Genomic DNA, 502,455 nt, shown 5'->3' with positions numbered 1-502,455 from the left:
CCTTTCTGGAGTTCTGTGCACCTATTGGAGATCCTTTTACTTCAGAGACCAACAATCCTCTCAGATTTTTTGACATAAAATATCTTTATTTCATCTTTATTTTGGAAGGTTATTTTTCACTATGTATTGAATTTGAAAATGAAAATCTCTCTAATCATTTTACAGATGTCATTCATTGTTTTCCTGCTGCCATGCTTTCTTTTTTTTTTTTTAAAGATTTTATTTATTTATTCATGAAAGACACAGAGAAAGAGAGAGGGGCAGAGACACAGGCAGAGGGAGAAGCAGGCCCCATGCAGGGAGCCTGAGTGGGACTCGATCCTGGGTCTCCAGAATCATGCCCTGGGTTGAAAGCGGTGCTAAATCACTGAGCCACCCAGGCTGCCCATGCTGCCCTACTTTCATTTGGAAAGTCTGTCGTTTGTCTTGCTATCACTTTTTCAAAAGTAATCGTTCTTTTCACTGCTTTTAATATTTTCCCTTTATATTTTCTTTCAAAAGTGTAATTATAATGTTCTCATGTAATTTCTTCATATATATCCTGTTTGTGGTTCTCTAAGCATCTTGAATTTGTGGGTTAATGTTTTTTATCAGTTTTAGAAAATTCTCAGCTTCTATCTTTCCAAATGTTGTTTCTGCCCCATTATCTCTCTCCTGTGCTCTTAGATAAAGAAAGAGCACATCTAGGGGCACCTGAGTCGCTCAATCAGTTAGCTTAGCAGGCAACCCTGGAGTTCGGCTCCGGTCATGATCTCAAGGTCATGGGATCAGGCCCCACATTGGACTCCACACTCAGCATGGAGTCTGCTTAGGATCTCTACCTCTTCCTCTGCCCCTCCCTCTACTCATGCTCTCTCTAAATAAATAGAATAAATAGTTGAGTTGTTGTTTTTTTTTTTTTTTTTTTTTTATTTATAGGGGCAACTGGGTAGCTCACCTAACTCATGGTTTTTCAGCTCAGATCATGAGCTCAGAGTAATGGGACCAACCCTGCATTGGGCTCTGCACTCAGCTTAGAGTCTGCTTGGGATTCTCTCTCTTTCCCTCTTCCTCTGCCCCTCCCCCTGCTCTTCCTTTCAAATAAATAAATAAATATTTTTTTAATTATTTTGGGTTTTTTTAAATATTTTATTTATTTATTCATGACAGACACACAGAAAGGGAGAGAGAAAGAGGCAGAGACACAGGCAGAGGGAGAAGCAAGCTCCACGCAGGGAGCACAATGTGCGGGACTCGATCCCAGGTCTCCAGGATCACGCCCCGGCGTGAAGGCGGCACTAAACCGATGAACCACCCGGGCTGCCCTAAAAATTATTTTAAAAGAATGAAAAAGAGAGAGCATATATGTTACACATCATTAAACCATTTAGATATCATCCTACATTTCTATTACACTATTTTTTTCTTTTCTTTTCCACCTTCTTTGGCTTTAGCTTGAATATTTACTATTAACTTTTCTCTGAGTTCACTTAATTTGTTTTCTGCTGTGACTAATTTGCTGTTAAACCCACCCATTTAATTTTTAAGCCTAAACATTACATTTTTAAGATGTCTATTTGATTACTTTGCATAGGCTTTTTTGAAATTTTCTTTTTGTCCATCTTGTTCACCTTTTCCTCTATTTTCTTTAATATATTTATAATAAAATCTCTAACTTCAATATTTGGATAATTTAGTCTACTTAACTGTCTTTTCTATTGATTATTAATAAAAATATTCTTGCCTCTTTGCATGTAACCTGATTTTTTTATTGTATGTGAAGAAATCATTGAAAACAACCTTTTGTTTTCCTCCAGAACGGTTCACTTTGCCCCCTGTTAGGCAGATAAGATGAGGTGTTGATCACCTTGATCCATTTAGGAATTAAGTTTCCAAGGAGCTGGGTAGTAGCTTTACTTAGACTAGTTTCACTCCAGTTTTTATATATCTCAAAGATGAGATCTCTTCTTGGAATACTACTTAACCATCAAAAAAATGAAATCTTGCTATTTGCAATGATGTGGGTAGAACTAGAGGGTATTATGCTAAGCAAAATAAGTCACTCATAGGAAAATTATTGTATGTTCCACTCATATGTGGAATTTAAGAAAATTATTGTATGACCCACTCATATGTGGAATTTAAGAAATAAAATAGAGGATCATAGGAGAAGAGAGGAAAAAATAAAACAAGATGAAATCAGAGAAGGAGACAAACAGTAAGAGACTCTTAATCATAGGAAACAAACTGAGGTTTGCTGGAGGGGTAGGGGGTAGGATGGGGTAACTGGATGATGGACATTAAGGAGGGCACATGATGTAATGAGCACTGGGTATTATATAAGACTGACGAGTCACTGACCTCTACCTCTGAAACTAGTAATACATTATACGTTAATTAATTGAATTTTTAAAATAAATAAAAATAATAAATAAATAAATAAATAAATAAAGATAAACAGAGAAAAAAAGATGAGACTTTTTATTTGTCCTAGGACATTGACTCCAGGGGAAATTTTTCTCAAAAGCACTATAAGACTGCAAAATATTTCATCTGCCTCCTCAGTCCAGCACTTAGCTTCATGTACCCCCAACTCAATGTTCAGCAATATCCTATCAGGCAAACTATCTGACATTTGGGGGTTCTCTAGATTTCAAACCAGCATATCAAGCCATATGGAAGTCTAAATCTCTGCTGGTTTCTCTTCCCCTAGTATAGTCCTTCTGCCTCTTCCTCAACCCATGGTCAGACTCAGTAAATCTGCATAAGGAAGAAAAAAGTAAACTCAGCTCACCTGGGAAGAGCACTTCTATTTTTTGGAAGCTCACTTCATCTTTTTTGCTTCCACTTTCCTCAGACATTTTTTAAAATATGATTTTTAAATTTTTTTCTAGTTGACGCACAGGATTAATGGCTTTCCATTACTTATTTAATCTTACTGGAGGGACAACGGGTTGCTCAGTTGGTTAAGCATCTGCCTTCAGCTCAGGTCATAATCTTAGGGTCCTAGGATCCAGCCCTACATTGGGCTCCCTGCTCAGTGAGGAGTCTGCTTCTCCCTCTCCCTCTACTGCTCCCCCCACAGTGTGCTTGCTCTCTCTCACTCTCTCTCTCTCTCTCTCAAATAAATAAATAAAATCTTTTTAAAAATCTTACTGGAAAGTAGAAATTGATATATTAGCTTCTCAATACTCGCAACATTTTTATGAGGTAGGTACCATTTTCAGATAAGTTGTGTAACTTGCCAAGGATCACATAATAGCAAATAATGAAACCAGGAGATGGACCTAAGCTAACTCATTCCAAAACTAGGGCTGATATTAGCCATGAAATTACCTCCAATGAATGTTAATATCCTTTTCTAATAGGTAAAGAAATGCCATTTCTGATTTCTAACTGAAAATCTGAAGAGACGATCATTTTTTAAGCTTTCTTTTCAGATTTGTTTTGAGTCAGATATGTAAATAAATTACTTTAAATTCAAGGCACATCTCTTACTGAAAATTTTCTATAGAAACTAAATTACCCTTTTCTATTCCTCAAGCCCCAAGAGATAAGTTTCACTTAATCAAAGGCTTTTTTTGCCCTTGTTTTCTTCAGGAAACATAAAAGACAACTCTCAAATTTTCCATATCCTCCTCCTACAGAATACTATTGTCAATTATGACAATTCCCTTCAATAATACAAGTGCATTGTAGAGAATGCCTTCATTTCATACTTTTCATTTTTGGAGTGTGAGTTCAGTGACCTCCAAAGCTGCTTGATTAGAACAGCAAAGGCTAAGATAATTAGAGCAAAACTGGGAAAATCCACAATCAATTTGTATTTTGAAAAAGACCAAAGAATACTAGATGAGAGCCTAGAGGCCAACAGGCAGCTATTGATTCATGGGTACAAAGGATAAGTCACAACATACATTACAACATGGAATCCAGCACATTCTGAAGGCACCAATCAGTGCTCACTCTTTGTGGGCCTTTGCCTAAGAATAATGTGATAATGATAAAGTCCTTCTAGTTACAGCTTTAACCAGACAAAGGTTTAAGATGCAAAGAATCAGAATCTCTTCCACTCCCTGTATTGGCTGGGAGGAACTTGAGATTTGACCATAGTAAAATCCAGCACATGAGCTTACGACTTCAGGGTGTTGGCGTTTAGGGAGGAAAATGTCACATGATAGTGCAGAAAAAAACCAAACAATTTTATAAATGAAAGTAATGGTCTGCCTGAAAGCAGAATTATAAATCCAAATCTTAAAGAAGAAAGAAAGAAATCCACATGATCTCATGACAGGATTTTAAATATTCCCATTACATTTTGCTACTTGCCAATTAACCAAAGAAGGCCATGAATTCCATGCATTGGAGATGTCTGGTAGACTTGTTGGTTCATTTCCTAGATTTTATCACTCTATAAATCTTGATGGTTTAATTATGATACCATCAAACAATGTTAAAATGTTACTCTCCCTGTGTTAAAAAAAAAAAAAAAGCCTTTAACCCTACCTGCCATTATAATCATCAATATTACAGCTGCCTTTCCCATGGGATTACCACTTGAAAGGCATTCTATGTATATTTTGCTAATCTTCCTAAAAACACTGCAAGTTATGCAGATTATTTTTATTGTAAAGATTAAATAACAAACTTAAAATGGTCAGGTGATTTGTCTAAAGCCACACAAACAGTAAGTGGTGGAGTTAAGAGTTAAATAATGATATAGTTCCAAAGCCTGGGCTCTTTCCACAAAATCACACTTTTTCCAATAGAAGTCTTGGCTCCTCCTCACTTTGGTTCCATCCTAACTTTCCTGTTTTATTCCTTCTCACTTCCATTCCCACCCCTTCCATTCTACCCAAGTTTGTCCATTTGCTCAAATATTTTGTACTTATTTTCTCTTCTACATCTTTACACACATAATTCCTCATACTATTTCCAGTCCTCAACCCTATAAAAAGCCAATTTATCTTTCAAGTTCCTGGTGAGATTCACCTCTTCCAATAGACCTGACCAAAACACCCTATTACCTCCCTCAACTCTCCACTGCACTCTCTCCCTTTCAGATATTTCTATAACATGTATTTTGCACTATTTGTTCATTTAACAGACATGTATTTGCTTCAAACAATGGAGACACAGAGTTGACTGGAAATGAAATCCTATAACAGATACATAAAGATGAAACATGGTTTAAATGTATTAGGGGCGCCTGGGTGGCTCAGTTGCTTCAGTATATGACTCTTGATTTCGGCTCAGATCTTGATCTCGGCTCAGGTCTTGATCTCATGGGTCTTGGGACTGAACCCTGTATTGGGCTCTCTGCTCATCGATAAGTCGAATTGGAGTTTCTCTCTTCCTCTCCCTCTGTTTCACCCTCAGCCCACTCACTCTCTAAATTAATTAATTAATTAATTAAACAGTTTTTAAAAATAAAACATATTAATATGCATACCTATATGTACAACCATATTAATAACAGCTGACGTTACTGAGTACTTAACTATTTACCAGACACTATTTCAGGTCACTCACATGTTCTAACTTACCTAATCTCCATAGCAACTCTGTGAGGTATCTTTTTATTTGTGAGAGTACTGACACTTAGAGAGTTTAAAGATGTTTCCCGAGGTTACACATCTAGGAAATTAGGTGAACTGACTTCAGAGCCTATACTTTCAAAACCACTACCATATTTATGTCCACATATAGTGGAAATGAGACAAGCCTGCTTCACAGAAGAGTTCACAAAAGAAGTGATTTTTTTAACAGTGTCTTGGAGAAGGATGAGTTCGTCAAGACGACCAAGAGAAGAAGGCGGTAGTGGATATTGTACTTGGTTCCCTAGTATCCAATCCAGTCTCCCTAAGCAACTGTGAAGTTAAGAAAAGTTTGGAGGAGATGTGAATGCCATGAGGGGCCAATGACTGACCTAAGTTCACCAAGTCAGTAATTCCAGCAAATAATTCCAATGCCATGATCCATGATTCACTCAGAAACTCAAGCCTAATAGCATTTCCTTGCAACAGAAATTGGTTCAAGTTGGTCCATGAGATCACGCTAAAGAGAAAACTACTCTTTCTCTTTCCTGGACATGAAAGAGAAAACAAATAGCCCTGCTTCCTACTGGCAGCCATTTTACAACCATAGAAGGACCAGCATTAACTCAATGGCTAGGTCTTAACCTAAGGTACCCATTTTAAGCCAGTTTCACCTGCTTTTCACCCAATTCTCCATCATAGAAAGTCTTAATTGTAATAGTCCTGCAGGCCAAGGCTTCACACCACTCCACTTTCCACCAACAATGGGGTCCTTACCACCATCAGACTGGTGAGTGATCCAGTCACAGAATCCAGCCTGAGTAGCAAGTTTCCTAGGTTCTTTCTAGTAGAAGCTGTCTTAGCTTAATTTTTTCCTGAAAGCAGAGCTTGAGGCAAGGATTTGTATGCAGGTAGTTTATTCAAAATGACCCCAGGGAACAAGATTGGGGAGATTCTGAAAAGCAAAACAAGGAGAAAAGAAAAGTAAATACAAGGGCACATTAGCAAACCAAGCACTACTGCTGATAACTGGTTGCTGGTTCTGCTGGAAAATTCTGAGGAATTATTTAGAATATAACTCAGAAATGTGACCATTGGACATTTGGAAGAGTGAATATTTTTTCTGCCAGTTTTCATCTCCCATTATTAAAATGTTGTCCATGGAGTGTAGACTTCTTCATACTTGCAGGTTTGATTATACACAAGTATTTAGCTGGCCCTCCATTAAGTTCTTACAAGAGTCCCAAAACTGGTATCAGAAAAGCCTTGGGGCAGAAAGTAAAAAACACACTATGCAGCTGAAGCCAGGTATTCATACCACCTTGCAGAGTTTATTTCTGCACCAATGGCTGAATGAAATGTAGAATGAGGCTATGAGGTGTCCGTACAGCAGTACCAGATATCAGAGAGAAAAATCAAAAGCACCTGCAAACTCAAGGTCATTATCCAGATGCTAGAATTTGGCTACCTCTGTAGGTCCAGTTATATGAGCACATTAACTTCCTTATTGTTTAAGTCACTTCTTTTCCTTTAATCCTCCCTTTATTAAAAGGAGACAAATGGGGGGGACATATAGATATAGATATATTTGTAAACTGTGACATGGCAAGTAGCAACAGGAAGAAAGACAGAAATATAGAATTTGTTTTCCTTGAGATAGAAGATTTGTTTTCCTCATTGATAGTGAAGCCTTAATGGTACCTTATTGTCCATGTTCAAAATTTATTTCTTTTTGCTTCTGTAAACTAAAGCATGCTGTCTTTTCTGTAATCTGAAGCTGAAATCATGTCAACTCTTATGGAGGGCATGCTACACAGAAGAAATGGGACAGACAAGACAACAAAAACTTCATTAATCAGCCCAGTTTTTCATTCCACAGATTTGAGGTGCCCCTCATGTACTGGCCATCATTGTTACCTCAGAGGATTCAACAGGGAAACATAGACAAAATTCTCCACTATTGAGGAGCTTAAGGTCTAGTAAGGGAAACAGATGGTAAACAAATAAATACTCAGGAAGAGGGGAGGATAAGACTGACATAATTTTATTTTTTAATATTTTATTTATTTATTCATGGGAGAGGCAGAGACATAGGCAGAGGGAGAAACAGGCTCCCTGTGGGGAGCAGGATGGAGGAACTAGACCCTGGGATCAAAACCTTAGCCAAAGGCAGATCCTCAACCACTAAGCTACCCAGGTGCCCCAAGACTGACATAATTTTAAAGGATCATCTGGCTTCTGTATTAGGGACAGACTGTAAGGGATAGGAGAAGAGGCATGGAAACCAGTTTAGATGCTAATGCAGTAATTTGGGCTAGAAATGGCAGTGGCCCGGACAAGAGAGGTGAGAGGTGCTCATTCCCATCCCCTTTATGGAGGCAAATGGCTGAGGAAAAAAAATTAACTCCAGAAAGGAAAGAGAGAAGAGAATAAAATAGAAAAGGCCACTGGATAGGTGTTGGGAAGGATATTTATTTTATTACAGTGGAGGGGGTGGATGGGGAGGGACAAATATGTGAAGAGATAGAGATTGGAAGAAATGTGGGTTGTGAATTTAATCCACTTTAATGGGTTTTTTAAGATTTATTTTTTTTAATTTTTTTTAATTTTTATTTATTAATGATAGTCACAGAGAGAGAGAGAGAGAGAGAGAGGCAGAGACACAGGCAGAGGGAGAAGCAGGCTCCATGCACCAGGAACCCAATGTGGGATTCGATCCCAGGTCTCCAGGATCACGCCCTGGGCCAAAGGCAGGCACCAAACCGCTGCACCACCCAGAGATACCATGATTGATTTATTTATTTTAGAGAAAGGGAGCACACAAGTGTGCCCATGTGGGAGGAGGGGTAGAGCGAGAGAATCCTCAAGCGGACTCCCCACTGAGCACAGAGCCCAATGCAGGGCTCCATCTCACCGCCTGAGATGAGATGAGATGATGAGATGAGATGAGATGAGATGAGATGAGATGAGATGAGATGAGATGAGATCTCAACCTAAGCTGAAACCAAGGGTCAGGTGCCTAACAAGCTGACACACCCAGACGCTTCAAGAATCCACCTTTATGTAAATCAACAGTCATATGATTGATAATATTGGAATTGCTTTTAATTACTTTCAGTCATTAGGTTATGTTTCTTTAAATGTATCACTTTGCCAAGGCTAGACCATGTGGGACCCAATATATATCAGGTTGCACAGGCTTATACTGAGTGAAATTTGTCCAGTTTAACACATTCTGAAAGTGATTTTTAAATAGTATTACTCCTTAATTTACTAAATCTTTCCCTCTGGATTACATCAAGTACCAAGTCCTGCAAAGAAAATGAGAGAGAAGGCAGTTTAGATATGAATCAAACTAGAATTATGATCAAAGACAGTCTCAGGAGATAGAGTGTAGTTCAGAAATTAAGTTAACTAAGTCTAGACTTTTCACATTAATCACTTCATAATTCATATTTCCAAATATTTATACTTTATTAAATGAGTCTATTTTCTTTCCCTGATAGAGGATGCTTGGTTCTTAAGGAACCCCATGATTTATTTTTTTAAGATTTTATTTATTTATTCATGAAAGACACAGAGAGAAAGAGAGGCAGAGACACAGGCAGAGGAAGAAGCAGGCTCTATGCAGGGAGCCTGTTGTGGGACTCAATCCCAGGACTCCAGACTCCAGGATCATTCCCTAGGCCGAAGGCAGGGGCTAAAACGCTGAACCACCCAGGGATCCCCAGCCCCATGGTTTATTAAAGACAAGTATATGAAGTAAAGTATGAATGACAGGTGACCATGAAGGCAAATCTGTAATTTGGTCTCCATTCCAGACTTAGTGGAACAATAAAGTAGAGGAGTAGCTGGATGACCAATTGGCCAGAGAGTACTACACGACCTCCTCATTTAAAAAATTGAGGACAACAAATTCTCTCTTTAGAATGCAAGTATAGGGGGATCCCTGGGTGGCTCAGTGGTTTAGTGCCTGCCTTCAGCCCAGGGCACGGTCCTGGAGTCCCAGGATCGAGTCCCACATCGGGCTTCTGCGTGGAGCCTACTTCTCCCTCTGCCTGTGTCTCTGCCTCTCTCTAAGTCTCTCATGAATAAATAAATAAAAATCTTAAAAAAAATAAAATGCAAGTATACTTGGGGTGCCTGGTGGCTCAGTCAAGTAAGTGTCTGCTTTTGGCTTTGGTTATGATCCTGGGTCCTGGGATCAAGCCCGTGTCAGGCTCCCTGCTCAGTGGGAAACCTGTTTCTCCCTCTGCTGCTCCCCCTGCTTGTGCTTGCTCTCTCTTGCCCCAAATAAATAAATAAAATCTTTAAAAATAAATAGAATGAAATTTAAAATAAAATAAAATGCAAGTATACTCTTAGACTGTATGCTCCATAACACCTCTGTGCGGTTATAGCAATGCCCCAGTTATCAAAGACAGTGGGCAATGGGGCAGTGACAAAGAATATCAGGGGAAATAGTAAAAACTAAGGAAATCAGGGAACTGAAGTCCTGGCCCATCTCTGCTACTATATAGCTCTATGGTTTTATGAAAGTCACATTGCTTCAAAAAACAGCTTTGAGAAAACTGGATATCCACATGAAAAAAATAAGTTCAACTCTTACCTAATGGTGCATTGAAAAATTAATTCAAAATGGAACAGTGACCTAAATATTAGAGCTAAAATATAAAACTCTTAGAAGAAAACATAGGAGGAAATCTCCTTGACATTAGATTTAGGCATTGCTTTCTTATATATGACACCAAAAAGACAGGCAACAAAAGCAAAAATAGATAAATTGGTCTCCATTAAAATTACAAGCTTTGGTGCATCGAAGAACACAATGGAGTAAAAAGGCAACCAACAGAATGGAAGAAAAAAATTTCAAATTATATATTACATAAGGGCTTAATATCAAGAATATATAGAGAGAACTCCTATAACTCAACAAAAAACAAACAATTTAAAAGAGAATGAAGAACTTGGGGCACCTGGGTGGCTCAGTTAAGCCTCTGACTTGGTTTCGGCTCTCATGAGTTATGACATCAAGCCCCACGTGGGGTTTTGTGTTCAGTGTAGAGTCTGCTTGAGATTCTCTGCCCCATCGCCTCCTCCCCCTCAAAACAATATATAAAAATCTTTGTAAAAATAAAAAAAAATAAGGGTGCTGGGATGGCTCAGTCAGTTAAGTATATGCCTTCAACTCGAGTCATAATTCTGCTGGGACCAAGCCCCACATCAGGCTCTCTGCTCAGTGGGGAGCCTGCTTCCCCTCTCCCTCTTCCTGCCATTCTGCCTGCTTGTTCTCTCTCTATCTGTCAAATAAAAAATATTTTTTAAAAAAATTTTAAATAATTAAAAATAATAAAAATATAAGTGGACAAAGAACTTGAATAGATACCAAAGAAAATATACAAATGAATAGATACCCAAAGAAAATATACAAATGCCAGTAATCACATAAAAAGATGCTCGACATCACTCATCTTTAGAGAAATGCAAATCAAAACCAGAATGAGATACCCTCTCACATTAATTAGGATGGCTATTACAGGAAGGAAGGAAGGAAGGAAGGAAGGAAGGAAGGAAGGAAGGAAGGAAGGAAGGGCAAGTGTTGACAATAATGTAGAGAAATCAAAGCCCTTGTGCACAGTTGGTGGGAATGTAAAATGGCACTGCTATAGAAAACAGTATGGTTTTTCCTCAAAAAATGAAAAATAGAATTAAAATTTGATCCAGCAATTTGACTTACGTGCATATACCCAACAAGAAATGGAAGGACTTGAAGATCTATTTTTAGACCCAAGATTATAACAGCATTGTTTATAACAGCCAAGCAGTGAAAGCAGCCCAAATATCCATCAACAGATGAGTCGATAGACAAAAAGTGGTATATTCATACAATGGAATATCATTCATTCTTGAAAAGAAGGAAATTCTGACTCATGGATGAACCTGTGGCCATTACATTAAGTGAAATAAGCCAATCCCAAAAGGACAATATTATATGATCCCACTTCTAGAAGATACCTAAAATAGTCCAATTTGTAGAGATAGAAATACGATCGTGGTTGCCAGGGGCTAGGAGAGGGGAACGAGAGTTGTTCCTTAATGAGTAGAATTTCAGCTCTGAAAGATAAAAGGAGTTCTGGAGAAGGATGGTGATGATGGTTGTACAATATAAATGTACTTAAGGGCACTGAACTGCACAGTTAAAGATAGTCAAAATGGTCAATTTTGTTACATGTATTTTACCGTGATTAAAAAATTTTCTAAGATAGGGTCTGAGTGGCCAGTCAGTTAAGTGTGTGACTCCTGATTTTGGCTAGGGTTATGATTTCAGGGTCATGATATCAAGTCCAGCGTCAGATCCATGCTCAGTGAAAAGTCTGCTTGAGGATTCTCTCTCTCCCTCTGCCTCTGCCCCTCACCCCCATGTACTCTCTCACTCTCTTTCAATAAGTAAATAAATCTTTGAAAATTTTTTCTAAGATCATGAATAGAAAATGCTTTCACAGTGTGGAATACACAGAAAGTACTACAATGATAATAAATTGTATACCTGTTATTATTTCACTACATTTTCTTGAGTGGAAGCCCGAGATAGTTCCGTTATGTCAAGAGTTCCTTTCTAGGAAAACACATGTGGGGGAATAATATCATCAGAATTTTTAGAAATGCCCAAGTGATCATTTGGTCCCATTCCCTGGTAAGGAGAAGAAAGTTACAATGCCTTGACAACTCTTAGAGTTCCTATTTCTAAAACGAGGAGTTTAGACAATTAGCTTTGGCAAGTCCCTTCATCTCTCATAGTTCTGTGTTCTGAGTCAGTAGTGTGTGAAATGTGTTCAGGTGCTCCAGGGCAAAGGCATGCCAAGTGGTTTATGCTCTAGATGCTTCAGTACATTAATATGTGCACACACCTGTGCACACACACACATACATATAAACACACACCTTGCTTCAAGCAGAGATACTCTTACTTTTTTAAATACTGCAATTATGTTCAATATGTGTTTTTAAAAACACTCTCCTAATTTAAAAAAAAATTGAAAGCTGTATTTTTCAGGAAGCCAGCTCCATGTCCTAAAGACAGGCCCCAGCCCATGTGAAGCTGAGGTGTGGAACCAGGCATGGTACTAGAGGGCAAATAAAAATTCATTGATTGAGGAACGTCTGAGGGGCTTGGTGGTTGAGCGTCTGCCTTCGGCTCAGGGCCTGATCCTGGAGTTCCGGGATCAAATCCCATATCAGGTTCCCTGCATGGAGCCTGCTTCTCCTCCCTCTGCCTTTGTCTCTGCCTCTCTCTGTGTCTTTCGTGAATAAATGAATAAAATCTTTTTTAAAAATCATTGATTGGGGCAGCCCGGGTGGCTCAGCGGTTTAGCGCTGCCTGCAGCCCAGGGCGTGATCCTGGAGACCCTGGATCGAGTCCTGCGTCGGGCTCCCTGCATGGAGCCTGCTTCTCCCTCTGTCTGTGTCTCTGCCTCTCTCTCTCAATATCTCTCTCTCTCAATATCTCTCTCTCTCTCTCTCTCTCTCTCTCTGTCTCTGTCTCTATGAATAAATACATAAATAATCTTTAAAAAGAAATCATTGATTGATATAGGGCAAAATAAGAACTGGGCTAGTAGGAGGTACCAAGTTCCTCCTCAGTTATTAACTTCATTTTGGTCTCAAAGTCTTGTATTTTTCTTGAAAAGAGAACAGAAACTCACAGGTATTACTCTATGCAGAGCAGAGCCCACAATATGTCAATCACTGCAGAAGCCACACTTCCCTAATCTGACTATGGTCAAAGAATCCTATTTTACAAGGAATGGGACAGAGGTTAGCTTATATAGGATTTTTATCAAACATAGTTGGAACTTAAAACAAAAGTTTTGTGACTTGAAGGAGGTTAATTTCATTCATTTATAAAATTCACTTACCTGGCTTCCTCAGCCTACTATTCATCTGGATGAATTCTTGCCATTGCTACAAACTTGGCTCATTTGCTATCACTTAAGGAAGCCACCCAAACTGGGTAAGGTGCTTCTCCTCTCACCCCCAAATATTCTGTCATATATTTATACCATATACTTACCATGTTTTACTATCATTGTCATTGTCTGTTTGTTCATCTTCTCCTTAGCTAGATATGTGCTCCGCAAGCCAAAAATCTATGTTCTATATACCTGTATCCTCAATTTAGAGTATTTAATATACATTTTTAACTGAACTAAAATAATTTTATTTCAAGATTCACAGATAATTGACTTTCTTCTAACCAACTTTCCTCAATTCATCAGTGGGTTTTCTACCATGAATCATCTTTAATTACAGGATGATTAAATGTTAACTCCTGTTAATAAGATTATTTAGTGACACAGAAAAATACAAATGGAAATTAAGTTAAAAGTCTAAATACAAAGGCTGTGCAAACTTTAATCAACAATTTTTGAAAGCAGTTACATATTATATATGAATGTATGAATTACATGCATACACACACACACACTCTATATATATATATATATACACATATATATATATGCACTTCTATATGAAAATGCATCAAGATAGTTACCTGTTTTGGCGCACTTAGGTGGCTCAGTGATTGAGCATCTGCCTTTGGCTCAGGACATGATCTTAGGGTCCTGGAATCGAGTCTCCCATCGGGCTCCCCATAGGGAGCCTGCTTCTCGCTCTGCCTCTGTCTCTGCCTCTCTCTCTGCATCTCTCATGAATAAATAAAATATCTTTAAAAAGAAAAGATAGTTAAGAGTGCTCATATTTTGTAGGGATGTCTACAGATTTTTACAAAATATATTTCTAAGACTTCCAGTTTTCAGTCTGAAATATAAGGAGCTGGGAAATCCTCACTCTGTCTTAACAAGTGAAAAAGCTAAGCACACTTAAATCCATATGAAAAGTGAGGTCACAGGGCAAACTGCTGCTCTCAAAACTGGAGGGACAGTCAGGCAAATATAGAGACTCACAATTTACAGGAAGAGAAATCCCCATGTAGAAACCTCTGCAGAAACCAGCACCCAGGCAAGAGACCCCATACTATAATTGATAATTTGCTGGAAGTTTAACATGGAAAAGTCTATGGGATTAAAAATTCCAGAGGGACCCAGTCACGGGGGGGGGTGGTGCGGGGGGGTGCGGGGGGGGAGTCCCCATACTTTTGTGAGTTTTACCTCCAGGGGTTGGACGAGGTTCTCACAGTGAAGATGGGAAAAAAGTCCCCTCAGGCTTCTGGCAAAGGGAAGGAGAAACGTGGCCATTTTGAAATATGCCAGAACATTCTGTTCTTCACAAGACCTGCCCTCAAGAGAAACTGTTGACCCCACTAGGGTTTGTTAGAGCCTAACCGACATTGGGGAAGAGAAATATCCAACATCAGTCATCCTGTCCCACCTAAGCCAGGAGGAGGGAGACTGAGAGTCATCTGTGAAGTTCACAGCCCATGGGTGCTGACTTGCTAATAGGCTGATACCTAATCATAGGATTGCAGAACACTTTCCCTCCCCCTGTACCTTACCACCATATTATGAAAAATCTCTTTACTGCAGTTCCTTTACCCAGCACATCATGTCCAGCTTGAAACAAAAAATTATAAGGCAAACTAAAAGGCAAAAAACAGTTTGAAGGGACAGCAAACATCAAAATCACATTCTTATATGACAGAGATGTTGGAATTATCAGAAGGTGAATTTAAAACAACTATGATGACTATGCTAAGGGCTCCAAAGGAAAAAGTGGATAACATGGAAGAACAGGAGGATAATGTTAGCAGAGAGATGGAAATGCTAAGAAAGAATTTAAAAATGCTAGAAATCATAAATGCTGTCATAGAAACAAAGAATGGCTTTAACAGGTTCATTTGTAGACAGGACATGGCTGAGCAACTTTGAAGATGTGTCCATAGAAATTGAAAACTAGGGGGAGTTAGGCACTAGCAGAGATGGCAGCTGCCACAGCGAGTCTGAGAATTGGGGCCAAAGTTGCCCTGCGTGAGATTCGTGTCCACTTGTGCCAGTGCTCGCCCGGCAGTCAGGGCGTCAGGGAATTCATCAAGAAACACTATGCAGAGCTGAAGAAGGCGACTCCTGACCTGCCAATCCTAACCAGCGAGAGTTCTGATGTGCAGCCCAAACTCTGGGCCCGCTACGCATTTGCCCAAGAGAAGAATGTCTCTTTGAACAGCCTGAGTGCTGATCAGGTAACCAGAGCCGTGGAGAATGTGCTAAGTGGCAAAGCCTGAAGCCTCCAGTGATTGTTAAGAGCAACAGCCCAACAGCTTGGGCTTTGTTGGACTAAGTAAAATGTGAAAAAATGTGTTCTGTTCTTTATACAGCTTGTGCCGAAAAATGAAAAAAAGAAAAAAGAAAAAGAAATTGAAAACTAGGGCAGCCTGGGTCGCTCAGAAGTTTAGTGTTGCCTTCAGCCCAGCGCCTGATTCTGGAGACCTTAGATCGAGTCCCACGTCGGGCTCCCTGCATGGAGCCTGCTTCTCCCTCTGCCTGTGTCTCTGCCTCTCTCTGTGTGTCACTCATGAATAAATTAAAAAATAAAGAAAGAAAAAAAAAAGAAATTGAAAAACAAAAAAAGGAAACTGAAAAAAAGTGGAACAAAATATCCAAGAACTGGGACAACACAACCTGAAATTACTGTGACACTATGTGCCAACTATACTCCAATTAAAAAAAATTATCATGCAGTTAAGATGAGAATTCCCCCCATAGAATTCATAACTTACAAGTAATGGGGACATCAAGAGGAGAAGACAGGAAGAAATAGAAAAAACATTTGAAGCAAGAACAACTGAGACTATCCCCAAAATTAATGTCAGACACCAAACCACAGATCCAGAGAACAATGAGGATAAATTGAGAAAAACCTGTACCTAGATGTATCACATTCAAACTGCATAAAAACAAAGATAAAGAAAAAAATCTTGAAAGAAGTTGGAGAGGAAAAAAAAAACCCTCACTTGTTGGGGTTCAAAGGTAACAACTGCATCCAATTTCTCTTTGGGAACCATGAGAGCAACAGGTGAACTGTTTGAAGTGTTGAGAGAAAAAAAAAAAACTCACCAACCTGGAATTCTGCATTCTGACACACTATCCTTCAGAAGTGAAGAATAAATACTTTCTCAGACAAAAATTGAGGGAAATTGTCACCAGTAGACTTGTCTTACAAGATACAGATTAAGAGAAGCTTTTCAGGGGTACCTGGGTGGCTCAGTCTGTTAAGCATCTTCTTCAGCTCACATCATGATCCCAGGGTCCTGGGATGGAGCCTGGCATCAAATACCTTGCTCAGTGGGGACTCTGCTCCTCCCTCTCCCTCTGCCCCTATTCTCTGCTAGTTCTTTCTCACTCTCAAATAAATAAATAAATCTTTAAATTTAGAAGGAAGAGGAGGAGAAGAAGAAGAAGAAGAAGAAGAAGAAGAAGAAGAAGAAGAAGAAGAAGAAGAAGAAGAAAAGAAGAAGAAGAAGAAGAAGAAGAAGAAGGAAGAAGAAGAAGAAGAAGAAGAAGAAGAAGAAGAAGAAGAAGAAGGAGAAGAAGAAAAGAAGAAGAAGAAGAAGAAGAAGAAGAAGAAGAAGAAGAAGAAGAAGAAGAAGGAGAAGGAGAAGGAGAAGGAGAAGAAGAAGAAGAAGTTGCTTTTCAGAGAGAAAGAGTTGAATGGAAACCTCGGAGAGACCTAAGAGAGAAACAGCCACTCTAGGTTGGAAGGTGGCAGGTTTAACGAACAAGGGAGCTTACCTATGAGGTTCATCTTAGCAGGTGGCAGGACCAGTGGATCTCTGCACCCTGCCCAGGGTGTGATCAAATCTCTGGTTCTGCATTCAGTAGAACACCATCCAGTTTATTTCAACAGCACCTTACTCTCTCAAAACTACATACTTGAAAATGGTTCCCATGGTGGAAGGGTGGGCAGAGCAGACATTCCAAGAACAGGGAGGGATTCCAAGGACAGAGAGGTGAGGAGCCTTCAATTGCCCTGGGGCGGCTCGAGAATCAATCAGCAGTCAGGTCCTCTCGGTGACTTCCTCTGACAGAAGGGAATGCATATAGGTCAGAAACTAAGACCTACATAAAGAAAGACCAGCAGAGAAGGTGTACATGAAGTAACTTTTTTTTTCTTACTCTTAACTGATCTGACAGATTTTTAAGAGTGTGTTAAAAATAACAAATGGCAATGATGTGTTTGTTCCATTATGTATGCTTATTATTATATATAAACACACAAGTATATGCAATTCCATAAAGAAGCATAAGTGTGTGTGTGTATATACACATGTATCTCTGTATGCCTCTGTATAAGTGAGATGAACTACAGCAATGATACAAGGTATAAGTAAGGGACAGGAGGAAGGAATTTAGAATGCCTTGTTATTATAAGCTATTTGCATGACTCACAAGCAATATAGCATTATTTGAAAGTGGTCTTGGATTTGTGGTAAGTGTATTTACAAACTATCTAGGGCAACCACTTAAAAAAGTGAAAAAAAAAAGTCTAATTAATATGCTAAGAAAGGAGAGAAAACAGAGTAATAGAAAATGCTCAGTTAAAACTGCAAATGATGGGAAAAGAATGTAAGACAAAAATAAGAACAAGGACCATAAATAGAAACTAGAAACAAATATGGTAGCTATTAATGCAACTCTATCAATGATCACCTTAAAAGTCAATGGTTAAGTACACCAATTAAAAGATAAAGATTGACAGAGTGGATCAAAAAGCAAGACTCATCTATATGTTGTTAACAAGAAAGAAACCTACTTTAAATATAAAGACACATGTAGGTTAAAAATAAAAGGATGAATAGGCAAAACACAGAAGATTTTTAGTGAAACTATTCTGTGTGATAGCATGTGGTAAATGCATGTCATTATGCACTTGTCCAAACCTGTAGGATGTCCAACTCCAAGAGTGAACCCTAATATCAACTGTGGACTCTGGGGGATGATGAATCAATGTAGGATCAGTGAGTTTAACAAGCACAGCACTCTGAGGGCTGGGGATGTTGATGATAGGGGAAACTCTGCATGGGTGGAGGCAGAGGGTCTATGGGAACTCTGTGAACTTTCCACTGAATTTTGCTATGGACCTAAAACTGTTTTAAAAATAGTCTATTTAAAAGGGAAAAAAATTTTTTAAAGATTTTATGTCTTTCTGTATTCTCCAGATTCCCATAATGAGTATGTGTTCCTTGCAGATAAACAGAGATAAAATATGTTAAAATTCTGTCATTCTCCTTTCCTTACTATCAAAGAGGGAAAAAATCAAACTGATGCATTGGATCTCATCAAACCTCATGCTTCCAAGTCTTGAGTTGTTTGAGGAGGAACACACTCCTGTTCCTTGGCCCTGATTGAGATTATTCTGTAGTAAAAATACAGAAAAAGATTTCAACCCTCCCAGTCGGCATCTTCCATGGGTCTGTATTCCTGGTCCTCCCACATGGTAAACCCAAAGGACAATGAGAAGTGTGACTTTGTGGTGTTCTTATGCATAATGCAAAATGCATTGATTTGAAAGGAACTGATTCTCTAAGAGTCAGTAACAGAGAATTAATATTTCATGGCTTTTCTGTTCATGAATAGGGACAACTCCAACCAGACTTCTTAGTTGTAAAAAGGAAAGTAAGGGCTGCTGAAGTCTAGAGAATCTCATCTGAAATTGTTGAGCTCCAAGTGGGACCTCATTTCACATATGCAGGTCATCACAGATTCTAAGATACCAAGATGTATTTAGTCAGGGAGCATGTTTCCAGGGCAATCTTATATTCCTATGTCTCTCTTTCTTCCCCCACCAGTGTGTTAAGCCCATATTGAGCCTCTGCTAGCATTGCCCATCTGCAAAGCAGCTGGAGCCTCAGCTGCTTTATGGGCCACTAGTAATCCCAAAAGTTAGGCCAAAACCCAGGGTATAATGTTCACAGTATTTATCTCACGCTTTCCCGCCATTTTTCAATTCAGAGATGTTCACAAAGATTTCACAAGGAAAGTTGCTGTTACATGCAGTGTAACATTTGCAGCAGCAAATCACTGGAAGTCAACACGAAGGGATTTTTAAAGCAAATCATGGTGGCTGCACATGCTCTGAAACCATTAAAATCACTCTCTGGAAGAATATTTCATTCAGGAGGAAGTGTATGATCAGATTATAAAGGGGAAAGGCAGGGTCTCCAGATAAGCTATACAGTATGATCCTGCCTTGGGGTGTTTAAGAGATGAGACAGGTGCTCCCAGAGAGTTGATTAACACAGTTCCACCAAAGAACTATGGCTGGGTCTTTCCATATGACCTGACCACTGTTCCTCCAGTTGTCCAGGGCACAGTCTCCAGCTGGGCTCACAAGTGTTGTTGACCAATGAAGCAGACACTGGCCACACTCAGGTAATTTGGATGGAGACTAGCAGTGTCTCAGGGAACAGATGGACAGCACTCGTGCCAGCTGATCAGTATGCCAAAAAACCACCGGCTGATCTCCGTGGGCGTTTCTAGCACAATGGCAAGGAGAGAACATCGACTTGGTTCCTTGGTACTCATAATACAAATACTTACTCATGTGGGACATGATGGCCAGGGGGCCCTGACACAGCTCCCTTCAGGCTCCCCACGGCCAACAACAGATGGTATTCGCTCAGACAGAGGCTGGGGCAGCAGCTCAGGGCTTGCTCCCCCTGAGGGCCAGCCTCACCCACGTCTCTCTTGGCAAGGACTCTATGTCCCCACAAGGCCTTCCCCCAGGCTGGGGATTCCTCATCTCCTGTGAGAGATTTGGAACCTGGCACCTCTTCCCTTTTAGCTGTTTATTCCCAATTTTATGCACTGAACTCATCAGGATGAGAACTTCTAAAATATTCACATCTAAGAGCTAGACATTCAAGGCTTTTAATTCTGAAAATAGTTCGACAAAGCAATTGTCAAACTTCAAAGAAATGGTGGAGTAGAGGGAGGAGTGAAGGATGACCCCCAGGGTAGTAGAGTACAAGGGAATGCAGTGGGGGAAGTTACCTAGATTAATATCTCAAATTTATATCCTATCATATAAATATATGCATGGAATAAATATTAGAGATTAATAATACACCCTTAACAATCATTACAATTGTTATCTCCAAGTAAAAGGCTGAAAATTTTTCAAATTTTCTGTAATGAACATATAAGAGAAATGTATTTATACATTTAAGAGAAATGTATTTTATGTTAGTGTTAGCTTCCAATGGCAGCTTGTAATGTGAAAAAATCACAGTCGAAATTGATTCCTTTAATTGTCTTCAAGCACAGTACTCAGATATACATTGATCGATCCAACCAACAATCCCTGTGGCATTGGGAAAAAAGCTATTTTTTCAGCTAAGCACAGATGAGGAAGTCAGCTGGCATGTAAGCTCCATCCTGTGTGAAAAATAAACACTAGAATCACATATAGCTGACTTTGCTTAAGTTAATGCATTTAAAAAGCAATCATACTGTCCTCAGAAAATTTTAAAAGGCTATATAAAAACTTGTTATTCAAAAAATTATTGAATACAATAGAATAACTTCAATATCCAAAAAAATAAATATAAATGTACAACTCAAGGGGCTTATATAATCCCATTTTAATTCCTTTCCAAAAAATTGCCCAGCATTTTCCAACTATGATACTTACTAAATATAAATTAAATAAATAAATCACTATCCTAGTCTGCAGAATGGACATAATTCAACAGAGTAGATGCTCTCTCATTCTGTATTCCAGCCAAGCTGCATAGACAGGAATGTACTGGAACTATCCAGCCTGGCTGGAATGGACTGGTCAGATGACACATGCAGAGTACATGTAAATATTTTCAGGTCATGTAATTCCAGAGAAGGACGTCACAATACAGAGAGGATCTGATCCAAGCCTCCATTTAATAGATACAGTCCCAGAGGGTCAGAAAAGACAGGCACCAACTCAAGTTCACCAGCTAGCCTGGAAAAATGAAGACAAGACCTCAGGTCTCCTAATTATTTGTTCAGAGTGCATTCTGAAGCTTTTTTTTCTTTTCTTTCTTTCTTTCTTTTCTTTTCTTTTTTTTTTAAGAGAGGAGGAAACAGAAGCAGAACAGGTAGATGATTTTTAAATATGGAGTCAGAGAACTATAGACATAGTTCATACAAGCAAATCTAGTACACAGAACTCAAGAAATATTTGTTAGGGGCACCTGGGTGGCTCAGTTGGTTAAGCATCTGATTCTTGGTTTCAGCTTGAGTCATGATCTCATCAAACCCTAAGTCCTGCTCAATGCTCAGTGCTCAGCCAGGAATCTGCTTGAAGATTCTCCCCCTGCCCCTCCCCCAACTCTCTTGCACATGCATTTTTCTCTCTCTAAAATAAATAAATAAATAAATCTTTTAAAACACACATTCGTTAAATGAAATTCAGCATATGCTAATGCCCTATTTTTCTCAGATTTGAATTTTTTAAGCAAACCCATTCTCATAGAAAAACTAAATCCCTGGGTGGCTCAGTGGTTTAGCGCCTGCCTTTGGCCCAGGCCTGATCCTGGGGTCCAGGGATTGGGTCCCACGTCGGGCTCCTTGCAGGGAGCTTGCTTCTCACTCTGCCTGTGTCTCTGCGTCTCTGTCTCTCATGAATAAATAAATAAAATCTTAAAAAAAAAAAAGAAAGAAAAACTAAATCCTGAAATACACAAAGAAAAAAATTAAAATTCTACCCCCATCCCATTACTAGAGGAAACCATTACCAGCCATTATTAACAATTTGAAGAATATCCTTCCAGGTATTTCATATATATAAAGAATATCTTATTTTATATGTATAAATTATATCTGTGATATAAATATATATTATATAAATATACATTATTTTTATATTTTATATGTAACATAAATATATATCATTTGCATATGCCTATAACAAACAAGCATTTTAAATAAAAGTTGATTCATAATGCATACTCTTCTGTATCTTTTTTTTTTACTTTAATATATGAGGGACATTTATCTATGTCAGTACATATGGATTGCCTTATTTGTTATAATGTCTGAATAATATTAGTTCATCTCTCTCACACTAATGTTCTCCCTTGAAGAACAAGATAAAGAAATTAAAAAGATCATTGTGGGGATGAACATTTTATAAATGACACTAGGAAATTTGGAGAGTCATTTGGGGAAATAGAAAATTAGATTGATTCTTCATGCCATACACTAGAATAAATTTCAAACAGATCAGAGGTTTAAAAGTAAAATATGAAATCAGACAGAAGAAAACAAGGGTGAGGGATCCCTGGGTGGTGCAGCGGTTTGGCGCCTGCCTTTGGCCCAGGGCGCGATCCTGGAGACCCGGGATAGAATCCCACATCGGGCTCCCGATGCATGGAGCCTGCTTCTCCCTCTGCCTATGTCTCTGCCTCTCTCTCTCTCTCTCTCTCTCTGTGACTATCATAAATAAATAAAAAAAATTAAAAATAAATAAATAAAGCATTTAAAAAAAAAAAAAAAAGAAAACAAGGGTGAATGTATCTAACCTGGGAGTGGGGAAATCTTCCCTAATCATGACAGAGAATCCAGAAGCAGTAAGACAAATTGGATCAGTTTGACCACATAATTTTTTTCTAATGGTCAGGTCAGAAAAAAAGAAAACAAGGAAAGGGAACCAAAAATTAAAAAGACACTAAAGAGATAAATCAATAAAATAAAATAAATGGACCTTGTTTGCATCCTGATCCCAATAAACCAAGTATAAACATATGCACACATACATACACATGCATACACATACATGCATGCATGCACACTCACACGTGCATACACATACATGCATGCATATGCATGCATATGCACACATAACATATGCACGGGTGCACACAAGTTCCTGTGCACATGCACATTGTTACAAGAGAATCAGAAAAATTTGAGACACTCATCAAATATTCAAGATTGGAAAGTAGTAATTTTATGTCATTGAATGATATTGCAGGGATTTTTTTCAAATCACATATTTTTGAAGACAGATTAATAATATTTATAAATTAAATAACACATCTGAGATTTGCTTCAAAAATAATCCAAGAAGTAGAGTGGGAAGAAGCAGTTGGCATATAGATGAAATTAGAATGATCATGGGTTTTATCATTATTGGATTTGTGAAATGGATGAATGATGGCTCAACATGTTAAACATTTTCCATGCTAAATTTTAAAATTTTTTAAAACTACAAATACAGTGATAAGCCAGAAAAATCCTCTCTTAGCTTTAGTTTTGCTACTTACCTGAGTGCTGCTAAGCAAATACCAATTCCTTTGTATAATTACACACCATACTCTACCTTATTATTCCAGCATTCTTTATATATGTTCATCTCGCAGTTAAATTTCAAATCCTTGACGAATAGAATGTTTTGTTCCTTTTTTCCTCCAATGCCTCACTTAGAGTAGGCATAGATGGGAGAATGTTTCTCAAATGTGTCCATGTGCAGAGAAGACAAAGCTTGCTCAGCACAAATGTGGACCACTGGTTCTAGTAAATGTTTGAAGTTTAGTAGTGTTTGATGCTGCCTGTATACAAATTTTGGAAATTAAAAAAAAAAAAGAAATGGTTTCCACTTTGGGAGGTGACAGATATGTTTATGGCTTCAGTGGTATTGATGGCTTCACAGGTATATACTCATCCCCAAACTCACTAGGCTGTGTACATTAAACATACACAGCTTTTTACATGTTGGTCATACCTCAGTAAAGTGGATTTTTAAAATCTCAAATCAAATTTTATTTTTAAGACAACATAGTTTCTCACTGGACGGCACTTTCCCTGCCCCATTGGATGTTACACTGACCATCAATGACATCTGAAAGTCAGAAGGTAAATGTTTCTTGGGGAGATGACTTTGAAGACAGACAACTTTCACCCTTTCATATCCCATTGCCGTATTTGAATGTGGATATGGATTTTTTCATATCAAACACCCTATCTTCATCTTCATCCTTTAATCTAACAAGAGAAGAGAATAGGTAAATGGTCAAACTCTACACAAGCAAACTCTACAGTACAGTTCAGCCTAGTGAAGAAATCCTGCTATCATGTCCTGAGTACCCATGTAAAGGTTTTTTGCCTCTAATATGATAGGTTAGACCTCTAATTTACACTATTCGAGCTACTGAGGTTTATGAATTAAGACATAAATAGCATTATGAAAACTATTTTAACGTCATCCCTTATTTCAAAGACAAAAATATATCATTCCCCCAACCAAAGCAGCATACTCACTGGGAAAAGCATTGTTGCCCTAACTGTGTGTTTCTCCAGTCAGCATGAGAAAATGTGCACATAGAGGTCATGATTTGTTCTTATTCACAATTTTTAGTATTTCCTTCAATGCTAAGTGAAGATTAGGAGGCATACGGTTAGGTGCCAGTTATTCTTTGTGAGAAAGCATTTTGTGGTTTGACACTCAAGATCCATCCCTTTGATGCGGCTAAGAAAACTCTTTCTTGCTATAAATCAGCTGGTGCTCCACCAATATTTTTCCCAAAGACCCTCGTTGAGTGAACATCATGGCCCACAAAGTAAGACTGATTAAATATTTTAAAATCTTTCCTCTTGAAATGCACAATTTCAGTAATAAATGGAATAAAAAGTCATCATGCACTTCATATGCATATCACAGTGACCCCCACTCTGCCCAGAGAATGGGCTAAAGGGCAGCCACAAGAAATATCAGGCCCTAATCCCTGGAAAGTGTGAATGTTACCTTACCCGGGAAAGGTAGGTATTTCACAGATGGGATTAAGTCCACATGGGCAATGCCAGGATGGAGGCAGAGATTGGAATGATGCTGTCACAAGCCAAGAAAAGCATGTGATGCTTGCCAATTGTGCAAAAACACCAGTGGTTATATGTCACAGAGCAGCCACCAGAAGCTGGAAGCCGTAAGGAGCAAGTATGCCCTAGAGCCTCCAGAGGGAATATGGCCCTGCCAAAACCTTGATTTCAGCTCGGGGTAATTCATTTTACACTTCTAGCCCCCACAACAGTTTGTACTCACTTTTTGCAGTGGCCCCAGGAAGCTAATACCACCCCTCAGTGACTATATCCAAATATAAAGTCAGATACCTCTCTGAATTTTCAGGCAGTGCAATTGCTCTTCAACATTGTATGCTCTCGATTTTATTCAGCATCCAACACTGTCATAATACCCCATTCTGTCAGCGGCTCTCTCTGCGTCCTGCTGCACACAATGTTTGTCTTGAACTCTCAGGATGGTTTTTGAAGCACTCAAACAATAGGGTAATTGTGCTTTTTATTAGAAGAGTGCTCCTTTAAATGATTCCTTTATAGTTTTTGGTCTCTGTGATTAAATTAATCAGTTTCTTAAGAAAATCTTTTTTTTTTCTTTTTTTGCAATTTTCTGGGAGAAGGAAACTCGACTAACTTATAAGAGGTCTTGTGCTTTGCAAGAAAATGATACAAAAGCTCCAGGGGTTTTGTGTCACTATGGGAAAATTTCTTTACACATGGATCTAGGGGACAAATGAATCAGCAATTCATTGAAATTCAACTTTCAGATATTTATCACTTTATCTTCCTTTTAGAAATCATCTTTTTTTTACTTATACAAAATCAGTAAACTACAAATTTGATTGTTTTTCCCTGAAAACCTATTCATTATTCATGCTTACAGCTTTATTATGAATTATAGCATTTATTGATTTTTTTTACCTCAAAACTCACTAGGATTGGTATAAACATTTGAAAAGTGACCTAGCAAAGTTGAATATTTGCATCCACTCTGATACAGTGGTTTTGCCCTTAGGTTGGTAGCTTAAAGAAGCTTGTGCATCCACATGTGTACTGGGAGACTTGAACGTGAAAATTCAAGCAGCATGATTTATCAAAGCAAACCAGCTTTCAGCACCAACTATAGTGTCCACTAACAGTAGAATAGGTAAAAGAATTGTAGTATATTCATATGTTCATTCTATTGCAGAGAAAATAAATGACTCAGAGCTAAATAGCTTGGCATGAATGAATCTCAAAAACTTGTTAATGAATCCCAAAAGAAGTCCTGTGAGACTAGAACTATTATTAGTAATATTTTCCAATCTAAGAACAGTATTTTTTCTTTTTTTCTTTATTCAAAGTGGGCCCTGTCACTTGTCTGGAAATTTGATTATGTAGTGTTTTCAAACAAAATTCATACATACTAACTGAGCACCAGGAGACCTCAAAAGGGGACACTATTTTGATAAACTCACCAAGTTCCAGAGTCGATTCCTCAGGCAAGGAATTTATGCATCAAGAGTCAGAGAGAATGTAACCACTTCTCAGGGGTGATCTCACACTAACACAATTTTCAAAAACGTGTGAATAGAACACAGAATGTCAGTTTATTAATTTATAATGAGTAACATAATGACCACATTGACCAAAAGACTCAGACTTTGTGGAATGTATGAATCAGAATCCAAGTCAACAGATAGTTTCTTGTATGTATAAAATAAGAACAAGGATTAAGATGTTGAGTGGCATCTCAGTGGGAATCTGCCTTCCACAGGACCATGAAAATCAACTAGGCTGGAGAAGATGGATCTTCCTTGGATGGAGATTGGAAAAGTGCTATAACTTATCTCTGCGCTAAGCCCATGCTTCTTGAATTTAAGTACCTCTGAGGACACTCCTGCAGCATGATGCCCTGCACAAAGCAGACCCTACAATAAATATGTGGCAAAGAAATAAAGAGAGAAGGAAATAAGATTAACCAAAGCCTACAAGCATGCTCTATCTTCCTAGTGCATTGAATAAAAGCAATTGCAAATAATATTTAAAATATTATATAGGTATATGTTATAATATTATATATCTTATATGACGTATTATACAGCACTACGAAGAAAAATGAAAAGGTCTATGCAAATTTCTGATAAAATGCTAAACCAGAATGAAAACATTTGATAGGCTTCTCGCTGTGCCTCCATACCTTCAGTAATATGAATCACTTTATCCCATCCTATCCTCTACATCCACCATTCCCTTTCTCTTCCACAGTCTTTCTTCATACAGGGAGCCGGCAGTGGATTGGGTGAAAGGGTGTGCCTTGGAAGGAGGCTGACACAGTCAGTAGGTTGGCGCCTGAGCTCAGGAGCTAGATCCCTCCGAGCTGGTGGTCTGTCTCTACCACTTTCAGCTCTGTGACTCTATTTCTGTGCCCTAGTGGCCTCATCTATAAAACAGAGAGAGGCAGAGTACCTACCTCACAGCCTTGTTGGATTAACATACAAGAACAGCATTTCATTCGGTCACCAGCATGCAGCAAATGCTGCCATAAATGCTGACAATCCTTTTCCAAAATTGTGGTCACATCCAATAGCCACACCTCCTTGAAACAGTGCCCTAGTAACCTGGATGATGAGATGATGATGTTGAGGATTGCCTTTTCCTTAATACCAGTGATCCAGGTGCTTCGGATACAATTACCTCATTTGACTGTTACAATATGTTCTCTACTGTATACATTTCTGCTTAAAATCTCAAAATAAGGAAACTAAGATTTAGAGAAATTAATAACTTTGTCCAAGATTATACAAGTAGTGAAAGGTAAGTGCAGATTTGAAAGTAGATTTTTTGTGACTATAGAGCCCTTATTCTTCTACTGTTTAGAGCTTGGGGTATCCATCAACTCTTTGCCTAAATATTTATTTTGTTAAGTTTACTTTGAAGATTTATTTGTTTAGAGGAAATGAGAGAGAGAGAGAAAGCATACAAGTGGGGGAAGGGAGCAGAGAGAAAGGGAGAGAGAGAAAATCTTCAAGCAGACTCCATGCTGAGTGCAGAGCCCAATATGGGACTCCATCCCAGAACCCCAAGATCATGACCTAAGCCAAAATCCAGAGTCAGATGACTAACCTACTGAGCCATCCAGGTGCCCCTCTGCTTAAATATTTAAGACAAACAATCTTACAGTTTATTCCACAGGTAGATAATCCCTTCTAGCATGAATTTTTCTATTCCATTTTCTGAGTGCAGTCTCATTTCCCTTATTTCCAAATTTGAAGGCGGCAGGGCTCTACTTTACTGCAGCCTTGCTGCATCTGCTCAGAAATTACAGAAAGTGAAAGAGAGAAAGAGAGAGAGAGAGAGAGGGAGAAACATCAAAAAAAAGCCTTCAGAAGCAAATTTATTTCATTGAAAGAGATTCATTTTCCTACAAGGGAGCAGACTTGCCTATGCCTGGAACCTTCCCTTGTCCCCCCTGACAGGGTTGTAAGTAAGCTAAACATTTCAAGGATTAAAAAAAAGAAGGTTTTGGCTCCAAACCTCATTAATCCAGCAATGAGGCCTCACCACTAAGTTCGGTGACACTGATAATCAGATTGAAAATTATTCATTGCATGAGTTACTGTTAGTTCCCCAGATTTCTTTTTTTTAAGATTTATTTATTTATTTATTTAAGAGAGCAAGCGAGCACAAGCAGGGGGAGCAGCAGAGGGAAAAGGAGAAACAGACTCCCTGCTGAGCAGGGAGTTCGATGAGGGGCTCCATCCCAGGACCCCGGGATCATGAGTTAAGCCAAAGACAGATGAGCTCAACCACTGAGCCACCCAGGCGCCCTAGTTCCCCAGATTTAATATTCTGATTCACAACTTCCCTGTACATGCTATTGTTCAATGATCAGAGAAGAAAAGTGACCCGAAGATCCCAGCGTGGGTTTTCTGTTTACTTGTCACAGATGCTAACTCATCCTCTGAGTCTCTGCAAAGCTAGAGACCCAGGAGGGAGCTTGAGCTCCATGGAATCTGTGCAACTCAGAGCCCTGCTTATAGTTGAAGACACTCAGAAATGTGCTACTGAGTGAAAGAACTGTGGAGGGGTATGCACACATGGGCACGGCTGTGCTGAGATGGTGGGCCAGGGCTCTGCTTTGAAAAGATATTAGGAAAGCCAATAAGATAAAATTAATATATCATATCATATCATATAAATTTAATGAGTTTAGCTTTTAAACGTATTTCCTGTGATGCCTAGGGGGCTCAGTTGGTTAGGTGTACAACTCTTGATTCCAGCTCAGATCTTGACCTCAGGGTTGTGAGTTTGAACTCCACACCCAGTGTGGAGCCCACTTAAAACAAAATAAAACAAAACAAAAACATAGTTCCCAGGACAAGTTTGGCCATCCCCAAAATATTTGAAAGTAGAGACTCTTTTACCTCTTTAACAAATGAGGGGGAAGAGGTTCTGTCCAGGATTTAGGACAGCCAGAGTCTGAGTCCAGCGGAATGTCTCTGAAGCCTTCCTACTGCTGCCCTTTGCTCAAGTGCATCCAGGGCACATGTGGAGCTCCAGGTGTGTACCAGGCACTGCGTCTGCTACCCCGCGAGAATGCAGACAGGACACAGTCCTTGAGAGACAGGGCACTGAAGCATCAAACAAACAAACAAGCACATCGAATCCTCTGCAATGATCTCCACCCGGGGGTACTCCTACCATGGGGCAAGGGAGTGAAACTGAAAGTGAGGCCTGAGTGATAGCCAGGGATTGGTCAGACAAAGGGAATGTTCCATGAAGACTTTGAGTCTGGGACCCCAACTTGAACAATCTCCAATCTGACAGCCCAAAGCATGATGTTCCAGTGCTATTTGGGGCTCATGGAATTCATGTACTTCACATTTTCACACTCAGGCAAATATTCTTCAAGAATTATCCTTTTGAGAAAACACTGTATATATAACACTCATATATTATGCATAATTATGTACGTGTGTGCATGTATGCATACTTATATACATATTCATACATATGTATGTCTATAGAGATATAGATACAAATATGTTACATAAAGAACAAAAACACTATTAAATTCCCTGAGTACTATTTTTCCATGGGGAGCATTACTTAAACAGTTTTTTTCGGTTATTCATTATGCAATCACTTGTTTTAGAAACACTTCAAAAGTATTTACTGAGCATCTATAAGTGCCAAGCATTGTGCTAAGCACTGAGGATGTAGCAGCAAATAAGAGCTCTATCTTCATGGTACTCATTCCACTGGGGGAGACAGATACAAGTCAACCTAAATAAATAAAGATACTTATAGAATAAGATAAGTAGTACGAAGGAAACAAAATAATGAAAAGAAAGGAAAATAGGGAACAACTTTAGGTAGTCTTTTTGGATGAGATGATGTCTGAACTGAGATCTGGCAATTTCAAGAGCTGGGAACAGAACTCCAGGGGGAGGAACAGCAAGGACAAAGGCCTAGAGGCAGTAAAGAGCTCATCATATCAATGCTCTGATTTTCAACCTTGGCTGTCTCTTAGAATCACCTAGACAGCTTCCTAAAAATACTGATGCCCAGGCTTTGTTCTAGTACTAAGTATTTTCTTCTAAGTGCCCCAGGGATTTTGAAGTATAGACTGAGTATCGTGGTGTTAATGGATCAGAAATGATGCCTGGATCAATGATGGGGCCGTCACGATATTCAGGCAAGAAACAATGGTGGCTGGCATGGGAAGGTGGTGGCAGGGACGGGAAGAAGTAGATGGGCTAAGACAACATTGTAGAGGCAGAAACAACAGAACTTCTGGTAGATTGGATATGGAGGTAGAGGGGAAGACAGAAATGATGTGTGACACGTCACTCCAAAGCCTTTACAAAGGGGTTGGTGCAATGCAGCTCTGACACCAAGCACCCGAACAAAGGTCAGACTGAGCAGGTTTAGAGCATGGTCCTCCACAAGACTCCCCTCACTCCAGACACCAGCTCCAGGGCCCCTGGCCACCCACACTTCTTAACCAACTGGCTACCTACTTGGAAGTTTCCAATATCCTTCAGGTGTGATCGTTTGCTAGAAAAACACACAGAACTCAGGAAAACACTATACTTCATTTTATCATATAAGATACAAATCAAGACCAGCTGAATAAAGAGACACATAGGGCAATGTCTGAGAAGGTCTCAAATTTGGAGCTTCTGTGTCCCTCAGACTGGTCACCCTCCCAGCACATCAATGTGTGTCACCAATCAGGAAGCTCACTCAACCCTGGTGTCCAGAGTTTTTACTGGGGTTTCCTTACATAGGCACAGTCGATTGAATCATTGGCCACAGAGCTAAATTAAATCCCCAGCTCCCCTCCCCCTTCAGGCATCAAGCTGGTATCACCTGGCTCCAAGCCCCAACCATCTAATCACATGGTTGATATTTCTGACAGCGTCAGCCTCTGTCCTGAGTCACCTCTTGAGAGGCCCACCACGATTAACAAAGACACAGATACCACATGGGAGAGTCCACGGATTCATGGACCCCCCTCTCAGGGATGGAGACAAAGAGCAAACAATTCATTATTGGCGTGGGGCCAGTTACAGAGCTAGACGGCGGTGGGCTTCATGAGGGTTGGTCGTGTTTGAAATCAGGAGTGTGGTTCTGCATTGTCAAGTTTGGATTACCCACTGGACTGGCAAGTGGAGATATCAAGTAGGCAGCTGAATAGACAAGATTGGCCTCTGGAGTGAAGTCTGGGCTGCTGAGAAAAGTCTGAAAGTCATCAGCATGCTCGTGGTATTCAAAGCCAGCAGACAGGGAGAAATCATCGGGGAAGTTGGCATTAAAAGAGAAGACGATCCAGATCTAAGCCCCAGAGCAAACCAGTATTTCAAGTGATCTCCACCGACAACTCTGCTCTTCCAACTTTATCTGCTCAGACAGTGAGAAATGAAAGCTTGTCCTGAGTGAGACAAGTCCCATCCATATACACAAATGCCTTCAAACACGAAATGTTACCAGAGCAGAGCCAGGAGGTTCTCACAGTGGACATCAGGCTCCAGCTGGTGATGACCCATGCTGTTCATTAGCTTCTACAACAGACAATAATTTAAGGCGGTGGGGGGGGGACATAATCTAGAATATTTGAAATAACACTTGGGATATCCCAAAACATATTCCTTTTACCCACATAAAAGTATAAAAGGATTTTAAAAAAGAGAGGAGTTTATCATTTCTTTTTTAAAATATTTTATTTATTTATAAACAAATAAAGAGGGAGGCAATCATAAGAGATGCTGACTCCAGGAAACACACTGAGGGTTGCTGGAGGGGAGGATGGGATGGGGGAGGAATGGGGTGATGGGCATGAAGGAAGGCACTGGATTTTATATGCAACTGATGAATCACTATATTCTACCCCTGAAACTAACAATACTGTATTTGTTAACTAAACTGAATTTAAATAAAGAACTTTTTAAAAAGATTTTATTCACTTATTTGAGAGATAGAGTGAGAGATGGGGGGTGGGGAGGAGGGCAGAGGCAGAAGGACAGGGACAAGCCTGGATGCCTCCCATGACCCTGACATTATGACACACACCCCCACACACAGTATTATTATATTTGTAAATCCAATAGATAAACTCTCCTTAAGAGCAGTGCCACTGGGGATCCCTGGGTGGCACAGCGGTTTGGCGCCTGCCTTTGGCCCAGGGCGCGATCCTGGAGACCCGGGATCGAGTCCCACGTCGGGCTCCCGGTGCATGGAGCCTGCTTCTCCCTCTGCCTGTGTCTCTGCCTCTCTCTCTCTCTCTCTCTCTCTCTCTCTCTCTCATCAGGAAATCAGAAATAAAAAAAATTAAAAAAAGAGCAGTGCCACTTTAAGACCAAGATTATTGGGGTCATTCAAATCCATCCCAAGGGTGGTAATAATTAATAATAAAAAGAGCAGTTAACATTCATGGAGTTCTTATGCCAACTCTCAGTGACATGCTTCCCAGACATTATTTTATCTAATAAATACATTTAATAGTCATTGAATATGGGCATTTAATGTTTATTTAATAATATGGTTGAGATGTATTAAACAAAAGTGAAAAATAGAAGAGTTATTACTTTCCCATTCCACTGGTAAAGAAACCAAGGCTTAGAGAGATAAAGTAACTTGCTTCTCTATCAGTCACAAATTGTCTAGCTAAGGTAAGTTAGTAAGCGACAACGCCAAGATGCTGACCCAGTTCTGTCTGAAGATGAAGGAGTTAGAAGTCTGGGAGTTAAAGGAGGGACAGTCACTGATGTCCTTAAACATGTCCTGGATGCCTGACTGCTTCGTTGATACAGAGTTTTTCCTGATAGAAATCAGTTAGTACAATATGCAATCCCGCGGAGATCCTTTGCTTTCCTACCCTGAAGCAGTGAGAAAAATCAAGACTAGTGGTTGTTCAGCAGCGCTGAGCTGGCTGTTGGCTTAAGGAAATTCAGCAAGAGCGTCATGCCATCAGTGGTTCAAGGTCAGATGAATTTTCTGTTACTTTCCTTCTTTCTCCTCTTCCAATCCTGGAGGCCTGTCTGGATTGGAGGGACCCCCGCACCCCCCCAACTGTGTACCAGGAACCCATCACAGCTGTCTGTGAATGGGTGAGTGAGCTTGGCCACCAGAAGACAGGTCGCTGACTTTGTGCCAACAGCCTTTTGTTTGCCAAACACCAAGACGCCCAAATGTCTAGACCTCAGGACATCAGATTATTCATAAAAACTACCTTTTATTTCTCATTTGTTATTATAAAAATGTCATAAATATAAATATTATTTGTTATAAATGAATACTCCCTTAATCATAGCTATAGCAATAAGAACTATCATTTATTAAATGCGTTCTATGCATCAGGTACAAGTATTTTTATTTAATCTCCACATCATTCAGCATAGTAGATATTTTATTTCCCTCTAGAGGCTCAGAAGACTTAAAATCTTGTGTCCAAGGTCACTCAGTGACAGGGCTGGAGCACCCAAATGTATGTCCTTACCCACATAAATTCTGCCTCCAGTGCACTGGGTAGCGATCCCTTAGCTCCAGGCTGAGGTCAGAGGTGTATGTTTATCAGTAACGTCAGTGTCTGCCATCTACATTCCCGCCTAGCTGCAGGTAATAAAGATCACCCATCTATTTTATTAAACTGAATATATTAACATTATTTGAACAGCCATTATCAGTGCTCTGATACAGAGACAGCCTCGGGGGTTATTGACATGCATAGAGTTCTTTGCCTCTGTGCTAAACCATGCCACATTGACATGCTTTTGTAAATTTAATTTTTTAAAGCTCCTATGCGCGTTTTTATCATTTTTCCACCTCCTTCTTCACTGTTAGGTTGTAAGTAGCCACACACATCTTGCGGATGTCCTTATGACTGCTTCAAGGGCAGCGCTATTAACATTTGGGGTAGATAATTCTTGTTTATGTTGGTGGAGGGGGTTGGCCTGTGTGTCTTATGATATTATCATCTTCTGGATGCCAATAACAGCTCTCCCTTCCTCCCTAGTCATGGCCATAAAAAATGTCCCCAGACATCACCAAATGTCCCCTAGTGAGGGGAGAGGCAAAATCACCCCTAGTTAAGAACCATTATTCTAATAGAACATCCACATCCCACCACACACACACACACACACACACACACACACACACACTATGCACTTCTAATTTGTTCCTTCTCACTGCTGCTTAAAGGAAGAGTCAGCAAACCAAGCTTACTAGACAGAAACACAAAATTAAATTAAGTAAGCTCTGAGTGATATGGCAAGGAAATCACTGTGAGTAAAAGGCGTAAGCTTTAGCCCATGAAGTTAGTGACATGTTTTTTGTTCTGAGACCTATTTTATTTTATCTACATCTTATATTTCCAGCATCTTCTGAAGAGAATAGATCCTCAGGTAAGTCCCCACATAAAAGAAATTTTCTACACATGCCACTCTCGTGATCATGCCATGCTCCTGTCATGTTACTTGAATACTCAGTCTGCAAAGCAAATTATTACCTATAAATCCCCACTTACCCTATAATAGATAAATTCTATACTTTTTCTTACCCCTGAATCAATAATTGTATTAATTTTTTAAAAACTAGGAGGTGCCTGGCTGGCTTAGTCAATGGAGCATGTGACTCTTGATCTCAGAGTTTTGAGTTCAAGCCTCACACTGGCTACAGAGATTACTTAAAATTTTTTAAAAAATTATTTTAACTGGTTAAAATGTGACTGTAAGGTATATGATCCCTTCTCATGTATCTGCCCATGCACCTGTAAGAGCTAATACTTCCTTGATTCTTGTTGGCACAGATATCTTTTCCTGTTCAAATTCAGAATCTCAGATAGGCTTGCTTTGAGGATGATGATCTCCACCATTTAGAAACTTGCTGCCAATTGCATTTTCAGCTACTGACAGTGGCATTCCAAAAGAATTGATTTCTCTCTCGTAGGAATGGTCCATTTTTTCCTGCTCTTCAGATGTCATCTTATAGAAAAATGAAACCACTGGGAGTCATTTATATATGCAGTTGTTTGTACTCTTTAGTTGTCTGGGGTTCCTGACTGGGAAGTCAATCCTTACCAACAATACTGATGGAATTGCTGGGTCACAGGATACCCGCAACTTCAACTTCAAGATACGACACCAGTTTGTTCTCCAAATGGCTAAAGCAATAAAAAATTCCAATAGCAGTGTTTTAGAGGTGAGACTACTTCTTTCACAAATGGGCATTCATTTATACTAATAATATTTGCAAATACATTGACATTTGACATTCTTTACAATCCATGGAGGATGTTTTACCCCTCCAAAGACTTTGTTGACAGATAGATATGCTTCATGTGGGATGGGACCACTCTGTTGAGGAGATAGCATGTTGGTCAATCAATGATTTGTGAGAAAACTTGACTTTCCTTCTGAGGTCATTCAAATGACCTCCTCTTCTTGCCACTCACTGCTGGTTGAAAAGTGACTTTGGAGGAGATTAACTCTTGAATTTTTCCAGAATTCAAAATCATTTCCTTGAGTCATGACTATACCTATAGTAGAAATGATTGAGTGACCACCGAAGATGAGTGACCACCTCTGTGGAGTAGAATTGTTTCGGAGAAGTGACTATCCAGTAGGCATTACATTCCCCAGGCCCAGCTTCTAGGCAGGACTCATGCTCACCGATGAGATATGAGCAAAAGTGATGTTATCTTGGGAAGCCAAAATGATCAAGAAATATGTGTGTCTTCCACACCACACAAGTTCCCTCCCCACACCATTGGCTGAATGAAAAGAACCTTACATACCTAGTGGAGGGCAGAGCCACAAGAGAGAAGGAGCCTGGATCCTGAATTGCCTCATGGAAAGCTTCCTAAGCAGTTTAGACAGGGAATTGAGAAATATATTTTTATTGTGTTAATCCACTGAGAATTGGTGTTAATCCAATCCAGAAGCTAATACTACCCAAATTAATGCAGAAAAGGTATGTAGCTAAAGTAGACTTTTTATTTGAACAAATTTGAATTCCCCCGTTGTTATAAAGAAATATACATATATATTTGTAGCTCTCAGGTTCACAGATGCAGGAGCCAAGAGCCACACATCTTCATTAAGCCAGCATCTTCTCCTTGGTATTTATTCAAAGGAGCTGAAAACATGTTCACCCAAAAGCACACATGGATGCTTATGGAAGTTTTATTCATAATTGTCAAAACCAGGAGTCCTTCAGCTGGCAACTGGATAAGTAAACTGTGGTGCATCTGGACAATGGAAAATTGTTCAGCAATAAAAAGGTATGAGCTATTATGCCATGAAAAGACCTGGAGGAAACTTAAGTGCATATCACTAAATGAAAGCAGCGAACCTGAGAAGATCTGTGTACTGCATGATTCCAACTACACGACATTCTGGAAAAGACAAAGCCATGGAGTCAGTAAAAGTATCAGTGGTTTCCAAGGGTTAAGAGGTGGGGAAGGGATAAAAATCAGAGTGTAATGGATGTTTAGGGCAGTGAAACTACTCTGTATGACACTATAATGGTAGATGAATGTCATTATACACATGTCCAAACCCACAATGTGTCCAACACCAGGAGTGAACCCTAATTTTGGATGATAGTAATATGTCAGTGTAGGTTTATCAGCTGTAACAAATGTATCTCTGGTGGAGGAGGCTGATAATAGGGAAGCTATGCACATGTGGGGAAGAGGGTATATGGGAAGGAATTCTCTGTACCTTCCTGTTTTCCAATGAACCTAAAATTGCTTTAAAAAATAAAGCCTGGGGCACCTGGGTGCCTCAGTGGTTAAGCGTCTGCCTTTGGCTCAGGTCATGATCCCAGGGTCCTGGGATTGAGTCCCACATTGTGCTCCCCACAGGGAGCCTGCTTCTTCCTCTGCCTATGTCTCTGCCTCTCTCTGTGTGTCTTTCATGAATAAATAAAATATTTTATTTAAAAATAAATAAACCCTATTTTAGAAAACTGACCTGAGGGAAAAAAGGTTAGATCTTTGGATTTTCTCTTAAACCCCTTTGGACTCAAAGCCAATAGACCATGAGAACAGTGAAACCACTGGTCCAATGCTCAGTACATTATAGACATTTAAATGTCAATTTTCCTCATTTACTCAGTTTCTAATCTCTAAGTGAATGATGCATGCTACTCAGACACTATGCATCATAGAGACATAATCAAATGGAAAGAATATAGTCACCAACCACTTGATCAAAAGTTAGAACAGAAAAAGGAAGCCTGCATGCAGAGAAAGCAAAGAAATTTCTCTAGGCTACAAGCAAGCAGAAACACTGTCTGCTCTCAACTGGTTCTGCTGTTGTCCTTAGGGTATGGTTACTGTAAGAATTTGATATTGTTTTGATCTTTTTAGAATCCTTTTTTTTTTTTTAAGTAAGCTCCACACCCAGCATGGAGCTCAGCACAGGGCTTGAACTCATGACCCCGAGATCAAGAACTGAGCTGAGATCCAGAGTCAGATGCTTAACCGACTGAGCCACCCTGGTGCCCTTTTTTAGAAACCTTTTAAGGAAAGAAGATATACTTTTACATTATCTCATGGATTTTATTTTATGCTCATCACTTTAAAATTGATAGTACAGGTTTCCCAATTTCTCCAAAAACAATTCTTATAAAGATGCCACAGTACTCCCTACTTCTTCTTTAGGGGATGGCTCTATTCCTGACCAATATGCCAGCAGAATAGAGTATGTTTGTTAATCTTTATTATTTTTGCTATATGCAAAAGTAATGGACACACTTTATAAAAATAAATTCAGACAACAGAGAAGTGCAAAAAAATAGGGGGAAATGGAATCATATTGTACACACAGTTTAGCAACCTGCTTTCTGGACGGGACTATTTATCTTGGGTATCTATTCATGGATGTCTTTTCCACGGTGGGCACCCTTGATACATTTAAAGACCTGAGATCTGGCTTTAGTGACAGGAGTCAGCAACTGATATACATCCAGCATTTCTTCAGCACTATCTGCCTCCTAATTCCTGCCCATTTCATGTGAGTGTGGACAGAAGCAGCCAGGCCCAAGGAACTCATCTGTGCAAAGATGCACCCAAAGATGGGTATTCCAAACTTTGGTCACAGCTGGCTCTCCTACAAGGGCCTCTTTGAAGCAGGAACCTGCCAGCCAATACTGCCAGAGAGAAGATGCTAATTATTTGAGCATGGTGGTAACCATCCACATGCAAAAAAGCCATCTATTGTGGAGTTTCTAGCTGTATCGCCCAAAGATCTGAGAAGTAAACAGGCAGCAAGACTGAGCTCCAGCCATGGGCAGGATGTACAGGGGTGAAGTTGTCTCCTGCACACACAGTGGTCTTATAACTTTGCTTGCATCACAACAAGTACATACATAGAGGTGATCTCTGCAGCATGCTGAGATGAGATACAAGAGCTGCTCTCAGATCACTGTGTTCCATAGATGTGTCTTCCTCCTTCCCTATCACTGGGCTTGGGCCAGGAGGATGGCACCCCGTGACGAAGTTGTCTGCTTCAACAGCGACACTGTGTGGCAGGATCAGCAACAGCAGCCAAAAATCCTGGACACTGATTTTCCCATTTTCTCTGCTGGAGATGACAGTAGACAGGAATCATGGAGTACCCCTGCTGGGAGTTATCACAGGAAAGAGGATAGCAGGACAAGAAAAAATGCATTTTCACTCTAACTAGGACAGGATAATAGAATGATTTAAGTTAAATATTAAAATAAATCTGTATCTCAAACTGATGAATAAGATTGATCACAAAGGCAGCTACTTTTTGTTATGTACCCTCTATGACTCAGGAATGTGAGGTGCTTTGCATATGTCAGTTCATTTACTCTTCTCAGCAGAACTTAGAAGATGTGCATTTATTTTCATCATTTAAGGAAACTGTAAGTTAGGAGAAATTAAGGAACTTGCCTATGTTTACATGTGTCAAGATATGGTAAAGTGACTGTTCTGACCTAAAACTGCCTAATCCCCAATCTGTGCTCTCTTCATGATTCCAGAGATACATAAAATAAGCCAATGTCCTGAGAGGGAAGAACAATGTCCCTTATTATATTCTCTGTCCTCTAGTTGTGGAAGGGTCAGGAAAGACCTAAAAGATTCCACAAACCCAAGGATAGCATTCTTACAAATTGAGAATTCCTGTTTGTCACATCACCGGCTCTAGTCCAAACCTTACAAAATACCCACACATTTTCATCCCCAATTTCTCATTGTGACTGGTAGAAATCAATAGTCAAATGTATCAACAGACAGTATTCTTCTTACAATTATGTCATACAAATTTCCTAGGCAATATGCCCAACTTGGTTTAATTTATTTTTATAAATAAGATTATTACAGTTTGGTCTTCAGGAGCTTTGACAAGATTGAAGGTATATTCATCTGGGATTATGTGGTTGCAAAGAAGAAAAACACACTAAACTAGTTCGTATAAGGTTGTGGATTTGCTGTATAAAATAATATTTTCTAAATTGTCCATAGCAGCTTTATTCACAATAGCCAAGAAGAAGAAACACCCTAAATGTCCATCAGTGGATGAATAGGTAAACAAAGTGTGGTCTATACATACGATGAAATATTACTGAGTTTTAAAATAGAAAGGAATTCTGACACATGCTATGACATGGATGAACCTTGAGGACACAATGCTAAGCCACATAGGCCAGTCATAAAGACAAATATCATATGATTCCACTTATATGAGCTACCTGGCATCATCTAATTCATAGAGGCAGAAAGTAGGAAGATGGTGGCCAGGGGCTGGGGGAAAGAAAATGGGGAACTAGTGTTTCACAGGTGCAGAGTTGGGGAGATGAAAACCTTCTGAAGATGGATGGTGTTGACCGTTACACAACAATATGAATGTAGTTAATGTCACTGAACTGAATGTCTAAAAATGGTTAAGATAGTAAAAATTTATGTTATGTACATTTGCCACAATGAAAAAAAGCTGGATATGAGCTGTAGAGAGCAGCCAGCCTGGAGGCGTGATGTTGGGAGGACAGGAGCTGGGCAGAGGATGGCTGTTATTGGACAGTTAGATAGGGCGCCCCAGGAGGAGCCTCATGGAAACCCAACTGCACATCCCAATGGGTCAGGAGAGTGTGCGGCCCTCGGTTGGAGATGGCAGGACAGGGCAGTCCAGCAAGATATCATTCATATAGGTGGACAAAACATTAAACCATATTCTACATTCCCGTAGGAACCACGTGTGAATAATAAACACACAGAAAAAGATCTGTAAGCATACCACTAACTGCGGTATCTTTGGGAAAAGCAAAGGAGACTTTTTGCTTTCCCTGAATGTTTGGGTCTTTTAATGCCAAGAGTATATTTGTGGATTTATGCAAGTATGTATTTAATATAAGAATAACAAGCTTAAATGATAAAAGGATGGTCTGCTAGTTTCTTTGTTTTAACCATATATGTTAACCAAAATAGCAGTATCTATTTTGTTTGACAATGTTCACCAAAGACTTTAGGTACCATCTTGGTGCAAGCTCTAACAATTTTCATAAAATTCTAAAAAATTTTCCCTCGGGGACATCACCTTGAGTTGTCCCTGGGGAATGGACGATGCAGGAAAGTTGCTGCTGCAGCTCCCCCTTCCCCGCCCCCTTAACCACCCCCTACCAATACTTGGCATTTGAAGTGCACATACCGAGCGAGTGGCTGCCAGCCTTCTCTGCTCCACCGCTCCATGCCAGGCCCACCCTGTCCATGCTAAGCTTATCTCTGCCACTCTTGACCTCTCTCTTACTGTGTTTGAAATGTTTTGTGCAACTGGGAGTAAAACAGACTTCAGTGCTTCCTCGGCCATTTGTTCACTGCTCAGAACTAGCATTTTACTTAAAACTCTGTGCTTCTCTATCTGAGTTTCAAAACCAGTGACAAGGGATCCCTGGGTGGTGCAGCGGTTTGGCGCCTGCCTTTGGCCCAGGGCGCGATCCTGGAGACCCGGGATCGAATCCCACGTCGGGCTCCCGGTGCATGGAGCCTGCTTCCCCCTCTCCTGTGTCTCTGCCTCTCTCTCTCTGTGACTATCATAAATAAATAGAAAATATATTTAAAAAAAAAAAAAAAAAAAAACCAGTGACAATAGTAGCGGCTGGTATCACTGGATTGTTGCAAAACCTGATGGGGAATACAGGGATTTAAGATCGTCTACATGAAAACCGGTAGAAAGGGATATTTGTCTTGGGAAACTACTAAAGGTTAGCAGCAACAGATGGTAGCTTGGGCACAACACTTGTTTCCCCAATGAAACTGCAAGGCTGCCCAGGGGATTGTCTGCTGTTTCTCCCACAAAGCTTTCAGACTTATCTTCATTGCTTATCTCCCTTTGGTGTGCCATGAAATGCTCATCCCAGCAGATGGCACAAGAGAACTGAGTCAGGCAAAAGCAGCCTGAGCATTTCAATATGCATGGTGAACCAAGTTAAAGCACGCACGCCTTCCTGTGCCTCTGAAAAATAGCTCTAGACATTGACTTCACAATTGTTATTGAACTTCCCTAGCTGGGTCTGGAAGTCATCAGGATGACCACTGCATCAAAAAAACTGTCCCTAAGATTCCTTTATTCAAGAATATTCATTCCCTAAGCACCCCTCAAAGTACTGGAGACACAGAGATGGTTACAAAATATACCCTGCCTGGGGCACCTGGGTGGTGCAATTGCTTAAGCACCTGACTCTTGGTTTTGGCTCAGGTCGTGATCTCAGGGTCGTGAGAACAAGTCCGACATGGGGCTCCACTCCCAGTCCACAGTCTGCTTAAGACTCTCCCTGTGCCCTAAATAAATAAATAAATCTTTTTAAAAAATGTATATTCCCTGCCTGCAGGGAGTTCACAGTCTGGCTAAAACCCAGCAAGGAGATGACAGTTTGCTTTTTGCCAGGCAAAATAATGACAACAATTGCCTGAATGTGACAGGATGGGTTCAGGTTGTCCATGTTAGCCATCCTATCTGATGTAGCCATTCAGTCTGACCCAACTGACTCAAGCCCAGCTCATCATCTCGGGCCCGGGTTACCCCAGAAACCTACTAAGAGAACTCCCCTCTAGTTTTATTTATTTCAAATTCATTCTCAGGGTAATCATTCTTAAATGCAAATATCATTATGATATGTATACCACCTACTTTAAAAGATTTAACAGCTCTTCCCTGACCTCATAATAACACTCCTATCCTTAAACTTACTTAAAAGGCCTTTCACGATCTGACCTCTGCTTTTTTTCTCCCCCTTTTTCCTGCAATCTATACATTAACCCAAGAGATATACTTTCAATTTCCCAAATGCTTTTTATCCCCTGCTGGTCTTTGCCCACGTTGTTTTTCTCTCTACCTAGAACATCTTAAACTAAAACCCATCCCTTCTTACCAGCTGTTCTCCTTAATCTGGCTTACTAGTATGTAAACCTCAAGTTTGAGATTAGATGTTATTTCCTTTGTAAAACTATCTCTTATGGTTCAAGACTGGATGGGATAAACCTCCTGGGACCCTTTCACTACCTCCATCTTCCTAGAATTTACCATATGTCTTCATACTAGGTCTGCCTACCTTCCCCTGTCTACTGAAGCTCCTTGAGGACAAGACTATTCCCTCTTGCTCAACAACGTATCCCTACTACGGGCACAGTTCTTGGGATAGAGCAGCACTCAATCAAAATTCACTGAGTACATGAAATCATAAAACACAAATGATACCATTCAAGAAATCTTAAGACCTTTGGTGCATGAGCAGTTCTTCTGGTGTATGTCAGCCATGATTCCTTTTCCCCAAGAAGTTGTCAACCACACATGCTCAGATAGCACAATGGGCTGAGACATGGAGGTCACCTTATCAATCTTTTCATCCATGGCAAAGAAGTTTTATAAAATAAAAAAAAAATCATTTTTGATTTTTCACAGTTTCTTATTATGTCATCCCAAGAAGTTAAAATGCAAAATTTTTAATGCAGGTATCTTTCTCAGAGTTTCCAACAAGTTTAAGGAAACAAACAAGGAATATGGTAAGGCATATAGGAGACAAGCAAAGGTGAGAAATGGTCAACACCCCCAGGCGTGTTGACACAGGAGCAGGAAATAATATTAGTAGAGCCTATTGAGAGCAGGAACCCTGAAGGAAGAGCCATTTGGTGGAGTTGTGCTTATGGAAGGAGGCAACTACAGCCACGGGACACCAAAGCAGGAAGAAGCATGGAAGGAATTTTCAGACCTTTCTTCATCTCACCCTCCAGGCTCCTCCCTTGTGCCTCCCCTGGGCTGAACATGAAAGCCAGCTGATGAGGGAACCTGGCTGCCCCAGTCCATGGGACTCAGCACAGAGGCCATGAATCCAGGGGAAACCAAAGAATAACCGCATCCTTACCTAAAACCACATCCATGAGAGCAGAACTGTATCGTCTCTCTGTCCTTGGAAAAACGGAATTAAACATAACTGGAGAGATTTTGTGGCTTTTTAAATTACTCCTTTAAATACAAAAAGAAATCCAGAAATTAATATAATAGACACTCACATTCTACAACCCAAATGTAACACATTAACTTTTTATCATGACTGCTTCAAGAGTGGTTCTCTTAAGGAAAATAAAAGTGCAGCTAAAGTTAGGAGCACCCACTTACCTTCCTCCCATCCCATCCACTCCTATCTTCTCCTGAGATAACCACTAAATTGATGTGTATTCCTCCACTCACAATTCTGCTACATATTTTTATATTCATAAACAATAAATGCCATTGTTTTGCGTCTTTTTGTATTTTGCAAAGTGGTCCCGAAGGATGTGTATCCTTTTGAATCTCATTTGGTACACCCAATACAATGTTTCTGAGATGCCTGTAGATACACACAGATCTAGTTAGTTTGTTTTGACTTCTATGTGGTTTCTCATCCTATGAATTTTTACATTTTTTGTGATTACCAATAGATTCGAATTTATTTCCACCATCCTTATTTTGCTTTTTTTTTTCTATTTATGCTTTTTCCTTTCCTACCCTTTTTTGGTGGAAAAGGAGCATCATGTTGTCTTTATTATCTATTTCCTCTAACCATCTAAGAAATTACAGATTCTGTTTATTTTCTTTTAATTTATCGTAAATCATTAAGATCTATGGTTGCCATAAAGAAAATATTAGAGGAGTGCCTAGGTGGCTCAGCCAGTTGAGTGACTGCCTTCGGCTCAGATCGTGATCCCAGCGTCCTGGGATGGAGCCCTGTGTCAGGCTCCTTGTTCAGCGGGGAGCCTGCTTCTCTCTTTCCCTCTACCTGCCACTCCCCCTGCTTGTGCTCTGTCTCTCTCTGTCAAATAAATAAATAAAATCTTTTTTTAAAGTAAAATATTAAAATGTTTTAACTGTGGATCATCCTCTCTCATCTTTCATGTTATTATTGTCTAAAATTTTAGTTCCACATCTTTAACCACAAAATATAATCATTTAAAGTTTTATCTTTAGTCAAATTTTATTTAGATTTGCTCACACTTACTAATTGCTTTGTTCAACTTTGTATTCTTGCATCTCAGTCCTTTCTTCTGAACTATATTTTCTTCTCCTTGAAGCACATCCTTTAGTGGCTCTTTCAGCAAGAAACGGTGAGTGGTCATTTTCATTATTAGCTAATATTTTGGAGGCACCTGGCTGGCTCTGTCAGTGGAGCACATGACTCTTGATCTCAGGCTCATAAGTCTGAGCCCCACATTGGACATAAAGATTAAATAAAATTAAAAAATTAATCTTTATCTAAGTATTTTTATTTTTTCAGTGTTTTTATTTGACCTTCACCCCTGAAAAATAGTTTAGAGAGGATAAAAATCACTGAAGATTGAAGGTTGCATTCCTTAAGCAGCTTGAAAATAATCCTATTGTCTCTGGACTCAACTGTTGCTCATGAGAACTCTGCTGCCATGACATCATCTCGCTGTAGGCAATCTATTTCATCTCTCTGGTTCCTTATTTATTTTTTGTTTGTGTTTGCATTTTTTTAATGTTCAAAAATAGTTTCAATTTTAAAGAAAATTTGCAAAATAAAAATAGTTCAAGAATATTCATATACCATCTACCTAAATTCACCAACTATTAACCTCTTACTCCTTTTGCTTTCTTTGTTCTCTCTCTCTACACGCACACACACACACACAATTTTTTCCAAATCACTTGAAGATACTTCTTGCATATCGTGCTCTTTACTCCTAAATACTTCAGTGTACATTTCCCTAGACATTCTATTGCATAGCCCACAGTACAGTTATCAACTTTAGTAAATTAAAGAATGATACATTGTATTTAATCTTTTATCCTTATTCTGATTTTTTCAATTGATCCAATAATGTTCTTTTTAGCATCCTCTCCCCACAACGTACACAATCCAAACTAGTCTTAGGTATTGATTTAGCTGTCATATATCTTTAGCCCCTTCATGACTCTACACTCTTTATACAGCTTTTCTCTGTCTTTTATGACACCATTTTATTACAGCCCCTTCCCAGTGTTTAAATAGAATATTCCTCATTTTTAGTTTCTCAAGTTTATCTTCATTAGATTCAGATTATACATCCTTGCCTGGGAATATCACATCAGTGATGTATCCTCTCAGAGTATAACATTTGGAGGTTCATTTCTACTCTAAAGAAGGGAAGGTTTTTCTCTTTCTTCATGATGTTACTAAAATTGGCAATAAATAAAAATTGATTTTATATTAACTGTGATCTTTGTAATTTCACAATTTGAAGGTCATGTTTTTTAAAGATTTTATTTATTTATTCATGAGAGACACGGAGAGGCAGAGACATAGGCAGAGGGAGGCTGCAGGGAGCCTGATGTGGGACTTGATCCCAGGACCCTAGGATTATGTCCTGAGCCAAAGGCAGACACTCAACCACTGAGCCACCCAGGTGCCCCTGAAGGTTCATATTTAGCCACTGTTTTCATTAAGCTAGACCCAAAGAAAGGTGTAAGAAAAAGCCAATTTTATTCTTCTTTCAGTCCCTTCAGACCTTCTCTGCAATTCCTTCCCCATTCCAATATGAAATCTCAGATAATAACCTAACAATTACATAATTTAGGGCTAGTCCAATATAAATTCAAAACTGTAAAGTTATTCCAATTTACATCTTCCCCTCCGCAGCTCAGAAAGCAATCTTTAGCTACATTTAATGGAAGTGCAGCCCTGTCCCAATATTGCAGCCACAACTTACCATTCTGCTACCAGGCAAGAGTGGCTCTACCACGGACTCTTGATATTAGATTTTTCAGGAATGAGTCATAGACCTTCCCTAGGATCCTCCAATACAGGAAACACATGTTGGGCTGGCCAAGCAGCACCACTGAAGTCACTTTCTCTTAGCCTGAAATGAGGGCAAAGCATCCTCCTGCTCCTCCTCCACGATGGTCATGAAAACATAGCATATCAGTAACTCTCTTGACAACTCCCTTCTAAGGCTCTTCATCTTTACTGTCTTATGTAGGTCAAAAGCAGGCAACTGACTCATCATCAGACCAGTTTTGCAATCTATTAGTGTGTCTTGCATTTGTGACCAAGAAGCTAACTTTTAAATCTAGGTCATAGTTGTCTCCTGTTGAATTGTTCTCAATCTTTTGGTCCAGCTAAAACTAAAAAGAATCTCATTTTCACATGCAGTTAGACATGTCTTTTCTTTTGGAAAAGTCTCTGTCATTCTCTTTTTTAAATACTGCTTTTTCCTAGTCTCTTTTCTCTTCTCCCTTTCTGGAATTCCAATTGGACTTGTGTTGGTCTGTCTCATTCCATAGGCATTCTACTCCCACCTCGAAAACTGTCTTTCATTTTTCCCATCTCATAATCTTTCTGTGGTATTCTAGTAATTTCCTCAGAACAGACTTCCAGTTTCCTAATTATCTCATCAGACCTGTATAGCCTGCTCTTTATCCCATCCACAGAGGGTTTTTCTACTTTCAATGATTATTTTTAATTGTTAAAAGTTTAATTTGCAGGCACCTGGCTGGCTCAGTGGTTGAGTGTCTGCCTTTGGCTCAGGTCATGATCCTGGGGTCCTGAGATCAAGTCCCACATCAGGCTCCTTGCAGGAACCCTGTTTCTCCCTCTGCCTATGTCTCTGCCTCTTTCTGTGTGTCTTTCATGAATAAGTAAATAAAATCTTTTTTAAAGAAAAGTTTAATTTGCTTATTTTCCAAATATATCTTTTCTTATAGTATCCCCTTCTTCCACCATGATTCCTTTCTCTAAAATCTTTTTTTTAAGATTTTATTTATTTATGAGAGACACAGAATGAAAGGCAGACATAGGCAGAAGGAGAAGCAGGCTCCATGCAGGGAACCCAATGTGGGACTTGATCCCAGATCCCAGGATTGCGCCCTGAGCCGAAGGCAGATGCTCAACCACTGAGCCACCCAGGCATCCCTCTTTTTTCTAAAATCTGATTGTTTTACAGATTTGCATGTTGTTATGTCACTCACATCGTTATACAGCTTCGTGTCCTTAAGGTCCTAATCCTTCCTTGTGTTGTGTTTGTCTCATTCCTAATGGTTGATGGTTTCCTTACATGAACTGTTTTATTATTATTATTATTATTTGAGAGAGAGAGGGTATGGGTGTGTTTGTGGGGGGGGAAGGGTTAAAAGGAGAGGGAGAGAGAGAATCCTCAAGCAGACTCCCCACTGAGCGTGGACCCCCCCCACCACCACCACCACAGGACTTGATCCGAGGACCCTGAGATCATGACCTGAGCCAAAATCAAGAATTGGTAACTTAATCAACTGAGCCACCCAGGCACCCCATGACCTGTTATTTTTTTTTTATCATGACTTAATACTTACTGGAGATCTCATGCACCTTAGGTTAAGAAAGTATCCCTTTAGAGTAGTTTTGTATTTGCTTCTACTAAGTACTTTAGAGAGTTCATCTGTCTGAAGCCATCCATCTATAATGCAGTTAACAAAACATTTGCACTCAACATTCACATACGGCGCAAGAATGTAGTTTCCGTCCAAAAGAGATTTTTTTTTTACCCAAAACATCAGGCCGAGACAAGCTTTCTTACTGATTTCCTGGGATACTAAGAAGAATTTTCTAATCCCTTTTTTTGGAGAAAGGGTTCATTCCTTGCAATCTGGTTATATGCAGGATGTTCAGTTTCAGTTCTTTGTTTCACATGCTTCCTGCCACTACAGACCCAGGTTCCAGAGCTCATACCAAAACCTGATCTTCCCTACATCACTGTTGCATTAGCTGGTGCATTTATTTATTGCTCTCCATGTGAGTTCTCTGCAGTTTTGTCATCTGGGAATCTTACTTTTTCTTTGAGTTTGGCTATGTTTTTATTTTTCCAGATGTTTTGTTTTCAAATTTTCAATAATTTAAAAAGAATAATAGCAAGCTCAATATCTGTATACCCATCACGGAGATTCACCTCTAATTAAGGAAAGAAAAAGAATGAGCTTGGCTTCCTCTTTACTGAAGTCCCTGTTCAACTCCTTGGTTGGCTTTTTCTACTGAATACAATTCATTTGTCAGTTAGGCGTGTGGCATAGATCTTTCTCCACTCCATAATATGTATGTTCACTTTCTTAATGCTGTCTTTGGATAAGTAGGAAAATCTTAATTAATGTGGTTAGATTTACCAACATATGGGCAGCCCAGGTGGCTCAGCAGTTTAGCGCCACCTTCAGCCCAGGGTGTGATCCTGGAGACCCGAGATCAAGTCCCACATCAGGCTCCCTCAATGAATCCTGCTTCTCCCTCTGCCTAGGTCTCTGCCTCTTTCTCTCTCTCTCTCTCTCCCTCTGTCTCTCATGAATTAATAAATAAAATCTTTTTTAGAAAAAAAGATTTAGCAACTTATTCCTTTCTGGTTAAGTAGTTTTTTTGGTTCTTCATATGAAATAATTCTTTATTATTTTTTTACCTTTATTCTTATATAAATATATGTAGGTGTGTGAATTATATGTATGCACATATATTAATTATATATATAGTTTATATGTGTGTGTATTATGTATATTTGTGTGTATATATGATGATATACTACATATATATGGTTTTTATACACATATATAAACTACATATGTATGGTTTATCCAACATTTCTATACATTTGTAATAGAAGGTGGGGGGATATATTAGCTCAGTCCAGCATTTTTCCAGACCCTACAGTAGTATTGTTAAGGAAAGCAACAAAGAAAGAATAATAAACAATAAAGGGACTTGAAGTTTGGTTCCCATGACACCACCTGCAATATTTGTGTAATGTATGGAAATTATTTCACCTGTAGTGTTTAGTTTAAATTTTCTTCAAAAATTTGGTCACCCTATTTTATGTTTTCAAACCAATTAAATATTAATTGTGGATTCCCAGGTGTATCATTAATCAAGACCTCAAATGCACATCATATTTACAAAATTGACAAAATTTTAAATATACTTACAACTGGATTTTTTCCTAAGAGAGGGGTTAGGGAAATCTGTTATCAACAGTATCCATTTGTGACTAATAAAACAAGTTTCAAAAGAAAATCTTTTCACTTCTAAGAATCTGCTTTCTGATCAATAGGAGGATCACATAATTTATCATCCAACCAAGACATTTTGATAATGAAAGAAGCTACCATTATTTATTATTCTGGAACAACTGGTATAAACATGAACGGTCCCAGGCATATCTGCATGTGGTTGCTCTATCCATTTAGAAAACAGAATAGCTATACCAAATGATCTCAAAGATTTCTTCTAATCTCCCATTCTATTGCCCTATGAGAAAAAAATAAAGGAAGAGTTATATTCCTTAAACCCATTTCCTAGGGATCCCTGGGTGGCGCAGCGGTTTGGCGCCTGCCTTTGGCCCGAGGCGCCATCCTGGAGACCCGGGATCGAATCCCACGTCGGGCTCCCGGTCCATGGAGCCTGCTTCTCCCTTTGCCTGTGTCTCTGCCTCTCTCTCTCTCTCTCTCTCTCTCTCCCTCTCTCTCTCTCTGTGACTATCATAAATAAATAAAAATTTATTTCCTACTCTGACAACTAGGTATGTTGCCCCTTCTATCACGTGATTTAAGTTTTAATGAGCAATGCCATGGTGAAAATTTCAATAATTCATAAAGGTAGAGGAAAAAAGGGAGAGGGATATAGGACCAGGAACAGGCTAATTTTCCTTTACCTTTTTCCCAAAATCATGTAATCATACTCACAACTCGAATCATGTAACTTGTACATTGTACTTAGTGAGAGGGACAATCTGAGCGTTTAGAAAGTGGTCCATCCAAGTCTCTTGAGTTTACACTCAATATGTCTGCTGAGAATCAAAGTTCCTCAAAACTCCAGTTCTCGCAGCTGTGAAAGCCCAGACACCTCTGATGAAATAAGAAGGCTGGAAACAGATCCACCCACATATAAATGGTAACTTGGAACTCAAAAGCAGTGGTGTTTAAAACCACTGAGGAAAGAAAACACAATTTAGAATATACTGCTGGGACAATTGACATCATGCAGAAAAGTGACCTATTAGACTCTATCCCACATAAAACAAATTGTAAATGTGAAAAACAGTATTTCTTTCACTTTTGGAAGAAAATATAAGAGACTGTAATTTTATACTACAGTAGGAAAGTAATTCATAAGGCACAAAAAAAAAAAACCACCAGAAACCATAAAGGTTAAATTTTATGAATTACAATTATAACCTCTGGATAAAAAAAAAAAAAAGAGGTCCATAACAAAATAAAAGGACAGCCACAGATAAACATATAATCAACAAAGATTAATCAACAGGGACAAAGAAATATTACAAACATTTTTAAAAGGCAATCTCATTAAAATGGGCAAAGGATATGATTAGAGAATTTACAGAAACAGAAACAAACAGAAACATCCAATGAACATATAAAAAGATGTTCAGGGGAGGGGTGCCTGGCTGGTTCAGTTGGAAGAACATGCAACTCTTGATCTTAGGGTTGTGAGTTCAAGTCCCACATTGGGTGTAGAGATTATTAAAATAAATAAAAAGAGATGTTCAGGGGAAATGAAAACTAAAACAATATTTAAATATAATTTGACACTCATAATTTGGCAGCAATTAAGAGTCTGATAATACTAAGTATGACAGTGTCAAGAAGAACAAAGTGTTCTTCATTGCTAGCAGAAGTGTAAAATAAGTTCAGTCACTGATGAACAATCTGACAGTACTTTGTACTGTTGAAAATAATTCTTTTTCAACTCAGAATTACATGCTGAGGAATAAATTATGGAAGTCACATGTTCACAAGATGTCATGTGAAAATATTAATTGCAGCATTGTTTATAACATTATAAATTAAATCTACTTTCCCAACATTTGGGGAATGGATAAATAACCCTACAGTAGTTAAATCTATTTTAATTTTATAATTAAAACAACTAAGTTGCAAAGAAAGATACCATAATGCCATTTCTACATATTTTTAAAACAAAAATTATATTATATATTGTTTCAGACACATTCCAGTGTACCAAGAAGTATGAAAACATGATGGAAAGGATACACACTCACTTCAGGACAAATGATTACCTTTGAGAACAGAAAGAAAATGGGATTGGGCACCTGATTGGCTCAGTCGGTAGACCATGCAACCCCTGATCTCAGGGTGTGAGTTCAAGCCCCACATTGAGTGTAAAAATTACAAAGGATGGAAAGAAGGAAGGAAGGAAGGAAGGAAGGAAGGAAGGAAGGAAGGAAGGAAGGAAGGAAGAGAAAAGATCTATCTCATTCTTTTTTCTTCTAAGGTGTCATTATACATATGTTAGATCATTTGATATTCCCCATACCTCTTTGGTTCTCTAGCATTTTTTATTTTTCATTTTTATTTTTTCTTTGTGTTTTGGTTTGGGTGTTTGGGGTAATTTTTTTGACCTATCTTTGGGTTCACTCATTTTTCCCTCAGTGGTATAGTCTCCTAAACTGCTTATTGACAGAATTCTTCACCTCTGTTAGCTTGCTTTTTATTTCTAGCATTTCCGTTTGACTCTTTCTTATATTTCCCATCTCTCTGCTGAAATCTTCCATCTGTTCATGTATGTCATCCACGTTTTCCATTCAAGGTTTTAAAACATAAATCACAGTTATTTTAAAATCCCTGATAGCTCCAACATCTGAATAGTCCCTGAGCTTGGTTTTATTCATCTTTGTCTTTTAACAATGGGCTTTTCTCCTATATGTATATCCTGTAATTTTTAATTGAATAGGCAGTGTGGTTAAAACAGTAACAACTGAGGTAGAGAGTATTTATGCCAGAAAATGGGCTCGTGTCTTCTTTTAGCAGGTCATTAGTGTGGGGGGTTGAGTTGATGGAGTCAGAAATTGAGTAGGGTTTGAACTTTGTTGTTGCTGTGGTTACCTTCAGTGCACCTATGGCTTCAGATTCTCCTAGTGTTACCTTGTGCTTAGTGCAAGGGCTGGATGTTAGCAAGGTTTTCTCGATATTTTTGTTCCAATCTTAGCATTCAAACTTCCCTGTGTGCCTGAACCACACAGGGGATCTCCTTCTATACTTTTGTTCCCACCCCACTGGTCAGCTTGATACTCAATACTCACTTGCTTGAATTGTGTATGTGGGGTAGGGTGGGTGGTAAAAGGGAAACTCTGTATTCCTGGAAGTCCATGTGCACCTGGGTCTCAGAGGTATTAATTCCTTAGTGATCCTGTCCTTCTACCTCATGGCAACCAAACTCTGCTTTATATCTTTATAAGATCTTGTTCAGGAAATAGCTTTCTGCACCTTCCCTACCGGTAGGAGACCACAAATAAAATTGGTCTAAGATTCTTGTTTAGAACTGTTTTCTACCCTCTTTCCCTGAGATAAAAATGAATTTTTTCTTTTATCTTTCCCTCAGTCACTGTGTGTCTTCTGGAGGTGAACACTCCTCCTTCAACAACTTACAGCATTAGTTCCACAGGGAGAAAGTCTCCTGCAATGGTTAACAATCTCCTCAAGGTCAAAACAACCTAGGCAAGATTTTTCTGGTTTCTCTTCTTGCCTCAGTCTTTCTCATGAGCACTCAACAGAGGTCCATGATGAAGAACCTAGCTAATCCCTTACATCTGGGAATTCCAAGATTTCTGTACTATCACAGTAACTCACATTAAGCCTTTAGAAATTCATCAAAAAATTTAGTTGACTTCTTCCTGACTAGTATGGTACCAGTGTTTCTCCCAGCCTCTGCCAAAGGGAAGCCTAATGTTTGTATCATATCTCTCCTTGGAGGGATCTGTCTTTCTTTGGATTTCAGTCTACTTCATCACCCTCCAACCTTAATTCTATAATGGGTTCCAAAAAAAGCTTATGGTTTTGTAGTTTACCTGGCTTCTTCTTGCTAAGCAGAAGAGACTCTTCTAGCTTTCTACATCCTCAATGAAAGTAGAATCCATCTATATCTTTAATTCTTCACTTCTTGGGATCCCTGGGTGGCGCAGCGGTTTAGCGCCTGCCTTTGGCCCAGGGCGCGATCCTGCAGACCCGGGATCGAATCCCACGTCGGGCTCCCGGTGCATGGAGCCTGCTTCTCCCTCTGCCTGTGTCTCTGCCTCTCTCTCTCTCTCTGTGACTATCATAAAATAAAAATTAAAAAAAAATTAATTCTTCACTTCTTAATTTCAAACCTTAAAAATGGACCCAAATTAGCAAAGTGGTAACATATGTTAAATCTGGTTGGTGGTTCCATGGGGTGGCAAAGATTTTTTACAAGAATACATCATCATCTTGAATAAAAGACTTAATTTTCTGCCCACCATGCAATTAGACATCGTCACATGACTGACATATAGCTAATATATGCGAAAATGTTGTAGGAAACTTCCCAAAAGTTAAAGAGGAAGAGGCATTCTTGTGGATGTGATTGCTGGACTTCCAACAACCATCTTGGAAGCATGAGGACACCTCAGGAATGGCACAGCAGATAACTGAAAGTTGATTTCCTAATGATGATGTTGTCGAAGTGTCAAGTTAGCCCTGGACTGACTACCTACAGATGTCTCTTATGTGAGAGAAAAATAAATGTCTATCTTGTCTAACCAGTGTTATTGCAGTGGATGAAGGAGCATTCTATTGCCATCAATCTAAACCACTACACTTGGTGTTGCTATTTTCCATATGTTTTAATTATTTCATAATTTAAAGTTTTAATTATACCAAAATTGTATACACAGTACAAATACCAACAATATAAAAATATGCACTGACAAAGAAAAATATACAAAAATACTAACATTGATTTTCTGTGAGTAGTGAGATTATCTGTGAATAATTTTTATTCTTATCTTTACCCAAGTCTATTCAAATTTTCCACATTGAGCAGTATTCATTTAAATTTATGTTTGTTTTACCTAAGTGTGATTTTCCTCCTCTATTAGTACTAATAATGTCATTTCTTCTGGGCTGCTTGAAGGAATCCTTCAGCATTTGCCACTCCCATACCACCTCTCTACAATTTCATCTGTCTTTGTGATTCTTGTCCTCCCAGCCATTTGGTAATCCTATTCTGAAACCAGTTATCAGTGAATAAAGACCCAAATGTGCCTATCTGTCTCACACTTAACACTTTCTGCTGTGATTCACCAAAGGAGAGATTTCCTCCCAACCAGTGACTTCAACTTCGGTTAGAATCCCAAAAAAATCTTAGCTCCTCTTGTTCTGACATTCTTCCCCAGGTCTTGAGATAACCCCTAGGTACCATATTAAAGACCATAACTGGGGTGCCTGGGTGGCTTAGTCTGGTAAACGTCCAATTCTTGGTTTTGGCTCATGTCATGATCTTGAGGTCAGGGGATCGAACCCCATGTGGGGCTCTGTGCTCAGTGTGAAGTCTGCTTCAAATACTTTCTCCTTCTCCATCTGCCTCTCCCTACTTACACTTTCTTCTCTCTCAAATAAATAAATTAAATATTTAAAAAAAGGGGGGGGACACCTGGGTGGCTCAGCAGTTGAGCATCTGCTTTTGGCTCAGGGCATGATCCTGGAGTCTTGGGATAGAGTCCCACATCAGGTTTCCTGTACAGAGCCTGTTTCTCCCTCTGCCTATGTCTCTGCCTCTCTTTCTGTGTGTCTCTCATGAATAAATAAATAAAAATCTTTAAAAAACAAAAGACCATAACTAACACTAGACCATGTTCTTCAGAGACCAAGAACCTCTGTCTCCACGAATTCAGGATGATCCACTACTTCATAGTGCATTCCCAACCCACTAAGACTACCCAAAACCAGAGTTTGGGTGCAGAATATGTTTCCCTCTTTGTTCAAGATAGTAAGTTTCATTGATCTGGCATATTAGTTTTGTACTGAGGCATTAAAATTACCCCCAAATTTAGCGAACTAAACTACACGCCATCATATCACAGTTTTGGAAGGTCAGGAATCCAGGCACCACTTAAGTGGGTCTTCTGCATCAGGAACTCTCACAAGGTGACAGCTGGGCTGCAGTCAACTCAAGTTTCAAGGAGAGCAGTACACACTTCCAGACTCAGCCAGTAGTTGTTGGCAGGTTCCAGTTCTTCACAGGCATTGGAATTGTCAGTTCTCCACAGGATGTTGGCCAAAAGCCACTGTTATTTCCTTGTCACATGGCAAGTTCCTCTCCAACATGGCCTCTAGCTTCCTGGAAGCATGAGTGGAAAGGACTAGAAAGAGAATGAGAAAGCAGTAGGGAGAAGCAGAGTCCCAGCAAGGTAGAAATCAGTCTTTTGTAACTTAATAATGGAAGCCACATCCCGTTACCTCTGTCAAATTCTGTTCATAAGAAGCAGGTCACTGGGCCCAGCACAAATATGGGAGGAGGCAGTTACACAAATGAATAAGTACCAGGAAGTGGAGAATGCTGGAAGCTGCCTTAGAGGTCTGCCTACCACACAAGGCTTATCAGCCCCCAAATCCTCTTCCCAGCTCTTCCCAGGAGACCTTAGGGGACCTCAGACAAACCGGATTCTTCATGACCCCTTCTGAGGTCCCTACTTGCAACATGAGGCCACACAGACACACTGATTTCTACTCTCCAGAGTTGGTCTACTGTCCCCTCCTCGTCACACAATCCAATTGAGCCTGTGCTTTCATAAAATGAAAATGGCAGACGGACAAAAGGGAAGCTTATCTGAAGTGAAAGAAGCATTTAAGGATGCTGCCAGTTTCCAAAAGAAATTCTATCTCCTGGTAAAAATAAAATCCTCACTCAGCTTTGTCCTGGACACTGGACGCTTGACCCAGAACCCAACAAAGGGGTATTCCTGTTCATGCTTACTGAAGCCACACTGTCTTCCTGAAAGATGGTCTTGGCCCTAGGCTGTGGCTCAGCTCCTACAGAGGGACTCTAAAGGAAACAACAGTTCTTGGTCCAAAGTAATAAAGAGACAAGTGAGTCATAATAGTCTGGATTCTCCAGGAGCATACGCAGTTCCATGAATTGCTTCTATAAAAATTCTGCCTTTCTAGCCCAAGCTGCTCGAAGTGCCAAAACCTTCCATTCAAGAGTTTTACAGCTCAGCCCTGTGCTCAGAAATGTCACTGCACATAAGAGGGCCTTTGATCTCTGGCCATACCCAAGCCCAGAGTCTGCAGCGAGGGGAGGTTTGATCGCTATCTAAAGAGAAAGCGGCTTGGTTTCCTCTGGTCTATTTTTCTATTCGACTTTTAATAGGCTGCTGAGCTTCAGGCATCTGCCCTTTGCCCTCCACACTTCCCAGCTCAACCACAAGTCAAACCAGCCCCTGGTCCTGTGCTCCAGGAGCCCATGAAGTAACAAGAATGGTAGGAAAGGGTTCACTATGTGCCAGCACCGTCCTAGGAGGTTGATGTGGACAATCCTATGTACCAGGTTTTCACAGGGATAATGAAATTGGAAACACAGAGAGGCTAACTGACAAAGTCACAGAGCAAGTAAAGTATCTGCAAGCAAGCAACAGATCCCCAAACTGCATCTCACCCACTGGGCAATGAAAGCAAGTAACATAAGCCCCCACGGGGAAAGCAAAACACAAAGTCAGAAAGGTGAATCTCCCTTTAATAAGGGAGAAACATTGGGACAACCTTCTTAGATCTAAAAGTTCTCCCCCGCACCTCTAGGTACTATGTTAGAAATCCCTTCAAGTAAGAAGACCGACTATATAAGCCTTTGAAGTACACTGAAACCATGAGCTGCTTAGTCAAACTGAACCAAAGGCCCCAAGTCAGACTAGACTGCTCTCTGAGACCCATCAAAGCAGCAAGTAGATCACTTCTGATTTCTTCTCCACGTGATACACAGACATAAGGGCTCTATTCTTGTCAAATTGCTTTAGTAAGAGACTTTCTTTACTCATCTGAATTGGAAAAGTCTAAGTTTGTTTGGGTTTTTTTTTAAGATTTTAAGTCATCTCCATGCCCAACATGGAGCTCAAACCTACAAGAGTCAAGAGTCACACGCTCTACCAACCAAGCCAGCCAGGCGCCCCAAAACCTTAAGGTGTTTAAGTGTGTTTTTGTTAAGTATGAAGATTTGCAAAAGACACCCAGGTAGAAGATAATGGTAGTTCATAAAGTAGACCTGAAATCTGTCATAAACATAACATAATATAACATAAATTCAAACATCAGTTATTTAAAACTGGCTCCAGAGGCAGTTTCTATGTATGCATAGCTGTATTGGCGAAAACTACCTTTCTTCTCTGAGTCATCGCGTGGTGAATCCTCCCCAGGCCTGGGGGTGGACATAACATGTGGGCTGCCGGTGAGAGCAGTCTGTGGTTCCAGCCCAGGCCATCGCTCCAGGGACAATCACATGGCCTTCTCTGCAAACCAGGAAGCGCCTCAGACTTGTGCTGGAATTCGTGAGCAATAGCTGCTTTTAGACTGAGAACTTATGAACCAGTTGAAGTACAAGCTGTGAGGGCTCCAGGCCACCGCACTGGGGAGAGTCAGCCTGAAAAGGAAGCCAATACAGAAGAAAGCAGACAGAAACAGATGCTAACGATTTTCTGGGAACCCTTGGGTCCAGATGAACCTGAATCTGCTCCTAGGCTATGCACACATACACTTAAGTGAGCCTTTCAATCTCTTTGAATTCAGATCTGTGGATCGGGTTTCTGCCCCTGGCAACCTAGAGTCCTGACTGAACAGGGTAGCCTCTCTATTCTGTTCAATTAGGACTGAGCTCAGGAGGTAGGGGCAATAACACCCTGGAGATCTGGGCATCGGCAAGCCCCGCCCATCCCTGGGGGTGTCTGCTGGAGCAATCCCACACCAAGTGCTCAGTGGGAGCAGACTGAAGAGCTCCTGGCAAGGCCCGCCCTGTGGCAGTGGAAGGTCTAGAAAGATTTTTAGAGTGATAATAAACAACACACACATCAGGCAGAAACACCATATATATTCCTCTTTTTTTTTTTAAGATTTTATTTATTTATTCATGAGAGACACAGAGAGGCAGAGACACAGGCAGAGGAAGAAGCAGGCCCCATGCAGGGAGCACGACGTGGGACTCGATCCCGGGCCTCCAGGATCACGCCCCGGGCAGAAAGCGGCACTAAACCGCTGAGCCACCCGGGCTGCCCCACATATATTCCTCTTAGAGGAAATAACCACAAGCAAAGTATAGTTATGAGTCAGTAACTGACTATAATTAGGGGCTTTTCCCCCCAGTAAAATCTGAATTAAGGCAGAGCACCTAAGCACAGCCCAGCAGTTGGTAAAGAAGTAACCACATCTCTCTTGATGTTTCCAGTGACTCAATCCCCGAAGAACAGGCCTCTGCAAGTCAGAAAAGAAAACTTCCTAGGAGAATTTAATACCCAAGTAATTAGGAGTTTCCTCCTCCCTATCAGGGTCAAAATAATGCTGCCTTAAGTCTGCCACTCTGGGGCCCAAGATAACTCCAGCGTCCACTCCAGAAACAGGACTTTGGATTAATTTTTATTTCAACAATTTTATCACAATACATATAATATAGAGAGAAGAGTGTACAAAACATGTATGTACAGTTTCAAAATAATTAAGCAGCAATGTTCCACCACCTAGGTCTGAAAATACAAGTGATTTTTATTTTTTTAATTGTAATGTTTACATATTAAGTAATCTCTACACCTGTGTGGAGCTTGAACTCATGACCCCGAGATCAACAGTCAGCCAGGCACCCCTGTTACAAGTGATTTTATTTATTTATTTATTTTTACAAGTGATTTTAAAGTCCACTCTGTGCCTGCCTCTAAATGCGTCCTGCTCCCCACCCTCGCTTCCCAGAGAATTAACCCATCATCCTCCTATTAATGTCAAACATTCTTTTGTATTAAAAAAAAAAAGAGTAATTGTAGCATGAGTATATGTATCCCTAAACAACAGATTACTTCATTTTGAAAAACTCAGTAATAAGCACACCCCTAGCCATGGAAGAAACAGGCAATGATGACTCTTAGTTGAAGGCTCCTGAGAAAAAGTAAAAATGAGCAGAATGTCTGAATCATAGCCTGGCCTCAACTACCCGCCTTCCAGTGAAGACTGTAGGGCCAGGGCTTGTCAGGGAGTCCTCAGAAAACACAGAGCTTGCCACAGGTAGGGCTTCGGGCAGGACCGCAGTATGAGCCAGGCACAGGGTATGCAGCCTTCTTAGTGGACTATGGAGTATTTTCTGCTTCTAAACCTGTAACTTAGTGCTGGCACTCAAGAGTCAGTGTAGACAGAAATTCCATGGGGTGAAATGAATGTCCTCAGCAGGTCTGAGCAGCAGTGCATGTAGACATTCCACCAGTACATGGTCAAGACACGCCAAGTTTAGAAGATAGTCTGACTATCAGACACACTGCTCTCAAATGGAAAGAAAAGTTTCTGGCAGTTGTGGATCTTGCTGATGGCAGCACTCAACCTGTTTGTCAAGTTCCCTCCTCCAATCTGTACCAACCGGCCACTGTGCAAACACAGCTCCCATTCTGGAATCTTTTATTCTTTTTTTTTAAGATTTATTATTTATTTATTTATTTATTTTTATTTATTATTTATTATGAAAGAAAAAGCATGAGTGAGCACAGGTGGGAGGAGGAGGGCAGAGGGAGAGGGAGAAGCAGATCCCCCACCTAGCAGAGAACCCAATGTGGGGCTCGATCCTAGGACCCTAGGATCATGACCTGAGCTGAAGGCAGACGCTCCACCAACTGAGCCACCCAGGCACCCCCATTCTGGGATTTTTTTCACCATCCTCCATGGGACTGATGCCTCGTCTGTTCTAACTGGATCTCCTCATTCCTGCCCTATGTCTCTCTTGATGTGTTGTCTCCTTTTCTATAGACTACATCCTACTTGAGATGAGCTCCTTGAGAAAGAGTGCATGAGACATAAGGGGTAATTTTTAAACTTTGTGTGCCTACTAATGTTTTTTTCAACTCTCACACTTAAGTGATAGTGTGGGTAGAGAATTCTAGGATGAAATTTTCCCTCGGAATTTTGAAAGTACCACTCTATGATATTGTTTCTGATGTGCTGTTGAAAAGTCCAAACTCATTTTTATTCCTAATCCTTTTTATTAATCCTTTTTTTTCTCTCTCTGGAAGCTTGCAGAAACTTCTATTTGTTAACACTTTCTGAAATGTCAAAGATGTCCCTTGTAAGTTTAATTTTATCCATATTACTCTACATTTCAGTGAACCTTTTGAATCTGGTGACTTCATGTCTTTCAATTCAGGGAAATTTTCTTAATGTTTTTCTTTGATGATTTCATTCTCTTTGTTTTCTCTGTTCTCTCATTCTGGAAACTCAGGTTATTTAGATATTAGATCTCATGCACTGATCCTTTCATTTTCTTACGTTTTTATTCTAGCTTCCCTTCTGGACTTTTGTGCTCTACTTTCTGGGTACTTCTCTTTTCTTCTATTGAGTTTGTAATTTCCAGAAGCACATTTTGTCCTCTGAGTGTTTCTTTTTTATAGCCTCCTGGTTTGTTTGTTTGGGTTTTTTTCCATAGACACAGTATGTTCTCCTTTCCTTCTGAGGATTTATAGTTTCTTTTTTACTGTGTGTTTTCTCCCTGTCTTGCCTCTGTCTGCTCTACCTTGTTCTTATTTATTTATTTATTTATTTATTTGCTTTAATTCATCTCAGTCTCTCATGATAGAGACTTCTCAGACATCCAGAACTTTTTGGTTCTCTACTCGTAATAGCCAGTAGAGAAGAAAAGTCAGTCAAAGTTCTGGGCAGATAATGAGTTGTGTTGACTTTGAACTTCCCTGGAGGATTGGACAGATGGTGTCTTTTATTTTTATTTATTTATTTTTTTAAGATTTATTTATTTATGATAGACATATAGAGAGAGAGAGGCAGAGACAGAAGCAGGCTCCATGCTGGGAGCCCGATGCGGGACTCAATCCCGGGACTCCAGGATCACCTCCTGGGCCAAAGGCAGGCGCTAAACCGCTGAGCCACCCAGGGATTCCCCAGATGGTGTCTTTTAAAGTAAAACCCTGAAGTCAATATAAATAGCTCTTCATTCTTTGGTCTATTTCACGAAGAATAGCCTTCCAATCTCCTGCCCAGAGGTGAGGGACCTGGTGCCGGTGTTCTGATAGCAACTGGAAAAGCAGGGCAAGAGGGCCCTTCATTCTGAATTTAGTGTGCATCTGATCACCCAATCTCTCTGTTTGGGGCATAGTGTTCACACAGCATAGCGCCCACACCCACAAATATGTCTAGAGGCTCTCTCTATTCTACTAAACCTCCGTCTGTCTGCCAGGATGGGCAAAGGACAATCATAAATGACAAGGCAACATGGCTTTACTGCTTATAGTTTTTTAAGTTCAGATTTTCCAACTGCGTTCCTGTTGCTGTAGTTAAGTTATTCCCACTGATTGCTGGAAAGCTCCACACAGACGCTGAAATGTAGTTGATGTGAGTGTTTAAGACATTCTGCAAATGCCCACTGCACACCACCCCTACAAACACCTGTGGGAAACCTATGTGAACACCTTCTCCAGCTGGGGTGGAAGAGACAGAGTCCTTGGCTCTACATAGGAAAAGAGGAACTCCTTGGTTGCACGTTGTCTTGAAAAATCTCTCTTGTCACTCAAGGCCATTCTATCTGTAGAGCTCCCTGTGCCTTCTGCCATCAAAAGGTCCCCCTGTAGTCAAAGAAGTTTCATTTGAGGTGCTCCTGGGTAGCTCAGTCAGTTAAGCATCCAACTCTCGATTTTGGCTCAGGTCATGATCTCAAGGTCATGGGATCAAGCTCCAAGTCAGGCTTAGAGCTGGGCATGGAGTCTACTTTAATATTCTCTCTCTTGCTCTCTCTCTCTCTCTCTACCTTTGCCCCCCCCCTCCGTCTCTCACTCTCTTTCTCTCTAAAAAAAATATATGTTAGGGTGCCTCGGTGGTTCATTCAGTTAGGTGGCTGCCTGCAGCTCAGGTCATGATCTCAGGGTCCTGGGATTGAGCCCTATGTGGGGCTCCCTGCTCAGTGGGGATTCTGCTACTCCCTCTGCCCCTCCCCACCCCCACTCGTGCTCTCTCTCTCTCTCTCTCAAATAAATAAATAAAATCTTTTTTTAATGTTAAAAAAAAGTTCTGTCTGATACCCTTCTAGGGATTTTTCCTGTTAAATATTCCACACCCATAAAGGCATGGTTAAGATGTTCATATACATAATCTCATTTGTTCCTAATAACAATAGCCCTGTGAATTTGGAAGGTTGGGCATTATTATTATTATTATTACCCACCTTTTACAGAAGTGGAAATTTAGGCTCAGAAGGATTGTATGACTTGTCAAAGATCACATTGTCTACACTAAATAAGGCCAGGGTTATAACCCAGGTATTCCACTCCATATGCACCACTGCCAACCATGCTACATTGCTTCAATAAATTAGCAGGCCCCTTGGGACATATCCACTTAAATTTTCACAGACAAGTTTTAAGGAAGGGAAAATGTATCATTAACCTTGAACAAAAGTTGAGATCTCACCTCACTATGTGTGCCTTTCCTGTTAGGCAGAAAATGTGAGTGGTTCCTTTTAGGGACCTGGAGCTCTTGCCCTTGAACACTAGCACTGAAGCCACCTGATGACGTGGTGACTGAGTTACAAGATGCACAGTGAGAAATTCACTCTGCAGACAATGAATTTTACCTCATGGCCAACAGGTGCCACGCTTGGAGTTTCCACTGCCCTCTGCTCCTCAAGTCAGCACCACTTTGCCTTAGTGTTCGATTTCATCATTTCAACTCAGTATAGCACCAGAAACGAGTTGTGGCTCTGCTACCCTTTGAGTTTTACTTAATTATAAAGAATATTACTAATATGGAGGAAAAGCACTCATTCTGTGGAGCTTCCAAAACCCTGGCTCTTTGAGTTTGACTATCTGGATTACATTAAAGCTATAATATATGTCTAGAAACTCTAATGAACAGAACATGTCCCAAAAGTCATGTGTAAATTACATTTTGGAAGTTGGAATATATTTCCCCACAGGGAAATCGTATTGTACCTTTTAAAAGCATGACCAAATGAAGAAATAAATGGATAATTAAGTTCCAAGGTCCCAAGGTTTTTAACCCATAATATACCTAAAATATAATGCCAATGTATTTCATATATATTTGGTTCTGAGCACTGAACATTATTTTTGTGGGAAAACACATTCTCCAAGTAGAAACATCTCTGATGCCTAAACAGATTAAGGAAGGATAAGAGTCCTAACGGCCTTTTTTGTGTGAAGTTTTGTTCGAAGTGCTGGAATACGCATTCACTCATTCTGTCTTTAGGACAGTCCTTTAAGGAAAGCATTAAATAAACCGAGTCTCAAAATGGTTAATAAATATTTAGTGTGCATTAAGAATATGCTCAAAGACGTGTACATAATAAGTGGCAGAGCCAGAATTTAAAATCAGGTTTAGCTCAGCCTGATCTTTCTACTAAACTTGGGTACCTCTCTAAGTTTATAGTCCAAATATTCCAAACTGAGAACAACTTGTCCCTACAGGGGTCCAGTTAGGGGTGAGATGGATGACGGCTGGTGCTCTAATCTAGAGCGATGAATCTCAGCTTTGACTATGCATCAGAATCAACTGGAGGTCTGTTAACCACAAGTTCTGGGTTCCACCCACTGTGTTTCTAATTCAGTAGGTCTGAGTGGGGATAGAAAATTCACATTTCTGACAAGCTCCCAGGTGATGCTACAGCTGCTGGTCCAGGGACCACACTTTGAGAATTCATTAAGGCTTTCCTAATAAGTCATCTCAACAAATAGTCTACCCAGAAGCAATGTTCTTCCTAGCTGGTAATAAGGGATGAAAATCACTTTGCTCTTAAAGATCTGTGATTATGATGAGTACCCAAAGGGAGCTAGCAGGTAAGTTCACTGCTATGGAGAGACAATATGGGAAGGAAAATAACGTTCCCAGCAAAGTCACTCTCCACTCATATATTTCATTTTCTCCAGAGGAAAAAAGGAAGCTAACAATACAGAGAATGTGTGGCCTTGGATATAGAAGCAATAATAAAGCAAGGCAGGAGCAGCATGATGGCTACAAAACAATTGAGTTTCTGCTATTTTTTGCTCAATGTCTACAAAGAAGCTTAATCAGCCAACATGTATTTGATTTCTTACAGTATGCTCAGGAAGCTATAGAAAAAGCATAGAGCATGGCTCATGACCTCTAACAAGTTACAGTGGTGCCTCATGATCAGTTTCTTGGGAAAGGGAACTTACCACAGAGTGAAATTCCCAAATAAAGCTAAGTCCTTAAGGCACTTAAATTTTATTAATTTGAAATGTGTTTTTTATTTTTTAAAAAATCTTTCTGAAATTTATGTCATCCTATAGATTTTATTTTTTTAAGAATTTTTTTATTTTTAAAAATATTTCATATGAGAGAGAGAGGGCATTCTTGAGTGCACAAGTGGGAGGAAGGGGCAGAGGCAGAGGGAGAAGCAGACTCCCTGCTGAGCATTGAGCCCCACATAGGACTCGATCCCAGGACCCTGAGATCATGACCTGAGGTGAAGTCAGACACTTAACCAACTGAGCCACTCAGGTTCCCCAAGATTTTATTTTTAAGAAATCTCTACACTCAACATGGGGCTTGAACCTACAAACCCGATATCAAGAGTCCCATATTCCACCAAGAGCCAGGCAGGCACCCCTGCGCCATCCAATGGATTTTTTTAAAGATTTTTTTTATTTATTCATGAGAGACACACAGAGAGCAGCAGAGACATAGGTAGAGGGAGAAGCAGGCTCCCTGTGGGAAACCTCATGTGAGACTTGATCCCGAGACCCCGGGATCACAACCTGAGCCAAAGGCAGACACTCAACTACTAGCCACCCAGGCATCCCGCCATCTAGGGGATTTTAAACCAAGAACAAAGAACGTGGTTTAAATTTTTCTAGATAATTCTAAACCACATTACAAATATCGACTTTTAGAATATTAAGTAATGACCACAAAATTTATTGAGGGGTGTGTGGCTGTTTGCCTTATATTAAAGGACTCAAATCCAGTCTTAATATTTGAGTTGTTTCATTCTTTATCAATTGTCACCTCATTTTTGTCTTCGTTGGCCCAACTTCTAATAGCTCTTCTACATCACCTCTTCTAACTTACTGTTTCTTTTCTGCTATGGATTAGAAAATTCATACTTTGTAGGAAGTAAGCCTAAGAAAAAAAACTCTGAATCCACACATATATGGTCAATTAACTTATGATAGAGAAGCCAAGAATATACAGTGGGGAAAGGACAGAATCTTCAATAAATGACATTGAAAAAAACTAGACAACACACGCAAAAGAATGAAAGTGGGTCACTATCTTACACCATATGCAAAAATATTTGCAGGTCATATATCTGATAAGGAACTGATATTCAATATAGACACAGAACACATACAACCCAAGTAAAAAAAACAAACATTCTGTTTGGGCAGAGAATCTCAATATACATTTTTCTAAAGAAAACATACAGACACATGGAAAGATACTCAACATCACTAGTCATCAGGGAAATGCAAATAAAAACCATAATGAGGTATTACCTCACACCTGTTAGTATGGCTATTATCAATTAGACAAGAAATAATAAGTGTTGGCGAGGATTTAGAGAAAAGGGAAGCCATGTGTGCTGTTGGTAGGAATGTAAATTGGTGAAGCCACCATGGAAAATTGTATGGAGTTTCCTCAATTAAAAATGGAACTACAGTATGAGCCAGCCAGTCCACTTCTAGGTATTTATACAAAAAAAATGAAAACACTAACGCAAAAAGATATCTGCACCCCCATGTTCATTGCAGCATTATTTACAAGAGCCAAGATATAGAAACAACCTAAGTGTCCATCAGTGGATGAATGGATAAAATGGATAAAGAAGATGTGTTATGTATATACATATATATATATATATATATATATAATTCAGCCATAAACAAGAAGGAATTCTTGCCATTTACGACAACATGAACGAAACTTGAGAGCATTATGCTAAGTGAAATAAGTTAAACAGAGAGACAAATACTATATAATCTCACTTACATATGGAATAAAAAAAAAATAACAAAAACCAAGCTCATATGCAGACAACACACTGGGGGATGCCAGAGGTGCGGGCGTGGAGGGTGGGCAAAATAGATGAAGTCAAAAGGTACAAGCTTCCAGTTATAAAATAAGTAAGTCACAGGGATATAACATGTAGCATGGCAACTATAGTTAATAATACCATATTGCATATTTGCAAGTTGCAAAAGAGAGTACATCTTAAAAGTTTCCATCACAAGAAAAAATATGTTATAACTTCATATGGTGATGGATGCTAACTAAACTTACTGTGGGGATCATTTCACAAAATATACAAATTTTGAATCATGATATTGTACACCTGAAACTAATATAATGTTGTATGTCAATTACACCTTAATTAAAAAAAAAAAGTCAAGAAAACAGGTCTGAGTGAGGGCCTGAGTATCTTGCCTATGACTCAAGTGAGGGCTAAGGGTCCAGCCCTTGTGATCTCACTTCTGACAAGCTCCCAGGTGATGCTGTTGATTATGATGTGGGGACCACACTTTGAGAATTCCGCTAATACATAAATTTCTTCCTCCTTCCAAATTATTCTCTCAGCAGGGGCCGGTTTAAAGACTTCCAAACAGATCTCCACCTTGAGGGGATGACTGACCCAATCCTCCCAGCTCATCCCTTCTCCTTCTGGACCTTTTACATTCCTCTGAAATTTTCCAAGCACTCAGAATAGGACCATATTTCCTGGCCCAAAATTTCTGTCCCCTGTATATTAGATGAATAAATAAAGGATGTATAAACACACATATATTATCGAGCACTCCCAAAAGCCAGCTACTATATTCTGCACACTCCCAATGTCCTTTCATCTTCACACCAACCTATGCCATATTCCAAGCTGAGGAAACAGAGATTGAGGGATATTAAATGACCCATTCATTCAAGGTCATATTTAGTAAATTGCATAGCTGGGATTCCAATCTGAATCTTCAGCCCCTGAGGCCAATATGCTTTCCATTAGACCACAGTCACTGCCCCCATTGAGAGCACACTGAATATTGGGCCGCAAGGAAAGATGGAAATTCATAGTTTTAAAAAAGACAAACTCATGGCAAGCCTCTACCCTGCACCCACAGCATACTGTTCTTTCCTGCTGCATGTGGAATCCTCAGAATCCTTTTCAACCCAGTGTTTCTAGCAGCCAGAGCACAAACCCATATGCCTTAGCTTCACTTTTTTGGAAATTTCACTTTGTGGTATCCCACTCAGAAACAGTCCTCCTGGGGAAAAAAAGAAAAAAGAAGGAAAGACAGAAACAGTCCTTTTGGAGCATGGAAGATAAGATACAATTTGAAAAGGCAGATAGATCATGTTTTGCCTTTTGGAAACTCTAGAGCAGTGCTTCTGGAACACAAGCATGCATATGAATCACTTGAGAATCTTGTCAAAATGCAGATTTTGAGTCAAGAGGTCTGGGGAGGGCTGAGATTCTCCAGCTCTAAGGAGATGCCAGGTGGTGTCAATTCTGCAGCTCTGGACACCATACTTGGAGTGGTACACATATTCCAGTGGGGTGTATACAGTGTCATACAGTGGAGACATACATTCAATACAACTGTCAAATTATGCCTTGTCCTAGATCAGTAGTTCTCAACCAGGGGCAATTTTATTCCTAAGTCAATATCTGGAAATACCTGGAAGCATTTTTGGTTGTCACCACTGGAGGTAGAACAGGGGGGCTTCCGTTGTCTACTAGGTAGAGCCCAGGGATGCTGCTAAACATCCTACAATGCACGGGACACCATACAACAAACAAACACAAGCAACCCAACCCCAAATGTCACCAGTACCGCAGCTGAGAAACCCTGCCCTAGATCACAGCTACATAAAGGAGAGAAAGAAGATCAGCGGCCCCTGGACCTGCCTGCTGCTTCTCTTATGTCTGTAAAATAATGGTGAGGGAATTGAAACCACGGGTGTGAGGTCTGCTTCTGGTGCTCACACACCCATTGCTGAGGTCACTCCGGTTCCAGTTATGGCTGGCTGCCGGGCCCTTTTGTTTTCTTCCAGCATAGATGACCTAAAGAAGCATAAGATGCTACCCACAAATCATGTATCGACATAGCTTTTGGCTTTGTTCTCAGTTTCTCTCCAGTCAAGACCACAGTGCAGGACAAAGAAAAAAAAGGAAAAGCAATAAAGAAAAGAAAGGAAAAGGCAAGACCAGGGAATGAGAGAAAGGGCAGATGAGAATCACCAATGACAATTCCTCCACAGCCAGGCTGATCCTTGATGCATGCACGTTGACATTGATCCTACGAGGGCTTCAGTCTTTTTCTTCCTATTATCTGACAACCTTACCACTCCAAGTATGGTGTCCAAAGCACCAGAACTGGCTCCACCTGGCATCTCCTTAGAGCTGGAGAATCTCAGCCCACCCCAGAACTCTTGACTCAAAATCTGCATTTTAACAAGATCCCCAAGTGGTTCATATGCACGATCATGGTTGAGAAGCACTGCTCTAGGGTTTCCAAAAGGCAAAATTAAAGTCCGAAGTGAACAGCTGCAAAACAGATGCAAAGTTCATCACGTGGTGTACCATATGACTTCCCCCTGGGGATTTATGACCGTGTGTGGACAGTAGCTTGTAATACAGAAAACAGAAATTTGAAGGCATGTGGGCAAAAAGTCAATGCCATGTTACATCTGTTTAATTGCCTTAACGGGACCAAGATTGGGTTAGAGAAAATGTGGTGCCCCGTACCTAAAACAATTTCAGTACCCAACGAGTGTTCAAGTGTTTGATTTTATTTTGTTTCTTGTTCCAAAAAAGACACAAAGTTATAATTTATATTGATCTTCATGAAATCAGGGGGTTTGATTTGATCAGTATTTCCAACACTGCATTCCATAATACCAAAATTCTAGGACAAGAAAAAGAAGAGTGGATGTTGTGTGCTTTTTCAATAGCCTAGAACATAAATAGGTTAAGGTGAATGGATCAAGTTCAACTCCAAGTCCACTCTCAACTAACCCAAATTGGCTTGGGCTTCGTTCAAGAAATAGGAGCACTCCTACCTCCTCCCCGCCCCCGCCCCCGCCCCCCCCCCCCAATCTCTGCAGCAACCAATGCAGCAAATCACTGCCTGAGATTAAGTGCAGCCGGGCTTCCAATAACCTGATAATCTATTAACAGAGGCGGAAAGGGGACAGAGCTGGGGGAGGACAGCAGGTGGACAGGACTCAGGAAGGAGGAAGGGGAGCGGTTCTGGATGCACTTGGGGGTGAGAAGCAGGGCTCCCAAGGGAACCTGCCCCCAGCCGCATGGGAGCGGGTCCAGCCCGACTCCCTCGTTCTCTCGCCTGCAGGACGGGCCACGACGCTGCCTGGAGAGGGTTTCCAGAGGACAACGTCCCGCGCCTCTTTCCCACGGCTCCCGGGCGGTGGCCTGGCAGAGGAACTGTCCCACCGCGTGAAGACCCTGGGGCGCACGTCCAGGAGCGGCCGCTAGGGGCCGCGCTTGCTCCCTTTAGCGAGGACCCCGAGGGTCTGAGCGAGTTCCCCGCAGGCTTTGTTCGGCTCGGAGCCGAGCCGAGGGCTCTTCCGTGACGTCCGAGCTCTGCTTGCAGCTCTGTGCCCCCGCCCGGGTCATCCAACGCGGATCACGAAGGGAGGGCTGGGGTGTGGGGTGCTGGGTGGCCCCCTAGAGGCCCCCCTGATGCCCAGGTGTCTTCTCTGGCCTCCCCAGGCCAGAAGGCTTTGGTTAAAGGATAACTTGCCTCTGTCCCCTCCCTTGGGCAGGGTTCTGAAACCCGGAGGACTGATTCGAAGAGAAAGCAATATAGCAAAGTGGCCAGAGGATGAACCGGAATGTCTCCAGATACTCAGAGCTCCCACAGTCAGCTTCCTTCCAGGTGAGATACCTGAGCCCCCCCCCCCTGCCTCCCCCAACCCCCACTTTGGGGAGATCTAGTAGGAGTTGATCCTTCAGAGGAGCCCATTTGGAAGAAATCAACCAAGGGGAAAATAAAGCAGAGGTTTCTAGAAGGAAGAGGAAGAGTGTTCAGAGGCTATTGAACTCTTAAGCTCCTTGGCTATTTTTTACTCTGGACTCAGGACTCAGATAAGGTCATGACAAGGCAAGCAGCAGAAAGTTGCTCCTAAAATATTTCTTGAGAAATTCTGAGCAGGTGGATCACAATCCTGCCCATGTCAGAGGGACACTGGAACTTTCACAGGGAAGGGGAATCACCTGTTTGTGAGCACCCCTCCTTAGTACCTTCTATGTTCTTGTCCAGTGACCTAACAGGCCAGCCAGGCGATATAAATATCCCATTTCCCTGATGTCAAAACGAGACTGGGAGTTGTTAGGTCAATGTCCAGGAGTCAGCTGGTGACAAGGCGGCAGAGCTATGAAGCTTGTTGGTTTCATTTAATTTATAAATAGATAGTACAATCCCATGCTTCAAAAACTGTAAATTATATGGAGATATATAATAATAATAATAAAAAGTTTCCCATAACCCCGACCCCAAAATATCCAGTTCCTCCCATCTCTTGTCTTCTTTGCCACACACACACACACACACACACACACAGATAACTACCAGGAGTCACCAAGTCCCTTGTTTTATACTTTCGCATTTCTTTATGCATAGACCAGTTAGTAAGAATAAATATTCTTATTTTTCCTCCATTTTGTGTACTGCAGAGTACACAACACATGGCGTACTCTGCATACTGCCCTGTGTCTTGCTTTTTCCACATAGCAATATATCTTGTAGATCTTTCCATATCAGCACAATAAAAGCTTCCTCATTCTTTCCCTTTTACAGAGCACAGCATTCCATTGTATGGACATACCATAAGTTAATTAACCAGTCTTCTATTGTTGGATATTGGAATGTTTCCAGTCTTCTGCTACTTTAACAATGTTGCAATGAATAACTTTGTACCTACATCATTTTGCACATGCCAGAGCCGGAAGCCCACATCTTCCTGTCTCTAAGTAGTTCCCTCCACTCCAAAGCTGGCACAGAACTGATTACTGTGCACACACCAGCTCTGATAGATAAATCCTCCTATCTCTCTCCTCCTCACCCCACCCCCCATCTCCCCATTTTCCTCGTCTAGTTATGAAGACTATTCATATTTGAAACAGCTACAGAGGCTCTGGACAGAAAGTACTTGCCATTTTATCTCTCTCTGTGGTTGCTTCATTTCATTCTTTAAATACCAAGTGTGACTGTATCTGGGCTGTACTGCAGATAAAATCTGCAGATGTTCTCCTGCACAGACGTGGAATTTCTGCTACCAGTTGGATCACACTGTTTCATACATGTGCCAGGGAAGTTCAAATCCTGCCTACCACAGCCTGCACCAGGCTTGCTCCCAGCTTTGACTGGAAGGATGATCAGCTGGAGAGCAGGCTGCAGGAGCCGACACTCCCCTCCATCTCTGGCTGTTGACAAAAAGGGACGTTATGGGAATGGCAACAACATCATGCTGGCCCCAGAGAAGTCTACTTTCTGGGGAAAATGAAATGTATTACCCAACCTTTCATCCTTGTCTTCTGTGGCCCTTCTGTCATGTCTTTTTATACCTAGATTTTTGGGTAACCTGGGTGGCTCAGTGGTTGAGCATCTGCCTTGATCCCAGGGTCCAGGGATCATAATCTCAGGGTCCGGGGATCAACTTCCACATCAGGCTTCCCACAGGGGTGCTGCTTCTCCCTCTGCCTATGTCTCTGCCTCTCTCTCTCTCTCATGAATAAATAAAATATTTTTTTAAAAATAAAATTTATACCTAAATTTTTGGATTCGCCTTTCAAAGTATCTTTTTGTCTCCTAAAATGAGATTTCGCAATTAGATAGTACTCAAAAAACAAGTGAAGGCAGGTCATTTTTTTTAGGTGTGTGGTCCCAGCTACCATCTGCATGGTTAACTGAGAGGTGTTCACAACTTCAGATGCGGTTCAGCTCAAGTTGCCATTCTTGGGGGTTTGTTTACACACACACTCATCACCATGTCATCACCATGAATGACAGAAGGCCAGGTGCTCCTGTCTACATGGAGATTTGGACACATACCAGATACTTTCAGTGCAGAAAAAGAGATAAATTCAAAGCCATATGAGCTATGATATAGGTAGAAAGGCATGCCCCGGGTCTCAGGGACCAGAATGGGGAGAGTGAAAGGCCAGTTAGGAAAGCTTCTTTGGGGGAAATGATGCTACAGGAAGCCCCGAGGACAGAGCTTGGGCAGAGAATCAGCATGAACAGAAGCCCAGACAGGGAAGTAGTGTAGGGCACTATGATCAAAATGTAACTTTTTTTTAAAGACCTGAAAAATTGACCAGCAAGTTAGCAGCAGCTCACATGAAGCAAAAACAAGGTGTAACATCAATTCATTTCCACAGTCCTTAAATATTGGCCATCCTTCTACCTTATCTTAATTGATTTGTCTTCAGTCATAGCTCACCCTGGTCTTTTTTTTTTTTTTTTTTAAGATTTTATTTATTTATTCATGAGAGAGGAGAGAGAAGCAGAGACATAGGCAGAGGGAAAAGCAGGCTCCTTGCAGGGAGCCCGATGCAGGACTCAGTCCCAGGACCCCAGGATCACAACCTGAGCCAAAGGCAGACACTCAACCACTGAGCCACCCAGGTGCCCCTGGTCCTCTTCATTAATCTTGGGAACGTTTCAGTGGACAGAGTTTGAGGCAATCCTTTCCTGACTCCCTTGGCCCTCGTGTCTCTTATCTCTGAGACCCAGGACTGTTCATCACAAGAAAGGCCTGAGTTTGTCTTTTTGAAACTACCACCAACACTCTGGCCTCAAACAATTCCTGTATTTTTCCTTCCAGCTGTTGACTATGAAAGCCTTCTGGAAACCCAGATGACAATCCTTTTTCCATAAGAATGAAAACAGTGGAAGGCTTACAAGTCCTGAATCACTCTAAAAATGTTGCATGCCAGTGGTCTTATCAGAATAATGATCACTATCATATCCTCATGTATTAACTGATCTGCCAGATGCAGTTGAGAAGTGACCGCCGTATTAGAGATTCTCTTCAAAAGGAGGTTTTACAGCCAGTCTTCTGATACTAGTTATACTAGTAATGGTAGTTAACATTTATAGGTTACCATGTTCCCAATACCATTCTAAATTCTTTAAAGCTCACTCCATAAAGGCTTACCCACTTAAAGCCTCTGGCTTCCTTCTTAAAGTATGACATGATACCTAGCTAAGATTCAAGTGCCTCGGGGCACCTGGGTTGCTCAGTGGTTAGGTATCTGCCTTTGGCTCAGGTTGTGATCCTGGGGTCCTGGAATTGAGTCTCTCATCAAGCTCCCTACAGGGAGCCTGATTCTCCCCCTGCCTATGTCTCTGCCTCTCTCCGTGTCTCTCATGAATAAGTAAATAAAATATTTTTTTAAAAAAAGATTCAAGTGTCTTTGAATTCAACTCCTGACTCTTTCAGCTACTATTTTTGTAACATCTGAAATTCAGTTTTCTCATCTACAAAGGGAGCATAATAATCTCTCCTTCCCAGAAGTAAATGAAATATTATAGATTTAAAAGCACCCAATACATAACAAACTCACAACCAAAGTTAGTTATCTTCCCCTACACGGTTGATATTTTTATTTAAAATGTTTCCTTTTTTTTTAATTTAAAATGTTTCTATGCTCAAATCATTTAAGGGTTTAAGTAAATAAAGTGGGGATTTTTTAAGATTTACTTTTTTATTTTTGAGAGAGAGAAAACACATGAGTGGGGAGAGGGGCAGAGGGAAAGGGAGAATCTCAAGCAGACTCTCCACTTAGCCTGGAGCCTGACTCAGGGCTCAAACTCATGGCCCTGAGATCATGCCCTGAGCCAAAACCAAGAGTCAGACTCTCAACCGACTGAGTCACCCTGTTGCCCCTAAATAAAGTGTTTTTAAAGGTATAAAGTCACTTTATCACCTCATCCTTCAAATAACAATAGGGAAACCTATAGACTGTGCTTCCTCTTCTGGGGTCTTTACTTCTTAAACAAGTCTAAGACTATAAGGAAAGAGTATATGAGATTAAGCCCAAGGGCCAGTTAAGGACATATTTCCAAATCTGGTATCTACCCACTCAGGGCTCCCTGCCCCACCCCTACCCGCCCCCCCCCCCCCACCGAAATCATCAGAAAAGGAAAGAAACGTCTGGGCTCTGAAATCCTGTCCAATTTTAGCTCTAGGTGTTAGGGTCATGTGGAAGTGGCAGGTTTTTGAAATGCTGACACGCTGACACTTAAGCTCATGGCTGGATCCTGTTATAGCTCAGAGAAAGTATATAAAGAACTTGGCCCTAGGTGAGATTTCCAAATATGAAACAATGTCCAGCATGATGTAAGTGGTAAGGCTTGGGGACAGAAAGATGGGGGTTTGAATCTCACCTTCACACTTCTCAATCGTGTGACCTTGGGCATGGATGAATAATGTATTGTCACTTTATACTCCATCCCTCCATTCACCTGTAACATGGGGAGGATGGCATCCTTTTCGCAACTTCATTGTGTTGCTCAACAAATGTCCATTCCCTTCTTTGGGGTCAAAGTCTTCCTCCATGTGAATCTGCGGGGATTGCAGCCCAGACCAGCTGTAATCCTGAGTAAATAATTGGAAATCCACTTCCGTATACCGTTTTGTGTTTTTTTTAGGGATCTGTGTTGGAATTATTTCCAAGCTCTGCAGCATATGCCTCCCCAGGTGGAAAGAACCGATTCCATTCTCAGCTTCTACTCAGTTTCACCTCGGTTGGCATCCATCACATGGGCCACGGCAGAGCTGTCATCCCATCATGTCATGCTCTCTACTCCCAGCTTCCTTTCCGTTTCTAGCAGTGACAGGCTTTCATGTTTCTGGAAAATGCCTCCATCTCCAACTGGGAACATCCCAGTCCCTCTGGTGCCCACACCTGGGACTCTCAGTCTCTATTTCCTACTGCTTGGCCTTTGCTTTCTCTTGCATTCTCTGAACTGTTTCCGGCTCCTTTCAATGACTTTCTGGATTTCTCATTCGCTTTGTGTGATTTTTCCATTGCTGCCTCTTGGGGACCCAGGGTGAAACCCCACTCCCTCTTTTTTCCATTGCTCATTCTGCCATTTTTGCTCCCTCATCCTTTCTTTCAAAGTATGCATGAAAGAAGTGCCTTGAATACACCTCATGATCCTTTATCCTGGGGCATTAATGAACAGCAACGAGATCTGCAACAGTGTTCATGTTTTATACAAAGTGATACATAAACAGAAAGCAAGTGATGAAATTATTGGTGTCTAAAACCTCAATAAAATTGCATTGTGACAAAATTTTTAAGTAATGAGTATATCAGTACGGTTTTATGCTGTCTTTTTGTAAGATTTATTTTTTATTTTAGAGAAAGAGAGAGCGAGCACAAGCAGGAGAGGCAGAAGGAGAGGGAGGATCTCAATCAGACTACACGCTGTGTGTGGAGCCTGATGTGGGACTCTATCTCACAACCCTGAGATCACAACCTGAGCCAAAACCAAGAGTTGGATACTTAACTGACTGAGCCACCCAGGTGCCCCCTGTTTTGAGCCATTTTATGCTCACAAATGGTCCAATCCAGTCAACACATTAAAGAGGTAATTCCCATTTCTGCAACACACAGCAGGCATCATACGGAATGATCTTTTTATTAATCTCAGGTCTTTTTTAAAAAAGATTTTATTTATTTATTCTTTTTTTATTATTATTCTTGAGAGACACACAAAGAGAGAGAGAGAGAGAGAGAGAGAGAGAGAGAGGCAGAGACAGGCCGAAAGAGAAGCAGGCTCCATGCAGGGAGCCCGATGTGGGACTCAATCCCAGGACTCCAGGATCACGTCCTGGCCCAAAGGCAGGCACTAAACCGCTGAGCCCACCCAGGGATCCCTTGATCTCAGGTCTTAAACACTTTCTTCAACCCCTTCCTTATTCTTCATTTCATCCAGGTCCAAAGGTCAGGAGCAAGACCTCCTCTAAGGGAGTGAGGATCCAAAGAAATAGTATGAGAACAGAAACAATTTGTATTAACTCAGGATTCAGAGGCCAGAGCAAAATATGTTAGATTCCATTTCTTTGGAATGACTGGGATCTAACCCTTCTGATTTCATCATATAGTCAGTCTCTGAATGAAGAGACATTTCACTTTCCTATTCTCAAGGGCAAGGTGATTATTACAATCTCTAGGTGATTATTACAAAAAGTACTCATGCATCCAGGAGTAGCTTTATCAAAAATTATGCAGTGTATGTTAAGTCTACTGGTTCAAATGAACCAAATCAGAGGAGACACTGCTCGATTTCATACATGTTGCCTTAAGCCACCTTCTAATTAAATACCTACGTATGATGGTAGCCCCTCCACTATAATATTTGGATTTTCACTGAATATATTATTTCTAGTCATTCCCCATTTTCCTGGACCTTGGGCTCATTGTCCTTCTCCCCATCACCTGAGCAGTATTCTCACTCACCCTTCCTCCTAAGTGGGACCCTAACCAATCACAACACACACACACACACACACACACACACACACACAAATATACACACAGGCTTCCCTCCTTCACATTTGAATTCCTAGCACTCAATCCAGGTAGCTGTTCAATCCACCTTGCGCCCAAAATCTGCATTCTGACAATCCTCTATTGCTGAATAAAATGATTATGACTTTTTTGCCCTTCACTTTCTCTCAGGACTATATCATGGTACTCAAGAGATATCTGTGGTTAGTCAGTTCCCCACTCACAGATGACTCTCTGGCTCTCCTGAGTTTCGCCTCTTTTCTTTCAGAGAGGGTCTGGCAGTCTTGAAGAGGTAACCAAAGCTTTTTTTTTTTTTTTTTTAAGACAAATAACTAAATGCTGTAAGACTCCTACAATCTGAGAGAGGAGAAGGCCTGGTGGCAGAACCTTCGGGATAGTAACTGACTGTTTTGGAACATAACCAATGTATATCTAGAGACTGGAAGAAACAGGATTTCAGAAATAGGAGAAGAAAATAAGGAAGGAGATCAAGAAAATTCTCTCATTACAAAACATTTACTCAGACAGGCTTTTCCTTGCTTATCCTAGAGACCAGAAAGGAAGTAACTCCTCCCTTTGGCAAGTAGGACTCCAGTACAGGGAGACACCCATAGCCTTGGCCCAAAGCTCTACAAGGCCTCCATGTCTGCTGTCTGGGAGACCTTAGGCATTAGAGGGACCCATTAAGTGGTGAATGAATGAATGAGAGAGAGAGAGAGAGAGAGAGAGAGAGAGAATGGTTAGAGAGAATGCTTTCTACTTGAAGCAAGTCATGTAGACTTCCAGCCTCTAGACAGCCTCACTTAACCTAGAGAATTATGATAATTACATTTATAACGTTCTTTCTATGTGTGAGACAGAGCTGTAAATCTTTACATGTGTTAGCTCAATTCATCCAAACAGCTCTTAGAGAGAGATCCATTTATTATCTTCATTAATGAATGAAGAAATTTAAACAGAGGAAAGTGATTTCTCCAAAACCAGACTCCTAGTATGTGATGAACTTGAGAATGGGGAGGGGACAGTAGGAAATAAACCCTGAGTGAGAATCTTGGCCTCAATATCTATTAGCTGTGTGACCTTTTGCAAGTTACTTAAACTCACTGCATTTCATTTGCCTCATTGGAAAAATAAGATTCATTACATCTACATCATAGAGTCATTGAGAAAATTGGATGGACCTTGAAACTTTAAGATTCCTGAAATGGGGAGACACCATTTGGACTAACTCTCTGGCTGAAAATTACTAGGCATGCTGGATAGTTTTTCTTTTTCATCCTCATAAGGTATCAAAGAACTGACAAAGTGGGGGGAAAAATCCAGGTCTAAGTCTACAAGAAAACAAAGACCCAGAGAAGTAAGCAGAGCATCAAAATTACTTTTCTTCTGAAGGCATCTGTTCATCTCGATTATCTGAGCTTGAAGATGAGCTACGGTTTTGATGGGTTCTCAGGACAAGGAAGTCAGAAGTCCAGGCCACAGATGGCAGGGTTTCCACAGGCACCTTTTCAAGTCTTTGTGAATCAGAAATAAACTGGTCCCTCCCATGACACCCTCATAAAACTGCAGGGAGTGAGGTCTTGGCTCTAGGCAGCGTCAGAAGAAAAGAATGAAAACCGGTCTGTAATAAGCTAGCATTTTTGCAGATACACAGCTAAAATCTGCCTCGCTGGTGGTTCAAGCACTTACGCTACGAGTTTAGAATTGTACTGCATGGACAAAATGTTGAGGAACTAGAAGATGGGGTGTGTAGCAAAGGAGAGGGGAGGGTGGCAAAATAGACACGATTGCCAATGTACTATGCTCCTGGCACAATGAAATGCATCTAGTTTTGCACAAAGACACCTACACACACCTTCTCGTCTTTACACCAGTTGGCTCTTTCCATCATAGGCATCACTGTGGTCAACCACATGCTCTCTGGAGTCAAGTGGCCCAGGTTCAAACCCTGACTCTGCCACTTACCAGTTGGCTGACTTCTGGTAAGTCACTTATTCCCTATCCATTTTCCTCATCTGAAAAATGGGGATAATTACAGAACCTCCTTGTGGTTATGGTGAGGATCCAATGAGTTAATGTCTACAGAATGTTTACAACAGTGTCTGGCACATAGGAAGTAATTATATGGTGATGGGGTGGGACTCATGATGGTGATGATTTTCTGAAATGATCATTTCTCCCTTATTTATTTGGCCAGATTTTATTAGTCCTTTATAATTTGGGCAAAATAGGTCTTTCCTGTCTTAGTGCAGCACAACACTTTATGTATACATATCTCCTGGGCCCCTTTTCACACCCTGGTGCTTGTTGATTCTTCGAGATCACCCATGGAACTACCAGGTACTTGATGGTGGGGACTAAGTATTATCTTTGTGCCCTCAGTGACTACTACAGAACTTGACACATAATAGATACTGAGCTAATATGTGATGAATGAAAGAACATATTGTTGACTAGAACTTGCGTTGGTGGAACAATTTCCCTCTGAGAATGTTTTTTTGTCTCCTGCCCCTTACTCTCCTCTTACTTTAAACCAAAAACATAAAACCTTGTTCTGTCACTTGAGTTGTTTCTCTGGAATGCAAACTTTTCATGAGTAGTCCCAGTATCTTATCTACTTAATTTTGTTCTGCATGAGACATACAGTGTGAGGAAAATGACTAAACCACCATAAAAATGGTATTGGCAAACAAATTGGACCTATGACTCATGAGATCAGTGACCGAGAGATGTTCACAGAATTCTTCCTGCTGATGTGGGAATGTGGATTTGAATTGACTTCCTGGTTCTGCTGTATTCACAGAACACTAAACTCATGATCAAAACACTTGGATTTAGGTCCCCAGAATCACTTCTTATTTGTTATGTGACTTTGGGCTAAACTCAATCTCCCCAAACTTCATTCTTGTCATCTGTTAAATGGGTTTAATAACACCTACCACATAGTGATGTTGTTATGCCTGTAAGGTGGTACAGGCTTTAAAAAATCTGCTAAAGGGGTACCTGGCTGACTCAGTGGGTGGAGTGGGCCACTCTTGTTCTCGGGGTCATGAGTTCAAGCCCCACGTTGGGTGTGAAGCCTACTTTAAAAAAATGTGCTAGAAAATGTTATATTCTGGATGGCCAGTTCTCACCACTCAATGGGTGGCTTCTCTCAGATGCAGACTTCTATCAATTTTATAAACACACCCAAACCAAGTACTTCACCTGGGGTCAAACAGTCCTCGTGGAATTTAAAATTTTGTTTAAGATTTTATTTATTAATTTGAGAGAGAGAGCAGGAGGGAAGAGGCAAAGGGAGAAACAGACTCTATGCAGAGCAGGGAGCCCAATGTGGGACTCGATCCCAGGACCCTGAGCTCATAACTTGAGCCAAAGGCACATGCTTAGCCGACTGAGCCACCCAGGTACCCAAGTCCTCATGGAACTTCAGACACATGTCAGTTTTGAGAATTTGGCAAGGGACTGAGCTTGGTTGCACAGAAAACAGACCTGTCTGGGGAGCATGTCAGAGAATTAATGCATTCTCCATGATTCGACTTGCTCTGACACATACATCCACAGTCCCAAGTGGAAAGAGATCATTGGCTGCCCCAGCTGGGTATCTGAGAACAGAGGGAAGCCTCTCTGAAATGACGTGGACTTGAAAGTCAGTGCGGAAAACAAGAGAGCAATCTCAGTGAGAGAGTGAAAAAAATGGGAATTTTTTTGACCCGTGGCAGATAGAGGCAGTGGAGGGTACTACCTCAAGGCAATAGAGCAGACTCTGTGTCCTGGATTTAGCAACCTATGTGCTCATCCTCATGATTAATCTGATTGAAATTCTTCCTCTGCCTCTTTTGGAAAGCCAGAGAAAGTTCATAACGGAATGAAGCAAGTTCACGTCAGCTTTGCTTTAGTCTGGTAAGACCATATTCTTCAGCTAGAAAGCAAGTTATACATTTTTAGAGTGAAAAGATACCAGAGGGACCTGGGTGGCTCAGCAGTTGAGCATCTGCCTTTGGCTCAGGTCGTGATCCCAGGGTCCTGGGATTGAGTCCCACATTGGGCTCCCTGCAGGGAGTCTGCTTCTCTTTCTGCCTATGTCTCTGCCTCTCTGTGTCTCTCATGAATAAATAAATAAAATATTTTTTTAAAAAAAGAAACGAAGGAAAGAAGAAAGAAAGAAAGAAAGAAAGAAAGAAGAAAGAAAGAAAGAAAGAAAGAAAGAAAGAAAGAAAGAAAGAAAGAAAAGATACCAGACCTTGGAGGGAACTCAGAGAACGTCAGTTGGAACCCCCCAAAGCTGAGACCCAGAGAAGCAGCAACACACCCATGGACAAGCAGTCAGTACGACCAAAACTCAGAATCTTCACTCTCAACCCAAGGCCATAGAATTCCACCCTCTCAGCCTCCCAGACCAGAACCCTGAGAATCCACATGCTTCCATTTTTCAACTGTGGTCTGGAGAGGGAGTGGGCCAGAGGAGAAATGCAATCTGCTATCTGAAAGACCTAGCGCCGCAGCCCAGGCAGTGTGTTTTGAAACCTCCTACCCAGAGAGGCTGCATGACATCATTTTCTGTCTAAAGAAGGTTCCAGTTGTCAATACATTCTTTGGAATTACATAAAGGATCAAATAATGGTCATCAATCCAGTTCTCTTCCTCAACAAATATTCCCTGAGCAGGCTTTCTATTATCATTTCTTCCAAACTGGCCTAGAGCATAAAGGAACTAGGTAGGACACCGAGATTTTGATGACAATGCTGATATTAACCTTCAGTTTAATATCTGAAGAAAAGAAAAAGTGTTACTTATGAACTGCGCTGTGAATACTAAAAAAAATAAATAAAATTTAAAAAAGTTCACATACACAGGAGCTTCTGTTCCATTGGATCTTTCCATGAAACTTCCTACTGTAGGTTAAAATCAGAAGAGTCTCCATCCCATCATGCTAGAATCACATCTGGATTTAACCTAAGCTCCAGTCCATTCTAGGCCATATAGATCTGCCGTTTTCCAGAGAAAAATAGTAACCCACCAAACCCCACACTTGTTTAAGATAACAAAAAGTTAGGGGCACCTGGTTGGCTCATCCTTTAAGCATCTGCCTTCAGCTTGGGTCATGATCTCAGGATCCTAGGATCAAGCCCAGAGTTGGGCTCCCTACTCAGTGGGAGCCTGTTTCTCCCTCTCCCTCTGCCTCCTCTTCCCTGTAAGTGTTCTCTCTCTCTCAAATAAACAAATGAAATTTTTTTAAAAATTTAAATATTTTTAAATATCTAAAAAATATTTAAATATTTAAAGAATATTTTAAAAATAAGATAACAAAAAGTTAGTATTTAGTGATTCCCGTATGCCAGACACCATGCTAAGCCTTTCAAGTGAATTACCTCCTAGCAATCAGAAGAAAGAATTCCCACTATTAGCATCATCCTTATATCTATCTGGCTAAATTCCACCCAGCAAATAAGAATCAGAGCCATGCCCTGATGTCACTCAGCTGTAGAGAAGAGCACAGAGGAAGGTTTGGAAGCTAAGGTAGTCTTGGGAGATTGAAATTGCAGACTGGTGTCCAGAGGCCTCACCTTCAATGTCCTGTGTCCTTAGCCATGCAAGTGGCAGACCCAGGGATCCAAGTCCCAGTGAGAGGTGTAACTGGGACCTGATCTATGCTGACATGTGCCACCTGACGGAGTTCCAGTTCTCATTCAATGCAGCCCTACACAGTGTAAAGTAACCTTTCCCCTACATACAAACTGCCAAGAAGTTCATAGTTATAGAAAGCTATAATGAGGAGACTCCTTGCCTTGTGTGGATGAGTTTCAACTCTCCTTCCAACCTGTTGGTCTGGGGAGATTGTTTGGATTTGTTTTTGTTACCAGAGCCAGTAACAGGTAATAACACCAACTGGTAATTGCCCTCATTCAATTGCCCAAGAGCCTCTTGACTTTTATCCTCATTACCCCTATGCAATACTCTCCCAGTGCATGGACAAGTCAGGGAGGCCACCATCCTACATGCAGATTTTTCAGTCTACCTCTGAATTTCTGTTGGGACCTCTTCTCTCTGCTAATCTCTGCTCTTTGAAAAAAAAAAAAAAAAAACCTCCCTGACTTTGCACATCCTGTTCAGGTAATGTATTCACGCTCTACCTTGACACTGGGCAGACAGGCTATGATTTTGCTTATGAGTGTTTTAAATAGCCTCTTTTGCATGTTTGTTTCTCCTCATCAAGTCAGAAGCTTCTAAAGGACAAGGATCATATCTTCTACTTATGTGTTTTCCCACCCATTCTCTTCATGTATAGCAGGTTGTCAGTACACCTTTATTGACAGACTTTTATTTCCTTGGCCCAGCCTCCAACAGAAAGGAAAACATTGCAGAAGCCAAAAGGGAGGAGAATAAGGCAGAGTTCTGGACATTCCGGCCTCAGAAAAATAATTATTCTCTCAGGGGCATTTTCATGTGAGTTTCTTTTTTTTTTTAAGATTATTTATTTATTTATTCATTAAAGACACACAGAGAGAGGCAGAGACATAGGCAGAGGGAGAAGCAGTCTCCCTGCAGGAAGCCCAGTGTGGGACTCATCCAAGATCACTCCCTGAGCCGAAGGCAGATGCTCAACCACTGAGCCACCCAGGCGTCCCTTCGTGTGAGTTTCCTGATTGCCAATCAGGGTTCATTCAGACATTAGTTACTTGTGAAAATGAACAGGACTAAGACTCCCTGAAGACCTCAATGTGTCAGATTCCTTAACATATATTATTTCAACCAATCCTCACAATAATCCAAAAGAGCAATAAATGCTTTTCTCATTGTAGAGAGGAGAAAAACAACTCTGACATATTAAATAATTTTCCTAAGGCCTTCTGGATTCAAAATTCAGTCTAATTCCAAAACTTCTGATTTTCCACACAACAGCACATCTCCCAGCTCTGCCCCGGGGTTCACTTGCCCATCCCTTTTGTTTCTTTTTATTTGACAGGTTTATCTGCAAGTTGTAGAACATGGACTCTGAGGGATACTGATATGGCCTCATGGAAAAAGAGAGCAAGGAAGTGGAATAAAAAAGAACAGAATGTTCTGAGTCCCCCACTGTATATACTGCTTCTTTAAGCCTGCTCCATTCACCTACTTTTCCTAATGACCTCATTATGCAAATGAGCAAATTGAGGATCAGGAAGTCACATGACTCACCCAGGCTCCCATAGCAATAAGTGGTGGAGTCAAGATCCCAGCCCCTTGACCATCTAGCACCAAAGCACAAGCATAGCACTACTGTTGTTTGTTTGTTTTTAGATTTTTATTTATTTCTTCATGAGAGACACAGAGAGAGGCAGATACATAGGCAGAGAGAGAAGCAGGCTCCCTGTGGGGAGCCCAATGCAGGACTCGATCCCAGGACTCCAGGATCATGACCTGAGCCAAAGGCAGACGCTCAACCACTGAGCCACCCAGGTGACCCAAGCATAGCACTTCCTAGAAAAATAGTGAGGTTCTACCAATGTAACAGGACTCCATTTTCGGCACTTAAGACTGTGTCCTCAGCATGTTGGGTAAGTGCATCAGTATGAGTACAGCAAGACTCTAAAAGCCGTGAACTCCTTACAGGGAACATAGTCAATAGTATTGTGATAGCACTGTATGGTGACAGATGGTAGTTAAACTCTGGCAAGCGTAGTATAACACAGATTTGTAAGATCACTATGTTGTACACCTGAAACCAGTGTAACATCACGTGTCAACTAGGCTTTAATCAATCAATCAACGCCTTGAACTCCTGAAATTGGTGATATCAGGCACTGTGATGTGGCCCACTGAAACTCACAGAGGAAACACAGAGGTCACAGGCCAGAACCGTATATCCAGCCATTCTCTAGAGGCTGACTGCCCATGACTGCCCTGCCCACAAGTTCTATGTGGTAAGAGGAGACCCAAGAAACCACCAGTCCCACTGAACAAACTAGAGCTATCTACAAACCATCTGTTAGGGAGAAATTTATGCTTGACCATCCTTTGGGCATGGAACACACTGGACCAATAGTGCATACAGAAGGATAAGAGAAACTGGTTTTAGATTTTTAAAAATACAGTGAATATTAGTTGCTTTCTCCACTCTCAGTTGTTCATTTCCTTCCAGCAACACCCCAGATTTCCTCTGGGCCCCACCCTCCCTTGCTACTGGTAGGTTGACTCTCACTCCCACTCTGGGGGAGGCAGGTAACTACACCCAGCCAATGGGAGCTCGTATTTCCTTCCCTATCATAGTAATGTCTCCAGAGAAGCATGCTACCCAATGAGATACAGTGAGATTTTTGCTTGGACTGTAGGTGGAGGAACACCGTTGCTCAAACCCCATCCTCTGGGGTTTGAACCAGGCAGGATGTTGGCCTAGAGTTGCTGGCAGCCACTTTTCCCTTCGTGTGAAGCTAGAGAATAGAGTCACCACAGAGGAAAGATGAGATACTGAATAGACTGCATGTTTGTATCCCCCCAAAATCAACACATTGAAATCCTAACCACCCACCCCTAGTGTAGTGGTTTTAGGAGACGGAGACTTTGGGAGCTGATTAGGTCACAATGAGGGAACTGTAGGTGGAGGGACACACTCTCTTTCTCCAGTAGATGCAGCAAGGAGACAGCCATCTAGCAAGCAGGAAATGCACCCACATCAGATACAGCCAACAACTTGAGCTCAGACTTCTCAGCCTCCAGAACTGTGAGAAATAAATGTTTGCTGTTTAAGCTATGTGCTCTGTATTTCTTGCTATTGCAGCCCAAATGGAGTAAAATAAATAGGAAATAAAGAGGATTGTCCTAATGACATTGACATTGTTTGATGCCTTAATCCATCCTACCCTGGACTTTTCAATTCCCTAAGCTGGTAAGTTCCCACTTTTTGCTTACGTCAATTTGAGTGTGTTTTCCTATCACTTGCAAGAGGAAAAAGTCCACAATGAGTTTTGAAAGAAAATCCCTCTCCCTTGAGTGTTTGGGGCCTCAGAGTTAATGACAATCTGATAGAAATTAACTGTTTTTATGTGTTTGTTTAACTGTTTCCTTAGTAAGGACTTAACTGACTGATGTATTTTCTTTTTTTTATTTATTGAAATGTAATTGACATACATGGTATTAGTTTTGGGTGTATAACAATGATTCAATGTTCATATATATTGTGAAATGATCACCACAATAAGTCTAGTTAACATTCGTAACTCTATATAATTACAGAATATTTTCTTCTTGTGATGAGAACTTCTAAGATTTACTCTCTCAGCAACTTTCAAACATGCAATAGAGTATTGTTAAGAATGGCTGTCCTGCGGCAACCTCTTTGACCTTGGCTGCAGCAACTTCTTACTAGACACATCTCCAAAGGCAAGGGAAACAAACGCAAAAATGAACTATTGGGACTCCATCAAGATAAAAAGCTTTCGCACAGCAAAGGAAACAGTAGACAAAATCAAAACAATCTACAGAATGGAAGAAGATATTTGCAAATATCTTAACAGATAAAGGGCTAGTATCCAAAATCTATAAAGAAATTTTTTTTTAAGATTTATTTATTTTTCATGAAAGACACACACAGAGAGAAGCAGAGACATAGGCAGCCGGAGAAGCAGGCTCCTCACAGGGAGCCCGATGTGGGACTCGATCCCAAATCCTGGAATCAGGTCCTGAGCCAAAGGCAAACACTCAACCACTAAGCCACCCAGGCATCCCGAAATCTATAAAGAACTTCTCAAATTCAACACCCAAAGAACAAATAATCCAATCAAGAAATGGGCAGAAGACATGAACAACATTTCTCCAAAGAAGACATACAGATGGCCAACAGACAAAGGAAAAAATGCTCAACATCACTCAGCATCAGGGAAATACAAATCAAAACCACAGTGAGATACCACCTCACACTGGTCAGAATGACTAAAATTAACAAGTCAGGAACTGACAGATATTGGTGAGGATTTGTAAAAAGGGGAACCCTATTACACTGCTGGTGGGAATGCAAGCTGATACAGCCACTCTGGAAAACCATATGGAGATTCCTCAAAAACTTAAAAATAGCTACCCTATGACCCAGCAATTAATTGCACTACTAGGTATTTACCCAAAAAATACAAATGTAGTGATCCAAAGGGACACCTGCACCCCAATGTTTAGAGTAGCAATGTCCACAGTAGCCAAAATATAGAAAGAGCCCAATGACAGATGAATGGATAAAGAAGATGTGATATATATGTATATATATGCAATGGAATATTACTCTGTCATCCAAAAGAATGAAATCTTGCCATTTGCAACTACATGGATGGAACTAGAGGGTATTATGTTAAGCAAAATAAGCCAATTAAAGAAAGCCAATTATCATATGATTTAACTCATATGTGAAATTTAAAAAACAAAAGAGAGGAACAAAAGGGAAGGGAGGGGAAAAATAAAACAAGATGAAACCAGAGAGAGAGAGAGAAACCATAAGAGACTCTTTCTTTTTTTTAAGATTTTATTTATTAAAAAAAATTTTAAAAAAAGATTTTATTTATTTATTCATGAGAGACACACAGAGAGAAGCAGAGACCTAGGCAGAGGGAGTATCAGGCTCCCTCAAGGGGGGCTCAATATGGGACTCGATCCCAGGACTCCGGAATCACACCCTAAGCCAAGGGCTAACGCTCAACTGCTAAGCCACCCAGGCATCCCAACAAGAGACTCTTAATCATAGGAAGCAAACTGAGGGTTGCTGAATTTAAATAAATTTTTAAAAAAGAGAAATAACATTTTTCTATTAAAACTTAAAAAAAAAAAAAAGAATGGCTGCAAGAGGTGTGTGCTTGGGTGGCTCAGTCAGTTAAAGCATCTGATTGTTGCTTTTGGCTTAGGTCCTGATCTGCGGGTTGTGGGATTGAGCCCCATGTCAGTCTCTGTGCTTAGAGTGGAGTCTGCTTATCCCTCTCCCTCTGGTCCTCCCTGCACACTCTCTCTTTCTGTCTCAAATAAATAAATAATAAGTAAAATATTAAAAGAAAAAAAGAATGGCTGCCATGTTGTACATTACATCTCTGTGACTTATTTATTTTATAACTGGAGGTTTGTACCTTTTGACTTCCTTCACCCATTTTGTCCACCCCATCCCCCACCTCTGGAAACCACCAATCTGTTCTCTATGTTTATGAGCTTGGTTTAGTTTGGTTTTTTGTTTTGTTTCTCTCTCTCTCTCTCTCTCTCTCTCTCTCTTTTGTATAGATCCCACATATAAGTGAGATTATATGGTGTTTGTCTTTCTCTATCTGACCTATTTCACTGAGCAAAATGCCCTTAAGTTCCATCCATGTTGTTGCAAGTGGCAAGATTTCATTCTACTTTATGATTGAATAATGTTCCATTGTACATATATCATGTCTTTATCCATTCATTCATTGATGAACATTTAGGTTATTTTCATATCTTGGCTATTGTACACAATATTCCAGTGGACATGGGATTGCACATATCTGTGTTAGTGTATATGCACTTTCTTTGCATAATGAAGTGAACTGCTGGATCATAAGGTAGTTCTATTTTTAATTTTTTTGAGGGAAGTTCAAACTGTTTTCCATAATGGTAGCACCAATTTATATTCCCACCAACAATGCACAAGAATTCCTATTTTTCTTTATCCTTATCAACACTTATTTTTTCTTGTCTTTTGATAATAGCCATTCTAACAAATATGAGGTGATATCTCATTGTAGTTTTGGTTTGATTTCCTTGATAAGTAGTGATGCTGGGCATCTTTTCATTTACCTGCTGGCCATCTATATGTCTCCTTTGGAGTAATGTATATTCAAATTCTCTGCCCAATTTTTAATTGGATTGTTTGGGGGTATTTTGCTATGGAGTTTTATGAGTTCTTTATATATCATGGATATTAACCCCTTATTAGATACATGAGTGGCAAATATTTCCTTCCATTCAGTAGGTTGTGTTGCCTTTTCATTTTGTTAATGGTTTCTGTTGCTGAGCAGATTTTTTAGTTTGATTGTAACCCACCTTGTTTATTTTTGGTTTTCTTCCCTTTGTTTTTGTTGTCAAATCCAAAAAATCGTTACCAAGACCAATGTCAAAGAGCTTATGGCCTATGTTTTCTTCTAGGAGTTTTATGGTTTCATGTCTCACATTTAGGTCTTTAATCCATTTTGAGTTAACTTTTGCATATGATGGCACATAGTGGGCCACTTTTATTCCTTTGCATGTGGCTATCCAGTTTTCCCAACACCATTTATTGAAAAGAAATAATGTTCTTTCTCCCATTGTATATTCTTGGCTCTTTTGTCATAAATCAACTGACAATATATATATGGGTGTATTTCTGGGCTCTGTAATCTGTTTCATTGATCTAGGTTCATGTTTTTATGCCAATGCAATGCTATTGATTATTATACCTTTGTAATAGAGTTTGAAATAAGGGAGCATGATGCCTCCAGCTTTGTTCTTCTTTCTCAAGATTGTTTTGGCTATTTGGGGTCTTTGTGGTGCCATACAAACCTTAGGATTATTTGTTCTATTTCTGTGAAAAATGCCATTGGGATTTTGATAAAGATTGTGTTGAATCTGTATATTGCTCTGGGTAGTATGGGCATTTTGACAATACGATTCCAGTCTATGAGCACAGAATATCTTTCAATTTATTTGTGTCTTCAATTTCTTTCATCAATGTCTTGTAGTTTTCAGTGTGCAGGTCTTTTGCCTCCTTAGTTAAATTTATTACTATTTTACTCTTTTTGTTGCAATTATAAATGAGATTTAAAATTTTTTCTCTTTCTGGTAGTTCATTATTAGCGTAGAGACACACAACAAATTTCTGTGTATTGATTGCATATCCTACAACTTTACTGAATTCACTTATTAGTTCTAACAAATTTGGTCTAATCTTTAAGGTTTTCTAAAGATAATATTGTGTCATCTGTAAATAGTGACAATTTTACCTCTTCTTTTTCAATTCAGATGATTTTACTTCTTTCTCTTGCCTAATTGATTTAGCTGAGATTTCCAATACTATATTGAATAAAAGTGTTGAGAGTGGGCATCCTTTCTTGATCCTGATCTTAGAAGAAGAGCTTACAGTTTTTCATTGCTGAGTATGATGTTAGCTGTGGGCTTGTAATATGTGACATTTATTACTTCGAGGCCTGTTCCCTCCATACCCTCTTTGTTGACAGCATTCATCATGAATAGATATTAAATTTTGTCAAATGCTTCTTCTGCATCTATTAAGATGACCATATGATTTTTATTCTTCATGTTGTTGATGTGACATATCACAATGATTGACTTGTGGTTTTGAACCATTATTGCATCTATGCAATAAATCCACTTGATCATGGTGTATGATCCTTTTAATGTGTTATTGAATTCCATTTGCTAATATTTTGCTGAGGATCTGACCAATGTATTTTCAGTTGTGACTTTCTCCAACCCGGTAGTCTTTGTTCCTCTCCCCTGCTCTGTTTTTCACTTATCACTTTATGATATGCTACTTATTTTACATATTTATTTTGTTCATTTTATGTCTCCTATAGACTGGAAAGCAAGCCAGAGGACAGGGATTTGTTTTTGTTTTTGGTCTGTTTTATCCATTACTATATCTCCAACTGCCCACACAGAGCCTGGTACACAGAAAGAATTCAGTGAATATTTGTTCAGTGAGTGAATGAATATTTGGACAAGCAATACAAGAAAGAGTTCCAGATACATCAAAATTCTCCCAGAGCCTTTGAATTCAGGCAGACTTGTATTCAAATCTAAACTCCTCTAATTACAATGATGCTACAAAATTACTTAGTCTTACTGAGATTCAGGTTCTCACCTAAAAGCAGAGTATAATAATAAGGATTATTATGAGATTAGATGAGATTACAATATCCTGCACTTGCCTGCCGCGTTGTAGGTCTACATTATAGGTTATTTACAGATAGGGTAACCAGCTAGAATGAGAAAGAGAACTTACTAAACTCATACATTAGGAGATCTTGCTCATCTTTTATGAATCTATGATGGCTGAAGAAAAACCAAGGATAGATACTTGACTCAGTATGAGAACAAGTATTTTTGGCCCATTTCTATCATGACTACCCGGTTAAAGAACTTTTGGATGATGTGGGAATTCTGGTGTGGCACAGATGATAGATTGCTGGTTCCTGGCAAAGGATGACATGGCTTTCATTATCTGCTTATTTACTTAGTGTTAAGGACTGAATGTTTAAGACCCACAACCAAATTTATATGTTGAAGCCCTAACCCCCAGTGTGGTAGTCTTTGGAGATGGGGACTTTGGAAAGTATTTAGGGTTAGATGGGGCCATGAGGATGGAGCCCTCATCATGGGATAAGTGCCTTATAGGAAGAGACAGCAGAGAGCTCATATGCTCTTTCCCTCCCCTGCTGTGTGAGGGCCATAAGGAGATGGCAGCCGCTGCCAAGTCAGGAAAAGAGATCTCAACAGAACCTGACCATGCTGTCACCTTTCTTTCAGACTTTCAGCCTTCAAAACTGTGAGAAAATAAACAACTGTTGTTTGAGTCACCTAGTTAATGATATTTTGTTACGGTAATACAAGCCAACTAAAGCACTTAGGTATTCTTCCTTTCTCATTGCACAAACACACACAAAAGAGAGAATCTGTATAATAAAATAGTAAAATGAGGGCAAACAATCTGAGGACCAGGGAGAGTGTACATTAGCATAGAAGGTGTAAATCAAGGGGAAGAGAAAGTATTTCACAAGGTAATACAGAGTTCTAGGATTGAGTTGTGCATTTGGCTATGAGCTTCCAGCCGGCCATAGAAAAAGAGTGGGTGGAGAGCACTGCAAGGGGCAGCAAAGGACAAACTTTCACTGGCTTACTGTCTAAGCGTTTAGAAAATCCTAGAGTCCAAGGACAACATCAATTATTTAGCATTACATAAGGTGCAATTGCTTATCTTTTCTGTTATGTGATTGGGGGTCTTACCAAACCTGTGCAAGTGAATAGATTCAAATGAATTCTTGAGCCTTCAAAGCAGTCACTGAGAAAGCTATCCATTGGGCTGCTCTGCTCATCACATTTAGTGAAATGTCTCTTTTGATCTTCCCTTTTGAGCTGGTGGCAACTTCTCTAAAATAGATTCATATCTCTGTCCTATGAGAGTGAATGTGATTAAAAAAAAAGATTTTATTTTTAAGCTATCTCTAAATCCAAAGTGGGGCTCCCAACTCACAACCCTCAGATCAAGAGTCCCATGTTCCACTGACAGAGCCAGCCAAGCATCCTTAGAGTGGATGTAATTTAAAAAACAAAAACAAAAACAAAAAAACCATGGGGCACCTGGGTTGCTGCCCACCTGCTCAGTGGTTCAGCATCTGCCTTTGGCTCAGGTCGTGATCCCAGCACCCTGGATGGAGTCCCTTATCGGGCTCCCTGCAGGGAGCCTGCTTTTCCCTCTGCCTATCTCTCTCTCTCTCTCTCTCTCTCTCTGTGTCTCTCATGAATAACTAAAAATCTATTTTAAAAAAACAGTTCTAACTCTAGAGCCTTTTAGGTCCTGTGCTAGATATCTCATAGCACATAGACTTATCTCTACCCACAGCTACAACTCACTCTCTTCATTGTAGGAAGGAGCAACCCTGACTCATAGAAGTTAAGTGCCTTGCCCAATGGCTCCCAGCTAATCAGTAAAACAATTTGGACTCAACAGGCTTTGCTTCTTTCATTCTGTGAATGTTTCTCACATTTTACTCATTTACGTCCTCCCTTCACAATTTATGTCTTACCCTCATAACATGGACTACTGCTGAACATTTTCTAGCAAATGAACTCACCTTATTCTAAGTTTAACTTTTCCGTAAGCAATATTCATGAAATTATGGGTTTGATGTAGTTTTTATGTGTATAATATATACATATATTATATATACAACTAAATATATAGTTATGCATGTTAAAATAATTAGATAACTATTAATTTTTTAATTTAAAAATGTGTGAATACTACCTAACATATCCGACTTCCTACTAATGGTTTGCAAAGCCAAACTTTGGAAAACCCTACACCGTTTTCAGAAGTTAAATAAAGTGGACAGGGGATCCCTGGGTGGCTCGGTGGTTTAGGGCCTGCTTTTGGCCCAGGGCGTGATCCTGGAGTCCCTGGATCGAGTCCCACGTCAGGCTCCCGGCATGGAGCCTGCTTCTCCCTCCTCCTGTGTCTCTGCCTCTCTCTCTATCATAAACAAATAAATAAATCTTAAAATAAATAAATAAAGTGGACATTTCACTGACAATACTGTTTGTTGTTGCCATTTTTTAAAGATATTATTTATTTATTCATGATAGACACAGAGAGAGAGGCAGAGACATAGGCAGAGGAAGAAGCAGGTTCCTTGCAGGGAGCCCAACGCAGGACTCAATCCCAGGACCCCAGGATCATGACCTGAGCCAAAGGCAGGAGGCTCAACCACTGAGCCATCCAGGTGCCCCTGTTGTTGTTGTCATTTTGGATTCTAAGGTAATAAGACCACTTTTCAAGCAAGCATCATCCAGTGTCTCTGAAGACAAAAATAAAAGAAAAAAAAGAAAGAAAAAAGAGAAAATAGAGACCCGAAAATATTCTGAGTAGACACAATGTTATCACAGAAGAGGTGGCTAGACTAACAAAGGGTCTGTAGTGAGGGTGAATCTAGTCATTTGTATTGCATAAAAAATAACATGTTTGTATTTCTACTAAAATAGATATTATTTGGAAGTTAGATCTCAAATAATGCCATGAATGGAAATCAAATAAAAATTTTTGGACTTGTTAAATAACTACAAACAGACTAACACTAAATCATATTTAAATAAGGCCTCAATAGTGTCCCATGATGAAACAGAAGCAATGAGATTAATTAAGTCTTTATGTCCTATTATATATCCAAGGAACCCCACCCTCTTAAACAACATTAGAGATAGAAGGGCATATCGTGAGTTAAATTTATCCGCAGAATACCAATGAAATGATCTTCTTGGGTTTTCCACTGGTTGATTTTAAAGTAGGCTTGAATGGTAATCACAAGAGAGGAATCTTTTGATCTACCAAATGGGAGAACAATCTCATTAGTGCCAAAGCAAGGGAGACATCATTAGTTCATGCAGCCAACATTCAGTGGAAAGATGCCTTGTAATGCTGCTTATCGTGTGGGGTTCCAAGGTGATCTAATAAGATGTGGCCCCTGCCCTCAGGGAGCTCTAATCTAGTGGGGAAAACAAACAAATCAAACATAAAATGATGTGCTGTGTTCTGTAAGCCCAGAGAAAAGGAATAAAATCCAGCCTGAGGAAGCCAAAGAAGGCTTCTCAGAGAAGAGGAGGGGGCAGAGCTAAGTGCTTAAGGATGCCACGGAGTTAGGGAGTTAGCGATGGAGGTGATTTCAGGAAGAAGGACTAAATCCCACGTGGGAAAGCACCCTACTGAAGGCACGATAATGGAATCAGGGATTGGAGGGTTTGTGGTAAATAGTAGTTCAGCATGGCTTCAGTGAAGAAGGGGAGAGGAAGTTGAAGGGGAGATGGATCAGATAAGCCCAACAGAGGAGTTTGTCCTGAGAGCAATTGGAGCCATTCAGAGATAGAAAGCAGAGGAGACGGGTTCTCGACCGTGGCTGCCAGGAATACCCCATTCCTACAACTTTCCCTGGATGCATCTGGTACCAGAGCAGCAGCTGCCCTTACTGACTGCTGGAAAGCAGGGGCTCTCTGGCATGGAATTTGGGCGACAGTAATTACAGATAATGGGCTTCATTTTGCCTGTCAGGAATTTGCACAGTTGGCTCTATCACTGGAATTTGAGTATTTTACGTGCTGTTTGTGCACCAAAGGCAGACAGCAGAAGAAGCAGAAGTGGCCATGGCTTCCCATCGGCTCAGTAAGTTGACCTGGGAAATAGCCCTTTGCCTTTTGTAGTCACCACCCTTCCTTGAGGAATGGGTTTTCCTCGAGCAAGCCCATCCTCCCAGAAAAGATCTGGAGCCACTCTTCTCAGGCACCGGGTGTGGGAAGCTAAGGAGCAGGACCTGCTGTTGCAATGACACTGCGGCATTCCCCTGGAGTCTGTGGCTGAGAAGAACTGTGTCCACCCAGATCCTGGGCTTTAACTCAGGTCGCCACACCCTCACACTTCACTGCCGGGGCCAATTAAAAAAAGAAAAAGCGCCTTGAACTTAAATATTTCAGCTTCGCTTAGGGCAATTATCTTGGAAGCTCTTGCTTCATTACTGCTTTTGTTCTTCATGCCCTGTTCGGGTCCAGGGTCACCTAATTTTGTTTTCTACTGAGCTGTTTAGTCTTCTGTTCTTATCCTAGCACTGGCCCCTCTACTTATGTATTTAACAAAACGTTGATGTAGTATTTGGCCATATACGAAGTGAGATTCTAAATGCCTTATGTTTATGAATTCATTTATTCCTCATACCAAAAGTATGGGATAAGTGCAGACAAGGAAGCTATTGTTATTCCCATTTTACAGATGACAAAATGAGGCAGACAGTAGTGGAACTCAGATTTGAACCAGGCAGTGTTGCTCCAAACTCCAAGCCATACTTCATCTGATCCGAATAAATTTCAACTTGTTGGGATCCCTGGGTGGCTCAGCGGTTTAGCCCCTGCCTTTGGCCCAGGGTAGGATCCGGGAGTCCCGGGATCGAGTCCTGCATCAGACTCCCTGTGTGGAGCCTGCTTCTCCCTCTGCCTGTGTCTCTGCTTCTCTCTCTCTCTGTGTCTCTCATGAATAAATAAATAAAATCTTTTTTTAAAATTTCAATATTTCTCTCCTTAACACTGGAGGTAGTGTTTTCTAAGTCCTTTCTTTGTACTAGGGGCTTGGCATGTGTGATCTACTCTAATCCTGAGAGATACATACAGATAAGAGAACCAAATCATGGTGGTTTAGCCACCTTAGACAAGATGATTCCAGTAGTAAATGGAAGAGCTGCTGGGCACTGAGCCCAACAGAGTTCTTTATCCCCAATTTCTACTGTTTTCCCCCAGGACCTGACTTCCATGGATTATCTAATTCACTCCTGTACTGACTGCTTTGGGTATTCTCAGCTTGGGAACCAACCATCATGAAACTAGACACACCCCAGGGCATTCAAGGAGAACATACAACCTGTTACACTCTCAGAGGGCTGAAGTTTAACCTCGCAGTCAGCTCTGTGAAAGCCACCTTCTCACTGCTTTAAAGGGCCTCTTAATAAAACTAGCTACAACAATTATATTTGCCATTTATGAAATGCTTTTGAATGTTCTGGGCACACTATTGATAATATTCCTAACCATTGTGACAACACTACAAGGTAAATATTGCTATGGTTCTTCCACAGATGAGGAAAGGTTCAAAGAGGTTAATCAACTTGCTCACCATCACACAATTATTCAGATGTGCCAACAGAACTTTTTTTTTAATGTTTATTTATTTATTATAGTCACAGAGAGAGAGAGAGAGGCAGAGACACAGGCAGAGGGAGAAGCAGGCTCCACGCACCAGGAGCCCGACGTGGGATTCGATCCCGGGTCTCCAGGATCGCGCTCTGGGCCAAAGGCAGGCGCCAAACCACTACGCCACCCAGGGATCCCCCAGAACTTTTTTTTAAAACTGTGCTTGGTTTCCTCTCTTTTGAACTAGATTCAGGACAAACCTTTCCAAGGGCTGGGAAGAAATATACAAGGTGGAAGAGAATAGGTTCCAGCTTGAGTTAGGGGGACATTTCTTTCTTTTCTTTTTTCTTTCTTCCTCCCCACCTCCTATCCCCTTTCTTTCCTTCCTTCCTCTTTTTTAATTAAGAAAAATGAAACAGCAGAGTACAAAGCTAGCAGAAAGCCCTAGACTTGGCCTCCTGTGGTCTTTAAAACCCACCCATGCACAATTATGACTGCTGACAATAAAATCCCAACCCAGTGTGAATCAGCACAGAGAAAAAGCAAAAGAGGGCAGGGCTGGGGCTTGGTGCTCAACATTAGACCCAAAGTTATGAGTCAGAGAAGCCTCAGAATAATCTCCTGCCAACTTAATCCCAGGCCAGGGCTTGCCAAGGTGCAGCTGGTTTCATGAACTCCAGAGGCCTGGAGTGGACTGCCCTGGGGAGAAGGGGCAGTACTAGCTAGGCCTGAGAGACAAACTGGGCCAGTCGGTGAGTAAAACCTCAGAGACACTCCTACAGTCCATCAGGGGAACCTGCTCTTCTCTGTGCCTGGGACTCAGTAAAAGTGCATATAACGCCTCCAAAATGGAGGCACAGATGTGTTTGTAGCATTATATAATATCTGTGATGTGAACTAGCCAAAAATAAAATGTCAATCCCATGACCGCATGTTCTTCTAAAAACAATGACATGAGTTTGTAGAGACGTAAACAGAATGAAAAAGACTTGTGCCAGTTTGTCCTTTTTTAAAATTTATTTATTTATTTATTTATTTATTTATTTATTTATTTATTTATGAGATACACAGAGAGAGAGGCAGAGACATAGGCAGAGGGAGAAGCAGGCTCCCTCAGGGAGCCCAATATGGGACTCGATTCCAAGACCCCAGATAGATTGAGCCAAGGGCCGATGCTCAACCACTAGCCACCCAGGTGCCCTGCCTCAGTTTGTCCTTGATCCTTCCGCCCATCATGTCCAGTTCTACATATTTTTAATTGATGTATAGTGGACATACAATGTTACATTCATTTCAGGTGTACAACACGGTGATTGGACAAGTCTACATATTATGCTGTGCTCACTACAGGTATAGCTACCATCTGTCACCTACAAGGTGATTACAACACCATCGACTGTATTCCCTGTGCTGTGCCTTTCATCCCTATACCTCCAGGTCTACTTTCTCTGAATCTGAACTTTGCGAGTAAACTCAGCAGTCAGAGGCTGTCCAATCTTGTGCTCCAACCCCAGACAGACCTAGGCTCCTGTGGGTCTCAATAATCTGCATTTCTTTCTTTCAAAAGGCAGAAACCAGGAAATGTTCTCCTCACCCAGATTCTCCCAGAGATACTGTGTGGAAAAAGAGGATTTCAGTCTCATAAAGATCTGGAAAGGAATCCCAGCTTTGCTACTTCCTGGGTACATGGGCTTTGAGAAGCTTATTCATCTGTAGCAGTGAAGAAAATAAGACTTACCCTGGAAAGTTGTTGGAAAGAGTACATGAGAGAAGAAAGTATGTGAACATGTCCAGGAGAGTGTCTGCATCATATCTTGGTTGCCCAATCTCCTAGGCTGACCTGCTCTTCTTTCTGTATTATCAAGTCCTTTTGAGAGCCCTTGTGTCATCTGTTTTTTCTAACATAGTGCTTATTGATCAGAAAGGTACTAGGCGCTCCAGATACACTGTGTTCCGGAAACAGAATGGGCAATTCAGTTTTTTTTTATTCAATAAAAATTATTAGGCACATTTTCAGTGTTAGGGACAGACCAGGAAGGAGCTGGGGATATATTAATGAGTGATGAGTCTCTGTTTAGAGGGAGAAGCAGACAAATAAGGCTGTTATTGTGAGATCTTTAAGGGCAAAAACAGTGCCTAGTATGTCCTGGGAAGAGCACCTGAATGGGATTCTCCAGATCTGTTCGAAGTGTGCGGAATGAGTTGGCGTGGAGTAAGGCATGGTGGGAAATGGGGGCAGGTGAGAGCCTGAAGGGACAAGCAGTAGTAGACCAGGTGGTGGAGAAGGTAAGGATCAGCTCTGCCTGCAGAGGGAACAACAGGTGCCTGGGCACAGAGACTGCAATCACCATGAGTTCTGACCCTCAGGACCAGAGGGATGGGGGGAGGGGGGCAGGCTGAGGCTGGTGAGGTGGGTAGAGGTCAGATTGCAAAGGGCCTGGATTTTCATAGCTAAGCTATGAAATTTGGACTTTATTTTTTAAAAAGATTTTATCTATTTATTTGAGAGAGAAAGAATGAGTGGGGGGAGGAGCAAAGGGAGGGAGAAGAGCAGAATCCCTGCTGAGTGCGACATAGGGCTCCATCTCAGAACCCTGACTGAGATCCTGACCTAAGTGGAAATCAAGAGTTGACACTTAACTGACTGAGCTTCCTTATCCCCAAATGTGAACTTTGTCTGGCAGGCCCCACACTGCACACCACCCTTTGTGACTTTTTTTTTTTTTTAGATTTTATTTCTTTATTCATGAGAGACACAGACCCAGGCACCTCGAAATTTGGACTTTAAAGTGAAATGTATGGAGAGTCTTTGAAGCATTCCAAGCAGGAGGGTAACATGTTTGGAGTTGCTTCTAAAATTGCCATGACACAATTTCTGTCCACAGATTCGATTCGTTTTCACAAATTCATGACACCAGCCAATGTTCACACCTTCCCCCAACAGAAAAGAGAAAGTTACATCTTCAGAAATTAAAACTGTCATGCTAAATGGAATTTGGGGTTCATTTGGTTGTGGTGGTGGTAGCATTGGACTCAAATGGGAATATTGACTCTATGACCTGATCAATAGGCTCTCTTTTTACCTGCAGGACCAAAGCCATGGTTCTTATAATGGAAATGGAAATTTTTACCAAATCTTCCCTCTGAAAAATGGGTTTTCAGAGGTCTGTCAGGCATGAGATGAGAAATTTACTAGCAGAAGCAGTTTATAACTATAGAGTCTGGCATTAAGGCATCCCAGTGCCTGTCTTCTATTTCTGGCCCTAACCAAAGCTGTCAGCATCTCACTTTCAAACGCATTAAGTTCATGTAATTAAAAAATATTATGATTGTGAGAAATCTATAGAAGTGCCTGAAAATCTGATGACCTCATACTTGGTAGCTCCATAACATTTACGAACATTTGTTTTTAATCACTGTCACTTCTTCTGATCAAATTTACTGTCAGGGTTTTGGAGTTTCAAGGGCAGTTTGTCCTACGAATCAGGACCCATTTATCTGAGGTTTTGTCTGTAACATAAGTACAACACGCCCACGTATAATAAAAATCCCACCAATGCCGGCAACTAGCAAGATCTGGAAAGCACACTTGGAAAGTGGATTAGGAGAAAAAAGCCCAAACTTTATGCGTTGTGATCCTGTACTGCCCTCACTCATTGGAAAGCTTTTCTAATATGACATTTGTCTTGGCAGATGAAGTGTCACATACTAAGCAGGTGATAAGTGGCATAACTCAATAGAAGCATTTGGGAAAGTAAGTCAGAGACAAATGACAAGCTGGAATGCGTAACTGTCAGCACACACAGGCCAGAGTCCCAACACAAAAGTTATTTTGAAGACTCCACTCTGACTTGGCAACCCTGCCAAAGTTAGACTGGTTTGGGCTGACTTTTAAAATTTGTCTCCATGTGTGAGTGTGTGCGTGCGCACGTGTTTTATACAGCTGCTGTCTTTCCATCACTGAATACTTAACATAGAAAATCAGGAAGCAGTGTTGTACTAAAAATGAAAAGAGAGAGACAAGGATCTTCAAGAGAAAAACAAAGAGAATAAACCAGACTTCCAAATAGATTTGATACCTATTTCAAGAGACCAGCTAAAATTACCCCAGCTAAACAGTGTCCTGTGTCATATGCTTTGTCCCTGATGTATGCAGAAGCCAAACCTCCAGTCACCACTCAGCTGGGAATTATACATCCCCTGGGGGTCTGGGGGTCAACATTTAAGTGCCTTAACAGAGGGCCTCCTCAAGCTAACTCGATGGAGACCCATCAAATCCAGATTAAGGCCAGAAAGGGGAAAGAAAACAAAATCAAATTGTTCTTTCATAAACTTCAATGAACTGAGGTAGAGATGGGAAATTAAAAAAAAAAAAAACATTCTCTAATGACCTAGTTCTGAATGAACAGATTTCCACACTTAGGCAGTTTTGGCATTTGCCAGTTGCTTGTTTTGTGGGAAGGAAAGTGGATGCATGGCTAGAGGGCAAGGAAGGGAGAGGGATGAGGGCCAGTGCTCAGCCCACATCTGTTTCCAAGGCTTCCTAAGCTCCAAAGTTCTTGATTCAGGGATACCTTGAAACATTTGTGAAAGAAGCTCCCAAAAAGAAGTGAGACCCAGAACTACTTTTCTGTGAAGTAGTGACTAATCTGACTCTTCCCAGACTGGGAGCTTCATGGAGGTGCTGTGCTTGAGCTGGCTTTTCAGCTTTGTGGAATTAGCCAGGCAGAGATGCAGTGGGAGAGGATTATGTGTAAAGGCAACCACATCAACAGGGGCAAGAAAGAAGAAACCAGAGTACACGCTCTGGGCGTGTGAATCTAGAGAGTCAGAAGGACTTGGGATCAGTCTGGATGCTTGGGGCAGGGTAGAGGGAGGTGCCAGAGGTGACTTGCAGGTTTCAGCCCAAATGATGAGCTTTACTGAAGGATGGAGCATGGGAAAAAGAATGAATTTGGGAAGGAAGGTGATTAAGATAGATGTCTGTTGACCTCACCTTTCCAGCGTCCGTTCCACCAGCTTGTGGCCATTGTGTTTCAGTTTTCCTCTAAATACACACTTCATCCCACATTTTCAATTCATGTGGCTCAGGGGTAGCTGACACCATCTTTTGCTCAATGGAAGGACACATGACCCAGGTCTGACTAATCAGAACATTTCATCTCCCAGGCAATGAAGGTTGACTCCAAAAATTTCCTATAGTATTGCTTGTGAATGCTAATACAATGGCAGGGGAGGGATTGTGGAATTTTAAGCTGTGTTTGCACAGCAATTTGTCAGATTAAGAGATTGTCAAAAAATGGGAAAATGATAAAGATTATGAGGAGCTAAATCTTCTTCAATGACCTCCCTAGAGTGCCATGGTGCGACCACCATTGATTCAGAGATGGATATGTGATCAAAGTCTGGCCAATGAAAGCACTGAGACGTTTGATGAAAGGATTGGGGTATAAAAACTCTCATTTCATTGGGGTTACAAAGCTGATAGAATAGGGGACTGGAGCTTCTCATGGTTATATTGTCATTATGACAGAAGAGATTTCAGAGAAAGAACCAAGACAGAGGTTAGCAGAGTCAAGAGAGGGAGATGGGGAGAGAAAAAGAAGGTGGTGGAGAGACAGATTCCTAATGGTACCATTGGATCATTTGCTGGAAATCTATCTCTAAACTTAAATTTTCCTTTTTTCTTTCTTTCTTTTTTTTTTTTAAGCCAGTGACCCAAAAAGTCTTAGTGAATACAAAGATGCTGTTTTAGGACATATATGTTTAAGGTACTGGGAGTCACCCAGGTAGTCAATAAAGGTGAATTAGTGCTTTAAGTGCTAGATAAGGTGCCTAGAGCTCTTGATAAAGATCTGGCGGTCATTCACATGGTTAAAGTAATGAAACCCCACATTTGTCACATTCTTGCTAGGTGCCAGGTAATGTTCTCAAGGGCATCATCTATATTCTCTCATTTCACCTCATAGCAACTATAGGAGTTAAATACTATTTTTTGTATTTTAGATACATACATACAAACTCTATGGTTCCTTTTAAATGAACTCTAGGGAAGACAAATCTTACATAAGCTGTCTGGGATCATGGGTGGGGGTGGGGATTGACTGACTAGGCACACAGGAGAGCTCCTGGAGGATCATCGAAACGTCTTATTTCTTGGTCGTGGAGGTGGTGACACGTGTATCACATTCATTGAATTGTCCACTTAAAAATGGATGTATTTACTGAACACATATTTTACCTAAATAAAGCTGAGGATAGATGTCAGGGAGGTGGAATCAGTGGCTATAGGGCTAAAAAACATGATAGTGACGGGAAGGAGAGAAGTGGCATAATGTTCTACGTGTGTATCTGAGTCAGCAGGTTTATTTATTTATTTTTAGGATAGGAGAAATTCAGGCAAGCTTGAAGGCAGAGGATAAAAACTAAAGATGTCAAACAGGAAGCAGGAATTATAAAATAAAAAGCCAAAGAGGACCAAAATAAATGCTATTGAGCAGGAGGGTTAGACAGTGAAAGGCTTCCTGGGAAATTGGCTAGTCGAGAGTAGGCCATTTGGATCCAATGTTCTCGGGAAAGTGTAAGACCTGTTCACGTGCAGGAAGTTAGGGGCTTTGAGCAGGGATTTGGGTTTAGGTAGCCAAGAAGTTCAATGTAGTTTTTGTGCAAGTGGACACTGTAAGTCAATTACTTTTGGATTCCCTTCTACGGTGTTTTGGTAATATTCTGTAAGCAATGAGGGCCATTGAAGTTTTTCGAGCAAGGAGACGGAACAGGCAGGGCTGTCCTTGAGGAAAATCATTCTGTAGTAGAGAGAAATATGGGCTGGTTGGGAGGTTTCAGAGGTAAGGAAACCAGCTGGGGGAAGATTGCAATCACTCCGTCAAAAGTTGGTTAAATGAACATGAGAAAAAGAAGAAAAGGAAAGGCTGGCTTAGTCTGTAAAAGCTATTGTGGCAGAATGGATCATTGGAAATTATAGGATGGAACTGAGCAGGTGGGAAAACAGGTATTGGAGCAAATACAGGAGAGCAGATCTCCCTTTTGGAATCGAGTTCGTGGTTTAGCAGACTATCCAGGTGAAGAGTGGCTTGTGGTGGGTGGGGGTGCAGGTTGAAATCTCACAAGAATGATCGCATCAGGCTAGAGATGAGATACCTGAAGCATCTGTTTTCCTTTCTTGACTCTGAAATGTTGATAGTGGGTATATCAGTCAGCTCAGATGCTGTCACAAAACCACACTGACTGGGTAGCTTAAACAACAGATGTTCTTTTTTGCACTTCTGGAGGCTTAAAAGTCCAAGATCAGGGTTCTAGAAGATTTGGTTCTTTGTGAAGGTCCTCTTCCTGGCTAGTAGATGTATCCACACATAGCAAAAAAAGGAGGCTCTGGTGTCTCTTCTTGTTATTATTGGGGCACAACTCCTATCATGGGGGTTCTATCCTCATGACCCCATCTAAACCTAATTACCTCCCAGAGGCCCCACCTCTTCATATCTTCATACTGAGCTTAGAGCTTCAACATGGGTTCTAGCGGGTACTAACATTCAGTCCATAATAATGCATAGATAGTAAACTATCAACTATACCTATACTGTTCTTTCTGGAAGATGAATGGAATGGATTCAGGAATTATTTCTCAAAATGAGTCCTTAACATGATATAAGATACTAGTACATTTTCCAAGAGAAATTGGTTTCATGATCAAATAAGTTTAATAAATATAGGATTAAACAAAGCTAAACAGTTTTTTTAAATGCAGGACTTCTGAGAGTCTTAATATATACTGGAAGTATGCACAATGAATCCTCAAAAGAACAGGGATATAGAATAGAAAGTATTTTTTATATTCCCTTAAATAGACAATGCTTTTTCTAAGGAATAGTTCCAGAAACTAATGTTTTCAAGGGTAGCATTTTATTTTTTTTAAGTTTTATTTATTTTTTTAAAAAGTTTTATTTATTTAAGTAATCTCTACACTCAATATGGGGCTCAAACTCATGACCTTGAGATCAAGAGTCAAATGCTCCTCCAACTGAGCCAGCTAAGTACACCTTAAGAAGGGTAGCATTTTAAAAGAAACTAGTTTAACATGAGCCAAACAAACCCTTGTGATGTGATGCAATAAGGATATAGCATTGCTTATGTGTTTGTTACCTCTTGCAAAAAATTTCTTTGTGTGTAGGTCTACCAAGGATGGGCCAATAAAACAAAATTCAGTTTGTGCAATAAATTTTAAAAAAACAACTGGGCCTAAATAAGGTCGAATAAGTCCAAGGTCATCTAATACAAAAAGCACAAGCAAAAGGAAAAAAAATGATGGAAAACCTTTCTAAATGAAAAGATTCTGAAGAGTCATTATTAATAAATGCAAAGCATGAGCCTTGATCAGATCCTCCAGGAAAGAAATAAGCAGAGCTGTAAAGACAATTTATTGTCTTATAGGTGAAGTTTGAATATGAACTACACTTTGGATAATAAAAAGTAGGGAAGAAAATAAGGGTCTGACTCAATCATATTTGAATTGTACAGCTCTTTCCTGAAGTACTTTGGTATCTTGAATCTATATACTGTAAGACCTAATAATGTGAAAAGTACAAGTGGTATATTTGCTCCAACAACAACAAAAAAAAAGGAAAGCTGGTTGAAGCTACACGGAAACTGTAGTTACTGGTAAGAGTTGTGTGCGAACAAAAATTTCTCTTTTAATATAGCAAACTCCATGTAATTTGGGGGAAGATATTATATTAAAGATGAAAACAAAATTTTTTTAAAAATCTGCTCAACCAAACCTGAGTTTGGACTTCACATGAGCTCTTGGCCTTCATTTCTATTAAATGCTGTTTAAGGGCTCAAAAAACATGATGTTTCCCTAACGCCAGCTTCAAAAGCCTACCATTATAAATAATTGGGGATAATTATGAGAGCAGCTGAATAAACTGGAAAAGGCTGAGCATAAAGAGAAAAGCAATCGGATGAAATGTGTGGTTCCTGAGCCAGCCCATAAATCTCTCTGGAATCAGAATAACAGTCTCCACCTTCCCCCAACTGGAACGCATGTTCAAAGTAAACACCAAACCAAACCTAACTGAATCAAAATAATGTTACCCCTCAAAGTGACTCTGGTTTTCCTTTCTAGCTATAGAGAAGGAATCTCTGGACCTTATTACATCCCTCACATTAAATCCCCTGGAGTCTACACTGAGAAATATGGCCATAACCTCTTTCAAGGTCAGGATGGTCCCTTAATCCTGTAGCTTTAGTGATTCTGTCCCTTGCATCAATCCAACAGCCCCTAACTCTTCTACCATTGGAAATGTAATGACTTCAGTAGCTTACTTGATCCCATGAGCAGCATTTAAGCAAATCTGTTATTGGAAGGATCATTATAGAGAAAAGCGAGATTTCAGAAATTAAATAAATTGTTCTATCACCAAGCAGTGCATAGAGCATGTATTTATTAAAAGCTGGGAAACTCTTCAGGGCAGAAGACTAGAAGGCTGCTACATCTATTGAGGAGGTCAGTGTATGACAACATACACTTTTTGCTGGAAATTTTCTATTGTAATTGTGTTGGGGTCCATGTTTCCCTGAATTTCTCTAGTAGCACTTTTTTTTTTTTTTTCATGATCAGATCTACTCCTGGACTGTCGTTTTCTTACTGTCTGTAAAGGGGGAAGTGGTGGATTTAAAGTGGGCAGAGAGCTCTGTGCCATGCAAAGTGCTAAGGGTTATGCACATGTTGTTTTATGAATTTGCCATTGTGTAGCTATTTTGTAGGAGTGATCACTTTATAAAGAATTTGAGCATCCAGGATTTAAACCTAGCCCTGGCTTCTTCTAAAGCCCTGGCCTGTCTCTCTCTCTCTCTATTCCTTCCTTCTTTTTTTTTTTTCTTTCTTTCTTTCTTTCTTTCTTTCTTTCTTTCTTTCTTTCTTTCTCTCTCTCTCTCTTTCTTTCTCTCTCTTTCTTTCTTTCTTTCTTTCTTTCTTTCTTTCTTTCTTTCTTTCTTTCTTTCTTTCCTTCCTGTTTATGTATTTAAGTAATCTCTATACCTAATATGGGGCTTGAATTTACAACCCCAGGATGAAGAGTCGCATGTTCCATCCACTGAGCCAGCCAGGCACCTAAAGCCCTGGTCTTTCTAATAGGAGAACTTAACTAAGAGAAGTGAGGGGATGCCTGGGTGGCTTAGCAGTTGAGCGTCTGCAGCTCAGGGCATGATCCAGGGTCTGGGATCAAGTCCCACATTGGGCTCCCTCCAAGGAGCCCGCTTCTCCCTCTGCCTATATCTCTGCCTCTTTCTGTATCTCACAAATAAATAAATAAAATCTTAAAAGAAGAGAGAAGTGAGGCACCCTGGCACCCTAAGAGGGATATAAATCAGGAAAACCTTTTTAGAAAACTATTTGCAATGAATGTACTTCAAGGTCCCTAAAAATGTTAAAACTGTCTAAGGTGGCAATAATTATAATAATAAATGCCATTTACTATGCACTTTTCTGTAATTCAACATGTAACTGTCCTTTTTTTCAACATTGTTTAGTTTATGCCTGCAGAATTTTTGAAACATGTGATAGGCATACATTCTTTTTCTTTTTTAGGCATACATTCTGAACAAGGGATTTGTTGCTTAAACAGCTCTTTACTAAGTACCCAACTCTGTTGATAGGCTGAGCCCTTACAATTCTAGATGGAAATGAGGAGGGGGGCAGAGTGAGGGAACCCAAGTGTGTCATTCTAAATTGGGTTTAGTAACTTTTTCTTGGTTTTCAACCCTTGGAAGATAAGCTGTGCCAATTAGTAGCTTTGTGATTTGGAGCAAATTACTTAGTTTCTCTAAGCCTGAATGGCTTTTAAAAGGGGGATAATAGCACCAGCCCAGGGTTGTACAAAATAAATGAAGTAATATTGGTGAAAGAGGTACAGTGGGGGGAATTACGGACCTAGCCACATGTTGTGATTTGGAACAAATTCCCAGATGGAGGCTCTATATGTGAATCAATCAACCTGACCTCTACTCTCTGGTACAGTAGCCACAAGTGGTTTTTAAGCATCTGAAATGTGGTAAATCTGAAGTGAGACATGCTGTAAGTATAAAATATACACTGGATTATTTTGAAGATTTAGTATGATAAAAATAATGTAAACTATCTTATTAATAATTTTTATGGATCACATGCTAAAATTATAATACCTGGTTTAGTAAAATATCATTAAAATTAGTTTCATCTGTTTGCTTTTACTTTTTAAATGTGGTTCCTAGAAAATTTTAAATCACATCCGTGGCTCACCATACATTAGACAGCATTGGGCTTGACTTTGAGAGAGAAAGCTTCCCTCTGCCACTCAAGGAGTGAACACTTAGTTCTGGACTGCAAAACCTCTTACTTGGAGCCAGGTGTCTCAGAGATTTCCCTATCCTCCACCCTCATCCTCATCCCCACACTTAAAGTTAGCCTAAGCACTGGGTACTTAGGATGGATCTTTCTAAGATGAAAATCCGTTCTCATCATTGTTTCATTACTTAAGATCTTTTGAAGATCCCTCTTGGCCTTTCAGAATACAGACCATACTCCTTAGTAAGCCTGCTTTGGTGAACTTCCTTTGGCTTCCCCTCCTACTCCTTCCCTCTTGGGTTTCCTGTGTGTGTTGAATTTCTGATACCTCCAGGTCTTTGAATTTGCTCTTCCTTTTCTAGGAAGTTCTTTGCTACCTGTGCACACATACTCAAGCCTCCTGCACTATACAAGCATTTTTTACCCAGTTGATTGTCCTCCAAGACCTGTGTTTCACTGTTGCATCCTCCCCATGGTGCCCTTGAACGTTCACTCGGTAAGCAGATGTTCTCTTCTTGGCCTGAATTTGCTTCCATGAAGGCACTTATACTTCTGGTTCCTTGCTGGTTTGCTTGTCCATTTCCCTCATTTGACCTTGAATTCCTTAAAGACAAGAACCAAGCCTAAGGCATGGCACATAGTAAACTCTCAATAGCTAATCTATCTGCTAATTGAATTGAGAAGCTGGTCAGGGAATTGACCAGTGATCATTAACTCATGGGTATTGTCGTAACTGCAGCTCTTATAGATGCAAGTGACAGAGACTTCCATTCTGGCTGGCTTTATTGGTTTTCATGATTGAAATGTCCAAGTGATGTCCCCTTTCAGGTATTGGTAGATTCCGCAGTTCAATCAACATCATTTAGATATTATTTTTCTTCATTTCTCTACCTTTCCATCATGCTGGCTCCATTGGAAGAGATTCTTTACTCATGGTGACAAGATGGCTGACAAGCATATCCTTCCAAGTACCACTTGAGATAAACAAAAGCAGCTCCCCTGATAGTTCAAAGAGAGGGTGGAACTTACTCCTGTTGTCTCCTCATTGGCGTGTTTGGGGTCAAGTGCCCAACTCTAAATTAATAATTATTGCCTATGTATATAATGCATTAAAACTGGTTCAGGTCTGATCATAAACTGAAGTCATGGAACTGGGATTGTGGGTGGAGTTGGCTTCCCCTCAAGCAAGGGGCTGAAAGTGGACATTACCTCAAAGCAACATTGGGATATTTGTACCACAAAAGCACTGTCCACTTCTGTGAAAGAAGAGCCCTGGGATAAGTTTGTTCTAATGCTTCCTTTTTTTAACAAAAGTGGATGTTTTAGAAACCATGATCTCAAGAGAAATTCATGTTCTTACAACTGTGTGGATTTTATTTTTTTTCCTTACTTTGGCATCAGCAGGGACTCTCTGTAAAATGGAGTTTATCCTTGTTATATTTTTAGATATTAGAGCCTGTGTAAATCAATCAGGTAGTATGAAAATTAATAAAAGGAAACTGCATTTAGAATGGAGTCTAGTCCGGGGTGGGTGGGCAGGGGGAGCTCTTTTGCCTATCCCTCCTTGGCAATTGCAGATCCAATAGGAAGAGCCAGACCTTGCACAGGGATACTACTTTACTATCCCAGCAGGTGGAAGGTTTTCCTCCTTCCCTGGCAATAGCCTAGCCAATGAGAGACTGTCACAACTCAGCTAATGAAAAAGCCACTATACTTTGAAATGCTAGTTCACTCCATGGGATTTTTGTTTATAACAGCCTTACCCCCTCCCTCCTTTCCTCTATAAAAGAATATTCCATTTCTATGTTCTGCAACTTGCCTACGGTTCTGCTATAGCTGATGTGTCCTAAATTGAAATTCTCTGCTGATCCCGAATAAACTTATTTTTGCTGGTAAAATAACTGGCAATTTTATTTTTGAGGTTAACAAGAGATAGTAGTCAACCGAAAAGATAGTTCAGAGATATAGAATCCTATTAGAGCTTCATAAGGCCCTGGCATCTTTCGTGGCTCTCAGGAAAAGTGAGGAAATCACTAAACCCACTTCACTCTCTGGTGAAATGGGGCACGTTGGATGGAGATATTTGGTGTACTTTAGAAGGAGGAATGTTTAGTATCAGGGACACTCAGTTTGATGACCCCTCATGATAGCTCCTTCTGTACAAATTCACTCATGCAAATCTTTTGAGTTCTTCCTCTTCTCACAGGGACATGATAGATGCAAGAGAGGGGGGTAAACAGATTTCAGGGAGCTTACATGATAGTGGGGGGAGGAGACAGTAAACATACACAAATAAGCTATTTTCAGACTGAGATAAACGTTATGGAACAATTTGAGTCATATGAATGAACTAGTGGAGAAGGGGTTATTTTAGGGCAGCCAAGGATGTTTCCTCTAAGGAGGGGACATTAGAGCTAATTCCTAAATGATGAGCAAGTGCCAGCCTGCAGATAACTGCTTAGGACCTCCCAAAGAGGACGCAGAGCTCAGCTGTCCGGAAAATTTAGAGAAGACCCTTGCTTCTCAAATAGGGACCAGCAGCATCAGTATCACCTGGGAGTTTGGTAGATAGGCAGAACCCCAGATCACACCCCAGACCTACTCAGAATCCACATTTAACAAAATCACCCAGGTGATTTGTAGCACAGTAAATTTTGAAAAGTGCTGGGCTCGAGACCACCACCGGATGCAGCATGCAGCCCCCTGGGAAGGTGTAAATCCTGCTGAGGCAGGGAGCAGGGAATGATGTTGTCAGCAGTCGCTAGAAAGATGACATGGTAACATTTATTTGCTGCTGCCTTTGTAACAGAGCAGCTAGGCTCTAGGAGAAAACCATGAGATTATCACCTATGACAGTCTAAGTGATTTTCTAGGTTTACAGGAGACTGAGGCTCTTGAGGAGTGGTCTGTTCATGGTGGGATCCTTTATGGTGTAGTCAGGGCCAGGATCTAGGATACTCCTTGTTCTGTGCTGCCATGCAAATATTGACAAGGACAGATTACAGTGAGTGTTGAGGAGGGTGGGCAGCATGATGAGGTGGTTGGAAAATAATTTCACATAAAGCACTGGGAATGTTTGGCCTTGGTTTTTCCATTCTGTGAGGGTGAACTAGGAAAATACATGCGAGAACCAGGTCCACTTACAGGGAAGCAGATTTCAGCTCAAGTCTAACTCGTAGTTAATTTCTAAGATTTAAAGCCACCCCACAATGGAAGTGACAGATACACCCAGTAAGTACTCCCATACCCCTCTCTCAGTCCCTGGTGGTAAACTTGCCTGGATTAGGGTTTCCAAAAAAGAAAGTCATGCACTTCTTTTCTGTCTGTCTGTCTGTCTTTCTGCCATATCTTGTGCCAATATTTAGAAAATGAACACAGACAAATACACGTTTAAACTGTGCAAAGTGCACTTAGGTGTAGAGCTGAATGAGTTTTCATGTTTATAACTTTGTCATCCACCATCTAGATCAAAATACAGAACATTTCCAGCGCCCCTCCTCCTTCTCAGCTAATAATCCTTCCACGCCTGGGTGACCACTGTTTTTAGTTCAAACACTATCAATTCGCACGTGCTTGAACTGCATACAAGATGTCGTTTTTTACTGAGTATTTTTCTTCAGATAGATTCTTTTTTTTTATAGCTTTCTGTTTAAGCTAAGAAATAGCACCAGTGAAATAACAGTCTGATGTGATAGGTATTTTTCTCCTAATGTGTGTGAAGCACACAGACACACACACACAACTATCACAATGAAGTTTCTTCCAACCGATGGGCCGTATTTTGTTTCTCAAAAGCCTCCAGGAGGGATTTCTGAGGTCCTCTGCAACTAGAGGATTGTCATGATTTTGTGGTGATCGAGGAGCCAAAAGTTCATGGGATGCACTGTCACCATCCCGGTGCCGCCAGCGAGCCTTCCCTGCGTCCAATGATCCATCTTCCATCGAAAACACTTGTTGAGGACCTAACAATGACTCTCCAAGGCACTGACACACAGAACACTGAGCCCCGCGTTCCGCTTGCAAGTGGAAGGAAACAGAAAAGCAAATCATCTGAATATGGGTGTGGCTGGAAACCGCGGCAGCTCAGGTAAGCAGCGGCACCCAGAAGCAAGGCGGTTTCCGGAGACCCGGCGGAGAGGAGAGAGCGGCTGGGCAACCCCGAGAGCAGCCTCAGCCAGCCCCTCGCTCGCTCGCTCGCTCCTTTGGGACGCCTGCGCCGCGGCAGAGCGGCGGCGCTCAACCTCAGCCTCCCTTAGCAACCTGAACGCACCGCCCAGGTGCCTTCCTATTGGCCTCCGGAGCTTGATGGGCAGCTCCGCAGCGCAATCCCACGTCGCAGCCCCCGGCTCCGCGCTTACTCATGGGAGGGCCCGTCGGCGTTACCGCCCCCCCGGGTGCCCCGCCCCCCGGGTGCCCCGCCCCTGCCCGAGCCCCCTGTGGCGCCTGCGCGGGCGAGCTGGGGCTGTGTGCGGGGCCAGCGCGGAGCCGGAGCAGCCGCCGAGAAGCTCCTGGGCTCCGCCGAGACCGCCGTGCCCGCTCGCCGCCTCGGCCGCCGCCGCCGCCGCCGCCGCCGCCTCAGCCGCCTCAGCCGCCTCAGCCGCCTCAGCCTCGAGCCGTCGCCGCCGCCGGGCGAGCGGCCGCCTATTGTCCTTCCCGGCGGCGAGGTGCGGAGCTGCTCCGGCTGGGCCCGCGGGGGAGCCCCGGGCGCCGCACGGTGAGAGCGCAACTTAGTTGGCGGAGTTGGGGGAAGTTTTGGGATTTGGGGAGGGGTCGCGGGCGAGGCGCGCGGGCCCCTCCCCCTGCGGCTGCTCGGGGGGCCGGGGCCGGGGCCGGGGGCCGGGGGGCGGGGCCGCGGGCGGGCGGGCGGGCGGGCGGGGTGAAGGGGCGGTGCGGGGCGCCCCGCGGGCCCCCGCCTCCCCCTCGCGTCGCCCCCTCGCCGCTCATTGTCTGCTCCGGGCCCGCGGCGCGCCTGCCCGCTCTCCCAGCCGGCGCCGGGGTCCCTCAGCCCGGGAGCCGCGGCCCCTCAGGCTCCCTCCTGACGCCGGGCTCGGCGGACAAGTGCGGCGGGCGCGAGGGAGCGGCTCCCCGGGCCGGCGCCGACGGGCAGCACGCCGGGCCGCGCCCGCCTGTGGGGGGCGCCCTCCGCGGCCGCTCCCGGGCCGGGCCGGGCCGGGCCGGGCCGCGCCGCGCCGCGCGGGTCGGGGCCGGACTGCGCCGCGGGCTCAGCGCTCCGCCGAGTTCAAGTGCGGCCATACTTGGAGACCAAACAAAACAGTTTTTTTTTTTTTTTTGGGGGGGGGGCTTGCTATTTTTTTTTTTTCCCAAAAACCACTATGAGAAGAGCTTTTTTTTTCTTTTTTAATTATTATTATTTTTTTATGTGGGGAAAACCCTCAGGTTTTCTTCACCAAAACAGGTTTTTGTTTTTTTTTTGGTTTTGTTTCTGGAAATACGTAGTTTTTAACAGCAAAATGACTTCATGACATTTAAGTTTTTTAAATGTTACTGAGGAGTTCACAAGGAAAGTCGTGAGGAGTACTTTGAAAGGAGTACAATGAAAGTTGGATTGAGCAATATTTTGGTGTTCCATCTCAGCTTTTACACTCCTGGTGAAGTTATTTTGGGAGTTTATTGCCTCGGGCATATACACAACTGAAGGAAAAAGCAGTGTGCCTTTTTATCTTATTCCAGTGCATTTCCCCTCCTCCCCCGCCCCGCTTTGTTGTCTGAAGAACCATCTCATTCTTTTTTTCTAAACCTTTGGATTGCCCAGATGAGAACAAGTGCTGCATGTAGTTTTCGAAAGTTTTTTTTTTTTTTTTTTTTTTTGGCAAGTTTCTAAAGGAGTTATGATCAGCTGAGATAAATCACTTCCCTAGTTCTTGTATTCCTTGGTCTCTTGTTTTGGTTTGAAAAACCCACTTTCTTCACCTGATGAGGCTGAAGGATAGTGTCTTTATGGCATAGCACTGTACTTCTAAGCTACAACAACAAGGTCGCTTTTAGGAGTCACAGTTCCTGCTCTTAGAAGCTTGCCTTCCTGGTTGTGCAGTCGTGTGTGCCTCCTTGGGGTGGTTGCGTGGATGGAAGGGGTTGTCAGGGAGGGACATCATGGAAGCAAATGTTGCTTGCAACAGAATGTGACAAATAGGCCAGTTGCTTTTCTCCTCTGAGCTGTGATGCCATGTTATACATACTTTTGTTTCAGGATTTCTCACAAGCTTCATTTGTTTGCCTGGCTAATAGTGTATACGTTAGTATAAATGGACTCGTCCTCTAGACTGTTCCCTCCTTGAGGGCTGTTGATGGGCTTTATTTCCTACTTAGCTTTGTCCCTTCTGCCGAGAAGGACTCTTAACACAGTGCAGGTGTTCAGCGTATGTCTGAATTGGATGAAGTGCTTTGTACTTCATCCAAGCTAGTGATAGTGTGCATAGAACCACGGATTCTGGCAGCTTACCCAAAATTGACAGTTCACTTGCAGATCTGTGATGAAATTTACTTTAAAAGGATTTCTAACCCCCCCTCCCCCCCTTTTTTTTTAGGGAGATTTTATTTGACAAGAGGGAGAGTGAGCACAAGCAGGGGGAGCAGGAGAGGGAGAATCCCGTTCCCTGCTGAGCAGGGAGCCTGATGTGGGGCTGGATCCCAGGACCCTAGGATCGTGACCTGAGCCGAAGGCAGACATTTAACCAACTGAGCCACCCAGATGCTTGAAAAGAAGTGAAGTTTAAATAGTGCACTATGGATTTTCAAAAATGTGGTTCTTGTTTTAGAAGTTTTCTCCCTTTTCTGATGAAATGATTAAGATTGCTGGACAAATCATTTCACATCTCTGCCTATTCTCTTGTGAAATTGGGGAGGTAGTACAGTTTTGAAGAATATATATTTTTTAAGGTAGCCAGGTACATTTGAGTTCAGCTCCCCATACTTCGACTAGTTGTGAGCCTTTAGTAGGTTACTTAATTCCTCAAAGCTTCTGTGCTAGCCTACCATACAGTGTAGTAATATGTTTTGCAGTGTTCTGTGGAACATGGCTGAAATTATGTGAAGTACTTAATGGTGTGCCAGACATTAAGTAGATACCTCTTACCTGGTAGCTGTAATGATAATAATTTTGATACCTTTAAATGTGATTTGAAGTAGTTTTAAAAGTCTGATGCTTCTGAGTTTAGTGATTTAGCTATTTCTTTCATAAACAAGAAATCCCGAGAATTGTCTTTAGTTGAATGTTTTTTTTAAAGGAGCTAGTTGAACTGAATGTTCATAGAAACTGTTATATTCCCATTAACCTTAACGGGTCTTTGGGATTTGCAGAATGGCTTGGGAGAATATGGCTGTGCATTTATAGTGTTTAGGAAATGGTGACAGATGGGTTGTTTTCAACACTTGTAGTAGGATATCCGAGTTAGTCAGTTCTAGCTTTTCTACCTTATTTTACCATAGTCTTGAAAAATAATAGGGATTATGACTACATTTCTCAAACTCAGTGTAAGATGGGATGGACTGGGAGTTAATATAGTGTTAGCATAATTCTGCAACATTAGCAAATCGCTCACTTCCCCTTCAAGATAACACCTTTGAAGGTGTCACCATTTGCGGAAGGAAGCATTGATTTAAATCCATTGTACCAGCTCCGTGTACACTATTCATAGTACCAAATGGAGTAGATATATTCTAGAACCTGTAATCAGGACATTTCTGTATATTGAATCTCATCTTCCCATTAGTTTTCTTATAAAATAAGGGTAAAAAGACATGTAGGGTTATAGTAAACCTTCAAAAATTTTATCTGGTCAGACTCACAGATTGAAGAAAAAACATCTCCGACAAAGCTAGATGAATAAACTTGGACTTTTTGACAATATTTTCTTTTGAAGTTAATATTTAAATGCACTTGAATAGACTTCGTTATTAGTGATGGGGACAGGGGTGCATTTGGAAGCAGTGCTCCTGAGTCACCGTCAGCCTGTCTTACCACTGTAAATGGGGAAAGTGGGGGAAGATGTTAGTGGAAGGAAGTTTGTTTCCTTCATACTTCCTCCTATTTATGGTCTTGAAGGCCACCTGTGGGTTGTTTGGGACAACAAACAAATAAATAGAAGATGAATAAATAACCCATTTTGTCAGTCCTTGCTGGGGGATGGACTACTACTACTGAGATACTGTGATTGTATGAATATTTGTGTGGAACAATAGTATGCTTTCCTTTTTTACTTCTTCAGAGCTGTGTTCAGAGCCTGGCAAAGGTGGATATGAGTGTGTTCCTGTGATGCGGGTATTGGGGTGGGGAAAAGGAAGAAGTGTGGGGAATTCACCATTTATGTCACTCTGTAGACTGTTTGGAACTATGCTTTTGAATTGTCACTTCTGATAATATCATAAGCCCATATTTGGCCATAGCCTCTACCATCCAAAATGGCCAGTTATTCCTGAATGGTTAGGAATTAAGTAGGCATGTCACAGTGTAATTGGTTTGTCTTTTAGACAACTAAAGATGTCAAGTTAGGGAAAAGCATATAGTTATGTAAAGAATTTCATGGAACTCAAATTGATTCTCTAATGGTGATCTCTACTAAAAAAAAGGGGGGGGGGCATGATATGGAGCCACATGTCTGATTTCACATCCAAACTTTGCTGTTTATTGGCTTGTGTCCTTGAGCAGCTGCTTCATCTGTCTCAGAAGATCTTTACTTGTAAAATAAAAACAAATTTAGTATTAATCATCTATCACATGACTGTCGTGAGAAATGCAGGAGATAAAATACAAATGCTGTGTCATTTTGTAACTTTATTGGTTGGCTGCTGGTTTGGATAAAATTAAAATCCTAGTTGAAAAGAGGAAAACATCCAACTATATTGGTTTTCCTTTTTTTTTTTTTTAATAAAAGATAATTAAAATATACTGTATTACCATTCTCCTTGCTTGGGAAAATTGATATGTTTTACTTTGGCTTTTCTCAGTTTTCCTTCTATAACATTTGTCATGGAATATTTTCCTAGACTCTAAAGAAATTTCAGTTCACGATGCTTGCTGTTAGACCTGAGTTACTGTGAAATCACAGGAACTGACTTTGGATGCCAATTCTTGAAGTCAAGTTCAACCACAATAAACAGTGAACAAAGAATGTCAGAATATTTCAAGAGTACAAAAGAAGCTAGTGTAGTTGTCTGATGTTTACTGATTCATTTTCTAAAATAATTTTTTTGATTGGTTATCTCAGATCAGGGGACTGTGCCTCATGTGTGCCAGATGTTATACTCTGTGTTTTACCTACATTTCTTATTTAATTTTGAAAACAAAGCTATGAGGCAGGCATTATTATGCTGTTTTAGTATGGGGAAACAACCCCCAAAGTGATCACAGAGCTATTAAACTAAAATTTGAACTCTGATAATTCTGGCTCCAAAGGTTAGGCTTTTCACAATATTGATGCTGTAACCTAGAAAGAGTATATTGTTTTTTTTTTCTTTTTTTTTTAAGAGTATATTGTTAAAACAAATAAGTTTATTGAAATACTATTTATATAGGAAAATGTACCTGGTTTTAGTATACGGAGTTTGACGAATTTTGTCAAATGTGTCCATGCAGATCACAGCACAAAATATGGAGCATTTCCATCATCCTGGAAAAGTTTCATTGCAACTCTGGCCAGTACTCCCCTTGACCCTCACCCCGTGCCTGCCTCACCCTAGGCAACCTTAGTCTCTCTGCCCTCTGTCATTGTTTTGTCTACATTAGAGGTCCTCAAACTACAGCCCTCAGGCCAAATCTGGCCTACTGCCTGTTTTTTTTTTTTTTTTAAATATTTTATTTATTTATTCATGAAAGACACAGAGAGAGGCAGAGACATAGGCAGAGAGAGAAGCAGGCTCCATGCAGGGAGCCCGGTGTGGGACTCGATCCCAGGTCTCCAGGATCACGCCTTGGGCCAAAGGCAGGCACCAAAGGCAGGGACTCAACCACCGAGCCGACCAGGCATCCCTACTGCCTGTTTTTGTAAATAAAATTTTATTGGGACTTGGCAGTGCTCATTTGTCTGTGGCTGATTTGGTGCTACAGCGGCAGGAGAGTAGTGAATAAGAGACCCTGTGGCCCGCAAAGGCACACATTATGTACTGTCTGGCCTTTTACAGAAAATGTTTGCTGATCCTTGTGTTCTACATAACCAAATGCAGTGGTCACAGCTAAAAAAAGGAACAATTTTATTATTATGCAGTGCATATTCAGCTTTCCCTATTTGTCCTGCAGATATCTTTCTTGAATTGATTTAAAAATTTAACCAGGGCAAAATCAGGGTTTACTCAGTACATTGTTATCTCTTTAGTCTTTATTTTCTCATTATTTAGTGTATAATTTATATTCACTAAAATTCAGTAGCATTCTGTGAGTTTTGACAGACGTAGACATTCACATAACCACTATTTCAATGAAGATATGTATGGAATGGTTCCTTTATCTCCTAAACCAAATTCTTCTGAGCCCCTTTGTAGTCAACCCATTTTCCACTCTCAGACCCTGGACACTATCGATCTGTTTTCTGTCTCCATGTTTTTTTTTTTTTTTTTTTTTTTTCAAAACGTCATGCAAATGGAATCATACAGAATGTGGGCTTTTTTTTTTCTTTTCATTTGCTTAGTGACTAATGATGTTAAGCATCCTCTCATGTAATTATTTGCCATTCTTCAAATGACAATGCGTTCAAATGTGTCTGTTCAAATTTTTACCCATTATAAAGATTAAATTGCTTTATTATTGAATTTTGAGTGTTCTTTTTTTTTGTGTGTGAAGGTTTATTTTAGAGGGATGGAGAGAGAGCGAGCGGGGCAGAGGGACAGAGGGAGAAAGAGTCTTAAGCAGATTCCCACTGAACATAGAGCCTCACGTGGGGCTTGATCTCATGACCCTGAGATCAGGACCTGAACCAAAACCAAGAGTTGGATGCTTAACTGATTGAGCTACTCAGGTGCCCTGAGAGTTCTATATGTATATTCAAGAATCAGATACATGATTATTGTTTGCAAATACTTTTTCCTAGTCTGTGGCTTATCTTTTTATTCTCTTCTTTTTTTTTTTCCCTAAAGATTTTATTCATTTATTCATGAGAGACACACCAAGAGAGGGAGAGACAGAGGCAGAGGGAGAAGCAGGCTCCATGCAGGGAGCCCGATGTGGGACTCGATCCTGGACCCCGAGATCACGCTGAGGTGAAGGCAGACGCTCAACCACTAAGCCACCCAGAGTCCCTCTTTATATTCTCTTAACGTCTTTTGAAGAGTTCTTTTGATAATGTTGAAGGTTTTTTTTTTGTTTTCTCCCATGGGTCATGTTTTGGATGTAATATCTGAGAAATCATCACCTAACCTAAACAAAAACACTTTTCCTGTATTTTCTTCCAAAAGTTTTATAGTTTAAAATTTTGCATTTAGGTTTATGATTCACTTTGACTTAATTTTTCTAAATGGCTCAGGGTATGAATTTATTTTTTTGCTTTTAGATAAGCAGTAGTTCCAGAAATTACTTTTTTAAAGTATTTTTATTTTTTCAGAGAGCATGCATGTGACTGGGGAGAGGGTCAGATGGAGAGTCAGTCTCAAGCAGACTCCCCACTGAGCATTGGGGCCTCATACAGGACTCCATCTCCTGATCCTGAGATCATGACCTGTGCTGAAAGCAAGAGTTGGACGCTAATCAGCAGTCACCCAAATGCAACAGTTTTAGAAAATACTTTCTCCATTGTATTACCTTTGTTGAAAGTCAGTTAATCATTCTACCTGTAGGTCTATATCTGGATTCTGGATTCTGTTACATTGATCTGAGTCTTTCATTTCATCTTTATCACACTGTTGATTATAGGTTTATAGTAAGTCTTGAAATCAAAATGTGGTTTCTCTAATTGTGTTACTTTCTCAGAAATATTTTTGAGTATTCTAGTTGCTTTGCCTTTCCAGGTACATTTTAGAATCAGCTCGTTACTCTCAGGTACCTTTTAGAATCAGCTTGTGGTTCTCTGTAATCCTGTTGGGATTTTTGATTGGCATTGAATTGAATCTATAAATTGTGAGAATTGACATCTTAATAATATTGAGCCATGAACATACCAGAACTGTTTTTTGGTATTTTCTTTCTTTTTTTTTTTTTTTTAAATTTACTTATGATAGTCACAGAGAGAGAGAGAGAGAGAGAGAGAGGCAGAGACACAGGCAGAGGGAGAAGCAGGCTCCATGCACCGGGAGCCCGATGTGGGATTCGATCCCGGGTCTCCAGGATCACGCCCCGGGCCAAAGACAGGCGCCAAACCGCTGCGCCACCCAGGGATCCCTGTTTTTTGATATTTTCATTAGTGTTTTGCATTTTTCAGTAATTGGACCTTGCATGATATATATATATATATATATATATATATATATATAATGTTTTCTGATACTGTTGTGAATGAAGCTTCTACAATTTCAATTTCCAGGTGTTCACTGGCATATATTTTAGTTTTAGAAGCCTTTTTTGTTTGGGATTTTCTACATAGTAGTGTCATCAGCAAATACAGGCAGTTTGATTTCTTCCTTTGCAGTCTGCTGCAAATGTTCTTTATTTCTTGCTTTATTGACCTGGCTAGAACCTCCAGTGTGATGCCGAGTAGGAGCATTAAAAGTGGACATCCTTTATTCATATTAGGGGACAGAAAACTTTCAGTGTTTCACCATACATATGATGTTCCAGGCTTACCCCAGAGAGAATGTGGGTTTGGGTCCAGACTACTGCGGTAGAGTATCACAATAAAGCAAGTCAAATTAATTTTTTGCTGTGTTTATACTGTAGTCTATTAAGTATGGGAAAGTGGTGTTTTTTTTTAAAGCATATACCCTAATTAAAAATACTTTATTGCTAAAAAATGCTATCATCTGAGCTTTCAGTGATTTGTAATCACCAATCACATTTAATTATAACAAATATAATCACAGTGGAAAAGTTTGAAATACTACTGCAGGATTTACCAAAATAGGACACAAAGGCACGAAGTGAGCAAGTACTGTTGGAAAAGTGGCTTCTTAATGCAGGGTTGCCACAAACCTTCAATTTTTAATCAATGCAATTATCAGTGAAGTACGATAAAATGAAGTATGCTTGTACTTATAGTTTGTTTTTGTATGTGTCCTTTATCATGTAGAACTTCTTTCCTGTTTCTAGTTTGTGGAGAGTTTATTATGAATGGATGTTCTGTGTTGCCAAAGGCTTTCTTTCTCCCCATCTTTTGGGACAATCATGTGTTTTTTCTTCTTTACTCTGTTGATGTCTGATTTTGGAACTTTGAACTAGCTTTGTGTTCTTAGGATAATCCTGGGTTGGTCATGATGTTTCTTTCATACCTTGGATTTAGTTTGCTAGTGAAATTTTTTATTTGTTTCATTTGTCTCCTATTTATGTTAAAATTCTTGATTATATATAATACGCGTAATAGGATTTCTGTTAATCCCATTATGTCTATTTTTATGGACTGATTTTTCTTCTGTTATGGGTCAGGTGTTCTTCTTTGCATGTCTAGTAATTGCTTCTTGGATTCCAGAAATGTGAATTTTAAGTTACTGATTGCCAGATTTTGCTCTTTTAAAGCAGTTTCTCAACCTTGGTCTTACATTTTGGTCCAGGTACTTCTCTGTTTGGGGCCTGTTCTGTGCTTTGTAGAGTGTGTAGCATCATTCCTTACCCATTATATGCCAATTGTGACAACCAGAATTGTCTCCGGACACGCTGAAAGTCCACTGGCAGGAGGAGAAATCATTTCTAATATGAGAGGCACTGCTTTAAAGAAGATTGGATTTTATGTTTGCAGGTTAAGTTGTTTGCATGATGCTTCTGAGGCTTATTTCAATTACTTAGTCTCAAGTTTCCATTGAAGAATTGGATGTTCTCTTCTCTAATGAGAATATGAATGTCTGCCAGCCTTGTGCCAACTCTGGGATTATTTAGCTTACAGTTTTGGGTCCTTCTTTGCCTGCCCCCATAGATTTTTAAAATATGCATGTATAGCTTATTATTTAACATCATACTCAAGGAGACCTGTCTGTGCTGAGCTTTGGAGTTCTAAGATTCCTCAGCGTTTGCCAGCTTTCAAGTCTTCCTTCTCCACTTGACAAGATTGCCATGCTTTGCTCAGGACTGACCTCGTTGCACCGGCCCTCCAGTGTGCCTCTAGACAGAGAGGTTGTGGGGCTCATCTTGTCTGTTCTCTTCTGTTAGGGATTGCAGCCCTTTCCCCCTGTTGTCCAGTGTTTAAAAGACATTGCCTTATATTTTGTTTTTCTAGTTACTGGAGAAGGTGTTGGCAGGATAAAGCTGGGTCCAGTTACTCTATCATGATTGGAAACTGAATGAATGTCTCTTTGGAGAGTGTACTTTATTGGTGGTGCTGAAAGTCTTGTTATAGGATTCTTCAAATACTGGGGGGTATAAATATCAGAGAAACATTTTTTTTTTTTAAGATTTTATTTATTTCTTCATGAATGCCACAGAGAGAGGCAGAGACATAGGCAGAGGGAGAAGCAGGCTCCCTACAGGAAGCCCAATGTGGGACTCGATCCCAGGACCCTGGGATCACGACCTGAGCCAAAGGCAGACGCTCAACCACTGAGCCACCCAGGCGCCCTCAAAGAAACATTTGTTAAATATATGCTGTCTGTGGCTTAGCCCTTATCTGGAGGGGACTACAGAAAAGTAGTTATCTTCCACCTGAGGAGGGACATACATAGTGCATACATAAGATTGAATCAAAGATGTGAAATGCTCTAGTGATGAAAGAAAAAAATCACTGTGGTCTGATATTTTCATACAGAAATGCATTCTTTTACAGTTTTGTTCTTTAGCGTATATGTATGGCACTGTCAGTGGAAGAGTACTGGTTCTTTCAGATGCATTTGGCAACTTATTTGCTATGTGACTTTAGGTAACTCAGTTTTCTTTTCTGTAAAATGGGCATATAACCTCCCTTGTAGCATTGTTTGATAATTTATTCAACACATTTGAGTGCCTTGTGTGTGAAGTCCTATTGCATGTGATGGGAATTCAGTGACAATTAAGAGGCAGTTGCTGCCATCAAGGAGCTGACACTCTAGTGAGGGGAAAAGAAGATAAATGATGGGACACCTGGGTGACTGAGTCGGTTAAGCATCTGCCTTTGGCTCAGGTCATGATCCTAGGGTTCTGGGATCAAGTCCCACTTTGGGCTCCCTACTCAGTGGGGAGCCTGCTACTCCTCTCCCCACTGCTCGTGCTCTCTCTCACTATCTCTGTTTCTGTCTCTCAAATAAACTCTTAAAAAAATATAAACCAGTGAATGGTTTTGGTGAAGTGATAATTTTAGGAATGATATGACGAGTATTAGAAATTGGAGCGTCAAACAGGACCTATTGGAGATGAGATTTGAGCAGAGACCTGAAGAAAGTGGAGGGAACAAACCACCTGAATCTCCCTGGATGTTCCAGGCAGAAGGAACATCCAGACGAAGAGCTTGAGGTAGGAGTATGAACCGGGAGGTTGGTTTGGCTAGAATGGGGCTAGGAGGGGGAAACTACAGGAGATAATGTGTAGGAGGCAGAGGCCACATTACACAGGCTTTTAAGAATGGTGGGAAACATCTGAAAGGTTTGAGCAAGGAATGACAAGAGCTGATTTCGGCTTTAAAAGTTTGTGCACTTAGGAACAGGAGTAGAAACAGGGCCACTGAGAGTTTCGCAGTAGTTCATTCTGGAGAAAGAAAACGGTAGCATGGATTAAGGTGGTAGTAGTGAAAGCAGTGAGAAGTGGTTGGAATCATGATACATTTTGAAGAGAGAATTGATAGGATTATTTAGCAATTGAAAAAAGCGTTTGAAAGGGAAGAAAGCAATCCAGAATGATTCCAAATATTTTAGTTAACTGGCTGAATGGTGCTGTGGTTTCCTGAGGGTGGGGAAAGATGTGAGTGAGTTTGTTGGGAGGAATAAATTGTTATTTCTCTTTTGGATGTGCTATGTTGAGATCTGTGAGATTTTAAGTGAAGATGTATAAACTCCTGGCACATGGCAGGGTCACATGACATGGTCTCTAATAATAATAATGACAGTGGCAAACAACAACAACGAGGTATGTCTAAGGGGCTACCTATAAAGTGAGGGAAGTAGTAGTGACCTAAACAATACCTGGCCTATTAAATCCAGGTCAGTTGGGACTGTAAACATGCTGAAAACTCTTCTAACCCAAGCATGAGAAAAATATTAGTGAAATCTTGTACATTTCCAATCTCTAAGGATATCTGATTTTTTAATGTGATGCAGGGGTGTCGTGTGTATTTCGCATATGCTAGAGAGTCTGGAAGGAGGCTATTGCAAATTGTTTAGTTGTGTTCAAGGAGTGAGATGATAGGGTCTTTTTTTTTTATCTTCTAAATGTTTTCCATTGTATACATTTTTCTTTAGTCTTAATATATTTTTTAAGTAAATGGTACCCCCAACATGGTGCTCGAATGCACAACCATGAGGTCAAGAGTCACATGCTCCACCGACTGAGCCAGCCAGGCGCCCCTAGTCTTATTTTTAATAAAGGGAGTTAGTGTTTTTGGAGAGTCCTGGTCAGTTGGTGAGCTTCTGGGCTGATGAATTTCATTTGTCTGTGGGGACTTCTTCCCAAAGCTGGGTCTTTGACTATGGTCTGTTGTCTTGAAAAGTTTCAGCCCTTCGTCACAGGGGGACATCAGGTAAGAGAGTAGGGGTGGTTTTGATATAGGTCAATAACAGCTCCTGGGAAAATTATTAGCACATGTTCTCCCCATCTTGCCAGATTGTGGCCCTATTTTGTTCAAAGGGGACATTATTTAGCACTTGAAATTTGTTGGGGAGATCAGTTGAGATAAATTGAACTGAACATGATTTTATATATATATATATATATATACACACACACATATACACATATGTATATATGTATTTTATTTTTTATTTATTTTTTGTATATATATTAAAATCTGAATTATATTGTCAGCATTAACTTAGTTTTTTAGGAGTATTCCTTTTCTCAGGTGACAACTGCTAAAAGGAGTAGATATGTCAGGTTTTTTTTTTTTTTTTTTTTTTTGCATGTTTGACGTTTTCTGTAATTCCTGCATCACTTCTAAAAACCCTCAGTGTCATGTAAATGGTATCTGTAAATAAATCCCCCTACTTGGTCTTGGCAGTTGAGTTCTGCCGTCTAAAGTGGGTGTGTTTCTGGGGTGGGAGAAGGTAAGCCCATTGCAGCATTGCATGGAAATAATGTTACCTTTTACAAGCTGGAAGAAATTTTTTTTTTTTTTTTTTTGTGCCCTTTGCATACTTTGTGCATGGCATGGCTGGGCTCAGAGTACAAAAGAACTATGGATGCGACCTTGCAGTTTGGGAATTATTTAGGAAAAAAAAATGTGGCAACAAGAATTGAGAACTAGAGTTCTAATTGTTCATTTGGTCACATGAGGCCTTTGGGGCCTGGCCGAGGTGCTTTCTCTGTTGGAGGATTAAGGATCTATATGGGTCAGTGGACAGGAATGACCGAAGCTGTTGCCTCGCCCTCCTGCTAAAATGGTGCTGTATGTATGCCTGGAGCAGGGGATAGTGTGTTTTTAAGAGACTTTTGCAGTCTAGATAGATCTTTTGAGGCAGGCCTAGTTCCTAAGAGGTGTTTTCTAAAAAAAAAATGAAGTCATTAAAAGAAAGAAGAAACGTTTATTAGGTGCCTACCTATATATGGTGCGTTCCTTTATATTCTCTTAATTCCTTAAAATAACGCTGTAAGATAGGTATCCTCCCTTTCCTCCTGAACCTTTTTTTGATGAGAAAATGGGGGTTCAGAGATTTTACTTTTTGCCCTTTTCAGGTTAGTGAACTATAATTTTCATCCAGGACTTTGTGACTATAAACATACTGTAGTTTTATTATATATAGTGTAAATTTTTTTTAACTCTGATATAATTATATCCAGAATTGCCAGCTTAAAATTCCAGCTTGTTCATGTTGGAAGTACAAAATCATTGTGGTCTGCTCTTAGAGTTTTCCTAGAATTCTTAAAAACATGCTAGGCTTCCCTGTTTGTGCCTTGAAAGTAGCAGAAACTTACCAGTAAAATTGTATTTTTACTTCACATGCAGGAGTTTTGTGGATCAACATTAATAATTAACATTTACACACTCTTTCACATCTTCAGAGTGTTTTGCAAACAGTTAATTAGTTCATGTTTAATCTATATTGGAAGTTGAAAAACCAGTTTTTTAGGTTCATTTTAGCAGTACAGAAGTGTTCATGGTGGATGATAAGGAGTCTTTAGTGAGAAAAATGCAGGTATGCACCATGCAATCTATGAGACCTCTTTCCTCAATCCCCTCGCTCTGTGCCCAGATCTGCTTTATTAAGCATGTTTTTGGGGTGTACATCTTCTGCTTAATGCAAAGGAATGGTCATGTGAACTGAAAGAAAGACAGGGTTCAGGATGGTCAGGGAAAGACCTGGGTGATTCAGTGACCTGTGTTTTAAGTTTCTTTTCTGTAGTTCCTTCAGTATGAACTGTTCTTACCTAATTCCTGTGGGGGTTTTGAGGGATGGGAAGGGATTGGCACAGAGACTGGCAGATGAACAGAGTCATTATGCGTGCTAATTTCTGGGAAAAATTCTTTTCTTTTTTACTTCTGGCTTAGGAGATAATAACCCTGTAACTGAATACTTTGCTGGTTTCCTCACTACCACTTGTCACTTGATTCCATCTCCTCTCCCCCTCCACCAGTAAAATGGCTTTTACTTGGCAATGTTATGTAGTGGGGAAAAAGACTTGGAAGGAGACTAGACCCAGTTCAGCTGTGTTTCTGTCACAAAACTAGCTGTGCAACCTTGAGCAAATTACTGCTTTCTTCTCCCCCTGAGTTCTTTGAGATGTGTTAACCTTTCATTGAGTGCTACAAGGGTGGCGGAGGAGGATAGGAAACTTATGCTCTTGGATAGGAAGCAGGACAGAGGATATTTTAACATGAGTGAGGATTCTTCAAAGTTGCAGTGACTTCTTCCTTCCTACTTTGGTTAGAATAATCAAATTATTCTCTTGCTATTGTTGCCAGACACAATAACTGCACTTTAAAATATCTTTCTTTTTCTAATACAGAGCAATAAATAGAACCACTTGATAAATACTGTGTCTGGGTGATTTGCTAAAACAGGTCGTGCGAGTTCCATTTCATCATTGCTTATAGCCTGGTCATTCAGAGGGACCTCTTCATGAATCTTTGTCTAAATGACCTTGCCAGGGAACTTTTAGTATGTCATGACAGAAAGGAGAAGAATTCTGAGAGCTTGGATGTGTATTTGATTAAATTTTTATCATTAGTGGGAATCTGTTCTTTGAATTGGGGCCGGATAGGAATGGCCCTGAGTTTTTCCCTCTGCCAAGTAGTGTTGTTCTCAGGCCTTTTTCTTTTTTCTTCTTTCCCTGTCTTTCACTTCTGGAAAATCTGAAAACCTAAAGGTACAGTAAGTTGGGTTTTGAACCCTCTTGTAACATTAAATACACCCAGGTTTAAACTTGAACCTTTTCCACTATTTCTGATAACTTGGAAGGAACGTTGTACAGCTGGACCCTGAATAATGCTAGATGTGAACTTTTAGTAATTGGGATTGACTTAAATATTTAAAGCCACTTTTATTTTGAAGGATGGCTACAGGTAACTTTTTTTTTTTTTAACGTTTTTGGATAAAGAGACCTTTGGTCTTTTGGCTAAGACAAATTATGTATATAAATTAGGAAAGATGAAAGTTTTCTTCTGGAAACACCTAGTTGGTTAGAGCAGTATTGTAAATGACAGAAATAAATTTTTTTTTTCTAAAAGATTGTGCCAGCAACCAGGATGAATTGTTTTTCTTGTTTACATTAAGTATCTTGGATTGCACCTCTTTAATCTTCCTTCCTTCCTTCCTTTCCTTCTTTCCTTCATTAGAGAGAGGGGGAGGGGCACAGGGAGAGGGAGTGAGAAAGAATCCCAAGCAGGCTCCTAGCATGGAGCCTGACACAGTGGCTCAATTTCACGACCCTGAGATCATGACCTTAGCTGAAATCAAGAGTCAAATACTTATTCCACTGAACCACCCAGGTGTCCCACCTCTTTAACTTTTCCATTTATGTCTTTGCCCACTGTATGTTTCCTCCCTTCTGGTTAATTCAGTAGGACTCATTTGTTACACTGCAAACTGACTCCCTGCAGATAAGGTGATAACTGACACCTGTATTTCCTCTAGATTATAAGCCCCTGGAGGGTAGATTTTATCTGTTTTGTTCATCGCTGTATCCCTAGCACCTAGCATTGTGCACTGTACATAGAAGTTAGTTGCTATGCAGGCAGTATTTGGATTGTTGATGGATGGATGAACTTGTGACAGAACTGTACATATTTTCTTATAATATTTTTATTTTTTAAAAAGATTTTATTTATTTATTCATGAGAGACACAGAGAGAGAGAGGCAGAGACATAGGCAGAGGGAGAAGCAGGCTCCATGTAGGGAGCCCGACGTGGGACTCAATCCCGGGTCTCCAGGATCACGCCCTGGGCAGGCACTAGACCGCTGAGCCACCCGGGCTCCCTAGAACTGTACATATTAATGATATATGCAAATTATTGAACTATTAACTATTAATAAAATCTACCCTGTTGAGAATAAACAGATTGTAGTTTTCTCTTCCTGGAATTGTTTGTAGTTTGATTCTGGTGAGTTAAATCATCCTTTTTGGGGAAGAGAAGCGCCATGTTGAATAGAAGACTGGCTAGTGTTGACCAAGGCTGGTGGTAAAATCTGTACAGCTCTTGCTTGGTTTTTGTGCTTGGTCAGTGTAGGTCACTTTATGTTTTAAACTGTCTAGCTGTTGCTTTACCTTTTAAACTGTTCAGCAGCTCAACACTGACATGAGACTAGGTGTGGCTTCTCTGCCTAATTTTTAAGAAATGTTATACAGTAATTTTCAAACATACTCAGAGAAAACCTCAAGTAGACAGTAGAATTGACCCCTGTGTGCCCATTATGCCAAATTCTAGACATTAGCAAGATTTTGCTGTTCTCTTCATACATCAGTTTTTAAACTGAAGTTTCACTGAGATATAATCCATATAAGGTAAAATTTACCCCTGCTTCACTTGAATATGCTTATTCTAGTAGTCTTGAAAGTCACTACAAAACTATCATTTTCTTAATAGGGATACTTAAATGGTATTTTTACTCCAATATATAATACTGTAAACGATGAGATGTCTCTGCAAATCGTGGCATGGTATGTTTCAGGGATATGGAACCAAAGACTAACTCACAGCAAATGAATGCTGAGTAGCCTTTTTGCCTTTCAACAGAAATCATTGCAGAAATAGGACCGTAAACCTTCTATTAAGCACTTTTGTATGAAATCTGAGGTTTCTGTTAAATTAGACATGGGAAATTAAGCAAAGCTGCACAAATGACTGACCTGGGCAGTTTTTTGAGTTCTTCTCCTTAATGGTAGGCTTTTTCCCGCCCCCTTCTCCTCAGATGATTGTTTATCTCTTAATACCAGTATAAGAATGTTGTGAGTTATACGAAATGATTTTTGGTTTCATGTCAGTAGTTTTTTCACTTCCCTTCATAGAACTTAGTAAATTTATTTTCCCTTGATGATCTGTTTTTTTTTTCTTTAAATGCATTCCCATTTGTTTTGATTTTTGTGAAGAAAATACTTTTTAGGTAACTGAATATCTTTGTGAATCTCGTACTTCCTTAATAATTCTTTTGGTCATGTATATAGACATCGTGTTGATTTTTCACATGCTTCCCAATTCAGGTCATTTTAAAAGTTCATTTGAAGCCTCAGGAAATACTGATTTACTGGTCTTTCATGGTCACTATTTGTATATATTATGTTATAAGCTCATGGAGTCTAAGGTGCAGTTTTGGCTGCTTTGCCAAAAGTCTTATGGCAGTGTAAAGATTACCCCTTTAATAGCTTGCTAGCATATGTGCCTGGAAAGAGAGCATTTTCGTTCCTAGTCTAAGTAAAAATAATGGACTCAAATATGAAAGGAAATTCAGGAAAAAAATTAACTATTTTCCTATTTTCTCCTTTCAGCTTTGGTGCCTGTTGAAACCAAAGGGACAAGGTCACTAATATAATATAGCTGTCATTTATTAGGAGCCTCTTTTGAGCTAGGTGTCTTAGGGTTTACCAATTCTCAGCTCTGCAAGGTATTTTTATGATTTTGCCAGAAGAGGACATTGATATTTGAGAAGGATAATTAGTTTTGAGTGTACTTCAACAAGCACTTAATGAGGGCATGCTGTATGTCAGGGCACACTGTTAGGTGCCAGGGATCCAGGGATGAATGAAACTTAAGACATGGTTGCCGCCCTTAAAGTGCTCATGGTTTTGTTTCTTGATTATTATGTGATAGCAGCAATTGTAATTGTAATAATTTCCATCACTTATGACTGCTGTGCCAGGCTGAGTACTGTGCGCTCTGTATACCTTTCTTTTTAATCCCCACAGCCCTCCAGGGTGGGTCTGTTCCTACTGTGTTTCATGGAGTCTGAGTGCTCGGGGTCACACAGTTGGTGTGTGGCAGAGTTGGGACTAGAACATGGATCTCTAATTCTAGGGCACAAGTCCTTTATACGTGTGGTCGAGAACATTTCTAGCAAGGCTTGAAATAAGTAATTATGTGAAAGGGACATCATTGTGAGCTGTGATTTTGGCAGAACTTTATACAGCTTTGACTTGGCTGATAGACTTATTTTTATGATTAACTTTCTACTATATTATTTCTTATCCTAGAAGTCCTCAGTTTTCATGACTCATGAAAGACGTTTTTATTTTAGTTATATTAAGAATGGTAATGTACAGTTCTAGAAATTTGGGAATTACACATAAATAGAACAAAGTATACTTCTGAATAAATGACACTACCTAGAACATTTTTTTGGTACAATTTGGTGTTTTTCTGTCCAGACTTGAAAATCTATAGAGGTTTTATGTGTGTGTGTGTGTGTGTGTCTACATTTACATATATATACCATTTGTGATCATATTCCATACACTCTTGAGTACAAGAAGATTATAAAACATATTACATGACAATACTTTTACATGCTATCAAGTAACCTAACACAGTTATTTTAATGGCCAAATATAGTGTTTCATTGTGTGGATTTAGATTTATCCTCAGTTTACTAATTACCCTCAGTTGAATAGTTGTCTATCTTCTTCACTTCCTCTTTTCCCTCTTCCCTGCCTCATCCCCACTATTATAAACATTGCTGTGATGAACAGCCATGTTTGTACATTTTTGTATCCTTGTTTATCTCTTTCTTACAGAAGTGGAATTGCTAGGGCAAAGGCTGTATATTACAACAGCTTTTAATAGATAACGCCAAGTTGTCTACAAAAAGCTTTTATCATTGGTCCAGTATGATTATCTGTTTACCATTTCTCCCTAACTTTTAGAAAAAAAGTCTTAAAAAAATCCAACATTTAAAAGAAAGTTTTAAATGCCATCATAGAATTACTGGCAAACAATTATAAATAAAAGGGAAGAGTTTGGAATAAGAACTGTAGAGATGATAGGGAGTAAGGTCCCCTTTTATACAGAGCGCTCTATGAGAAATTATCTGTTGCATATCTGATGAGATCAGGCGTGTTCAGGGTGGTATGACCGTAGACTATCTGTTGCATACCTGAATGAATATTAGAAGCTTTTAATATTATGGGCAGCCCGGGTGGCTCAGCAGTTTAGCGCTGCCTTCCGCCCAGGGCGTGATCCTGGAGACCTGGGATTGAGTCCCACGTCAGACTCCCTGCATGGAGTCTGCTTCTTCCTCTGCCTGTGTTTCTCTCTGTCTCTATCTCTGTCTCTCTCATGATTTGATAAATAAAATCTTAAAAAAAAAAAGTGAGCCATTTTAAGTGCCTGCTGCTGATGACAGTTTAAAAAAGAAAAGCTTTTAATATTAATGTTACATGGGGCACCTGGCTGGCTCAGTCAATAGAGCATGTGACTCTTGATTTTGGGGTTGTGAGTTTGAGCCCCACATTGGGTGTAGAGGTTACTTAAAAAAATATAAAATCTTGGAGTGCCTGGGTGGCTCAGTTAAGTCTCTCTCTCTCTCTTTTTTTAGATTTTATTTATTTACTCAGGAGAGACACAAAGAGGTAGAGACATAGGCAGAAGGAGAAGCAGGCTCCCCTAGGGAGCCTGATGCAGGACTTGATCCCACTCTGGGATCATGACTGGAGCCAAAGGCAGATGCTCAACCACTGAGCCACCCAGGTGTCCCTAAGCGCCTGACTTTTGGTTTCAGCTCAGGTCATGATCTCGGGGTCCTGAGATCAAGCCCCATGTTAGGCTCCACACTCAACAGGAAATCTGTTTCAGGTTCTCTCCCTCTGTCCCATCTCCTGCTTGCTTGCTTGCTTGTTCACTCTCTCTCGCTTGCACTCTCTCTCTCAAATAAGTCTTTAAAAAATAAAATCTTTAAAAAATAAAAATGTTTTATCTAGTTTACTTATAAAGATGCATAATCTACATATGCTCCTCAAATCACAGTTAAGTGTTGACATTCTGCTTTAAATAACCCAGAAAATAAGCAAATTAAACAATGGACTGTGCTTTTGACTTATTAATATAACCATTTTTCTTTGAGACAAAGATGAGTTAATTAATCCCAGCTATGATAGCATTGATTTTTTTTTTTTTTAAGCAGATAAAGTTTGCCAAGATTTTCTGTGCTATGGGTAGGAAGAGTGTTGCCTGACAAGTTAAAGTCAGATTGATGCATAAGTTCATCTCCTGGCACTATTAATGCTTCTCTTGGGCATTCTTAGGTGTATTATCTTGCTGTTCTTTAGCCTACTCCCCATTGCAGAGAAGGAGCTGGTTAATTTAGTAGATAAATCATATCACCAGAAGTAAAAGAGGGTTCCATAATAGTATTATCCTGGGACATGTGGTTATTTATTTGTGAGAGGACTTCTGTGGTCATCTTGGAAGGACCTAGTTTTGACAAAGTGTACCTAATTGTTGAACTGTTCAGATTTCATTGCTGTCTGGGTGTTATTTTGACTTAGAAGGACCGTCTGTTGAGGACCTCTCTTTGCCAACCTGAATTGCCAAAGAGCCTCTGTTTTGGAAATCTTTTGGGGTTAGGTGAACTCCCCTCAGCCGTGTTACCTCCATATTATGTGGACTTGACTCTCAACAGTGTGCCATCCTTCTTTCTCTTCCCATGGGGCTCTTGATATATTCTGTTTCCCCAAGAAGCTAGTCATTTTTATCTGAGCATTCACTTGATAAAACTGTCCTTATGGAGATACAGCAAAGGAGAAGTGATGACATTGAGTAGGTCAGGCAAGAAATCGGATCTCAGCATCTCATATTTCAGAGGGATTCTCCCTGTGAGTCTCATTATTTTTCTTTACTGTCTTATGGATCTTCTGGGCACGAACATACTGGGCTTGGTAAATCAGTGTTAGGAGTGAAATGTTTCACTGCAGTTGTCCTGAACACCTGACAAGACTAATAGAGAACAAAGTGATAAGAGACTGAGTAATGTGAGAGTAAGGATGCCAGATTAAAATCTGGAGATTGCAGCTCATAGACTTTGGTAAAAATAAGGGTAAGTTCTGATGCAGAGCATTCAGTAAGAGGAACTTGACTGTTAGTGGACAAACACTGGACTAGGATTCAGTAGTTTGAATTCTAGACTTAGTTTGCTGCTAGCAATATTGGATGAGTCACTGAGACACCCCCACCTCCTGTTTCTGCTGTGAAAAGTGGAAGTATTCATTTTTGTTTGTTTTGTGAAGATTTTTCTCTAAAGGTGTTCTCAAGCCCTGGGGTTCCTTAGAATTAGGGGAACCAGGCAGCCTGGGTGGCTCCGCGGTTTAGTGCCGCCTTCGGCCCAGGACGTGATCCTGGAGACCCGAGATCAATTCTCCCGTCGGGCTCCCTGCGTGGAGCCTGCTTCTCCCTCTGCCTGTGTCTCTGCCTCTCTCTCTGTCTGTCTCTCATGAGTAAATACAATCTTTAAAAAAGAAAAAAAAGATTTAAGAATTAGGGGAGCCACACGGACCTGAAGAAGGCATGGTGAGGAGACCTAGTTGTCCCCCCAGAATAGCTCCACTTTCTTCTGTTACTTTTGTGGGTTTCATATAATGTTTCCTTTGAAGAAAGTTCCATGGCCAAAAATCAATTTGGAAACATCTAGACCAAAAACATCTTGAAAATGGCTTTTGATGCTAAGATTTGGTATCTATGAATACTCACTGTCTTTGTTTTTGGTATAGTTTTCTCAGGGTTAGGGAAATATTGGCTCAATTGCTGAGGAAGTATGTAGTACAATGGATAATTGTGTTGTTTGACTGCTTGGCTGTGTCCTGATGACAACTGCTCATGAGATATTTCTCAACCAAACAGTAATTAAGCCGTTTTTGCTGTTCCTAACTTGGGGAATCCTCATAAGAAGGTAAAGAAAACCATATTCCTTGCTTATCAAATATATTCATACTACTTGCCACTTTAAAAAAACATCTAACTTGTAGCATTTTATGTAAGATGTCTCCTTTCACCCTGGGTTAGTCTTGTGAAGGAGCTGGAATTTACCTTAGATGAGGAAATTGAGGCTCAGGGATTCTGTAGCTTTTCTGATGTCCCACAACAAGAGGGGAGAGAGCTGGGGTTTGAAACTAGGATTGTATTTCTAAAATGTGTACATTCTTTATTACATTGGCGCCTCTCCTTAATTTACGGGGGTTTGTAGCTTGAAGAAATTACTAATAGCACCATTACTACTCATGTTTCTCATTAATTAAATCTGGTCATGTAAGTAATGGGAAACTTTCATTGTTCTTAACTGCTTAGATTATGCCAAAGACTCTTAAAAGGGCAGATGATTTGATCAGACTGTATATATCTTCCTTATGTCTTCATAAATATGGATTAAACAAGAAACCTATCAGATTAGAGGAAGATGAAGCCATCTGTATGCTTTTTTAAAAGCTTAGAAAGTATACCTAAAAGAATAATAATATAAAAGCTAAAAAAAAAATCTACAACAGATGATGTGAAATTCTTTATAGAATCAGATTGTTTTGTAGTCTTGAGATTCATGATTGTAGGGCTGCATGGGAAATGTGACAGTTTTCATGCCTCAAGAATAGGTTACCTAATTGCAAAGAAACTGGGCATTTGTTTTCTTTGAAATGTAATAGTCGATAACTGAGCATTGTAAGGGACATCACATTGTGATGGCTCTTAGTGCTGCTTACAGGTTTCTAAGTTGTCCTTTCCTGCACACGTGGAGGATCCACTGCCCTTGCAAGACATGTGGCCACGTGACTTCCTCTGTCCAATGAAATAAAAGCAGGAATGAGGTGTTACTTTTGGATAGAAGCATTTAAAAGTTGATGTGAAATTCTCCCCCGCCCCCACAGTGTGGGGTTGTACCATCTGATCAAAGCAGCTTGAGTCCTGAGCTGAAGGACAGCTGCCCTAGAAAGTAGGCTAGAGACATGGTGATCTTTGAGCAAGGGAGAAGGAAACTTTATTGTGATCAGTCTCGTATTGCTTCTGGTTGTTTCCCTAGGATAACCTAGCCTATCCTAATGTTGCTATCTGTATCATCAGTAATTTTTAGTGTAATAAATTGCTAAGGAGAGGGACTGACCAAGAACAGAGCAAAATTACTTTGGATGCAGGTAAGCTCAGTGATACAAAAATACCACTGACCCGTGAACAGTGAGGGTTTGAACTTGTGTGGGTCCACTTAGAGGTGGATTTTCTTTGATCAAAACAGTACAGTGCTGTAAATGTATTTTCTGTTCCTTAGGATTTTCTTTTTTTTTTTTAAAGATTTATTTATTTTAATTTTTTTTTAAATTTATGATAGTCACACACACACACACACACACACACACACAGAGGCAGAGACACAGGCAGAGGGAGAAGCAGGCTCCATGCCAGGACCCCGAAGTGGGACTCGATCCCGGGACTCCAGGATCGCGCCCTGTGCCAAAGGCACACGTGAAACCGCTGAGCCACCCAGGGATCCCCTCCTTAGGATTTTCTTAATGTGTTCTTTTCTCTAGCTTACTTTATTATAAGAATATAGAATATAATACACGTATAAAATATGTGTTAATGGACTTCACTAGTAAGGCTTCTGGTCAACTATCAGGAGTTAGGTCTTTGGAGAGTTAGAAGTTATGGTAGATTTTTGACTGCGCTGGAGGTCAGTACTGCTAATCCCTATTTTGTCCAGGGGTCAACTATAGATAATTGAATGGCAAAGTTTCTGTTTAGCTATCATCCATTTTATGTTCTGTCAATTTTTCTTCCAGAAGCATAGTTTTGGTCATATCATGACCTCACTCTCCATGGAATAAAATCTGAGTGAGGCTTGCTACAGGTTGGTCCTGGCGTGCCTTAAAAACTGTTCTCTTGCCACACTGAACTGTACATTCAGCATGTGCCCTTGCCCACTCCTGCATTTGGGAAGCATGTATCAACCACTTTGCATGCCAGTACTGAGATTGGACTCTGGGGCACATTGAATATTCCTTCTCTCATTTCTGCATGTCCAAATTTGACATAGCTTTTGATATGAGCTTTGAAGGAGATTTCTTATGTTAATGTGCTTATAATTCTTATAGTTGGATATCATCTCTCTTACCTCTCAAGCCTTTGTGGCACACTGCTTTCTATCCTGAATTATAAACTTGTATGTATGTCCTAGGCTAGTGTTAAACCTTTCCCTAGTACGTAGCTCCAAAGCATATGATAGAGACTCAGTAATGTTTACTGAGTAAATGGTTGTTAGATTGTGGCTGTGTTGAAAAGCCAGTTGGTTGATTAATTTGCTTTTCTTTTTGACAGATTGTTATCTTCAAACTTCTGCCTTCCTTGCTTGCACTTGCCACTTTCTGGCTATTATCATTGTATTTGTATATTCTTAGCATTCTGAGGGTGATGTAGTAGGGCCTTATGTGGCAGTGTTTTTTGTTTTTTTTTTTCCTTTGAACTATATCTATAACATTATATCCTAAGACACAGTGACATACCAGTGAATATTCTCTGCCACTGTGTAAGGTCAGTTTTGTGTTTCCTTGAAGAGTTATGAGGGTTTCTTAATGTATGGGGTAAGTCTAGGACTTATGAATGTATGGGTCACCTGTTCCAGTTCAAGTTTTGTTTTGTCTTGGAATTTTGTTTTCTCTACTAACAGTCTTTGAAAGGTATGTGCCTTTGATTTTCAGGGTTTTGAACTGGATAGTTAAAAGACCCAGATTTGACTCTAATTTGGCTACTACTATCTAATTTTAACTAACCAGTTGTGAACTTTGTATCCACAAATTAAGTGGGTTTGACAAGAATTCTGTGAATTCTCATCCTGATTTTACAGAGGACCAGGTAAGTTATTAGAGTTCTAATATTACGTGGATGCTGAATTAGAGAAAAAATTTTGGTGGAGTTGGGGTAGGATGAAGCAAACTTTAGTGCTTACTATATGCTAGATGTTACTTAGTTTATTCACTGTTTATTGGCTTTATTCATTTTATCTCTGTGTTTCAGTTAAGGAAAGCTGAGGTTCAGAGAAGTTAGGATGCTTGTTTTAAGCTGTATAGCAGACAAGAGCAGGATCCAGAGCATTAGCTAAAATCATTCTCCAAAGCCAAGGTCCTTTTTGTTGGTAATTACAAGCAGTTCTGTATTTTGCTAACAGAATAACCTTTAGAACCAAAGGAAGGATGCTTTGGATGTCTCTTGGAAGAAGGACTCTATGTTGCATATGATAGTGTTTGTAAAATCTTAAAATATAAAAGAGAGTATCTGAGTAAGCTCTCTTTCTGGATCTATTAAGATCTATTAAGATTTTGCCCTCTGTACTGTATAGTGGACGAGTTTTTTGTTTCCGTTGGTGTGCTTTCTATCTGACATGAATGAATCTGACTGAAATCCCCACAGCACTACATGGTTTCATGAATGTGGGTTTGCCTTGCTTTCTTTTGACTAGTTTTTGTGATCTTGAATTAGATACTTAGCCTTTTTTGAGCTGTAGTTGTCTTGTGTGTAAAATGCAAAAACAATACTTTGTTTAATATGTTGCTAGATTTCATCTGTAGTTGTAGCTGTGACTGGAAAGAACTTTTTTAAAGTGTGGATCATGGTATAGGATGTTGGAAGAAGGTAAAAGAAGACCTACACAGAGCAGCCTGGGTGGCTCAGCAGTTTAGCACTGCCTTTGGCCCAGGGCGCGATTCTAGAGACCCGGGATCGAGTCCCACGTCAGGCTTCCTGTAGGGAGCCTGCTTCTCCTTCTCCCTCTGCCTGTGTCTCTGCCTCTCTCTCTTTGTGTCTCTCATGAATAAATAAATAAATAAAATCTCCAGGAAAAAAAAAAAAAGAAAGGAAAAAGAAGACCTACACAGCAGGTACTGATCTTCTCAGTGTACATTCCTATTAAGAAATAAGTCACCTATGAGATTTGTTTGTTCTGGTTTTAGGATTTGTGAATTGTTCACTGCTCCTAATGAATTGTTTGCAGCTGTATTTTTTTGTTAATTTTTGTAAATGCAACTGAATTTCATAATCAACATCTTGTGTAAGCAGAACAAAGATGCTTTGAGGGAAGAGTGTGTAGAAGCTGACGTGATTTTTGTTTCTAGAGGCAGATGATTCTGGGATTCTTGGTCAGCCGACACTTGAAATAGCATATTAGAAGCTAGGCTTTGAAAGAACTGAGGGAGAATAATGTACAGTCCGAGTTCTCTAAAAGCTCATCTCTGGAGGATAAGCATCTTGCTTGCAAAACAAAAAGAATAAGTATGCCAATTTTAAGTACAAGTCGTATGAGCTCATTGAAAAAAAATTTTTTGAGGAGGAAAAATGGAATCAGCCACTAGGAATACAAAGGTAACTTTGGGTAGATGGAGAGAGATGGGATTTTGTGCTGTGACAGTGATGTATGCAAGTTGTAAAGGACACAGATGAGGGATGTGACAATTTGAACCAAAGAGTATTTCTCTTTGGGATTTTACATTCTAGGTGTGGGTTAACTGACCCAGTACCTCTTGAGTACTGTTGCTTCCCTTTCCTTTTTATGGCCCTTTGCTATGGTTATTAGAGTAAGCATCATGCCCATTATTTTCCTGGGCTAGTCACTCATCACCAATTCAGTTCAAGCCAGGTCCTGTCATACTGTCTTTTGTGAACAACCTTTGACTGTTTTGGTTGTCTTGAGGCCTGCTCATGCCCTTGCTTCTTAACTTCACCTGGGTCATGACTCTGGCTTCCAAGTGGGCCTTCTTCAGATTCTGCTTACCTTCATTCTTCCTGCTCACTGTTCCAGTTGGCCTTCCCAGAACACCTTGGAAATTCAAACCGAACCTCTTTCACGGGTTTCCAGAGTCAAGTTCAGACTACTGAGCTTGGCAGTCAGACTTCTTCCACCTTGACCTTACAGCCTTCCTTTCTAGCCTTTTTACTTCCCAGGTCATCACTCTGTTGGTGTTCTTGGTGTTTTACTTTCCCAGGACTGGGCTAAGGTGGTTGGCAGCTGGGACATTGCTCCCTATCTGTCTTTCCAGATTTTCTCACTATGCCCTGAACATGCCTGTATTCCTGCTGTGCCCTCTGCCTGGAATGCTCTCACCTCTGCTTGCCTTTCAGACCCCAACTCAAAGCATTTCCTCCCTGAGTTCTTCTGTAGCTGCTCCAACCCAGGGGATCATCTCTCTTCCTTAAAAGGACTATGGCATTTATTTTCTGTGCTGTTTCATTGGGCAGTTGATTATAACTGCTCTGTATTGTGGCTAGTTGTGTGTGTGTGTGTGTATATATGTATACCCCTGTCCCTCTTAGTTTCTTGACATGGTAACCGTGTCTTATACTCTGTACAGTCCTGTGTACATAGGTAATTAATTGATAGCTATTCATTCATCTGTAGATTGTTTTGTGTGTGTGTGTGTGTGTGTGTGTGTTTTATTTATTTACTTTGAATGAATGGGGGAGAGGAGCAGAGGGAGGGAGAGAGAGAGAAGCCTAGTGGGGAGCCTGACTCGGGGCTTGATCCCAGGACCTGGAGACCATGACCTGAGGGCAAGGCAGGTGCCCCTATAACATTGGTTTTCAAAGTGTAATCCATGGACGACCCTTGAGGATTCCTGAGACCCTTGCAGTGAGGTGTGAGGCCAACATTGCATAATAATACTGAAATTATGTTTACCTTTTTATACTGTTGCAGATATTTGCGCTAAAGCAGGCTGGATAAAACTGCCGATATCTTAGCATTAATCAGGGCAGTGGCACCAAACTGGATTTGGGTAGCCATGGTCTTCAAGCAGTCATGTACTGAGAGTGAAAAATAGTGCCAGTTAATGTTCTCAGTGAAGCAGTTAAACATACTGATTTTATTAAATCTCAGTCTTTAAGTACCCATGGTTTGAGGGTCTATTTGGCTTGGGAGGTGAACAAACTGGCTTTATTTTATTTATTTATTTAGGGAGGAGCATCCTTTTTACTTAAAGGGAGGGTTGATGAACTGTGGTTACTCAGAATTTGGGTGTTTGGCAGACTTTTTCTTGAAAGTAAAGTAAGTTTGTTACTTCAAGAAAAAAGAGTGGAAGTATTTGTTGCCAGTGATAAAAATTGAACTTTGAACTGAAAAATTGGAAATTTGGAAAACTTAGATTTGCCACCAGGATCTTTATGGCTTTTCAGTATTTAAACACTTTCTCGTGAATTTGGTAGTGATAAAATGTTCCTTCTTTTAAAGATTTTATTTTTGTGTAATCTCTACACCCAATGTGGGGCCTGAATTTACAACCTGGAGATCAAGAGTTGCCCACTCCACCCACTGAGCCAGCCAGGTGCCCCACAAATGTACTTTTTCATATTGTATGAGGAAGGTGTCAAAATTTGGAAGAAGTACTGTATGAGTCGAAGAACCAGTATTTTTCAGGTGATCAGTACAGGATATTACCTTATCATGCATGGGTACTTACTTCTACCCTTTCTATGCAAAGTGGAAGATAGAGCCAAGGCTTTTATTGTCACAAAGTACAAAAAAGTCATTGATATGGATAAGTTTTATATCACAGCTAACCTTCTAAGAAACTATCACTTGTCAAGGTTTAGTATAATATCAGAAGAATATTAGCAGTTATTTGAAAAGGATATTAAAATACTCCTCCCTATTCCAGCTATGTATCAGAGGCTGGATTTTTTTTTTAATATACTTTAACTAAAATGTTGTATGTTATAGTTTGAGTGCAGAAGCATATGTGAGACTCCCAACTGTATTCTATTAAGCCAGACATTAAAGAGGTTTGTGATAATGTAAAACAGTATCACTTTCTCATTAAGCTTGTTTTGTTCAGAACATAGTTATATTCTTTAAAAATATGCTATTTTAATATTTAATGAGTTCATTGATTTTTAAAATGAATTGATATATATTTAAAAGCTTCTTGGTTTTAATTTCTGATACAATAACTGTCAATAAATATAATCCGTATAAATAAAAGGTCTTTGGGATCCTCAGGTTGTAAAGAGGAGTCTCAGAAAACCAAAAAGGTTGAAACCATGAATTATAGGTTACAACGGACTGAAATAAGCTAGCTGAGGAAATACATTAGTTTCTGGCTTAATTGAAAATCTTAATAGGAGCAACACAGGAGGAAAGAGAAATGATTTGTTTCTGTTTGTATTATACTGATATATTGGCCACTTAATATGTGTCTGGCCCTGTGTCCGAGTACCTGTATTATTTCCTCTAACCTTTATTTTGCAATATGTGCATATAAGTCAGCACTGTATCTCCTTTATAGATCGGTAGTTAGGATAAATCTTAAGATTGCAATCTTAAGATTGCTCATGCAGGGTTCAGGTAGTGGCTGTGGGTCCTGCTTATGATTGCTTTTAACCCAGGCCATAGTCTTGTACTGTTTTATGGAACCAGGTCCTCAGAAGATAAGTGGCACTTCAGAACACCCTGACTGGAAGTCTATAGGCTTAATTTCTAATAGGTTAGTAGTAGTAGGTAAATGTAGCTCAGGATCCAAGAGATGGACAGGATGGCTTTTGTTCAGGGCCACTGCTTGCATTAGCGGCCCTTCTGGATTTCATTCAGGGGCACTTTAAAGCTTAGGTTGTCTGAAAGTGTTGTTTTGGATCAGCAAGGGATTTTCCCATGGGGAGAAAGGGAAATGGGCCTGAAAGTGAAGTTGGGTCTTCTTCATGCTGAAGGGAAAGCAGCGTGAAAGCACAGATTGAAAGGAGGGAAAGCCGCTGGACCTGCCCCCCATGCCGGAATGTATGCTGCACAGCTTCATCCCAGGATGCTGAGAATGGCAGTTGGTGTTCTCAGGCCCGCTGGTTTGGGACCCCCTGCAGGGCACTTGTGTTTCTGCTGGTGGGTCTGCTGACTGGAGAACTCACTGTTTGTACTGGCAATGCCTCATGTGCCTGCACAGCTCTAATTTCTGGCTTGGACAAATACCTGCTTCAAAATTGTCTTGAAGAATGTATTTTGAAATTAATTATGTGAACATCTTTATATTATACATTATAGCTCTTAAAGAGTATAGATGTTTCTCTTATACTTTATTATAACTATTAAACTCTAAATATCTTTTTTACCACCTCAGTGGAAATGAAAATAAGGATGCCTATGTTAGCCTAAACAGCAGGGAAAGGAGGTGTGCTTCTTGTTCATTTTGGTTTTCATTAGCTCCAGCTTTATTCCCGGATTTCTCCCTGACACTCAACCTGAGCAAAAATCCATCTTTCACGCAGCAATTCGGTGGACATTTTATAGTTGCAACTTGTCTTTCAGATTTGTGTCCTGTAAATAGGCTTTGACAGGGGGCAAATTTAAACTGTTGTAAAGATGGCCTGTTGATTTCTAAAACTGCATTTTGTGGTAGAATTGAATTGCTAATTGTGTTGAAGGGGTTTTAAAATGAGGGAAAACAAAATGAGAACTTATAAATAGTTGCACAGTAAAACAGTAGAAGAATATGATCATCATGCTTTTGTTTCTCAGTGAGTGTCAATAGCTTTTTATTCCAGTGATCATTAACAAAAAGATTTCTGTATGGAGGTACATACACATATGTAAAAAATGAGTTGTTGTGAGATGCAGATGATGCTATAGAGAATAAAGATGGGAAATACAATGTTAATACAAAGGTACAGAGTGTTCCTTCATTTAGTCACTTGGAAAGGGTTGCAGAGCTCCAAAAGTTAGTTTAGCCAAGTTGGTGTACTACATATTTTGTTAATTTTTAGGTCAAAATTCCTTCTCTTGGTGGATGCTTTTCTAAGATGAATGGTTAATTTGTTCTTGGTTCTTTTCAATGTCCATCTTTGAGCACCTGAAAAATTGAGACGATTTGCTAACAGACTGTTGACATCTGTTCGAGACTTTTTCTTTTAGCCTTCCCTTAGTATCTGGGAAGTATGTGACTGGATGTGATCTGGGAGTAGGGTTAGTATTCTCTTTTCTAAAGTTGGTTCTGGACTTGTATTATGTGGAATTACAGCTTTATGTTTGGGGGTGGCGTTCATATAGCTACAGAGTGTGAGTAGGGGTGTTGTATGAGCTTTTTGGATTGGGTTCTCTGGGGTTGGAGTGTTACGCTTCTTAAATTTTAGTTTCAGGTTTGGAATGGTAGGTTATTGTAGAAATTGGTAATTTTTCTTGGGTGTCCTGAGGAATTTCAGATGGAAATGACTTTGTAAAGTGAGACACGTGTGTGCTACTTATTTGCTTTTAAAAGAGTGATGGGAGTTTTGAGAGGGAACTCATGCACTCAGAGCCCTGTAGTTCAGCTGGCATAGCCCCTTGATCTGGGCTCAGGATTTGTGGGCCTAGGCAGTTTTGTAAACAGAAAAATGAGAGTGGGTACGTAAATAGCATTAGAGAGATTTGAACAAAGTTTAATTTCTTCTATGGCTAACTAGTTTTTTAGTGGGAAGAGAAAATTTTGAGAAGTTGGGTAATTTGCTTTAATTTGCAGGACATATGAAGCATCAGATCACATCTGTTAGGATTATGGAAATTTTGTTGTATGTTTGAATGTTAGAGATAGTATCAAGGTCATTCTGCTGAAAACTGACCCATCTGAAAACCTTGTATGTTCACACCAGCTGATGTTCACCACGGTCATGGTTTCCCTGTCCTCATAGGTCATTCTTCCTCTTCCCTGTAAAAGACAGGACATTTTAGGTATTTTAGTAAATTTTACACACATGCTTCTTTGAAATTGTACTGTAACATGAAAGCTGACCTGCCCACCAGGGGTTATGTACTTGCAGAGCTGATCTCTGGTATCTGTAAGTGGTGGTTGGTTTGTTGGAGTCCTAGAAGTGTGCTGTGTTTCAACATGAATAATGGAATTTTATTCACCAGTTTAACTGTCTTCTACCATTCCTTCCTCAAAGAATATTAATGCCTAATTCAAACAACTGATTTTGGCAATGAACTTTCCCTTAAAAGCTTGCTAATTTAGGAATGAAAGGTAACTTTTTCTTGCTTTTTGTTTTTGTTGCTGATTGATATTAAGTTCTAGATTGCTTTTGGAAATATTAATATGTTCAAGCTAGGCAGGGGCAAAGCTTTTTAAAATCTACACCAGATGGACTTCCAGTAGTTTTTTGACTTTGAGATTTTAGGAACCTCATTTCTGGGAGTAATTTTGGCTTTGCTGCTGCTTCTTATCTTAAACTGGTTAGGTATGACCCAATGAATCTCTGATCTGATCCTTTTTTGATACACCTGAAACAGCATTCAAACAATAGATCTTTAATTAAAAAATATATTTTATGTAAAGATAAACTAGAAATCACTGAAATGTAGTGGAGTGTTGGTCAGTTGTTGTAGAGGCAGGTTATATGTTCAGTGGTTATTGTCAGGAAGAGAAATGTTGTAATATAAGGACAAATGATGCATTGTTTAAAGAACAATCCATTATTTCCCCATTGACAAACTTTTTATGCACTTATTTGGGAGCAGGAGTATCATTGGTAGAATTAATAATCCTTCTTTTGCTGATTAAAAATGATGGCCATCTACTGAGCTGTAGCCATAAGTCCTAAGTGCTCTTTCATCTTCACTGTGAGCCTGGGAAGAAGGTGCCATCATCCTAGTTTTATAGATGGGGAAATGAAGCCTGGATGTTAATCAGCTGTTCACAGTAAGCCAAGTAAGTTATCAGTGCTGGGCACTGAACCGAGGGCTGTGGTTCCAGCCCAGCATTACCTGCTGTGTATATTGTGAGCTACATATGTGATTGAAAGTTTTCTAGTAGTCTCATCAAAAAAGTAAAACAAAACAAAACTAGGTGAAATAACTTTAATAATATTTTCTTAAATCAAAACATACTCAAAAAATCACTTCAACATGATTAACATAAAAACCGGATATTTTGCATTCTTTTTTGTATTCTTCCGTCAGTGTGTTGTTTTACATGTGTAGCACATCTCCATTCGGACTAGCTGCTTTTCACATGTTCAGTGCCCTCAGGTGACTGGTGACTGCTCTCTCGATTGGTATGGCCCTGGTGTGTGGCTGTTGCCACTTCTCCATTCTGCTTCTCCTAAATGTGTAGGTACTGAACCAAGACCTCCCCATCAGCCTAGCTTTTGCATGTTTTTGAATGATAGCTAACAGTTTACAATTATAGCATTGACTAGTTTAATAAAATCAGTCTTTAGAAAATGTGGCATAGAGGTCTTATGGGAGTACAGACATTTGGTTTGTCTTTCCCAAAAATTTCCCTTTTAGAAATTCTCGTCTGAACAGTAGTAGGTGATACAGGTTAAAATAAAGTAGTCAAATAGTATTTAAAAGGCAAACAGTTGTGCTTAAGGAATGTAGTCACATAGTTATCCTTAATAATAAAGATCACACTGGCTAAAACCACCTTTTTTTTTTTTTAAGATTTTATTTATTCATGAGACACGGAGAGAGAGAGAGGGGCAGAGACATAGCCAGAGACAGAAGCAGGCTCACCATGGGGAGCCTGATACAGGACTCGATTCCAGGACCCCAAGATCACAACCTGAGCCAAAGGCAGATGCTCAACCACCCAGGTGCTCCTGGCTAAGACTATTTTGAAGCACAAAAAGGAAACAGTTGAAATAGTGCAGGCTTAAGGTAGATTATTAAATTCAGTATCTGTTAGTGTCTGCTATGTGCTAGGCTTTGTATGTATGTTTAGGGATTAAAATAAGAAGTGGACCCCATGCTCAAGGATCTCACCCTCAAGGGTTTACTTAGAACAGTTGTTTCCAGAAAGATATTTTTTCCCATCTCATTGGGGTTGAGAAGAAAAATTGGGGGATGATGGGATGAGTCAAACTCTTGAGGACATTTCACCATGAAAACAGTGTTTGCTTTAGCTACAAACCTGATCCCATAGCATTATAGGATTTTAGAAGAGGACTTTGCAGACTAGTGCTTTGCAAACTTCTTTGTGTGCATTTTTAAAAAGTATTCTGTTATACTGAGAGAGTTGAATTGTGACAATCTCATAGTAAGTTTATAGAGTCTTCTCCTTTTGATAGCCTGTGACTTAACATTATGTTGCCACATTTCTATTCTTGATAAAGACTCAATGATCGTATTGATGAACTCGGTCTGCATTTTTGACCAAGGTTTTCATCCAAGTCATATCTAGAATATGATTGTATGTATTCAACTGGATATTATTATATATAGAATTGCTTGGTTGCAAGAAATGGAAGTACAGTTGCCTTATCATTTAATGTTTCTTGGCATTCTAATTTATTTCGGTTGGGAGAGGAGAGGCCTATTTTTTCCAAGTTTAATGTTTTTGCTTATTTGGTTGGTTTCTTTGGTGAGAAGGTAGAGAACAGAGTGCAATCATTAGCTAACCAGCATTTGTTATTTTAAGAAATGTAAAGCTCTTGAAGATAGTATATGCCTTTGTCAGAAGTAACAAACATGTACGTCTGTCATGTTTTCTGAATTGCTGAGTGTCGTTGTCTAAGGGTAAATAGGGCAACAAATGGGGGAATTTGTGTGCCTCATTTTCTCTCTGGTTGCAGAGAGTGAAGAGGGAGGGAGAAAGAAGACACACCTTTCATATATGTAGTTTCTAGATGCCTTAAGAAGGTCTGACCCCTGAAACAATGCTCTCAGAGCAGTGGTAGCTTCACAATGCAGGCTAAAGCATAAAGTTGTCACTTTCTGCTTATGGTGACCTGCAGAACAGAGCCGACTCATGACTTGGGACACCATTGCTGGGCCCTGTAGCCTGGTCTCTTACCTGTCCTGCTTGAAAAAATGGATGTGTAGTGTGTGTGTGTGATTTGTTTTGTTTTTGGTCCAATATGAAGGCCACTGCTTAACTATTTCTAAAGCAGTCAGTTGACCATATCCATATGATAAGATGATGCCAGATAACTTTCCTGAGGATAAAAATGTAGAGACTCGAAATAACATTTTGAAAGAGGTCAAGAGTACTATTTTATTTCAGAAAATTTATCTGAGTAGCATGGAATGTAGGGCAGAGAAACTGAAATATAAAAAAATAGATTTTGTTTTCGCTGTTCAACATTGGAAAAAAATTTAAAGGGACCACACCTAAAAAATTAGAATACTGCATTTATTTATTTATTTTTTAAAATTTTATTTATTCATGACAGAGAGGCAGAGACACAGGCAGAGGGAGAGAGAAGCAGACTCCATGCAGGGAGCCCGACATGGGACTCGATCCAGCGTCTCCAAGATCACACCCCAGGCTGAAGGTGGCGCTAAACTGCTGGGCCACCGGGGCTGCCCTAGAATACTGCATTTAAAGGAGTTTTGTTTTTACCTAGTTTCATAGATGAGGAAACTTGAGTTATTTGGAAGTCTGTGAACCATTTCCAGTAGGATTTCATTCAACAAAAGTCCAGATGGACAGTGACTCAGAAATCAAGGCGATAACAATTTTGATTATGTTTGTGTGACTTCTCAATTTTTAGAAAAAACAGTGATAGTCTCAGGGAAGGTAAGTATTTTGTGAAATCTGAGTGTCACAATAGTACATGGCACACATAGAATTGGGATCACATTGGGGGATTGTTGGCTCTAGACTGTTGGAGCTCTTGTAGTGTACCATTGTCTCTTAAAGGCTGGGCAAAGCTAAACCTAAAAATAGTGAAGCTTATCTGCATATTTGAACTTCTGGAGCAACTGGAGTGGATCTCTTATTCTCTACCACTTGCAACTGAATAATTCTCTCCATCTGTTGCAGCTTGATTGAGACATCCTCACTGCCTCTGAGGGCATTTTTGAGAAAGATATGAAAGAAACATGAATTAGAGCATAGGAAGTGGAATGAATGGCAAAGAGTATTTGGTATTTTCTGCCACTGTCAAAAAAGCACCATTTGGTTGGAGAGGTTGCAAGAGAGTAGCATATGTTTTGATGGAGGGGTGTGTATTCATGTTCATATCCTTTTTTTTTTCTTTGCTTCTCCTCCAATCTAATGTTCATTCTTGTCGAGACTTTGACAGTGTAATTAATGGAAGAGGCAAAGACACTTCCTCCCCTGCTGATGCATTATAGACTCACAGGTCCAGGGAGGGCAACTGAAGAAACATTTTACTTCATAGGCTTGTTTTTCTCAAATTTCTGAGTAAAAGCTTATTTTTCAAGCTGCTAATTTTTTAGTGTGTATGAATTGTTAAAGAACTGTATTTCTCCATGTTTAAAGAACATTTGTGTTAGTAACGTCACTGCCCCCTCCCCCAGTCCAGGTTGATGTGAGAAGTACAGATAATGGTGGGCTCTCATAATTTCCATCTGCAAGTGATTTATCCACAGTCATTTGTATGATTACTAGGTGCCAAGCAGTGTGTGTGGTCCTGGGGTCATACATTTTTAGGAACTCATCCCACCCCCAAGGAACTTACATTCTGGTAGGAGAGGCTATGCTAGGTGGCCTGTAATTACAGTATGGTGGGGATCTGCTGAGAGGTTTGACAGTATGCTTTGGAAAGCACAGAAATGGACCACTTGACCCTGTTCAGTATGAGTTGAGAGAATTAGGGGATTGTTTCTTGAAGGTGGTGGTGTTTCTATTACCGTGTTTGAAGAATGGGGAGGAGTTGGCTAGAGAACAGTTGGGGTTAGACTGGGAAAGACTTGGAGGAGAAAGAACTTTGTCCCTTGCAATGGGGAAGTTTTCAGGTTATGTGTCATTGACTCATCTGTAAGGAAGTGTAATTGGCCTAGTTTGGACTTAACTCCTCCTGTCATTTGAGCAAAGTTCTTTAGTAGAGAAGTTTAAGAAAAAAAAAACTTAGTATTAATCCTACTCTAACCTGAACTAAGTTAACCTAATCAACTGAACGAAATCAAACTGAGCCACATGTTGTCTCCTTCTTAGTACATCCCCGTTTATGATTCTAAATTAAGGAAGAAACCCACCCCAGCTTTGTTATTTGTAGAAGTTAATGTGTAATTTCTTATATTGGTACAAATCTATCTCAGTAACACAGATAATAACTCAGCTCTGCAGTAAACTGAGTGACTGAAAACACTTAACACCTTATTAATACTCTATTTTTCTTAACTAATATGATATTAACACCTTATTAGTTATGATGTATTGCATGGCCAGTATACAAGTGAGCTACTTGAATATGGTACAGTATGTATTCAGGTTTATTGGAATTATTTTTACAGTATTTACAATGAAAAATCTGGTTATAAATGATACTTTTCTGGGGGTGCTTGTGTGGCTCAGTCTTTTGGGCATCTGACTCTTGTTTTTGGCTCAGGTTGTGATCTCAGGGTCCTGGAATCAAGCCCCGAGTTGGGCTGCATGTGGAAGTCTGTCCCTCTCCCTCTGCCCTTAATTCCCAAGCATGTGTGCATGTGCTTGCGCATGCTCTCTCTCTCTCTCTCTCTCTCTCATAAATAAAATCTTTAAAAAATGTTACTTTTCGGGGCAGTCTGGGTGGCTCGGCGGTTTGGCGCTTGCCTTCGGCCCGGGGCATAATCCTGGAGACCCGGGATCGAGTCCCATGTCGGGCTCCCTGCATGGAGCCTGCTTCTCCTTCTGCCTGTGTCTCTGCACCCCCCCCCTTCTCTCTAAGGAATAAATACATAAAATCTTTAAAAAAAATGTTACTTTTCTGGGCATGTTTAAATTATATAACATAAAAACTTCAATTTCTTTTAATTATGGGAATCTCAAACTGTATGTTCATTTAAAGCCTTCTAAGGACTTACGCTAGGCAGAAAGAACTTCCTCATTCTATTATTATAGGAACTTAAGGCAAGGCCTTTGAAAATACTAGTGACTGGTGGGATATATCTGTTTTTTGAGCAGGTAAGATATAGTTTTGGTTTTTTAAAAATAGCCCAAAAGAAATTTAGAAACAAGATTAGTGTAAAAGACTAATATATAAATTGCAGAAAACTGTCTTGTGTAAAGAAAGAAAATAAGAGACATATCTGTAAAGTAATGAGTTTCTAATGCTATTTGAAGATCCTTGTAAAAGGATCTCTCAAAAATACTTTGAGCAATGGCAGCATTGATGGAGTAAGTATTGACTCTTCTGAAAAGACTTTGCATGGGGTAATCCTTGGTTCATTGTATAATTTCCAATTTTGCCTTTTAAGTGTTTGGTAAAGTAGTAAATAACTAGTTTGAAAATAAATTGTGGTTCTCCAAAGCGTTTCCCCATTTAGTTAGAATTGTTTTGTCAAAATCTTTGTTAATGTTCTGTATTGGTTTTTACTTAATCTAAATGTAAGGTTTCACTGTAGCATGAGACCTTGATAATTTTTAAGCCAAGTGGTAATTAGAGCAGTTGGCAAAAGAGCAGTGTTCAGCCAGTGAGGCGAGAATTTAATAATCTCTTACAGTGTATGAATGAGCCTTCACTGTTCTGGGACCTTTGACAGTTTTTATTTTTATTTTTTTAGTATTTATTTATTTAAGAGAGAGAGAGAGGCAGAGGCAGAAGCAGGCTCCATGCAGGGAGCCTGATGTGGGACTCAATCCCGGCTCTCCAAGATCACATCCTGAGCCACCCAGGCTGCCCACCTTTGACAGTTTTAGAAGCAAGGATCATCAAAGATGGAGATAGGTAAAAATCCAAGATTAAGTTTGTGCATATACAGTTTCACTTGTATTTTGAGGTAGTACAGTATGTGAATAAATTTTTTTTTGGTATAACTGACATAGTTTCTTTATACATTTTTGTTATAACTGACATAATTGCACATATTTGAAGTGTATTTTCACATTTTGATTTGTGCTGAGGAACACAGAAAAATGTAAAGGAGAGAAAATAATTCTGAGTTCTTAGTGTCACTCAGGCAGAACTTGGTGGAAGATACTACGTGCTGGTTTTCATCTATTGACTTAATACAGTTTCTACACATTTACTATATTTTCTCATTTAAAATCCTAAGATCTGGGACACCTGGGTGGCTCAGTGGTTTAGTGCTTGCCTTTGGCCCAGGGCATGATCCTGGAGTCTTGGGATGGAGTCCCACACCCGGGCTCCCTGCATGGAGCCTGCTTCTCCCTCTGCTTATGTTTCTGCTTTTCTCTCTCTCTCTCTCTCTCTCTCTCTCTCTCTCTCTCTCTCTCTCGTCTCTCATGAATAAATAAATAAAATCTTAAAAAAAAAATCCTAAGAACCCACAACCCTGTTTTTACCCTTAGATGTTTTTTAGAGGCTGGTGCACTGTAGGAGATTGTGACTTATTTTCACATCATACCCTCTTCTTCCTAACTGTTTCAGTGATTTTCTTCCTTTTCTTTGTTTTTTTTTTAAGTTTTATTTACATAATTACATAAGTTATCTCTAGACCCAAGTGGGGCTCGAACTCATAACCCCAATATCAAGAGTCACGTGCTTCTCTGGCTGAGCCAGTCAGGGGCCCCCTGAAGAATTGTCTTCCAAGTAATTCTTGTGGTTATCAGTTACATATATAGTAGTGTTGATTAGAGATGTAGAAAATCTAGTTTCAACATGATCTCCTTAGTACTGTTTTCTGGTCTATGAGAATTCAAACCTTATTCTTCATTTTTCTGTGCCTTATTTTTGCATTTTGCTTTCCTAGGCATAAATAACTTTGGTTGGCCATTAGAAATTTTGGAGTTTGCTCTCCTTCCTTCTTGTACATGAAGTTTTGAGAAGCTTTGTGTTATAAACTAAAAGCTTGGTAGGGTGGTTTTATGGCTGGAGGATGAATAATAGCATGCAAGCATAGTGATTCCTTTAGGCAGAAATCTCCAGCTATTTGTGGTTGGGGAAAAAAATAGTCCTTTGAAAATACCAGTGGAAATAAAATTGCTTTAAGATAAAAAAAAGTTGGGGTGCCTGTGTGGCTCATTCGGTTAACCCTCTAACTCTTGATCTCAGCTCAGGTCTTGATCTCAGGGTCTTGTGTTCAAGCCCTATGTTGGACTCCACTCCCAGTGTGGCGCCTACTTAAAAAAAGTTAAAAGTACATGTTAACCATGTAAGTTTGGTAAATGCTAGAAGTACTATTTTGAAGATGGAAGGAACTGTTGAAATCATCTTGTTAATTGCTATTGATGAGAAATTTGAGGGCTATGGAGGTGAGAGGGGACTGAAATAGGATGCTAATTCTGATAAGGCTAGTTGTAGACATATTTGTAAGAGTCTGCATTTGGGTTCAGAAAACCAGTTGTACAAGTATAGATGAAGGAAGTCTTGGTTTAATTAGCATTACTTGACCATAATAGGCTTCTTTTATTTTAAAGATTTTATTTATTTATTCATGAGAGACACAGAGAGGCAGAGACACAGGCTCTCCAGAGGGAGCCTGATGTGGGACTCGATCCCCAGACCTGGGATCACACTCTGAGCCAAATGCAGATGCTTAACCTCTGAGCCACCCAGGCATCCCCATAATAGGCTTATATTAGTCATGAGTGACTTTGGCTGTGAGAATTGCTCAACTGATCTTGATTTGCAGTAATAAAAAGTATAAGGTCAAAAAAGGGATACTGGTGGTCCATAAGAGGAAACAAGGACACACAGAAGATTCAGAGTATTGTGTTGGATCCTTGGATCACTTTTTTCAGAGGAACATTGACAAATGAGTTTGTGTTACCATCCAACTCATACTCCTGAGCACCATTTGAGACCAGAAGCCTAGCCAGGTTCCCCAGATGCTTCTGGATAATTGGTTCACTCTAATTGACTTCAGATGTTGGTCCTGGCCACCTGAACAGGACTAGTGTCTTGCCGGTTTTCCTTAACATTATTTCTTACCTTCTGTACTGCGTAAAGATCATAGTAATGCCCTTTACATTCCTAGAAGCCTGCTCAGGACATAGGACCCTTATTTAAAGCTGTGAAGGTTAGAAATTGTTCTCAGTGTCTTGCCTTGAGCCTTTGTAGAGATGAAATTAAGATCTCTCCCCCCACCCTCTTCCCTCTCCCCCAATGGCTGGGTTTAAATGGTCATTTGTGGCTTTGTACCTGTGCTGTTAAGGTCTTGTTTATAAAAACGTCTTGTTTCTAAAAAGATTTATGGACATAGCAGTGACTTTTTAGCTTTCCTGTGATTTTGCACCTCAGAGATGGTAGCTGAGGGTGGTCTGAGGATAGCATACCTTCAGGAATAGAAAACCCAGGAAACATCTGAGAAAGCACACAGTCAAAAATCATGCTAGGACCACTTGATCCTTTCTTACTAAGTGATCTTCAGTTTTTATGATCTTACCTTCTGAGTTTCCATTTGAGGAGGAAGGGAACTAGTCTTTATTGGACATCTAGGATGTGCCAGATAACAAGCTTGATTCTTTTACAACTATTTCATTTTTCTTTGCCTTATATTAGTGTTCTTATCCCACTTTTAGGTGAAGAAGCTGTGGCACATAGATGAAGTAATGTCATACATCTAATGGTGCTGGGATTTTAATTCAGTTGTGTCTTGATCTTAGAAGACCTATTTTATGGCCACAGAGGACAAATTATATTCCTCTTGTTTAGAATGGCCTAACAACCACAATTCTCTTCTGCCTAATTATGTACTTTAGTACTTCTTAGGCACTTAAATATGTTTTACACTTTTTCCTAGTGAATTTTCTTGAATTCTTAATTTTCTTGAGTTTCTTCTTTAGGGTCATGTTTTACCTCTAGAATTTCCCTAGATGATCTCCCTTCCTCTTTCCCTTACAATACTAATGGTCCATGTGGGAGTTGTTTTTCAGGCCAGGGAAGAGGGAAGCATGGGAGGTAATTCCCTAAACTGCTTCTTAATACTTTGTTTTTGTTGGACTAATTTCCTTTGCTGGTTGAGCATTGACTAGAGTGCTCTTGCTGATGCCGTTTGGTGGTAGGCACCCAGGAAAATAGTAACCTCCTTTCTGGCTCTCAGGAAATTTAAGATTTAATTTGGCAACTAAAGAATGCACAGTTGCTATTATGATAAGTGCCACCAGGCCATAGATTGTCTAACCAGCTAACCAGCCAGCCAAAACCAGACCACCGTTTAGAGAGGGGGAAGGGAGCACACATTTCTATCGTTATTAAAGGGAGGCTGTGGTTCTCAACCCTGGCCCTGGATCAGAATATCCTGGGGGGATTTAATTCAGTAGGTCTGGGGTGGGGCAGGAAATCTATGATTCTGAAATGCACCATAGTTTTATATAATCAAGAAGAATCTTTTATCTTAGTTTTCAGAAATAGGTTTGTTCTTCTGAGAGAACTTTTACATTTTTGCCTAGCCTTTATCCTATACTTTACTCTGAAGTGGGAATGTTGGATTTTGGTGCCTTTTGCTCATTCTTCTTGTCTAGTAGTAACCTGAGAATGAAATCCGTGATTGAGTTGAGAATTTCCAATGTGGAAGTAAGTTCCTTCTTTTTAGGAGTTAATTTGTAGAATCTAGTGGATTTCATTTATTTGTGTATCTTTTGGGATAAATTTGTGTATTTAATAGCAAAGCATCATATTCTATGAACTTTCATTAATTTGGACTTTGTTAATTGAAATTTGTAATTTGGAGGTAGCCTGGGGTAAAGTTTATCCTTAATAAGGGCACCATCGTTTACTCAGTGTGCTAATTACAGGTTTTAATCACCGTAGCAGGTCAAACAGAACCTCTTGGCCAGGTTTTATTGGCTCCTAGTTTCAAGTTATTATCTACATTAAAGTAGTAAAAATTTCTTAAGCTCATTAACATTCGCCACTAGATTCTCTTTCCCGACTTTGCAAAAGTAGTTCAAGTTGTAGACTCTTTTCTCTGTACAGAAGTATGCTGATACTTTCTCTTTGTAGAGAGAGAGGTGTGTGACTCAGTCTTTCCCATCAGCGAGAAATGGGTAATATGTGTATTAGTGTCTGTTGGTGGATTTGTTTCTTAAACTGTAGAAGTTGTATTTCACTGTACAGTGGTGTTGTCTTGCAGTTTGTAGTTATTCCTACTCTTAGTGCTTGACACCTAGGGTCTTTGTAACATTTCTGCCTTTCATCCTGTTTTGACATGCCAGTTACTGTTTATCTAGTCCTCTTCATTCCCATCCTGATTACAAATAACCATTAGCTTGGCACACATACTATATACCAGGCTTTTTGCTTGATGCTTCATTCTTTTAGCTTACTATTCATAATAATACCCATATGAGTAGTACCATTGTCCTTGTTTTGCATATGACAAAACTGCAGGTTTGAAGTTTTACCACCTGCCCTAGGTTCTAGAGCAAACAAATTAGCCCCCACGTACAAGTACAAATCTACATGTGCCTTCAGAACTCATACTTTTAATTTCGCTGCAAGATTTTCATCATCAGTTTTCTATTTTCTTTCTTTCTTTTCTTTCTTCCTTTTTCTTTCTCTCTCTTTGTTTCTCTCTCTCTCTCTCTCTCTCTCTCTCTCTCAAGATTTTCTATTTATCTACTCATGAGAGACAGAGAGAGAGACACAGGCAGAGGGAGAAGCAGGTTCCATGCAGGGAGCGCGACCGGGACTAGATCCTGGGTCTCTAGAATCAGGCCCTGGCTGAAAGGGGCACTAAACTGCTGAGGCTACCCCCCCCCCCCCCCGCCCCGGGCTGCCCTCTATTTTCTGATCAGATTGGTAAGCACCCATACTTGGATCTTCAAGTGTGTCCTGATGACACTGAGAGGTAAGGGTCATAGTCAGTGACTAGTCAGTAACATTTTTTTTTTTTTAAATAATCACTGGAGACTATTATTTCAGGGAATGGAATAACCATAAATGTATTACTTCCTAGATATTCACACTGTTGGTGTAGAGGCTAATGCATAGCCTTGGTCAGTCAACATTATCACATTGTTTAGGAGCATATTTGCTATAAATTTAGGAGTCAGGTGTATCAGAAAAATCTAAAATACTTCAGGTTATGCTGATACAATGATTAAGAACTTAGGTTGGGAGCCTTGACTGTTGACATTCATGCTGTAGCTATGCGAGTTCTGTGACCCCAGGCAAGTAGTTTAGTGATTCCAATCCTCACTTTCCTTACTGCAAAACAAGGGTAGTACTAGTACGTTACTCAAAGAGAGATCATGAAGGTGAAAAAGACAATGTAGAGTACTTACCAGAGTATCTTGCACGTATTAGGCCTCAAATGTTGCCTTACTGTTGTGAGCTAATAGGAACTTCATAATATTTTTTTTTAAATTTTTATTTATTTATGATAGTCACACACACAGAGAGAGGCAGAGACATAGGCAGAGGGAGAAGCAGGCTCCATGCACCGGGAGCCCGACGTGGGACTCGATCCCGGATCCCCAGGATCGCGCCCTGGGCCAAAGGCAGGCGCCAAACCGCTGCGCCACCCAGGGATCCCGGAACTTCATAATATTAAATTTAGAGCCTTCATAAAAGCTCTGAGGTGGAGACCGTCAAATGAGGGAGGGGTTGATTACTTTGTCCTGTCCCTTAGTTTTAACTAAACTAGACTTGTGTTGGTTATGCTAATAAGTAAGGCCTGCCATTTCCAGCTTATAGATAATTACTTAAGAACATAAAAATTCTAAGTTCTTAAATATTTTAAAACATTTTAAAGTGGTTTCTGTTTTAAAATATTCTTGCTAGTAGGGAATATGAAAGTGAAGTAGATGGCAAGAAAATTGATTTGTCAGGGCTCTTTTTTTTTTTTTTTTAAAGAGAGCAGGAATACAAGCAGGAGGAGGGGCAGAGGGAGAGAGAGAAACAGACTCACTGCTGAGCTGGGATCCCGATGTGGGACTCGATCCCAGGACCGAAGCTGAAGGCAGATGCTTAACTGAACCACCCAGGCACCCCGATTATCAGATTCTTTTATCAGACTGACCTTAAGATAGATAGAACTTGTAAAATGCAAGGTAGAGCTGTGTGTGCTTATGTGTTTGTGCTTGGTTGGCAAAAAAGATGTCAAGTGGCATTTGTAGATCAGAAGGAAGGCTTGGTGTAATTGTGCATATGCATATGTAATTGTGCATATGTAATTGTGCATATACATTGGGTTTGATGTATGAAAAAGATGCCTTTAATGTTAAAATGACTTTAAGAAATAACAATATTTATCCAGACTTTGTTTTGTCTTCTCTGTATTATTGAAATACTTTATACGTTTCCAGAAGAGAGCCATTATAGAAAACTATCTTGCTGCATAAGCTGGAATGGGAAACCATTTACTTTCTTAATGAAGGCCCCTACACTACAAAATTCTTGCAGGAGCTCCTCAAGAAGTAATTTAATTGGTGATTGTTTCCATTTCCATTTTTGAAACATAGATTGTTTAAAACTGTTTAACTATTTTAGATTATGGTCACTTAGCGGGGAAGGAATGGAGAGTGAAGCAGATGGGCAGATTCTTGGAGACTCTCAGGTTGACTCTTCTGTAGAGTGGATGTGTATTCATAACCTTCCCTGGACCAAAAAGGGACACAGTGCTCTATCACCCATATCTTAGGGTCTTTTGTGCTTAAATTTGTGTTATATTTTTACAAGAACTGCAGCAAAAAAATGACATGCTGCTTTGGTTACATCTGTATCAGTTGATGAACTAGAATACATGATTTCTAAGAATTTTTCCAGGTCTAATAAGAGTTTATGATTCTTTGTCATTATCTGGTAGAAATAATGACTGAAGTGATAAAAATGAGCACTTGTAAAAAGAAAAATTGAAAAGTTTTTCAATGAGTAGAAATACTTCCTGTTTACTAATTACTTCTGCACTTCACTGGGAGGCGGTTTAGGTTAGCTGCTCTTTTCTTACTGTTTCTAGGATCCTGTGTTTTTTGAGTATTGAGTGTTCCATACCTGGTTAGTTCTTATTTCTTTGTTTTCAGTAGAGTATGTGCTTTTAGCTCCAGAACTGCAGGAAACAGCTTTCTCTTCTAGCTGTCTCCACTTGTTCTAACTTCATTCCTGACTGAGCTGAACTTTCTCATTTATTTTGGCTGCAGAATCCTTCCCATTTTTTATCTGCTATAAAAATGTATTTTTCCTTCAGTGAGGGGGATAAAATGTAAGCTAACGCATATTTATTTTGGATTATCTTCCCCCCCCCTCATTATTTTCCTAACCCTTGAGCTTTGTTCATGCTTCTGCCAATCTTAAAAAAAAAAAAGTTGATTGAGTTTGAGGATAACTGAAACTTTTTTTTACACACCAGTGGTTTGTAAAATGTGGGAGAATTCTACTGAATTCCATCTCAAGCCATCATTCAGTAGCAGTTTACTGGTGCAGAGAGGTGACGATGGTTCGTGCCTTTACTATTCTGGGAAAGTTCTAGATTTAAAATGAGTCTGTTAGAGTTGACTACACTATAGAAAACAAGAAAAACTTTAACTTTGTTATCTGAAAAAGGCCTGGGTGGATGTGAGAGATTTTCATTCACTTTGCAGAATTGGACTTTGTTCAGCAAGTATAGATGGAAAAAAAAAAAAAAAAGATCTATAGTCCCACCAGTGTTGCCACAGACTGGTCTTGATTGTTTAGAATCATACTACTCTAAAAGAGCAGAAAAAACCATTGAGAGACTCTGGGCAGATTTCCAACAGTGCTGTTTCTTATGGTTGACAGCGTCTGCCATCGTATTTTTATAAGGCATTGGTGGTGGGGTCATCTTCTCCTCCTGCGACCTCCCAGTTACACAAATGATAAACAGAATTTGGCAAAATATATAAAAGAGGAAATAATTGAGAGGAAATAATTACCCATAACCTCATTACTTAGAGATAGTTCACACATTTTGGTTTTCCTTTAGCCTTTTTCTTCCATTTATGTGGTTTTAAAAACACATATTTGAGAAAATGAGATTTTATTTATACAGATTCCTGCCTTTTAAATTTAATATGCATTTCCATGTTATACAAGGTTTTGAATATTAGTTTAAGGCATAACATAATTCTTTTGTTTGTAGCTACCAAATTTAACTAATTCTTCATTAGTGGACATTAAACATTTTTTTTCCAGTACAAGTTTTCCTCTTAATTCCATCATTCTTTCCTTATGATAAAATCAGATTGCTCTGTTAAAGTCTGAACATTTTCAAGTTTCTTTATACTTATAAATTTGTTAGTTTTATACAAAATGCTTATGACTGCTTTATATTTCTGTGCCCATCATCTGAATATAGATGTCCCATCTTTGTCAGCAGTGGACACTTTTTCTTAATTTATAGGTGGAGAAATGCAATGAGATGATACTTTCCTTAGAGATGCTATGACTGCTTGTCAGTCCGTATTCTCCTTGGCCTTCATTTTGGTCTGGACTCAATCATGGGGCTTTTTCATCATCTCTTCATTTTATGCGCTAAGTTTCCTAAACACACAAGTGTTTGTGTGACCAGGTCTGGAGTGGATTCATGAAAACCAGGTTGTCACTGAGTAGTTAAGCAAGCATTTGGAAATTGCCTGAACAAGAAGAAAGAACACCCGACAGTGCTATCCATGTTTATGGTGTTCTCTGCCTATCCTTTGTATATTTAGCAACAATTGGGCTAACCATTTTGTGTATCCAGAAGAACCAGTCCAGATGCCTGTGCCTTTTCCTCCATCAAAGCAGACACCTAGGTCATCTCCTGCCTGTTGCCTTTTCTTTTGACTGTGACTAGCAAGTTCTTAGCTGCTTTCTAAGTTATACACTTGTTCATACAACAGCTTGAGCTCCATTTTTATTGGGCATACATATTTCTGTTTTATAGGGGAGACTTTTTCTTAGTGTAGATTTCTTTTTCTCTGGAATTTTTTCGTGTGTTCTGAATGCTGCTGTTGTAACTGACTATATTATAAACTTGGGGATCCCAGGAGGGACTGACTTTGGCACTGAAGAGGGAGAGAGAGAGAGAGAACTGATACAGAATCTTAAAACAGGCAGCTGTTGTACAGATCACAGAGCTTTCTTCTTCTCTTGTTCATCAGTAGAAGTTGTTCTCTCTGGTATTGCATGAGTGAATCTTTCTTTGAATTAACCAATTTTCATTTACCTTGAGGCCAGTCAGGTACCAACAAAGGAGGGGGGATTCGAAGCAGTCACGAAGACACCGCGTGAGTGGTGCATTGAAGCTCTTGGAGGCTCTTCTGGTTCTTAGGAAGCCTCTCTCTTCAGAATCACTCAATTTCTCGTGTCACATGTGCGATCTGAAGAAGTTGAGTTACCCCTTTTCCTAGGGATGAGTCTAACGTTTATGTCTGTGATCCACATTGGGGTTAATTTTTGTTGTGGAGTGAGGTGAGATTTAATTTTTTTTGGTTTTTCCACACATGGATAGCTCTTCTTAATGCCCTTTGTTGAAAAGACTTAAAAGTTCTTTTTCTTTCAGCCCTGTTTCTGCCTTGCCCTCTTGGATATGCTAATAAACAGTAGGTTTCCTTGTTGACTGAGTTGGGGGAAGAAGAAGGGAAGAGGTTTGTCCTGAATCTTGACCTTGTTGTAGGGTGGTCTTGTACTATAGTTTGCTTTGCTTTGATTCTATTAAGAAGACATTTACAGAGTCTTTGTAAACAGTGAGTAGACTTTTAGCCAGCTTGACTTTAAAGATACTCTGTTATCCCCTCCAGTTGATTATGAAATCTTATTTTAACACATAGTTTGGGTCAGATAAGCCTAGGATAGTAGAAGCTAACTTGAACATTTGTTAAAAATAGTTCTAACACAAAACTGATGAAACCCATCTTAAAACATTTTCTTTTCATTTTCCAGTTATTTCTAACTATAAAAGTAAAACAGGGGCACCTGGGTGACTCAGTGGTTTAAGCATCCAACTCTTAGTTTTGACTCAGCTCATGATCTCAGGGTCATGAGATCGAACCCTGCATCAGACTCCACCGCTTGAGATTCTCCCTCTCTGTCAGCTCCTCTCCCCCCACACACTCTTTCTCAAATAAAGAAATCTTAAAAAAAAAAAAAAAAAGTAAAACATGTTTATTACAGAAACTTCTGGAAGTTACCAAAGAATAAAGAAAACTTTTTTTTCCCCATTACTGTCATCCTGATTTTTGGCACAGCAGCACTCCTAATTTTCTGTGGACTCTGGACAGCATAGCTGGAACAATATTTGAATCTACTGGTGGATTCACGTTTCTTTTCTTTCTCATGGAAAGGGAAAAGGTTAGGAGCTATTATTTGAAGAGCATCTGTTGGCCAGGCCTTGTACTTCACAAAGCTCTGTGAAGTATTGAAATTCTATTAAAATAGTAATGACAATTTTTTAAAGGTCTTTTTAAATTTATTTGAGAATGAGAGAGAGAGTGCGCATGTGAGCATGAGCATGAGCATAAGCCGGGGCAGAGGGAGAAGGAGAAGCAGACTTCCAGGCTGAGCGGGGAGCCCAGCATGGGGCTTGATCTCAGGAACTAGAGATCACCTGAGCTAAAGGCAGATGCTGAACCAGCTGAGCCACCCAGGTGCCCCAGAAATAGTGAGAATTTATTTCCTTTCTGCATCCTTCCTACCTCCCCCTTCTCTTTTATAGGCTTGAGTTAATTTGCTCAGTGTCATTTAGGTGTAGTATGTGATCAATCTGAAAACGGGAAAAACTTACACATCCTTCAGTTCAAATCCTTGAGCTCTATTTTCTTCCATTGTTTAGAAGGCTTTACAAGCAGAAAGGATCCCTTTCTTTTCTGGCTCATGTGGTCTCCCTTGTATTCTCGCCCAGAATTAGAAGTTCCAAGATCCCCTTATGTCCTGCCCAAATTAAGGCTTGTTTCTCTTCTTCTTTCTGTGCTTTCAACTTCGAGAGCCTTAGTTTTAACTTCAGTATTTATTAGCTGAATAGAAAGGTGAAGGAGAGAGCTGAGATTTTTTTTTTTTTTTTAACAATGAAGATTCCTTCAACTGGATTGATTTAATTTGCTTTGCATTACCTAATAAGTAAGCTGTGGATTACCCTGCAAGCCACTCATTTCTTCATCTGTAAAATGGACTAGCTTACTCAACAAAGATCCTTCTACAAATGTCAGCATTCCTAATTTCTCATGTTAGGGGACCATGAATATGTTTCTGGTGATGTGATTGGGAGTACCTACCATTGGGACCTTTGTTTTCTCAGTACCCTTAAATCTCACCTCATTAAACTATGTGCATTTGAGTTAATGGGTAAGAATATCAATTGTAGTGCACTCTTTTAATGTCAACAAGGTGCGTGCCTCTGTGTGTGTGTGTGTGTGGCGCGCGCGATATTTGTGATCCTTGATCTTGTTCCTCCTTCATGTAGGAGATGTTTATGTCCTCCAGGACCATCATGACAGCCAGGATTTCCCATTGACACCCTCACTTTATCAAATTACACTATTCATAGTATCCTGTCTGGAAGCAGATAGTTGGTTGATATGTTCGTACAGGAATCCAGATTTTTTTTTCCTCCTTCATTGACGTTTGTCAGCAGAAATTTTTTTGTGATTCAGGCTAATGCTTGAAGTATAATGAGTGCAAAGGGAGGTGGAATGTTTGGACTCTGGACAGCTAAAGGCAGAGTTCTCTATATTAACCCACTCTGTTAATCACTAAACTATTTTATTTAGTGATTTAGGGCTTTACATTTAGGCCGACTACTTATATAAATTGTATTGATTTCTGACAAATGTTCTTTGGGGCAGAACATTAGAACTCGGGCCAGAGTAGAGCATCTTACTGTTTCGTCAGGCTCATGAAAACAAACGGAACAGAAAACCACCAGGGGTCACAGTTTCCAGTCATCTTACCATATCTGGACCACTGAATCAGGACAAAGAATGACAAAAGGTGGCTTAAGAGATGTGGAAAAGAAATCCTAAAGGAAATGAAAAGGGAATTATTTTCATTTCTTTTATTCTGGTGCCAGTGAAGCTCTGACTTGGTTGTGGAAGAAATCCACGTGGGAGTAGCAAGTTGTTTAGAATCAAATCTTTACTTTGAATTATTATTTTTGCTTTTCACGTGTTCAGGAAAATTAGAAAAGCCTTAGTGGTTGAATAAAATACCAGCAAATAAAACAGTCCTAGGATGTCTAGGAAGGAGTACAGAATCCATTTTAATCTTTTCCAGAAGATTTGTGGAAAAGAGATTACAATTTAGTTACAATTTACTGAGGCCAACCTCAGTACTTCCTGGTGAGGGGATTTTGTTCTCAGTGGCCTTCTACTTTCCATTTTGGACCTCTTATGTCCTGAAGGCTTTTTTCTCTCCCAGCCTCTTTGCCCTGAGGTATTCTGTTACCGCTGAAAAAGTTATCTCTTCATATGGTACAGTCATCATAGCTGTTTTAAAACCTGTTTTACGGCCAAGGAAATTAAGGTAGAGAGAAATTGCATGGGGTCACGCATATTGTTTTTCCATTTAATGTGTGCCTGCTCTTAAAGTATGTAAGGCTTTCAATGGACCCTTCCCTTCTTCTCCCTTGTCTTCCATATGCTTACTCAATCAGAAAGCCCTTATTTCTGATCTCTGATAAGTTATCTGAGCAAAATAGTTCTTTGGAATGAGTCTCCTTGGAGTTAATACTTAGATTTTTTAAAGATGGCAGATAATTTTAATGAATATTTGGTTAGCACAGCGTATAGGTGGTCCCTTGTTTTTGAGATCCCTAGAATACCAAAGAAAATGGTGAACAGCTTGGCACTTCACCACTAAAAGGTGCTTTTTCTATTTCCAAAGCTCATAGTGGGAGCCATAGGCTCTGAAGGTCCCCTGAGAGTCAGCCTGGGAGAAGATTAATGTCTTCTTTGAAGATACAAAAGTAAACTGATAACATCTTGAGATTTGTAGTGATGATCATTGGTACAGGAAACCATTTTAGTAATCATCGATGTGAGAAGTTTGTTATTTGGGATATTGTGTCCTGCCATGTGGCTTAATTCTGTCTTCTTACTGGCTTGTCATACTATGGAATTAGATTATATAGCTGTGTGCTCTGATGAGAATTCATTTAATTACATCTTCCTTTGGGCTCCCATAGTGCTGTGATTTACCTTTATTACAGTACTCGTAGACTGGCTTGGGGAAGAAAGATACCATCAACTGTGAAAGAAGTCAGGCCTAATTCAATTAATGAAATTCAATCAATTAATTAAATGAAGGCAGTAGTGGAGAGAGCCAAAAATTATTCATATTAGTCTCATTGTTAATGGTGCTGTACCTGCAGTTTTTCCTTCTAATGGTTTTGAGTTCATTTGTAGAAGTGCCAGGATTGGTGAGCAGCCTGGTATTGCCAGCACTGTAAGCAGTGGACATTAAGATAGGGGTAGACAGTAGATTGGGAGTGTGGCCTTATTGTGAAGAAAGAGAAAGCAAGAGGTCCTTGGAAGGATTTGCACAGAGAATTGACACACAAAGTGTATCCCACTTGTGGAGGAGTTGAACCTTGTAATGATGCAGAGAACAGCTCCTGCTTGGAAGCAGAGAGAACAGTACAGAAACTAGTCCAGGGGTGAGGATGAGGACTTGGGGCAGTAGGAAAAGGGGGTCATTGTGGGGTAGACTAAATAGGGTTTATTGAAGTACAGTGTAGGAGGTGAGGGAGAAGGAAAGAGTTGCTTGAGAGCTTGAAGTGAGACCATTAATGAGGATGAAGGGCAGAGAGGGGGAGAGTACAGGAGATTGGTTTGGTGGAGAAACATCCATGGGGAATAGTATGGCTAGTGGGTAATTGGCAGTTAGGGTACGGAGCTCAGGAAGGAAGCTAGAGCTACATATAGTAAATGTCAACAGCAATCTGCCTGTAAGAGATAGTTGAAACTGAGGGAATGGAATGGAAAAATGATTGTTGGATATGAGGGCTATCCAGAGGTAAGTTGCCTAGGTTGTCTGGCCAGGCCAACATGATGTCTTGTTTTTCCTGCTGCTTTGCCCAGCCTTTCCTGAAGCTCTGGGCTCTAATGGAGAGAATTTAATTAAAGTCTATCACATCAGTAAGCATTGCATAAATAAATGACAAAATGACAGCATAAATGCTTGTGTTTCACCATGTATGTATTGTGAGGCAAAATAGCACAGCGATTAAGAAAGAGCATAAATTCTAGGGTCAGAATGCCTGGGTTCTAAACCTTTTTCTGTTCATTTCTAGAAACCTGTCCACCTACTGGCAGTAGTACTGTGACCTTGGACAGTGTGTTCAACCTTGGTGCTTCACTGCCTCTTCTGTAAAGTGGAAATAACCTTTATGGTTACTGTGAGGATTAAATGATTTTTTAGTACAAACTGAAACAGAACTTGGTATGTCATAAGCCCAGGCTGTAGTTTCTAGTTTTCATCATCATACACTCCGATATCTGTTCTTAACAGGTCCAGGTAGTAATTTGGTACATTCAGAGTCTTAATGACCCATAGTTAAAACTTACTGTTCCCAGATCTTTCTCTTTGCTATGTATAACTTAAAAACGAACAAACAAAACTTGATTTGAGGTTCTTTCTCCTCCCCTTTTTTGTTGCTCTGGCTTTGGGGGAAGTTGAATGGTTTTGTGTACCTTTTGGTGGTAGATAAGGTAGGAAGTGTAGCCACAGCAGCAACAGATTTTTGACCTTTTGTTTCTTATCCTACCTCATTCTGCTCATCTGTGGATGCTGCTGCCATGGCCCCACATGGGCTCTAATTGAGGCTTGAAGATGAGCTGCAGTTCATTGAACTTTTAATTTCCATTCCTCTTGCCAGTTGCTATAATCATTTGATGTTTAGAGGTGTCCAATAAAATACTTTATGTTGGAAAAATCTGCCTTGACAACGTGTAGGAGGTGGAGGCGGGGGAGAGGGATTCTCAGGATTTGAGTGCCATGTCTATGTACTTCTGTCACTGAACACATCACTTGTTCGGGTCATTCTCCTTTTCTGTAAGATAAAAGGGACTGGAACAACATTTCCTTTTAGCTTTAATATTGTTGTTCCTAGAAAGAGGTCTCCAAAGGTAAGTGTATCTTAGCAATAGTTATAGAGAACAAAAAAGGACACTTAAATATGAAAGTAAAATAATTCGTGTTTTAACAGTTTGATGAGAGCATGTCATAAACTTGATCATTTAGTGCAAGAAAGAAGATGGTTTGGGAGGTAGGTGTGGTCCTGGAAGCAGAAATTTGGCATATGACACTTGGCAGCGCTCTGGTGTTTGGGGGACTATACTTAATAGTATTTTGTCCTGCACTCTTGTCAAGTGTGCCTTCTGAACCGGAATGTGTGGTCGCCACTCACCTTCAGCTAAGTTTTAGATTTGTTTTCTTGAAAACTCTTCTGTGGCTTAGCTAGAATTTTTCAGAAGATTGACCCCCATGACAAAATCATTTGGATAGGGCTTTTACCAGTGTGTGCACTAATTGGTTCCCTAGGATATGGGAATCCACTGTGTGGCTGTCGTAGAGCTGGGGAAGAAGACAGGCACGCATGAATTCCAGATTCCCTCCTTGATGTTCTCAATAAATGGCACCACTGCCTATCTGCATCATGCAAGGCAGAAATCTAGAAGTTATCCTTGAATACTCCCTTTTTCTTACCCCATACTTATTATATTTGTTCACAGACTTTATTGAATTTAACATCCTATTGTCTCTTGTCTTCCCCCTTGTGTCTTCGTCACTCACCTGAGCCCTAGCTCTGCCCTCTTACCTGAGTTCTTGCCACAACCTTCTGGTTGGCCTCCTTGTATCTACTGCCTGCAGCCTTTCACTCTGTTGTCCAGTATATAAACAAGGAATCCTCTTCTAATCAGGACCCTTGTAAAATAAAGACCGAAAGAGTTGATGGGGTTTAGAAGACTCTCAGTGGTCTTGGTTCTACTCTTTTCCACCCTCATTTCATACAGTATTCTTTTTCTTTTTGCATTTGTTTTCTTTTAATCCTTCCTATTCACCTACTTTGGGTCTTTGTACCTCAAAGATTCTTCTCTTTGACTATTATTTCTCAGCTCTCAGCTCAAATACTTGCTTATTCAGGGAAGCTTTTCTTTGGCTTCTCCAAACACATAAAATCTCCCTGCTATTTGTTTTCATAATACCATGTTACCCTATCTTTATAATGTTGTTAGATTTTCTGTTTATTAGTGTGCTGATTTGATTTTGTCCCTCACTAGACTGTAAGCCCTCTGAGAGCCCATGATAACCCCTCAGAGGACTCAGCATCACCCTCACAGTACTGGGTATGGCTCCTAGTATGTAGTACAAGTTCTGTAATTGTATGTTGAGTGAATGTGAGAGCTTTAGGTATTTGGAGGTCACAGAAGAGGCATTCTAATACATATAAAATACAAAACTGTGTGGCCTGGATAGAAATAACCATAATTCTGTAATGAAGATTTCTCTATCTTCAGGGAATTGGGGGAGAATGTAGACTGGTGACCTCAGACAGTGGGCCTTATGCTTAATCTCTGTGTTGGATAATGTTAATCGTAGACTGTGGAAGTTGGTTGTACCTTTGCAAACACAAGTCAGGTAAATGAGATTTTCTTCTTGTTTTGGAGCAGTCAGTGACAAACAATGTGTGGGAAGACTTGAGCCATAGTTTCTGTGACTTCATTGGGTTTGGTGTCTACTTGACAGGACTTAATGTTCTTTATCCTGCTTTCTGAACTTTAAGGAGGGGCAGGGGAATGGGTTAAGCCAAAAAAGTAAATCTATAGTCATAAAAGGACAGAATCTTCGATTTGCTTTTTTAAATAATAGATTTGTTTAAAAAAAAGAATCAATGTGATGGAAAGGATATGGATCTGGGTTTGATTCATAGAGTCAAAAAAGGTTTAAAAAGGCTTTATTGAGATATAATTATATATATATCAATATATTTACATACCAAATAATCTGTTTAAAGTGTACAATTCAGTGGCTTTTAGGATATTCAGAGTTGTGCAATGATGACCCACAGTCAATTTTAGAATATTTTCATCCCCAAAAGGAAACCCAACACCACCCCCCAGAGCTATCAGCCTGTTCTGATATTAATAACTGTTTTATCTTGAATAACTTACCAAAGCTCTCTGAAGCTCATTTCTCTTTTCTCATTTTGTCTCTTAACAGCTATCAGGAAATTGAGCCAGACAATCCCCTTCTTTGACCTGAGAGCCCTAATTCATCTTATTGACAGAGGAGAGATTATTGGCTACCAGAAGTCACAGGTCTCTTTCTGCATATGCTGATAATATAGCTTTCTTTTGTCCATTTGGGTGTTGACACAGATGTGTAGGACTCATTAATATCCATATTAAATTCCACAACTTGTCACCTGTGGCACCTCATGTATGTCCTTGGTACATCTTTCTTAGCCTTTCAGGGTTTTTGGATCCTGTTTCCTTCTTTCCTTCCCTTCCTTTCCTTCTTTCCTTCCTACCCCTTTTCTTTTCCCTCTCTCCCTCCGTATATCCATCATGGAGCTCAGACTTACGACACTGAGATCAAGGGTCACACTGCGCTGACTGAGCAAGCCAGGCGCTCATGGATCCTCAGTCTTATTTTCAGTATACTAGTTAGTATTCCTAATGAATCTCACATAGTCTGTATATTTGATCATTTTATCATTGGAGTTTTTAAGAACTTGGTAAAAGTATTCATCAGAATTGAATTGAGTGTGCAGGTGGAGAAGAGTCATAGTTGCCTGTAATAGAGAGAGACCTTGTTTCTTATAGATGTTGTTACTCTTTTTGCTTTGTTGTTGAAATCCTGATAGGATTGAGGATGGCAACGGTGGGAAATGGGGCATATTTCCCCCCCTTCCAAAGTGCTTCCCCAAATTCCTAGAAAAACAACATGTATTAACCTAGAAGCACAGGTGGTGGCATGTGCTGGGGGGGGGTGGATTTTAGTCATACCGTGCTTGAATCTGAGCCCACCACATCCTCTTAAGTCATATTTCTTTAATTCCTTCATAACAGTATCATGGGAGGTTTGGACAGGTATTCTGTTGAAATCGACATACTCTCAATCCCTTAGAGTAAAAAAATTACTTGAAAAAAAAAAGAGAAGGAGCTGTCCTGATATGACTTACTCCTGGGTGTATGCTGGGTTTTTAGATTATTTCCCTTTGGAAGGCTCACAAAGCATCTCTTTATGCTGACATTGACAAAACTCAATAGATCACAGTTGATGGAATCTACTCTCTTACTGCAAATTGCTGTTGTCCTTTATATTCTTCTGTCTCTTTTATGCCTACATAATTTTTTGGGGCTCAAGAAGTACATCTCTTTCTGGCCTGGGACAAACTCCTTTAAGTCAGACACTCTGACTGAGTTTCCACACCTTGGGCTGTTAATATTTGGTTTGCAGTTATTCATTCTACATCATCTAGTCTGAACTTCATTCTCCTTGGAGGAAAAGGGAAAATAAAACAGATAAGGGACTCTTTTATGTATTTACTTTTGTACACCACTTCCCTGAGCAGTAGGTCTTAGATCTACCTTATTTGTCTTGCCTCAAACATAGAAAAGCAGAAAAGCCCTTTTTGTAGTGCATGGCATTTTCCCAAGCTTCAGGTCATTTGAGGACCAAGGATCATACCCTTTCTGCTTTTATACTCTAAACTGTTGTAAGATTGTCCTTCTTATTGTAAGCAAAATCAGAACTGTTTAATTGTTTAGTCACTCACATATATACACTGAACATTTTAGTTAATTAGGTCTCTCTGCTTTGAATTGGAGGTGACTCTTAAGGTGTTAGAGATGAAAACCAATCCTGATTTCTCCTCTTTAACCTGAATCCAGATACTAAAGACTACACTACCTCAGAGTCTGTAGGAGACTCACTTTCCACACTCTATTTTCTGATAGCTCAACTAGCAGCTCCCCCACCCACCCTGGGTCAAGTCACCTGAGCTCTGACCCTTCCCTGGAAGTTCTGTGAGTTTATGGATTTGGGGAGGTATTTCTCAGCCTGTTCAATACTTCAACAATAATGGTGATGCTTTACTAGCTCTGCTGTGCCAGGCCAGACTGTATATAGCGAGGCATTTTACTTAGTTTCCTTGCTCAATCCTCCCAACAGGGTTGTAAGAAAGGTACGATCGCCTTTTCACTGACCAGGGACCTGAAGCTCAGAGGGGTTAAGTGAATTGCTCCAGACCTCATGAAAAGAGTCTATTCTCTATCTGCATTTTTTAAATCAGTCTTTAGAAGTAACTCATCTAAAGTAAAAAAGTAAGAGGCATATGGAAGTTCTAACCTCAGTCTAGTTGACCTCGAATGTGAGGGCTTGTTCTCACTGCAGTTGAGGGCCTGCTGTGGTGTGGGACAGTGCCAGGTGCTTTGGAGGAAATGAAATTGAAGGTAACCTATTCTTGGCTTTGCAAAGCTTTTTAAAAAATGAGAGGGGACTCATTGAAGTTTTCATTTGTTTTGTTTGTTTGCTTGTATTTTAAAGAAGAGGGGATCTCCTGTTTTTTTTAGGAAGCACGGGGTTGAATGTGCTCATCAGTGTGCAGCATTGGCACCCTGGAAGAAGTAGGTAGAGATCATGTGTCTCAACCTTGTGCTGTCTAGTTGTGGCCTGTGGCTCCTTGCAGTGGTCTGTAAGTCACTCCATGTGGACACACCTGTTTCCTCAGGCCTTGTCCTATGTTGCCTGGTGACAAATAGATTTGCCTTTATTTTAAGTTCTTCCATTTATTGTGTCTGTCTTCTTATACAGAGCTCCAACTCTTGGAGTTGTGCCATTGAGCTGTGACTGCATTGGTAGTGTAGTGAATTCCTTATTTGACCTTCTTAAACTAAACCAGAGTATCATGAAAAGAGTTTGAATGTTGCCAAATAGAAGCAGGTCCCATCAGGGGGTGAGGCATCCGCCTTAAGCAGTGGAAAAAAAAATACTAACTTTTAAATATTCTTTAATAATATCCCCTTTATTTTGCTTTTTTGGAATATGCTCAAAATGGGAATTTGAAAATATGAACACAACTCATTATGAAAATTTTATTTTTATTTATTTAATATAAAGATTTTATTTATTCATGAGAGACGAGAGAGAGAGAGAGGCAGAGACACAGGCAGCGGGGGGGAAGCAGGCTCCATGCAGGAGGCCCAACATGGGACTCCATCCCGGGTCTCCAGGATCAGCACTTGATCCTGGGTCTCCAAGATCAGGCCCTGGGCTGAAGGCGGTGCTAAACTGCTGAGCCACCCGGGCTGCCCTCATTATGAAAATTTTAGAATATGAAGTAGAAAAATAAAAATTAGTCACATTCTCACCTTCCAGGAATAATCATTGGATATTTAGGTATCTATACTTGAATGGGGCAGCCAAGCTAAGGCTTCAACTGAATGCAGATTGGAGCTGCCATCTAAGAGGCAGAAGTTCAGCTTACTGCCTGCTACAACAAAACAAAACAAATCAAGGTTCTTTAGAGGAATAGAACAATTCAATATTGCCACAACATCCAGGGTACAATCTAAAATTCTTCAAAATATGAAGAAAAGGAGCCTGGGTGGTACAGTTGGTTAAAAATCTGACTCTTGGTTTTGGCTCAGGTCATTTACCTCAGGGTTGTGAGATCGAGCCCTGGATGGGGCTCTGCACTCATTGCAGAGTCTGCTTAAGATTTGCCTGCCCCCTCTCCCCCTCCACCCCTCCCCACTGCACATGCATGCATTCTCTGTCAAATAAATAAATCTTAAAAAAATATTAAGAAACAGGAAAATGTGACCCATTCTCAAGAGAAATATAATCAATGGAGATTGATTCCACGATGACCCATATGTTGGATTTAGTGGGTAAAGATTTAAAAGGAGCTATTTTTACTATACTCAATTATATACAGGAAGACTTACTTGTAATGAAAAGTTACAAAATCAGTACAGAAAAAAACTGCAAAAACAAAAACAAAACCATAAAAACCCAAAAACTGAAATAAAAAATTTCCAGGATAAGTTTAACAGAACAGAGATAAGAGTAAAGAATCACTGAACTTTTAGATCAGTAAGAATGATCTAATCTGAAGAACAGAGAGAAGAGATTGAAACAAAAATGAACAGAATGTCACAGACCCAGGGGACAGTTTAAAAAGGGTCTATACTGTGCATGTAATTGGAGTTCCAGGAAGAGCAGAGAGGGAGAATGAGATAGAAAAAGTTACTTGAAGGAACAGGGATACACATTTCCCAAATGCAATGAGAGAAGTAAGTCAAACTTACTAATGTTTGACATTGTTTATAAGAAGGATGGGGAGCATAGATAGAGCCTGAGGAAGAACCATGGCTTGATTGCTGTACTTTCCCCCCAAGTGTCTAGTCTTAACAAGCCTGACTGATTTTAGTCCCTACTGTCCGTGCTCCATTCTGGGACTTACAAATCCAGTGTTAGACCAGCAGTAGATTAAGTTGCAGCCAAGACTAAATTGTGCAGAATGGTAGAATATGGTGGGTTTTTTGAACTGTGCCAGGGCTGGTTTCCTTTGGAGGTCTGCAGTGAACACTGAATCTTGTGTGCCCTGCTTTTCCCTTGCCTTTCTTCTTAGCTTTCTTGCTACCTTCCTCTTATATCTGAGAAAGGGCAAAAAGAAGACTGGTGCATTTGAACAGACTGGCTACATTGAAGGCAGTGAGTTCTATTGATATCAGAGTCAGCTTTGGCAGAGAGCAACCTCTGGGGAGGCTTTTGTTGGGTCTTTGCTTTTCAACATCTAGATGATGTTGTGGTGGCAGAACTGATAATCACTTGGTGATGAGTTGTTATTAAGCCTTGGTTGAAATGTGGAAGCCAAATTCCTGTGGTTCTGACCTTAACCTTTTTAGAAATGCATGCTTTTGCACATCCAGCTAGTATGCACTGGTGAGTCCATCGTGATTGTTAAAAGTTGGAAATACTGCCCCAAGTTCCTGTTTCCATTTCCTCTGGCAGCCCTTGGACCTCCCCCAAGACAGTGCCTTCTCTTTTAATGCAGCTGTGGGACCCAGCAACCAGAGGGTTAAAGTCTGGCATTGGGGTGAGTAACTCTGCCTATTAGGTTTTATCAGACCAATGACTCTCCTGTTTATAAATAGTCATGTCTCCCTTGCTTATCCTTCTTGTGACTGTGCCCGTCCCAGTGTGTATACCATTGTGTGTCCTCCATAGGTGTTAGAAATCCAGTTACAGATTTTGGGAGGTAGTATAGTCTTGGATTAACAAAGAAAGAGCTTTGAAGTCCTACAGGTTCTAAAGCCTGCCACTTCTGAGCACGGTGTCTTTAGACAAGTTCTTTGAACCCTGATGTTCATTTTCCTGTAGAATAGGGATAATATCTATTTCTCAGGGGTTTTTGAAGCTTAAAAGAGTCTGTATATAATAATAAGCCTTCCACATGAATATTTATTCCTTTGATTTCCTTTCAGTTTCATCATAGCTAATTACTCTAGGTCATTTCTTATTTTGTACATCTTTGTTCAATTCTGTTTTAAGGAATTAGTTTCACAGAGGGAGTTTAAAACTGGTAGCTTCTTATTCATCCATCTTTTTCTTAAACTGAAAGGTAATTATTTTTATTGATCTATAGGCATCTATTTTTAACTTTGTTATGTATCCGTGTATAGATCTGTCTTCTGTACTGTAGTAGACCAGAGGTTTTTAAAAACAGGTACTTGCCTTTGAGTACTTTCTTTCTACATCTTATCCATCTTCCTCATCTTACTGCACCTCACTCGTAAGAGAGACATAGTACATTGTATTGGTGATACAGATAACTTGAATAAACTTTTGAAACACCACAAAAAAAGCTTTTAAAATTTATACTCATTTGTCACACTGTGGAATCATGGCATTAAGAGAACAAAATATCCTTTAATCTAAAGATCCTTGGACCTTTTCTCCTAGTTAAACCTTTCTAGTTTCATCAGTGGTTATGTTTAAAAACATGGTTTTCAGGGGGATGTCTGGGTGGCTGAGCAGTTGAGCATCTGCTTTTGGCTCAGGGCATGATACTGGGGTCCAGGATCGAGTCCCACATCAGGCTTCCTACAGGGAGCCTGCTTATGCCTGTGTCTGCCTCTCTCTCTCTCTCTCTCTCTCTCTCTCTCTCTCTGTCTCTCATGAATAAATAATTAAATCTTAAAAAAAAAAAAAAGAAAAGAAACCTACATGGTTTTCAGGGGGCACCTGGCTGGCTCAGTAGAGTGAGTGACTCTTGATCTAGGAGTTGTGAGTTCAAGCCTCATATTGGGCATAGAATTTACTTAAAACAACAACAACCACCAACAACAACATGGTTTTCATTTCTCGTATCAACCCCTTCACTTTGTTCCCAGCCTTTTTTGTCTGTGTCTATCTTGGTGGAGTTCCCAGAATGGACCATTATATTCCTGGCCTATTGAATAAATAGTGGTTTGGAATCACCTGCCAGCTTCTTTGCTTAGAAATAAAGTATCTATTACTGTACTGAACTGCACATACACAAATGTATACAGCTGTGTTAATTATATATCTATTAATGCATACCAGTAATTTGGGCAACCATTTTATGCTGTGGACTCTTGATTGAGTTTTGTGTCAACCAAACCTTGAGCATATGTGCTTCTGCGGTACCACATCTTTCCTACCTTTACGTGATACAGTTGATTCTAAATGCATACCCCACCTTGCCCATTTTCCATACTTGGTGCCTAGTAGGTGCTTAGTAGATGGTTGAGTGATTATGCTTTTTTAAGCCAAGCCTGAGCTTGGCTTAATCCCCACGTTTCTTTCTTTTTAACATCATCCCTGCAGAATCTGTGCTTTAGCTGTTCAACTACCAGTTATTAGACCCTGGAACAGCTGACTGTTTGTGCCTCTTTGGGAGTGTGCACGCATTTAATCTCTGGAAGACTCCTCTTCTTTCATCCCTGATAGATTCAGCTCAGGAGTCCCCTCTTCTCTCTTTCCTGACACCCTTTTTTCCACACACTCCGTCATGCCTTCCTCTCCCTGGATAACCAGGTATGTCCCTCCACTTGTTTTTCCATGTGTCTCCCTTGGGATGTATACACTTTTGAGAGTAAGGAGCATATTTTTATGTTTCTATCTGTAGCACCTAGCACAGTGTGCCTGGCAGTAGCAGTGTGCTAGGTGAACTTGTGAATGAACAAACACACAAATGAACAGTTTCAGGGCCTGATGTTCCAGTCCATAATCTTTTTGGATCTGGGTTCTGTGAGTCAGCCTTTTATCTGTTAGTAGATTGAGTAGGTTTGGTCAACATGCTTTCTCTGTCTTTACCTGAGTTACTGGCTTCAGTGTTGACTAGGGCAGGATTGAGGACTGATTGCTATTCTTCAGGGACTAAAATTTATGTGTTGCTTTTTTCTGTGTTTTTGTCTCAGAATATTATGAAAGAACTATAACAACATAAACCTTAGAATTTTGTGGCTTCAGTGGTGTAGGAACAGTCCAGATTGAGAGTCTATTTATTATTATTTGCTCTCAAAATATTATGTGTGTAGGTCAGTCTTATACTCTATCTCAGCTGAGTGAATATTATGAGACTCTGTTGGAAAAGCTTTCTTATATTTTTCAGGGTAAAGGAAGTTTTGAGATTTTCATGGAAACCTACTTAGGCTGCAGGGAAGTAAAATTGGTAATCTTGTCTTTGCTCTCTGGTTTGTCTAGCTGGGTTTACAGTTTGGATTATGTATTTACGTTAGCCTGAACGTACTCTCTGGCTGATGACCTTTCAAAACTGGTGAAAATCCCAGCCCTTCTAGAAGTATATTGATATTTGAAAATAACACTGTGTTATGACCGTTTTTGTGGATTTAGTAATTGTCCTGTTAGTTTGGACTGTTTTAATATCCAGGAGCAGATGAGAGGTAATCTTTGGAAAGGGATTATGAAATAAAATTACCTTCTGGTAAAATCGATTGTGGTTTATAGCTGGTAAGAGTAGTCACACTAGTATTTTAACACCACACCTCTGATGTTTTTAATTAATTTATTTTTAAGGATTTCTTATTTATGAGAGAGAGAGTGTGAGTGCATGAGCCAGCGGGAGGAGGAGCAGAGGGAGAGGGACAAGCAGACTCCACATGGAGCCGGATACGGGCTCCATCTTGACCATGAGATCATGATCATGATCATGATCAGGCCCCCAGCACAGCTCTGATATTTTAAAGAAGAGTGGGGTTCTCAGATGAGCTCTACTTGGAAAAGTTTTGTTCTTTATCTTATGAAGAGACCGAAACAAAGCAGAGCAAATATAAAGGGCTTAGGACATGAACTGGATTTGTAGGATTCTGTATTAAATTAATATTTGGGGAAAGAGTTTAGTCTTTATTAGTGTTTTTAGGTCAGAGAACACTGCTCCTGAGAGGTTAACGAGTGTGTCCGTATTCCACACTTTAAACTTGGTAAATACCTATAGAATTATTGTCACTACCTTGTAATTACCTTGTTTACTTGTCTAACAGAGAGCTCTTTCAGGGCTGTGAATACCAATTGATTAATTGCTGTGTCCCAAGAGTGCAGTCACTGGCCCTCGTTAGATGCACAAATGTTTAAGAGTGTAAATGAGAGACTCTACACCTTTGTATGTGTCCTGTGTGACCCCAAAGTGCCTCTAATGGTAAGAAATTGCATGTATTTGTGCCTTCTAGAATAGGTAGATCTAAAGTTCTGGCTATAGCTGTTGTTTACAATGTGCATTACTATTGGGTGTTACTGTCATCAGGGTACCTCTTTCCAGGTTGCTCCAAATTGTAACAAATAGACAGTGCAGTATTGACAAGTACTGTTTTAGGTTTAAAGTGTAGCATTTAGGGATCCCTGGGTGGCGCAGTGGTTTGGCGCCTGCCTTTGGCCCAGGGCGCGATCCTGGAGACCCGGGATCGAATCCCACGTCGGGCTCCCGGTGCATGGAGCCTGCTTCTCCCTCTGCCTGTGTCTCTGCCTCTCTCTCTCTCTCTGTGACTATCATACATAAAAAAAAAAAAAAAAAAAATTAAAAAAAAAATTAAAGTGTAGCATTTAAAGCATGCTTTTAGAATAGCTGCCTGGAAATGGGAATGATATGGATGCCATTATTTCAGTGATTGATATGATGCAATTCTGCATTATCACTTGTAGGTCATTTCTGGTGAACCCACTATCATTAAGATGTAGACTTACCTGGGACGCCTGGGTGGCACAACACCTGGGTTGGGTGCCTGCCTTCGGCCCGGGGCTTGATCCTGGAGACCCGGGATTGAGTCCCACTTCGGGCTCCCTGCATGGAGCCTGCTTCTCTCTCTGCCTGTGTCTGTGCCTCTCTCTGTGTCTCTCATATATTAATAAAATCTTAAAAAAAAAAAAAAGATGTAGACTTACCTACTAACCTCTTTTCCCTTCAACTCAGGGACATAGTGACTATTAAATGCATTTTTTTAAAAGTTTATGTATTTTTTTTAGTAATCTGTACACACAGCATGGAGCTCGAAATCATAACCCTGAGATCAAGAGTTAGATGCTCTTCCGACTGAGCCAGCCAGGCATCCTTAGACATCATGTATTAAATAATATAACTGGTCTGTTTTAATAAAGTATGTTTATAAACTTTGGCCAGGACACTTTGGATCCCTGAAGAGAGAATCCTAAAATATCAGTATAAGGATTATAGAGTTTGTTTTATAGGATAACTTGAAACCAAAGGGATACAGTGACTTGTACAGATTTTTTTGGAATTTTTTCTAGCTTATAGATTCTTGTTTATTTCTTAAAAGGCTTTTCCCTCTTCAGAATAGCTTCTCTTGTCCCTCCTTCGATTCTATAACTCTAATAAATTTGGTATGCCCTAATCACTGTGTTTTGTTCTGAGTAGCCATATACATCCAGCAGACTTGCAGTTAGACAAAGGACCAGAGCTTTAAGCATTGACAGTGAAAAGAATTCAAAGATTTTCTGTCTCTGTGGCGATATGGGGACAAACAGAGATATGGCTTCCAGGAACGTTCAATTCTGCCCTTCCCTGTGAGCCATAGCATCAAGTAGCTCCTGTTGGATATGTGTCATTGTAACAGTATTCTTTCTTATCCTTGTTATCTATATACTTTTCAGTGCTACTTAGCAAAAATATGGCAGTGTCTTAGTTACCTAGTTTTATGTACTTCCCATGCTTCCTTGTGACTTTTTGCTGGCCCCTTATGGCTAACCTGCTACCACACACTGTGCAAGAAGTTGAGATTTGGTTATTCTGTCCCAGCTGTGGAACTGACATAATTAATGTTCAACACGATGATGTAGAACATTACAGCTTTATCAAGGACTATGGAGGTGTTAGAAGAAGTGAAAAAAAATTGTTTTGAAATTTGCTTTATTAGAGTACAATTTATATATAGTAGAATTCATCCACTCAAAGTGTACAGTTCAATCAGTTCTGTCAGCTGCATGCAGTCATAATAACCACCACCACAATCAAGGGATAGAACCTTTCTGTCATTCCAGAAAGTTTCTTTCTTGCTCCTTGCAGTAAATGCCTTTACCTCCCCACTTCAGAACCCAGGCAGTACTGATCTGCTTTGTCACTACAGTTTTACCTTTGCTAGGATTTTGTAAGAGTGAGATCACAGTGTATAGTTTTCTATATCTGGCATTTCCATAACAGCTTTTGAAATCTGTTGCAATCGTTATATGTATCAGTAGCCCCTGCCCCCCCCTTTTTGGCTGAGAAGTATTCTATTGTATGGATATACCACTTTATTTATCTTCTCACTGGTTGGACAGACATTTGAATGGTTTCCAGCTTTTACCTATTTGTGAGTAAAGCTTCTAGAAATATTTGCATATAATCATATAGGCATGTATTTTCATTTCTCCTGAGTAAATAAATATCCAAGAGTAGTGTTAATGAAAATGTTTTTCATTGCGCCTCTATATTCTTCCCTTCCCACTAGCAATATATGAGAGGGTTCCAGTCACTCTTTACTTATCAAATCTTGGTATTTTCAGTCTTGTAAATTTAAGCCCGGCTGGAGGTATATAGTGTCTATCTCATAGAGGTATTAATTTTCATTTCCTTGATGACTACTAGTATTGAGCATCTATCTATCAGTCTTCTTTGGGGAAAGGTCTATTAAATGTTTTTTGACATTTTTTGGAGCTCTCCGTCATATTATTGAGTTGTAAGAGTTCTTCACACATTCAGAATATATGTACTTTATCAGATATGTTTTGCAAATAATTTTTTTCCAGTTTTTCATTTTAATTTTATAGTGTTGTGAAGAGCTTGAAGTTTCATTTTAATAGTGTTGTGAAGAGCTTGAAGTTCCTTATTTTGTTGAAGTCCAGTGTATCCACTTTTTCTTTTGGTTTTATGTTTTGTTCTCTTGTCTGTCCTTATACCAATACTCAGGGTCTTGGGTGCCATAACTTTATAGTTCATTGTAAAGTCAGGTAGTGTAAGTCTTCCAACTTTGTCTAGGTCATTTGCACTTTTGTGTGCATTATCAAATCAGGTGAGTTGAGTTCCTTAAAATGTACTGCAGTTTTTAGATTTATTCATTTATTTATGATAGACATAGAAAGAGAAAGAGAGGCAGAGACACAGGAGGAGGGAGAAGCAGGCTCCATGCCAGGAGCCTGATGTGGGACTCGATCCTGGGACTCCAGGATCGCGCCCTGGGCCAAAGGCAGGCGCTAAACCGCTGAGCCACCCAGGGATCCCCTGTACTGCAGTTTTTATTGAACATGCATTAAATTTGTAGCTCAATTTGGAGAGAGTTGACATGTAATTGTATGGAGCTAATCCATTAATTGGGCATATCTCTAATTTTAAATGTCTTCTGTAGTTTCTTTTTTCTTTTTTTAAGATTTTTATTTATTTATTCATGAGAGACAGAGCAAGCGAGAGGCCGAGACATGGGCAGAGGGAGAAGCAGGCTCCATGCAGGGAGCCTGACGTGGGACTTGATCCTGGGACTCCAGGATCATGCTTTGGGCCAAAGGCAGGCGCCAAACCACTGAACCACCCAGGGATCCCTTCTGTAGTTTTTTTCTAAAGCATATTTACAGTTGTAATATTTTGTTAAATTTATTGTTACATATAATATTAACTTTTTAAAACATTTCATGGGTTTGGTGCTAAATGCTTGAAATATCAACTTCCAGTTGTTTTAATATTTAGAAATATAATGGATTCTTGTTTATTGAACTTGTAGCCTGCCATTTTGCTAAAAAATCACTTGTTGGGGATCCCTGGGAGGCTCAGCGGTTTTAGCACCTGCCTTTGGCCCAGGGCGTGATCTTGGAGCCCCAGGATCAAGTCCCACGTCGGGCTTCCTGCATGGAGCCTGCTTCTCCTTCTGCCTGTGTCTCTGCCTTCTCTCTGTGTCTCTCATGAATAAATAAATAAAATCTTAAAAATAAATAAATAAATAAATAAATAAATAAATAAATAAATAAATAAATAAATATCACTTATTTTTAGTTCTTTGCTTTGCTTTCTTCCTGGTGAGAGTTGATATTCTTGTTGCTTGTCTGAGACTTAAGCATTTATACTTTCATCTTTCTGTATAATTTTAGCTGTAAGTTTTTTTGTAAACTGCCTTTAGTAGTTTGAGGAAGTATCCTTTCTGTTCCTAGTCTGCTGAGAGGTTTTATAAAGGATCAGTGTTGAGTTTTGTCAAACTTTTTTTCTGCATCTAATGAGATATTTGTGTACTTTTTCTTTCTTATTTTGATAGTGGTAAAGTCCTTTAATTTGCAAAAATTAAACCAATATTGTTTTCCTAGGATAAAAAACCAATTTGGTGATTGTGTATGGTCCTTTTTTATGTTTCTGGGTTTGAATTGATGACTTTTCTTAAGGATTTTTGTGTCTGTGTTCATGAGGGCTTTTGCTTTTCTTTTAATGTCTCTGTCTAGATTTAGTGTCAGAGTAATGTTGGCTGCATAAAATAAGGTGGGACATGCCCTCACCACCCCCTAGTGCCCCACCTCTTGATACTGGTATCATTTTTTCTTTAAATGTTTGGAACATGTTATCTTGATGCTGTCTGGGCCTGGAGTTTTCTTTGTGGTAAAACTTAACTAAGAATTCAAGGTCTTTAATAGATGTAGGGTGATTCTGGTAGATGTGCATCTCATCATAGTTTTAATTTGGTTGTTCTCTTAATGACTAATGATGTTGAGCATCATCTCATGTGCCTACTAGCCATGCATATATCTTGTTTAGTGAAGTATTTGTACAGATATATTTGTTTTTAGTTAGGCTGTTCTCTTATTATTGAGTCAGAAAAGTTTCTTGTAAATTCTGGGCATAAGTTCCTTATATATGATTTGTAGTATTGTCTGTGGCTTCTCAAAGGTAAATTGATTACTCTTACACAAACGTAAAATGAACATATGCTGAAGATTTTTATCTAATTCGCTTATCAAGGGATCTAGTAAGATGTTAAAACTGATTCCACATATCTAGTAACTCTTTATTAAATGGTGTACATTGTGGATGATATGTTTTAGAGACCACCATGGTTTTTATCTTTTGAAAATACTAACTTCTGTTCTGGCTTAACTTAACAAAATTAATTTTTGTTAATTGGATTGGCCCCAAACTCCTACTTTAGTTTGATTCTGCTCAGTTCTTTCAGTCTAACAGATTTGCTTTTTGCTGGAAATTTGGACTTTCCCCAGTATATGTACAATTTAGGCATCTACCAAGGATTTGGGAAGAGCTTAGATTTTAAGACCGTAGCTTCTCTCTGCTGTATTGTATGATCTGGGCCTTAGTCAAAAAGCAGTTTGCAAGTGAATCTTACCAGTACTTTCTCCTTCTTTCACCTGTCTGCTTCAGTCTCTTTCCAGTGCCTTCAAATGGTAGCTTTTTATATTTTATTCAGTTATAATTGTTTATCTGTAAGGGGAATAGCATAATAGAGGATAGTCTGCCTTTACTTCTTCGTTGACTTTTTAAATAGTGGAGCTCTGCTTTAGTATTCACATCATTATTTAGCCATTCTATTGGATTTGATGTCCATGTTTTCATTCTTTTCCCCCTTGGTGTTTGTGAATCCATTTGGGCTTTCCTCCTGCCCCTCCATCCCATTCAGGAGGGCAGTATAGGACTTACAGAGCATATGAAACAATATTCTCCAAGTCTTGGTCATTTTTGCTTACCTTCCCTTAGTGTATTTCGTCTAACCAGGAAACCTAACTTAAGAGTTCAGATTTTTGAAAGTGAAAGGAATAGGTTGATTTGGTTGGCAAGATTTTAAAAATGTTTTCCTTGCTTCCAGTTCTGTTCTGACGAGAGCCCTTGAAAGGCAGAGCTTGCCTTGGCATTGGTAAGTACAGCTAATACTGACCCTTAGTGGGGTTTATGGTTGTATTTGTTAGACCCGGAGGCCTGAGACTGAGTATCAACTGAGCAGGAGTGTCTCCTTGGAGATTCCATAACTGAGTTTTTAAATTCCCCAGCTCTGTGGTATTCTTTTCCCTCTGGTTCTGGGTGGGGAGGTATTCTGTGGGTGGCTGCATTCTTTATTTGTTCTTTGCTCTGACCTGGGACAGCAATCAGGGTCTGTAATGGGAGGCCGTGGACATGTCTTTCTGGTCTGTCCCTCTTGCTTTGTAACTGCTTTGTTTTTTAAAATTTTCTGTTCAGCTTTATAGCAGGCTTCAAGAATGCTAATAACCTGTATGAAAAGCCTGTGTATTTTTCATCATGTGCCATGAAGCAGTAAGACGGTATATTCCTTTATTAGTATACTTGCAGTTTGTGAAATTTAATCTAGTACTGACAGAGACATTGCCATTCACTTTCACTGCAGTTTTTTTTTTTTTTAATTTTTATTTATTCATGATAGTCAGAGAGAGAGAGAGAGAGGCAGAGACACAGGCAGAGGGAGAAGCAGGCTCCATGCACCGGGAGCCCGACGTGGGATTCGATCCCGGGTCTCCAGGATCGCGCCCTGGGCCAAAGGCAGGCGCCAAACCGCTGCGCCACCCAGGGATCCCTCACTGCAGTTTTGAATGTGAAAGACTCCCTGTTGGCTCTTTTTAAGCTGGGGCGTTGGGTCTGAAGCTTGGTTATTTTCTTCATCAGATTTTTTTGTAGAATTTTGGGGAAAAACATTCTGAGAAGTTGTTGGTTATGTAAGAGCAACTAAATTTTTTGAGCAGCAGATTTCAGCTGGCGGATGTTAGCCTGCGTTTGTGTAGAAGGGAGAGAAGGGAGTTCATTCCCAGCTGATTCTCAGGCTTGTAAACATTTCCATTTGGATGTGAGTAGGAACATGTTGGTCTGTTGAGTGGCTTTATTTGTTGGGTAACTGCACAACTTTTTCTGCAGGCTATTGCCTCTTACTTTGGGGAAACAGACTAGGGCACATCTGTAAAGTAGTCTACAAGAGTAAATTTTGGGGGAGATGAAACCGATGAATTAGTCAACAGAGAAGCTTTATACAAGATAGGTCTTCACCTTCTTCCTCTCCCTTTGTCCTTCAGTTAGTGAAATACTGTCTCCCCTGCCAAGAATTTTCCATGAAAATGAATGAAAAGAACTTCTCATCCCTTCCCTTTGTCATTTGTATTTAGTCCCTAGCTCACAAAATCACCTTGCCTTGTTTGTTTATGTACCTAGGGCAACCAGTGTTTCTGTATGTGGAATTATGATATGTTGTTAGGGATGGGAGGAGCTTTCACGATCGCCCAGTCCAAGCCCTTCCATTCACTAAATAAGAAATGGAGGTTGCTACAAATTAGAAAAGGCAGCAGTGCAGTAATCTAGAAGTTAAGAGCATGCTGGAGTCAGATCTGGGTTCAAATTCCGGCTCCCACCATATACTAGGTGTGCAAATCTTATACAGGTTGGTTAACTTTAACCATGAATCTTTTCATTTGTAAAACGGATTAATGTGAAGATTAGCAAGATGCCTGAACAGAATAAGTAAACTCTTACAAGTGCTATTGAAGAAAGTGATGATGATAGTTATGTGTCTTTATGATTGATAAACTGTAAGATGTCAAGATTGTAGAATTCAGGTGCTTACTTTGTGGATGAACAAATAAGAACATCTCCTGAGGAGCAAAACAGGGGGCTCTAACTTATCTGACAATGAAATATATGTACGTTGTGTGGTTTTGGATGAGCATGGATTCTGAAAACCAGTGAATACCTGTGTTTATCCAGTGTATTTCTAGTGTATGCTTGAGAAAATGAGGGAAGGAAGAATTTTTTTTTTTTTAAATGCTCTTGATGGAGTTTCAGAAATGGATTTCAGATGCTAGGACTCAGCTTGTAGCAAGAGGGTGAGATCAGTTGGTATAATTGGAGCTACTTGATAATCCTTTTACTCTGTTCTCTGAACCTTTATGGCGTTCCTATTTCTGTACAAACATATGAGCTAGAAAATGACTAGGTCCCCATGGAAATGTCTTGTGTTCAGCTGGAGAGGGAGGAGCACAGGGTGAGGAACAGGTGTGGTGGAGCTGGTAGTCCGAAGCCTTCATCTTTGCTAAGCTTTTGCCTCTGGTGGGTACCAGGGCAGCACCCTTCTGTGTAAATGCTTCTGGAGATTATTTTAGAATGTGATCTTTAGTTTGGTTATACCAGCATTTGGGGAGAGGAACAGAGGGAAAGGAAGAGGAATCAAGAATATATTTTTAAAACTGAAAAAAAAAAAGTTTTTGACTTGTGAGTTTCTACCTCATGGGGTAGAGGCTGAGGCCCCCGGCTGTGGTTTTCACCATTGCTGCTTCCTGTTGATGGAGAGCCAGCCACAAGGACAGTGGTGACGGAGCCTGTGCTTGATAATCCAGAGTGGCTGTTTCATCTTACTCAGGTCACTAGAAGGAGCATTGGTATCACTGAAGCTTTAACTTGGAGCTTCTGCGCTAGTGGCTAACTTGAATAGACTGTTCCTGAAGGATTGTGCCACAGCTGCCAAGTAAGGGGCGAGGGTGTTGTTAACTGGTCGTCTCCGTTCTTGCAGTACTGTTTTTGACTTGTTTGTTGGTCCAGGTCACGTGTTCCTGTTGGTGAGGTTCATGTCTGTGAAGGACCAAGTTTGTAGAACATCTTCTCTGACACCACCACACTACAGTCGCTGCCCAAATTTATCAGGTTTACAGCAGAATTCAGAGGCAGATGATTATTGACTCTGTCTCCTACAGGAGAGAAAGGCCTCACAGCCAGCAGGGGCTTAGAACTTCAGCCACCCCTGCCCTCCTGGCCCTCTTACTGGAAACACAGTTGCTCATCCATCTGTCAGGTGGCATGGGATGTGGAAGGGGTTGATTCTTCCATTTGTCCATCTCAGGTCTTGGGAGAAACCGTATGTTGGTTTCCCAGATCAGTCTGAATTCTGGCCGTCTGCTAACCATGACCCATCTAGCACGAGCCAGATATTTGTTGTAGTGTATTTGGGGTGGGGGTGGGGGGCATTGGTGGGGCCTATTTAATTTATGTGGAGAATCAGCCAGGATCTCAGGGCCCCCCAGAGAGTTTACTTGGGCTATTTATAGTATATTGTTCTGTCCATGGTGTGGGTCTAGAGTACACACTCAAATATTTGTTAAATTGAATTTCCCTTTGTGGCATTTCAGATACCTTTTGTCTGCATATTTTACACCTCCTCTTCCTTATCTTGCACATCAAGTCACTTTCTCAATGGCCTGGGCTCTTAGAAGACTCAGGTACAGGTACCTGCTCCTCCTTCTCACTCTCACTCCTGTTTACCAAAAGCAGCTTTACTTTTAGGACTGTATGCCAGGAAATTTTAGTCTTTTTTCCCTTAATTCCATTTTGATTGGAAGGATTTTCAGAAAGAATAGCCAATTGAAGTGTTCATTATGGCCAGCTTATTAGCACTTGGGTCTCTGTGATAACATTAATTTTATGAAACACCTATATGTATATATATTTTTAAAGGTTGAAGTATTGTAATTCTAAAGGAAAGAACACTGTGTAGTAGATGCTTGACTTTATCTAGATTTTTGTGTATAATCCTCAGCTATTAAATATTTGCCATCTTGTGCATAGTAACATATTGTTTACTAGAAAAAACAATTCATCAGTATGTATTTCTATCATGTGCCTTTTACCTCCTCACACACAGCTAGGAAATAAATGTTTTAAGGCAAAAAGGTCTGTAGTTTTTATGGCAACCTTATTTTTGAAATTAGTTCAAGCAGGGAAATTAATTTCCCATTCCTGCATTATATAATGAGTTGTTAACATATGTGGCCCTATAAGAGTTCCTGTTAAGAGGAATTCAGAAAATTTGAAATTCAAGGGATAATCTCTAAAGTTCCTCTTAAATTGTTATGTCTAAATGCAAAACAACTGTAATGTCATCCATATTTAACCTAGCAATAATAACCTTATAATAATTTGATGAAAAGTTGCCTTCTTATATCATTCTTTTAAGCCATTTTCAATGAATTGATTGAATTGAATTAGAATTTGCAGGACTTTTTTTTGTTCACCTAGTAGTTGATAATTTAACTCGAGATCTAATCTAAAACCAATTCTTTATTTTAGTACTGTCAAACACTTGTTCTGTTTGTTTTGTGAAACAGTAGGTCTAAATTAAAGTGAACGAACTTTATTGATAATCAAATAGCCATGACTGTGTATAAGTCACATTTTCAAGATGCATGGATACTTCTGTGCTTGTGAGGACAGACTCAATTTCACTCTATATGTTACAAGTAGGAGAGATTACTGACAGATGTCATTCCTCTCTAGTGGTTGAGAAAGAGTTCTGTTATTTTAGGACACTGATACATTTTTGTCTTTAGATAGCAAAATTCTTGGCTAGAACTCTAATCAAGTTACCACAGGTTCTGTAACATGTTATAGTTAGTTCTCTATGGCATCTAGATTGCTAGAAGTGGGGTGATGATCTTTATGTGCTTTTAGTTGGCTGATCCTAGTTCATTCCACCTAAAAGATTTATCAGTGATTTTTATTTATTTAATTTTTTAAAAGTATGTTCTACGCCAAACGTGGGGCTTGAACTCAACTACTGGGAGATCAAGAGTTATATGTTCTTCCCATTAAACCAGCCTACCAGTGATCATTTTCTTTTTCCTTGTCCCTTTTCCCTTTCCGCTTTCCTTTCTTCGAGTGCCAGCACTAGTAGGGGGAAGAACAGAGGGGGAGAGATAAGCAGACGCTACATTGAGCATGGAGCCCAGTGCTGGGCTGGATCTCTCAACCCCTGAGGTAGATCTCTCAACTCTGAGGTCATGTCCCGACCTGACATAAAGAGTCGATGCTCAACAGACTGAGCCATCCAGGCACCCCTCCTATCAGTGATTTTTAAAAATACTCTCTGCTCACTGTATGTTATGAAAACAAGAATGACTCCTCAGGGAATAATTCAGGCCGGCGATGTTTTATGAATAGAAATTCTTCTTTAAAAATAAAATTTTTCATTTAAGAAGTTAATAAAATGATATTTTTTAAAAACCTGAGGGTTGCTGAAAACATTGGAGTTTCTGTGACTGTAGTCTTTCACTTAATTATTAAATACATGTTTTTCTTTTATTTGAAGTCTTTGTTCAAAACTTTTCCTCTGATTTTGAGATTTTTTAAAAAAGATTTTATTTTTTTATTCATGAGAGAGACACAGAGAGAGGGAGAAATAGACTCCATGCAGGGAGCCTGATGTGGGACCTGATTCTGGGACTCCAGGATCACGCCCTGAGCAGAAGGCAGACACTTAACCGCTGAGCCACCCAGGCATCCCATTGAGATGGTTTGTTTGTTTGTTTGTTTTAAAGACAAAACAAAAACGTCACTCTTCTTGTGTTTTACAATGTCATTATTCTCAAGATGTTAAAGATTCAATATCGAAGAACTACAGCAGGGGTGCCTAGGCAGCAGGGTGGGTTAAGTATCTGCCTTCAGCTCAGGTCATGATCCCCAGGTCCTGGGATGGAGCCCCGAATCGAATTGGGCTCCCTGCTCAGTGAGGAGTCTGCTTCTCCCTTTCCCCCTGCCCCCTCCCTCTGCTCCTTCTCACTTTCTCTCAAATAAATAAAATCTTAAAAAAAAAAAAAAGGAACAACAGCATTAAAGTATTTATCCTTGAGATAGAACCATTTTAGCAACTTTAAAAATAAAAGCTAACGTGGACTTTTCTAGCATCTCTTTCTAGTACCTCTTCCACCTGCCACTTGTGGGAATAATGTGGTAGTACTTTTATCATGTAATGTGTCCAAGAAGGCGGGCTGTGTGTCACTGTGAAATAACTTCCTAATGGAGTATCCACTGCAGGGTCTGGGCTTGGCCCAGTTTAGGTCATATAGCTTGATCAGGTCTGCATTTGTGTGAAACCTACTTGCCTATATTCAATCTTTCCAAATGGTTTATCATCACTTTAACCCATTGGGTTGCTTGCTTTTTAGATGGACAGAGGTTGGGAAGGATGAAGGAAGTAGAAGGGCTTGAATGAATTTGGCAGACCCTTTACCGGATATCTATTTTAACCCCCCCTGAAGTTAATTTACATAAAGCCCAGCTGTGCATGAATTTTTCTAAATTCAAAGTTTATTCTTACTACCATAGGGATAAGAATGTCAGCACTTACTGAATTGATGGTCTTGCTCTCCTGTGCCTGGACCTCCTGGCAGCTTACAGTTCCGTTTCCTTTGGATAACAGGATACAGCTGGAGGCAAGCTTCTCACCTGTAATAGCCATTTGGAGTTTTCTTCTCTATATAGATCTCTGCAAAGCAGCAGAAACCTTTTTTTTTTTCCAGGAAACCACAAGCCTGTGTTAAACACCAAAAGAGAATTGAAATAACATGTGCGTGTGTTCTTCCCAGAGGTACCAACCATCACATGAGAGAGAGCCTTGGTGTAGTGTTGAGCAGCTCTTTGCCCTCTCTTCTGCTTTGAGGTTTTCCAGTTAGATGATGCTGAATTCCTCCACTCTGGCCCCTTTGGTCCCTTTTACCTCTCTGGATGATTAAGCAAATTGATCCAGGCTGGTTTTCTTATCACTTGGCAGGATCCATATACTACCTTTGATGAGCTACTAGGTGAACGTTCTGGGACTAGACTGACTTATTTTTGGCTTTGATAGAATGGTTTTTATTCTTAAAGCTAGAGCTACGGATCCTTTGCTATCAAATAGTGCAGAAAGCTGCTGATTAATTTCTGTCTCTGATGTTCATATCAAGTATTTTAGTATTTATTGTGTGTGCAAGCACTGCTCCAGATGCTGTGGCAGGAGTGGTAGTGGTGGGACAGGAGGGCTGGAGAAGACGTGTACAGTGTGACAGCCTGGAATTAACAAGTTGAGAAGAAAAGGCAAGCATGGAAATGAAAGAGAAGAAAATGAAAGGAAAAAAAGTGACTTATTGCTGGCTGCTTGGTAATCTAACATTACCAACAATAATCCTGCTATCAGAATCATCGAGGATAGAGGGCATTATCGTGAGCAGAGTGTAAGGACTGGACCTAGCACAGTGCATGCCAGCAGTGTGTGCAGGGTACATTGGAGGGTGTGGGTTAGGAATACTAGCAAGGCTGCATAGACAAGCCACTGAACACAGTTGGGCGGCACCAGTCGGAGTGGTAGGGGAGCCTGGAGGGCTTCTGGGAGTTCACCAACAATAAAGGGCGTATTCAGTAGAGCCACCTCATCTGCTGGGGTCTACAGTTCTCTCCTGGACTCCCTTTGTTTAGAATTCGGGATCAGTGCTGTGGTGGCGGTGGTCCACAGGACGTGGGAGTTGGGTGTGATATGAGGTCAGTGCACACAGCTAATCCTGTCATTCATATGAGGCAGTAGGGACAGCAACTCACCGAGTGTTTTCTTGTTGCTTACTACCGTGTTAAACACTTTACACACATCTTTTATTCTTACTTTTATCCATTTTACAGATGAAAATAGTTTGGCAATGAAGTAACTTGTCCACAATAATAGAGTCTGAAGTGCCAAACTTACAACCAAATCCAAGTCTGTCTGCCTCCTTCTCTGAATTATATTGGCATTTTCGTTTTTATTCTTACATTATTCCACAAGAGGTTGTTAATTCTTAAATGCCAGCAGATTGTCTCCAACCTAGTAGTCATCTGTTCCTTTAATATCTTCATTTATTCATCAGAATGACTTATAGAGAATTAGTGTAAAATAAATATATATATATTTTATATATATATATATTTTAGAGAGAACATGGTGGATGGGGACGAGCAGAGGGAGGAGAGGGGATTTTTTTTTTAAAAGATTTTATTTATTTATTCATGAGAGATTCATAGAAAAGCAGAAACATAGCCAGAGGGAAAGAAGCAGGCTGCCTGTAGGGAGCCTGATGCAGGACTTAATCCCAGGACTCCGGGATCATGACCCAGATGATGATGATTCTTTTATATATATATATATATATATATATATATATATATACACACACACACACACACACACACACACACACATACATACATACATACATAGGAAATGTAGTGAGCTTACTCTTTCTGCTGGCAGCTGATGGCCTCAAGCTGCCCCTAATGTGTTTGTGGTTGCAGCCTCTGAGCTTAGGAACCTTGGGTTGCAGGACTCTACCTTTAGCCCTGGAGATTGGAAGCTCTACAGCGACTAAGATGGCTTAAATATGTTTCCAAAACTGTGATCACGTTTTATTTTTAAGCTTTTCTTTCCTTTTCTTGAGTCAGGGCAGATCTTAGTACCCTCTCCTAGCACTCTGTAAAGAACAGAGGTTGGTACCTCAGAAGAACCTTTCTGAAGGACTGCTTGCTACTGTGTAGGCAGGCAGAGAGTGAGCTACAGAATGAGAATAGTATTTCAGGAAGGTTGAGTCAGAGGAGCAAGTGGAGCATGGAGAGATTTTCTCAAGGTGATAAGGCCCTAGCACTCTGGTCTACAAGCTGAGGCAGGCCGGCTGGCAGTGATTCCCACTTGGGGAGGAAGGTGGTGTGGGCTGCTTCTGAGACCCCCCTTCTAATTGTAAAGTCCTGTGGCCAAAAGGGTTTGGCTGGGGTTTGGGACACAGACTCCAGGGCCTGCAGAACTTGACTGGGAAGTCAGCCATCGCTTGCTGCATCTCAGGGAAGCCATGGGGGGAAGGCTGGCCTTATTACTTGTGACCCACATGTACTTGCCGGGTTTGAGTGTAGGCTACATGATTATAGACTTCTTCCAGTGCAACTTTTTGTGAATCTTTGGACCTGCAGTTGTGAAAGGATAGAAAATTTAGCTGAACTGTAAAAAAAAAAAGGGTAAGAAAAAGAATGGTCAGAAAAGGAAAAAAAAAATCAAAGACACAAATTTGGTTGATGCCAGTGCCATCATAAGGCTGTAAGATCTTTAGGGTAGAGTGGGGTCACAGTGGTTTGTCTGTTTTCTTCTCTCCCTTCATTGGCCAAGTGTCTTTGAGGTGTGTGGATTTACCTGAGTCATCTCCTTTGTCCTCTCCCTCTTCAGCCCCCTGCTTGCACTTCTCATTCTGATCAGTGCTCAGCAGCTCACTGTGCTGTGTTGTCCTTGCAGGCACTGCTCCATCTGCTATGGGCTGCTTCTGTGTCCACCCGGTGAAACTTGCCTCACAGTTGATCTCCAGTAAATTGTGTGAGGGCTTCCTAGGTAGTTTATTCTTCTTACTTGACCCTTGTAACATTTTTATTATTGCACTTATAATACTGTAACATAATGATCCATTTACATCTGTATGTCCTTTACTAAATTGGTAGGGTAGTGTATTATTTATCTCTGGCACTCAGCAGCTCACTGTACATGGAATATTTTGGGGGCTCAGAAACATAAAGAGATTATCTACCATCACTGAGTCTTTTTGTGCCAGGCAGATATTAAAAACATAAATAGAAAAAAAGGAGGCCCTAAGTACTGAAAAGTTACGGTGTATTCTCCTATATGAATTTCAGAGTAAACTCTGAGTATAAGAAATCAGAGGCCTGATTTTAAATTAAATTCTTTCATTATTATTTTGGTAAGAGTTCTGAGTTTTTTTATTCCATGTTAATTTGATTATTTGTGTGTGTGTATTTTTGCCCTAAATTCAGGATCATTTTGCCTATTGGATAATTCAGCACTGATAAATAGTAAATGAGTGAATGTGGGTGTTAGTGTTTTGGTTGTTTGGGTTTCAGTTTTAATCGGCTGTGTTTGTTTTTCCTGTGAGTATTGCCCTGTGTTCTACTCTTCTTTCTTATCCTCTCCTACCTTCCTGCCATGGGTCCCCTTCCCCCTCTCACTCCAGTTGTGACCAGTGCTTCACTTTTTTCTTGGTGATTTTTAGGAGTACAATGTCATGAGATAGTGGGACACAGAAGCCTAGCTTGTGCCACAAGAGAATCAGACACATGTTCTGGGTCTCAACACCATTGTTTCCCCATGTGTGGGCCATGATTCAAAAGCAAAAACACCACCAGGTCTAGTTTCCTGATTTGGTGGGCTAGAATCCATATTCTTTAACAAGGCCTCTGATACTCATGTGCCCTAAAGTTTGAGAATCAGTGTTTAAAGCTAAGTGCTCAGTTATTAATGCAGCTGTAAACAGAAAAAGACAATTAGGCTCCTGTAAGATTTCCTCAATCCCTTATTCAGGAAATGTATTGGTACCTGTAGTACTTTGTATGTATGGATTTTGTAGAACTTGGCATCTGCAACAGGAAACGCCTCTTCGCTCTATGTACCCTGCTGCTTTTCCATTGTTCAGAATTCCCTGTTCCCACCCCCAACGAGTACATAACATGTTTATAGCCACCAGCCCAGACTCCTTAGGAATGAAGGAAGGAGTCTTTGGATCCTGTTATTTTCCTGAAGAGCAGAACACTATTTTACAAGAATCCAGAGTATGTATTGTCATTTCCATGTTAACCCTCACCCCAAATTTTTGTGGGTTTCCATGGATTTACCATAGCACAGTTTTAGCAGAATCCCAGGCCGTGGAAATTCATTTGAAGCACATTTTGCAGTGCAAGTATCCTGCAGGTACAAACCCTTTATTTACTCTTGGCTGAGTCTCAAACAGCTGCCCTCCTTTTTTTGGGACTGGGGTTGATTGTGAAGGTGGTTTGCACATCTTGTAGATTTGGAAGCTTCCCTGTTGTGAATGACAAAAACCATGTCCATTGAAGTGATAAGTTCAGCAGACCTGGACAGCTGATCCTTAGGAAATGGCATGTGGTCAGGAAGCTAACAGATTCAGGGAGTTTGCAGGTCTCCCTGTAATTCCCGATGTAATGTTGGGCTTTTGGTCCCCCCCCCCCTCCCTTCAGGGACATTTCATTAAGAGTGGAGCATGTGTTATGTTTCTTTAGTATACTATGCAGATATGGCTAGAAAATAAGTTTGATTTATATTTAGATACATATGAGTACAGACATTGTTACTCTAATTGCTTTTCTTTTATCGGCTCTAGGGAGCATTAGTAAAGATTGTAGATTTATTTCTTCAGTTTGCACATTTAAGAAAAATGTCTTTTTACTTAATTCCAGTTCAGTTGTGACACCCTGAATGACAGGGGACTTGAAATAGTTGTGCTCTGTATAATGTCTTCTTTCAGACTACAAAAGTAGTATCTGTTCAGTGTCTGAATAGTTAGGATTAAGAAACAGATAACTTAATGAAAATTGGCTGTTATTTTCAGAAATATGTGTGTTTAACATTTTTGTTATTTTGTTCCTCCAGATTCTTTTCTACGGTTATTTTGTTATTTTGTCTTAAAATTGTGATTTACCCACCAATGTGTTTTTAGATAAATGCATCTCTGGATACCTGATGCCTTTTATCTTGACCACTTACGGTTTTCCAAGTATTTTCCTTGGTAGTCTCCATTGAGATCTGTGTCTGGCACTTTGCTAAGCACTTCACTTGGATTCTCTCCTTTAATTCTTCCACTGACACCATGCTGTAGGCAGGAATTCTTATGCTCTCACTGCACATAAAGAGACTGAGGTTACACAGTCCACTGACTTACTTGCTCAGGGTCATACAGTTAATCACTAGAGAACTTGGGATGCCCGCCCACGTAATTTGATTGCTGGCCTAGAGGATATTGTATAAGCACTCTAGAACTTCGCTGTGCTGAGAAATCTTTTCTAGCTGAAAATATATGAGCCCTCCAGAGTGATTGCATGGGGACACCCTGCTTCTTTAGCTTATTAAGAGGTATTTTGTTAGGTTTTGATCTGTAGTTGGCACTCTAGGGGAACACTGGCTGAATCTAGTCCACTGTCTCCTTTTGTAAAGAGTTTTATTGGAACATGGCAACACCTATTCATTTACTTATTGCACCAGAAAACCTATGACCTGGCAAAGCCTAAAATGTTTACCATCTAGCCTTTTAAAGAAAATGTTTGCCAGTCTCTGCTCTGGACACCAGTCATTATAAAGGCATGTCATTTTTTGGTAGCTTCTGGTAGTTTTGCGTTCATTTGTTCAGGCACTCTGGTTGGTAGAATTGTTTACTCTTCGTTAGTCCCCCCCCAAACCAACCAAATAGCCCCTCCCACCTTATGCCTGAGTTTCCTTGTGATCCTTTAGAGCAACTGAGTTTCTTCAGAATCCTTTGCAGATAGTGCGACCTGTAAACGATTCCGGAACTTTTGCCTCTGTTAACCTGTGTAAGCACTGCATATCCCACACTGATCGCTGATCCTTCTGATGATGCTGTGCGCCTGGTGCCCTGTGAGGGAAAGGCTGGTGAGCGTTCGTTCTGAAGTGCAGGGAGAGGTCGTAGCCTGTGTCTGCTTGTCCAGCAGCACCCTGCAAGCTGCCAGAGAATTGTCAGAGAACTGCTCTGACATCACTGAGACTGTTGCATTCGGGGTGGAGAAATCCTGCTTGGACATAAAGTGAATGTGTTGCTATTGTACAACAGTAAACTATTCCTTTTGCTTTCTTTCGGCATTTTGCAATAAAATGGAAAATGTGAGAAGAATGAAAACACTTAATTACTGAGTTTGTTTTTATTCTTCACCCTGCAGATTTATGACTGGACAGAATTCTAGCCGGATCCTGCTGAGTGGCAGATTTGGTGAACATACTTGAAATCACATCATTTCAGTGTTTGAATTTTTTTTAAAGATTTTATTTATTTATTCATGAGAGAGACACACACACACACAGAGAGAGAGAGAGAGGCAGAGACACAGGCAGAGGGAGAAGCAGGCTCCATGCAGGGAGCCCGACATGGGACTTGATCCCAGGACTCCAGGATCACGCCCTGGGCCAAAGGCAACGCTAAACCGCTGAGCCACCCAGGGATCCCATAAGTGTTTGAATGTTGATATTTCCATTTCATAGTCTTTCAAATGGTGTGCAGCTTTTAGTGTCCCACCACGTCTGTCATGTGTTGTCCTAGTGTTATGTGAAAGGAGCCCAGGGAAGTGTGGACTTGGTCAACATCATTCACTAGTGTCTGGGTAAGAACGAAATTGTAGGGTTCTTCTCTCTGAAAATTCCTTGATGAAATCATTAGTGGACAGAGTGCATTCCTTAACTTTCCTTTTGGGAAGGCTTGATGAAGAATCTGTAGACAAAGCAAAGACTTTCAGTTGGGGCTTAGAGAATAAATTTGTTTTTTTTTTTTTTTTTTTTGTATGTTTACTCTGACCCAAAGGCTGCCTTCCTGCAATAGGCTTCTTTCAAAAATACAGTTGTCAAGTAAAGTAAGCACACTTAAATGTGTAGAGTTGGGCACTATATGTAGCAAGTTTTCTGGTGGCTTAGTGTCAAAACTGTTCTGAGTGCTGGAGCCAGTTTGGGGGTCTGGAACCCTCTCCACATGTTACTTCTGTCAAACACTTCTTAATCTCTTAGATTTTCATGGGGTAAATGTCACCTCAGAGAGGCCTTCCCTCAGTACCATGTTTAAAACATTTTGTTCCTCTTTTTCATTTTCCTCCATAGAACTTATCACTGAAAACCATTTATTTTACTGTCATATTTAAGTGTGTTACTCTCTACAATAAAGCTCTGTGAAGGTTGGGAATTTTGTCTCTATTCCTTCTATACCCTCAGTGCCTCAGTACCATGCCTGGTACATTGTACAGGCACAGCAATTAACAGCAATGGAGTCGTCTGTCTCTGATATTTGTAGAACAGGCACTAGAGGTGAAATGAGCTAGTTTCTGAATTGAGGTCATTCAGGAGATCCTGAAAAGCACATATTTGGGCATCAGATGGGGTTTGATTCTGGGCTCTCCTACTTCTTAAAGTTGGTAATAAGTAACTTAGTCATTGAAAGACTTGATTTTTTTTTTCACCAGTGAAATGGGGAAAATGTCTTTGTACAGGGATTAAAGATAATGTTGAACATAAAGTTCTGTAAATATTAGGCCTGTCTTTTCTCTTGTGTGTCAGTGTTGAAGAAGCTGAAGCAATCTGAATTTACCAATCTGTTGCTTCTGGGGTCATTGCCTTGATGACTTCTGACAGCTTTATTCTTTCAACAGCCTCTGTTGCCAGCATAACAATGACCTGTCCCTTTGACCAGTGTGGGAGGACAGACACTTTGTCATTCCTCTTTAATCCTCATATCAGAACAACTTGTATGGGTTCTGGCTTTGATATATGTTTAGGCGAGTTCATAATACCAAACAGTTGAGATGCATCAGCCCTTCCTGAGGGCCATGTGAGTTCAACCAGCCCTTTTATCCAAACGCAGCGGCAGCTGCTCAAATAGGTTGATGTCTGTGGTCTTTGCAAACTAAGTTGTCATAAGTTTCTTGGCAGATGAAGAAACATCAGAGGGCCAATAAGTCACTAGTGTGTCTCCCTAGATTTCTCCACTTGTTATGGGTTACTGAAATGTTAATTCCTGTTTTAGTTTCCACGGATACTTCTTGAGGGGAACACTTCAGAAGTTAAGGCAAATTGGTTTATAAAGTTATAGGTTCTTTTAGTCCTTTGTCCCAGGCAAGTCTGGACATGATCTGGAAAGCTGATTAAAAGGCTAGTGAGCACAGTGAGCTTAATTTTAAATTAAATGGATATTTAATGCATTGAGAAAAGTACTCAAGCACTTTGTTTTTTCTTTTCCATCCATGCTTTCTATTTGAATTTGATGGACTGGAGATCTCCCTTATTTTTCTACTAAATGAGTTATTGGTACATTTCTCAAGTTTGGTTTTCACTGTGGATTTTTGGAGGTGATTTTAGCACCTAAGGGTACAAAAATCATTCCATGAAAACAGGAAGGAAAGTGCCAAGAAGCCAGGAGGTGTCTCAGTGCGGGGAGTGGGCCAGAGAATGAACAGGGGTGGATGTGGAGGTGGTCTGCCAATGTGGCCGAGCCCCCAGGCTGTTGGCAAAACATGCTGAAAAGCCTGTGGCCTGCAAGTGGTTGGGGGATGACTGGGTTTAGGAGCCCGATTATAGCTTTGGTTTTTGTTTTTTTTTTTCCCCTAAGTGTGTGTTAACTGCTTTTTGGGTGAGCCTTGATCTTGGACATACACATACCACAGCCTGACCAAACTGGCAGATCTGGGAGGATTTCAGTGTCGGGAGGATTCTGTTACTTAGATTACACATGGTTGCTGAGGCATTCATTGCTCTTTATTCTAAACATTTAGCCATTGATAAGCTGCTGTTAGTGCTATTTGGATTTCAATTTACTGTTAGGTTTTTGTAATCTGGTAGAACACAAAGAATGTGATTTTATCTATTTTTTGCATGTGCGAATGACATTTCTGTACTGTTGTTTATACTACTGGTTAGTTACTGTGTGCCTTAATTTAATCCATTTAACTTATTATGAGTAAGAAACTTTCTTAGATCAAATTATAATCACGTCCTTTGGGGTCTACCTCTCTGACTCCTACGAGGACAAAATCAGCTTATACTCAAATTCAGGGTGTTTGGAAAAGGGCCTACCATCCTGAAGTCCACAGTTCTGGGCCATGGTATTTTAACTTGAAGCTCCTGGTCAAATCTCCAAGTTAAACCTTGAGAGCATGCTGTTTTTGATATTCAGGAGGGTATTAGACAATCCTACGAGTCTTCTCTAAAGTTCTTCCTAAGATTTTTGCGAGCATTCATTTAATGAAGATAACAGTTGGGAACCGAGCTATTAATTTTGAGCGGGGGTGGGAGGGGGTAACAGCGTGTATATGGTGGAGGCCAGCCGTATCTTCCCTTCTTTGCAGGGTATCCTCCCTTCTCTGTGGGCAGACAGGAAGAGTGTGCTCTGGCCCACTGTACCCTTGTCCCCAACTCCCTGGTGAGGCTGGAGGAGGCCCTGGCCATGCAGCACTTCTTGAATTTGGGCAATTATGTAAAAGTATAACTGAATGTACACTGGTTTTACTTTGGTAAGTGCATTTAATACCCTGTTGGTTGTTGAAAATTCTCCTAGGACAGTGGAGCCTTTTGTGTTTATTTTTCAATCAGAAAGTCTTTCTCCCCAGTCGAAAGGATTGAAGTGAGGCTATAAGAAGTTTTGCAGTCCTTGACCTTCTAGCCTTCCCTAACCTCTAAGGAAAGCCAGGCATCCAACAACCTCAGACTTCTGATTGTGTTCATATGGCCATACGTGACATAGAGCATTTGCAGCTTTTATATTTTTTTGGTGATAGCTTTTAATTTCATTCTCACTTATTTCTTCCTTTTCTGTTTCAGTGTCCTGGGTCATGAAACTTAATCCACAGCAGGCTCCATTATATGTGAGTAAATCATGAGATTTCTTATTTCATACTCATCTCTGCCTTTTATTTGTTATGAGGAAACTCAGAAATGCTCTCATGTGCTTATCACAGGAATTTTTAACCATCTACATGAGTAGTGTACTTCAGAAATTGAATTTGATTTGGCAAATGCTAAATGACTCCTGCATGGCTGGCACTGAGCTGGGAACAACGAATAGCTGTAAGATGTGTGAGGTAAACTTGTCAGGTGGCAAGCGGCACATCAAACAGTTGCACGGTCCTACAGAACGATGCCTATGCCAATGCCTATGCCATGGCTGCTTCTTTTCACTGTCAGCACATTTACAGAAACGTGCTGTGGAGATCTTCCTGCTGCCATTGGGAGTTACCCTGTGTTGCAACTAGGTGGCACTCTGTCATTGGTGAGAGTGCTGTTTACATTAGGGCTCGGGTGGAAGCTGATAAATCATCTCCCGAAAGTGAGGCAACTATCAGATGAAGTGGATAAGTCAATGAATCAAGGCTGGAAAAGGTAAAGTGTAGGTGATTCTTTTTTTCTTTTTAATTACCAAGAGAGTGCATTAGCTGCATGAGGGTGGTGAAAAATGGTGAGGGGTCCCCTCAGGGGTGTGGATAGATAGAGCTGCCAGAGGCCAGCGGATATTGGATTGGTGTGGTCTGGAGAGAGTGAGGAAAATGTCATTGATGGGACAGTATGTTGGAGATGAAGAAGCATTTGGTTGGATGAAAAGTCCCCAGAATTTGTTCAAGACCTAAGACAGATAGTCGAGGGGATGAGTGACTGTGAGCATGGTATTTGATGCACGGTGGAAGGGTGGGCACTGGAAATGGCCCAGCTGCATTTGTGTTGAGGAGTAATGAGAGAGAAGTCTATAAAGGGTATCAGAGGTTAGCTGTGAAGGCAAAGATGTGAGAGCTCCTGAGGTACCTTCAGTGGGGTTATTTTAAATCTGTCAGTTTTATGCACTTCTTTATTTTAAGCCATATGATGTTAGTAATAGTCCTGTACCTGTCTAGCATACAACATTCATGCGATCACTTTTCTACACAGATGATTTTTATGTTAAATGTAACCCATAAAGAAAATATATGCATTCTTAGAAGGCATTTTATGTATTTCTTTCCAGACTACTTAGAGAGAATGTATTATGTTCAACAGTGGGTTTGCACATGAACTGAACACCTTGGACTTTTAAAAACAGCTCTTATTGAGATATAATTCACACACCATAAAACTCACACATTTAAAGTCTGCGATTCAGTGGTTTTTAGTGTATTCACAGTTGTGTAATCATAACTGTCATCTAACTTGAGAAGATTTTCTCATCCCGAAAAGAAACTACTTACCTCTTAGTAATTACTCACCATTCCCTGCCTTTTCCCAGCCCCTGGCAACCACTTACCCACTTTCTGTCTTTATGGAGTTACTTATTCCGCAAATTTCATGTAAATGGAATCATACAACACGTGGATTTTTGTGACTGGCTTCTTTTCCATAGTGGAACATCTTTAATTAAGGTACATGTTAAAGCAACTTTGTTCCTTTTTATTGATGGGTAATACTCTGTGGTATGGCTGTGCTACATTTTATTTCTCTGTTCATTAGTTGATGGCCATTTGGCCTATTTCCACTTTATGGATATTACGGATGATGTCGCTATGAGCAGCAGTTTTTGATAGACTTTGTATTTTCATTTTTCTTGTGATTGGACTTAAGAGTACAATTGCCTGCTTACATGATGACTCTCTGTTTAACATTTTGAGGAGTTGCCACGGTTTCCTCAGTTGCTGTACTGTTTTATGTTCTCATCACCAATGTTGAGGATCTGTGTCTCCAAATTCTTACCAGCACTTGATGTTACCTGACTTCTGGATTGTTGCCATCCTGGTGGGTGTGAAATGATAACTCATTGTGGGTTTTTTTTTTTTTTATTAAACATTTTATTTTTACTTAGAGAGAGAGCAGAAGCGGGGTGAGGGGCAGAGGGAGAAGCAGACTCCCTGCAGAGCAGGGAGCCTGACATGGGACTCAATCTCAGGATCCTAGGATCCTGACCTGAAACAAAGGCAAATGCTTAACCAACTGAGCCACTCAGGCTCCTGCTTATTGTGGTTTTGTTTTGCATTTCTCTAGTGGCTAATGATTGTGAGCATCTTTTTAGATCCTTTTGCCCATTTATATGTCTTTGAAGAAATGTTTATTTGGATTCCTTGCTTATTTTTAATTTTCTTTATTGTTGAATTTTAAGTGTTCTTTATATATTCTGGATTCAAGTCCCTTATCAGATAGATGGCTTGCAAAAACTGTTGCCCACCATAAGGATTATCATTTCATTTTGTTGATGGTACCCTTTGAAGCTCAAAAGTTTTTAATTTTGATGATGTCCAAATTACCTGTTACTTCTCTTACTACTTGTCCTTTTGGTATCATATCTACAAAAGACTTTGCCTAACTCAGGGTCACAAAAAAATTTAACCTCCTATGTTTCCTTTTAGGAATTTTATAGTTTAAGCCCTTACATTTAAGTGTATGGTTCTGGAATACATTTTTTTGTATGCTCTAATGGAGGGTTCCATCTTCATTTTTTCATATATGGACATCTCGGTGTCCTTGCACCATTTGTTGAGAAGACTTCTTTCTACATTGAATTTTCTTGGGCACGCTTGTTGAAAATTTATCATAAATATAAAGAATTACTTCTGGACTGTTAAGTCTCTTCCTTTCCAGTATGTCATCTTTAATTTCTTTAGCAATGATTTACAGTTTTCAGTGTATACAAACCTTGTACTTTATTTTAATTCTTCTTGATGCTATTGCAAATTACAGTTTTCTTAATTTCATTTTCAGATTGTTCGTTAGTGTATAGAAATAGTTGATTTTTTTTTAAAGATTTTATTTATTCATAGAGATGCAGAGAGAGAGAGAGAGAGAGAAGCAGAGACAAAGGCAGAGGGAGAAGCAGGCTCCACGCAGAGAGCCTGACGTGGGACTTGATCCAGGGTCTCCAGGATCACGCCCCGGGCAGCAGGCGGCGCTAAACCGCTGCGCCACCGGGGCTGCCCACAGTTGATTTTTATATATTGATCTTACAACCTCAGCCTTGCTGAACTTGTTTTATTGGTTAAAAGTTATTTATTTATTTATTTTTAAGATTTTATTTATTTGAGAAAGAGTGAGTGAGAGAGAAGGAGCCAGGGGAGGAGCAGATGGAGAGGGAGAAGCAGACTCTCTGGACTCCAGGATCAGGACCTGAGCTGAAGGCAGACACTTAACCAACTGAGCCACCCAGGTGCCCCGGTTAATAGTTTTTTAATGGATCCCTTAGATTTTCCTGTATACAGATCATAATCCTCCGAAAATACAGATAGCTTTCTTGCTTTCCTATCTAGAATGCCTTTTCTTTTTCTTTCCTGATTGCCTGAGTAGAACTTCCAGCATAGTGTTGAGTAAAACTGATGAGAGCAGATATCCTGGCCTTGTTTCTGATGTTAAAGGGAGAGTACTGGGTCTTTCACCATTAGGATTAGGTATGATGTTGTTAGCTATGAGTTTTTCATAGATGCATTTATCAGGTTGAAGAAGTTCCCTTCTGTTCCTAGTTTGAATATTTTTATCATGAAAGAGCATTGGATTTTGTCAAAGTTTTTTTTTTTTCATCTGTGAGATGATCATATGGCTTTTTTTTTCCTTTTATTTATTTTTTTTAAAGATTATTTATTTATTCATGAGAGACACAGAGAGAGAGAGAGAGAGAGGTAGAAACACAGGCAGAGGGAGAAGCAGGCTCCATGCAGGGAGCCTGACACAGGACTCAATCCTGGGTCTCCAGGATCACGCCATGGGCAGAAGTTGGCACTAAACCGGTGAGCCACCCAGGCTGCCCTTTTTCCTTTCTTTTCATTGGTATAGTTTATTAGGTTGATTGGTTTTGAATGTTAAATCAACCTTGCATTCTTGGAATAAATCCTATTTTGTCATATATAATCCTTCTCATATGTTGCTGAATTTGGTTTGCTATATATAGTTTTATGTCTATACATAAAAGATAGAGTCTAGTTTTCTTCTGATGTCCTTGTCTGGCAGCATATGATTCCCAGATATGTCCATGACTTAATCTCCAGAACCTGTGACTATTTCTCTTACTTGGCAAAAGGGACTTCACAGATTTGATTAAGGGTCCTGAGATGCGAGCTTCTCTTGAATTATCTAGGTAGCCCAGTCTAATCACAAGGGTTCTTAAAAGTGAGAGAGGAGAATCACAAGTCAGATTTGTAGATGCTACACTGCTAGATTTGAGGAAGGAAGGGGCCATGAGCCAAGGAGTGCAGCCTCTGGAAACTGGAAAAAGCTAGGAAAGTTTTTCCTTAGAGCCTCTCAGGGTACCCAGCCCTACAGACAGACATCTTTATTTTAGCACAATGAAAGTTGTTTCAGACATTTGACCTCCAGAACTGTAAGATGAGAAATTAGTGTCAGTTTAAGCCTCTGAGTTTGAGATGATTTGTTGTAACAGCAGTAGGAAATGAATATAGTCGTAGTTTGGAAAAATTAATTGATGGCAGCATGAAGGATAATTTAGGGGAGAGTAGAGGCAGAGAGACCAGTTTGAAGTTTTCTGATTTTGCCATCATGGCATCTGAGAACTCCAGAGTTAATGAGGACCGTGGGCGTTATGTGCCTCTCTGTTGTGGAGTGGGGACACAAGTTCTGAAGATGATGTGATGAGGTGGTACAGCTAATCCATGAAAAAAATTACGATTTAATTATGTGCCTCTCTGTTGTGGAGTGGGGACACAAGTTCTGAAGATGATGTGATGAGGTGGTACAGCTAATCCATGAAAAAAATTACGATTTAAATCTGTATTTTTGGGCTTAGTCATAGAAACTGCTGTAAAGCGTGTTAAGCATAAAAAAAGCTTCATTCTGTTAGGGAAGCAAGGCTCTTTAGAAATGAGTTCTAAGAAATATTCTTAATAAAGGAAGTTCTTCTAATTGGGCAGGCCAAACTGAAGAAAATTTTAACTTCAGATTTTAAGTATGCCTGTCTGCAAGAATACTTAGGGGTAATTTGTTATCAATTTTTTAAAAGGAGGGTGACAGTGTATCTTGTTTTCAGTGAATGGAGTCAGGTCATGGGCATTTCTGCTATTCTGGTAAAGAGAGGTATCTGTTATATTCTGTGTCCAGTGGACAGGGGGTCACTTCTCTGCACCCAGAGGAAGAAGGAAGAAGCGAAAGAAGAGAAAGTATGTTCAAGTTTTTCTTTCAGTTTATATTTGGGATCTGCCAGGGGTTAAGTATTGGCAGAAGAGAGAAAACTCTTCCTAACTAAGAAAAAACACTGGATTCTGAGAACTTTTATCTGTAAGAAAGGAAAAACTAGCTGGATTACAAATATTTTACTTAGTCTTTGAATAAAGATGTATCCAGAAGACGTTACAATAATTAAAAACGTAGGAAGGTTTCCAAACTGTGCAGGTGGCAGTACCATTGAATGTTTGCATGGGGCCATTTTAATGAATTCTTTTAATGACTTGTGCACAATGGTATTGGGGACAGTGGCCTGGAACTCGAGAGCCCAGGCACGTAATGTGGCTGTGCCTGGGTTTTCGTGTCTTGTCAGCCCTGTGTTCCCACTAGGGCCTCTGAGGCTCCATGGAGGCACTGATATCGCCAGATGAATTGCTGAGAATTGAAGGGTTACAGACTTAGACAAGTTGAGAAGTGTCTGTCTAGGTGACAGGGGCCTAGAGAGTTTAGTGGGAGTAGACATGGAGAGGCTGTGTCAAATGCAAGAAGTATTTTTGAAAAAGCAGCAGGACCAAACAATAGGGGGAGGAATGAAAGAAAAGTAGGACAGTTGATTGAGAATTTGAGTGCGAGTGACAGCTGATGCAATTGCCAGATACGGAAAAGAAGTGCTGAGCTTGTTCTCCAGGCATGTTGAAGGGTATCTTGTCGACTGCTGGAAGGATGGGCATGGAACTGGAAATTCATTCTTTCATTCAGGTGCCTGCTTTGCTCCAAGCTCTGTTCTGGATACTGAGATTTTGCTATAAACGAAACACAAGGGACTCTGTTCTCAAGGTACTTGTATTAATGTGAGGAGAAGGCAGACAACTCATAACCGGGAAAACACATCAGGAGGAAAAACTTTACAAAAATGAATATAACATGATGTGATGGTGCCAGACTCAGGACTGTTTTAGGTTGCATGATCAGGGAAGGTGTGCCATTTAAGCTGAGATGTGGGGGCGCCTGGGGTTTCAGTGGTTAAGCATCTGACTCTTGGTTTTGGCTCAGGTCACAATCTCAGGATTGTGAGATCTAGCCCCGTGTAGGGCTCCACACTCAGCGAGGAGTCTACTGGAGATTCTCACTCTCCTTCTGCCCCTCCTGGTCTAAAATAAAATACAATAATATAAATCTTTAATCTGGGACCTGAATGACAAAAGGAGCCAGCCATGCAAAGATGTTGACATGGTGTTCTAGCCCAGGGGAATAGGTGTACAACAGGTGTACAGGATCTAAAGTGAAGAGGCCTGGCTTGATAGATTTGAGGAACAGAAAAAACAGTGGCTGAGGCTCAGAACAATGTGAGAGTGGGCACCGTCTTTCCTTATGGAAGAGGTCAGTGACTGAGGGAGGAGGTGAGGGGAAAAGCCTGATGGAGGATTTCACGGACAATGGGCCACCTCCCTGGGTCTGTCTTTCTTCATGCCCGCTTCCCAGCACAGCGCTCATCTCTGAGTCAGGTGCACTGAAGACTGTAGCAGCTCCCATGGCTTGGGGTCAAGTCAGACCTCTTAGGGATTGGGGATTTGTCCTAATGTAGAGATGTTGGCCCTGAGCAGACCCACTTCTTAGGCAGTTTAAACACAGTATTTTGGAAACAGAGTTTGGGCACGTTGTGGTTATCTTTTAAGATCCATGTTTTCAATGTAAATTGGATATTTTTTGAGTTGAAGAACATTTTCTTTAGCAGATTTGGCTCTCACTTTAGAGTATAATAAAAAAAAGTGCTCATTTTTAATAATACTCTTTTATGACTGAATTGCTTCTTGGGAGAAAAACTTTTCCAAATTACTTGTTACTGTCAGTCCATTTATGAACTTAAAGGATGTGTGATATGATTTAAGAGTAGTCCTTTCACTTTGTGGTTTTCTGTGAATACTTCCCCTGCTGGTGTGACACTCATTTGCATACACCTATATATTTCTGGATAATACATGGATATGCAAATACACTCATTTGCATGCACCTATTTCTGGATAATAGCTTCTTAAAAACGAGTCCCTATTAGTATAGTCCTTCTAGTTTACAAAAGCACTTTTACATGTGTTATGCCCTTTGGTTGTCCCAGCATCCAGGTGAGGGTGAAGAAGCCACATTGTGACCCTCATCATACTAAGGGAACAGCTCAAAATGGCTCATCTAGTAAAATGCAAAAGGTAGGGCTTTACCCAGAAATCGTGGTTCTCAGACCCATTTTCTTTCTTTTGTAGACCAAGCTGTCTCACACAGTTTTCCATAAAACACAAATATCACAGCACTTAATATGCTAGAGACTTGTACAGGTAAAGCCCCCCCCCCCTTTTGAATAAGTAACCCAACATTCATCTTCCATTTCTTGTGTTTTTAAATTTTTTTTAAAAAAGATTTTATTTATTTATTTATTCACCCCACACACACACTTGTGCAGAGACACAGGCAGAGGGAGAAGCAGGCTCCATGCAGGGAGCCTGATGTGGCACTTGATCCCAGGACTCCAGGATCATGCCCTTGGCTGAAGGCAGGCGCTAAACCACTGAGCCACCCAGGGATCCCCTAAATATTTTAAATGTTTTATGTAAGTTCAGATTTATAGGGAGGTTACAAGAATACCACTTCGTTTCTACCCCTTTCTTACTAACAGCATTTAATCACATTTACCTATTACATATTTTTGAATTGTTTGAAAGTTGTAGACATTCTACCCTATTCTCTCCCTATTTCAGCATATATTTCCTAAGAACTAGGACATTCTCTTTCATAACCACAGTGCAATTAGCAAAAACAGGAGTTACAACATTGATGTAATAATACCCTTATGTAACGTAAGTCCATATCCAAATTTCTCCAGTTATCCCAATAATGTCCTTTATAGCATCCTTCTCCTTGCCCCTCCCTTCCGCTCCCCTCCCAGTTTAGGATCTAATCCAGGATTACACATTGTATTTATTTATATCTCCTTAGTCTCTTAATCAGGAACAGCTCTTGTGCCTGTCTTTCATGATATTGACATTTTGGAAGAGTATAGGTCAGTTGTTTTATGTAGTAGTTGGGGTTTATATGGTGTTTTTCTCCATATTTTAGCTGGAATACTACTTAAAAGATGCCCTTCCTGGCATACCATGTTAGGACACCTGACACATTCTTGTTGGATTATTGGAGATGTTAACTTTGATCCCTTGGTTGGAGCGGTGTTAAATTGGCTTAGTTTAATTTATCTGTTCTGAAGGAATTAGACATTTTTTAGAGACAGTGTAATTCTTCACTTCTCCCCTCTAATGCTGTTATTGGCTTGGAAGTACTTTCTGCATATTGGATTTTCCTAAAATGGGCACCCTTGTTTTCTGTAAGGTGTACCTTTGAATGTAGATGGAAGGGCTCATGTTAACAGAGAGCTCACTGTAATTAATTGCTTGAGGTTTGAACAGAGCATTGTCTCTGCCCTTGTGGATACACACAGGCTTTTCAAATAAATGTAGTTCTCGTCTAAGCTGTTCCAAGCACATTTCACATGGAACATAGTAGGCACTCAGTGAACATTTGTTGAGCAAGTGAATGAAATTCAATATAGATAAAACTACTAAAATTTTAATAAAATCTGCTTCGTTTGGTACAGCAACAGTCTTAAAGTTGCTCACTGTTTTCCAAGTTTTTTATTTTTAATTGTGAGGTCCCTGATTACTTAGTGATGCTGTTTTTGTGATTGAAGGTGTTGTAAACAACGAAATAAATGTGCTAATGATGTCTTTATTGTACATATGTGACTTCCTTTACAATTGTGAGGAAATCTGTACAGCCATCGCTACAAAGCCTATGTAAATATAGAATGTCTGATAGAGTGTTATTCTATAGATACATTCTTTGAGATTTACTTAGTCATTTAGCACATTGAGAAGCCATACTAGAACTAGTGCCTGTATCTCTTGAGTCCTGAATTATGATCTCTAATCCTTAGGGGACTTATGGTCTGAGCCGCTTGTTTACAGCAGACTGCATACAGCAAAACCATGTGACTGCTAATATATATAATTTTTACGAACATGGTACACGAACCCTTTAGCTCCAGAGCCCTTCTCACTGTCAAGATAAAAGCATAGGCTTTTACCAGAAGGGGTAAGGAATGAGGGATGCTGTCCAATGATAAAAGAAAAAGTCAGGCACATGAAGCAAAGGTAGATATTTATAAAACAAACAAAATAGGCCCTACTACCACCCCCACACTAAGCACTATGGGACATAGCAACCAAGTCAACTGGATGTTAGCAGCAGTAAACATATCCTCCCTCAGACTAACAGCTGAAAAGGAAGCAGGATTTTTAAATTTCCGAGGGAGGAGGAGGAAAGGGCTTTGGATGCCTCTTATCTCAGGCCCCAGGCTTGTTCTGGAAGAGATCTGATGAGGCCAGGCGTTAAGCTCTACAGGGTACAAGGAGACAGTGGGTGTCAAATGTCAAGAATAAGGAGACCTGGATGAATCCATACTTTCGGTGCCAGGGAAAGTTTTGCTTCCTTTCTCTCTTAGCACCTTACTTTTGTGGTGATGAACCAACCCCAGCAAGTGTCCCATATAGTCAGCTCTGTGAGAGGGAGTGAACTTTGTGGGAGAGGTCAGGGTGGGGAAACATTTGATGAGTTCTAGGAATCATTGTATTTTAGGGGTGATTGAGCCCAGTCATCTGGAAGAGTGAAGAAACTGAGCTACAGAGAGATTGAGGAATTTGCCTAAAGTTTCATAGGGGTTGCAACAGATGTGATCAGGTAGCAGAAATTATAAATAATTGAGTCTAGCCTGTGTGCTCCAGGCAGGTCAGGTCACTAGTTGGTTTGAACTTAAGATTCAGAGTAGCTGCATAGAGAAGTCAAAGTACAAGACTTGGTGTAAGTGGGCTTAGTAAGAGGAAAAAAATAAAGGTACCACTGGGAAGACTGGAAGGAAGAGAGGAGTATTTGAAAAGATAGCATTGTGGTCCTCTTTTGGGGTGAACCCATAAGGGTTAGAATGCCTTTATGTACTGTTAGACACACTGGAGAAGAGTTTAATAGTTACTACTTGAAATCTCCCTTAAGTGGACGAAATTAGCCAAAATGTGTATTATACCTTTTGATAGAGGGAAGTCAGTAATAACCATCCCAATGAGTTACTTGATTGGGTATGTTGTATTTAGAGCTTCCTCTTCCAAGAGGAGGATGGGTGACTTCTTAGCCCCAGACCAGTGAGAGGAAAGCCAAGGCCCTGGAACAGGAAGCATTTGTCTCCTAAAGTACATCTCCTGCAGCTCTTTGGTACTTGTGTTTATTAGAATAATTTTCTTGACCAGTTTCAAAAGTGTTCCAGTGGGCACAGGAATGATGGGCACATCATTAACACTTCATGGTTAATGATGCTCCAGAATGGATGGCTGTGGCCAACAGAAACCGAGAAGGTTTATATGGGTGATAATTTGCTGACTGAAATGACCATTAGAACACAAAAAAGGGGACAACTTGGGGTGCATTTATCAGATCCTTTAACTATAAATTCATTTTTCTGTGGTCTTGAACATACCTCTCTAGGTCTCCCTCAGGAAAGCCAAAAGGCATTTTCCCTCTATAAATGAAATACTTTTTAAAACCAGAGAGGTACTCAATGTGTGATGTAAATTGTGTTCCAAGGCATGCTCTGAGACTAGATGTGGGCTGGTTACCACTACCTGCCATATGTTTGGGATAAAATCCACATTTATTAGATTTTCGAGGGGAAGAGCCATTCCAATTACAAAATGAATTTCCAGAACCCCAACAGATCTGGCTTATTATGTCCTCCTTGCTTTCTCCTTTTTCTTGAATACTCATTGGTTTTGCTTCTGGGAGGAGGCAGAAGCATTCTGAGGATAGAGGAGCATTGTTGGAATATCTTTGCACTGAATGCCTCTTTTCACTGAAAACGTACCAAACAAAACAATATGTAATGATTAGAATTATTTCTGTTAGGACAGGGGCCATTTCTTATAATGATGTTGTTTGTCACAAGACACATGTTAAGGTTTGGGTAATATTTCTGCTGTAGAGCCAGGGTAGTGAGGATCAAAGGAGTGACTAACTTGTCTAAGGATGCACAGCTGTGGTGGATGAAGAGTTCAAATCCTGCAAATGACTCCAAAGCCCATATAACTAGGGGAGATCAAAAGAGCATTTCATTTGACTCATATTTAGATCTTGAGAAAATCTTATTGGAGTGATTTTCTGCCACCACATTGGATTCTTTTTGACCCTGGACTTCAGTTTCCAGCTTTTATGAAGACTTGGACTCTGTGCCATGAATTAGTGTTCTCTCTGTGTGCTGATGAGAACAGCTCTCAGAGCCCAAACAGTTCCAGAAGGTGGGGTTGCACAGCAAGGGGATGTGCTCAGAACGAAGAGGTTTTAGAATTTTTATCAATTATAGCAATTTATTCTTGAATAAGTGTAGTTTGCATAAATAATCACAATTCTGAAGGGCCACAGAATTTAGGTTGCTTCAGCTCAGCATTCTCAGGCGGCTCCTTGTAGGAGAGAGAGCCTATGTGGTCATGGCCACATTTTATCAGTTCTTCCTGGGAAGTGTGTTTCCAGAGCAGTAGTTGAAATAACCTGGCTTTGCCCTCTACTTGGCTGTTAGGTTCCATTTTGCTCCTACAAAGAGAGTTTTATCAGCTTTCTGATCTCTTAAATGAATTACCTGCTTTTGCCTTAACAATGCATATCTGATGGGTCTACTCCAGCATTTTGTAGGCTGATGGCCTTTTCCAGCCAGATCTGAGGTCTGTAATTATATAACAACACTTTGTCACCAGTGCCAGAAGAAATAAGGAAATCAAGTGTTCCTCAGTCTAGCTTCTGATGGTTTTATAGAGTAAGAACTTTAGTTTCCTTCTGTTGGGCTTTTTCATCAGTCTCCAGAAACTTGATTAGAAGTCACTAGGTCCTGCATTTGTGAGTAGCATTTTTAAATTTTTCTTTGGCAGTTGCAGAGTGGATGCAGATATATACAAAGGGCAGGGCTTTTCAGGGCCTGTCTGCAGGATGACTTTAAAATCACTTGGTGTTTCCCAAGCATCTGAATGTCTGCTGCGTAGAGAGGGGCAGGGTTTGGAGTAGAAATTTCCATGTGGTTCTAGTGAAGAAAGGTATTGTGTCCAAAGAAGACCAAAATGTTAAGGCTCTGTACTTTTAATTCATTCAAAAAGTATTTGTGAATCACCTGTTAAGGAAATAGAGGGTCTAGTCTCAGAGGGATAGGTTCTTTCACAGGGGCTCCAGTGCATGAGCATGACCACATAAGCGCTACCTATCCAAGTGTTAGATGAGTTCTGTAGGCATGAGGGTTCATAGCAGAAAGAGTGAGATATTAGCAGAAATAGTTGAGAAGCCTCTAGGGAAGATGGGGGCTCTCTGAGCCTGGGTAGGCATGCTGTGGAGAGAGGGAAGAACAGAGAGACGGAAATAGTATTTTTTTTTCTTTTTTAAAGATTTCACTTATTTATTCGAGAGAGAGCAAGAGAGCACAAGCAGGAGAAGTGGCAGAGAGAAAAGGGAGAAGCTGGCTCCTTGCTGAGCAAGGAGCCCAATGTAAGACTTGAAACCAGGACCCTGGGATCATGATCTGAGCTGAAGGCAGATGCTTAACTGACTGAGCCACCCAGGCAACGTGGGACATACAATGTTTGATGGAAGGCATGGACATGGTGTTGTCGGGTGGTGAGGCATCTGGCTTGAACTGGGGAGGACAGTTCACATGGGAGGATACCTGGAGATGATTTTCTGTAGAGCTGCTCTGTTCATTACAGTAGCCACCAGCTGCATGTAGCTATTTAAGTTAATATAAGTGAAATAAAATTAAAAATTCAGTTCCTCCACTGCAGAGTGCTCAGTTGTCACACATGGCTATCACTGCAGAAAATTCTGTTGGCCAGCCCTGGTGTAGGGAATGTGGGATTTTACATAACAGGGTGGAGAGCAGCTGGAGATCGTCTGGCCAGGCACACAGCATGATGCCAGCAGGGCCCAAAGAACACAAGTCAAGAGAAAGGCTGGAGATGGGGGACAGGAAGATGGTGAGGTGCTGTCAAGTGGTAGGCCTATCGCTTCATCGTTGCAGCACACCAAATGGAATGTGAAGCTGGTTAAGCTGTTCTGAAGAAAGAACCTACAGGTTTGGGCTGATAGAATGACAGAAAGTCTCAGAGGAGCCACAGATATGACCATTGAGGAGGTCAGTGTGAGAGGCCAAAAATGGCACAGCACCAGGGAGTGAGGCACGTTCGGCAGGAGCTGCCTTGGAAGCCTGAGTGAGAACATATCTGTGCAACAACCAGAGGGTGGGAGTGAGGATAAAACAAGGCGATGCAAACCCATGTCACAGGTGATGGATAGAAACTTTAAATAGACGTGGTTTGTAAAGAGACCCATCCTGAGGCACCTGGATGGCTCAGTCAATTAAGCATTGGACTCTTGATTTCAGCTCAGGTCATGATCTCAGGGTTGTGAGATCGAGCCCTGCGTCAGGCTCCACACTCAGCAGGGATTCTGCTTGAGATTCTCTCTCTTCCCCTCTCCCCCTCATCCCCTGTCCCACCTCAAATAAATAATCAATCTAAGAAAATATTAGAGACCCATCTCTATATTGATGAAAGCGAGTAAATGTTCTACTTTGTGTGGCTTCCTCTTGCATCTTTAGCATATACACTTGTGCTGACAGCGCTCTCCCTGGTATGGGTAGAAATTGAAGGTGGAACTGTTTACTGAGGACCTTCCATTATGGTGATCTATGTTATCTCCTCATCCTTGTGAGGCCCATATGATGGATGAAAGAACTAGCTAGGAAGAAGTGAAGCAGGGATTCAAACTCAAAATCTTACTCCTTTATCTGTTACGTACAAGTAAGGATGGTTTTACTCTCAGTTCCTCAAATTGATACTACTTCTCTTGGCCTTGTTTCTTGAAGCCTTGGTGCTTCTCTCACCTTTTACATTTAGTGGATGTCTTTAGCACTGAATTCTACTTGTCATCTTTCTGTCAAATTTAAGACATGGAGCCTATCCAAATTGTTTACAGCAATAATTAGCATGTGGGGTGATGCAGACTGACTTCCAACTGGACTGTTCTAGAGCACTGGTTTTCAGAGCGTGGTCCCTAGCTAGTGGCATGAGCATCACTAGGGATTCGTTAGAAATGAAAATTTTCAAGTCCTGCCCCATACCTACCAGATCAGAATGTATGGGGATGCCCCCCCCACACACACACACCATTTTTTAAATAAACCCTTCAGATTTGCTGATCCACCCCAAGAGTCTAAGCATGAACCAAATAAACAGGATAGTTTCAGATGCCCCTTTCTTACAAATTGAGGCTGTTTGGGTAGATTTAGGGCTTTCCACATGGCTGTTAACCCCTCACCAGCCGTTGACCATGCAGGTACATGGGAAATGACACGCATTTCAAAAGGACGGATCTGTGGTAGATTCCTAAATAGATTATTGCTAGATTATTGACTCAGAAAAATACCAAGGTGTGTGACAAGAGCACAATCTGGTTACCTTTTAGCAGAGGCAGTAGTGATTTTCAGGTATGGAAATTAATGTTCCCCCTTGTTTTTGACATTTTTATATCCTTTGGATTTCTTGTGAGTACTTCCTTGTGTGGTTGTGAATAATGAAAGCCAGATCTGCTTGGTGTAGCTAGTTAGCAAAGCAGGTCGTCATGCTAATGGAATTGGTAATGCCTGGGTCTTGGAATGAGGTGTAGACAGGCATCTTCCACACCTGATTTTTGGGCAGCAAAAATAAAAACTATTTTGAAGTCAGCCTTTGGGAGTTTAAAACTCCCAGGCCATGCTGACTCGATGATGCTTCAGGTAAACCACTTCCCACTCTGTGCTAGCGTCCAGCTGTGCAAAAACAGTGTTTGTATCTGTTTCTCTCTGATGAAATGCAGTAATAAACCCCCTACACCACCCCCAACACACACACACACACACACACACACACACACACAAGAGAGGATTCATCTTTCAGGATTCATTTCCTGTCACTTGTCTCTGTTGAGCCCTTCCTGAACCTTCCACTTCCTGTGGAATCTGTCACTCCTGCCTCCATGCCCCAGCTACTCCATACAGACTTTTTAAAAAAGCACCTCAAACACTTCATGAATGGGCTTTTGTTTACATGCCTTAACTCCTTTTCTGTGTGCATCTTGAGGGCAGAGATTCTATTTAAATTGGTCATTTTGTTTTGGTTTTTGTCTTGTTTTGCTTTCATTTTAACTTCTGCTTCTGTCACTTCTGCTTCCTTGCACATTATAAGTCCACAGTGCATTTGGTACTGACTCTTGGTGAAAAATTGAATTGCAACCCACATTGTTTCATCCTTCTGTGTTGTATAGGCTGTTTACTTGGAACTCTCTTGTGTTTACCTCTTTCCATACTAACTGAAACCTTTTCAGTTGGCCTGAGAAACCTATGGATTAGAAGAAAGTGTTTTCTTATTTAACAGTTGGGGAACTGGGATAGCAAGGTTTATATTTTGAAGTTCTAGTCCATTCATGATAAGACTAAAGGTTTTAATTGCCGTCTTTGGAATTTGCTGTGCCATCTGAGATGTGAGGCTATTAGATTTATTAAAGTCAGCCCACTGAAACTGTAATTGAGAAATCCATAAATAGCTCCACCAGATAGAACACTAGGAATATATTTATAGCAGCAGGGATGTAGAAGTTACATTTTCCTGAAAGGTACACTAATTTTTTGATTGATTGCTGGACAGGTGATATGCATCTTAAGTGCCTTTTCTCATGAGTATATATTCCTCCTCCAGGAATTCTGTTTCCTTTTATGTGAGGATTGTAACTAAGGGTCTTTATCCTTGAGTACAGAGAACATCATCTGTACTACCAGGGTTTTTGTTTGTTTGTTTACTCCTTTCTAAACCTAGGAGGAGCCATTGGCCTTGTACATCATTCTTGGAGTCCTCCATAGAGTCCTGCATTTGGATTATCTGCTAACCCTGTGTGATATATGGAGCATCTAGCAGCTGGGGTGGAATTCTCAGCTGTCTCTCTTTGTTATGTCCAGAGAAGGAAATGTGAGTTTTATCTTACTACTAAGGCATTGCTACATTCCTTTTTTGGTCCATGGGAGCCAGTAATCTGATTGTAGGCTTATTTTCTACCATTCCTATCATCTTGAACTAGTTAGTTAGAGGCCAGGGGTGATCTTAACCTACCTGCATGACTTTGAATTCCTTCTTGGTCACCTCCTGCATTCTTGAACACTCTACTTTTGAGTAAAGCTTATTAGGTTTTGGCAACACTGCCTAGTTCATCCTGTCATGGGTGGTTCAGGGTCCCAGCCAGCATAATGTTAAGAAGCTACTACTATGGATATTTCTCTTGGTCAGTATCTTTCCTCCACAAGTCTCCCATTTTCCAGGTCTCCATGAAATTGGTTGCCACGTCTGTGGGTGTGCTTGTATGTCTTTCATATCTTACTAAGTCTTGGAATTAAAAGTGGGTCTTCTTGATTCTGAAACAAAGATGAGTGTTTTAAGAAATGGTGTAGTTGAGATTCCAGCCCCAGTCTTCCTGTTGAGCTGGGATTGTGATGGTGAGTCCTTGGTCACAATGTATGCGTGTGCAGTGGAGGGTGGCAGAAATGCATGTTTATGAAAATGGTAATCATCAGATTACCATTCAGTCATTTATTGAATACCTTCTAGTACTTAGTCACTATACTGTCTCCTGTGTTCATTTTCTCCTTCAGTCAAACACTGACAGCCTTGTTTTTTGTATTGTATTTTGTATTGTAAAGGTGGGGTAGTAGGGCCAGAGAACTCCAGTCACTTGCTGAGGTCATGTGGCTAGTAAGTGGTCGAGTCCATACCAGGCCACTCTTGCTTCAGAAGTTTGAGCTTCTGGTGTCGGTGTGTCAGTCTTAGAGCAGTGTCTGCTCTTACCATGCATGGTATGGGAAGCAGGCTGTTGCTGAAGACCTGTGAAGGGTGTTGATGGGTTATTGAAGATAGAATGAGACACAGAAAAGTGGATAGTAGGGAAGAAGAGGCACCATTTAGGGACAGACACTAGACCTCCTGTGATAATTGCTCTGGTTGAGCACGGTACAGTGGGTCTACTGGTTCTCACATTTGTGCCACCATGGGAGTCACATACAGGGTTTATTCACACCCAGACTGCTGGGCCACAGCCCCAGAATTTCCAATTTACTATAGTTGGGCAGGGCTGAAAATTTGCATTTACAGTACGTTTCTGGGTGATGTTTGCTGCTCCTGTGACAGCACTTTGAGAGTTCTTGTAGAGAAAAATGACTCTGAGTAAATAGGCATGGGTTTAAATTCATGCTCTAGTACTGAGGTGCTTTGGCAGCCTTAGACTCTTTATCTGTAAAATTCAGCAGCGAAATACCTATATTAGGGTTTCATGAGGATTAAATATGACTTTTTAAATGACAATAATATCTAGCACTTTTAAAAATTTTATTTTATTTATTTATTTTTTTAAATTTTAAATTCCAGTAAACACACAGTGTTATATTAGTTTCAGGTGTATAGTATAGGGATTCATTAATTCTTTCCATACATCACCCAGTGCTCATCCTGAAAACTGTGTATATAGAACTTCTTGAATACTTACTAAAGTACCAGGTACTTTGAGATGTGCTTCACAATTATCATGTATTCTTCAACAGTTAACGCACATATAAAGATTGTAGCACATACAGTAGTTGCTCAGACATTTCTGCCTTTCCCTGTCCATATTTAAGAAGGCTGGGAGATGGGTAAGACGCCTTAGATAGACTTTCATAAAACTTATTTGTTTCTTTTTAAAATTTTAACAATTTTAAAAGGAAAACTTAAAAAGGGTATTTGTGTGAAATGGTTTTACCAGTAATACTCAATAAGAAAAATGTTACGGTCGTCTGAAATGGTAGACTTTCTTCTTATGTCTTTATGGTTTTTAAGTACAGTGGATTATTTAATGCTCAGATAGCTATTATTTATCAATTAGGAAGCTTTTCTAGCTTTAAGAAAACTTTATAATTTTCCTTTGAAATTAATCAAGTTTTTTACTCTTTCTATGCTCCCTTATGACTGCTTTTCTCAAAGGGTTTGTTCCAGAAAGCCAATTTTGCCATCTAGTTAAAATTCTTTACTCATAATTAAATAAAACCAAAAAATAGTAAAACCTGTAACTTTATTTAAGGCTTTCTTTAAAAAAAAAAAAAAAGGCTTTCTTTGAGAAATAATGTCTTACCAGCAGAGGCTGTAAAGGAAGGTAAAGACCTGGAGATTCTGAAGTATGGGATATTTTTATTGGGAACGAATGGGAACATTTATTTTGTTCCTTCTGTATGCTACATACTTTGCATACCTTCTTAAAATACTGGTGGTTACTTTATATAGTTGTTGAGGGGGTTAAATGATAACTAATCAGTATAAGACAAAACAGCACTGGCATATAGTTAGCAGTTGAGGAAAAGTCATTACTGTTGTTTCATGCACTTCAGATATATGAATGTAATAGATGCAGTTTCAGTCCTCATAAAGTTTACAATCTAGCAGTTCCCAGAAAGGATTTGAGGTGGTCCCTAAAAGAATCACAAAGCTAGTGACAAATGAAGCTGGTCTTCCTTGTCATGTGATTGCAAAGCCTGTGGCCCTGCCTTCCAAAGCAGTGCCTCCCATTCTGTATTGGAAGTTTACCTTAATTTTGATACAGTTGACAGTGACCCAGTTGCCAGCTTTGGGTATCATCCCTTGGTCTCCTGGTTGATTGTATCCTGGGTTAGGAGTAAGATTTGACCAGGTGTGGTTGAACTTGACCTGCTGGTTTCTCCTCCCTAGGCATTGCCCACACGGGGCTGGCTCAGGGAGGTGGAGGAAATCTTGATCTGCATGCAGTGGGTGAGGCATGTTAGGTTAGATTAGGGAAGGAGACCGGATACCTACTTAGGAACAAAAAAAGCATTGTCTTTTCTTGTTTCATGCTTTATTGTAATCATGAGACGATAGGAGGGTTTGACAGTTAAAGGGAGCCCCATGGCCAAGTAGTGACACAAGCATTAAAAGTGAAGCTTAAACATCTCCATGTCTTTTTTTTTTTTTTAAGATTTTTATTTATTCATTCATGAGAGACACACAGAGAGAGGCAGAGACACAGGCAGAGGGAGAAATAGGCTCCCCGCAAGGAGCCCAGTGTGCGACTCGATCTGGGATCCCGGGATCAAGCCCTGAGCTGAAGGCAGACGCCCAACTGCTAAGCCACCTAGGCATCCCATCTCCATGTCTTGTTGACGTTCAGGTGGTTTGATATGATTGTAATGAGGATTTGAGGAGGCCTTTTCTCTGGAGAGAAAGGCAAGGGCTAGGTCGTGGAAAGGCCTTTTGTACTAGGAACTGAAGGGACGTGCTTAGGAGTTAGGATGTAATCCTATTGGCCATCCATGAGTTCCTGGTCAGTAACTTGATCAGATTGTGTTCTGGAGACTTCTGTACTTTCTCTTCTGTTGGATTGGGCTAGCCTAGAGGCCTGGAGACCCAATTTCATGGATGACTTTAGAGGAAAGCCTAGAGAACTGACCATGGAGTAACCCAGGAAGCTAGGTGAGTAAGTGTGCAAGGTGGGTGAGGGCAGAAGTCATGCTGGTAGATTGAAGTTACAGAATGTCTCTCCCTACTTCAGTCATCTGCTCTGTGGGATGGAGAGAGGGAGGGTGGGTTGGGGAGTCCAAGAGACTGATTTATCTAATCCCTTGCATTCAGTCCTTTTAATAAATTTCCATCAAGAATAAAAATCCTTATATTCTCTTCATTTTAACCAAATAGCTGGTCTTGTCAGCAAAGGGGAGATTGTCTCTTTAAGTGTTGGCCTCATTATTCTAGCTGATCCAGAGAGTTGTGAAACATTTGTGGGAGGGAGAGGTGTTTTTTTGTTTGTTTGTTTGTTTGTTTTCAAGCCACCAGCCAACACCCTATGACCAATTTAGTTTTGCCTAATAAGAGTAAACCAAGAGGCCTGGTTGTGCATTGAAACAAAAAGTTCATTTAGATTTTTGAAAAACTCTATTTTAAAGAACACTTGCCATTAAGGAAACCATATATTCAGTGATTTCCAAACTTTTCTGTAATATGACTCCTTTTCTAGCTGAAGTTTCCAGATTCTTCCCCAGTTTGGAGAATGGTCTCTAAAATTACTCTGCACCAAGGATTCAACAGGCTTATTGAGCGCCATCTACTGGTGTGTGTTAATGGACCAAAAAAGGGGGGCTTGGAAACCTTTAAGAATCTGTGTCTCTTAGTGTTGGAAAATTACGAAGCTGGAAAACAGTATTATTTTTGATTATTATTAGTAGTAGTATTTAAAATAAAAGTTTTGTGTGCCCATGGGAAGGGGGATGCTTTTGGCTGGAATATAGATGTATGATTAAAAATGAAGAAGGCAAGTGGTAGGGATTTCACTGACCTGTATGTATCTTTACCTGGCAAAAGGTGAGCCTGGTAGAAATAAAAATTAAGTTTAAATTTCAGATAAAATTGTTAAATATTTTCTAGCATTGAGATCAGTCAGAGTCTATGTATATGGAATGAATTTAGTTTATGCCAAAAGTCAGTACATTTCTCAGTGTATTTCTGTTATGTTACTTCAGATACTTTGGGGCATCTTTTAAGGAAAGCTTTGTAAACAGCTTTATAAACAGACTTGCTGTCCAGTCTGGAACATGGGCTTTCTTATGAGGGGAATGGAGAGATTCTGAATACTTTTCCACTTCAGAGAGAGATAAGGGTAAAGCCCCTTGGTTAAATAAATAGGAAGGATGCCACTTGTATTCTTTTCTTGTCCCTTGTCCTTTTGAACTTAGTTCTATTTTAAGTGACTTTTTTTTTTTTGCTTTGTTTTTCTTGTTGGTTTATTTTTAAGTGACTTTTTAAGGACCACTGACCTAAAAAGTTGGCATAGCTAGATCATTAGTTTTTAGATCTTTTAATTTTTCATCCAGTCATCCTAAGTATTTAAATGAATTGAAGAGAGGTTATTCATAGAAAGAGAATCAGGTTAGGGATTCATTCATTCATTCATTCATTCATCCAATATTTATTGAGCACTTTTAGCAACCATTTACACTTTTAAGCAGTGGTGTTGCATTGAATAAAATATGGGATCCCTGGGTGGCTCAGTGGTTTAGCACCTGCCTTCGGCCCAGGGCGTGATCCTGGGGTCTCGAGATCAATTCCCACATCGGCCTCCTTACATGGAGCCTGCTTTTCCCTCTGCCTGTGTCTCTGCCTCTCTCTCTTTCTCTCTCTCTCTCTGTGTCTGTCATAAATAAATAAATAAATAAAATATTAAAAAAAAAACCCAAAAAACAAATATAACCCTTGGCCTCATGAAGCTTACATAATATTTAGGAGGAAAGTAGGAATTCAGGGAAATACTTAAAAATATAAGTACTCTTAGAATTCATGTATATGTATAAGTACTCTTAGAATTTATATATATACATATATATATATAAGTACTCTTAGAATTTGTATATATACATGCACACATGCACACGTGTATATATATAAGTATACATTGTGTGTATATATATATATATATATACACATGCAAATAAATATATGTGTTAGTAAAAAAGTGCTATGGGGAAAAAAGTCAAGATAGGTACGGGAGCTGGAGCAGAGGAGTTCATATTTCTTTGTGATGGTTGAGGAAAGAGGTCTTTCTCTTCCACTTGAAGAATAATGATTATTAGTGCTATATAAAAGTTGTTTGTGATTATGTTTGATCTTCCAACCATGTATAGAAAAGTGCATGAGGCAGATAATGTCACTAACCTTCCATGCCTTTCCATGGACTCTAAAGGCTGAAATCTTTGGCATTTCTTTATGCCTTGTCTCCTGCTTCGGTGTTTCCTATGCAGAAACCATGGCACATTACTCCTCAGGTGGGTCCTGTTTGTTCAAAACATGTAGGAATTGATTTAGGCAGACAAAGGGTAAAGTCATTCCAAGGAGAGTGATGATTTCACTCTTTTCAGAACCTTCCAGTGGCTTGGCATCGCACAGAGGAAAAAAAATCCAAACTCCACCCTCGTCTCCCATCCAGTGCTTGCTTACTTTACTGGTCTTCTTTGCTGTTCCTTGTACATGTCAGTTTATACTTGCCTTGCGCTTGTCATTCTCTAGGCCTTGAACACATGTAGCTTGCCTTTTTCAGGTTCCCACTCAAATGTGACTTCCTGTAGTAGCCTTCCCTGACCATCCTATCTGAAATAGCTTCTCTCCCCTACTTCAGACACACTTTTAAGCCCTCTACTCTGTCCTTTTCTTGGTAATGGAACTTTTCCCCTGATGTTTGTTTGTTTGTATCTATCTATCTATCTATCTATCTATCTATCTATCTATCTATCTATCTATCATCTATCTATAATTTTATTTATTCATGAGAGACACAGAGAGCAGAGACGCAGGCAGAGGGAGAAGCAGGCTCCATGCAGGGAGCCCAACGTGGGTCGTGATCCCAGGTCTCCAGAATCAGGGCCGAAGGCGGTGCTAAACTGCTGAGCCACCCGGCTGCCCATGATGTTACTTTTTGAATTGGATTGTCTTTCCTGTTGAAGTATAAGCTCTGTGAGACCAGGAGCCCTGTCTGTTTCATGTTTATTCCATACTTCTTAAGAGTGCTTGACTCCTGTTTGATGATCATTAAATATTGTAATGAAAAAAATTCCTTTTGCTGACAAACACACTGGACTTCATGTGTTTATCAGGTTTATAGCTATTAAGTGACTCTTATTCTTGAGCCCATGGTTTTACTACTTCACTATCCTGTGGTGATACTGTTAGATTAGCATGTTTCATTTAAGAAATGGTGGGTGCTCAGTAAAATTGAAGGTGTGCATATGTGTAGGCACATGCTTTCTGTTTTGCAATGGTATCAGTTGCCAGGAAAATGTTAGCTCTTCTGAAAATCATACAAGCTACTGTGAGGAGATATTTAAAAAATCAGTAAAATTGCACTGTCCAGTGATTGGGCTTTGGGTTTTGTTCCCCCCCCCCCCTTCTGGTAGACTTTCTATTTTCTAGCTTGACAGCAACATCATGTATTTATTTTTGTTCTTAGATGCTTGGAGTACTGCTTTGCTATGACTCTGCCTCATAAATTTGTCCTTTATTTACCTAGAACACTCTCTCTGGTAAGTTATGCAGCACAAATGTAACTTATGTGTCCTCCTATAATTAAAGCTTGTGGTGGTCTCTCTCTTTCTCTTTTTTTAAAGATTTTATTCATTTATTCATGAGAGACACACAGAGAGAAACAGAGACACAGGCAGAGGGAGAAGCAGGCTCCTCACCAGGACCCCAGGATCAAGCCCTGAGCCAAAGGCAGATGCTCAACCACCGAGTCACCCAGGCATCCCTGTGGTGTTCTCCTTTTGAGTAAATTTCAGTATAGGGAAGGCCAATGGTATTTCAGGGTGCTCACAAGGATAGAAATACAAGATTGTTATTTCTTTGAGGTTTGCTAATATATGATATTTTGTTGACTTCATTATAATATTCAGGGTTCAGAAGCTCTCAGATCTGACCTCTGTTTCCTGAATGATTTTGGATTCAGTTTGTAGCCCCTTTCACCTTTTCCCACATGTTACCCCTGCCCACTCATTGCAACTATCTTCTCTTTCAAACAATATGAAATCAGGCAAGAGAAGATTCTTGCTGTGGCTCCTTCCAATGGCCCATGTTTGAGATGGCCCTATGGGAAACCTCCTTCCCCAGACTTTTGCTCAGCATAGCATCCAGAGTCTCCTTTAATTCCTGCAGTACCTGATCCTTGATTTTCCTGCACTGCTTTTTATACAGCTATAATCATTGCTTTTTCTGTTTCTTTCTCCCTTAAAAAGACTTGGAACCCCAAGAGAGCTTGTCTTGTCTTAGTATTTTTGGTATCTGCTGTAGTACCTCACTCAGGCGCCCAACCAGTGTTTAACTAACTGAAGGAAGGGATAAGCAAAACAAGCTTAAGTATTTTTGCTTATGTGTAACACTTTAAATTTGTTTTTTTTAGAAGGATGAAATGTTTTTGGTTCAACCCAACAAACATAGCCTGAGCACTTACTGTATATCAGGCCCTTTGAAGGGATGTTGAGTGTCCCAGTTTCTTCTCTTGCTTCACTTATAAATGACTTAGCTTTCAGAATGTATGTTCCTGCCAAAGAGGATCTGTGTTGAACCTTGAGCAGCATTGGGCTCCACAGAAGCTTTCCTGATCGTTCTCCTCAAGGCAGAGTTTGGGCATCCATCTCCTCTGCCCCTAGAGACGCCAATTACATCATTTACCATGCGGCATTCTGTCTAGGCTCCTGGAAGGCAGGCACCAGGAAGTATTTATAATTCTGGTACCTGGTTGATAGCAGAGACAAAATATTAAGCAGAAGGCCCTGGGTGCTTGTTTAGCATGAATGGATGAATGACTTTGGGCTGTGGTTATGAGAACAGAAGAGAAAGGAAGGTAATGAACAAATTCAGATTAATTATGTTTCTACTAATTCACTTATCTACTTGATGAACTGGAATAGAAATTTTATACTAGAGGTGAAAAACAGTGAAAAATATATATACATAATATATGCTAAAGGGATTTTTTTTTTTTTTTTTTTTTTTTTTTGGATAAAGTAGGCCTCCATGCTTAGTATGGAGCCCAACGTGGGGCTTGAGCTCACAACCCTGAAATCAAGACCTGGTCTGAGAACAGAGTCTGATGCTTTACTGACTGAGCCACCCAGCTGCTCCTAAAGGGAATTTTTCTTTTTTTTTCTTTTGTATAAAGATTTTATTTATTAGCATGAGCCAGGGGGAGGGGCAGAGGGAGAAGCAGACCCCCAGCTTAGCAGGGAACCAGATGCGGGACTCCATCCCAGGACTTTGGGATCCTGACCTGAGCAGAAGGCAGGTGCTTAACTGACTGAGCCACCCAGGTGCCCCATAGGGAATTTTTATTTTTTATTTATTTTTTGGGGGGGAATTTTTAAAGTAATAAAATATTTACAAACATTTTAGGGTTAATTTACATATCAACATTAATGTTTAATGTGCATATTTTCAAATATTTCTATTTCAAAAATAATCCCAACAGTAATGACTAATAGTCCTTTGTATATTTGATAGCAATGTTATTTGAAAGTCTGTTAACTATCATTCATTCAACCTTGCTTTCTATGAAATTAGTGTAGATTAACAGTTGTATTTTGCTTAGATTATATCATCCTGAAAGGCTTTCCTTGTTACTGAGGGTATTATTAACAACAAGATGGGGTAAAGAGAGAAATCTGAAATATTTTAGTTGGTGTAAATGAACTATCAGGAATCTAGGAAGTGATATTTATTTTAGTTTAGCAATTGAACTCCTTGGAAGATGTGAGAAAATACATGATCTAAGTTTTTCACTGCAGACGGCTCAGTTGTAGCTGCCATTAAGAAAGAACAGTATGGTCTTGTCATCTTTCTTGGTGGCACATGAATTTGGGTTTCTCTTGGGTTCACAAGGTCCTGTTTCTGGGTTTTGAGGCACAGGTAAAGAGAGATGAGTGATGTGTTGCACAGAGGCCCATCTACTGCTGGGCCTCATGCAAACTGCAAGCAGTTCTCAAGTTTGTTGCTCTTCTGTCTTCAAGTCTGTCCTCTCTTGCCCACCCTGAGGATTGCTTAGGATTAAGTCTTTTTCTTGCTGCAGGTCCAGTCCTTGTCTCTTTGGGCACCACTGATCTGCCTTCTAATTTCTGATTTCTCCTCTTCTCTGCTTGGCCTGTTTTTATTTGGTCCATTTCTCAGGACCAGTTTCTGTTCCTGCCCTCCCGAGCAGGACACTAGGGTCTAGACCTTGGTTCTCGGCAACACAGAGAGCTTGTCCGCACCCACGGCTGGCTCACAGGTCCGCCTCACCAGCCCAGACCTCTTCTGACAGCCTAACCTGCTTGCCACCTGTTGGGTGTGTGTCACCTGCTGATATGTGAGACTTGACATTTAAAGCTAATTGGCCTCTTTTTCACAAATCACTCCCCTAGCCTCTTCCCTCTATTTTTTCCTCGTGAGATACCCCTTGTCGTGTTTACTCTATTTTTGTCTAGCCCCCAGCTAGTCAGCTACTGTATTTCATCAACTTATTTTCAACAGAATGCCTTTCTCACATGTATTTCTTTTCAGATTGTCTTACTACCATAGCAGTTTAAGCTCTTTTTGCTTCCTTAAGTCCTGTTTTTGTAATGTTTCCCCCACGTGGTTTCCTCACCTCTATTCTCTTTTTCCTTCTTTAGGGCACTGCTGTGGCATAAAAACCTTTCTAGAATGTTTGCTGCTGTTAATATGTCACCCTCCACCCCTCTCCCCATAGTTTTCTTTCAATACAGAGAACACAAGGCTCTCCTTTTTTCTCCTTGCCCACACAGGTCCAAGTATGAATCATTTGGCTTGCTGTTTATATTCTCCATGAGCTGATCTCTGCCACCTTTATTCATTGATATAGGTCTTTAGAAACTTCTTGTGCTAGGTAGCCACTGTGTGAAGTGGATACAAGGACACAGTTCTCGCTATCCACAAGCTTCATACAGTGATGGGAAGTATGTATAGTTGACCTTTGAACTGCATGGACCGATATATGTGGATTTTTTTCATAAAATATATTGGAAAATTTTTTGGAGATTTGCTACAATTTGAAAATACTCACAGATGAACCATGTAGCCCAGAAATATTGAAAAATTAAGAAGTTGGGTATGTCATGAATGCATAAAATATTTCTAGATCCTAGTTTATTATTTACTACCATGACATTCACAAATCTATTAGAAAGAGTTAACCATTTATCCAAATGTAGGCACACAAACATTCAGACTGTGCATGGCACCACTTGTAGTTAAGAGAAATGTAAACGAACATGAAGATGAGTATTTGAATCATGAGGCACCTCTTGGTGCTCTTGTCTTGAGCTCATGGGTTGCCAGTAGCCACTTAAAACTCTGCCCGAGGTGCCCCAGGTGCATCATCGAAGGAGCAGTTGGGCTCTCCAATAAATTGCATATGGCAGTGATAAATGATTTCTGGGGGTTCTCACTATTAGTAGTTAGGTTTTTGGGGAGTCAGAAGTTGTATTTGGTTTTTTGACTGGGCCCGCAGTGGTGGGTGAGAGTTGGTGAGGGGTCAGCTATATGTTGTTGAGGGGTCAGCTTATCACGCAGTAGGGTTAGATACTGTTTTTAGTTGCTGTGTCTTAGCCTTCTTCACAGAACATGTCTGCAGCCTTTCTTTATCTTCTCTGGTGTTGACAATTTTGAAGAATACAGTAATCCCTTCCTTTCTTCAAAAGAATATTTTTTATTTTTCTGATGTTTCTTTGTGACTAGATGCATTCTTGGCCAGAGTGGTACATAGATCATGTTGTATCCTCATTTGGAGTATCTCATCTGGAGGTACACAGTGTTCCTCTGTCCTGATTGGGTTATTTTGATTACCCTGTCAAAGTATTGGTAGATTTCTTCACTGAATAAATACTACAGTTTTTCTTCTTTGCAACTAATAAGTAGTCTGTGGGGAGACACTTGAAGACAATGTAAACATCTTCTTCCTCCTCAGAATTTCTCCCTAGATTGATAATTGATAATTTTTGCTAGAGTGAATTTTTACCAGTTTGGTTGCAAAGTGATTATTTTTCTACTCTAACACTCTCTGCTGGTCTACCTTCATCATTCTGTCATCTGCAGGGAATCTCCCTTCCCTGTTTAATTCATTTATCTGGTGCTAGTATAGACTGAGGACTTACTATTTTTAAATTACTTATAGTTTGCTACTGTTTTTTTATTGTTTTGGTTTTCAGATTGTCCATATTTGAAAAGAGGAAGCCACTTCAATGTGCAACATGTCCCCAACCTTTTTTCTTTTCTTCTTTTTTGAGCACTTCCCTATTTTCTGTCAAAAACAAGATGTTCCAGGCTCCTCTTGTACATATCCTGACCCTAGGCCTGGTAACAGCTATTTCTTGGAGCAATCTTGGTTCCTTTTAATGGATAAGGATGTATAGTGACCAAGAGCTAAGCAGGACGTATGCTTAATTGTTACCAGGTGGCCCTCTGTTGTGTGAACCTTTAATGAAATTGAAAACTAGCTGCCTTGATTTTCCAAGAGAGAGAGAAACTTAGTTTCAGACTATGAAACCAAGACTCTCAATCTTTGGTTCCTTTAGGAAATGATTGGGCAAAGTGGTTTATCAGTTGCCTATATTATATTTAAAGGAGAAAATGAAACTAATTGCATGAATGCAAATAACTGAATTGTACAAGGACTCACTTTGGAGTAACTCTTTTGGTACTATAATCATTGCCCCCTCATGTAAAGATAATATTTTAATGTTCAATATTTACTTTGTGTTATCTCCTTTCACTTTCCCCATATGAACATTGGGTATAAATCTTGCTATTTTGGCAAACTGGGCAATTGATTTGGAAGTCCTATAAACTCCTTTAAGATTCTTAAATGAAAGGCAGTTATTGTTATGATTCATAATTCTGGAACCCTGTAAGAATATCTTTACTAAATATATGTCTGCAGGATACAAAAAACAGTCTCAGAAATGTAATTTAATTTTGCACCTTTTAACTTTGAGTATTTGGTTACATAAATCATTTATTTGAGAAATTATTTCTTGGAAGTTTTTTATTGTGAAATAATTTCAAATTTATAGGAAAATCGCAAAGATAGTACAAAGAAATCACATTTACATTAAACCCAGATTCACTGTATTATGCTGCCATATTTGCTTGATCGTTATCTCTCCGTTTTTTGAGAGTAAGTTGCAGACATCATGCTCCTTTACCCCAGTACTTCATTGTGTATTTCCTAAGAACAAGGATATATATACTCTTATATAAACAGGGTACACTTCTGAAAGAAATTGAGGAAGACACAAAGAGATGGAAAAATATTCCATGCTCATGGATTGGCAGAATTAATATTGTGAAAATGTCAATGTTACCCAGGGCAATTTACACGTATAATGCAATCCCTATCAAAATACCATGGACTTTCTTCAGAGACTTAGAACAAATTATTTTAAGATTTGTGTGGAATCAGAAAAGACCCCAAACAGCCAGGGGAATTTTAAAAAAGAAAACCATATCTGGGGGCATCACAATGCCAGATTTCAGGTTGTACTACAAAGCTGTGTTCATCAAGACAGTGTGGTACTGGCACAAAAACAGACATATAGATCAATGGAACAGAACAGAGAACCCAGAAGTGGACCCTGAACTTTATGGTCAACTAATATACGATAAAGGAGGAAAGACGATCCACTGGAAGAAAGACAGTCTCTTCAATAAATGGTGCTGGGAAAATTGGACACCCACATGCAGAAGAATGAAACTGGACCACTCTCTTGCACCATACACAAAGATAAACTCAAAATAGATGAAAGATCTAAATGTGAGACAAGATTCCATCAAAATCCCAGAGGAGAACTCAGGCAACACCCTTTTTGAACTTGGCCACAGTAACCGGAGAAGGACAAACAGTGTATGTTCTCATTCATTTGGGGAATATGAATAATAGTGAAAGGGAATATAAGGGAAGGGAGAAGAAATGTGTGAGAAACATCAGAAAGGGAGACAGAACATAAAGACTTCTAACTCTGGGAAATGAACTAGGGGTGGTGGAGGGGGAGGAGGGCGGGGGGTGGGGGTGAATGGGTGACGGGCACTGAGGGGTACACTTGACTGGATGAGCACTGGGTGTTAGTCTGTATGTTGGTAAATTGAACACCAATAAAAATTAATTTATAAAATTTAAAAAAAAACTTAATATTGAATCATTCTTCTATTTCTAAAATAAAATCTAACTTTCCATGGTATATTTTCATCAAAAAAAAAAAAATAAATAAACAGGGTACAATGACCAAACCAGGAATTTTAACATTGGTGCAGTATTAAACCTGTCTCTCTCAGATGTTGCCAGTTGTCCCAGTAATATCCTTAATATAGCAATTTGCTTTTACCATTTGGCTTCCAGCCCAGAATCATGAGTTACATTAGTGGGCCAGTTTCTTTAATCCAGAGCAGTACCTCCATCTTTGTGTTTTATTAGTGACATTTTGGATAATACTGGCCAGTTTTTTTTTATAGAAGGCCTCTCAACTTGGGTTTGTGTGATTTCTAATCATGACTAGATTGAGGTTATGCGTTTTTTGGGGGGAATGCTGTGTTGTTGTGTCCTCAGTGGGTGGCATCAGGAGTGGTACTGGTTTGTTTCATTATTATTAATGTTTTCTTTTTTGATCACTTGATTCAGGTGGTATCTACCAGGTTACGAGCTTTCCCTTTAATTTGCTAGTAAGTAGACTATTTAAAAAATGGGGAATTTTTTTCTTTTAAAAATAATCCATTGAAAATATTAGAGGGGTGCCTGAATGGCTCATTCAGTTGTGTCCAACTCTTCATTTTAACTCAGGTCATGCATTATCTTGAGGTTGTGGGATTGAGCCCCATGTTGGCTCCCTGCTCTGCTAGGAATCTGCTGGAAATTGTCTCTTTCTCTCTCTCTCCCTCTCCCCTCTACTCACATGTGCACACACTCTCTCAAAAATAAATCTTAAAAAAAGTATAGGAAAACAAGAAAACCATGAAGTACATTAAAATTGGCCTCAGCCACCATCTGGGAGTACATACTTGCTAGTAAGGTTTTGGTGTTTTCTTTCTTTTCAGATGTGTTTTGAGCACCTATTCCTTTTTATTCTTTACTTTATTCATTTATTCACAATGAATAAAAGATGGGGCTTACATTCTGATAAATAATAATGGCTAGTATTTCTTTATTGAGATACAAATGACTTATAGCATTGTATTAGTTTTAGTGGTGCAACATAATGAATTGACATGTATGTATTATAAAATGATTACCACAATAAGTTTAGCACATATAGTTACAAATTTTTTTTCTGGTAATGAAAACTTTTAAGACGTATTCTCTTTGCAACTTTGAAATATAGGATACTGTATATTAACTATAGTCACCATTTTGTATGTCAACTATTATACATATACATTATACTTAAAATTATTGAACATGTGTTATGTGTTAAGCACTGCTGTAGGTGCTTCACTTTTTTAAAAAAAGTATGTATGTATGTATGTAATTCATTCATTTATTTATTTATTTATTTATTTATTTATTTATTTATTTATTTATTTATTTATTTGAGAGGGAGAGAAAGCATGTGTACTAGGGAGGGGCAGAGGGAGAAGGAGAGAATCTCAAGCATATTCCACGATGAGCACAGAGCCCAACACAGGGCTCGTTTTCATGACCCTGATTATGACCTGAGCTGAAATAAGAGTCAAATGCTTACCAACTGAGCCACCCAGGCACGCTAGGTGCTTCACTTTTATCAGTTATTTAATTCTTAAAACCATATGAGGTATGATTGTCCTCTCTTAAGGCAGAGAATTTAACATACCCCAAGAGGTTAAACAGAAAGTGAGGTGCCATGGCTGTGATTCAGAGACCATCCTCTTACCTACTGCTGTATGTTAAAAGCCAGATTTGGAAGTTAGAAAACAAATTGACTTAAGGTGGTAATAATATTGATCTTCCGTGAGCAGAATTCTTGCAGCATTGTTATCCATGGACCTGGGATACTTTGTACTTGCCTTGGGTTTTCTCTGATGGCCAGTCCTCCACTCTTGTTCTCATAAGCAGTCACTTACCTAGATTGGGCCTGCCATGTCATGTCCTTGCCTTCCCTATAGAATGTGTCTCACTTTTCCTCTGTCCCCTTCTGCTAATCTATTCTTGATGTGATGGTTAAAAAGGAAAAAGAGAAGCCCTGATTTGTTGTAGCATTTGGCAGTTTCAGTGGTATAAATATTCCTGTTATTGTTGATTTCAAGCTGTCAGTGCCATATCACTGAATGCAAGGTTGGCAAGGGGTGTGTGCTGGGGAAAATGCGTAGTAGCACACCATCATGATAGAATTTCTTTCTGTCATAGAGATAAAATAGATGTAAACCTCAAGATTATAGGTAACAGGAAGCCGTGGTAAAATAATTAAAAAGGTATGAACCTTGAGTATTTATTGCATATTTTTAATATAATTTACTTAATTCGGAGCTTATTTAATAATGGCTGTGTTTAACAAGTGGCTTGCAAAATTCCTAAAAGCATAGCAGTTGGCTCTCATGAGCCTGTCCAAGCCAGCTCCAGCATACAACTGCAGTTATCTGCTGCTGATTGGGCCCACCGCTAGAAACCTTATGGCTGACACTGTCTTGCCAGCTGAGACCTCAGTGCTGGCCCTTCTTTGACCATTCCTCCCACAAAACTTCCTAACTATCTCATTCCCCTCATCTCCAGCTAACATCTCCCCTGTTTGCAAGGCCTTGTCCATTCCCACACTGTAGTTCCTTTCTGCCACAGCTCTGATGCTTTTCCTTTGCCTGTTCCATTTTTCCGTAAACAAGATACTGTCCCTGGTTAAAGGAGGGCCCCAGGCATAACTAATATCTTGGAGCATGCAGAGTCTGTCAGCAAGATGTTGGGTCTCTTGTAGAGAGAAAATCCTTGATCTACAAGAGGAAGATCTGTTCTTTGAATTCCAGATTAGAAATCTGAGTAGGAAGAAAATTTTATTTTTAGTTATTAATAAAAATATATAGGTGATTATAGAACCATTAATATATATCTACTATATACATAAGTTAAAGATGGGGAGAATTGAGATCACAGCTGCCATTTAAAATTTTTTTTTTGGCAAATAATTGATGCGTGGCATTTAGGGCTACAGTGCATTCATATTTTGGGGGATCACTTATACCTACAAAATGGGGCCTATTACAGATTGTCTTTTTCTATTAGTCTTTTGTCATCTGTTGGAAAAATAATCAAGACCCTGACAAAACTGTGAGGTTCAAGGATACATTTCCCATTAATGAAGAAGCAAGGAAGGTATCTTTGTAAGGAGAGAGCACTCTTGTTTCTTCAGTTTCTGGAGGAGTGGAGATCTAGATGCCTCTCTTCCTGGGGCTTTAGTCAAGAACATCTGGGAAATTTCCCTGGTTATTAATAAGTTCATCTCTTGTCATTAGATGCATGACAGACCTACTAACAGATCAGCCAGATTGACCTGTGTATTCATTCCATAGGGCATGTCCTTCCATGAGCCATGAAATCATGTACCAGAATATTCCTCAGGGGAGTTGTGGTGAAAGCAAGCACCTCCACAAAAATTCTTACTTAAATGTGTTTTTCATCCTGATTTTTCAGTCACCACTGTACTAGCATAATGTTGTGAGTCCACCTGCAGTGCCTCTAGGTGTGCAGGGCTGCTGCAGGGAGTAGGAGTTGTGTCGCTAACCTGCCAAGTGAGAGCATCAGTTGTTTGGGTTTTTTGTTCCCTGGGACCTGACCACAGTGCTGAGGGTACTCCTCCAGGGAAAACAGGTCCTTTTGTGCCAGGTGCCTGTGGAATCTGAATTTCAAGTAACTTTGAGGTGAACGAGGCATCCTGTGTTCCCTTCTATTTAATTTTTTGGGTAGTTTGATGTAACATTAAACTATTGAAGCTTATGAGAGCAGTTTAAAGCTTATTACTTTTGGGAATAAAGAAAGAAGTTGATGTGAAAGCTTTGTTAAAAGGATTTACCCTCTCCTCTGCCCCCAGTTAAAAGGACATCCCAGATATCACTTAGTATCTTGAGCACAGAGTCTTCTAGCAAGATGTTGTGTCTCATATAGAAAGGAAATCCTTGATCTTAAGAAAGAAGATATATCCTTAGAATTCCAGGTTAGGTATCTAAGTGAAAAAAACAAAACAAAAAACAACCACACGCACTTTCTACCCCCTGTAGAAGTCCACACTGTAAGTACTTTAGGTTGGCAGGCGACATAGTCTCCATGGGAACCGCTCCACTCTGCTGTGGCTCACTGTAGTGTGGAGGTAGCCACAGACCGCATGGAAATAAGTGAGCGTGGCTGGGTTCCAAGAAGACTTAATGTCTGGACACTGAAATTCAAATGTCATATAATTTTCTCATGGTAAAAGGTATTTTTCTTTTGTTTTTGTTTTTTTTTCCCCATCCCTTAAAAGTGTGAAAACCTTTCTCAGCCTTTGAGCCATCTGAAAACAAGGGGAGGAGCACCTGGGGGCTCAGTCTGTTAAGTGTCTGTTTATGGCTCAGGTCAAGATCCCAGGGCCCTGGGATGAGTTCTGCATTGGGCTCCTAGTTCATTGGGGAGCCTGCTTCTCCCTTCCTCTGCTGCTCCCCCTGCTTGTACTCTCTCTCAAATAATAAAATCTTTAACCAAACAACAACAACAAAACCAAAAAACAAGCAGAGAGCTGAGTTGTGATCATGGATCATAGCTTGCCAACCTGTGCTCTAAAGGATGAAATTTTAGAGCTTTCTTTCACAATTTTTTTTCCCAGGTTATAATGGTATTTCAATACCTTGAGAAGTTTATTCTTCTCATGTGCTGCAGACATTTCAGCTGATTGTGGTTTATCATGCAGAAGGGTATTAGACATTTTGCCAACCTAAGCTTTTCAAAAATTTTTCCAAGAAAGGGACTTACACATGAGTCTCAACTAAAATTCTAAATAGTGACTGCAGCCAATGAATTCTGTTTTACTAACTCTGCTATTCCTTGTGGTAGGGTGCTTTGGAACTTTCCAGTTCAGCATTTATAGGAAGTCACAGCTTATTTGTAGCTCATTCTGACTTCTTACATGTTGTATTAAGCAGATTGGAGCCCCTACCCAGGTTCAGGGCACTGCACAATACACTGGGGATAAATGAAGAGGTGGGGACATTTGGGACTTTGGGAAGTACTTTGAATTCTGTTTCCAGAATCAACCTATTGGAGCATTTCTGCTAACAGACTTGATCCTAAGCTCGACGTTAAAATTTTTGGTTTTCAGTGTTAAATAAAACACTACCTGCTGCTCTGTTGTGCTGGTGGGTTTAGTAAATTGTGGCCACAGGGTGGCATAGTTCTCTAATAGTCTTCTTTGTAGCTAAAATAGAAAAACAAAACAAAACAAAAAACAAACGTGTAAGGTAGGACCATTCTTGCCCCTATTTAATGCTAAAGTAACCTGGTTTTCTCTAAATTGATTTTTCAAAAGTGCATTATTCTTTTTTCCTTATTTTTCATAGTACATTATTAAGATTTAGATAATACTAAACCTCAGCGCTTTAAAATCTTTTGTTTATGTTGACAACATGAATTGTATAATATTTATGATTGGGAGAATAGTAGTTAGGACTATATTTTATAGAATATATTTATTTAGACACTAATCTCAATTAAATCTAGAAAGAGTATTTGCAAATAAATGACAAAGATATCAATAGTTGCAAAGTCATGGACAAAGGTTTTGACACAAGATTTTTGTCTGATTCCAAGGATTTGAGGGAATGGTGGGTAAAGAATAGTAGGGATTCCAGATGGTCAGGAAACACATAATTGGAAAAGTGATTGTCCCATAATTCTAGATAAAGAATATCATAATAGACTGAGAGCTGAATGTGTTCTAAGAGTTTTCATGTATTAACTACAAGAAGAGAAGGTATTGTCTCTTTACATAGCCAGGGAATATGGGATTTAGAGAATTTAAGTAAAGTCTTTATATGTGGAACTTAAACCCAGATTTGACTGGACCCCAAGCGTATGCTCTTGGCACTCTTCCACTTCCAGGCCAGCTCATTGGAAACTCTTCTTGTTGGAGAATGAGTGGGTTTGGCAGTGATTTCTGAGATTCAGAGTTCTTACTGCCACTGGAATATGGGTCAGGGGGCATTTTGGGTATAAGAATGTAGTTATTCAGTATGCCTCCTCCATCTTCTTGGCCTTATTTTTGGATTTCTTTTTTAACCATTCATCAAGTAAATATCCAAAGCTGTTATTACCTTGTTAGTTTACTTATCTGTCTAACCACCTCCACTAAAACCTAGGCTTTAAGAAGGATAGAGTTCTAATTTTCAGATCATTTTGTATTCTCAATGCCTTTGGTACTTCCGGGCACATAAGTGGTCAGTGTTAATATTTGTGTAACCTACTAGAGTGGGACACAGATTAGACAATACATTTGATTTTCCCTTAAATTTGATGTTTTATGAAGATAGACTCTGAAGAGGAACCTGACTCTGTCTTTCCTTTCCTAGGGCGATTGTGTTGTTACCGTGTTGCTGGCTGAAGAGGACAAAGTTGAGGATGATGTAGTTTTTTACTTGGTATTTTCGGGTTCTACCCTTTATCACTGCACAAGTACTCGGAAGGTCAGTGCTGATACGCTGGAGACCATTGCTCCTGGTAAGTATTGGGTGGAATCTTAATTGGCCTTGACTAGTTCTCAAATACATTTATTTTATGTTCATTAATGTGGAGCGAGGGAAAGAATGAATCAGGGCAATAGAACTCTTGTCTGATCTTTATTTTAAGAACCCTTGACAAATCTTTATTTTAAATATGCATTAAAATAAAACATTTTGTTTATATATTACTTGTTCCACAAAAATCTGAGCCTCACTAGAAATTAACAAAGTAAAATGGTGTCATAAGTTTGAAAGATAAAACTCAGGATCAGCAAAAATACTAATTTATTAGAATGTTGAGATTTGGGGAAAACTAAAACATGTGGAAAATGCAAATTCTAATGTTCCCATGCTGTGACTACAGATTTGATTCTGAATATCTCAGTGGCAAAAGCAAAGGTAAAACACAGTAACACATTGCTCAGTATCTGCAAGGGAAGCCCCTGAAAATGTTTCATAAAAGCCAAAGTTTCCCCAAATTAACAAATTATAGTTCATGGTAGAACGAGTGCTTAATCACTGTTGCAATAAGTTTAGCAGAATTAAAAGGGGGGAAGATATAGTTATTAAAAATGCTTTATAATGTCTTTTTACCGTTTTTTTTTTTTTTTTAAGATTTTATTTATTTATTCATGAGAGACACAGACACAGACACAGGCAGAGGGAGAAGCAGGCTCCATGCAAGGAGCCGGATGTGGGACTCTATCCTGGGACTCCAGGATCACGCTCTGGGCCGAAGACAGGCGCTAAACTGCTGAGCCACCCAGGGATCCCCTTACCAGTGTTTTTATAGAACATTGATTTCCCTGTGTTGAAATAGATGGTGTAAAAAATTATTAGTTTATGAAGCACTTTTATTTAATTTTAATTTAATTTATTTTTTATTTTTTATTTTTTTTAGAAGCACTTTTAATATCTAGTCTTGCTCGTATTCGATCAAATTGCCAGTCTTCCATTACTGTACCATTTAATATAAATGAACTCATGTCTGATACCCACTAGCTTCTGGAAATTATATTACAGTCAAGGACTGGGATTTATGACACTTGAAAGTTGTATTTATCCTCGTGCTTGGTAAAAATGACTTCAAAAACTGTAGAATTTAAAGATTCTTGACAATTCCTATGAATATCTCCCCTACACACACACACACACACACACACACACACACACACACACACACTTTCGGTGATTGGAAATTAACTTGGAGTTCAGGATAGATACTGATTTCTTTTCTAAAGTGTATTAAATATCCTCCTTTGTAACTTAAAGCTCTGATCATCTTGTTTCCCTGTGATGGGTATCATGTCAAAAAGGCTTATCTGGAACATGAAGTCTGCTCTGGGGCAGGTGCCATCCATTATCACCATTGCTTAACCTCTATCATGTGTGGGTGATGGTGAGAAACAGCTCCTCAGTGAGTAGAATCAATTAGTGCCTGACTGGACTCTTGCTAGGAAAGGAATGGTGGTAATTTTTATAAACTTATTCCTTCCTGATTTAGAGGTTAGGAGTTAAACTTAGGGGTGGTACATGTGTGTGTGTTTATGATCGTGTGTGCTCACATGTAAGAAAGCATATAAGTAGCTGTAGAGGACAGATAGCAAGGATGTAGTCCTGTGGCCTACTTGCTGTCCTCAGTCACAAGTACCAGGAAGTCTAGCCCCTTGAACAGGGCTATGCCTGGCAGCTCCCCTGGCAGCTCTTACACCTTCCCTGGTACAGACACTAGGGTGGGTGGCAGGCGGTCACTTTCCTTAGCTTCTCAAGCCCATTGCACTTGGATGACAGCCTGGGGCTCTGTATGTTCCAGACCCTTTCTGATCTCCAGCATGTCCTTCTGAACTCTAGTTCCCATTTCTTCTCTTACCTTTGGTTTTAAACCTCTTTATATATCTCCGCACCCCTCTTTCCCAACCACACCCATCCCTGTTTGTCCTTTTGTACTCACAAACTGACTCAGGACCCTTACCCTGCCTGGCCCCAGCAAACTAGAGTGGATATTGTACTAATTTGGTCCAAATCCTCAGAAATCATCCCTGATTTATTTGTGTGTGGCCTGAAGTCCTAGTACCTGCCTTCTCTTTTTTCCACTATTCAGCTATTCTCCCTTTAAATTATGATCTCAGGAACCTCCTGTGTTCCCTGTCATGCTTACTTGGCCCAATAAGCTGTCATCCTCTCTCACCCCAGTTGGCCTGCAGGGTCTGCTCCTCACTTAAGGTCATTCAGGTTGATGGTAGGAGGTGCCCCATCACAGCAGAGGCGACGGGTTTAGAGTCCCTGCAAGACCCTCTCATACAAGCAGGCCAAACGGAATGTAGAGCCATACTCTAATATGTGAACCTTTGATACAGATGCACGGTAACAGTGAGGTCTTGCTGGTGAATTTAGAAGCCGTGCAGAGGGGATTCCTCAGTAGACCCTGTTGCTGTGGTCAGTATATATATGTGAGATCTTTCCATTCACTCGTCCTGTGAGGTTGCTATATCTGCTGTAGTCACTTGTGGAGGTGGAGGGATGGGGGACATTGACGGTGTTTAGTTTGAATTTCTCCTTGATATCATGGAGTTAATATCTTGGTCCAGAATTAAACTGCCTTAAGTCTGTTTTTAGGAATATCTTAGACTTGTTCCTTACCTTCCTTCAGCTCTTTACTGAGCTATCACCACAGTGAGGCCGTACTTGTCCGTCTTATAAAAATACACAGCAGCCTCCAACGGGCGTCTGGGGGGCTTAGTTAAACCAACTCTTAATCTCAGCTCAGATCTTGATCTTGGGGCTCAAGCCCTGTTGGGTTCCACACTAGGTGTGGAGCCTCCTTAAAAAAATACACAACGACCTCCCCTCTGTATTCTCTCTTGCTCTTCTCTGAATTTTTTTTTTTTTTTGCATTGGCTTACCAACTTCTGATACATTATATCTTCTATTTATTTTTTTCCTATCTGCCTCTACTAAAGTCAGCTTCTTGAGGGCATGGGTTTTCTTAGCATGTCTTGTTGGTACATATTTGCTAAGAAGGCTGTTCTAGGAACTCCTACCATTTGATGGAAGAGCGTTTCTACTTTATCTGAATTCTCCCTGGTTCTTGGAAGCCACACTTCTATAAAAGTTGTGCACACATGGGTGTGTGTGTGTATGTGTGTGTGTGTATGCACACACAAACACCCTTTTGAAAAATGCAAAAGGAGTTTGCTCTGCTTCTTCAATTGAATTCTTGCTTGGGGGTGGGAGTCTGTATGCTCTTGCCAGAGCTACCTATGATGATTTCCATGTATCAGTTAGCTGTATTGATGGCCTCAGATTTCCTGTCTGCTGTGGGCGGTGTCAGAGTAGTCAAAATTCTTAATGGAAAGTCTGTGCTTGTTTTGTGCATCCCAGTCACTGGATAAATGTGCACAGCCTGTTTGCAGCAGCTGCTGCTGGGAGGGATGTCTGCACCCTTTCTGCTCACGTGTGGAATGAGCTCTGCTAGTCCTAGTCACTTTGGTTGACTCTGAGAAGAAAAAGAGCTTTGTGTCTTCTTGCTTTTAATGTCATGTTTGATCCAGATTGGTGGCTCTGATTTTTCTTTGAGTGCTCTGCATGTTTCACTGTCAGTGTCTTGTAACATTTTAGTTTTTACTAAAACCAGATGATTGATTGACCTTCAAGAGGCAGCTACTTCTTGATGTTAGTCTGTAACCTTTTGTTATTGAGGGTGGAGAGAGAAACATTTGTAAACTGTGTCCTTTAAAAAGACTTAACTTAGATACCAAGATTATTTTTTTGTTTTTCCTCGCTTGTTTTCCAATGAGAAGCTTACAATGAATTGTGTGTTTAATTGTAAGTTGTAAAGACTTTTTAAAGTAATCTTTTTAGTGTGTGTGTGCCATTGAGAAGGTGTAGATATGTATGGTATGATTAACCCTTTTTAAGAAAGTACAACAGAAGTAGTAGCATCTTGGTGGGGGCAGTTAAGTGGAAAATTTGGTTTCTACTTTATTTGCCTTTGTATTGTTCAAATGCTTTACAAGTGAATATGTTACTTTTTTAAAACATATGTAGTAATTTTTAATAAAAGCATTTTGAAGACTGAAAAAAATGACCTCTTTCCTGAAAATAAAGCCATCTGTGTGCTGATTAACACTAGACGCAAACAATAAGATAAAATATTACATACAAAACACCTATGAGTTTTATGGTTGAGAATATAATTTGCTATGAAATACAGCCTGAGTGGAAATACATCTCTAAAGACAAAAGGTATTGTCTTTGTAATAAAGAAAAATAATTCCATTCTTTTCTATGTGTATGAAACAAATCCAACCCCAAATCCCATTTTAACTAAACAGGAAGTTTCCTTTAGAGATGAAGCTGAGGTTTTTCTTTAAAAGACTTATGTAGGACTGGTAAGTAATCTGAGTATCATTGGAAGATAATCTTTGGGGGGGATACAGAGTACTGTCTTATTGTGTTCATTTTTATTAGTTAAATGTGATTTTTTTTAAAAAAGATTTTATTTATTTATTCATGATAGAGAGAGAGAGAGAGAGAGAGAGAGGCAGAGACACAGGCAGAGGGAGGAGCAGGCTCCATGCAGGGAGTCAGACGTGGGACTCAATTCTGGGACTCCAGGATCACGCCCTGGGCAGAAGGCAGGCACCTTAAACCAGTGAGCCATCCAGGCTGCCCGTTAAATGTGAATTTAAACCAAGCAAACAATGATTTCAGAATGGAAATAAGACAGGATGTTTAGTGGATGCTGCATCCCATTTCTCTGAAAGACTTTGGTGCAGGGTCTTTCATAAGATACAGTTGTCTTTCAGCATGTGTTACTTTTTAGAACTTATAGCAAAGGTTCTTGTTAGACAGGAAAACTACATTCATTGACCTAAAATTTAACTCAGCTCTTGTATTTTTCTCATTCATCAAGGGGAAGGTACCTATGTATTATATATATTAGATTTGTCATTTAAAAAAAGAAAAAAAACATTTGCTGTGATCAGAATTCCTTTTGGGCTTATTAGAAATCAGTGATCACAGCCCAGCCCAGTAAATAGCCCTACAGGTGGATCATAATGTGTCTCTCACTTATTGTGAACCAGGGCCTGTCTCTAGTAGCTGATGTCCAGAGTTGCCAGATTGAATTACACATTTGGAAAGAATTTGTAGACTTTAAACCATCCTAATCACAGAATACCAGACCTTCCCTCCATGGAGAAGGAATCTGTTACTTTCCTACTGGACACTTTCTTACAGTCTCCCCACTCTAAAACACTCCTGCTATCAGGTGATCCCTAGACAGGTGTGATTATAATTTTAAAAATCTTAAATTATTGGCCCAATGCTAGTCAGTACATGTAGTTACTATCCTGGAAAAACAAACTGAGGACCAATTGAAGGGAAAAAATATCCATTGTCTACTGTCACAGCTGGAGTGCTTATGTGGACGTCGTATACTTGGAACTAAGAGTATAGCACTGGACTCTTAGCCACATGAGTTATAGTGAAGGCAATGTCCCTGCCACAGGAGTGAAAATTGGCTCTTGGTTTGGTGGGGGGGGGGGGGGAGTCTTAATCTATATAAGCACAGGTACACATGTACAAATAAATATATATTTATAGCATTAAAGTTTCATTAGATAGGGTGGTAGTGAATAAAGAAAAATGTCTACAGAGGCTCCTTGCGGGGGCGGGGGGGGGGGAGGGATGAAACACTGAGAAACACTACCTTATAGTAATAGGCTGAAATCTGGTGGGTCATGTTTTTAGTATTAATTAGCCCCTTTTCCTCAGAAAATATACATGATGAAATTACTGGGCCTATTGTTTTTCCCACACTCTGCTTAAATATTCTTACATGTTCAGAGACGTTTTACACATACCAGATTTGTCCATCTACTGTTTGACCACCAAAAACTAGCATTAGGTGCTTTTTTGCATATAATCCTCAAGACTGAACATTTCCTTTAACCCCATAAAGCCACTTCTTAAATTCTTTCATGCCAAACTGGAGTAATAAAATATATTATTTTTGTATTTTCTACCACTGACTCCTTACCACAGCCTTTCTCTTAGAACATGATCTGAGTGGGGGCATTTGGGTGGCATAGTTGATTTAGCATCCGACTCTTGGTTTCAGTTCAGGTAGTGATCTCAGGATCATGGGATGGAGCCCTGTGTGGGACTCTGTGTTCAGTGGAGAATCCCAGCTTGAGATTCTCTCTCTTTTCTCTCTTTCTCTCTCCCCCACCATGCACATACATGTGTGCATTCTCTCTCTCAAATGAATAAATTAAAAAAAAAAAGAACATCCTCTGAGTGGGACTGGGTTGGGCTAGTCCAGCAAGCACTTTCAGGGTTCTTTTTTGGATAGTTGGTCAAACAAAGTCCCATTGTTTCATCCTCAAAAGAGAAGGCCCGGATGGGATGTGTGCCACTTTTAGCTTAATAGGAAATGAAGTAATTCTTGGGTCATGCTTCAACAGAGTTGTTTATCTGTAGCAGTATTTCGTTTCCATGGGTACGGGTGCTTTATACAGTGATAAGGAGTGTACAGAAAAGCTCTCCAACTTAATGAGCACAAATACCTCCTGACTTGTCTACTTAAAAAAGGTTGGAATTAGATGCTTTTAAGAGGAGCATTAGCAGTTAATTAACATTGTTGCTTCTCAGCTAGGTGCTTTTTGTTGTGTTTTTATTTATTCTGCATTTCCCTTCCCTTCTCTTTATCTTTTCAGTTCTGCAGTGCCAAAGGCAACTTTTAGCTCCAAGCTCAACCGGTCTTGCCACAGAAGCTCTTTGTAGAGTATTGAGAATCTCTTTTCCTTGAGTGACCTAAACAGGATCATTTTAAGTTTATTATTTTTTTAATTTTATTTTTAGGGGTGGGGGAAGAATCTTAAACAGGCTCTTTGCCCAGCGTGGAGCCCGATGTGGGGCTCGAGATCATGGTCCGTGAGATCATGACCTGAGCCAAAATTGAGTCAAATGTTCAACTGACTGACTACCCAGGCACCCCTTAAACAAATATTTTAATAGCTTTTTTTTAAAAAAAAAAAAAGATAATACTAGCTACCGGTTTTTGATTCCTGTCTTAGGGTAGGTGGTGTTGGGCCTCCGGGCAGGGTGACTGGTTCAGGGTGACCTAGCTGTGGAGGGTGGAGAGCACACCTGCTATTTCCTGACTCCTCAGTGAGTTGCCCTCATCCTTTAGGCCCCACACTTAGCCAGGAGTGGGTCTCCCCCACCCCCTAATTTACTTTATGCTTCTGTTGTAAAAGAACTTGACCTGATCATGGGTTGATTCAGAAGGCCGTTTCAGAAATGGAATTGACACTTCAGCCATATTTACTGGTTTGTCTCTCTTCTTCCCCTGTCTCAATTTTCTGGGGCTGCTGCCTTCAGAAGAAGCTCAGTAAAGTTTTCTTAACTTCCCTTTTTAAAAAGACTCGTGATTCTTATTTTCCTTCATTACCAGGAGATAGAGTGGAAGGAGAAGCGTCATGGCACTAGCTGAAAACCCTGCTACTCTTCTTTCCATTGCAGCTTCTGTTTTTACATAAGAAGAGGTTGAATTGGGGTGATGATATCACACACGTTGTGGTTTCCGTGTATTTTGAGTATATGTGTGGGCATCGTTAATACCTTGCACTTTGTGTATACAAAGGCAGTTTTAAGGCTAATGGCCCCTGGAAAGCTCATCTAGAACTATCTCTAGAACTAATTTTTGGCAGTAAGATGTTTTTTTTGTGTGTGTGTATGCAGTGGGTTTATTACTGGGTCCATATTATATAACTTTTTTTAAAAAAGAATTTATTTATTCATGAGAGACACAGAGAGGCAGAGACGCAGGCAGAGGAAGAAGCAGGTTCCCCACAGGCAGCCCAGTGTGGGACCCCATCCCTGAACTGGGATCATGTCCTGAGCTAAAGGCAGACGCTCAACCGCTGAGCTACCCAGGCATCCCATAACTTTTGTTTTTTAACATGTTGGTTTTTGTCCTCCCTAACTGCTTTATCTGAAAGGTTATAGGGATTAAAAAATAGTCTTGAGCATAATAGAAAGCACTAGTGTGAGAGAGTAGCACTGGCAGCCCGATGCACTGATTTCCAGACAGCGGGCTGAGGCACTCTGTTTTTGAGCGGTAGTAGCTCTTTCAGTGTACTCGGAGTTCTTAAAGCTCATCCAGGACACACTCACTCCTTCACTCATTTTTTATTCCTCGGTGTTTCTTTTGAAAAAGAAGACTGTAATCATACCTAACAAATTCCCGACTTGTGGCACATTTTACTTAGGATGATTCATAGTCTCTCCTTCAGATTGTGAATTTATATCTGAAGCAAAAAATGTCATGCACACAATCGGATAACTGCTCCTGGGTTTCTGTTTCATGGCCTTTTCTGACATTCTGCCTCGTCTGATACTTTTATTTTACACAAAAATGTATACACGGAGTGGACAGTACACCCTCCACCTACCACCTTGCACCATCCACCTTCTAACAGATTTCTTCTGCTAAAGCAGCAAAAAGAGATAGGCATGCTTAGGCTGCTAATAAACACACGTAGCTTGCACAAGTACACACACACACACACACACACACACACACGCTCCTGAACCACGTTCTGTTTCTCTCTCCTTCGTCTTCACTCTATCCTAGCTGGATAGATTTCCATGCAGACACTTACTCCTACACTTTGCAGGTTTAAGTAAGGTGGTAGTGCTTCACTGTGGCTTTTTGCACTCATGCACCCCTCTGTGAGTGTGAGTATGTGTGTGTGAGTGATGAAGCTGAAGATCTGGAATATGGTGTGAACTTGTCTATACAGAAAGTTTTTATAGGGTGGTGGATGGTATTTACTATTAGTGGCTTTGTGGCTCAAGCTTTTGGATTTCTTACCTTTGCACAGGCTTAAGGCTTATAATGCTATGCTGTAATTATTGGTTAGATTCACGAATGAGAACCACACTGTTCTTTAAAATTATTCTTGTGACTAAAATACAGTACCGTCACTCTCTGTCTTATTTCATTGGAAATGAATCGAGGCTAGGTGTGATGTTGTCTTGGGTGAGGGTATTAAAGAATTTGAGAAGATTCTTCCTAATTCTGGCTCTTCACTTAAGGGACCAGAAGACTGTTGAGATTTAACAGGGTTAGAGGTGTTGTCCCTTACCTCGGGCCACATAGCTAAGAAGTAAAATAGGTTTGAACCCAGGTCTCTGCTGTCACTAATCATCCAGATGTAACCAAGTTAATATCCTCCCAAAACTGTAGTTTTCCATCCCTTGAACTTACCTTCTACTTCCATTTTTGTTTTTTAAACTATTCTCCTTTCTTGGAATGTCTTGCTAATTTTCTCTCCTGGTCCAGCTTCTGCCTGCTAACACCCACAGGCTTTGACCTCTGGAGAAATGCCGGGGCCTGTCAGGGCCGCTCCCTCATGCTATAAATGAAGAAGTTGAGGCTCAGAGGAGACCTGGGGTTGAACGGTGTAAGAGTCTAACAGCCAGGGTTTGAATACCATGTTTTTATTCATTCCCTGGTGATTCTTCCATTAACCTATTAATTCTTCTTCAAGTCTCTTGTACCCATAAATCTTGGGAGAAAGAGCAGATTCTAGAGCAAGGAAGTGGGCTCAAGTTTTAATTCTGCCACCTAGGAGCTGATCACTGTGGGCAAATTACTTCATATTTTTGTTGGTTAGGCTCTGCATCTGGTAAATGGATTATAACAATAGGATCTACTGCATAGGAGGAGCACACGAACCACTATTTGGAATGGAGAACAGACCTAGCACATCGCGAGTATTATATACGTGTGTGTTAGGTAAGGAAGGATAGGCACCATGCATCTGAGTTCTGAGGGTTGCAGTGAAGAACCCCAGGGATTGCAGAGCTGGGAGCAGGGTGCCTGAGTGGCCACCTCCTCTGTGAAGTCTTCCTGCTCTTACTCACCTGTGAAATGTTGTCCTTCTCTCCCACCAGTTACACTATATGAGTTTCTTCTAGAACACATCTCATTTTGACTACCTTTGCAGTTCTCTGTAACTTGTTTGATTTCCTCCCTGTAGACTATAAACCTCTGGAGGGCTGAAACAGAGGGCTGAGACTCTCATCCTTGTGATCACAGTGCTCTGGGCTTGGTGCATATCTAGCTATTGGATGTTACAGAACAATTTTTTTTAAAGTGGTCTTTTTATCCCTTAAGATTTTATTTTATTTATTTACTTGAGAGAGCATGCATGAACAAGTGGGGGGGGGGGGCAGAGGGAGAGAGAGAGGCAGGCTCCATGCTGAACAGGGAGCCCAATGTGGGGCTCCATTCCATGACCCTGGGATCATGACCTGAGCTAAAGGCAGACACTTAACAGACTGAGCCACCCAGGTGACCCATTTCAGAACAGTTTTAAAGGAAACACTTTCTGTCAGAAAAATCTCTAAACCTACTACCTGAATCAGTTGACTTGTTTCTATTGACATTATTGTTTTATATAATAAGGCTGGCTGCCCTCCAAAGAAAGATTGATTTTTCCCCCTAATTTCATTTCATATGTTAAATATATAAATTCAACATACGTGTTGAATTGAAATACGTATGTGGGTGCACACATGCACCAGACAGAGGCGGCTTCCATTCCCTACAGCCTTTATAGAAAGAATTCAACTCGGAAGGCGGGAGGTAAACCTGATGGAGTTACATGTTTATATGGAGGCTGATCTCAGTGGTTAATGAACCTGTTACTCTTGCTCGGTAGTCACACTGGCCTGTCAATTGTGTATTAGGCTCCTTGCAGGCAGGGACAGAGCCTTTGCATCATGATGTAATAGGCCATGGTCCTTTGGCCTCAGACTTGAATTTGAATAATGGATTCTGCTTTGTTATATCTGTGTAGCCCTGGACATATTACTTCCTGAAATCTCAGTTTTGTCATCTGTAACATGAGGGCAGTATATACCTCATAAAATTTGTTATAAAGAGAAAGCGATGTGTCCAGTGCTTGGTATATAGAAGGTGCTGGGTCAGTAAACACTTGTAACCACCCTAAAGTTATGCAACAGTGAGAGGGTTCTTCTGTCATGAGGGTAATGGGGTTAAAGAGGCCTCTGGAGAATCATTGTGGAAAATCAATTTACTTATTACTTTCATTGTTCGCATGGGAAAAACAATTACCGTTTTCTCTTTCAAAGGCAGCAGGAAGCTTACTTTGTTCTTTACATGTGTGAAGCCTCTCCTGGCTTGTGGCTGTAGTACGGAAAGTGAGATTTATGGAAGCATAGAGGACTTCCTTGGCCTCACTCTCACTATGGACAAGCAGTCTCTGTGTACAGGAGGGAGGAGGGTGCAGGGGCCTGCCTGCCGTTAATCAGGCAGTGCACAAGATGGCATCACTCACACAGCAGAAACACCCGATTCCATTTTACTTTGTTTTTCTCATCATAAAGACATTTTTTGGAAGAACGATTATATTAGGAGTGTACTTCTAGTCGGTTGATATCAGTGTTGGGAAGTTGAGGGAAAACTGTTTCAATGACTAGATTCTCCATGTCATACATACTTAGTTCTGTGAGGCTAGAAATTGAGCAGAGTCTGGTCTCCAGGAAGACCTTAGCCATGGAAACAGTGTCAATTTTACTGGTGGAGCTCTCTGGGGTGGAGTGTATGTTGCAGCTCGTGAGGTCTGCCCATCTGTACAGTGGGCACTTATCTCCGCATGCTCGCTCCCCCTGTCCTCCGCCGCTCCCCCCACTGGACTTCTGCCCACAGCATTGTGTCATCCCTGTGTGAATCAGGCAATTTCGTTGATGTCATTCCATTACAGGAAAGAATGTGTATCTGACAGCGGAAGTTGTTTTGTAGGCCTTGAATTGCTAATAATGATGAAATAAAATCAAGTAGTTTTGTACTTTTCAAAATGTTTGATCTGTTGCATTGTGGTGATAATAGAGCCAAGTGCTGCAGAATCTGTAATTTCTTTTATATTAACCAGTCTGTGTGGCTTTCTCCCTCTTGGGTTTCCAGATGTAGTTCAGTTCAGTTGGTATCAGATTTGGTAGACCTTATAAGGTCCTTGGGCTTTCGTTCTTCCCTCCGTTTGAGTTGAACGGCTGTAATTAAGTACATCCTGAGATCTTCAGAGACTGTTCAGTGCCAAACATTAGCTATAGGAGATACATTTGGGGTACAAAGTTGTTTGCTGGCAGTAAGGGAACTAATTCGTACTTGCAAATAATAGTTTACAAAAAGAGCTGGAAATGAAGTTTAAAAAAGTTTGGATTGCTGTCAGAGCAGAGGGAGGAGGGGTTTCTTTTAGGAAGGAGAACTTGTGTACTGTGTACGAAGAACAGAGAGGACCCATTAGTGTCTTCCTTCCAGCAGGAGGCCTCTGACATGGTCCTCCTCCCAGTGGGAGGGCTCTGATACAGTGTCGTTGTCCCCCACCCCCACCCCCAGGGCTCTGACAGGTCCCCATCTCAGCAAGAGGGCTCTGACATGGTCCGCCTTTTAGTGGGAAGGCTCTGACATGGTCCTCCTCCTAGTGGGAGGGCTCTAATACTGTTTTCTTTTTTCCATGTGTTTTGTTTAGGTCATGACTGCTGTGAGACAGTGAAGGTGCTGCTCTGTGCTTCCAAGGAGGGCCTTCCAGTATTTGTGGTGGCTGAAGAAGACTTCCACTTCATCCAGGATGAGGCATATGATGCAGCCCAGTTCCTGGCGACCAGTGCTGGGAATCAGCAGGCTCTGAACTTCACCCGATTTCTTGACCGGTCGGGACCCCCATCTGGGGATGTGAATTCCCTTGATGAGAAGGTTGCCCTGGCATTCAGGCACCTGAAGCTGCCGGCGGAGTGGAATGTGTTGGGGACAGATCAGACTTTGCATGGTAAGCACTTCAGTGAGCCACAGAGAGACCAAGTTTGGAGTACTTAAGTTTTTCAGTGGGGCCACTTCTGTACAATCATTGTCTTCAGGCCTTTCACAGTGGCTGGATAAATCTCGCAGCTACTGGAGCAGAGCAGCCTGATGGCATCCATTCTCGGTTCATTGCATTGCATTGTACATTGCATTCTTCAGCTGAGCTGTTAAGCCTGTTTTTTGCCATGAAATGCCCTAAACAGGAGCTTACTGTGGCTGTTATCAGTTCCCGCTTAATAGCAGAGAGTGGTGCACGCATCACCTTGCTACAGGTCAGGGGTTCTTGCTCCTTCTCCCAGGCACAGAAAGCAACCCTTCCTTCGTGAGGACATTAGCAGAGTAATTTTTTGTCATTCTTTTGGTATTTAATTATCAAAGACATGGCTTTCATTGTGGTATCCTGAAGTTTTCTAGAGACTCCATGGAATTAGAGGAAAGAACAGATGGGGCATTGAGGCCAGGGGGAGGGGGAAGTACCAGAGCTCCCTGGGCTCTGAGAAACCCCACACTTCTTTAACCAAAGCAGTGCCACTCTTAAACTTATTTTATCTGCTAGCTCTCCATATAAGAGTTCATTGAAGGAAAGGCTCCACTTTTAGAAAAAGCACTGGTGTAGTAACTCAGGGGTTTTCCTACATAATCATTCCTGTAGCAGATGAGTATTTACTAGACTTCATGATTTTATATATATATATTTAAATGAAACAGTGTATGCTTGGGGTCCAATAAATAATGTCCTCTTTCCCTGCTGAGTTTAAATCAAATGGAAAGGTTTAGCAGTTAAGCGGATGGAGGTCAAAATGTTTGCTACAGATGACAGCTTGTTGGGGCTACTGATGCTGCATCTGCTTAGAGGGTTTGCTCCTTTTCTTGCTTTATCCTAGAAAGAGTTGGACAGTCAGAGAAATGCCCTTCAGTGGCTATCCCACTCTGGTTATGGTATCCTGTAGGGAGAGCAGACCCATGGTCACCTTCTCTGCCTGTGAGCAGATCCTGAGGAGGAACGCCTAGAGGGGACTGGGTCAGGGGCATGCTCAATGCTTGCTCTCCAGACTTCATCCGTGGAAGAATGCTAAAGAGGTATTTGCCAGCTAACTCTTAAATCCTATGATTGACTGCAGGAAAGGTGTCCCTGTTGGCTGCAGCAAACTACTAGTGCAGTTCTCCTCAGCAAAATAAAAAAGACATTGTGGACTCTCAAATCCAATCAAGGAAAAAACTTTTATCCTTTTTTTTTTTTTTTTTTTTTTTTGCCTAATGACTGTAGCATCCAAGGAACCTCTGCACTGCTAAAATCTAAAGGTCAATATTTGCCATCATATAGGTCATGAGCACCTTTTCAGAAATCTTCATGTTGGGGCTTTATACCTCTAGCCCCTACTCTTCTGTATTGGTATGGGAATGATAATTCTGGCTGCCATTTACAAATAGCATCAAGATGGGATTGCATTAGTTTTTTATGGGGTTTATGGTGTTTTTATTGTTTTTGTCTTATTTAAAGAAGGCAGAGGAGTTGGATTGTTTGTTCATATTACCATGATTAAAAAGAACTGTTAGAAGAAGCACAGGTCAGAAACCTTGGGCATGTCACTTCCCCTCCCTGGTCCTTAGCTTCCTTGTCTTTCATGGGGGAACTGGCCAGCTTTGAAATTTTTGTGGACTTGCCATGTGCTTCTTCAGTTTCTTTTGTACAGAATTGCTCAAGCAGTACTAGCAAAGGCTAAATCAAAGGTTTGAACATTTAGGGAAGTGCATTAAAACCACAGTAAGGTACCATTACCCACCTATTAGGATAAAATCAAGAATACCAGGTCCTGCAAGGCCACAGAACAACATCCCATATATTGCTAGGGGAATTGCAGAATGATACAGCCATCCTGGAAGACAGTTGGGCAGTTTTTATTCTATGACCCAGCAATTCCACATTTGGCTCTTTAGCTTAGAGAAATGAAAACTTCTCTTTACTCAAAAAATCTTTGCACAGATATCTATAGCAGCTTTGCAAATAATACAGATCTCCCTCATTGGGTGAATATATAAACCAGTAGTGATATATCCATACAATGAAACACTATTCAGCAATAAAAAACAAAACAAAAACGGGAGTTGTAATAAAATTTAAAAATAATGAAAGGGACAAATTATTAGGGGTCCAAATGCAACAACCTAGATGCATTTTGCTAAGTAAAAGGAGTCCATTTCCAGAGGTTACTTAGTATATGGTTCTAGATAGTCTGAAAAGGGCAAGATTATAGGAAAAGAAAAAAGATGAGTAGTTGCCAGGGCCTAGGAGTCTGACTGCAAAGGGCTGTCTTGAGGGAATATTTTGGATATTGGAGTGCTTTTTATGTCTTGGTGGTGGTGGTTATAAGAATCTACACGTGCGTTCTGACTCACACGTGCTTCCCCCCTCCCCCATGTGAATTTTATTGTACATAAATTACAAATAATTAAAAGAGTGAAAGAAATTGAACAAGTTAGGTATGTATACTTTGCAAGGTGAAATGCATGCAAGGAACTCTATAGACCTACCTTGAACTCAACAGCTGGGATCAGGAATCTGATTTCAGTGCCAGATTGGCATTCTGCAACATAAGTTCTTCCATTAATTGTGGATTAGAATCTACATGCACTGGGTACTTTAAGGGCAGCATAGCATCAGTTAAGAGGTGCTTGCTTGCTATTAAGGGACTAGTGTAAAGGAACATTTTGCTCACCTCAGTGAGTTGCAAAGGTACCTAAAGGAAGAAGGTACGGAGCAGGCTTGTTGCCTAGGATAATGAGACAGGTAAACGGCACCCTGTTATATAACAGGACTGCTTGCTATTGAAAGCTGGGGTATTTACAGGTGTCCCAGGCTGATATTTGCACAACAGGATCATGTAAGATGTGTGGTTAATCCTCCTGCTCTTTGTTTAGATGCAGTGCTTTTTAATTTTTTTTAGGTCAGTGACTCCTTTGAAAATAGCTTAAGATTTCTCCTCAGGAACAAGTGCATATATGCGCCTATTTGAAACAAATTAGAAACAAATTATATATTATTTCCGTAGCCTTGGTCTCCCTGCACAGCAGGCATGAACATAACTTTGAGAATTCTTGGTGTAGATTTGATACTGTAATATGGGAGGGGCATAGGCAGTGGGCTACACTTGTTTACAGCCTAGCTTCATTGCAAGAGTTTGTACAAAGTACATCTCTGTTTCCCAGCTTCTTTATATGTAAAAGGGAGGAAGACTTATTGGGAGAGTGTTTGCGTACTGGTGTGTAAGCTGTTTTGTTTTGAATATACCTTGGCCTCTCTTCAGTAACCTACTGGAGACAGAACATTGATGAGCTCTAGGAGGGACACTGACATGTCCTATAGAAGGCTACTAGAAAGAATAGTTCTTTGAAGCAGAACTAAACCGTTTTGTTTTTGCTTTTACTTATTTATAAAGTTGCTCTTCACTTTAAGCCACGAGCAAGAGGGAGTTTGTGCATCTAGTACTTCCAGCCCTAGTTACATGAAGCAACTTCTACACTGTACTTGTGGCCTTAGTTCTGCTTTAAATGCAAGTGGTAAGGATGCATCTGGGCAGAGGGTGAATGGTGGGGCAAACAGATCTTCCCTGTGAGTGACCAAGTCTCACTTCCTTGTCTTGACTCCTCAGAGCCTCAGTGATGAGTGAAAGTGGTGAGCTGATATGGTTTCCTCGCAAGGAACTCTCTAGGGTGGCAAGGGCGGGTCCACTAGCTCTGAAGAAAAGGGTGGAGGAGAGACATCCTAGGGGAAATCTTCCTTCTGACTTATGATATTGTAGGACTGAATGAAAAGATCTGATCGTCTTTTGGGATGGGAATCCTCCCCACAGGGAGAAATTTGGGTGGAGCAGGATCAGACAGGTTTAAGAAAGACTGCACCAAAAACAGGGTGTTCTCAGTTCTGTATATCAGATATTGGTTACTAGAACCTCAGCCTTAACTGTTTGCTGTTTTAGTTCCTGCACCCCTCCTGTGGAACTATTTCTATTTCCTTAGCTACACTCACTAACATTTGCATCTTTTTTCAGCTATCATAACTGAAAGGAAATAAAATAGTAAAATATAAAAAGACCACTAGGGATTTTTTTTCTTGGCATAGGATTAATCTCTGTTGACTCTAGGACAAGCAGAAGCAGTTCCTTGTCATGGCAGGACTTTAGCTCCAGGAGGTTTTGTTGCCTCTCAGACCTTGATTCTATAACAAGGCTACAGTTACCATTTTTCTACAAGCCCCTTGCTCACACTGGTCCACAGTTTTCCTTCCCTGCATCATGTGGGACTGTAGCTTTATCTAAGACCCATTATGCCACAGTAGAAAGAATGATGATTTAGGAGTCTCATAGATATAGATTCAAAGAGTTTACTATGAGCCAGGGCATTTAGGTGGATTGATGAGGAAGGAAAAAGTCTTTGATTGCTATATTGTTCACAGAATTTAGGACATTTTACTTTGTCACAAATCTGACACTTTGGAAAAGTTGCAGCTATCTAGCATACTCATTGTGGTTGAATGCCTGCTAGGCAAGGTACATCAGCTTTCTCTGCAGATCAGAGGGAATAGGTGTGGGAGGTGCTCCCAGCACATAAATAGATAACAAGCTGGACTTAAGACATTTTCTACTATCTTCTCTATGGGTGGAAAACAAGCCTCCGTAGAGATTTTTCAATTGAGCATGGTTAAATGGGAAAGGCAGCCAACCAACACAGGGTCTATGAGATAAAGTATAGCCTCAAGGGAACAGAAAAGTATGATAAATATTCAGATAGAAAACTTTAAGGGACTTTCTTTAAGGAGCCAAGGAAAAATTTAGAAGAAAGTTTGCATTTGTCCATTAAAAGCTCAAAGAGAGCAAACTTATTATGAATTTAGAGAAGGAAGCAACCAGAAGAAAAATAAGTTTAGGGAGTATTTAATATGCCAGAAGCCCCTCGGTCAGGTTTCAACCAGAGAGTCAGGGCCAGCAGGAGAAATCTGCATTAAGATTTATTGCAGGGCATGGTTTACATGATTGTGGAGGCTGGTTAAGCAAGTCCAAGATTCATAGGGCAGGAATAGAGAAGATCATGGACAAGCTCATACCGACTGAAATGAGCCAAAGTTGTCATCATCAGTGAGTCAGGAAAGGATGAGATCTGGAGCAGGATGGAGTCCCATGAGCACAGGCTCAGGCCATCCTCCAGGGAAACCTCAGCCCTACTTTCAAAGCTTTCCAGCTGATTCAGTTAGACCTATCCAGATTATCCAGGATAATCTTCCTTATTAAATCAACTGATTAGGGGCTCTAATTACATCTGCAAAAAAGCCATCACAGTGAGGGCAAAGATGGTAAGGGAGTTACTTGAAATGATACAGGGACATCCAGAATCCCACAGCATAATTAAATTCAAATTGGGGACAAAGGACTCAGTTGACATCACAGGAAATGAAGTTAGAAATCTGAAGAACAAAGTTAAGTAACTTTCAAAATACAGAGGAGAAAGACAAAGGATCATGAGAGGAAAAAATACAGAATATAGAGACCACAGAACAGAAATTGGTCCTAAATTGTAGGTGTGCTAGAGTTTAAACTGAGACAAAAGGAATAAAAACAGCAACAAAAGTTAAGTTGGGCAAAAATTTTTATTTATTGGAGAAAAACATTAAAAGGTGCTTTGTAAACCACATTAGCTCCCTTGCATGATTGCTTGGTTTTTAGAAAAAGGGAGTGGAGTTAATGGAGAAGCTATGGTTTCTAGACAGAAGAATTTTCAAATCTTGCTGATTCTTGTTGTGGGTAAGTTATTAACCTGTCTTTGTCTGCAAACTGAGGATAACGTGTGAGAAGCATTAATGCAAAATACGTAGCCCAGAGCATGGCACCTCTAGGGTCTTGACCTGTGGTTACACTTCTTTGTTGTCTGTTGATTGCAGAAAGGGAGTGACCTGCAAGTACATGTGGCACCTGCTGCTTAGGACCTTAGAATGATTTCAAGAGGATACAGGTGCAGGAATCAGGGTTCCAGCTTCAAGCAGGTGGATGGCTTTGTTGTTGGAACTCGGAAATACTAAGCTGACTCAAATCAGGATTGGAAAGGGTGAGGTTGGAGAGAAAACTGCTTTGAGGAGGTGTTACCTAGTAAGGCTGGAATTGACCAGTCTCTCAAAAGTCACATAGTTCCTGGTCGATGACTTATTAGCTCTTTGGTTTTGATAAGGAGTGCTTGTGAACAACTGTAAGGGACAAGTCAGGTGGTGATATTTGATCTGTGAAGGATCTTTTTGCCCTTTTGTCTGGCCCTGCCACCTGCTCTGAGGTGTTGATTATTACAGTATGTACCTGCACATGCCATGGTTTCTTCTGGGGTGTTGATTTCTTTCCAGCCATGTGCCTCTGCTGAACACCCTATAAATTCTTGAATTAGTCAATGTGCATAGTTCTGTAGGAAAAATGTAAAAATATGAAAGATAGCTTTTCCATCTAAGAAAATTTTACGTTGGCAATAGGGAGACTAAAGTGATACATATGTGACGTTGGAAAGCAGTGAGATTCGGTGTAAAATCACAGGTTCAAAGATGCACTTGTTCTTAATTAATTGTTGTTCATGTAAGAAGCATAGAGGACTTAGGTGTAAGGAGAAAGCCCTGGGGTCCAAGAAGTCTGGGAATGCCCAGTGAAGAAATTGAGGCTTGTGGAAGCCATGGAGAATGAGAGGAAGGCAGGTATAGCTCCTGGGCACCATTCCTATTCTGTTGTCTGAGTGGTGGCCCTGGAAGTGAGCCATGGCCGGCCTGTGAGGCTGTGCACTGCAGGCCTGCCCTGGCTGTTGGTCTGTCATCACAGGAGAAGGCCTGAGGAAGAGAGAGGTGGTTAGTGAACAACCAAAGGAGAAAGCAGGGAAAGGGAGGGAACCTGGCACTTAGTGAGGATCTCACACAGTCTTCATCCCTGAGTTTCGCCACCCTGGTTGTTAGATGAAGGTGCCTCACCCAGAGATGAAGAAATGAAGCTCAGAGAGGTAGGAATGGATGAGGCCCAGTCATAGATGATAAATGGCCACATCCGAACCCAGATTTGTCTCATTCCAGAGCCCTTTCTCATTCCACCACTTTCAGCATGACTCGCTGTACCAACGGGAAACTTCCCTTTAAGTGAAATAAGCCCAAGAACATGTTTTTCTTTCTGAACTTACTAGTATATTATCTTAAAATTAGTCTTTCTTAATGTGCCTGGAGATGCATTTCTTTCTTTCATTAAACAAAACTAAAAAGCTGGCAGTGCCGGCAATTTGATTTGCCCTTAATGTGGGGGAATAAAAAGACCTGTGTGTACTCAACGAGCAGAACCTGTTCTTAGTGTTTAGTCAGCTCCTGCCTGGGTGTTATTTTTTCCTTAATTATACCTTTTACCATACACCCATCTAAGCCCCAACAGCTATTCCCCTTGGGTCCCCACGTGGTGAGGCTGTATTTCTCTCTCTCTCTCTCCTTTAAGGAAAAGAACACGCGTGAATTCCCCTTTATAAATCTGCCTACATAAATGGATTGCACAAATGTAGTAAATCAGAATATAGAAATGGTTTGGTTCTCTCTGGAGGCTTTGCTTCTACTGTGTTCCAGCTTTGTATTCTCCTTATGGGAGAGCTGGTTGTACCCCGCCACTGTCACACTGTGCTGTGGTTTAACTTCAGGATCTTACGTACTTGGCGGCAGTGGTGCTCATTTGTTTTTCTGTTTGTGTGCTTGTTTTTCTCATGTTCTTCTCACTGGGCTTTCTCTTCCATGTACAGATGGCAGCCCCCGGGAAACACTGATGCATTTCGCTGTGCGGCTGGGGCTGCTGAGGTTGACGTGGTTCCTGTTGCAGAAGCCAGGTGGCCGCGGGGCTCTCAGCATCCACAACCAGGAAGGAGCAACACCTGTGAGCTTGGCCTTGGAGCGGGGTTATCACAAGCTGCACCAGCTTCTAACCCAGTAAGTGCTCCTTCTCCCCAGTCCTTCCCCCTCATCACTAGCCCCACCCCCTGATTCATGGCGGCACCGCCCACTTGGCATCTTAGTGCCAGTTTGCCACAAATTAAAACCTCAGCTCTGTGGCTTGCCTTCTGCTGGAGGCTTGTAAGCTTGCTCCTGCTAACCACTTACTTCATTGTCTGAGAGACACAAACGTAAGTCCTGGTACCAGCTTCTCTCCCTGCCTCACTGCTTCTTGCCTCTTCCATTTTACTGAAAACTCAAAATAGGTATTGTCTGTGGGAGTAGCATTCCATTACCATGTATGTAGTTTATCCTGGTTTGGTACAAGAAAAAAGTTTTTCTCTGCCATACATTTTCCTATTACGTCTTCAAGACTTGAGTTAATTAGAAACAAATATTTTAATGTAATAATTATGTGCAGAAAATATGCCAAACCACTTAGTTTTGGTCTGAATGTAATTTCTATGAATAAAATCAAGAGCTGTGGTCTCTTCATATGAGTAGCAGCAGAAAGCAACCGAGTTGCCCTGGAAACAGGGCAGTAGGAAATCCTGAGTGTCTGTGTGTTCAGTTGTTAGCATTCTGACTCTTTAGATAGAGTCCTTTGAAGAAAAGTTGTTAGTCAAAACATCTGGAGTCCTTTTTTTCTTGTATAGAGAAAGAAATGCATTACAACGCCGACCCTTTTCACTGGAATATTTATAAAAGGCAGAAACTTCAGTTTCTCTAGTTTAATACATAGTTTTTACTGTTTTATGTTCACCACATCTTTTTGGCTATATAATCTGAACAAGAATAAACCCCCTGGGATTCATGTTCTTTAGTAATCGAGGGACACTTGTAAGTTAAGTGGATATTGCCAAAGTCTCCAATCTTTTGCTCATGTTCAACTTAATTTAGTTGCTATATATATATATATATATATATATATATATATATATATTTATTTATTTATCAATCATTTGTAGGTGTGTGTGGGGAAAGAATGGGGGGGGGGTTCTGTAAGGGCCAAGAAGAGATTTCAGAATGTAATGCTACATGCTGTTACATAAACAGGTCCTTTGTTGTGTCCAGTCACCTACTCAGTTTATAACTTTTCTAGTCAAGCCAGACAGAAGGTTCTTTTCAGACACTTTCTAATGGGTGCTACAGATACGATGACAGTAGGAGGGGTGCTCTTCATCTCAAATGAGCTCTGGATACTTGAGCTCTCCTATGACAGTATTCCAGGGAGTGATCTATTCCATTCCTTCTACTTCCCATCTGGCCAGTGATTAGATTCCTTCTGCTGTTTGCCTCAGGGCATTAGGACAAGAAGCCTTGTTCCAGAAGTTGAAACAATTAACTCTATAAGTAACCCTGGGGAGACTGGAAAGCAGTTGCTCTAAAAGTGATCTTATAGCTCAGAGTTTTTGCTGGGAAGCAGAGTTGGTTAAGGATTGCCATCCAAATGGGGAAATAAAGTGATTACAACAGCTTTATTATATGCTCGGTGAGGATGTCACAAGACTTATTGCAACGTGGCTTTAAGGAAACAAGAATGTTCTTAGAGAAGATTTTTTTGGCTTGCTTCATAGTACAAGCTCTGTTCCATGTGCAAAAGCCACTTTACCTCCTTTTGTGAAGGGAAAGAAAGCCAACTTGAGAAATCTTCAAGTAGAGGACCACAGTAGGAGATTAAAAATTAGCAAATAAAAGATGGTAAGGAGGTGATTTTACGGTTGCCCAGTCTTACTGTGATGTTAGTAGACTTTGCTAGAATTTCCACCATCGAGTCAGGAAAGATCATCATTAATGGATGAGGAGGAGCTGAGATCCAGAGAGTCAGTGATTGGATCAGAGTGACAAGGAGGCCCACCCAGCACCAAAAGCCAGGTCACCTGAAAAGCTGTCCAGAGCTCCTTCCACTCCGAGGATTCTGAACAAGGGGCCCAAGAATAGACTTCAGGGGGTCTTTGGCCTTTAAAATTATAGGCAAAAGTGTATGCATATGTGTTTCTGATCAAGAAGTTTGTCTTGTGAGACTCACAGGGTGGTTTGTGAAAAGCTATGAATTGTTTCACTGTATGACACCATCTAATACTTCACTAAAATCTTTAGATTGGGGTGTTCTTACTTCTCCCCCTTTTTAAATTAAGTTTTTCCATATAGGTCCATTTCATTTTATTCTATCTTCAGTTAATATGAAATTAAGGTAGGGATACATACATTTCTGTACTTACAAAATAACTACTGGCATGGCAGTCTTAACTGAAAATTCAAGTTTATTTAAATCCTTTTAAATGTCTCCCAAAATGGGGATCCCTGGGTGGCTCAGTGGTTTAGCGCCTGCCTTTGGCCCGGGACGTGATCCTGGAGACCCGGGATCGAGTCCCTCATTGGGCTCCCTGTATGGAGCCTGCTTCTCCCTCTGCCTCTCTCTCTATGTCTATGTCTATCATGAATAAATAAAAAATCTTTAAAAAAAATGTCTCTCAAAATAAATCGGTTGTTTCCCTTCCTTGCTGCTTACCCTGGTGTTGTTTTGTTTGGTTTTTGGTTTTTTTTTGGAGATGGGGGAGGAAGACGGCCATTCAGGGTCCAAGTTCTGTTTGTGTTTATGTGTCTGAGGCTTGTTCTGATAATCTGTTGTGATAAATGGAGTCACTTCTGTGTGAAAATCGATTCTGCTGTGCTTTGAAGTAGAAAGATTTTTTAAATAAGACCCATATCTTTAGAGAACTCTTGAATTGATACTGAATCCAGAGAGACAGCAATAATTCTTCAGGATGTTTTTCTGACAGCCTCCCTTTTCTGTAATCCATTATTATTGACTTTCACTGAGTTCAGTGATGGAATGGAGAGATTTTGTTGACTCCTTGCTCTTTTATTTTAGCTTATAGTTTGATTTTGCATTTTGAACATGGTTGTATTTGTGACCTGAGAATTCACCTTAAACAAAATGTTACCAATCTTGCCTGAGGAGAAATGTTATCCAGAACACTTAGGCCTACCCTTGCTTTTAGGTAGATGCACAGTTGTCTCCCCCACTTTGAAGAGAAGTTAGTTGAACATCCCCCTGCCCTGAGGTCTCCTAGTTAGTGATGGGTAAAAGAGGGAGAGAACCCAAGTCTTGAGGCTCTTCATTTAGCTAAGGCTGGGAGGTGACATTAGATGGGTGTTGCACACAGTCATCCAGAAAGAGAATGTGAGAGCCAGGTGCTATCAGACATCTCTCACACAACACATAAGCAGTCTGGGAACCTGGATCACTCATTTGAGGGAGGGGAAGAGCTGAGACCAAGAGGCAGTTCCAGGTAGTGTCTAAGTGGGCAGACTTTGGAGTCAAACCAAAGTTTGCATTTTGGCTCTCCATCTGTAGCTTTGTTACTTTGGATGCATTAAATAACTTTCCTCTCTAAGCCTCAGTTTCTATATCTGCTTAAAAACAAATAAGGATAAGAATACTTACCTCCTGGAATTATAACCAAGGGGCTGGCATATGCACTGTGAAGAAACAGGGGTTATTTGTCACACAGATGATAGTTACTGTTTGGAGCAGATAACAAGGGCAATAGATACCCTAGCTTGAGGAGAAGACGGTATGGTATAGTGGAGCCGCTTAGGCACAGAGAGCTTAGTTAAAATCTAAGCTTCCCCACTTAGTAGCCTGTGTGACTTGAAAAAAAAAGTGGGTAGTCACCTACCCATTCTGAGTTTCTCATCCCTTGGATAATACCCAGTTGGCCTATGTCACCAGCTTGTTAGAATCGAGTGATATTTGTGCAGATGCTCTGTTAGACTGTAAGGTACTCTGTGTAATAGTTACTCCTGTAGTCACATAATCAGTAAAATGATACTTCACTGATTAATGAAACTCAAATTCCAATTGATTGGTCTACCTAGAGTATCTTTTTTGTTATTTTTGTCATAGCTTTCTGTGAATTGAAGTTGGTTGAGAGATGGGCAGATTTTGTGTTGTCAGGCAAGTAGTCATGAACCCAGGGTCAGCCTCTGTGAAGCTGTGTTCTTGGGTGATCCTCTCACCCTCTTGAACCCCAGCCCAGTTTGTAACATTGGAAAAACAAGAGGGCCATCTCCAGGGTAGTTGCTTTGAGAAATAAATGAAGGAAAGCACCTAGGGCACTAACATGGTGACCAGTATAAATGGTATCCATTATTGCCCTTTTCTTGATTCCCCATTACTTCTAGAGCCATATAGATTTTTCATACATTAAAGAAATTTTGCCAGAACCTTAAAAGTATTTCTGGGAAGTATATGGTTGTTGCTGCTTGATAAGAGTTTGAAATCATTCTCTAGTATAATAGATCACACTTGTGAAAAATTAGTTTGGTTTTCTGTTCCATGCTGTGATGTGATGCCTCTGGGTGATAGAACAGAGAGCTCCAGATGGGCAAGGGATCATTTGCATCACTGCCACCCTTACGTGAAGAATATTCCTGTAGAGAATGTCAGCTCTCGAGTGTTGATGTAAAAGTGTTGAAATATTTCATTGGCCCAGAGAGCAAGTTTCAAAGTGTTCATCTTCGTGTCATTTTCTGTATCTGTTCAGTAAATCTCTTTGTTTCATGAGGGTCTGCAGTGCACTAGAAATCATGGTGGCTGCGTTACAGCTAATACTTCGCTTCCACCTTAGGACAGCATTTCTGAAATTGGCCTTATTTGTGTTGTACAGATGAAATATGAAGGCTCAGAGAGCTAAGGTAACTAGCCCAAGGCTTTCTAGAAAGTATTAGCGCTCCTGTCACACACACGTCTGTGGAATTCTGCAGCCCATTATCTTCCCTCTACAAAAGCTTGACAGGAGGAAGAAGCACCTGGGATACAGGGTGATTAACACTCAATTAGGGAAGGGTTAACAGCTTTCTATTTGATCCTGACCTCTCCTTTCCATTTATATTACCCATCATATTTTTTTTAAGATTTTTATTTATTTATTCATGAGAAACACAGAGAGGCAGAGACACTGGGAGAGGGAGAAGCAGGCTTCCCTGCAGGGAGCCTGATGTGGGACTTGATTCGAGGACCCCAGGATCACACCCTGAACCAAAGGCAGATGCTTATCCGCAGAGCCACCCAGTCGCCCCTGCCCATCATATGATTTTAAAAGTAGTGTTGTTTACATGCGAGCTTCCCTTTTACATTGGTTCTCAAGACACCCTAATGAGTGGATAGGTCAGGTGTTATTACCCGCATTTTATAATTGAGGAAATTGAGGTAAAGTGAAGTAACAGAACCAGGCCCAAGCTCAAAGTCCAAGGATCTGTCCAGGTACAGATGACACGTGTGCTTATGCAGAGCACAGACCCAGCCTGGCGGATAGTGAGGCACTAGATCATGGTTTATTGCAGTGCAATACTGGCCTCTCTCAAAGAGTTTGGGCCTACAGATTCTACTCTCAAGACCTCCTTTTGACATTTTACACTTAAAACCTGAGTTCAGGGTCAGAGGGTAGAGTAACTACTTATGTATACTTATTGCACAATGGAGCAGAGTGCTGTTGAGCAAGATGTTCTGTTAATATAGCGATGGCTTTTCCAGGGTTCTCTTTAAGGACTTGACAAGTGGGTCCTCAGTAGCCCATCTGGCACAAAACAAGTTCGGAGCCTTTGCTTTTGCTTACAAGGGGAAAGAATGAAGCATATGTACAAACTTCCTTTTTTTTTTTTTTTAAATTTTATTTATTCACGAGAGACATAGAGGCATAGGGAGAAGCAGGCTCCCTGCAGGGGGCCCAATGTGGGACTCGATCCCAGGATCCTGGGATCACAACCTGAGCCAAAGGCAGATGCTCAACCACTGAGCCACCCAGGCACCCCACTTACTTTTAAACTAGTAGCCAGAGGGGAGGATTTTTTTTCTTTTTAAACTTTGTTTCTGTGGCTCAAATCTCCCTGTCTGTCCATCCTTATGTTTGTCCATCCTCCTTTCTCACTGTGTGATCTGGGGCTCTGTTCCGGTAGAGATATGGCAGTAGGACTAAGTGTAAACTGGGAAGGGCTCCCTGCTACTTTGGTGCTTCTTGTTTAGAACCTTCCAGCAGATACTCTGAGGTGTATTTCCTCAGGTTGCTATAAAGTCACACAGCTTAACCAACCTCTGGTAGCAAACCCTCTGTGGCAGCAGCACATGATCTTTTTTTTTTTTTAAGACTTTATTTATTCATGAGAAACACAGAGCGCTCGCGAGAGAGGCAGAGACACAGGCAGAGGGAGAAGCAGGCTCTATGCAGGGAGCCCGATGTGGGACTCGATCCCGGGTCTCTAGGATCACAACCTCTGGGTTGAAGGCAGTGCTAAACTGCTGAGCCACCTGGGCTGCCCAGCAGCATGTGATCCTGCAAACATTTCTGACTTTACCATGGACGCAGGTGGAAGAACACATGAGCCAAAGTACGGTACTTGTTGGGTGAATTCTCTGCTCTCTAGAAAACATAAACCTTCTGTAACCATTATATGTTATTTTATTTGGTCAGTTTTGGAGTTTCCTTGAGGACACACCTACAGAAGGAATAACTTGGAAATTTTACTTGCGTGCATTAACAGAAATAAAATGATTCTTAAGGAAAAAACTAAGTGTGTTGAATAAACTTTTTGGCCAAAATCAGTATTTGGCCAAAACTGAGTATCTGTGCTGAGGAACAAAGTTATGTGATATAAGAGTGTGATACACTGTAAAATAACTTACTCTGTACATTTCTAAAATTAAAGTCTGTTAGAAGTTTGAGCTTGTTGGAAGAACAATGATTATCTTAGCCTTTGCAGCTTCTAGATAGCTCCTGCTTCATTAAATACTCCCTTTCTACCAGTGAATATTTCAGAGCTGCTGAAATTGGTTAGTGTTGTAGAACAATCATTTTAAGTTTTGTTCAAATGTTTAGTGTCCCTGTGTGCTTAAAATAGAGTTGCACTGTAGTATTCTTAAGTTGTCATCACAAGTTTTGGCCACTTTTCCTTCAAGTTTTATAAAATTTGACAGTGGCATTTGGAGTGTTATCCTCTTGCCTTTACTTCTTTTCTAATAAGAAATAAGAGCATCCAGCTATTCGGCCTTTACCATGGTAGAGCCTCATGTGGGCATGTCCTGATTGAGTATTGCCTAGGAGCCTCAGTTTTCTCATCTGTACGATGGGAATTGATGGCATGTACCTTCTAGGTCTCTTAGTATAGAACAGGAACATGCTGGTGAAGTTCATAGAAACTCGGTGCATCCCTCTGCTTGGAGAACTAGGAAGGAGGATGTGTTGGAAGTAGGATGACCACTTAGCTCTATGTAGATAGGACTTGTCTACAATACCATCTAGTTTCTAACATGTTTTTTCCTGGTCACCCTTTACCTACAATGTAACACCTCCTTGAGATAGCCAGGAAGAAGAGCCACATTTTCTTCTTGGATTTTTGGGAGAAAATAGTGCTAGGGTGACATGGGTGTGGTTTTACTCATCTGACAGTTAACCCACAAGCAAGCGTTCTGTGCCCTTTTTAAAAATACATAACTTGAAAACTTCCCTCTTTTTTGTTCCTTAGAATTACACCAGCCCTGGAGTATCCCCTATAGTCGCAATTTAGTGAGCACTAGGGAGCTCCAGACACTATGCTGACTCTTTACCTTCATCTTTATTTGCTCTCACAGCAAACCCAGTGTTCCCACCTCACAAAGAAGGAAATTGAGCCAAAGGGAACTTTCAGTAACTGATCTATACAGATGGTATGGCCAGAGGGAAGAATTGAAGCGAGTCTGACTTTCCAGCGTGTTCTGACCATTACCTTAGAGAAGGTTATTTTTAGTTATTTAACAGCATAGAATTGATAACAAATTGCTGATACACAGTAGTTGCTCAAATTCTGTGCCCTCCTTCTTTCTGCATTATTCCCGTACTGGTAAAGGGCAGGGTGTCAATACTGTGTCAAAAGAAGAAATACGAGAGAGGAACCGAGTATCATGTGAACGGATGCATAACTAGACTAGCAGCGAGTTCCTTCCAAGCACCCAAGACAGTAACCTCCTATCCATTTTAAGGTGCACCAGTGACCCTCTCTCCCCTCCTGGTTTCTGGCATTTCACCTTTTCCGCTCCATTTTAGTGTACTTCTGGTTGATTTTTTGGGGGGAGATTTTATTTATTAGAGAGAACGCATGCACACACCTGAGCAAGGAGAGGGGCATAGGGAGAAGCAGGTTCTGCTTAGCAGGGAGCCTGATGCAGAACTCGATCCAGGATCCTAAGATCATGACCTGAGCCAAAGAATCTGGCCACCAGGTGCCTCAGTTGTGGTTGATTTTGTAGGACTCCCTGAGGCACTGTTACAGTGAGGTGGCTTCATGGAAGATATTGCAGTAGCCCTCAAACAAGGAACTAGACACTGCAGTTCCTGTCAGAAGGAGGCTTAGCGAACACACCTCTGGGAGGGCTGCTGTTCTCTGCTCCTAAAGCTGCATATGGAGCCAGGACCCAGATAAGATGGGCCTGCGATATTCATGGTGCTTGAACAGCCATCAGTGAGTATCCACTTCCAGACCTGTGCATCATTGGTCTTTAGTGTTGGTTCTCTGGCATCTGATCTGGCTTTTGCTGATCTCAAGACGTATCTTTGAACTTCCCCCTTCTGAATGACTAGTGTTGTTAGTACCAGGAAAACGTTTTTTTTTTCTTTTTTCCTGCGCTTGATTTGTCAGGATTTTACATGTATGTTAGCATCTACCCCAACCTTTTGCTTGAGTTGCATTATGACAGACAAGGTTAAGAGGCATAGGCTGACTGGTTGTTTATCGGTTCACAGTAGCAGGAGTGCTGAAATTAGTTGAAATGCACTCTATGCTTGTTGAATTTTGTTGTTCCACATAAATCTTGAGTTTTGGAGCCAGGGTGAATACACTGTTTGGATGCTATTATCCTATCTCTGAGGAATGGCTTCTTGAGTAATGGCTTCTTAATGTGGTTTTCTACAGTGGAAAACTTGCTGTGGATCCCATAAAATTCGTAACAGAAAATCTCCTATACCTGACTAGCCTCTTTTTCTTTTTAAGTTTTTTTTTTTTTTTTAATTTAATCATTTGAGACAGCAAGCAAGAGCACAAGTGGGGGTGGGGTCGGGAGGAGGGGCAGAGGGAGAGGGAGAAGCAGACTCCTCACTGAGCAGGGAGCCTGATGTGGAGCTTGATCCCAGGACCCTGAGATCATGACTTGAGCAGAAGGCAGATGCCCAACCGCCTGAGCCACCCAGATGGTTCCTACCTGATTAGCTTCTGATAAATATTATTTAGACTTACAGTGGTATGATTTGAATGTGGTCATCGTTTGACATCGTTAGAGAGTCAGTATTATGGTGGACAGCAGAAGGAGGCACGAAAGTTTTGGGATTAGGTCTGCATAAAATTCTGGCCTTTTCACTTACTGGCTGTGTACTTGAACAAATTATTCCCATAAACCTGTTATTTCCTCACATGAAAAATGGAAATACACTGATCCCTGCTTCAAAGTCATTGGAGGATTAAAAGTCACTATATTCATCTGGTACTAAATTAATAATCTTGTTTTATTCTTCTGTATTTTCATCTTTGCTTTCCTGTTCCTCACATTTTCTCACCCAACTCAGAGTAAAATCCTAGTTGGTATCATGGTCTGCAGAGCCCCATGAGATCTGAGCCCTGTCTGACTCTGACACCTCATTTCCTGATGTTTCCCCCTTCCCGTTACTTTCTCTAGGCAGGATCTTTGAGCTTTGCTCTGCCCCTTTTCCCATTCTGTCCTGTCCCAGTAACTCCGTATGCTGGCTTTGTCATAGGATTCACATCAGTGGTCCCCTCTCCTCAGAGATTTTCCTACCACTGTCTGAAGAACCCACTGTCCCCACCCACAGGAATTTTCTGCCATAAGTACCTGGTTTTATTTTCTTAAAAGACTTATCTCAAGTTATAACTATACCCCTGTCTAACAGACGCTTCGTGATAGTAGGAATTTGGCTTATTTATTCATCAGCTTATTCCTAGTATCCAGGAACATGGTAGATACTGCATGAATATTTGTTGAAGGCTTGAATGAATAAATGTCTATTCTAGGTCATTCATTTTTCTGGCAATGCATTTTTGAGATATCTTGAAATGAGTACTTAAGTTATAATATAGAGAAGACAAATTTCCAGGTGGGATGCATTTTTAATGTAGTGTCATTCCATCTGTAGTATTATCTTTTTGATGAGCATTTGGAGACATTTTATCAATAATGGAAAAATATCTGTGTGGACATTTGTAAACAAGTATTCGTATAGAACCTAATACATTTTCATGTACTGAAAAGTAGTATCTTTTAGTCTATGCCTATGCTTTTTTTTTTTTTTTTTTTTTTAATTCATGAGAGACACAGAGAGAGAGAGAGGCAGAGACACAGGCAGAGAGAGAAGTAGGCTCCATGCAGGGAGCCTGATGAGGACTCGATTCTAGGACTCCAGGATCATGACCTGAGCCAAAGGCAGATGCTTAACCGCTGAGCCACCCGGGCGTCCCCATGCCTATGCTTTTAGAAAATATGTACTAATACGAAAATGATCTTGTTGGTTAAGATAAGAGTGTTAGCTGTAGAATACCTCTCATACCTTTTTTAATGTCTAAAAGAAACATTTTGCTCTTAGCTCTTCTTCTTTGAGCTCATTAATCCACATAAGTTATACTGAATTGCTAGAGGATAGATTTCTTGGAATAGATTTTAAAACTTTAGCCCTCATTCAGCATTTAGCTGTATGAAACCTTGGTTAATTTATGCTTTGGTTCTTCATCTATATGCAGAACCTTGGTTATATGAGAACCTTCATCTATATGCAGAACCTTCATCTATATGAGAAACCTTGGTTAATTTATGCTTTGGTTCTTCATCTATATGCAGAATATTGGCCCTTTTAATTTGGAAGATTAAAAATGATATTTATGGTGAAAGTGCTCTGAAAAACTGAATACAGCCTTTCAGTGTATTATTTTTACTATGAACTGTGATTAGTTCCTAGTATTTCACATTTGGTTCAGGGAAATCATGTCAGTGAATTAATTAAAGCAACTCTTGGTGACATGGCTGTTAAAGTAGATATGTGGATGCTTTAGATTTTATAAAACCAGTTGGGATTGAACTTTTGAAATACTTTTGAATGGCATTGAGTTAGTTTCCAGCTTTGCCCAGGCTCTGTGAAGTATACCTCAGGCAAAAAAGATACTTTGTCAAGTACATATGTAGCTGGTTCCCCATTCCTATCTGTGCCATGACTTTTTTTTTTAAGATTATTTATTTATTTATTTATTTATTTATTTATTTATTTATTTATTTATTCAGAGAGAGAGAGAGAGAGAGAGAGAGGGGCAGAGACACAGGCAGAGAGGGAAGCAGGCTCCATGCAGGGAGCCTGACGTGGGACTCGATCCTGGATCTCCAGGATCACATCCCAGGCTGCAGGCGGCGCTAAACCCCTGCGCCACCGGGGCTGCCCTGACTTTTCTTTCTCCTGCTTGCCTGTCTTGCCAGGGTCTGTAGTTGTTAGGAATGTGAAACACATTTCCTGATAATCTGGAGGGGTCTCTGTTGTAACCCACGGCTGCTCAGAATAAGGCAGGTCTGGCTCAGCACTGAGCTGCCCGTTCTTTGTCACTGATCTGTGATGAGATAAATGTGAAGTGGAGAGAATGTGTTTAGAAACTTTTATGGTAAGTTGACAGAGTCATTTTATATCCATTGAATCTGATCAGAACTTTGGGCTTTAATTTTGTATCTTGTGTATTTTACTTTCCTAGTAATTCATTTTTAGAATTTTTGCTTCTGTAATGAATTGGAAGTTAAAAAAAAAACAGTCCATCAGTAGTTTGAGAAGCTGTGCTCAAACCCACATAATTAGTGATTGTACAGTGGTATGCACAGGGAGAGCAAATTGACGTTCTGTGTTTCTCTACAAGGAGTATGTTCTCTAACATCTAGGAGATCCCCCAAAAAATCCCATCTGGTCTTTGAAGGAGACATTGTCTATTTTGACATGTATTATTTGTCTAACTGCTTCTAAGTAAGATGAATCCTTTTCAACAATGACTTATGAAAAATGCTGAATTGGGGCAGTGGATTATATAAAAATACATAAGGTCATTTAGAAGTTTACTGGACTTGTTAAGTATTGGTGGTTCTTTTCTTAAATTTTAATGACAGTAGCCTTATATGAAGTCCAGTGAACATCATGTCTGAGGATTCCTGCCCAGACTAATGAGCAAGAATGCTTTTTCTTTTTCCTGAACTGGAAAAAGCTAGTTTACAGTGATGACTTTGTTATGATTAAAGTTACCAGTTTTTGTAGAACAAATCACTTATCTATAGAGTTGTGGCAGCTTCACCTTTGGGATCTTGTTAATCAACAGGTTTTAATGGTCACCAGTACATTAGAGTTACAGATTCATATTTAAGTCTTATTTTCCTGTTATTTTGAGTTTGAAATGCTCTTTAGAAATAAGATTGGAAGAAATGGATGTGCAGTCCTTGCCCTCTATCGTCTTTTGCTTATTTAAATTTGTAAACATGTAGAGTTACTGTTTGATTTTTGTTTGTTTGCTTCATGAGAAAGCTAAAGAAATGTAACATTTTATTTATTTTTAAAAAGATTTTATTTTTATTTATTCATGAGACACGGAGAGAGAGGGGGGGAGAGAGAGAGAGAGAAGCAGACTCGATGAAGGGAGCCTGATGTGGGTCTCGATCCTGGGCCTCCAGGATCAGGCCCTGGGCTGAAGGCGGTGCTAAACCACTGAGTCACCCGGGCTGCCAGAAATGTAACATTTTAAAGATGTGTTCTCTCTCTTCTAGTGGTTGGATATTGGACTTTTCTTGTTTTCTGTCTTCAGTTTCAAATTACTTTATCCAGTTCCATTCTTTCCAAGTTTCAGCTTATTTTGTAAGCATTTCTCTTTCCCCAGCCTGGATTTGGATGTTAGTCACAGGGATAATGGTCTCCTTTTCAAGACAGTTCTCATGTCCCTGTGTTTCTCCTCTGATCAAGTACACTTTGTAGGGGCACCTGGGTGGCTCAGTGGTTGAGCATCTGCCTTCAGCTCAGGTCGTGATCCTGGGGTCCTGGAATTGAGCCCACATCAGGCTCCCTGCAGCAAGCCTGCTTCTCTCTCTGCCTATGTTTCTGCCTCTCTCTGTGTGTCTCTCTCATGAATAAATAAATAAAATCTTACCAAAAAAAGGTACACTTTGTAGAGGACAGTAAGTAGTTAAGCCAGCAACTGTCTTAGAATAGACAAAAGAATCATATGTTCTGCGAGAGATCAACATAGCTTTATAGAAATAGAAATCTAAGAAATACTTAAATAGAAACTTCTGTGTCATCATTTAGATGGCTTCAGTCATCTGGGAAGGGAGAAGGTAGAGAAAAATGCATTACTGAGTGAGTGGAGATTGGTAAATGGGTTGTTTCTTAGATGAAGATCCATTTGGTGTTGGTCTAGTGCTGTTCTGAGAATGAATTTTAAATAGAAGTGTCAGAGTCCAGACTCCGGTTTCTCTGTGTTCCCTTGCAGTAGCTCTTGGTGACACTTGCAGTATGTATGTCTGTCCTCTGACATAGATCAGAATCAATAAGGATAACGAGGAGGGAGAATTAGTGTTTTATTAGACATAAAATTATTCATAATGCTGCCACCAATAAGAGATTTATTTCATTACCAGATACTATCTCCCACATTGCAATGTTTTTTTTTAAAAGAGTGCAGCTGATTTCCTATTTTGTGTTCTGATATTTTTACTTTATCCTATTCTTACCTATTTTGTGGTCTTACAATTTTTTTAAAGATTTTATTTGAGAGAGAACATGTGTGCACACCCATGAGAGAGAGAGAGAGAGAGATCACAAACAGGAGGAAAGGGCAGAGGGAGAAGCAGGATCCCTGCTGAGCAGGAAGCACAACATGGGGCTCTCTATTCCAGGACTCTGAGATCATGACCTGAGCCAAAGGCAGGCGCTTAACTGCCTGAGCCACCCAGGTGCCCCTTGTAATTGTTTTTGAGGCCCTCTAAAATATTTTGTTTATCTTGAGTATTTAAATCTTTGCCCAATGTTGAATGTTAGTTTTAACATGTAAAAAATTAGAAATTAAGTAATGAATGCTGCAGTGAGCCTCATATTTACCTATTGATTTTTGCTTCTGCTAATTTTTTTTATCATATCTGCCAACATATAGTATAACACCCAGTGCTTATATCTCATCATGTGCCTTCCTTACGCTAAATTATTTCTATAAGTTCCGAGACGTTGTATAATTCAGTCAAAGGATTTTGACTTACAACTTCAGTGTTTCTTGCACTCTTGCTAGCCTTGACTATGCTTTCCTTTTTAAAATGAACTGGCATCTGTAAGTTACTTTAATGTGTGGTTTATAACTGGTTGTACATTAGAATCCCTGAGGATTCTAATTACGCATGAGAATCTCCTGGAGAGTTTTAAAAACTGCTAATACCTCAGGGCCACCTCTGGAGATTTTTATTTAATTGGTGTGAGGTGTGATCTGGACATCAGGATTTTATTAAGTTCTCCAGGTAATTCCAAAATGTAGTTAAGATTAAGAACTTTGCCTTATTGGGGAAAATTAGACTTAACATTACACCTGAAAATTAATTCCTGAGCGTTATTATGAATCAGGTTGGTGGCTTAAATCTTAATAGGGTAAAGGAAGAATCAACTAAGGCTGATCACATTAGTAAATATTTAGGTATCAGTCTTGTCTAGTATAAATTAACTGTACTTTTTACTTAACCTGTGAATGTTGGTACGTTAGATATTTATGCAAATATAATTAGTATCATGGTAAGATATTAGAAATTATTTTTTTAAGATCTTGAAAACAGTGCAAGTAAGGTAAGACTAGAAAATGCAGAACTTTGGCTGTCATAGGAGCAACATAGTCCAGAAGTCACAGAGCCATTGAGTTGGAGAGCCCAAGTAGCCTCTCCAAGTGAAAAGAGGGAAAAATGGCCATGGAAGCCATGGGCCACACACGATAATGTCATGTGTGTAACGTACTGTAATCTAGAACCTACACCCCCAAAACTTAAGGTCCCCAAAGAGCATATGTTAAAAATACTTCATGGGCTTCACTGGTCTGCATTTTCTAGTGCAAAATAGAGAGGTGGTTTTGTGTAGTGGTTTAGAGTACCAGCTCTAATTCTAGCTCTGTGACTTACTAGCCACGGGGCAGGTCATTAAATTTCTCACACCTTCAGTTTCCTCATCTGCAAATTGGGGTAATATCTTCCTTCACAACGTAGGTGAAAGAAATAATAATGTTTTAAATGTAAGACACGTAGCTCAATATTCGGTGCATTGTTAAACCATTAATAAATGTAGCTGTAAAAGGAAGTAACTAGGGTGTGTGCCTCTTTGCTTGTGGAAGGAAACAGAAACCAATGTAATAGTAAGTGTATCTCTAATCCCTAAAACAACTCTGTGAGAAAGCTGATATTATTGCCACTTTTTGGTAAACAGATAAAAAAAACGTTGGCTCCTGGAAGCTCACTAGTCTTAGACCAGACTGTGTTATAAAGGGGATTCAGTTCACACCTCAAAACCCTGCTTTGTCATCGTATCACCCAGTGATGTAGCCTCCAGGGAAATCTATAGTCAATGTAATGAGATAATTTTGAGTAGAATAGTTTTTTTTTTTCCCTTAGGGAAAGGTGGGTGCACATTGGTGTCAGTTTTGTGGAAAATGGGGTAAACAATTTGTGCCTTTTTTTTTTTTTAATAAATCGAAGGACTCAAAGTTGGCACTTTCATTTGAGAGGAATGTGCTTATTTTGAAAATAGACTGAGATTCTGGGCTGTGCAGTTTGCCCTGCTTGTTTGCCAGTCTCACCAGGCACCTGAGAATGGCTGTGATTGATCTGCAGATGCTTTGGAGTAAATGTGCACCGGGGGTGGGGAGGCTTTAGAAGTATTCACTAGAGAATGCCTGTGTGGTGAAAAACTTTGGGCCCAAGATGGATGTTCTTTGAATTTGTGAAGAAATTCTTCCCCTGCAGGCCTCTTTGCTCTGTGCTGACTTCAGATGACCCCAGGTGCTTCCTGTCCCGGAAAGAGCAGCCCCTCTCACCTGGAGCAGTGCTACATAAGACCTAGGAGAGTGCAGCTTGGGTGGAGAGGTCAGTGTAGCCAGGATTCAAATCTATTACTCCAGTACCTGTTAGCTGAGTCCTAAGTACGGAGAGTACTGGTGCTTACTGAGTGCTACTGTGTGCCTGGCAGTATTGAATCATTACTCTCTTGCCCCCGTTCCTTGCCACGGCAGCTTTGTAGAGGGGCCATTACAGTGTTCATACAGATGATTATGCATGTTCAAAGAAGTTAAGCATCTATCTCAGGCTCTCACTTCTCATAAGTGGTGAAGTTTGTTGCTTGAAGCCAGGCTTATCAAACTGCTAATGGATGTATATCTTGAGCAAACAAGTTTCACATTTCTGAGTCTCAGTTTTCTCTCCTCTAAACTAAGAATAGCACTTCCTTGAAGGATTCTTACATGGATTAAATAGTGTAAATAAAAGCACCTGCCCGTTTCTTAATAGATACCAGATCATACTAGTTTCTTCCCTGCCTTAACTAAATAGTGATCATAGGATGAAAGAATTGCTACCTCTGCCTTGTTTAAAATCAGTGTTTTATATGTAACTTTTTATTTTGAAAAATCTTGAACCTATAGAAAAGATGCAAGAATGGAATAATGAACTCTTGTATATTCTTCATCGAAATGCACCAGTTGTTAACATTTGTTGTGTTTGTTTTATTGGTGTTTTATTTATGTACATGCAGTGTTTCTGAACTCTTTGGAGGGTAAGTTGCAGACATGTCCCCTTATTCTGAAGTATTTCAGCATATTCTTTTTCTTTTTTTTTTTTTAAAGATTTTATTTATTTATTTATTTGACAGAGTGTACAAGCAGGGGGAGAGGGAAAAACTGGCTCCCCCCCTGATGAGGGATCCCAGTGCAGGGGTCCATCCCAGGACTGTGGGATCATGACCTGAGTCAAGGCAGAGACTTAACCGACTGAGTCACCCAGGCACCTCTTTTCAGCATATTCTTATCACAGTGCACCCATCAGTCATATCACATTAATATAATAAGATGATCTCATATGTGGTTTATATTCCTTTTTTGCCAGCTGCCCAAGAGTATCCTTTTAGCGTGGTCTTCACCTGACCTTGACCATGCACTGGGTCTAGTTGTCATGGTGTGTTATTTCCTTGTCAGCTTTACCTTCTCAGACATTCCTGCCACTTATAAGAGCATTACTGGAGTTACTTCTTTAGATTATCTCTCCCTTCATAGAAAGCGAGTTCTTTGTAATCTCAAACTGTTGGTAAACATCTTGAGGAAACCAGAGGAATATTTGTACTCTGCTGGCCTGAGTGGTATAGCCCAGCATCTGTTTGAGGACCTGCAACCTGTCAGGAGATTGAGCAGGGTAGTGAGGCCCAGCCAGTCTAGAGGAGAATGGTCTCTGTCCTTAATCAAGGTGACAGAGGAGTAAAGAGCATCACAGTACAGTGCAACAGGGCTTTTAGAGCTCAGCTCAAGACTGCCCTGGGGATTCCTACTGCAGACTCAGGGTTGAAGTAGGCAGTGCTCAAGCATGGCTGAAAACAATATAAAATGCATTACACCCGGATGATTGCAAGTCTCAAGGTAATCATGATGTCAGCCGGCCCTTTCTGTCTTGTAGTCTGTTCTGGGGTCTGGCTGAATGTGACAGTCTAAGAAATTCTTAGAGATCTCGGTACTGTCTGATGGAGTAGACACAAAGTAGTCCCCATCGTGCATAACTGTCACAATTAGTAGTAAAAGTGCACTTTTCTTCAGAGGGGTGGTGTCCTCCTTGGAATGAGAAATGAAATGAGGAGAGATCACAGCCCACAACATTTACATGTCCTCATCTGTAAATCTCCCATTTGCTCATTTAAAAAAGAAACAAAAAAACTTCAGCTCAGGCTATGGTGCCTGTTAACCAGAATTTCAGATCACCTTGTGGGTATGCTTTTCTGTGTTGCTACACTTGACTTGGTTGCAATAAAATCTTTGTGTAATAATATTTCTAAGGCAAATTTTAGATACTTAGGCATATTCCCCTCAGTGGCAGAAATACAAAGCTGAGGGACAACTTAATTATTAACTGTAGCCCCAGAAAGGACTTCTAATCAAAAAGAGGCTGACTAGTTATTCTCCAAGCCCAGAGGAGACTACACAAGAAAAGAGGCCATTGGTGGGAAACATGCTTGTTGTACATAAAGAAAGTCTATACTTTTGGAATTACAGAGCATTTAGCTCTGCCCCGGGCTCCAGGTGGGAATCTCCCAACTCACCTGGGAGGGAAGGTAGATGGAGAGAGAGCAGGGCTCTGCCTTCCTTTCCCTGTACTGGCCCCATCCCCAAGCAATTCTTTTTTTGCAAATGATTTTATCTGAAGATGTTCAGCTACCTGCAAGTTTGAAACCTGTGTGTTAGATGTTTTTGTTGAAGTCTACCAGCCCATGGTCCCCTGAGGTGCCTTGCAGCTCAATCCACAGCCTCTAGGCTGCTTTCCTCACATGCACCTGCTGTCTGTTGTTAGCTTCTGGAACGTGGGTGAATGTTAACATCAATCAGAGCATTCCGTGGAAGCAGATGAGTGAAGGTTCATTTGAACAGTTCACTTGAGCTATTTGTACTCCCACTGGCAATATGCAGAAGGGCAGTTGGCTGTATTTATATACCCTGTGTTAGTCTCTTTTGAGATGTTCTTTTCTGGCTGTGAATTTAGATACATTTTGATCAACACTGCTACAATGTTGTGTCATAATTTAATTCACTTAATTTTTTGTATTCTTAGCGGTATATAAAGTAATGGTACTATTTACAAGTAATAGTATAATTTTGATGACATGTGGTGTATTTAGTGTACAAAATGCCACACTTGTAAGTATAAAAGTCTTCATTGATTCTTTCTTGTTTTTTGCTTCCATAGAAGTGATAGTACCACCAATAAGCCACATTGTGGCTGTCTAATAGTAATTCATGTGTTTGACCTTAGATTGTATGTTTGCATTTATCATTGTAGCTCTGGCATCTAGCACAGTGCCTACAACTTAATAAGTGTTCAGTAAATGTTTCATTGAATGATCTTGGAGTATCACATTGTGAAGCAAGACCATAAAAACGAGACTCTAGTTAGGAGTAATTAGGAAAAGGAAAGTAATTTAATTCAAGTAAAAATACTAAATTGTGCAAGAAAGGGAGCGTATTCATAGGACATTACATAGAGCAGCTACGAGCAGTACTAGATGCAGAATAATGTAGACACCGAATGCAGATGGCACCATGATTATTAGAACTGTTCTGGGGAGGACAGGATAGGCTGCATGGATGTGGTTTTAGGGAGGGGGCAGATAGTGAGCTAAGCACTCCCTCTTGGTGTTGGGAAGTTGGTTTGTAATGCCTCATCAACACCAATTCCCTCATTCCCCTTCTGTGTGCGTGTCTGTCTGCTTTGTGATTCTGTTGTTTGGAAGAGTAGTTTTTTTCTATAACGTAGCCCCAAAACGATAGGCCGCATTTTCATTTATTACTAAGCCAAAGAAAATAACTATAGAGATTCTCCATACACTTATTTTGGTATCCTGTATTGACTTTCAATCTTAAACCTTCAGTGAATCACAGCTGCAGTAAGTACAATCCTTCTCCTACGGAGCCTTGTATTCTGGTGAGAGGGACAAGACAGGTACACAAATAATCATTAAAATAGCCCAAAGAGGGTTTGGTTTTGTTTTAAAGCTGCAAGACTGTAATATAATAGAGTCTTGTATATTCAGAGGGAAAGGAAAGACTGGAAAGAAGAATGGAAGATATCTGGAAACCAGACCATTGAAAGATGGGTGGATTTTGGATAGGTTAGTATTGTGTTGACTGATGAAGTGTGTTTGGGGAATGGGCATTGACAGTTTGGCTGCAGAATAGGGTACAAGAAGAAGGGGTGGCTGGCTGGCTCAATTGGTAGAGCACACTACCCTTGATCTTGGGGTCATGTATTTGAGCCCCACATTGGGTGTAGAGATGACTTAAAAAAAAGAATAGGGCATGAAAAGATAAGTTGACATGAAGTACATAGGTACCTTAACATGGAAGCGTTGACAGGTAGAATCATTGTTGCTGTAGCATACCAATGAAACTACTATCATCGTAGAGTGGAAAGAGATGGTTGTAGTTCTAGTGTTCTTATTAGCTGAGTGTCCTTGGTCATGAAATTCTTCAACCTTCCATTTTAAATATCCATACAGTAAAAATGGGATGCTTTATAGAATGCTTAAGATTAAAAGGGAAAGGGATCCCTGGGTGGCGCAGCGGTTTGGCGCCTGCCTTTGGCCCAGGGCGCGATCCTGGAGACCCAGGATCGAATCCCACGTCAGGCTCCCAGTGCATGGAGCCTGCTTCTCCATCTGCCTATGTCTCTGCCTCTCTCTCTCTCTCTCTCTCTCTCTCTCTCTCTCTCTCTCTCACTGTGTGCCTATCATAAATAAATAAAATAAAAATAAATTTAAAAAAAAAAAAGATTAAAAGGGAAAGCCTAGGTGATAAGGGACCCTTATCACGCCTGATGTTAAAAAAACAACAACAGTAAGCACAGCAAAACTTTTGGGCTGGAGGATGGCATCCTGTTGCTTTAAAATGATTTCTTTGGGTAGATTTGGGGAGCAGGGGAAGTTCTAGGGCAGCTGGCCTGTAACAAGAGTATCTATGAGTCCAGATAATTCAGTGAGGGCTTTGAGCTAGAGCAGTTCTTGTAGGAATTGAAATAAGACACTGAATGGGAGATACATTGCAAACGCAAGACCAACAGAATGTTTGAAGAAGGGAGATTGTGTTACTAAGGATGACAATGGTTTCGTTCCTGGAAATAAGTTCGGAGTTACTGCTGCTTCGGGGAATGGAAGGAACATAAAATGGAGTTTTGAAATTTGAGAATGCCCACTGCATATCCTGTAAGACATTGAAGTTGTTGTAAATGTGGGGCAGGAGCCTCAGACTTTGCAGCTGGAGAGAGATTTGGGAGGTGAACCAGGGCTGTGGGAAAGGATGAATGAGAGTAAGAGAGTTGACATGTGTCCACATCTTAGATGTGAGAAGAGAAAGCCAGAGAAAACTGTAGGCAGGCAGGATGGTTCTTGATGAGTGTCCAGTGAGAATAAGTTTCAGCAGAAGAATCTGGTCACTATTTTAAAATTCTCCAAAACTCAAGGGTGATGGGGACAAAGAAAGGCTGCCAGATTTGGGGTTTTCTGGTCAGTGGACCCCTACTAAAGAGGTTTTAGTAGCAGTTGGAGTGAGGAAGGGCCAAAATGCAGAGCCTTGAAGCTTTTGGATAACCAGTAAGGAGGCGGAAGGGAGAGGAGGACAGATGAAGTACATCAGTGCATTGACAGCAGCATTTCTCAACCTCAGCACTACTGATGATTTGGGCCTGACAGTTTCTCGTGGTGGGGGAGCTGACCTGTGCATAGTAGGACCGCCTCCCCTCCCCAGTACCCCCAGGTTGTGAACACAAGAAAATGTCTCCATGTCATCCGATGCCTCCCAGGAGCCGGATTCCTCCGTGAGATCTGGTCTGCTGAATGAAGTGCAGATTGCTCCTGCTACTCCCTCCCCCCGCCCCCCCCCCGGGTATGCAGGCAGTAGGAATCCCTTCTGTTTCCACCACTGATCTGTTACCTGCTAGTGTTTTAACTGCACTTGGGAGGGCAGAGCTAGTCCAGAAGTGTGTGGAAAACTGTAGGCATCCGGATTACCCAATCTGGGTTGGCAGGAAGGGTAGGGGGAACAGAGCAAACCCACTGTTGAGAAGGGGCGTTCTTGACGTTAGAGGGGTTGGGCGGAGGTAATTATTAGTGGATGAAGATTGTTTTAACTCATGTTAGGTGGCCTTAAGCTTCTCACTAAGAAAGGCAAAAAGGTCACCTAAGAATGAAGTAGACAAAGTTAAGTTTGGGCCTTTGGGGACATTATAGAAAGTATAATTTCACAAGTGACTAAAAGCATTCTGGAGAAGTAGTGAGTCCTGGCTCAGTAGGGAAATTTAAAAAATTTGTTAAAAACATTAATTAAAATCTTGGGGAATAAGAATAAAACCTACAGCCCAACCACTGTGACTCTATTTTTATTTGTGCATTTTGCCATCTAAACTTACCTAAGTTTTTACACTTATTTTGCTTATTTCCCTGGACATTGTAAATTTCTGTGTTTCTGAACTGTTAACTTCCATTATTTTTAATGGCTACATAATAGTCCAGAAATTTGTTCTTCAGTTTACCAAACAGCCCTGTAATTACTGACCTGGTGGTGTCATTTTTAACCATTATACCTAAAGTTGCAGTAAACATTCCTATGTCTGGAGCTTTGCCACATGTTATTAGTGGATGAAGGACAAATCTTACATAGTGCTAAACACAGAGCACAAAAGACATAGAGCATCCCCTCAGGGGATGCCTGGGTGGCTCCGTTCGCTAAGCATCTGACTCTTAATTTTGGCTCAGGTCATGATGTCAGTGTCCTGAGCCCACATCGGGCTCCACACACTCAGTGCAGAGTCTGCTTGAGATTCTCTTTCCCTCTTCCTTTGACCCTCTTCCTTGTTCTCTCTGTTTCTCTCAAATAAATAAATCTTAAAAATAATAAGCCACCTCTTTGAGGCCTTTCTGGCCTGCCACATTTAAAATTGCAACTCTTGGGGAAACAAAGCAAAAATGAACTATTAGGACTTTATCAAGATAGAAAGCTTTTACCCAGCAAAGGGAACAGTCAAAACCAAAAGACCTACAGAATGGAGAAGATATTTATAAATATATTATCAGATAAATGGCTAGTGTCCAAAATGTTTAAAGAACTTATCAAACTCAACACCCAAAAAACAAATAACCCAGTCAAGAAATGAGCAAAAGTCCTGAACAGACATTTCTCCAAAGAAGACCTATGAATGACCAACAAATGAAGACATGCTCAATATCACTTGGCCTCAGGGAAATACAAATCAAAACCACAACGAGATACTGCCTCACAGCAGTCAGAATGGCTAAAATTAACAAGTCAAGAAACAAATGTTGGTGAAGATGAGGAGAAACCCTTTTACACTGCTGGTGGGAATGCAAGTTGGTATAGCCACTCTGGAAAACAGTATGGAAGTTTCTCGAAAAGTTGAATATAGAGCCACCCTGTGACCCAGCAATTGCGCTACTACTCATTTATCCCAAAGATACATAGTGATTCAAAGGGCCATCTGCACCCCAATGTTTAGAGCAGCAATGTCCACAATAGCCAAACTGTGGAAAGCGCCCAGATGTCTGACAGATGAATAAAGAAGATGTGGTTTATACATACAGTATTTCATATACAATGAAATATTATTCAGCCATCAAAAAAAGTGAAATCTTACCATTTACAACTACATAGATGGAACTAGAAGGTATTATGCTAAGTGAAATAAGTCTGAGAAAGCCAGTTGTTATATGATTTCATTTGTGGAATTTACGAAACAATTCAGGATCATAGGGGAAGAGAGGGAAAAGTAAAATAAAACGAAATCAGAGAGGGGAGACAAAACCGTAAGAGACCTTTAACTCTAGGAAACAAACTGAGGGTTGCTGGAGGGGAGGAGGGAAAGGGATGGGATAACTGGGTGATGGGCTATAAGGAGGGCACATGATGAAATGAGCACTGGGTGTGTTATGCAACTGATGAATCACTGACCTCTACTGAAACTGATAATGCACTGTATGTTAATGAATTAGATTTAAATAAAAATAAAGTTGCAACCCTCCTCTTGCTTTATTTTTCTCCATAGCACTTGTTCTGCTCAAAAATGCCAGATGTTTTATTTAATCTGACTGGTCTTATCTCCCTTGCTAAGTATGTAAACTCCCAACTGGATAAGAATTTTGGTTTGTATCTCCAGCACCTGGAATAATACCTAGCCCATAAATAATTGGCTGAATAGCAAGGTTTACTCGGACCCGCAGGTCAAATGGATTTGGAAGAGTGTCAGTTGCACCAGATATTCATGAAATCAGTAAGAGAATAGTTGCATTGACTAGTCTCTGGTATCTAGACAGAGTAAGAAGCAACAAAAATTCACGGAGACAAGAATTGGGAGAGGAAGGGTTAGCACTTGGTGGGTAATTGTGACAACAAAAAGTGCATTCCTCTTGGAGAGGAGAGCATGGGAGCAGTAGAAGGTAAATAGTTTGTGATCACAGACGGGAACTTCTCAAGGTTTAGATAGTAGAAAGGAAACAGTTGGAGAATTAATTGTGGCAAGCTTGGTAGAAAACACCATTTTACTGGGAATGGATTGTGTCCCTTTTTAATTGCCCCAGTATTGGCAGACAGTCCTCTCCCATGTATTTGCCTCACGGTGGAGTGGTGGGTATATAAATCAGGTTTTGTTTTCAAAGGCCTTTTCTTTTTTTTTTTTTTTTTTATTATCGTACGGGTATCGTAATCCCAAGTAATCAGATATGCTAGTTATGTGTACAGATAGTTAATGACTCCAAGTTAGTGACAATGTCAACCCAAGCCTCAAAGCTAAATTTACAGAGAAGTTATGTCCCACTCATTTGGGTGTAGCTGTTGGCTGCTTAGTTGAGTCATTGCTGAACTTTTAAGTGACTTATCTTACAAGTAGAATTGACCCTTGAACAATGCAAGGGCCAACCCCCTGCACCGTCAAAAATCCACATACAACTTATCAAAAACTTAATAACCTGCTATTGATTAAAAGCCTTACCAGTATCATGAACAGCCAATTAACACAGATTTTGTCTTATGTGTATTATATAGTATATTCTTACAACACAGAGCCAGAGAAAAGATGAACAAAATCATAAGAGGAAAAAATACCTTTACAGAGCTATACTGTATTTATGAGAGGGAAAAAAAAATATCTGTGTGTAAATGGACCCATGCAGTTGAAACTCACCTTGCTCAAGAGTCAGCAGTCCCTTTTTTTTTTTTTTTTGAGGTCACTTTACACAGAGTAGAACAGCTTGGTTAGTACATAAATGACTTAGCTTAGCATATGCTAGGTTCATTTTAAGCCTTAACTGCTAGGATGTCACTCTTGAGGATGGACATTACAATAGTTTACTTTTGGAGCATCCTTCATTGTTCAGCTAGCCCATGATTACTCAGTTCTAGGCCTCATAGATAGCATATGGTTAGTTTGAAATTCCAGTTACTATCTGGTAAGTTGTTAATGACAGACAGGTATGATTTAATAAATAAAACAATGCAAAGAAGGTTTCCCTTTCATATTTGTCAGTGTATACCATGTCTGTTACTTCTTCATGCTTAATTCTTGTTTTTTTTTTTTCATTCAATTATCTGTTTCATTTTAATATATAATGATCTCAAACATATAAACTTCTTCCTCCTTCCAGAATCTTGGGGATAGTTTTCCAACCTACTGGTTCATAAAGAGATTTCATGTTTTAAGACCTGTCCCATAAATTTTTTTTTTGCATACTTGTGCCTTTGTTGGTTTTACTTGTAGATGAAGTATGTTTATGATGAGCAAGGTTGTTCATTTTTTAAATTAAAAAAATTTTAACTTGAAGTTCTTAGAACCAAGTGCTTCTTCACAATTGTATTGACAAGTATAATATGATGTGGCATCACAGTCTTAGTCTATATAGTTGGCTTTTAGAGTTGTTAACAAAAGTTGGAGTGCCCTTATATGGGATATAATGATTCTTTCTTCTCTTTCTGATTTAATCAACTGCAGTTAGCATGTGGTGCAACCCAATTTAAGTGAAATGCTTAATATAAGCCTTGCTTCTGTTGAAAACCAGGCTAAGACCATCCTTTTTACATTTATTCATTAGTTGGTTATTAGCATAATAACTATTTCAAGCTCCCAGACCTCTCTTTATCTTGATCAAAAGAATATTCTTTGGGAGGAATCCTGCAGTTCTCATTTAATCCATTTGTGACCTCTTATGAGGCAGATGGAACAGTTAGTTATATGCTTGGATCACTGGGAAACTGTATTAACCAGATTTCTGCGGCAGAGCCTCCAGAACAGAGAGGTCAGAGATTTTACTACAGACTGAGAGGTAAACTCTCTGCCAGGAGGGAGCTGAACATCCATAGACTAACCAGAGATTGCTTGCTTGCAGGGAGAACGCTGAGGAACCAGACTCCTGGAGCAGTTTATCCTATGAAATCCCATATGGAGACTGTTCTGTGAGGCATCATCGAGAGTTGGACGTCTATACATTAACCTCTGAGTCCAAATCACATCATGAACCCTCAGTTCCTGGAAACAGTTGCACTGGACATATTTTTAAACTTATGAACATCCAGCAGCAGCTAATGGTAAGGAAGAAAATGTCCATTTTCAGGCTTTTGTGCTCTCTTTTCCCCCCAGTGACTCTTCCTATAATTAGAACATTTCCTCAAAGGTTGTAAAACCTAAAGCCGTTTCAGCAGTGTTAGATGTTACTGCTTATAGATACAGAACAGCAACAGGGGACTGGGAGAGCCTTTTCTTCCTTTCTTTTCTTTCTTTTTTTGCCAGGGTTTTGAAATAATGAAAGATACATATACACACAGCAGATACAGAAATATGCAACAACTGGAACTCAATTTTCTTGGCATAAAAGGGAATTTGTCTGTTTATAAATTTGTCTGTTTAGCTTTATAAAACTAAATGAGCAAAACAGTTTCTGAGATTGTTGCTAAGAGCAGGACCACATTTACTTAAAAATAAAGCCTTTTCACAACTATTTCAATGAGTGATGATAATGTTACTATATTTAAATTGATAGTTGTATGGTAAAAAGATCACTAAAAAAATAAAGATTTTATAATCCACTCAAGCCTTCAAGATAAAGTTGTTGCCAGACGTAAAAACATTACAGACTCCCTGGTTGCATTTATTATGGATAATATAAACGTCATATGGGTACATGTCTCTTGGCCATAACATCTGAAAGGCTAAGTTTAGATAATTTTTCCACCCAGTTTATTTCAGAGCTGATTTGATTTGGAAAAAGCTTGACAATAATTTCATTTAAGGTCATCTAGGGTCAGCTCGGTACCAGAGGCTTCTTTGGGAGCAGGCATTGTTTTTGAGGCCAACAGGCCAAGACGCTTCATGGCAGGGTCCTCTGATACACCTGCCTTTCCCTTTCTCAGTCATGTTTGTTCCAGGACAGATGTCCTTTAATTTCCCTCTGAACAGCTTGCTAAGAAGTCCGATTTTCCCTGGGAGGTCTTCTTACTAGGTGAATGACAATCTAGTTGAAAACATGAGCATGCAGGTGCCAGAGTTACTGTGTGATATGAGAATATTTGATAGGAAATTGTGAGAACTTAAAACTGTGACAGGATGTGTGTGTTAGGAGCTTCTGAAACAAGGCTTGTTTCCCCAAATCTCTTGTTCTAATGTTCACCCGTTGTTAAATGTAATGACCTGCTTTCATGATCTTCAGGAGATGGGAACATGCTAAATATGAACACTCTGAGGAGCATAGCACAGAAGCTTTTAGTGAAAGTCAATTTTTCTTGTACTTTCTTAGTAGAAAGACTTTAGTTGAACACAACGCATTTTACAGTGGTGTGGGTAAACTTTTACGATAGACCTGGTAGATAGACAGGACTGGTCTAATGTTGGAGAGCTGTAAATGTTCACCATACTGATACACTGAGGTCGTAAGTGAATGAGGGCCATGCACGGTAGTTATGCGTGAAATTATCACAGTAGATCAGAGAACAGGGAGGAGCAAACCAAAGGTTTTTAAAATAATTTTTATGTGTTGAACAAATTAGGAGTATTGTAAGAATTTCTGAAATCTTGGTAGAAAGGCAAGACCACCCTGAAGGTGAGCTATAGCTGTTTTTTTTTTTTTTTTCACATTTTTTTCCTAAGCCTTTTTCTACATGTCCATAACTCTGGGTTTTATTTATTTATTTCGACATGGTATCATAAATCTGTATTTCAGCTTTTATTGTGGTCTTCGTAGTTATCAGCATGACATTTGCTATCAGGTTGACCAACCGTGTTTTTTTTTTAACCACTCCCATATAGTTGGTTTTATCTGTTTTTGTTGTTTGAAATACTCTAAAGTTGCAAAAAGTGGTTTTGAGATGACCTATAGTATCCTCAAGCCATGGTACTTAACCAAGAATAATCAGGAATTGAATATTATTAGTTTGATATGTTCTTATTTTATATTCAGTACGAGACAGCAGCGGAACTGCTTTTATCGAACTGCTTTTATCGAAGAATATCTGTCATGCCACTGTTCTTTAAATTATGAACCTGTAGTGAAAACTGGCAAACTGGATTGAATGGAGCCAGTCTGGAGGATTAAGGGACACTATGTAACTTCTCAGTAAGAATTTAGGGCACAGGGCAACCTGGGTAGCTCAGCGGTTTAGCACCGCCTTCAGCCCATGGTGTGATCCTGGAGACCCGGGATCGAGTCCCACATCAGGCTCCCTGCATGGAGCCTGCTTCTCCCTCTACCTATATCTTTGCCTCTCTCTCTCTCTCTGTCTCTCTCTCTCATGAATAAATAAATAAAACCTTAAAAAAAAGAATTTAGAGCACAGGAGCATCTGCCTACACCTTGAAATTGGCGAGACTTGACCAAACTGCTTGGGATTTCCTGGTACTTGTATACGTGAGGTGGGATGGAAGTACTTCTACTCCTCTCAAGACCCTATAAAAATATCTTTCTTAGCTGAAGATGGGTGCTGTGCTTTTGTAAAACAAGATTTTTGAGGCCTGATTTTCATCTACTTTTCTAAAATAAGTTCATAGTTTAGGGAATAGCCGTCTTGCATATTCTTGACCATTTTATCATTCCAGTGGATATGTAGCTACAAGAGAGGAAAATGATACCAGGAACAAGAGAAAATGTATTTATTTTCTTTAGGTCAGCTTATCATGTGATCTTCAGAGGGCTGGAATGGCAGTGAGTTCTCTGCAGCAGAAGTTTTGTTTATCGGTGTCAATGACATCTTTTCCCATGGGAAGTTTTTACAAATATCTTTCATTTCCTCCTAGAAAACAAACCTGAAGCAGATGGACAATCCTATGCCCTTAATGGTGACAGCACAGGATCCTTCAAGTGTGCCCAGTGCCCAAGATTCAGATGGCCAGTTTCTTTGCTACACATCAGATCCCAGGGACAGCCAGCCGCACTCTTCTCTTCCTGAGGACCCTGAGAGCTCTCCATGCGGCCAGGGGAGCACTGTTGGGGAGATTGAAGGTTCCTCTGATTTTTCATGTGTGGCTAAGGAAGAGAACACAGACTGTTCCTGTAAGAAGGAAACTAAAGGCGTGGAGAAAGAAGGGGAAGAGGCGGAGCCATCGCTTACTGTGGACTGTGGAACCATGTCTGATCCCAGCAGCCGCTGTCCGAGCATGCCTGCTTGTGGAGGAAAGGGCATGGGAACCTTTCCACCCTGTGGAATCAGAAATGGAGAAACTGGAACAAAATCCTCTGCGTTGGCCACAGACCAGGAGTCTCTGGACACTGGAGACCGCGTCCTGCAGGGAGATGTGAGCATGCAGCCGGCCACCGCTCCCACTCAGCATTTCTCTGGATGTGAACTGGCAGCCGGCATCCCAGTGACTCCAGGGGAGATGGAAAGTGGTCCTGTGAATGCACATGCTGCCATCCAGAAGAACATGCTTGAAATCAGGGAAAGTACAAAGGAAAAGCTGGAAAACTCTAATATCATCACAGATGGATCCTCTGACATGAAAGTCACAAGTCAGACTACAGATAAAGCCAGTGTTCCAAACTGTGTCTCTGCCACCAGCTCCCCGGATGGTGACAAACCTGCTGAGTCTTTGCTTGCATTTAGTAATGGAGAAGCCTCCCCTGTCAAAACTGCAGAAACAGAAACTTCAAGAAGTTGTGAAGGGAGTGCTGGGGCTCCCATGGATCAGAGCTCCCTGGTAATTCCAGCTGCCGCAGAAGACACGACTTCAGATGGACTCGAGCTTTATGCTCCCTTGACAGGCACAAGTGCGGCAGCATCACCCTCTGATCTAACGTTTCCTGGGCCACAAAAAGACGCGCCAAACCAGAAATCAGAACCTGAGTCATCTCACATTCAAAGCCAAACCAGCAGATCACCCATCTGTTCTACAACCAGAGGGGGCACACCGTGTGCTGCCTTTGCATGTGGGCAGAGCTCAGTGACTTCTAGTGGTATGCTGGCTGCAGAATACTGTGATGGCATAGTTACCCAGCCTGAAAGCACCACTCCAGGACTACCCCCCACACAGCATCCCCCCCTTGCCCTCTGCTGTGAAGGTCCACAGGCTAAGGCAGCCACCCCTGGCCCTATGAGAGATACCCAGGAACAGGTAGAGTTTTGTCCTGTTGAAGTTTCAGATAAAAAGGGCCAGGGAGAAGATTTGAAATTAGGAACATCTTCAACAAATATGCTTGAGGTGCATCCACAGGCAGTTGTCCCCAAAGCCAAGAAAGAACTGGTACCAGACCAAGCAGTGACATCAGACAAGACTTTTTCTCTGGCAAGCACTCCAGGCAGTGAATCAGTAACCAAAGATGACGCGCATTTTCTTTTCCCCTCCCAGAAAGAAAAGGGAATAGCAACTCCTGAGCTACATACAGCTGCAGATGGTAGAGATGGCCCAGGCAGAGATTCAAATGATTCTGATAAACAGCCATTAGAAGACGGTGCCACAGGCCTATCCACACCCTCCCTTGCTGTCCAGCTTCAGCCCAGCATGGGGAATACAAGTCCCATGGGACTTGGTGGGGAACATGGGAGTGTCTGCCTCTCAGCAGCCCCTGAAGTTCTGGACATCGAGGGGGCTGCTGACTCTTCTCTGTTATGTGCAGGTAAGGCCGCTGTGGCCTCAGATTCCATTTTGACTGAAGAAGGAAAAAATCTGGTGGTTCCAGAAAGCTCCGAAGCTCAGGGACAAGATGGCAGGGATAAAGCAGCAGCTTGTTCCTTTCTCCAGGAAGACACTCATTCCTCAGGAACATTTCAGGAAGAGCAGAGAACACCACCTCCAGGACAGGAGGCACTAGGATTCTGTGGAGAGCCTGGCTCAGCTGCCTGTGCTGAGGACAGAGCACTTGAGCACGGTAATTCATTGGGCACACCCTCGGCCTGCCTGAATGCAGAAACGGAGCATAACAAGGAAGTGGCCCCACCAGTCTCGCTGCTGACTGAAGGTGGGGCTGCACAGAGCCTGGTGCCACTGGGAGCAAGTCTGGCTGCAGACCCAAGCCAGGAAGCTTTGGGTGCAGAGCAGAGCAGCTCTGCTCTGTTGCCAGATCTGTTGCCAGATGGGTCTGAGGCTCTTTCTCGCAATGGATCTTTTGCTCTGGATGTTGGAGTGCAAAACCCTGAATCCCAAGGTAAAAACACTGCTCATGAGGTGAGTGGAAATGTGGAGTTAGATGTTGCCGTGGTTAATGCTTTACAAGCTAATGCGGGGGCCAGAAGAAAGGCTTTATCACATAATGCCCAAGATCTCCCGATTCCAGAAGTCTTGAGCCAGGAGAAGAATATGATCCTGGGTTTGCCAGGAGCTTTAGCAGATGAAGGTGTGACTGACCTACAGGGTGCCGCAGCTCCAGAGATGGTACCCCTCAGGGGGAAGGAACGAGACAACAACTGTTGCTTAGCCAACTCCGGGAAGGCACAGGTGGATCCTGAAGCACATCACATCTTGGAGCAGCCTCTTGCCAAAGAGCTTCCCACAGAGACTGGACTCTCAAGTAGTGGTGACCAGGCCCTGGGCAGGGCAAGGGGCACTCCCCTTTTACCTTGGGCTGTGCCTCTGCCCAAGGGAGCCGACTCCATCGAAGAGGCTGCGTGTCGCATAGTGGAGGCTGTTCTAGATCAAGTCAGGTTCTCAGGAGCACTGATCACTGGGCGGGAGATCAGTCACATGTCACTCTCCCGTCCTTCAGAGTCCGATCCAGTGACTGAGCAGCCAGAGGTTGCTTCTACAGGGCAAGTGAGCACTTTCCTGCCTGTGCAGACCATACACATGGGCAGTATCTGTGAAGAAGCCCCTGGTAACTTTGCAGGGTATTTGGCTGAAACGGAGGAGCCAGAGAAGATGGTTCTGCCCACTGAAGGATCTGAGCCAGCAACAGGTAAGCAAAGCAGAATACAGATGTAGCAGTTTGAGGGATAAGCTCCCTTAAGAGCCTCTGAGATATGCTAGTAAAAAGGAGGTGTCTTGTGGTTTAGAAGTATCTTTCATTCACTGGGTAAGTTGCCAAGTTAATTGTCACCACTGTCAGGAGAGGCACATCCTCTCAGGGTTGGACAGATTTTGCTTCCTGTATTATAGACTCTGGGCTTGATTGATTAAGCCTATAAATGCTTTGTCTGCCAGGCCAGAGCTGTTGCAATTTGGTTAACCAAGAAAATGGTCTAGATTGCAGGTGCTTTACAATGATAAAGGAATTTAGCAGATGTTTTTATTCACATGGCTTAGTACTTTTTTCTAGAACTGTGAAAAGCAGTGCTGGAAAAGTATGTTTTGCTTACAAGCCTGGAACAGTTTTCTTTCCCTGTTTGTATTTATGAGCAAATTTAGAGTCAGAGTGGTTTCATGGAACAGCTGTAAGTTCTTCTATGCGCGGATGGCCCTAAATCCAAAATGGTGGTATTAGGTCGTTGGGGAGGGCTGGGGTGGGACAGGGGAGGGGCGCAAAGAGCGCACCCTCCTTTTCCTGCCCATGGAGCCGACTTCCAGTTCCATTGCCTGTTGCTTTTGGGCAGCAGTCTGGGAATTCAGGAGCGTGCGCAGTGCAGGGGATAGGATGCAGGATGTCCGCCCAAGTCCACTGAGTTGCTGTCACAGGGCACACGTCGTGTCTGCTTATCTTGGTGAAGCAGCTGCACCCAGCAGATTGCTCACACGGCAGCCAGTTCCATCTGTGGGGAACCCTGTCGAGAGAGAGCGAAGAAAAACTGCTGGAGCTCGGTAGAAATAAACTATATGAATAAAACTTCTTCTGGGAGGGTTGAAGCTAAAGCTGGAGTCCAAGGTGGTATTTGACTCCTGAAGTCCTTAAAAGGTCGGTTTGATTGGTACCTTGATGCCAGTACCTGTTATCATGTATAGACAGAGGACCAGTCTCCATGCTCGCCTCTAGGCTGTCTGTATAGGTAAGAAGTCGCTGGATTTGTTTTTAATATTTGTTTGTTTTTGCTGTTCTTTCCAGTGTTTGAAAATCTTCTTAAGGGGGTAGTATGTTAAAAGTATGGGGGTGGGGCATGTAGAGAAATGAACAAATAGAACCAGAAAGAAGTGGCTTAGGAAAAAGAGCTATTTTTCCTAGGCAACTTCAATGGAGTGGTCCTCCCCCCCGCCCCCAATAAAGGGTTTTTAACCATTTATGATCTTTTTTTTTTTTTCCAGTTAAGGAATTTAAGAAGCCTTAGGTATTATAGTATTTTTGGTGACTTGAGGGTTTTAGTTTTATGCATGTTTTTGATTGTTAGTGATAGAAATTTGTTAGCCACTATCTCAGGATTTAAATGAAAAGGTCTCTAATTTTTAAAACAAGATACAACAACAAGTCTATTTTGGGGGCCCTGGCAGGTTGACATTTCAGAAGAATGGGAGTGGCTGTAAGCTGATGCCTGGCTATGTTCTTTTCATTTGGGTGCTGCGTCTTTGGCCACATAGGCTGGAATTATTTGTCTTTCTGGCTCAGTAGTCCGAATTTAACCCAAGAAAGTGCAGATTATGTGAAGTTTGGGTCTCTACTACCCAGAGAGAAAAGGTAGAAACCAGGGAGAATTTCTGACTTTGATTTTTAGTAGTATGTAGATAGGGTATAGATGCTAAAAAGTTATTTTTAAGATTTTAGGAAGGCAAATGAGTCGTATGAAGTTTAAACAGTATCTCTGGATTTAGGGTTGATTGATATGTGTGGACGAGTTACTTGTTCTGCTACCAAGAGGAGTCATATGTGTTCAGTGCTCATGATCTAATGTTACAGAGAGAAGTAGCCAGTGACCAATAGATAGGTCTTTCTTCAGGGGAAAAAAAAAAAAAAAAAAGCCAGCATTGGGGAAAGTCCCTGGTCACATTGCCCTAGAGAAAAACCACCTGAGTATGATCTCAGCCAAGGGTAATTTCTGGGAAGTTTACATTCGGTTCATGGATTTAATCGAACTGTTTTATGTAAGTGAAGAGACATCAGTTTAACCTTTGGGAAGGAACCACTGGCTTCTGTGTATGCTACTGCAGAAAAAGCCAAATAGAAATTAAGATGAGAAAACACAAAACTGCTAATTAGAAGGAGGGGATGTGGCCCTTCGCTCATCCAGAGCATTGATCAGATGGTTTGGAAAGTTAGTTGTCCAGAACTGAGTCAGGCCAGGCCTACCTACAGAGGTTGCCAGCGCCCTTTGTGTCTCAGTAATCACTGTTTATGGTTGTGATTGGTTTCTGCTTGCCAAAATACATATTTTCACTTGCTGGGTATAGGATAATAAAGTTGTGCCAAAAATCACATCCCCAAATAAATAAAATAAAAGTCATCCAACACCAAAAAAATTATTCTTAAAGATGTTTTTTGATCGGTGATTGCTTAGGGTTTTTTTTTGTTTTTGTTTTTGTTTTTTTAACTTTATTTACATTTTATGAAATGTAAGATTTTGGTCCTTTGGTCAAGGAAACTTGCCCACTTTTAATTGTTAGTAAGATTGTATAATTCTAATTTGAGCAAAAAAAAAAAAAAAAGAATTTATAAATGCTTATCTGTAGGAATGTAACTTTCCTAAATCTGAAGTAGACCTTTGGGCATGTCACATTGTGGTCTTAAAATAAAATCTTAATAGAGATTCTTTGGTGAAAGAAACTTCTCTGCCCTTTGGTGTCTGGAACATTTTTTTCTGCCAAAATAGTGACATGGACAGATTAAAACCAGCCACAGAAAAATTTCCACACGAAATTGAGATGATAGCTCTATTTTTATTTGTATTATCAAGGTGAATTTTAAATGTTCAATCATAAGCCCCCTTTTAAAAAAAAATGTCAAAGCCTAAATTTGCCTCAGACATCATGTTACCACTTCCTTCCTGTATTTGCTTGACCATATGGTGGTCAGGTAACAAAAACCACTACTGTTTGGTCTGGTTGAGTATAATTCTCAAGAAAATGTATGAAAACATTTCCTCAAAGAAAAGAAATTCCTTGGGGTGTTTGGCCAGCTCAGTCAGTAGGTATGAGTCTTGGTCTCAAGGTTCTAAGTTTGGGCCTCACGTTCAGTGTAGAGATTACTTAAAATTTTTTTAAAGAAAGAATTCCTTGTTTGTGATTATGTTCTGGAGGGGGAAGAAATAAAAATTAAAATATAAAAAATATAATTCACTAGAATACTTCACTCTTACCTGTTGCAGCAATGGATAGAGGAGAATGTGTAGTGTGTTTATAAAAAAAAAAAAAGACTCTTCTTAAAAGCTTTATCTCATTCTCAACAGAGATTTCCTCTTTGTCCTATGCAGATACAAACATCTCTGGCTTTGATGATGATCAAGATAGACTACCTAGTTCCAGCTATTAATGTGTTTCCTTAAAGCTTGTGAATTTACTTTTCCATATGCAGTCAGCACCGCAGTCACAGATGTGTCATGAAAACTCAGTAGTGAAAATGGAAGTTCATTAGACATTGAATTGCATGTCCGCTTAGCTACAGAGGCCAGGGGAAAACCACGCAGACCTTGTGATAAAGGAATAGCTCAGCACGGGGCACAAAATGACAACAGCTCCAAATGAATACTTTCCCATTTAATGCAAAAGCAAACAAAACACGTGAAGCCTGGACATGTGTAAATAGTAAGGCACAGGAATTGATTTTTTAAATGCACTTTGTAACCCCCTTGTTCTCTTCAGAAATGCCAGACTTGAAAGCTGCAGATGAAGTGGATTTTCTGAGTAATACCGGGGTGAGCTCGGCTTCTACAGAGGTGGCTGTCAAAGACGCAGCCACCCCACCTGATATGAAGCAAGGCCTGATGACCCAGGCGGTAAGTGGTGTTGAGTCTGTATATGCACAAAATGTGTTTAGCCTGGTCTCTTGTGTCTGATTTACAGCCTTGTGGGTTTTTTTGTTTGTTTGGGGTACCTTTTTTTTATCAACAGTAGTATGCTCTCCCTTTTCTCTTGTCTCATTTGTATGTGAAGGGGCCCCTGTTGTGGTGTTCAGCTTTCACACATAACTTGCATGCCACCCAGCATAGTTTTGGAACAGGTCCTTCTACATGGGTCTGTTGAAGATTATAATGAAAAAGATTTTCCCTGTGAGCACTAGACTTTCGTTTGTCCTCATGTTTATTAATGTGTCACAAAATGAGAGTTACCACAAAAAAGGGATCTGGTAACCTTAACCTGACTATTGTTTATTAATATGGAAACGGGTAGCACCAATGAGATTTTTACCTTAGAGTTTACAACTAGCTGTCTTAACTACATAACATGTCGTTTTTTGTGACCAAAACTGGTTCACTATTTTTTTTTCATAACAGCTTTATTGAGTTAGAATTCATCCATTATAAAATCTGCCTATAAAAGTGCACGGTGAAATTGTCCTCATCTGTTGATTTCAGAGCTGCGCAGTGGTCACCACTGTTTGATCTCAGAACATTGTCATCTCCCCAGAAAGAAACCTCATATGCATTAGCAGCCCCTCCTTCCCCACTGCCCAGCTCCTGGACGTCCCTTATCTCCTACTGTCTCTGGCTTCTGCCCTTTCTGGAACTTTACCACATGTAGGATTTCAGGACTACCTTCTCTGACCTAGCTTTCTGTTTCCAGGTCGAACTGTGTCGTAATGTTGATTAATATTTTTTCTTTTCATTGCTAAGTAATACTCCATTGTATGAATGCACCACATTTGATCTTGTTTCTACTCTTGCTGTTGTGAATAATACTGCTTAGGAACCTTTGTGTACAAGTTTGTGTGGACCTCTGTTTTCATATACCCAGTAGTGGATTTGCTGGGTCACTGTTAATTCTATATTTGATATTCAGTAAGTTTTTAAAAATGTTTTTCAGGTTCTTGAGGTTCCTTTTTCTCTTTGTTTAAAGCTGTTAACTTAAGGTAACAAACTTGTTGAGTGAAACATTGTTCTAGGCTTTAGAGTCCCTGCTGGTTAAGGAAAAAAAAAAAAACTTTGGAAGATGAAAATCAAGTTATAAGACTAAATCATATTTTGCCTCAAAAAGTCCATCTTCTTTGCCTAGACTTGACAGGGCCCTGTTTTTGCTCTTTGGAGGGCTACATGCTAGCCTCCAAACTCTTTTCATAGAGTTAGCCCAGTAGGTAAACAGAACTGTACCCTCCCAAACTGTTTCAAGTGTATGAACTGTGATAAACAAGCTTCATTTTATTGGAGTACAGTGGTAGGGAGGTGTGGACTGTTGTAACCCGCTCCTCATTACAGATAATGTTCATGACTAATGCCTGGGCGGCTGCTTGTATACCAGGCAGTATTCAGACAAATGTTGCTCTTGTCTCTGGGGAAAGAAAAAAGAACACACCCTGCACGGGTACATGTGTATTCTTTGTTTCCAGAAGCCCCTCACAAAGGGAAGGAACAAACTCACATCCTTGAATTCAAATGCCTGTTTCTTAGTCTTCCATCTTAATGGTAGTAGTGATTACTGTCCCTGAAGACCGTCTGCTGCTTGGCCAGAGACCCTTTGCTTTCTTTCCCATGAGGGTTACCGCTATCCTAATTTTTTCTTGTCTGTCAGAAAGAAGAAAAAGCATTACTTCCATATTTTTTTAAAAATTGCTCCTTCATTTTTTTTTCTCTTCTCATTTTCCCTCTGATTTTAGAGGAGTTGAGAGAGAAAGAGAGAGAGAGAGAGAGAGAGAGAGAGAGAGAGAGAGAGAGAGAGAAAAATGCTCCTCTAGTTGGTCAGCACGTTTCATTTTTCCAGGTTAAAAGGATTAGACCCTCAGAGAGTGCTGTGACTAGCCCAAGGTCAGACCCAGCCAGAATGAGAGTGAGCAGCTTGACTACACAGTGGGATGCATCCTTGCTGACTGTCCCAGGCTCTGTGAACAGGGCTCCTGAAGGGTGGCCTAAGGTGTCTGTTGCTGTGTTTCCCTCCACTTCATAGAGTTGGAGAAAACCTGTGTTCATCGATCTTCAGGTCTAGGAAGTGGAGCTGTTGGTGCTCACAGCATTGTTGTACTGATGTGACATCTGACCACTTCCTCTTCTCCCTGTTGTTCGGCAGCACTTACCCTGTTGCTGTGAATTGAACAGATAAAGTGTGAGCGCACATTCATTCCCTTTCCATTATCCTACATTTAAGTCTTCATATACTGTATTCACTGTGTTGGTACTTTATTTATAGACTCTAAAATTTGAATGTCACATAATGTGTGGGTCATGAAATACTCCTTTTTGAATATTTTTTTTGTTGATCGCTTAAAAATACAAAACCTACTCTTGGGATTCTTCATGGGCTATACAAAACCAGGTAGTGGGCCCTTGGCCTAGAGTGTGCTTGTGCACCAATGGATGAAAAGAAAGAGAAAGCAAGTACACTGATTTTTTTTTTTCCACCTTGTTTTGTTTGTTTTGTGGTAGAAACTCTGGTATTAGACTGCACATTGGAAAGTGGTGAGTTCGGTTCTGGGTCTCCTGAATTAGCTTTTTGACTTAGTCCCTCTGGAGTGTGGCTTCCTTATTTCTTTATCTTCTAGCCTCAATCCCCTGGGCTGTATGTTTGCGGTCTGAAAAGGGTTACTTTTCACCCAGAAAGAGTGAGCTTGCAATTGTAGTGCAGGGTGGAGTGGCATTAGTTTAATATTATTTAATCCTGTCTTTCTGACACATGCCTAGTCTGTGTGTTGATTTTGGGAATAGGCCAATCATTGCTTCATTGAATTACTGTTTCACTGAATCATCCTCTTCCAGTTTTAAGAAAAAAGTTGTGTATCTTATGTTACTGTCTTGACAACCTGGGATGGTGGTACATTTATGGCAATTTTCTAGTAAATGTAAATGAAGAATCCATTCTGAGTTCTTCCAGAAATCTTCTGTTTTGTCACCTTCTCTAAGCACCTAAGTGTCAAAATGCATAGAGCCCGTCTGCTGAGTGTGAGGCTACCAAGTATTTAAGGATTTGCATTCCTTTACCTGTTTGACCATTGTGCTATACACAGAGCCTTACTTTAGAGGTCAGTTAATGCTTATTTTAAGCATTCATAATTCATAAAGTTATTAATATCAAGATGAATGCTTATGTTCTCGGGAGAAACACAGGTATGTGTTAAATGCTGCAGGTTTCTCAGTAGACAATAGATGGTCCTAAGATACTTCTTTACTGGGTTGAAAATTGTCAGAATTTAGGAGGCCAAGTTCCCTTACACGTTCCATGGCCTTTATCCTATTACTCGTAATTTTATCAGCATTTTATCATGTGGTTCATTATTAAGTATTGCCAAAACTTTAGTACTAGTCACAATTTAATATTCAGCATTAATCCCCTGTTACATTACAGATTTCAAGGTTTTCAGATTACCATTTGTTGCCTTCTTTTTTTCCCCATCAGTGAGTTAATATATATCAAGGACTTAGAACTGAGTCGGGCACACAGAAAGTACAATTTAGCATTATTATTATTAATTAGTTTCATAACTTCAGATTCCAGTGTCCTTTTCATTTATTTAAGTAACCAGTGGCATAATGGTGGGTCGTAAAACAATCAAGACTCAGTTTCTGTTCTCAGTTGTTGTTATAAAAGCTTCAGGAAGAGCATCAGACATTCATTTGAGTTGAGAGACCCGGAACTTGTTGTACCTCTGAGACCTTTAGAATTTGAATGGATTTTAAAGATTGTCTGGATTCTCAACATTTGTACTTTATAGGAGAAGACATTTTCAGGATGGTTAAGTGACTTGACTTACCTCACAACTGATTAACTCGGTAAGCTAGACTAGGACCTCACTTCTATGTTAGCAGTGTTTCTGCTGTACTGTGGTTCCAGAAAAGTCAAAGTAGGAGGTTACACTTTTCAGGAATCTAATTAATCTGGATGGTTTTTTGCATTCTGCTCTGGAATGATGCTTACATATGCTAAGATTCTAAAACCATTATGTTATACTACTGTTTTCAGTGATGGTTGGAGAGATTCCTTTGGCCATTTTTAGGACATAAGTGATTCCTCTAGGTAAGTTTCATGTTCTTATGGTCTGTTGGCTGCAGCTAAGTATCACCAAGACAGTGTTTGTTCAAAGACTTGACTTGTGGTGCAGAAATTACTAAGATTTTCCAGACCTGCCTTTTATTTCCTAAAGAATGATATGACTAGGTATAAAGATGATATTGGATAAGTGCAGAATAGAAAGCCTTTGGGGACCAATCTCTTTGAGAATATGCTCCATGGCGATCAAGAAAGAAATCTGACTACTGCTCTCCTGTTCCAGGGCTGCAAACCAGCATACTCTATGTCTTGTAGGATGCTTTACTCTTCAGTATGTGGCCAGGTTCTTTAGGAAGGAACTTGCTTCCTTGGGGTGTCTGTTCATTGAGGTATCTCTGTAATAATTCCTTTTCCAAATGCTCATTGCATAAGCTTATTAGCCATTTGGAACAGTTAATTCAGCAGGCCAGTATGTCTTGTCAGGATACGTATGGTCCTAATGGTCAAGCACTCAAACATAAATATGCTCAAGCACAACTATAAAATCCCATATATTGAGTATTAGGTTACTGGGAAAGTCTGTAACACAGACTTTAACAAATGGTCCCCAATCAAGAAAGCAATTTAAATCAGAACCATTCTCCCTTTTTAAATAACTGCACAGCAAAACATCACATTAAGTGAATTTCCATTCTTAATTATTTTTAAAACAATATTAATATTCAGTGTTGTGGAAAGGGTAGTATTGGACTATTTCTGGTTAAAGTTTTCTTGAATGCTCTTAGTTTAATTGAACATGGTGTTTTCTTGCTCTTGTCTCAAGAGGGCGAGCTTGCATTGCCACTCTCTAGTCCAGGAGTCTGGTTAAAAGCTTTTGTGTGGCTAGTCACAGCCTTCCTGCTCAGATGCAGTAGGAAAATACGGCAGCTCTCAGGCTGTTTGGTAACCAGCTTAGAAAGCCTTAACACTGATACACAAAATGGCGTATACACTCTACCCTCTTATTTAAGTTTTCAGTTTCAGGAAAGGTCCTTTTAATGATGTCTCTGCTATCATATTTACATATGTAGTTTTATGGCATGTCACCTTGGGAAGGGCAAATTGGCTTCTTTATGAGACTCCAATAAGTCTTCTCTGCATGTATTTGTCATTTAAGAGAGCTAGGACCCCCTAATTATCCCTTTTGGGTCTGGCACTAGAGCCAGCTTCAACCACAGGAAAACTTACTCCTCAGCTTTTTCATACACATTTTTTTGGAGATATTCTTTCTCTGAGTCTCCTCTGAAATGGAATATTTCCAGGAAATTCTGCAAATGGTCTTCTAGACTAGATAGTTGCCAAAGAGAAGTGCCTTGAAGAACCACAGGTTCAGGCTGTAAAGTCAGAAGTTTGGGAAAGTTATAACCTTAGTATAAAGGTATAATTTAATGATCTGACTAAAGATTTTTAAGTGACCTTGAGCAAACTAATTTCTCTGGCCTGTTTTCTCCTTTGTTATAATGCTTCCCTAAGGGGACTCTGAAGTTTCTTCCAGCTCTTAATTTTGGACAAGTTGGTCAAATGTTGGGGTGTGTATCTTAGGTGTTGGACCAAAAGGAGAATCATGAGGGACTTTAATTGTAGTTGACACACGATGTTATATGAGTTTCAGGTATACAACATAGTGATTTGACAATTTCGTGTCAGATTATATGAGGGATTTTTTTAAAAAAAATCATACTAGTTAATGGCCAGATTCTTAACTAATCACTTTTCTTTTTGAACAGTTCCCAAAATCTTTTGCTCTGTAGTCTTAAATTGTATTAATAATTGACTTTTTTTTCCCCTCACAGAACTGGCTTAATCATAGGTTATATGTACATTTTGAAAAGAGGGCATGTACCTTTTTTTTTTTTAAGTCTTCTGTTGGGACAAAACAAGCAAATCTGATTCCTATCATTTTGTTGAACCATTTCTTACACTCATTTCATTTTTGTTCATTCTTATCTCATTATTTTGACAGTCAAGGATAGTAGCCAAGCATAATGGAAAGTTTATGGAGTCAAATAAACCAAAGCCTTAGTCCCAGTTCTTCCACTTGATCCATTTGTTTAGAGGTTCAGTTCCCTTACCTGCAAATGTGGGATAATGATGCTATCTTCAAGAATTGTTTGTACGAACTAGAGTTCATATAGTGGCTAGCATGTGATAGGCATCTTATAAGCGGTAGGTGTAATTCTGATCCCTTGTTAAAATAAGAATTATCAGACCCATGCTTAAGACTGTGGATGAATGATTTTAAATAGGTGATGGTTAAGATGGTCTTGGAAGAAATGACTGATTCTTCCAGGTCATCATGGCAAGTTATCATGCTACATGCTGTTGATGTGACGGGAGTCCACTAACTTATTCTATACTTGTTTCAGCACCTGCTTACTGAACTCTGTGGTAGGCCTTAGGTTTGCTAAAGTGAAAACAGGCAGCCTGCATTCAGACTCCTATGCCCATGGGAAGAGACCCTTATCAAACCAGTAAATAAGATACAGAATAGTAAGTGTTAAAGTAGAGAGAAACATAGGTATCTTTCAGTGAGATAGGTGATACAGTCTTCTCTCCAGGTTCTTGTGCACACCCTGGAGGAAGGGAAGTTTCTAAAGAATGGTGTTATTGAGGCCAGCATCACCTTAATTCCAAAACCAGACAAAGACCCCACCAAAAAGGAGAATTACAGACCAATATCCCTGATGAACATGGATGCAAAAATTCTCAACAAGATACTAGCCATAAGGATCCAACAGTACATTAAGAAAATTATTCACCATGACCAAGTAGGATTTATCCCCGGGACACAAGGCTGGTTCAACACCCATAAAACAATCAATGTGATTCATCATATCAGCAAGAGAAAAACCAAGAACCATATGATCCTCTCATTAGATGCAGAGAAAGCATTTGACAAAATACAGCATCCATTCCTGATCAAAACTCTTCAGAGTGTAGGGATAGAGGGGATATTCCTCAACATCTTAAAAGCCATCTACGAAAAGCCCACAGCAAATACCATTCTCAATGGGGAAGCACTGGGAGCCTTTCCCCTAAGATCAGGAACAAGACAGGGATGTCCACTCTCACCACTGCTATTCAACATAGTACTGGAAGTCCTAGCCTCAGCAATCAGACAACAAAAAGACATTAAAGGCATTTAAATTGGCAAAGAAGAAGTTAAACTCTCCCTCTTCGCCGATAACATGATACTCTACATAGAAAACCCAAAAGTCTCCGCCCCAAGATTGCTAGAACTCATACAGCAATTTGGTAGCGTGGCAGGATACAAAATCAATGCCCAGAAATCAGTGGCATTTCTATACACTAACAATGAGACTGAAGAAAGACAAATTAAGGAGTCAATCCCATTTACAATTGCACCCAAAAGCATAAGATACCTAGGAATAAACCTAACCAAAGATGTAAAGGATCTGTACCCTAAAAACTACAGAACACTTCTGAAAGAAATTGAGGAAGACACAAAGAGATGGAAAAATATTCCATGCTCATGGATTGGCAGAATTAATATTGTGAAAATGTCAATGTTACCCAGGGCAATATACACATTTAATGCAATCCCTATCAAAATACCATGGACTTTCTTTAGAGAGAACAAATTATTTTAAGATTTGTGTGGAATCAGAAAAGACCCCGAATAGCCAGGGGAATTTTAAAAAAGAAAACCATAGCTGGGGGCATCACAATGCCAGATTTCAGGTTGTACTACAAAGCTGTGGTCATCAAGACAGTGTGGTACTGGCACAAAAACAGACACATCGATCAATGGAACAGAATAGAGAACCCAGAAGTGGACCCTGAACTTTATGGTCAACTAATATTCGATAAAGGAGGAAAGACTATCCATTGGAAGAAGGACAGTCTCTTCAATAAATGGTGCTGGGAAAATTGGACATCCACACGCAGAAGAATGAAACTGGACCACTCTCTTGCACCAGACACAAAGATAAACTCAAAATGGATGAAAGATCTAAATGTGTGACAAGATTCCATCAAAATCCTAGAGGAGAACACAGGTAACACCCTTTTTGAACTCGGCCACAGTAACTTCTTGCAAGATACATCCACGAAGGCAAAAGAAACAAAAGCAAAAATGAACTATTGGGACTTCATCAAGATACGAAGCTTTTGCACAGCAAAGGATACAGTCAACAAAACTAAAAGACAAGCTATAGAATGGGAGAAGATATTTGCAAATGACCTATCAGCTAAAGGGCTAGTTTCCAAGATCCATAAAGAACTTATTAAACTCAACACCAAAGAAACAAACAATCCAATCATGAAATGGGCAAAAGACATGAAGAGAAATCTCACAGAGGAAGACATAGACATGGCCAACATGCACATGAGAAAATGCTCTGCATCACTTGCCATCAGGGAAATAAAAATCAAAACCACAATGAGATACCACCTCACACCAGTGAGAATGGGGAAAATTAACAAGGCAGGAAACCACAAATGTTGGAGAGGATGCGGAGAAAAGGGAACCCTCTTACACTGTTGGTGGGAATGTGAACTGGTGCAGCCACTCTGGAAAACTGTGTGGAGGTTCCTCAAAGAGTTAAAAATAGACCTGCCCTACGACCCAGCAATTGCACTGTTGGGGATTTACCCCAAAGATACAGATGCAGTGAAACGCCGGGACACCTGCACCCCGATGTTTCTAGCAGCAATGTCCACAATAGCCAAACTGTGGAAGGAGCCTCGGTGTCCATCGAAAGATGAGTGGATAAAGAAGATGTGGTTTATGTATACAATGGAATATTACTCAGCTATTAGAAATGACAAATACCCACCATTTGCTTCAACATGGATGGAACTAGAGGGTATTATGCTGAGTGAAGTAAGTCAGTCAGAGAAGGACAAACATTGTATGTTCTCATTCATTTGGGGAATATAAATAATAGTGAAAGGGAATATAAAGGAAGGGAGAGGAAATGTGTGGGAAATATCAGAAAGGGAGACAGAACATAAAGACTGCTAACTCTGGGAAACGAACTAGGGGTGGTAGAAGGGGAGGAGGGCGGGGGGTGGGAGTGAATGGGTGACGGGCACTAAGGGTTATTCTGTATGTTGGTAAATTGAACACCAATAAAAAAATAAATTTAAAAAAATCGTGTTATTTTTATAGGGTTTTCCTCACATGGTTTTCCAGGTTTCTTTTTTTTCCCCCTTCCAAGATTTTACTTACTTATTCATAAGACACAGAGAGGCAGAGACATAGGCAGAGGGAGAAGTAGGCTGCCTGCAGGGAGCCTGATACAGAACTTGATCCTAGGATCACAACCTGAGCTGAAGGCAGATGCTCAACCACTGAGCCACCCAGGTGTGCCCCTCCAGATTTCATTTTGAAAGCTGATCATCTTTTGTGAGAGTGAAGACAGTGCATGCTGTCAGAAACATGGGCTTGGCCATACCCACTCTTTCTACTGGTAGAATTGAAAGGGCCACCACCTGGTGCTATCTTAGAAAAATACTGTGTTGGGGCATCTGGGTGGCTCAGTTGGTTAAGCATCTGACTCTTCATCTCAGCTTAGGTCTCAATCTTAGGGTTGTGAAATTCAGGCCCCACATTAGGCTTCATGCTGGGTATGGAGCCTACTTAGAAACAGAGAGAGAGGGATCCCTGGGTGGCGCAGCAGTTTGGCGCCTGCCTTTGGCCCAGGCCACGATCCTGGAGACCCGGGATCGAATCCCACGTCGGGCTCCCGGTGCATGGAGCCTGCTTCTCCCTCTGCCTGTGTCTCTGCCTCTCTCTCTCTCGCTCTCTGTGTGACTATCATAAATAAATAAAAATTAAAAAAAAAAATAGAAAGAGAGAGAGAGAAAGAAAGAAAATATATATATGTTGCTTCTGATCCTAAGTTCTGTGTTCAGCTTACTGATGTAAACATGACTTTGTGGCTGCTTATTTTTGCCTCTTAAAAGAGGAAACTTATAGTAGGAAAAAAAACTAAGAGAAAAATGTCATTTGGTTTGTGAAGAAAGGCCCAGGTCCTCCGCAGGGATACACATTACTGGGGAAGTCACAGATTTCACATACTATGTTTTGATTCTGTATGTTATGAGGATGCCTAGTGATGCCTTGCTCTGGTTGGTCACTGTCAGAGTTAAAGGTCTATCCTGTATTTGGACTTGTTGACCTTATCCAGAAAAGGTTTCAGGATTTCTGGTTTCAGATCTTTCTGATCTTTTCAGGCTGCTCAGTTTTGAGATCTAGCTTGTGGCTTTGATTTTGTTCATTTAGTAAACATTTTGTTCATGATTTTGTTCATTTAGTAAACATTAAAGGAATGCCTTCCCATTCAGGGTATTACAATCGAGTAGCTAGATAATTTTTTTAAAGTTAAATATTATCCTATCTTCTGATTTATTTAAGTAAAGCACACATGCATAGACGTAATTACAATATGTGAATGTAGTATGGGAGACATGGCATAGGAACCATTAATGTGCTTTGAGGATTCACAGAGAAATGACTTTTTTTCAAGTAGGTTCCACACCCAGTGTGGAGCCTACTGAGGGGCTTGAACTCACAGCCTTGAAGTTCATACCTGAGCTGAGCTAAGAGTTGGACACTTAACCAGCTAAGCCACCCAGGTGCCCTGAGGAATGACTTCTTAAGAAGTGTTTGTGTGGGGATCCCTGGGTGGCGCAACGGTTTAGCGCCTGCCTTTGGCCTGGGGCGTGATCCTGGAGACCCGGGATCGAATCCCACGTCGGGCTCCTGGTGCATGGAGCCTGCTTCTCCCTCTGCCGATGTCTCTGCCTCTCTCTCTCTCTCTCTCTCTCTGTGACTATCATAAATAAATAAAAATTTTAAAAAAAGTGTTTGTGTGAAATGTAGTAAATTTCCTTGGTAATAACCACATTGTAGCACATGTGGTATAAATATTCATTGGGAAGAATAAGGATAGATTGAGAGAGCCTTTGATGTGCTTTCCAGCCTTTAAACAGCCAATTCTGTTTGCTTTCACTATGTAGTTGGCCCTTGGAAGATCATAGAATTGCCTAAGAATTGCCAGAAATGCCCTAATTTGCAAGGTAACTGACCTGGCAGTAATCCAGGTTAAAAAAAATCCCATTAAGATACAGAAAAGTAATATCTACCAAGTATGAGAAACAGAAATATTTGGTAGTATGTGAGCCATATGGAAATTAAAGAGAGTGGTACCTTTGTGTAAATATTTCCATTCAACCAGCATCAATCTATGTTTTCCCTCCTTGGCCTATGTCATTTCGTGCAGTGATATAGGCATTTTGCTTCCCTTTCAAGGACCTCTCCCCCTCCCGCCAAAGCCCTGTCACTGCTTGTGGACCTAGAGGATTGTTGTGATGTGGTCTTACGTTATTACCTCAGTGCCACATATGTAGTTTTCCAGAGAAAGTTGGTTAATGGTGACATTCAGATAAGCATATTTAAAATATCCTGAATTTAAGCCTCACTCAGAAGTCAGGGTAAGCCAGAATATTTATTATATTGATCTTCATTATCTGTAAGTTGACCTATATTTAACATTAAGTTTTGAAAACCTACTTCTGGTGTTGAACTGAGATATAATAATGAAACATTTTTCATGTGTGGTTCTTGGATTTCTCTTGAAAGGAGTTGCAGAGAGTGATTTCTGAAAGTATTTGAACAAATAGTAGGAATAATTGGAATAAATATATAGCTTCTCAAAGTGGACACTGTGAAAAATGTTTGGATGTTTAAATTTGACTTTGACCTTTCATTTATTACAGATATGTACCCATGCATATGTGTGTGATTCTTTTGCTGCATTGCACATGAGCTATCTTGCAAGCTGCATAGCATCTGGGCAATTTTTGTTCAACTCCTTCCTTCAGGCAGGAAAAAAAATTGGTAAGGGGGATATAGTGGAAAACTATGAATTATTCTGTTGCTTGGAATCTCTTAAGGAGGCTGAATCACTAGAAAAATGTACTTGGTTGTTCTCATCATAGAATCTTAGTGTAGGGAGGAACTCTCATCTCTATCATGCAGTCAGTACTCTTTAATTTGCAAGGAGGGATTTTGAGCCTAGAGCACTCAGTGTCTGCCATTGTTTGCTGGTTAGTGTCAGAGCCAGGCCTAGGATCTTGAACCCTGGGGTCAGGCTTGTGGAGGTCCAGCCTCTCGCCCTTGCCCACCTTGCCTCAGAGTTTAGCTCTGTCACTGCAGTGAGCTCCTCAGTGTCACAGGGGAAGCTGTGGCACCCTGGGAACCTCTCCTGTTTCTGCTGATTCCTAGGCTTGTGTTTCCTCTGCTGTGGACATCCCTTACACAGCAGCTTGATGACCCTCTACTACCATTAAGTCCTGTTCTTCCCCTTATATTGAGAGAATGCATAGAAGGGTACAGCTGAAATCTGTGCCTCAAATCCTGTGTTGTGGCCGACATGCTGTGTGCCCCTGCTGCCTGGGGAGGGGGGCTCTGGAGCACTTCCTTTGGCCCACTGCTGTCTCCTGTAGGTTCCAGGGTGCTTGTGACTGGACCTCATGTGGGTCACAAAGTAGCGCAACCTGGATGAATTAGAGCATCCTACTTTCTCGTTGCCTTCTCCTTTCTAGAGCATGGCATCTTTATAAAATCTATATATTCTGGGTTAGCTTCCCTTTAATGTAATAAAAAGACTGTTGCCTACCAAGGCAGGGGGCCTTTACTTCCAAATGAGCCCACGTGAGTCACTCAGGAATCCAGTTAGTTTGATGATGTTTTCTGGCAATCCCACAGGGGAATGATATGAAAAAGGAGGAATTTGGTGCTTGCCATGTCCTTCACTGGGGCCACCTCCCAGTAGCCCTGGAAACCCTGAAAAATGCGGAATTGTAGGATCCCCTGTCCAATGCCCTTCTTCTCTCTATTTCTGTGGAAATAATAACTTATGGAACATGTGCTTGTGGTCTGTTTTATTTCTGACATCATCAATTTCTTTCTTTGCCATCCTTCCTCATTATTTTGCCACCAAAAATTCTATCATATTCATTTTCCCCATTAAATCATCTACAAGCAAAGCTCTTTTTATGTGGAGGGGTCCTGGGGACAGAGTGGGTCAGCATTGGGTCTCTCCCTGTCATGCTGTGCTAATGGCAGAGATGGCAAGAGAAGAAGAGTGGTACCACCTCAGCTATAGGTCTCTTGAGATTGAAACCAGGGCTTGGACCAATCTGGAGGCCAGTGAGTGACAGGAAGCACTGAAGCCTGTGTAGTGTGTAATCTCTGTTTTGTGGGCAGCAGGACATTCATTCTAAAAGGCTCAGGAGTTTTTCCTCTCATTCCACCCCTATGAGGCCAGGGACTGTGGGAAGCCACAGACAGGCATGTCAGCAGGAAAGCATGGAGAAAACACACACACACACACACACACACACACACACAGACATACACATCCATGCATGATTTCCTTACTTTAAACGTTTATAACATTCCAACAATAAATTATGCTGTTAGAATGTAGTCCTTTCCTGCTTACTGCTTTTCATTTTCAAAACTAAATTGAGCTTTTAATTTGCAGACTTCTTACTGTTTTGTGTACTAAACATTGTAATAACAACTCAGGATGCTGTGGTGGGCAAAATGAGTAAGAGATATCCCATCCCACAAGAAGCTCTGTTGGGAAAGATGAAGTAATGCAGCAGGAGTTGACACCTGGGTCATGGGAACTCTGAGAAGAAATTATCCATTGTTGAGGCCTGTCTGCACCAGTGTCCCTCCTACTGTTCACTCTTGGTGGCATTCAGTGGAATACTGCTGAAATGTTTCACTCAAGGGATTTTCCCCTGTTGACAGCATTGCTGGCTTTAAAATAGGGAGTCAGTCTTTTCATTCCAGTTCCAGAAAGTGATGTATGTGTCATGATCGCTTGCCATGGAACAGTTCCTGTCCCTATCTCCACCATACACAACACAATAGGCTATGTTCCTTCCTAGGAGTCATTAGGTTTCCCTAATGGGATGATCTAAAGGAGAAAAATAGAGCTCTGGCCCTTCTCCCTCATTAGTGCTGAAACCTGGTGCTGTATCTGCTTCACATCAAAGTCAGTGGATTGTTCTTCTCCTTGTCTGAGACTGTTCTTTCCTCCTTGAGTTAGGAAAAGGACTTAAATCCTGGTTTTCTTGACATAAAAGTTTAATGCAATTGCTGTTGCAGCTGAATCCGTTAAAAGGAATACCTGCAAGACGTGAGAAGAAGTATTTCAAAACTGGCACAGAATATAATGTGGACCGCACTCTTAGGTTTGCATTTCAAGTCAAAGGGTGTGTCATTTGGGCTTTGGGAAAGAGCTTGTCATTGGCAGGGCCCAGTCCACCCCACCTCCACAGTCCCGTAGGCCTCTGTGAAGCCAGAGGAGGTTCTTAAGAGATGCTGGACAGTTGTGAATGCGGATGATTGACATCTGCCGCATAGTGCCATAGTTAAAATGTATCTCTACCTCTTCACTTTGGTTTTAGTCTCATATTTGGACATGCATGTCGTTTTAGCTGTCCCGGGAGGAGGAAGGAGTTAGCAAGCTCTTTAGTGTTTACTGATGCCAAGTTTACTAATCCTTGTTTTGTATTCTTGATGAAGACTTCTACTGCCATGTGTCTGTTTCTTGGCAGGGCTCTCTGGGCAGGAGGACAGGTTAAACAAACAAAAACAAGATAATGCATGCCCTTTTAAGAATATGATCTCTAGGGATCCCTGGGTGGCGCAGTGGTTTGGCGCCTGTCTTTGGCCCGGGGCGCGATCCTGGAGACCCGGGATGGAATCCCACGTCAGGCTCCCGGTGCATGGAGCCTGCTTCTCCCTCTGCCTGTGTCTCTGCCTCTCTGTCTCTCTCTGTGTGACTATCATGAATAAATAAATTTAAAAAAAAATAAAAAAATAAAAAAAAGAATATGATCTCTAGGGGCGCCTGGATGGCTGAGTCAGTTGAATGTCCGACTCTTGATTTCGCTCAGTTTGTGATCTCAGGGTCATGGGATTGAGCCCTACGTCAGGGTCTGTGCTGGGCATGGAGCCTGCATAAGATTCTCTCTCTCCCTGTTCCTCTGCTCCACCCCAAGCCCCTACCCATGTGCTCTTGCTTGCCTCTCTCTCTCTCTCTCTCTCTCTCTCTCTCTCTCTCTCTCTCTCTCTCAAATTAAAATGAATAGGATCTCTGAAATCAGTCTTGTATCTGAAAAGGCTTAGACACTCACTGTGGGTTCTCTAAAAAACCCTTGTTGATGGATAAACATGAAGATGCCTTTAAATTAACTGATGTGAAAAGTTGCCTTGATCCTTCCTCCCAAAGCTTGTCAGTGGGAGCTGGCAGCAGGAAAGAGGAGGTGTAGCAAAAAGGAAAGGGAAGATAGAGAGCTTTCCTGGGGCAGTGTCAGGGAAACAGTAGGGTAACTGAGCATAGCAACCTCCTGAGAACATCTGTGACTGATCAAGCTCTAAAAGGCTAGAAACTGAGCAATAGCTGTGGGAGGACCCAGGCTGTCTCCTTCTTGTAGCAGTTGTTGGTGTAACTTATGATAATTTATCACCCTGGCATGGAGTGAGGAAGGTGGGAATTAAAATGAGATTTTAATAAAAGAAGAAGAAAGGACTGGCTGACTCTTCTTCCTCTGGAAAGGATTTTATCATATAACCAATGAATTTAGTAATGAAAGGAGATAATTGTACAAATCTGTAAATAGGTAAAAAATGGGACTTGTCAAATATTTTTAAAGGCAAGGCTTGCACTTTCAGCTATACACAGTCACAGGAAATGTCAGCAGCTGTTCTGCTAAGTGGAGGCACTGCAGGGCCATAATGTAATAGGACTTTATCAGCATTCATTTCCACAAAATGAAATGTTCCTTTAGGAAGTTCTTTTCTAGTAAACAAATAGTAAATAAAACACTTGACAACTGCATGCCATTGATTTTACGTTTTAACAAGGTAACCTTTACAAAGGAGTATATCTCTGCCTGCCCCCCCCAAAAAAAATTTTTTTTAAAGCATCTATATTCTGATGACCAAAGGGAGTAGCTGAACTGAGAGACAACTCAGCTTTGGCAGAGAGAGGAAATGTGTAGGAAGTCTACCACATTTTTAACTTCCATTCCTTAGAATTGTAGCCTGTGGTTCCTCATTGCATGCCCTGGGACCGAAGACCATCTCATAATTAGATTAGAACATTTCCTCTCCATGGAACCTGTGACAAATAGATCTTTGTGGAATGGCACAGTTTTCAGTGGCTGGACATAAAGTCTTCGGTGCTGGAACTTTGATTTGGAAATCTTTAGTATATTTCAAAAATGCCAATGCATGTACCTGGCAAACACTGGACACCATTTGTCTTCCTCTTGATGTCTGAATTATTGTGGCATCATTGACTATCATGATAAAAATGTATATCCGTGGACACCAATCCTGCTAGTCATGCTGGAAATTGCATTGAAGAGTTACTTGTGTTAATTTATCTGTTGGTCATTCACCTAGTCTCTCAAATAATGGAATGAGACCTATCCAGCCATGTGGTCACCTGGGAAGTGCCTCCCTGAGAAGTCTGTTCACATGTGGATCATGGAAATGGGCTTTTCCTAAAGAATTTTACGGAGCCGTCAGAAAACCATCTTTGCTTTTCATTCCTGCTGTACTCTTAATTCATCAGCTTCATTCAAAATATTATGAAATTGTTTGGGCCTCACTTCATCTGTAACTAAAGGCATTGGCTTTCATACAGTCTCTTAAGCCAAAAAGCTTTCATCCCAAACTCCCTCTGCCAGCCCTCATTTTTTTTTTCCTGTCCAATTTAACCTGTCACTTCAAACTCTGATTCAGAGGGTTCGTGTCCTCATCTTCTTTCACGTGGATTTGCTGGGTTCCTTACTACCAATCTCTTTCTACCTTATAAACTCAGCAGTTCTTCAACTTTTCGGTCTAAAGATCCTGTTACACTTTTAAACATTATTGGGAACTCCAAAGAACACTTGTTTGTATGGGTTATACCTACAACTATTTACCACATTAGAAATTAAAACTGAGACATTGAAAAAGCATTAATTCATTTATAATAGCATTAACAGATCACTACTTGTTAATATGAAGAACATATTTTTATGGAAAATAAGTTTCAAAATTAAATTGGAAGAGTGCCATTTTAATCTAATTGGTTTTAATCTAACTTGACTCAGTAAAAAAACAGTTGGATTCTCATGGTTCTTATTTATTTAACAACATGGTGTTTTGGTTGAAGTATATAAAGAATATCCAGTGTCATGCAGATATATGCTTATTAAAGGGAGGAATATTGTAATTGTTTTCTCGGATAATTTGGTATTTTTATTGATGCCAGATCAGAATTGACAGATGATAGGTTCTTAAGAGTTATTTGCAGTATGGAATTTGAAGTCGTATTGTTGAACATTTTGTATTCTGATACATTAATAAAATCTACTGGTCTGCCTTGTCCTTTTTTGGTGGATCTTTTAGCCATGCACAATTTTCTAACCTCATGGATCAGTCATTTGGAAAGTACTCATTCATTGAGTAACATACAGCTCTTCCAAATATTGACATTTTTTTTTCATTTTCAGAAAATCCCATTTGTTAATTACCACCAGTCTTGTCAGAAATGGCTTTAAGTATTGGTAAACTTGAAAATTTCACAGTGGCAGATACGAATTTTCCAAATTCTTATTTTCACTTGAACATCTGAATTTTATCATCAGTGATAAATATTGCTAGTTGTTTTCTGGAAAGATAGGTTCACTTTGTTCATTTCCAAGAAAATACCTAAGTTCTGAATAAGCATCATTTCGTTTGTCAGTCTTTCAAGTTAAAATTTTGTTCCACGAAAAAAGTGGCTAGCTTAGCCCACAACTTAAAACAGTTGCATAAATGAATTTCCTCAAGATAACCATTCTACCTTACATGCAGAGCATTTTCTGTATACCCCCCACTTGTCACACGGAAGATTAAAGAGATATGTACCTAAAGATTGAAATGTAATGAAGTTGTTATAGCTTCATATAGCTTCATCAAGGACATTCTATGTGAAAAAAATTTTTTTTCTAAAACTATGAGTATATGGCAATGAAGAATATAATGACCACTAACTCACTTTAGTAACACTGCCTTGATTCTTGCTAAGTCCCATCAGCACAAATATCAACAGAGCAAAAGGGCAAATGACATATCTGTAGTACTGTAAGAATAGTCGTGATCCCATAGATACCCTGAAAATGCATCTGGGAGCCTTGAGGTTTTGTAGGCCACACTTTGAGAACCACTGCTCTAGCTTATATACATAAGGTTCTTGCTAAAAGTATATCAAATTAGCTCTTTAGTTTTTAAATTTAGAGTGTGGCATACATAGACTTGACAATCAGCTTCCAGAGGATGCTTCTAAGGGTCCCATTAGCTTTGCTGTTCCGGCTGACAGTCCAGTGGTCAGCCACACTAGACTCCTCATTTCCATTAAATGTGCCCTTGTTCATTGATATTCTGCCGGTGTTGCACCCTTGCAGTCTACCAGGTGCCCTTCCATTCTTGGAAGACCCTTCTCAGGTGTATGCATTGTCCTCCTTCCCCACACTGGAGCACAGAGTGCTGGAAGTGTGAAGTAAGCCATGCGTTATGCACACTGCTGCACAGGGAGCCCTCCTGCCTCCTGCCAGTGACTCTGTACAGTGACCTGCCACATTACCTCACACATGATGGGCACCTACAGTGTTGGTTGCATGTTGAGTACCCTGAAAGAGAATGAAAGGAACAGAACTTCAGCAAGACTGAGTCCTACTTAGTTGATAATTGTCTGTATTCTTCACTAAACTTTGCATAAGAGTATATTTATTCAATTCACTTATTAATTCATCTCTTTCGAGGAACCAGCAATCTTAAGTCATTCCTTTTCCTTTAAAATCTATTATTTGGGGCGCCTGGTGGCTCAGTCCATTAGCATCTGCCTTCAGCTCAGGTCATGATTTCAGGGTCCTGGGATTGAGACTCCGCATCGGGCTCAGCAACCCTGCTTCTCCTTCTGTCCCTTCCTTACTTATGCTCGCTCTCTCTCTGTTGTTTACTGTCTCAAATACATAAAATCTTTACCCCCTAAAAAAAAAAAAATCCTATTTCTTACTTCCACAGCAAGTAATATTTGGAACTTTTAAGTTTTGTTAGCAAGGCTAAAAACTGATTTGATCATGGTGGTAGGAGTTGCAACTAAAAATCATGTAGAGAAGAGGAAGGTTCCTCATTGATAACCCATTAATATGAGTACTGAAGATTGAACCAAGAACTCTTATCTATGTAAACTTTGGATAAATTGCTTTTTTCATGAAACAGAAAAGAGCAAAGCTTCTTCAGACCTTGAAAAACTGCACTTGTATGAAAGACGTAAGCGGTAAGCCATATTAACTAAGGCTGTGCTCTTTGGAAGACCACTAATGCTTGTTCTTATAGCATCCTCATTGGGCAGGCAGAAGAGACCTATTATGATAGACTTAACATGTGGCAAGTTGGAGGGACGAAGCAAAGGCCTCCTCTGTGTCCTTTTCAGTGCTGGAAGCTCAGTGAAGTAGCCCCGATGATACTTAAAACTATCTCCACAGTAGCCTGATTTGTTAGTTGTATTTTCCTTGGCATAGCCAACGGCTCATCAGTGTGATGCAGTCTTCTGAGCCATTAAACACACACCTTGAACACATATGCACCTCATTGAAGAAAGTATTAAATGCTTCCATGAAACTTAGTCTTTACTAATTCACCGTTTTGTGAAGAGTATGTGTTTTTTAAAGTTTCACTTGAAACAGTTTCCTTTTTTCAAGGTTTGTGTTAAAAACATTTATATTAATTCCAGAAAGAGACATCTGTATATTTAGAAAGGTACTGGATTATCTCAGTCTGTTGTTAATTATAAACAAATAAAAATCAATGTATATTTAGTCAGATCTCAAGAACGGCCTTGCAAAACCTACCTCAACTGCAGTTTATATTTCAAAAAGCCATTCAGGGTAGACAGGGAAGGTATTCTACTTGCTGATTAATTTCTGATATGTCCTCTTTATTGACAGGACAAACAAATATGCCATTTGTTGGTGGAGAGCAGAGTAGATACTTTTTCTCGTGCTTATCTCCATATCAGAAATTCATGATTTATTTAAATTTATGAATAAAAGTAACTTGAGTCTATATTGCCTATACCAGTGTGACCTGAGAAATGCGTTGCCTTGCCTGAAATATTTTCTTCAGACAGAGATAGATACTTACTTATTCCTGTAGGAACTGTTTGTTGATTGCTAAGGCCAGGAATCTATAGGAAATCCAAGAAATAGAGAGGTCTTGCTCCAAGTGACTTGTAGAGCAGGTACCCAGATTAGTGTGATAATCGATGGATGCTTTCAGTATGGTAGGAAAGTTAACACAGTTCTGATAGAGTCAAGCTTTTTGACTGAAGTACTTGGTGGAAGCATCATGAAGGTGATCACATAGGAAGGAGTTAAAGACTCGACCGGTTTTGCAGAGATGGGGAAGACTATGAGGGCAGGATCAAGGATGCAGAGTCAGCCAGGTATAAAGTCTAGTCTGAACACAAGACAGTAAGTTGACTTGTGTGGCTGCAGTAGAAGAGTCTTATAAGAATAGGTGAGAGAAAAGGCTAGAGAAGCTGTCATTATGCTGGGCTTCTCTCCCAGAGTCACCTCTTAAAGCCAAATGTTCTTTATCCCAGTGGGTCACTCTGGTATTTCAGCCTTCTGGGTGGGGATTGTTCAGGGATACTGTAAATTCTGTCCAAATTAGGCACTTGGGGGTTAGCCAGGAAAAATCTATAAATATCTGCCTTTTCTTACTCCTTTCCCTTTGCCTCAGATAAAGAGCATTTTTCTTTTTCTCCCCCTCCCCCCCCCAAGGCTAATAACTCTTTCGTCTGAGTTCCCAGTCCTATCTGGGCCTTTTTAAAGAACTGCTTCTCCATAAAACAGCAAGACATTTGAGAAGTTCAGTAGCTTCTTTGGTCTTAGCTTCTGGGGAGGCCCCCTGCCTTCTCCACTTACCAGAGAAGAGAAGACTTTTCCCTCTCTCTCCTTTCTTGTCCCAGGATACAGATACCTTCAGAGGGAACATGGTGATCTGATTCAAAGCAAAGGTGTTTTGGTCTTTAATTTCTAGCTTGAGTCAGAATATTTCAGTTACTTGGTTTTGTCTTGTTCGCTGCCTTCAATACCTCTTTCTTTTTTTCTTTCTAAATAAGGCAAAAATGTATTGATAGTAATAAAATATTACAGCAACGAACAATACTCAGGCCACAGGCACTTAGAATATACTTTACATGTATCAATTCATTTATTCCTCATAGTGGCATTTTTCTTTCATGCTTTGTCATGGTGGATTTTGCCCTCACTGTACAGGTGAGAAACTAAGGAACAGAAAAGTTACTTAGCATGCCCGAGATAGTCTCGCTATAGGGTTTATCTTCTTGACCATTGTGTTGGAGTCACTAGCCAGCTGTCCACCCTTCACTTCCCGTCATGTACTATAGGGGACATCTTGGCCTATATGTATCTCAGTAAAGGGCCATATCCCTACCCACTCCCACCCCAAAACATATTTTTGTGCTAACATCTCTTCTGACACAAATTCTCACAATTTCATTTGAGGTAAACAGTTATGCTGTATTTCCTTAAAAATGTGCAGAACATCAAAATACCTGTATTTGATAATCTTATTCAACTAAAACAAGCTCCAAATAGTAGTCTCTCAATGAGCAAAACCAGATTTATTCTTTTGGGAATGAGCAAATGCCAAAATTGACCTGGCAGTAGTATTAAAAAGTAGGGGATTTTTTTTTCCTTGAAGGATTTTTTCTCTTTTCCCTTTGACAAAAAGACAAAAGTCTTTTTGGACAATTGATAAAAAGAGCAAGTTATACCTCTATATTTTTTGGAAGGCATGATTGTATGGTGGTGTGTGTTTGCCTTGAGGGATGAGGGAAGTCTTCCATGGGAAGCTGAATCATTTCTTGGCTTTTCCGACTGAGTGACTATATTAGGGCTATTCTTTTTGCCGTGAAGTGAAAAATAAGAGTAAGTTGAGTAATTTCCTAAAGTAATACGTTTGAATTTTATGTGGGATGCAAAATTTTCCTGGGGTGGAGGGAATGGTTATTTTGAGCATTGTTTGAGCATTGTTTTCATGTCTGACCAAGGCTTTTATCCTTTAAATTCAGAAACTCCTTTAGACTACCTACCTCTTCTGTATGTTAACACTGGCAAAATGTTTGTTCTCTCATTGTTTAATAAATAAACTGATCAGCCGTTGGAAAAGTCTGAGGATTATGACAGTGGTAATAAGTGAGCACATAATCAGTCATCCAGCTTTTGGGTGTCTGGTGTCATTTTTAACACTCTGTAGGAGAAACAGAAGCACCTGTTGCCCTTAAGGAACTCACCATTTACTCACAGTCAAAGTAAGCATCAAGGAATAACAATAGAGGGCAGAACACTGGAAAATGAGCCCATCAGAGTACAAGACTATCAGAGTTCAAAGGACAGAATTTTAAGGTGGGTTTGAGTAGGCAGAGATATTCCCTAATTAGGAAAGTAGGATTTCAGGGGTATATTTTGGCTGAGGTGGAGTGACGAGATAGGGAATTCTATAAGCCACAACTGTTCTAAGAGCCAGGGAGCATTGAGGTAGGAAGAACCATGTCCCAATTGTGGAACCTTAAGAGACCAACTGTATACCTATCCTGGGAAGTAGTAGTCAGTAAGACTGGATGAAACCATGGAGTGAGTGGTATGATATCCACATGAAGGAGATTAGGTTTGATGAGGCCAAAGACTTGTAGTATCCTCCTGAATTACAGCAAAAGTCATACAGCTTCTCTGCTCCAAAGTCCTTGCTGGCTCCCACTGGCCTCTGTATAGAGTCTGGACTTTTTGGCATGACATCATATGCTTTTATAATCTAGGTGTTTAATGCTTTCCCAGGCTGATGTTACAGCACTTCCCTACAGGATTTGATGCATGGAACTAGAAAGTTTGGCTAATCCTCTGTCATACCTGCTATTCATCAACATCTGTACCCTCACTCAAACTCTTTAAAGGCAACGCCTGCCTTCATGGAATTTTTTAGTTAATCAGTTCATCCAGAGATCCTCATTCCTTTACTACAATTCTGCATTTTATTTGTACTACCCATGCTGTCTCATGTTTTTATTCCATGCTGTTGCCCCTTCCTTGAGGTCTCAGGAATGTCTCATCCATCTTTATAGCTCATAACACCTCCCAGAGCACAACTACAGCAGGCATTTAAATATTTGTTGAAGGGATAAATTTTGTTAATATTCACTAATTCATTACTAACTGGTCATGACATGCTAGTGATGACAAAATCCCATTAGGAAATTCTGGTCAGTAAATGTCAGTGTTGTTTCCCTTGATCTCAATGCCTTTGTTTTATAGAATGAGGTTTGTTCTTACTTCCATAGATGTTCATATGGAAAGGGAGTTTCTTACTTATTGGCTATTCACTAATTTTTCCATTTCCTTGCCAAAACACTGTCCACCCTGCTTCCCTCCTCTAGCTGTTATGAAGCACTTGTCCATATTCTTAACCAAAATAGCAGTGTGTGCACTCAAGTGTTCTGTTCTCTTCTGGTCTTTATGACAGAAGCTCTTGGAAAGAATTGAAAGTACACAAAAGAACAGTCATACATGTTGCATAGAACTCACTTTTTTGTTAATGGCCCTTTTTCTCTGTTCATTTACTCTCAGAAATTTTTTTACAATCTAAAGTATTTATTACTAGGTTAGCAACCCTATAGCAACCATGATAGAAGGATTCACTAAGATACTTTCTGCAATAGGAAAAACATCTTAAGAGATAGCTAGGAAAAATTGAGTATGTAGGCAGAGCCTAAATGTTCCCTTTTGTGAAATGGTAGGATATTTAAATCCAGCTCTCATCACTCTGCTACCCCAGAACTGCCCCTACCAATTTTACCAGATTGGCAAAATCCAAATCTCTTACTTACTTGACCTTTTTTATAACACTTGACACTGTTTACCGTTCTTCCTATGAAGTGTTTCCTTCTTTTAGTGTCTCCGATGTCCTGTCTGTGTATTGATTCCCAAATCTGAAAGCCAGGTCCCTGCCATTCTCCTGGGCTCTGGACGCACCTGCTTGCCTGCTTACGAGGGCACTCTGCTTGGATGGGTCTAAGATCCTTGGATTCTCTGCATCTAAAACCAACTCACCATCTCCTCTCTCCCTACCTCCTCCTTGTGCTCCATTCCACCTTCTGTGTGGTTGCCCAGGGCAGAATCCTAGTCAGACCACACCTTTCCTCCTCATCCTCCACCCAGTGACTCCCATTTTCCTTTCTAGGTCTCCATGTTCGTTCATCACTTGAATTCAGACTTCCTTTCTCTCTCTTCCAGCGTCCATGACAGCTTTGTGACCAATCTCCCTGCTTCTCTCATCTTTTCCCTCCTATCTATTGAGCATGCTCTAGAAAAATGATATTTTTGAACTGCAAAACCGATCGTGCCTTTCTCGAGCTAACAACCCTCCAGTGGCTTTTTCTTGTTGGAGTGATTCAGACTTCTCTAAGCGTGCTCATCTGGCACCAGCCTTTTTCTGCTGCTCGGGCCTTGTCCTTTGTCCCTTGCTGTTTCTCACCTCTGGGCCTTTGTGCTCAGTCCTCTGTCAGAACCTGTGCCCAGAATATCTGTTTGGCTCTCCGTCCTGGGGCTCCCTCCTCGCAGCTGCATATGCACACGTCCCACCTAGTTAGTGCCTGCTTCTCTGTCAGCATCTCTGCAGTAGACCTGTGCTGGCAGTTGGAGCATGATAACTCTCCAGGCATGTGTTCTCGTAGTGCCCCGTGACCCTCTGTCCCAACACTTCTCACACATTATCCTAAGTCTTTAATGTCTCATCTGCTGCTGTGGCCTCAGTGCCAAGCAGGGGCGTTCAGTAAATAGATCTCATTCACTTCACTTCCTGAAAAGTGGGTTGAAGGTTTAGGTCAGTGACATGTGACATACAATCACAACAATATTGTGGATTTTCCACGTGAAATTTCTTGGTTGTTACTGATACTAAATTTGCCATTTTTAGCATTCTGAGCATTTCATGTTTTTAAAATACTAATGTATCCTAAAGTCACATTCTTTGGAAAAATTTGAAAATTCTATTGAAAAATTAAATGTTTATACAATATTCGATATACTTAAGTAGGGATAATTTATTGTATGTCAATTATACCTCAGTAAAGTTGCTTCAAAATCATTTAAGTGATGGAACACCTGGGTGGTGCAGTTGGTTATGTGTCCGACTCTTCATTTCAGCTCAGGTCATGATTTCAGTAAAAACGATACGAAACGTTGTAAAATGGAGCCTCAACTTACGCTCTACAGTCAGTGGGGAGTCTGCTTAGAGTTTCTTCTCCCTTTGCATCTGCCCCTCAAATAGATAAGTAAATCTTAAAAAAAAAATTATTTAAGTGATAAAAAATATTTTTCAAAGTCTAAGTTATTATCTGAAATAGCGGTTATGACCAGAAATTTAGTCTGAACCTCATGCTTATAAATGTATATATAAACTTTTTGGAGGAAATAGGAAAAGTGTATTTGAATGATCTTTAATAGTATAGTGTGTTGAAGATTAAGAAAATGTGGAGGGAGCATATCGTTTTTACTATTAATGCTTTGGGGAGAAAAAGAGGTGCTATTACTTACAGTTATTTTACTCAACTAAAAGTTTGCAGTTGTAGGATTATGAAGTTGGTAAGATTTTTGCATGTGAGAAATAGTTTATACCATTAGGAAGAAAGAGTAGCTTTTGTTTCATTTTGTCAGTGATGTAGTGTTTTATGTGATATAGTCATAATGATCATGCTAAAAATGTTGCTAGAAGATTCAGAAATAACAGTGGATATTATTTATAGTTGATCAGAAAGGACTGTCTTTGGGATCTGGTTTCAAATATAGTGCACACAGGGATGGTGATTATCAAATAGTATGCTGCATGGATTGTGTCTCAGTTCTCCTTTTGAGAGGGTCACTGGACTGTCTGAACTAGAGAATGCCATCCATCTAGTATGATTCATTTTCATCAAGAGATGTTACAGATTGTTCCATATAGTAAAGAAGATGAAGAAATGGCACTCAGGGTTCCATGGGCTTTGTAGCTGATGGAATAGCAGTTTCCCAGGAGTCCTAGTTGATGCATTGCCATCCTTCCGAGGGAGGCTTTTAGTGACATACCTTGGGGCCTTCATGGTTAACCTTGCCCTTCAGGTTTATGGATGATAGTAAGTTTGGAGGGATAGCTGTTATTTCAATGACAGAATCTAGATTCCAGATGCTGTTTTTAGGCTAAAATGATAAATGAGAACATAGAAAGGAAAGATGTAAAGTGGGTTTTTACATAAAATCAGAAGGTTAGGGATGCCTGAGTGGCTTTTAGTGGTCGAGCATCTGCCTTTGGCTCAGGTCATGATTCCAGGGTCCTGCGATCTAGTGACGCATTGGGCTCCCCACAGGGAGCCTGTTTCTCCCTCTACCTGTGTCTCTGCCTCTCTCTGTGTGTTTCTCATTAATAAATAAATAAAATCTCTAAAAAGACTAAAGTCACAAGATATAGTATGGAATGTTTATTATATAGTATAGTGAAGCAAGCCCTGTTTTGAGTCCAACAAAAAAGGTACAGGAAATGAGTGTGTTTCATCAGAGGCATATATCCTTCTAGTAGAGTGGTATTCACGTGAAGATGGCCAGATTGATCTTCATCACCCCAGGTTTTATGGTCACAGGGAGGACAGACAGCCATTGGTCAGGTGCCTCGTTGCCTGCAGTTGTGGGAACTGTGATCCAGGAGAGAAGCTCTAAAGAGGAGGGTGGTGAGTCATGATGGGTATCCTCAAATATTTAAAATGCTGCCTCAAAATAGCTAACGTTTGTCCCAAGGAGAGAAACTAGGATTAGTAGCTCCATTCATTTTGAAGAAGGCCTGACTCGCAGTCATCAGTATTTAGAAACCTTTTTAGTCTCTGCAGTGGATGCATTCATTCTGATTTTTGTAATACGTTATTGGAGTAAGAAGCTGTTGAAAGGGAATGTTCAGTATTAGAATGTTGACAAAGAAGTCGAGTCTGTTTAATGATAACACTTTCCACCTGTACCTTCTAAAATTAGGAACCATTTGTCATTTTTCTTGAGAGAAGAAGAATTATTCTCTCCTTTGGCATTTTTGTTGAATCAAGTCTGATAATATTGATAGAGTTACAAATTCCAAGTTTTATGCTTTTAACATTGAGGGACTACTCAAGGCAAAATAAGATGCGTAATGAAAAGAAAGAAGATTTACAGAATTGAGTTTAAAGGAGACTTGTGTTCTTAGCTGTATGACCCTGTACAACTGACTGCAATTCTGAATGCACCTCTTCCTCAGCTGCAAAGTAGATGCTAACCATATAGCTTTTGATGAGGAATAAATGAGATTATACCCATGGAAGCACTTAGAAAACAGCAAGGACTCAGTACACGTTGTTACCAATAAATCTTGCCCCAGAAGAAACTGGCATGTCACTACTTTTCCACCCCACATTATGATTCTGCCATCTTTCTCCTCTCCCCACTGCTTTTATTTCACCATGCTGTGGGCAGTTTTAGTAAAATTTTAACATTTGTGAACTTGTTCCATGAGACCTGTTTCCCAGGACAAGCAAAAGTGTGTGAAGAGACATTTTTAAAGCTTTGTTGTTGTTTTTCTTATATACTTTCATCTTAATTTCTTTTTGTCATTGTTATCATGCTCACATCATTTACTGCTACTAGCCAAATGGTCCTCTGGTTTCTTCTTGCGAAGGCAAGAAGGGGTTAAAACAGAGGCACTGCTTTGCTTCTACCCTTTTCCAAATGAACCAGAACAGTTGGTGGGTATCTGCCAGGCCTCCCTCTTCTCCTCTGCCTTTTTCAGCCTTCTTGGAACCTCCAAATCTGTGGGTCAAAGAAATGACTAGGGGACAAGGACAGTAGGCTTCCTCTCCTGGACCAGTATTGCTCTCAGACACCTCAGTTGAAATTAAAAAGGAAATCGCAAATGGAAACAGTGCTTTTGCAGCCATTGTAAATCATTTCCTTTTTTTCTCGTCCCAAGTAATCAATCATCATACGTGAAGGAGTCTGTAATTCCAAGCAGACAAGAATTGCCCAAGTGGAGGTGAAGTGTTTTATTTTATATTCTGGCAAATTTTGCTGCCAACAAACAGGTAAATCTGGGTGACTCACTGTTTTTAAGTTAATCACAGATAAATGAAAATTAACTGTGGTAGACCTTTCCTTCCTTCTGATTTCATGTGAAAAGTGGAGGAGGAAAACATAGTGACGCAAGAATACACTACATGTTTTCTACCACCAGTTTTGAAAGAATTTCTCAATTCCTTTTTCTTTCTCCTCTGCATCTACCCACATCCTATAAGCTATATGGCAGATGATAAAGATTTCTTAGTCTCAGACTGACCATATCCAGTTGAGAAGGAACTTCATATAGGACCCATCCCCTATAGTTTTCCAGAGTCCAACTCATTATCCCACATTGCCCATTAAGAGTATAGCACACCTAGGAATAGAAAGAACCCTTGATTTTCATCCTGGTACCTCGTTTTCACTGCAGAGACTGAATTGATCATTGAGGGAGGAGGGCAATTAGCCAGTACCCAGTCACTTGCTGCTGCTTTATGTTTACTTTGGGGTTCTAGGAAAAAATGCTTAGTAGAAGTAGACTCACCTCCTCCCTTTCCCCACAGTGCTTATTGGCTTTTGGTGTTCTCTTTGGGTCTTTAGCATCCCCACTAGGTGGTGTCCTAATTCAGAAGCTTGTCTGGTGCTTGAGACTGGTCTCTTCTCTAACTCAACAAAAGGAGCCTAATAGAGCTGACCCATGAGAATTGCTTCCGTAATTTGGATAAGGTGTTAGATCTTATAATTAAATAAATCAAAAGAAGATTTAATTCATGAACAGAAATGCTATAGTTGAATTAAAATTCATAAAATATTTTTCTACTTCATCTTCTGGAATCCTTAAGAACATATGTTGGGCCTGTCGTGTGAAAAGAGTAAAAGCACTGGTTGCTTCTGTTAAAGAATTTGGTACTCCTTTTGCAGATAGAATGGGATGGAGGACATAGAAGGGAGATACAGTTAATCTTGTAAATAACTACTATGGTAAGAGGCTGTAAATAATAAACATATTTTAGTACAAGTTGCCAAAATTAAAGGAGAGGGAGAATTTTCTCAAAACAAAAATTCATAGCTCTCAGCTCTGGTTTGTATATAAAATGATTGGTTGTTGCGTTTCAAAATCCTAACAGAATAACTGGTCAGTGGTTCCAGATGTTTTTGATAAAAACTTGGAATTGTCACAGCAGCAGCCAAAGCACAGGACTGCAGATCCTATCCTGTCTTCTGTGGAAAGTGCTGAACGGATCCAGAGGGGAAAGCAAAACACACTCTTTTTCCCCCCCACCCAGAGTATTTGTTCCCTACCCAGAGCGTTTGTTCTACAAGGAGGAACAGAATACGTAAGGACAACTCCAAATCTTTGTAGTAGGTTTACTTATGTGCGCAGGAGTAGGAAACCTAGATTTCCAGCCTCTGGCACAGAGTCATCAGATTGTCAGAAATAAACAGGGTAGTCTATAATAATCTGTAAGTCTCAAAACATTTCAGACAATTACATTATTTTGAAACCGGTTTCTCTCGAATGATATAAACTTCTTGAGGACAGAGACCTTGTAATTTGTTCGCCTTCACTGCAGGGCACAAAATATCTGTCAAAGCAATATAGATTATCTGCATTTAAGGCAGTAAGTACTTAGACGAGGTTGGGAATGGAAGGCTGTATGGTGACTAAAGCATTTCTGATCCCTTGAGAGATGCCTGGGAACCTTGGAAGCAGGAAACATTTGATTCTAATTAAAACAGAAGGGAGTGGCAGGAGGAATAAACCATGTGGAGGACAGAGGGGAGCTGGCTTTGTGTTCATATGGAAAGAAGCTGGGGCGGGGGGGTGCCCCTCTAAATTATAGCTTGATGAAAGTTCTCCCAGAAAAGGTGATAATCTAGCAGTGTTCTCATACACTAAAGCCTGAAGGGTCTTCCGATTTGTGCTCTGGGTCAGAGTCTCAAAGTATTTGTAAAGCCCTGGCCAGGTTCCCACCCTTTTGGTAAGTCTGAGCAAGAACTTTATTTACAACCTTTTAATCTCTCTAATCATCATGTTTCTACTGTTTTCCATCCTTACTCTAGTGAAAATGAAAAGCAGCATCTGTTTCACCATTGGTGTTGGTGACATCACAGAGCCTGGGCTCACTGGGGCGCATGTAGGGAGGGGAGGCTGTCCACCTTGCGTGCCCTGCTTGACACAGTGAGGGGTGGGGATTGGGGCTTCTGCGTTGGGCACAGCTGGGGTTGCAGTATGGTAATAGGCGAGGAAAACACTCCCTTGCTTGTAGGGTTTACTGCATTTCCCTCCTTTGAGCTGGTTAGCAACTGTGAACGCCTGGCCTGAGGAAATGGTGACTCATCAGACCTTCTACACCCCTTCTATAAACCCCTGAGAAACCTTGTCACCAACTCTGTTGGCAGTGCTGACAGAGATTTAAGTGCTCAATCTCTCTTCCTCTTTTCCCTGTGGTATTTGAATCCCCTCCTCATTCATACACCAGGTCTGGCTAAGGACTCTCCGGGCCCCTAGAGGAAAATGGTGGCCGTGTCATGCTTCCAGAAGGAGATCTTATTCTTGCCTCTCTCCACTCTTTCCCAGACCCCTTAAGAACTAAGTGAGAGTGTCTGCAGTAAGAGGATGAATTCTCCAATAGGTGCCCTGAGGCTGTTGCACCAGGGTGGGGCTAGGTCTCAGCAAAAATGAGGTGACAGAGAGTGCACGTGAAGCCCTGAGGGGGTAAGGCATCCCAGCATAGGTGGTTTGGCTTAGGTGACCCTCCTCACTCAGAAAAAGTATCCCCGTGTGTGCCCATTCATTCCACTCTTTTTCTCTTAGTATCCATTAAAGCCCCTCTATGACTCACTTTCTCCCCACCCACCCCCGCCTCAAAAAAAAAAAAAAAAAGCAAACAGATGAACTCGTGATGATTTTTACACCATGTTAGGTACTTTGGGAGCCACTTGTGGATCCTAGAGACATAGCCCTGAAATACTTGGCTGACATTTTTCTTATATTAAATCATTGGTTTGCATTTGGCAGGGAGCTGTGGTGTACGCCTTGGGTAGTTTCAATTTTCTGTACTTCGTGGAATAGATAAGTATATTGTACTTGCTCGTGTCGTTTAGGATGACATCCTCCCCCTTTTATTATCGTACTGTTCCAACATCATAGCGTTCGAGTTGCATCTTGCAATGCCTGACAGAGCCTTTTTCATAGGGGACAATATGAGGAGGAGGAGGGGAGGAGGAGGAGGAAGTGGGTTGGAAAAGGAAGCCTTGTTTTTCTCTTCTCTGTCTGTGGATGAATCATGTTCCCACTGCAATTAGGTTTTCAAACCTCCAAGGCTGCTGGTCTGGAGCTAAAAGGGCAAGTAGTGACGTTCCTGAGGGTGAGGGAAAGGGGGGCTGGGGTAGGAAAGAGCCAGCGCCCAAGGAGGGAGGAGGGAGTAGCGCAGGAGGAGTGGTCTTTCTTTTCTCCTTTTTCTCTGCTGTCATTAGAGATTTTCAACTGAAGTCAGAACCAAGCCCTACTGCCTAGCGAGCAAGAGGCTGACGCTAAAGACTCTACTTTGAACAGAATCTCCAAGCATCTGCTATTTTTTTTTTATTTTCCTGTAAAGGAAAAATTTATTTTCCTTGTTATTATTTTTTTAAACAAGAACAGAATTTAATGAGAGAATGAGGATGTTTTCGTGCAATCCCTTTGAAATAGAGTTGTCTTACCTTTTTCTCTCTTTTGCTTTTCCTGACAAAGTACATACTGGATTTTTATTGCCTGCCTTGGGTTTTTCCCCCACGTGTGTCGGCCATTATGCTTAGCCGGCTCATTAATAATTTTTCTACTGGAGTTGTCGCCAGTGATGGAAATGCTGTGTGCTTCTCTTTCACTCAAGATCTGCATAAAGTATAGCATCGGGAGGCACTTACTGTTCATATTATGAATTACAAATTTATCATCCTAGTGCTCTGAAGTTGCCAGAAAGTCCTCCGTCATCAGTTCAAGAAATTGGATTCCACTCCATTTCTTTTTAATCAATTTTGGACCCTTTGAGAGTTTTATAGAGAGGGGAGTCTAGAAGGCACAGATCTCCAGCTCAGCGTGAGAAATTTTAAACTCTGGACTTGGGGGAGTGCAATTTGAACAAAAATGTATGAACGGCACAAGAGGCGCTACAGCCTATGTGACATCTCCAAGGTGGACAGGACTGTGGATGTGGTGTTGCTGAAGGTAAGGGCCACACTTCAGAATCCCGAAGTTCTCAAGCTCCTTTATCTCTCTGCATCCAGTAACTCAATCCCTGGCTGCCCTGTACTGGGAGAAAGGCTGAGAAGTTGTGTGAAAAGTAGAAGGTGGAGGGGTGAGATTGGTGATTTTAAGGTTGTTAGAAGAATACCTGAACAGAGTATGGAGGGCTTAAGAATCAGTAGTGAGCCATACTTACTTTTGAAATGTCATTTTGCTTGCTTTAAAATGCATTCTAAGGCTCAGGAGAACTCATACTCTTGAAAATCACAATGGGAGAAATTTGCCTTCAGAGTTGCTCTTTCCCAAGACGTCTCTGTCTTGTGCTTCCCATTCCCTCACCCTCCCCTGCTCCAGCCCCATCTGTCTGGGTATCACTTTCTCTTGGTCTCCTTTTCTCTGTCTTTCGTCTGAATCTTTCCTACCTGTTGTTTTCTGCTGTCTCTTGAAACTCTTTAGGGGCAAGATGGACAACATTTATTCCCTTCGGAAGGGTCTCCAACCTATTTATTAAAGTTGCGAAGTGGTGCTTCTGCTTTGGTTTGACTGCTTTTCATGAGCTCTGTTGATGTATTTGTTTTCTTGGCATTAGTGATGTTGGGTGTCTAAGCAGGATGGGGGTGGAGACTGAAGAGCTAATTGCTCACAGAAAGCATCCTTGAAATCTAAAATTAGTAAGGACTCCTCCAGCCATAAGATGGAAGTCTGGGAATGTTGGACGGCTCAATTAGCACTTTTTGGAAATTTAGCAGTTTTCTGGCAAAGGCAGGGGAAATTAGAAGCCAGCCAAGTGCTTCACAGTTGCCAAGAGAACCTCCATACCTGAACTTGTGAAAGTATAGAGCTAGCAGGGGGTAGGCAGAGTGGTAATGTATTGCCCTGGTAAAGAAATTTTGGAACTGTGTTATCAGTTTATCAATTCAGTTGATTACTTGAGACTTTCTAATTTTTTTATTGGTCCATCGAGGCCAAGAAACAGGTCTAGAAGGCCAGACACAGAAGCCAATGAAATAACACCTTGGATGAGAAGCCAGGTAGGAGTCATGATTTGTGGTAGAGTGGTGTCACTATCCCTCCTAATTTCTGTCAGGTACTTGTCTGACTTGCTAGGCCTAGACTGAGAGCAGTTTGGGAACTTGGCATTTTGAATTTGTTCCAAGATGTTGTTAATTTTAGTTTCTCTGAAATAGGATTACTTCTGTGAAAGCACAGTGGTGTTTTAAAATTTATGTCCTCATATATTTAGAAGAGCCTAGTTTTTAGGACTTTTATATGCTTGACTCTTGATGATTTTACCTGTCTGGGGGGAAAAGAGGGAGGGAGTATAGAACATCCTAGTCAAGGCATCACAGGGAATATCAAACATTTAAAATAATGCTAATATGGGTAGTACTCTTCCATCTAGCTGGGCATGAAAACCTTTATGAGTGGAGCCAGATCAGCATGGGCTTATTGGGCTCAGAAATGCTGTTTCACAGTTTTAACAAAACACTTCCATGTACGTCGTTTCATTTGAGACTTATTGCTCAGGCACCGGCTCATCACCTGCCCCCCCTCCCCTCCATGTTCATATGAAGAGCGTCAGGCTTCTCTAGATCTCTTGAGCCATGGTGAGAGTATGAAGTACTTGACTGACAAAGATGTGATTTTTTTTTTTTAACGAGGCCACAGCTAATAAAGGACAAAATTAAGGTTTTTTTTTTTTTTTTTTTTTTTAGATTTTATTTATTTATTCATGAGAGACAGAGAGGCAGAGACACAGGCAGAGGGAGAACAGACTCCATGCAGGGAGCCCGACGTGGGACACGATCCTGGGTCTCCAGGATCAGGCCCTGGGCTGAAGGCGGCGCTAAACCGCTGAGCCACCTGGACTGCCCAAAATTAAGTTTTTTAAGTGAATTTTTTAAGTGAATTTGTATTCTTTTAATATTTTATACTGTGCTGCCAACTGTATAAGAGTTTCAGTAGAGAAAACTTCACTTCTCAGAAAATAGGCATTGTTGACAAGTAAACATTAGGAGTCCTGAAAATAGTGTTTGAAGTAATATAGCTAAGTTTCATGTGTCCTCCCCCCCTTTGGAGGCAGAGGAGGTTACATCATTGAGAGACACACATTTAATAGGACACCTGAGTGGCTCAGTGGTTGAACTCATCTGCCTTTGGCTCAGGGCGTGATCCTGGTCCTGGAATTGAGTCCCACTTCGGGCTCCTTGTGAGGAGCCTGCTTCTCCCTCTGCCTGTGTCTCTGCCTCTCTCTGTGTGTCTCTCGTGAGGAAATGAAATCTTAAAAAAAAAAAAAAAAAAAAAAAAGTATTAATGACCTATTTGATGCCAGTGACAGTGCTAAGTCCAAGGGGTACACAGTTCTTTAAAATCCTCTTCTTGCTCAAAGATGGACAATTAAAGAGAGAAATGAAAAAGTATGCATTACTATAAACAATTTGACAGGCATGAGCAGTGAGCTATATAGAAAATAATCAGAAGGCCTGTTTTAGATAAAAAGGTGTTTCTGAGGTGCCAACATTTAAAAAACTGATCCCCAGAGGATAGTAAGATGCCAGCTAGCCCAAGCGAAAGTGTTCCAGGGAGACTGAACAGGAAATGCAGAGACCTGAGGTACTCAGGGAAGCAGTGGAAGGGCCACTAGACAGGGACACACTGGCCTAGCAGAGGAGCAGTATCGAAAGAGTCATAATGGGACTTAGAAAAACAGCCATGAGAAGTTGGCTTTGTTTGGATACATTACTTCTGAAATAATGTTTTGAAGAGATCTTCTGGCTGTGTGTGGATGAGGTAGGCTGCCATTACGGCAGCCCAAGGCATGGTAACTTGGTTTTGTGGTCTGAAGTGGGAAAAAGTGGATGGATATGAGATCCAAGCATTTCATTTTTACATTCCTAGTTTGTGTCGTTTTACATGTGGAAAAATAGATAGGGATAGCCCATAATTTTCCAAAAGTCTCAGAGCTCGTGTAATAGGTCCTAGGATGCAAACCCAGATCTGATTTTTTTCAGAGCTCATGCTTTTTTCTTGCTATCCTAGACCTCCTCTTCAAGTCAACAGTGCCTTTTGTTACATGAACATGTGAATCAGTTTTCATTTGTAAATACATACGTGTTTCTTTTCTAAGACTTTGGATTTTTGGAGGGGTTTTTTGTTTGTTTTTTTAAGTAGGCTCCAATGTGGGGCTTGAACTCATGGCCCTGAGATCAAGACTTGAGCTGAGATGAACCAGCTAAACTACCTAGGCACTCTTAGATTCCAACTTTCCTGTTGGAAATAATCTTAGAACCTACCTCTATCACTTCTTTCCCATTACAGGATTTCTTTCTGTAACACTTAGGGCAGACTCATGGCCTCATACAAATTAATTCCTTTTGCACAATTTTTTGCAGATTTTTTTTCCACAATGCTTTTTTTAAAATAATTCAGAAGTATTCGCCAGTTATCTTTCATTTTGAACTTTAGTACCTTTAGTGTTTTTAAAAAAAATAATGTTTGGGTGTATATGCCACTTCAGTTCTCAAGTGATCATGTGTATGTTCTCCACTTTTTTATCTGTGGAAGTCTGCTCTTTTATACAAATGAGCTTGTAATTTTTTTCATCTGTTTGCTATATCTAAACACTGAAAACGATGTTCCTGATTTGTATTAAATGCTCAAAAAGTTTTGTTAATTGAATGAATTGATCTATCAAGATTTCTAAGTAAGGATTCCTACACTTCATGCTACATACGTTGTACTAAAAGGTTGATGTATGAACACGGAGATAGAGTATAACAATAAACACAAAATTAAGATTGTGGGCCTCCCACTATGGAATTCCACATTTAAGACTCCAGGTCTTCCCATTGGCATCCTAGTAATTCACTGCGGATTAGCTTCACAATTCTCATCCTAGATTATGTACCTGTGCTTTATTTGGCTTATGCTGCATTCCGATCTGTTCCCTTCGTCAGTTCTGTACAGCCCCTTTCATGGTAGCTCTTCTGCATCAAGGCCTTCCCTTAAGTTTTTCCTGAAGCTACATACGTTGTTGGTCTCTGTCCTTAGATCGGCTCTTGCTGATCCCCATCATCAACCTCTAGCATCCCTGAAATCTTACCTCCTTTCTGAATTCTTCGCTAAATAATAAGGCATAAGTTAACAATCCCTTGGTCACTTACCCCTCCAGCCCCCAGCCCAGTATACACATACATATTGCTCTTCCTTAGCATATGACATTCTCCTGACTACTCCCTCTCTATGTGTGTATAACTTCTTGCTCCTGCAAGAAATGGTTGGTAACTCTGAATCACATGCTCAAAAAGGGATATGGAAGAATTTTATTGTTAGCAGGAACCCTTTGGTACAAACAGGCCCACTTTTGTCAACATCCTTCAAAAAGCTAGTAGGGAACTCACAGGTTGGTAAACAATAGAAGTTGTCACCTAACGTAGTTCAGTAGCTAAACTCGTGATGAGTTTTCCTGAGACCAGTGTTAACACCAGAGGACACTACATATCTGAAACTTTTTGCACAACTAGACCAAAAAGAAGGGCATCAGTATCTAGAATTGACTGCTAATGTAAACTGATTTTAGTCCCAAGAGCCATTTCTCTTTTACTAATTTTATAACTTTGGGTACCTAGAAAAACATACTGCCTACGAATAATAATAGGATTCTTCTTGTTATTGATGATTTATTGAGAGCATACTTTGTAGCTAGTTATTAAGAGTGTCAGGTGAATGCTTATGATATTTGCAACCACGTTATGGGTGCATTAAATGAAATTATTATTATTATTATTATTTTTCTTTTTATGATAGTCACACACAGAGAGAGAGAGAGAGAGAGAGAGGCAGAGACATAGGCAGAGGGAGAAGCAGGCTCCATACACCGGGAGCCCGACGTGGGATTCGATCCCGAGTCTCCAGGATCGCGCCCTGGGCCAAAGGCAGGTGCTAAACCACTGCGCCACCCAGGGATCCCATTAAATGAAATTATTTACAGAGGACAACCTGTCCCTATCCATGATGTTTAGGCAGGCCACATGACCTCATTAGCTAAAGCTCAAAGGAGTAATTTGTCTTTGAGTCTAGGGCCATTTTCCCAAGAAATACATATCCTTCATAAGTTTGCTTGCTCTAAGACAGTTCCGCATTGCATCAAACAAAAGATGTAAGGAGGCTAAGGACTGAGGACAGCCGAGCATGTCTGCTCAGTTGTAGTCTGATTCCCCGAAAAGATTTTGACTCATGTGTTGGCTTCCATGTCCGGATGGTGGGTTTTTGCTTCCTTTTGTTCAGCTTGATAACTCCGGCTGGATCTCCTGAGACAGTTGCAGAGGAAGTAAATATGAGCAATGGCTGGGAAGGCTGGGTGTAACCGTGGGCTTGTATTATTAGGATGTTCAGATATAAACAGTAGGAGAAACATTGCCCAAAACAAAAGGCAGTTCTCTCTACTGGAAATATGTACAGCTCTATTTTCAGACTGATGGGAACCCAACATGGGTGCAGTTTAGATGCTCACAAGGAGTCCCAGGCTTCACAGCAAAAATGAAAAATGACCGGAATGACCTGATGTTTCTTTGGAGCTTCCATTGTCCTGTGTCCCGTGTGCACCATAGCTCATCTGAACTTTGGATGCTGAATCCCTGTTGTGTCCATGATCTAGGTATAACGGAGATAGTATGGACAAAGGACTAAATGTGCTTTTTAGCTAAAGAATCATAAATGGGGGCAGAGTCAGAAAGGTTTTTGGTAACTTCTTCCTCTACAAACGTGGATATATAATGGCAGAGTGTTGGTCTTCTTCACTTCTAGCTGCTTGCTAAACAAAATTTCTGCATCGTCTTGAACTCTTCCTTATCCTACCCGTTCAGTCAGTTGCCAGTCCTGTGTCTTGCTTGTACTAGTGCAAAGATTCCATTGGGCAAAATCTGGAGAGGGGCTCATAATCATCTTCGTTCTTCTCTTAAACTCAAATTATTAGCATCTCAACACTTGTTTCTTCCCTTTCTGCTTTCTGATTCTGCTAACAATCAGAATCTTGCCAAGCCTAATCTCAGAGCTGCTTAAAAAACGTGTTGCTAGTACAGAGAACCAGCTTATCATCTGTTTATGGAAAAATCTGTCTTAGAGGTCACCTTTTAGAAAAGAGACTGACGGGTGGGCAAAAAGGTGTGTTACTATGTTTGTACTAAGGGCTTGGCCTTGTATCTGGCCTGTAGGAAGCACTCTGAAAATGTTTCAAATATAGCCACATAGTGTGGTCTTTAAATTGTCTCTGTGTAAGAAAGAAACGGTTGTTGAAGAATAGATGGAGAGTTAGGGCAGATTTATCTGTGACATCAGATTCTGAAACACAGAAGGATGGGGGAGATGTTTTGTAATCCAGTTTATATCTCTTAAGCTGTTTACTTATATAGTAAGAACAGTATGTTCACACAAGAAGACAATATGCTTGGTGGTGCTGTCAGTGTATGCAGGATGTGGTGGAAAATGCTGATACATGTTTTGACATTTTTTCCACACTCGGTGCACATGGAGTCTGCCCTCTGGTTAATGGCATTGACCATGATTGGTAGCATCTGGCCCAGAATTCCAGCTCTGCCTCTGACTATGTGGGCCACTTGACCACTTTTGTCGAAACAAGCTTGCTTATCTCTAATTGCCACACTCTTTTTTTTTTTTTTTTGTGGGAATACATACATAACACAAAATTTACCACATTTAGGTATACAGTTCAAGTGGCATTTTAGTATATTCACATTGTTGTGCAACTGTCACTGCCATCCATCTCCAGAACTTTTTCATCTTTGCAAACTGAGACACTCTACCCATTAAACAATAATACTACTTTCTCTCTTCCTCCTCCTAGTCCCTGGAAACCACTGTTCTATTTTTTGTGTCTGAGTTTGACTCCTCCAGTTGGCTCACATACATGGAATCATAGAATATTTGTACTCTGCTGACTGGCTTATTTCACTTAGCGTCATGTCTGCAGGGTCATCCATGTCATGGCATGTGTCAGAGTTCCCTTCCTTTTAAAGGCTGAATTGTATTCCATTCTATGTACATACCACATTTTATTTATCCATTCATCTCTTGATGGACATTTGAGGTGTTTCCCCCCTTTTGTATGTGAGCAGTGCTACTGTTGAAGTTGGTACAAATATCGGTGTGTGTTTCCCAGCTTTTGGTTCTTCTTAGCATGTACCGAGAAGTGGGATTGCTGGATTATATGGCACTTCTCCATGTCGGTTTTGGAAGAACCAGCATACAGTTCCACAGTGACTGCTGCATTTGACATTCCTACCAGTGGAGCATGAGGTTCCAATTTCTCTGTGCCCTCGCCAACACATGTCATTTCCTCGGTGGTTTTTTGGAGGTGGGGAGTCGATTGTAGCCACCCTAATAGGCATGATGCAGCATCTCACTGTGATTATGACTTACGTACATTTCCCTAATACTCACTTTTGTGCTGGTTATGTCTGTAAGAGGCTAGAAGTAGAAGCTTTCCAGGCTGCTTCATGTTTCACTATTTGAAAGATATCTGAATACCTCGGACTCAGCATAGTCCAATTGAGTGCATCATTATATTCTTCTCCATTGGGTTTCCTGTTTATTAAATGGTGAATTTTGACTTCTTTTTCTTATTTCTGTGGATTCCGCCCTTTGTGCTAGCTTACTGATTTGCTGCTGCTTCTGTCTCCAGAGGATGCCATTCTGGTCCAGCCACATGCTGCTGCTAGCCTAGTCCAGTTTCAGGCTCCTCCTCTGGACTCTGTGTCATGATGTCCCATGCTTCCTTCCTCCCAACTACCCCATTTTATTGATACACTTCTTCTAGAGTTATGTTCCTGCCATAATATGTCTCTCACTCCCTTGCTTATGTAATTGGGGGAAGTATCCACCCTTGTTTGGGAGTAAAGCCTAGATTCACTGTAGCCGTACCCCTTGTTCTTCCTGGGCACCTTTGGGTTTTTTTTGTGCTCCTCATGAAACATCTAAGGAAAAGGTCTCTAATCTGGGTTCTCAGGATATGCTCCAGAACCACTGACTAGAAACACACATGCATGTTTCTGGTAAGAAACATGGCTTCCCTCAGATTCTTGGAAGGAGTCTGCACCACTAAAGTTTATGAACTCCAACTCTGAAGTGTCCAAACTGATGGCTCATCCTTTGTTTCACATGGCTGGAATTCCTTGTCTCTTCTCCCCTCTCTCTGGAGCATACTGCCCCAATGAAAGGCCCACCACATATACCACCACCTTTGCTAATAAGCTTTTCTCAACTATCTGAACCAGAAATTATCTTTAAGTTCTAGGAGCTTCCTTATCTCTCTGGGTTTCTGGTATTTGTATACCTATTGTATTTCAGTGACTAATCAGTGTTTCTTGACCTGTGGTCCACAGTTAGAGTCATTTCATAGGGTTATATACCTCTGTCATCTTTGGGTATGGAGGCAAATGTAACCCATGGTGTTTCCAGTTAAAAAAGGTGCCTAACACATTTGAATTGTGAGACCTACCATATAAACTGTAGTCAGTACCCCATCTTATTCTACTCTTTGTTGCTGCACCTTAATACTGCTTCTTGCCTAAGGTAGGTGCCCCCAGAACACCTACCAGCAAGCTGTATGAATGGATCTGTGTGCCACTGACTGCAAGAGAGCTTTAGGAGGCCTTATGCTAGATTTCCCCATCCTTCCGTGGTGGAAAATGTCTTGATGTACTCAAAACGTTATCATTTTTCAATATAGATTATACTTTTTTTAATTAAAAAAATATTACTTAATTATTGATGAAAGACACAGAGAAAGAGGCAGAGACACAGGCAGAAGGAGAAGCAGGCTCCCAGCAGGGAGCCTGATACGGGGCTTGATCCCAGGACCCCGGGATCACGACCTGAGCCAAAGGCAGACACTCAACCACTGAGCCACCCAGGTGCCCCTATAGATTTTACTTTTAAATGTTTGTAAACTAGTCTTAATTCAAAAGAGGGAACTGGCTAAAACTGCCTCGAGCCCAGATGTGCTGAAGTGTCTCTAGTGTCTGCAGCAGCCATGAGCCTCCTCAGCACATCACTGTTAGTTACCTGTCGGCCACTGAAATGGCCGTCTAGACAAAGGAATCTGAAACAGAACATTTCTCTCAGTTATGGCATTCTGATATTCAGAAATTCGTGCCCACGGTTCCATATATTAGTTTCATTTTGATAATTTATTTTCTAAATATTTTGGTCTAAAATAAACAGTGATTCTATTTTCCAGCTAATCCTCTCCAGAGATCCGAAATGCACTTTGCCAGATTTTTTTAGTTTAGTATTGTTATTAAAACTTGTTTAAGCAGTTGTTGAATTCCAAGACAAAAAAGTAAGGGGAGGCCCTTGTGGGGATGGGGAAAGAAGCTAGATTGATTGGAAGCGAAGTCAAAGCCCTACTGCTTCAGCATACTGTGCTGATTTGTTCGAGGATTACTTCGCCTCCACTGACCGCTGCTTTGTTTATGAACCTGGTAAAGGAAGGCAGAGTGATCATTCTAAAGGCTCTCCTAACTTTTCATTCTCTGTAAAATTACTGAGGATAAGGAAATCAAATATTATTAATTAAGCATCCACGATGAACCCCATGCTTACTACTTCGTCAGGAGACCCATGGAATAAAGATGTGCTTCTGTTCTCAAGAAGCTCAGTCTTTGGAGTAGACACAGTTACCAATACGATATAGTTCACATGCAAGGATACTATCCCTAAATCTAGCCTCACAATGTGTATGGCCTCCTCTCTAAAATGGCATCACGCCTCCTCCTGGGGCAGGAGAGAGGTCCAGTCTAGCTGCTAGTATTAACCCAAACTGTAAAGTACTGTGAATCTAGAGATATCAAGAGATGTTTTACAGTTTTAATTCTGATCTTACCTGTCCTGTTAAAAAGCCTGCTCTTTTTAAAGTCATGAGAAAATGCACAGTTGCCCTGTCCAGTAACTTCTAAATTTTTTAAAAATCTATTTGATTTCTCTGCGGTGGTTGGCATTGTGGACTGACCTTCTCATTTCAGCCCTCTGCTTCCTTAACTTCTGTGAAACTAAGCTCTCTGAATTCTTCTGCTTCTACAAGGGTGTGGCAGTCTCTGACTTTCCCACTCGATATATTGTGCAATGCCTTGCATGGAACGGAAGAAGAGAGTCGTTAACTCTGGCCCCGTGTCTCTGTTTGTGTCATTTGTGACCTGGCCAGAAATGCATGCAGCATTTAAAGCACGGTTACTCCTTATGGGTGTTCCACTCTTTCTCCTTTCTATTAATTATGGCACATATTGTCCCAGGCAGCAGACATTTTAATGCCTTCTGTGTGCAAGGCACTTTCACATCTGTCTCACATAAACTGTGAATCCTTTCAGGACACTTTACTACTTCTGCTTTTAAGGCTTCATATAATGATTTGATATACAGAAGTTATTTAATACTTTTTTAAAGAAGGCGACAAACCTGAGGGTGATGAGCATTACAGATTAATATTGTCTTCCTAGAAAGTAACCAACAGGTTATAAAACATATTTTCCTTTTAAAAAAATAATATACTCTCATGAGATACCACTTCACACCTCCTAGCATGGCTACAGACAAGAACAATAACTAGTCTTGGCACAGATGGGAAAAGATAAAACACTCATATATTACTGATGGAGATGTCAAATGGTGCAGCCACTTTGGAAAAGTCTGGCAATTCCTCAGAATGTTCAACATGAAGGTATCACATGACTCAGCAGTTTCACTCCTAGATATAAACCCAGGAAAAATGAAAACACACCCAAATAAAAACTGGTATATGGATTTTCATAGCCGCATTATTCCAAGCCGCTCAAAAGTGAAAACAGCCCAAATGTCCATCAATTGAAGAGTAAAGTGTGGATATCCCTACACAGTGAAAGATTATTTGGTAGTAAATGGAATGAAATACTAATGCATGCTCTGACCTGGGAAAACCTTGAAATCACTTTGCTGAGTGAAAGAAGCCAGTCACCAAAGACCACATAATGTATATGAAGTGTCTGGAGTAGCCAAATCCACAGAGACAGAGAATGGATTCATGAGTGCCCAGAAGTGGAAAATGGAAGTCAGGGTAGGGTGTGGATTCTAGGGGATACAGTATCTTCTTGGCATGATGAAATGTTCTCAACTTAGACATTGGTAATGGTTACATGGCTCTGCATATATCCTAAACCATTGAATCATACATTTAGGTGGGTGAGTTTAGAATGTATGGGTTACTCTTTACTAAAGATGTTAAAATGCCAAATTACACACACACACACGCACACGCGCGCGCGCACACACACACACACTCACTCAGTACACTGTGGTATCCTGGTTTTCATCCCGGAACAGAAAAGAACTTTGGTGGAAAGAGAAATGAAATCCAAATCAAGTCTAGAATTTAGTGAGTAGTAATGTACTGATGTCAATTTCTTGCTATTGACACATGTACCAGGGTTATGTAAGATAATTCACATTGGAGTCACTGGTGAGGGAGGGCTCTATCAGAACTCTATGTGGTCTTTGTAACTTCCCTGTCAACCTAAAGATACTACAAAATAGAAGATTTGCAAAAATAAATTTTAAAAACCAAGAAGTAATTTGTAAAGAAAAGTTTGGGAAAACAGAAAAGTTAAAATATTCTGTTATGTTCAGTCAAGCATAATCATTCAGTGAAAAACTAAATCAGATTAAGGTTTTTCACTACATAGATGAAATCCTTTCAAGAGACTTTTGCCTGCCACTGTGTTGAAATGTTTTAATACTATTCAATATACTTATTCTCAAAATCGCGATAGGTCTGAGATTTTACCCAACTTGTGGGCTCCCAAGTTAGCCTGACAGTTTCATGGATGCTAGGCTGAAGTCACAGGGCTCCTGGATCCAGAGACAGATGAATTGATTACTCATTGCATGAAAAGCACCAAGAGTATCACTTCCTTGTTGATTCCTTCTGTTCCCAAGTTCCCCAAGGCCAGCACAGAGGAGCCCAGGTGGGTGCCGTGTCACTACTGAGAAACCCCACCCTTAGGAAACCTCAGTTTTTATAATGGGAAGTGAGCCTGCCTGATCTTTGCCCTTGACTGGGACATTATCTTTATTATGTGGACAGTAAACAAACCTACCCTTTGCTTCAGAAAGAAACAATCTATCTCCCAAGGCTGTTTGATACACAGACGCTTTTTGAAAAGATAGTTTAGAACAGGACAGTCAGTGCCTTTGCTCACAAGACATGGAGAGATAGAAGACACCCTGAAGAATATTCTTCCAGCATTAACGTGTTCTCACCACTATTACTCAGAAATTAATGTATTCAGTTAGAGATTTGATTTAGGGACACCTGGGTAGCTCATTCGGTTAAACTTCCAAGGCTTTGGCTTAAGTCACAATTTCAGGTTTGAGTGCTACGTCAGGCTCCAGGCTCAGTGGGAAGGCTGCTTGAGATTCTCCCTCTCCCTTTGCCCCTCCTCCCGCTCATGTTTGCTCCTCTCAAATCTTTTTAAAAAAAGAGACTTAATTTCATTCTTTCAATATTAATATATTCACAGTATTATTTATATGTTATATATTTTGCAGATTGTTTTAACTTTTTATACCATGCAAATGCCTAAAATGACATGAAAACTATAGTCAGTCAGTCCCTTCTATATTGAAAGCCAAGAATGTTCAATTTACTCATTGGCCATGGAATTGAAAAGGCAATGAAAAATATTCTATGATAAAGAATTTTTGCAAAGTTTCTTACAATGTTAATGAAACTAAAGAATTATAATGTTAGGGTGCTAGGGAGTTATAACTAAAAATACATATTACACGTAGGGGATTTTTTTCCAGTCTATCGGAATATAATTTATATACAGTAAAATAAAAAACCAGTTTAAGTTCACAACTTGATGAGTTTGACAAACGTTTAAACTGCGTAATAACTTCTGCAGTCATGGTAGGAATATTGCCATCATCCCCAAAGTTCCCTCCTGTCTCCTTGCAATCATTCTGTTCCTCTAGTCTAATCATTAATATGTCTCCTCACACTACTTTTTGCCTTTTCTAGAATACTGTGTAAATGGAACTGTACACTAGGTAATGTTTTTTGTTTGGCTTTTTTTCTTTTATCTTAACATCATGATCTTGAGGCTTATCCATGTGTATGTATCAGTAGTTCATTCCTTCTTACTGTGAGTCTGTTGCATTTTATGAATGTACCACTCTTTGTTTATCCATTTACCTATTGACAGCAAATCGGATTGTTTCTAGTTCGGGGCTCTTCTGAGTTAAGCCCTGTGAAAATTTCAGTAAAATTCTTTGTTGAAGATATGGTTTTCTTAGGTAAATACCCATCAGTGAGATTGTTGTGTTGTATGTAAGTGTCTGTTTGACATTATAAGAAATTGCTCACCTGTTTACTAAAGTGGCTGTATATTCTTCAGCAGTGTCTCCGTGTTCAGTTGCTCCACATCTTTGTCAACACTTGGTATTTTCAGTCTTTAATTTTAACCATTCTAATAGATGTGGACCATTACCTCTTTGTGGTTCCAGTTTGCTCTTTTCTGATGACTAATGATGTTGGGTGCCTGTTCTTTGATAGTCATATATATTCTTTGATGAAATATTTCTCAAGGCTTTTTGCCCATTTTAAAAGTGTTGTCTTATGACATTGTAAGAGGTTTTTTGTTATATTTTAATACTTATATATTTTAATGTAGATTCCTAAGTGTATTTTAATATAATTTATATTGCCAGTCCTTTAACAGATAAATACTCTGTAAATAATTTCTCCCAGTCTGTGGTTTGCCTTTTCATTTTCCTAATAGTGCCTTTGAAGAGAAAAAGACTTTAATTTTGACATAGTTTTATCAGAATTTTTACGTGTGCAGAGAAATCTTTGCCTGACCCAAGAATAAAAAATATTCCCCTATGTTTTCGTCTAGAAGTTTTGTAGTTTTAACTTTAATATTTAGGTATATTTTTAGTTGATTTTTATAATCGATATAAGATTTGAGGGAGACTTGTTTTTTGTTTGCCTGTGGACATCCAGGTGTTGCAGGATTATTTGTTCAAAAGACTGTTCTTTTCCTTGTGAGAATACCGCTTGGCATCTTTTTTTTTTCTTTTTTCTTTTCTTTTTTCTTTTCTCTTTCTTTCTTTCTTTCTTTCTTTCTTTCTTTCTTTCTTTCTTTCTTCTTTCTTTCTTTCTATTTATTTTATTGGAGAGAGAGAAACAGAGGTAGTGTGAGAGAGCATGAGCAGAGAGGAGAAGGAGAATCAGGCTTCCTGCTGAGCAGGGAATCCCATGTGGGGCTTGATCCCAGGACCCAGAGATCATGATCTGAGCCAAAGGCTTAACTGACTGAACCACCCAGGTGCCCCTGCCTTTTTAAAGATTTGTTTATCTTATTGGAAAAAGACAGAGAGAGAGAAAGACAGTGATAGTGAGAGAGAGCATGAGTGGAGAGGAGAGGGAGAAGCAGTGGAATACCACTAGGCTTTTTTGTAAGATATCAGCAGGCCATATCTGTGAAGGTCTGTGGATTCTCTCTTGTTCCACTGATCTGTATGTCTGTCTTTATACCAGTACCACACTGGTTTGTTGATTGTACGTTTTATAGTAAATCTTAGAATCAAGTAGTGATTGGGGAGAATTCACAACTTAACAGGACTGAATTTTCTTATGTATAAACATAATGTTTCTGTGTATTTAAGCGTGCTTTAATTTTCCTCATCATGTTTTTTAGTTTCTAGAGTACAAGTCTTGTCATGCTTTCTCAATTATTTTAAATTAATGCTTTTGTAAATGGCATTACTTTTATTTTTAATTTTTAAAAATAATTCACTGCTAATACACAGAACTAGTGTTGTTTTTTTATGTATATGTATCTTGCAACTTTGCTAAACTGACTTATTCTAGCAGTATTTTTGTAGATTCCTTAAGATTTTCTACATAGGCAATCATGCTCATGTCTATGAATAAAGTTTTACTGCTTCCTTTCCAAACCTATGCAGTTTTCTTTTTCTGCTTTACTATATTGGCTAGAAACTCATACAGTGTTGAATAAAAGTGTGGAGAATGGACATTCTTGCCTTGTTCTTGATCTCAGAGCAAGAGCATTTAGTCTCTAGCCATTAAATGTGATGTTAACTTGTAGGTGTTTTTGTTTTAAATAGATACCCTTTATTCAGGCTGAGGAATTTCCTTTCTGTTTCCAATGTTCTAGGAGTTTTATCATGAATAGATATTGACTTTTGCCAGACAGTTTCCTATATTCCTTGATAATTATTAATTTGTGGAGTTTTTGGTCTGTTAATAAATTGATTTTGTTCAACATTCCTGGGATGAACTTGGTCATGACAACTTGATCTTTTTTCTGTGTTGCTGGCTGGATTCCATATCTTAGTTTTAGCTTAGGATTTCACGTCTCAGTTCCTGAGGGTTATTGATTTATAGTTTTCTTACAATTGTCTAGTTTTGGTGTCAAGGTGATGCTGGACTCCTAAAAAATGAGCTGTATGTTGTTCCATCCTCTTCTATTTTGTGCAAGAATTTGTGTAGAATTGGTATTATTTCTTCTTTAAATGATTGGTGGCGTTCACCACTAAAGCCTTTTGGGCCTGGAGATTTCCTTATAGGAAAGTTTTTAATTAAATTCAGTGTCTTTGATAGAATAAGGGTATTCATATTTTCTTTATCTTCTTGAGCAAATTTTGGTAGTTTGTGTTTTCCATGAAATGTTTCCATTTATTCCAACTTGTTGAATCTGTTACAGTAATGTTCACAGTATCCCTTTGTTATCCTTCCATTGTCTGTAGGATCTGTCTTAATTCCTGATACTGGTAATTTTTAACTTTCGTTCTTGGTCAGTCTAGCTAGAATTTTACTGATACCATTCAATGATCTATCTCTTCAGAGAACCAGCTTTTGGGTTCATTGATTTTATTTTTCTGTTTTCTATTTCATTGATATCTGTTCTGTGTTTTCTTTATCCTATTTGCTTTGAGATCGTCTGTCCTCGTTTCTAGTTTCTTAAGGTAGAAGCTTAGATTATTGGTTTGAGACCTTTCTTTTTTTATATAGGCATTTAATGTTATAAATTTTGCTCTAAACATTGTTGTAGCCTTGTCTCACAAATTTTTACATGTGATGTTTGAATTTTTGAGTTTGGGGTATTTTTCTGATATTTAACTTAACTACAATGATTCCTGAAGGTTTCTTCTTTGATTCATGGATTTTTTAATAAGTTTTTGCGTGTTGTTTTGTTTTTTAAATCTTTGTGGTTTTTCCAGGTAACTTCTTATTTTGGTTTCTCATTTTTATATTGTTGTGGTCAGAGTGTGTATGTAATAAGATTTTAATCCTCAAATATGAGACTTCTTTTATGCCACAGAATATGGTGTGTCTTGGTGAATGGTCCGTGTGTACTCAAAAAGAATGTTTATTCTGCTATTGTTGGGTGAATTGCTCCGTATGTATTGGTTGGATCAAAGTTGTTGGTAATATTTTTCAGGTTTTCTGTGTCCTTACTCATTCTCTATTTTATCAATTACGGGGAGAGGACTGTTGAAATCTCATGGTAAATTGAAAAATTATATTATTTTAAATTTAATGAAAGCAGATAGTTATGATGTTAATAAGCTTACTGAGAGCTGTAAAGGCTGAATTTGTTCTTAATTATTTTAAGGGAGTGTTCTCTTCGTAATGTGCTTCAGATCCCCATAGACTTGTTTTCCATTTGCCAGTCCTGTCATTTACTACCTCAGCAACCCTGCTGAGTATAGTTATTCTTTGGATAAAGGTAATACAGAACAGACTTACTATAGCTATTGTGGGCATTAAATTCATAATTAATTCCATGGAATTCTTAACCTGATCCCCAGCGGATAGTAACTCTGGGATAAATAGAAATTATTTTTGTATTTTTTTTAATTTCAGAGATAAAATAGTATTTTATCTTTGATGCATGTCATTTTTTTTTTTATTTCACCTTTGGCTTGCACCAGGTCTTCCTCTTTATTTTTTTCTGTTGCTTTTATTGGAGCCTTAATTGAATGTAGTGTGCCTTGATTATATAGTGAAAAGGATTTTTTTGTTGTCATAATTTTACTTGCTTTACAATAACGTATTAAAGAAAAAGGTAGGAATGTTGCTAATAGATGCAGTTGCAGCAGCTATAAAATCATCACACATTACTTCACTGTCTGAAAGTCAATCTCTTCTTTTTTTCCTTCAGATAAACCGAGAAAGCTGGTGTACGATAAAGCCATGCCCTGATGCAACGTCTCTTTTGGCTCCTGCACAAAGCCCAGGTAAGCAGGGATCTTCCAGCTTCCAGTTGTTTGAAGAACTGCATTTAAAGTGTCTATTTTTGCACTGTAGCCCCCTTCTAATTACAGACTGTTTTTCGGAGATGTGTCCTTCCTTCCCGGGCCATGCAGTAAGTCAGAAGAGGAGTATATGTGATTTGGGCTTGTAGGCATTTTGTCTCAACTGAGAATGAGTAGAGTCATATAATTACCTAAATTTCATCTTAGTAGTGAGTCATCACCTGTGGCTTTCTGACTTACCACTTCTGTGAAGGCATTTATGCTGTGCACATGCATATGATCATGGTTTCTCCAGTCCGGTAAAACTCTAAATATTTATTAATAAGAAGTAAACCTGTGGCCCTCAATTTTGGCTGCACATTGAAATTATCTGGGGAGCGTTAGAAATCTGCTGCCTGGGTCCTGCTCCCAGAGACTGATTTCACTGGGTCTGAGGTGTGAGCTGGGCCTCAGAATCTTTGAAAGCTCTTTTGGCGATTCCACTGCACAGTCATGATTGAGAACCAGAAACTTTGGAAGTATCATCAGCAATTGAGCCTTTCCTGAAGCATCCATGAGGTATTAGTAGCAACAGGGGAGGGTCAGCTGCTTAGACATGGCTTCTTAATGACACAGCATATGATTTATGGGTAATAAAGATGCCTAACTTTTTACCCAGGTTTAGCCACTAATTTTCAGTGATATAAAGAAAGTTCCCTAATGTCTGTGCACTCCATTGTCTTGCATCACTAACTCTCCTCACTAGGGGGTGTTGCCTGAATGACATGGTGCATACCACTCAGGCTCTGTGCCTGGTGGTAATGTGTACCCTGGGCCCTTGAGTTGACTTGACTGAGCAATACCTCTGTTTACCTTCACAAGTTTTACTGACCTGGTTTAAAATGACTGAGTGACTGATCTTTATAGAAACAGTTTAGCTGTGGATGTCCTGCCTTTATATTAAACTTAAAGACAACTGTCCAAATCCTTTATCTCCAGGAGGTTTCCTGCTGATTTTCGGCTCTCAGACTTTACTCCCCAGGAAGTGTTGGAGACAAATACGAGTGTTGGAGAAAATTCTTCTCTAGTTTTCTCTCTCATAGAGAATATTATGCTGTAGTTGTGTTTAGGGCTCAGCACGTAAGAAGATTGAGTCTCCTCACAGATGTAGCTGACCCTTTCACCCCACCCTGCCCCCTAGAATCTTCTACTTAAAAGTATACTACTTACCATATCTTGGTTCCTGGAGCTGTTTGGGGCATTTTCTGAAAGTATAATTACTCCCAATCACCCAAGCAGTGAAACTGTAAAGGTTAAATGTGGGAAGTTTCTTCTCATGCTCAAGTTTAATTTACTCGTTTAAAGAAATGAATTTTGAATCCCTGAGCATTTTCCTGAGGACATCCTCTTCAATTTTGTTGACACCTCCTTTCCATGCTCCAAACCCCAAGCAGAACTGCTTTGGTCTTTTTAGAGTGAGTTGTTGTTTGTTTGTTTGTTTTTAAACTCTCTGTGTAGCAACATCTAAGATCTGGATTATGCTTTGGAGCTTCAGATCTGAGTTTTTTTTTTTTATCATAGGTCAGTTTTTTGGTGAATTCTGAGTCCTTTGGATCTTGGAGATTTCATTTGCGTTATATAAACATGGCTCAAGAGAGAATAGTGTAAAACCAAGTAAGATAATGTGTTTTAAAATCACTATGGATAGTCTTCCATTCTGGATAAATACAAACTTTTCTAACTACAAATAAATAAAAATACAGTATGATTAGCATGGCTTAGCAAACCCCATTGGGCACTGCTGGTCACCTTTCCTACCTTTACCTGCTATAATTCATTTGCAAATGTGTAATTTTAGACCCAAATAACTAGAGAGCATCTTTAAAATGACATGTTTTGCTAGCTTTTAAAGAAGCTAATGTCTCAGGACACAAAAGTTTATAGGCAGATTTATACAGGAGTCATAAAGCAGGGCTGGCCCACGTCAAGGTAATGTCCTTACCCAGATAGTTGTTAAATCACAGTATCGGTTAATAATGAAGTCGTAACTTCATTAGGTGTGTTTATCACACACCTGCTGTGTGCGAAGGGCAGAGTTCTGTTACTGTTTTATAAATTCTTTCTGTCACTCCCAACTATTTTAGGGAAATACTAATCATCCCATTTCACTGGTGTGGAAATGAAGACTTTTAAGGGTTAAATGACTTCTTGCCTGGGATCTTTCTACTAAAAGTAGGCAGATCTATATTTAAGCCAGACAGTTCTGACTCCAAACCCTGTGAGTGCTCATTGTTCTTGCTTACACCTTCCTGTGTTGCTGCCCTTGGTTCATTAGGAAGAGGGCCTGTAAGAAGGCATGCCACAGGGGGAGATGAGCTTTAGGGAGGATGAGTCTTATAGGGCCCCTCCGTTTTTGGGGTTTCACAGTGGCTCATAGTCATTCCCCCTCTTGTTCCCAATTTTCATACTGTTCTACACACACACACACACACACACACACACACACACACTCAACACTTAGGATTATATCACACAGCAGAGTCTTAGCCCAGTTTGACTTGTGATCCCTTGTAGTGCTGGCTCGAATTTATTTTCTGGGTGAGCTGTTCCTACCATGGCTGTGTCTGGATCTTCCCTGTGAATTTTCCATTAGAATGTCTTGAGTTGGTTTGTTTTCCAGTCTGGAATTTGGACGTGGTTTGTTGGACTGCCAGCTGGACAGCCAGCGGCTCAGCATAGTTGCTGTGACAGCCCTTTCTTTTCTTGGCCAGCACCCTGTTTTCCCCTCAACCATGAAACAGAGTTTTTAATTTTTTCCAAGTGGGGAAAGGGGGAGAAGTAGAAAGGTCACACCCACAAACTCCACCTAGATTAGTACGTACTCTGCGAAATTGGGGTGGGGGAGGCAGGGGGTAGTCCAGAATACCCATGATTTCCAGGCTTTTAAAGGCAGGGCTATTCCCATTGAACAGAACACTCAAATAGTTTAACCAAGATTGAAATGGACTAAGGTCATTTGTTTTCTCTTTAATTGAAACATTTTCAGATTAATCTCTGGTCCCTGCCTTGCTGCTGGTGGCATCTTTTGTGTAGTTCTGTCTTGAAATTGTCTCTTAATATGTCCTTTTCTACAAGGTTGTAAACTACGCCACACACATACACAAACACTAAATATCTCATTTTATGTGGCTAATCTCCCAGTACCTAGTCAAATACCTATCTGACAGAAGACGTGATTTTATGGACAGGCAACTCATGCATGACCTATATACCAATGCAATGCTTCTTTGACTCTTCCTCTAAGATTCCCAGCTAATACAGGGCAAATACTTTATTAATGATCAATAATTAGCTAGTTCAGAAAGGAAAAACTACTTCTCATTATCTCTCATCCCACACATGCACAGTTATTGTCCAAACATAGACCCTGAGAGTTAAGAGACATTGTGGGTTATCTAATCTCCACTTCCCTTCTCTGTATACATCTTTTCTGAAACCTCTTGACAAAGTCATTCAGCCTTTTTCCACCCCTTCTGGTGAAGTGACAGTGGTTACTTTATAAAACTGCCAACCCATTGCCAGAAGCCTAGTTAGAGCAAAGCTCTGTGGCTTCCACTCAGTGGCCTTTTTGTTCTGCCCCTGGAACGGCACAAGCTCCTGTGCAAACCACTTGGATTTCAGGTGTTTCCACTGTTGTGACCTCATCACCATGCATACATTTCTGTTTGTCAGTGTTTTAATTTAATGTTACCTAGGGACAAACATAATCCTGTGGGTGCGGTCTAGCTGTCACGTAATGGCAAGACTGTCCCCATTTTGGACTTGGGTATGCTGTCTATTAATAGTGTCTAAAACCACCAATGTTTTTTGTTTTGATATTACCCTGTATTGTCAGCTCCTCTTGAATCTGCTTTCAACCAAAACTTGTGGGTAGAGTTCTCATGAACTGCTAGGTGACCATATCCCTTGTGTCCGTTGTGTCCCTTGTCACTTAGTATCCCCTGCAGAGTTGATATATGTCTGTTTGAATTCCATATAAAAATGCTAACTGGAATGGAAATGCTTCACCCTCCGGACTTCACAAATGAGATTGATATCTACCTACTAAACGACTTTCTTTGGGCTCTTGGTTTTACCACATACAGATATTTTTAATTCTTTTGTTACCAGGTCATATGTCCCTTTTGTTTACAGAATTAATAGGAGAGAATGGGTTAAATACCTTGCTAATTTCAGTGTACTAAGTGTTAGAATTCCTTGATATATGGCCTAACATTTCTGTCCAGGCTTCCTCTGTTTGATTTACCAGAGTCCCTGTGCTAGTTACTGAACTGAAGATAGATTCTAGATGATATATTTTTCTTTAGTCCATTATTCCCCCAATGTCAAATCTCTTTAAGGTAGAAGTTAAACAACTGTATTTCTGTTATTACTCGCTAGAACCCATTAAGTGTAATACACTGATATTTTTATTAGATTTTCCTCCCCCTCCTTTTTTAATCCAATATTTGGCTAGGTAACAAGTTTCCAGAAAGAACGTAGGGTTTCCCTATCTCATAGTTTCCTAACAAAGGACTTCTGATTTTAGTAGCAAAATGTGTGTGTGTGTGTGTGTATTTTCCAACTCTCAAGAGGAAAAGATTACCACTTAAATACCTAAATGTAGATGGAATAATGGCTCTAAATTACTATTTTATCTTTTTGTACATGGCAAATTCGTGGCTGTTCTATAGTAACAGTCACCCTGGAATTGGAATACCAGAGTTGAGTTACTAATCTGACTGTATCCTTTATAGCTTCTTAATACTGGAAGGGGGGAGGGGAGGTTAGTTGGTTGACTTAAAAGGCTAATTGCTGGAATGAAAAAAAAAGTAAATTTTTTTTGCGTATTGGTCATTTTCTTTTTCAGAATGTGAGAACTTCCTAGATGTTGGACTAAGCAGAGAGTGTGCCTCAAAACAAGGTGTCCTCAAGAGAGAATCTGGAAGTGACTCTGACCTCTTTCACTCACCCAGTGAAGAGGTAGACAGCATCATCTTTCCCAAGGTACTGTCCACCTCACTATATGACTCCTGCTAGCCATACTGAACATCTCTCCAGCTCTGTATGATCATAGAGAAGAGTATGTCCTCCTTTTTGGAGAAGGGAACTCCAGGTTACTGAGGCTTAGAAAAAGACATGGGCCACTTTATCTTCTGTAGAGTCGTGGCTGGTTACATGCAGGTTTTGAATCCTAAAGAAATGGGAGTTCCTTTGGTGTGAATTAAATCAGATGAGGGTGAATACTTGTCAGTGAGCCGGAAGGGACCAGAGCTCAGACTGCAATACGTCATGTGTGTAAACTAACCTTAGAGTCATTTCTGATTAATGTGTTTAGGCCTGGAGCTCACTGCCGAGCTTGGTGATGTTACTCCTCCTCCTCTAGCCTGCTTAATTGGAACTTTCTAGATCTCTGCTGGGGAACCCAGACTGTCGTCTTCCCAATGAAAAGCCAAGTGCATGTGCATGAGTCACCTTGTGTTTTCATACAATTTGAGGCTTTCTAAGGGGGTGGGGGATAGGGGTGATTTGCTTTTCTTCTGCTTAACGTTTGTATCTAGTTGCAGCGAGTTCTGTTTTGTCTCCTGAGAAGAACAGTGGGCTTTTCCACAGCAGAATCAGCAAGTGGTAGTCTGTCATGTGCCACACGTGGTTGTCTTAATCTCGAGGGGGTGAAAGAGCAGCAACACAGCAGCTGTGAAGATGCCTTTATGAAAGCTTCATGATGACCCTGGAGAAGTGATAAGGACAGTTGGGCCTAGTGGGTGAGGAGGTTCTCCAAGACCCTGTGAGGATGCTATGTTTAAGTTATGGGAGAGGCTTTGATGTCCTGGGATTCTGGGCTAGAACATATTAAAAACCTCTGTTAATGTTCCCTCAAACACTTTGTTTTCATTTTTGTCCATTAGCTCCCATGTTCCCATTTGGCCTCCCCTTACTATTTCCCATCTTGTTCCTTTTCCTTGTGCTGTCTTTCAGATGTTCTTGGAAAAATTTATTGAACTTCAGGATTCCTGTCATTGTTACTCATAGCGAATTGATTCAGTGGGTTCTGTAAAGTAAAAAATCTGCACTGTGGGAAGTTATGTCCTTCTCTAAGGTTATCTAGGAAGAGGGAAACCATGATTTTTTTTTTTAATAATAGAATTTGGGTAATTTCCACTGTGATTTTGAGGTTTCCATTGTAAAGACTTCTGAACCGTCACCCACCCCCAAGGGGAATACCATTCTGAAGGGGCATGTCTCTCAGAATCTATTACTTGTGTCTTAGATAAACAGATTAGATAATATCTCTTAGTTCCAGCTTTAAAATCAAATCACTGACAGTCACTGAAACTGGGTCATGGATACATGAGGATTGTTAAAAATTTATGTGTGTTTGAAATTTTTCATAGCCAAAAGTTGTTTTGAAATTGCCAAGTCTTCATTAAGACATAGTTGTGTGCTCCCTCCTAGGTGCATGACAGCTTGTCCCTAGATGCTGCCACCTCTGCAGAATGGTAGTTATTTCTGGTCACTAAACTGAGTGATTTTCCTAGCTAAAGAGAATTCAGATTTCCTGTATTTTGCCTCTTACTCAAACTGCCAAAAAGCATTTAGGAGATTGTTCTTACGAATAGCTGCTGCTAGATTTGGCAGTTTCTTCAGGATGACTAGACAGATAAAATCATTAAGAGTTGAAGCATACTCGCCAAATCAACTTTTACCCACATTTCATACCCGAGTGGCTAAGAACAACCAGAAATGGTGGATGCAGTGTCATCTCTTGGTGCACACACGACAGTGTCTCATGGCCTGAGACGAGATCCAGTGGGCTCTTCCTCTTAGTTTTTTCTACTTTACCAAAGTTGTTTGTGACCAGGAGAGGTTTAGCAATAAATGTTTTCTCTAGCATTTGTAAAGCCAAGAGTTTGCATATGAAAGTAAAAGGGGAGCAAGAGAGAGAGACACTTAAAGTGGTTACTGTACACTCGGCACTGAATTGAATTTTTTATACATGTGATCTTGTTTCATATTCCCAACAATTCTGTGAAATGGGTGGTTTTATCCTTGTTAAACTCCTGAGGGAATGCAGGCTCTGATTGGTAGAGAAGTGTAGTCCAAGGTACTCAGCTGCTAAATCACAGACTTGAGATTGTACTTAGACCCTACTCTCAAAAATGTTCCCTGTTACTTTGTTCTCTCTCTCCATGTACCTGCTTTAAAAAAAAAAAAAAAGATTTTATTTATTTATTCATGAGAGACACAGAGGGAGGCAGAGACATAGGCAGAGGGAGAAGCAGGCTTCCTGTGGGGATCCCAATGCAGGACTCAATCCCAGGACCCCGGGTTCATGACCTGAGCCAACCAGGTGCCCCTAGGCACCTACTTCAATAGCCAGTGACTTACACAGAAGCAAGGTGGTGACAGACAGGCCATCAGCAGTCTGCCTCGGTGGACAGCCCCACAGGGTGTGCTGTGAAACATCCTGTCCTGAAGTGCTTGCCCCTCTCCCATCTCTAAAAAGTCATCCCTGGGCAAGGCATCACAACACTCTTTTCTGTGAACTATGAGTGGTGCGTTAGGTCACTTCCTACAGCTGTGTGTGTGACTCTGGCATCACAGAGGTTTCTTTAGTAGTCTGCTGCATTTGTCACAAACTCTTCACCTTAACCTTCTGCTTCCATTCAGCATACCTTCAATAAATATGACTCTTGGATGAGAGGAGCTTTGTGATGACTCTTGTGAATATTTGTTAGTTCTAAGGTCTTCATAGATGACCAGTGTAAAATTTAGATTTTTTAAAGATTTTATTTATTCATGAGAGACACAGAGAGGCAGAGACGTAAGCAGAGGAAGAGGAAGACTGCCTGCATGGAGCCTGATGTGGGTGGGACTCAACCCCAGGACCCCAGGATCACGACCTGAGCCAAAGGCAGACAGTCAACCACTGAGCCACCCAGGCGCCCCTAGGTTTTGTTTTTAAAGTAGGAAGAAATCCTGGGATATTTCTTGGCACTAGCAAAGAAAGAGTGATCATAAAATGTATAATCTCGGTCACCCTGTTACCCAAAAGGTTAATTGAGGTCCACGAAAATACTGATAGTTGCAGTCTCTGTCCCCAAAGAGATTTAGATAAAATAAAGCCCTGACACCTTATTTTTTCTGTAGGTCATAAAATGTACCCACAATTAAAAAAATCAGAGTAACTCCCCCAAGATGCTAAACCTTAAGGGAACATCCTTTCTTTCGTCTGCTGTAGTTTGCTCTCAAGTACTTGATCATCAAGCCAAGAAAGTTTTTTAGCCTTTCAAGGATAAAAGTGATTATACTTATAGAATCCAAATCAGAAAACTATTATCGTTCATGCACAAGTATTGGAAATTATTATAATTTCAAACTGTGAAACAGCTTGCTATCACGTGCTTAGATTCTTAAATAAATTATCACACACAAATGGATTAAACAGTTGGCAATATTAGGTGTTCAGAATGTGAGCTGTTATTTTCCAAGGCACATAGCAGAATGCCTTGTGTCTTATAGACATTTAATTTAATGAGTAAGTTATTAAAATTAAAGAACTAGTATTTTGACAATATCAAACATTCCTTAAGGTGTAGTAGTAAGATAGAAAGTGCATAGTTGTTTTTATATCTATATACATATATATTTATAGAATGTACATATACAAATATATAATATATATGTATTTTTTTTTTTACATGATTACCCCTCTCTCTGTACCTGTATATTCCCTATCTAGTATAATTGTTGGTGAAGAGAGCCAGTAGGGCATTTTCCCCCAGTGTTTTATTGAGAAGATGCTGAAACACAGGGAAGTTGGAAGAGCTATACAGTGAACACCCACCACCTCAATTCTACCATTACCTTATTATATTTGCTTTGTTACACACATGTGCATCTGTCCATCTTTTTTCTACACACCTGTCCGTCTAATTGCTGAATTCAATTAACAATCCACTTTTACCCCCCAAATACTTAGAATTCATATGTGTTCATAGTTTATTTTTTATAAAATCTATACACCGTGAAATGCACGGTGTGAAGGCTACCATTCAGTGACTTTTCCTTCAGCTTTATTATGTTATAATTGACAAAAATAGTACATATTCAAAGTGTACAAGATGATGCTTTGATAGACCTACATTGTGAAATGCTAACCACAATGAGACCAAAGTATCTATCACCTCCCAGTAACCTTTTTGTGGAGGTGGTAAGAACACTTGAGATTTACTTTCCTAGCAAATTTCATGTATACAGTACATTATTAGTAACTGTAGTCATCCTGCTGTACATCAGGTCTTCAGCATTTATTTGTCTCCTGAGGGTTTGTTCCTTTTAATATCTCCCCCTCTCCCTTACCCTCCATCCCCAGGGAAGCACTGTTCTACTCTCTGTTATTATGAGTTACCATTTCTGAATTCCATAAAGAAGTGAGATCATGTAAAAGTTGTCTTTGCCTGGCTTCTTTCACTTAACATGTTGCCCTCAAGGTCCATCCCTGTTGTTGTAAATGGTGGGATTTCCTTCTTTTTTTAACTCTGAATAATATTTTTTTTACCTGTTCAGCTGTTCATGGACACTTAAGATGTTTTCATGTATTGGCTACTTTGAATAATGCTGCTGTGAACATGGAAGTGCAGATACTTCTTCAGGACAGTGGCTTTATTTCCTTTGGATATATACCTAGAAATGGGATATTGCTAGATTATATAGAGCAGTTCTAGTTTTAATTTTTTGAGAAAACTACATACTGTTTCCCATAATAGCTGCACCTCAGCGACTTTTAACAAGTTCATTCATCTTTGTAACTCAAACCCCCATTTGGATGAGGCTATTACTACTTCACTTTGGAAAGTTTCCTTATGTCCCTTCTCTGTCTCCTCTCCAACCCCCTGGAGGCAATAACTGTTTAAATTTTTTCCTGTCACAGGTTACTTTTCCTTATTTCAGAGCTTCATAGGAATGGAATATAAATGTTCTTATTTCTCTTGGGTAGATGAAAGGAACTGATGAATCGTATGGTGGCTGTAGGTTTAGTCTTATAAAAAATTGCCAGACCTTTTCCCAAAGTGATTGTATCATTTTCCATTCTCACTAGCAATGTATGAGAGTTTTGGTTGCTCCATGTTCCTATCAACATGTGTGATTGTTTTGTTTCGACTTTAGCATTTCTGGTGTGCATGTAGTGGTAGCTCTTACCGTTTTGATTTGCATTTCCTTGACAACCACCGATACTCTTAAAGACATTTCCATGTGTTTATTGGCCACTTGTGTATCTTCCTTTGTGGAATGTCTTGTTCATGTTTCTTGCACATTAAAAGAAATTGGTTTGTCTTTTTGTTGAGAAGTAGGAATTGTGTATATGTATCCTGGATACCAGTCATTCGTTAGATTTATGTTTTGCAAATATTTTCTTTCAGTACATGGCTTCCCTATTTGCTTTCATGAATGTGTCTTGATATACTGAATGTTTAGAATTTTGATGAAGTATAATTCATCCAGTTTTTATGGCCATTGCTATTACCTGTGTCCTCTTCTGTTACTGATTTGTCTGCCCCTAGTCAAGTTGTTTTCCTTTAGGACATGGATAATTTTAGCTTTTACATTTAGGACTGGAGTTGATCTTAATTTTTTAAAACATTTATCATCACTTTAAGAAGAAGAAAAATAATCTGGCCTTTACCCCAGACCAGTTAAATTAGAATCTTATTATGTAACCTCACTGGACCTCAGTTGTTTCATGTATAAAATGAGAATAAGAGTATCTACCAAAATCAGGGTTCCTGGGTGGCTCAGTGTCTGCCTTCAGCTCAGGTTATGATCCCAGGGTCCTGAGATTGAGTTCTGCATCAGACTCCCCACAGAGGGCCTACTTCTCCCTCTGTATCTCTGCCTCTCTCTCTCTCTCTCTCTCTCTCTCTCTCTCTCTCTCTCTCTCTCATGAATAAATAAATAAAATCTTTTAAAAAATCTAAATCAAATATTAAAAGAACAAACACATCTACATCACTTAGTGCAGAGCCTCCCATGTGGTGAATATCTAGTAAATAACCATTACTCACATTTATGGAATAGTCACATTGCATGTATATCTAAGTAACAGTCATAATGGTGCCAGGGGATCAGTGTAACTAGTGCATTTGATTTACATGGAGTCAAAACCATATTTTTTTTTAAATGTGCTAGTTAAGTTGATCCCGTGGCACCTTTTCTCCAGACAATCAGGGCTAATATTCTAAGTCTCTGAAAGTCATTTAATTAGCAGACGTTTTAAGAGAAAAGAAGTCTTAAAGAAAGACCAGCACATAATTCAAAAACTATTAAGAATGGCTTCAAATATTAGGCATGGAATAGTCTATTATGTGACAACAGCCAGAACTTTTCCCCCTTCTGATATATAAATGGAAAAACAGTATTCTCAATCCTGGTACTTTCTGTGAGGAGTGTGGAGAATGGTGAAAGTAACGGTTCTCCTAATAACTAAAGCACTAATAAATTCAGGGACTGGAAGGGAATAAAAAAAAAAATCCAAACACTTAAAAACCCCACTTGTTTTTCCCCTCTATTCACTATTAAAATAGTAATTTGCAACAGCCTTTGGTAAGGTCTAGTATCTTTAGATCTAAAAGATCATCATCTTAGATAGACAAATTGAGAAAGTGGTTACATACCTAGCTATAGAAAGACTAGGACCATATTCCTAGTTTCTGGTTACATGCCTGACTGCTTTCTATTCTGCCAGGATAGTATAAAGACATGATAAAGCTGGGAAATTCTTTTGAGAGCACATAAGTCTTGGGGAAAAAGTAATTTAGAGCATTCTTTTAGATTTGATCCAGCATTAAAGAAAAACCATTTGCCTCAATACTTAGAAATGAAGACTTACCTCAGTTACTGATTTTGTCTTGTTTTTCCCTTTTTCAAGTAATAACCACAAGCTCATAAGAATTGAATACAATAAAGGGGCACCTGGGTGGCTCAGTGGTTGAGCATCTGCCTTTGGCTCAGGGCATGATCCTGGGGTCCTGGGATTGAGTCCTGCATCGGGCTCCCTGTAGGGAACCTGCCTCTCCCTCTGCCTGTGTCTGCCTCTCTCTGTGTGTTTCTTATGAATAAATAAGTAGAATCTTTAAAAAATAAGGTACAATTAAAAAAAAAAAAACTTGAGCGTAATATTGGTGTGAGCTTCATTCTTACTAGGAGTGCAAGGACTAAAGAACTCAGGTATTTACTGTGAAAACTCCCTGGTTATTTAGTTTTTAGGGACTTGGTTTGGCTTATCAGAGTTAAAAGTACACAGATGTTCTAGCACACACCAGGATCAACACTGTTGAGGATATATGCTAGACAGTGTTATCCTTTTTTAAAGTGTGTACAAACAGGCCACCAATAATTTTCCCAGCTTGTTTTAATGTCTTACTAGAAAATATATGCTTATTACACGTGCAAGTTAATCCCCACTAACTTAAAAAGAATGGTTGATGATTTTATTTTAAAATAATACCTACCCTATTTTAGAATCTACTTGGTTAAAACATGGTTTTACTTTACAATGTGACCCAGTGGAGGGAACACAGAACTTCAAGATCTTGTCATTGCAGGAATTTTTTTTTAGATATTTTCATTTGGGATGCCTTGGTGGCTCAGCAGTTGAGCATCTGCCCCCCCCCCCGCCCCCGCCATGAATGAATAAATAAAATCTTTAAAAATATATATTTATTTATTCATTGGAGGGTGGGGGCAGAGCATGAGCAGGCGAAGGGGCAGAGGGAGAGGAAGAAGCAGACTCTCCCCCCCCCCCCGCCCCACCCTGAGCGGGGAACCTGACACAGGGCTCCATCCCAGGACTCTGGGATCATGACCTGAGCCCAAGGCAGACCCTTATCCAACTAAGCCACCTAGGCACCCTCCGCCCCTTGCAGGATTTTTTTAAAAGATGATGAGGGGAACAAAACAGGGCAGTTGTAGTTGAAATCTGCCTTAGTTCACATCTTGTTCTTGCTATTCACCACCTGTGTATTGGGAAGGACTGAGAACCAGTCTGGGTCTTAGTGACCCCCACATCTCCCTATTAGTCTCATCCTTTACCATCATTTTCAGATCAATTAAATGAGGAAACTGGATGCCACAGAGTGAAAAAAGCTCATATGAGCTGGAGGAGAATGCTTTTGAAGTGTTACTGTAAATATTTGAAAATACTCTCCTTCTTGAATAGGTCTTATTTTCTTTCTTTCTTTTTTTTTTTTTTCAAGGTCTTATTTTCTATTCCAAAGCTAAAAGGCTCATTAGTTTTCATAATTATTAAAAGCTTTCTCAAAGAACTGTTTCTTCACTCTTAATTAAATTAAAACTTTGATTAGACTGGAAAGAAGGAAAAATAAACCACAGAATGCCTTTCCCTAGTCCCTGCTCCCTGTCCTAGAAGAACACAATAAAGATGTTAAGAGTTCAGTGCCCAAATTCAAGAGTGTGATCATGCATCTTCTAGACACTTCTATGTATCTTCCAGATAAATTCATCTTCTGAGCATCAGGATGCTCATCTTTCCCTCACCTATCCAATTATGTGCTCTGGTGTTTGTGGAAACAGAGAATGTCAGGGCTACTGGGATCAAAATGTACTTTTCTCTTAGGCTCCAGAGTTTGACCAGGGAAAGAGCATCATCACTTACTAAAGACTCCGTTGCCAGGACTGATTATTTTATGTTCGATTTGGCTTGATAACACTGCCAATTCCCAGTGAAATGAATAGATTTCTTCCATGTAGGCATTCATGGCCCAGAATGTGGGCTTTCGTGGCAGATTTTAGATTGGGTTATAAGCTATTCTGCATTTTTCAAAAGGCCTCTTAAAATAATTACAGACTTGCTTTTGGACTATTAACTTCAGAACATTATGGCAGCCAAGCAGTCAACCGTGTTTTTAGTTAAAGCTAGTGGGAAAAATTAAACCTAATAGGATATGAATTTAGAGTTTTCACACAGCAGAAAGCCTGGGTACATAAGTTCTCTTTGTTTCAGTTGGTGGTATTGGCCTGTGCAACCAACCTGAACCTGAGTTGGATGCTTTTCCGCTGTAAGAAAGGAATGGTCTGTATACCTCTAATAAGAGGGTAGAAAGAGCACAGACCTAGACCACACCTTCATCAGGGGCTATTTGAATCCAACTGTGACCATGCTTTCAAAAAGGAAACACCTGTTTGATGCCAATTGGGGTCTTGCCCATCCTACCCACTGTGCAGCCACCAGGAAGCCACTTCTGGTTTGGGAATTATGATGCCTTGCCATTTTCAGCTGTGCATATTTTCTCTCCATGACAGCCCGAGGAAGAGCAGTTGGTCTGTGATATCACTGGATCCAGTTCTTCCACTGACGACACAGCTTCCTTGGATCGACATTCTTCTCATGGCAGTGATGTATCCCTCCCCCAGATTTCAAATTTGAACAGGTCCAGAGATCAGCAGTGTCTTGACGGCTTCTACAGCCATGGGGTGGGAGCTGAGGGTCGAGAGAGCGAGGGTGAAGCTGCCGGCTCAGGTGAGATGGAGGAGGAGGAGATGGACAGCATCACCGAGGTGCCTGCGAACTGCTCTGTGCTGAGGAGCTCCATGCGCTCGCTGTCCCCTTTCCGGAGGCACAGCTGGGGTCCTGGGAAGAATGCGGCCAGTGATGCTGAAATGAACCAGCGCAGGTGAGGTGGACCTGGAGGGGGCTGTTGGTTTCATTTCTCAGTGTCTGCTTGCTTCTGATGCTGTGACTTGGTTTTATTGTGGTAAAAAAAAAAAAAAAAATTAGGAGACACCGTGGTATGGAAAAAAGCAGATGGGCTTTGGGATCAGGAAAACCTGTGTTCAAACCCCAGCTCTGTTAACTCATTATATAGATAGATTTGCATGGGCAAGTTACTTGACTCCTCTGGGCTTTAATTTTCTCATCTGGAAAATACCTGCCTTTCAGAATATTTATAATTCTAAATACTGCAAGTGAAGTAGGTCTGTTACATGGTGGGTATTTAATGCTTACAGTCATTTGTTAATAAAATTCATAGATTAAAAACTTGGTGAGGGAATAGTGTCCTGTCAATTTCAGATTAAAAACTAAACATGAAATGTTAGTCTTAATACTATCTGTTTTCAACGTGCTTCCTGAGAATTGCTGTCCATTTCTAATGCAGAAAGTTTTGACAGAGTTGAAATGATTATCTAATCATAAAAGAGCAAAAGAATCCTTCAGTATCATTGAATGGTTGATATTTTTCCACATATCCTCCAGTTGTTAGGGACATGTTTACACGTGACCCAGTCTCAGCCGTTCAGTTTGGAAGCAGGCTATCAGAGGGTAGTGTGGAGTTGCCTTCTGACCAGAGGCTGCTTACACGAACTTAAGCAGATGGTTTTCACTCCAGCAAACAAATACCATGATGCCCGCTGTATGTATAGTTGTGCCTACTCCAGAGCTATTTTCTTGAGGAGGAAAAGCTAAGGGAGCAGGCTGACTGTTGTTTTAAAACAGGTGGTGTGACAAACCTCACCTGGGACGGTTAGGGCTTTTTTTTTTTTTTTTAAATTCCTCTACTTCCTTAAACATGGCTCAGATTTCGAAACTATAGGTATGTGTTATCTGCTGACATTCACTTGTTTATTCTTTTATTCAGCCAGAATATATTGAGCACCCACTACATGCCAGACATTTCTAGGTTCTAGAGACACAGGTGAATGAGCCAGAGTCCCCACCTTCATGGAGCTCCCAGCAATACCTTACACTTTCCTCATGTGCTACTCCTCTTGGACGTGTTTAATAACACAGTATCCCATCTGATTTTCTAGTCCAAATGCTGAGTCAGGTGGCATTGTCTGCATTTGTGCAAATTAGACTGCTGCCAATAGTTGATATCACTTACCGAGTGAGGTCAGTAGAATCTAGGTTTCTGGTCTCCTAGTTAAGTGCCTTTTCTGTGATTCCATATTATTCTTTGGTAGAGTGCAGGATGCTATTTTTAAAATCTATCTCCTGGATAGTTTTTATGTACATTTGAAAGCATAAATTATATAAACAGGTTTTTTTAGCCTTCCTTCCCAGCTTTTTCACGCTGTACTTTTTTTAAAAAAGCATTCATACTAGTTAAAAAAATAAGTAAATAAGGATGTGGGGAATGATCCCTATAGGTGGAATTCTTTTCCTGAGTCAAGAGTAGCCTCTTGACAGGACATTCTGTCAAAGATGATAATGGCATCAAGAAATGAGAGTTTATAAATGCAATCCATTTTTCTTTATAACCCACTGTGGATCGTGTCACTGTGACTTTGATTTCAGAGTTGGCTGTGACTATGGATCTTCTAGCCCAGATGAGGAAATTAAAGCTCAAGCTCAAATGAATGATTTGCCCAAGATTACATGGTGCTCTTAAGACAATGAAGACTAGAACCCTTTCACTTAATTATTCATATTTGCAACCTGTGTAATATCATGGCATCTCCTGTTTGAGTCTAGGACTGGCCATCCCTCTCACCACTGCCCCAGTGCCTCTGGAGATGGTGGATGGACTGGAATTATTGGTTTAGCTAATGCTTAATCTGCATATAATGTAACCTGAGTTTTAAAGCCTTAAATTCTTTTAAAGCTTTGAATGGCCTTTTTAAAATCCTTTTACTTGTATATGAGTTAATAAACCTCATTCCTTATCATCTGATTACCTCTTTGGAGCAAGGAGGGGAGCAGAGTGATCCTCCCCAGAAATTGTCAGGCTGCCAGTCCTTTTTGGTTCTCCCGTGTTTCTAACTCCACATTCTTTCATTCCTGCCTTCCTGTACTATTTCTCTGTATCTCTGTGGCCTGAGTCTCCCCCTTTGTGATGTCTGTATGCTTCATGCATTTGTGTTCATTGTGTTTCATCTCAACACTGACCTCTTCCACCATTCATTTTCAGTTCATTGCGAGTTCTTGGGGATGTTGTCAGGAGACCTCCCATTCATAGGAGAAGGTACAGAGTTCACTAACTTGATGGACTAACTGTGTTGCCTCTGAGCTTATACTAACAAGCATCTCATTTTGCTTAAGCCATGATTAAACATGATGATTATTTTTAAAATGCCACATCTGCTTCAAGCAAATAAAATATAGGTATTTATTAATTTCTGATGTTCATTTGCATATGAAATGGTTTCATGAATCTGAAGTTTTCTATTTTTATCTTTAAAAAAATTTTGTTAGTGTTTTTTCTGTCTTGTACTTACTGGTGTTCAGATATCACTGTGATAACTCTCCCTAGGAGAATTCAAAGGCACATTGATTGTACCTGAGGGACCCTGGGGAGTACTATTTCTTCCTCCTCCACCACCCCCAGAAAAGGGGGAAGAAGAAAAAAATTGTGTGCTGGCACACAGGCCCTAACACATTTTCAACACATCTAGGCCCACTGACCACTCCATTGTTGATGCAGTCATTTCTGAAAACAAGGCACATTAGCTCATCTCACAGTCTTTGAATTCCTTACTTATTTTTTTGTCAGGTAACATTTTGAAACTAGAATTAGTAATTTATAAGCTGAATATTCCTTTCTAGCCAAAAAGTGCCAATTTGCTTTTCAGATACTGAGTTTTACTCTGCTTGTTCAGAAGTCATCATTAGTGACCTTTCCTTCCATTATTTGCGGGGGGGGGGGGGGGGTGCGGGGAACGGAAATTCAGAAATCCAGAAATGGTGGTGGAATTACACATAGCTTGTCATATTGGGAGACATTTGTGAAGAGGTATTTTCAGTTCTGAGCTGAAGCTTCTTGGGAAGCTGGCACATAGTAATCCTCCCGGCTTTGTCTTTTTCCAGTGGGTACTTCCTATAATGCCTGATTTCAGACACAAAATTGAGTTTGAATACAAATACTCTCGTGAATCTCAGGTAATCATGGATCAGCTGAGTTGTTCTCCCAGGAGAACACGTTGTTAAGTGCCCCTTTCAGAAGAGTCTGAGACCTTTAGAGATTTGTTTGGCTCTCCGTTAAAGCCTTCAGTGTGAACTTATTAAAAGCGTGCATGTGTTGACAGTGGAAGATGACAAGTTGCTGGATACAGTCTCAGCGTATAGATCAAGCTTCAAGATAGAGCTAGGTACCGTCTCACCCTTAGTCATTTTTCTGCAGGAAGAATGTGAAGTATAATTTAAAAATTTATATGAAGCCTTAGCTAGTAAAGTTGAAACATTCCCACAAGTGTTAACAGGTGGGGAGCAGAATATTTATTTTTTAAAAATCTAGAATTTCCGAACTCTCAAAGTAAGGTCAAAGAACCATTAATGTCACCTCCACTAATTGAGGAACTGAGGAAATTTAGGAGGCTCTCAAAAAAAACCTACAAACCACTCTTATGATCCGAGTTCTCTGTTAAGAAGGAAGGGCAGGTCTGCTGCTGCTTGAGCACCACCTGCAGCTTACTTCCTGGAGCCTCAGGATGGTTGTCACATCCCTCCTTCTGTCTCCTGTCTCTCAGCATTCTCATTATCCTAAATTTCACCCTGCTCTCTCACAGCATTATCACTTTCTGAGAGTAAAGGGTTGTTTAAATCTGTAGAAGGAGATTTATTTTTTGAATGATAATTTGGTAATGTATATTCAGTTGCTGATTAACATGTGTTTTCAAGAAGTTGGGTGTTTTTTACATTTTTATTAACAATTTGGAGATTCACAATGAAGTTAATTTCAGAGAATGGACTTCTTAGTCGTGTGCATGTTTGTAACTTATATCGAGGCTTGCTTCCCTTGCACAAGCAAATTATAAATCAGTCTGATTTCGTTTATCAGACTAGAGATGTGTCTTAGATGCATATTTCTCCTTTCTGCTTCTGCCCTTGTGAGCTTTGTGCTATTAATTTAACCTAATTTTAAGTGTTTTACTCTTGAAATTATTTTTAAGTGATATTAAAGATGTACTTTTAGAACACTCACTTTTAGAACGCTCTTCTGTTTATTCTCCCTCCATTTTCCTTGTGTCTTTTCATCTGTCAGAAACCCCCACTTATCAAAGCAAAGTTATTAGGTATATTCAGAGTATTCAGAGGGTTTTGGGGTCTGCACATCTTCCCATTTGCAAGATTCCAGAGGGAGCTGAGTGGGTGTTACTCTTATCCCCTTCTGAAAACAAAAATACATCACTTAGATTTTTAAGGCCCCAAATGGTAGTGGTGTATTTTTTAACTGGTTTTTGATTTGTCAGTCAAAAATCCTGACTTGATGCAGCAACCTTCACAGAGTACATGATATTTTGAATTCTTTTTTTTTTTTTTTTTTAGTTATATGGTATTTCCAACCCTAGATTTTCTATCCCTCCTGCTTAAGGGTAAATACCAGTGCCAAGATAATCAAAGTAGATGATTAAATGGAGTTTTTTTTTTTTTTCATCTTGTGGGAAAGATGGATGCAAACCTAAAATTAAGACACAGTTCTCACTCAGTACCATAGAATTCCTTTTCTTTTGAAAAAAATACGTGCTTTCATTATCATTAAAATATAAGGAAATGTGACTAGTGTGACATGGCATATCTTCATCACAAGAACTTAGTGAGTAGGGTTTAAAGATGGGTGTGAGTGTTGATAGGATATCGTTATTAGGAAAGACTCAGGAGACCTCTGGCTTAGATGGACCCTAACTGGAAACATGAGAAGAAAACTCATGACCCATTGATCCTACCTCAGTGTAATTTGTCATTGTCCCTTTTAGTCCAAGGTGAGTTTAGTGTAGTTAAGGATTATCACCGTGGCCACAGAGGTCTGAGAGTAGTGTGGCAGATCGTACAGGGGACTGTCTCCAGTAATGGGGATGCCTCTGGACAATACCTGAGGAGGGAGCACTCTTTGTTCAGAGCTGTTACCCTGTGGCAAACTCACATAATCATTTCCAGCACATTGTCTAGATGGGTATGAGTAGAGCAGTTTTAAGTTTGTCGTTTTTGTTCTAGCCTTTTTCTAAATTCTAAATGTTATGTTCCTTTTTTTGATGATCAATTAAATCCATCTGTCTGTAACTATGGCTTTTCTTTTCAAACCCAATAACCCCATTGCTGTTTCCTCTTTTCTCCCTCCATTTCTGTTTCTGCCTTTGATGTCATCCCCAGTATGAGCTGGTGTCCCTCTGGTGTGCAATACTCTGCTGCCCTGAGTGCTGACTTTAATTACAGAAGGTATGGTATTGTTACATGTCCAGCCCCCAAAGGGGGAATCATAAAATATGGCACCTGGGCTTTTGGCTGGGAGCTTGCTTCTGTGTGGCTCAAATGCATATGGCATCCTGCTTTGTCTGTGAGCACAGTGTTGAGTTGCCTCTGCTATGGGCATCACTAATCCATTTGAAGGGGTACGGACTAGGAGGTGGATGGTGTACCCTGATGCATCCTATTTGTCTCAAGTGGCTGGAGATTTGGTGTTTTCTGCACAGACTTGTATCTATGGTATAAAGTAGATCATGTCTTTGTTTGGTTTTGGTTTGTCCTAATTTCCAGAACCTGGGGATTCCCACATCCTGAGGAAAACAGTGACAGAAGCAAGGCAGCTAATAAGATGCGCTTATTTCTGTTTTGTTTCCAAATCCCCCAATCTCTTTAGATTTCCAAAATCACAGATTCCTCAGTGTTTCATATTCTCTTAGCTGAGCAGCCAGATTTAATTACTAAAACACTTTTAGGATTAAGTTTTGTGGGTAATGATAGACTGGTTTTTCTCAGGCTTTACAGACAATTCACAATAGAAAACTAAATTTCTTCTTCACTTAGCCTGTCTCCCTGGTATTGAAAATGAGTTTCACAGAGACATATTTACTTAACATTTAATCATGATTTCTATTGTCATATTGAAATAAAAACAAAACCCATTGTTTAAATTACCCACTAGAGAAAAATAGAAGCATATGGTTTCAGTTCATAATAAGTAATTTATGAAATAAAAAAAGCAAATACAAGCCCTCTGGATTGGCACACATGAATTATTTGTAAGAACTAACTGTACAGTTTGAGCAGAGATAACTGAATAGCTTCAGTTTACCTTCAAATGCATTTCCAGCTGCTTGTAACTAAGAACATGGTCTGCTACAGCTATATTTTGCAATCTTGCTTGTTTTAAAGAAGTTCTCACTGCAGCTGCAACAGATGTGGATTATTCTGGCTAGTGCCCCAAGGCGGAGAGATGCTAACTACTCTTTGTAGTCTCCTGTTTGCAAAAAACAAACAAACAACAACAACAAAAAATGCTTTTTTCACTCTGCAGACCACAGAATCTTTATTCCAGGCATCCCATGCCCTAAATTTGCCCCCTTTTCTTGGTCAATATCAAAACCAAAAGATTAAAACTCTTAGACTTAGTAGCTTTTCAGCATTTCATTCTTTAAGGCGGCCTATGCATCTGTCTGCAATTGACGGTTCTCTGGGAACCTGTAAAGCAGTTGTTGTCCAGCCAGATGTACAGATGATACTGCTCATAATTAACACTTGTGTTTCTGGAGTGGACACGTACCTGTGAAATTATAAAGGTCAGCTAGACTGTAGTTGAATGTAAAGTTGTAAAGATCCACTTAACTGACTCAAGGGCAAGTCTGAGTCTCCGTGTTTATCTTCTGAAAGTTACTTATGCATCTTTTTTCTCTGTGCCATTTAATTCTTTGGTATTGGCTGAGCTCAGACTTTGGCAAAGATTAATTACGTCAGGTCAAGGAAAACCACCCATAAATAAAAGATCAGTAAGATACTACGGTCTTATCCATATGGTATATTGAAAAAAAAAATCTTGAGAAAATGACCTTAGATGGCCAACATTTGAACAAGTTGAATGAGATAAGAAAATCTCAGTGCAGTGTTCTTACTCAGCATACCAACACCTGTGGGGGGTAAAGATAGTTGGCACTCATTTGTGCCATGCCTTTGTCGATAACTTTGCTAGATGACATAGAAATGATATATCAGCAGGGAGATACACCCAGAGCAGTTTCATGTCCTCCTTCCTTTCTGTGATTCAGAAATAGAATGAATTAACTCCTTTACTCTGTGTTCAGTTTCAGCCTAGAAGGCTTGACAGGAGGAGCTGGTGTCGGAAACAAGCCATCTTCATCCCTAGATGTAAACTCCATAAACACCAAAGAACTCAGACACCCTTTCAATGGTGAAGAAAGGGGTGACTCTTTGGTGTCACTTTCAGAAGAGGATCTGGAATCAGGCCAGAGAGAACATAGGATGCTTGATCAGCAGGTAAGGCTGAAGTGGATATGTGCTGCTGATGTGGAAAAATTTATGCTTCCCTACATGTGTCCTCACATGAGGAACAAAAAAAGCAAGACTTAGATTAATAGAAGTCTAGTAGCTGTGATTGCTTACCCATTATACCATATACTCAGTCTAGCACAAAGCAAGTTTTTAGCACTTAACACTAACTCAAGAATACCTTTAATCTGCACTGATTTAAATATTCTATCAAAGCAGACGTTTTTAAATAAGGAAAGTACCCAAGATGTGTAATTGAATTTTTCCTTCTTACCTGAGGACTTCTTTTATCATCCCAATAGTAAAATGAGTCTTGAAGTTGTTACATAAAATTACCTAATTTTTCAAAACCCTATCCCTTCCTGGGGAAAAAAAAATCTTTGTCTTCTCACATTGCCTAGAAAATGGCTGTTTTTTCATCTCTGCTTCCCATCACTGTCAGAATTTTCACAAAACATCTGTACTCCCTCCCCACTGATGATCTCTTCATGCCTGCCCTTGGCACTCACCTGGAACTCCCTACTGGAGGGCCTGGTCTTCTCTCAGCCAGTCAGGTGACTTTCCCAGTGCTCACCCTCAAGGGCCTTTCTGTCACTCACCACCAGGCACAGGTCTTCAGTTTGCCGTGAGAACTAGAATCATAAGCTTTTAGACCCTCCCACCCTGGGCTCCTGGTACTTTATCTTCCACTTGGGCCAAGAGAACTTTCACTTGATTTCTGGGAGGATTCTGTGATACACGTGCAAATGAAACATTTCTAATTAAACAGACAAAGTTAAACACCTGTGTTTGAGTAGATGACTGGAGTTTTAGGTAGAAATAGAAGGAACCATATCTAATTAAGCTAACAAAAATGTCAAAACAGCCTGTTATTTGAGTTGGTGACAGGATTTTATGTAGACATTTAATGTTCTGTTGCACCCTATTACATAGCAGTGATATGATCAAATAGAAATTGGACACTGGGGGGTTACCTTAATACTGAATGTATTACTTACATGAAGGTCCAAGAGAATTTTGGCCGGACGAAAATCAGTTTGAAGGCACAAAGGAATTCTGCCACTTCTCCCCCTTCCCCATCTCCCATGTCTTCTGAGCCTGACACTTTAGAAAGGGTTAAGAAAAATAGCAAGAAGATGGAGAATAGGGGCACTTGGCTGCCTCTTGATCTCAGGGTTGGGAGTTCAAGCCCTGCATTGATTAGAGATGACTAAAAAATAAAAATAAATTTTTTAAAAAATGGAGAATATATTTATTGAAGCAAATGATTTAAATTTATTCAACCTAATGGTAACAGAAAAAGAGAGTGAAAAATAAAAACAATTCTTTCATAGCTTGCCAAGTGCATCTTTGGTAAGTGAGGAGTCTGAAGAATAAATTGCATTTCATGTGTGTGGAATCCTTTGGAAGTCCATTGTAAGACCAGGCAAAATACCAAAGTTGTGGATTTGTGAACAGAATCTTAGACTTAGAGCCAATATATCCCTTCAGATTCCACATAAGGCCTTGTGTGTGAGAACTTCATGCCCATTTGAAGCTCTTGCCGAAGGCCTCACAACTGGCCGTTGGCTGGACAACGTTAACCTCAGAATTCTTGGCTGCTACTCTCACTGCTTTTCTCCACATTTTTGAAGTCGGAGAGTTTTAATGAGGAAATGGGAACATTTTAATTTTCTTAATATTGTTATGTAAGACCTTTTCTGAAACATATTTCTAGGAATTGGACAGCGGACCCTGTCTGTTAATAAGTGGTATCAGTTACTGCTGAAGCCTTTCTAAAATGGCTTTTCTGATTTAGTCTTTCTAGATGAAGTTGCTGACATTTTCGTGCTTTCCTGTGCTCATTAGCCTTTCTGGAACTCTCTGCTCACCCACAGTTTTTGTCTTGTGTGCAGCCTCAGAGTGGGTCTTTGAGCTGCCGGTATCTCTGATCTGGACAAGTCGCCAGCAGCCAGCTTCCTGCTAAAGCTCTCTGCCTTTCACTGAGCTCATTTTTCAGACCTCACGGTTGTATATGAAACATAGCAACTGTTTGCCTCAGACTCCATGGTTACACATGGAACAAGCTTTAAATAATCAGAAGTCTTTGGCACACTGGAGTTGAATTCATGGTAGTAACAGATTTTCAATGCTTCCTTTTGAGCATGTGCAGATATTAGCCTACTGTTAAGGGTGTGGTTCATGACAAGTAAAGTCAGCTAACAACTTGAAATGGCCGTCTCAGAACAGGAGAGGGAGCCCCTCACCACCAGCAGTATGCCAGTACACACTGGTGGACTATTCTCCTAGGGGCATTATTATAGGAGCTTCTGCAGCTGGTTGCATTACATGGCTGCTGTGAATTTACTGAAGGCAGTAAATTACCAATTTCAGCCCCCCTCATGTTCATGTAGAAGCAGTCTGATCTTAGAAAAGGAAAGATTTAGACTTCTTCCCAGATGAATGCCTGCCTGGCTCTTGATCTTAAAACCTTTTACTTGCCGCTTTGTTTCCAACTCATTAAGATCAGAATAATTCTATTGGTATCTCCTATACCTCTAGAAAGGATATTTAGATTTTTGAAGAACAAGAGCAATACTATATGTGTTTTGGTATTTCCAGTGAAGTTATTTTTATCTAATTATGCATTCAGCAGATGTTTACTAAGTATGTACTAGTAAACATTATTAGGTATTATGACGGATATGAAACCACTGTACAGGATGGGCACTCCATTATTCCATCTTACAGATAAGAAAACTAAGGCTCAAAGCTAAGTAACTCCTCTGAAGTTAAACAGCTGTTAAGTAGCAGGGGCAGACTTGCGTCCAGTGTATCTGCCTATAGAGCCTGTGCTGTTACCCCTCCCATGAACTGCCGCCTTTTCCTAGGTTGGACTGGAAGGTAAAGTTCTGTGCTTATCTAGAAATAATAAGATGTATTCAGAACCTGTTCTTCAGTTTTTTTAAATTTTTTGTACTTCCCAGGCATGTCACAGATCTAAACAACAGGGATTCAATTACTGTACATCAGCCATTTCTTCTCCATTAACAAAATCCATCTCATTAATGACAATCAGCCATCCAGGGTTGGACCGTGAGTATATTACCTCTTTTTTTTTTAATTAAATATTTTTTAAACACTTTATCATTCTTCTTACTTTAAGACTCTGTAATATTACCTTCCAAAATTTGCCTGCCTCTTCTCCTGAGTGGCTCATTTAAATGGAAAAGGTGATACACAGTTTAGTTTGAGGATCTTCCTCCTTTTGCTAAAAATTGCTTTAGGGCCTAAACCTGACACGGATTTTAGAAAATTTTTTATTTTGAAGTAATTTCAGACTTTAAGAATAGTTACAAAGAATTACCATATATTCTTCATTTGGAGTCCCAGATGTTAAACGTTTGATATATCTTATCAAAATCATAACTTTTTATCAATCGCTCTTCCTCTATCACTTCCTTTAAAAAAGTATTTTTCTGGGGGCACCTGGGTGGCTCAGTCAGTTAAGCACCTGCCTTTGGCTCAAGTCATGATCTTAAGATCCTGGGATTGAGTCCTGCCCCACATCAGGCTCCCTGCTCAGTAAGGAGTCTGCTTCTCCCTGTCCCTCTGCTGCTCCCCACCACTCGTTCTTTCTCTCTCTTTCTCAAGTCTTTTTTTTTTTAAGTGTTTTTCTGAAACACTGGAGAGTAAGCTACAAACACAATGAGGTTATATCTGAAGATATTCTCATCTATTATCCAAATTTTAACCGATATTAATTTCCTGAAATCTTCAAAAATGTCCAGATCATGAAGGACAAAGAAAGACTGAGATACATTTTTAGTTGGTTAAGCCTGTACCAAAAGGATTACATCTGCAAATATGAATGGAGCTATATGCAGGTTTAGGACCCATTAGACCCATTAGGAGATGTCTGGCATCCATTAAGCACAGGGCCTTTGCAAATAAAAGATGCTCAGAAACATATTTGAATTGGATCTAAATGTTTGCCATGGAAAGATAGCTTGTTCTTTGAGAAACCCCACCTTTTTATTTTAGTTTTAAAATCTTGGTTGTTTTTTTTTTTTTTTCCACGAGTACAGTTTGAGATCATGACATAAAGATTTAGACATTCATTTAGATTAGATTGTCCCCATTATTTACTGAAAGTCCATGTATTCAAGCAGGCTGAGGCAGAGGGAATAAATAAACTCTCCTGGTGTTTCTGATGCTTCTTCAGTGTCCCCTGATATAACTCATCTTAAAAGAGTTGGGGACAGAAGTAGCTGCCCTACATTAGGGAGGTGTTCTATCTCAGTTCAAGACTTACTGCAGGCGTCATCTTTTTAACTTCCACTGTAGAATTAAGACATGATAGTTAATTGTTACCCTTGTCCTCAGGGTAACAAGTACTTCAGTACTTATCTCAGTACTTCAGATATGGCCTGTTTGACTATAAAGATGTGCCTACTAATGACATAGTCTCAAAGATGATGATCCCACAGAACTACAACTGGAATAGCTTTTCCTGTTTTTGTTTGGATTTTGGTTTTGTTTCAGTTTGGCTTTGGAATAGAGGTTTTGCTGGTATAGAATGAAAATCATTATAACAAAATAATAGTGGATTTGATAATCCTGAAGTACTAGAGTTCATTAGCCACAGATAGAAAAGCACTCTGAAGTGAGACATTTCAGCTCTGTGTATGTAGCCTCCTTCCATGACTAGTGAATGTGGTGTCATAGTGGAGAATCTACTCCCATAGCAACAGATAACAACACCAACAGAATGTGTCCCACAGAAGGAGCTTTTTCCTATATTTTGTGACACACTCTTGCCTCGTGCATGAAACACTTCATTAATTTTTCCTCCAAAAAGCAAGATGGTTTTTGACTATTTTCAGTTGCTAGCCAAACACTATAAATAATGCAGCTAACTCCCAGAAGACACTGTCCTAGAGTGCCAGGAGTTCTGGCACATAGAGCTTTTCCTCCTGTTGCTGGGAAATTTTCTGGTCCACTCACTGAGAGAACTGAAATGAGTTAGCAGACTGTTATCAACAGTAGAGCTCTAAGCAAGAGTTTAATCCTTTGATCAGAAGAGGGTACCCTCATTGTGACTTATGTTGCACATTTTGTGCACATTTGAATGATTAGGTCATAAATTAGTTAGCCTCACACTTTCCCTGAGTTAGCATATGCTGTAATTGGAGGGTTAATCAACTCTAATGATATTGCTTATCCTTAGTTCCTCCCCATATACAATTAATTTTCCCAAGTGTATTTTTTTTATTCTGCTCTAGAAACATAAATTTTTTCACTGATGTAAAAGTCCTGGCAGTTGAACAGAAGGCTAAACCTTGTGTCCCATGTGCTGTGCCTTTAAGCATCAGGATCACTGGCCTGATTCTCACTTTGCCACAGACTCAAATCTTCCATTCCAAATCACTTAAATACTCTGCATGATTCATCTCTGATCACGGTCTTCCTAGCTGAAAGAATCATAATTAAAATCTACACAGCAATTTTTAAAGCTTAAAGTATTCAGTACACTTAAAATGTTTTAATTGATGTTTTACTGTAAGCACACATTTGGTGGCTATGTGACCTTGGGCTAAATAGTGAAATCCTTTCTGTTACTTGATTAAACAGGGATAATAATGTTGATAAGGCTTAAAAGTACATTTACATAAAATCCTTAGTGTATTTCCTGGCTTACAGTAAGCAGTTGTTTCTGTTACAGTGAGTTCATTGATTTCACTAGGCACTGGTGCCTAGAACAGTGCCAGAGTCTGTCTCTGACTGGAGTTTAAATGTTAAAGAAAGGAGAACACCATGCCTCATTGTCTTTAAGTGGTTGTGTCTTAGGAGTACACTTTTCTAGGAACAAAATACTTTCTAAAATCTACCTATTTCACTACTTCCAGCCTCTACCTGTGCTATGTCTTCTTCCTTCAAAAAAATTAGCTGCCTCTACCACAGTATTTCATAGCTGTTAAAAGTTGGGCATTTCTGAAAATATATGTCTCCTGAGCCTCTTGTCTGGAATGTCTCATTGGGTCATTTTCTAGAAGAGAAACTCAATGTTATTTCTAAGGTGGGATCACTTTTTGAAATCCATTGATGCAGAGGAAAATACTGAGTAAAGGTGGTGACTAATGGATTTCTGTGTCATTTTTGGGGGTGGAAAGTAGACAGGCGACAGCTTACTTGGGAACCACAATAGGTGGGGAGCTGTTCTCACTCACATGTTTTGGCTGTGCTGCCTCAGTGGGAACATGATGAATGCATCCTGCCTGCTCATTTTCAGGGAATCAGAATAGCATTGCAGCTTCCTGCATCATGTGGGGAAATGCTGGAAGGATTGCCCTCAGAGAAACTACTCCCAGAGATGGGTTTGGCCCTATTTCTTCTTCTTGCATCAGAGAGGATGGAGTGGAGACTCCCAGCTTGCCAGCAGACATGGATGGTTTCTTGATAGAACTTAAGAATAAACATTGTTTTTGCACATACAGCATAATTCCATTATTACAGGTGATCCCTTTCCAAGAGTATATTTTAAAACATCTCATTGCTTCTACTCAGAAGATGGTCACAGAGAAAGTGCTTGATTGATTGTATCCCTGGAAGAGCCCTAACCACATTAGTGGCAGTGATGTTAAAAGAACAGTATACCCATTAGATAGATTTCAGAGGCTTTTAATGAGAAATCATTTTGCCTTGTTATCACAAAGAACAAATGTGTTCCATATATGTTGAAGATACTCCTTAGATACTCATACAAATAGGTTTCTCCATATTATCCATGAAATTGTGACAAAAGGGGGTGCTTTTATATTTTGTGTAATAAGAGAGCTCATTTTCATTTCCTGAATTTGCTTCACATTTCGAAGTAACTTTAGAAAGCACATGAAGAGGATGCCTTACTTTTTATACTAAGTGGTCACTGCCAAAAAACCCAGTGTACATGTATTCATGTCAGTGGTTCTTTGATCTGTCATGTGACGTGGCTGCTGACAGACATCACTTAGTATTTATGTGGAACATTCAGTTGGTATGGGTTTTTTTCATTTCATTTAGGACACTGAGCTTTTAGAGGGAAATTCATTTATTAATGTGTTTATTCAGCAAGCATTTGAGTTACTCTTTGCCGGGCACCAGACTAGACAGTGGTAGGAGAGGGATGAGCTTATAGATAAAGTTTCTTCACCACGTTCCCTCCACAAGAGAACAGGTGTGTGCAATATGAAGTGATAAATAAAGCAAGTGAAAGAAACATTGGGCTTTACAGGAACATCCGGCAGAGACAGCTTTACTAGGGAGAAGTAATCTCAAAGTTGACACTAAAAGGAGACTGGGAATTCAGTAGGTGAGTTAGTTTAGGTGTGCCACCAAGGTATCATGGTTGTGCTCCAGACCACCACCATGAAGCAGGTATCTGAATAAAGCAAGGCAGATGAATTACTAGGTTTCCCAGTGCATATAAAAGATACATTTACACTATGCTCTAGTCAAGTATGCAATAGCATGATGTCTAAAAAAACAGTGCACATATTTTAAATAAAAAATACCTTACTGCTAAAAAAATGCTAACCATCTCCTGAGCTTTTGGTGAATTATATATAATTTTTTTTGTTGGTAGAGAATCTTACCTTCAGATTTGGTGGCTACTGAAGGTTGGGTGGCTGTGGCAGTATCTCAAAACAGTACAACAGTGAGGTTTGCCAAATATATTGATTCTTCCTATCATGAACAATTTCTCTGCAGCATGCAATGCTGTCTTAATAGCATTTTACCCACAGTAGAATTTCTTATTCTACCAAGTAGGTGTTTGTTGGATGAATTATATAAGCTGTATTAGAATTCTGCGTATTCAGAAATAAAGATGAAAATGTAAACAAGTATGTTGTTCCCCTAGACAGCCTTTCCTGCAATCAGACTAGTAACATTATTCCATTCAGCATAATTTGAGGTGCCTTTCACTCTGTCCTGGAACAGTCTGCTGTGCTAACATCTGTTAACCCACTTTCTCAGCCCAGCCAAGGATGCAGCCGGCAAGGCGGGTCTCCTTCTCCGTCCACATCTCTCCACATCTCCTTAAGTCTAAAACTCTTTTTTCTCTTGGCTCTTCTTACTCCAGTGATGATGAGGAGGAGTTGCATAGTAAGTAAGCAACTGTAGTGTCCATGACTGCTCTCCAAAGGATCTGACCAGTGCTGCAAGTGCTGTTGGCTTCATACTAAGACATTATTTAGCCCCTTGCACGCCACCATTTCTAAATTACATGTCTTCATGCTTCACTTTAAAAATTAATCTGGATGAAACAGTTTTTGTCCTCTGTATACCACCTGCACTGGTTGATCCGGGGGCCTGATTCCAGGGCACAGGGATGTGTTCCTATCCCACCTGGTAGCTTTTGTACTACTGAGCACTAATTTCACAAAGCTTTCTATTTGATCATGTAAATTTCATTTTTTTCCTTGGTTTGCCCTTTTTTTTTTTTTTTTCTTTTGGTCTCATGGTACATCTGGATATCCACCTGTGGTATTTAAAAGCTAATGTTAAGCTTTTTTTCTTCTCACTTTTCAGATATGTCTTTAAAAATACCTTTCCCTTGGGGCACCTCACTGGCAAGAGCATGTGACTTTTGATCTTGGGATTAGGAGTTCAAGCCCCAAGTTGGACATAGAGATTACAAGAAAGAAAGAAAGAAAGAAAGAAAGAAAGAAAGAAAGAAAGAAAGAAAGAAAGAAAGAAAGAAAGAAAGAAAGAAAGAAAGAAAGAAAGAAAGAAAGAAAGAAAGAAAGAGAGAGAGAGAGAGAGAGAGAGAGAGAGAGAGAGAGAGAGAAAGAGAGAGAAAGAGAGAGAAAGAGAGAGAGAGAGAAAGAAAGAAAGAAAGAAAGAAAGAAAGAAAGAAAGAAGACCTTTTTTTGAGATTATAGCCCATGAAATAGGGGATGAGAGTTACAGATTTATTTCCTCCCTTCCTACCTTCTCTCCTTCGCAACTTTTATTTTTCAATAGTTTTCCTACGGTATGGATTTAGGATTAGTGTATTCTTATTTGATAATGCCTAGTTTTAAAACTTTATAAAGTATCAGTTTTAATAAGCTAGGAAAGGAATTCTCTCCCCTCCCCATGAAAATCGCGGTTTTCAATTATGCAAGATTTCTGGAATATTTCAGGATTGCTGCTTTTAATGGAAAAAAAAAATTTCTACAATAAAGGTAAATAATGAGTTGTTTTAATATAACCAGTATGAGTCTCAGAGAATTACAGTATTCATATAATTGAACACCCTGATTCCTACCACTTGCTGACCCTATACATTTCAGTAGTATTTGTTTATTTAAATATTAAAATTTTATAATTAAGCAATTTAAGCTCAGAGTGACATCTTTGCATTGTTCTTACAGGAAAGTACCTTACATACAGTAACACAGAGTTTAGTCAGTTTCTCTTAAAATTTCTCACTTATTACATTTAGTACTTTTTTCACAATTAAAAGATGTTTGGTAAGTAGGCACAGCATGAGATCTTTATACTGGTTGTAATAGGGAAGTTGCGAAAGTCCACTTAAAACTTTGAGTGTTCAGGGATCCCTGGGTGGCGCAGCGGTTTGGCACCTGCCTTTGGCCCAGGGCGCAATCCTGGAGACCCGGGATCGAATCCCACATCGGGCTCCCGGTGCATGGAGCCTGCTTCTCCCTCTGCCTATGTCTCTGCCTCTCTCTCTCTCTCTGTGACTATCATAAATAAATTTAAAAAAAAAAAAATTAAAAAAAAAAAACTTTGAGTGTTCAGAAATTCTCAAGCCTATTTCAGTTGAAAATATTTGTGATACACCCAGGGAAATAGGTCCACATATGGCAACTACAACAAAGGTCCCAGTGGCATTCCTTCTATCACTAATATAAAATTATTGATGTAAAACAGGACTGGTTATACAGTTCACCCAACATGATGGAATCATAAAAGTTGTAGAAGCTTGAAGAGATCTTTGAGCCAAGTATCTAGCATTCCTCAAAATATGTTTTAAACTCACAAATACCAGTGAGCATTAGGGAGGTAGAGGAGAGAGGGAAAAAAAAAAAGGTTTGGTTTGGTTCATGGCCACATAAATTTAGGAAACTCCAGTTAAGCTGGTTTCAGAGGCTAATGTGTACATTGTGAATTTCCAAGGCAGCATGTTCAATGAGCTGTGTTTCCCAAAGTTATTAGCTAGATAACCACAAAATGTGCCTGACTATGCACAACACCTCACAAGACTAGTATTCCATGAAACACACTTTGGAAAATATTGACCATGTCCATCCAGTAGTTCTGACCCTGGAATATTATAGTATATTAGGTCTGCAGGTTATTTCAGGACTTTAAGAAAAGCCTAGTTGAAATATGCTGTTGACCTGCAATAGTACTTTGCAGGCCAACATCAGTGACAGATTTCTGTGCTTTTGTCTTTGATTGTACCAGAGAAGTAACATTGGTTTATTTCATACTATTAGGTTATCTGAAGACTTAATGACACTTTAGGAATCTGAGATGTATTGGTGAATTAATCAGTTTTCAGAACCACATCTAGGAAGTCACAGCAAATGAATTAAAATTTTTTCATCAGTAAAAATCTTAGAAATCCTTGTAAGAGTCATAGATTCTCCTAGTACTTAATCACATATTTGTTCAGTTTTTAATTTATTCAACAGAAATGTACTGGGAGCTTGTTCTTGGCTGGGCACTTTGCTGGTTGGTATTTTTCCTCATTGTGGATTTTAGTTTCTTCTTGTGCATATTACTAGGGTGCTATAACTTTCTAGGTGATTGCTTTACTATACATCAGAGTCCTGGGAGCATGAGAGAATTTAATGCTGCTTCTATCATGCAAGGTCCCTTGGATGGAAAAGATTTTAAAGCCACTGATCCTAAACTACACTTTTGGTTTTTTAAGTAAATTAAAGCATCTGAGGTTAAACTGCTGACAATTTCACACCTAGATCGTACAGAAACTTGGACAGATCCCAGATTAACTCTTATTCGGTTCATCTTTTTCAACTGGCTGTTACTACCACACATTATAAGTGAAATAGAAGAACCCAAGCTGGTAAGAGGAAGAACCATAGAAAGAAGACTTAGAACACTTGTTGCCTATTTACTTAGTATTAGCTACCATTTTGAATTTCTGTTCAGAATCTAGAACAGGTTGGACATTTAAGAGTTTAAATGCTGGGAATCTGGTAGTGGAACATCTTCAAATCTTTATCAAACTAAAACTTGACTCACAGTAACAACATTGGTACTCGACAGCTCTTGTCTACCTGGAGTTATGCACAGAAAGTATTTCTATACCTGATCCCCTAAAATTGGAAACCATTTCTTGAGACCCACTGATCTAAGTTCTGAAGTAACTCAAACTTTATTAACATGTTGTAGATAAAATAATGTAGTGTTCCTTCTGGTTGCTCCACTTGCTGCCCTGCTGTCTGACCTGGCCTTACTTCTAACGACCTGTTTGACTTTATGGTCTGATAGTCATGGAAGAAGGAAGAATGCATCTGCCCTGCACATTGTCAGTGTCAGCCTGGCAAAGACCTTACCATATGTTTTACCTCCCTCGTCTCACAGATGAGGAAATGAAATCCAGAGATCTCACCCCAAATTAGTAATAAGACGAGGAACTTAGAAGCCAGCTCTGATGCTCTTCTCTTGTTCACTAATTCATTTCCAGGAATGCTCATGAAAATATTAGATTTACAATAGCTAGATCTTTTGGTATGGAAACTTATGAAAGCAAAATGAACAGCATATAGAATATATTTAATTTTCGATTTTATGTTCTTCCTTGATGTCATCTCAGAAAGATGGCCTTTGGAAACGGAGCATTGGCAAGAACAGGAATTAAACATGTCTCGTGTGTTTGATCATGGAGAAGAACATGTTGGTTTGGGGTTTGCTCACTAGCTTGGATCCTGGATTAAATTTTTTGTCAGGGAGAATTCGCTCCTGTTGCTGCCTGTTTCCAATTCCAATGTTAAGGGTTTTGAGTTGAATTTTTCCTTCTTCCAAACCCTTAGTTAGGAGGAGAAGGCACCACACACGGCTTTCAGATGCTTTCTGCTCTACATGTGTCATTGTAAACATTTTAAACCTCTTCTCTGTCAGCCAGGCACAATCCTTTGGTTCCAACATTTTCTCTACCTTTTTTTTTTTTTCTTTCAGATTCTCGGCCTTTCCACAGCACCAGTGCCAATCTGACTGAGAGGTACCGCCCATTTATTTTGTTACTCCTTTCCCTGAGACGAAATGAAGGAAATCCAAAATGTCTTAGGACATTTAACTAACCTAAGAAGTGAATTCAGCTCATTGGAATCCTACTTCCTTGAGTGATAAATTTGGAATAGTGGCTACAAGTGGTTTGTAAAGAAGGCCTATCCTTTTTGAATTATGCCTTCAAGAGCCTTTTACTTTTGTTCTCTATCCTGACGATAAACGTTTGCATTTATTCAGTAGAGGAAACACTTGTATTTGACTGTATGAACTTTTGTACTCTGTTTATAGAAATTATTAGTCCCTAAGGGCTGACAGCATTTTGTTTGTGCATGTGCAGTGCTGCTACTTTAGCCATTGTAAGCTTTAAAATAAAGTCATTTTCTTCTACCTGTACAGATATATATTACACAGCTCTGTCCAAAGTAAGTGAATTGGTTCTTTAGTTGACAATAGGCAGAAGATTAATACTTTGACTCATTGTTTATTTTTATGTTCCTCTTGTCATGCTTATGGGGTTCTAAAATATTCTTAATGTAAGCATAATGGGGTTTTGATTGTTGCGCTACACTTCAAGCTGTTCTCCTTTTCACAAAGGCTTTAGAGTGACTCAGTGATCCAGAACTGTATGAATGCTTCTCTTTGCATTTCTGGGTCCTAGTTTATTTATCCTTTGTCCTCTAGAGCAGTGCTTCTCACACCATTTCCCCTTTATCATAATAACAGATGGCTTTATTTTGTAAACAGTACTTTATATATAAACAGACCTTTAGCTATTGGAGAGGATTGTTCTCTCTCTGAAGTTATTCCTCTGTCGTCTCCCAGAGGCCCTTGAGATAAACATAACTTTTCTGCGGAAAAGTTCTTAAAATAACGATTGTAGAACACCTGAAAAAAGTAATCGAAGTAGAATCCTTTTCTGTGTAATGGATAATGTATACAAGTGCCCAGCATTCTTTGAGGAAATCAACCATTATGAATCTCCTAAGGTCCAGACATGTCCATCATGGATGGATTTAGATGCTTTGTAGATCAGTAGTCCATCTGGATCAATGTGAAACTCCTAAAATGGATCTTTCTATACTCTTCTCCCTCCTAAGATTGTGCAAGGCTATATGCACCAGTATTGAGTGTCTAGTGCACCCAAAGACTAAAAACGATATGTGACTTATTCCTTTAGGGAATTTGAATATGCAATTGGTTATAAAAATTTCTTTGTGGGATCCCTGGGTGGCGCAGCGGTTTGGTGCCTGCCTTTGGCTCAGGGCGCGATCCTGGAGACCAGGGATCGAATCCCATATCGGGCTCCCGGTGCATGGAGCCTGCTTCTCCCTCTGCCTGTGTCTCTGCCTCTCTCTCTCTCTCTGTGTGTGTGACTATCATAAATAAATAAATTTAAAAAAAAAATTTCTTTGTAACCTTTATCAATGTATCCATTATTCCACTGTACTTATGAGTTTCTTTTCAAGCACCTGTTTGGTGCAAAGATGGTTCTAAGTTAAGTGCTACTTTAGATTAAGAAGTTTCAGATAAAATAATAAATGAATAATTGACAGGCTGTGTTTGATACTGAAAATCTATTACTAAAACATTAATGGCTGATACAACAAAACTTAGCCAGGTTTTGGCACCAGAACGTGGGCATTGTGGTATGTATGCTCTCTTCTGGATCTTACTGTATGGAACCAGTCCGCAGCCCCTGTCCTGCTCGTTCTCTTCCCCATTTTCATGTGTGTGTATAAGTTGACTATGACTTGTAGCTAAAATGATAACATGGTTACAAAGAAATGTGTGCTTTAATCTCAGTTTCCTTTTTTAAAATCCTGTAGTCTTTTTTAAAAAAATCAATCTTCTTGTTTTTATTTAGCATAACAGAAGAGACCTATAGTTTCCTGCCACAAAGCCCCTCTAAGAAAGATTTTGAAGGGAAGAGTGGAACAAAAGTCAGTCGTACATTCAGCTATATCAAGAATAAAATGTCCAGCAGTAAGAAGAGCAGAGTAAGTACCTTTGTGGGCGTTTCTCTGTGACCACTGTAGATGGTCACCAACCATAGGTCCTGTCATAGCCTGTATGCACCCAAAAACTAATTAAGTAGTGAGACACAAGGAAATAAACCCAGAGATAATCTTTGAAATTGCCTAATACCTGAAGAAAAATAACAGCCAAAAAAAAATAGCAACAGGGATCCCTGGGTGGCGCAGCGGTTTGGCGCCTGCCTTTGGCCCAGGGCGTGATCCTGGAGACCCGGGATCGAATCCCACATCGGGCTCCCGGTGCATGGATCCTGCTTCTCCCTCTGCCTGTGTCTCTGCCTCTCTCTCTCTCATTCTATGTGACTATCATAAATAAATAAAAATTAAAAAAAAAATTTAAAAAAAAAAATAGCAACAAACGGTAATACCATTAATTGGGTTTTACTGTATGCTAAGTGCTTTCCATATGTTATTTTATATAATATATATAATATAATAATATATATAATCCTTTCCACAACCATATGAGGCTGATAGTATCACCCTTTCCCTGGAGTGAGTTACCCTATCTGGGCATTGTGCCCCCACATCTGGAATGGAGGTCCAAATCCGGATCTCTTTGGCTTCAGATCTCATACTGTCAACCACATGCTTTAATTAGTAAACCAGATTTAGAATGTACCTGAAGGCGGGGCACCTGGGTGGCTCAACTGTTTATACATCTTGATTTCGACTCAGATCATGATCCCAAAGTTGTGAGATCAGGCTCTGCACTCAGCGTGGAGTCAGCTGGTCCCTCTCCCTCTGCTCTTCATCCCACTCATGTGTTCTCTCTCCCCCAAATAAATGAGTAAATAAAATCTTTAAAAATAAATAAATTATTCGTGAGAGACACAGAGAAGCAGAGACATAGGCAGAGGGAGAAGCAGGCTCCCTTTGGGGAGCCCTATGTGGGACTCAATCCCACGACCCTAGGATCACGACCTGAGCCAAAGGCAGATGCTCAACCATGAGCCCCCCAGGCATCCCTCAATGTATTTTAAAAGAAAGGAAGACAAGGAGTTACTTTTATATACTGATTCCCAGTGCTAGACCAAAATCTAATTCAGTGTCAAATCAACAGGAGAACTCTTTCTGCCTCCCACTTCCTTACTCCCTTCACCCACCCACCCAGCTGCCAACAAAATAAATAACTTTAAAAAAAAAAAAATAGGTCTTGAGTGGAAATCAGTGAAGGAGCTCCTGCCAGGGAATCACTATGTATATGCATGTGTATACATGTGCATGGGATGTACATATATATGTAGAAGAAGGGACTGAACAAGCACCCAACTCAATATGATTATAAGCCCGCACCCCCCGCACTCCCAAATTCAAGATTCTAAAGCCCTCTGTTAAGTGGGCTGGTAGAAGTAGAGCCAGCGTATTTTATGAAGTTTTGTAAATAAGATCTTTCTTTCTTTTTTTTTTTTTTTGAAGATTTTATTTATTCATGAGAGACAGAGAGAGAGAGGCAGAGACACCGGCAGAGGGAGAAGCAGGCTCCTTGCAGGGAGCCTGACGTGTGGGACTCAATCCCTGGTCTCCAGGATCGTGCCCTAGGCTGAAGGCGGCGCTAAACCGCTGAGCCACCTGGGCTGTCCCCCGACCCTTTTTTTTTTTTTAAGACTTTATTTATTCATGAGAGACACCGAGAGAGGCAGCGACACAGGCAGAGGGAGAAGCAAGGATCTTTCATTTAGCAAATGCTAGCTAGGTTCATTCCTCACTCAGAGGAATTTTTCCACGAAACCTGCCACCAGAATTGTGTTTTTGTGTTTTCATTTTTCCTGCCCAGGTGCAGAAGGGGAGGAAAGTGGGAAAATCAGAAAAAAAAAAAATAGGAAAAGATGCAAGGAGTCTAGAAAATTGTTCCTAGAATAATCATATATGCAAATATTAACTTCAGACATAACCTGAAAACTTTCTAATTTAAAAAATTAAGGTTAAAGAGGGCAGAATGCTTTTCAAGGTTCTAAATATTGGCAGCAAGGCTTAAAATAGAGCCTTATTTGACTTATCACTGCTGGCTTGGACACTGGTTGGCATCAGCAAAAGCAAATCTCCTTGCAAAAATTAGTATAAGATTAGCCAACTATTATCAAATGACTTGTGTAGATAGTCTCAGCATTCTGCTAGGTGCTAAGAAACTCCTAAAGAACTAAAGATCATTGCCTTTACTTTGAGAAATTTTATTATCTATTTTGATACTTTCAAATGTGTTTTGTTGTTTGCTCTATTTTTAATTTTTTTTATTTTTTTTTATTTTATTTTTTTTTAAATATTTATTTATGTATGATAGACACAGAGAGAGAAAGAGGCAGAGACATAGGCAGAGGAAGAAGCAGGCTCCATGCACCGGGAGCCCGATGTGGGACTCGATCCCGGGTCTCCAGGATCACGCCCTGGGCCAAAGGCAGGCGCTAAACCTCTGCACCACCCAAGGATCCCATTTGCTCTATTTTTTAAATGTGGGATCTTCAATTGGGAGACCAGTTAATAAGTGGAGAGTCCCCTTTCTATCCATCTCCCAGTGATGTTAACTGTCAGAGTAGGACAGTGAATATATTAATAAAGGAATACAAACATACATAAACAAAACAGTGTAAGCAAACGTAGAAACTGGAACCTGACTTTTAAAAAAGTCCCATCCCATCTTCCTTATTTTACAAATGAAGCACAGAGAGCTATGCTTCAGGTCACAGAACTAGATAATATTAACTGAATAACCTCTTTGTAGGCTAACTTCCAGCAGTCTGTATACTTCATTTCATGCTCACTCAAACAATATCTTACTAAACGATATCTTTTTAACTTTTTTAATAACTCAAAGGGCTGGAGTTTGCTAGTAGAGATAAAGAGAAAGAAGAAAAGAAGGAAATGGTGAGAGAAGAGTCTGTCTTCCCTGGCAGAGGCTATTTCAGTTGACCTTTTGCATCTGAGCATCTCCTTTGCCAAGACGACAGCACTGTTTTGTAATGAGTCTGGTTCCTCTTTCTCACATGGCTTCAAGATTTGATCTTTGGTATCTCACACTGCCTCTGGTGGTGGAAACCCTCAAAAAATTATGAATCTGGGGTGCCTGGGTGGCTCAGTTAAAGGTCTCAGGTCATGATCTCGGGGTCAAGCCCCACATCAGGCTCTCTGCTAAGCAGAGAGCCCCGCCACTTGTGCATGCATTTTCTCTCTCTCTCTTTCTAATAAATATTAAGAATAAATAATCTTTTTAAAAAATTACAGATCTGTAACCCTGGATAGCAGTCATCATTTCACGTTATCAGATGTTTAGAAAAGCGCCCCACTGGCCAAATATATCAAGCGTCACCTTTCGTGTAGAATAGCTCACTTTTGTGAATGTATCAAAAGATAGTAAATAGAATAGTGGAACAATACATCTTTTGTAAAGTTATGTTCAATACTCTGACTTAATATTGCCATAGCGCCTATGGTAGAGCTTTACCGCACAGCACTGTTTTATTCTCTAAATGATGAGAAAAATAAATGAATTTTTCTTAGTGTGAGAATGCTGACTCTGGTTTTTCTTAACTGCTGACTAATGCTATTTCTCCATAATGTTAAGACAATTGAAAGTGCTACTATAGATATTAACACTAGAGGGTTTTTTTAATGAAAATAATTTTATTTCCTTTTTTTTTTAAGATTTTTTTATTCAGTTGAGAGAAAGCATGAGCAGGGTGAGGGACAGAGGGAGAGTGAGAAGCAGACTCCCCACTGAACTGGGGGCCCGATGTGGGGCTTGATCCTAAGACCTGGAGGTAGGCAGATGCTTAACTGACTGAGCCACCCAGGCTCCCCACAATTTTACTTCTCTTAAATTATTTTTAAAAGAACTGCTATTAGAGATCATCTGATTTACTTTTATTAGCCTGTTGTACAATATAAGTATTCCTACTTCTTTTAAAGGAAAATATAAGCATTTACTGAAGATATACTAAATTGCCACCTGTAAATTCTTAAAGTCTCTAGGAATAATTTGTAAATTTTTGCTTTCCTTATAATTAAGCATGATGTATGTATTCATGTAAAAATAGTTATTGACTTCTAGTCTGTTAATCTATTATATGTGCTTAAGAATTAATTTATGTTACAACTCTTAAGTGATATTCTAAGGAGCCAAAAAAATTGTATTTTGCATGTATCATTGAGCTATGTATATATGTATATGTATATAGAGAGAGTATTTGAGAAATTGAGTATTGATCCTTCATATGTCCTTTTAAAAATTAGCAGTATCTGGCATGAATAATTAAATGTATTTAATGTTTTTTTCAAAGGGGACAAGCCTAAACAGGAAGTATAACAGGAAGACTGACAGGTTCTGCTTTTGTCTTTTAGTATCTTCTGATAGTATCATTTCCTGCTAAGTAAGTTTACTTACTGCAGAGTATTTAAACACTAATGTGACCGTGATCCCACTCACAGAGGGAGTGGAGTGAGCCCATTTAAACCTATCTTATCACACTGATTTTCTTCTTTGAGCTTTCATCATGCAGACAACCAGGAGATGGGCAGAAATATTCTACACAAATTCTTAATCAGACTTGAAGTAGGCATTTTGGGGGCAAGAGCTGCATTCCTGTAGAACTACTTCTGTCCAGCTCCACCTCCTTGGGCCTGTGCTCTGTATAAAAGAACCAGACCCATCAGCCTTACAGAGGTGCCAGCTAGAGCACATTTGCAAAGGTTTAAGTCTGTGTTAAATCTGGTTCTCCCTCTGATTCCTTCTCTTATCAGAGATATGCAGTGTGATGGTGGCTTCATGGCAGCTTGTTTTAGCGTGTGTTCAGGTTGTCCTGAGTGCTCTCTGGTCTTATCATTGTACCGGCTTGTCCCAAACAGTAGGTTTGGGAAAGTGAGAACTCATTTTCCTTCTTAGTACCCTAGTATAATTATTTCTGCATCCGTCCCTGAAATACCGATAGCTCCTGCTTCCCCAGCTGTTAAACGTGGAAAAGTCACACTTGAGAAAGCAGCTGATACATCACTTGACCACAGGCGAAGTTTACCACACACTTCACTAAACATTGTTCTTAGGAAGCATACTAATTTCAACATAATGAGGAGTCTTTTTAAATAGATGTGTTCCTTCACTTTTAAGTGTCAGAAAATTGGCCTCAGTACTTCCAGAGTGTCCGTCTTACAACGGAAGCACCATCCGCACACACTATATTTGGGGGAATGGTTTTGTCTCATTTCCTGTGTCCTCTGTAGCCAGGGTAGTTGGCGGTGCTGGCAGCATGCAAATAGTTAAGCATGTGTTAAGGAAACAAGCAGCCTCAGCCCTCCCTCCTCTTTCTCAACCAGTCCCTGGCTTCCTCTTACTGCTTCTCTAATGGCAGCTCGAAGCTGCTGAGCTCTGCCCTGCGGCATGAGCCCCTCCTTCTGTGAGAGCACGTTTCCTGGCATGGGGGTCGAATCATGTCGGTAAAATGGGCTCGGTTTCATGAAGTACCCCTCATAACAGTGAGACTCATAGGACCAAAACATGGGGAGGTAAGAGCCTAACTTCTTTAAAGCACTAAATTCTAATAAACACAGAGACAATGGGAATTTATTGTTTTGTTTTTATCCTTGGAAGAACTAGTTGGGATTACTGCAAAGGATGAGGGTATTATTTATTCAGATTGGATGAGCATTGTGAGGCTTGAGAGAACAGAACATTAGTTGCCACAGAAGATTTTTTTCAACTCTTGGAGCATATTTAGCTTTCTCCAGCAAAGAGACAGAAGCTTTTTAGTTTAACAACTAAACTTGTGCATGGAGAAGCCTGCAGCAAAATTTAGTTAAGAGAGCAATTATCTGAAAAAAATTCTACTTTTTATTGTTATTAGATTATTACCTACTTTAGCGGTTACTGATCATCACTCAGAACAGTTTCCTGTTTTGTAAAGTGAGATGCTTTGTATTTCTCCCTCTTTTCTTAATTTTTCTAGTTCTAAAATGTGGCAATTTGGTTCTTAGATTTTTATTAGATGTATTCTGTTAACCAAGGACTGTACGTGAATCAGACTTCTTAATCACTCACCAGTTCAATACAGTGCATGGGCCCTGCATTAGGAAGTCTAGAGACCTGATTTGTTGACTGCCGATGTAACCTTTTGTGAGCCAACACACCTCGCCAGTCCTTGGCAGTAGAGTATAGGGAATGACAGTGGAGCTTTTGGAGTCGGCCAGATCTGGATCTTAGTTCCCACACAAGCACTTACTGGCCTGTGGCCTCAGATACAATATTCAGCATCTCTGAGCCTTAGTCTCCTCAAATGTGTGCTAAAGATAATAACTAGCACTTACTTCATTGGGTTGTTAGGAGAAAATACGTGTAAGTTGCCTGCTGCTGTGCTTGGCACATAGCAGCTGTTCAGAATCATAGCTGATGTTTATCATTGTAATCTTCTCAGTTGTACAGTGGGAAGCATGATGCCTACCCTGCCTGCTTCAGAGTTACAAAGGCAGATGCAGTAACATACATAGAAGGTATTGATTCAAGTGTAAGGTGTTTAGTAGTTGTCATGATCACAAACTTAAGGGAGGCCCATTTTGCAGGAATTTTTTTAGATTACAACAATATTTGTGAATGTGGGGAACAGTTAATGTTTCCTGCTGTCCCATCGTCTTCCCTTTCCCCCAGGCTGATCCGAGAATGGCTCCAACCTTTCTGCTCCCTACTAGCAGCTGGCCCTCACCTTGGTGCTTGCTTGGTCCATGGGTCATGGTTGGGCTTGCTGAGAAGGGTTCATGGCCACCCCAGAGTCTTCTCCTCCCGTTCCAGAAAGTTCTTCCCAGTGTTTGTCCTGGGATGTTTTGTCCATCAGTGTAAACACTGCTGAGCAAGCCACCAACAGAACTGCCTAGTCTGCCTGGTCTTTCTGTAGCATTTCTAATATATCTTGAATGCTCACAACTTACAAAAACCACTGTTTAGGACCATGCTGCTAACTATCATCCAAAACGTTCACCACCACCCACTGTTGACCCCCTGCCACCTGGGTGCCCAGGTAAGAGGGGGCTACCTGGTGTTCAGTTAACTGTTGGTTCTTTTCTTTGGCAGGAAAAGGAAAAAGAGAAAGAGAAAATCAAGGAGAAGGAGAAAGATTTGAAGGAGAAGGACAAGAAGACCATCAACGGGCACACTTTCAGTCCCATTCCTGTTGTGGGTCCAATCAGCTGTAGCCAGTGCGTGAAGCCTTTTACCAGCAAGGATGCCTACACGTGTGCAGGTAAGCAACACACCTCTTCCTGTGAGGCACAGTGCTCTTGGCTCAGGATGGCTCATTCTAGGTTTCCCATCCATTCACCCTGTGTCCCTTCCTGGTGTGTGTGGAAAGGTCAGCCTATCATGTCTGCTTTTAAACATCCTGTATATCATCAATTCTAGATGTAGAACATACAGCTTGTACATTTTTACTGAGAGACCCAATTTGTTAGATTCTCTTCTCTTGTCCCTAAGCCCCTGCGTGTCCCAGAAGTCTGTGTCAGCATCGAACAGGCGTCCTAGCCTCATACCCTAAAGCTATGCAGCAGCCCTTATGGTCAGGCCCTAAGTGTTCATTGTTTACTCTGGGACTTGGGTGGATACTTCAGCCATTTACCAACATCAGGTCATGGTGATTGCCAAGGGAAAGTACTTTCATGTGCAGAGATGTCCCACGCTGGCCTATTGCTGACCTGCTTAAAACCACCTTAAAGCCAAGTCTGTTAACTAAGCCCAGTTCCTGATTTTGATAAGGTACTCTGAGGCAGAAGATGGCTGGAGTGTTTCATCAAGGACCACTCGCAGATAATCTTTAACTCCGTGGGCTGGATGCTCCCTGCACAATACTGAGCTCTGCCATTATTGTGCAGAGGCAGCCGAGGCATACTGAGCTCTGCCATTATTGTACAGAGGCAGACCAGGGAACATGGCTGTGTTCCAATACAAGTTCACTGATAGCCAGTGAAACTGAAATCTCATGTGATTTTCATGTGTCATAAAATATATTTTTTCCAATCTTTTAAAAATGTCAAAATCGTTTGTAGTATATGGGCCTTACAGAAATAGGTATGAGAGGGATCTGGCCCACAGACTCTGCTTTAAGGCACTTGTCTCAAAAACACTGTTGTTGGATAGATGGAAGGTAGAGATACTTGCAGCACACCCCAAGGTGAATCAGTGAGGCTGCTCGTGGCCAGAAGCAACCAGTCTGAAGATCCATTCTCCCAGGAGGCTGAGGTTATTGGCACTGTGTGGCACCTATAACCACGTCAGACAGTGTGTGATTGAGACGATTGTGACATGGTCTTGTTTTCAGTCATTTGTGTGGAGGGTCCCAAGTGACTTGTTACCAGAAATAATTAACTTCCTGGAATTTGAAGTTTTTGTAAGCTTATTTGAGCAGACTCAGACCTACTGCAAAAATGATTTCCCCTCATTCACTCTTGAGTCAGAGTCAGGCTAGCACACAACCCACAGTCCAGCTTGTCGGTACCACAGCTGTCATGACTTTTTGAATGACTGGCTTTATCATCAGTCTTTTAAGATGACTTTTGTGGATATATTCTATACCAAATGTTGTCTGCAGCCCTATTTGTTGTATTGTCCTTTTTTTTTTTTTTTTTAAGATTTTATTTATCCATTCATGAGAGACAGAGAGAGAGAGAGGCAGAGACACAGGCAGAGGGAGAAGCAGGCTCCACTCAGGGAGCCCGACATGGGACTCTATCCCAGGTCTCCAGGATCACGACCTGGGCCGAAGGTGGTGCTAAACTGCTGAGCCACCCAGGCTGCCCTGTTGTATTGTCCTTTAAAAAAAAAAAAAAAAAATACCTTGTGGGAGGAGCTCTTGTCAAAACCTTTATGCACCCCTGGGGACAAATGTCACACATTTATGTCCTCCATGTGAGACTCACCAGGAAATGGAATGTTCCAGTGTAGTGGTAAGTTTATGTGACCTCTAGGAAACAAGAGGCCACCACTGTCTATTGACTGCTCCATGTTTATTTTGGGGCCCAGGTTCTGTTAGGCTCTTCCCTGGGACACCAGTTGAATGTCCTGTGGTTAGTTCTTTAGCCATTTGACCCAGCTCCTTGGTTCTGAGGGACTTGGTTGCCTAGGGTAGTAGTCACCCAGCACTATGTAGTATGTTCATGTATCATTAAAACATTTGTAGCCTACTTGCACAGGATATATGTAGTTAATGCAAGAATTACATACTTGACCTATCCTATACTGCCAAAGAGCTCATCCTATGCTAAAGAGCAGCAAGGAGACTTGCCTCCTCCCAAGACTCTAGTGAGAATTCTGCATCATATATAACCTGGAGTCCAAATTCACACCATCCATACTCCAAACTAAGAAATTTTCACAAGCAGTTGAATGAAATCCCAATCTGAGAATGATCAAACCCTAAGGAACCTCAGCTGAAACACATACAGACCTATACCACAGGATCACTTTGACAAAACAGGCTATCTAGAGGTTCGTATGAGGGGAAAAGCGGTCCTATTAAAGCTGAAGCTTAGCTTACAATTAAAAATACACGGGCCCCTGCTTGACTCAGTTGGTTGAGTATCTCACTCTTGATTTCAGCTCAGGTCATGATCTCAGGGTCATGGGATGAAGCCCCTCATCAGTCTTTGCACTGGTTGAGGAGCATGCTTGGGATTTTCTCTCTTCCCTCCCCTGCAGCCCCTCCCCATAGTCACTCTCGTTCTATCTGTCTGTCTTAAATAAATTAAAAAAAAAAAAAAAAAGACACTACGTAAGGAAGTAAACCACCATGAGGAAGTTAGCAAATGCATAGACAGGTAAAGATGTTGAGGATTATTAAGAGGCTAAAATGAATAGAATTTCTGATGAAAAAAAAGCACAGCTAAGGGGTAGATTTGAAAAATAATTGAATAAAATTTCAGGAATAAAAATATTCCCCGGAAGGATCTTCGTGGAGATTTTTTCAGACACATCTGCATTCTGCACTATCACTGGACTGTTGTGATTTCTGTTTGTTTACAAAGGAGAAAATGACTTCCACTCTGTCACCTGCTTTAGGAAAGGGAAAGCTGGGTGAATATTCTAGGAACTCTTATGACTGCAGACTGACTTTATTTTTTACATTTAACCATCAGTAGTTATGAATTTGAGTTCCTTCTCTTAAGTGAAATTCGTTAACACAGACCAGTTACCTCTGCAGAGTGCTGTGTTTGGTATTTTGGTTCATTCAGAAGCCATTGGTCAGGAAGTATTTATTGAGCAGCAGTTTGTGCCAGGCACCTTTTTTTCCCCAACTGAATATGTTTGACGTATAACATTGTGTAAAGATAAGATGTGCAAACACATTAATAGATTTATATATTGTAATGTGATTGCCATTGTAGCAATATTCAGCACTTCTGTCACATTACGTATTTGTCCTTTCTTTCCAACAGTTAAAATAATGAGTGGCACCTTTCTCAAGCTGCTTACAAAGCAGCTTTTGAGAAGAGTTCTGAAAGTATAAACCTTGGGGGAAGCCTGGGTGGCTCAGCAGTTGACTGCCTGCCTTCTGCCCAGGGAGTGATCCTGGAGTCCCAGGATTGAGTCCCACGTCGGGCTCCCTGCATGGAGCCTGCTTCTCCCTCTGCCTGTCTCTGCGCCTCTCTCTCTCTCCTCTCTCTCTCTCCTCTCTCTCAAATAAATAAAATATTTTTAAAAATAAATAAATAAAAATATGAACCTTGGTACCTACTCATTGCAGTATTATTTGAAATGTGGAAGAATTTAAAGAAACTAAATATGCATCAATAAGATACTGTATATTCATTAGATGAAATTTGGAGCTGATACTAAAAAAGAATAGACCAAGGGTCAGCTGGCTCTTTCTGTAGAGGAACTGGCAGAAAATGTGCTAGGCTTTGCAGATCTTTGTTGTGGCTGCTCAACTCTGCCCGTGGAGCACAGAAGCAGCCCTAGACAAGACAGAAAAAGTGAATGTAGCTATGTTCTGTGAAAGTATTCACAAAATGGCTATGGGCTGAATTCAGCCCACAGACCACATTTGCCAGTGCCTGGGATAGCTCTGCAGATACAAACAGATCTCCAAGGCACTTTGATAAGTTGAAAAGACAATAAGGACTGTATGTGTGATCTGAATTTACAGAAAACAAGTGAACAGTCATTGTTAATGTAAATATGCAAGAATATTTAAAAGGATGTACCCCAAACTGTTCACAATTTAAAGGAAGAGACAAGAGATCAGGGAGACTTAAATTTTTATTTTATTCTCTTGTCTTTGAGTCTTTGAAGACTGTACTTACATATTGGTGGTATGAGCAGAAACGAAATGTGAACCTTGGATCACTGATAACTTTAAGGGAGTTTCTGGTTGTCAGCTGAACTCTGATGAAAGAACAAAATATGTTGATATTTGATTCAGGAACTTCATGGACAAAGAGCAAAATGATACCAGAAAACAGCTTGACAGAAGACTCAGGAGTTGCTCTTTGACTGTTAACTGACAGCACCTGCTTCGAATAAGAAGCAGTGTAGTTGATTCTACAAACTCTCAGTACTGAAATGTGATGTGAAATAATACCAAGGAGTTAGGGACAAAAGAGATGGCAAATCTTCTTTGAAGTAAGACCCAAAGAATCTTTTCCTTTGTCCTGTAGGAAAGAGTGAAAACCATTGGTTTGTGGTTATAGTAGTTGGATGACTCCTGCCATGACTGGCTCCAGACAACTTTTCAATTTAAATTCTGATTGAAAAGGATGGTCTGGTTTATATTCAGTAAATGTTTTATCTTATAGTGCCATTGGTTTTTAATACACATTTTTTCTAGATTAAAGCAATTGAATTTTACCCTCCTTGGCTATACTAATTCTTAGCCTACATTAGACTATAATGACTCAGAATTAAACCTGCAGCTGGCACAGGATTGATTTATCAGATAGCAGAAATATCTGCTGTAATGTAGCAGAATGCACTTTTTTTAACCACAGGTGTCCTGAGCCCTTTTTTCTTTTTTCGATATCTCTTCCTGTTAAACATAAATAGAATTTCTCTTTTGCTGGGCTTCCACAGCCAGTCTGCCTAGACTGGGGAACTGCTCACACTGTTTGGAATAGTGTGCGCTAGGATTAGAAGAAGAAGAGGGTCTGAGACATCTCTTGGAAACTTCTGTGGCCTAAGGACACCAGAGCAACCCATGTAGAATCATTTGTGTGGGTTCTGGTACTGACAAGGAAAAACTATAAATGTAGGAGATTTGAGACTTGTGGACTTATCAGCCACAAGTCTGTGTAGTAATTAAATAATCTGATAGGGCAGTGGTTTTCAGAATGTTTTTTTGTAGGACTGTTTTGGAAGCTCTATAGATTTTTGAATATATACATATTTTTAAAACTAATTTTAAACCTGCATTAAAAATCCACATGCTCAAAAATTTAACCACATTTTAACATCAATATATTAACTTTAGCCATCACCCTACCTGCTTGTTTGCATCTTTCCTTTGGTCTCCAATTAACTGAAAAACAGAATGTGATTGCAAAGAAAGCCATTTTTTAAACTTCTAACATTGGAACCTACTAATCTGTGTGAATGAGGATATCTTCTATATAGTGTATGCAAAACAAAATACAGGAGTAAAATAGATGCCAAGGTAGTTTCATAAATTACAACTGTCCTAGGCACCTCTGATTTCTGATTTTTGGATCTATTAAAAAAGAATTCTTTGTTTTCATTTACTGACTTTAAAAGTAAACGTTAAAATTCTAACTCAAAAACCTGTCCTAAATAGTTTACATATTTGATGGCCCTATACAATATTTGACTCAAGACCTTTTAAAGAAGAAAACCAGTAAAATCCTAGATGCACGTTTTATGCTAACCATGTTTATAAGGGGATGGGACTTTTCTATATTGAACTTTTTTGGCTTAACTATTTCTTCTGGAAGCAAATTATTTCATGGAGTCCAGCATGTCATCACTAGAGTCTTTTCTGTTTAGAGGATCTGTCAGGGGAAGGGAGTATCAGAACATCCTCAGCCAGTTGATAAACCTTTTGATTTATGGCAATAGCTTGATCTAGCGAAAATGTCACGTTATACTAGTTCTCCCTATTCTGCAAAAACAAGGAAAAAGAATATTTTTGAAGTTTCAACTGAAAGAAGCAATCAACAAAAAGGAACAGTTTGATAGGGCCTGATTGTTACCCTCATCTGCACCTAAGTTTCAAAAATCCATGTTTAATTTGCATGCCACTCCACCTCAGAAACTTCAGAGCTCCCTGCCTCCACTGCAGCTTTGTATCAGCCCTGAGGGAGTGTTGAAATAGGCTCACCATTTGGTAGTAGCATTAGATGTGTGTATGACAGTGTGCAGCTAACCACTAATTAAAAAAAAAAAAAAAATCAGGGCTTGAAAGCAAAGGAACAGTGTGTAGTCATTTTCCCAAAGGAGCAAAAGTAATCGACTGATTCTCCCCAGCTTCCTGAAGAATAGGGCCTGCAATAAATGTTTATGTTGTGTGAAGCACCATCTGTTATCTTAGCAGGAAGTGGAAAATATGAGTAATTTGGAGATTCAGAATCTTTTTTTCCCTTTTCTCCATCCCCTCCCATGTTCAGGATCTTTACAGGAGTCTCAGGAAACATAGCATCCCTCCAGTTAATCACTTACTTCCTGGTAGCTTTCCTTTTCGGTTTAACATAACCTTCCTTGCTGACTCCTGGAGCCTCTACACCCAGGTGCCTGCTCAGTCAGGTTTGAGTCGTGATATGGGAAGATCAACCACATAGCCTATCGTACTGATGGATGATGGTGGCTGATACTGATGGGTGCCAGTCTTCCAAATGTCATTAGTCCCTTTAACATATCCTTCTGCGTGCATATACTAAGTAATTCAACAGGATAGAACATTTTAAAATGCATCTACAGCTCTTGACTCTACTGGAATACACCTGGGCCGGTCTGAAGTGAGTCCTAATTCTGGATGAAAGCTTGGATTCCTTTATGTGGACTTGTGTGGAAATGGTCCTGGTCACAGGCACTGAAAGTCTCCATATATAGCTCTTTGCAGTCTACTGAGGTTAGGGAGAGAAAACAAACAATGAAAACCAAGGCTAAAGCCCCCTGCCAGGACTACTTTGAAGTAATTTAATTTAGGAGAAACCTGACAGGTCTTTTTTTCTTGAATAAGAGCCATTATTCGACTCTTGTTTTAGTATTAGGTCGCTTTAATGGGGAAAGAAAAGAGTGTCTTTTCCAGTTCTTTCTTCTTGGGCTATATGTAAAGCCCTTGAAATATCAGCTGTTCTTTCCAGCTGCCACAAATAATTTGATCTTTGGAATGAGTGGTGGAGTCCTTCAGATTAAGGAATTCATTATGTTTGGGTTTTGGATCTTGTCAGTGGTTCTGTTTTGTTTGCTTTAAACAGATGTAAGATGATCTTGAGGTTATTATTGATTTATTTTCTGTTGTGTTAGCAGCTTCTAAGTACTTTTGTGATAGGTTGTTTCTCTTGATTAAAAAAATAAACAAGTAGATCAGCTGCACTCTAAGTAGGAACCAGTGTTTAGAAAGTGCATGATGGTCAGAGTTTGCTTTGGATTTTATCTGGGAAGGCAGCTCTACTGTTTCTGGCAGGTGGAGTTCATTACTTACATGAAAGAGTACACATAATTGATTAAAAACAAGAAATTTGTCGTTTAAGGAAAAGGAAGGTAAAAGAACAGCCTGATCAGTGAATTGGTTCTTACTTAAGCAGAGCACTTTTGTTGCATTCTCTTTACCAGTGTTCTTACGAGAAATGCTGTTCATGAGCCCTTTGGCTAAGATGATGAGGCTCTTGTCTGTGGCTTTCCTCTTGTTCGGCACATCAGCTCTGTGGTTATTACACCAGCTACAAAGAACATTTTACGTGCCTTGTAGCTAATAAGCTCTATCACTCCAGACCACGACGTTTCACACTCCCCGGAGATTTTAAACAAAAAAAGTTGTAGAAAGAATTGTGGACCATGTATTTCTAAACTCATACTGAAATGGTTTGTTGTTATTGTTTCCACTGTCGTTCGTTTTAGTTTTAGTTTCCTGGCTTAGGGCTGAAATGATAGGAAGCAGTTGCACCCTTCTGTCCTTAAAGGGAACCCTTCAGCCTGTTCTTGAGAAGGATTAGAGAATTTTCCCTACATCAGTTTTACTGCTCAGACATGCATCTGTGAGGCAGGAGTTCTGGCATTTTCCCTAAGGATGATTAGTGACATAGGGCGGGAAGGTCCCTCGCTTCAGAACGCAGCTCAAACAGGTGAATCCTTCCATTTGTGGCAGTCCTTGTACCCCTGCCATTCTGTTTCCAGCTCCATTCAGCAGGGCCAGTCCTCTTACCCTTTGGTAAAGGGGATTTTTTTTTTTTTAAACTGGCTGGTTTTTGTTTTTCTGCTGAAAGAGAAACAACGTGTCACATATAACAACAGTTCACTACAGATCTGTGGCAGTTGGTGGCAGAGGTTAAAAAAAAAAAAAAACGGATGATATTTCCCAGTTACGTGAGTTTTCCTTCACATTCTTTTGTTGCCTCCTTGTAGTAGAAAAAAAGAAGTTGTTGAAGGCTGGGCTTTTTGCATTTAAGTTCGAGAAATCTAATTAAGAGTCGGCTCTGTTCTCATAAACCACTGTGCTGAGACTGTTTTGAATAGCTTTGAAAAATGAAAGTATATTGCTTACTGCTATAAGGAAATCTTGTTCTTTTAAATAAATAAATAATAAAAGGCCAAATAGTTCTTTGATCTCCTTAACAACATGGTATGGTTTGTGACAGAGAGCCTGACAATATATTGGATTTGTCTTTGGTTCTTCTGTTCTTGGTAGTTATCTGTGTTCCAAAACCAAGAATAAAGTTTTAACTTGACTTTGGCTGATGTCAGAGGGGCCAGAGTTTCTAAAGCACCCACCCCCCCCCCTGCCACACACACACACACACACACACACACACACACACCACTAAAACTGTGACTGCCAACCAAGTCCAGGACAACTTGGTAACAAGTTGACTGTTTTTCAAGTAGGTATTTGAGTATATTAGGCAGATATCCATGAGAATTATTTATCACCAAGACTTATGATCCCATCAGCATATTACAATTTCAGCTGGGTTAGAGGTTTGGGGGCCTGTCTCTGCTAAAAAGGGAATGTATATGAAGAGGTGTTTCCTAGAAGTACATTTTAGTGTTATATCTGCGTGTGTGATTCATCAGTTGGAGTTGTCTTTTAAATCTCCCAACACTGGCCTGAGAACTTGAATATTACTGAAGTCTGTGAAAAGTGATGACACCACCTCTTTCAAAATCGCCTTTGCTTAATTCTGTCGGGTGATAGAACTGATTGGGGAGAAAGGCATAGGCAGAATGTTCTCTGGAGACAGGTCATGTCCCAGTGTGCTAATAACTCTTGTGGTTAAGCTGTCTCTTGTAGATCAGAATTAGTGGCAAATCCCACCTCCTGGTGCCCATAGATGATGAAAAACAGTATTGATTTGCATTGAAGCAGAGAAGAAAATGCACTTTTGTAACTGGAATAGAAAACCATAGAAGCTGATTGAAAAAATTGCTTTTAATTGAGAGTCACTAGAGGTGGGTGAAGGGATGGGGTGATTGGTGGTGGGCATTAAGGAAGGCACTTGATGTAATGAGCACTGGGTGTGGCATAAGACTGATAAATCACTGAACTCTCTACCTCTGAAACTAATACAGTGTGTATATTAGTTGAATTTAAATTTTAAAAAACTAAAAGTGAACTAGAAAAAGGAAAAAAATTTTTTAAGTTATCTCAACTATGATTGACTTTTTTAAATGATAAGGAAATGTTTATAAGAAAATCCAAGGAACTTTGGAGGATATTGGAATGCAATATACTGGGGTCTTGGTTTTTTAAAATACTAGTTCAAAGCTCTACATTAATAATGTAACAACACATTAATAATGTAACAACACCTGTGTACTCACCAGTCAACATGAAAAAATAGTAACATTTGGTTATATTGTTTCGGGTTGTTTTTCAATTTTGAAGAAATAAACCATTAAAGTCTAATCCCCCCATATTTCCCTTCCTAACCCTCTTTCTCCCTCCCCCAAGGATAAGCACTGTCATGAATTTAGTGTATACATAATCTGTATTTTACAATTTTATTTCCGGTGTAAGCAACATTTAATTTGTTTTAGTTTATATAAATGGTATCCTACAGTATGTCTCATTCTGTAAAATCTACACATCCCTAGAGGATCCAGAGTATTGAAACTGATTAATCTAGACGATTGACTTCTAACTCTTGTATGGTATTCCATTTTATGAATATATCAAATCTGTCCCACTACTAAGTCAGTTGGGTCATTTCCAATTTCTTTCTCCTGTAAGTAGGACTCCAGGGAACATCCCTTTGTCCCTGTATGTATGTATGTCTTCCTGTACTTGTATGTACACCAGGGGAATCGCTAAGTCATAAAGCGGGCACATTGTCAGCCTAACCACATGTTGCCAAATTACTCTCCAAAATAAAGGTACCAACTTTCTAGACCCTCGGCAGATGCTGAGAGTTCCTACACCACCATTTCTTCACCAGTATCTAGAATTGGCAGACTTTTATCCAATCCAGTTGGACACAAAATGGTATTTCTCTGTTTCAGTTTGCATTTCCTTGATTTCTAGAGAGATCAAGCACTGTTTTGTGTCGTGAATGGCCTGTTCATGTTCTGTACAACTTTTCTGTTGCTTTTTGTCTTTTATGAAAAATCTTTAACACTTTCAAGATGCAGTTATTGTGTGTGGCAGTACATTTAATTTCATTTCAAAGTGTGTGGTTTTCCTTGTCCTTGATATGGATTTGTTAGTTTCCTCATATGCTTATCTCCTATATTGTAAAGCGTATTTTGTTTAAGTAGAAGGGAGCAAACGAGAGGTTCTCCTAAGCAAGACTCTAAGAGGGAAGAAAGAGGAATAGGATTAAAGAACAGGTATTTGAAACATTTCAGCCGAGCGGGGATTCGTGAAAGAGGAAAGATGGCGAGGGGAGCTCTGAAGTCTATGTATGGAAGAGATGATGAGTCAGCTAGGCCCTTGGAACAGGGAGGCTCCATACTTCCCGGCATCTGTGTGGCAGGCACCCCGAGTAAGGATAGTGTGCAGATGGGAGAATGCTCCAGTCTCACTGGAAAATGACTGTAGGAATTTGTCTCCACAACTGTGTTGTGTGCTTTTGCTGTAGGTCCAGCAGTGGAGCTCACCCACCCACCTCTGTCCCCTCTTCAGACGTCTAGTGCTTACTGTGGGCCAGGAACTAGGGATAGAGATCTAAAAATTGTAAAAGACAAAGTGAGACTCGCTCAAGGAGTTGTCTATCCAGTGGGACAGTACAGCCAGTATAGTACAGTATCATAATGGAGGCAAGCAGGGAATGGCAGAAGTACAGAGGTGGGGGGGATCTTTTCTTCCTTGGGTGAGTCAGAGAGGACTACATAGAGCTGAGTCTCACTGACCCAGTCAGAAGGGACACAAGCACAAAAGACTTTGTTCAGGGCTCACAGGCAGTCCATATCAAGCCAAGGAAGAAATTTGAGCTTTATCCTAAAGATGATGGGGAGCCATTGAAGAGTTTCTGGGAAATGAGTGGCAAAAACAATTTTTAAATACAAATCAATAAAGACATATGGTCTAGCCCACCTATTGGTTCTTTGGCCTTTCCTAAACTGCATGAAGTTTTCAGCCAAGCTTCACAGGGGCCTAGATCCTGGAACAGGAGTTACATTGCTTGATGCGAAGAGGGGCATAGCCACATCGGTATCTCAGGAGTTACATGGATTTCTATTTGTGGTTCTACTTTTTCTCTCAGTAGTAAAACAATGACTTCTTTATCAAAATTTTTTTTCTTTATCAAAATTGATCTGTATTTTCAAGTCACAGAGAACTGGACAAATTAATGACGGCCAGTGGTTTCCGGTTCTTTAGAGAACATCCTCAAAGTGTTTACTTTTGCTGGTTAGAATGAGTCACTCCCCAGGGGTCTCTTTCTGCAGAGGCCTCCTTATGCCCAGAAAGGGACATTGCTGAGAAATCCCGGCATTCCTGTTGAGTAGTACATAAGCTCTCTCTCACTGCTGACCTCTAGAGTAGCTTCACCACTTTCATGGAGATGACCACAGACAGTAGAAATTATAAGAAGCATGGCATCCAAATCACTAACTTGCAGTCTGTTCTGGAGAAGAATGCAATGGGGGGCAAGAATGAGTTAAAACCTTCCAGTATTTCTTCTTGTTGATGCCAACATGAGCCCTTTCCAGGAGTGCCTCACCTTGTTTTGCCATTGGTAGAAGAGCTTAGATGACTCTTCAGGTGTGTTAACAGAAAGGTGGCCAGACCATGAATGCCACATGGGTTGGAGCTAGAAGAGGTTAGCTAGACAGGGGACAGAGGCAGGCCTAGGAGCAAAATAAAGCCTTACCCCACCCCTAAGACTCCAGACTAGTTCCAGCTTTGTGGGCCATCCTGTTGACAAAAGCAGATAGCTTTTGTGATATCCTGATATTGTGATAGCCTCTGGGTAGTGGTGTCCTCTGTCAAGACTCTCCAGGTGAGGCCCTTCCCTGAACGTAACATACTAGGGGGCTGGGGCTACCCTACTGATAATTCAGATGACACAGAAGTTGAAATCTTCGGCTGCATGAACCTTGTGGGACAGTTCAGTGGGACTCACTTTGAAAAATTAACCCTTTTTTCAAGAGATGTAACATAAAGAGTCTTAGGGAATCACAGGCTGAAGGAACTTGGGGGAAAGTGTAGACCCTCCTCTCCTCTCATTTACTAGATGGGGAAACTGAGGTAAGGACAGACTTGCATGGGTCACACTAACTCGCAGAGCCAGTTGGTGTTTCACATTCTATAATCAGTGTAGTATCAGGGCATTTGCCTTTTGGATAAAAAAGACCTAGCAGGGTCTAAACTAGACGTGTGAATAGGAGCCATGAGCTAGGCACTATGGTAGAAAGACTTAAAGATTGAGCAATAGATGAAGGGTCCCTGCCCTAGAAGAGCACTCAGTGGAGGAAAAAAACGTAAGACCATCACAGTATGGTGTGACAGGTGGTATTACCAAAGAGATCCGTGAACCAAGGAGACATCATAGGAGCAACTGTTGAGGAAGGGCCTGTGGGGAGAGGCCCCTGGGGCCTGGGGTTCTGGCAGTCTCTATTCTAGTGTCCTATCCTCCCCATCATCACTCCCCTCTTCCCACATCCATACGTGTGAGCTAAGAGAGTGTCTTGGCCCACAGTGAGTGAGTTGAGGCTGTCAGGACCTGTGGTGTTGGGTTGATTTTTTTCAGGAAACCTTCCCCTGGAAACGCTTTTGTCACTGGGTGTCCCCACAGATCTTTTGTTTCTGCTTCCCCTCTGGCCTCCTGGCACAGTTCTATCTTATGACTTCATAGCAGCAGTAAAAGCTGACAGCGACCATTCTGAGGCACAGAGAGGGCTGAGTTTTTACATCAGTGGCTGTGGAGCCAAGGGAGAAGAAGTAAGGGTTGAGGTTCGTGTCCTTGACAGAAGTGGCCTCCCCTCCATCTTTCCGGAAGTCTCCCACTTTATCTTGAGTCCAGATTCCAAGGTGTGCCTGGGGTAGTTCTGATGACCTTTCTTTTGTCTCCTGACTCTAGCTGGGTTGCAGAAAGCTCAGAGTGAATAAGATCCCAAACAGAAGGACATAGACAGGTAGACTCTGAGGTTCACACTCTGCCTCTGGCAAAAGCATACGTACTTCCCAGGTCCTGGTCAGGGGCTCTCTGTTCATGGATTTATCTATGACTCTGATTTCACTTGTTGACAGCAGGCACTTCTCTTGTCGTTTTGCTTCGTTGCCACTCAGCTTCCTGCCTGAGAAGCTCCAGACTTCTAGTTTCCGTTAATCAGAAATCACATCTGCTCTCATTTCTCCTCCTCCCCATGACATCACACGCCTGCTTTCTGGAAGGGGACTGCAGTATGTAATTCCAGTTAGAGCCGCATTGTGATATGCAAGTGACTGCACTTGGGAAGTCAGAGTCTAAGATCTGTTTGCTTGGCCCAAGTCACCTGGGGCTTTGCTTGTTTTTCAGGTTGCAGTGCTTTTGTCCACAAAGGCTGTAGAGAAAGCCTGGCCTCCTGTGCAAAGGTCAAAATGAAGGTAAGACATTACTCGGAATGGGGAGAGTCCTGGTTGGGGTTTTTGTTTATTGTGATCATTGAGACCAAAACAATTTTTCTCTAAGGCCACCGAGTTTCTTAACACACTCGGGTATTTGAGGCTTTTGGAAAAGAAAATGCTTTCAGAATTCCGTGTTAAATACACATCTCTGAGTTTCTAATGTCCCTGTGTCGTTGTTAAAGTGGTTTTCTTAACTGTGTGTGCAGGCCTGCTCTGCTGTTCACACACCCGGCTCCCCTGGGGCCACCCTGAGGGCAGCAGGTGGCATTCAGGGGCTCTGACCTGCTGAGGAGTGTGAGAGTTTGACATGGCCTGCCCGGCAGGACTTTTGTCCATGGGTCACAGAGCACTTGTCTCTGGTCACGTGACACAAGAACAGGAAGTGAGTGGAGGTGTCTGCCCGGGAGGTGCATGCTGTGTAATAATGGGCACCACTTATCAAGTGGCCCTAAAGAGAGAGGGTTTGGGGGTCTACCTTCTAAGTAGCCTCCGTGGTTTTCAGTGTTGTAGTCACCCATAAATAAATGTCCTTCTGTCCTTGTCAAGAAAGCACTCCAGCTCCATCTACATGATACTTAGTATGCTGTGCACTTTAGCAGTAAGCAAACATTACGTACTGCAGTGGCCTCACACCTGGATGAATGTGCATTAGAGTCCCCTCAGAGACTTTTGAGAGAGACCACTTACTGCATTCCTCTTCCCGGGTTGCACGTCCTGGAGTGGGGCCCGGGAATTTGCATTTCTAGTCAGTTCCCAGATGATGGAGATGCTACAAGTCTGAATGAGCGTAAAAACGATACACTTCTGTACCCCAGATTTTATCAGGCTGGGGATGTAAATTTTGTTTGGCTCTGGAAGTATTTGTTGTTGTTGATGCAGTTATTTGAAGAAATCACATTTCATATCAATTTAGATTCTAATTTCTCCTTTAAAAATTGGATGACCTCAAAAAAGGAAAATTGGAAGATCTCACAACCCTGGTTATTTCCTCTTACCCAGCAGTCTCCGTTTTCACCTTGCTCTTTTTTCCTACTCTCCATAGTACTTCTCACCTTCTCAGAGTCTCTATTTAACAGCTTGTATCTACTTACTACATTTATTTTGTGTAATCTGCACCTTCCCCCCACTAGAATGTAAGCACCAAACTTGCCAAGCAGTCTCAAGTCAGGAATGTTTGATCCGTTGATAGATCCAAGGCATCCAGCACGGAGTCTGGTTGTCTAGGTCCCTGAATGTTGGGCAGATGGATAGAAAGTGGTAATCCACGGGGGCTGAGAGGCTGCTGCTTCCTCAACAGGATGTGTAGGTTCCCCCCACCCCCGGCCTTGCCTCCTTCACTTGTTGCCTGCCTAACCCCATGGGCACTGAGTTTGTGATCTCTGACGAGACTTAGAGCTACTAGGAATGTACTAAGCTCTGTAGAACACTGATGATAGGGATGTAGCATCTCCCTTATAAGAGAACACAGCCTGAAAGAGGAGTTCCATTTCTAAATCGGAAGTAGCCTGATTTATCTCAGAGTAATTGGCTCACTCTGATTTCTCACAGTGTTTCTGTCACATTCTACAACAAAAGTCTCAACTGAAATTAGTACTTTACATAAGGACTATTTAGTACTTTTATTAATGCTAGTCACTTGGAGAAACAAATGAAAAAAGCACAGGGGCTGCTCTTCAGGAACCAACATTCTAGTGGGGGGAGAGATGGCAGGCAGACAGTGACCATAAACAAGGGGGAAACTGTGGCGGTCTGTGCATGATTCTCGGGACTGCCAGGCTCTGCCTTGGATGAGGAGAAGAAAGAAGGTGATGGGTGGCTTTACCCAGGAGATGGTTCTCACATTGTCTTGGAATTGAGGAATGCCCTGAGGTGAGGGGGCACAGGGTGTTCCAGGGGGAAAAGCAGCATTTTGGAGGTCATGCACTTGGCAGGCTCAGAGGAGAGCCTGTGGGGGTGACTGGAGGGATGGTGAGTACCATTGGCCAGGAGCCCAGCTGGAGCGCTGTCCCTGCTCTCTCCTGGCTCTGGGCTTCTTGAGACCTGACAGAAGATAAATTGTGGATGCAGTCCTCATGTATTTATTTTCCTTTCTCCTTCAGCAGCCCAGAGGAAGCCTCCAGGCCCAGGACACATCCTCACTGCCCACAGTCATCATGCGGAGCAAGCGTAAGTCACTCAGCCGTCCTCTCTGCCAGCTCTTTTGACTCTCTGGTTCAGGACTTAAACATGTTTTTGTAATATTTGTTTGTTACTCTTAAGACTTGAGTATTTATTTTGTGGTTAGTTAGAGAAGACTGCAGATTATTGTCCAAAAGCCGAATGTTTTACCATCACATGCCCTTGGAAGGCTTCTAGAATAGTGTGTGTATTCACTTGAGAGGCAGCCCTATTTCCATGTGGTTCAGCAGGTGAAGTTTCATGCATCTCCCAAGTTCTCTTCCATGAGTTGACAATTATGCATGTTTTTAACGCCTACAGTTATACAAGGGAAAAAGAGATCTTGCTGATCAAACTTCTTAGTTTATAAACTGTGAAGTGAAGTAAGTAGTTCTCTTTTTTCCTCCAGGGCCTTCAGGTGGTACACAGAATCGAGTCAATCACAGAGTACTGTCCTGTCCTCACCAGTGCAAGGCTCCACTTTGGTGTTACCTCCTCTTTGCATTATCACCTCCCTCTGTAGCGCCCCCTGTGGTTAGTTAACATGTATCTTTCTGATCGGTTCTCTTTACACATCTATCGCTGAAAATACCTCTTACTGTTTTGTGTGTTGCATTTATATTAGATAGGACTTAGGCTTATTCATTCTGCTTAATATAAGACTTAGGCTTATTCATTCTGCTTTTTTCTCAGTCTGTCATTTTCAGATCTATGCATGTTTTTATGGATAAGCTGTTGTTTCAGACTGCTGCATGGTATTCTCTCATAAACCTGTTCCACAATTTAATTATCAGTTCCCCCAAAGATGGATATCTAAGTCATTTCCAACTACTACCATAAATAATGCAGTACTGAGTGTCCTCTTAATTGGCTCTATGGGAACCCCTGTGGGACTTACCTACCCTAAGGCAGTGTTTTTCAAAGTGTATTTCCTGGATCAATAGTAAGTGTGCATTCGTGGACCCTATTGAGACCTAAATCAGAAATTCAGAGGTAGAGCCCATGATCTATGTTTGAATCGATCACCCAGGTAAGTCTGATGCAGACTCAAGCATGAGAATCACTGTTCCACACCTCATTGCTCTGAGTTCTTCCAGAAGCATGTGGATTCTGTTTACGTAGATTAAGTTTGTTTACTGTCAATCGCTGCAGGTAGATGCCTATAAGAGAAGTTTCACCAGGCCCAACACCCACTTTAATTGGTGATCCAACCCATTCCAAAACCTTTTACCAGTCTGATCTTCCTTTAACATTTTTTTCTGGGACATTGTCCTTTGTTTCAGAAATCTATTTTCTTTCACATCAGATGAAATAATACCTTTAAGGGGGATCCCCGGGTGGCTCAGCGGTTTAGCGCCTGCATTTGGCCCGGGGCGTGATCCTGGAGACCCGGGATCGAGTCCCACATCAGTCTCCCTGCCTGGAGCCTGCTTCTCCCTCTGCCTGTGTCTCTGCCTCTTTCTCTCTCTCTGTGCGTCTGTCATGAATAAATAAATAAAATCTTTAAAAAATAAAAAAATAATAAAAAGAAATAATACCTTTAAAAAAATACCTATTATATGTCAAGTTGTCAGGTTACGTGTGTTACCTCTGACCCCCACAAATATTCTTACCGTACCATTCTAACCCCGCTGACGCAGTATGGTGGTTAAGAGTACAGATTGTAGATTCAAGTCATACGAGTTTGAGTCCCAACACTGCCACTCAGTGTAACCTTGGGTATTTACTATATCCGCACTCCATACTTCATTTTCCTCCTCTGTAAACAGAGGGTAAAAGTTTCAGTGGGTGGTCATCAGGTTTAAATGAGATCACACCTATAAAGAACCCAATAGGCCTCCTTTAGTGTTAGCTTTAGCTGTTGTCATCATCCCCACAAATAGGGAAACTGAGGCTCAGTGATATTACATCAGTTCCCTGAGTGGAATAGGGATTGGTTTCAAACAAGGGAAAGCTGTACATTGACTGCCTGATTCTGTCCTTTACAAACAAAGTTGTTCTTGGGGGTACCTGAGTGCCTCAGTCAACTCTTGATCTTGGGGTTGTGAGTTCGAGGCCCATGTTAGGGGTGGAGATTACTTTAAAAATAAAAAAAATAGAGTTCTTTATCACTTTTAGGGTTCTGCATAGCATGACTTCATTCTGTTTCCCTAGCCTTTTCTACTGATTCTTTATATACATCTTTCTTTTTTTTCTCTCCTACTTAATGTCATACCACATGATCCTTTCTGCCTTCATTGACACCGTTCTCCTTGTCAGAATGTCCTCTTTTCCCTCTGACCTACCCACATCCTCCATTCTTCAGGAACCAGTGTCTCTTCCTTAGTCAGGTTTTATCCACTCACTGACCTCCCTTCTAAAAAACCGAGAGTGTGCCCCAGGCCCTTAGACCCTCAAGCATGTTCCCTTCTCTGCTGGCTGCTCTTACTCCCTGTTGGGGTAGGGCCCATGATTCCTGCTCCGTGTGTGCTTCCTGCAGGAAGGATCTGGTTATGCGGTAGTATAGTGTGTTTCTGGTGTTTTATTGTATGACCTTCTTCTAAATAGAATTTGAATTGGAAATTAATGGTTTTATTAATTTTTATTAAGTCAGAAACATCCTGCAATGTCATAAAGTCGTAACAGCTGCCCTAGTCTTATTTCCTCCAGCTCTTGAGACTCCTGGGGAGGGACAGATAATACAGCTCGTGTCTGGGGCATGAGCTCAGTTACCAAGGAAAAATAATTTGTTGCCCAAATGCCACTGTGACCACTTGAGCATAAAATTAGAGCTCCAGCTTCCTCTCTGGTCATGTTCAGAGAACCACACAGTATGAGAACAGCTTCACTATGTGACATTAAATGGAGTGTTATATTTTCCTCAGCTTGAATTAAAGAAATTGGTCAAAATCTTTGTTCTCAGGCAACATACAGAAGAATCCCTTGGGGAGCTGGTAAAATGTGTGGACTCCCAGGTCCCACTCCCAAGGGCCCGAAGGATTGGGAGTTTGCATATCTTACAGGCACCTCCTATATGGCCGGGTAGACACTCGCAGAAAACACTGGCCTCTCTCATCTTGTGGTTCTTTTTATCCTTAAGATTCTTTCAATTTCATTTTATTTTACTTTGAATTATTTTCTTTGTTTAAATATATTACTACCCATGATTCTTTATCCTCATTCCCCAATCTGCATCCCAACCCACAGCTAACTACTCCTCTTAGTTTTATTATATTTATCTTCTCCAAGTTTCTTTATTAAATCAAATCCTAATTTGGCTTATTTTTCTTTTTTTAAACATGAAAGTCTAAAAAGTTTGTCATGGGCCTTGTCTTTTTTCCCCATTACAGTATTATCTTGGAGATCTATATCAATTCGTGGAGAGTGTCTTCATTTTTTTTAAAGCTACATAGTATTTTAGTGTATGATGTACCATAGTTTGTGAATTGATCTTTTGATATTCATTTGTTTCCTTGCTGGTATTTTGCTTTTACCAACAGCATTTCACTGAATAACTTTGGACATACGTCCTTTTAAGCATTACAAGTGTATCTCGTAGAATAAATATATCCAGGGTGCCAGACTGGCTCACTCGGAACATGCAACTCTTGATCTTGGGGTCGTGAGTTCAGGCCCCACGTTGGGAGTAGAGATTACATTTTTTAAAAGGGGGGAGGTAGAATAAATATATCTTAAAATTAGATTACTGGATCAAAGGATCTAGGCAGTTTCAATAGATATTGCCAGATTGTCCTCCATAGAGTTTTTGTATCCACTTACATTCCCAGGGCAAATCTGCTTTAAAAAAATTTGCTTCTGTTTGACACTTGTCAGATGAGTCACTACTCATGAGCTTGGATACACCATTCATTTGATGTCCTCTCTTCCTTTATAGCTTCACAGCCCAAGGAGCGTCCTCGGTCTGCAGTCCTCCTGGCGGATGAAGCCACTGCCATTCCCATGTTTGCCAATAGACGGTCCCAACAGAGTATCTCACTCTCCAAAAGTGTCTCCATACAGAACATTGCTGGGTAAGTGGGGATTCATAGATACAGCACAGTTGACATCTAGATGACAGGAGTTTATTTTTTCTTTTAATTTTTAAAAATTTAATTTAAGTTAAATTTGCCAACATATAGCATAACACCCAGTGCTCATCTCGCCAAGTGCCCCCCTCAGTGCCCGTCACCCACCTCCCCACCTCCCCTTCCACTACCCCTTGTTGGTATCCCAGAGTTAGGAGTCTCTCATGTTCTGTCACCCTGTACAATTTTTCCCACTCATTTTCCTTCCTTTCCCCTTTATTCCCTTTCTCTATTTTTTTCCCCTGTATGAATGAAACCATATAATGATTGTCCTTCTCCAGTTGACTTATTTCACTCAGCATAATACCCTCCAGTTCCATCCACATCGAAGCAAATGGTGGGTATTCGTCCTTCCTGATGACTGAGTAATATTCCATTGTATACATAGACCACATTTTCTTTATCCATTCATCTTTCGATGGGCACCAAGGCTCCTTCCACAGTTTGGCTATTGTGGACATTGCTGGTATAAACATCGGGGCGCAGGTGTCCTGCCGTTTCACTGCATCTGTATCTTTGGGGTAAATCCCCAGCAGTGCAATTGCTGGGTTGTAGAACAAATCTAGTTTTAACTCTTTGAGGAAACTGCACACAGTTTTCCAGAGTGGCTGTACCAGTTCACATTCCCACCAACAGTGCAAGAGGGTTCCCCTTTCTCCACATCCTCTCCAACATTTGTTGTTTCCTGTCTTGTTAATTTTCACCATTTTCACTGGGTGTGAGGTGGTATCTCATTGTGATTTTGATTTGTGTTTCCCTGTTGGCAAGTGATGCAGAGCATTTTCTCATTTGCTTGTTTGGCCATGTATGTGGGTGACAGGAGTTTAATAACCATATCACTTCAGGAAAAGATTCTTCTCAGTAGGGAAAAAAAAAGGTATAAAATAATGATTTAGTGTATAGCCAAGTGATACAGAAACGGAGAATGGGGATTGCATTTTGATGCACTGTCATGCCCACCATTTTTTAGCAAGGAATCCCCTTTAAACACCATCATCAGGCACATTGTCCTGTGCTTCCTGCGTGGTCATCCTCACTTTTAAGGAACCTGAGTTATAAAGGGACAGTTTTTAGATCAAAATCAGTGAAAACTGTGGGGGGGGGGGGGCACAGGATTTTTGTTTGTAACCACTTGTATTTTCAGATATTACACTTTTCTGTTGGTCATGTGAACTTAGTGTCTCTGCTGCTTTTTGAATCTCTTCTCTGGGCTTGCATCTTGACTCTTAAGTCCATTTCATGATAGTGAATAATGGTCCAGTTAGGACTTCTGGGTCTGCCCTCACTCATTTGCACTAAGTTCCTTTTGTGGTCTTTGCAAAAGTTGCTCTGGCCCCGAACTGTTGAGGCCTCAGCTGTCACAGGGCTGGCACAAGGCTAATTATGATGTTGCTGCCTGTTTGGGGTAATAAGACTCCTGCCTTCCCATCAAGTAAAGGAGTCACCTCAAATGTAGGACTCAGAACATCTCTTGCATCTCTCTTAACCTCGGCTGGAGCAAAATTCTTAACTAAAGGGTGCAGATTTTCTTTTGTCTTCATCTCCTAACCTCTGTGCTGACTATTGTTTTCTTGTTAAAAAAATGTTTCAGGTATTTTTATTTTGTCTTTGTACTGTCATTGTTCAAAGGCCTCCTTTCAGAGTTGTTAGGGTCTCAAAACTTGTTTGCGTTATAACTTTTAAAAACCAATCTTTAAATAAAATGTAAACTTTTAAATGACTCTGGCTTGCTTTTGTGTCCTACCAAAAACATTTACTGGGGGCCTGCTGTGCCAGCTGGTGGGTTGGGTGTGAGAAAGTCCAAGGAATACAGTTTATTAAAAGTGCTTAGGCTGCAGTTATTTAGGAACAAGTAGAAAAAATTAGCAGTTACACAGTGAGTTTCAAATGGAGAAATTTCTTATGTAATGTGTACAGAGTTTAAGGGAAGAGCATTATTCTTGTTACTTATCATAAAAAAGAAAAACACACACACCATAACTGAAGGCTCAAGAGGTGCAGGTTTTCAGTGATCTTCAGTGAAGGCTCAAGAGGTTCAGGTTTCAGTGAAACATCTTAGTGATGTTTCTGACCTTCCTGAATAGCTCGTGTTGCATGTTTCCAAGAACCTGACATAAGTAATTTGTCTTCCATCACTGTGGTGCTTATAGCCAGCTGTCATTTTAGAGATTTTCTGGTACTCATTTGAGAATGCAGACAATGGGTTATTTAAAAATGTGGTTGACAGTATGTGCTTCTTTTCTTCCTCAGAGTTGGCAATGATGAGAACATATCAAACACCTGGAAATTCCTGTCTCATTCAACAGACTCCCTAAATAAAATCAGCAAGGTCAATGAGTCAACAGAATCACTTACTGATGAGGGTAAGAGGAAATTATGGCCTGTGTCTTACGCATCTGTGGAGACTGGGTGCTGTTCACTGAATATAAGTGTAAATGGAATAATAATAGTACCTGCCTCTTCCTTACTCCTGTGAAGATTCTCTAACTTGTCTCTTAATCATCAAAATGCTCTATAATCAGTTGGTAATCAAACTTACCCAGTTGTTAGATAGTTGTCCATTGAAGGATGTCATTGACTTTAATGTAGTCCTTCTCTAGTACTAACACTTTTTCTTCCCTTAGACTTTTCGTATGTGGTAAGTTATAGCTCTGGGCACGTCATAAGCCTACCTCTTAAGTAAAGTTACCAGGTACTTTACAATTCCTTATTCACATAGGAATCCTGAATGTCAGTCACATTTGATTTAGGTGATATTTATCACTCTTACCCAGAGTCGTGCACATGCAGTGTGTCACTCCCAGACAGGAAATGATTCTTTTCTGATCCTAGAATATGCATTCTATGAATATTCCCTGTGTTAATGCACTGTGTGTGTCTTGGGAAATTATCACCTGAGGAAAGTACAGTGTAAGCTTCCTAGAGCTCACAGACCCCAGATTCTGATACTGATCTTTTGCTGTTTTGAGGAGTAGGTACAGACATGAATGAAGGACAGCTAATGGGGGACTTCGAGATGGAATCCAAACAACTAGAAGCAGAGTCCTGGAGTCGAGTAGTGGATAGCAAGTTTCTCAAACAGCAAAAGAAAGATGTGGTCAAACGGCAAGAAGTGATTTATGGTGAGACCCTCCCATTTGTTCTGCTGATGTTTGATATGCATTGTGCAGCACCTTTTATCAAGGAAATCATTGGACCTTAGAAAGCCAATTTTCAAGTATGGTGCATGTCACAGATTTTCTTTAAAAACTTTGAGGTTTAGAGACATGATCTTACATCTGTCCTTTTCTCTTTAAAATTGTTTCCTTGGGGCAGCCCCGGTGGCGCAGCGGTTTGGCGCCACTTGCAGCCCAGGGTGTGATCCTGGAGACCCAGGATCGAGTCCCGCATCAGGCTTCCTGCTTGGGGCTTCCTTCTCCCTCTGCCTGTGTCTCTGCCTCTCTCTTCGCTCTCTCTGAATGCATAAATAAATAAATCTTTAAAAAATAAAATAAAATTGTTTCCTTTAATTTTATTGAATGTAAGCGCTTGTTTATGCAGCAGCCCTAGAAAGAGATCTCTTGTGACTGTACAGTTTGATTTCTCAGCTACATTGGAAACTAAGCATGAGTCATTTGTAGGAAATTATGAAAGGCTCTGAATCTAGCACAGACCACTTGGGAAACCATCATTTAAAGAGTGATGGAAATCCAGCATGCCGTCAGAAAACAGCATTAGGTGATGTGAAATAGAGAAATGAAATGGGAACACTTTAAGGGAAAGACAGCTGTTGACCCAGTTTTTAAGTTTCAGTTGGGCTCTAAATAGTGTTAAGACTAAAGCGGGCTTTTAGTAGCAGGTGACCTTTGAAGGAGAATCCTGACCAGCTTTGTCCTGCTTCAGAGTTGATGCAGACAGAATTGCACCACATCCGCACGCTGAAGATCATGAGCGATGTGTACAGCCGGGGGATGATGACAGAACTGCTCTTTGAGCAACAGACGGTGGAGAAGCTGTTCCCCTGTTTGGATGAACTGATCAGTATCCATAGCCAGTTCTTTCAGAGGATCCTGGAGCGGAAGAAGGAATCTCTGGTGGATAAAAGCGAAAAGAACTTCCTCATCAAGAGGATGGGAGATGTGCTTGTAAATCAGGTGAGTAATGGAAAGGATCTTCCCCCACATAATGAGGTAGAAAGTGAAGCTTTGGGGTTCAGCAGCCATGCATTCACATCCTGACTATACTGCCTGTTATCTTTGTGAGCATAGGCAAGTTTTCAAATCTCTCTGAGCCTCAATTTCCTTTTCTGTAAATGAGGGCAGATTTTCTTTCCTAATGTCATTTTTTTAAAACTAAAGAGAATATATACATAAAAAAACTAGCATATATGGTAGATATTCAGTAAAAGTCCCATTTTCCTTTTCAGCATCCAGACTATCATCAGAAACAGTGTAGTTTAAGAAGTTAAAAGCAGTCTTTTGGAATTTCAACTTCCTCCTTATGCCTTAAATCAAAAGGAACTCCTTTATCTGAAAACCACGTGGGATTAGAAAATTGAACAAGAAACTATCTGTAAAATAGTTCCATAAAATAGATCTTGCTGATGTTTTCATCAAGAGGTGGCATGGTTTCAATCCTACTCCAAAAACAGTTGGGCCAGAAGTTATTTTGAAAAAAGTGTCGTGGGATCCCTGGGTGGCGCAGCGGTTTAGCGCCTGCCTTTGGCCCAGGGCGCGATCCTGGAGACCCGGGATCGAATCCCACGTCAGGCTCCCGGTGCATGGAGCCTGCTTCTCCCTCTGCCTGTGTCTCTGCCTCTCTCTCTCTCTGTGTGTGACTATCATAAATTTTTAAAAAATTTAAAAAAAAAAAAACTTTAAAAAAAGAAAAAAGTGTTGTTAGTTGAACCTTAACAGGCAGAGGGGCACGGCATCACCCCCACCTAGGTCTTCCTCAGCAGATCTCTGCCGCCTCATACAAACAGAAGCTTCATTGGTGGAACATCTGCCTAAGAATTGATAAAGTGTTGTCTTTTCCTTACGTTCTTCAGCCTGTACTCCTCACCTCATTAATTCATTAGTGCATTCATTCATCCTTTTTCTAATATTTCCTGGGCATCAAAATACCAGCTGGAACCACAGAGGCAGACACAACTCAGACCTATGTCTCACACTCCTCCTGTTCCCAAGTGAACAAAGGCATGGTAGGATGTAAGGCACACAGAGCATGGCTCATGCTGTAACACAGGTCTGTGCCACAAATAGGGCCCTAACATCCCCTCCTAACAGATTCCACATCTTTCTCTCTACCCTCAGACCTGCACAGGTGCCTCTTCTAACCTGACTTGTATTGTCCATAGTTCATTGTACTTGTGCATGTTCCTTTAGTAAGATCTTTAATGGTAGGATTCATATCTTGGACCATCATGGCATCCATTTGTTGCTTCTATGTGCCAGTTCTAAAACCACCCTTTTATAGCACTTACTTCATGATGGAAGTGGAGCACCTAAAAATCTTTGCCTTAACTTTCCCTTTGGTAAAGGGGAAAAGGAGAAGCTAGATACTCTGAACCTTTTTTCTTTCAAGTTTTTTGGTAAGGATCAATTTGTGTTGCCTTCAGAGATTTTTAATACAGTAGAAATTGATGCTTAACATGCAGAAACTTATTGTTTTACCCCAAAGTGAACATCTCTTCAGATGAGCCATTGAGACTGCACACATTTAGAAATGATGAAAGACCACACAGAATTGTTAGGACTGCTGGCCTGAGGTAGGTAAGATAAGCAGATCACTGAGTAATAATAGCTGCTTCTGATATCTTTTTGATTTATCAAGGTGAGCTTTTTAAGACTGTCTCACTGGAAAACTTCTAGTGAATCTCCTTGTTTCGCTACTGTGTTTATAACAAATAGAAATTAGAACACATTTTGCACTACTTAAGTGCACAGCACATAGATATTTCTGTGATGGTTGTTTTTTTTAAATAGTTTTATTGGAACAAATTCATATGCCATAGGAGGTACCCACTTCTATGTACAGTTCACTATGTACAGTGTACAGTTCAATGGTTTCTAGTTTCTATATTCACAGAGTTGTATGACCACCATTACAGTCAGTTTTAGAACATCTTTATCACCCTGCCCCTGCCCTAGGCACCTACCAATCTACTTTCTATCTCTGCAGATTTGTCTATTCTGGACTTATTACTAAGTAAATGAGATAAAATAATAGACAGTCCTTTGCGTTTGGCTTTTTCATTTAGAATAATGCTTTCAACATCAATATTGTAACCATCTATCTGTATTTCATTCCTCTTGTGGCAGAATAATGGTCCATCCTGTGTTCCTGCCACATTGTATTTACCCTTGGATGGGCATTTGGTTTATTTCCACTTGGGGGCACTTGTGAATATGGTGGCTATGAACTTTCATATCCAAGATTTTGTGTAAGTTTTATGGCTAGGAGCAGAATTGCCAGGTCACATGATCACTCTGTGTAGCTTTCTGAGGAACTGCAATATTGTTTTCCAAAGCTGCAGCACGATTTTAATCTTTTGAGGAACTCTTGGGGAACGCATTCTTGGGTTTTACAAATAGACTGGAAACTGTACAAAATTCGATATAGATTCTGTATAAAATTTCAGCGTCGAGCTCCAACTTCTGCTTGCTTTTTTCTGCAGTTTTCAGGGGAGAACGCAGAACGCTTAAAGAAGACATACGGCAAGTTCTGTGGGCAACACAACCAGTCTGTGAACTACTTTAAAGACCTTCATACCAAGGATAAGCGGTTTCAGGCCTTTGTGAAGGTATGAGTGTGAAACAGGGAACTCTTTCGTGGTCTGGGGCACTGTGTCACTATTCATTGAGCCAGAGCCCTCCTCGAATAGCTCCTGATAATCCCATTTTGTCCTTTGCAGAAGAAGATGAGCAGTGCCATCGTGAGGAGGCTGGGCATCCCAGAGTGCATATTGCTGGTGACCCAGCGAATCACGAAATACCCAGTTTTATTCCAAAGAATATTGCAGTGTACCAAAGGTGAGCCTCTTTCCTCACCGGTCAGGTCTGCCAGCAGACTGTTTCTTGTATGACCACCAGCACAAGAGGCCCCAAGGAAGAGCTGCTTAATGCTCTCACAGGTCTCTAAGAGATCCTGTGTTTTACCCTAAAAACTGTTTTCTTAAGTGAAAACTTGGAATGCTGTGTCCCCAGGCTTCAGGTGGACAAAAGCAGGAAGGAGCCACTTACTGACTCCCTCAAGATTCAGCAGCCCGAGCAACTTCTCCCTCACCACAAGACTGGGCAGGGATCCCCACCAGTTCTTTCCATAAGTGAACTGCTAGACCTGCTGTTGTTTCTCACTGAACCTGGACTTACTAGTTTCTCTCTCTTGGCCAGCCCTGCTCCTAGGCAGTTATGTTCAAGATGAGATAAAGACATACATTACTGTTGCCCCTCTTTCTCCCTGAAATTGTTGGGTCCTTCTGCTTCAGGACATGGCGTGGAATTGCATGTTGTGTCTGTCGTAGAAAATGTCTAACTTTATTGAGAATTAACCTTATGACAAGGATAGGCACATGATGTTTGGTGTGTTGGCTTCACTCTATCAGACATGCTATCAGCATGTCCACCAGGAAGTAGGCTTCCCCCTCTCCTTGTCTGAAAGGATCCATTAAAAACAGGATTATTCCTTCCTTCCAAGACAATGAAGTAGAGCAGGAAGATCTGGCTCAGTCCCTGAGCCTGGTGAAGGATGTGATTGGAGCCGTGGACAGCAAAGTGGCAAGTTATGAAAAGAAAGTGCGTCTGAATGAAATTTATACAAAGACAGATAGCAAGTCGATCATGAGGATGAAGAGCGGCCAGATGTTTGCCAAGGAGGATTTGAAGCGGAAGAAGCTTGTGAGGGATGGGGGTGTGTTTCTGAAGAGCGCAGCAGGAAGGTTGAAAGGTAAGGCTTGCTTTTTGTCTGAGTCTACATGTGTACCAAAAAAGAGCAAGCAAGATTCAGATAATTTTGTTAGTAATCCACCGCCAGGTTTTTCCTAGGGATCCCACACCCAAACATTACACAGGAGCAATTGTCTTTTAATTCTTAATTTTATATAAAAAAAAATGAGTTTGAGACAGCTTATGAGATGGTAAACTCCAGTAAGAGAACAGGAATGACACAGGGAAAATGGGGGAAGAAAAAAGATTTTAAAAACAAAGCAAGGTGGCCCTTCTTGGCACCTGCTCCCGGTGACTCCAAGGGTATGCAGGCCAGGGATGGCCCCAAAGAGTAGGTGGCAGAGGGGGAGCTGGTGTGCAGGTCTAAGTGTTGCCACATGGCACTCATGGCAAGAATCAGGAAGAGTGGGAGACAGCAAGGACAGGCCCAAGAGCAGTGGCATCCAGAGAGGAATGAGCAGGACAAAATCTCATGCCAACCAGGAAAACGAAAAAAGGATGAAAAGGAAACAGATTGCTAGTAAAGCAGAGGTATTGGCCCTGCCTGGAAGCTGGTGACTGTCGTGTGCCTCGAGTCAATCATAGGCGGTCACATCCTACAGTATAACAAGGACACATGTCAGAGGCTTGGAGAGCCACAGGCAGCAGTGAAAGGGGAGATTATGGAAAGGATCGGGAGGAGGTGAGACGGGTTGGAAAAGCAGCCCAATCGTGGTCTGCAGGCAGTTAGCACTGACCCTCCTCACCATGGCCATCATGAGGAGTTTGGCCTATGCCTTGAATCTTGATGTCTTTCCTCAAGTTAATAGGAAGACCCACTTGCTTCCTAAACTTACATGTATTCAGTGTACCTTTGTTGCATACCTTCTGGTGTTACGTGTTTCTGTGGGTCTCCTGTGGCCAGCTTCTAATTGAACATAGTATTCTGACCCAGTCTGTAAGATTCTTCTAGCAAGGGAGTTTTACCCTATTGCATGGCAAGATGCTCGTTATATATTCTGAAGTTTATAAAACAGCTTAAAAAGGCAAAAAAAAAAAAAAAAAAAAAAAGGGCAGCCCCGGTGGCGCAGCGGTTTAGCGCCACCTGCAGCCCAGGGCGTGATCCTGGAGACCCAGGATCGAGTCCCACGTCAGGCTCTCTGTGTGGTGCCTGCTTCTCCCTCTGCCTGTGTCTCTCTCTGTCTCTATGAATAAATAAAATAAAATCTTTAAAAAAAAAAAAAGGCAAAAAAAAAAAAAAGCCAAGTATAACATTACAGAAACGCAGGCTATTAAGAAAGGTGTGGTCTCCTCCAGAAACAGGCAACACATTAGGGGTTGGGGTCTCTGGCAACAGTTGCATGGAGAGAAAACCCTATCAGGTAGCAGGTCAGAGTCTGAGAGATTAAGAATACGTCACTTGTTTGAAGAGAGATTGTAGAGGACTTTTCAGCTCCCAAGACCTTAGAGAAAACCTATGTGTGACTCACACCAGCCAGATAGATTATTAAACTTGATGATACTCATCTCTTTTATCTTCCTCTAAGCACAAAATTGTAGAAGATACTAATTTTCCATTTGGTTTTAATTTTTCCTTTTAAAGGATGAGCTGCATCAAGTTAAGGAAATTACTATGAGGTTTATTAATTCGTCTACCCATCTGATTTATAAATAACCTTTTCATCGACCCTTGAGGCCTGTGTGAGCTCTGGCCTTAGCAGCAGCCCTAAGCACACCTGGCCCAGCCCTGACAAGCTGTGTGCACCAGGCAGGCTGGCCGCGTGGTGTCATCCGCGCTGACAGAAAACAAAGGCTGGGGGATCCCTGGGTGGCGCAGCGGTTTGGCGCCTGCCTTTGGCCCAGGGCGCAATCCTGGAGACCCGGGATCGAATCCCACGTCGGGCTCCCGGTGCATGGAGCCTGCTTCTCCCTCTGCCTGTGTCTCTGCCTCTCTCTCTCTCTCTCACTGTGTGCCTATCATAAATAAATAAAAAATTAAAAAAAAAAAAAAGAAAAAAGGAAACCAAGGCTGGGAATAAGATCTGTGCCCCTGGCCTGTCTCTCACACATCAGGAACACTATAGGCAGCTGCTGCCAGCCAGTACCCCAGAGTCCTTAGCTGGCATCTCACCACTCTTGCACCAAACAGTAAAGATGTCCCAGGTGACCCGTTGGCCTCAAAGGTGAATGAAGCTGAGCCTGCATAGGTATTGGGCTCAGAATGAAGAGGCCTGTGAAGAGGTGCCTGCTCCACAGTCTGACGGGCGCTGGAACCAAGGGCAGAACTGAGAGACCCATGAGAAGTAGCATCTGAGTTAGTCATGAAGGACAAAGGGCAGGTACACCTGGCCTGTAGGCAGCAGACACGGTGGCGGGGAGGGCTGAGGACAGGGTCAGAGAGGGGCCTAGTCAGGATGCGGACAGTGACAGCTGATACTGTTCAATGGGGTGGGCACAGAATGGGCTCCACACAGGGGGTTTTCAGCAGGAAAGGGATCCATTCTACTGTTTTCTAGCGCCATCATGGAGGCAGCCAGGGAGCAGCAGGAGCAGGGAGAGGCTGGTGACAGAGACAGGAGAGCCCCTGCTGCAGGGAACCACGGCAAGCACACCAGGCCTGAGTTCCAGTGGGAGCATTGAAAGGAAAGCCAGGAACCTTTCACATGAAAGAATGATCCCTTCCTGCCTCCAGCAGATGTGTGTCTCTGCTCCATGGTGAACTTGAATGAGGCAATCCCCGAGGCTCCCTCCCCCTTCCCAGTACCTATCATCTGATGCTCTGAGAATCCCCGGATCAGGACTCTGCCCACACGGGCACTTTGGGACTGGCCTCAAGGCAGCCTGGTGCTTGAGGAAAGCCTGCTTCCTTTTGCAAGGACCTGAATTTCCTAGAGCTGCCACTGCCTAGAGCCAGCACTTGGTTCTTTCCTGTACACAGCAGTTTATTTATTCATTCCCAAAGTAAAAACTGATGGATTCCAGCTGTGGGACTGAAGCTGTGGTCAGCTAGTGGCACAGGACAGGCTCTCCAGTGGAGATCAGGCTTGGTGTAGAGGCCTTCCCCCCTCAGGTGGGCTCGTGCCAAGGACAGCCATTACTGCACTGGCACCCCTTGAAAGGGACGGGCTTGTTTTTCTCTGACCCATCAACACTGTACGTAGAAGCATCCAGCGAAATTGAAACTTGTGTTTTGAAACTTTGTTTAGAAGACACCTGAATTATTTAAAAGTAAACTTTAAGAAACTTGTCAAAATGAATAGCAGCCCATAGAACAGTAGTTTATGGCCTTTTTGGTCTAAGCTGAAAACTACCTCCTGAGCAATCTGCTGTCCTTGCTTCTGTTCTCTTCATAGCCATGTAGCAAATTACACAGAGAGGGGCTTCCAGCTGTGGCAGAAGGGGTGGGAAAGCCCAGAGGGGACCCAAACACCTGAGGAGGTTGCTTAAGTCAGTTCTGTTCTTTCCCCACGGGGTAGTAGGCCCCCCCCTTCCAGGGGGAGGATAGCGCAGAGGGGCCAGCCTGCTAGATCTGAGATGCCAGACCTCATCTTTTAAGGCGATACTAGAAAATGCTGCCCCACATTCTCAGAGCAGGAGTTTGTGGCATTCTCCCGATTACTAGATCCAAGTACACATGTTACTTTGGCTTTTGTTTGAGTTGAGAGGAACAGCAGGCTGTGTCCATGGCAGATAGATGTTGAGGCTGACTGGGCTCCATTGTGTTCCCATGTATGTACCTGTGAAATCAGAGGGCATGTGGAGCCATTCTGTTCTCCTGGGGTGTGAGGGTTGTCTGCCTTTCATCAGACCGAGGTATTTTTATACATCACCTATTGGCAATGCTCCAGTCTTCTCTTTCACACCTCTCCCATTATTAGGATCAGAGATCAGGGAGTATCATGACCTGAGTATTTGGTGGAATGTGTTGCTATGTAGTATCTGTTAAAATCCTTCCCAGCTTTAAAGTATTTTGTTCTTCATGTCTTCTTCCCTTATGGAATATTTCTTTCCAGAGCAGAGTATTCAGGCTTTGTCAAGATAAGACTTTGGTGGTAACTTCCATTTAAAAATACGTCTAAAAAATCAGTGAGCCGGTGTGGGTCCTGCAGAAGTGTAAACCCATCTGTAGGGTACTCTCCCATCCTGATTTGTTCTGAGGGCTGTATTGCTGACTTGGCCTCTAACTCGTTTCACTGTTCAGTAATCCTTGTCCATTCTCCTCTTTTCCACTTTACAGAGGTTCAAGCAGTTCTGCTTACTGACATTTTAGTTTTCCTTCAAGAAAAAGACCAGAAATATGTCTTTGCATCATTGGTAAGCTAAACTGTCAATCTCTTCCATTTGTAATTAATAGTATTCAGAACATCCGGAGTAAGTATAGAGTCTGAACACTGGATTATTGCTCTCCCCCCGTCTCAAAATTAATTTGCTCAGGACAGATTCCTCTGAGTAATTTCTCAGATACCCTTGCAGTGTTCCACCCTACCCCCAAGAAACATTAGTTTTCTGTTCCCTCACAGTCCCTTTGGGGACCTTGGACTTTTGATCTAAGGACATCTGTCACTGGAGTATTTCTCGCATGTTATGCCCCATAAATCGTGCTCATTTATAATGCCACCAGCCAGTCACCAAGGAACCTAGAAGGATTCATCATGTAGGAACCATGTCTGGAAACTCGGTAGATACAAATCATTTCCTTTTTGGAAATCTTTTTCAGTTTGCTAAAACGTAGATGAAATAATGAGATACTTTATCTTAAATCTACCATTGTTTGTTAAACCATATGTAAATTTTTCAGTCTTACTGAGAAATAATTGACACATACCACTCTGTAACGCATACAGAATGGTGGTTTGATTTATGTATATTATTAAATGATCACAAAAAGTTTAGCTAACATTCATCATTTCCTATAGATATAATATAAAGAAAAGGAAGAAATGAAAACTGTTGTGATAAGAACCGTGAGAATTTTCTTGCTCTTTCAACACCTGTCCTATGTTCTGGACAATTGGTTACCCCTCCAATCTGGTAACCACAAATCTGGTCTCTTTTTCTTGGAGTTTGGTGTGGGGTTTTTGCATTTTTTGTTTGTTTTTTGTGTTTTTGGATGCCACTCATAAGTGAGATCATACATCTGGTCTTACCTTACTTAGATCAGAGTTTTCTGGAGAGTTAGGATATCGTATGCCTTTCTTACATTGACCCTCTCCCCTTTTTCTAGGACCAGAAATCAACAGTGATCTCTTTAAAGAAGCTGATTGTAAGGGAAGTCGCACATGAAGAAAAAGGTTTATTCCTAATAAGTATGGGGATGAAGGACCCGGAGATGGTGGAAGTACATGCCAGCTCCAAAGAAGAGCGCAACAGCTGGATTCAGATCATTCAGGACACGATCAACACCCTGTAAGTCAAGCACCAGGGCCCTTCCCAGCCTCTGATTTTATCCCCGAGGAGGGGACAGTGACCAGAGTAATTGACATGGTGGAGGGCTTTTGATTCATTTGTTTTGTTGGGTATTAGGAACAGAGATGAAGATGAAGGAATTCCCAGCGAGAATGAGGAAGAAAAGAGGATACTGGACACCAAAGCCAGAGAACTGAAAGGTAAGGCTGCTGGAAGTATCTGAGACCTCGTTTGCAGATCATGTGCAGGTGTGGAGTCTTCAGGGGGCTCCTGGAGTGCTGTGGCCCCTTGGCTGCACAGCTGTCCCAGCAGACATGTCACAACGGGGAGGTGAATAGGTTTTAATGAAAGAGCAACTGAATCTGAACTGGCATGGATCCCAAGTCCTGTAAAACGGCCATCGTAAGTTGTCTGACACCAGATCAAGAAGACATTGATTCTCTTTTTTCACTTTATGTGTTGTTGGTTGGACCTTAGTGACATTCTTTGTACTTTGTCGTGGAAGAATTTGCTAAAACTCACATATTCAAGGTTCAAACAGAGAGAGGGGTACTTGAAGAAAAGAATTTTCCAGTTAAGCAATTTTTATCAGTTACCCTTGCTGCTGTGCTGTATGTGCACCATGAGTTAGAAGGTGGTTCTGGGAGAGGTGTTCATTGAGTTATGCTCAACCTCTGTTCATTGAGTCCCTGCTATTGGTGTAGTCTGTCAACATTCATGTGTGCCAGTCCCCATTGTGCAGATGAGAAAACCGAGGCCCATGAAGGCCATGCAGTCCAGAGTCACATATGCAGAGTGTGACAGAGGGTTCTGCTTCCCTGCCTTCTAAGCAGCAGAGGCAAGTGCTCCCCTCCCCGCCAGGGCTTGCTGAATGTTCCCAAGTAAAGACCCAGCTTCAGGTAGAAATAAGGCCCAGAGTCAAGTCAATGTCAGCACCCAAGGAGTTCAGTTAGACAAAACAATAATACTGTTTCAGTGGGGGTGTGGGGAGGACGCAGATTTAGGCTGAAGCCACAGTGACACCTGATTTATTGGCCCGTAATTAGTATGGCAGGGATGAAAAACTTGTTTTCTTCATATGCATGAGGCACCCGGCCATGCATAGTGCTAGGTGCTGGGGGAGCAGATATGCCCACAGCAGCATCCCTGCTGTCAGGGAGTCCCGTTAGCAAAGGAGACGTACATAAATGATGGGTCTAGACCTCAGACACAGAGAATGCGGGACCTAATCCTGCCTGTGGTCTCCGGGGAGTCAGGGCCAAGAAATAGGGATTTAGCTGGAAAGACCAGGGCTTGAAGAGCGACAAAGGAATGGTAAAATCTGTGTAGCGAAATTTCAACCTAAATGGTCTTCATTGACGCTGAAGCCAGTGGGAGAATTGCTTGAGGGAGTGGGGGAGCTGCAGGGAGTGGAAAGCCTCGCTTGGAGGCTCATGGGAGAAGAGTGGGTGTGGAAGGCAGGGCGGGGCCAGGAGACAGAAGTCCTCCCAGGTCTTTGGTGGCCCAGCTCTAGGATGAAGGTGGTGTTGGCTAAGGAAGGGATCACAGGCCAGAGGGAGGAGAAGGACGGCAAGAATAGAGAAAATGCTTTATGACAAGCTGAGGTCGAGCTAGCCACAGGACGATGGGACTCTGACCTGGTGCTCAGAAAAGGAGGCAGGATTCAGGCTGCTTTACGTGAGTTACCAGCACATGGGAAGTCCCTGAAGCTGTGGGAGGGCATATCTCCAGAAGGAAGCATGTGAAGTGTAGGAGACCGCCCAGGATGGAGCCAAGAGAGAACCCTAGGTGTTACTCACTGAAGATGGCAGCAAGAGAAACCAATGATGTCCTCCAAGTGAGGGGCGTAAAGGGTTTGAAAGGAGGGAGGAGAGGTGCCTGGGTGACTCAGTCGGTTCAGTGTCTAACTCTTGATTTCAGCTCAGGTCATGATGTCAGGGTCATGAGATCAAGTCCTGTGTCAGGCTGTTCACTCATCAGGGAGTCTGCTGAAGATTCTCTCCCTCTCCCTCTGCCCCTTTCCACGCTCGTGTGGTAGGTAGGTGGGGGGGGGCGGGGAGGAAGGAGAGAGAGAGAGAGAAAGAGAAAAGAAAAAGAAAAAATCTTAAAAAAAAAAAAAATAGAGCGGAATCCTCCATGCTGGAAAAGATGAAACACAGGCCTCATTGGATGAGTAATGAAGGGTAGCCTTGGAAAGAGCAGCTGCAGACAAGAGTGGGTTGAGAAGTAAACAGGAGGTAGGGGAGTGGAAACAAAGGAAGGCTTCTTATGTCACAAATTCTGATTTTGTCTCCAAAGATGTGGGATGGAAATTGCCATCTTGGGGGGGAGGGGGAGGTGCAGCTGTGTTCTCTGTTGTCCTACCAGTGGCCACAAGGTGGCATTTGTGTCCCACTCATCTCTTACTAAACACCCTTAGAGTCACCAGACCTTTTCTCCATTCCCCCTTGCAGAGCAACTTCAGCAGAAGGACCAGCAGATCCTCCTCTTACTGGAAGAGAAGGAGATGATTTTCCGAGACATGACTGAGTGCAGCACCCCCTTGCCGGAGGATTGCTCCCCAACTCACAGTTCTAGAATCCTCTTCCGCTCCAACACAGAAGAGGCTCTCAAAGGAGGACCTTTAATGAAAAGTGCAATAAACGAGGGTAACTGCCCCTCTTAATCTCTTCCCAAAGTGCTTTATGCACTAATAGTATTTACTAGTTTTTACTTTTCTATTGTAAAATAAAGCACAAATACAGAAAACAACCCAAAACAAATATTTTGTTTAGTAAATTATTATCAGGGGAACTTCCTTGTGACTACTACATGGGTCCAGAAATAAAATGTGGCCAGACACCCCAAAGCCCTTCCATACGTTCCCTCCCTCCCTCTAAAAAGGAACGGGTGCTGTGACTTACACGTTTCCATACAGTTCTGTGGCTAACGGCCTATGTGTAGACACCATAAAAACTAGTATTTTTTTCATAGGCTTTTTCGGATTCCTAATTTCCTGGCCTCCCCACCATCCCTTTCTTTTCCACACAATTTATCTTTGAAGAATCTGAGCTTTTTGACCTAGAATGTCTCTCACAGTCCAGCTTTTGTTCATGCAGGGGTTCTGTTCTGTTGCTAGTTCTTTCAGAATTGCAGCTGGATTCAGTCTTAATTACTGAGCCTTGATCCCTGTGGTAAGCTGTGTTCTTGGAGTGTTGTGCTCCTCTTTTGGAGGTACAAGATAGCTTTGCTAGCTGCCTCCTCCTTTGTAGCCTAGAGGAAAGGGAAAATAAAAGGATAAATATTTTATTTTTCCCCCTTTATTTACCAGTTATCAGGATAGTGAATTGTTCCATGGTCATCCTCTAAAGGTGACCAGTACTTTTTAGATATTACTATATAGACTTATGAGTGTAAACTTGTTTGATGTTTTTCAAGTCCCTACAATTCTTATCCTTACGTAAACGTTCAGAATATCCTCTATTTGCCAACTAGCACCTCTCTGTCTGGCTCCCAGGTGCTTCTGTCATGATCCCAAGAGTTTCTGAGAGCTTCGATGCTCTTTGATAAATTAAGATGTTCTAGACTCGTCTTGTTCTCTGCCCAGATCTAGAGTCATTTCTCTAAGGAACTCTTACTTCTTTTAGTGGGAAATGATATTTTAAGACCACAGTCTGGGCAATAGGGATGGTCATTGCTGCTGGGGTTTTCATGACATCGTTTGTCATTTTGGATGTCTGAAGCTCATCCTTTAAGTAGATGTCTCAGGAGTGAGGCATGTGAGGACAGTGTGCCCTGTATCCATGCACGCTGTTGATAATTGTGGTACGCAAACTTGAAAGTCTGCTCTGTGGGATATGGATTCCTTGGTTCACTCTTTCTTCCCTTGGGTATCTTTATTGTTCTTAAATAATGTCCTTCCTTTTTTTCTGATGTAAAGCGTTGCTGTCCACATACGATCCTAACTCGATTCAGTTTGTGTAAGTCACATGCTTTCTGCCTAGGTTCCCAAGAGCTATTTGGAAATCCAGGTAGTTTTACTGGCACATGCCTTAGTGTTGGGGTTGTTCTGGATCGATGCTCTTAGGTTCACAGTGCTCTAATTTGATGTGGTTTCAGAGTTCAGAAAAATATTCTTCATTTAAAGCTTTTAGTATTTTTTCCTCTGTCCTCGTTTTGATTTTCTTCTTCAAGAGCTCCCATCACCCACATGCTGGATCCCCTCTGCCTGTCCTCCATATGTGCTGGTCCCTTCACACTTTCTCTCTGTTCATCTTTTTAATGTTTAATCTTCCTCCCACCTCTGGTAAGTCATTTTCTGTTGGGTTTATTTTTCTCTTGTCTTCTAGTTTTCCTTTCTAAAATAATTGTTTCTCTTTGTTCCCACTTCTTGGAATCTGTGTGTCCTGATTCTGCCCTGGGTCCCTCCATGCCTGTGTCCTCTCCATACAGTAAGTAGCTCATCCACTGCACGGACCTGTCTTTCTGATGTGCTGTTACCAGTCCATGCAGGGAATGGAGTCTCTTTTTCTTGCTCTCTTTTTCCATAGTGTTGTGTGAGATTTGACTTTGATGTTTCCCAGTTGCTCATTTTTACATGAAATACTTTCCTAAGTTTTTAAGTTCAGATATCTTTTCTCACTTCACAGGACTCTAATTTTATTCCACTTTTAGCGCTTTCTCCTTTCTGTGGGACACTGCTCTAGAAGAGAAGCCTCACTGCTCAGATTTGAGACCTCAGATCCTTAGATTACTCTGGTCCCTTGAACTCACTGTGCCAGCGGGCAAAAACCCTGCCAGTTTCAGCACTGCTCTCAAATTGGCCCATCTTGCTTCCCCAGGAATTCTTTTTTGCTACTTTGGGCCTGACTCTAGAAGGCCATGCTCCTTCCAGTAAATGACTATCTTCCCTGTGCCCTTTCAAATTTCCTCAGCCCCATGTAAATAAGACTGAAGGCTTCCTCTGAATTTCCCAATAGAATCCAGAGCTGAAACCTTTCTCTGAGCGAAGAACGTCACTGAGTCCCTCTGGAATTTTCTGATCATGCTCCCTACATATCATGTATTACCATGATATTTTCTTTTTCTCAGTGGAAGGTGAAATATCACTTTTGCACATTTCCTTTTTTCCAGTGGAGATCCTTCAAGGTTTGGTGAGTGGAAGCCTGGGAGGCACACTCGGGCCGGCTGTCAGTAGCCCTGTTGAGCAAGAAGGCATAGTTGGCCCTGTTTCCTTGCCTCGGAGAGCAGAGACCTTCGGAGGATTTGACAGCCATCAGATGAATGCCTCAAAAGGTAAATGATTTAGGAGCGCCTGGCTGTCTTAGTAGTCAGTAGAGCATGCGGCTTTTGCTCTCAGGGTTGTGAGTTCAAGGCTCACCTTGGGCCTAGAGCTTACTTTAAGGCGGAAAAAAAAGGATAAATGATTTAGAACCCATACTTCTGTAGATGATCCTTCTGTAGACTATCACACACAACCAAAAATGTGCTCATTCTGGTAGCTGCATCTCCTCTGTCCCAGTCAGTAGAAGTTTTAGTGAAAGCTCATTTAGTAGCTAGCTGCTAGAACACTCAAGAATCTCTATCAGTGTCATGCTTACTTTTAATAATAAAAAACAATTTCCTGGGATCTCTGGTAAGCTGTGGCCAAAAGAGTAATGATACTCATTTTTCCTTTCTGCTTCTAATTCTTCTGCGGCCACAAAATTCTTAATCACTTAGCTGCCACCAAGCGGCTTCCCCCTTTTTGACAATAATAAGATGTAGGATTACCACCATATCTCTAAGCTATATATTTTGTATGCTTTTATTGGTTAATCTGTTCCACAGCTTTATTCAAAACAAAACAAAAACTTGTTTGTTTCAGGAGGTGAGAAGGAAGAGGGAGAGGATGGCCAAGATCTGAGGAGAACAGAATCCGACAGTGGTCTGAAAAAGGTATTTTTCTAAAATGCACCACCCAAGACATCCTTGGCACTTCCCTCTACATCCATAGACTTTGCAGTTAATCCACTGGAATCTTATTTTGGATGCCTGACTTGCTGTTAATTCCTACTTTAAGAGAAAAACACATTTTTAAAGAAACCCTACAATTAAAAGTACCATATCACTGGCCCTTTGACCTCTCAGGCTCAGAACCCTGAGTTTACTTTACGTTCGTGGCTCCCCCTGCGGCCCCAACATCAGGAGCTTTGTGTCAGTGGCCCATACCAGCCTCGACTCTTCAGGGGTGTCAGTTAAGTCCAGCCTCAAATCTTCATTATCCTGCAGCAGGAGGCTGTGCTGGAAAAGAGTAAAAATGAGAAGCCCAAGCATAACAGACACACATTGAATATTATTTTTGCCCCAGGATCATCTTTTTCTTTTTCTTTTAAATGCATGTTTTTTGTTTTATAGGGTGGAAATGCTAACCTGGTATTTATGCTTAAAAGAAACAGTGAGGTAAGGGCATTACGAGCTATGTATAAGAAAAGGATTTTGTTATAATTGCTAGGCTGAGGATGCTTATTTGTGTTTTGCTGTTATGAACAAGCTGACTCCTGGCCTTGATCTGTGCACTTAACCGTGCGGTTGCCACTTCCATTTACCTGGCTGTTCCCTGGCCCCGGGGCCTCAGCCTCGGATTGCTCCAGACTTCTCCATCCTGGAGAAGCAGGCCTCTTGCTCTCTGGAAACATGCAGGGTCACATAAGCCTGGCTCTATGGACCATGGCACCTCCCCTGTAGGTAACTGCGCAGTAATATCCTGTCCTGCAATGACTCAAGTTGCGTTTTCTTTGAGTGCTGCTTTTCACTCGCTGCATGTCCCTCTGTGTCACGCACAGAGTGGTGTCACTGCTCTTATGGGAGAGGGGATCTTCCTTCCCTTCGTGGGTTCAGTTCTGCCCACCCTGCTGGGAGCTGTGCCTCTCTGGCTCTGGTCCCCTCTTCCTGCCTTTTCCCTGCAAATCTGTTCCTCTTCCCTGCAAATCCTGTTCTAGGCCGCCACCCTCTCCACACTTGCTTGGCTCTGATCGACTAGAATGCTTGTCAGCCAACCGGAGTTAGACAACAAATGACAGTGGCTTTATGGGGTGCCCCTCTCTGGGTGCTCTTGAGTTTCTTCTTACTTTAAAAATATATTTATTTATTTATTTATTCATGAGAGAAACAGAGAGGCAGAGGCAGAGGGAGAAGCAAGTTCCATGTAGGGAGCCTGATGTGAGACTTGATCCTAGGACCCTGTGTCACACTCTGAGCCCAAGGCAGATGCTCAACCACTGAGCCACCCAGGCTCTTGAGTTTCTTCTTGCTTTTAACATAATATCTTAAGTCCCTGACGAACATGGTTTTAAAATTTTTAATTAAAGGGAACTTCCCCTTCCCCCCCCCCCCCCCAAAACTTGTTGGCATGGAAGTGTAAAAACACATGGTTTTCTGAAGGCCTCCCCTTTGGTGTGCTTTCCTTAAATGAAATAAACTTACTCTCACACAGACTGTCATTCTCTGTACCTGCTGCTCCAATGAAATTTCGCTCTTATTTTTCTCTTTGGTAACTTCTTCCCCTGTATTTTGTGACAAGGGTTGGGTAAGAAACTACCAGACCGGGGCATTTCAGGCACTCTAGTGAGGATAACACTCTGTGGACCACGAGCCACTGTCAGAATAAACTGAAAAGAGGAGTAAAAACTGTGTTCTCAGAAGGGCTATAAGCCTAATAATTTTTTGTGTGTTTTGTTCTAAGTACAGTTGATCCTTGAATTGCATGGGCCCACTTAATAGGTTTTTTCTGACAAATATAGTGCAGTGCTATAAATATGTTTTCCTTTTGATTTTTTTAGTAACGTTCTCTTCTAGCCTACTTTTATAAGAATACAGCATGTAATACCTATAACGTACCAAATATATGTTAATCAGCTATGTTATGGGTAAAACTTTGGGTCAACAGTAGCTGTTAGTAAAGTGCTAGGAGTCAGAAGTTATAGGTGGATTTTCTACGGTGCAAGGGAACTGCTGCCCCAACCCCTGCATTGTTCATAGGTGAGCTGTATTATAAAAGAAATATGTGGTCATAGTAGAAAGTTTGAAAAATGTCCAATCATGAAAAAAAGAATAAAATGATCCCACCACTGAGAAATAACTGCTGTTAAATGTTTGGTATTTATGTTTCCAGCCTTTTCTTCTGCACAACATGTATTTATTTAAATGTATAAGTTTGTGTGGGTATGACTAGTACAAAAATAGTTCTGTACAACTTATACCAAATACTCTCTGGAGCTTTGTGTCCTTTTTTCTCCTAACACACATTAGAAGCATTTCCCCAGAGCAGATTTGTACACACATGCTCTTTAACAGTTGCATGTTATGTTGTATGCCATCATTCAGTTCTTCCTCTAGTTTGTGTGTGGAATTTAATGCAGCAAAAACAGCTCTGTGCGGCGCTACTGCACTCGAGAGAGAAATACTCATGGTGTGCTCCCCTTCCCTCCACACAAGTCTGTCCTTGCTTTCACCAGCATTGGGAACAGTCCACTTGTAACTGACATTTTGTTGGTTTCATAAGTTCAAGTGGTATTTTATTTTTCATCTGTTTAATTTCAAATAAAGGTGAATCATTTTTTATAGGTCATATAATTGGCCATTTATATCTCTTTTACAAATTGCTGGTTTGTGTTGCCTGTTTTCTTACTAGGTTATTTGTTTCTCGTTGATCCACAGGAGCCTTTTTTCATTTGGCTTTGAGTGTCCCTGCATTACATGTTTTAATTTTATATTTCATATAGTGACACTTGGTGCATCTGTGATTTCTTGCATTGATTCTTCAAAAAGTCTCTGTTTCATCATGAGAAGACATTCTCATATTTTCTTACTCTCTTATGATTCTTTTTTTTACACTCAACCTTTTAAATCTGTTTGAATATTTTTTGTGTGAGCCAGGATCCCAACTTAATTTTTTCCAAAGATTTATCCATTTTCTGAGAACAATTTGTTGAATATTCTTTCCTTCCCCAGTGATTCAGGAATGCTAATTATACACTAACTTCTTGTGGTTTGCTCAGGGCTTTCTGTTCTGTTACAATGGTGTGCACGTCATTTTTATGCCAGTAATCTTAGAGAATTGGAGCTTTACAATGCCTTTCTATGTGTGCTGATGGCCCTCCTACACCGTCGTTTGGTTGGCTTGATTTTGTTGTGTATCTCTTGGACATTTGTACCTGCTTATTCTTTTTGGTGCTTTCAGTATAGAAACATTGCATTCAGATGCAGGCTCCTTGCTGTGTGTTCAGGGGCTTATGTTGCCAGACAGGACATGGTGTGGTGGGTTCTGAGACTCTGGTCTGAGGTAATGTTTCCATTCCTTGCTTTTGCAGCAACTTGTCCAGAGTGTCATTCATCTCCACGAACTCCTAAGCACATTGCAGGTATGGGCCTTTCTCTTTTATCCTTTCACTCATTCGTTTCAAGAAAAATTGTTAAGGGTATTGTTGGCCTGGATCTTTGAGGTATGTGGGCTGCTCATAGGTAAAATGGAGCCTTCAGTCAAGACAAGGCTAGCTGTCAGGATGAGAAAGGGTATAAGATGCAGTGCTTAGAGCGTCACTGACCTTCTAAGAACTGATGATTGATGATAGTAGACTATACATAGGTGCTGTAGATAACCCTAGGGCAAACCCCATAAAGTGCTAAACATGGTTTGGATGTTTTCTGTCCAGAAAGGCTTTAGCATGATTTTAAGTTTCAAAATGGCTGCGTAGTATGTGGATAGGGAAGCCCTCCTCAAATAACTGCTATCTAATACTTTCTGGGAATTATCCTTAAATTCTGCCCATTTCCTTTCTGCAAGCTATAACATTATCCAGTTCCCACTTCCTCACACCTCCAGAACACATACAGTCTCCACCCCAGGCAGTGTCAACAGTGTGTGACCAAGTGTAACAAGACTCGGTCCCCACACAGTTGACATTCCTGCATGAGAAGTGCCCCAAGGGGCGGGCACTTGGCTCCAAGGTTGTAGTGGAACACTCTGACCAGACTGGCCTAAAAAGTGAGGGGGAATTGTAGGCTGTCCTGAGCCCGGGGCTGGACTAGGGGTAGGGCCAGTCACACCTCCCTACTTCTCTTGCCCCTGCCCAGGGCGTGGTGCTGCAGCAGGACAGCTACATCGAGGACCAGAAGCTGCTGCTGGCAGAGCGTGCACTCACCCGGAGTTCATCGCGCCCCAGCTCCCTGGTGGAGCAGGAAAAGCAGCGCAGCCTGGAGAAGCAGCGCCAGGACCTGGCCAACCTGCAGAAGCAGCAGGCACAGCACCTGGAGGAGAAGCGGCGGCGCGAGCGCGAGTGGGAGGCCCGCGAGAGAGCACTGCAGGAGCGTGAGGCCCGGCTGGCGCAGCGTGAGCAGGATGTGTGGCGTGGCCAGCAAGACCTTGACCGTGAGCGGGAGGAGCTGCAGCACAAGAAGGGTGCCTACCAGTGTGACCTGGAGAGGCTCCGCGCAGCCCAGAAGCAGCTGGAGCGTGAGCAGGAGCAGCTGAAGCGGGATGCTGAGCGACTCAGCCAAAGGCAGGTGGAGCACGACGCATGTCAGGTGAGGCACTGGAACGGGTGAAGGGGGTGCTCCCGGAGCTTGCTTAGCCTGGACGGGGTTGGTGGGGACAGGGGCACCGGGGTCTGTGGGGGGGGGGGCGAGCCCCCGCCCTCTCTGAGCTTAGGCCATGGGTGTTCTGCGGGCATTTGGGGAACATGGATACCTGTGACTGAACTGCCTGTCTGTTGGCACTGGTCTGGTGTTGCCATCTTCCAGGGATGAAATAGGTTAGCAGAGAAGCAGGTTAGCTTCCCACAGAGGTGTTTGAGGTATAGGGTGGGAGCAGGAATGGGCTCTGCATGATGCTCTTCAAGACAGGATGGATTCCATCCGCATCCCAATAACTCAGAAGCCCCTCCCTGCAACACCCCTGCATGGAACACCACAGATCTGATGATGCTCCTCTACCTGGTTTCACCTCTGACTCCCTACCACCCTCTTAACCTGACAGGCTCCCATCGTCCCTCAGCCCTGAAATAATTCTCCATGGCCCTGTGTGATTCAGTCTTCACCCAAACATCTCTCCTGTTTCTTCAGGAATGGGAGTTCTTTACTAAGCTGCGTCATCCAAGATAAATTAATTCTTTCTGCTGCTGCTGACATTAAGTACATGTAATAAAATTAATAATGGTATCAAAACTAATAATTGTAATGCTTTCCCAGGTACTACTTGGGGCAGGGAGGAGTAGCTAGTCAAGACGTCCTGAATCCTTATACTGTGAGTGCCAAGGTGTCCAAGGAAGTGGGTGCACACCAGGCTGAAACTCCCCAGTTGACCTCAGCCAGCATTTAGTGAGTGGGCACTGGGAATCCCATTGGCACCTTACTTAAAACCTCGTTTGGAACATGTGCAGGTGTCATATCAACATACTAAGCTGCTGAGGATCCCATCCTTCTTTCCGAATCCTGAGGAGCCCCCCATGCCATCTGTACCTTCGATAGCCAAATCAGGATCCCTGGACTCAGAACTCTCAGTATCCCCAAAAAGGAACAGCATCTCTCGGACACACAAAGATAAGGGGCCTTTTCACATACTGAGTTCCACCAGCCAGACAAACAAAGTACCCGAGGGTCAGAACCAGACCCCAGTACCTGCCTCTGCCTCCACCCGCCTGTTTGGGTTAGCTAAGCCAAAGGAAAAGAAGGAGAAAAAGAAGAAGAACAAAGGCAGCCGCTCTCAGCCCTGTGGTGAGTTACCCACGCCAGGTCCCCTCCAGCCCCATTGCCCCCAGATCTTGAAGGGTGGGCAGGTTTCCATAGCATGGGGATGGTTAAATTGGGGCCATTCAGGTGTGTGCTGTCTTGCCAGGCGCACTTGCTTTGCCTGTGAAGGCTGCTGGGACTCACACCTGGAATACCAACTCTATGGTCATTTAAGACATCCTCCCCCCTTGTGCACACGTGTGCCCAGGAGAGTGTGCAGGTCTCATATTCCAGGCATCTGTTCCCCAACTGAGGGACCCAGATGAAGACTAAAGTCTCCCTGCTTCCCTGTAGGGCTGGTCCAGTCACCAGTAGAGCTCGTACTTAGTGAGCACTTCCAGGAGCTGGCTGTGTGAAGCAGGTGATGCTAAGCCCAAGAGAAACTAGGAAATGGAAGTTCAGAGAGACCAACAGTTGTGCTTGCCAGCACAGAGCTTGTGATTAAACCCCACTAACTGAGGTTCCCAGTTTGGGCACCACTTTCCCCAAAGTCCTTCCTCTGTTCCTTCTCATTAGGATTGCTCCCTCTGCTTTGTGCAGGAGAGCAGCTTGTCTCTGGGCCTGTTTGTGAATAGGAAGTCTGGTGCTTTGTCAAGTGACAGTGAAGGGTGCCAGAGGACCTCATTTACTAAACCAGTTAAGGAACCCTGGCCTGGAGAAGGGGTGGGTTGCCTACCAGGCCATCACTGGTTGCATCCCAGAAGACTGGGGTTGAGGAGAAAGGGAAGAGAGTTCAGTGAAAAGAACAATTGTTTTCTGAAGTTCTTTCTCCGTGGTTTCTCCTTTACCAGATGGCCCCGGGTCAGAAGTACCCGCAGAGGGTGAAGAGATCTTCTGCTGACGCTGCCCTCTGCCAGGGCCACCACCTCCTGTCCTGGCCCGTGGTTACCAGCCCCACCTCTCCTGCTGTTTCTGGGTGTGGTCTCTTACCTTGGACACCCATGCTGCCCCAGGTCCTGGACCAGAGTGACAAACGGTCTCTAATGTCAGGGTGGGGCAGGGGACCAGGATTCAGTGGCTGCTCACAGCTCCCAGATTGGGGCTGGCCCTACTGAGGGTGTTACACTGAAAGTAGGTGGTCCCAGAAGTCCAGGTGATGGTTTCAGACATGTCAGGAATTTCTAAAGGCTGAAAGAAGTTTCCAAATAAGGTCTAAAATTCTACCTGCCTTTTATTTGCGGGAGACAAGCAACAGTCAAGCAGCAGCAGATAATTTGGACTTGGTCTGTGTACATAGTTACCCGTCTGCATATACCCATGGGGCATACCAGAATCAGGCACCATCTGTAGGAGGTGCTGCCCCGCCCTGCCTGGAGGACACGCAGGCACTCAGCAGTCATCCCCTAGCCCTCCAAGGCGGCTTTCCTATAACCCTACTCTGTGCACACACCCCTTTCTGCAAGTATTTCTCATTTCATTTTAGAAGCGATAGCAAACATTTGTGAAAACCAGTGAGAAAAGGCATGACATGTTTAAAAAGCATATGTGTGTATATATAATCTGTACCACCTTGATTTGGGTGTTTGTCATTTAAAAAAAAAAATCTAGTTTTAACATGAAATCCAAAGAAATCTTACACTTACTGGTTTTCCAGGATGTTTGCCCGCATACTCTGGGCAGAGATGAAGTAGAGAATCTCCTCATCCCTACTCCTGCCTTGTGACACTTTCTGGTTGTCACTGACTCGCAGCCTCCTGGCAGCACGCCAAGGGAAGTTGCTTCTCCGGCACTGAGGTGGTCCCCACCCCAGTACCAGGACAGCTGGCCATGTCAGTTCAGGTGAAGGAATTTGGACCACAGGTAGTAATTTTTACATTAGTGCAGCCCGATCGATAGCTGGCCCAGGTGTGGCTTGGAAATGTGCTCATCCTCTATCAGGAGGCTGGGGCACAATTCGATTTCTTCAAACATTTTTCGAATCTAAAGGTCTGTTGGTTATTGTACTCCACCCCCTGATGGTGCCACAGATGCGGCCTGGTTACTCTTCTCTTCCTCTCTTCCTCTCTTCCACACTGTTGGTGATCTGTATTTGCTGGAGGCTCGTCACCGGCTAGTAGGAGCAGGACCGTTCATTGAGTTCCTCTGAGGCCCCATCTCCCTGTTGGACTCACTGCTCCCTGTAAGGGGAGACCCTGGAAAAGTCTGCTTTAATTATGCCCCGGGTCCTGCCCCTCAGAAGCATGGGTCTTTGAACATACTTCTTAAACAAAATCTGTAACTTGGTGCTTGTTGATGAATTGCAAGCTGGCCTTGCAGATGGAGATATTTATCTTTCAGTTTATTTGAAAGAGGTCTGGTTTAACATTTTTAGGTTAGGTTTGTTTATTTATTTGTGTGTGTGTGTGTGGTGTGTGTGTGTGTGTGTGTGTGTGGGTGTAAGTGAACATACTAGCCCAACGGTTTCAACCATCTGATCAATGCAGAAAGTGAATAGCCAACAGTGCTGCTCACTCCTCGGTGTCTGTCAAAGTGCTTTGAGGGCCCAAAAGAAAATTAATGGTTAGGGAAGGGGGATGCTTTTCTTCTCTCCTCTCATCCCCACCTCATTATCTGATCAAAGGATGTCATCTTCCTTACTGGAGAGTCAGAACCTGCCACCTCTGAGTTAATCACCTATTCCTATTGTGGAGATTTCTTAGTCTTCAGAAACAGACTTTAAGACCAAAACTGGCTAATGGTCTTTTGAACTCTGATTCCCCTCCACCCACCCCTAAACAGTACAGTTAAGTTCCTTTCTTGCATCAGTCCAGCAGAGCCTGCCATGGTTTTCCTCAGATTCACACAGTGCCCAGCTCTCTTGGGCACCAATCCCAGCTCCCCACTGGGGCTTGCCGTCCCACTGGACGTGTGCTGTCAGAGGAGATGGCTGGCCAGAGAGGATGGCTCCGGGCACTCGAAGCCTGGCAGCTGGGCCACCCTGTTTCCTGAGCCTGCGGCAGGAAGGGCTCAGAGCTGACCACATCAGCCCCCACGTCTGCTCTCCACAAGAGTGCTCTGGACCCTGGGTCGCTGTCCACTGCTGCCTAGCTTGATGGCAATTTGAAAGTGTCTTTTACTCTCAACTAGCTATAACGTTTAAGTGGCTTTGGTTGGGGCGATGGTGGTTTTTTTTGTTTTTTTTAAATGGAGACCTCGCCTGCACCCACACCCCAGTAATTTAATTTGGTCAGGTTCTGGCTGGACAAATGTAGAATCGTAATTAGAAAGTAGCTTCCTGCATCCACCCCATCTGGCCACCTCCATTCAGAATCCAGGCTGCCGTAGGAAGAGACAACTACTTAGTAAGACCCGTGCTCTGACTTGCCTTTCCCCTCTCACCCCCAGGAGACTGGATCCGGGGGACCTCCCATTGTGCTTGGAGAGCTACCTGGGTTGTTGTTACTTGTGCTTGTGACCTTGAAAACCGCTCTGGTTACTGAGTCTAAAGCCCCGTCTGGGTCTCCCTGTGAGAAGGGGTCGTCTGCCAGGGTGACTCAGATTCAGTTCCCCATTGTATCTTCCAGCAAGCTCAAGAAATCAGATGCTTGACGGTGTGGTTGAGTTTTGGGGGTCAGGTAGAGACACTAGCCAAGAGTCCCCAAGTTCCCAGAGTCAAGGGAATTTCCTGGAAAGAGGCTGCATCTTCTCAGTCTATCATCTCAGAAGTGGTCATCCTGTTTGGGTGACACGTGCACTTTAAATGCTCTCGTCTGTTGGCTTCATTTTTGAGACAATCAGCTGTGGTAACTGTTTCCTTCTTTGAAAACGAGAGGGTTAAAAGCATGCAGATCGCCATAATCCAGCCTTTGCCAACATTCCATTCTCCGCCCCCACGAGAGTGATCTGTGCCTCATCAAGATTTTTTTTTTTTTTTTTTTTGAAAAGGTACGAATCTTACCTTTTTCCGCCTTCTGTCTCAGGGTAGCACCACTCAAGTCCCTTTGAGAAGAGAATGTTTCTCTTATTCTCTTCCTCAGCCCAAATTGTTCAGACCCTTGGGGTTTGTTGTACCTTTCCGGGGAGGGAGCTGGAGTGGGGTGCAGGGTGACGGGAGGCAGAACCTACCCAGGAGGCCAGGACATCATCCACGAGTTGCTCCTCACAGAAGTACTTGCTGTTTCACCACTTGGCCTCTGAGGCAGCTTTTCCAGAGCCAGTTCTTCCTGAGGATTCTGTTATTTGCTGGGGGGTGGCAGTCCACTGCAGTGTTGGTGGCCACTTGTGCCCGGGCCAGCCCCACCTGGGAGGGGGTTGGAGATGCTGTCTTGGTGAGTGGCCGTCCCCAGGGTGGCTTGGATACCCTTAGAATGTGGAAGCCCAAGCAGCCCTTTAGGGTCAGATGGTGGTTGAGAGACGTGTGTGCCTTGCCCACCCACCTTCTGTCTGGACATACATGCTGGTGCTGCAGGCCTGGGCGCCAGCCCCATGCTATTGCTCATTGACAGGCAGAGACGAAGAGGAGGGCAAAGAGTTTGTTGTGGTTTGTGTCTGTCTTCGTTTTTCTTCCAATGTAGCCTAACATTCCTAGTTAACCAGAGCTTTGGAATCTACTGCCTGCTGGCCAGGTTTTAAAGTGAAAAGTATTTTAATGCTGCCGTAAGAATAAAAACAAAAAAAGAAGGGAAAAAACAAAAAGGCTTCTTTCCTTCTACTTAACTAATTTAATTTGTCAAAAGATTGACAGGCCTGCAATTGAATTGAATTGAATTAATTCTCCATCTTGCTAAGGTTTAAAGCCGGGCAAACCCTGCTGGCTCTAGTCCTCCAGCCACAGACATGACACCCTGCTCCGCACACCCGGCCTATGCTGGGGGAGCTCCTCCCTGCTGCAAAGCAGAGGGCACTGCCCCCCACCCCCACCCCGGCCCAGCCTCTCCACCCCAGAGCCTCACCCAGCTTGAGCTCTCCTGCCTTCTGCAGCCACCTTCCAGGGGCCCGCCCAGTCAGCTTGCCCATGGTCACGGTTCAGCCTGTGGTTTTCTGTGTTCCTTGCCCACTGGGAGCGTGGGACACGCCCGGACCTGCAGGAGGGCAATTACCGTACACCTTATACCTCTGCTTTTGTTGTTTTCAAATGCTAGATGAACGTTTCTGTGCTAGGTTCTTTTAAATAAAAAGGGGTTAAAACCCAAATGCTGTATATTAATTTGTAATTATGTATAAAGTAAAGCAGTTTTACAGTAAAACTGTAAAAAATTTTTTCAGTGTGTTTTCTGGGATTTTGCCACAACATACTGGCTTTGTATTTTATTTATCTTCCTCTCTAGTTATTGGCTTCAGACTCTACTTGTAAAGTCCCCTCCACCCTTTCAAAAAATAAATGTCCTTTAAGTCTTGATGTTGCCATATCCTATTTTGTCCCCACGGGCTTCCTGGAGAGCATCCCAAGACATTCAGGGCTCCTGATAACAGGGTACCCCCACACTCGAAGAAGAGCCCTCTCCCCAGAGAGAACTTGTAAGCACTCAGTGGCTCCTCAGAGGCCTTTTCCTGGGGCTCAGACACAAAACCCAGGGGTGACAGGCCAGCCGTGAAGCAAATCCCGTGAAGCAAATCCCGTGAAGCGGGATTTGGGCCTGGAATCAAAACTATTTCCAGTCATATCAGTGCAGTAAAATTGTCCTTTGCTTATAGGTTCTACTCTGTAAAAAGAATTGTTTGCCTGCCTTTGACAACTTTCCCCACCCCATGCCCCACAGACACAACTCGATAATGCTCACATCAGTGCAAACAAGCCAAAGACAAACTCCACAACTATAAATGCAGAAATGAGACCAAACAGATGACAGCTGTCCACGGGAGAGAAACAGACCATCACACCAGGGAGCCCCCGTGGGGAGGATGAATCCCCATGACATCTTGCTTTGAAAACTAGAAGGGCCGAATTTCACAAGTTCTTATGACCTTAAAATCAGCCAGCTTGGCTCTTGGAGTCTGGAGGGTCAACAGGAACCAGAGTCCCCACCCTTAAAGAGGCAGCACAACAAACAGCCCAGGGAGGTAGTGACCTGGACATACAGGGGCAGAGTTACTAATCTCAGAGCATGGGCAGGAGGGGCAGAGGTTATCGGGATACTCCCAGGAACAAAGGAGCTGCCAGATGCCATTTCCTGCCCCGGCCCCCTGCCCCCGCCCCTGCCCCCCAGCATCAATACACAGCCGCCTGCAGGAACCAGCCAGCTGATCTTCACTATCTAACTTGCTGACACCCCACCCCACTCCCTGCACTTTGGCAGATCGATCTCCTCCAGCCAGTCCTGCCTCAGTCCCAGGGATGCCAGTCCCTTATCCCAGGAGTCTGCAAACCTTGCAAGCACCTTACATCCTACCCCCATGCAGATCTGCCCCTTCCACCAGCCAGCCTTGGTCCCATCCCCCACCCCCACCCCTCCCCGTGGCTGCAGGTCCCCTCCTGCAGAGGACTGGCACACAAACCTTGCAAACACTGCACATCCTGCCCAGCACACTTTGTAGATCTACACCCTCCAAGACACTCTTGGCAGGAGCCCATCCAAAGCGGTGTCACAAGCCACACACTGTGCACGCAGCCCAGACAAGATCCAGCACCATTCCAAAGAGGCTCCTGCCCCAGGGAGAGGGAAAAATAACCATAAACCACCAGTCAGGCTGCAGACCTCTGTTCTGACAACAAGCCCCACCCAACAACAAAACCTCAGGGACAACACAGGGAGAGTGCCCTATAGTTTGGTGATACTACATCTCTGGCAAACATCTGGTCTGACTGAACTCTGGCCCCAGACAGCCCCACACTGGTCCACTAACAGTAGAGGGACCAAACTCTGCCCACAACAGGGCAAAGAGAGCCACTGCAGATGACTGGACTGGAGAGAAGATGCTCAGTGACAAAAGTAGGCTCCATGCAACACACACAGGAGATGCTCTCGAGGAGCACATGGATCGCTCAGTTGGTTGGGCACCTGACTCTTGACTGACTCAGGTCACGATCTCAGGGTCATGAGATTGAGGCCTGCATCAGACTCCACACTCAGTGCAGAGTCTGCCTGAGATTCTCTGCCCCTCCCCCTGCTTGTGTTCTCTAAATACATACATAAATACATAAAGTCTTTTTAAAAAGAAAAAGGGGGAGATCCCTGGGTGGCTCAGCGGTTTAGTGCCTGCCTTTGGCCCAGGGCACGATCCTGGAGTCCCGGGATCGTGTCCCGCGTCGGGCTCCCTGTGTGGAGCCTGCTTCTCCCTCTGCCTGTGTCTCTGCCTCTCTCTCTATGTCTATCATGAATAAATAAATAAAATCTTTTAAAAAATAAAATAAGATAAAATAAAAAATAAAATAAAAAAAAGAAAAGAAAAAGGAGACACCCTTGAAGCACCAAGTTCTGGTGAGCAGGGGACATTGTACTGCAGAGTACTACAGAATCATTTTTTTTTAAGATTGATTTATTTATTCATGAGAGAGAGAGGCAGAGACAGGCAGTGGGAGAAGCAGGCTCAATTATGAGGAGCCTGATGCGGGACTCAATCCCAGGACCCCAGGATCATGACCTGAGCCAAAGGCATATGCTCAACCACTGAGCCACCCAGGTGCCCCTGGAACTTCTTTAAGTCCACTACTTTCAAGTAGGAGACATAGCTGACTTTCCTAACACAGAAACAGACATAGACAAAATGAGGGGATGGGAATATACCCCAAGTGAAAGAAAAGGACAAAAATCACAGCAAGAGAGACCTAAGTGAAATGGAGGTGAGTAATATGCCTAACAAAGAATTTCAAGTAATGATCATGAAGATACTGGACTTAAGAGTGTAGGACCTCACTGAGGCTCTTAGCAAGGAGATAGAAAACATTAAAAAGAACCAATCAGAGATGAAGAACTCAATAAATGAAATGAAAACCACATTAGATGGAATAGACTAAAAGGAAGGAGAAGAACAGGTCAGTGACCTGGAACACAGAGCAATGGAAAGCAATCAAGCTGAGCAAGTGAAAAGAAATATATACATACAAAATAATATATACAAAATATATATACAGGGCAGCCCTGGTGGCCCAGCAATTTAGCGCCTCCTTCAGCCCAGGGTGTGATCCTGGAGATCCAGGATCAGTCCTGCATCAGGCTCCCTGCGTGGAGCCTGCTTCTCCCTCTGCCTGTGTCTCTGCCTCTCTCTCTCTCTCTGTGCCTCTCATGAATAAATAAATAAAATCTTTTAAAATTATATATATATATATATATATATATATACACCCACACACATACACAAAATATATATCCCAAATAAAAATTGACTTAACTCTTATACTATCAAGCATAATGACATTCACATTATGGGGGGTTCCAGAAGGAGAAAGAAAGAAAAAAGGAGGCAGAAAATTTACTTAAAGAAATAATAACTGAGGGATCCCTGGGTGGCACAGCGGTTTGGCGCCTGCCTTTGGCCCAGGGCGTGATCCTGGAGACCCTGGATCGAATCCCACGTTGGGCTCCCGGTGCATGGAGCCTGCTTCTCCCTCAGCCTGTGTCTCTGCCTCTCTCTCTCTCTGTGTGTGACTATCATAAATAAATTTTTTAAAAAAGAAAATCTTAAAAAAAAAAAGAAAGAAAGAATAACTGAAAACCTCCTAAATGTGGGGAAAGATGGAAATCCAAATCCAGGAGGCACAGAGAGCCCCAACAAAATCAACCAAAGGAGGTCCACATGAAAACATACAGTAACCACAATAGCAAAAAGTAATGAGAAAGACAGGATTTTAAAAGCAACAAAAGAAAACAATTACATACAATGAAAACCCCCATCAGGCTATCAGCTGATTTTTCAGCAGAAACACTGAAGAACCAGAAGGGAGTGACATGCTCTATTCACAGTGCTGAAGAACAACCTGCAGCCAAGAGTATTCTATGCAGCAAGGCTCTCATCCAAATAGAGAGAAAGCTTCTCAGACAAAAGTAAAGTAGTTCTTGACCACTACACCTGTCCTACAAAAAAAAATAAATAAATAAAATAAAATAAATAAAATAAATATATATATATATATATATATATATATATATATATATATATATATAAAAGCAGGCTCTTTGAATGCAAAGGAAAAACCATAAATAGGACTTAAAAAAGTAGGAAACACAAAAGCAGTTGAATATATCTGTAAAAATCAGCCAAGGGACTCATAAAATAAAAAGATACAAAGTATGACACTGTATACCTAAAACATGGGGAGGAGAGAATAGGTTCACATTTGAGTGATCATCAGTGTAATACAGACTGCTAAATGCAAAAGATACAGAGTTAATGGTAACCACGATTCAAAAACGACTCATAGATTGCAAGGAATAAAGAGAAAGGAATCCAAGCATATCACTTAAAATCAGCAAATCATGAAAGAAAGCTAGAGAAGGAAGGATCAGAGATAAAATACAAAAACAACTACAAAACAACAAAATAATAATAAGCACAAATCTATCAATAATTCCTTTGACTATAAATGGACTAAATGCTCCAAAAGACATAGGGTGACAGTATAGGTGAAAGAACAAAACCCATCTATATGCTGCCTATAAGAGACTCATTTTGGACCATCTCAAAAAAAGACACCTGCAGATTGAAAGTGAGGGGGTGGAGAAACATTTCTCATGCAAATGGATGTCAAAAGAAAGCCAGAGTAGCAATACTTACATGGGGCAAAATAGACTTTATTTTCTTTAATAGAATTTAGGGGCACCTGGGTGCCTTAGTTGGTTAAGTGTCTACCTTTAGCTCAGTTCATGATCTCAGGGTCCTGGAATTAAGCCCCACATGGGGCTCCCTGCTCAGTGGGGGAGTCTGCTTCTCCTTCTCCCTCTGCCCCTCTCCCTGCTTGTGCTCACTTGCATGTTCTTTCTTTTGCTCAAATAAATAAAATCTTTTAAAAAATAGACTTTAGGGGGGCACCTGGGTGGCTCAGTGGTTGAGCATCTGCCTTTGGCTCAGGTCGTGATCCCAGGGTCCTGGGATCGACTCACATATCAGGCTCCCCACAGGGAGCCTGCTTCTCCCCTTGCCTATGTCTCTGCCTCTTTCTCTCTCTCTGTGCCTCTCATGAATAAATATTTTTACGTAAATAAAAATAAAAAATAGACTTTAGAACAAAAACAAGATAAGAGAAAAAAATAAGAGACAAAGAAGGACTTAATAATATAAGGGGGACAATCTAACAAGAGGATATAACAATTGTAAATATTTGTTCACACAACAGGAAATATACAAAGCATGAAACCATTAATAAAAATAAATGAGATAATTGGCAGTAATACAATAATAATAGGGGACTTTAGCATCCCATTTACATCAATGGACAGATCATTCAAACAAAATAAGGAAACTGTGACTTTGACTAATGCACTGGACAACAACAAATTTAACAGATATATTCAGAACATTCTATACTAAAACAGCCAAATACACATTCTTTTCAAGTGTACATGGAACATTCTCCAGAATGGATCACATATTAGGCTACAAAATAAGCCACAACAAATTCAAAAAGATTTAAGTCATACATCTTTTCTGACCACAATGCTATGAAACTAGAAATCAGCCACAAAAAATAAAAATTTTAAAAATTATGGAAGACGACAAATACATGGAAGTTAAATAACATGCTCCTAAACATCAAATTGGTCAACCAAGAAATCAAAGAGGAAATCAAAACATGCACGGAGATAAATGAAAACGAAAACACAATGCTCCAAAACCCCTGAGATGCAACAAAAGCAGTTCTAAGAGTAATCAAAAATTTCCCAGCAAGGGTGCCTGGGTGGCTTAGTTTAGTTGAGTGTGTGACTCTTGATTTCAGCTAAGGTCATGATCTCAGGGTCATGGGATCGAGCCCTGCATCAGGCTCTGCACTCAGCATGGAGTCTTCTTGAAACGCTCTCTCTCAATCTCTCTCTCTCTCTCTCTCTCTCTCTCTCTACACCTCCCCTTGCTCACACTCTCTCTTGCTAAATAAATAAATACATAAATATTAATTGATTTTTTAAAAATCTTTAAGAAAAAACTGCCAACATACAGAAGTCCAGGACCAGATGTCTTCACAGGTGAATTCTACCAAACATTTTTTTTAAAGATTTTATTTATTTATTCATGACAGACACAGAGAGAGAGAGAGAGAAAGAAGAGAGAGAGAGAGAGAGAGAGAGGCAGAGACACAGGCAGAGGGAGAAGCAGGCTCCATGCAGGGAGCCCAATGCAGGACTTGATCCTGGGTCCCCAGGATCACACCCTGGGCTGAAGGCAGTGCTAAACCACTGAGCCACCGGGGTTGCCCTACCAAACATTTAAAGAAGAGTTAATACCTACTGTTCTCAAACTATCCCAAAAAATAGAAGGAAAGCTTCCAAATCCATTCTGAGACCAGCATTACCCTGATACTAAAGACAAGAAAGACACCACAAAAACAAACAAAAGACACCACAATAAAAGAAAACTACAGGTCAGTATCTCTGATGAAAATAGAGGCAAAAATTTTCAACAGAATATTAGCAAACCAAATCCAACAATACACTAAAAAAATCATTCACCACAATCAGGCGGGGTTTATTCCCAGGATGTAAGAGTAGTTCAATATTTGCAAAGCAATCAACATGATATATCACATCAGTAAGAAGATAAAAATCATATGATCATTTCAGTAGACACAGAAAAAGAATTTGACAAAGTATAACATCCATTCATGATGTAAGACCTCAGCACAGGTGTGTGTCTGGCTGGCTCAAGTGGTAAAGCCTATGATTCTTGGATCACAAGGTTGTGAGTTGAAGCCCCATGTTGGGTGTAGAGATTACTTAAGAATAAAGTCTTTTTTAAAAAGCCCTAAGCAGGGATCCCTGGGTGGCGCAGCGGTTTAGTGCCTGCCTTTGGCCCAGGGCGCGATCCTGGAGACCCGGGATCGAATCCCACGTCGGGCTCCCGGTGCATGGAGCCTGCTTCTCCCTCTGCCTGTGTCTCTGCCTCTCTCTCTCACTGTGTGCCTATCATAAATAAATAAAACAAAAAAAAAAAAAATTAAAAAAAAAAAAAAAAAAAAAAAAAAGCCCTAAGCAAAGTAATTTGGAGGTAACATAACAAAATAAAGGCTATATATGAATATATCACAGCTAATACCATACTCCATGGGAAAAACAGAGCCTTTCCCCTAGGGACAGGAACAAGATGAAGATGTCCACTCCTCAATACCTTTATTCAACATAGTACTGGAAGACCTAACCACAGCAATCAAACAACAAAAAGGAACAAAAGGCACAAGATGTTAAGGAAGAAGTAAAACTTTCACTATTTGCAGAGGACATGGTACCCTATATGGAAAACCCAGAAGAAAAAAGAAGAAAAAGAAAAAAAAAAAAAGAAAACCCAGAAGATTCCACCAAAAATGTGCTAGAACTGATAAATGAATTCAGTAAAGTTGCAGGATACAAAATACGTGCAGAAATCTGTTGCATTTCTTCACATTTATATGAAACAGCAGAAAGACAAATTAATAAAACAGTCCCATTTACGATTACACCAAAAAGAATAATGAAAATTATAAAAACATTGATGAAGAGAATTAAAGATGACACAAATGGAAAGATATTCCATACTCATGGATTGGAAGAACAAGAATTGCTAAAATGTCCATACCACCCAAAGCAATCTACAGATTTAATGCAATCCCTATCACAATACCAACAGCAGTTTTCATAGAACTAGAAAAAACAATCCCACAATTTATATGGAACCAAAAAAGACCCCAAATAGCAAAAGCAACCTTGAAAAAGAAAAACACAGCTGGATGTATCATGATTCCAAATTTCAAGTTATACTCTAAAGCAGTAGTAATAAAAACAGGATGTTACTGGCACAAAAACAGACACATAACTCTATGGAACAGAATGGAAAGCCCCAAAATATGCCCATTTTTTTTAAAGATTTTATTTATTTATTCATGAGAGACACAGAGAGAGAGAGAGAAGCAGAGACACAGGCAGAGGGAGAAGCAGGCCCCCCGTAGGGATCCCGACAGGGGACTAGATCCCGGGTCTCCAGGATTATGCCCCAGGCAGAAGGTGGCACTAAACCACTGAGCCACTCGAGCTGCCCCAGCCCATGTTTTTATGGTAAATCAATCTTTAACAAAGGCAGCTGGAATATCCAGTTGGTGCTGGGAAGACTGGACAGCTCCATGCAAAAGAATGAAACTGGACCATTTTCTTATACCACACAAAAATAAACTCAAAATGGATTAAGGACTGAATAGTAAGACCTGAAACCATAAAAATCCTTGAAGAGAGCTGGGACAGTAATTTCTCTGACATCAGCCATAGCAACACTTTTCTAGATAGGTCTCCTGAAGTAAGAGAAACAAAAGTAAAAAACTATTGGGACTACATCAAAATGAAAAGCTTCTGCACAGCAAAGGAAATGGTCAACAAAACTGAAGGCAACCTATGGAATGGGAGAAGATGTTTGCAAATGACGTATCAGATAAAGGGTCAGTATCCAAAATATATGAAGAACTCCTACAACTCAACACCAACCAACATAACAACAACTACAAAAAACGATTCCATTTTAAAAATGGGCAATGTGAATAGACATTTTCCCAAAGAAGACACACAGAAGACCAACAGACATGTGAAAGAAGCTTAAAAAGAATGTTCAGCATCACTCATCATCAGGGAAATACAAGTCAAAACTATGAGATATCACCTCACACCTGTCAGAATGGCTACAAACACACACACACACACACACACACACACACACGAAAACAACAGGTGTTGGTGAGAATGTGGAGAAAAAGGAACCCTCACACATGGTTGGTGGGAATGCAAACTGGTACAGCCACCGTGGAAAACAGTATGGAGGGGCCTCAAAACATGAAGAATACAAGTACCCAAAATCCACTAATCATACTACCAGTTATTTGCCCAAAAATACAAAATAAGGGATCCCTGGGTGGTGCAGCGGTTTGGTGCCTACCTTTGGCCCAGGGCGCAATCCTGGAGAACCGGGATTGAATCCGACGTTGGGCTCCTTCCATGGAGCCTGCTTCTCCCTCTGCCTGTGTCTCTGCCTCTCTCTCTCTCTCTGTGTGTGACTATCATAAATAAATAAAAATTTTTAAAAAACACAAAATAATTTGAAACGATACTTGCACTCTGTTTATAGCAGAATTATTTACAATGACCAAATTACGGAGGCAGCCCTAGTGTCCACTGATAGATGAATGGATAAAGATGTGGTGTACGGGCTCCCGGTTGGCTTAGTCAGTAGAACATGCAACTCTTAATTAAGTCAGAGTTGTGAGTTCAAGCCCTACACTGGGCAAAAAGCTTATTTAAAAAAAAAAAAAAGACATATGGTGTGTGTATAGCACAATCATGTTTTAAAACCTTTGGTATACCACAAAAGTAACTTTAAGAGGGAAATTTATAGCAATACAGGCCTACCTCAAGGAGCAAGAGAAATCTCAAATAAACAACCTTACCTTATACATAAAGGAGTTAGAAAAAGAACAACAAATAAAACCCCAAACCACCAATACATAAAGACACAAATGGAATATTATTCAGCCATAAAAAGAGCAAAATCTCACCATCTGCAACAACATGGATTGAGCTAGAAGGTATGATGCTAAGCCAAATAAGTCAGAGAAAGACAAATGTCATCTGATTTCACTCACGTGTGGAATTTAAGAAACAAAACATTCGAACAAAGGAAAAAGACAAGCTGAAAAATAGACTTTTTTAAAAAAGAATTTATTCATTTATTCATAGATACAAAGAGAGAGAGGCAGAGACACAGGCAGAGGGAGAAGCAGGCTCCCTGCAGGGAGCCCGACGTGGGATCGATCCGGGTCTCCAGGATCACGCCCGCGCTGAAGGTGGTGCCGAACCGCCGCGCCCCGCGCTGCCTGGACGTAGGCTCCCCACTCCCACTCCGAGAACACCCTGCGGGCCTCCAGAGGGCGGTGGGGGCAGAGGCGGAAAGGGGCGAAGGGGGTGGGGGGCACACCGACCCTCAGGGGCCCGGGCGAAGGGCCGAATCCCTGACACTGGTAGAGCGCCCTAGGTTCGCTCTACTGGAGGTGAAAGAATTTTAAAGCGTTTATGGCAAAAATAGTAAGTGAAACTAACCGGGGAAGAAAAACCCCATTTGCGTGGGCTGCAGGGGGATTTTCCGGGTCTGACTTCAGAACGGAGGGGCGCCTGGGGCAACTGCCGGACCCCGGCCGAGGTGCCCTGGAGGCCCCCCGGGCCCCCCGGGTCCTGCAGAGAAGGTGGGCAAAGCCCCGGGGAGCCCACGGCCTTTCCCCCCCAACGCCCAAAAGGAGAGGGTCGGCCCAATGCCGGGTGCTGCCCTCAGGGGACGAGGAGGCCCGGGCTCCGGGGGGGGGGGGGGGGCTTCGCGGGAGGGGCCGCCTGGTCGCCGCCTGCCCTGGCGGATGCGGATGCGCTGTCCCCGGCTCAGCGACAGCACCACCTGGCCTCGGGGGAGGAGGCCCCGCCGGGGGGAGGGGGGGGGGGGGGGGATGGGGGGAGCTGGGGAGAGCTGGGGGGCCATGGGGGGCCCAGGGAGAGCGGGGGGGGGGCGGGGGGTGCAGGGGGCGGGGCCGGGGCGCCGCAACCTCGGAGCCGGAGCCCCGCAAGCCGCGGAAGGACGGGGGCGGGGACCCCCCTGTGCCGGGGACCCCCCTGTGCCGGGGCTGTTCTCCCGCCGCAGGAACCCAGAAGCGCGCTGACCAGCGGGCGGAGGGAGCTGCGCTTCAGAAACCAGGCGGCGCTGCCTGCAGGCTAGGGGACCCCCTGGTGCAGCCTCCTGGCCTGCAGCACCTCCCGGTCTCCCTCCTGCTCCTCCTGTTGGTGGGTTCGAGATTTTCTTTTCCTTCGGATTGCCTTCAGTCCTTGGGGGGCCTCACCAGAGGGAGGGGGGCCCACCTGGTGCGGCGCCCCCACCCCGTGGAGGCCGGATGAGAGGCGCCCCAGGGAAGGGGTCAAGGCTTGGCTGCTTCCCAGGGCCGCACCTTCTTTCCCATGGTGCTCGCTGGCAGGACCCAGCTCTGAAGAGTCCCGAGCTCAGGCTGCCCCTGCCCCAGGCCCCCTGGTGACCCTTCCCTTCCTCCTGCAGGAGGCCTGTGGCCCCTCGGGATGGGCATGGAGGGGAGAGGGGCCCAGGAGGACCTTGGTGGGAGAGCCGGGGTCGGGCTGGTTCTAATGGCTGCTCCAGCCAAGCCCTCCCGTCCCCCTTCCTTCGGGGGGGTCCCCACACTTCCCGCCCTGTCCCCAGCCGAGTGACAGCGGCCGTTGACACCCTGGCTCCTCCCCGGCCTGGCTTTGGTCTCTGCCCTGAGCTGGACCCGGGAGCAGCTCCCGCCTGAGCTGGGGAAGGGCCCCACTCCATCTGGGGGGCTGTGGACAAAGACAGGGGAGACCAACCTCCAACAGGTTATTTAAAGCATCCCCCTTTCTCCTTCAGGAGGGACGGCCGGTAGGTAACTTGCAGGTCTGCTGCGAGGATTGTGTGAGGACGCCCTGAGGACGCCCGGTGCCTGCTCCTGGGCCTAATGCATGAGTCTCTGCACCTGGGGCCTGCTGCTCAGGAGCCCCCGACTCACCCTGGGCAGTGTCCGGACCAGGGGGGCCCCTTCTCCATCCGCCTGGCCCCAGCACCAGCACTGGGCTCCACTAGGAGCTTCTGCTTCTCTCTGGGCCTCTGCCTGGTTCATAATACCCTGCTTGGCCTGGCCTGGCTGAAATGCCTCCTCCTCCAGGAAGCCTTCCCTGACGCAAAAACCCAGCCCGTTTCCTGTGTGCTTTACAGCTGGAACCCACCGATCAGCACTTCCACAGGCAGGACCCTCCCTTCTGCTGCCCACCGCCCCCCAGCGAGCCAGGCCAGAGAGTAGGCCTGAGCCCCGTCTCCGGCTCCCAAGAATAGCCTGAAGGTCACCTTGTCCACCCCTCATTCCAAGGCTGCAGTGTTGGGAATAAGGACAGGTGGTGTGGCCTGCGGCCTGAACAGGTAGGAGCCATCCTTTCCCTGCCAGCAGGGCCAAGTCTGAAGGGCAGCCCTCAGACCCAGTTGGTCTGTCCAGAGTCCTGCTGCCAGGTCCTGGGTGGCCACTCAGCCCCCACCCCACTAGACCTTGCAGCCAAAAGTAGGCCAGACCACTCAGCACCCCCACCGCCACCCCAGGACCAGAGTCCAGGGACCCTCTCTGTCTCCCACCGGGAATGAGAGCATCTCCCGGGAGGCTGGGACGGTCAAAGTGCTGGGGTCTGGAAACAGAGGCATGCTGCCACCCTGGTGCCCGGCTCCTGTGTCCCGGGGCAACATGCCACCCTCTCTGAGCTATGGTTTCCAACTGGAAAATGGGGATGATGGACCTACCCCTCTCTAAGACAAAGAATTGTCCTTCTTCCTGCTTGACTGGAGAGACTGAACAACGAAGGCGTCGATCTTGAGAAGTGTGTGTACGTCCATCCCTTAAGGGTGGACCAGCCAGGTGTGAGCATTTACTGTGATTTGAGGGCTTCCGTATGGTCTCAGATCATCCGGGTCAAAGGCAGCTTGTCACTGTTTTGTCTCCTTGGGATGAGCTCCCCAGAGTGGGGCTGACACGGTGAGTGGCACTCACTGGCTGGAAACCCACAGATCTCCATGATCCCACTGAACCTGACACCCTGAAGGGGCTCTGAGTGTCCCTGCTTGGATGATTAGCTCCAGGCTCAGGGAATCAGGCAACTCGCCCAGCCACAGCCGGCGCCTCCCCACACCTGCTGACCTGCAGGCCCGTGCTTTGCCCTTAGACCTGTGTTCAAAGTATAGTCTTTGGGGGCGCCTGGGGGGCTTAGTCATTGGAGCTCCCGATTCTTGGTTTTGGCTCAGGTCGTGATCTCAGGAGTTGGGGGATCAGGCCCTGCATCACGCTCCTCCCCACTTAGTGGGGAGTCTGCGTCTAAGATTCTCTGCCTCTCAGTGCTCCTGGGTGGCTCAACGGTTTAGCACCTGCCTTCAGCTCAGGTCATGGTCCTGGGGTCCTGCGATCGAGTCCCATGTCGGGCTCCCTGCAGGGAGCCTACTTCTCCCTCTACCTGTGTCTCTGCCTCTTTCTCTCTCTGTGTGTCTCTCTCATGAATAAATAAATAAAGTCTTAAAAAAAAAAAGATTCTCTCCCTCTGCCCTTCCCCTCGCTCGAGCTCTTTCTCTCTAAAAAATGAATAAATAAATTTTAAAAACCCAAAATAGTCTTTGGATCTCCTGCATTCAAATGATCTGGGCTGCTTGTTAATATGCATCTCCCTGGGCCAAACCCGGATTTAATGAGTCGGAGTCTGAAATGCATACTAAATTCCCGAGGCCCCTGTTGCACCCTAATCCCACCGCCCCCCGCCCCGCAGAGCACAGCAGGTGGGGAGGGGGGCAGGAGAATGGAAGGTGAGGAAGGAGCGTGGGAAGGAGCTCCCACGTGCCACCCCCTTGGAACAGCGAGGCCCCTTCCACGCTGCAAATCAGGTACCTCTCGTTCCGCAAATGACCGTCTAACGAGCACTTCGGCTGTTTCCTTCGAGGCTTACAGACTGGTGAGAGCTGCATGGGCTCGGCTGGCCGCGGGGCTCTGCTCTCCTCCTCCTCCGCGGGACAGGAAGGATGCCACCTCCCAGGGCTGCTGGGACCCAGATGAGGGCAGCCAGCTTGGGGTCCCGGCTCCGTGCGTCCTTGCTGGGCTGACAACCCCTCCCCTGCCCCCTGGCTGCCTCAATCCCATACCTTAGAATCACCTGGGGGGCGCCGGCCCACACCTGCGTCCGAGCCCCGGGCCTCCGGGCAGGCGCTGCACCGTGCACAGCTGAGGCCCAGGAGGCGCCGGCTGCCCCCACCTCCGCCCCCAGCTCTGTTCCGCAGGGAAGCCCTGTCGCCCGGGTCTCCAGGCGCCACCTGCTGCAGAGCTGCCCTGAGCTGGAGCCCGCCCTGTGCCCCAAGGAAGTCCATCGCGGGGGCTGCAGGGCAGCTCTCTGCCGGGGGGCCGTCCCACTCAAGGCCGCCACACGTGGGGCACACGTGAGGGAGACTGAGAGCAAGCCTGCCTGAGGGAGGGAACAATCCAGGGGCTTCCAGAAGCATGATCGTGGTGGGTGGAGATGAGCTGTGGCCCCAGATTCCCGTGCCACCCCCACCCTCTCTAGCTGACACCCGCCCCGCAGCTGAGCCTGGAGCCCTATGCGGGCTCGATCCCACCACCCCGGGATCATGACCTGAGCCAAAACCCACAGTTGGATGTTTAACTGCTTGAGCCACCCAGGTGGCCCAGGAAGTACTGAGATTTATTTTTAAAAACTTTTAAAACATCTATAATCTCAAGACCTGGAATAAATCGTCCGTTAAAATGTCATTAAGATCCCCAGTGTTGGGGCGCCTGGGTGGTTCAGTGGGTTAAGAATCTGCCTTTGGCTCAAGTCATGATCTCAGGGTCCTGGGATCGAGCCCCCTGTCGGGCTCCTTGTTCAGCGGAGTCGGCTTCTCCCTCTCTCTCTGCTCCTCCTCCCACTCCTGCTCTCTCTCTCTCTCTGTCAAATAAATAAATTCTTAAAAAAAAAAAAAAAAAAAAAAACAAGATCCCCAGTGTTTTCTGTGTATGCGGGGGGTTTTGTCATTGTTTTTAGTAAAATTTAGGTCATGTTCTACATAGACATATCCTACTTACCTCATTTCACATTTTGGTATGAACATTGGGTGCTTAGTGTTCCACTTTACAGAGACATCATTTCAGGAACTTAGGTATTTCCAATTTTTCCCTTTAATGAATAACACACATGGCTATTTTTATAACATCCACTTTGTTTCCTATTTCAAAGTAATGTACGTTTATGAGACAGAAATGTTAACCTAATGTTTTCATGAGCATCTGCAAGATCGCTGCGGGGAAGCTGAGCCAGCAAATTTGATAAGGCTTCTGGAGCTGAGGTTTTACAGGGAGCCCACATGAAAGGAGGCCCTTCACCACAGTATTTACCGCAAGCTAGGGAGCAGCACATTCGGTGGGTGATTATCTGGGCATCGTAAAGGTGGCCCCATGGGGCTTGCACCTAAAACACAGCAGCTGCTTCATTGGGGTGTCCACTCGCACTTATAGGGGGATGGCAGTCCCCTTCTTGGAGTAAATCTGCATTACAAGGGCTTTTACCCAGTCTGCCAGGCAGGCTGTTCCCTCAAGAACACCGTCCTGAGTGTCTGGGTCGCTCACAGCCCTCTGTACTTGTGCCCCAGAGAGCTGCGGCTCCTGGATCAACCCAAGCCTGCTCTCCACCCCACAGCCTTCACCACTGGACACCACTCCCAGAGGGGCCACTTCAGTGAAGGCTTCCAGGGGGCTGATGAGACAGCTTCTCTCACTACACCCTCTGGTTCACTACCTTCTCTATGACTCAAGGTCCGAAAGGTATTTCCTGTTGTCCCATGCACTTTCCCCTTGGGGCTGGCTTTGAGGTCATGGCCGACACTCAACCTCACTGAAATCCCAGCTTGCTGTAGCACCCAGGCCCACCCCAGTGTCCTCTTCAGCTCAGAGCAGCTATTACAGGTAACTAGGACAAGGGAAGCAATACTTTGCCTTTTTCTTATCAGTGCACATTTCCTGAGGCATCCGGTGACACACGGCAACCCCCACCCAAAGATTGGGTCATTGGCCAACCCCATTGGTAACTTTGACCTTAGCAGCTGATGGCTGCACGGCTGCTGCTCCATTCCAGGGGTGACCACGTGACCAGCTGGGAGTCCCTACTTCCCTTCTCTTCCCAGACCACATGCTTCTGGGAGCCAGGACCCAACTGGCAAATTCCTTCTGTGACACCAACTAAGTAAGTGTTCTGAGACCAATTCCAAAGGGCCTGTGTGTTTAGGAGCAGGGTTCCCCGCACCTACAACCAAGTGATGCTTGCTGGGGAGACAGACAGACTGAGCGAGCTGTGGGGAGGGGTAGTGGGAGAAGGAGAGAAAGTGACCCCAAGCAGACCCCCCGCTAAGCATGGAACCAAGGGCGGGGGGCCCATCTCCTGACCCTGAGATCATAGCTTAAGCTGAAACCAAGAGCCATTGTGCCACCCAGGTGCCCCAAGACAATCACCAAATTTTAAAATGGGCAAAGCACCTGAAGACATTTCTCCAAAGGAAAGATATGAAGGGCCCGTAAGCATGTGAAAAAAATGCTTCTAATATCATTAACCGTCAGAGAAGGCAAATCAAACCCCTGAAAGTGAGACCTCAATTCATACTCACTAGGGGGCTGTAATGTTAAAAAGAAGGTTCTAACAAGTGTTGGTGAGGATATAGAGAAATTAGAACCCTCACCACGGCTCATGGGAACATACGACAATGCAGCTGCTTTGGGAAACATGCGGACAGCTCCTCAAATGGTTAGAAACAGGACTGATCTGACAGGGACGAGCCAGTCACAAAAAGGAAGCGCATTATTTATTCCATGTACACGAAATGTCCAGAGTAGGCAAGTGCACAGAGAAGAAAGTAGATCTGTCATTGTGGAGCTGGGGCGCGGGGGTGCAAGAGCACCCGGCTCTGGGGCTCTCAAACAGACCAGCCTCGGCCACCTGCAGCTGACACACTCCAAAGGCAGAGGGGTGAGTGGTAGTGAAACAGGAAAGGAATTTATTTCAGCAAGGCCAGCTTCAGGACGACAGCGGACCAGCATCTCAAAGACTGTTCCCCAAGTGCTGAAGATACCTCCAGGTTTATACCAGGAGGATGGGGGGGACAAGGCTGGCGGGTACATGCAAATGGGCAGTGCAGCTCAGGTCAATCACTGCGTTGGGGTCACTCACGCAGGATCTTGATCCCCATCGCTTTGAGGGAGAGTTTCGGCCCCCATCACAGGATGCTTTGCTCATGGGGCCTTTTGCTTGAGTTAAGGGATAAGCTGGAAAGAACTTAGAGAGTACGGATGGAGTTGGAGTCTTTTTTCGAGTGCCCAGGTTGGGGGATGAGGAGCGACTGGTAATGGGTATGGGGTTTCTTCGGGGTGGAAGGATGAAAAGATTCTAAAACTGCTTGTGGTACTGTTTGCATAACTGTGAACGTACTAAAAACCACTGAATTGTACCCTTACAGGGGTGAACGGTATAGTATGTGACTTCTATCTCAATCAAACTGTTACATACGTTAACAATGTGGCAGGAGGCACCTTTCCTGCTGATTGGGATGATTTCGTGGGTGTATCCATACGTCAAAATGTTTAAAATGGTATGGTCCATTAATCTTTGACAAAGCAGGAAAGAATATGCAGTGGGAAAAAGTCTCTTCAATAAATGGTGTTGGGAAAATGACAGCGACATGCAGAAGAATGAAACTGGGCCACTTCCTTATGCCACACACATAAACTCAAAATAGATTAAACACCTAAATATGAGGCCTGAAACCATAAAAATCCTATAAGAGAGCACAGGCAGTCATCTCTCTGACATCGGCTGTAGCAAATTATTCTAGATAGCTCCCCTCTGGGGAGGGAAACAAAAGCAAAAATTAACTATTGGGATGACATCAAAACAGAAACCCTCTTCATAGCAAAGGAAAGAATCAACAAAACTAAAAGATGGGAATGGGAGATGTTTGCATATGACACATGCAATAAAGAGTTAGTATCCAAAATACATAAAGAACTGATATGACTCAACCCAAGAAACAAATAACCCGATTAAAAATGGGCAGAAGACGGATCCCTGGGTGGCTCAGCTGTTTAGCGCCGCCTTCAGCCCAGGGCCTGATCCTGGAGCCCCCGGATGGGGTCCCACTTTGGGCTCCCTGCATGGAGCCTGCTTCTCCCTCTGCCTGTGTCTCTGCTTCTCTCTTTCTGTGTGTCTCTCATGAATAAATAAATAAAATCTTTAAAAAAAATTGTTTTAAATGGGCAGAAGACATGTATCAACATTTCTCCAAAGAAGACATGCAGATGGCCAACAGACACATGAAAAGATACTTGACATCACTCATCCTTAGGGAAATGCAAATCAAAACCACAGTGAGCCATCACCTCACACCTGTCAGAATGGCTGGAATCAAAAAGACAAAAATAATGAGTATTGGTGAGGATGTGGAGAAACAGGAACTTTGACACACTGTTGGTGGGAATGTAAATCGGTTCAACCACTGTAGGAAACAGTATGAAGTTTCCTCAGAAAGTTAAAAATACAACTACCCTATAACCCAGTAATCGCATTATTGGGTATTTACCCCAAAAATACAAAAACACTAACTCAAAGGGATACATGCACCCCAATGTTTATAGCAAAATTATTTCTAATAGCCAAATTATGGAAGCAGCCCAAGTGTCTATCGATAGATGAATGGTGTAAATACACAATGAAATATAACTCAGCCATAAAAAAGAATGAAATCTTGCTGTTTGTAACAGCATAGATGGAGCTAGAGAGTATAATCCTAAGCAAAATAAGCCAGTCAGAGAAAGACAAATACCATACAAATGAGCAAAGGAAAAAAGAGTGGGTGGACCTGGCTGGCTCAGTCACTAGAGCATGCGACTCGATCTGGGGGTTGTGAGTTTGAGCCCTACATTGTGGGTAGAGTATACTTATAAAATAAAATAAAACAAAATAAAATAAAATAAAATAAATAAAATAAAATAAAATAGGCAAACCAAGAAACAGACTCTTAACTATACAGAACAAGCTGATGATTATCAGAGGGGAGACAAGTGGGGGAGGGGTGAAATAGGTGACGGTGATTAAGGAGGGCACTTAAAAGGTGGGGAAAAAAGAAAAAACTTGTGAAACTGTACATTTTGAGTATCTGCATTTTAGGGACACCTGGGTGGCTTAGTCGGTTAAGCATCTGACTCTTGGTTTTGGTTCAAGTCATGATCTTGGAGTCCTGGGATTGAGTTCTGCTTCAGGCTCTGTGCTCAGCAGGGAGTCTGCTTGAGATTCACTCTCCCTCTGTCCCTCCCCCATCCCAATCTCTCTCTCAAATAAATAAATGAATATTTTAAATAATAAAAATAAATGTGTGGCTTATTATACATCTATTGTACCTCAATAGAGCTGTTTCTAAAAAGCGCCTACAGTGAGCATCTAGAAAGATGCACCACTCACATCACGATACGTCCTCCCAATCTCTTCTCTATGAACACACGTAGTTTATTTTACAAAATGGGATAATCCTTTTTTCCACAGGGTGACAGATCTTGAGCAACTTTCCAGGGGGCTTAACTGACTGGGTGGCTCAGTCAGTTAAGTGTCTGCCTTGGGCTCAGATCATGGTCCTGGGATCAAGTCCCGTGTTGGGCTTCATTCTCAGCAGGGAGTCTGCTTCTCCCTCTCTCCCTGCTCGTGCTGTCTCTCAAATAAATCAGATCTTTTTTTAAAAAAATGAGCGACTTTCCAAGTCACTACATAGCAGTGCTTAATGACCACATGGAATTTTATATTTAGTAATGCAGTTAATATATTCCAGACAGGATATCTGAAATGAGACCACTGAGCATTTGGGGTGCACGGCCTCCCAATCCACCAGGAGTGGGATAGACTTCTGTGCCCGTCCCTCCCCGGCCTGGCCTCCTCTGCAAGGAGCCTTCAGGGGGCCAGGCTTCTGCCTGGCAGGGAGCCCGTGGGAAGCAGCCCCTGGCCAGCCGCTCATTCCTGGCATTCCTGCCTCCTCTCATTGGCCAGGGTTGGCACCCGGTGCCGGTAGGTCTCAGCAGTGGGCTTGTACTCCTGCTGTCTCCACCCCCCACCCTGCACCCCTGCCCCTGGGGTAGCATGGGTCTCACACAGGCCCAAAGAAACCCACCCAAGTTCCAGCCCAGTGCTGGCCAGGCCCTGTTAGTGGTCATCAAACTTCTTGATCATGTGTCCTCCTAGAATAATTCTACACACTCAGCTGTTTGGTTTTTGTTTTGTTTTTAAGTAAGCTGAATGCTCAACACGGGGCTTGAACTCATGACCCTGAGATCAAGAGTCTCACGCCCCACTGACTGAGCCAGCCAGGTGCTACCTCGCCAGAGCAACTTTAACACTCACCTACCTCTTGCCTTTTTTAAAAAAGATTTTTATTTTATTATTTTAAAAGATTTCATTTATTTATTTGAGAGAGAGCATGAGCATGAGGTGTGGGGAACAGGGAGGGAGAAGCAGCTTCCGCACTGAGTAGGAGGCATAATGCAGAGTTTGAACCCAGGACCTGGGATCATGACCTGAGCCGAAGGCAGACGCTTAACAGACTGAGCCACCCAGAAGCCCCTAAAAGATTTTAAGTCATCTCTGCACGCAGCATGGGGCTCAAACTCACAACCCCTAGATCAAGAGTCGTGTTCTCCTGAGTCAGCCAGACCCCCCCCCACCTTTTGCATTTTTAAAACGGATCTCTAAAATAGTAACACAAGATTAGAAGATACAACGTGTATGATTTGGGGACATATTATTTACAGGCCTTAAGTAGATTTAGGGATGAGGATTGAAGCTGTCCAATGTGTAGAAAATGCCTACCGTGTGACCCAAGAAGCTAAGCCAGTCCTTGTTGGCAAACTGGTCAACTTAGAATTCATTTCCACCAGGAAAAAAAAAAAAGGTTTTGTGTTTTCAATTTAAATAAGATTGTCAGCCTGGGGACCACGCTTTCATTTTGAATTATGATTCAGGCTAAGTGGACAGAGAGGTAGTTGGGAGGTAAGTAGGACAGATGGACGGGGACGGACAGACAGATGGACACACAGAGAGTCCTGCTTTGCGTATCGGCAGAACTCCTCTTTGGTCACCTTCTGCTTCGCCGTCAGCCTCTCCCTCAGCGCTGTCTGTTCCCAGCACGTCCCTTTGGTGGCCTGAAAGTCTCTGCACCGCGCAGAATGGGTCCCGAGACAGGACAGGTGTGTCTGCCTGGGCAGTGGAAGGGCGCTCGGTCCCGGGGGCGGGAAAGGGGGTGGCAGAGGGCGTCTCGGGCAGGCCCCGAGCAGGGACCGTGGCAGCGAGCGGCGGAGCGAGTTAGTGCAAGCGGCCACCAGCGCGCCGCCGCCCAGCTTGCTGAGCAGAACGGAGGGGAGCCCCGAGCGGGTGCTGGGTCAGGGCACGTCCTCACAGCCCAGCAGCTTGGGCTCTCGGGTATCATCTCACTTCTCGTGTTAAAATCTCATTTCTTGGGGGCATCTGAGTGGCTCAGTTGGTTGAACACCAGACTCTTGGTTTCGGCTCAGGTCATGACCTTGGGCTTGTGGGATTAAGCCCCACATTGGGCTCCGCACGTTCAACACAGAGTCTGCTTGTCTCTCTCCCTCTGTTCCTCCTCCTGCTGTCTTTCAAATTAAAAAAGAAGAAGAAGAAGAAGAAGAAGAAGAAGAAGAAGAAGAAGAAGAAGAAGAAAAGAAGAAGAAGAAGAAGAAGAAGAAGAAGAAGAAGAAGAAGAAGGAAGAAGAAGAAGAAGAAGAAGAAGAAGAAGAAGAAGAAGAAGAAGAAGAAGAAGAAGGAGGAGGACTCATTTCTTTCCCTGAGAAGTGGGGAGGTAGAGAGCAAGGGAGCCCAAACCTAGTGTCCCTAGTCCGTGACAAGGCCCTAACAGGGGCTCAGAATGTGACACAGAGCACCGGTGTCCACTCTACGGTGGGACAGAAGGCAGAGTTATCTTTTAAAGTTGTGAAGTTGAAGTGAGCTCACACGCAGCATGAAATCTGTGTGCTTTGTCCTCAGAGCTAGCGTCTGCACGAGGCAGAGCTCACCCCAGGGGCAGGGGGGCTGCGTGCCTGCTGCTGCCACTCCCCCCATTCCCTGCCCTGGCTGGGCTGCTTGGGGGCCGCCTGGGTGCTCATATGGCAGCGGGGACGTGTCTGGCTGGGGCGGCAGAGATGGGATGAGAGCACGTGGGCCTTGTCACCCGCTGGCTGGGGCTGGGTCGGGGGCTGAAACCCCGGGGGGATGGCAGCCAGCAGCATGGAGCCCAGCACTTGGCACAAAGTTGGTGCTCCGTAAGTTAGATGAAGAACGCTCCAGTCCTACCCAATTAGACCCGGCGGACCTGTTACTGAGTGTCCCCCTGCAGGGCCCTGCCACCCCGGGAGCGCTCGCAGACAATTAGCCCGTGTAATTAACCCCACGAGGGGGTGACCAGCCGTCACTACAGATTCGAGATCTGAACGGTTCTGGGGTTGGCCCATGACACACTGCTGGCATGTCGTGGGACCGGCATGGGGGCGAGGCTAGGTCAGTCGCTTCTCCCTTTCTGGCTGCAAACCCCCAGCTGCCAGGTCCAGGGCGACCCAGCAGGAGGGGACACAGGTGGAGTGAGCCCCTGTCTGGGTCTGCACGACACTCTCCCACATCCTGGGAAGCCCTCGGTCCAGGGCAAACCAGGACGGCTGGTCACCCAGCACCCGGGTCCCCGACTCCCGGGCTCTCTTCCCCAAATCCCCAGGGCTCCTGCTGGGAACTTGCGTCCGGCTCCTCCCTTGGCGCAGAGGTGCTCCATCCCCGCCCACGGAGCTCACCGCTGATGTCTCTGCTCAGCTTCCGTCCGAAGGCAGCCCTGTCCTCTGTGGGCCAGCGGGCCAGGCCCACAGTGGAAAAAATAATGTCCTAGAGAGGACAGAGCTGCCTGGCGGGCCCCAGGGGACAAGTGGCCCCCTGACGGCCACGTCCTCTGAGGCTGACTGCTCTGGACAGAGGGCTCCTGGCTCGTGCATCCTCCTCACTCACAGATCTCCCCGTCCGGCAAGAAACACACGTGTTCCTACTGAAGCACCTGGACGGTGCTTCCAGGTAGGGGGCCCAGTTGGCAAACATACCTCCTTGCCCAAAGCCAGACTAACCTGGACCTGCTGGCCTCTGAAATCCGGGTGTCATCTGGTAAAGACCCTGCCCTATGGCCTTAAGCTTATGTCTTTTCCATTAAAACTATACTCTAACCTCCGAAACCACTTGGGGTAAAACATGGCTCAAAGCATGGACTCAAAAAGGAAAAAAAGGACATGTATGCAGACGTTGTTGGTGAGGTCGCTGGGGACAGCCGACAGGCCTCAGTCCGGTGGTTCTGTGTGAGGCAGCGGCTGGGCCAGGGTGGGGTCTCTGCACGAGGAAAGTTCACCGTGTCCCACCAAGGGGAACCACACCGCCACGGCGTTTGCCCGGCGTCTCGTGAGGACCAGGGCTGCCTTCGCACATCTGACACTCATGTGTCCTCAACGTGTTCAGTTCTCCTAGGGACCCACTGGAGTGGCCACTTGTGACGTCCCCGTACACACACAGGGCAGTCGAATCCCCCGAAGGGTCTGGCATCAGATGGAAGTGTAGCTAGAGGGGTGAGGAGGGAACTAGCAGTGAACTGGCGTGTCCTCGGGAAGTCCCGGCTTGGGGGCACACCTGGCAGCCAGGTGAGAGTGGATAAAGCAGGATAGTAGGCCTCAGGGGGTGCAGAACGATGCCATCTGCTAGTTCTGTCCTGGCCACCCGAAGGAAGGGCTTGTGACCCTAGCGTCCCCATTGTCTGGATCTGAGAGATGGGATCCTGGCCCCTGGGGACATGCATCAGAAATGTGTCCACGGCATTCAGGGCTCGACCAGGCTCAGGCAGTGCTTCTGTGACCCAGGGCCCTCGGCCGGCCTCCTGTCACGGGGGAGAAGGTCAGGAGTGAAAGCCAGGAGCAGCTCTCTGCAGCCATCCGGGGGCTCTGCGGGGCCTCAGCTGGGGAAGACTCTGCGTGAGCGTGGCTCTTGGAGACCTGGGCCAGAGTGCACATCAATGAAGCATGGCTGGTGCCCCCCAGGTGTGCCCCCCAGACGGGGGGATAGGACATCAACTCCACTTCCAGTGAGGCTGGGCCACGAGCTTCCCCGGGGGAGCCCCCCACCCCTACCCTGCCCGGCTGGGTACCCCGAACTGACCTGGAGGCTGGGTGTGCCCCTGCCCCTCCCCAGATCAGGACCCGGGGAGGCACGAGGTGGCTCCGCTGGGGGTCCTGGGCTGGGGTCCTGGCCTGAGGGTGCAGCCACAGGAGAGCCCCCGGGGGTGGAGCACAGTGGCACCCTGTCTGGCCGGGACCCAGGGCCTCTCTGCTCACCTTAGGTCAGGGCTTCTAACCTCTTCAGCGCTCTGGCCGCTCTGGTCGGCTGGTGAAGCCTGTGGACCCCTCAGGGGAATGGCTGTATTTTGATTGACTGATTTCCCAATTCCCCTTGTTTTAAATGCCTAAGATAGGACCTGCAGGCCAGCAGAGGAAACCCACCACGTTAGTGTGCAGGGGCTGCCCTGACAAAGTACCACCGACTGGCTGGAAGCCAGAAACTTGCAGCAAGTCCAGAATCAAGATGCCAGAGGACCCTGCTCTCATCACACCAGGGAAGAGCCTGTCCTGGGCCCGTCTCCTGACTCCTTCAAGTGCCTTGGCCTGAGCAGCAAGGCTCCACTCTTCACCTGCGTTCCCGTGTTGTGTGTGTGTGTGTGTGTGTCCACATTTCCCCTCTAAGGACACTAACCCCTCAGGTGGGGTTAGGGGCCCACCGTACCCTGCTATGACTCATCTTACCTAATTACATCTGCAAAGGGCCAATTTCCAACAAAGGGCCACACACATTCTGAGGCCCTCGGGGTTGGTCAGGACTTCAACAGAGGAGCTGGGGACACTGGGGACACAGTTCAGCCCATATCACCCGTCAAATATTTCAGAAAGCACATTTATAGGATGTATGATAACATCCATGCTTCTGTAGTAACACACCTGTAATGTGATCTGGCGGCCAGTCCAAGGATTACTGTAATTTGGACACAGTAAGGAGTTTGTGATATTTCAAGATATTGACTGTAATGTCATGAAAACATCCAGCGACAAAGTCATGGAGGCTGATGATACCAGGGGGGCACCAGTTGAGTAAAATGCCAGAGGTTCTTGAAAATAAAGGTGTTCTTTCCCACTCAAGGGCACAGACCCGAGTTCGACCCTGAATCCCTGCCGAAGCCCAAAGCCCAAGGTGGCAACACAGCAGTTGAGAATCCGGGGCAGCCGTGTGTCCCTGCTGGAAACTGACCCCAACCACACCTGCCTCGGGGACAGGACCCAACGCTGGCAGGTGTTCTGGCCCCGCTGCTGAAGGGGCAGGGAAACGGGAGGATGCAGGGCCTGGCCACCCCCAAGACCACCTGGGTGTTGCAAAAGGGTTTCCCCCTCCTGCAGGGGAGAGGTGGGCGGAGCCACTGGGGCTGCCCATGCAGTTCCTTTCTTGCTGCACAAAATAGCCACCTGCTGATGACCCAGGAGAACCAGAGGCTCTTTCTGAGCCTCCTCATTAAAGACAAATAATTGCTGCTTACACGGCTGCTTCTCCACCCACCAGGACTTCCAGCCTTGAGGGACGGGCAGGGCTGGTGGGCACAGGCCAGGGGTGGATGGCCTGGGCGGGCCCCTCAGCGGCTCCCCCACGGCGGAAGGGCCTTTGGACGCAGGCAGACGCGGCTGACGAGCCGTGAGGAGGGACCCTCGGGGCCCCTTCCTGGCCTTGGGAGATGCTGGCTCCCAGGAAGGCTCACGGGGTGCTGAAGGTCCAAGTGGCCTGACCATTGGCCTCAGGGGCTATAACTCACGAGGACTCTGCAGGCCCCCTTGGGACAAGGTCCCCAGGGGTTTCTTACCCCACCACTGCCGGGGCTCGCTGCCCAAAGCCCCCTCCCAGATGCGGCCTGGGTCCTGGGGGCGTGCTCCAAGGAACGCAGAATGGGGCGTGCTGGCCAGTGACTGGGTGCACACCCCACCTCCTCCACTGCAATGACAGCGGCCATTCCCACCACGGGCAAGGCTCTCCAGGTGCCCCGCAGGGCGTTTAGTGCTCCCCGGAACCTGACGTCATCTCCTCGTGAACCCCGCCGCCACTGAACCAGACGCACACGCAGGAGCGCGCACACCTGCGCCCAGCACATTCTGGCCTCTGTGGCCTCTGCCCTCCTCCTACCAGGGGAGCCCCTGGGGCTGGAGCCTGTTTCCTCACCAGCAGGAGGGACAAGAGTGCCCACCTCCTGGGTCACCGTGCAGATTCCTGGGGGCAGTCTCGCGAAGCACCGGCCGGCGGCCTCCCAGAGGCTGGTCCGCACACAGCGCCGGAGCCTGCACGTGCCACCGGGCCAGCCCCAGGGGGGAAGCAGGCTGGTGCGGTCTCCTCTGAAGTCCAGGTCAGGGGGCAGGTGGGGAGGCTGCTCCGTCCTTCACCACCCACCGCCCTGTAGAGGTCAGCTGGTGTGCAGCTGGCACGTCCAGCCCCGGGGAGTGCTGTGCGCGAGTGCTCCGTGCAAGGCTGGGGTCGGCCCGTAGACAGGCCTGCTGCCCACGCCCTCCGTCCTTCCCAACGGCTGGAAGGCAGACAGGATGGCAGGAGCCGGGTGGCCACGCCGGGCTGGGCGCTGGAGGCCCCACGGAAGCTGCCAGAGCAACAGGATAGGGCGCTGGGGCCAAGCGTGCGGAGCTCCTCGGGCCTTGGCTCGCCACGCTCACACTGAAGCTGCGCACAGGAAGCCCAGGTCTACCTGCCGTCTGCGCCGCTTTACTGCGGCCTCACGGGAGCCCCCCCCACGTCTGATGGCCACTGCCTGCTTCTCAGGCCTGCGAGGCGCTGGTGCCTGCCTGCCATTCCCACCTTCCCACCACCAGGGCAGGAGTGGGGACCCGAGGGGCTGGGCCTGGGGCTTGTGGAGGGACCTGGGAGGGCGTCTCAGCTTGGAGGTTCCAAGTGCGTCACACACACTTCATCACACTTTCAAGAGCAACTCACTCCGATGATGCTCGTTTGACGTGATGACAAAGGAGCTATCTTACCCTGCTTCAGCACCTGGACCTCTTCTTCACACCATCCCAGGCCGGTCTGGGCTCTGAGGGCCTGCACACCGCAGAGGTTCAGGGCACGCGGGCGCCAGGAGTCACGCCCTGAGGTCAGACCCCAGGACGCTGCCCCAAGCCCACATTCCTGCAAGTTCCTGTTAGCTGTGAAGGGGCGTGAGGTGACAGTAGGGGACAGGAACATTGAGAGGCCGCGGAGTGCTAATGCTGGCCCCTGGGGGGCCCTCCGTTCATGCAGATGAGCCTCAGCCGGGCCTCCCCTACAGATGAGCCCATTCAAGAGCTCCCCTGGCAGGGGCTGTTCAGGAAAGCAACCTGAATTCTACATGAGGGTCAATTTAGGGTTTCACCCCTGGAGTCTGAGGAAAGGAAGTCATCTCATTTGGGTGCCGGGGGTCTGTGGGGAGGAGGCCTCTCCCTTCCCCACCAACTCACAGGAGGGGCGGATGCCAGGGGGCAGGCTTCGGGCCCTGGCTGGCGGGGCGAAATCCAAGTCGGCCCGTGCCTTATGTCCCAAGACCGGTCTCAGCACCCAAGGGAAGCAATATCTTTCTCAGCTCTTTTATTAAATTAGAAACAGGAGGGAACACGACTTGGGGGAAGCACCACTGCAAGGCCTGTTGTGCTATGTGACAAGTGTGCTTAACTCACCTCGGCCATCCAGAAGCCCCAGGGCCTCCAGGCGAGCAGCTTCCTTCACCGCCCACAGCCCCGGCCACCCTGGCCTCACCATCTCCCAGACCAGAGCCCCAGGGTTTGGGGGGCTGAGACTGTGCTCTCGGAGCCCAGGAGGCCAGCCTCTGTTACGGAGGGGTCTGCAGCCTCCAAGGGACCTGGAAATGCACAATCTGCTTCCAGCTTTTTCCCAAGTGGCAGCCAATGCCCTGGGGCTGGTGCTCATGGAGGGGCATGAGCCCCTTTTGGGCCCTCCCCAAAAGTTGCCCATAGGACCAGTGGCAGCAGGGAGGTCCTGTGAGGGGGCAGGGCGAAATTATGGGCAGCAACTCATTTGTGATGCAGCCCCATCGACAGTGCAGCCCGCTCTGGTGCCCAGTCCTGAACCAGCCAAGCAGCACCGAGCAAATGGCAGGCAGCTGGTAGGTGGCCAGAGAAGCCACAGGCTTGGCCCAGGCCCTTTCCCCCTCCAGTGGCACCCAGGGGTGGCAAGGGCTGGCCTGCAAACCCTAATACTAGGTGTGAGATGACCCATCCAGAACCGCAGATATTGGGGACAGACTGAGGAGGGACCCAATGACTCGGGAGGTGGAGAAATGAGCCAAGAATCGGCAGTTCTCCTGGGGACCATTCTTATTTTTGGAGCTCAGTGAGCAAACAAACACAGGCCAGCTGGAAGGCCCAGACTCAGAGGACAGCTGGTGCTGGTTGGGGGCCCGGTCACGGGCCTGGCTGCTGTTCTCTACGCCGAGGCGGCTGGTCTTGGTAGGATCCAGAGTGGATGCCCTGGTGTAACCCAACCCTGAGGTCGCCAGCTCCTCTCTGCTCCTAGTCTTGGGGGGCAAGGCCATATCCTGAGGGTAGTATGGCCCTGTCAGGAGATGGGGTCACTGCCACGTCTTGGGGTGGGCTGAGGAGAGGCGGGCTCTGAGGACATGGGGGGCCCTGAGTCCTGCTGAGACAGGGCACGAGTGTCCATCTGCCCCTGGGCACAGCTGGTCTGATGGAGAGGTGGTGAGAGCAAGGCCCGACTCTGGGGAGGGACCCACATATTTCCTCTTTCACGCTGAGGCTCTTGGTGTCGTTTGCTAATGAAGTCTTGTGGGTGCCACTGAGGTCACCTGATGGGTTTCCACCCCGGATACAAGTGTCCTCGATTTTCTCCTGGGCAACTCGTGTGCTGTCCTGGTGGACCCCGTTTCCCCGAGGCCCGAGACACCCTCTGTTGTGTGACATTATGATCACCAGGGGGAGGCAGTGAGGCCAAGGCTGTGCTGTTGGTGCCACGAGACCCCAAGGCAGCCCAGGACCGCCACCCTAACCTACCCAGGCCTCCCAGCCCCTGAACAGGACTTGCTTGATCAGGCCACCTCAACACTCTGCAGCTGTGTCTTCTCTCCGGCCAAGCGAGTCCTGTGTCATCCGCGCCCCTCTGGAAGGTCCTCTCCCCTCCAAGCCACTGCAAAGCAGGCACACAGGGCACTCGAGACAGCTTTTCCTCTCTTGTCTGAAGCTCAGAACAGCCCCCCCGAGACTGCTGCTCCCAGAGCTGGGGGTGGGAGGGCGCAGCTCCGGGGCCAGGCTGAGCTTCCTGCGGCAGCAGACGGGGTCAGGGCCACTCTGGGACAGTAGGGCTGCAGCCGTGGGTGGGGAGAGACACGCAGAGTCTGCAGAGGAGAGGGAGGGAGAGCATGAGTCACGTCCACACAGCTCTGTCCTAACCTGGAACAAAGTGATAACCAAGGGGCCACATGTAAGGGGCTGGAACTCAGGCCCCGAGAGCAGAAGGCCTGGGCAGGAGGATGCAGCTCTGCCATGACCAGCACTGCAGCCGGGGCAGTTCAGCCATTTCCCTGGGCCCTGGTCGCCTCACCTAGAACGGGGCAATGGCCACCTGTCCATTTGGCTACTCTGGCTCCGCACCCTGAGCACCTGCAACCCAGCAGACACCATGCCTGGCTCTAGGAAGACAGGAGGGCGGGCGGACACCGCTACGGTCCCCGGGACCAGCCCCCAAGGGAGACATGTACCAATAAATGCATACAGTACTCACACAGTGACAGAAGGGCTGGATGGGAAAAACAAAAAAAGGAGAGAGAGAGACCAGGCTTTTATTTTGGTGGAGGCTATGGGAAGGTGGTAGTATTTAACCTGAGGCCTGAAGGGGGCACAGGAGTTTGCCAGAGGAGGCAACAACAGCCCAGGCAAGAGGAAGGGCACGGGCAGAGGCCCGAAGGTGGGATGTGAGCACGTCTAAAAATGTAAGCTGAGGCCAGTGAGGTCGAAGCAGGGTGGGGGAGGCCTGGGCAGAGAGCAGGGACGCAGGCAGGGGCGCATCAGCCAGGCGGTCAGAAGACTGCTCGTCTGTGTCCTCCATAGATATTTATGGGCCCTGACCCAGGCGATGGGGGCCGACGGTGGTGCACAGGGAGCACAGGCCCCCAGGGTCACCAAACTCATACTGCAGCCGGGCTTCTCATTCAACACAGCATCTGCCCTCTCTGAGCCTCATGTTTTCCAGTGGAAGAGGAGGCGATGGATCTCTGCCTCCCAGGGAGGAGAGAACCGGGTGGTTTGATGCTCAGGAGAGGTTTTGCATAGAATGTCCTTGGAGCAATTGAGGTAACCCAACTGGGCCAGCGTGGTCAATGTGAAAGGCCGACCCACTGCACAGCTCAGCACAGCCCTGCCTGACTCCACGTGGAGATGAGGCTGTGGGCGTGTGTCAGGGTGTGACACCCTCGGCTGGAGCCCCGAGGACAAAGGAAGGGGCACCGGAAGGGCTTAGCTGGGCAGGGAAGAGGAAGCGCTCAGCACAGCACGGCAGGAGCTGTCCTCTCAGGCTCCGCAGGCAGCTGAACCCCACCCAGTGGGGCAGCATTTTAAGAAGAGGTTCTCTGGAGTCCCATGGGAAGGGCGCCGGGAGCTCACCCAGAAGATTTCCAGGCACCTGCTGATCCACGCACCAGTTCAGGCCAGAAGGCACACTTATCAGGCCAGGGCTCAGAGGTGGCCCTGCCTGAGGAGGCACATTTGTGCCAGGGGACATGGACAATGTCCCTCCAGCATGCTGAGCTGCCCGAAGGAGTCTCACGGGAGCTCCGGAAAGGCAGAGAAGCCAGCCTTGGCACGGGCAGGTGGAGCTCTCCAGGAAACCTGCACACCGGCCAAGAAGCAAAGAGGCAAGGCCATCTCTGCAGGACATCAATGAATGATGACACCATTTTTGGTTTTACAGCTTTGGTCAGATTTACCCTGCACACTTGTGTCTGCTATACGACACCTACACACATAGCTCTACGTTTAGAGCTACTTGTAAGTCTGCATGCATTTAAGTAACATTTAAAAATTCAAGCCAGCAATGGAATCTGTAGGACTTTTTTCCTTCTGAGTAGGGCATGGCCCTGGCTCCCTCACTGCCAAGGCTTCTGGAAGATTGGCCTGAACACTGCGGGAAGTGCCCAGGGGGTCAGCAACCCTCTGATGCTGGGCTGGGGTGGGTGAAGGCCCCTCCCAAGTGAGAACCTGGGTCATGAAGCCCCTAACATCCCAAGATGCTCTAGAGTGGCAAATCCAAACCTCTGGGGCCTGTCCCTGCTCCATACCTTCGGCAGATGAGGGGTTCCCCCTGAGGCAAGGCCCACTGCTGCCCCCCAACCAAACTTCAAGGCTACCCATGCCAAAGGTGAGGGGCTGTGGGACCCTGACCCAGGGAGTGGTCCCCTTGGGCCATCCCGAGTTGCTAAAGAGGAGACAGCACCTAAAGGCACACCTAGGGTAGAGGAATTGGGGAACACACTGCCCAGCTCCTGAACTCCCCCTGCTCAGCCCACAGCTGTCCCAATCTGGGCCACCCCAATTTTGGGCAGGTGCTTCTCTGAGGCCTGGTCTCCTCGTCTGTGAGATGGGACACTCCACCTTGCAGGTGTGGGGTCAGTGGTCACCCCGCACTGCCCATGCAGCTGGCCTGGCAACCCCTCCTACAGCTCTGACAATCCTGGGAGTTGTTGGTGAGGTGTCTGCTCCGCTGGACTGCAGCAAGGGAGGGTGGCTAGCATCCTGATCCCAGGGCTGGCATGGGGCCAACCCCGGGGAAACCTGCTGAGTGCAAGACTGTGGGTGCAGGGACAGACAGATGGACCTGGGGTGTTTCAGAAGGCCCGAACTCCTGCCCGGGCACCTTTCTCACGACACCAGGCCCATCCGAGTGGATCTGTGCTCTGGTATTTCCTCTCAGTGGCAATTTCTTTTAAGGCAGGATAGAATGTGCTGAGTCGCCCCTCCTGTGGCAGTGACCGAGCCCCTTGCAGGGCCCCATCGGGGAATAATGGGCTCAGTCTTTCCCAGAGCTGGGATTGGAGGCCCCTCCACCCCCACACCCCAAGTGGCTGGGTCCCAACAATGACTGTGGGGAGATGAGCTCCTGGTGGCCTGGACACTTGCCCGGCACGCTGGTGGGGGTCAGGGGAAGAGAGATGAGGGCGCTATGTCTTTAAAGGGTTTGGTGGGGGCAGGGAGACCCAGTGGGAGAGAAAAAGAGAAAAGAACATTCATGGCTAGTCTATACTTGGCGGGTAACCCAGGGTAACCCAGACCCTGCTCCAGGGGCCTCCCAGCTGCCACTGGCTGCTGTCGCCCAGATACGTGGTTCTGGCAGTGACACTGGGGCTCAGAGGTGGTCCTGGAGCTCCAGCTGGCATTAAGCTTCCCACACAGCAATTCAGCCCTACACAGCTGGGTGGCCACCGGTGCTGGTCCCATGCTTGGTGCCAGGGTGCAGACGTGAGGATCCCCCGGCTCTCCAGACGCCCGCAAGCCTGGGGCATGTCTGGGGCTCAAATCCCACTCCAACTCTTACTAGCTATTCACCTGATGCCAACAACCTATCCTCTGTCTTAACTGCCACCTTTGCAGCTATGACATCTATGACAATGCGTTCTGAAAAGTAAAGGAAATCATGACTAGAGCGCTCACTGTAGACGCAGGCACCCACCAGAACTCAAGGCCGGTAGCCCAAACAGGGCAATGAAGTCCTGGGGGAAACCAAGGGGACATCATCTGGGGTGATCCTGAGGGGCTGCAGAGTGCAGGCAACCTCTGGTTGGTGGCTCTGTAAGTCAGAGTCTCACAGGATGGACAAGGGGTCAGGGGACAGCAGGACCCTCCAGGCACAGAGGAGGAAGGCCCCCAAACTGGGTCTTACCCTGCTCCCTGCAGGAGGGTCTGGGACGGCAGGCACGGGGAAGTGAATCTGGGGATACAGGGCCCGTCCTCTGGCCCCGGCACTGGGCCGGGGGACTCCCGGCTGGTAGCCAGCCTCAGTGGGAAGTGTCATGGTCAACTGGGGTGCCCATGGCAGGTGGAAGGGGAGGCACCAGGCACGCTATGCCTCTGCTCTTCCTGACCTTTCCTTGCAGAGGGCACTCGGCCTGGGCTCCTCCTGCACTTCGTTCAGGCGCCACGGCTCAGCATCCCCCACTGCTGTCCCAGTCCCCCCTCCCACTCCCTCCATCAGCCACCCCTGACTCAGGGCCCCCCTCCAGCCTGGTCCTGCAGCACTGTACCTTCCTGCCACTCCACCCCACTTCCTGGGGAGCCAAGGGAGGGTCAGGAACATCCGGGGGCATCAGCTTCCTGCCCCAGTGCTGTGTCACAGGCCCCTTCCCAGAAAGCCAAGGTATGCCCCAGCCTTTGAAGAGATCTAGAGAACTCCAAGTCATCCCAGCATCCCAAGCAGGCAAAGCTGGAGGGAAGCAGGGCTATGCAGAGCGTGGGAAGAACCCCTGGTCAATCTGTGGGATGGAGCCATGGGAGCGGCAGTTTCTCAGGGCTGAGAGGGGGGCTGCTTGGCTGCGGGGGGTTCACGAGAAGGAAAGGGCTGCAGGATGCCTGGGTGGCTCAGTGGTTGAGTGTCTGCCTTTGGCTCAGGTTGTGATCCCAGGGTCCTGGGATCAGGTCCTGGGACCACGACTTACAGACAAGTCCTGTATCAGGCTTCCCATAGGGAGCTTGCTTCTCCCTCTGCCTATGTCTCTGCCTCGCTTATGAATAAATAAAATCTTAAAAAAAAAAAAAAAGAAGAAGAAGAAGGAAAAGCCTGGGATACAGGGCAAGAGCTGAAGGACCCTCTGCCTCTGTTGCAGATGGTGCTGACGGAAGAGCTTGGGAAACCTGTGGCCGGGAGATGCTCACACACTCCTGTGCTGGCCTGGCTCTGGGAGGGCAGGGCCCAGGCATGCTTGCCAGCGGCATGCAGGACAGGCTCTGTCATGTGCAATTAGCCTCTTTGCACCTGCTTCCTCCTCCCAGAAGTGGGGCTGACAACATCACCCCCACGGTGGACTGGGCCGAGCTAAAGGGATAAGGCCCTGGCAGTACTCAGATGGGCACACGTCATGTCTGACTGGGCGAAAGACCCTTTGAGAAGGAGGAGCTGGCCCAGGGACATGGAGAGGCTCCCAGCACTTAAGGCATCCAAAGCCATCATAGTCACCATACTTTGGCATCACCACCTGGTATAGCAGCGACTCTGGGGGCGCCTGGGTGGCTCAGTTGGTCTGGTGTCTGTCTTCGGCTTAGGTCACAATCTCCGCGTCCTGGGATCGAGCCCTGCTTTGGGCTCCTTGGTCAGCAGTGTATCTGCTTCTGATTCTTGCTCTCTCTCTGCCCCTCCACCTCACTCATTCTCTTTCTCTCAAATAAATAAAAAATCTTAAAAAAAAAAAATCCAACTCTGAACCTACCCCTCCCTTGACCTATATAAGTAGTGGGAGTAATAGAGTTGTTGCTTCTGTATTCAAGATGGCAAGGCTCAGCTTAGGTGATGTGGTTCCACATAATGAGGGTCAAGCAGCCAGTGAGAGCCAGAACCAAGGAGAGATGTGAGCTTCGCTCCCCCCACTCCTCCCCGTGCCTGGAATGGGGAATATCCCTAGAAAGGTACAGGGCTTATGAGGCCTGCTGGCTTGCCCCCACCCCCTCCCACATGGGGTCAAACTACTGTCCAGGGTCATGGGGAAGGGTGAGCACCAGTAGGAGGAGCCCTCGGGCCCCACAAAGGACCACCCCAGCGCGAGGGAACAGGGAAGCCACATGGACGTGCCATTCTCCTCTTATAGCTTCTAGCCCAGGGGACCAACCACTTGGGCTACTTAGATTTTTCTCCCAAAGGAGAGAGCAGATTAAAACAAAGCAGGGCAACCTCAGAAGGGGACAAAGCCCCCTCCTGTCTAGATGGGCTTTCAGGAGCCCGAACACTCCAGACGTAGGAGGGAATGTGGCTTGGGCCAGCCTCGTGGGCTGGTACGTTCCAGTCAGGACCTCGAAGGCCCGGCCGACCTGGATCTCCGGGCTAGAGCAGGTGCTTTGCGTGGAGGGGCAGTCCCAGCTCAGTCTGACCTCTCTGCTGTGAAGAGACTACTGCACGCGCGCCAGCAGCCACCGCGGCAGGGAGGCAATCAGGTATTTGGTCCAGGCTGGTGCCTGGGGGGTTTCTGTGCCTGGCCTGAGGGCCAGTTTCTCAGAGCTGTGGCTGCTGACCTGCCCTCCCGGGTGGCAAGGCTATCCTGCATGGCCTCTTCTTGGGCTGGAGGCAGAGCCTGGGATCCGTCACCCCATGCCCCAGCTTCTCAGAGCCTCTGGGGCCTATGTCTCCCTGCCTCCCACTCACCCTGGGGTCCCCAGAACTCAGTCCTAAGGGCTGAGGACCTGCTGCCCTTGCCCCAGGTATGAGGGGCCCAGGAGAAGGGCTCAGGGTTAGGACATCCTGGCTTCCCTAGGGCCTGACCCAGTGTGGTGGCACAAGAACACAAACCCTTCCCTGGTGCCTACAAATCTACCATCCCTTTCCAGCCCCTACTCCCAAGCTCCCTGCCAGGCTGGCTCAGTACTGGAGTTGGTCCTGCCCCAGAGGGGCTGCAAGAGAGGCCCCACCCCACCCCTCAGAAGAGGCCTGTCCAGGTAAGCTGGTCCTTCCCTTCACCTGACTCTGCACCTGCCCTCAGGCCTTGGGCAAGTCCCTTCTGTGTCTCCCCATCCCTCAATTACCCCAAAGAGCACCTGACTGTGTCCCTCAGCTCCTTGTCATCCACTTTGGGTAAGGACCTCACATAACTGCAGGAGCAGTAACTTGGGCAGTACTCTGCAGCAGGCCCTGCCTGGCCAGGGTTCCCTACTGTGACACTCGCTCTAAGGGAGACCCACTAACTAACCCCATTGCCTCCACGGGGTGCCCGGCCCCACAGCTCTAGCATGCCCCTTGCCCCTTAAGTGCTCCCGTCCATCATCCTTATTTCTCAGGGACCCTGGGTTGCTGCTTGCATGCTGGATGCACACTGGGACTCACCTGGAACTGTGGAAGCCCTGGCTCACCTGGTCTGGGGTGTGGCATGTGCTTCAGCATTTGTATTGTAAAGAAATCTGGCCTTTGCCCTTGACTTTGGGACATGATCAGTTGTACCCAATAGACTGTCCTTGTTCAGGGCAGGGGTGAGGTTGGGCATATCCATGTGACTTAGGGTAGGGGCTTTGGGTCATGTGGTACCAGGGGACCCAGAGATGAAGAGTAACCCCAATGGGCAATCAAGCTCCGGTAAAAACTCTGGATACCAGAGCTTGTGTAGCATCCCCGGTGGGCAATATCCCGTGTGTACGGCCACTCACTGAGGTAGGTGCAGTAACGCTGTCCTGAACACACGGAGAGGCCTCTGCCCCACTCGTCCCTGTCTGTGGCTGATCTTAACCTATATCCTTCCCTGTAGCAGACCAGGACCGTGAACATAACAGCCTGCAGTGTATTCTGAGTCTTTCCAGTGAATGCTCGAATCTGAGAGTGATTTTGGGAAGCCCTAAGCTGCCGCTGTCAGACGTGAGGATGCTCTTGTGTAGAGATGGCCCTTAGACTCGGCCGACTAGCCTAAACGCCACGCAGTAATTGTCAAAAGATCCCTGGTGATTGTGAGGTGCAGCCACGCCTGGGAAGCACTGCACTGCCCTGAGGTGGTGGTCCCTATCTGGCAGAAGGCTTATATGCTTTGCTCAAGGTTAACTGCAAGTAAGGAGCAGAGCTACACTTTAGCTCCAGACCTGGAAGAGGCTCCCAGAGCCCCTGGCCACTTGCTGCCCCAACCAGCCTTCCCTGGAGGACATGGCGACCCTGACCCAGGGTGGGAGCAGGCCCCGGGGTGTTGGGGACTCACCTGGCTGGGCTCTGCAGGTGCTCCTCACGAGGGCAGGTGCTTCCAGGTGCTGACAAAGGCAGTGGGGATGAGCGAGTAGGGCACGGTGGTGATGCAGTTCCACGTGTCCGAAGTGGGGTCATAGCAGTCCAGGGTCTTACACCTCTGGGTCCCAAAGTAGCCCCCCACCACGTAGAGCTTGTTGCCCGAGGCCAGGGCGTGGCAGGACATGCGTTTGGCGGTCATGTCCCCGATCCGCGTCCACTGGTTGGTCTCACAGTCAAAGCGGTAGGCTGAGGCAGCTGTGAACTCCGTGTCCCCTCCCATGATGAAGATCTGGCTGCCCAGCACGGCGGCTGCCGTGTACCGCCAAGGCTGGGGGCACTCGGCCTTGATGGTCCACCGGTTCTCCGAGGGGTCATAGCACTGGACTTTGGACACCATGTCTCGGTGGATGCTGGTCCCTCCAAAAACAAAGAGCTTCAGCTTGGCACTCACCACTGCGGCATTGCTGACGCCATCCCTCAATGGGGCCACCATTGTCCACTTGTTAGCCCCGGGGTCATACTTTTCCACCTGCTTCAGGGAGACCGAAGGGGAGGCCGGGAAGACGCCTGCCAGGGATGTGTGTCCTCCAACCACGTAGAGGCAGTTCTCCAGCTCAGCCGAGCCGTGACCAAAGCGGGCGATCAGCATGGGTGCCGCCTTGGACCACTCCTCGTGGACGGTGTCATATACCCACACGTCCTTAGAGACTCCGTTCTCGGAGCCCCGGCCCCCAGTCACATAGACCTTGCAGCCGATCGCTGAGGCGCTAAACTCTTTGCGGGGGCTGGGCAGGTCCGCCTTTGGGATGATCTCCTTGGCCTTGTGGTCCACCTGGTAGATCTTGTCGCACATGAAGGTCTGGCCCCCCAGGATCAGCAGCGTGTGGCCTGCCTTGCGTGGCCGGGCGCAGGGGCTGGTGACCACTCCATCGTTCTGCAGGATCTTGGTCTTGCATCGGAGCGCCTCGTCTATGATAAGCCTGGTGCGCTCATCAGCCATGAGGAGGGCCTCGCCGGAGACGGCCTCCTTCAGGCAGTCAGAGGGCAGCAGGGCCAGCCGCACGCTGCGGAGGAGCTCGGGCAGGTGGGCCTTTCTCTGCTCTAGGTCGTGCTTCACCCATTGCAGGATGGCCTCAAAGACCACGCGCTCGTCCTCTGTCTCCAGCTCGTCACTGGAGATGAGGTCCAGCAGGGTGTCCTTGGACAGGCTGTTGAAGTCCTCGCTCTGCCGCACTGTCTCGAAGTGCACCAGGCACATGCGCCAGGAGAACTCGTACAGCCGGCGGCACTGGTGCGCGTCCGACAGCAGCATCATGCCCAGGCAGTTGGAGGGGAAGAGGTTCTTCTCCAGGAACTCGGCAGCGGCGTCCCGCACATCGTGGAACTGCAGCATGTCGCCCGCCTCCAGGAGCGACTCTGCGTTCTCCTCGTTGATGACGATGCGGGATGAGTAGGCGAAGTCCAGCAGCAGCTCCAGCACCTCGGGGTGCAGGTTGTCCTGGAAGTTGACCGTGTCATCTCGGCTCTCCCGCAGCCCGTGGCTGAACATGGCCTCGAAGTAGCGGCTGGACGCGGCCAGCACGGCGCGGTGGCAGGGGAAGGCGCGGTCCCCCGCCCAGAGTGTGACGTCGGTGAACATGCGGTGCTTGCGCAGCGTGTTCAGGTGGGCCAGCACGCAGTCGGGGTGGGAGGCTTTGTGGAAGAGGGTGATGTTCATGGACCCCGTGCTGCTCCGCGACTTCCGGGTCTCGTGGACGCTGACCGACATGCTGAGCCGACCTGCCAGGGGACAAGGCCACAGGTGAGAGGGGCCGGGCCCCAGCTCCCTGTACAGCTGGGCCCTGGCCCCGCTGCAGCTCACCCTCCAGCCCCTCCTCTCTCCGCTCTGCCGCTCCCCTCAGCCAGGGACGGTGCGGGTGGGAGGGGTTGGTTTTACCCTGCCCTTCGGAAACGGATTTTGTTGATTTCGGAGCAGCTTTGGAACCAAACATCTTTGGCCTGGAAATGAGCCACCTCTGGGTGAGTTTGAGCTGCGGTTGCCTCCCATGGTCAAGGGAGGATGTATATGGTGGCCTCAGGCCATTAAGTGGATGTCAGGTCAGAGCAGGGCTAAATAGCATGTGCCCTGGGACACATCCCACTCTCAGGCTGTCCTCTGGGGACACGGCTCTCATGGCCTGATTCTCCAGCTGGGGAAGCCAAGGCTCAGAGAAGCCAAGTGGCCGTCCCAAGTGCTAGAGCCAGGACTCCCACATGGGCTATCCAGTTCCAAGCCCAAGCTCTACTCTCTGTGGGCCCAAGGAGATGGGACTCTTTCAGGGTTCTCTGTGGCAGGCTGGAAACAATGAGCCCAAGAGCCGCAGACCGCAGGCAGAGCCTTAAGTCCTCCCTCCCCCTGCTCCCAGTGGGACCTGTCTTGAGCTGGGCTCCAAGCAGCACTGGCCAAAATCCCTCCTCTCCCTCACCCTTGGGAAATTCCTAAGAGCCTCCGCTACAGCCCAGGGGCTCAGTGTAGACCTGTTCTCCAAATCCAGGGTCTTTCAAGGCCTCCTGACCCAGTGGAGATGAGCACGGGTTGGAGGCAAAGATGGCTGAGTGGCTCAGCTAAAAGGCACCTGCTCAATTCTGTTTGATCCCAAACAAGAAAGCCACAAGAAAGGCCCAAGAGACAGTAAGACATGCCAACCAGTAACGTGGACCAGATTTGCCTTTGGCTGAAGCCTCTGGAAAGCCCACAACCAAAGGAGCTTCTTTAGTCCCTACAGGTGACTCTAGGATCCTAGGCCTAGGTGACAGTGGTCACCTCACCTGCCTCCCTCCTTTGTCCTTCTTTGCCAGGCCAGGACTCGGGGCTCAAAGGGCTGCTCTGTGTAGGCAGACACAGTCCTGTCACACAGTTGAATTTGGGGGATTCCAAGGCACTTTAATTCAAGTCCAAGTGATGGTATGACCCTGATGCACTGCAGTGCTGTGGAAGCCTGGCTCAGAATATGGGCAGGCAAAATTGTATGTCTTGAGCAAAAGTGGTCCCAAAGCACCCTCAAGAGCCTGTGCTCCCTTCTTCCTGCTGGTAATGAGCCCCTCCCCAAAAGAAACCCCAAATCTCTTTTTCCTTTTAAATTTTCAAAAGTCTACGATTACCCCACCCCCACTCCAAGTCAATTTTCTGCTTAAGTAATAATCTGGTAAAGGAAGGAAGCGATTTCATGCTTCAGTGAAATTGTAAATTAGCATCCAAGTACATTGCTGTCTCTCTCACTCACTCCTCCCCTGGCAAAGAACCAGAGAAACCACAAACTGACGTGATCTGAGCTGCCCGGGCAAGGCCCCTGCTCCTGGGCCTGGGCAGGAAAGGCACAGGGGCTGGGTCTGGCCCTGCTGCTCCAGGCCCCCAAACTCCAGGCGGCTGGCCTACCAGGGATGCTGCTATATACACCTGCCCCTGCAGGCCACAAGGTCAAGGTTATGAGGTTAGTCTACGGGGGTGGGAGCAGTGCCCGGCAAGAGCGTAAGAGAGCTGGGTCCAGGTCCAGGCTGGACAGGTGGTCCCCATTCAACCACTGCCCTGGGGCACCTCTCCCTTGAACCCCTGTTTTTTCTTCCGTGAAACAAAGTCCCTGTCCTGCTGGGATCTCAGAGTCACTTGGTTGTTGGCAGTTATTTACAGAACCTGCCCTCTGAGCCTGGCCCTGGGACCAGGTAGCCCAGAGACTGAGAAGCGGCAGTGGCATAGCCCACAGAAGCTTTACCAGCAGTTCTGTACTCTGAATTCCAGACACCACAACACGTTTTTCCTAATCTTGCTCACAGACCCTTTCCCAAATGTGGCCATTAATCGAGTGACTCCATCCCTCTTGTCCCCACTGTGCCTGGGCCGAACAGGAGCTATGGCCTCTGACCTGTGCACCCACTGAGGGCAGGGCTCCAAGGACTCCAATCCAGAGAGCCAGGTGGAGACTCTATGGAAGGAGTTAAGGGCAGGACAAAGCATGACTCAAAGAATGAGAAAGTGTCAAAAAGCAGGGCAAATGCCAGCAGAGCAGCCACGTCTGCCCTGAGAATGAGGTTAAGGGGTGCGCTCTCCAAAGCCAATGCTGAGTGAGCAGCCCAGGCTCCAGAGCTGACTGACCTCTTGCTCAGCACCAAGATGCCTGACTGCTGATCCAAATTCCCTGCACAGGAGAAGAGCCAGAGATGGGCACACACCCCAACAGGTTCCCACCCCCAGAGAGCTGCCTGTCCGGGCACCTCCGTGCCCAGAGCAGAGGCACCTGCCTGGCTGTTTCCCCAGACTGTCCCACCTCCTTCTGGGCAGTGCCTCGCTCTGAACCAATCTCCTGGGGACAGCAGCCATCACTCCTGCACTGGCTTGCCCCGGACCCTGAGGCGAGGTGATTGTGTCCCAGAAACATCATGACTCCAGGAGGTGCAGGTCTCATCACCCCAGTTTACAGATGAGGACGCAGAGGCCCAGACACAGGAAGGGAATCACAAGAGATGTGAATCTCTGGCCAGGCCCGTAGGTTCCCAGGGCTGCATTTCAGCTCTGGCCTGGCCAGCATGGGAGGACAGGTCTCAGAATCAGTGGCTTGCATGCTACACGCCCTGTGGTGGGCTCATCTCAACCACAACACATCTGGAAGCTGGTCACCTCAACCATAACGTGTCCAGGAGAATTGCTCAGCATTGCCTCCAAATCTGCTGCTCTCCAGCCCAGGAAAATGAGCAATGACACCAACATGCTCCTCCTTATTTAGACCCAATCTCCAGGCTCTCCCCAGCACCCCTCACCAGAACGCCCTCTGCAGTCCTGTGGCTCTGCCTCTTAAATGAGTCCTGGGTCTGATCCTTCTCCCTGCCTCTGTTCCTCCCTGGACAACTAGAAACGCCCCACCCGGTTCTGCTTCTGCTCTCCATGATGCTCCTGATCTGTGCTATGTTTGCACACCACAGGGATCCAAAAGCATCACCTGGATCCCATCATGCCAAGTCACAACCCACCAGGGGCATCCCAGCACCCTCAGGGAAATCCCAAGTTGTCCCTGTAGCCGCTAGGCTGCACATGAGTTGACCCCTCCTCACTGACTGTCCTCTGTCTTCACCTCCTGTTACTTCCCACCCTACTCACGCCTTCAGGCCACAGTGGACTTCTTATTGGGCCTCAGGACCTTTTCACATGCTGCTCCTCTGGCATGTCATTTTTCTGCATGGCTTGCTCTGTCTCCTTCTCAGAGAGTAAGTGACTTGACTGACCACCCTGTTGAGGTCACCTCCTCTCCACCCCTCACCCACTTCTTCCTTCCTCACAGTACCCATTGCTACATAACATTATGCACTTGTCTTCTGTCTCCCCAACCTGCTAAAGGTGGGGACCATGTGTGGGCTAACTGATGTGACTCCAATACCCAGCAGGACCGGACACAGAGCAGCCACCTGATCTGACTGAATGAACCCACTGGTCCCTGCCTCTGCTCATGAGGAAGCCCGGAAACTCACTTCCCCTGACGTCTACTGGGGTGCTCATTCAGCCACTCTGCAGACCGAAAGAGGATGAAGGCTGGGACAGTGGAGGCTGTCGGGGGGGGGGGGGGCACAACAAAGGATGTGTGCGGGGAACATGCTGCTTCCAGTCAGCATGGACACCCTGACTGCTGCCAGAACCACCCTCCTCTGGGCACTCAAGACTGGCTGGCCGAAGTGGCACATCACTGAGCCCTGGGGCTGCCTGCATGCCAGGCCTGGCCAATCAGAGTGCCATCTTCCCAGCCACTACAACGGGCCAAGGAGATGCTAGTCGGTGACATTTACTGGAATTGCAGAGAATGAAGCAGATGCTGAAGGACAGGAGCAGGGCAGGGGCAAGACGGGATGGTGGCCACACTGCCCAAGACAGGAGCTGCACAGAGGATGCACAGCGGCACCCCTCGTCCTTGTCCAGCTTGAAGCCGGCCTGCCTTTCCCCTTCCTTTTTGTCTGACAGATGTTTTTTGTCACTTGCCATCTAGAGTCCCAACCAGTACAAGCACTAAACATCAGTTCCCTGGATCAGTGATCAGGGGCTGCTCTCCTTGCTAAGGGGTCTTCACTGTGTGAGTCCCTCTGCCCTTTCCACCTGCAGGAAGGCCACCTCAGACAACAGAGAACGGGTTTCAGGAGATCCTTTTCCGTGTTTTTTATTATTATTATTATTATTATTTATATTTATTTATTTATTTATTATATGATAGTCACAGAGAGAGAGAGAGAGAGAGAGGCAGAGACACAGGCAGAGGGAGAAGCAGGCTCCATGCACCGGGAGCCCGATGTGGGATTCGATCCCGGGTCTCCAGGATCGCGCCCTGGGCCAAAGGCAGGCGCCAAACCCCTGCGCCACCCAGGGATCCCCCTTTTCCGTGTTTACCACCAGTTACACACACAGTCTTCTGCAGGGCAGGGGATACAGAGTGTGCAGGACGCAGGGTCCCGTTCAGTGGCAGGAGGGGTGAGCGTTCGAGAGCGTGTGTTCAAGGGCCGTCTCCTTGGCTCCCTGCCTTGGGGGCCACGATAAATCAGATGCTCTCATGCTTCATGTATCATAGAACTATTTAGATTACCTCAGCATCATCCTGGGCTTTGATGGATTTAAGGCCCATGATATAACAGCCATGCTCCAGAGTAGCAATGTATCATCCTGCTAAGAGGAATTGATCCGCCTCAGACAACACCTCCCTCCGTTCCCTATACTGCACTTCTCACCTGCACAGAAGCAGTGAAAAGGCACCAGATAACAACGTGCCCAGCTCACTTCTCCCGTCATCCTTGGCAAGTTAACTAAATGCACAAGGAAACAAAGCAGCTGAGGGGTAAGACCTCCAGAAGAAATTCACCATGCTCTCCAAAGATCCAGGTGCGGGAAAGCCAAAGGCCTCTGTTCCCAAAGGAAAAATGCACCACGGACAATCAGAGCTGCTGTCAAGGGGCGCCTGGGTGGCTTGGCTGATTAAGCATCTGACTTTTGGCTTTGCCTCAGGTCATGATCTCAGTCAGGGTTCTGTGATCGAGCCCCCTGTCCAGCTCTGCTGGAGATTCTCTCTCCCTCTGCCTCTGCTCCTCCCTGCTATGCGCATGTGCACACTCCCTCTTTATCTAACATATAAATAAATAAATCTTTTTTTTTTTAGCTTTTTGTTTATTTATTCATGAGAGACACAGAGAGAGGCAGATATAGGCGGAGAGAGAAGTAGGCTCCCTGTGGGGCGCCTGATGTGGAATTCGATCCTAGGACCCCGAAATCATGACCTGAGCCAAAGGCGAAGGCTCAACCACTAAGCCACCCAGATGCCCCTCATAAATATATCTAAAAAAAAAAAAAAAAGGAAAGAAAGAAAGAAAAGAAAAGAAACCCTGCTGTCGGTGCCACTGTCCAGACAGTGCAGTGCTGGCTGCAGCACTAACCCCCTCTCTCTGCCTCCCTCTAAGCAGCCAGGAGTCTGCCATCCTCAAAACGAGGATGTCATCGTTACTGTTCTTCAGTAGAGGCCAGAGGGAGTGGGAAAGCCCAGGGGCTCGCTGGTGGTGGCAGGTAATGTGGCTCAGACTCACTTGTCAAACGCAAGCTTCCCAAGCAATTCCCATGTGCCGCATACCGGGTACCGGGTGTGGACAGACAGTTCCTGACGGGGCTGCACTCTGCGTCAGGTGGAACTGGGGGGGGGGGGTAGCAGAGCAGCAGTGAGCAGCTCAGTGCAGCAGTGGGCTACAGTGGGGTCACTTAGGCCCCTGCAAAGAGGGGACACAGGAGCTGAAGTTTAATTAATGAGCCGGAGCCACAATGTGACGACAAGAAAAGGAAGGTTCTAGGTGGAGGAACAGCAAACACAAAGGCAGGGCAGAAACAAGGCTGGTCCACTCTGGGAAGAAAAAGGCCAGGGGCAGGGTTCCGGGGGCTGCGGGAGGACCAAAGGTACCCATAAACTGGGACACAGTTCCCACAGATGGGTGGTGTCGATGTCCCCTCCCTTGGAGTCTGAGTCTGTGGCCACACAGTGACTGACCATCGGGGCCAGACCTTCAGAGATGGGGGTCTTCCTCTCCTTGTCTCTCGCAGTGCTCACTTGAGGGGAAGCCAGACAACGTGAGCCCACCACGCTGTGAGGAGGTGCCGGCCTGCACGTGCGTGAGAGCGCAGGCGGTCTGGCCACTCCCCACCGACCCAGCCATCCAAGCCCAGAGGCCAGACCTGGGAGGAGGGATTCACCTTGCACAGCCCCGCTACAGTAGGTGGGCCCTGGCTGGCAAGTCAGAACTGGGGTGCCAGACACACAGGATCCTGGGGACTGCAAACGTCACACACATCATCTGACCTCAAAACCCGAAACAAGTCCTGACTGAGCACCTACTGAATACCCGGCTGTGCTGCAGGCCAAAAACCAAGACTGTGTGGTCTTAGCTCTTGAGCTGCACAGCACACACACTCACACACTAATATGCACTCGAGATAGGAGAGGGTCAGGAGTGTGTGTGTGTGGGGCGGGGGGAGCAGCAAGCCCTCTGCAGATGCTTCCCTGGTGGTACTGCCCCAGCTGTACTGACAATGGTGACAAAGCAGCCCAGAGGAGAGATCAAAGTTCCTGAAGGCCAGTGGTTAGAACTGGGCCTCCGAAGACCATGCAACTGTGTGTCGTTGGAAAAGTTAATTCGTCTCTCTGGGTCTGTTCTTTTTCAACCACAGAGTGATTCAGGAAACAAGTGTGAGACAAGTGAGACAGTAAATGATGAGCATTTCAAGTGGCGTGGGCATGTGTCATGCTTTGTCTCTGGGTTGTTTTAATATTGATGCTCTATTACCACGGTCACCAATAAAAGAACAGACTCCTCATCCTTACTCCATCTCTACTACTCTCCACTTTGTTTCTTGCTTTTTTGGTTTTTTTTTTTTTAAAGTAAGCTCTACGCCCAATGCAGGGTTTGAACTCACAACCCCAAGATCAAGAGTTGCACACTCCACCTACTGAGACAGCCTGGTGCCCTGGCCCTCTGCTATGATTAAGGCAATTTTCACCGTCTATTCATTTATAAGTTGTTTGATTTTTTAATGATCATGTAATATTTTTGTGATCAGAAAAAACACCAAACGTGTTTATCAAGCTGGCTGGATCTGGGTGTCTCCTGGAACCATAAAAACGAAGGAGTTAAATGCTATTAAACACCACATACATGCTGGGCTCTGTGATGCAACATGCTTCCCAGGCAGAGATCTCGGGGTGGCCACGTGACACTGCAGCTCAAGTGCCTGCCCTGCCCCACCCCCATGTTCTCAGGGAGCCTGCAGGGTGCAGGGGTATCCGTTCTTCCATTTTTCAAGTGGAAAGCAAACTAAGCACCCTTACAAAGCACACAAATCTAATTGAAGGCAAAATCACTGACTCAGAGGTGCAGATCATTCCAGATACAAGTGCATCATCAGACAAAGGGTCCTTTCCCCTCAATGCCTCTGCCTTTCAATAGTCCTTTCTTTAAAAAAATAAAACAATATACATTCAAAAAGTTGTATGTACCATTTTTAATTTAAAACCCAAAGGATTAGAACTATTTGTATTTTTCACCGTGTCCCTATTTTGATTTTGTTTTCCACCTCTATTGTGAAAGATTTCAAACCTGCAGTAAAGTCACAAGAATTGTGTAACACACATCTTCTGCTCAATGTGGTTAGTTGGCTGGATGCAACTTTGCCCCACCCCAGCCCACAGCCTCACCCCCGTTCCTCCTGCAGGGGAATGGCTTGGCCACAAGGACGGTTCTAGAACTAAGCATCGCTCAGGGAAGGGGTGAAGGTGTTGCTTCATACAGCGCAGGGTTACAAATGAGGTTTCTCTTTAGATGGTGGTACCAAGATGACCCTGCATCAGATCGGTCCCCATGAAAGGGAGACACCAGGCCAGCCGGCCCCTGAGCTCACCTCCCCGCAAGGCAGAACCCTAACTACCTTGGACATCTCCGCAGGGCATACTGTGGGACAAAATGGTCCTCTCACCTGCTTTTCTGAGGTCATGATCACCAGGGCCACTGTACCCTCTCTCAAGTGTGCCCGGCTCCCCTCTACAGTGCGTCCCATGGTGGGCAGTGAGTTCTAAGGTTTCCCTACCCATGGCCCACCTATCTACCTGCAGCCAAAGTCTGGAAGGGGAAGGGAGGCCACCGTAGACCCAGAGGGGTAGGCAAAGCTTCAGTACTTTCTCAGTGCCCTCAAATTTTAAGCACACTTGAAGCAGGGCAACCTCTTTGCTTTCCAAGATTGATAGCCAAGTTCCAGGCTGCTGAAGCCTCTGCTGGCCAGGAAGCCAGTGAGCTATTATTACAAGTTGATAGATGCATGTGAGATGGATGCCAACTCCACTGGTGTGGAAACATCGCTCTGGGGAAGGGTTCGGGGGTTGCACTGCACTGGCTTACCCAGGGCAACAGGCTCTGCCTTTCCGGAGGAGGCACAGGACAGGAGGTGAGGGGTCAAGGCTGTGCAAGCCTGCTGGAAAATGAAGCAACACTTGTTGCGAAGCCTCACCAGGGAACTCTGACCAGGGAGGGAGCCAGACAAGACGCACAGCTACCATGGGCCTCTGCTGAGCTGGGCACCTCATGCAGGAGGTGTGATTCCCGTAACCAAGCCTGACATGATCGGGATGGTCTGCTTTAATCAGGAGGGGCTAGGTTATGCTGCATCAACAAACACCCCTGAATGTCAGGGGCTTCAGAGGACAGGGGTTTCTCTCTTGCTCATACAATATGCATCATGGTTCAACGGTGGTAAGAAGTGTGAGGAGTGTTCCTGCCGTCACTGTCAGCCCCAGAGACCCAGATGACAGAGCAGCGCCATGTCACCCAGCTGGTGCACCAATGGGAAAAGGGAGAACTCTCTGGAATGTGTCGCAGTAACAACTCAGTGCTTGGCCTGGAAGGCCCACAACACACATCACTTCTGCTTCCATCTCATTGCCCCAAACTGGACACACACCTTCACTCACTCACGAGTGCCGGAAGTACGATCTGCCATATGCCCCACTATTTCTGGCACCTGTACACGAGAACAGTAGCTCCGAGATTAACAGCAGGAACACCACCACTAGTACTAAATTACAGCGATCGAGTCCTTGCTCCACCGTAGGCACTGTTCTGTGTGCTAACTCATCCACCTCCCCACGGCCTTAGCTACAACTACCACCCATGCCTCCTGGCTAGACACCGGGCGATGAGCTCCCCGGCTGTACTTTGTGTGTCCAGCATCACAAGGCTGCTCGCGGTGCAGATCCCTCACTCTTTCCCAAGCACCAAGGGGACAGGAGAGATCTGGGGGCACCACAGCCTGGGGTTCCAGCCACCGGACACTCTCTTCTGTCTACCCCTTGGAGCAAAGACGCTTGTCAACCAGCTGCTATGCACCCGGAGCAATGCCGTCTTGAGGAGAATGAATCCACTGTGCCCCAAGACATCCAAGGTGTGTATTGAATTCACTCTTCTCCTGTGCGCTGCAGAGGCTCCTGGGGAGAAAGGAGCCTTCCAGGGTCATTTTCTGTGTCCTTTTCAGAGGAGGACACCCTGCTGAGCAAGGCCACCTCAGGGAAAGGATCTAACAGCTTCCGAGCAGGCCTTGTCTGGCTGCCCGAAGACAGTGTAAGAGTTTTTGCAAACTCCTCACCAGCAGGGTTTTGTGTTTTAAGAGAAGCTATCTTACTCAGGGGAGGAGCTAGTCCTCGGGAGGGACTGTTTGGGCCACGTGTCCAGCCCACGGCAGCGACAGCCGAGGGCAGTCAGCACCCCGTTCGCCCAGAACCCTGTCTTCCCACGGCGTCAGCTCCGTGGACCAAGTGACACAGGCCAAGAGGCACCCCCAGGAGCTCAGCATTCTTACTGAAAAGACAATGTAAGAAGGAAGCGCAAGACACAAACAATGTAAATCCCTCCGAATTACAACCCTGAACACAGGTGTTTTCCTGAGGGTGAGGGGGTCAGGAGGTGGTGGCTGGGGACACTACCCTAAGGAGCAAAAATTGGTTCTTAGGGGACAGAAAAAAATCAATCTTTCTCTTTCTTTCTTTTCTTTCTTTCTTTCTTTCTTTCTTTCTTTCTTTCTTTCTTTCTTTCTCTTTCTTTCTTCTTTTCTTTCTTCTTTTTTAAAGATTTTATTTATTTGAGACAGAGAGAGAACAGGAGGGGTAAAGGCACAGGGAGAAGCAGGCTCCCCACTGAGCAGGAAGCCCAACGCAGGGCTCAATCCCAGGCCCCTGGGATCATGACCGGAGCCAAACGCAGATGCCAACCAACTGAGCCACCCAGGCGCCCCTCTTGTTCTTTTTTATATACAAAGCACAGATCTATACACACAGCACACAGACTCACAGTATATCTGGCATTAACGTTTATGTGAGGGGTAATCACATTTGGGGAGAAAAGGTCTGCAAAGGTTTTGGGGGAAGGTGATAAGGTTAAGAAAAACTGCAGAGTAACTATTTTCACTTTGGCTTACTTCCTCCTCCTATCCCCCAGACAGTTTACACTGTTACAGTTATGGAACTCAATTCCACATTGTTTTTATCTATGTACATAGTTTCCAAATTCCTATCCTTCATTCACTATTGAACAAAGGTTGATTAAGAGCCTGCTGTGCCCAGGCCCAGGGATCCAGTCTTCTGGCTGGAAGTGTCTTCATGGTCCAGTGTCTCTGTGGTTGCCAAATGTAACTTTCAAGGTCTGTGAAATATACAACCACCATCTAGGTCATTAATCCACAGTTTTAAAAGTTTTTATCCAACAGATAGCATTTTTGCTTATGCTGAATTACTGTATTCTCTTGAGATAAAATCTTTGGAGAAGAATCACAGATGTCTGATGTGCCATTGTCCTAAAAGTTCTGTTTACCATGCTGAAACCACCCCGCACAAAGCGGCTTCTTACAGCTAAGGGGAGGTGGGGGGTGGGGGGTGGTGTAGACTGTACCAAATTCATCAGGGCAGGGCAGACAGAAGGTGCCACATCCTGCTCGCCCCTCAGCTCGGTGGGGACCACCTGGAACCTCTCTGGCCCCCAAAGCTGGGAGTCTGCAAGCCCAGCTGTTGCTCCAGCTGGGAGCAGGGCCAGTGAAATGGACACCACTGCTCTAATCAGAGAGCCACAGAGAACAGGGCGCTCAGGCTCACCCATCTGTTGAAATTACTTGTTTCCTTTCACTTATCCAGAGTGAGACAGAGAAACAAAAGAGGGGCAGAGAGAACAGTCCCCTCCAAAGCAAACATTGCATCACGGTCTTGGGTTCCTCCCTCTCCAGAAGGACTGGCCTGGCCCTTGGCAAACAGAGAGGGTGGGGGTGGGGGGCTGGGGATCTGGAGGGAGGTGCTTTCTTTTCCTGTCTGGTCCCTTAAAAGATTCGCAGAGCCTTACAGATGGAGCCATTAAAAGCACTCTGGCCAAGATATCACTTTCAATGAGCCACCTGGAGCAACAGTCTTGGAGGAAAATGAATATGCAAAATAGAACAGGAAAAAAAAAAAAAGAAAAAATGCAACAAAAATACCAAGAGTAAAGCACTAGCCATTTCCTCATAGTGGATCTTCCTCCCTGTTCATTCTTCTTGAGTCTGTTAGAGCTGGTGTTGATCTGGAATCAAAACGCTCCTCAATTCCTAAAGCCCAAGACGACACAGCTCTGTCTCTTCTCTTCCCATTGAGGGCCGAGAGCAGGAGAGTGCAGCTGGAGAGCAATTTGCAGTTATCTTTCAAAATGACAAATGCAGGTGCCCTCTGCCCTGGCGTTTCCACTCCTTGGGAACCCTGCCCTCGGTTCCACTTGCACATGAGCTTCTAGCTGCAACCAAAAGGCTGGAAAACAATCTCAATGCTCATAAATAAGAGTCCTAGCCAAATAAACCGTGGTTCATTCATAGAGAATACTATGCAGCCAAACACAACACACACACACACACACACACACACACACACACACATTAAGCAGGTGGCTTTCCATGCTAACATGAAGTGCTGTGGATTGCATGCTGTCTTTTATGTATGCTAGAAACCAGACCACCTATGCACACACACACACACACGCACACACAGAGAGAGAGACAGGACACACCTGTGGATATGTGCACGGACTACTTCTGGGAGGCTGCGGAACAAACTGGTTGACAGTAGTGCCACCGGAGATCACAGGGGAGACCCCTCATCACTCTGAACTGCTGGATTCTGTGCCAGATGCAGTATCACTTTTTCAAAACCCTGCCATACATGAACCTTTGCACCAGGTACTTTTCTTTTTAATAAAGATTTTATTTATTAATCATGAGAGACACACAGAGAGAGGCAGAGACACAGGCAGAGAGAGAAGCAGGCTCCATGCAGGGAGCCTGATGTGGGACTTGATCCCGGGGACTCCGGGATCATGCCCTGAGCCAAAGGCAGATGCTCAACTGCTGAGCCAGCCAGGCATCACACACCAGGTACTTTAAATGCATTCTTTCACTTAGTCCTTAAGATACCTCTTCAGGGTCCCCACTGTACAGATGGGCAAACCAAGGCTCAGAGAAGATTTTAAAAATGTGCAGATATCCTTAGTACTCAAAGCTGTTTTGCTGCCAAGTCCCCACTCAAATAGCAGGATATGGACTATTTCTGAAGACAAAGAACGTTCCTGGCCACAAATGCTGTGTGCAGCTGAACAGGGATGGTGTTCTAAATGAAAACCCTTGATTTCTCAAGCACTCCCCTTCCACTTAGCAGACCTGTACCTTCCCTCCTGGGCCTCAGGAAAGCAGGAAGCATGTGGAGGTGTGCCTTGCTGCCAGGCTTAGTACTGGGGAAGGGTGCTTGCCACAGAGGACAGTGGATGCCCTGGGGACAGACCAGACCTGTGATACAGGCTTTGGGTCAGGCATCTGCACCCCTGCCCACCAGTCTGGGATCTCCCTCTTGCTGGTACTGCCACAACCATAATGTGAGACCTGTGCTGGTATTCAAATACGCAGTGCCCTTGTTTCCACATGTATAAAATGGGAGTGAAAATAATCATGGTCACCTCACCGGGCTGCTGAGGGACTAAAGGGGGAAAATTAATGTAGAGAGCTAGGCTCAAGGCCTGGCACCTAGTTCCCGGTTTACAGGTGCTTTGGGCAGCATAGTACCCTCAAATGGTTTGGTCTTAGGATCTCTCTGCAATTTAAAAAAGACTGCGGGGTGCCTGGGTGGCTCAGTGGGTTAAGTGTCTGCCTTCGGCTCAGGTCACGATCCCAGAGTCCTGGATCAGGCTGTGCTGGGCTCCCAGTTCAGCAAGGAGTCTACTGCTCCCTCTCATTCTGTTCCTTCTTCCAGCTCGTGTTCTCTTTCTCTCCCTCTCAAATAAATAGTCTTCAAAAAAAAAAAAAAAAAAAGATTGAGGATCCAAGAGGCTTTTGTTTATGTGGTTTTGCCTATGACATTTATCAAAATTAAATTTGAATTTTTAAAAATTAAAACTGGGGAAAAATATAAATGTACATTAGTTAACTGAAAAATAATAAATCCATTATATGTTAACATAAGTCATTCATAGATGTATTTTCCAAAAAAAAGTGTTTTGTTTTGTTTTTAAATTGAGAGTAGTGGCTGAATCCCCATATCTGCTTCTGCATTGTTTGTTGTAAAATGTTTTCATTTAAGAATGTGTAGAAAATCCAGCCTCACAGTTGTCGGAAAAGGAAAGAGACTCTAAGAGCCTTTTCAGATAATTTAGGATATCCTTCCTTGATACTAACCAAGACCTGACAAGCAGTAGCTTCTTAAAGATTAATTGCAGCGTGGAACCTGAGCCTGAATTGGTGAACTTTTGTACTCTGTGACATTCCGATCTCCTGGTCTATCTTGTACTCTGAATGGATTTTTCACCCATGCATGGTTTGGTAACACCGTGCAACGGTCGTTTGGAACACATTAGCTCACTAAGCTATGCACTCAGAGAGATTAGAGAAAAAGGCAAATAACATCTTGGTATTGCCATGAAAAGTTTTGACCTTGGGGACCCCTAAAAGAAACTCGGGGAGCCTCTGAACCACACTTCGAGAACACCAGGTTAGCAGAATTCCCTTATCCTCCATGTTAGCCATGTTTTTGTTGAGAACTCAGAGGAAAACTTCTGTGGAAAGTATGGTGTGGGTGACAGCAGGATCACCTGCTCCTGTGGATCTCAATCTCCCTCCCCAGCTTGCATAGAGGTGTGGTCATAGGGCCCAGCACCCTCTAACCCACTGGCTGTCTGGCCTCCCCACCTGCCCTGGTGCCTCCCTTCTTCCCGTCTCCCAGCTCCTCCCCTCATTACCAGCCACTTTCTTCTTACCACAAGACCCCCTCATTCTCCCCCAAAATGACAGAGCTGGGTACTTTGTACTGGGCAGGGCCTCAGACAGCAAACTACAGGGGCCATGCACAGGCTGCTACCCTTGGGCTTTGCAGCTGATAATTCTTGGTCTCTTGAAATTACATATGTGTGTATATTTATAGCCAAATACATGGGTGCTCAGAAATTACGACTCATTCATAGATATATTTTTAGCACATTGCCTGGCCATCAAGTTCCATTAAATCTTCCTTCCCGGGTTCCTCGTGTCACTAGTCCTATGCTGAAGATGAGGTAAGGCCTTCCCTCCAGTGCGCTGGGCTGTGAGGGGCCCCCTGACCCCAATCTCTCCCACCCCCAGCAATCTGAGGCCAAATGCTTTGCTCCTGACCACCAATCTCTCCTGCTCAGTAGCCTTGAATGCGGCTTGGACATCCAAGCCTGGTTCAGTCTGCCCCCACTCCAGCTTCATGGCCCACCCCCCACCCTCTTCCCTGACGCCATGCATGCAGACAGGCTGGCCTTCCCAGTTCTCCTGATACCAATTCTGCCCTCAAGTCTCAGCTTCTCCATGAGACCTCACTTCACCATTACACCTCCCTCTGGACTTAGCAGCCAGTGTGTGGAGGGCCCTGGTCATACAAGATACCATGTGCAGGGCCCTGTGCTATGTACCAGGGATACGGGGGTGAGTAAATAAACATTTTTTGTCTTATTTCCTGCCATTAACATTCTGATACCCACTGATTCTTTGCTATAGCATTGTGGTGTTTCTTGCCTGGCACTCAGGTCATTGTATATTGTCCCCCTATTTTAATTTCCAACTCATAGAGGACCGTATTCTGTGTCATCTTTGCCTAGAATTATGCAATGCTCAGTAAATAGGGCTGAAGGGGAAATGGATTAACCACAATATCCACTGGAATAAGAATCAGAAAGACCCAGACATCTGTCAAACCCATGTGAGAGGTTCCCGATATCTGCTGTATTAACTTGCAATATGACTGACATATTTCGTATTTAAATATTTTAAGTGCTAGATGGGAAAGAACAACTCTCAACCGTGCTCTGGATGGTGTTCCATAAATTGCAGGGATCAAACTGGAGATACTGCCTAATGGGGTGGCTAGGCTCTAAGCCCCTAGTTCCAAATCCCCATACTGCTGTCTGTACCTGTATGACTGACCCCAGATACTACATATTCCCTAAGCCTCAGTCTTCTCATCTGGAAAACGGGGTGAAGAGAACTGTCCCTATGTCAAAGAACTATCCTGGGAATTAAAGGAGAGAATTCAGGTAGAGAGCTTAGCACAATGGGGCACACAAAATTCACTCAGTTCATGAGAGTTGCTGCTTTTCATACTACTGTTGCAGCCCCGGGTAGCATGAGCCCTGTGATGGCATGAGCCTCAGCATGAGAACATGCAAAGATGGCCGGCCCGCTGATCTCCACCCCTGGCCTGACTCCTGTGACTGACATGGCACCCACATGGCAAAGGAATCTGCAGACAGAATAAATGATGTTGCTAACTGATCAGGTGACCTAGAAACAGAGAGGTTATCTGAGTGGGCCTGACCTAATCAGAGGAGCCCGTTCCAGCAGAGTTTTCTCCAGCAGGTCACAGAAGCAGATGCCAAAGATTTGCAGCAGGAAAGGATTTGGTGCCCCACTTCAGATTTGGAGATGGAGGGGGCCATGTGGCACAAAATATGGCAGCCTCTAGGGGCGGAGATCAGCATCCAAAGTGGACAGGGGGACCTCAGTCCTACAATCACCAGAATTTGACTGTGCCAACAAACCTGAATGGCCAGGAAGCAGACTCTCCCCCAGAGCCTCAGGGTAAGAGCTCAATCAACACCTTGACCTCGGACTTATGGTCCAAGACCTTAAGCAGAGAACCCAGTCCAGCCAGCTCAGGCTTCCGCCCTATACACCTATGAGTTAATAAATAGGTACAGCTTAAGCCACTAAGTTTGTAGTGATTTGTTGTATAGCAACAGGACCTAATATAAGCCCTGCTTGGCCTCTAGCCATAATGCATATAAAGGAAAAGCATACCACATGCTTGTTCAAAGGGTCTGGGGTCACACCTTCTGTATCCTTAATTGCTGTATGTGTGATGCTTGAGAGCCCGGACTGTCTTACTCATGTCCACTCCTAGCACTTAGTGCAGGTATCATGTAGAAGCTTTCAATAATTTCACTCACATTCAAAAAGGTCAACTTCTGGGGCACTTAGGAGTAGAATGGCTTAGCTGGTTAGCTTCAGTCCCATGACCAGCTAGTTATAAGGTATTCAGGTGTAATTATCTGGGCAAAACCCAGCAAAAGCCTCTTTTTGGCTTAGAGGAGAGCTCCAGACACTGCAAGTGGTTCAGAGGAAGCCACTCAGCAACCAGAGGAGGTATGTGTCCACATGCAAAGTACCTTGCTTTACACACCACCTGACCATGCTGTGGCCCCTGCCTCAGCCTGCGGCAGCCTCCCAGTACTTAGCTGGCTAACCAAACCCTGACATTTTGCTTGTAATTGCACCTTCCAGTAAAAAGTCCTAGTTGGAGTGGTAAAAATAGCAGCTATGACTTCCTCAGCATAGATATACCAGTCCATCTCACGGCCTGAAAGGAAACCTGGTGATCTGACTGCAGGACGGCAGCAGGAGGCACCCACCAAGGGTGGCCACTCGTGCCTCTGCCCCTGGTGGACCATCCTTAAATAAGCTCCCAAGATGCTCCCTTCACTCCTCTCCCGAAAAACCCAACCTTCAGAATCAGGGAATGTCTGAGAAATGTGAAAACTTGCCAATAGCCCGGCTCCCCACCCTCCTCACCTCCTCCTGCTCACTAGCTGCAGAGAGGTACAATGAGGGGAGGCCCCCCACCAAAGCCCTTTGGGGTCCGATGGTCCCTTTGTGCATTTGCTCTCTATTACCCTCTCCCATGTCTGTCTACCTTCCTCTCTGTGGCCTCCCGTCCCCTGCAGCTGTCCTAACCACGCTGGGCAGGGGATGGATAACAGAAATCTCCACCAGGGCTTATTTCTGAGTTATCCCTGGGGCAGCAGGGCTCATACCAGCCTGGATACTGCCCCTCAAGCGGTGGAGGCGAGCTGTTAGAGCCCACTTGGGGAATGACAGGAGAGCCTGGCTGAAGTGTCTCCAGGGCCATCATAGCGCCTGATGGCACCCAGGAACCATATGGGAGTGGTTTTCCCTGGCCCCAGACTCCTTTCCTTCTCTACCAATCTCCAGAGCTTCCCCATCCTTCTGTCTCTGAATCAAGTACAAGGGACCTTTTGTCAATCTTTTGCTTCTTTTAAAGCCTCTTGTTACAGGAAAACAGACAAGGACCCCCAAAGTAATAAACATAGGAATCAATAAAGTTCTAAGAGCCCCCACTTTTGGTCTAACCAGCAGGTAAGTAGAGGGATCAGCCTGTGGTGATCAATGCCCTTTCAGAGCTTTTTTATGGATGGGATAGAGAACCTTCTCTACCCTCCTGGTTCATTTCTTCCTTCCTGTAGGCGAGACAAGGAGGAACACACCTACCCAGCTAGCCCTCCGACTTTTCTTTCAGGCCACATGAGGGATGCCAGGCAGACATCCCACCTAAAGCCACCCGAGGGCCTCCTCTAGACACGGTGGCTGTTTAGAAACACTCAGATTCACTCACATGTTCAGGACTTTAAATCTCTGGCTCTCACTAGTAAAACCCATGATGTTTGCAGAACTTTTCAGCATAAAATGAACTTTCAGGAATGTTTTCCCATGCGCAACGCACAGCAGCCTGGCAGGGGGGCAGGGCAGGGATTAAAGGGGCCTCATTTCACAGATGAAGCTTCGCTGGAGGTCAGGAGATCAGTCACAGGCAGAGCCAGCAATCGCTAAACCATGATATTCTGGAAAAACAAAGATGGATGAAAACAAAAAGAGGAAGCCTGGATAAACTGGATCACTTTTTTTTTTTTTGGTCTGCTTGTTTTAAAGGAGTTATGAGATCATAACCTCTCCATCACATGAGCTAAGAGTGAAAACATGGATAGTGTCAAGTATTATCAAGTATGGGTGAGGATGTGGGCAAATGGGCTCCCAGACACCATCAGTGGGTGAGTGACCTGCCTGTCTTTGGGAAAGGCATTTGGCTTTGACAATGAACATTTAAAAATCAGAAAGATGCATAGTCAAGGACACACACGACTTCATGAATTGTATGAAGGAAAAAAAAAAAAGTCAGACACAACCTGTCTCCCCTGGAGAGAGTAAGATGAAAGCCGGTGCTGGGCCATGCAGGAATATCGTGCAGCCAGAAGGGTATGTACCAAACCACTGACAGATACCAAGGCCAAAGAGACTTCCGGACCATGCTGCATCTCTCATGTTGTTTGTTTATAAAAGGAATCCACTGATATATTACCAAAGTTTCATTTTTTTTAATTTACTCATTCATTCATTCATTCGACACAGAGAGAGAGGCAGAGACATAGGCAGAGGAAAAAGGAGGCTCCCTGCAGAGAGCCTAATGCAGAACTCGATCCCAGGACCCGGGATCATGACCTGAGCTCAAGGCAGAGACTCAACCACTGAGCTACCCAGGCACCCATGACTGAAGTTTCAAAGGAAACAATTAAACAACTTAAAGGAACATGTTTTCCTCAGCCTTGCCAGAAAGCAAGGTTACGGTGTGCAATGGCTGTAGCCTATCTCTGGCTAGATCCCTCTCCGCAGCCCATGCTGTTCCCAGCCTGTACAGTCGCTTGTTCCCTGCCTGGCATGTGCTTCCTCAGATCTTCCCATGGTTGCCTAGTCCAGTCTTGCAGGTCTCCACTTAAATGTTACCAATCCAGAGAGACCTGCTTCAGGCCCCCTCAGTCTCCTACCTTGACCTTTCCTCCCCATCCACGTCCAGCAGCCCTGATGGGAGCTGTATTTATTTTGTCTATCTGGTCCCAGTTCAATAGGGGCTCCAGGATGGTGGGGACCTTGCCTTGTTTTCTGCTGCATCCCAGAGCCTGGTAGAGAACAGATGGCAAAAAAATATTCATTGGACACATCTCGAATGGAGAGGCTAGAAACAGTCTACTTCGTCACTTCTCCAATGGGGAAACTGAGGCAGACTCTTGACATGTCACTCCCCCTGTGCCACAGTATGCCACAGTGCACCACAACCACTGATTACCCATCTACCTCACATGCCAGAGGCTGAACTTCCAAGAAAGGAGTCTCTTTGAGCCTGACTTCTTTTTCCTAGTTTCTAGTCCAGGATGAGCCATTCAGAAGGTGTGAAACAAAAGCCTGTTACATGAATGGAGCTGTATGGCTTTCTCCCTTGAATTTTCAAAGCTATGAACAGAAGCATTCACAGTTAAGGAACTCACTCTCACCAGCCTGGCTAGCATGCAGCAGAACTTGAACTCTGGATGCTGGATGTAACTGCCATGGCTTTCTATAAAAAGAGCTCCTGGGTCTCTTGGCTTTCACTCCTGCCCAGACAAATCTGGCCTGGCCAACTGCAAACCTGGCAGGCAGCTCATTCTGGAATTGGGTGAGCAAAGCTCCTCTTATCGTAATTAGGAAATTCATTCCCTTCACCCTAGATTGATCTGTGGTCAGCCTCTCCTTGGGGGCCCAATGAGAACAGGTAGAAAATAAACAAGGCTTTTTTTTTCTTTGTTTTCTTTTTTTTTTTTTTTTAAGATTTTATTTATTCATGAGAATACACAGAGAGGAGAGAGAGGCAGAGACACAGGCAGAGGGAGAAGCAGGCTTCACGCAGGGAGCCTGACATGGGACTCGATCCCGGGTCTCCAGGATCACACCCTGGGCTGCAGGCGGCGCTAAACCGCTGAGCCACCAGGGTTGCTCAGGCTTTTTGTTTCTAACCTATCCCTGCATCCTACTCTGATGGATTGGCTGACAGTAGAAGGTATCTTCTTGGCAGGCAGAGGTGGGTGGGAAGTGACACCCTAGGCGAACGTGGTCCTCCCTCTGGCAACAGAGATACAATTCTCCCACGGCCCTGCTCAGCCCCCGCCTTCTTGCAGGAAGAGCTATCCAACTGGTCTTGCAGGCACCTTCTTGGCAAAGTCTAGTGTGTAGGAGCCTCGGGTCCTCCTCCTGTCCCCCTGGGCTCCTTCATGATCCCTACCAATCTTGGGAGATCTGTGCCCATCTCTCTTCTTGGAAGAGGCCCTGGGGACCCCTGCTGGCTAGGTCCCACCCCATCCATTTTGGTACTGGGGAGAGGGTGCCAGCCTAAGTGCTTCCATACTTGCTGCCCAGGTCCCTGCCTGGCACCAGCTAGAACAACCCTGGGAAGTAAGTCACCCACATGCAACCTTCCCTTGGGCCCAGCTTTGTTCTTCTTTGACCTGGTCTTCTGGCTTCATCAGCCCCTAATCCATGGGTACCAGTGCCTGTGTGCCCTTTAGACATGGGCCCTGGACTCCAAGGCAGTGGGCAGAGGGAGGGAGCTGAGGAAGGCCTGAGCAACTGCGAATGTCTGACTCAGTTTCCATTCATCAAGAGAGGAAAGAGAACTAGGAGCTTGCCTACTATATACCCTTCTCGTTCTACAGGGAGGAAAAACTGGGGCCCAGAGAGGGAAAGTGACTTGCCCAGAGCCCTACAGCACCCATCAGAGGCAGAGCAGGAAGTCTAGACTCCTAACTTCTTTTTTTTTTTTTTTTATTTATTTATGATAGTCACAGGGAGAGAGAGAGACAGAGAGAGGGAGAGAGAGAGAGAGAGAGGCAGAGACACAGGCAGAGGGAGAAGCAGGCTCCATGCACTGGGAGCCCGACGTGGGATTCGATCCCGGGTCTCCAGGATCGCGCCCTGGGCCAAAGGCAGGCGCCAAACCGCTGCGCCACCCAGGGATCCCTAGACTCCTAACTTCTAATCTGTCCCTCCACACTCTCTACTGGCTGCCTCTTCTTCCTGCCCAAGAGGGCTAGGCAAATAACTCAAGCCTCTACAATTACATGACACCGGAGGCTGTTAGAACTTTTGGGATTTTACAGCAAAACATGTAATAGAAGTATCATACAGAAGAGCGTCCACACATTTTGGAGAAGATCCAGCTGACGCCCATACACTTGGAGGACATACATAAAACAGCACAGTCAGGGAAGAGGTGCAGCAGGACTTCCAGACCCCCACCTAAGTGCTCTTTCTCCCAATATGTTCCAGGTGTAAGTGTTCCAACTGTAGTGGGAAGTGAGGAGGTGGAGTTGACCTTGGGCCTCAGTCCCATTAAAACAAGGTGTGGTCCAGCGAGCCTGGTCCAGACTCTGTGTACATCCCAGGGCTACAGGAGACCACTGTGAGGGAATCCAGTGAAATCTCCCAACCAAACTGTATGTCTCAGATCACAGAGACAGAGCTTTGAAGAACGGGTCAGTGAGCTACACATGCCTACCTTTTTTTCATCCAAAGTGTATGGACAGGGCTTTAGAAGGAAAAGTTCATCAGTAAGAAAGAACACTGTCTACCGGAGCCAGAGGGAGGGGACAGAGGGAGGTGGCTGATCACGGACACACCAGCAACATCTGAACCCAAATCTGGTTTCTGAGCCCATGCTCATTCCCCTGACCTTGTGCTTGAAGAGATGTAATAGGAAGAGACATAACAGGAAGCCCTCTCATCCTTGACCTCTATCTCTGCTCCCACCATCCCCATCGCCACAGTCCGGCAAGGCCAAGTGCCTGCAGGTGAACAGGTATCAGCTTTAAGGACCTTTCAACTGGGACAGGGGCAGTGATGCTCAGGGGGACCAGGTGGTCCAGAAACGAGGTTGGAAGCTGCTGCAGAGGTGGGGCTGGATTCCATCACCTGCGGACAGACCCAGATTACTAAAGGGAAAGCCCTACGGGGATGAGGTGAATAAAAGCTATGGATGCACACAGCCCCCCCCCCCACCTCCCGGCCCCCCAGCTGTCCTAACTAAGTGTTTTCTGGCTGGGAAAATGCTTCAATAGCTCTGGCTGCCTGAGGCAATTCAATTATGAAATTTACCACATTAGATGAAAACCAGCATCTCAATCAGCCAATTCATTTGCGTCTGGCCACTCTGTTTTCTCCTGCCAGCTCCGTCTGCCCCTCCATGGCCAGGCCACATCCCACACAGCAGGCTGGCCCGGACGGATCAGGGCTTAGGCCAGGGGCTGGTCTTTGAGGCTGGTGGGGTGGCTTCTCCCAGGACCCCCTGAGCAGAGCTGCAGCCAGTAGCCTCCAGCTTCCTGGAGACTGCCAGGCCTGCTGACTTCCACAGGATCAGATGAACCTTTCTCTCACCTCCCATCTGCATTCTCCCTGACCTCAACCTGCACCTGCCTTGAGGTTGCAAGGAACTGGCTTCTGAGAGAAGTGTGGGTGGGTGGGTGGGTGGGAGAAGCCTGCTGCCTGGGGCCCAGAAGCAGGGCTCTGTCAAGCCACTCTCATCTTTACTTTGTCATGCCATCATCTCTCCAGAAAGCCTTTGCCACCTGTGCCCTTCGGCTCCCTTTGTTGCCTTTATCACTGGGGTACCGTGCACACCTGTGCACACCTCGGCATGTCGATGTGTCAGGGCCCCAATCCACGTGCCAGCACACCCTTCTCTAGGAGCTCCCAGAATATAGGGTCCCTACCAAGACTGTTCCAACAATGCTCAATTAGACAATTAACAAATGAATGAACAAAACACTCAGGAGTACACTCCCTTCCCAGCCCCCCTTTGCGCATCAGAGTGATAGAAGGGAAGAAGTGAGCCTGCTTTCACTGAAGACCACAAAGTCCCAGGCCTGGGTAATCGTCCCCACGCTGGGTGCCCAGAGGTTTGAGAGGCTATTAAGGGGCATCGGGCTGCAGAAGCTGCCTCAGATGCTGAGTGAGTAGCTCGCCCACGGCTCCTGTCTGTGCACCACTAACATAAATCTAGCTGCAGCCCAAGCCCCAGGATGAAGGTTTCTACCATTTCTCTCTACCTTCCTTTTAACAACCTCCCTGGAGTCACCTCCTGACAAACGCAATGACTCAAGGCCAAGGTAGCTGCCAGGCCCAGAAGACTGACTCCATCAACCTCCTCAGGCACAGCTTGGGGACCCCAGGACCCCTGGTCTCAGGAGGATACCAAATTTGTCCCAGGTGGGGTGGACCTTGTTTTCTACCGCTCACCGGTCCCCAGGCCCCAAATGCAAGTCTTTCCCAACAGCCCCTAGGAATCCTAACAGCACACCCGGGCCCACTGAGCATCCGTCCCACTTATGAAGGGAGAGACTGAGGTCCAGGGGTCTCAAAGGGCCTGACCCCACATGACCCTCCCCATAACCTGGTCCACGATAAGAGCGGAGGGGTGGGGGACGGGGCTTCCTGCCTCCTCCCCCAGTGCCACTGGAACTTCACCCTTCACCAGGCCAGAGTGAAACCAGGAGGCCCAGACACACGGTGTTCTCTGCCCTGACTCACCCGGGAGGGCCAAACCTCAGGGAGCCTTTCCCCTCCTCAAATCAAGTCAGCAGGACCCAAGAGTGCCCAGTTTAAACCTGCAGGGGCCTAGGTCGGCCTCCATACCCCCATCCCTTTGATCAGGTCCCCGTGAAGATTTCTCTTTGCACAAAGAGAGTGATAATGCACCTCGGGGATGCTGAAGCAGCAGCACACAAGAAAATGTACGGCGCTTCTGGGGGTGCAGCCTCTCCCAGGAAAAGCTTCTCAAGCAACTAACTAGAGGAGGACAAGAAGCGGGGGGGGGGGGGGGGGGGCGTGCCCAATGCGGTGTAGGAGCCGGGGCAAGCGGCGGGGAAGAAGACGGCGGCGCTGGACGGGGCTCGCGGTGGACCCGCCGGGGGGCGCCCGCTCGGTGGGCAGGAGGGTGGGACTTGCAGCGCGCGACCGCCGCTCCGCCGCTCTCTAGAGCCCGGGCCGGGTCGGCGGGACCGAACCGGCAGGGGCGCGGGGGGCGCGGGGAGGGGAGGGGGGAGGGGGGCGCGGGGAGGGGGCGCGGGGAGGGGAGGGGGGAGGGGGGAGGGGGGCGCGGGGAGGGGAGGGGGCGCGGGCCGCACTGCCCCAGGTAACCCCCGGCCCGGCCCCGGCCCGGCCCCGCCCCGCCCCGCACGCGGCCCGCGGCCGTCTGGCCCTCGGCGGCAAGTGCGCGGGGACTTCGCCCAGCCCGGGCGCAGAGCCCGGCCGCTCACCGCCCCAGACACCGGCAGCCTCCTCTTTCCAGGATCGATACTAATTCTTTAAAAAGAGAGTCTGCGGACTCCATGAATCAAGCACTCCCGGGGGAGAGTTGTAGCTCCCGCGCGCAACATCCATCTGCAAGACCAATTCATTCCGTCGCGCCGAGCTCTCCGCAGGCACCCTCGGAGCAGCCCGGCCCCAGCCCGGCCCCAGCCCCCCCCCCCCCCCCGCTTTGTCCCCGAGCGCAGCCCCCGAGCGCCCGGCGCAGCTCCCACGGCGGCGCGCGCAGGCCCCCGCAGGCCGGTCCCAGCCGGGGGGCGGGGTGACAAGTGCCAGCCGGGCCGGCGGCCGGGGCGCGCGGCTGCACCGGCCCCGCCACTCACCGCCCGCCGCGCTCCTCGCCCGGGTCCTCCTCCGCCGCCGCCGCCGCCGCGCCGCCGCCGCCGCCGCCGCCCTCCCCGGCTCGCCTCTGCCCGAGCGCGCCGCCGCCGCTGTACCTCCCGGGCGCCGCCGACAAACTAGTTTCTCAGGCCTTCCCGCCCCGCCTCCCGGCGCGAAGCCAATCAGAAGCGGCGCCTCTGTGACGGACGGGCGGTCGAACCCATGGTTGAGCCCGCGGCGGGAGAAAGGGGCGGGCGCCCGGGCCGCGCCGGCTCCGCGAGGGGGGCGGGGCGGGCCGAGGAACCAGACTTTGACCAGATTCTTAAAGGGACAGGCCCCCGCCCGCCCCCGCCCGCCCCGCCCGCCGCGGCCGAAGTTTAGGAACAAAACCTGTCGGTGTTCTAGAGCTTTCCGAAGGACGAAACTGTGTGGTTTGCAAACGCCGCTTCTGGGCCGGATGTGCGGAGCCACGCTTTTGGTTGTGGAAGTGTTAGGGAAACTCCTTCGTTGTACTCTGGGCTTGTTTCAGTGTTTGGGATTTTCTGCAGCCGCTAAACCCCATTACGTACTTGGGATATGTCTTTTTCAGGGTGCTTCAGCTCTCCGACCCATACCATTCCTAAGTTCTTTATGTAAGCCGGTCTTCAAATAGGCATTCGCTCGTTCATTCATTCATTCATCCATCCATTAATTCATTGCACCAACGTTTGCTGCACGCCCGTGTGATTTGGTGGTTTCTGAACGGAAGCAGATTATAGAAATGATCCATAATTTCTATTTCTTGCCTTCTAGTTTTGCATCTTGTCCCACGGCTTCAGGTTGCTGGGTATCCAATTTGTTCATCTGTAACGGGGCAGGTAAAGAGTCCTATTTCCCGGGCACCTGGGTGGCTCAGTGGCTGAGAGTCTGCCTCCCGCCCAGGTCATGATCCCCGGGTCCTTGGATGCGCCCTGCATCGGGCTCCCTGCACGGATCCTGCTTCTCCCTCTGCCCCTGTCTCTGCCTCTCGGTGTGTCTCAAATAAATAAATAAATAAATAAATAAATAAATAAATAAAATCTTTTTTTTTAAATGTTTTTTTTAATTTTTTTTATTTTTATTTATTTATGATAGTCACAGAGAGAGAGAGAGAGAGAGAGAGAGAGAGAGAGAGGCAGAGACACAGGCAGAGGGAGAAGCAGGCTCCATGCACGGGAAGCCCGACGTGGGATTCGATCCCGGGTCTCCAGGATCGCGCCCTGGGCCAAAGGCAGGCGCCAAACCGCTGCGCCACCCAGGGATCCCCCAAATAAATAAAATCTTAAAGAAAAAAAAGAGAGTCCTATTTCCGGAATGAAAGGACAGGAACTCCTATGACCAGGTATGTGTGCCGTAAATGTTTTTTCTCCCTTCTTCTGAAAATCGATCATAAGGTAGGTTACTTAAGGATATGAAAAGCCCTGGTAAAGTATAGAAAGTCCTCGGTGGTGTAGGAGCCAGTTATGGGGAGCGCAGAATTCCCAGGGAGCAGAGGTCACACCTGTGGGAGGTCTAAGGAAGGTTTATAGAGGGGGAGGAGGAGCGCACCAAAGATTGGGAAGAGAGGTGGGATTTTGACTGGTGGGAAGGCTGTTTAGACTGGACAAAAGAGAATCCAGGGTGCCAGGTGGCAGCAGGAAAGACCTCTCGGAGGAAACTGTATGGTGCAGAGAGAGAGAGGACAGCAGAGAAGACCCCATCTCGGTTTGGATCCTGGCTCTACCTCAGGACCAGGAGAGAGCCGGAGGCAGATGCTCAGGCTGAGTGTCAGATTCTTACTGGTGAAAAGGAGGAAA

General features: G+C 42.2%; 4 protein-coding genes across 7 annotated transcripts; 3 read left to right on the top strand and 1 right to left on the bottom strand.

Annotated features, from left to right (window-relative positions):
- Nucleotides 1–15,453: 15,453 nt before the first annotated feature.
- Nucleotides 15,454–15,753, top strand: LOC129510084 (NADH dehydrogenase [ubiquinone] 1 alpha subcomplex subunit 2-like). The gene has a single exon (XM_055325941.1). The coding sequence runs from the start codon at nucleotides 15,454–15,456 to the stop codon at nucleotides 15,751–15,753; it is 300 nt and encodes a 99-aa protein (XP_055181916.1).
- A 96,866-nt stretch (nucleotides 15,754–112,619) lies between these two features.
- Nucleotides 112,620–113,294, top strand: LOC129510202 (uncharacterized protein C10orf95-like). Its single transcript, XM_055326184.1, has one exon. The coding sequence runs from the start codon at nucleotides 112,620–112,622 to the stop codon at nucleotides 113,292–113,294; it is 675 nt and encodes a 224-aa protein (XP_055182159.1).
- On the top strand, nucleotides 113,048–437,384 carry AKAP13 (A-kinase anchoring protein 13). Of its 3 annotated transcripts, none has more exons than XM_055326518.1 (37): nucleotides 113,048–113,277; nucleotides 199,493–199,536; nucleotides 236,041–236,188; nucleotides 248,760–249,056; nucleotides 256,877–257,060; nucleotides 283,271–283,469; nucleotides 286,168–289,258; nucleotides 293,020–293,153; nucleotides 343,009–343,084; nucleotides 347,991–348,127; nucleotides 357,443–357,813; nucleotides 363,225–363,290; nucleotides 365,150–365,342; nucleotides 368,321–368,429; nucleotides 377,529–377,571; nucleotides 379,444–379,576; nucleotides 386,661–386,829; nucleotides 400,703–400,770; nucleotides 402,891–402,957; nucleotides 406,823–406,958; nucleotides 409,263–409,375; nucleotides 409,982–410,134; nucleotides 410,895–411,145; nucleotides 413,671–413,796; nucleotides 413,908–414,025; nucleotides 414,690–414,938; nucleotides 419,154–419,230; nucleotides 420,141–420,322; nucleotides 420,440–420,522; nucleotides 422,776–422,970; nucleotides 425,435–425,596; nucleotides 426,168–426,238; nucleotides 426,698–426,742; nucleotides 429,652–429,702; nucleotides 430,415–430,864; nucleotides 431,719–432,052; nucleotides 432,859–437,384. In XM_055326518.1, exons 2-37 carry the CDS (start codon nucleotides 199,504–199,506, stop codon nucleotides 432,906–432,908), a joined length of 8,364 nt encoding a protein of 2,787 aa, XP_055182493.1. In that variant the 5' UTR covers nucleotides 113,048–113,277; nucleotides 199,493–199,503; the 3' UTR covers nucleotides 432,909–437,384. The 3 variants fall into 3 exon arrangements, with proteins under 3 accessions (XP_055182493.1, XP_055182494.1, XP_055182495.1); XM_055326519.1 differs by lacking the exon at nucleotides 363,225–363,290 and adding an exon at nucleotides 360,049–360,102; XM_055326520.1 differs by lacking the exons at nucleotides 113,048–113,277; nucleotides 199,493–199,536; nucleotides 236,041–236,188; ... (4 more) ...; nucleotides 293,020–293,153; nucleotides 363,225–363,290 and adding an exon at nucleotides 325,020–325,750.
- Nucleotides 437,385–464,415: 27,031 nt separating this feature from the next.
- KLHL25 (kelch like family member 25) lies at nucleotides 464,416–500,733 on the bottom strand. Of its 2 annotated transcripts, none has more exons than XM_055326363.1 (3): nucleotides 500,644–500,733; nucleotides 473,741–475,545; nucleotides 464,416–466,210 (listed from the first exon to the last, which is right to left on the bottom strand). In XM_055326363.1, exon 2 carries the CDS (start codon nucleotides 475,532–475,534, stop codon nucleotides 473,765–473,767), a length of 1,770 nt encoding a protein of 589 aa, XP_055182338.1. In that variant the 5' UTR covers nucleotides 475,535–475,545; nucleotides 500,644–500,733; the 3' UTR covers nucleotides 464,416–466,210; nucleotides 473,741–473,764. The 2 variants fall into 2 exon arrangements, with proteins under 2 accessions (XP_055182338.1, XP_055182337.1); XM_055326362.1 differs by lacking the exon at nucleotides 500,644–500,733 and adding an exon at nucleotides 498,113–498,264.
- Nucleotides 500,734–502,455: the final 1,722 nt, after the last annotated feature.

Source organism: Nyctereutes procyonoides, unplaced genomic scaffold, assembly GCF_905146905.1.
Source record: "Nyctereutes procyonoides isolate TBG_1078 unplaced genomic scaffold, NYPRO_anot_genome, whole genome shotgun sequence".
Classification (NCBI taxonomy): Eukaryota; Metazoa; Chordata; class Mammalia; order Carnivora; family Canidae; genus Nyctereutes; species Nyctereutes procyonoides.
Note: the sequence above shows the minus strand (reverse complement) of the source record. Positions and strands in the feature narration are given on the sequence as shown.

Excerpts from the sequence above, each read along its gene's own strand:
- LOC129510084 (XM_055325941.1), top strand. The coding sequence starts at position 15,454 with ATGGCAGCTGCCACAGCGAGTCTGAGAATTGGGGCCAAAGTTGCCCTG.
- LOC129510202 (XM_055326184.1), top strand. The coding sequence starts at position 112,620 with ATGGGTGTGGCTGGAAACCGCGGCAGCTCAGGTAAGCAGCGGCACCCA.
- AKAP13 (XM_055326518.1), top strand. The coding sequence starts at position 199,504 with ATGAAACTTAATCCACAGCAGGCTCCATTATAT. Across the intron at positions 283,470-286,167 it reads ACATCCAGCAGCAGCTAATG|AAAACAAACCTGAAGCAGAT; the intron begins GTAAGGAAGAAA and ends ATTTCCTCCTAG. Across the intron at positions 426,743-429,651 it reads TGCTTAAAAGAAACAGTGAG|CAACTTGTCCAGAGTGTCAT; the intron begins GTAAGGGCATTA and ends TTGCTTTTGCAG.
- KLHL25 (XM_055326363.1), bottom strand. The coding sequence starts at position 475,534 with ATGTCGGTCAGCGTCCACGAGACCCGGAAGTCGCGGAGCAGCACGGGG.